The following is a 549,538-nucleotide window of genomic DNA, read 5'->3' as shown; positions in this document are numbered from 1 at the left end:
GTGGGGGATGTCCTGGGACCCCATCCTAGCCCTGTCCCCCCCTGGCCTACACTGGAGGAGGCAGGACCTTGCCTGGGGAGCTCTGGGCCAACCTGCAGTTGGTCCTTACTTGGTGGGATGTGGGGCTGCTCGACTCTAAATCTGGCTCCCGTGGCCTCAGAGAAACAGCAGGACTCAGGAGAGAGAGACACACAGGCCTGGGGATCTCACCCCACCCCACCCTATGCTTTGGGCTTGGGCTGTTGGGTAGAGATGTGTCCCCCCTCCCCATCAGGCGGGTCACACCTAGGTGTTTTGTAACATTTGGCCTCTTTCCCCATCTTTCTCCCATCCCAGTCGGTGGGGAAGGGGAGGCCTGGCTGGGGCCTGAGCCTGGGGAGGACTTCAGAGGTGGCCTCGGGTCACTCCACAGATGCTTCTCCACGGGTGGGGCTGGGATTCCCAGCTGCCTCTGGCCCCTTCCCAGCCCACCTCCGGGTCCCTGCCACCACCTCCCCACTCCCTGCGCCTGCCCATGGCTCTCTCCCAGGAAGCCGGCTCCGGCCCCCACCTCCTGGTCCTGGCCTCCCCCTCCTAACTAACCCCAGCTGACTCAACCCTCTCCTTGTTTGGCGTTTCCAATTTTCAAATAGTTGGGAACTGGGATCATGCCTCTTCTTGGATCCCTTACTGGGCTGGATGGATTGAAATTCTGGCCTGATAAATCCCAGCCCTAGTGGCCTCTACTCTATCATTTTCTTTCTCTCTTTTTTTTTTTTTTTTTTTTTTTTTTTGAGACTGAGTCTCACTCTGTCTCCCAGCCTGAAGTGTAGTGGTGCGATCTCGGCTCACTGCAACCTCTGCCTCTCGGATTCAATAGCGATTCTTTTGCCTCAGCCTCCCTGGTAGCAGGGATTATGGATTACAGGCATGCACTACCACGCCTGGCTAATTTTTGTATTTTTAGTAGAGACAGGCTTTCACCAGGTTGGCCAGGCTGGTCTCAAACTTCTGACCTCAGGTGATCCACATGCCTCAGCCTCCCAAAGTGCTGGGATTGCAGGTGTGAGCCACCACGCCCAGCAGCCTCTATCACTTTCACGGCTCTTCACCCTTTCCTGCCTTTTGCCTTGCTATGACCCTTAGGCCAGAGGAACAGAAACCCAGGAGTTTCCTGGGGACAGACCAGTCTCTTCCCTGTCCTGGGACCTGCAGGTTCTCCTCCCCAGTGGCCTCAGTCACATAGGTCACCAGTCAATGTTCCCTGAGTGCTGACACCTTCTCATTAAAACTGCCACCCTCTTTAGAGCCAGGCCTCCCACTGGGCTCTTGCCAGGCATTATCGCATATAATACTCACAGCAATCTTTTGAAGTTGGCATTATATCTCCATTTTGCAGGGCAGGAAACTGAGGCATCAGGAGGGGGAGTTGGGGGCCAGATTCTCACTTGTAATCCCAGCACTTTGGGAGGCCTAGGAGGGCAGATTGCTTGAGGCTAGGAGTTCGAGAGCAGCCTGGCCAACATGGTAAAACCCCATCTCTACTGAAAATACAAAAATTAGCCGGGCGTGGTGGCTCATGCCTGTAGTGCCAGCTGCTTGGGAGGCTAAGGCAGGAGAATTGCTTCAACCCGGGAGGCGGAGGCTGCAGTGAGCCAAGACTGTCTCAAAAAAAAAAATAAAAATAAAAAAATAGAGGGAATGGCTGGCCCTTCATCCATCCAGTACGTGCCACACCTGGGAATGGAGCCCAGGTTGTCAGACTCCCAAGTCATCATTGTTTTCCTCAGTGGGTCCTGTTGTGTCCAGACAGAGGAAGTCTGGGAGGGCTGTGTGGAGAAGGTGGGTCCAGGCTGGCCTTGGCAGAGGGTTATAGGAGGCTGCATGTCTGCCACATGGGCTTTGCCAGTTCCTGCTTCACAGACTCGGGTGTCTTTTTACCCTTTGGCTTCCATTTCAACCCAGTGATAATGTTCCCCAGAGAGATGGATGTGACCTTCCCTGTGACTGAGACCCCTGGGAACCCTGATTCTTCTCAGTCAGGTCCCAAGCTCCCTGTGGGGCCTGCAGGTTTTGCCCTGTTGGGAGTTCAGTGAGTTTTGCTGAGCGGGGCCTGCTCTGAGCCAGCCCTGTGTCCCCCTCATACTGGGGGCTTGGGTGAAATGCAAGGCAGAGAAGCACATGGCTCAGCTGCGAGATGAAATCTACATCCAGGTCCCGCGTTGTGTTGTTTCAACAGCCCTGTGCAGTGGAAGCTTCAAGAATCCTTCCATCCATCCCTCTGTCCACTCATTTGTTCACATATTCAGCTAGTGCTGCCTGAGGACCTGCTGTGCGCCTGACATCGCGCTCATTGTTTGATCTGTGTTATCAATCCCCCTGTACATCTGGGGTTATGCCTCCATTTCCCAGATGAGAAGTAGCTCAGAGAGCAGGGAATAGTCAGGCGCAGAGGAAGGTAGAGGCTGCCTTCAGCGTCACCAGACCTCCTGGAAGAAATTGGAGGCATGGTCCCTACTCTCCGGATGCCTTGGATCTTGTTGGAGAGGCAGGACTCGTAAGCTATAAGTGCCCAACACAACTCAAAGTCCAGACAATAGCAGAGTGTCAGGGGAAGGAAAAGACTGATTGGGCATGAGTTATCTGGAAAGACTTTCTAGAGGAAATGGGGCTTAAAGAGCAAGTCTGATTTGGCTGGTAGAGGAGGAAAGCATTGTGGCAGGGGTCCAGGAGTTGTCCCCATTGTCCCTGGACTCACATTGTCCACATTGTTGTTGCATGTGCAAGAGCAGGAAGACACTCGCTTGCTGCCAGAGTCGTTAAGGTTGGGAAAGAATAAGAGGAAGTCCCCAAGATAGCTGAGGTGACATTCATTGCTGGTCAGACCAGGGAGGCAAGAGGTTAAGGCCTGGGCCTCCACTTGGTCACCAGTCAGCTACCATCTCTCCTCCCCGGGCCTCAGTTTTCCTACTCACAAGATGGGCTCCTTTCTTGTTTGTTGGCCGTCTTCCAAGCAGAAGAAAGGGACCCTGAGTTCTTGGAGAAAACTGCTCACTACCCCCCAAAAGTTGGTGGTGTTCCATTCTCTGGGGCCTGAGGGTGGTAGGCACCTCAAGGAGCCCACCATATCACCAATCCCATGTCTTCCTTCATTGACGCTATTGATTCCTTCCCCTGACACTGTTATTTTCTGGACTTTGAGTTGTGTTGGGCACTTATAGCTTACGAGTCCTGCCTCTCCAACAAGATCCAAGGCATCCGGAGAGTAGGGACCATGCCTCCAATTTCTTCCAGGATGTCTGGTGACGCTGGAGGCAGCTTCCACCTTCCTCTGCGCCTGGCTATTCCCTGCTCCATGAGCTACTTCTCATCTGGGAAATGGAGGCATAACCCCAGCTCCCAAGTGCCAGGCTCTGGGCTAGGGAAGCAGATGAAGGAGATGGCCCCTGTGCCCTAGACCTTGAAGCCTGTCCTGTCTTCTTGTGTAGCCCCAGAATCTCTCCTGCCGTGCTCTGTCCATGTCAGTTCACCTCTGCTCTTGGGTACCTGCTGCTAAGCTGACATCAGGGGCATTCATTGTAAATGTCTGTTTAGAAAGTGTGACTAGGAGTCACAAGATTCCTAAACTCTTACGTGATCCCAAGCCATTGAACTTCTTTGAGCTTAATTTTCCCCAGAAGCAAAATGGGACCGTTCATTCATTCGGCAAACATTCTCGGAGTGACAGCGGTATGCGAGGCCTTGTGTTGGATCTAAACACCACCGTGGGCTTATGGAGCTTGTGGTCTGATAGGGGAGAGAGGCTGAGTGGTGGGCCAGCTGGTAAAGGAGTAGGGAGAAGGAGGCTACATTCAAGGAAGACACTCGAGGACTATAGCAGGATTTCAGGGCCACCAGACCTCTGGGAGATCTCTTGAGTCTTTGTGACTTGGTCTCAGCACTCATTTGTGAGTCTGTTTCCCTTGCAGTGAGCCTGTGGGAGGAGAGGACCTGGGAGCCAGCTCCCCTGGGTGAGGGCAGGGGGAGGGCCCACAGCAGCAGAGAGAAGGGCAGGCCGATTTTATCGTGAGTCTCAGATGAGCTCATGGATGTGCAAAATAGCGAGGGCTATTTATGTTGAGTCTGGTTATTTTATTTTATTTTTTTTTTTGAGACGGAGTCTTGCTCTGTCGCCCAGGCTGGGGTGCAATGGCATGATCTCGGCTCACTGCAGCCTCCGCTTCCTGGTTCAAGCGATTCTCCTGCCTCAGCCTCCCGAGTAGCTGGGATTACAGGCGCCCGCCATTATGCCCAGCTAATTTTTGTATTTTTAGTAGAGATGGGGTTTCACCATGTTAGTCAGGCTGGTCTCGAACTTCTGACCTCAGGTGATCCGCCTCCCTTGGCCTCCCAAAGTGCTGGGATTACAGGTGTGAGCCACCGTGCCCGGCTGAGTCTGGTTATTTTCATTTAGGAGAAATGGAAGCTGCCAACAGAGCCCAGGTTTGGGGTTCCCTGGCATTGAGTGGGTTAAATGAAGGGCGCAGTCTTGGGGTGCCTGCTTTTCACTTTCCTCCCTCTTTTTTCCCTCCCCGCCTTCTGGGGTCGGGGTGGGGGCGGGATGGGGGAAACATCAGCTCAAGCCTGGATTCGACTTGAGGAAATGGGAGGAAAGGGTTAATTAAGTCAGTCTGGCTTCCCACCTCCCTGGTAGGGGTCGAGGAGGGGGTACTGGGATGGCTAGGGCAGGAATGTGTGATAAGATCAAAGCTTTCAGCCGGCCTGGGCCCCACCTCTGGTTTCACCTGAGCAATTGAAGGGAATTCTCTAGCTGGGAGGACTGTGGCCTCCTAGGCAGGGGGGTTTTAGGCAGGGCCACCTTCCTCCAAGAGGCTCCACCTTACGTTGGCTTCAGGTGCTTCCTCCTTCCCCCCACACCTCCACCTCATCTCCCAGAAGACCCACCTTGTGCCCTGACAGGTACTAGAAGCCCCAGGGGCCACCTTTACTTCATACTTCAAGTGGTGGGGGGATGCACCCTCTCTAGCAACAGGACTCTCTCCTGCTCCCTCCACTGCCCTCTCATAGTTTGGGTTTCTAAGCCCAGGACACTTGGTTTTAGAAAGACCAGGAGGACCCTGGCTAAGGAGCTGAAAGGCTTCAGACCGCCCAGAAAAGAGCCCAGAGCCGCCTTGCTGTGGCTGTTAGCTCCCGTCCATCAATTCCGCACCGTTTCATTCTGCAGGTTGCACTTTGGGACAGTGTCATAGGCAGGAGGCATAGCCCTGAGGCCTATCCTAGCTTCATCACTGATTGCTGTGTGACCCTGGGCGGGTGAGTTCGCCTCTCTGAGCCTCCTCTGTCAGGTGGGAATGGCAATTCCTACACTGCAGGGTTTTGGTGAAGATTAGAGATCATATAAATAGCCTACAGCTGGAATGGGCAGTTGATAAATAACGGGAACTATTATTTTGTGATTTTATCTTTCCTCCTTCGAGAGAGCCCCTGGTACTTGGTCCTAGATAAACCTCTGGGTCTCAGTTCTATTGTGTCGTCCCCCTGCAACCCCACCTGCCACCTCACCCCCGCTATGGGAAGGCCCTAAGTCCCAGAGTCCATCCTCTCCTCCAACACTCTTTTCTTATGGGATCTTCATAATGTTGGGAGGGGAGCAAGGTGGGAAGGAGTGTGAGTGCAGGGGGCCGAAGGCTCTGTAAATGCTCTCAGGGACCTTCCCTAGGGATAGCAGGTTGAGCCTTCCTGGACAGCTGGTGGTCCAAGCTTTCCCTCTCCACTGCCAGAGGCCTCACCAGGCCAGCTGGGCTTAACAGAAGTGGCCCCAGGACACACTCAGTAGGGAGGAGCGGATGCTGGGGGTGCCGCAGCCCGGGCTTCTGCCTGCTTTCCACACTGGCTCTGCGCTGGTTAATGATTACTCTGAGTGAGCAGGAGAGCAGCAGAGGGGACCCTCCCAGCCCCTTAACCACTGGTTGCACCCGAGGTATGTCAGTAGTCCGGTGTTCCCTGCTTTAATGTGGCAGCCTGCTCTGGGGTATGCGGGGCAGGGAAGCAGGGGCTTGGAGTCACATATTGACAGGTAGCTTGTGCACCTGGGGTCCCGGAGACAGTCTTAGGGCCCACAGGGTCTAGGTGCAATGTGAACTCTGGTATAGTAACAGGCCCTGTGGTTTGGTGGCAGCTGTATGAACAGATCCTGCAATAATACACAAGGCAAGGAAGCCGCTTCTAGCACAGAAAATCCTGCACTCCTCCTCTCCCAGGCTCAGACCCTGCACAGGAGTCCTGATGATTAGGGCTTTGGGGCAGCTGAGCTTGGCTTCCAACCCCCAACTCTGCCAGTTCTGGGCTGTATGACCTTGGGCAAGTCACTTTACCTTTCTGAGTGGCTGCTTTCTTATCTGAAAGAAGAGAATGCTAATCCCTACTTTGCAATGGCAGCGAGCCACTGGGAGGGAGGTATTTAGTTCACAATTAATACCTGGGGAATGGCAGCAATTGTTATATTACTGTTATAGTTTTTGTTATTAGGAGAAAGGGAAATTGAATCTTCGTCTTGGGTAACCAGGGTGACAATGGCCGTTGGGGATGAGCTGGAAGATCTGCCCGGGGGAGGAGGCATAGGCAGATCCCAGACACATGTTTGAAGAGGGCATGTAGGAAAGGGCTGGAAGGATGAAGAGAACAGGGGCTTAGCAGAGATCTCAGCCACGCTAGGCCCACCTCAGACCTCTCAGCCTGGATTCCTCCCTGGGCTGGGTCCTGCTGCTGGCGAAGTCCAGGAGTGGGGGAGGAGGGAGAACTGTTTTATTTTGATAACATTAGGGCATTTTCCCCTACTGGCAGCTGCTATTTTGAGAGCCCCGGAGAGCAGGGGCTATGGTTAAATTAGGTAATGTTGCTCCAACAGGAATGTGTGAAGCAGGCAGGCTGAGGTTGCAGAGAGAGTACGGTCAGTTCACTCCATATAACATTAAACTGCAGCCTGGAAAAGAGCAGCTTGGACCACTTTATAAGGCGATGTGGGGGGAACCACTGGAAGCTGCTGCTAGTGGAGTGAAAGTGATGGCCCAGCGCCTCTTTTTAGGGAGCCTGGGCCTCTGCCCGGAGGCCTGGCTGACCCAGCAAGGAGCCGGTGACTGGCCTGAGGGGCAGAGCTGGGGTGTCTTCAGCTCCACGCCTGTGGCTGCTACTCGAGGCGGGTGGGGTTTAGGGTGGGGTGATGCATGAGAAGGGTGACTTGGCAGACTTGGCCTTGAATCCTGCCTCTGCCTCTTTCTAGCCTTCTGTGCTTGGGCAAACCCCTCAACCTCAGTGGACCTCAGTATTAGCAGCAGTGGAAAAACAGTTCCAGCCACGCACGGTGGCTCACGCCTGTAATCCCAGCACTTTGGGAGGCCAAGGCTGGCGGATCACTCGAGGCCAGGAGTTCGAGACCAGCCTGGCCAACATGGTGAAACCTCATCTCTGCTAAAAATATGAAAATTAGCTGGGTGTGGTGGTGCATGCCTGTAATCCCAGCTACCTGGGAGGCTGAAGCAGTAGAATCGCTTGAACCCGGGAGGCGGCAGTTGCAATGAGCCAAGATTGTGCCACTGCACTCCAGCCTGGGCAACAGAGCGAGACTCTGTCTCAAAAAAGAAAAAACAGTTCCAGTCCCTTAGGAGAATTTCTTATAGATCAAATCACAAGAAACAAAGGCATAGCTCACTTTTACGGAGGGCCTACTGTGTGCAGTAATCCCTTTATGTTCTTATAACTCCGAGGATGGTCCAGGCACTAGCAGCCCGGGCCTCAACTGGGAGCTTGTCAGAAATGCAGAGTTTCAGGCCCCCTTGGACCTACTGACTCAGAATCTGCACGCCGACAAGATCTCCAAGTGACTCATGTGCTCGTTAAAGCTGGAGAAGGGCTGCTTTCCGTCTGCTGTCTCATTTCATCCTGAAAACCACCCCTGGAGAGATGACTGCCATAGAAACTCCATCAATGCTCATACTCTTCCCAGATTCTTCCCTTCTTCCCTTTCTTTGGTCCAGGTGGGGGTTCAGTGAAGAATAGGGTGTCAAAGCCCCTGACAGGACTGAAGAAAGTTGAGAGTATTACTTGCTTTTGAGACTTTTTTTTTTTTTTTTTGAGACAGGGTCTTGCTCTGTCACCCAGGCTGGAGTGCAGTGGCACAATCTTGGCTCACTGCAACCTCCGCCTCCTGAGTTCAAGCGATTCTCCTGCCTCAGCCTCCCAAGTAGCTGGGATTACAGGTGCACACCACCACACCCAGCTAATTTTTGTATTTTTAGTAGAGACGGGGTTTCACCATGTTGGCCAGGCTGGTCTCAAACTCCCGACCTCAAGTGATCCGCCAGCCTTGGTTGCTCAAAGTGCTGGGATTACAGGCCTGAGCCACTGCGCCCAGCCCCTTTGAGACTTAATCAGACTCTCTTGTTTCCATTCACCTGCAGGCTCGGCACAGCTGGACAAAGGTCATTTCCCCAAAGTCATTCCATGCTGCCTGCCTTTGGGGAAAGATGGGGGCAGGAAAGCGGTTCTCTACTGACATGGCCTGTAGGGCGGGCAGCAGCAGCCACTGCCCTATAGATCAGAGGAGAGGGGGAGGAGCCCAGTGGGGAGGGGAATCAGAGAGGGGTGGCCCTGGACTTAGTTAGGGTTCTCCCATCTATCACTGGTACATCTGGGACTGAGACGGTCTAGGAGCAAATATTTGGAGAACGCTGACTATGTGCCCAGCCCTGGGGAAGTATCCTCAATTTCCCCTAATTCTGTAGACCCTTTATTATTCAGAAATAAAGCTCCACAACTGTTAATACAATTTATTTAGTATGTAGCATGTGCCACACACTATACTGAGCACTTGAGTTGCATTAGCTCTTTGATCTATTTAATTTCACCATCACTTCCCTCCTCTATAGAATGAGGGTGGTAATAATAATACCGATCTTGTGGGGCTGTTGGGAAGATAACTCAATGTTTGTCAAGTATATGGCACATAGTGTTAAATAAATATAGTAAGTACAAATAATCTCCCAATAAGGCAGGTACTATTATTGTCCCACCCCTCCTTTTTTTTTTTTTTATTCCCACAGAGTCTCACTTTGTTGCCCATGCTGGAGTGCAGTGGCGCCATCTTGGCTCACTGCAACCTCTGCCTTCCAGGTTCAAGTGATTCTCCTGCCTCAGCCTCCCAAGAAGCTGGGACTACAGGTGTGCGCCACCACACCCTGCTAATTTTTGTATTTTTAGTAGAGACAGGGTTTTACTATGTTGGCCAGGCTGGTCTCGAACTCCTGACCTCAGGTGATCCGCCTGCCTCGGCCTCCCAAAGTGCTGAGATTACAGACGTGAGCAACTGCACACGGCCTGTTGTCCCATTTTACAGAGGTACACATTGAAGTTCAGTGCAGGGAAGGGTCTGGACTCCTCTGCTGGGATCACAGGAGGCTCGGGAAGAGCCATAAGAAATTGAGTCCTCAAACTTATAAGCCAATATTATAATTCAGTTCAACATAGTAAGTATTTGTTTATTATCCCCTAGCTGCTGGACATTAGGAAGTATCTAAAGGTTGAATATATACATATGTTTAAAAGATGAAAAAAAAAAACTTGGTGTCTGTCCCCAAGGAGCTTTGGTTCCAGCAGGAGAGAAGAGACAGTAACTCAAGTGATTATAATTAAGACTGAATCTCTAGTGTTCTGAGGTAGAAATTAAGTCCACATATTTGTAGGGAGAAGGATGTCTTTATAGGGGTTCCAAAAAGTCTTTAGAGTGGAGGTGGTGATTGAGTGGGCCTTGAAGGATGGATGAATAGATTAGCTCGAAGGGCATGGGAACAGCATTCCAAGAAGAGGGAACCACATGACTAAAGGCCTAGAGGCAGGCAAATGTGCCCTGTGTTACCCTGAGTGGGTGTCGTCCAGTTCTTAGGAGCCTCAGGGGGCTGATGGGTGGAGAAGTCCAAGCCCAGCTTTTTTGCCATTGAAGATTCTCAGTGTTCTTAAAGACATGGCTTCTCGACCAACTGGGACTGTTCCATCCCCATTCTGCCCTGTCTTTTATTTTTATTTATTTATTTATTTATTTATTTATTTATTTATTTATTTATTTACTTTTGAGACAGGGTCTTGCTCTGTCACCCAGGCTGGAATGCAGTGGCACGATCATGGCCCACTGCAGCCTCGACCTCCTGGGCTCAAGTGATCCTCCCATCTCAGCCTCCCGAGTAGCTGGGACCATAAGCACACACCACCACACTTGGCTGATTTTTGTATTTTTCATAGAGACGGGGTCTCGCCATGTTGCTGAGTCTGGTCCCAAACTTCTTGGGCTCAAGCAATCCACCTGTCTCAGCCTCCCGAAGAGCTAGGATTACAGGCATGTGCCACCGCGCCCAGCCATTCTGCCCTTTCTTAGTGTGAAAAAATCAAAGACCTTTGTAAACAGGCGGTCAGAACTTCTGGTCAGCGTGTGATAACTGGTGTAGCTGACAGAATTCAGGCCAAAAGCAGACAGACTTGATATCTTGATTAACGAGGCAGCCTTATCACCACACATGTTCGATTTCCGTTAGCCGTTTCCAGCCTTGACAATAACCATGGGTGGGGAGCCCTGTGGCAGAGCCAGGCCTGGTTCCGATTTTGCCTCTGCAGCCTACAGCTGTGCAGCCTTGGCAAACCTCAGTTTCCTCCTTTGTAAAATGGAGATAGCTCCATCTCCAGCCTTGGCCTAAGGATCAATGATGGTATAATCTGCACTGTCTGATATGGTAACTGCTAGTCACACGTGACTATTTAATGCAAAATTTAAAATTAAATAAAGTTTTAAATAAAAATTCAGTTTCTTTTTTTTTTTTTTGAGATGGAGTCTCGCACTGTCGCCTGGGCTGGAGTGCAATGGCGCAATCTCGGCTCACTGCAACCTCTGCCTCCTGGGTTCACGCAATTCTCCTGCCTCAGCCTCTGGAGTAACGGGGATTACAGGCACACACCACCACACTGGCAATTTTTTTTGTGTTATTTATTTATTTATTTTTATTTTTTTTAAGACAGAGTCTCGCTCTGTTGCCCAGGCCGGAGTGCAGTGACACAATCTCGGTTCACCGCGAGCTTTGCCTCCAGGATTCATGCCATTCTCCTGCCTCCTCCTCCCGAGTATCTGGCACTACAGGTGCACGCCACCACGCCTGACTAATTGTGTTTTTGTATTACTAATAGAGACAGGGTTTCACCGTGTTAGCCAGGATGGTCTCGATCTCCTGACCTCATGATCCACCCGCCTCGGTCTCCCAAAGTGCTGGGATTACAGGCGTGAGCCACCGCACCCAACCAAATTTTTTGTATTTTTAGTAGAGATGGAGTTTCACTATGTTGGCCAGACTGGTCTCCAACTCCTGACCTCATGATCTGCCCGCCTCAGCCTCCCAAAGTGCTGGGATTACAGGCGTGAGTCACCGTGCCAGGCCTTTTTTTTTTTTTCTTCTTCTTCTTTTCTTTTTTGAGATGGAGTCTTGCTCTGTCACCCAGGCTGGCATGCAGTGGTGTGATCTCGGCTTACTGCAACCTCTGCCTCCCAGGTTCAAGCAATTCTCCTTCCTCAGCCTCCCGAGTAGCTGGGATTACAGGCACACACCACCACGCCCAGCTAATTTTTTTTATTTTTAGTAGAGATGTGGTTTTACCATGTTGGCCAGGCTGGTCTCGAACTCCTGACCTCAGGTGATCCGCCCACCTCGGCCTCCCAAAGTGCTGGGATTATAGGCGTGAGCCACCATGCCCGGCAAAAAATTCAGTTTCTTGATGGTACTAGCCTCATTTGAAGCGCTTAGTAGCTATCTTATTGGATGAGTGCAGGCACGCAACATTTCCATTGCACCAGAAAGTTCTGTCGGAAGCGCTGTGTATGTTAAGTGCTGGGTATTGCTGGAAGGAGTTGCTGTGGTCATTATCCCTGGTTCCCTGTCCCATATTGGAACCGTTCCAGCTCTCATTGGTTCTTCTTGCTGCTCCTCTCTCTGCTGGGCTCTTCCTGCTTTCTTCTCGGCAGCCTCTCACTCTCCCTTTGCCTGACCACACCCATAATGTGAAAAACTCCATGACTTGCCTTCATCCAGCTCCTCTGCCCCTGTTATTTTCCCACGTGCTCCCTGCAGCCTGTCTGCATATCTGCCCTTTCAGCTGCTGGCATCTGGAATCTCCATGTCCGGGCTCCGAAATTCCCACTACCCATTCCCAGTGGGAGAAGGGGAGGAGGCCTCCCCTGGCAGTCCCTAGTCCCCAGCTCCCAGCAGAGGTGCCGGCTGCCTGGGCCCCTTAGCGGTGTAGAGATGATGGTTTGTTGTGACGGGGGCACCCTGCCCGCTCTAACGCGCCCGTATCAGGGCGCCAAGTGTGCTGTTTGCACTTGGCTGGGCCTCACGATCTGGCCGGGTGCCCGTGAGGGCTGGCCCGCTGGCACCCTTGGTAACAAAGGTAACAAAGGCCAATCATGGACCCTCCGCCTGGTCAGGAACATAAGGAGCCGGTCCTGGGCTGGGCCCTGGGGGTGAGGGACGTCTGACACCCAGAACCAGAGTGCAGGACAGAGGCCGTGGCTGTGGCTGGGCTCTGGGTGCTGAGTGGGACAAGGCCCAGGCAGGCATAGGCAGGATGTGAGCTTTTGGGGGTCAGGCAGGTGGTTGCTCTGGGCAGTTCAGGTGGGCAGGGTCTGCACCTGGCATTCACACCTGCCCGGGGAGGAGCTTTGGCCTGAGATGCCAGAGAAGCTCAAGGTCACCTCCCAGCACCATCCTTTCTCCTCCCCTTCCTTTTGGGGAGGAGAAAGTCATCTGCGAAGTGGATGGAACAGGCATCTCTAGCCCATGAGTGACAAGGACATTGAGGCCCTGCAAGGAGCTGCAGCTGGTCTGAGATCACATGGCCAATCCCTGGAAGAATCAGAGCTTGGACTCAGACACCTGCGCTTTTCTACCTTTCTGCTCCTCCCCATGGGAGTTGTGAAGCCAGTCGTCCCTGGACACCTGGCTATGGAGGGTCAGATCCTGGCCCTGCCAGATTCTCCTCCGGGGGATAGAGACAATTACACCTAGCTCTCAGGGCAGTCATGGGGGTTAGATAACCGGCCTCCTGGCTGTTTTCCAAAACATTCTGAGGCTCCTCCTGCCTCTGGGGTCTTTATAGATGCTGCTCCTGGTGCCTGGGTGCTCTTCCTCTAAGTATGCACCTGACTTGCTCTGTCAGCATCACCCTCCATACCCAGGGAAATAGCAACCCTCAACAGGCCACTCCCCGTCCCCTCACCCTGCTGTATTTCCTTTTCAGCACTCTCACCATTTGACATGTATATTTGGGGTATTAATTTATGGTCCATCGGTCTCCAAGTAGACGGTCAGCACCAGCAAGGGCAGAGAACATTGTGTGGCTCATAGTACCTGCTCCTATAATGATTACTGTTTTTTCCCCCTTCTCTTTCTAATACTTCCCAATACCTAATAGCCACTGTTTACTGGGCCCTCTCTACACACCAGATCCTGGGCTAAATGACTCACAGCTTAGCGCCACAAATTTCACAGGTTCCTGTCACAGGCTGCTGTCACTTTTGTATTAGAATTGAGGGCGGAAGGCACTGCAGTGCCTTACCCAGAGCCACCCAGCTGGCAAGCGGCAGAGCCATGCCTCCGGCTGGGTTAGTCCCACCCAGAACTCACACTGTACTGCCTCTTGTGTTGGGTTTATGAGATCAGAGCCTTCATCCAAACTGGGGACTCAGAATCCACGTATGATGGGATTGGATGGATCAGATTTGGGGGTAGCTCTCAATCTTTTGGGGGTTCCCCTTCTAGCCTTCTCCTCCTTCCCTGTGCCCAGCACACATTTCCTAGGATGGCTCCTTCCCTGGGATTGGTCAGTTAGTTACAGCCGGGCTCACTGCCCCAGAATGACAGGTACCCTTTGGCTGGGGGGACCCAGCAGCTAACCTAAGGCCTGGGGGTTGGGCAGGGAGCAGAGAGTGGGTCCAGGTTCCTGGCTGTCCGTGGGCTGTCTGAGGGCAGGTGGACAGGATGTTCCCTGGGGCAGCAGACATTCCTGGTCGAAGGTGACAGGCAGCGGGGAGATTTACCATTTCCGGTAACCCGAGTCCCTGGGATGTCGCATTCTCTTTGCCAAGGACACGGCATCCCTCCCTTGCCAGCCCTTCCTGCCATTTCCTAGGCTGGGCCTGTCTGACTGGGGCTTGAAGACAGGCTGGAGGGACCAGCTCTGGGTGCCAGAGGTTGAGACTGAGGGCTCTGGCCCTGATTAGCACCCCCACAAAGACCTAGCCCATTGCCACCCTCCCAGAGGCCTCATCTGTGTAGCCCCTTATCCTGGCCTTTGAGAATCCTTGCCCCAAGGAGAGGAGGAGGTGGCTTCGTGAAAGGTAAATGACCCTTTGTTAGGAACCAAGAGGCTGGGTCCTGGATCTGCCTCTGCCAATCGAGTTGCTGGGAGGCTCCTCTCTCTTCTCACGGCTGCCCAAAAGCACCATTCTTAACACTCTGTATACATAATCCAGCTTTTTTTTTTTTTTTGAGCTAGAGCCTCACTCTTTCGCCCAGGCTGGAGTGCAGTGGTGCAATCTCAGCTCACTGCAACCTCCGCCTCCCGGGTTCAAGTGATTCTCCTGCCTCAGCTCCCCAGGTAGCTGAGATTATAGGCACATGCCACCATGCTGTGCTAATTTTTATATTTTTAGTGGAGATGAGGTTTCACCGTGTTGGCCAGGCTGGTATCAAACTCCTGATCTTAAGTAATCCGCCTGCCTCGGCCTCCCAAATTGCTGGGGTTACAGACACAAGCCACTGCGCCCAGCAATAATTATTAATCCAACATTATGGGGGTATGGGAGGCACAAAAATGAGGCTCAAAGTGATAAAGTTCCCCAGCAGCCGGAAGTGTCAGAGATGGGATTGAACCCAGGCCCTCCAAGTCTGGTTGGTTCCCCATAACATGCTCACTTCCCTTCTTTGGGATTTGGTTTCCCCATCTGATAAGTGAGGGTGTTGGCTAGGTGATCCCTCCCAGCTTGGACAGTACAGGATCCAGGAATGCATTGGAACCTTTTGCAGGCAGGTTTCTCTTGTGTCTCATTCTCCCCGGGGGTCTTTGGAGAGCTCACTCACTTGGTGTGTGAGCTCTGGGGTGGATAGGACTGGGAGAGAAGGAAGAAGTGGTACTTACACCTCGTAAGTGCCTGATACTAGCACTTAGGTTGTCCTGTTGAATTCTGACGGCAGCCTTGTGAGGGGGTCATTTTTATTCCCATTTTACAGATGAAGACACAGAGGCTCAGAGAGGTCAAGTGATTTGCCCAGGGCCACACAGCTAGGAAACTGCCAGGCTAAAGTGTCCAGTCAACAGTTAACAGTGGTATGGGGTGGCATGTGCCCAACACACATTTCCTAGGATGGCTTTGACTTATTAATAAAATATGATAGATATAGTAGTCATCGCAAAAAACTATCAACGTGTCTCAGAGATTTGAATACCTCTGCATCCAAACTTCACCTCCCAGGCTGCCTCTGACACTCAGAAGTAGCCCAGAAATCCTTTATTTAGTGGTTTCTTGATTTCTGCTTTGGAAAATATGGTCAGTTGTAATTATGGGTATGTGAGAGTTCAGAGGAGAGAGAGCTGCGTGGGCTGGAGCGGGCTGGAAAGGCTTGGCACCGAACTGGGAGTGGAGCTGGGCTGGCCGGCAGCTGAGGGGGCTGAGATGGGCTGGGGTGGGCCAAGCTCACAGCCTCCAGGGACGTTTCCTGAAGGGCCTGCAGTGGGGCTGTGCACCAGGGAAATTGCAAGCCTCTTCAGGACTCCCTCCCTCCCGGCCCTGCACCTCCCCACGGGGGCCCTGGAGCAGGCCAGGCTCCAGTTAAGGCATGTTCAGCCCCAGACCTTTGCTCCGGCCTCTCCACCCAGGCTTCCCAGGGAACTGGGTAAAGGGCTGTGCTATGGGACAGCGAGGCCAGGCACCCTGAGGCTTGAGCAGTTGACAGCATGAGGACTAAGATGACCCCAGCCAGCCCGCCCACCCCCTCCACACCCCCACTCCCTGCCTGCTCTGGGGCCCTTGGCCCTGAGGCCTCAGCAGCTGTCAGCAGGGAAGGGTGACAGAGGAGGGCCAGAGGTGACTTCCCAGCCTGCCCATTCTCCCCCTGCTTGGGCCAGGCCCAGAGCTCTCCCCAGCTGTTGTCAGCAGCTGTGGAGCTTTGTTCTGGGGCCAGCTCTGGGTAGCCCCCTCCTCCCAGTACATCTTCCCACCATCCTTCACAGCTGCTGCCCTTGGGGAGGGGCTGGGGCTAGTGTGGGAGACAGAGTCACATCTTTGGTTCCTTTGATCCTACCAACGACCTGAAGAAGAGGAATTCATGCCCTTGTTTTTATGGAAGAGAAAACTGATTCAGAGAGGCCAAGCAACTTGCTTGAAGTCACACAGCTTAGTGGCTGACTTCAGGCTCCTGGCTCCCCACCCAGTGCTCTCCGACTGCCTTTCTTCAATGTGCATTTGGCGCAGGATGCCAGGGGCTTCAGGGCTCCTGGGCTTGACTCCCAGCTTGGCCATTTGCGACCTCAGGCGAGCTGCTTAACCACCTGGACTGGAACTCCCGTTTTCTTGCTTGTGAAATAAGATAATGGTACCGACCTCTTGGGACTGTTGAGCAAATTAAATCAGATAATTAACATCAGGTACTTAGCATAAGGCTTGATGTGTTCTTTGTGCTCAAGCTGAGAGCTGGCAACGTTACCATCGAGGGTATTAACCACCTGTGTGCCTGGCATTCTGGGTGGTTCTATGGAGGCTACAGACACATTCTTTAAATATTTGTATCAGTCAGTAAATATTTATTTGGCACCTACTGTGTGCCAGGTGCTAGAAAAAGGGCAGCGACAAAACAGACCAATTCCCGTTCCTGCTTATATTCTGCTTCACAAAGTGGCTGGAGAGACACTACTCATCCTAACCATGGAAGCCTCTGGAGTGCTTTCACACACTGGGATTCACATCCATATTTTGCAGATGAGAAAACTGGGACCCAGAGAAGATCGATGGCAGAGTTGAGCCAGGACCCAGCTTTTCTGAGGGTCTCAGGCAGTGCTGCTGAGCACAGGAGGCAGCCCTGTGGGCTTCCTGGAGGAGGCATTTTGTGCTGAATCTTACAGGGCCTCAGGGCCTGGCAGGGGAGGTGGGGAACAGTACAGGATGCAGCCACCACAGTCTGGGCAGGAACAATTTCAGGAAGGTCTTACGGAGGGCAAGGCCTTTTGTTCCCCAGGGAGGAGGCCCAGTCAGAGCTTTAAATACCCCGTGCAGCCCAGAATAGCCCCCATTGTGTTGGTCTGCAGCTGGGGGACCCAGGGAGGAACCAACATCGCCATGGAGGATCCTGAGGGGGCTGATTCTGGCAGATTCTGGAGGTGGGGCGGGGAGGTCTTCAGGCACTTCCCTATATGGTGCGGTGGCATTTCTGTGGAAGGCTTTTCTAGTCTGGCTCAGGCAGGAAGGCCTGCTTTGTGGGAAGGGTGGAGCAGCAGCTCAAGTTCTGCGTGAGCAACGTGCAGCTGAGGGGGGAGCCTGGTGGGTGGGGGACTCCCAGGGACGGCTCTGTGCCTGACTGAAGGTGCCTCTTTGTGCACCAGAGGTATGTGTGCATTGGCCCACTGGGCCCTCCTGTAGGTGGGCCTAGCCCAGGCCCTTGCCAGGGCCTCTTGGCACCCTCTCCTGCTCTAGCTATTTTGGGCACTGGCTGTGTTCGGGTTTGGGGAGTGATGGGTAATCCTGCCTAGACCAAGGCTGCTGGGGTGAGGTTGGTGGGGTACTGACTGGACTGCCATTCCAGCTCCCTGAATCTTTGATCACTGTAGCCTCTGCCCCTGGCTTCAGCTTCAAAGGGTCATGGTCAGCAGACTCTGAGGGGATGCCAGCCCCACTGATGAGGCAGAGAAGGGTGCCAGACAAGCCTGTCCCTTGGGACATTCCCTGCTCTCAGTATCAGGGATAGTTGTGCTTTTTCTAAGCAACTGGTTTGTTTTTACATTGTGAGACATGGAATCTAGGGACTGGTCAGGTTTCCTTCTTCCCATTGGCTGCTGGCAAGCTCAGGGCCACATGAGTTGTCCCTTTCCTAGATCTCTGGGATTCAGCATGTGCTCTCTGTCTGCTTGCCTCACTCCAGGCTCCATCTGCCTGCCCTGCCTGAGTTTTTCTTATATTTCTTTAGTTAATATTCTCTTGGCTGTTAAGTGTGCATCTTTGTAAGCTGTCTGCAGCCTTTTTGGAACAGGGCAAGAGGGGAGGTATAAATGAATGATGAGGATGATGGTGATGATGACCCTTTGCTCAGCGGGTCTCTGCAGCCTGACTCCTTCTGGCTCTGTCCTGACATTGTTTCTGTTTTTGTTTTTTGAGATGGAGTCTCACTCTGTCGCCCAGGCTGGAGTGCAATGGCGCCATCTTGGCCCACTGCAACCTCCACCTCCCGGGTTCAAGCGATTCTCCTGCCTCAGCCTCCCAAGTAGCTGGGATTACAGGCATGTGCCACCATGCCCGGCTAATTTTTGTATTTTTTAGTAGAGACGGGGTTTCACCATGTTGGTCAGGCTGGTCTCGAACTCCTGACCACCAGTCCCAAAGTGCTGGAATTATAGGCGTGAGCCACCGCACCCAGCCTGTCCTGACTTTGTAATCCCCTCCTTTAGCCCTGTTCCTTTTGCAGGTGGGACACAGCCTAGAATTTTAGAATCCTAATGTTTTAGAGTGTCAGTGCTCTAAAATATCAAAACCAGAGGAAGCTTTGGGGTCGTTTAAGTTGATGGCTTTCAAACTCATTAAGCAGTGAGACCCTTATTTTAATCAAAATAACAAAGATAATCACAGCAAACACTTTTTTTTTTTTAACAGCCCAGAGGTCTTTTTTTTTTTTTAAATACCTATTATGCCGTGAATTCATAGAGAATAGGTTCCAGCAGCTCAGGCTCCTTCCCATTGGTTCTCACAAAGTGTGCTTTGCTGGGTGGAGCAGGCTGGCGCTTTAGTTGAACCCAGGTACCTTTCTCTTTGGCTTCTCTCTTTTTCTGATCATTCTCCTTCACGCGTTTCAGGAAGCTATCTCGGCTCTCAGAGTGCTTAATGTGCTCAATACGCACATTAATTCTCTTGGCAAGAATCTTGCCCTTAACTTGTTTGTTTACAACAATGCTAGCAGCATACTGGATAACATTGTAGACTCTTCCAGTTTTGCCATGGTAACACTTGTGGGGCGTTCCTTTTTGAACAGTACCCATTCCCTTGATGTCTACAATATCACCTTTCTTATAGATTCGCATATACGTGGCCAAAGGAACAACTCCATGTTTTCTAAAAGGCCTGGAGAACATCTATTGGGTGCCTCTCCTCTTTCCCTTTGTGTTCGTCATTTTGGCGAATTACTGGAAGATGGCGGTTCCGGCCGAAAGGCAGCAAACACTTATAGAACATTCACCATGTGCTGTGTTATCTGTAGCATTTTACATCTGTATTTAACCCTCACAACAGCCGTATGAGATAGATATTATTACTATGAATGATCGTGCCCATTTTACACATGAGGAAACGGAGGCACAGAGAGGAGAAATGACTTGCTCATGGCCTCACAGCTAACCAAGGGCTGAACCAGATATTTATGTAGGTGAGAATATAGAAAGGAAAGAGGTGGATTTGTAGCCGGGCACAGTGGCTCATGCCTGTAATCCCAGCACTTTAGGAGGCCGAGGCAGGAGGATCGCTTGAAACCAGGAGTTCGAGACCAGCCTGGGCAACATAGCGAGACCTCATCTCTACAAAAAATAAATTAGCCAGATGTAGTGATGTACACCTATACTCCCAGCTACTTGGAAGGCTGAGGCAGGAGGATATCTTGAGCCTAGGAGGCTCTGAGGAGGCCCACTGCCCTCCAGCCTGGGCGACAGAGCAGAACCCTGTTAAAAAAAAATTGGATGTGTTTTGATGAAAGTGAGTGTTTGGGAAGGGGCCCAAACTCTAACGGTGCCCCGCTTCCACCTCACTCCTGTCCAGAGTGGCCCTGAGGCTGCTGAGGATGGACTGGAGAGCCATGACCTAGGGCTGCTTCATCATCGGACAGAGGGGAGTCTGAGGCCCAGAGAAGGGAAGGGACCAGCGAGCAGAGCTGGTTGGGAGCCCTGTTCTCAGTCGCTGCCCTGAAGAGCACCAGCACCCCCTTACCTGCATGGTCGCCGGCCCTGGGAGTGAGCCCCTGCCCCGGTCTCTGCACTCAGCAGCTGAACGAAGCTCTCTTTCTCTCTGGGGCACAGGTACCTCCAGACTTTCTGGAGGGTCCAAGCGGACCAGGAATGACTGGGTGCTGGGCCACCTTCTCTTTCACCTCCGACAGGAGTCACCCCCTGAGAGAGCAGACTGATGGCCAGGGAGGGAAGGCTCAGGCTGTGTCTGGATTTCTCAGGTGACAGGTGTCAATCACCCTGAGGAGAGAGAACACACCCCTCCTACTACCAGCTAGCCGGCCGCCAGCCCGCTTTTCCTTCCATGGGGCCTTGCGGCTTTTCTTATCTTCAAGAGCCTCCTTTACAGAGCCCCTGGGTACTGGGGAGCATATCTTACGTCTAAAATCTTACTTAAGGCTAACTTGAGGGAAAGGCGGGATGGTTGGGGTGGTGTTCCCAAAGTGTGTTCTGTGGAACCCTAGTCTAGTGAGCCTTGCATACATAAAAGGTTCCAAGTTAAGCAACTTGGGAAACACCAAATAGTTGCACGTGACCCCCCCCCACCCCCCAGTCCCATCATGTTGCTTCAGTCATTTAGGACTTAGGGAGGCAGCTCAGCTTTGTGTAACCAGCCTTTCCCAGATGTGTTTGTCTCCCCCGCGCCTATTCCCATCCGAGAGTTTCTGTGTCCAGGAAAGGACATGAAGAAAGCAGACATGGGGCGCTTCAGGACGAGGACCCCTTGCTCTGATTTCCAGCTCTGCTCTCCACAGGCCTATCTCAGCCATGGGCCTGGCCCTGCCTGCCCCTTCCTCTTCTTCCTTACAGCAGATGAGGAAAGCCCAGCCTGGGGGCAGGGGGAGCCGACCTCCTTGGCCACAGCTGCCGGGCTGTTCCAGCCTGTTTTTTCCTGTTGCCGATGCCCACGGGAACAAGCGCTGAGTACAGTCACTGAGGCCTGGCTGTCTGGCTGTGTTGCGCAAGGCCCTGGAGCCAGAGTTCTGGCCCCTGCTCGCCTCCGAGGCCCCCACCCACCCCTCCGGGATGCTCTTCAGTGACTATGGGCAGCCTCTTGTCACCCCAGAGATGGGCTTCCCAGCAGGAAAGTCCCAGGCATCATCGGCGGGACCAGGTGGTATGGAGTTCCTTCCAGGTGTGGAGCCAGGGGTCTTAGGTTCAAGTCTTGGTTCTTCCAACCCTGTGACTATGGGCAAGTTAGCTCTCTGAGCCTCAGGCTCCTCACTTATAAACCCCATTAATTAATTAACTAATTAATTGTTTTTAGAGACAGGGTCTCACTCTTTTATCCGGACTGGAGTACAGTGGTGCAATCATAGCTCACTGCAGCCTCGAGCTCCTGGCTCAAGCAGTCCTCCTGCCTCAGCCTCCTAAGTAGCTGGGACTACAGGTGTGCACCACCACAACGGGCTGATTTTTAATTTTTTTGTAGAGACAGAGTCTCACTATGTTGTCCAGGCTGGTCTTGAACGCCTGGCCTCAAGTAATCCTCCTGTCTCAGCCTTCATTAATTAATTCAACAATTTATTTTTTTAGATGGATTTTCACTCTTATTGCCCAGGCTGGAGTGCAATGGCACAGTCTTGGCTCACTGCAACCTCTGCCTCCTGGGTTCAAGTGATTCTCCTGCCTCAGCCTCCCAAGTAGCTGGGATTACAGGCGCCTGCCACCACACCAGGCTAAGTTTTGTATTTTTAGTAGAGATGGGGTTTCACCATGTTGGCCAGGCTGCTCTCGAACTCCTGACCTCAGGTGATCCACCCGCCTCGGCCTCCCAATGTGCTGGGATTATAGGCGTGAGGCACCGACCATGCGCGGCTGAAAGGTGACATTGGAGCAAAAACTGGAAGAAGTGGAGCGAGTGATGGAATATGTGGGGACAGTGTCCCAGGCAGGGGGCTTGGTGTGTTTGACGACTATTGAGAGGATGCATGTGGCTATTTTAGAAGGCAGGGAGTTGGGGGAGCACAGTAGCAAAAGAGGTTGGAGCGTGGCGTGTGTGTGTGTGTGTGTGGGTGTGTGTGGGTGGGTGTGTGTGTAGACAGATTACATAGAACCTGGTTGACCATGATTGTGTGTGTGTGTGTGTGTGTGTGTGTGTGTGGGTGGGTGGTGGGTGTGTGTGTAGACAGATTACATAGAACCTGGTTGGCCATGATAAGGGCTTTTCCTCTCACCCGTTGGTGAGTCAGGAGTCGTGGGAAGGCCTAACCCGACAGGTTCAGGAAGCGGCCGTGGTTGTTAGTGGTGTCTCATGGCAACATAACTTTGTGGAACATTCCGCCCATCCTTCCATAGTCCTGGCACTGTGCAAGGGGCATCATTCATGAAATCTGTGGGCAGTGACCCAGGAGGGTATGGGCAGGCCCAACCAGGTTGGTGTGCCCTTGAAGCCCCACAGACCTGCCAGGGCAGCAGGGCAGCTGGGAGCCGGAGAACCTGAGAACCAAGCCAGGCTGCATGCAGGAGGCTGGCACGTGAACGCTGCAGGTGTTGCCGGCAGCCGTGGTGCCTGGCAGATAGTGTTCGACCCCCAGGGACCTTCTTGCTGGGCAGCCCAGTCCAGAAGCTGTTCCCGCTTAGGCCACCCCCACCGCCTTGGCCACACCTGGCACATGGGTGAGGCAAGGGCATTTCCCGGTGGCTTCCTGGTTCCCTGTAAGCTGGCAGGCAGCTCATTCAGCCACCAGGGGAGACCTAATCTTGGGGTGTCTGTGGGGGACGGAGGAGAGTGCAGGGACTCTGGGGGTACAGGGGAGACTTGGCCTCTGTGACTAGCACCGGGTCAGCAGCACAACTGAGGGGCGGCCCTTTTAAATGGAAAAGCCCACTCGTGCCGCCCTTTGACTCCTCTGCCACTCACACGCGTGTCCCGCTGCACCAGGCTTCCTCCCACCCCGCGAACGTGCCGTGCCCTCTCCAGCCCTGGCCTCAGCGTGTGCCCTTCCCTCCACCTGGTCCGCACTCTTCCCCTTCTCTGCTTTGCTTAGGTGAAGTCATCTCTCAGGCCCAGCTGAGTTAGCATTTCTTCTGGAAATCTTCCCCAGCCTCCCAGCCACCTCCCTAAGTGAGGGGACCCTCCCCTGGGCTCTGCCGGCCCCCTTCCTTCCCCTTCAGCACTCTCTTCGCACGGTGTTGCCAGCACGTGGTTCCGTGGCCTGTGTCCCCCAGGAACATGGAGTTCTGTGTCCATTTCACATTTTGTCCCCCGGGCCCAGCACATAGTAGGTACCCCGTAAGTCGAGGTTGAAGTGACTTGAATTGAACCAAATGGGACAGATCTGATCGATTCTACTTTTTTTAAGGATGAGGAAGCTGAAGCCCCCTAGCTAGAATATGGCCAGGGTGGCCCGGACTTGGAGGTGTCTGACAGCACAGCCTGCTCTGCCCCACCGGCTGGTGGTCAAGTGTTCTCGCCAGTCCCCTGCCTGGTCAGTGCCAGACCGGGTTGGGTGCCCACCCCTAGCTATGTCATAGGAGCCTCCAAGGCAGAGACCACATGGGGCCTGCCTGGAGAAGGGCCAGGCAGATTCAGAGATTGGGACTGTGCCTCTCAAAGAGATCACCGCCTCATTCCACATGCCTCTCCCAGTAGCCCCAGGAAGGAGGCAAAGCGGGGACCTTTTTTTGCTTCCATTTTATTTATTTTTATTTTATTTTATTTATTTATTTTTTGAGATGGAGTTTTGCTCTTGTTGACCAGGCTGGAGTGCAGTGGCGCAATCTTGGCTCACTGCAACCTCTGCCTCCTGGGTTAAACGATTCTCCTGCCTCAGCCTCCAGGGTAGCTGGGATTACAGGCGCACGCCACCACGCCCAGATAATTTTTGTATTTTTAGTAGAGATGGGGTTTCACCATGTTGGCCAGGCTAGTCTCGAACTCCTGACCTCAGGTGATCCGCCTGCCTCTGCCTCCCAAAGTGCGGGGACTACAGGCGTGAGCCACCATGCCCGGCCTTTTGCTCCCATTTCATAGCGGAGAGAACTAATTCTTGGAGGGATTGTTCTGCAGGGACAGGGGTGTCTTGGAACGGATTTCAGGGCCCGTGTGACCTAGTCCCCTCTTTCCCTTAGGATGAAGTGTTATGGCCTCTGTCGTATTAATGGGAACTGAGGACTAGAGGTAATTCTGGCACTTTCAAGCTGTGTAATCTTGGGCAAGTCTCCTTCTGAAGTTAGCTTTCTTCTGTCAGGTGGGTTAATTTCCACCTCAGGGCTGTTGGGCAGGTTCATTCATTTGGTTTGTCCGTGAGTCCGCAGATTTATTAGTACCTACTGTGTGTTTTCTGTTGTGGAGTTGCAGCAATGCTCAAAACAGATCAAAGTCACTGCCTTCCACGTGTTGTTCACATGGACTGAGATGGTGGGTGTGGATGCCCAGTGCATACAGTAGAGACTCACTAAAGTTAGCTAAAAGGTAAAGGAGGCAGGGGCTTGTCCAAGGCAACGTGGTGAGTGCGGGGCTAAGCTGGGACTAGAAACTCCAGACCCCAGCTTCCTGCCCTCTGGGCCTCCGCTGAAGGCCCTGACCTGCCCCAGCGCTCCCGAGAAGCCCTGGATGGAATGCAGCTTTTCCAGGTTGCAGGCCTTGATATGAGCTTACAGAGGGCAAGGGGTCAGAGGTCAGAAGCAGGGCCCTGCTGGCAGCTGTGCCTCTGAGCTAGCCAAATACAGAAGCATGAACCCAGCAGAGGGGAGTCCTGGTTTCAGACTCCGTTCCCATTGCCTTTGCTGTGTGACCTGGAGCAGGTAACTGTACCTCTCTGAGCCTGGTTTCCTTATCTATCAAATGAGTGTGCCTCCAGTGTCTCCCTCGTGAGGTTGTGGTGGATCTGAGTGACGTAAGTCTTGTGAAGACCTTAGCTCAGCCCCTGGCACAAAGAAGCCCTGGATGCGTGTTGGACCCTCTCCTTGTTTGGGGGCGTCCGTATTTCTCCTGGCTGACTGGCTGGTGAAGTTCCTGCCACCTTGGGGGCCCCTGTGTGAGAAGCTGGCAGGCCTCCCGAGTGGCACGGGCAGCACAAGCATGCCAGAGGAGGCTGTGGCCACCTCCCTTCCGGCCCGGCGCCCCTCTCAGACTGCCAGGGGATTAAAGGCCTTTTGGCCTTTGTGTCGGGCTCTGAGCCCCTGGCAGTTTGTACAACAAAGTGCTGCCCCGACAGATTCCTTCCTGTGTGCTGTCTGTCGCCTGTGGACAGGGCACTGGGTGGCCTGGGGGTGGGGCAGGGCACCTTGATCCTGTGTCTGGGGCCTGGGTTGCAGCCGAGTAGGGGAAGCACTTGTTTTGGGGTTACCTAGGAGCCTGCATCCTGGCAGAGGGGGATGGGGACCTTGTCTGGGTTCATGTCCCTCCCCAGAGATTTGGGGACCATGGGTCACATTGTCTGCTGGTTCCTTGGCAGTGGGCAGGGGAAGGGGCACTGAGGCAGAGCCTGTGGTGACCGTGGCAGGGAGGCAGGTGGGCAGGCAGGAGCTCTTTTGTCCCCCCGCCCCTGCACTGTCTCTGGATTTTGATGGGGTGAGCTCACTCCATCCCCACATGCCTGGAGCCTGGCCCTGGGCAGCTGCAGCCGCCCTGGGGACTGTGCAGTGCTCAGACCTTCCTGCCTAGCTGCGGGGGCAGTCGGGGGCTCAGTCCCAGGCTTGGGCTACAAGGAGGGTGGGGTGGACTGGCTGCTGAAGGCATGTGAACAATGTGTCTGGAGAAGCCCAAAGCCCTGGGTTGGTCCCAGAGTCAGCCTCTGAGCAGGCAGACAACTTTGAGCCATAGGACCCAATTCTATTGCCCACCCCTTGCTAGGGTCCTGCCCACTCAGCCAGGCTCCTCCCTTCATCCCAGATCTGGAGGCGACCCCAGGCCTGAGCCCACACCTCACACTCCGCATGCATCACCCCTCAACCACACCTACCCCTCACCCCTACCATGCACCCTCTGCATGATACTAATCCTAATGCTTATTAAGCACTTACTGTATAAGTAATTCTAGTGCTTATTAAGCACTTACTGTATAAGTAAACGCCTCACTAAGTGCCTTACCTGCTTGATCCCATTTACCCAGCCGATTCTCTCTGAGCCTCAGTTTCTTCATCCAGAAAACGGAAATAATAATAACACAAGCTCACAGTTTCTTGACCGAAAGCCTCAGAGTCAGATGTGTTCTGGAATTCAGAATTTTTCAAGTTTGAGAAGGTGACATAGAGCATGTGCCCAGCCGGCATGTGACATCCCCATTGGAGTCTGGGGGTCACACCCCATGATCAAACAACGGTAATATTGCTACAGTGAAACACAGGACTCTTCCCTCTGAGTGGAGTGAACACACTCTGAATAGCTTCATGTCGGTTCAGTTCAGGGCTTGGCACCCAATGAGCTTGCTATAAACTTTTTTTTTTAACAGAGTCTTGCTCTGTCGCCCAGGCTGGAGTACAGTGGTGCAATCTCGGTTCACTGCAACCTCCGCCTCCTGGGTTCAAGCAATTCTCCTACCTCAGCCTCCCGAGTAGTTGGGACTATAGGCATGCACCACCGCGCTGGGCTAATTTTTGTATTTTTAGTAGAGATGGGGTTTCACCCTGTAGGCCAGGCTGGTCTCGAACTTCTGGCCTCAAGTGATCTGTACCTGCTCTCCGTATCTGTACCTCTCCCTCCTTCTCTCCATTCTGTGCCCCACTCCTGTAGTTTTCTCCTCCGTTCTTAGTCCTTTCCTAGGCAGCCTTGTCTGCCTCTTTATCCTCACCCAGGCCAGGAGAGGAGGATCCAGCCTGCATTCATTGTCCCTAATGACACAACTTGGACCTGGAGTTCCATGTGACCCTCGTTCTCACCAGGAGGGCCTGGACATAGCCCACCTCTGGGATTGGGTGCCTCCCAGAAGCCCTCGCCCACAGTCCTGCCAGTGTTCAAGGAATGCCTGCCCACTGGGGGTCACCCTGCCTGCATCCCAGCCCCAAGCAATTGTTCTCAGCCTGTTAGAACAATTCTCTGGCCTGGGCCCGGTTGAGTCAGCTGCCTGCACACCGCCAAACCAGGAACTGCAGGGTCTGGAAAATCCCCCTCTCTGCTTAGCTCCTTCCTCTCTGGCCGAGGTCTGACCCCTAGACCCCTCCTCTCCAGCTGCCCGTCTGGCTCCAACACATGCCTGAAGTGCTGGGTTCCTCTGGGAGGAAGCCGGGCTCCCTCACCGCCGGAGACGGGCTGGAGGGCAGGAAACCTGGGTTCTATTTCTGACCTTGGAGCTGCTAATGGCCCTCCTTGGGACCTGAGGCACATGCTGCACAGTCCCAGGCCACTGCCAGCTCAGGCATCCCATGGGGCCATTCTGAGAGCTGGTCAGGTTGGGGACAGGGACTGGCCAACCCTGGGCTCCCTGGTATTGCTCTCTGCTTAGGCCTCATGGCCAGCCCAGAGGTCCAGCCCTGCCTCATTTCCTGGTGAGCAGAAGGCTTGGGGTGGGATGCCAGCTCCTCACCTGTGGTCTGGGCAGACACGTCTCCCGGGGCTCACTGGGGAAGGGGAGCATTCATACCTCCTCAGCCTCCTCCAAGGGTCACTGTCAACTCAGGTGATACTAGGCTGAGGAAATGCATTGCAAAGTGGCATGCAGTGTGGCTGAGAGGCTTTGCAAGAGTGACTCCCAGTGATCTCATATCTGCTTCATTGCATACCCCTGGTCACAGAGGTGATATAGCACAGTGGTAGCTGCTTAGGTATTGGAGCCCGACCACCAGGGTTCAAATCTCAGCCCTGCCACATGCCAGTTTCCACGGGTAACCTGACTTTCTCTGCTCTCTTTGCCCCCTTTCTCAGTGGAGCCCCATAAGACCTATAACCTGGTTTAGGAGTGCCTGGTGCATAGTAAGTGCTCAATAAATGTTAGCTGTTATTATTCTTCAAGCAGATCCTGGTCTTTCCCTTTCTGGGTCCAAGGTCCTTCTATGGTCAAGTCCCAAGTTCCTTTTGGCTCTTTCTGGGAGCCTCTTTCCTGTCTGGTTCCATCTGCTCTCCCAGATGTGAAATACAGAGCTCCTGGAACCTTTTGATCTTCAGCTTTTTACAAATGAAGTCTCTGCTCTTGCTGACTTATTCCTTGCTATGGGCCCTTATCTGACCCTGGATCCTCAGACCCTAGGGTGGGGGCTGCAAGCAACAGCAGACTGGCAGATGGAGGGACCCGTGCTCTGGAGTCCTCTGGTGGAGTGTGGGGCACTTCTGTCCAAGTCCCGACGTGCTCTGGCCTCTCTTTCCCCTCTCCCTGCAGATGTGTGTTCCTGGCTTTCTTTCCATGTTGAATCTCACTTTGCTATTTCCTGTCTGGTCCCAAGGCCACCCCCGCCGCCACCCGCTGACCAGCTCCCTGCTCCCTGGGAAAAGCTCTGGACCTTGCTCATCATTCACCGCTAGGTTTTCCTTTCCAGACGGCAGTGTCTAGGAGATGCTGGGAGTCGCAGTGCTCCAGGCATGCCCTCCATAACCTTGGTTGCAATGAGAGGGGGATTGGCATTGACAGAGCCCCCCACCAGGTTGAGGGGACCCCTCAAATCTCCTCTAACCAGAGTCAGTGCCCCTGCACCAGCCCCAGCCTCATACCCACGTTGGGTCAGTCAGGCCTGCTCCAGCCAGTGGGAACACTGCCCTTTACCCCACCCAGGGAAGGAGGCAGAGCGCCTGGTAGGGGCTGGTCTTACGGTTCTAACCAGGGACTGTGGGAATCCCCTGGACATGCACAACTAAGACCACCCTCCTGGGATGGAAAAACCTGACTCACTGTCTCTGAGAAGGAGCCCAGGAATCTGCATTTCTCACCAGCTCCTGGACGTTCTAAAGCACACTCCTGAATGCGCATCCCACGGGCACAGCCTAGAAGTCCACAGGCCAGCACTCAGGAGGACAGGGAGAGGGCAGGGAGAGGAGAAGGAACAGGAGGCAACATTTGCCGCTGGATTGTTGGGGGTAAGGGCTTTAGGCCAAAGCAGGAATAAGATGTGGACAACTCAGACCTTCCCCAAGGTCTGAGAGCACCGCAAACACAAAGATGAACAAATGGCACCCAGCCACTCCCCCATCCAGGGAGCTCACAGCCTAGGACAGGAGATGCTTATAGATTGCACAGAGGTAGGTAGTGCCTCCCCAAAGCAAGTCATCTTCACAGAGTGACTGGAATTCATAGGTGATGAATTCCGTTTTTGTCCGTTCATTTATTCATTCATTCAAGTATTTATTGAGCACAGGGTGCAGAAAAGGTGGAGATGAATTCATCACAGCCCTTGCCTTCAAGGTGCTTCCATTCCAACGGAGGTACAGACAATAACCTTGTGAGCCCAGAACCAGACTGGGGTTGAGGTCACTGTGAACAGCAAGGAGTCGGGACAAAGAGAGTTTCTTTCTAGTCATCCTTATTTAGGCATAAATACACACAACAAAATATACCCATTTTCAGGGTACAGTCAGTAATGAGATATGTATGCCCAGGGAACCATCACCCCAGAAGTGTCTCTTGTGCCCCCTTCCCAGTCACCCCCAGCCTGCCCTTGGTCCCAAGTGACTACTGATCTTTCTGTCACTATGGATTAGACTTTCACCCCTAAGGGTTCATATAAATGGAATCGTATAGTTTGTAGTCTTGTGTGTCTGGCTTCTTTCAGATCCACACCTATCAATCAGTGGTTTGATCCTCCTTATTCCTGAGTAGGTGGAGGAGGTGGTATTTAAGTTGATTTTGGAGGATGCATTGGAGTTCGCCTGAGAAACAAAGAGAGGAAGGGCATTCCAGCAGAGGGCCCGGCGTGAGAGATATGGACTGTGGGAGCAGTAGGGGTGGGGAGGGAAGGGGGCCTGGCTGGCTCTTTGTTTTTTTCTCCTCCTTGGCCTTTGCTCTGGCTTGGACCTCACTACCTTGTCTAGCCCTTGTGGGTTTGGTTTTCAAAAGCGAGACCATTTCCTTCTGGCTTAAGGCCAGGGCAGGGCCTGAGGCCCTCATGCCAGGCCATTGCCAGTCTGTGCATACTTGTGCTTGTGGAATCTGGGGTCCAGCCATCGTGAATCTGCACACTTGAGGGCCACGGGGTTCCCTTGGGCTCCCCTGGGTTTGTTTTCCTCTAAGTTATTTGGTAAAACTGCTTTGGAATCATCCGGATCTTGTCTAGGGGGAAGAGGCACTCATTGCCCGGACCCACACCTGAGAAGGCAGGTGTTATGGCTGCTGGGGCCCTTCTGCTCCGGCCCACATAGTTTGCAGGCCCCAAGGTGGAGCTTATCCTGGGCTCGGCAGCAGCCTGAGGTCACGTGGAGTTGACACCACGCCTGTCCCCATTCAGCCCAGATACTGAGCTCTGCCTCCGCGCTGCTGGGCCCAGGGATGAGCCTGTCAGTGTGGCTGCATGTGCCAAAGCTAATTCTCCAACACAGTGGAATGTGTTCCCTGCAGCCTGGAGACGGGCAGGCCAGAGTGAGGCAGGAAGAGGAGCCAAATGGCCTGGGGAGGAGCTGCCTGGGGAGGCAACGGCTTTGAGCAGCTCGCCCTTGACTTCTGCCTGTGTCCCCACCCATGCTGACCCTGGCCAGCCTTCCACCTGCCTGTGCCCCCCATCTGCGCTGCCCGAGGCCACCCCTTTACCCGCCCGCATCCCCCCATCCACTCACTCATGTCCTGGGTGTCCCTTGCCTTCTCCAAAGGAAAAGGAGTCTTTACTTACCAAAGTGATTTACATTTTATTGTCTGCTTTATTTGAGGATTCATTCGGAAATAGCAGGGTTGGGCTCTGAAGCCTCCAGGGGCTAATGGGACTTGGGGAAACTGAATCAAAAGGGTTCAGCCCCAGCCTGGCTCACTGAGCCATACTAAGTCAAATTTAACCACTAAGGGGCCTGAAGGTGGGATTCTGGGTCCCCCTGGAAGTGAGGGGAAGGACCGTGGGGCTCAGTGGGAGCTGGAGAGAGTGACTCAATCAGCTCTCGTTTGCTTACAGGTGACCCATGGGCTGAGGGCATACGATGGCTTGTCTCTGCCTGAGGACATAGAGACCGTCACAGCAAGCCAAATGCGCTGGACACATTCGTACCTTTCTGATGATGAGGACATGCTGGCTGACAGCATCTCAGGAGGTGAGCCAAGGATCCAAGGCTGGGAGCAGAGGGGTGGGGGGTGAGACTGTGCTTCTTCCCACTGGCATGGGGGAGGAGGGTGACCGACCATTCCGAGCTTTCTCAACCCTGTCCCACTGTATACTAGGTGCCCAGAACAGTGCCTGACACCCAGTAGGTACTCAACAAATACTTGTTGTTGCTGATTACATCTCTTTTTTGCTTATAGACGACCTGGGCAGTGGGGACCTGGGCAGCGGGGACTTCCAGATGGGTAAGTTGCTGCAGGCCTCCTGCAGGTCTCCCTCCTGTCCCCCAGGGAAGCCCCAGAGCCAGTCTCCTGGGCTGAGGGCTCCTTGGGCCTGCCCTGGGGTACAAAGCAAGAAGAAGTGGGTGTGATCTCTTAACCTGCTGAGTGACAGTTGTGCAGACTGATTGGCAGGTCCCTGCAAGGCTGGTGTGGCCAGGTCCTGTGCTTGCCCATGCCACAGGCACAGGTATCAGGGCACTGGGCAGGTAAAGCCCAGTTCTGCTGGGGACTGACAGCCAGTCAGCTGTTTCACATTCAAAGCAAAGTTCTCACCTCCCAGGGCAGCTCAGCTGTTGAGTCCTTCCCCAGAGCCCTCCTGGGGGCACAGAGCTGGGGATCCCAGGCAAAGACAAGTGGAACAGAGGGGCTCTGTGGAATCGGGCATTCAGGCAGGCAGCAGGGCATGCAGAGCACAGATCGAGCCTGACGCTAGGCTTGGGAGAGAACCTTGCCTTAAGGTGGGTCATCGGCTGGGAAGCAAGGGTTCCTAGCTTAGGGAGGCAAGGCTAGGCTCTTGGAGGGAGGAGAGTCAGCCCCCACCCTGGTCAGACTGGCCCAGCACTGGGATGGGGACTTATAGTCCCTGCTTCCTTCCACTCTGGGATACTGGGTGGAGAAGGACCTACCCCAGGACAAGGCCCTGTGGCTCTTTATGGTTCCTACTGCCCTCTCTGGGAGGCAGCTCCTGGGACAATCTGTGACCAGGGCCAAGGATGGAGCAGGTGCTCAGGTCAGACCAACTACTGGGCCATCCCGTGGCATCCAGGGCTGCCTTCACCCTAGGCAGGCCTTGGCCAAATCTGGCCTGGGCCTACTTCAGGGGTGGAGTCACCTCCCTTTAGCTGACATATCCGGGGCCTTCAAATGCCAGTGGGTAGCATCCTAACTGGGTCAGTGTAGACAGGAGGGTAGGTCACTGGGTAACCTGGTCCTGACTGTGACCTCCCAGAGCCTGGACTTGGGGCTCTGCCTGAAGGTTTTCCATTTCCATGTGTAGGTCTCCACGAGGCTGCAGGATGCCTGGGAGCTGGGTGGGGCTTGGGAGAGGGAGTGTCAGGTGGGCCCCAGGCACACATGGCACGTCCCGTCCTGGAATGGCCTATGCTAATGTGTCCCTGGAGCTGCCTCTGGCCAAGCCAGGCTTGCCTCTGAGATCACCCTGTCCATTCATGAACCATCTCCAGCCCCTCCCCGGGGGCTGCCCACTGCAGCAGCTCTGCCCCAGCTGGGCAGTCCTGGCCAGCCCACCTGCCCTTCCTGAGAAGCAGCTGTGAGGGCAGACGAGGCCAGAGGGGGAAGAGGTGGGGAACAGGGCACAGCAGCTGTAGGGGGCCCAAGACCAGGGTAGGTGCCTTTCCTCGCAAGTGGGAACAGGTGGGGCCTCAGACCCTCCAGGCCAAACCCTGGCTCCTGCCAGCTGCCCTTGGGGCAGGTCCAGGCAGCTGGGCTGAATGCCAGTCAGGGAGGCAGCAGGTGTGCCTCCCTGATCCTGGGGTCCCAGGGTGCCCACTCAGACTTGACCAAGGGCAGTGCCCCCACTGCGCCCATGAGCCAGAGCCATCCTGCCTGTCATGGGGCCATGCCTAGCCTCTGGCCCAGTCCCAGACCCTGGACTCCAGCCCCTGAGATGGCTCTTCCCCTCCTCCCCCTGGGCATGGCTGTGGCTCCCTGGCTCAGCTCCAGCCCCCTGTGTGTCAAGACCCGTCCCTGATAGCCTCCCCTCCCTAGGACCCCTTCCCACGTCTCCTCCCCCAGTTTCTTTCCATGTTCTGACCTGTCTCTTTCTGTCTTCCCCCATGCCCGTGTGTCCTGCTCTGACCCTTGTCGGCATGTCTGTGTGTGTCCCCTGTCCTCCCTGCCCTGGGCCCTCTTCCCCACTCCTTGAGTGTCTGTCTCTGCGCCTCCTCCCTCTGCCTCATCCTGTTCTTCTCCCTCTCTCTGGCTCACCATCTCTGCTTCTGTCGCCCTCTGTCTTTCCCTCTCTCCCCTCTGCCTGTTCTTTTTTTTTTTTCTTTTTCCCTCTGCCTTTTTCTTCACCTTTGTCTTACCTTTTCTCTCTCATTCTCCCCCGCCCCACTTTCTTTATCTCTGTCTCTGTCTTTCTGTCTCTTTGTGTCTCCCTCTCTCTTGCAATGTCTCTGCCTCTCTCTCTGCTTCTCTCCATCTCGTCTCCCTCGCTGTCAATGTCCCTTCTTGCCTCCTTCTCTGTCTCTACTCTGCAGGCTCAGGGCAGCCCCTGGGCCGCCCGCCCGTGGCTGGCATGATGGTCTCGGAGCCTGATGAGGAGTCCCCTCTCAGTAAGTGACCCAGGCCCTGGCCAGGTGGGAGCGCTGCTCTCCCTCTGCCTCCCTCCCCATCCTCTCTCCCCACTCTTCCTTTTCTCTCCTTTCTCCCTGTTCTCTTCCTCCCCAACCTGCACTTTGCTGCGAGTCACACAAGAGGCTCAGAGGCACCTCCCTGCAGAGTCCAGGGGCTAGGCCAGCCACTGCCCCTGCCCAGGACACAGCCAGGCCCACCCTGGGCCCACAGATCTAAACACAGTGGGCTGGAACCCTGGCGGGCGTTCTTCCCCATGGGGTGTTGACGGGCAGAGATGGGTGCAGCAGCCCTGCAGGGACCAGGCCCTGCATTCCAGAGGCCACTTGTGTCCACCCCAGCACAGGCCAATCCTGGGCCCACCCGAGGGACCCACAGGGACCCAGGGCTGGAGTTCGGGGGCCTGGGTGTGTTGCAGAGAGTTCTGTTGAGCAGGGATGGGAATCAGGAGTTGGTGAGTAGCCTGCTCCGGGGCCAGGGCTAGTCAGGTGTGCAGCCCCCACTTCTACCCTGAGTGCAGGGCAGCTGTCTCCCTCTCCCGGCCTCTGGCTCCAAGGGAACTCACCAGATAGGGTGAGAGGAGGGAGAGGACTGGCCAGAGAGCACCCCTATTCCAAGGCAGCCTCGCCCCTGCTGGCTGCACCAGTGTCCTTGGCTCTGGAGGCTGGTTCTTTTTTCCTTTTCTTTTCTTTTTTTTTTTTTTTTTTGAGATGGAGTCTCACTCTGTCACCCAGGCTGGAAGGCAGTACAGTGGCACAATCTCGGCTCACTGCAACCTCTGCCTCCCTGATTCAAGCAATCCTCCTGCCTCAGCCTCCCGAGTAGCTGGGATTACAGGCATGCACTACCACGCCTGGTTAATTTTTGTATTTTCACCATGTTGGCCAGCCTGGTCTTGAACTCCTGACCTCAAGTGATCTGCCGGCCTCGGCCTCCCAAAGTGCTGGGATTACAGGCGTGAGCCACTGCACCCAGCCCGGGGGCTGGTTCTTGAAATAGAGGTGGCCTCACCTTCTGCCCCAGTGCTCAGGCACCAGCTGCAGGGTGGGAGATGGGAGGTGTTCACCCAGACCTGCCCTTGGTCTCGAAGAACGAAGCGGGGTGGGGTCAGGCTGAAGGGCCTGTGCCCTTCCCAGGCCCTAGTAGAAAGGGGCTTTGTGGAGCTCCAGTCCCCTTCCCCAGGAGCGGGCACATTCCTGGGCAGAGGCCCGGCCTCCTCGCCCGCGCTGGGCCGTGGGGCTGAGGCCAGGGGCTTGGGTGGGGGGACTCTCAATGGGCCTCTGTGCTGGCTCACAAGGGGCCTCTGTGGCTGAGCCATGGCCCCCACACTCCAGCCCACAGAGCCCCGCCCACCCGGCACCCAGGAGCCTAGCCCAGCGGTTCAGGGCAGGCAGCGCCAGGGCTTTCTTCACCTGAGCCACAGAGCAAGAATGTCCTGTGCACCTGCGGGCCTGATGGACAGAGTAAAGCGGGAGGAGGATGGGCCTGGCAGTAGCACAGACAGTGCCACTCCCTGCTCTGCCACCTACACACCGGATTTCAGATTTTTGGATTAGGGATGCTTGGCTTGTATATGACTCATTTGTCACTCTTATTCATTCATATCTATCACATACATGAATTCACAAATATTGTGAAACGTAATGAGCATAAAATGTCTCATATATAGTCGGTGCTTAAGAAACGATAGATGTACTTTGGGAGGCCAAAGTGAGAGGATTGCTTGAGCCCAGGAGTTTGAGACCAGCCTGGGCAACATAGCAAGACCCCATCTCTATCAAAAGTCAAAACATTAGCTGGGCATGGTGGCATGCACCTGTAATCCCAGCTACTCAGGAGGCTGCAGTGGGAGGATAGCTTGAGCCTTAGAGTTTGAGGCTGCAGTGAGCTGTGATTTTGCTACCGCACTCCAGCGTGGGTGACAGAGCAAGACCCTGCCTAAAAAAAAAAGAAACAACAGATGCATGTGTATGTTCACACCAGTCTGAGATGAATTTATTCAGCCATCACTTTCAAGGAACCCGCTGTGTACCAGGCACGCGGCAGGCACTGGGGATGCGGGCGTGAATGAAATCCCAGGTTCCCCTCCATCAAGCCTAGAGTCTGGTGGTGGAGAGAGGACCACAGCAGCTTCGATTCTTGGGCGGTTTGCTGTGTGCCAGGTGATGCATCTGAGTACAAGGGCCTGGTGCATGTGAGCACAATGTCATGCACTCCTCGCAGCAACCCAGGTGGTACATGCAGTCAATATCCCCATTAGGAAACAGAAACTCAGAGCCGAGGTCAGTGCCTGAGGCATGGCTGACCTTAGAACTCACAATTGTTACTGTGATGTGAAACCTGGCAGAATCTATGCAGTACACGGTGGAAGGTGCTCTGCTAGGGAAAGCAGGGCACTGTGGGAGCCCAGGGGAGCGGTCTCTACCCCAGCCAGGGCAGATCAGGAAGATCAGGAGACAATGGCTGAGCCAAGTCCTGAGGAATGAGTAGGAACTGACCGAGGAAGGCTGGCAGAGCCTTTCCCAGTCACACGCAGGTAATCCCTGTGCCAGGCCAACTCCCTCTGGGAGCCACCCCTTCTTGTCCAGCCTTCCTCTGAACTGTGGGGGTCTCCTCTTTTGCACTAGCACTTGGTTTCTGGATCAGGCCATTTCCCCTGTTAGTTAAAGCCCCTCAGTCAAGTTGGGGCCTTGGCATTGACCCCTGAGCATGTATACCTACAGGCAGTCCTGGGTGTAGCAGTGGGCACACAGGTGTCAGCCTCGAGGGAGGCCTCTGGGGGCCATCCCCCCAACTCTGCCTGAATGGTCCAACTGCCTAAGGCCACTAGATGCCAGGCTGGGGCTCTCAAAATGATCCTCCTTCGATTTTCCAGTTTATTTCCGAGCCCTGGTGAATTTCACTCGCTCCATCGAGTACAGCCCTCAGCTGGAGGATGCAGGCTCCAGAGAGTTCCGAGAGGTGTCCGAGGCTGTGGTAGACACGGTGAGGTGAAGGGGGTTTGGGAAGCTCGCGGGTGTGGCGGGGCAGGACCGAGGATGGGGTGAAGGCCTCTGGGGCTGATGGCACTGTGTCCCTCCCCAGCTGGAGTCGGAGTACTTGAAAATTCCCGGAGACCAGGTTGTCAGTGTGGTGTTCATCAAGTGAGAAGGGGCTCCCTGGGGGCTGCTGGGGGACTTGAGCGGGTAACCTGGAGGGGGCTGATGAGGATGGGAAGGAAGCCTGGCACCGCGGAAAGGCCTATGGGATGAGTCGCTGTGGGTGGAAATTCAGGAATTGGTCGGGGGATCATTGGGACCTTTAGTTGCCCTTCTTTGGGTACAGGCTGTCCCGGAACAGGGCCTGAGCGTCGGGGCGGGAGCCTCATGGAGGAGCTGAGAACACAGGTGTCTCGCTGACCCTCCTCTCCTGCCTGTCTCCATCCCCAGGGAGCTGGATGGCTGGGTTTTTGTGGAGCTGGATGTGGGCTCGGAAGGGAATGCGGATGGGGCTCAGATTCAGGAGATGCTGCTCAGGGTCATCTCCAGCGGCTCTGTGGCCTCCTACGTCACCTCTCCCCAGGGATTCCAGTTCCGACGCCTGGGCACAGGTGAGCCTATCCTGGTGTCTGGGATCGCCTCCTCCAGACTCGTGGGGTCCCCTTTCAGTGTCTCTGCCATAGGCTCCCAACTTGGGCTTGCACACCACTAGAAACAGGGAGCTCACTACTCCTGAGTCTGCCCCATCGATCTTTACACAATCTTGGCTTGGTAGAGCACAGACTGTTTCCTCTAGCACATACCCGTTAGACCCGAGTTCTGCTCCTTCCTTCTAGACCTCTGCACATTGACAATAGGTAATCAGGCCTTTATTTATCCTGTACTTCCAAGTCCAAAACACATTAGTACTTAATAATAATGAGCAACTGTTTACTGAGCACTGACTGCCTTTATTTCCAGCCTCCGGGTCAGTCTTCACAGCAATTCCTATGAAGGAGATGTTATTCCTCCTGTTTCAGAGACGAGGGAACTGAGGCCCAGAAAGGAAAATCTAAATTTGTCCAGAATCAGATGGGCAGATAGTGAAAAGGCGAGGATTTCAAACAAACTCGGTGTCTGTGACAGTCTTGCCAGAACCTGTGATGACAGAAGCAGGAGAAACTGAGGCACAGAGAGACTAGGAAACTGGTCCAAAGCCACACAGCGGTTAGGTGCAGAATCCTGGCCTTTGTACTCTGGGTCAGCCCAGATTTCCTTCTACTGTGCCTTTGGTCTCCTGTTTTAACCTCCTGAGTCTCTTTTTTTTCTCTAGACCGAACAGCCCTAGTTCATCCTTCACAGGTGTGGTTCTCGGCCCTGTCTCCATCTCAGTTCCCTGTCTCTGGGAAGACCCTGACTCAGTGGAACTCAGAATGGAACAAACTCCATCCCCTACTATGGTGTAGCCCAATTAGGAAAAGACAGTGAAACCATCACCTCCCTTGTTCCGCACCTCAATTAAAGCCAAGCGTGGTGGTGCGCGCCTGTAGTCCTAGCTACTCAGGAGGCTGAGGCAGGAGGATCACCGGAGCCCAGGAGTTTGAGGCTGCAGTGAGCTAGGATCATGCCACTGCACTCCAGCCTGGGCGACAGAGCAAAACCCTGCCTCTAAAACAAGACAAACAAACAAAAACCCTTAATTATTGCACCCAGAGATCAAGCTTGCTCTTCTGCATCATCAGGCCCAGGTCTAAAGACTGCTGGGGGTCCAGCCCTCCTCTCTCACTTTTCAATAAGTCCTCCTGGCTAGGGATGGTGGAATGTGGCCCAGCCCTGCAGCCCTCAGCTCCCGGCTCCCAGGTGGAACAGCCACTGATCACATCTTCCTTTCCAGCACAGACCCCCCCACCCCCGCCGGCCGCTGTGGCGGTCGCAGTGACACCAGGTGAGAGTGTAAGCCAGGCCGAGGCCCAGCCAGGTTCCTAGAGAAGTTAAGGTTGGAGAGGAGGCCGGGTGCAGGGGCTCACGCCTGTAACCCCAGCACTTTGGGAGGCCAAGACGGGAGGATTGCTTGAGGCAAAGAGTTCGAGACCAGCTTGGGCAACGTAGCAAGACCCTGTCTCTAAAAAAATAAAAAAGAAGAGAGAAAAAAATTTTTTAAAGGATGGAGAGGAAAGAAGGGTGTGGGCAAGATGGCTGGCTGGGCACAGCCCAAGACAGCTGGGCACTCCCTTCTCCCCTCCTTCTTTGTCCTCACTGGGCCAGGCTGTGGCCTGCATGTGTGTGGTGTGGTGGTTGCATGCGTGTGGCATGTCAACTGTGTGTGGGGTCTGTTTTAGAGATGGGGGAGGCCACTGCCGCATGTCCCATGCCCCACGTGTGCTGTGGATGTGTCTAGTGTGTGCTGCTTGCCCTCGTTGTGCCTGCCAGAAACCGAGCTGCCTGACACAGGGCCCTGGAGCCCACTCCAGCCACACAGCACCTACAGCTTCCCGCACCTGCCTCCTGCCGCCTCTGACTCCAGTCTGCTTCCTTTCCACCTGCAGTGCCCCAGTTCCCAAGAGCCTGCACGGAGGCCGAGTTTGCCTGCCACAGCTACAATGAGTGTGTGGCCCTGGAGTATCGCTGTGACCGGCGGCCCGACTGCAGGGACATGTCTGATGAGCTCAATTGTGGTGAGGGGATGTCCGGGGCCACGAGTGGTTTGGGTGCCAGGGGAGGGCCAGGGTCCTACACCTGGGTCTTGGAGCCCATCAAGGACTATGAGGGTTTGGTGCAGGCAGAGGATGGGGGCATAGGAAGGGTGATGACAGAGCCAGGCAGGGGGTGGCAGGGAGTGGTGTTGGGGAGTACAGGGTGGGCCTGGGGAGGGTTGGGGACAAGGAGCAGGTGAGGAGCCATCTGCTTCTGCCAAATGCCAAGCGGAATCTATCCACAGAGGAGCCAGTCCTGGGTATCAGCCCCACATTCTCTCTCCTTGTGGAGACGACATCTTTACCGCCCCGGCCAGAGACAACCATCATGCGACAGCCACCAGTCACCCACGCTCCTCAGCCCCTGCTTCCCGGTTCCGTCAGGCCCCTGCCCTGTGGGCCCCAGGAGGCCGCATGCCGCAATGGGCACTGCATCCCCAGAGACTACCTCTGCGACGGACAGGAGGACTGCGAGGACGGCAGCGATGAGCTAGACTGTGGTGCGCACCGGCAGGGGTGCAGGTGGGTGCGGGGAGCAGGAAGCTGGCCCGGGAGGATGCTGCTGACCCCTGCCCGGTCTCCTAGGCCCCCCGCCACCCTGTGAGCCCAACGAGTTCCCCTGCGGGAATGGACATTGTGCCCTCAAGCTGTGGCGCTGCGATGGTGACTTTGACTGTGAGGACCGAACTGATGAAGCCAACTGCCGTGAGTATCCGAGGGTCCAGCTGAGGCCCCCTTGCCCTGCCCAGGCCGCTTGCTCCTGCCCCGCCTTCCACTCCTGCCCCGCCCCTACCCTGCCCCTCCGCTTTCCCCCCTCCCCAGTCCCCCAAGCCTGTTTGTTTGCTCTCCCTGGCTGAGTGCGGAAGGCCCTGGAGACACACCCCAAGGTTTATCTCTAACCAGAGCCGTAAGGCCCCTTGGCCCTGAGCTGGCCTTTGGTGAAGCTGTGTGGTTAGCCTGCCTGTGGTTCGTGTCTCGTCATTTCTTTCCTTTATTTTTGTTACCATGAAGCTTCTCTTTGTTTTGTATGTGGGTCGGATGAATGGCTAGGAGGGTTCTATGTGCCAAGGTCCCTTGGTGATGGGTCCTTGGTGTATGTATGCAAGTCAGAGCCTTACCCACCCATCTGTCCAACTCCCCAGCCACCCATGCACCCACCTATACACCCATTATCCATCCACCCAGCCCTTCATCCATCTATCCACCCATCCATCTGTCGTCCTTCTTCCCTCCCATCCATCCTTCCAGCCTCCCACTTCCCCACCCTTGTGGTATCCATCTTTTCCAGTCATGGACATTACGGGCATCCTGACAGTTAAATAGGAGGGGGAGGCTGGAGAGGCAGCGACCACATCAGGTGGTATCCTGTATGTCCTGTCCCGCAAGAAGCCTGATGCTTGTTAGTGCAAGATTAAGGATAATCTTCAGGCTCTTCTCTGTGGTCCTGGGTGGTGTGTCTGGGCGCGTGTCCATGTTCCTGCTGTGAGCTTGTCCAGCTTCTCCTTGCCTTCCTTCCCCTGCCCACTCCACAGCAAGCCCCGGGGGAGAGGCTGCACCATGCCACAGACTGGCAGAGTTTGCGAACGCCTTTCTGTGGCTCTAAGCTTGCCTGATAGCACCAGCCCCTTGGGAGAGATAAAGTAATTGGGGGCTTTAGTTGGAAGGCCCTTCTCAGGGGCCTCTCCTGGGGAAGTCAAAGGAAGGACAGGTCCTTGTGGACAGCACAGAAACAGAGAACATGAAAGCTGAATGGCCTCGTGGGCTCCTGAGAGTGTGGGGAACAGAAGCGCCTGAGCTGCGCCCACGGCTACCTCCTGGTCTCCTCTCGCACCTGCTCTGTGGATGCGCGGCTTCCGCTCCTGCATGGCTGTGACTTCTCTGTCCCTGTCTGTGTCTCTCTCAAGCTCCATCTCCCTGAGGAAGAACATTGGTCACCAGCCACTAGAGAGGCCTAGCAGGGCCCAGCCCTTGTCCCGGGCCACTTCCAGCCTCTGGCCACTCCATAGAGGGCCTGTCAGTGGGAGCACAGACCGTCGAGCCCCTCAGGGGACCACACTGTGCCAGGCATTCTGGTAGAGAAGGGTGGGCGGGGCATTGCTGGCGCCCAGAGATGCCAGCCCCACTGGTGGTGCCTTTGACATGGGTCTTGTCCATGTGAGCAAGATAGCGCTTCTGTGCCTCTGAGCGTGGCTGGGTGATGCTGTGGTTGTGACAGTGATGTGCCAGCCATAACTGGCATGGGGAATGCAGGTGGAGTGAGGGGTGGGGGCCGGGTAATGTGATGAGTGGTTCGATGACAGCTGGTGGCCGCATCATGCTGGCTGTGAGTTGGACAGTGTTGTGCAGCAGGGGCTAGGCATGGCGAGGGCCGCTGTGGGTTATGTGGGCAAGATGAGAGAGTGGCCCTGGGGATGCCCAGGGAGGATGGACGGGGTGGGCTATTGGGAACCACCTGGCTTTGTCCCCAGCCACCAAGCGTCCTGAGGAAGTGTGCGGGCCCACACAGTTCCGATGCGTCTCTACCAACATGTGCATCCCAGCCAGCTTCCACTGTGACGAGGAGAGCGACTGTCCTGACCGGAGCGACGAGTTTGGCTGCAGTGAGCAGGGAGCTGGGGTCGAGATGCGGGCCCTGGGCTGGGTTCTAGGGGTTCTGTCCACAGCCTCAGCCTCCACCCTTCTCCCTCCTAGCCCCTCGGAGCCCTCCTTCCGCTCCTCCTTCCTTTGCCCCCGACCCCTCACTCCTGCCCTGGTCTCCTCAGTGCCCCCCCAGGTGGTGACACCTCCCCGGGAGTCCATCCAGGCTTCCCGGGGCCAGACAGTGACCTTCACCTGCGTGGCCATTGGCGTCCCCACCCCCATCATCAATTGGAGGCTCAACTGGGGCCACATCCCCTCTCATCCCAGGTGCGGCTCTGGGCCCAGGTGGTGGGGTGGGAATGAGGGGCAGCTGGTCCAGAGCCCTAGGCCAGATCCTACCACTTGTCTTGGGGCTCACCAGGGTGACAGTGACCAGCGAGGGTGGCCGTGGCACACTGATCATCCGTGATGTGAAGGAGTCAGACCAGGGTGCCTACACCTGTGAGGCCATGAACGCCCGGGGCATGGTGTTTGGCATTCCTGACGGTGTCCTTGAGCTCGTCCCACAACGAGGTACTGCCGGAGGGCAGGTGTCACCGGGTGTGGGGGCAGAGCCGGGCTGCCCACCACAGCCGGCTGCAGCCCCCGCCCATGCCGCCCAGCAGGCCCCTGCCCTGACGGCCACTTCTACCTGGAGCACAGCGCCGCCTGCCTGCCCTGCTTCTGCTTTGGCATCACCAGCGTGTGCCAGAGCACCCGCCGCTTCCGGGACCAGATCAGGCTGCGCTTTGACCAACCCGATGACTTCAAGGGTGCGTTGGCGGGCGGGTGAGCGCTGCGGGAGGTGGGAGGTGGGTACCTCTGTACCCAGGGGGCACAGAGGATAGATGCGGACAGAGGGGGCCAGGTTTCGGGAAGGAATGTGAGTCGCTGAAGAAACACTGAGCCCTGTCAAAAAAGCATTTCGGGGGGAAAACCAAGATGTTTAGGAAGAGCCAAATCCCCCCTTGCTACCTACCTGCTTCAGGTTACGGCGAGGACGGGCCCTGGAGCCAGCTTCCAGCTTCAGATCCTGACGTGGACGCTGTCCACCTGTGTCCTGGGTCAAGTTACCCACTATCTCGTGTCTGTTTCGTCATCTGTAAAGTCGGGGGGTGTGGAATAATAACTACCTCCTAGGGGTTGGTAAGGACTTAGTGGAGTCACGTATGTAAGCCTCTCAGAATTGTGCTCAGCGCATTTTCAGCACCCAGGAGGTATTTGCTAACGTCACAGTCATTGTCCTCATTCTGAGAGACAGAGGTGCCAGTGTACCCAGATTATAGGAGCCCAGGCTTTGGCATCTCCTTGGCCTGAGGGTGGCCTCCAGCTATACCACTTACTGCCGCTGTGTCTTTGGGCAAGTCTCTTGGCCTCCCTGGTCCTATTTTCCCAAAGATAGAGGCAGGCAGATGGACTCAGTTCTTTCTGGCACTGAGAGGCAGAATGGCAGGATGGCTGAGGGCATGAGCCCAGGCACTGCCTGGACTGGGGCTCAGGTCCCAGCTCTGTCGTTTTCCACGTGGCATCAAGCAGCCCTCACCCTGCTGAGTCTCACTTCTTCGTTGCAGAGGATTAAATGCATGTAGAGAGTTAGCTCCAAAGCACTCAACACATTTTATGCCCTTTTGTTGGTTGAGGAACCTAAAAATGACTTGTATAAAACTTAGTTACCTGGCCAGGCATGGTGGCTTATGCCTGTAATCCAAGTACTTTGGGAGGCTGGGGAGGGAGGATTGCTTGTGGCCAGGAGTTCAAGACCAGCCTGGGTAACACAGAGAGACCCCATCTCTACAAATAATTAAAAACAAAAAATCTAGCCAGGCATGGTGGCTTGCACCTGTAGTCCCAGCTACTTGAGAGGCTGAGGCAGGAGGATCTGTTGAGCCTAGGAGGTTGAGGCTGCAGTGAGCCATGATCACACCATTGCACTCCAGCCTGGACAACAGAGTGAGACCCCATCCCTAAAAACAAAACAAAACTTAGTTACTTCCCAAAGTTGTCCCCCAGTATATTTACAATGCTAATGGCCGTGGCCACCATTTGGTGAGCAGGCAGTTGGCCCTGTGGCTTGACGTGACAGTCAACGAACTGCCAAAAACCCTTGCAAGGTCAGGGCTGATTTCACAGTTTTAAGATGAGAGCCCCAGGGCTCTGAGATGTTGTGGGGCTTCCCTGGGTTCACACAGCAGTTTAGAGGGGGAGCTGAACCCAGGGCTGTCTGATTGGAATCTGGGTGGTCCAGGGGAGGGAGTGGTGGGAATTCCAGGGTGAGCAGGTGGCCTGTGTGTGGATGGTGACCAGGAGGGAGGAGGCCTGAAGACATCCCCGGAAGGCAGGGAGGAAAGAGGATTGAGTAACCTAGACCCGGGGCTGTGCTCGGTCATTCTGCGGGTGAGGAGCTGGATTCCCCTGTGGTTGCAGGGGGTTAATTCAGGATGAGGGGGAGAAGCTATTGGCAGACAGATGTGGACTCTGTATAAGGAAGAACTTGCTAAGAGTCAAAGTTGTCCAGAGCCGGGAGGGACGGCCTTTGGAGGTTGTACGCTCTCCATCCATGACGGCTGCACCATCCAATGTGGCAGTCACTGGCCCTGTGTGGCTCTTTAAATTGAAATACAATGATTCATTCCTGAGCAGCACAAGACATGTCTCCAGTGCTCAGTGGCCACATGTTGCTGGTACCATTACTTTTAATGGCAAAACCAAACCAGCAATTACTTTTTCACCAACCTAACAGCTACCGTAATGAAGAGTGTAGGTACAGGATATTTTCACTCCACCGAAAGTTCTCTAGGATGGAGCTGTCCTAGAGATCTGGGAGGATGCTGTCAAGGGAATTCCCATGTAGGGTGACTGTGTGTGTGTGTGTGTGTGTGTGTGTGTGTGTGTGTGTGTGTACATAGAAGAGGGTTGGACTAGACGACCCATCATAACAACAGCAACAATAAGAGCTAGCCATTTTATATCAATGTGCTCATTTTAGCTTATACCTCTAGGAGGCAGGCTACTTTAAGCACCATCTTACAGATAAGGAAACTGAGGCCCTTGCCCAGGCTTACAACACACCTGGACTTGGTCTCCTGTTCCTCAGCCCTGTGTAGCTCTCCTGCCTGCAGGGTTGTTCCAGCCCTGAAAGTCTGTGGGTCTCTTAGCAAGAAAGACCCTGAGAAGTCTGGCTGCAAAGAATCCCCTTGTCCTTTCTTTACCCTGTGGTTCCCAAATGGTTCCCAGCTATCATTCCATGGCATTGACTTTCCCAGAGCATGCTTTGGGAAATGCTGCTCCAGTATTTGGGAAGGAGGAAAAAACTGCATTTTCTTTTTCTTTTCTTTCTTTTTTTTTTTTTTTTTTTTTTGAGACAGAGTCTTGCTCTGTCACCCAAGCTGGAGTACACTGGTGTGATCTCAGCTCGCTGCAGCCTCCGCCTCCCGGGTTCAAGTGATTCTGCTGTCTCAGCCTCCTGAGTAGCTGGGACTACAGGCGTGCACCACCATGCCTGTCTAGTTTTTTTATTTTTAGTAGAGACGAGGTTTCACCATGTTGGGAAGGCTGGTCATGAACTCCTGGCCTCAAGTGATCTGCCCGCCTCAGCCTCTCAAAGTGCTGGCATTATAGGCGTGAGCCACCACACCCGGCAAAAAACTGCATTTTCTTCACTTTGGAAGAGAGATCAAAGTTTTCTCGAAATCAAATTTCCACTAGAACTTTCCCACCTTTCTGGATTGCTGCCCCTCAAGATGGGTGTATCAGGCAGGCCCAGGCTGCAGCCCTCAGCCTCCCCCTTGCCACCCACAGGTGTGAATGTGACAATGCCTGCGCAGCCCGGCACGCCACCCCTCTCCTCCACGCAGCTGCAGATCGACCCATCCCTGCACGAGTTCCAGCTAGTCGACCTGTCCCGCCGCTTCCTCGTCCACGACTCCTTCTGGGCTCTGCCTGAACAGTTCCTGGGCAACAAGGTGAGGGGCCTGGGCTGCCACCCTGGGTGGGGAAAGAATTCCTGTGGGCTCTGCTCCTTCTGCAGTTGGTGGACAACAAGGCAGACTTGGAGGGAAAGGTGTTACCATGCCCCGATGCAGCCCCCTGTGGCAGCGGCTCATCCATTCAGGGCAGGACCTCTCCCCTGCACTGTTGGCTTGGGAAGAAGAGCTGGCCTCCCCTCCTCCCGGGAGCCCTCCCTGACCACTCCCCCATGCCTGGGCTGGGTTCTGTGCCTCCGCACTGGCTTCCCTGGGTACCCTGTGCACTGCATGATTCCACACCCTGCCATGGACCAAACACCCTAGAGTCAGGGCCTGAGTCTCGCCCATCTCGGTTTCCCTGTGCCTAGCTCAGTGCCTGGCACACAGTAAGTCTCAGGTAGGCAGAGTGAGGGAGGAGCTGGAAGACTATAGGCACCTCATAGGCACGAGGTGTCAAGTGTGCCCACAGCTGCCCGTGCTGATCCACCCTGTTGTGCCAGGTGGACTCCTATGGCGGCTCCCTGCGTTACAACGTGCGCTACGAGTTGGCCCGTGGCATGCTGGAGCCAGTGCAGCGGCCGGACGTGGTCCTCATGGGTGCCGGGTACCGCCTCCTCTCCCGAGGCCACACACCCACCCAACCTGGTGCTCTGAACCAGCGCCAGGTCCAGTTCTCTGAGGTGGGTGGCGCCTGAGCCCTTAGGGCTGGGAGCAAAGGGGGATTTAGGCTGGGTAGGCACTGATGTGTGACCCCTGCCACCTTCACCCATACCCAGGAGCACTGGGTCCATGAGTCTGGCCGGCCGGTGCAGCGCGCGGAGCTGCTGCAGGTGCTGCAGAGCCTGGAGGCCGTGCTCATCCAGACCGTGTACAACACCAAGATGGCCAGCGTGGGACTTAGCGACATCGCCATGGATACCACCGTCACCCATGCCACCAGCCATGGCCGTGCCCACAGTGTGGAGGAGTGCAGGTGCCTGAGCCGGCAGGGCTGGGAACCACAGAGACCCTAGCAAGGATAGAGGAGAAACGGCAGGGCCTCACCGTCCTTGCAGCGACTCTTTTGGTCCTGTCCCCACAGATGCCCCATTGGCTATTCTGGCTTGTCCTGCGAGAGCTGTGATGCCCACTTCACTCGGGTGCCTGGTGGGCCCTACCTGGGCACCTGCTCTGGTTGCAATTGCAATGGCCATGCCAGCTCCTGTGACCCTGTGTATGGCCACTGCCTGGTGAGTAGTGCCAGCAGACACTTGAACACTAAAATAGGAGAAGGGACAATGTGTGAGATTCCCTGTGTTCATGAGCTCAGCACAAGCCTCCAGAATGACTGTCATGACTGCCAGATGAACTATCATGACCTCTGGATGCAATAACAGAAATATAGGTCAGGCGCAGTGGCTCATGCCTGTAATCCCAGCACTTTGGGAAGCCTAGATGGGTGGATCACTTGAGGTCAGGAGTTTGAGACCAGCCTGGCCAACATGGTGAAACCCCATTTCTACTAAAAATACAAAAATTAGCCAGGCGTGGTGGCGTACGCCTGTAATCCCAGCTACTCAGGAGGCTGAGGCAGGAAAATCGCTTGAACCCGGGAGGTGGAGGTTACAGTAGGCCAAGACCGTGCCCCTGCACTCCAGCCTGGGCAACAGAGCAAGACTCAGTCTCAGAAAAAAAAAACAACCCAGAGATACAGCATCCAGACAAGGGAGGTGTTGGCCCTCCTCTCCACCCTCATCAGACTAATCCTGGAGAGTGCCAAATGAAGAAGCATGGCCTGCAGAGGGCAACTCTAGGGGGAAGAGCCCTTGGGGTGGGACCTTATTTCTTAGGAATAGTGGCGAGAGCTGGGATTGTGGAGCTGACAGAAGAAAAGGCTCAAGCAGGGCAGCATTGTCATCTCCAAATCCCTGCAAAGGTGTCGGGTAGAAGAAACAGACTCTGGAGAGCAGAACTGGCCAGTGGGTGCAGATTGGAAGAGGGTGGCAGGTTTAGGTCAATAAAAAGCAGGCATTTGGAACCATCTATGGGACAGGCTGCCGTGTAAGATGATGAGCTCCCCATCATCTATAAGTGGTTGCAGTTGATGCTCCCCTGTCTGCAAAGCTGTGCCTCCAGCGTGATGGGGAGGCTGAGCTAGACAGCCTCCAAGGTCCCCCGCAGCATCTGGCCCAGTTCTGCTCTAGAAGTTGAGCCATACCCTCCTCCTTCTTCTAGAATTGCCAGCACAACACGGAGGGGCCACAGTGCAACAAGTGCAAGGCTGGCTTCTTTGGGGACGCCATGAAGGCCACGGCCACTTCCTGCCGGCCCTGCCCTTGCCCATACATCGATGCCTCCCGCAGGTCAGCCCCAGCTCCGGGTCAGGGGGGGTTTGGCTGGGGACAGTGCAACAGGCCAGAGAATATTCTGGGCAGGGAGGCAGGAGACTTGGATTCAGATCTCTACCTGATCACTAAGTTATCCCATGCTCCTGGACCTCTCTAGGCCTCTGTTTCCTTTTCTGTATAATGGGCCCCCTGACTTCCTACAGTTGCTGTGAGGCTGCCGGGCAGGGAGATGGCGTCATGCCTCGTGGCACACTGTGTCTGTGTAGACAGCAGTCATTTCCCAGGGTGGGAGGAGAAAGCCTGACCCCAGCCCTGCCCCATGCCCTGTCCACTTGATACCTGCAGATTCTCAGACACTTGCTTCCTGGACACGGATGGCCAAGCCACATGTGACGCCTGTGCCCCAGGCTACACTGGCCGCCGCTGTGAGAGGTGAGGGAGAGCCTTGGGGGCTGCAGGAAGGGGGCTCCTGGGTGGGGTCATGGAAGTGCTGATGGCGGCCCCCTCTCTCCCCTAGCTGTGCCCCCGGATACGAGGGCAACCCCATCCAGCCCGGCGGGAAGTGCAGGCCCGTCAGTGAGTATGGCTGCCACCATCCCCTGACACCCACCTCCCAACCCAACCTGGGCTGCACACCAGGCACCCTCCCTCCCTGCCCCAGCTCATGAACCTTGGGGAGCCACTGTTCCTCTATCTGCCCGGACCACGTATATCCCATTCCCACCTGCCCTGCCAACACTCGTTTTGTGTCCCAGACCAGGAGATTGTGCGCTGTGACGAGCGTGGCAGCATGGGGACCTCCGGGGAGGCCTGCCGCTGTAAGGTACGCGTGCCATCTGCCACCCACCCAGGGGCCTTGGGCCCAGCACCACAGCTGGGAGGAGGAAGAAGGAAGCTCCGTCCTCTCCATAGATCCTTGGCCAGTGGGTGGTAACCCAGTCAGAGGCTGGTGGACCTGGCCCACCGGCCTTCCGTACCAGGACAGGTGGCCTGGCGTTGGGAAGGAGCACTGGTTAGGGAGTCAGGTGACCACAGTTCAAGTCCCAGTCATTCTTTATGCAGCCTTTGTATCTGCATTGTACCTTTGCTTTTGCCATACTTTGTCCATTGTCACATTGATACAATGATATAGATATTAGTGTCCCCAATTTGTGAATGAGGAAATGGAGGCTCAGAGAAGGGAGGTCACTTGCGTTAGGAATGGGAGCATCGGCCGGGCGCAGTGGCTCACGCCTGTAATCCCAGCACTTTGGGAGGCTGAGGTGGGTGGATCACTTGAGGTCAGGAGTTCAAGACCAGCCTGGCCAACATGGTGAAACCCCATCTCTACTAAAAATGCAAAAATTAGCCAGGCGTGGTGGCGGGCGCCTATAATCCCAGCTACTCAGGAGGCTGAGGCAGGAGAATCACTTGAACCTGGGAAGCAGGGTTGCAGTGAGCTGAGACCGCACCACTGTACTCCATTGTAGGCAACAAGACTGAAACTCCGTCTCAAAAAAAAAAAAAAAAAAAGAATGTGAGTATCAAGTGTCGGTGTAAAAAAGAATGGATGGATTCTGGAGTCAGGCACTCCTGGTCTTAAATCCCAGAGTGGATGGGCAAGCTGAGTAACTTTGTGCAAGTCATTTCACATCCCTGAGCCTCTGTTTCCTCATGTGAAGGATGAAGGTATCACCTACCTCTCAAGGTCCTTAGGGGAGTTAAATGAGGTGATGTCGAATGGAAAGCAGAACAGTGCGTGAAACACTCCATAAATAGAAGCAGCAATTATTTCAATCAAGTCGCTGTATTTCAAGTCTAAATTTATTGGTGAACCCCCTGGCAGCCAAAGAGAAAAGGGAAAAATGCTTGCCTAAGTGCTTGTTAAGTGGGAATTACTATTCAGATGGCAATGACGCCTCATACATGTGCTCTTTCTTTTCTTTTCTTTTCTTTTTTTTTTTTTTTTTGAGATGGAGTCTCGCTCCCATCGCGTAGGCTGGATTGCAGTGGCGCGATCTCGGCTCACTGCAACCTCCACCTCCCGGTTTCAAACAATTCTCCTTCCTCAGCCTCCTGAGTAGCTGGGATTACAGCTGTGTGCCACCACGCCAGGCTAATTTTTGTATTTTTAATAGAGACAGGGTTTTGCCATGTTGGCCAGGCTGGTCTTGAACTCCTGACCTGAGGTGATCCACCCGCCTTGGCCTCCCAAAGTGCTGGGATTACAGGCGTGAGCCACCGCGCCCAGCCACATGTGCTCTTTCAGTGGCTCCCCTGGGTCTTGGGTTCTTATCTGGACTGAGGGTGGATTCGGCCAGAGCTCCAGGCAGCCTCTCCCATGGGCTGTCCTTCAGCTCCAACTCTGTGCCTGCAGAACAATGTGGTGGGGCGCTTGTGCAATGAATGTGCTGACGGCTCTTTCCACCTGAGTACCCGAAACCCCGATGGCTGCCTCAAGTGCTTCTGCATGGGTGTCAGTCGCCACTGCACCAGCTCTTCATGGAGCCGTGCCCAGGTACCTCTGCAAGGTGGGCGGGCAGGACCGCCAAGCCCTGGGCCGGATGGACCAAGCGCCAGTCCCAGGCCACGGCCCCCATCCCAGCCCTTTCTCCTCCTCCCAGTTGCATGGGGCCTCTGAGGAGCCTGGTCACTTCAGCCTGACCAACGCCGCAAGCACCCACACCACCAACGAGGGCATCTTCTCCCCCACGCCCGGGGAACTGGGATTCTCCTCCTTCCACAGACTCTTATCTGGACCCTACTTCTGGAGCCTCCCTTCACGCTTCCTGGGGGACAAGGTGGGTAGTGGGTGGAAAGGCAAAGGAAACTCCAGGCAGCAGGAACAGCGCAGGCAAAGGCTTGGAGGCGGGAGGGTCGTGGTGCCTTGGGAGAATAGTGAGATACACTGCATGGAAAAGGTGGCTGGAGCAGTGACAGGGCCCGAATTCAGGCCTCCGCAAGCTCCTGTCTAACCCTGGTCCCAGGTGACCTCCTATGGAGGAGAGCTGCGCTTCACAGTGACCCAGAGGTCCCAGCCGGGCTCCACACCCCTGCACGGGCAGCCGTTGGTGGTGCTGCAAGGTAACAACATCATCCTAGAGCACCATGTGGCCCAGGAGCCCAGCCCCGGCCAGCCCAGCACCTTCATTGTGCCTTTCCGGGAGGTGAGCAATACTGTCCCCTGGGGGTAGGGGTGCGGGCAGGCCCTTGCTCCTGCCTCTCCGGCATTCAATACTCCAGGACGTCAGGGGCTGAGCACATGTGTCCTCTCCTTGGCAGCAAGCATGGCAGCGGCCCGATGGGCAGCCAGCCACACGGGAGCACCTGCTGATGGCACTGGCAGGCATCGACACCCTCCTGATCCGAGCATCCTACGCCCAGCAGCCCGCTGAGAGCAGGTGTCTGGAGCCGGGGCAGGAGGACCAGCATGGGCTTGGGGAGGGGCTCCATCTAAGCGGTGCAGTACAGCACAGCCACTTACAGACTGTGTGACCCTTTTGTGCCTCACTTTCCCTGTCTGTAAAACGGAGAGTCTTAACAATGTCTCCCATACAGGCTGGTCTGGGGCCAGGCTCCCTAGAAAGAAGCCTGAGACGGGGATTGGGGTGCATGTGATTCACAAGGAGAGGGACGCAGGAGGGGGGAGGGGCCATGCAGGGATATGGTTTCAGGTCAAGTCTAGCCCCAGCCTCAGCCCACAGGGAGCTCTGGAGAGTCATTCGCCGGAGAGTGATCGTTCTTTCAGGCCCGTGGGCTCTTGTAGCCTGTATCAGCCTGTCATTGGGGACCCCAGGGGAACGAGGTGGTATAACCTCTCCAGGTGAGGAAGGGTGATGGTTTGGAGTAAGTTGCAGGTAACAGCTGTTTGCCACGGTCCTCGCAGCCTCTGGAGATCTGGACAGGGCCCCAGCAGCACTGTGACAGGGCTGTCGGGAGGACTAATAAGACCCTGCCAGTGGAGGACTCCAGGCGTGCCTGGCACAGAGCCAGCACTCCTATTCACGCTGGGTCTTGTCACGCCCAGGGTCTCTGGCATCAGCATGGACGTGGCTGTGCCCGAGGAAACCGGCCAGGACCCCGCGCTGGAAGTGGAACAGTGCTCCTGCCCACCCGGGTACCGTGGGCCGTCCTGCCAGGTGAGTCCTGGGCCCCACGCCAGCCCAGCCAGCCCCCTCCATGGTGCTTCCCGCTCCTTCTCCATGAGCCCTCCACACCTCCCCAGCCCTGGCCATCCAGTGCCCCTACCTGAATGGGCCGTGTTCGGAAGTCCCTCCCACTGCCATCTTTCTGCCCCCAGGACTGTGACACAGGCTACACACGCACGCCCAGTGGCCTCTACCTGGGTACCTGTGAACGCTGCAGCTGCCATGGCCACTCAGAGGCCTGCGAGCCAGAAACAGGTGCCTGCCAGGTAAGTCCCGCCCTCCTTCCGCCCACCCCAGCAATCTGTGGCCTCTGGAGGCCCAGCCTCAACTCACATCCTGCTCCTCCAGGGCTGCCAGCATCACACGGAGGGCCCTCGGTGTGAGCAGTGCCAGCCAGGATACTACGGGGACGCCCAGCGGGGGACACCACAGGACTGCCAGCTGTGCCCCTGCTACGGAGACCCTGCTGCCGGCCAGTGCGTCCAGTCCCTGCCTGCACCTGCCCTTCCCTGAAATGTCTACCACCCGCTCCCACACCCGCTTCATCCAGGGCCCTTCTGAGAGGCAGTGGTTAAATCCTGGCCTTACTGCCTGCTCAGTGTCACTTGGTGTGAGATACACTTCACTTTCAGGGCCTCAGCTGCCTCATCTGTGAAATGGGGTAGTCCACCCTCCTCAGCCCCTTGTGTGAGAGTTGAATGAGGCTATGCATGTGGAACTCTTAGCACAGTGCCAGGCATGCAGTGGCACTGAGGACACATGAGTTCACATGCCTGTTCTTCCCCTCCCCTCTCCCCTGGTCCTGAAGGAGGATCGGGGGAGAGGAAGGAGCCACTGCGTTCCTGACTAGAAATCTGCCCCCACACTCAGGGCTGCCCACACTTGTTTTCTGGACACAGACGGCCACCCCACCTGTGATGCGTGCTCCCCAGGCCACAGTGGGCGTCACTGTGAGAGGTGAGGCAGGGGGTGGAGAGGGTGGGGGGATGCGCACAGGGGGTGTCCCTGGAATCCTCAGGCAGGGCCCAGCGCTCCCAACCCAGAGGAATCAGGGATGCCTCTCGCTCTTAACCTCGCACAGGCCCCAGAAGACAGTCAGCTCCCCTCCTCGGGAGACTCAACCTCTAGCCCAGAATTCAAGACCCTCAGACACACATCCTAGCCTGCGGTTCACCTTCAGCCCCCTGGCCCCCTGCCCCAGCCAGGCCAGAGTCTTCCCACAAAACCCCTGCTTCTTTCTGAAACTCCTGGGTTCCTACCTGCCCCAATTCACTGGCTGTGCGGTCCAGGGCACGTCCCTGCTCTTCTCTGCCCAGTTTCCCCGTAACATGGGCGAGTCAGGCTCTTCTTTTCTTCCAGTGCATGAGGCCATTGAATTCAATATGGGGCCCTCAGCCCAGCCCTGGGGTTCTGCTTCCCTTCATCCAAAATTCATCAGAGGCTTTTTCTCTCTGCAGGTGCGCCCCTGGCTACTATGGCAACCCCAGCCAGGGCCAGCCATGCCAGAGTGAGTAGGATTGGGGAGGTCATTGGGGTCGGGTTACCCAGAGTCCCTAGGGCGGAGCTAGGACAGAAGCCTTTACTCCCCTTTGGCTTTGCCTGTCCGAGCCTGTTTCTTCATCTGTAAAATGGGGATAGGAGAAGGCCCCACCACCTCCGAGGGCTGTCGTGAGAGTGTTGAGTACTCACATCAGAAATCAGAGCTCCCGCTCAGTGGTGAGCAGAGTGGAGGGAAGAGGGGTGCTGGGTGGCGGGTTTGGGGCTCCAGCCATGGCTTTCTTCCACCTCAGGAGACAGCCAGGTGCCAGGGCCCATAGGCTGCAACTGTGACCCCCAAGGCAGCGTCAGCAGCCAGTGTGATGCTGCTGGTCAGTGCCAGTGCAAGGTCAGTCCGAATCCCTGTCCCTGCGGGGCCTGCTCTGCCCCGCTGCCCAGACCCTGCGGGGAAATCAGGCAGCATCTGGTGGAAGCCGAGACCTGGGCATGGGGGGCAGGGCATGGGGGACAGGGCAGGGGCTGCCCGGGGCTGCTGGAAGTGGCCAGGGAGGCTGGCCTCAGGCTGCTGGGGGTGCAGGAGACCCACTGAGTCCCCTGCCTGCCTCCTTCCATCCGTCTACCCAGGCCCAGGTGGAAGGCCTCACTTGCAGCCACTGCCGGCCCCACCACTTCCACCTGAGTGCCAGCAACCCAGACGGCTGCCTGCCCTGCTTCTGTATGGGCATCACCCAGCAGTGCGCCAGCTCTGCCTACACACGCCACCTGGTGAGAGCCTGTGCTGCCCAGCCCCAGGCGGTGTTGCCACCTGCTGCCTGTTACTGTCCATCTGAGCACTGAGCCCAGCGACCCTCATCCCCGCCTCAGTACCCTCACATGCCCCCATTATTTCTCTCGCAGTCCTGATCTCAACAGGACCCCATTCCGCACCTTAACACCCTCCCGTGCCCCATCCCCCACCAAGGCACCCCGGTGCTCAGGCTGACGCCCCCTCCTTTTTCCCCTGCCAGATCTCCACCCACTTTGCCCCTGGGGACTTCCAAGGCTTTGCCCTGGTGAACCCACAGCGAAACAGCCGCCTGACAGGAGAATTCACTGTGGAACCCGTGCCCGAGGGTGCCCAGCTCTCTTTTGGCAACTTTGCCCAACTCGGCCATGAGTCCTTCTACTGGCAGCTGCCGGAGACATACCAGGGAGACAAGGTGGGCCCCAGCCAAGCACCAGGGTCAGCCGTGACTCAGACATGAGTTCACCTCTGCGCCGTCTCTCAGCAGGCAGGCACCTGCCACCTGCATGGCCATATCGTGGTTAGGCACGTGGCTTTTGCAGTCCCATAGACATTGGTCTGAACCCCAGCTCTGCCGCTTGCCAGCCAGACACCATTTGATAAACCTCAACTTCATGGTGGCTGAGGGGATTGGAGATCGTGCCTGGCACATAATAAGTGCTCAGCTGTTCATGACTTTTAGCTTTCATGCAGTTATTCTACAAACAGATCTGGGAGAGGCCGGGAAATATAAAGACAAGTGAGACACAGTTTCAGTGTCATTCACGTGCCCGCTCCGACTTCACTCATCCACACTGCTGGCTCTGTGCTTGTGTTGGACACAGTAATTCTCATGATAGGTCATGTGTGTTGAGCTCTCACTATGTGCTAGGCAGCATCCTTTACAAATCACAAATCACAACTGTGTGAGACAGGTCCTGCTACTGCCCCATTTCATAAATAAGGCAAGAGGGGCTTGGTAACTTACCCAAAGCCCCGCAGCTGGGAGGTGGGAATGCCGGGATCCAAACCCAGGTCAGAGGCTGCCCTTCAAATGCTCTGCCAAAGGCCAGAGCCCACACCTGTAATTCCAGCACTTTGGAAGGCTGAGGCGGGAGGACCACTTGAGCTCAGGAGTTTGAGACCAGCCTGGGCAATGTGACGAAACCCCGTCTCTACAAAAAGTACAAAAAATTAGCTGGGCGTGTTGGTGCATGCCTGTAGTCCCAGCTATTTAGGGAGGCTGAGGTGGGAGGATCGCTGGTACCCAGGATGGGGAGGTTGCAGTGAGCCATAATTGCACCATTGCACTCCAGCCTGGGTGACAGAGTAAGACCCTGTCTCAAAAAAAAAAAAAAAAAAACAAATACTCTGCCAGTCAGAGGTGAACCTGTCTTTGCTACTCCAGAACAGGGTCTGGTGGAAAGGTGGTGATGATGGTGGTGGCGATGGTGTGATGGTGTTGTGGGGGGCAGGGGCTCAGGGGTGGGCTCTGGGACAACCTGCCCAAATGTGTTCTTGAGCAGCACGGGCATCCGGTGGCACCCACGCTCTGGGGTTGGGGTTGCCCTATCCCTGTTCGTTGGACACAGCCAGGTACTCCAGGCTTCTCCCGGGGCTGGCTGCCTTCTGGTCCCTTCTCCCCTCTCCCTTCTGGGGTTCGCTATCTCCTGGCCTCCCTGCTGCCCTGTCCTGCAATTCTCAGACCTATCTCTGTCTCCTGTCCTGGCATTTCCCTGCGCCCCACAGGGGGAGGCGTACTTTGCGCGGATGCGCCGGGCTCACCAGGTAGGCCCAGGACGTGCGTGGTGTGAAGTTGGTGTGGTGGGGCGTGGTGCCTTCTCGGGTGCTCCCAGCCCTGCGTGGGGAGATGCGCAGTGCCCAAGGCATTGGGGGTCTGCATGAATCCAGGCGGTGTCCCATGACCCCAGGGTTGGAGCCAGGAGGGTATGTGCCTCACCTTGCCTCACCTGCTGTGTGGTCTGGTCCTGGTGCCAACTGTCTGAAGTCAGAATGGCAACTGAGGTAGCAAGGAGACTAACCCGATGCTAATCCACATGACTGTATCTAGCCCCCCGGGTTCCCCTGGCCTTGCCTCTCAAGCAACCACCATGAACCCTCTGTGTGCATGTGGGCGGCCTGGAGTTAACCCTTGGGTGCCAGCCTGGAGAGGGGGGGCATGCATCTTTCTTCCTAATTAGTGTGGGCCTTTCTGACTACCATGTCCGTGGGTAGAGGACCCTGCCCATGGCTCTAGCTCCAGGACTTTGGGAGGTCTTAGCTCGCCTGCTCCCTCCATTTCATCAGAACCGCACATCCCTCTCAGAGGAGCAGTTGCGGGCAGCCGTGACAGCTGGGAGGATCCCAGAGCCCCCAGAGGGCAGGGACTGGGCACAGCGGGCATCACAGGTAACTGAGGACCTGGCTAGGACAGGTTGTACCTAGGGCCACAGCGAGGAGACCAGAGAGCTGAGTCCAGGCAGGCACCTGAGCGAAGACTCCAGCTTTCCTGGGCCATTTCCCCTATGCCAGGCCAGGCCCCAGCCTGATGCCTGGTCTGCTCTGGTGTCTCCCCTGGGAAACATTCCAGAACCATGAATGGCTTGGGCTGTTGCCAGGGCACACAAAGAGAGTCAGGCCGAGGAGCAACAACCCCGTCCAGATGCCCCTGGGGCTGCCTCCAGCACTTCTGCCCCTCCCTTGCTGGGCACCCTTTGTAGGGCTTCTCCCATCAGTCACGGCCCATAGGCAGCCAAACCCATCCCGGGATATCCCCGCCTAGCTCAGGAGGAACAAGAGGGCAGTGGGTACAAGGGCCAGAGTGCCAGGTATCAGCACTTGTGAGCAGACAGTGCAGAGCGGGTGGCTGGCTGGGCCCGTGGGGAGGTGAAGCCTCACGGACGTCCTTTCTGTCCCTCTCTGCTCCCTTCTGCCGCTCTTCGGCTCCTGGTCCCCCAGGTGGACGAGGCTCAGAGACGGATGGATGCTGAGATCTGGCAGCTCCTGTCCAGCTTTGCTGCCCAACCCCAACCCCCTCCCCAGGGGCTCTCTCCTCATCCCCAGCCTGCAGCTGCTCTGCGAGCAGCACCTCCTCCTTCTTCTTCCTCCTCCTCCTCCTCTTCCTCAGCTTCTCTGTCTTTCTCACCAGGCTCTCAGGTATGTGCCAAGGTGCCCATCAAGGGATCCCCACCCACCATGCTTTCTAGACTTCAGTCATTTCTGAACCAACTTCACCAATTTCTGTGAACTACTTGGACTATTATTTCTTTCCAATTTTCTCTTAAATCAATCATGTACCAACTCAGGCTGGTTACTCTCTTTCAAATACATATGAAAGGAGCCATCCCATTGAAATTGTTTACTGATGTGCTGTGTAAACGTTGGTCCACAAAAGAGACCCACCAGATGGGAGGAGAAGCCGACCCAGGCCACGCCCAGAGAGAGCAGCTGGGGACCTGGGCCGGGATTGGGAAGAAAGTCGTCCAAAGAGCAAGGCCAGGACCCGCACTGTCGGGTGGGAGTGGGGGGCTCTGTCTCTCTGCCCTGCCACCAGGCCTCCCTCCCATGACGGTCCACCCCTGCCGGAACCACCTCCGCCCTCCCACCCCCACCCCTGCTCCCCTCGGCTCTTACCACCTGCCCTTCCCTCCTAGTTCTCTCTCTCCTACGAAGGCTTCTCTCTGCTTCCTGGAAGCCTCTATTACTGGCAGCTGCCCCGGGCCTTCCTGGGGGACAAGGTAACAAGGATTTGGGGGGATTATAGGGGTGTCATAGAATCCCAAAATATCAGAGGGCCCTTTGTCAAGGCCCTTTATGACACAAATGGGGAGACCGAGGCTCACGGTGGGTAGAGACTTGCCTGGGGTCTCATGTTCAGGTCAGAGCACAGCTGAGACTGAACTCAGCTCTGCCCCTGTCCTTCAGCGGGCCCTGACCCCTGACCCCTGGCCCCTGACCCCTGTCAGAGGAGCTGTCTCGCCTGGGAGGGTTTCTCTAGTGCCTTTTCTCTGGGCTTCCTTGACCTTGTGTCTAGATGCTGGCCTAGTTTTTGGTACTTCACTCAGTCATTCAAGAAGCATTAATTATTTACTGTGTGCTGCGTCGTGTACAGGCCGAGTGGGCCCTGGCCTCCCAGAGCTCCCTGTCCATCCCATTATCATTCCTGTCACCATCAGTATCATTATTATTATCATCATGAGTGCTGGCATTGGCCTTAGATGAGTATTCATATTGCCTCTATTTTGTTCCAACAATTTCAAGTACCTCTTAAGAATACACATAGCAGGCTGGGCGTGGTGGCTCACACCTGTAATCCCAACACTTTGGGAGACTGGGGCAGGCGAACACCTGAGGTCAGGAGTTCGAGACCAGCCTGGCCAACATGGTGAAACCCTGTCTCTACTAAAATAACAAAAATTAGCTGGGCGTGGTGGCGGGTGCCTGTAATCTCAGCTACTTAGGAGACTGAGGCTGTAGAATTGCTTGAACCTGGGAGGCGGAGGTTGCAGTGAGCCTAGATCATGCCACTTCACTCCAGCCTGGGCAACAGAGCAAGACTCCATCTCAAAGAAAAAAAAAAAATTCAGCTTCCTGGCTGGGTGCGGTGGCTCATGCCTATAATCGCAGCACTTTGGGAGACTGGGGCAGGCAGAACACCTGAGGACAGGAGTTTGAGACCAGCCTGGCCAACATGGGGAAACCCTGTCTCTACTAAAAATACAAAAACTAGCCGGGTGTGTTGGCAGGCACCTGTAATCCTACTGCTTGGGAGGCTGAAGGGGGAGAATCACTTGAACCCGGGAGGCAGAGATTACAGTGAGCTGAGATTGCAGCACTGTACTCCAGCTGGGCAACAAGAGTGAAACTCCATCTCAAAAAACAAACAAAAAAAAGAATAGGCAGTCACAAGGTACATTCAGAGAAGTGAGACAGGGAGGTTGAGGGGTGAGGATAAGAAGCAATCTGCTGGAGCCGAGGGTGGAGCTGGAGTACTGCAGGGTTATCAAGCGTGATATGCATTCTCAAACTGTGTGGAGTACATCACCATTTGTGTCCTATATTACTTAATCCTCATGATACCCTTCAAAGTGGGTATTACTTTTACTTCCATTTCCATGTGAGGAAAGTAGGGCTCAGAGAGGTGAAGCGACTTGTCCAAGGCTGTATAGCCAGTAGAGCTAGAGTTTGAACCCAGGTCATTCAGACTGTGGAGTCTGCCGTTTTAATCACTATGCTGGATCTGGGTACAATGGCTCACACCTATAATCCCAGCACTTTGGGAGACTGAGGCTGAAAAATCGCTTCAGGCCAGGAGTTGAGACCAGCTTAAGCAACATAGCGAAATGCTGTCTCTAAAAAAATAAATCGGCCGGGCATGGTGGCTCATTCCTGTAATCCCAGCATTTTGGGAGGCTGAGGCAGGACAATCGCTTGAGTCCAGGAGTTTGAGACCAGCCTGAGCAACATAGGGAGACCCCATCTCTATTTAAAAAAAAAAAAAAGTGCCTGAGCAACATAGGGCGACCCCATCTCTATTTAAAAAAAAAAGGTGAAAAAAAAAATAAAAAATTTTTAAAAATCACTGTGCTGTACACACCTGCAACTTGCCAGAAAGTCAGTCCCAGAAATGGCTGTGAACTTTCTGGCATTCAAAGCAAGCAGGAAACCAGTTATTTTATGGTTATTTGGTTCCACTCCAAAATTCCTTACCATGCCTTGAGCTCATGGAGAATATCCCTGTAGCCATGTAGCCCAGGGCCGTGTGTGTAATCAGCAGGTGTTTGATAAATGCTGGTTAGCTGAGTGAACACACAAATGAACAAAGAGGTAGGCTTGATGCAGTTTGGTATTGAGATGAATGTCTGCCCTGGTGGCAGAGGAGAGAAAGCAAAGTCCTGTGGGACAGAGCTGGGGAGCCTCAGCTGTCCACGTGAAGGTCCTCTGCAGCAGAAGTAAGGACTCCCCAGTCATGAGCAACACAGTGCCCAAGTCCAGTGGGCTTGTCTGCAACAAAGAATCTATCGGCTCATGCAACTGCAGAGTCTAAGCATGTATGGTGTCAGGCATGGCCTTATCCAGGGGCTCATTAGGGCTTTATCTTGGTTCTCCAGCTTCTCATCTGACTGCAGAAGGGACTTTCTCTGGCCTGGTAGAAAGAGCATAAGTGCACGGGTTACTTGTCTATCCCTGATGGGGTGGCAAAGGGCAGTGGTAGGTTATGCAGATTGGCCAGGCCTGGCTCATGTCTCCACTATAGAGGAGGAGGGGATCAGGGCCCTCAGACCACATGGTCTGCATGTGCGGAGACAGTTGTTCTTTATAGAAAACCACGGTTTAGTTTCTAGAAAGCAGGAACTGGATACTGGGCAAACAAAAACCACCTGCCTAGGAGGCAAGGCCTCCGAGGGGCTGCCGTCAGCCCCACCCCCATGGCTGAGAACTTTTGAAGCTTCCGCAGCCTCCCCATGGTGGTCATTGTCATTACACTTGTCTGCCTTATGGGAAATTCCTGTAAATGAAAGCAGACCTGGAGTTTGTTCGCCGGCACCGTCAGGCAATGGGGAATAGAGAACCTTGCAGAGCAAAGAGGCTGCTCAGCATCATCACCACCATGTCTGGGGCTACAGAGGAACTGAGAAATGTCCTGTTTCCCAGGCAACCATGCACCCTGGCCTCTTGGTTTGGGCAGGGAGGGGGGTGGGGGAGTGTGGCACAGGTGCAAAAAGGCCGCCAGATGCTCCATCCCTCACCTATATGGTCCAACACTCACACCCCAAGGTCAGCCTGTGACCTCTGGGCTTGCCTCTTTGCAGGTGGCGGCCTACGGTGGGAAGTTGCGATACACCCTCTCCTACACAGCAGGCCCACAGGGCAGCCCACTCTCTGACCCCGATGTGCAGATCACGGTGAGCATTTGGACACCATGCTGGGTGGGCAGAAGGGCAGGATGGAAGCCAGGGGCACCCTCGGCATTTGTCCTTTGTCCTTTCCATCCAGCACTCAGTTTTCTGGCACAGGCTGGGGGAGTTAGGCCCATGCCCCCACATCCCTGCCTGGTTGGACACTACCCAAGCAGAGGATCCTGCTGCTGGGAGAAGGGGGCAGTGGGCATGTGCCTGACTCCTTTGGGCGCATGAGCTTGGGAGAGCAGAGAGGTGGGAGGCTGGGGGTTACAGAGAATCTAGGACTGGTGGAGGACACCCTGGCACCCCAGGGACCCCTCGGCTCCCCTTCCAATCCTGCTGGTGTCTTTCCAGGGCAACAACATCATGCTAGTGGCCTCCCAGCCAGCGCTGCAGGGCCCTGAGAGGAGGAGCTACGAGATCATGTTCCGAGAGGTAAGGGGCACCTGGCCATGCTGTGTCTAACCCCACCCCACCCTCCACCCTGACTCAGAGCCTGGCTTTGATACCCACCCTGTCTCTCGCTCCCCAACCTTCACCTGGCAGCCCTCAGTCAGTGCCTGTAAGGCAGGATTTGGGGGGTGGTAACTGTAGGAGCAGCCCACAAAGCCCACTGCCCCCGCCCACGTTGCCACCCCCAACCCAGGAATTCTGGCGCCGGCCCGATGGGCAGCCGGCCACACGCGAGCACCTCCTGATGGCACTGGCCGACCTGGATGAGCTCCTGATCCGGGCCACGTTCTCCTCCGTGCCGCTGGCGGCCAGCATCAGCGCAGTCAGCCTGGAGGTCGCCCAGCCGGGGCCCTCAAACAGACCCCGCGCCCTCGAGGTGGAGGAGTGCCGCTGCCCGCCAGGCTACATCGGTCTGTCCTGCCAGGTGAGTGTGTGGCCAGCTCCACCACCTCTGCACAGGCACAGAGGCATCAGCAAGCAAATCAGCCGGCGTCGCCGCAGCCTTGATTACCATCATAACTATAATGACCCCTGCATCTGGGCCCTGCATGTATTCCTCCCGACAGCCCTGAGTTACATATCATTATCCCCTTTAACAGGTAAAAAAATAGAGGTGCTGAGGGGTGAGTGTGTCCCAAGGGCACACGGCTAATGTGTGGCAGAAACTAATTTGAACCTGGGTCTGATTGACTCCAAAGCCTAGCATGTCCTAACCACTGGGCAGTGCAGCCTCACGTTTGGGCCACACTCTCCGGGGGTTAAAACCCAGTTCATGCCCTTGAGGGGGCCCACCAGAGACAGGGAGCCAATTCAGAAACACAGATTACTCCGGCCCAAAGCACAGCATAGAGATGCCTCCCAGAGGTGAACAGTGTGGACTGGGAGAGGGCCGTGGGTGGGAGGACAGACTGAGCAGAAGTGGGGAAGGAGGGGCGCCGGCCTGTGATGTTCCAGGGTCACCCCTGGGAGGACACTGGAGGGAGGGGTTCTGGGTCTGCTGGCTGTGGGTGGGGCACGTTGGGAACAGAGGCCAACCTTCCTCTCTGCCCCTAGGACTGTGCCCCCGGCTACACGCGCACCGGGAGTGGGCTCTACCTCGGCCACTGCGAGCTATGTGAATGCAATGGCCACTCAGACCTGTGCCACCCAGAGACTGGGGCCTGCTCGGTGAGCTGCAAGCGAGGCCAGGACAGGGGGTCAGCTCAGCTGGGCCTGGGTGGGGGACCAGGGCTGGACAAGGCAGGCATCAATCCAGGGGATCAGGATCATGGGGCATGGCCTGTGGTTCAAAGCACCTGGGTCAGCAGGCCAGGTCACCGGGGATGGTGGGGTGGCCAGAGCTATGGAATAACATCCTTCTGTGTAAAGAAAACTTTGGTTCTTTACTATTTTTTTCTTTTTCTTAAAAAAATTTTTTTTATCTAATACAGATGGGGTCTCACTTTGTTGCTCAGAAGGTCTTAAACTCCTGAGCTCAAGCAACCCACCCGCCTCGGCCTCCCAGAGTGCTGGGATTACAGGCGTGAGCCACCACACCTGGCCTTTTTACTTTTTTTTTTTTTTTGAGACAGGGTCTCAGTCTCGTTCTGCCTCCTGGGTTCAAGTGAATCTCATGCCTCAGCCTCCCGAGTAGCTGGGACTACAGACATGAGCCACTGTGCCTGGCCTCATTACATATATTTTTTATACCTTGACTTTTCAGAGTAGCATGTATATAGCCCCCCAGGGTACGCAGTGAAGGGGCAGGTGGTTGACAGCCATAACCTAAACTTGGAGCAAGGAACACCCTATTGTTGATACCACAAACGTGAATCTCTTTGGAGGAGAATCTGTAACCCACATGTTTTTATGAGGATGCACGTATTTTCTTTTTCTTTTCTTTTTCTTTTTTTTTTCAAGACAGTCTCGCTCCGTCACCCAGGCTGGAGTGCAGTGGCGCCATCTGGGCTCACTGCAAGCTCCACCTCCTGGGTTCACGCCATTCTCCTGCCTCAGCCTCCCGAGTAGCTGGGACTACAGGCGCCCGCTACCACACCCGGCTAATTTTTTGTGTTTTTAGTAGAGGCGGGGTTTCACCTGTGTCAGCCAGGATGGTCTCGATCTCCTGACCTTGTGATCCACCCGCCTTGGCCTCCCAAAGTGCTGGGATTACAGGTGTGAGCCACCACACCCAGCCTCTTTTTTTTTTTTTTTTTTTTTTTTTTTTGAGATGGAGTCTCGCTTTTGTCACCCAGGCTGGAGTGCAATGGCACAATCTCGGCTCACTGCAAGCTCCGCCTCCTGGGTTCACGCCATTCTCCTGCCTCAGCCTCTGGAGTAGCTGGGATTACAGGCACCTGCCACCATGCCTGGCGAATTTTTGTATTTTTAGTAGAGATGGGATTTCACCATGTTGGCAGGCTGGTCTCTAACTCCTGATCTCAGGTGATCCACCCACGTCCTGAGATTACAGGCGTGAGCCACTGTGCCCGGCTGACAATACACATTTTTAATGCTCTGCCCCCAAATACCTGAGTGTATACCTTTCCTTTGCTATCACAGGTACTTAGGGAGAAAATAGAATTAGCATCACCCTTTTTGACAGCTATTTGGATGGATGTACTTTTTAATTTATCCAATTCCCTATTCATGGATGTTTAGGTTTGTTTCTAGCTTTTTTTGCTTTTTTCTTTTTTTTTTTTTTGAGATGGAGTCTCGCTCTGTTGCCCAGGCTGGAGTGCAGTGGTGCAATCTCGGCTCACTCCAACCTCCACCTCCTGGATTCAAGCAACTCTCCTGCCTCAGCCTCCTGAGTAGCTGGGACTACAGACGCACACCACCATACCCAGCTAATTTTTGTATTTGTTAGTAGAGATGGGGTTTCACCGTGTCAGCCAGTTGGCCTTGAACTCCTGACCTCAGGTGATCCACCCGCCTCGGCCTCCCAGAGTGCTGGGATTACAGGCATGAGTCACTGTGCCCAGCCCATTTTGCTTTTTATAAACACCACGGAGATGAGTGTCCTTGTAATGAAATCTTTGTGCCCTTCCATGATTCTTTCTTTAAGATGAGTTCACAAACTTGGAATTTCTAGATCAAGGGATTGCAACCCTGAAAGGCTTCTGGTAAATTTGGCCTAATGGCTGGTGCCTGCCCTCCTTGTGCCCTGCAGCAATGCCAGCACAACGCCGCAGGGGAGTTCTGCGAGCTTTGTGCCCCTGGCTACTACGGAGATGCCACAGCCGGGACGCCTGAGGACTGCCAGCCCTGTGCCTGCCCACTGACCAACCCAGAGAACATGTGGGTACCCTAGCTCAAGGCCCAAGGACACACTTCCACTGGGGAATGAGTGGAAGGCGTTGCACTGGCTTTTGGGGCAGAAGTGAAGGGAGCAAGATGGAGATTGGGCTTCCCATGACCTGACCTTTGCCTCCCCGATCCCAGGTTTTCCCGCACCTGTGAGAGCCTGGGAGCCGGCGGGTACCGCTGCACGGCCTGCGAACCCGGCTACACTGGCCAGTACTGTGAGCAGTAAGTTTGTAAACAGAAGTAGGGGGAGGGTGGAGGACAAATGGTGGACTCCCAAGTGAGAGCCTTAAAGGGTGTTGCTCAGAAAAGTCTCTTCTAGGATTATGCTCCTTCCCTGCCTCAAACACTTCTAAGACACCTCATTGCTCTTGGGACAAGCCCACCCTCCTTAGGCAGCTTTACTGTAGCAGTCTCATCCCACTTCTGACACCCAACTCTGTACTTTAGCTGGGCTTAACTTTTTAAATGCTTTTTCTTTCTTTTTTTTTTTTTAAACTGAGACAGGGTCTCACTGTGTTGCCCAGGCTGGTCTTAAACTCCTGGGCTCAAGCAGTCCTCCTGCCTCAGTGCTGGCATTACAGGCGTGAGCCACCATGCCCAGCCACTTTTTGAATTCTTGATGTTCAGGCCTTGCTTATGCTGTTCCCTCTGCATGGAACAGTCTTCACCCCTAAACCACCCGTTCCTGGCTAACTTCCCCTTAGCCTTCAGACCCAGCTTCATTCACTCATTCAGCAAATTTTTATCAAGCAGCTCCTGTGTACCATGCTGTGTGCTGAGGTGTTGGAGATAATGGAGTGAACAGAACAGATTCCACCCCAGCCCTTACGGAGTCTGCCACCTAATAAGAGATCAGCCCTAATGGGAGATAAGACAGGGAAAAAGTAATTGTGCAAATGTGTATTTACAAACCATGTTAAGTTATCTGAAAGAAAAGTACAGCCTGCTCTGAGGTAATACGAGAAGTCCCATCCTCTTGGAAGCCTCCCTGGCTCTCCAGGCTGGGCCAGTGCCCTCCTCTGCACCCGCACAGCCCTGATATGCTTCCTGCACTCTCATTTTCATGTAGAATTTCCATGTTGGGTTCCCAACTAGTAAGTCCCACAGACCAGGGACTTTATCACATTCATTGTTGTATTTCCAACACCTATAGCACATGCCTGGCATTCAGTCATTGCTTAATGGACATTTGCTGGCCAGGCGTGGTGGCTCATGCCTATAATCCCAGCACTTTGGGAGGCTGAGGTGGGCGGATCATGAGGTCAGGAGATCGAGACCATCCTGGCTAGCACATCCTGCCTCTACTAAAAATACAAAAAATTAGCTGGGTGTGGTGGCGCACCCCTGCAGTCCCAGCTAATTGGGAGGCTGAGGCAGGAGAATGGTGTGAACCCCGGAGACGGAGTTTGCAGTGAGCCGAGATCGCACCACTGCACTCGAGCCTGGGTGACAGAGCGAGAATCTGTCTCAAAAAAAAAAATGGACGTTTGCTGAATGAATTTCTCTGGAGAATAGAGACCTTACCTCTCTCATCACCCAACCTGCTAACACTCCCTTACACTCCCCTTTCTCAGTTCACCAGCACCCTGCGTTGGGGCCTGTCTGGTCCCCAAAGTGCTTCCAGAGCTCCGAGCCTCCTCACCTGACATTGGGTGGCCTGCTGAGCTTCTGGCTCCCCAAGTCCACCATGAGGCACTGGGGCCCTTGAGGCCTGACATTGCCGGCCCTTGTTCCCCCTTACAGGTGTGGCCCAGGTTACGTGGGTAACCCCAGTGTGCAAGGGGGCCAGTGCCTGCCAGAGAGTAAGTGGGACCATGGCCCAGGATGGGGACGATGGGCAAGGCAGGGAGCCCTGGGAATTTGGGGGATACTGGGTCTGGGGACAGGGCTGAGGGTGGGGTACCCCAGCTTTTGGGAGAGCAGAGATATTGAAGACAATGCTGAAAGGCCCTTCCTGTCCCGGCCCCCACCCCCAGCAAACCAAGCCCCACTGGTGGTCGAGGTCCATCCTGCTCGAAGCATAGTGCCCCAAGGTGGCTCCCACTCCCTGCGGTGTCAGGTCAGTGGGAGCCCACCCCACTACTTCTATTGGTCCCGTGAGGATGGGCGGCCTGTGCCCAGCGGCACCCAGCAGCGACATCAAGGTACCCATGGCCCTAGGCTCCTCAGCCCCAAGAGCCATCCCAGTGGGAGGGGAGGCAGGGGCCTGTCCCTGCCCTAGTGGGATGCTGTCCTTGTGCATGGGGCTGGATGTGAGAAAGAGTGTATCTGCACCAACAAGCTCTTGTCTCCTCCCCACCAGGCTCCGAGCTCCACTTCCCCAGCGTCCAGCCCTCGGATGCTGGGGTCTACATTTGCACCTGCCGTAATCTCCACCAATCCAATACCAGCCGGGCAGAGCTGCTGGTCACTGGTGAGTCCCTACGCCCCCTGTAACCAAGACTGCCTGTCCTGGGCTGGGCTGCAGGCTGCAGATTCAGGCAGATGGTGCATTCACCTGCTGGGAGGGGGCAGTGGTTGCCCGAACAAGGTCAGCAGCCATGGAGATGAGGAGAGGTGGCAGATTCAAGACTCATTTTAGAGGTAGGATCAGCAGGACTTGACTGGTCGGTGAGGGCAAAAGAAAAGGGTGGGCCGGGCACGGTGGGTCACGTCTATAATCCCAACACTTTGGGAGGCCAAGGTGGGCAGATCATGAGGTCAGGAGTTCGAGACCAGCCTGGCCAACGTCGTAAAACCCTGTCTCTAGTACAAATGAAAAAATTAGCTGGGCATGGTGGTACACACCTATAATCCCAGCTACTCGGGAGAACTGAGGCAGGAGAATTGCTTGAACCCGGGAGGTGGAGGTTGCAGTGAGCCAAGATTGCGCCACTGCACTCCAGCCTGGGCAACAGAGCAAGACTCTGTCTTAAAAAAATAATAATAATAATGCACCTCAGAGTCACCCTGCCCTGTCGTCCAGGGAAAAGTGAGACAGGGATGGGAGGGCGTCCATAAAGGCTGTGTCACCAAGCAGATTGCCACCGTGAGCAGTTGTTGCTTAGTACAACCGAGGAAGCTTTTAAAGGGAGCCGGTGTAAAACACGCACCTCAAAGTCACCCTGCCCTGGGGTCCAAGGAGCTGCAGTATGTCTAGGCCAGCTTCTGTCAGTCATTGACTGAGACCTATTCTGGGAGCATCAAGTCCCCTGCACATCTGTCCCACCCATGGGTGTGCACTGTGGGCTCCAGTGGCCTGAGAAAGCCCTCAATGCAAAGAAGTGCAGTGGCTGGCAGAAGTCAGGCAGGTGGGCACGGGGGGTGGGAAGCGTGGCTAGGCCACCAGCAGCACAGGCTACAAACAGGTCAGAGAGAATCGCAAGTTTGTTTTGGACGTGTTAGAGTCTGAGATGTTTGGGAAGATATCTCATTGAGTCCACCAGGCAGGCATTTGGGTATGTGAGTCTGAACTCCAGTAAGAGGCCCCAGCCAGAGAAATGAGTATGGTTGCTGTTGGCACAGGGATGGTGTTCAAAGCTATGGGACAGGATGAAGTCACCTAGGGAGAGTGTGGCCCGAGGACAGGGCCCCAGCCCAGAGTCCTGAGGAGCTCCAGTGTGAACATGTCAAATGGAAGAGGAAGGGCAGGAAGAGCCTGAGAGAGTGCAGCCATGAGGCAGGAAGAGACAGGGGGCATCATGGGAATCAGAGGGAAAAGGGCTTTCAGGGCAGCCTCCCTGCTGGGAAGTCACATAAGGGCAGAGAAATAGCCCTTGGAGGTCATGCTTTGACAAGAGCGGTTTTCAGTGGAGAGAAGGGATAGAAACCAGATTGGAAGGAGGCGACACATGGGTGGGAAGGCAGCGAGTGTGGACAACTCCTGCAAGAGTCTTGGCTCTGAAGGGAGGCCAGGAAGTGGGTCATTGACTGCGAGAGCATGAGGTCAAGGGGGAGTTTTCGGAAATGGGAAATCCTAGAATGCACTCTGGACCGAAGTGATCGCATGAGAAGGAGGAGACGCTGATGTTGCGAGAGCAGAAGAAGCCCCGGGGAGGGGTGGCACTCAGGCGCAGCAGTGGGATGGGGTGAGGGCAGGAGAAGGGGCCTGTCCTTCAGGGACCAGTATCTAGAGAGCTGGTAGATTTGAGAGGCTGGGAAAACTCCTGACTTGTCGTTTCTATTTTCTCCATAAGTGTGTGTCAGCGCCACTAGCTAAGAAAGTGGAAGGGTGGTTGGAGAGGCTGGAGGAGATGGGAGGAGGTGTGAAATAGTTGTTTTTGGGGGATAGAAACTCAAACCAGACGGAGAAACCCAGTTGGAGTGGGGTGTGATGTGTCAGGAGCTCATTGTGGTCTGTGATCAGGAACTGGAGCCAAGTGGACCCATGGTGTGATGTTCCCCAACCACATCCTGTGGCCACTCTGTGCTGGCAAGGAGGGTGGGGATGGTGGGGTTCAGCCAGAATGGGGGAGGGAGGTGCCAGGGGGTAGAATGAGAGCTAGGCTGGACCAGGAAGGAAGTGATGCCTAGAGGTTATGGAGAAAGACAAAGTGGCCACAGGACCGGGGCCTAGCCAGCACCGGCTCACAGGGGGGCTTCCCGTCCCTGCAGAGGCTCCAAGCAAGCCCATCACAGTGACTGTGGAGGAGCAGCGGAGCCAGAGCGTGCGCCCCGGAGCTGACGTCACCTTCATCTGCACAGCCAAAAGCAAGGTGTGCAGGTCAGGGAGTGGGGATGGAGGAAGTCTGTCTTCTGGGGTCTCTGAGCCCCACCCATGACCCCCTTTCGCCTTGCCCTGCAGTCCCCAGCCTATACCCTGGTGTGGACCCGCCTGCACAACGGGAAACTGCCCACCCGAGCCATGGATTTCAATGGCATCCTGACCATTCGCAACGTCCAGCTGAGTGATGCAGGCACCTACGTGTGCACCGGCTCCAACATGTTTGCCATGGACCAGGGCACAGCCACTCTACATGTGCAGGGTACACCTCCCATCTATACCTGATTCTCCCCTCCTGTCTCTCCCCCATTCCCACCAGAATTAGCACAGCATTTCTTCATTCTGCTGATCATTTCTGAGCACCTGCTGCATGCCTGGTCCTGGTCTAGGCTCTGCAGAAGCAGGGGAGAGAAGCATGTACAGTATCTCGGTCCTCCTGAAGTACACGTCCTAGGCAGGGAGACCATAAGCATGGGAATAAATGAACAAGCAAGATAACTACACATGGCGATGAGTGCCAGGCTAGGAATGATGAGAAAGCAAGAAACAAGGTGGGAGAAGGCCAGGAGCGGTGGCTCACACCTGTAAGCCCAGCACTTTGGGAGGCTGAGGCAGGTGGATCACTTGAGGTCAGGAGTTCCAGACCAGCCTGGCCAACAGGTGAAACCCTGTCTCTACTAAAAATACAAAAACTAGCTGGGTGTGGTGGCAGGTGCCTATAATCCCAGCTACTCAGGAGGCTGAGGCAGGAGAATCGCTTGAACCCGGGAGGCTTAGGTTGCAGTGAGCCGAGATCGCGCCACTGCACTCCAGCCTGGGTGACAGAGCAAGAATCCATCTCAGAAAAATAAATAAAATAAAACAAGGTGGGAGAGGCAAGGGCTACTCTAGATAGGGCAGTCAGGGAGGGCCTCTCTGAGGAGGTGACACCTAAGCTGAGACCTGAAGGAAAGGTAGGCATTGAGCAAGTTAGAGAGTTGGCAGAGTGTTCTTGGCAGAGGGAGCAGCACATGGCAAGGCCCTGAGGCAGGAGCACGTTGCTATGTTTGAGGAACAGCAGAGACCACGTGGCTGGGGCTGTGGGAGGGAGGACGGGTGTGGGCAGACGGGAGAGCATGGAGTATGTGGTGGATCAGGGTAGGAATTTTGGATTTTATTCTAAAAGCAACAGGGAGTCATGGACAGGTCTCAAGGTGGGAGGTCACAAGGTCCTGTTGACATTTCCCAAGCTCCCTCTGGCTCCTGTGTGCACAGATGGCCGTGGAGGGCTAGCCTGGAAGCAGAGAAAGTAGGCAGCAGGACTGTTGTGTGAGTCAGACGACACTCCCCACCCTGAGTGCATGTTCCTTTTCCTCCCTTGTCAGCCTCGGGCACCTTGTCCGCCCCCGTGGTCTCCATCCATCCGCCACAGCTCACAGTGCAGCCCGGGCAACTGGCGGAGTTCCGCTGCAGCGCCACAGGGAGCCCCACGCCCACCCTCGAGTGGACAGGTGAGGCCGTGATGGGAATGACATTCAAGGCCTGACTCTCCTGGGTGTGGGAGGGGAGGGGCAGGACTCTGAGCAGGCTTGGTGGGTGCTGACCCCACGTCTACTCGTCAGGGGGCCCCGGCGGCCAGCTCCCTGCGAAGGCACAAATCCACGGCGGCATCCTGCGCCTGCCAGCTGTCGAGCCCACGGATCAGGCCCAGTACTTGTGCCGAGCCCACAGCAGCGCTGGGCAGCAGGTGGCCAGGGCTGTGCTCCACGTGCATGGTGAGAGGCCGGGCTCAGGGTGGGGGCCGGGAGTGTGCTCAGCCCAGGGCGTGTTCTCACAGGACTCTGTCTGCAGGGGGCGGTGGGCCCAGAGTCCAAGTGAGCCCAGAGAGGACCCAGGTCCACGCAGGCCGCACCGTCAGGCTGTACTGCAGGGCTGCAGGCGTGCCTAGCGCCACCATCACCTGGAGGAAGGAAGGGGGCAGCCTCCCACCACAGGTGAGGAGATGGGCCCACCCAGGAGGAGGAGGCCCACAGGCTCTGCAGAGAGTCCCAGCCACCTTCCCTCCCCCTTCACGCCCCACCCCACCTCCTCCTCTGTGGCTCCCTTCACCTCCAAGATGGTGGTCTCCTGCCCCTGCATCCCAGCAGGGAGCCCCTGCCGTCCTCTTGGCTGCCTGGCGTTTGTCCTCCTTCATGCCCCACTGGGCCCTAATATTGGCCCTGCACCTGCCTCTCCCTTTTATGCCCTATCTGTCCCCCTGGCCAGCCGTTGTCCAGCTGCCTCTGGGGCAGCTGACCCATCTCACCCACGGCAGGCCCGGTCAGAGCGCACAGACATCGCGACACTGCTCATCCCAGCCATCACGACTGCTGACGCCGGCTTCTACCTCTGCGTGGCCACCAGCCCTGCAGGCACTGCCCAGGCCCGGATCCAAGTGGTTGTCCTTTCAGGTACGGACTCTCTGGGAATGGAGGGGTGGGGAGGGCAAGCCAGGGCTCCCCTGGGGCCTGCTGACCCCTACTCTGGCCCCAGCCTCAGATGCCAGCCCACCGCCGGTCAAGATTGAGTCCTCATCGCCTTCTGTGACAGAAGGGCAAACACTCGACCTCAACTGTGTGGTGGCAGGGTCAGCCCATGCCCAGGTCACCTGGTACAGGCGAGGGGGTAGCCTGCCTCCCCACACCCAGGTATGTGGGCCCTGAGCCTATGGCAGGGGACCCAGGGTGCAGGGGCTGTGGCGGAGGCGGGGCCTGTACGCTGGGCGGGGGAGGCGGCACACTGCCCCACACGTTCCACCAGCAGAAGCCAGGCCTCATCTCCCTCCCTCCCAGTTTCTAGCATGGGATGGCTCGGAGCAGAGCCAGTGAGAGTTTGAATGAATCACTGAGGCTGAGGGAGTGGTGACAATAGCCCCCGTCCCTGTCCTCACGTACCTCTGGCTCCTCCTGGCCCAGGTGCACGGCTCCCGTCTGCGGCTCCCCCAGGTCTCACCAGCTGATTCTGGAGAATATGTGTGCCGTGTGGAGAATGGATCGGGCCCCAAGGAGGCCTCCATTACTGTGTCTGTGCTCCACGGCACCCATTCTGGCCCCAGCTACACCCCAGGTGAGGAGCCAGGTGTGGCTGGGCCGGGGCTGAGCCCTAGGAGCTCCCAAGGAAGATGCCTGTGGCTTCTTCAGTGGGACCAGGACAGGGGGGCATTCCAGGCAGGCTTTGACCCTTCAGCGCCTGCTCAGAGAGAGAAGGAGGTTGAGTGGACGGGAGGGAGGTTAAGGCTGGTCCAGCTTACCTGGGCTCCCTATGAGTGACTGTTTCAGAATTTGTCAGGAAGCAGCAGAATGTCCAGGTTGAATACTAAGCTGGGAGTCGGCTGACCTGGTTCAAATCCCAGATCTGCCCCTTAGCAACCTTGAACTAGCTTTTAACTTTTGGGGCCTCAGATTCATCTATGAAATGGAGCAGTACTGCCCACCTGCTTGGTCATGGTGTGGTTTTTTTATTATTTTATTTTATTTTATTTTATTTTATTTTATTTTATTTTATTTTTTTGAGAGAGAGTCTCGCTCTGTCACCCAGGCTGGAGTGCAGTGGCGCGTGATCTCGGCTCACTGCAAGCTCCGCCTTCCGGGTTCACACCATTCTCCTGCCTCAGCCTTCTGAGTAGCTAGGACTACAGGCACACCCGCCACCAGGCCGGCTAATTTTTTGTATTTTTTTTAGTAGAGACGGGGTTTCACCGTGTTAGCCAGGATGGTCTCGATCTCCTGACCTCGTGATCCGACCGTCTCAGCCTCCCAAAGTGCTGGGATTATAGGCATGAGCCACCGCGCCTGGCCAGTCATGGTGTGGTTTAAATGAGACAGTGTCTATGGAAAGTACTTGTGAGCACACGGAAGACGTCCTGTAGAAGGGAGGTGTCTCACTGTCATCCGCATCCTTGGGCGCAGCCTGGGTAGTAAAGCTTGCTGGTTCCCTATGGGCCAGAGGAGCTCATCATCAAGAAGTCATGGGTGGGTCAATGGGCCTCCAGCTTGTGGTTAGAGGCTGGGGAGGGAAGAAGCCATATTCGGCTGGCCATGTGGAGGCAGAAGGGTGTGGCCCTAGTCCCAGAAAGGCCACCTGTCGGCCGTCCCCACTAGGGCCTGGTCACAGCCCAGAGCCTTCTGCCCCAGGGCTACAGGTTACAGCCCAAGAGTTCAGGCCTCTGAGCAGCCGCTCTGTGTCCAGTGCCCGGCAGCACCCGGCCCATCCGCATCGAGCCCTCCTCCTCACACGTGGCGGAAGGGCAGACCCTGGATCTGAACTGCGTGGTGCCCGGGCAGGCCCACGCCCAGGTCACGTGGCACAAGCGTGGGGGCAGCCTCCCTGCCCGGCACCAGGTATGGCAGCCCCCCGGGACCACCTTGCTGGAGGGGCTGGATGGGACTGTTCCAGCCCCCTCCCAACCCACCCCATTTGCACACAGACCCACGGCTCGCTGCTGCGGCTGCACCAGGTGACCCCGGCCGACTCAGGCGAGTATGTGTGCCATGTGGTGGGCACCTCCGGCCCCCTAGAGGCCTCAGTCCTGGTCACCATCGAAGCCTCTGTCATCCCTGGTGAGTGACTCCCAGTGACATGGAAAGCTGGAGGAGGCAGAGAGGCCTCCGGGGTGGTGAGATCCAAGGGACCCCTCTTGCTGACAGGGCAGAAGGCCCACACCGGAGCTGGCTGCAGGGCCCTGCCCAGGCCGACTCCACCTGTCAGAGTAACCACCGCCTTCCCGTCACACTTTGCTTTGGCCACATGACTCCTCAGGCGTCCCCTCCCACCTCCTCTTCCTCTCTCCAACTCATCTCTGCCCTCATCTCTCTCACTTCCTCACTCCCCTCTGCAAGGCGTGGCCCATGCCCTGGTCCTCCCATCAGGGTTGCTGAGCTGAGGGCATCAAGTCCAGGCCCCCAGATGCCTGAAAAGCTGGATCTGGCCTTGAAACCCTGGGCTGAGCTAGCTGCAGGGTGGGCAACCCCTGCCCTCTCATCTCAGGAGCATCTACAACTCTCACTCCCATCCCCACTGCTGCAGGACCCATCCCACCTGTCAGGATCGAGTCTTCATCCTCCACAGTGGCCGAGGGCCAGACCCTGGATCTGAGCTGCGTGGTGGCAGGGCAGGCCCACGCCCAGGTCACATGGTACAAGCGTGGGGGCAGCCTCCCTGCCCGGCACCAGGTACAGGGCACCAAGAATGTGGGACGGGGCCATGGACAGTGGGTTGCAGGATCCTGGCCCCTAGGCTGAGGGGCTGGCACTTCCTAGATCGGGGGGACAGCGGTGGGGCATTTGCTGGCCTCCGGGAAGCCCCCCTCACACCTCTGCCCACGGCTGCCCAGGTTCGTGGCTCCCGCCTGTACATCTTCCAGGCCTCACCTGCCGATGCGGGACAGTACGTCTGCCGGGCCAGCAACGGCATGGAGGCCTCCATCACGGTCACAGTAACTGGGACCCAGGGGGCCAACTTAGCCTACCGTGAGTGGGGCCACCAGGCTGGGCTGGGATGCAGAGAACAGGCTGGAGTGGCTTCAGAGAACAGGAGTGACCGGTGACCATCTTATCCCTCAGCTGCCGGCAGCACCCAGCCCATCCGCATCGAGCCCTCCTCCTCGCAAGTGGCGGAAGGGCAGACCCTGGATCTGAACTGCGTGGTGCCCGGGCAGTCCCATGCCCAGGTCACGTGGCACAAGCGTGGGGGCAGCCTCCCTGTCCGGCACCAGGTATGGGACTGGAGGACAGACAGGCCAAGAAGAGGAAGCGGGTCCCTGGGTGGCGGAGGTTATTGGGGGAGGGCTAGAGGCTCCCCTGAGATCAGGAAGCCCTGGACCCCATTGCACAGATGTATAGTGCAGTGGTTAGAAACCAGAATCTAGGACTGACTAACCTGGGTGTGAATTCTGGCTCCACCACTTAGCTTGTGACCTCGGACAAGTTACTTAACCTCTCTGTGCTATAGTTTCAGGGCCTATAAAATGGTAACAATGGTACGTACCAGCCGGGCACGGTGGCTTACGCCTGTAATCCCAGCACTTTGGGAGGCCGAGGTGGGCGAATCGCCTGAGGTCGGGAGTTCGAGACCAGCCTGGCCAGTATGGTGAAACCCCATCTCTATTAAAAATATAAAAATTAGCCGGGCATAGTGGCAGGCGCCTGTAATCCCAGCTACTCGGGAAGCTGAGGCAGGAGAATCGCTTGAACCCAGGAGGCGGAGGCTGCAGTGAGCCAAGATCACGCCATTGCACTCCAGCCTGGGCAACAGAGCGAGACTCAGTCTCAAAAAAAAAAAAAAAAGTACCTCACAGAATTATCTTAAAGATTAAAATATATGCAAAATCCTCAGAGCTTAGGCTCACAGAAAGTACTCTAAGCTGTTAATATTTTACTATAATGCCATTAGCTATTGTTGTTACCATATTTTGTAGAATTTAGGATACCACTGATTGCGAGATCCGCTATGATTTTATGTACCTCTAAGAAAAAGCTTCTATTTGTAAGGTTATTCATTGTAGATGCATCTTGATTTTGGAGACATCGAAATGTGTGTCTAGAATTGATGGGATGTGGTGTGAGTGTGTACCCAGCTCACTGGGGCTCCTCTGGTCTACCACCCCGCTGCTGGACAAGAGTCCCCCTTCCCCATGTGAAGGACAGGGAAACTGATCCAGAGCTGATGGCCAGGCCTTGGGGGTCAGAGTGAGGCAGGGTTGCAGGTTATAGGAACAGGGGTCTCCTGAGGGCTCCCTCTGACTCACCCCCATTCTGGCCAGACCCACGGCTCCCTGCTGAGACTCTACCAAGCGTCCCCCGCCGACTCGGGCGAGTACGTGTGCCGAGTGTTGGGCAGCTCCGTGCCTCTAGAGGCCTCTGTCCTGGTCACCATTGAGCCTGCGGGCTCAGTGCCTGGTGAGTAGCTCTCAGGGAGGGCAGGGCTGGGGACCCAGGGTGGGAGGCCCCCCACTCTTGCAACGGCAGGATCAGGAGGCCAAGCCGCAGACTGCACCTGCCTTGAGACCAGGAGCCCCATCTCATCTCACCTCCTAGCCGGCTATTGACCCTTTGCCCTCTGTCCCCAGCACTTGGGGTCACCCCCACGGTCCGGATCGAGTCATCGTCTTCGCAAGTGGCCGAGGGGCAGACCCTGGACCTGAACTGCCTCGTTGCTGGTCAGGCCCATGCCCAGGTCACGTGGCACAAGCGCGGGGGCAGCCTCCCGGCCCGGCACCAGGTAGGAGGCAGGAGCTCAGGAAGCCTGAAGGACCCTGTAGCTGCAGTACAAGAGCATAGGCTTGACCGGGCGCAGTGGCTCACGCCTGTAATCCCGGCACTTTGGGAGGCCAAGGCAGGAAGATCACGAGGTCAGGAGTTTGAGACCAGCCTGACCAACATAATGAAACCCCATCTCTACTGAAAATCCACAAATTAGCCGGGCGTGGTGGTGCGCGCCTGTAATCCCAGCTACTCGGGAGGCTGAGGCAGGAGAATCGCCTGAACCCAGGAGGCGGAGGTTGCAGTGAGCCGAGATCGTGCCGTTGCACTCCAGCCTGGGCGACAGAGCAAGACTCCGTCTCAAAAAAAAAAAACCACAGGCTTTGAACTCAGGCATGTTCGAGTTCAGACACTGTTCCGCTACTTGCATGCTGTGTGACTTTAGGCCAGTCACTTGTCACTTGATTCTCTGACCCTCAGTGTCCTATGATTTTATGTACCTCTAAGAAAAAGCTTCCATTTGTAAGGTTATTCATTGTAGATGCATCTTGATTTTGGAGACACTGAAATGTGTGTCTAGAATTGATGGGATGTGGTGTGAGTGTGTACCCAGCTCACTGGGGCTCCTCTGGTCTACCACCCCGCTGCTGGACAAGAGTCCCCCTTCCCCATGTGAAGGACAGGGACAGTGATCCAGAGCTGATGGCCAGGCCTTGGGGGTCAGAGTGAGGGGCCAAATGGGCTCATGCTGCCTACCTCATCTCCCCTGTAGCATGTCAACAAACACTGGTCCCCACTTTTCTCTGGTGCCAAGTCTCAGTCGTCCCTGGCATGGGTGAGGTGGGACGCTAGACCCAGTCCTGACACTGGGGCGGTAGATAGGAAGGGAGAAGGTGGTTTTCCCTGGAAGAGTTTCCATCGAGTTCCAGCTGGCTGGGCTGGGAGTGGCACCAGGGAAGGGAACAGGAGCTTGGCGTGAGCCGCAGTGCCCAGCTCTGAGCCTGCCTCCTCCCTCCTGACCCTCCCAGGTGCATGGCTCGAGGCTACGCCTGCTCCAGGTGACCCCAGCTGATTCAGGGGAGTACGTGTGCCGTGTGGTCGGCAGCTCAGGTACCCAGGAAGCCTCAGTCCTTGTCACCATCCAGCAGCGCCTTAGTGGCTCCCACTGTGAGTGTCTCGGGGGTCATGCAAATGGTGGAGGGCTGGGGGACCCCGACTGCACCCTCAGCAGCTCCCACACCCTGCCTTACATCTCACCCTCCCAGCCCAGGGTGTGGCGTACCCCGTCCGCATCGAGTCCTCCTCAGCCTCCCTGGCCAATGGACACACCCTGGACCTCAACTGCCTGGTTGCCAGCCAGGCTCCCCACACCATCACCTGGTATAAGCGTGGAGGCAGCTTACCCAGCCGGCACCAGGTACAGGGCCAGCAGGTGGGGAGGGCAAAAGCAGGGCACACCAGCCCCCAATGGGAAGAGGGGGGACTCTCAGCACCTCACTCTGTGCTCATTCAGTCATTCAACAAACATTGAGTATCCTTGCTGGATGGGTCCTAGACCAGTGCTGAGAATACAGAAATAAGGCTCCCTGACCTCAGGGAGATCCACTTCTGCACCAAATCTCACTGAAAAGCTGCTCCGGGCCATGTCCTGTGCCTGACACTGAAGATTCCAGATGGAATGAGACAGTTGCCTGCTCTCAGGCAGCTCGCAGGCTGTGGGAGCCCCAGCAGGATACTGTGTCAACACTCCGGAGGGCCTTAACAGGCTTTCTGGAGGGGTGACAAAAGGCTAGACGTCCACCCCAGCCCAGAGACAGGCCACATGCCATGCTGGGAGCTTCACGAAGGCCACTGAGGAGGCAAGGCAGGGAGGCCCCCAGAGTCCAGGGGCAGCGGCAGCAGTGCCCAAGATGTGGAGGAGCTGCCCACACCTACTGCCATACCTCCTGCCATCTGCTTCCTGCAGATCGTGGGCTCCCGGCTGCGGATCCCTCAGGTGACTCCGGCAGACTCGGGCGAGTACGTGTGTCACGTCAGTAACGGTGCAGGCTCCCGGGAGACCTCGCTCATCGTCACCATCCAGGGCAGCGGTTCCTCCCACGGTGAGAGCAGAGAGGGCAGGGGGTACAGACAAGTGGCGCAGAGGGTGGCAGAGAGGTCCCCGGTGCCATCACTGTTATCTCACTCTGGCTGCGTGGTCCACACCCGTCTGTCCCCAGTGCCCAGCGTCTCCCCACCGATCAGGATCGAGTCGTCTTCCCCCACGGTGGTGGAAGGGCAGACCTTGGATCTGAACTGCGTGGTCGCCAGGCAGCCCCAGGCTATCATCACATGGTACAAGCGTGGGGGCAGCCTTCCCTCCCGACACCAGGTACAGAGTGGAGCCACAGCAGCGGGGGTGGAACCATGGTCTCCTGGGGTGAGCAGAGCAGGCTCCCTGTCTCACGGATTGGGCCCTGGGTAGACCGATAGCAGCCTCAACAGGCTGAGCAGGAAGGCCTGAGCCAGCTGGTGACCCCAGCGTCCCTCCACTCCCTCTCCCTCTCCTTCCCCATCCGCACGTCCAGACCCATGGCTCCCACCTGCGGTTGCACCAAATGTCTGTGGCTGACTCGGGCGAGTATGTGTGCCGGGCCAACAACAACATCGATGCCCTGGAGGCCTCCATCGTCATCTCCGTCTCCCCTAGCGCCGGCAGCCCCTCCGGTGAGTCTGCCTAGGAAAGGGACGAGGGATGCAGGCAACAGTGTTCCCTGGGGAGAAGGAACTTTCAGGTCAGAGTCCTCAGACCTGGTGGTACTCAGGCAAGGGCCAGCGGAAAGATGCGTGGGTTCAGTGGCTACGGCTACCCCATTTCTAACATTTCAAATTCTCAATAGCCACGTGTGGCTTGCAGCCACTGACTTGGCCTGTGCAGATAAAAAGCATTTCCATCATCACAGGAAGTTTACGAATTTTGTGAGGGTTAAGTGAGTTAGTGCATGTAATGTGCTTAGAGCGTGCCTGGCATGCCAGAAGTGCTTTATAAGTGTTAACTATTATTATCATTTTTTTTTTTTTGAGAGGGAGTCTCGCTCTGTCACCCAGGCTGGAGTGCAGTGGCGCGATCTCAACTCACTGCAACTTCCGCCTTCCAGGTTCAAGCGATTCTCCTGTCTCAGCTTCCCGAGTAGCTGAGACTACAGGCACATGCCACCGTGCCCGGCTAATTTTTGTATTTTTAGTAGAGACAGGATTTCACCATATTGGTCAGGCTAGTCTCAAACTCCTGACCTCAGGTCATCCACCCACCTCAGCCTCCCAAAGTGCTGGGATTACAGGCATGAGCCACCATGCCCGGCCAAGTGTTAACTATTAGTGTTACTCTGGGGGGTGAGATTTTCTATGGCAGAGGGTCCCACCAACCCTGTTCCCAAATCTGACAACGGCTGTGCCGACTCACTGATCTCTGTTCCCCCAGCCCCTGGCAGCTCCATGCCCATCAGAATTGAGTCATCCTCCTCACACGTGGCCGAAGGGGAGACCCTGGATCTGAACTGCGTGGTCCCCGGGCAGGCCCATGCCCAGGTCACTTGGCACAAGCGTGGGGGCAGCCTCCCCAGTCACCATCAGGTATGCAGCTGGCAGGAAATGGTGGGAGAGCCGCTGGATGTGGGGGCCCTGGCTAGCTTTGCCAAGAGGGAGACCTAGGAGCCCCCGTGGGGTGCAGTACCCCCCTGTGTCAGAGGTTAGACCCTGGCCCCAGGCCTTCAACAGTTCCAGACTGGCACCTGACTCTGTTCCTCTGTCCTGTCCCCTATTCAGACCCGCGGCTCACGGCTGCGGCTGCACCATGTGTCCCCGGCCGACTCGGGTGAATACGTGTGCCGGGTGATGGGCAGCTCTGGCCCCCTGGAGGCCTCAGTCCTGGTCACCATCGAAGCCTCTGGCTCAAGTGCTGTCCACGTCCCCGGTGAGGGTCCCTGCAGTGGGACGGGAAGGCCGGGGGAGGGAGGAAGGGACAGAGACCAGGGGGCAGAACTGGCAGAAGGAAACACTTTCTGGCACTCGGCGAGAACTGCCGCTCTGATTCCAGACTTCACCTCCCGCCACCCACACGGTCCCAGGACCAAGGAGCCGGCTCAGGTGGAGTGGTTCCTGTCCCTCTCCACGGCTTGCGAGCATAGGCTTTGGACTATGCTCATCTGTGCATGAGTCCCAGTTCCTCTGGCCACACTTGGAGATGTTGCACAAGGGACCTCAGCTTTCCACCTGTCACTGTCCCTTATCTGTAAAGAAGGGGTAGTAGTACTCTTGTACTCTACTATCTAATTATAGAGTTCCCAAAAGCCTGGGACTGCACCTCTGCGAGTATTGGAGGGTGATTTACACATCTTTATTAGAGCCGGTGTGGTAGCTCCCACCTGAATCCCAGCACTTTGGGAGGCCGAGGTGGGCAGATTGCCTGAGCTCATGAGTTCGAGACCAGTCTGGGTAACATGGTGAAACCCCATCTCTACTAAAAATACAAAAAATTACCTGGGTGTGGTGGCGCCTACCGTTAGTCCTAACTACTCGAGAGGCTGAAGCACAAGAATCACTTGAACCCAGGAGGCAGAGGTTGCAGTGAGCCAAGATTGCACCACTGCACTCCAGCCTGGGCAACAAAGTGAGACTCTGTCTCCAAAAATAAATAAATAAATAAATAAACATCTTTATTAGTACTGGTGGCATATAAGGGACAAAAAAACACATCAAGCCTGTCCTTATTTCTTGGAAATCTTTGCTTACAATGGGGCTAAGTAGTTAAGGTTTTTTTTGTTTTGTTTTGTTTTGAGACGGAGTCTTGCTCTGTCGCCCAGGCTGGAGTGCAGTGGCATGACCTCGGCTCACTGCAATCTCCACCTCTGGGGTTCAAGCGATTCTCCTGCCTCAGCCTCCTGAGTAGCTGGGATTACAGGTGTGCTCCACCACGCCCAGCTAATTTTTGTATTTTTAGTAGAGACGGGGTTTCACCATGTTGGTCAGGCTGGTCTCGAACTCCTGACCTCATGATCCGCCCAGCCCGGCCTCCCAAAGTGCTGGGATTACAGGCGTGAGCCACCGCGCCCAGTGTGTAGTTAAGGCTTTTTTAAAGTGAATCAGTTGAAAGGAAAATGTCCAGTAATTAATAGCACAGGGGGCACATGCTATGCAGAAATCATGATAAGGGGACACAGATTGCTAAGCAGTAAACATGATCCAGCACTTCTTAGGTGTTGGACCCTATCATATTTACACATATTAGTTCATTTTATCCTCACAACAGCCCTTTGAGGTAGATGGCATTGTTCTCTCCATTTTACAGATGGGGAAACTGAGACTCAGAGAGGTGAAGTTGTTTTCCAAAGGTCATACAACTAATCAATGGCAGAGCTGGGATTTGAACCCAGGCAGTCTGGCCCCAGAGTCTGGGTTCTTAGCCACATTCTATCTGAGTCTGCCAAACATTAGTGGTCTAGTGGTCTGTGTGGAAGTGTCTAGACCTCAGCCCTGGCCCCACTGGTGCTGGGAGCATGGGAGGAGGAGGAGATGGTGGGGCCATTGCCTGGGGGCGGGGCTGGGGGAATGAGAAGTGCCTCCACCTCCCAGGCTAGCCCAGCTGCTCCAGGCCTCAATGGAACGGGAAGGGAAAGAAGCCATGTCCCAAATGGCCTCTGGTCCTAGTATCTGGGCCCCAGGGGAAGGGCTGAGGGCATCAGGGTGGCATCTCAGCTCACTGACCTCTCCCCTGTGCCCCAGCCCCAGGTGGAGCCCCACCCATCCGCATCGAGCCCTCCTCCTCCCGAGTGGCAGAAGGGCAGACCCTGGATCTGAAGTGCGTGGTGCCCGGGCAGGCCCACGCCCAGGTCACGTGGCACAAGCGTGGAGGAAACCTCCCTGCCCGGCACCAGGTAAAGGAGCTGGAGAAGGATGCATGCATCCTCCACACCTGCAGTGGTCCTGCCTGAATCCAGCGTTGAAGGGAAAGTGGCCTCAGCAACTGGGGCTTGTGGGAAATGGCAGCAGGAGGTCAATGGAATCAGGAAGTTGAGAGCGGGCTGGGCACAGCAGGGCCACCACCAGCCCCACAGCACCTTGGTGCAAAATAGAAAAGGACATCTCTGGCTGGGCGCAGTGGCTCATGTCTATAATCCCAGCACTTTGGGAGGCCGAGGCAGGTGGATCACTTGAGGTCAGGAGTTCAAAGCCAGCCCGGCCAACATGGCGAAACGAAAAACACAAAAATTGGCCAGGCATGGTGGCAGATGCCTGTAATCCCAGCTACTCAGGAGGCTGAGGCAGGAGAATCACTTGAACCCAGGAGGCAGAGGTTGCGGTGAGCCGAGATTGCACCACTGCACTCCAGCCTGGATGACAGAGCGAGACACTGTCTCAAAAAAAAAAGAAAAGGACACCTGTTACTCAAGGCTCTTGACTTCCTCCTGCCGGAGAAACCATCATAATAAACATGCCCTCCACAATGCGGACTGTCAAAGGGGTCGCCTCCAACAGGATGCGCCTACATATCTGTGCATGGCAGTCCCAGGGTGTGGGTACCAGAGGCCTGGGCATCTGAAGGCTCCCAGCTCACCCTCCCCGCTCTCACCCCACCTTGGCCAGGTCCACGGCCCACTGCTGAGGCTGAACCAGGTGTCCCCGGCTGACTCTGGCGAGTACTCGTGCCAAGTGACCGGAAGCTCAGGCACCCTGGAGGCATCTGTCCTGGTCACAATTGAGCCCTCCAGCCCAGGACCCATTCCTGGTGAGTGATAGGGAGCAGTGGGCGATGCCAGAGCACAGGCGCGGGGCTCCTTCCCAGCTCTGCTCCTCTCCTCTCTCCCAGCCGGGCACTTATTGTTGCCTGCAGGCGGGGTTTCCTACCACGGAGGATCAAGCCAACCCAGGTGTTCCCAAGTCTGACAATGGTCCCGTCCCCTCAACCAGGGGGACCCCAGCCCTGAGTTTCAGGAGGACCCTTGAGTCCCCAGGGAAAGGAGACCCTTCTTAGGTTATATCAGCCACTCTCAAGCCACCGCGCCCCCAGGATCAACTGGAGCTGGTCTTCACTGCCACCACCTTCAGCCCCTGCCTTGATCCCCGGAGCCTGGCCTCTCTCACCCACCCCCTGTGCCCACAGCTCCAGGACTGGCCCAGCCCATCTACATCGAGGCCTCCTCTTCACACGTGACTGAAGGGCAGACTCTGGATCTGAACTGTGTGGTGCCCGGGCAGGCCCATGCCCAGGTCACGTGGTACAAGCGCGGGGGCAGCCTCCCCGCCCGGCACCAGGTACAGGGGCCAGGATGGGGAGGATTCCAGGTCAGGCAAGGTTAGACCTGCAGTTGCTTTCTGTACCCAAACCTCATGCAAACACCAGCCTGCTTGGGGACCCCAGGGGATAAAATACGTTTGCGGGACGAGTTCACCAGCCTGCAAATCAGGAGACCTGGGTTTTTCTCTTGGCTCTGCAGCTGAATCCTTTCCTGGGCCTCAGTTTCCTCCACTGTAAAGTGAGTGGGTTGGACCTCTAGGATTCTGTGAATGAAGCTTCCACCAGCCCTACCAGCTGAGACCCTGAGCTTCCGAGAGAACTCTTGGGTACCGGCACAGTTGGGCTTGGGGACATTCCTTGTCCTGGGGACTTTGCCCTGATAACTGTCCCCTCGCTGCTCTGACAGACCCATGGCTCCCAGCTGCGGCTCCACCTCGTCTCCCCTGCCGACTCAGGCGAGTATGTGTGTCGTGCAGCCAGCGGCCCAGGCCCTGAGCAAGAAGCCTCCTTCACAGTCACCGTCCCGCCCAGTGAGGGGTCTTCCTACCGTGAGTATGGCAGATGCCATGGGCAAGGGGGGAAGGGAGGGCCCTGAAGCTAAGCCCACCCCTGCTGAGCCCAGCCCTCTGCCCCTTTGGCCCCAGGCCTTAGGAGCCCGGTCATCTCCATCGACCCGCCCAGCAGCACCGTGCAGCAGGGCCAGGATGCCAGCTTCAAGTGCCTCATCCATGACGGGGCAGCCCCCATCAGCCTCGAGTGGAAGACCCGGAACCAGGAGCTGGAGGGTGAGCCAGGCTGGTGGGCAGGTGGGCAAGCTGGGGGCAGGCATGGGGGTGCCGTCATCCCCACTGTGCAAGGGTGGGGCAGAAGTCTGGACGCCCCACATTCATGGTGTGGCCCTGAGTAAGGCCCTTCCCGTCTCTGTATGGCAAGAGCGCTGGACCCAGGAGTTTCCAAGGCCTTTGTTACTTTCTGCTATCTGCGACTCCATGAGCTAGACACACCCAGGCCGGAGGGATTGGGGAAGTGGGCCCAGGGGCACAGGCTGGCAGCACCAAGACACGAGAAGGACCAGGTCAATCCTCTCTCACCCTCCCCCATGCAACCTCACAGACAACGTCCACATCAGTCCCAATGGCTCCATCATCACCATCGTGGGCACCCGGCCCAGCAACCACGGTACCTACCGCTGCGTGGCCTCCAATGCCTACGGTGTGGCCCAGAGTGTGGTGAACCTCAGTGTGCACGGTGAGGGGACGTTGACCCTGTGGGGCTCTGCCCTGTTTCCAGCCCTGATTCTCAGCTCAGAGCCTCCAAGTTTAAATCCTCCTTCCACCATTGACTCTGTCTTGGGCATTCTCCCTCTCTGAGCCTCAGTTTCCACCTCAGTGCAGTGGGGAGACAGGTGCCCACCCAGCAGTTACTAAGCTGGAGGCCATGGCAGTGTGGGTGAGCAGCAGAGCCCTGCCTGTGTGTCAGTGGTTGTCATTCCTCCGCACAGGGCCCCCTACAGTGTCCGTGCTCCCCGAGGGCCCCGTGTGGGTGAAAGTGGGAAAGGCTGTCACCCTGGAGTGTGTCAGTGCCGGGGAGCCCCGCTCCTCTGCTCGTTGGACCCGGATCAGCAGCACCCCTGCCAAGTTGGAGCAGCGGACATATGGGCTCATGGACAGCCACGCGGTGCTGCAGGTGAAGCCGGGGCTGCCTCTCTGGGTCTGAGGCCCAGTCCATGGCCCAGCCTTGAGCGGGTGCTTGGAGGAGATAGTAGTGGATGGGCAGGTGGTGATGAGTGGATGGAGAGAGGAAGGGAGGAATGGGATGGGATGGGTGGATGACGAATAGACTGGAAGATGAGAGGGAAGAGAGAAGGAAGGTAGGAGAAGGAAGAAAGAATGAGTGGGAGGGTGGGTCGAAGGCCAAGTGGATGGATGGACTAATGGGGTGTCATGAGGGTGAGCCCTCAAGCAACCAGATGGGACAGCTAAAAACCAAGGAAAGGGCCAGGCATGGTGGCACGTGCCTGTAATCCCAGCACTTGGAGAGGCTGAGGCAGGAAGATCACTTGAGCCCAAGAGTTTGAGACCAGCCTGGGAGGCCAAAGTGGGTGGATCACCTGAGGTCAGGAGTTCGAGACCACCCTGGCCAATATGGTGAAACCCCGTCTCTACTAAAAATACAAAATTAGGCTGGGTGCAGTGGCTCACACCTGTAATCCTAGCAATTTGGGAGGCTGAGGCGGGCGGATCACAAGGTCAGGAGATTGAGACCATCCTGGCTAACATGGTGAAACCCCGTCTCTACTAAAAATACAAAAAAATTAGCCAGGCGTGATGGCGGGTGCCTATAGTCCCAGCTACTCAGGAGGCTGAGGCAGGAGAATGATGTGAACCTGGGAGGTAGAGCTTTCAGTGAGCAGAGATCGTGCCACAGCACTGCAGCCTGGGTGACAGAGCAAGACCCTCAAAAAACAAACAAACAAACAAAATTAGCTGAGTGTGGTGGCACATACCTGTAGTCCCAGCTATTCAGGAGGCTGAGGCGAGAGGATTGCTTGAGCCCAGGAGGCAGAGGTTGCAATGAGCCAGATGGTGCCACTGCACTCCAACCTGTGCGACAGAGTAAGACCCTGTCTCAAAAAATAAATATATAAATAAGTAAATAAATAGATACCAAGGCAGGGTAGAGGAAATAGGGAAGACCAAGCCAGAGCTGGGGCTGACATCAGCGTCCCCACTGAGTCCCCACATAACCAGCCTCCTTGCTTTCTCCCAGATTTCATCAGCTAAACCATCAGATGCGGGCACTTATGTGTGCCTTGCTCAGAATGCACTAGGCACAGCACAGAAGCAGGTGGAGGTGATCGTGGACACGGGCGCCATGGCCCCAGGGGCCCCTCAGGTCCAAGCTGAAGAAGCTGAGCTGACTGTGGAGGCTGGACACACGGCCACCTTGCGCTGCTCAGCCACAGGTGTGACCAAGGGCTGGCACATAGGGCTGGCAGGGCAGGGATGCCCTGGGGTCTGAAATGTAGACACATGTGATCTAGAGATGATGTCATGCCCAGGGGTGGGGAGTACGGGGAGACCGTGTTGCTAGCATCCCCCAGTGATGGCCGAGGAACCCAACTGGGGTCCCCATAGAGGGACAGGATCACCCAGGGCCCTTCCTCACCATGGCCACCCTCTGCGGGTCCCTGAGGTAGCCCAGTGACTTCTGTCATCTTCCACTCGACTCCACAGGCAGCCCCGCGCCCACCATCCACTGGTCCAAGCTGCGTTCCCCACTGCCCTGGCAGCACCGGCTGGAAGGTGACACACTCATCATACCCCGGGTAGCCCAGCAGGACTCGGGCCAGTACATCTGCAATGCCACTAGCCCTGCTGGGCACGCTGAGGCCACCATCATCCTGCACGTGGAGAGTAAGGCCTCATCCCTTCTTTGTCTGCACCAAATGGAGATCTGAGCCCCCCGACTAGGCTCCACCCCACACAGAACCCCAGGAACCCCATCCAGAGGTCTCCAGGCGCTGCAGGGTCCTGGAGCCTGCCCTGCCCGACACCCACACCCTGGCCTGGGACCTTTGCTTTCCTTATCCCCAGTCCTCTGGGCTCACCATTCAGCTTCCCTGGACACTGGATCCAACGACCTGCTGCCATTCTGACCTTTGCCCTCCCCAATCCTGACCTCTGTGTCCCCCCACTCAGGCCCACCATATGCCACCACGGTCCCAGAGCACGCTTCGGTGCAGGCAGGGGAGACGGTGCAGCTCCAGTGCCTGGCTCACGGGACACCCCCACTCACCTTCCAGTGGAGCCGCGTGGGCAGCAGCCTTCCTGGGAGGGCGACCGCCAGGAACGAGCTGCTGCACTTTGAGCGTGCAGCCCCTGAGGACTCAGGCCGCTACCGCTGCCGGGTCACCAACAAGGTGGGCTCAGCCGAGGCCTTTGCCCAGCTGCTCGTCCAAGGTAAGCAGCCCCGGCTCTGCGTGGAAGGGGATCACCTTTCCTCCTGGCCCTTTGATGACCCAGCTAGGCAGACTCGGGTGGGAAGGCCTCCCTCCATAACCCCACCTGGAATGCCCTCATCTCCCCTACTCTCCAGGGCCCGAGGCAGGCTTGCCACCTCCAGGAAGCCCTCCATCATGTGTGCTCAGCTCCTCTAGCTCTCACGGCTGCTCCCCACCTTTGGCACAGCCCTGGCACTGCCAAAGGAAACCATTCTGTGTACATAAGCACCCCAGCCTGCCTCCCCTGCCAGGCAGTGAGAATGCTCAGGGCAGGGCCTGGACCCAGGCATCTCAGCAGCCCTGGGCTTAATTGAGGGCAACAAGGCCCAGGATGGGCTGGGTAAATGCTTGACAGGGACAACAGTGAATGAGTGACAGGAGCACCCACCCCAGCACGCCCAGGGCTTCAGTGGATCTTCAGAGAGCCCAGCATTTCCATGGCCTCCTGCATCAATGATACAAATGAGGGCTTTTGGGCCCCAAACTTAAAGCAGCACAGCATGTAGCCCACTGGTCAAGAGCCTGGACTGTGGACTCAGACCTGGGTTCAAAGCACAGCTTGGCCATTTGCTGGCTGTGCAACCTTGGCCAAGTCACTGAACCTTTTTGAGCCTCAGTTTCTTTCTTTTTTTTTTTTTTTTTTTTTTTGAGACAGAATCTCACTCTTTCACCCAGGCTGGAGTGCAGTGGCATGATCTCGGTTCACTGCAACCTCCATCTCCCGAGTTCAAGCCTTTCTCGTGCCTCAGCCTCCCGAGTAGCTGGCACTACAGGCACGCGCCACCACGCTTGGCTAATTTTTGTGTTTTTAGTAGAGAAGGGGATTCGCCATGTTGGCCAGGCTGGTCTCGAACTCCTGACCTCATGTGATCCACCCACCTCAGCCTCCCAAAGTGCTGGGATTACCGGCGTGAGCCACTGCACTCGTCCTGAGCCTCAGTTTCTTTATCTGTAAAGTGGAGAGAACAATGCCAACCATGTAGGCTGAGTTGGAAAGGTACACAGAGGTAAACACAGATGTAAAACTGTGGCTCGCAGTAGGCACTTAGTAAATGGGGACAGTATGCATCAGCCCCCGCCTCCCATCTGTCCCCTGCATGTGTAGGTGTCTTTGCCATGGCCAAGTCCCTGGATTCTCTTATTTAAACTGCAGGCAGAATAGGCTTTGCTGTCCTTCCTTAAAATGTCTGAGTATGGCCGGGCGCGGTGGCTCACGCCTGTAATCCTAGCACCTTGGGAGGCCGAGGCAGGCAGATTGCCTGAGCTCAGGAGTTTGAGACCAGCCTGGGCAACATGGTGAAACCCCGTCTCTACTAAAATACAAAAAAAAAAAAAAAATTAGCCAGGCACGGTGGCGCACCTGTAGTCTCAGCTACTCGGGAGGCTGAGGCAGGAGAATCGCTTGAACCCGGGAGGTGGACGTTGCAGTGAGCTGAGATCGTGCCACTGCACTCCAGCCTGGGAACAGAGCGAGACTCCGTCTCAAAAAAAGTATTGAGTCCCTCCCACTCTTTTCGTGGCCTGCCCTCCCCACCCAGAAGCGAGGAGCTGTGGAAACAGAGCCCAGCGCTCCACAGGCCCTTATCCATGTTGGTGGAATGGCAGCTGTGTGTGCAGATGAATGAATCTGCCACTGAACGGTCTTTTTTCCCTGGTCAGAGAGGCTATCAGGAGAACATTCCTTGAATGTTGGGCTGGGGGTTTCCTGGGTCCCTGGAGGGGCATCAGGGACATCACACACACATATACCTGCAGAACCTCATACATGTCCCCGCAGGCCCTCCCGGCTCTCTCCCTGCCACCTCCATCCCAGCAGGGTCCACGCCCACCGTGCAGGTCACGCCTCAGCTAGAGACCAAGAGCATTGGGGCCAGCGTTGAGTTCCACTGTGCTGTGCCCAGCGACCGGGGTACCCAGCTCCGTTGGTTCAAGGAAGGGGGTCAGCTGCCTCCGGGTCACAGCGTGCAGGATGGGGTGCTCCGGTGAGTGGGGCCGGGGGCAGGACTGGACTTGGGCAGCATAGCCCAGGGCTCACAGTGAGCAGAGTTAAAGCACCTGCCCCAGGGGGCGCAACATGAAGCACTGTCCTTGGACACATCACTTTACCTCTCTGAGCCTCAGTGTTCTCAGCTGTACAGTGGGTTATATAAGACTGAATGAGGTCCAGGCACGGTGGCTCATGCCTGTAATCCCAGCACTTTGGGAGGCTGAGGCGGGCAGATCACCTGAGGTCAGGAGTTTGAGACCAGCCTGGCCAACATGGTGAAACCCTGCCTCTACTAAAAATACAAAAAATTAACTGGGTGTGGTGGTGGGCACCTGTAATCCCAACTACGCTGGAGGCTGAGGCAGGAGAATCACTTGAACCCAGGAGGCGGAAGTTGCAGTGAGCCAAGATCGCACCATTGCACTCCAACCTGGGTGACAAGAGCAAAACTCCATCTCAAAAAGAAAAAAGACTGAAAGGAGATTGTCTGAAGCACTTGCACAGTGCTTGGTGCTTGGAAGGCCTTCAGTAAACAGTGGCCCATTCATATTTATTATTAGCGGAGGAAAGAGAACAGGCCCTGGGGCCAGAAATACACAAATGACCCCAGATCTCAGCTCTGCTACTTGATAACTGTGTAATCTTGAGCCCTAGACCATAAGGTCTTTGTCTAAAATGAGTGTGGTGCCCCCCAACCTGCCTGCCTACCTCTAGTGGTTATTGGGAAACTAGAATGCAACACTGCGTGCTGTTCTACATCAGTTTTTAATGCCCACACAATTGCAAAGCATTCTTTTTTTTTTTTTTTTTTTTGAGATGGAATCTTACTCTGTCACCCACGCTGGAGTGCAGTGGCGCAATCTCGGCTTACTGCAACCTCCGCCTCCCGGGTTCAAGCGTTTCTCGTGCCTCAGTCTCCCAAGTATCTGGGATTACAGGCGTGTGCCACCACGCCTGGCTAATTTTTGTATGTTTAGTAGAAACAGGGTTTCACCATGTTGGCCAGGCTGGTCTCAAGCTCCTGATCTCAAGTGATGCGCCTGCCTCAGCCTCCCAAAGTGCTGGGATTACAGGCGTGAGCCACCACGCCCAGCCCAATTGCAAAGCATTCTATCAGTTGTTTTCAACTCCCTGATGTCTTATTATTTTTTCTTTATAGAATCCAGAACTTGGACCAGAGCTGCCAAGGGACGTATATATGCCAGGCCCATGGACCTTGGGGGAAGGCCCAGGCCAGTGCCCAGCTGGTTATCCAAGGTAGGAGGGTGGCTTCAGGCCTCTGCTAAGAGCAGGGAACAGAGATGAGAAAGGCAGAGAGGCACAAGGCCCAGACCCTGTTCCCTAGGAATCCCCCTAAATGTGTCAGAATAAAGAGAATTATTCCATTTTGCCTTGCTTGTGTCTAGCATAGAGTAAAAGGGGCTTGATACATATTTCAAGGGAGGGAAGAAGGATATGGATGGAGTGTGTGAGTGCTCAGATGAACCGATGAAGATTGAATCAGTGTGAACCGGGCATGGTGGAACGCACCTGTAGTCCCACCTACTCAGGAGGCTAAGCTGGGAGCATTGCTTGAGCGCATGAATTCTAGGCTGTGGTGAGCCGTGATCACACCTGTGAATACAACCAAGACCCTTTGTCTAAAAAAAAAAAAGAAGTGGACACGTGAGTGAGTAAATGCATAAGACCTGACAAGTGAGTGTGTTTGTGAGTGAATGCATGAAAAAGTGAATGAGGAGTGAATGAATGCTGGAGCTTCAGTGCTCACCTTTCCTTGGGCAGTCTATGGCCTCCCTCGGGCCAGGCCTGCAGTGACTGATCTCACTGGACCTCTGCCTCCCTCCTCCCCAGCCCTGCCCTCGGTGCTCATCAACATCCGGACCTCTGTGCAGACCGTGGTGGTTGGCCACGCCGTGGAGTTCGAATGCCTGGCACTGGGTGACCCCAAGCCTCAGGTGACATGGAGCAAAGTTGGAGGGCACCTGCGGCCAGGCATTGTGCAGAGCGGAGGTGTCGTCAGGATCGCCCACGTAGAGCTGGCTGATGCGGGACAGTATCGCTGCACTGCCACCAACGCAGCTGGCACCACACAATCCCACGTCCTGCTGCTTGTGCAAGGTGAAGGCCAGTGGGGACTTTTGTTGGGGGACAGTGAGTGGGGCAGGGGCTTCTCCTGCTGCCATCTTCTGCCTGCCCGCTCTGCTCTTCCTTTCTGTTCACTTGGGACATTTTCCATTGTGTGTGTTTAAGGGGCAGGTTTCATAACAGGTGGCAGCAGCAGGGGATAAAAGTGAGATTCCCCCAGGGCAGCCTGGAATGTACAGGGAGAGAGCTAGGCCATAGAGCATCAAGAAGAAAAAAGAAACCTTGTCCTCATCTGCAGGGAGTGCCTGCTCTGCTGGGAGAGACCTGCAGCATAGTCTGAGGGCAGAGACATAACCCAGTCAACAAACAGACCTAATAGAGAGTAAAACAAGGACAACAGATGCAGGGCAGACACAAACACTGTGTGTTCTTTAAAGGCAATTCCTTTTTACCCCAAGCCCTGTGACTTGCCTCCAAACTTCCTTACCTATACTGCCCCTAGTGTGCACTTCTCAGGTCCCCAAAGGGCTGCACAATTTTTTGCCCAGGCATGTTGAAGAGGTCTCAGGCTGTGGAGTGAAATGGATCTGGCCCTGAACCCTGACTCTGCCCGACCAGGAGCAAACAGCCGCTTTTCCCCTCTGAGCCATAATTTCCTCATCTGTGAAATGGAATGTAGTGGCTTCCTTCAAGGGGTGGTGTGAAGATGAAATGAATCAGGGTGCAGGCTGGGCACATATCTGTGACTGTCATGTTGATGGCCTATGTCTCTTCCATGCCTCTCAGCCTTGCCCCAGATCTCAATGCCCCAAGAAGTCCGTGTGCCTGCTGGTTCTGCAGCTGTCTTCCCCTGCATAGCCTCAGGCTACCCCACTCCTGACATCAGCTGGAGCAAGGTAAGTGCTGGAGAGGGAACCAGCGGGCATGACTTGGGGGCTGGGAACAGATCTGAAGCGTCTCAGTGTCCCCAGGATGTGGCACAGGCTTGGCCAAGAGCAAACGCTCAATGTTGGAAGGTGGGCCTGAGGCACAGATGGGAGGTGGGCCCCTGGAGCCGTGGGCCAAGGCCAGGGCCCTCAGTGCTAGTGCATTTGCAGCTGGATGGCAGCCTGCCACCTGACAGCCGCCTGGAGAACAACATGCTGATGCTGCCCTCAGTCCGACCCCAGGACGCAGGTACCTACGTCTGCACCGCCACTAACCGCCAGGGCAAGGTCAAAGCCTTTGCCCACCTGCAGGTGCCAGGTAAGACACCACCCCTAAGAATTGGCAGTGCCCTGCCCACTCCCTGACTGGCAGGGTCTTCAGCTGTGCTCTCTGCTGGCAGAGCGGGTGGTGCCCTACTTCACGCAGACCCCCTACTCCTTCCTACCGCTGCCCACCATCAAGGATGCCTACAGGAAGTTCGAGATCAAGATCACCTTCCGGCCCGACTCAGCCGATGGTGAGCAGGAGGGTTAATTTGCGGGGTGGGCTGGCCTGGGTTGAGGGACCTCGTGGAGTAACTGCCATCATGGCAGGAGCCCTGGCTGCCCCTCAGTCCTGCCCCAATCCCTCAGCCCTCCCTCTCCAGAAGCCCCCAGACCTCTGGGCCTCCACCCTGGTGTGCCTTCTCTTGTGCCTCCCGGCTTCTCCATCCCTGCCTCTGTGATATCTCCAGCCTCCTCGTGGCTCCTCTGCCACCGGGGCATCACCCCCAGTCCTCCTGTCCCAGCTTCCTTTCCCCATCTCTGCTCCTTCCTCCCTCCTCTGCCTCCATCTCACCCTTTCCTCCTCTCTTTCTCTCGTCTCTTACGGGTCTCTGACTTTCACTGTCCAGGCCTCCTTCTCTACTCGGGTGAGTCTCTGCCTCCCTCTCCCCCTTGAGGGAGACTCCAGTGTGTGTGAAGCAAATTCAGTTTCTTTCTAGGGGCGCTCAGTAAGGCCCTTGCGTTTGGGGCACCAGCCCTGAGATAGTGAGAAGGCCCTGGCTGTGTGAGGAGTGCCAGAGGGAGGGACAGGTTCCGAGAGTGGACAGGCTCAAGAGCTTGGGTGGTTTCTAGGGTGGGGGAGGACAGGGAGCCTGTGGCTGGAAGGGGGCCCCTTACACAGTGGTGCCCACCCAGGGATGCTGCTGTACAATGGGCAGAAGCGAGTCCCAGGGAGCCCCACCAACCTGGCCAACCGGCAGCCCGACTTCATCTCCTTCGGCCTCGTGGGGGGAAGGCCCGAGTTCCGGTGAGACCCCCAGCCTCCCCACCTACAGGGGGACTGGACACAGGGCTTTGGTCTGGCAAGTGCTACCCTGGGCTCCATTATACAAAGGAGATCTGGAGGAAGGAGAAAATGTGGCCGTTACCCTTGGTGACCACCCAATCTGCTAGAGTAGGAATAGTATGCCAGTCAGGTGGAGGAGGGTGCAACCTCAGACTTGGGACTGCTGCAGGCCAGGATTCATTCATTCATTCATTCATTCATGCATGCATGCATCAGTTATTTGCTGACCACCCCATGTGTGCCAGGCACTGATACAGGTAAAACAAAACAGACCAAATTCTGGCTCTTGTGGGAAGAGGTGTATTCTCACTGGGGAAGAATAAACAAGCCATAAACAGAGAAACAAGGTGATCACAGGGAGAGAGGAGTCCTCAGAGGAACAAGGAGGCCAGGTGCTAGGCTGCAGGGCGCTGAGCCTGGGGTCCCTGTGGGCTGCTCTGGGAAAGCTCCCAGCAAAAGGATGTGGGGAGAGAAGATCCAGGGGATGGGTCACGGGGAGGGACGACAAGACAGGGACAGGAACGGGAACAGCCCCAGGGCTGGGACTGCAGGAAGTGGTGACATCCCTCCTCTGGGACCCCTCTACCCAACTGGGCCCCTAGCCCTTCTTACAAACCCCCTATCCACTCTCTCCTGCCCCGGCCTGCCCCACGGAGCAGGTTCGATGCAGGCTCAGGCATGGCCACCATCCGCCATCCCACACCACTGGCCCTGGGCCATTTCCACACCGTGACCCTGCTGCGCAGCCTCACCCAGGGCTCCCTGATTGTGGGTGACCTGGCCCCGGTCAATGGGACCTCCCAGGTGAGACCCAACCCCATACTGCTACTTCCAGCCCTCATCCCGCCCTTGCCCAGCCTCTGTTGCCATTCCTGACTTCCCCACCTCCCCAGGGCAAGTTCCAGGGCCTGGATCTGAACGAGGAACTCTACCTGGGTGGCTATCCTGACTATGGTGCCATCCCCAAGGCGGGGCTGAGCAGCGGCTTCATAGGTGAGCCCCCTCCCCACCTCCAGCTGAGGCTGGGCCTTACCTGGCTGGCTGGAAGAGCCCTGGAGAGCCTGGGAGGGCACCTCAGGGTATGGGCTGGGACACCCTGCCCTGTGCTCATCCTGCCCACTCACCTCCCAGGCTGTGTCCGGGAGCTGCGCATCCAGGGCGAGGAGATCGTCTTCCATGACCTCAACCTCACGGCGCACGGCATCTCCCACTGCCCCACCTGTCGGGACCGGCCCTGCCAGGTGACCCCACACCCCACACACCACCTGGCTGCCGTGGCCTCCACCCCTAGCCATGGCTGGCCCCTGTGGGGATTATGGGGGGTACTGAATGTTCTCGGCCTTACTTCTGGGGGCTGCTTTGCAGAATGGCGGTCAGTGCCATGACTCTGAGAGCAGCAGCTACGTGTGCGTCTGCCCAGCTGGCTTCACCGGGAGCCGCTGTGAGCACTCGCAGGCCCTGCACTGCCATCCAGGTACGCACCCCGACCGCCAGTCGCTGTCGCCCCAGGGCCTGCCTCTTCCCTTTGCTGCCTCCCCATATCCACCACCATCTCAACCACTGGGGCACTTCCACACCCCCCACTCTCACCTGAGCACTCTCCACTCCTCCCATGTACCCATCCCCCATCTCTGCTACCCGAAGGCCCTCACCCCATCACTGCTGCTTCCCCTCCTCCAGCCCTGCTGACCAAATTCTTACCACTACCCCGCCACCCAGGCACTCCCCCACCCCCAGCCCATCTTTTTTTTTTTTTTTTTTTTTTGAGACGAAGTTTCGCTCTTGTTGCCCAGGCTGGAGTGCAGTGGCACGATCTCAGCTCACTGCAACTTCCACCTCCCGGGTTCAAGCGATTCTCCTGCCTCAGCCTCCTGAGTAGCTGGGAATACAAGTGTCTGCCACCACCCCTGGCTAAATTTTTTGCATTTTTAGTAGAGGCGGGGTTTCACTACGTTGGCCATGGCTGGTCTTGAACTCCTGACCTCAGGTGATCCACCCACCTCGGCCTCCCAAAGTGCTGGGATTACAGGCATGAGCCCCCACGCCCGGCCCCCAGTCCCATCTTATTACCCAGGTGCCCACCCCATTACCCGCCACCAGGTGCTCCCCCTCCAACACTGTCCAGTCTCTGAAGAACCTGCAGACACACAGAGTCCCTCGACTGCTTCCCCTGCAGTCCTCCCTGTGGCCTCTTCTGGCTCCCGCCTTGCTCTGCTCAGTTCCCTCCTCCAAGGCCTCCCAGGAGGCTGGCCTGGCCCTCACTAGCCCAGCCCCCCGGGGTGTGATGGGCAGACCTCTGGCATCAGGACCCCCCTCCCTCCAGAGTCACCTCCGTGTCTTTTCACTGGCCTATGTGCCCCCCAGAGGCCTGTGGGCCCGACGCCACCTGTGTGAACCGGCCTGACGGTCGAGGCTACACCTGCCGCTGCCACCTGGGCCGCTCGGGGTTGCGGTGTGAGGAAGGTGAGGGGAGCCAGGCCTGAGACCCCCAGGGTCCTAGTGTCAGCTGGGGAGGCTGGGTGGGGCACTCTGAGGCCATGATGGGCCCTACGGATGATAAAACGATTCCCAAGCCAGAGGATCTCGAAGTCACCTGGCCACATGTCTGCCCAGCCTGAGCCCCTTATTGAGTGAGGGCCCCCAAAGAGGACCCCTGTCATATTGGAGCTCCTCCCAGCCCCGTGTGCAAGGGCAGGGGGGCTCCTGTGCCACTGCAGCTGGTGCCAACTGGTCCTGAGCCTCTGGGCCTGGAGAGTGAGGCAGGCAAGGGTCCCAGAGGAAGGCAGAGTAGCTGGACCCCACCCGAGGGTCCAGGATCCCCACTGCCTCAGCTGAGCTGTGGCTGCTGCAGGTGTGACAGTGACCACCCCCTCGCTGTCGGGTGCTGGCTCCTACCTGGCACTGCCCGCCCTCACCAACACACACCACGAGCTACGCCTGGACGTGGAGTTCAAGCCACTCGCCCCTGACGGGGTCCTGCTGTTCAGCGGGGGGAAGAGCGGGCCTGTGGAGGACTTCGTGTCCCTGGCGATGGTGGGCGGCCACCTGGAGTTCCGCTATGAGTTGGGGTCAGGTAAGCACCCAGCACCAAATGCGGGGCTCTGCACACCAAGCCTTGTGCCCCCCTCGGCTCTTCAAGCCCCAGGGAGGCATGGGAGGATAAATGCAGGGATCAGGGCAAGTCCCCTCTTCCTGTGCATTTCGTCTCTGTGTCACTTGAGGCCAATCCCTAGCCCTCTCTGAGCCATGGGCTCCTCATCTGGAATACAGAAGGCTGTAGGGCATTCCCCATCTGCTCAGGGCCCTGTTTGTGGTGGAGAGGGCAGGGAGCCCCGTGTGCCCCCATGTGCCCAACCCTGCCTGGCATCCTCCCCAGGGCTGGCCGTTCTGCGGAGCGCCGAGCCGCTGGCCCTGGGCCGCTGGCACCGTGTGTCTGCAGAGCGTCTCAACAAGGACGGCAGCCTGCGGGTGAATGGTGGACGCCCTGTGCTGCGCTCCTCGCCCGGCAAGAGCCAGGGCCTCAACCTGCACACCCTGCTCTACCTGGGGGGTGTGGAGCCTTCCGTGCCACTGTCCCCGGCCACCAACATGAGCGCTCACTTCCGCGGCTGTGTGGGCGAGGTAAGAGCAGCCTCCTCGGGACAAGCGGGAGGGGAGGGGTGCCAAGCCTTGTGTCCCCCTCGGCTCTCCAAGCACCTTGGCATTGGGCCCCTCCACCTGCAGCCACCCACGGGCCCTGGGCCAGGACACTGTACCTCTGAGCCTCAGTTTCCTCCTCTGTAAAATGGGCATGATCACACCTACTTTGAAAGGTTGGGCAGAGGATTGTCTGCACTGACGGATGAATGTTTCTAGCACACAGTAGGCACTCAACTCCTGCGCCTCCCTCCCCACACCGAGAATCCATGCTACCACTCAGGGCCCAATGTGGGCTCCCAGCTCCCCTCTGCTGCATTCTTCTCCCTGCTGGTACACCTGGGTCTCTGCCTCCCAGGCCCCTTTAGTCCCTCGGTGTCCCTGTCCCCACAGGTGTCAGTGAATGGCAAACGGCTGGACCTCACCTACAGTTTCCTAGGCAGCCAGGGCATCGGGCAATGCTATGATAGCTCCCCATGTGAGCGCCAGCCTTGCCAACATGGTGCCACGTGCATGCCCGCTGGCGAGTATGAGTTCCAGTGCCTGTGTCGAGATGGATTCAAAGGTGGGAAAGCCTGCCCAGGGCACCGGAGGGGAGGGGCACAGGTGGTCAGCGACACCTCCAGCCCATGCCCACCCACCCACTCGCCTCTGCCCTGGCCCACAGGAGACCTGTGTGAGCACGAGGAGAACCCCTGCCAGCTCCGTGAACCCTGTCTGCATGGGGGCACCTGCCAGGGCACCCGCTGCCTCTGCCTCCCTGGCTTCTCTGGCCCACGCTGCCAACAAGGTACCCAGGCCTGGCTTCTCTCCACTTCATCTCTGTCTTGGGGCCCCGGAGCTCGACATAGTACCCACGGGTGTCTATGCCCACCAACTGGACCCTGCCCTTCTCCATAGGCTCTGGACATGGCATAGCAGAGTCCGACTGGCATCTTGAAGGCAGCGGGGGCAATGGTGAGTACTTGCCATGGCCTCCTCCCCAGCTTCAGCTCAGCTCACTCTTCCAGTTACCCCACACCCTCAATTCTGGCCTGCAAGCAAAACAGCTTTATATGAGGAGCTTGCTGGGCAGAGAGACAGAATGAAGACCACAGCCATGTGGAGCTAGGGCCTGCCCCACACTTACTGGCTGGGTGACCTTGGGCAGGCCTTTGAAACCACTCTGACCTCAGTTTCCTCCTCTGTATTCATGTATTCAGTCAACAAACTATTGTTGCCCATCCTTGCCCTGAGAGCAGTAAATATAAGATGCATAAAGCAAGACCCTCATTCCCAAGAATTCCACCGTCTACTGAAAAGCTAAGGAAACAGTGAAGAGTGAATGCTGATTGAATGTTTACGGACACTGTGCTAACCCCTTTACAGACACATCTCTTCTTATGTATCACTAATATAATAGGCGAGGCAGTGGTATAGTGGGTAAGAGTATAGACTTGGAGCCAGCCTGCTTGGGTTCAAATCCTAGCTCTCCCACTTACTAGCTGTGGAACTTTGGGTGAGTCGCTTAACCTCTCTGTGCCTCATATAAAATGGAGATGAGTAACATCTTTCCCTAAAGATTTGGATAAAATTTTATGTGAGAGTAAAATTACTTAGTGCATTTTTTTTTAAGGTGGAGTCTTGCTCTTTCACCCAGGCTGGAGTGCAGTGGCACAATCTCGGCTCACTGCAACCCCCGCCTCCCAGACTCAAGCGATTCTGCTGCCTCAGCTTCCTGAGTAGCTGGGATTACAGGTGCCTGCCACCACACCCCGCTAATTTTTGTATTTTTTGTAGGGATGGGGTTTCACCATGTTGGCCAGGCCTGTCTCTAACTCCTGACCTCAGGTGATCCGCCCCCCTTGGCTTCCTAAAGTGCTGGATTACAGGCGTAAGCCACCGTCCTAAAGTGCTGGATTACAGGCATAAGCCACCGCGCCCGGCCACTTAGTGCATTTTAAATGCCTAGAACAATGTGTGGTACAGAGTCAGTACAGAATGTTAGCTGTTGTTAATATTATGTTCAGCTGGCCGGGCACACTGGCTCACGCCTGTAATCCCAGCACTTTAGGAAGCTGAAGCGGGCAGATCACCTGAGGTTGGGAATTTGAGACCAGCCTGACCAACATGGAGAAACCCCATCTCTACTAAAAATACAAAATTAGCTGGGCGTGGTGGCACATGCCTATAATCCCAGCTACTCCGGAGGCTGAGGCAGGAGAATCGCTTGAACCTGGGAGGTGGAGGTTGCCATGAGCCAAGATTGCATGCACCATTGCACTCCAGCCTGGGCAACAAGAGCGAAACTCCCTCTCAAAAAAAAATACTATATTCAGCTGGGTATGGTGACTCACGCCTATAATCCCAGCACTTTGGGAGGCTGTGGCGGGCAGATTGCTTGAGCCCAGGAGTTCCAGACCAGCCTGGGCAACAAGGCGAAATCCTGTCTCTACAAAAAAATACAAAAAGTAGCTGGGCATGGTGGTGCTCATCTATGGTCCCAGCTACTCAGGAGACAGGCAGGAGGATTGCTTGAGCCCAGGAGTTCAAGATCAACCTGGGCAACACAGGGAGACCTCATCTCTACAAGAAATTTAAGAATTAGCTGGGTGTGGTGGCACATGGCTATGGTCCCAGCTGAGGCAGAAGGATCACTTGAGCCCAGGAGGTCGAGGCTGTAGTGAGCTACAATTGTGTCACTGCACTCTAGCCTGGGCAACAGACTGAGACCCTGTCTCAAAAAAATAAAAAATAAGGCTGGGTGCGGTGGCTCACACCTGTCATCCCAGCACTTTGGGAGGACAAGGTGGGTGGATCACCTGAGATCAGTTCGAGACCAGCCTGGCCAACATGGCGAAACCCCATCTCTACTAAAAATACAAAAATTAGCCAGGTGTGGTGGTGCACACCTGTAGTCCCAGCTACTCGGGAGGCCAAGGCAGGAGAATTGCTTGAACCTGGGAGGTGGGGGTTGTAGTGAACCAAGATTGTGCCACTGCACTCCAGCCTGGGCCACGGAGCGAGACTCCATCTCAAAAATAAATAAATAAAATAAAAATTATCTATATATAATATTCATTCATAGGGTTGTTGTAAGGATTGAGTTAAATGCAGTGGTGTCTGTAGCTGGATGGGACGCTCCCCGCACAGCCACATCATAGGTGTTAGGTAAATGTCAGCCGTTCTCCTCATCATTTGGTGGAGGGTAGCAGAGGGTCCCCTACTCTTGTCCCCTGCCAGAGCTACTGTGGCCAGTGCCGGCCTGTGGGATGGGTCATGAGCAGATAGGGCTGGGGGGGTGTGGAGCCACACACAGTATGGACATCCTGGGCCAGTCACTCGCCCAAGCCTGCCTGCTCTTCTGTAAGATGGAGAGAACACCAAGGCTCTGAACCATTTATTGCCACAGTCCAAGGTGACCAACGGTCCCAGTAGCTCCGGACTGAGGGGTTTCTTGGGATGTGGGACTTTCAGGGCTAAAGCCAGACAGAATTTGGCAAGTAGAATGGCGGGTCACCCGACACGGATCCTGTTGACTACACAAAATAAAATAAAATAAAATACATTGATTTAAGGAAAGCAATTATGCTGAAGTAAAGTAATCAAAACATGTTTTAAGTTTCCTGACTTGCTATATATGTGCTTCTTTATTAACACATCAAATAACAAGATCTGGTGATCTCAGTAGCTACCACAATTTCAAAGCAGCAATATGTGTAAATGATATTTTGAAATATTTGCAGCTACTGTCATGTGATAAGCAAATACTAGTAACAAAGTTGCAGGTCCTACCACTGCTACTTTGGTTTCTTGCCTACATCTCATTGAAAGAACTGCTCAATTTCAGTGAGAAGTGAGTGAAATTGAGGTGTAATGCTTTCCCATCCAAGGTCATAGGCTCCCTGAATTCTGTTGGCAGCCCCCGTGGGTCCCCAGGGACTGCAGGCTCGGAGCCCCCTAGTCCTGCATGTTGGCGTGGAGGTGGGGGTCAGGGGAACTGACGGGGGATTTTGATGCCTGATGCAGCAGGTATGGCACCACCCTCCTCTCTCCCACAGATGCCCCTGGGCAGTACGGAGCCTATTTCCACGATGATGGCTTCCTCGCCTTCCCTGGCCATGTCTTCTCCAGGAGGTGAGACTGGCATTGGAAGGGCCCATGGGCCTAATGGGGAGGATGGGAATCTGGGACTTCTGTCCCCTCACCCGCTCTTCCTCCGCAGCCTGCCCGAGGTGCCCGAGACCATCGAGCTGGAGGTTCGGACCAGCACAGCCAGTGGCCTCCTGCTCTGGCAGGGTGTGGTGAGTGTGGGTATCCGGCTGGGCTCTTGGGGCTCCTGGGGCAGGAAGCTGGCTTCCTGGTGGCCGGAGTGGTGGGGGGAGGGGAAAGCAGAGCCCCCTGGCCTCGGCAGCCTCTGCTCTCCAGGCTGGGGACCCCAGAGACCCTGTGCTTCCCTGGCAGGAGGTGGGAGAGGCCGGCCAAGGCAAGGACTTCATCAGCCTCGGGCTTCAAGACGGGCACCTTGTCTTCAGGTAGGTCCTGGCACCTGGCCCTTCCTCTCCCTTCCCTGGTCCCAGCACCCCACCCCCCGGTCCTGCCCCAGCTCATACTTCTTGGGCCTGGATGACTGCAGGTACCAGCTGGGTAGTGGGGAGGCCCGCCTGGTCTCTGAGGACCCCATCAATGACGGCGAGTGGCACCGGGTGACAGCACTGCGGTAAGGGACCCTGCCGGGCACTCGGGATGGGGCCCAGCGTTCTGGAGTGGGGCAGGACGCCCCCTACCATGGGCAGAGAGGCAGGTATTGAGCTCTGTGGAGACAGAACTTGAAGCCAGGGGAGGGGAGAACCCACCAGCCAGGGCTCGGGCTTCCATCTCGGACTGAACTCCGCTGGGGGCAGGCGAGTGCCCCAGGAGTGGGAGGAAACCTGGGTGCAGAAATGAGGAAGCTGTGTTTGTGGGGCCCGATCTCTCGTTCAGCGGGGGAAAGAAAGAGCTTGGGAAACAGGGACAGACTTCTGAGTCTGGAGTCTCGATATCAGAGGGAGGGGACTCTGTCGTGGGGCCGGGGAGGACCAGGAAGTTTGTGGAAAGGGGCCTGACCCAGTTCCACTGCAGGGAGGGCCGCAGAGGTTCCATCCAAGTCGACGGTGAGGAGCTGGTCAGCGGCCGGTCCCCAGGTCCCAACGTGGCAGTCAACGCCAAGGGCAGCGTCTACATCGGTAAGTCTGGGGCTCCTTCTCAGGGCAGGGGCAGGAACGGCACTCCCTTAGGGCTAGAGCTCGCCCAGCCTTCCTCGCCTCCTGGGCTGCTGGAGCCCACAGGCCCTGTCCTCTCACCTCCCGGCAGGCGGAGCCCCTGACGTGGCCACGCTGACCGGGGGCAGATTCTCCTCAGGCATCACAGGCTGTGTCAAGAACCTGGTGCTGCACTCGGCCCGACCCGGCGCCCCGCCCCCACAGCCCCTGGACCTGCAGCACCGCGCCCAGGCCGGGGCCAACACACGCCCCTGCCCCTCGTAGGCACCTGCCTGCCCCACACGGACTCCCGGGCCACGCCCCAGCCCGACAATGTCGAGTATATTATTATTAATATTATTATGAATTTTTGTAAGAAACCGAGGCGATGCCACGCTTTGCTGCTACCGCCCTGGGCTGGACTGGAGGTGGGCATGCCACCCTCACACACACAGCTGGGCAAAGCCACAAGGCTGGCCAGCAAGGCAGGTTGGATGGGAGTGGGCACCTCAGAAAGTCACCAGGACTTGGGGTCAGGAACAGTGGCTGGGTGGGCCCAGAACTGCCCCCACTGTCCCCCTACCCACCGATGGAGCCCCCAGATAGAGCTGGGTGGCCTGTTTCTGCAGCCCTTGGGCAGTTCTCACTCCTAGGAGAGCCAACCTCGGCTTGTGGGCTGGTGCCCCACAGCTACCTGAGACGGGCATCGCAGGAGTCTCTGCCACCCACTCAGGATTGGGAATTGTCTTTAGTGCCGGCTGTGGAGCAAAAGGCAGCTCACCCCTGGGCAGGCGGTCCCCATCCCCACCAGCTCGTTTTTCAGCACCCCCACCCACCTCCACCCAGCCCCTGGCACCTCCTCTGGCAGACTCCCCCTCCTACCACGTCCTCCTGGCCTGCATTCCCACCCCCTCCTGCCAGCACACAGCCTGGGGTCCCTCCCTCAGGGGCTGTAAGGGAAGGCCCACCCCAACTCTTACCAGGAGCTGCTACAGGCAGAGCCCAGCACTGATAGGGCCCCGCCCACCGGGCCCCGCCCACCCCAGGCCACATCCCCACCCATCTGGAAGTGAAGGCCCAGGGACTCCTCCAACAGACAACGGACGGACGGATGCCGCTGGTGCTCAGGAAGAGCTAGTGCCTTAGGTGGGGGAAGGCAGGACTCACGACTGAGAGAGAGAGGAGGGGGATATGACCACCCTGCCCCATCTGCAGGAGCCTGAAGATCCAGCTCAAGTGCCATCCTGCCAGTGGCCCCCAGACTGTGGGGTTGGGACGCCTGGCCTCTGTGTCCTAGAAGGGACCCTCCTGTGGTCTTTGTCTTGATTTTTCTTAATAAACGGTGCTATCCCCGCCAGGGGCCTCCTGAGTCTTTGATGAGGGCTTCACTCAGTGGAGCCTGTGGATGGGGCAGAGCAGGGCAGGTGAGATCTGGGGGTGAAGCAAGCTGGCTTGGGATCAGCGAGGCCCCCAGGCCCCCAACCCTGTGAGGCAGGAATTGTCCTATTTTCTAGAGGGGCAGCTGAGTCTCAGAGGGTTAGGGGGCCTGTCCAACATCAGACAGAGAGCCAGGGGGTTAGAACCCAAAGAGTCTGACCCCAGAGCCTAGTATCATTCCCATGTGCCCGAAGCCCCTCTAGGGATGGCCTCCCTGATCCTATAAGGCTGGGCCACTCAACTGCAGCCCCCTGGGGAGACCTGGCTGGGACATGGGTAGCACGTGGTACAGGCTGTGCTGCAGTGGAGGCAGAGGCCACGGGCACCAGGTTGCCAGGCCAGCCAGCTGGGAGAGCAACAGCACCAGAGGAGGCCCAGGAGGAGGCCAGCAGAGGCCAGGAGCATCGAGGAGGCCAGCGCCACCCCTCAGAGCTGGGGGCCTGTGGGAAGAGAAAGTCCACTCAGGCCTCGGCCTGGGTCCTCTGCCCCGTCCCCATCACCTAGAGAGGGACAGGTATGATTTTGGTGGGAAGAGTAGGAGCAAGGTGTAACCTTCCAAAGCTGCGTCTTGTCTCGTGGGGTCCCTGCCTGCTGGGGAACTCCTCTCAGCTGCAATCCAGAGGGATCCTGCAGACCCGAGAGCTGGGGAGGGAGTCAGGGATCTGGAGGTATGGGCATCTGTACTTCCTGTCTGGCTGGGCACCGGAGAGGGACCTGCATGGGAAAGAACAGAACTAGCACACTGAGAACTGCCCTTTCTGGGACACTTGTGTGTTTCATTCAATCCTCACAAGACTTCCCTGAGTTTGTCACTCTGTGTTTCCATTTTACAGAGAGGTTGTCACTTGCCGAGTTCAATTAGCTGGAAGTGATAGGAGGACTTGAACTCACATGGTCTGGCTCCAGGGCCTAAGGTCTATGAGTGGAGCTACTTCCCAAGGAAGAGGGTGTACATGTACTGAGCATTGAGGCAGGGTCTCACTCTGTCGCCCAGGCTGGAGTCCAGTGGCGCAATCACCACTCACTGCAACTTCTGCCTCCCAGGCTCAAGTGATCCTCCTACCTCAGCCTCCCGAGTAGCTGGGACTACCAGCACGTGCCACCATGCCTGGCTAATTTTTCTATTTTTTGTAGAGACGGGATCTCACTATGTTGCCCAAGCTGGTCTCGACTCCTGAGCTCAAGCAATCCACCTGCCTCAGCCTCCCAAAATGCTGGGATTCCAGGCGTGAGCCACCATGCCCGGCCATGAGCATTTTCTGTGCATCAAGCACCACACTCTGTGCTGGGCCCGTTACCTATGTATGCCACTCACAGTTTACAACAACTCTGAAGGGTGAGGTTTATCCCCATTTCACAGATAAGGAAACTGAGGCATAGAGGTTCCTTCTTCCATTCATTTGACTAGTATTTCTTGAGCATCTCCTATGCCCCCAGGCATGGCTCTAGCAACTGGGGGATACAACCATGAGCACATGACAAATATGTCTTCATGGCACTGGGAGTTTAGTGTGGGGAGAAACAAAACACATGAATAGAATTTATGTCTAAAGGAGATAGATGCTAGTGAGAAAAATTACGCATGTTGGTGGGGGCAGGGCTGCCGCTTTTCTTTTCTTTTCTTTTTTTTTTTTTTTTTTTGAGACGGAGTCTCGCTCTGTCGCCCAGGCTGGAGTGCAGTGGCAGGATCTCGGCTCACTGCAAGCTCCGCCTTCCGGGTTCACGCCATTCTCCTGCCTCAGCCTCCCGAGTAGCCGGGACTACAGGTGCCCGCCACTGCGCCCAGCTAATTTTTTGTATTTTTAGTAGAGACGGGGTTTCACTGTGGTCTCGATCTCCTGACCTCGTGATCCTCCCGCCTCTGCCTCCCAAAGTGCTGGGATTACAGGCGTGAGCCACCGCGCCCAGCGGGCTGCCGCTTTTCTTACTGTGGCAAAGCACATAACGTTTACCATTTAACCATGGTTAGGGGTACAGTTCAGTGGCATTAAATATATTCTGATAGAGTTTGGATCTGTGTTCCCACCCAAATCTCAGGTCAAATTGTAATTCCCAGTGTTGGAGGTGGGGCCTGGTAGGAAGTGATTAGATCATGGGGGTGGATTTCTCATGAATAGTTTAGCACCATCCGTTTGGTGCTGTTCTCAAGATAGTGAGTTCTCTCAAGATCTGGTTGTTTAAAAGTGTGCAGTGCCTCCCCACTCACTCTCTCTTGCTCCTACTCTGGCTGTGCCTGCTCCCCTCGCCTTCTGCCAAGATTGTAAGTTTCTTGAGGCATCCCCTGAAGCTGAGCAGATGCCAGCATCATGCTTCCTGTATAGCCTGCAGAACTGTGAGATAATTAAACCTCTTTTCTTTATAAAGTACCCAGTCTCAGGTGTTTTTTTATAGCAATGCGAGAATGGACTAATACGCACTCACATTGTGCAGCCATCACCGCCATCCATCTCCAGAACTTTGTATCTGCCCAAACGGAAACTCCATCAACTCCGTCAATTCCATTAACTCCATATCCTCCTTGTCCCCACCCCCCCAGCCCCTAGTGACCATGGCTCTACTTCCTGTCTCTGTGATTTTGACTATTCTAATATACATATGTATATGCTTATAAAGAAAATTTATAATTTTCTTATAAATTTATAAAGAAAGGTAATTTATAAATTTATAAATTTATAAAGGTAATTTATAAAGAAAAGAGGTTTAATTGTCTCAGTTCTGCAGGCTGTACAGGAAGCATATCTAATATACATATTAGAATATAATAATAAGTTACTAATAATAACTTTTTTTTTGAGACAGTTTCGCTCTTGTTGCTCAAGCTGGAGTGCAACCGTGCGATCTCGGCTCACCGCAACCTATGCCTCCCGGGTTCAAGTGATTCTCCTGCCTTAGCCTCCCAAGTAGCTGGGACTACAGGCATATGCCACCACGCCCAGCTAATTTTGTATTTTTAGTACAGATGGGGTTTCTCCATGTTGGTCAGGTTGGTCTCGAACTCCCGACTACAGGTGATCCGCCCACCTCGGCCTCCCAAAGTGCTGGGATTACAGGCGTGAGCCACCGCACCTGGCCAGGGTTGCTATTTTTATATAAAGGAGTCAGGGAAGAACTTAAAGAGACCCACCAGGAAGCAAAGGAACGAGCTTGCAATGCAGATCTCAGAAGAAAAGTCTTCTGGTAGAGGACACAGCTACTGCAAAGGCCAGAACAAAGCTGGAGTGTGGAGGGGAGGCGGGGCCAGGGAGGGGGTGGGGCAGGGAGGAGGCGGGGCCAGGGAGGGGTGGGGCGGGGGGCGGGGCCAGGAAGGAAGAGGCGAGGCCAGGAAAGAAGGGGCAGGGCCAGATCGTGCAGGGCCTTTGAGCCCGGGCGAGGCTTTGCCTTTGCTGAATGTGATGAGGGTTTTGAGCAGGATAGTGACATAACCTGATTTACTGTTTTAAAAGGTACCTCTGGCGGGGAAGCATAACTCCCCACTCAAGTGGGCTATACATAGTGACTTCCCAAGAATACAGTGGGGAAAGATGGGACCAAAAGTAACGGTGGAGAAATGAGGCAGACATCAGCCAGGCGGTCAAGGTCAGCGTCAACCACCGTCCAACACCAAACACCCAACACCAAAGTCATGTTTGGTGTGATGTGATGTGATGAAGATGGCATTTCACCTCTGTGAACTGTAACTCTAGTCTTTTCATGAGAAAAGTATCAAATAAATCCCAATAGTGGGGCATCCTACAAAATCCCTGAGCAGTACTCACAACTGTCAAGATCATTAAAAACAAGGAAATCCTGAGAAACTGCCACAGCCAAGGGGAGCCTAAAGAGGCATGATGACTATTAATGAATGTAACATGAGGCCGGGTGCGGAGGCTCACGCCTGTAATCCCAGCACTTTGGGAGGCCAAGGCGGGTGGATCACTTGAGGTCAGGAGTTTGAGACCAGCCTGTCCAACATGGAGAAATCCCGTCTCTACTAAAAATACAAAAATTAGCTGAGCGTGGTGGTGTGCACCTGTAATCCCAGCACTTTGGGAGGCCAAGGCGGGTGGATCACTTGAGGTCAGGAGTTTGAGACCAGCCTGTCCAACATGGAGAAATCCCGTCTCTACTAAAAATACAAAAATTAGCTGAGCGTGGTGGTGTGCACCTGTAATCCCAGCTACACCGGAGGCTGAGGCAGGAGAATCGCTTGAACCAGGGAGGCAGAGGTTGCAGTGAGCCGAGATCACGCCACTGCAGTCTGTCTAGCCTAGGCGACAGAGCAAGACTCTATCTGAAAAAAAGTAATAAAATAAATAAATAAATAAATGTAACATGAGATGCTGAGTGGGATCCCGGGACAGAAAAAGGACATGAGGTAAAAACTAGGGAAAACTGAACAAACTGTGGACTTTAGTTAATAATATTACTTCATTAATTAAAACAAATGTCTCATACTAATGTAAAATGTCAGTAATAGCACCCAAACTGAGTGCTGGGTATATGAGAATTTTCTGTACTATCTTCTCAATTTTTTTGTAAATCTAAAACTGCCCTAAAAAATGAAGTTCATGCAATCCCAGCACTTTGGGAGGCCAAGGTGGGAAGATCTTGAGTCCAGGAGTTCGAGACTAGCCCTTGCAATACAGTGAGACCTCATCTCTACAGAAAACACAAAAATTAGCTGGGCATGGTGGTGCATGTGTGGTCCCAGCTACTCTGGGGGCTGAGGTGGGAGGATCACCTGAGCCCAGGAAGCAGAGGTTGCAGTGAGCCGAGATGGCGCCACTGCACTCCAGCCTGGATAACAGAATGAGAACCTATCTCAAAACAATAAATAAGTAAGTTCATTTGAAAAAAAGAAAAAGAAAAAGAAGGCTCCCCCAGGCTTCCTTCTTCCTGTGTTGTCAGAGGCAAAGGACAGAAGGAGGGAGACCAGTTCAGAAGTTATTAGAACAACCCAGACGAGAGCTGGTGGTGGCTCAGACCAGGTGATGGCAGAGCAGGTGTGAGAAGGGTCAGAGTCTGGAGAGCTTTCAAAGGACTTGTCACTGGCTTGGTTATGGGTTATAGGCTATGGGTTAAGCGGGGAGTAAAAGATGACTCAGTGAGGCCTGGGCAGCTGGAATGTGAAGTCGCTGCTCAGCGAGAGGGAAGCAGGATGCAGGGAGGGCTGTGGACAAGGAGTCCAGTATGGGGCAAGTTAAGTTTGAGATTTCGCCTATACATCCACGCAGAGATGCTGAGCAGGGAGGAGGTTATGTGGCTGAAGTTCAAAGACAAGTCCCACAGGTGATACGATATAAATGAGACCCACAAGGGAATGAGCCTGGATGGAGGACAAGGGGACATAGGACCTGGGTCTCATGGCACAAAGCATACAGCATCAGGGAAATGACCAGGAACCTGCAAAAAAGGCTGAGCGGGGGATGGGGAAGGTAAGTGTGTGGGGTTCTGGGAAACTGCATTTCACCCCTGTTCAACTGTACATGGCAGCCCTACCTCCATCCCACTCCTAATTGGGTGTGGTGGGCAGGTGGGACATCTTTAGATCCCCAGGAAGGTTATTCCTGGGTGATTTGTTCTGGTCCCTTCCACCAACCCTAGCCCTCCTATCCCACTCCCCTGTCTACAGAGATCATTCCTGCTCATTTTACTCACTGGCTTTATGACCTTGGGCAAGTCACTTCTCTCTAGGCCTCAGTTTCCTGATCTGTAAAGTGTGGGAATCAGACTGGATTGATGGTTTTCAAAGTATGTCTTGAGGGTGACACTCAGGGCCCTCAGAGAGACATCAGGCAGCCAGGGCCCCAGGCCCACCATCCAGTTAAGCAGAGGATATCTCCTTTGAATGTCTTGGGCCTCCATGCCAGGTCCCATTTAGCAAAAGTTTCCACCACTAAAGCATCATTTGGAATCCGCCGGATGAGATCATCTGCAGCATAGTTCTGGCCCTGACTGCTCTGCCCCTCCAGCCCTTGGCCTAAGCCGATTCCACACTTCCGCTTTCCTCTCTCCTGCCTCCCCATCGGGGCCCTGCCCTAGGGAAGGGGAGTTAGGGCCAGGCTTCCCTCCAGCTGTTCAGTAGGGCCCAGTCCACACCCCGCACTGACCTCTGCAGTCAGCTGGTGACCAGGAGCCCTGGTCACTGCCATCGCCACAGTTGTCCATGCCCCAGGGGTCACACACGAGGCTTGAGGGGATGCACCTGCCATTCTGGCAGCGGAAGTAGGCACCACAAGGTCCTGAGGCCAGAAGCAGAAGCCTGAGGTGAGGATTCCGGTCCAGCCCACGACACAGCAGGATGTGTGGCCCCCATGGTGACAGTGTGGGGGTGTGGGCAGGAGAGAGCTGCCCTCATGCATGCAGATGAGAACATGGATGAGTGTTTCATGGGGAGGAGGGTGGAGGATGGCAGCTAACATGTACTGACTTCCTCTTCTGTGCCATGCACAGCCGTAAATACTACACATCCTGGCCCATTGAGGCCTCACAATACCCCTATGGGGCAAGTACTGTTATTAATTTTATTATTTTTTAATTATTATATTTTTTAAATTATTTTTTGTTGTTGTTTTAGGCAGGTCTCTCTCTGTCACCCAGGCTGGTCTTGAATTCCTGAGCTCAAGTGATCCTCATGACTTGGCCTCCCAAAGTGCTGGGATTACAGGCGAAAGCCACGGCGCCCAGTTGGGCGAGTATTATTAATTTCAGTTCCAAGAGGGCCCTTTCCTGGCTTGAGTTGGTTTCTGCTGCCTACAGGCCTGGCGAGTCCTAAGCACACCCTTCTGCAAACATCTGAAGGGCTGACCCAGCGCAGAGCAGCCAGCATGTGGCATGAGAGCATGTGAGCTGTGTGTAAGTGTGCAAGGCGGTACTGTGTGCATATGAGGTGTGTGATGGTGAGTGTGCAGTGTGAGGCGTGTGCTGCAGTGAGAGGCATGAGTGTGGAGTGTGTGGGGGCGATGAGGTGCGTGGGTTGTGCGTATGTGACATGGGTGTGGATGTCAGAGTGTGAGGTGTGAACGTGTGGGAGTTGTGTGTGAATGTGTGTGGGGAGGAAGTTGTGTGTGGATGTGTGTGGATGTGTGTGCGCACTGGGGCTGGTAGGACAGTCTGACGCACACATCCATGGTAGCCAGATTTATATGGTTGGCTCTTAGGATCCGGGAGGTCCCTTATTGTGACTCTGCCACTAGCCACCACCTTCTTCCCTCCCGTTGGACCCAGTCCCTGCCATCTTGTGCTTCGGGCACCCCTGCCATTCCCCTGTCGGCAGCGGCCCTCACCGGGGCCCCCACTGTGGCCCCAGTCCCGCATGGCCTCTGCAGAGGGTCCCGTCCCGGCCTTCAGCCCCAGCTCACCCAGACGGAAAGAGGTGACTTCGCCCACGAAGTCCACGCGGGGCTGGCGGCCTCTCGTGACCAGGCGCAGGCCTAGAAAGGGTCCGGAGGATGCCACAGGCACCGGGATGTTCAGGCCGCACAGTGGGGACCCCAGGGGCCGGGGCGCCCCCGGCGGGCCCTCGTAGAACTGCAGGTAGGAGCCGGGGGCGCACGGGTCGGCCGGGGCCGGGGAGGAGGTGTTGAGCGCCGGGGGCGCGGGGGTCAGGCTGTAGACCAGGAAGAAGCGGAACTGGAAGCGGATCCGGTCGCCGGGGGCTGCCGCCTGCACCCAGAGCCCGCAGTCGGTGTCCGGAGCCACGAAGTAGAACCTGCGCGATGCGGCGTGCGAGCGCAGCAGCAGCCCGTCCCCCTGCCACGTCTGCCCGCACAGTTCCGCCAGGTCGGCTGCAGCGGAAGGCACGGAAACTGGAGCCGCGCGGCGCGACCCCGAACTCTACTCTGTCCCCTGCCCGCTGTGTGATCCCAAGCGAGTTACTCGCCCTCTCTGAGCCTCATTTTCCTCATCGGTAAAATGGGGATGATTAATCAATCTCAGAATGATTGTAAGGATTAAATGATTTAATTTAATTTAATTCAAATCTACAATCCCTTATTCGAAACCCTAAGATGCGGGGCCGAGCGCAGTGGCTCACGCCTGTAATCCCAGCACTTTGGAGGCCAAGGCAGGTGGATCACCTGAGGTCAGGAGTTCGAGACCAGCCTGGCCAACATGGTGAAACCCCATCTCTACTAAAATACAAAAAATTAGCCGGGCATGGTGGTGCGCACCTGTAATCCCAACTAATCGAGAGGCTGAGGATGAGAATCGCGTGAACTCTGGAGGCGGAGGTTGCAGTGAGCTGAGATCAAGCCACTGCACTCCAGCCTGGGTAACACAGCGAGACTCCGTCACCAAAAAAAAAAAAGGGGAGGGGGAGAGCTGTGTGATAAGGAGCCCCTTTTCTTCCTGCTTTTGAAAGCTGCTGACTGAGGATGAGGATGGGATGTCCAGAGCTGCAGCAGCCATTTTGCAAAGATGAGGTCAGAGCATTTCAGAGGAACAGTGACATTGTTGAGCCGTTGAGTTAACCATCTCTGGAATCACCTATGACCACTCTTAACTGAAATAGCAAATATCCTACCATTTAAGCCCCATTTAGTTTGTTATCTGTTACTTACAGCCCAAAACATCCTCACTGGTACAGGGTTGTTGTGAGGATTAAATGAGAAGATGTGCAAGTACTCAAAGTAGCCCTGATTTCTGTAAGCACAGAGAGGAAAGAGGAGGTGGGTTTTCTGGTGCAAGATAGGGACCAGTGGGTACTTGAGGACCAGCCAGGATGTGGGTCTTTGAGGAAAAAATCCTTCATCAGAGCTCAGGATGTGGGAGCACTTTCCAATATTTGGTATTTCTCTGCTAAAGCCAGAGCCTACCCTGAAGGTACACAGGGCAGGCATGGAGTTTAGAGAGTAAGGGAATTGGGCACCCTTTTTTTTTTTTATTTCTTTGAGACGGAGTCTCTCTCTGTTGCCAGGCTGGAGTGCAGTGGCGCAATCTCGGCTCACTGCAGCCTCCGACTCCCTGGTTCAAGCGATTCTCCTGCCTCAGCCTCCCAAGTAGCTGGGATTACAGGCACATGCCACCATGCCCAGCTAATTTTTGTATTTTTAGTAGAGATGTGGTTTCACCATGTTGGCCAGGATGGTCTTGATCTCGTGACCTCATGATCCGCCCGCCTCGGCATCACAGAGTGCTGGGATTACAGGCGTGAGCCACTGCGCCCAGCCGGGAATTTGGCACCTTTTATGTGCCAGGTATTATGAAGTGCCTTGCATGACTTATCTCATCTTATATGCCAATAATCATAGTCCCTTAAGGGGCAAGGGCCTATTATTTTCATTTTACTGCCAAAGAAATTCAGAGAGTTGAAACAATGATCTCAAAGGTACAAACATAAGAAGTGGCAGAGTGTGTAAATGCAGCTTCTCTGAATCCGAAGCCTACAGAGTTTTGCAAAGCAGGCCCTGAGGGCTGTCCTGCCCACTCCCAGACTCCTGCTTCTAGGTGACTGGCAGATCCAAGCCTTCCAGAAGGCTTTGGGTTGGATTTGGGGATGCCAAGCAAGACCAGACACAGTTTCCCAGCCTCCCCCAGCTCAAAAGGTCTCAGCCCAGCAGGATGAGTGCTGACTGGGGAAACATAGTCTCTAAGGATGGTGGGGGCCCAAGTCTTCTGGGTGCCCCAACCAAGCCCCCTGATACTTACCTGTCTCCAAAGCAGTTGCAGTCAGGGCGGCTGCCCCCAGCAAGAGCAACCTTTGGGGCAACTGCAGAAGACAACAAGCCTCCATCCAGGCTCTGCTGTGCCCAGCAATGGGGCAGACCCACAGAATCTTCAGCTTGGGGTCTCTGGGGAGACTGGAGTATGGGGCCTGGTCAGGCCAGCAGGGAGGCTGGTGGGACACAAGGAGAAGGGGGAGGCAAGTCTTCACTATGATCTTAGTGCTTTGCCTTCCAGATCCTCTTCATTTGGTTCAGAACTGTGTCCAGGGGTTGCCATGGAGATTTGGAGCAAGGGCTAGAGCCTGGGGAGAGGAGGCAGGGAGGAGATCTGCTCCCCTTCTGCCAGACAGGAACCAGGAAACTCAGATCCGGTTCAGCCATAGGGCTTCTGGGAGGAGGACCCACAGGAAGCCAGATCTGCTACCTTCCTAGATCAGCTGGCCCCTTAGGGACTGAGCTTGAGGGAGGTCCAGGACACCAAAGGAGCCTCTCTGAGGGCCTAGAGAGCAGCAGGCAGAGAAGGAGCACTGGACCAGGAGTCTGCTGTATTACTAACAAGCCATTCCTGCCTCAGGGCCTTTGCACTCATAGATCCCTCTGTCTGGAGTGTTGTCCCCCCATAGCAGTGCACGGCTGACTTCTTCAGGTCATCAGGTTGTGGCTCACATGTTACCTCCACAGACCACACTCTCCTGACCACCTCTCCAACTAAATTAACACTCTCTCTCTTTGTCACTCAATCACATCTCAAATGTATCATCCCAGCACTGTCTGGAATTATTTTGCCTATTCATTTCTTCTTGTATATATTGTCCACTGGCCTCCACTAAAATTATATTCCATGAGTATCTTGTTTACCTCTGAACCCTTATGTCATAGCACAGTCACTGGCACAAGGCAGGCGCCCAGGAAATAATGAAAGAATAAGTGTGTGGCATTGAACAAATGACCCCTTTTTCTGGATTTTACTTTCCCATGTGTAAAATAAATACCCTGGACTAATTCAGACTTTTTCAAAACGTGTTATTAGTAGAACAATTTTTTTTCAAAAGGTATGTTACAAGGAACCTTTATCTATAAAACTGAAGCTTTTCAAGCCCTGGCATCCTTCTCTGGAAAATGGGATAATGATTAATTCCAACCACATAGTTGCATTGTAAGAATTAAGTAACTTGGCCTGGCTTGGTGGCTCATGCCTGTAATCCCAGCACTTTGGGAGGCAGAGGTGGGTGGATCACAAGGTCAGGAGTTCAAGGCCAGCCTGGCCAACATAGTGAAACCCCATCTCTACTAAAAATACAAAAAAAATTAGCCGGGCATGGTGGTGCATTCCTGTAGTCCCAGCTACTCAGGAGGCTGAGGCAGGAGAATCGCTTGAATCCGGGAGGTGGAGGTTGCAGTGAGCTGAGATTGTGCCACTGCACTCCAGCTTGAGCAACAGAGTGAGACTTCATCTCAAAAAAAAAAAAAAAAAAAGAATTAAGTAACTTAATACAAGTGGGGTACTTGGAATAGTGTCTATCATGTAGTAAAGTAACCAATGTATTTCAGCTTGAATGATGATCATTAATGTCATCGTTATTATTTAAGCAGATGTTTCAAGTGTGGGGGAGGGGAGGAGCTAAGCAGCCCAAATTGGCAGTGCCTGAGACACCACCTCAAAATCCCAGGAATCCATGAGAAGGTTAAGACCTCTGGACCTGGCCGGGCACAGTGGCTCACACCTGTAATCCCATCACGTTGGGAGGCCAAGGCAGGCGATCACCTGAGGTTGGGAATTCGAGAGCAGCCTGGCCAGCATGGTGAAACCCCATCTCTACTATAAATACAAATATTAGCCGGGCGTTGTGGCACAGAGGCTGAGGCACAATAATCGCTTGAACCCGGGAGGCGGAGATTGCAGTGAGCCGAGATTGCACCACTGCACTCCAACCTGGGCGATAAAATAAAAAAAAAAAAAAACCCAAAACAAACACCTCTGGACCTATTATTCCCTAACAGCTCTCCCTCCTGGAGCGGTCATTTGATGCAACCTTGATTTCCTACAGTGTATGATGTCCAAATCTGTACCTTGGGGAACTCCAAAAAGACTCAAATCTTCCCTCAGCAAGAATGAATTTATCATGAAGCCCACTGAAGCTTAAACTTCAGAACTCATCACCTGCATGGGATTATATGGTTTTTGTTTTGTTTTGTTTTTGTTTTTGTTTTTGTTTTGAGACTGAGTCTTGCTCTGTCGCCCAGGCTGCAGTGCAGTGGCGCAATCTTGGTTTGTTGCAAGCTCCGCCTCCCGGGTTCACGCCATTCTCCTGCCTCAGCCTCCCAAGTAGCTGGGATTACAGGCACCCGCCATCACGCCCGGCTAATTTTTTGTATTTTTAGTACAGATGGGGTTTCACCGTGTTAGCCAGACTGGTCTTGATCTCCTGACCTTGTGATCCACCCACCTCAGCCTCCCAAAGTGCTAGGATTACAGGCGTGAGCCACCGCGCCCGACCTTTTGTTTGTTTTTTTTTTTTTTTGAGATGGAGTCTCACTCTGTTGCCCAGGCTGGAGTGCAGTGGCATGATCTCAGCTAACTGCAACCTCCCAGGCTGGAGTGCAGTGGCATGATATCAGCTCACTGCAACCTCTGCTTCCCGGGTTCAAGAGATTCTCCTGCCTCAGCTTCCCGAGTAGCTGGAACTACAGGTGTGTGCCACCACACCCAGCTAATTTTTTATTTTTAGTAGAGATGGGGGTTTCACCATGTTGGTCAGGCTGGTCTCGAACTCCTGACCTCAGGTGATCCGCCCACCTCGGCGTCCCAGAGTGCTGGGATTACCGGAGTGAGCCACCGCGCCCGGCCGGGATTATATGTCTTCATAAAATTTGCAAAAGTAAGAATGGTTATAAACTTTCAGTTTTGCAAGATGAAAATGTTTTAGAGATCTGTTGCACAGTACTGTGAAAATACTTAACACTACTGAACTGTACACTTAGAATGGCTAAGACTGGCCAGGTGCAAGGCTCACACCTTTAATCTCAACACTTTGGGAGCCTGAGGTGAGAGGATCGCTTGAAACCAGGAGTTCAAGACCAACCTGGGCCTGTAATCCCAGCACTTTGCCTGAGGTCAGGAGTTCGACAGCAGCCTGGCCAACATGGTGAAGCCCAATCTCTACAAAAAAATACAAAAAATTAGCCAGGCGTGGTGGCACACACCTGTAATCCCAGCTACTCGGCAGGCTGAGGCAGGAGAATCTCTTGAACCCAGGAGGCAGAAGTTGCAGTGAGCCGAGATCGAGCCACTGCACTCCAGCCTGGGCGACAGAGTGAGACTCCGCCTCAAAAACAAAAACAAAAAAGACCAACCTGGCAACATAGCGAAACCCTGTCTCTACAAAAAATTAAAGTTAAAATTAAAAAATTAGGTGGTGCCTACACTCTTAGCTATACTACAGCTACTCAGGAGGCTAAGGCAGAAGGATCACTTGAGCCCAGAAGCTTGAGGTTACAGTGAGCTATGATCATGACACTGCACTCCAGCCTAGGCAACAGAGCCGATCCATCTCAGAAAAAAATGGTTAAGATAGTAAGCTCTGTTATGTATTTTCTTGCCATAATTTTTTAAAATTTTGCAAACATGAGGGGTACATGTTCTCAGGACCTCTTGATACTGTGCCTCAAGCCAAATAAAATTTTTAAAAAATACAAATAGGGTTGGGAGTGGTGGCTTACGCCTGTAATCCCAGGACTTTGGGAGGCCAAGGTGAGTGGATCACCTGAGATCAGGAATTCAAAACCAGCCTGGCCAAACTGGTGAAAACCTATCTCTACTAAAAATACAAAAATTAGCTGGGCGTGGCCAGGCGCGGTGGCTCACGCCTGTAATCCCAGAACTTTGGGAAGCCGAGGCAGGTGGATTGCCTGAGGTCAGGAGTTCAAGACCAGCCTGACCAATATGGTGAAACCTCATCTCTACTAAAAATACAAAAATTAGCCGGGCGTGGTGGTGGGCGCCTGTAATCCCAGATACTCGGGAGGCTGAGGCAGCAGAATTGCTTGAACCCGGGAGGCGGAGGTTGCAGTAAACTGAGACTGAGCCATTGCACTCCCACCTGGGTGATATAGCGAGACTCTGTCTCAAAAACAATTAATTAATTAAATAAAAAATTAAAAAAATAAAAATAGGCCATGTGCAGTGGCTCACCCCTGTAACCCCTGTAACACCCTGTAAACCCAGCACTTTGGGAGGCCAAGACAGGCAGACCACCTGAGGTCAGGAGTTTGAGGCCAGCCTGGCCAACATGGTAAAACCCCATCTCTACTAAAAATACAAAAATTAGCAGGTGTGGTGGTATGTGCCTGGATTCCCAGCTACCTGGGAAGCTGAGGCAGGAGAATTGCTTGAATCCAGGAGGCGGAGGTTGCAGTGAGCTGAGGTTGTGCCATTGCACTCCAGCCTGGGCGACAGAGTGAGACTGTCTCAAAAAAGTAAAAATAAATAAATTAAAATAAAAATTTTGCAAACATAAGATATTTTAACCACAGTTAGTTCAGACTTTTTTCTCTTTCCACTCCCAACCTCTCCTTCATCACACCTCGCTTCATATCAGGTGGCCACAGGTGTTTTGAAATCTGGCTAGGGAGAGGCTGATTTGGGTTTAGGGCTGGGGGTGAGTATATTTATGGGATTCTGGCCCCTTGCGGGTATAGTTATATTACTCCTAGGTGCCCCAGATGGCATTCAGGAATATTCCTAATGCCATTGTTCTGTCTCCCTGAGTGTTGTGATCTGAAGGTGCTGACTCAGAGAATATATGATGCCCAGCCCCAGGAGTACAAGGGCATTGTAAAAGAAATAAAATTTGAAATGCACGAAGTCAGAAATAGTGTGTGGAAAATCCTTCCAAATACACAGCTCACATGAGTAAGATATTTTATAGCAGTTGCTCCAAATTTAACAACAATCATTGAGTTAAATAATCTTACCAACAATGAATTACAAAACTGAAGGAAAAAAATTCCTAAACTATCACTAATAAAAAACTAATTTTGGGCTGGGCACAGTGGCTCACGCCTGTAATCCCAGTACTATGAGAGGCCGAGGCGGGCGGATCACGAGGTCAGGAGATCGAGATCATCCTGGCTAACACGGTGAAACCCTGTCTCCACTAAAAATAAAAAAAATTCTCCAGGTGTGGTGGCGGGCGCCTGTAGTCCCAGCTACTCAGAAGGCTGAGGCAGGAGAATGGCGTGAGCCTGGGAGGCAGAACTTGCAGTGAGCCAAGATCGCGCCACTGCACTCCAGCCTGGGCGACAGAGCGAGACTCCGTCTCAAAAAACAAAAAAAAACAAAAACAAAAACACACAAAAAAACTAATTTTGATCAATCATGGCAGAGGAAAGACTGAATTATCTTTCCAGTCCTGCTATAAAAATATCCTGGCCAGGCGCGGTGGCTAACACCTATAATCCCAGCACTTTGGGAGGCCAAGGCGAGCGGATCACGAGGTCAGGAGTTTGAAACCAGCCTGGCCAACACGATGAAACCCTGTCTCTACTAAAAATACAAAAAAAATATCTGGGTGTGGTGGCAGGTGCCTGTAATCCCAGCAACTCGGGAAGCTGAGGCAGGAGAATCGTTTGAACCCAGGAGACGGAAGCTGCAGTGAGCCGAGATCACGCCATTGCACTCCAGCCTGAGCAACAGGGCAAGACTCGCTCTCAAAAACAAAAACAAAAACAATCCTACTGCCCAGGCACAGTGGTTCATGCTTGTAATCCCAGCACTTTGGGAGGTGGAAGTGGGAGGATCGCTTGAGGCTGGGAGTTCGGGACCAACCTGGGCAACAGAGTGACCAAACCCCATCTCTACAAAAAACATAAAAATTAACCAAGCGTGGTGGTATGCATCTGTAGTCCCAGCTCCTTGGGAGGCTGCAGCAGGAAGGTTGCTTGAGCCCAGGAGCTCAAGGCTGCAGTGAGCTATGATCGTTCCACTGCACTCCACCCTGGGCAACAGAGCAAGACTCCATCTAGCAAAAAAAAAAATAGAGAAAATACCATACAGTTGCTGTCACATAAAGAATCAAAAAGTGTGCAGCCAAAAAAAAAAAGTAAGCAAAAAAGGCCAGGTGCTGAGGCTCACACCTGCAATCTCAGTGCTTTGGGAAGTTGAGGTGGGAGGATTGCTTGCGCCCAGGAGTTTGAGCTCAGTCTGGGTAGCATTGTGAGACCCTGTCTCTATTTAAAAAAAAAAAAAAGTATTATAGAAGAATGTTAAGCAGTTAATAAAAGTTTGTTATTATTTTGGATTTTATTTTTTGTCTTATTTGTCCGTTTTTTACATTTCAAAACTTGTTGGGATTTTTTCTCATTCTAAATAAATATTCACTTTCAAACCAGGTTTTTGTTTTTTTTTTTTTTGAGATGGAATCTCGCTCTGTTGCCCAGGCTGGAGTGTAGTGGCACAATCTCGGCTCACTGCAGCCTCTGCCTCCCAGGTTCAACGAATTTTCCTGTCTCAGCCTCCCAAGTAGCTGGGACTACAGGTGCACATCACCACACCCAGTTAATTTTTGTATTTTTTGTAGAGACGGGGTTTCACCATATTGGCCAGGCTGGTCTCGAACTCCTGACCTCAGGTGATCCACCCGTCTCAGCCTCCCAAAGTGTTGGGATTACAGGCATGAGCCAGCACATCTGGCCTCAAACCTGATTTTGTGTTAATAATTTCATATTTTAAAGAGGGCCCCCAAATTGTTTCTGCTTCAGGACCCACAAAATGTGGCCCTCCAGGACCTCAGAGACTGGTAGGGGCTTCAGATTAAACAAACAAACAAAAAACAAATCAATAAATAAATTGCAACCCTAACTATAACAGGAATGTGACATACCTCAGGAAGTCAGGAGAAGCTTCCCAGAGGAGATTTTTGAGTTGGGCCATGAAGGATGCATATGAGTTTCCGTGCAGAAACTACGCTAAATGCATTCCAAGCAGAGGACCCAGTATGTGTCATGGTCACAGAGGAGCTCATTCTGGGAACAGGTTGGTATGGCTAAACCCTGCTGCACAGAAAAGTGATAGAAACGACAACAATATTAACGACAATAGGCCAAGTGAGCCAAGATCATGCCACTGTACTCCAGCCTGGGCAATAGAGGGAGACTTTGTCTCAAAAACAAAACAAGGCCGGGCGCGGTGGCTCACACCTATAATCCCAGCACTTTGGGAGGCCGAGGCGGGTGGATCACGAGGTCAGGAGTTCAAGACCAGCCTGGCCAAGATGGTGAAACCCCGTCTCTACTAAAAATACAAAAATTAGCCAGGTGTGGTGGTGGTTGCCTTTAATCCCAGCTACTCGGGAGGCTGAGGCAGAGAATTGCTTGAACCCGGGAGGTGGAGGTTGCAGTGAGCTGAGATCACACCACTCTACCCCAACCTGGGCAACAGAGTGAGACTCTGTCTCAAAAACAAAAACAAAAACAATACTAGTAACTTCCTGGCCCCTTGATCAGCCTCTGTGCTGAAATATTCCTACCTTTAATGACTAGGGACAAACACCTCGTACATCCTTTCGTATTTCTAGAGACTACTTCTGTTTTTTTTTTTGGTTTTGTTTTGTTTTGTTTTGTTTTTGAGATGGAGTCTCACTCTGTTAACCAGGCTGTAGTGCAGTGGTGCGATCTTAGCTCACTACAACCTCTGCCTCCCAAGATTGGCTGATCTTCCCACCTCAGCCTCCCAAGTAGCTGGAATTACAGGCATGTGCCACCTCACTCAGCCAGAGACTACTTCTTGAGTGATTACAGCATGCCAAGCACTGGCTTTAAGTTTGTCATATGCTCTATCACACATAATCTTCACAATATGTCTCAATGACCCTGCAAAGAGGGCATTCTTTTGGAAACCTCATTTAAATGATAAGAAATCTGAGGTAAGGGGGTAGAGTCTTCCCCTGAGCCACACTTCCCAGCCGTATGACCCTTAGGCAAGTGACCTGATCGCTCTGTGCCTCAGGTTTTTAATCTACAAAATGGAGACAATACTGAAGTATCTTACTGGGAAGATTAAAATGGAAAAAAATACGTATGCATTCATTTTTCAAATTTTACTAACCTCTGTTTTAAGCACTGAAGAAATTTCAGGGAACAAAATAAACAAAATTTCTGGGCCAGACATTGCGGCTCATGTCTATAATCCCAGCACTTTGGAAGGGCAAGGTAGGAGGACTGCTTAAACTCAGAAGTTCAAGGCTGCAGTGAGCTATGATTGTGCCACTGAACTCCAGCCTGAGTGACAGAGCGAGACCTTGAAAAAAATAAAATAAAATTTTTCTAATGTTTTAGAACTTACATTCCAGTGGAGGATAAATGAGTAAGATGTTTGATATATGGAATAGTAATAAATACAAAGGAGAAAATACACAAAGCATGGTTGGCAGGCATGTCAGAGGGGTGTTGACATTTTGATAGGATAGCCAGGGAATGTCACACTGAGAGGGGCCTTTTGAGTAGAGACCAGAAAGAAGCCAGGGGACCAGTCATGCAGTTATTTGGAGAAAGAACATTCTAGGCAGAGGCAATAGCAAGTGCAAAGGCCCTGAGGCAGGAATGTGCCTGGCACAAGCAATACATGCGGAACGAAGGCAGAGATGCAAAGAGTGATAAAAGATGAGTCAGATAATGTCAAGCCCTAGAGGTCATTGTAAAGACTTTGGCTTTTTCCGCTGGGCGCGAGGGCTCATGCTTGTAATCCCAGCACTTTGGGAGGCCAAGGCGGGTGGATCACGAGGTCAGGAGATCGAGACCATCCTGGCTAACATGGTGAAACCCCGTCTCTACTAAAAAAATACTAAAAATTAGCCAGGCATGGTGGCGGGCACCTGTAGTTCCAGCTACTTGGGAGGCTGAGGCAGGAGAATGGCGTGAACCTGGGAGGCGGAGCTTGCACTGAGCCGAGATCGCGCCACTGCACTCAAGCCTGGGCAACAGAGCAAGACTCCGTCTCAAAAAAAGAAAAAAAAGATTGCTTTCATGTATTGGCATATATACGTGTGTGTGTGTGTGTGTGTGTGTGTGTGTGTGTGTGTGTGTGTGTGTATTTTTTTTTTTTTAGACAGAGTCTTACTCTGCTGCCCGGGCTGGAGTGCAGTGGCACGATCTCGGCTCACTGCAACCTCCACCTCCCAGGTTCAAGCAATTCTCCCTCAGGCTCCCAAGTAGCTGGGATTACAATCATGCACCACAATGCCCAGCTAATTTTTTTTTTGTATTTTTAGTAGAGACGGAGTTTCACCATGTTGGTCAGCTCTTTATATGGTTTTTGAGACAGGGTCTTGCTCTGTTGCCCAGGCTACATTGCTGTGACGCGATTACAGCTCACTGCAGCCTCTACTTCCTGGGTTCAGGTGATCCTCCCACCTCAGCCTCTCAAGTAACTGGGACAACAGGCATGCACCACCATACCCGGCTAATTTTTTTGTATTTTTTGTAGAGATGGGGTTTCGCCACGTTGCCCAGGCTGGCCTTGAACTCCTAGGCTCAAGCGATCCTCCCAGTTTGGCCTCCCAAAGTGCTGGGATTATAGGCTTTAGGCACCTTGCCCGGACGGCTAATTTAAGCTGATTTATTCTTCACAGTAGTGCCATAAAGTGGGTACTCTTATCATCTCCATTTTGCAGAGGAAGAAGCTGAGGCACAAAGATGTTAAATGCAGAAATATTATGTAAGTAGGAAATGGGGAAGCAACAGTGTTCCAGGCAGAAGGAGAATCACACACAAAGCCTAGAAGGCCGGGGACAGCCTGCCTTTGCTGGCTTTTATGCAGCAACCGGAGAAAGTACCTTCTTCTGGCTACACTGGGCTCATATCCCACACACGCCAATCAAGTGTTAAGCTTCAGCCACAGTGGAAGGGACACAGCCAGGATTTGAACTCAGAGGCCATCTCACTTCCAAATCCATGACAACCATGTCAAGTAAGTTTTCTCAATATTGAGTCACGTGGGGAGAGAGTTCTTCCCTTTCTGTTACCCATATTTTTCTGGTTTTTTGGGTTTTTTGAGACAGAGTCTCACTCTGTCACCCAGGCTGGAGTGCAGTGGCATGATCTTGGCTCACTGCAGCCTCCGCCTCCCAGGTTCAAGCAATTCTGCCTCCTCCGCCTCCCGAGTAGCTGCGATTGCAGGCGTGCGCCACCATGCCCTGCTATTTTTGTGTTTTTAGTAGAGATGGGGTTTCACCATGTTGGCCAGGCTGGTCTCAAACTCCTGGCTTCAAATGATCCGCCAGTCTTGGCCTCCCAAAGTGCTGGGATTACAGGTGTATGGCCACTACATGACGGCCATATACTGACAGAGGTTGTTAATCCCCTCACAATACATAATTCAAGGATGAAATAATGAGATCACAGACATTTTTACTAGATTAGAAAAAGAAGGCATCATTAGGCAAACCTACGTCCCTACAAGTCACTAGTGTGGCCAGAAGGAAAATGAAAATTGACAACAGACAACAAAAAATACAAATATAACGTGCAAAATAAAATAAATGTACAAAAAATGTAGTGAGCTCTTATCTAACACATTAGAAATCACAGAAAGGGGTCAGGTGCTGTAGCTTATGCACATAATCCCAGCACTTTGGGAGGCCAAGGCAGGAGGATCACTTGAGTTCCAGTTTGAGACCAGTCTAGGCAACATGGTGAGACCCTGTCTCTACCAAAAAGGCTGGGTGCGGTGGCTCACGCCTGTAATCCCAGCACTTTGGGAGGCCGAGGCGGGCGGATCACCTGAGGTCAGGAGTTCGAGACAGGCCTGACCAACACGGTGAAACTCCGTCTCTACTAAAAATACACAAATTAGCCAGGCATGGTGGCACACGCCTGTAATCCTAGCTACTTGGGAGGCTGAGGCAGGAGAATCTCTTGAACCCAAGAGGCAGAGGTTGCAATGAGTCAAGATCGCAGCACTGCACTCCAGCCTGGGTGACAGATCGAGACTCTGTCTCAAGAAAAGAAAAAGAAAAAGCTTCTACAATTAATGAGATTATTTGGCTATTAGAGAAAACTTATACTAAGCTGAATATTGTTTTACAATGTATCAAGTCACCAGGAAAAAAATCCACAAATTTCCTTGAGGATCAGATATCCTTCAATGAACTGAATTGGGTAGCAAGACATTTTACCCTGAGCACCTATACTAATAATGTAAACAAAGATTTCAATGACTCATGAACATGCTGATTGGTCACTCTGAGTCAGATTTTGAAGGTTAGGCATGGGATCATTTCTTTGTCAGTCTACTGGACACAGAAATTTCTGATACAGAAAACTAGCCCCTGGCCATGTGTGGTGGCTCACACCTGTAATCCCAGCATTTTGGGAGGGCGAGGCAGGCGGATCACTTGAGGTCAAGAGTTCGACAACGGCCTGGCCAACATGGTGAAACGCCGTCTCTATTAAAGATACAAAAATTAGCTGGGCATGGTGGCAGTTGCCTGTAATCCAAGCTACTTAGGAGGCTGAGGCAGGAGAATCACTTGAACCGGGGAGGTGGAGGTTGCAGTGAGCCAAGACCACACCATTGCACTCCAGCCTGGGCAATAAGAGCAGAAATAAATAAATAAATAAATAAATAAAACTAGCCCCACAGAGAAAAAGGGCACTGGTGACATCCTTGCATTACAGGATGCAGAGGAACTATTGGTAGCCCCAAAATAAGAACAAAGCTACTCATCCTAACATGAGCTAGACTCAGTTCTGATCAGACAAAGGGAGTAGCCCAAGTATTACCCACCTAGAATGGAAATGGAACATAATGGAAAGGACAATGCAGGGTCCCAATGATACATCAAAGGTGCATGAGAGGCCAGGTGCGATGGCTCAGTTCTGTAATCCCAGCACTTTGAGATACTGAGGTGGGTGGATTGCTTGAACTCAGGAGTTTGAGACTAGCCTGGGCAACGTGGTGAAAACTCATCTCTACAAAAAAAGAAAAAAATTAGTCCAGGCGCAGTGGCTCACGCTTGTAATTCTAGCACTTTGGGAGGCCGAAGTGGGCAGATCACGAGGTCAGGAGATCGAGACCATCCTGGCTAACACGGTGAAACCCTATCTCTACTAAAAATACAAAAAATTAGCCGGGCGTGGTGGCAGACGCCTGTAGTCCCAGCTATTCAGGAGGCTGAGGCAGGAGAATGGCGTGAACCTGGGAGGCGGAGCTGGTAGGGAGCCGAGATCACACCACTGCACTCCAGTCTGGGCAACAGAGCGAGACTCCGTCTGAAAAAAGAAAAAAGAAAAAAATTAGCCAGGTGTGGTGGCATGCACCTGTAGTCCTAGCTACTCAAGAGGCTGAGGTGGGAGGATTGCTTGAGCCTGGGAGGCAGAGGTTGCAGTGAGCCGAGATTGCGCCATTGCACTTACACCTGGGGGACAGAGCCAGCAGACCCTGTCTCAAAAAAAAAAAAAAAAAAAAAGTGCATGAGGAGGTAGTGTCTTAGCTGTTGCTAGACTTGCTCTGTGAGCAGAGAGAATAGGAAACACCTTGACCACCACCCCTAGAGACAGCAGCTTCCTCCTGTCTGAGCTGGCACTGGGGCACAGGTGATGTGCGTGGTTCGTGGATGTGAATGCCTCACTCATACCACAGGAATCAAGCAGAAAGCAGCAGCAGCCCTAAATTCATCACAGGTGACACCCTGGCAGGTGGAGGGCCAGAAAAGTCATCCCAGTATAATGAATTACAATCAATGAGGCTGGTCACGGTGGCTCACACGTGTAATCCCAGCACTTTGGGAGGCAGAGGTGGGCAGATCACCTGAGGTCAGGAGTTCAAGACCCGCCTGGCCAACAAGGTGAAACCACTTCTCTACTAAAAATACAAAAATTAGATGGGTGTAGTGGCGGGCACCTGTAATCCCAGCTACTCAGGAGGCCAAGGCAGGAAAATCGCCTGAGCCTGGGAGGCAGAGGTTGCAATGAGCCGAGATCATGCCACTGCACTCCAGCCTGAGCAACAGAGGGAGACTCCGTCTCAAAAAAATATATTAAAAAAAAAAACAATGCAATTGCCGATAAGTCATAACTTACAGAAGGAACATCCCAGTCTGATCCATGGGTGGTAGCTAAGGGCCTGATAATTTGGTGCTCAAAGTGGAAAATAATTGTCTAACAAACATTCAGTATGGAGAAAACCGGTAGGGGAGTATATACATCCAATTACACAGTCTCACATTCAAGAGACCATGTTTCAGACCCAGAAAAGTAAAACTTTCTGAAGCAAAATAAAATTAGAAGGTAGATAAATTGGCAGGGCTCGGTGGCTCATGCCTGTAATCCCAGCAGTTTGGAAGACCAAGGTGGGTGGATCACCTGAGGTCAGGAGTTCGAGACCAGCCTGACCAACATAGTGAAACCCCATCTCTACTAAAAATGCAAAAATTAGCCAGGCGTGGTGGCAGGCGCCTGTAATCCCAGCTACTTGGGGGTCTGAGTCAGGAGAATTGCTTAAAGCCAGGAGGCAGAGGTTGCAGTGAGCCAAGATCACACCATTGCACTCCAGCCTGGGCAACGAGAGTGAAACTCCTTTTCAAAAAAAAAAAAAAAAAGAAGAAGAAAAGAAAAGAAAAAGGAAGTAGATAAATTAACCAGAAGTATAACATCAAAAATGTTCAATTGGCCAGGCGCAGTGGCTCACGCCTGTAATCCCAACACTTTGGGAGGAGGAGGCAGGTGGACCACTTGAGGTCAGGAGTTTGAAACCAGCCTGGCCAACATGGCAAAACCTCGTCTCTACTAAAAATACAAAAATTAGCCAGGCATGGTGGCACGTGCCTGTATTCTCAGCTACTTGGGAGGCTGAGGCATGAGAATCCTTTGAACCTGGGAGGCAGAGGTTGCAGTGAGCTGAGATGGTGCCACTGCACTCCAGCCTGGGCAACAGAGTGAGACTCCATCTCAAAACAAAAAAAAAGAGAGCAATGGTCCAGTTTCACATGAAAGGAAAGAAAGTGGGTCGGGCGCAGTGGCTCACACCTGTAATCCTAACACTTTGGGCGGCCAAGGCAGGTGGATCACTTGATTTCAGGAGTTCAAGACCAGCCTGAGCAACATGGAGAAACTCTGTCTCTATAAATAATACGAAAATAGGGCCGGGTGTGGTGGCTCACACCTGTAATCCCAGCACTTTGGGAGGCTGAGGCAGGTGGATCACGAGGTCAGGAGTTCAAGACCATCCTGGCTAACACAGTGAAACCCCGTCTCTACTAAAAATAAAAAAAAAATTAGACGGGTGTGGTGGTGGGCACCTGTAGTCCCAGGTACTCGGGAGGCTGAGGCAGGAGAATGGCATGAACCCAGAAGTGGAGGGTGCAGTGAGGTGAGATCACACCACTGCACTCCAGCCTGTGGGACAGAGTGAGACTCTGTCTCAAAAAAAAAAAAAACCAAAACCAAAACCAAAAATTACCCAGGTGTGATCGTGCACATCTGTAGTCCCAGCTACTCAGGAGGCTGAGGCCAGAGGATCCCTTGAGCCCAGGAGGTTGAGACTACTGTGAGCCATGATTGCACCACTGCACTACAGCCTGGGCAACAGTGTGAGACCCTGTCTCAAAAGAAAAGGAAAGAAAGCCAGATGACGCTTCAGATGGCCTGGCTGAGGTCAATGTAACTCAATCCAGGGATCCTAAATGGGGATATTGACCTTATCAGAGAGATGTCAGTAACAACAGAGAATCAGACATGTACCCTGTGGACCTCAGCCTATACGTAGAACTTCATCTCAGAGGCATCTACTAAGAGTAGATCCAACAGGAATTATAATGCCTTCCTAGAGGAAAACAAGTGAACTAAAAGACGGAGAAGACTTATAACATCATCATCATCAAAGAATGTGAAGACCATTAGGAAGAAGGGAAAATAGGCCAGGTGCAGTGGCTCAGGCCTGTAATCCCAGCACTTTGGGAGGCCGAGGCAGGCGGATCACTTGAGGCCAGGAGTTTGAGACCAGCCTGACCAACATGATGAAACCCTGTCTCTACTAAAAATACAAAAATTAGCTGGGCTTGGTGGCACGTGCCTGTAGTCCCAACCACTCAGGAGGCTGAGGCAGGAGAATCTCTTGAACCCAGGAGGTGGAAGTTGCAGTGAGCAGAGATCATGCCACTGCATTCCAGTCTGGGCGACAGAGTGAGACTCCATCTCAATAAAAGAAAAAAAGAAAGGAAGAAGAGAAAAGAGACAGACTTGAGAGAGGATATCACAAATGGTCATAGACACTGAGCACAGTGACCTGAACAGGTACATGGACAATTATAAAAAAGATGCACTGGAGGGAGTTATATCTCTTCCTGGGGTGGCAAGATTATGTGCCATGGGTATTTATAGGACTACGTTTTGGGTTTTTTTGAGACAGGGTCTCACTCTGTTACCCAGGCTGGAGTGTAGTGGTCCCATCACAGCTCACTGCAGCCTCGACCTCCTGGGCTCAATCGATCAGTAACAATCCATTAGAGTACCAGACACAGACCTTGTGTCCCTCCTGAGTGGCTGAGACTACAGGCACACACCATCGCACCCTGCTAATTTTTTTTATTTTTTATGTTGTAGAGATGAGGTTTCGGCATGTTGCCCAGGTTGGTCGCAAACTCTAGGGCTCAAGCGATGTGCCCACCTCAGTCTCCTAAAGTGCTAAGGCTGCAGGTATGAACCACCGCGCCCGGCCTATGAGATTCTTGATATGATCTCAGTGATTAGACACATCGAGACACTATCGCATACTTTATTTAATTATATATTTATTTATTTATTTTTTGAGACGGAGTTTCGCTCTTGTTGCTCAGGCTGGAGGGCAATGGTACAATCTCGGCTCCCTGCAACCTCCACGTCCTGGGTTCAAGCGATTCTCCTGCCTCAGCCTCCTGAGTAGCTGGGATTACAGGCATGCACCACCATGTCCGGCTAATTTTGTATTTTTAGTAGAGACGGGGTTTTACCATGTTGGCCAGGCTGGTCTCGAACTCCTGACTTCAGGTGATCCGCCCGCCTCGGCCTCCCAAAGTGCTGGGATTACAGGTGTGAGCCACCACACCTGGCCTCTTTTAAAAAATGGACTGATATAAGCCAGGTGCGGTGGCTCACGCCTATAATCCCAGCACTTTGGGAGGCCGAGGCAGGTGGATCACCTGAGGTCAGGAGTTCCAGACCAGCCTGGCCAACATGGTAAAACCCCGTCTCTACTAAAAATACAAAATTAGCTGGGCATGGTGGTGGGCACCTGCAATCCCAGCTACTCGAGAGGCTGAGGCAGGAGGATCACTTGAACCTGGGAGGTGGAGGTTGCAGTGAGCCGAGATTGCACCATTGCAATCCATCCTGGATGACAGAGTAAGACTCCATCTCAAACATAAATAAATACATATATAAAATAAAAATTGACTGATATAAAAGAGGGCCCAGGACAAAGGCTAGAAAAACTCCAGCATTTGGAAAACCAGTATAGGAGGAAGCACCAAAGAAGGTTGAGAGTGATAGAGGCAGGAGGCAGATGAAAGCCTAGGCAGATAGGGGTGGGTTCCCATTGAAACCCCAACTCCAAGTCAAAGACAGTTTAAAGGCTGAAAGTCAAGCTATAAGTCACATCCACAGACTGGATTGAGAACCTGTCTTACTGTTTGGCATGGTTTCCTCTGATTGATCCGTACCCTTCACCTATTTCACATATACCTACCCTTCCCTAATTTGTTTTTTACCCTGTAATGCCCACTTTTGACTGGGGTCTTTTTTTTTTTTTTTTTTTTCCAGACAGAGTCTCGATCTGTCACCCAGGCTGGAGTGCAGTGGCGTGATCTTGGCTCACTGCACCCTCCACCTCCTGGGTTCAAGCTATTCTCCTGCCTCAGACTCCCGAGTAGCTGGGATTACAGGGGCGTGCCACCATGCCTGGCTAATTTTTGTATCTTTAGTAGAGACAGGGTTTCACCATGTTGGTCAGGCTGGTCTCAAACTCCTGAATTTGTGATCTGCCCACCTCGGCCTCCCAAAGTGCTGAGATTACAGGTGTAAGCCATCACACCTGACTGACCGATGCCTTTGTTTTAACCTTTTTTTACATACTCACAAACCAATCAGCATGCACTCCCCTATTCTGAGCCCATAAAAGCCCTGGACTCAGCCATGCTCGGGGAGAAACCACCCCACTCCTGGTGGTTGACCACCCTCTTGTCCCCTCTCCACTGAGAGCTGTTTCATCACTCAGTAAAATTATTCTCCTCCCTCCTCATCCTTCGCTTATCAGTGTATCCTCATTCTTCTTGGATGTGGGACAAGAGCTTGAAAACCACCAAACACAGGTACGAGCTATAACACAGTTGGGCTGGGGTTAGTCCTGTGCACAAACCCAAGCACAAGCCAGGTATGGTCCAGTGGGCCGAATGGATGGGACGCCTCCTGCAGCAGGCCCGGGGCCAAGCAAAGCCCAGGTAGGGACATCGCCAGCCAGAGGTCTCTGACCAGCAAAAGTGGCTGAGAAAAATCCTGTGTCAGAAGGAGCAGCCACTGAAGGAGGTGGAGAATCAAGAGGGACAGTTTGAGGTGGCAGGAGTGGTTATCTGTGCTGGTGACTGCAGAGAGCTGAGGCCTGAAAGAAGACCACTGAATTTGGTAACATGGAAGTCATGGTAACCTTGATAAAGGAGCTGTAGAAGAGTGACAAGGTCATAGGCCAGACTAGAGTTGGTTGATGAGTACATAGCAGATGAGGAAGCCAAAAGGGTGTAGATCTGTGCCATCTACTAGGGTAGCCACTTGCCATACGTGGCTATTGAGCACTTGAAATGTGGCTCCTGTGAACTGAGATGAGCTGTAAGTGCAAAATACACACGAGAGTTCCAAAACTTAGTGTGGAAAAAATAATGTAGAATATCTCATTAGTCTTTTCATAATACTGAAAAATATTGATTACATGTGGAAATGTAAATGTTCTAAATATACTAAAGATTTTTTTTTTTTTTTGAGACAAGGTCTCACTCTGTCACCCAGGCCGGAGTGCAGTGGTATGATCTTAGCTCGCTGCAACCTTTGCCTCCCAGGCTCAAGTGATCCTCCTACCTCAGCCTCACGAGTAGCTGGGACTACAGGTGCATGCCACCACAACCAGGTAACTTTTGTATTTCTTGTAGAGAGACAGGGTTTAGCCATGTTGCCTTGAACATTTCACTATGCTGGTCCGAAATCCTGGGCTCAAGCAATCTACCTGCCTTGGCCTCCCAAAGTGCTAGGATTACAGGCACGAGCCACCACGCCCAGCCAAGTTAAAGATATTATTTTTTCTTATTTTTATTTTTCGAGACGGAGTCTCACTCTGTCACCCAGGGTGGAGTGCAGTGGCACAATTTCAGCTCACTACAACCTCTGCCACCCAGGTTCAAGCGATTCTTTTGCCTCAGCCTCCCGAGTAGCTGGGACTGCAGGCACGTGCCACCACGTCCAGCTAATGTAAAGATATTATTAAATTAATTTTACTTGTTTCTTTGGACTTTTTAAAAAGTAGTTAACTAGAAAAATAAAAATTGGCTGGTTTGCTTGAGCCCAGGACTTCAGGACCAATCTGGGAAACATGAAGAAACTTCCTTTCGTCAGCCATGGTGGCTCACACCTGTAATCCCAGCACTTTGGGAGGCCGAGGCGGGTGGATCACGAGATCAGGAGATTGAGACCATCCTGGCTAACACGGAGAAACCCCATCTCTACTAAAAATACAGAAAATTAGCCAGGCATGGTGGCAGGCTTCTGTAGTCCTAGCTACTCGGGAGACTGAGGCAGGAGAATGGCGTGAACCCAGGAGGCAGAGCTTGCAGTGAGCCGAGATCACGCCGCTGCACTCCAGCCTGGGCGACAGAGTGAGACTCCGTCTCAAAAAAAAAAAAACAAAACAAAAACAAAAACAAAAAAACTTCCTCTCTACAAAAAAAAAAAAAAAATACAAAAATTAGTTGGGCATGGTGGTTTATGCTTGTAGTCCCAGCTAGTCAGGAGGCTGGGGTGGGAGGATTACCCGAGCCTGAAGAGGTTGAGGCTGCAGTGAGTCTCAAACTTCAAGGCTCAAGCAATCCTCCTGCCTCAGCCTGGGTGACATTCAAAGACCCTGTCTAAAAAAACAAATTGGCTAGGTGTGGTGGCTCATGCCTGTAATCCCAGTACTTTGGGAAGCCAAAGCATGAAGGTCACTTGATCCCAAGAGTGGTAGACCAGCCTGGGCAATATAGTGAGACCCTATCTGTACAAAAAAATTTAAAAATTAGCCACATGTGATGGCAAATGCCTGTAGTCTCAGCTACTGGAGAGGCTGAGGTGGCCTTGAACCTGGGAGGTCGAGGTTGCAGTAAGTTGAGAACATACCACTGCACTCCAGCCTGGGTGAGAGATTGAGACCCTGTCTCAAAAAAGAAAAAAAAAAAAAGGCCGGGTGTGGTGGCTCACACCTGTAATACCAGCACTTTGGGAGGCCGAGGTGGGCGGGTCACGAGGTAAGGGGTTCCAGACCAGCCTGGCGAACATGGTGAAACCCCATCTCTACTAAAATTACAAAAATTAGCCAGGTGTGGTGACACGTGCCTGCAATTCCAGCTACTAAGGAGGCTGAGGCAGGAGAATTGCTTGAACCCAGGAGGCAGAGGTTGCAGTGAGCCAAGATCGCACCACTGTACTCCGGCCTGGCTGACAGAGCAAGACTCTGTCTCAAAAAAGTAATAGTAAGAATAATAAATAAATAAATAAATAAAATTCACCATGAAAGGAGCCAAGAAATGAGGAGGAAGGTGGAGATTTCACATTGCTGATCAGGCTGGGCGTGGTGGCTCATGCCTGTAATCCTAGCACTTTGGGAGGCCAAGGTGGGTGGATCACCTGAGGTCAGTAGTTCAAGACCAGCCTGGCCAATATGGTGAAACCCTGTCTCTACTAAAAATACAAAAATTAGCTGGGCATGGTGGTGTGCACCTGTAGTCCCAGCTACTCAGGAGGCTGAGACAGGAGAACTGCTTGAACCTGGGAGGTGGAGGTTGCAGTGAGCCGAGATCATGCCACTGAACTCCAGCCTGGGCGACAGAGCGAGACTCTGTCTCAAAAAACAAACAAACAAACAAAAACCATTGCTGATCATTTCCAGCTTCTTTTAGCTTTCCTCTCTAAGGTTCTGAGATAGTTCTTGTGATTCTCCTCATATCTAACAGTTGTTCCTTCTGAACCCTCTTCTTAGGTCTTCTTCCTGTTCCTGTTGTCAGAGGTTGTTCTGACCAGAATGACTCCATCTTGAATAGGGGCTAGACAGAATGAGGATGGGACCTGCTGGGCTGGAGTGCAGCGGCACAATCTCGGCTCACTGCAAGCTCTGCCTCCTGGGTTCACGCCATTCTCCTGCCTAAGCCTCCCGAGTAGCTAGGATTACAGGCACCCACCACCACGCCTGGTCAATTTTTTTGTATTTTTAGTAGAGATAGGGTTTCACCATGTTAGCCAGGATGGTCTCCATCTCCTGACCTCGTGATCCGCCTGCTTCAGCCTCCCAAAGTGCTAGGATTACAGGCATGAGCCACCATGCCCGGCCGACGTTAGGCATTCTCAGTCACAGGATGAGATAGGAGGCCAGCACGACTGGTATCACAAGACACAGTTCATAAAGACCTGCTGATAAAACACAGGATGTGGTAAGGAAGCTGGCCAAAACCCACTGAAACCAAGATGGTGATGAAGGTGACCTCTGCTTGTCCTCACTGCTTATTACATGCTAATTATAATATATTAACATGCTAAAAGACACACCCACCACGCCACGATAGTTTACAAATGCCGTGGCAACATCTGAAAGTTACCCTCTAAGGTCTAAAAAGGGGAGGAACTCTCAGTTCTGGGAAATGCCCATCCCTTTCTCGGAAAACTCATGAATAATCCACCCCTTGTTTAGCATATAATCAAAAAGTAACTATCTCAAGTATACCCTGCTCTGTCCAAGTACACAGTTGCTCTGTCCAAGGAATATTCATTCCTTCGTATCTTTACTTCTCTAATAAACTTGCTTTCACTTTATTCTACGGACTCACCCCAAATTCTTTCTTGGAGCTTGCATGCACTCCAAGAACCCTTTCTTTCTTTCTTTTTTTTTTCTTTTTTTTGAGACAGAGTTTCGCTCTGTTGCCCAGGCTGGAGTGGAATGGTGCAATCTTGGCTCACTGCAAACTCCACCTACCAGGTTCAAGAGATTCTCCTGCCTCAGCCTCCCGAGTAGCTGGGATTACAGGTGCCCACCACCACGCCCAGCTAATTTTTGTATTTTTAGTAGAGACGGGGTTTCCCCACGTTGGCAAGGCTGGTCTCAAACTCCTGACCTCAGTTGAGCCACCCGCCTCGGCCTCCCAAAGTGCTGGGATTACAGGCGTGAGCCACCGCACCCAGCCTTCTTTTTTTTTTTTTTTTTTGAGATGGAGTCTCTCTCTTGTTGCCCAGGCTGGAGTGCAGTGGTGCTATCTCAGCTCATTGCAACCTCCACCTCCTGGGCTCAAGCAATTCTTCTGCCTCAGCCTCCCAAGTAGCTGGGATTACAGGTGCCCGCCATCACACCCAGCTAATTTTTGTATTTTTAGTAGAGACGGGGTTTTACCATGTTGACCAGGCTGGTCTTGAACTCCTGATCTCAGGCAATCCACCCACCTCAGCTTCCCAAAGTGCTGGGATTACAGGCGTGAGCCACCGCACCTGGCCTCACCTGGGTAATTTTTATAAACTTTTTTTTGTAGTGATGGAGTGTGTGCCTGTGGTACCACCTCAGCCTTCAGAGTAGTTGGGGACCACAGGCACACACCACCACACCTGGCAATTTTTTTTTTTTTTTTTTTTGGTAGAGACAGGGTCTCACTATGTTGCTCAGATAGGTCTCAAACTCTTGTCCTCAAGCAAGCAATCCTCTAGCCTCAGCCTTCCAAAAGGCTGAGATTACAGGCATGAGCCACTGTGCTCAGCCCTTTGTCATTTATTCTAAATGATAGGAAATCTTTGGAGGTTTTTCAGGAATGACATGATTTACATGCCCAGAGCAGACTATGTAAGGGGGCAAGGGTGAAAACAGGAAGACCAGTATTGACGAAAAGAGTCAAACTCTGTAAAATATTTGAAGAGGTTTATTCTGAGCCAAATATGAGTGACCACAGCCTGTGACACCGACCCTCAGGAGCTCCTGAGAACATGTAGCCAAGGTGGTCGGGGTGCAGCTTGGTTTCATACATTTTTAGGGAGACATGAGACATCGATCAAATACATTTAAGATATACATCGGTTCAGTCCAGAAAGGCAGGACATCTAGAAGTGAGGGAGGGTGCAGGGGGTGCTTCCAGGTTATAGGTAAATTTTAAATGTTTCTGATTGGCAACTGGTTGAAAGAGTTATTATCAATAGAAAGGATAGTCTGGGTTATGATAAGAGCTTGTGGAGATCAAAGTTTTCTCATGCAGATGAGGCCTCCAGGTAGCAGGCTTCAAAGAAAATAGATTGTAAATGTTTCTTCAAGACTTAAGGTCTGTGTTGATGTTAAATGCTGGTCACTTTTCCCAAACCCCAAACGGAAGGAGGGCATAATGAGGCATGGCTGAACCCCACTTCCTGTCAAGGCCTGAACCAGTCTTTGAGGTTAACTTTTGAGTACCTTGGCCAAGGAGGGAGTCCATTTAGGTGGTTGGGACACTTGTGAATTTTTTTTTTTTTTTAGACGGAGTTTCGCTCTTGTTGCCCAAACTGAAGTGCAGTGGTATGATCTCGGCTCACTGTAACCTCTGCCTCCTGGGTTCAAGCCATTCTCCTGCGTCAGCCTCCCGAGTAGCTGGGATTACAGGCATGTGCCACCACGCCCGGCTAATTTTTTTGTATTTTTAGTAGAAACGGGGTTTCATGATGTTAGCCATGGCTGGTCTCGAACTCCTGACCTCAGGTGATCCACCCGCTTCAGCCTCCCAAAGTGCTGGGATTACAGGTGTGAGCCACTGCGCCTGGCCGACACCTTTAAATTTTATTTTTGGTTTACACCATTTGGGAAGCTTTTGCAGTAATCCGGGTGAGACCAGAGTGATAATGATAACAGAACAGTGATGGCACTCTACATATATTTTGTTTTCCTGTTTGTTTGAGACAGAGTCTTGCTCTGTCTCCCAGGCTGGAGTGCAGTGGCGCAATCTCGGCTCACTGCAACCCTCGCCTCCTGGGTTCAAGCTATTCTCCTGCCTCAGCCTCCCAAGTAGCTGGGACTACAGGCATGTGCCACCACATACAGCTAATTTTTTTTTTTTCTTTGTATTTTTAGTGGAGGCGGGTTTTCGCCGTGTTGGCCAGGCTGGTCTTGAACTCCTGACCTCAAGTGATCTGTAGATCACTCCACAAAAATACAAAAATTAGCCGGGCGTGGTGGTGTGCCTCAGCCACCAAAAGTGCTGGGCTTGTGAGCACTTAATCTGCCTGGCCTCTACATCTATTTTGAAGGCAAGCTGACAGGTTTTGCGGGACTGGATGGGGATGTAAGGGAAAGAGAGAAGTCGGCCTGCAAGATTTCTGGTAGGATGAAGTTGACACCTACCAAGATGGAAAGATTTCTGTCTTTTGGATGGAAGGATATGTGAGGAGAGGGGAGGTTGGGGTGGAATAGGAATACACTTTGGCCCTGTAACATGTGAGATATCTATTGCACACTGGAGACGCCAAGCAAGCAGCAGGATATATAAATCTAGTATTTTAGAAGTTAGGTCAGGTCTGGAGATGTGAATTTAGGAGTCATCCACACACAGCAGGAGGAGATGAGATTGTAAAAAGTAAAGTAGAGATTCCTCTTCAAAGAGACTTTCCTCCCCATCTAATTAGGAATAAATAGTTACTTCTCAGCCCAGGCGTGGTGGCTCACGCCTGTAATCCTAGCACTTTGGGAGGCTGAGGTGGGCGGATCACCTGAGGTCAGGAGTGCAAGACCAGCCTGACCAATGTGGAGAAATCCCGTCTCTACTAAAAAAATACAAAATTGGCCGGGCATGGTGGCACATGCCTGTAATCCCAGCTACTCGGGTGGCTAAGGCAGGAGAATCGCCTGAACCCGGGAGGCAGAGGTTGTGGTGAGCGGAGATTGCGCCATCCAGCCTGGGCAACAAGAGTGAAACTCCGTCTCAAAATGTATTCAAAGACCTGTGCTAACATTCTTAAATATCTGCTAGCCGTAATAAAGAAATCAATGTACTTTATGTTCTTAGCTCCCACAATTTAGCCTAAATATTTGCCCTGGCATGCTTACACTGGTCCAAGCAAGCATGAGTCATAGCCTGTTCCTCTTCCTTATTTAAAGGTGTTTTTACCTTTCTCAGCATTCCACAGGTTACTTCCCTTGTTCGCCTCTGCCTCTGCTTTTTTTTTTCCTTTTTTTTGAGACAGAATTTCACTCTTGTTGCCCAAGCTGGAGTGCAATGCATGATCTTGGCTCACCGCAACCTCCACCTCCCAGGTTCAAGCGATTCTCCTGCCTCAGCCTCCCGATAGCTGGGATTACAGACATGCGCCACCACGCCCGGCTAATTTTTTTTTGCATTTTTAGTAGAGGCAGGGTTTCTCCATGTTGGTCAGGCTGGTCTCGAACTCCTGACCTCAGGTGATCCGCCCCCCTCAGCCTCCCAAAGTGCTGGGATTACAGGTGTGAGCCACTGCACCCAGCCAGCCTTTGCCTCTTTTAAAAAGTTCTAAGTTGCTAGCCAATCAGGACAAATATAGAATGTGAGGTCCTGTTCCAGCCAATGGAAGTCAGACACAGCAGTAGGGTGGACGCTTCAGGTTATAAATGACCCTGTCCTGTTTGTTCAGTGTACTCTACTGGCAAAACTGCTGGCGAGTGTACCCTTTCTGCAGAAAGTAAAAATGGCCTTGCTGAGGATGTTAAATTTATGTTCAAGTGCTATTTGTTTTTTGTTGTTTTTTTTTTAGATGAAGTCTCGCTCTGTCGCCAGGCTGGAGTGCAGTGGCACAATCTTGGCTCCCTGCAACCGCTGCCTCCCAGGTTCAAGCGATTCTCCTGCCTCAGCCTCCTGAGTAGCTAGGACTACAGGCGTGTGCCACCATGCCCAGCTAATTTTTTGTATTTTTTGTAGAGACGGGGTTTCACCATGTTGGCCAGGATGGTCTTGATCTCTTGACCTCATGATCTGCCTGCCTCGGCCTCCCAAAGTGCTGGGATTACAGGTGTGAGCCACCGCGCCCGGCCGTAAGTGCTACTTCTTTACGGCACTGGGGAACAAGCATTTCTAACAAGATCCCCCAGGGAGTAAACAAAGTTAAAGGAGAGGTCCAAAGGACTGAACCCTAGGCCACTCAAGTTTCCAGGTTAGAGGAGAAAGAAGCTGCAAAGGACACCGGAAGGGATGGCCAGCAGTAAAGAGAAAACCAGGAGAGTGTGGCACCCTGTGATTTAAGAGAAGAAAGTGTTTCTAAGAGGAAAGAGTGAATAACTGGGTCAATTGCTGCTAACAGGTCTAGTAAAATAAATAGAGTATGAGTTTACCACTGCATTTAACAAGGTGAAGGCCATTGGCATTCTTCATACGAGCAGTTTTGGAGGTGATAGAGGCAAGAACCTGATTTGGGAGGTTTAAGGAGGAATAGGAGGAGAACTGGAGAAGAGTACAGAAAATGCTTTCCAGGAGTTTTGCTATAAAGGGAAAAAGAGAAATGGGACAGTAGCTGGAGGGGGATGTGGGAGTCAAGAGAGGGTTTGTTAAACTTCAGAGAAATTACAGCAAATTAGCACATTTGGGTTTTGTTTGTTTGTTTTTGAGACAGGGTCTCCCTCTGTCGCCCAGACTGGAGTGCAGTGGTGAGATCTCTGCTCACTGCAACCTCGACCTCCTGGGCTCAAGCAATCCCTCCACTTCAGCCTTCTGAGTAGCTGGGACTACAGGTGCCTACCACCACACCTGGCAAATTTTTGTATTTTTGTAGAGACAGGGTTTCACCATGTTGCCCAAGCTGGTCTCGAACTCCTGACCTCAGATGATCTGTCCACCTCGGCCTCCCAAAGTGCTGGATTACAGGCGTGAGCTACCGTGCCTGGCCGAAATCATCTTCTTTCTAAATCTGTTCCTTCTTCTGGTGTTGCTATCTCATTTGGTAGAAATTCTATTTAATTATCCAATTTAGAAAACTGCCATATAGTAGTGTCTTCATGGTGAATGATAGTCACAATTTCATCATGTGCTAAGTGAAGCAAGGGATGACACAGGGAGCTGTGGATACTGAGGAAAGGGGTGTGACCAGACTTGAAGGTCAAATATCAGAAAGGTGAAGATATACCGGTCAGGTCAACATCATCAAGCTGTAGCAAGTCCTCATTCTGTCCAAGGCGTTTGAACCAGAGTGACTCTATCTTGAATGGGGGCTGGGTAAAATAAGGCTGAGACCTACTGGGCTGCATTCCCAGGAGGTGAAGACATTTTTTTTGCCTGAGTTTCCCACCGTCGCCTGGGATGGAGTGCAATGCCACGATCTTGGCTCACTGTAACCTCCGCCTCCTGTTCAAGCAATTGTCCTGCCTCAGCCTCCTGAGTAGCTGGGATTACAGGTGCCCGCCACCATGCCTGGCTAATTTTTGTATTTTTAGTAGACCCAGGGTTTCACTATGTTGGCCAGGCTCATCTCGAACTCCTGACCTCGTGATCCGCCCACCTTGGCCTCCTAAAGTGCTGGGATTACAGGCATGAGCCACCATGCCTGGCCTAAGGCATTCTTAGACACAGGATGAGATAGGAGGTCTACACAAGATACAGGTCATAAAGACATTGCTGAGAAAACAGAATGCAGTAAAGAAGCTGGTTAAAACCCACCAAAACCAAGATGGCCATGAGACTGACCTCTGGTCGTCCTCACTGCTTATTATATGCTAATTATTATACGCTAATTATTATACATTAGCATGCTAAAAGACATGCCCACCAGTGCATGACAGGTTACAAATGCCATGGCAAAGTCAGGAAGTTACCCTATATGGTCTAAAAAGGGGAGGAGGCCAGGCGCGGTAGCTCACACCTGTAATCCCAGCACTTTGAGAGGCCGAGGTGGGCGGATCACCTGAAGTCCGGAGTTCGAGACCAGCCTGACCAACATAGTGAAACCCCGTCTCTACTAAAAAATACAAAAAAATTAGGCGGGCGTGGTGGCAAAAGCCTGTAATCCTAGCTACTTGGGAGGTTGAGGCAGGAGAATCGCTTGAACCCAGGAGGCGGAGGTTGCAGTGAGCCCAGACCACACCATTGCACTCCAGCCTGGGCAACAAGAGCAAAACTCCGTCTCAGGAAAAAAAAAAGTCTTCTCTGCCTCACTATACAAAATGCAAATCTCCATTATAGCACTCAACAGCTGTATATCTTCAGTGGGTACTTTGAATAAAGGTCTTCCTTTTTTTGTTTTTTTTTTTGTTGTTATTGTTGTTTTATTGTTGTTGTTATTGTTGTTTTGTTTTGTTTTTGTTTTTTTTTTGGAGACAGAGTCTCGCTCAGTCGCCCAGGCCGGAGGGCAGTGGCGCGATCTCCGCTCACTGTAAGCTCCGCCTCCTGGGTTCCCGCCCTTCTCCTGCCTCAGCCTCCAGAGTAGCTGGGACTACAGGCGCCCGCCACTACGCCCGGCTATTTTTTTTGTATTTTTAGTAGAGAGGGGGTTTCACCGTGTTAGCCAGGATGGTCTCGATCTCCTGATCTCGTGATCCGCCCGCCTTGGCCTCCCAAAGTGCTGGGATTACAGGCGTGAGCCACCGCGCCCGGCGGCAAGGTCTTCCTTTCAAGCCATAACTCTCACCTGTCCCTGTCTCAGAAATTGTGGCCCTCTCACGCCAAGCTTTTCTCTTCTGTGCCTTTGCTCCTTGTGGTTTCTTTTTTTCTGGAATGGTGTCTTTCTTCTATCCTGGATAAGTCCAACTCACCCGTTAAAAGCGGGCTTCGGAATTACTTCTGGGAAGCCTTTTCTCAAGTACCCCGAAGCCTCCCAAGACTGGGATGGGGATCTTTGTATTTCTACCGCTCACTCCCTAACCCACTTCCAAGGGCAGGGACCACATCTTACTTTCTTCTGCCTTCAGCGAATTTTTTTGTTTTTTTTGAGACGGAGTTTTACTCTTGTTGCCCAGGCTGGAGTGCAATGGCGTTATCTCGGCTAACCACAACCTCCGCCTCCCGGGTTCAAGCGATTCTCCTGCCTCTGCCTCCCGACTAGCTGGGATTACAGGCATGCGCGACCGCGCCTTGCTAATTTTGTATTTTTAGTAGAGACGGGGTTTCTCCATTTTGGTCAGGCTGGCCTCGAACTCCTGACCTCAGGTGATCCGCCCACCTCGGCCTCCCAAAGTGCTGGGATTGGATCCTTGAGCCACGGTGCTCGGCCCAGTGAATGTTTATCTAAAGAATTCAGCCTAAGGTTTTCCAGCAGGCAAGCAGCTGAGTCAGAAGTTAGCGCTTAGATTCTGGCAGAGCTCTAATTCAAATTCAAAATTCTTAAATATCCTCACTTTAGTAGAGTTCTTTACAGTTTGCAAAACAATTCTCATAAAGCTACTCTTTATGTCCTGGGGCAGGAGTCGCAGAAAGGAAATGTTTTAAACCAGGAGCTAGAGAGGAACTAGAAAATCCTGGCATAGAGGTAACAGTCTTGAGAAGGGAGCCAACAGCAAACATGACCTTGCGCACCAGAGAAACTCCACCCTGGCACCTCGGACCCCCGCCCGCACAGTCTGCGGCGCACTGAGCACTCCCACCTCGAAGACTACAAATCCCAGCATGCCTCACAGTCAGTGGCAGGACGCAGGGCATGCCGGGACACGTAGTCCCACCCTAGCACGGGAAAAGGCCGGAAGGTCCCATGACGTCAGGAGGGCTCGGGAAAGGGGTTCGGAACCGGTCTAGGCTCAAGTTAAATCTCCCTCTAAAGAGCCAACACTGGTTTCTTTGGCGACTCGGTTTCTACTCTAAACAGGTCCCGCTCCACAGTCTGGGCGGGCCTGTGTGTGCGTTGAGTAGCCTCTAGCGTGAAAACTTCATGGTTAAAAGGGAAGTACCGGAGGCAAGAAATAGCTTTCGAGGCACTGGTTTGTTAGAGTAGTGGTACGTAGTGCGCCGCCCTGAACGGGGGCTGAGACGCTGCTTTTCCAGAAGTGCCAGTGAGGACGTGGCAAGACCGCCTCGGACGTACGCTTCCTCTACCTCAGCCCGTCGGGTTAGGGGCGCGGGAGGCGCAGAGGCTGCTGGGAACGCGCATGCGCTCAGCGCGGCGGGGAGTCCACCTTTAACGTCCGCGGGCGCGGGGTGTGTCGGGTGTCGACGGCGGCGCTTTGCGGCCGGTCGTGCGGGTCGGGCGCGGGCGGGCGCGGCGGCAGTGGCGCGCACAGGTGATTGACTGGCCAGCTGCCTGAAGGAGCGCCAGGTCCTCCTTGCTGGCAGGTGGCGAAGCCCATTGGGGCGGCGGTGCAGACCGCGGCGGCGGCTGCGGCGGTCTGGCTCGGGAGGCGTTCCTGGGGCCAAGGCCATGGCCCCGCGGCTGCAGCTGGAGAAGGCGGCCTGGCGCTGGGCGGAGACGGTGCGGCCCGAGGAGGTGTCGCAGGAGCACATCGAGACCGCTTACCGCATCTGGCTGGAGCCCTGCATTCGCGGCGTGTGCAGGTGAGGCCCGCGCACCGCGCCTCGCGGGCTCCTCGCGCCGGACCTTGGAAAGCCCGGGCGGGGTAGGGGAAAGGAAGACGGCAGCCCTTTGCGTGCATTTGGGAGGCGCGGAGCCGAGCGAGGTGGAGTTTCCCCCTTTGCGCCGTCTGCGCGACCTGGGAAACGCAGGCTTCCCGGGCTGTGCGCGGAGGTGATGCTGGCCAAAGCACTTTAGGAAGGTTTGGGTTCCCATCCAGAAGATGGCGGTGGAGATGAAGGCAGGAGCTGAGAGCTTAGCAAGCGTTGATGGTTGGGGTATCTTGGCCACAGCACGGCTCTTTCGTTTGTAAAAAGGAACTTTTTGGAAGTGAGCTTCATCACAGTGTATCTTGTTGGTGTTGACACCGAAGGCCTGATCATCTTAGTATTATTTTTGTAGAGGGCAGCTTTAGAAAAAACTGTGGTCAGCCTACGTCATCGATACCCTGCACCCCCGTTGGCCTTCCCTCACTCGTTAATCTAGTATTTTTTTTAAGCCTTTCTTTGGTCGTTCTGGTTCGACACCAGTTTACCGAGTACCAAGTTTAAGCTGTGATAGTGCTGTCCTTCACGTCTGCGCCGCCCTTGAACTTTACCTTTCCTTAACCCCCTCATATAGATTGAATCCTTAGGCTTTGCTCCCGTTTATTCCCTTTTTTCCACCTTGTAACGCGGGAACTATAGTTTTTGTTTCAGAATGTTGTTGAAATTGACTTGGCCAAGCCGGGCATGCTCAGTAGCCGTCTTTCGGCAGGCATTTAGGAAATGCTTTCTGGAGTTTTTACATTCCGCTGGGGGATCCGGAAGGAATGGAAGTCATGGTCTCTGGCTTTGGAGCTTAAAGTCTAGTATGAGAAGTGAAATAAGTTAGGGAGTTTCTATAAAGCAAACGAATAAGTCCAAGCTCTGGGCGTCTGTCTCACAAGGAGGGTAAATCTGACTTTAACAGTAAGTTCTGGAATGTTTGAAGTCTGTGTATAATAGAAATAATCAAGCTTCAGTCAGTTTCTCAACGTAATTAGTTTCCAGACTAACCAAATAATGTAAACTACTAATAGTTCTGGTGGTTTTTGAGACAGGGTCTCACTCTGTCACACAGGCTGGAGTGCAGTGTCACGAGCTCGGCTCACTGCAACCTCCGTTTCCCAGGCTCAAGCGATCCTCCCACCTCGGCCTCCGGAGTAGCTGGGATTAGAGGCACGGGCCACCACGCCCGACTCAGTTTTGTATTTTTAGTGGAGACGGGTTTTCGCCATGTTGGCCAGGCTGGTCTCGAGCTCTGGGCTCAAGCGATCTGCCCACCTCTTCTGGGATTACAGGCGTGAGCCACCATGCTGGGCCAATTTCTGATATTTATTTATTTATTGAGACGGTGTTTCGCTCTTATTGCCCAGGCTAGAGTGCAATGGCGTGATCTCGGCTCACTGCAACCTCTGCCTCCTTGGTTCAAGCGATTCTCCTGCCTCAGCCTCCTGAATAGCTGGGATTACAGGCATGCACCATCATGCCCGGCTAATTTTTTTTTATTATTTTTATTTTTTGTATTTTTAGTAGAGACAGGGTTTCTCCATGTTGGTCAGGCTGGTCTCGAACTCCTGACCTCAGATAATTTGACCGCCTTGGCCTCCCAAAGTGCTGGCATTACAGGCGTGAGCCACCGCCCGCCAGGCCGATACTTTTTTTTTTTTCGAGACAGCGTCGTGAGACGCTGGATAAATTTAAAAAAATAAATTTTTAAAATAAAAATTTTAAAAGAAAAAAGAATAGGCCGGGTGCGGTGGCTCATGCCTGTAATCCCAGCACTTTGGGAGGCCGAGATGGGCGGATCACGAGGTCAGGAGTTCGAGACCAGCCTGGCCAGCATGGTGAAACCCCGTCTCTACTAAAAATACAAAAATTAGCCGGGGGTGGTGGCGGGCGCCTGTAATCCCAGCTACTGGGGTGGCTGAGGCAGGAGAACCCTGGAACCCGGGAGGTGGAGGTTGCGGTGAGCCGAGATCACGCCACTGCACTCCAGCTTGGGCAACAGGGCGAGACTCAGTCTCAAAAAAAAAAAAAAAAAAAAAATTATCTTATCTTGGCTCTGTATGCCCTGTATGTTCCGCCTCTAAATTTCCCTATTCTGGACATTTCATATAAATGGAATCCTAAAATACGTGGACTTTTGTGACTGATTTCCTTTACTTATGTATTTAAGGGTCATCCATGTTGTAGCATGTTTCAGCACTTCATTTCATTAAAAAAATACCTGGGAAATACATATGACAGTGTTTACCATTTTAAAGTGCACAATTCGGTGGGTTTCAGTACCTTTATAGTGTTGTACAACCATCACCACTGTCTGGTTCCAGAACTTTTCATTATCCTAAAAGGAAACTGAGCATCTGTTAGTCACTTCCCATTTTCCCCCCTCGCCCAGCCCCTGGCAACTGCTAATCTACTTTCTGTCTCTGGATTTCTCTATTAATATTTCATAGCAATGGAATTATACAGTACGTGGCCATTTGTGTCTGGTTTCACTTAACGTAATGTTTCCAAGGGTTATCCCTGCTGCGCATGTGTCACTACTTTATTCCTTACGGCTGAGTAGTATTCCATTTTATGGATAATACCACATTTTATATATCTATTCATCAGTTGAGGGACATTTTGATTATTTCCACCTTTTGCTTATTTTGAGTAGTACTTCTCTGAACATTTGCATACAAGTTTTGGTCTGAACATCTGATTTCAGTTCTTTACCTGGGAGTGGAATTACTGGGTCATACACAGTCAATTCTGTGTTTAACTTAACCGAACCGCGAAACTTCCACAGTGGTTGTACCGATTTACATTCCCACCAGTGATGTATGAGGGTTCAAATGCTTCATCATCCTCATAAACAGGTACTATTTTCTGTTTTTCTGGTTAGGCCCTCCTACTTGGGTGTGAAGTGATGCATCTTTGTAGTTTTGATTTGCATTTTCCTAGTGACTAATGAGTTCAGCGTCTTTTCATGTGCTCGTTGCCTCTTTTCCTTTTATTGATCAATAATATGCCATCATATCTCTGTATCTACCACATTTTTAATTTGCATTCATCTGCTGATAGACATTTGGGTCATTTCTACTTTTTGGCTATTATAATGTTGCTATGAACATTAGTGTAGTAGTTTTTGTGTGGGCATTTATTTTTATTTCTCTTGGTTATAGAGCAAGAAGTGGGATTGTTGGGTTGTGTGGTAACTTTTAACTTTTTATTATTATTATTATTTTTTTTTTGAGACGGAGTCTCTCTGTGTTGCCCAGGCTGGAGTGCAGTGGCGCCATCTCGGCTCACTGCAACCTCTGCCTCCTAGGTTCAAGCGATTCTTGTGCCTCAGCCTCTGAGTCACTGGGATTACAGACGCCCACCACCACACCCGGCTAATTTTTTGTATTTTTTAGTAGAGACTGGGTTTCGCCAAGTTGGCCAGGCTGGTCTTGAACTCCTGACCTCAGGTGATCCACCTACCTCGGCCTCCCAAAGTGCTGGGATTACAGGCTTGAGCCACCGCACCCAGCTCTTTTAACTTTTATTTATTTATTTATTTTTAATGAGGTCTCACTCTGTAACACAGACTGTATTGCAGTGCAATCATGGCTCACTGCAGCCTTGAACTCCTGGGCTCAAGCAATCCTCCCGCCTCAGCCTCCTGCCACTACAGGCACATGCCACAACACGAGGCTAATTAAACAAAATTTTTTTGCTGGGCGTGGTGGCTCACGCCTGTAACCTCAGCACTGTGGGAGGCCAAGGCTGGCGGATCACGAGGTCAGGAGATCGAGACCATCCTGGCTAACGTGGTGAAACTCCGTCTCTACTAAAAATACAAAAAATTAGCCGGGCATGGTGGCGGATGCCTGTAGTCCCAGCTACTCGGGAGGCTGGGGCAGGAGAATGGCATAAACCCGGGAGGCAAAGGCAGGAGAATGGCACGAACCCGGGAGGCAGAGCTTGCAGTGAGCTGAGATACGCCACTGCACTCCAGCCTGGGTGACAGAACGAGACTCCGTCTCCAAAAAAAAAAAAAAATTTGTGGAAATGGAGTCCCACTTTGGTGCCCAAGCTGGTCTTGAACTCCTTGCTTCAAGTGATCCTCCTGCCTTGGCCCCCTGAAATGCTTGGATTGCATGAATGAAACTGTTCATGGCCTTTTTTTGGCTTTTTTTTTTTTTTTTTTTTTAAGATGAGGGTCTTGCTATGTTGTGTAGGCTGTCCTTGAACTCCTGGGCTCAATCAATACTCCTGCCCCAGCTTCCCTGGTAGCTGGGACTGTAGGCACGAACCACCATGTCTGTGTTTAATATTTTGAGGAATTGTCAGGTTACTTTCCAGAGTGGCTGCGCTATTTTACATATTCACAAGCAGTATATGAGGATTCCAATTGCTCTATGTCCCTATACTTGTTACTGCCTTTTTTCTTTTAGCCATCCTAGTGGGTGCGAAGTGGTGTCTTATGTTTTGATTTGTGTTTCATTGATGACTAATCACGTTAAACATCTTTTTGTGTACTTATTGGCCATTCATATATCTTTTTTGAGAAATGTCTGTTTAAATCCTTTGCGTGCTTTTAAATTGAGTTGCCTTTTGTTATTGAGTTGTGATCTTTTTTTGGTCTTGTTTTTGTTTTGTTTTTTTTTTTCAGACGGAGTCTCACTCTGTCACCCAGGCTGGAGTGCAGTGATGCCATCTCGGCTCACTGTAACCTCCGCCTCCCAGGTTCAAGCGATTCTCCTGCCTCAGCCTCCCGAGTAGCTGGGACTACAGGCGCACACCGCCACGCCTAGCTAATTTTTTTTTTTTTTTTTTTTTGGTATATTTAGTAGAGACGGGGTTTCACTATGCTGGCCAGGCTGGTCTCAAACTCCTGACCTTGTGATACGCCCACCTCAGCCTCCCAAAGTGCTAGGATTACAGGCGTGAGCCACTGCATCCAGCCAAGTTGTGTTCTTTATATATACTGCATATAAGTCCCTTATTAAATATATGATTTGCAAATATTTTTTCTAATTTCTATGGCTTTTAATTTTATTGGTGGTATCATTTTCAGTACAAAAGCTTTTCATGTTGATGTAGTCCAATTTCTTCTTCTTCTCCGCCTTCTTATTCTTATCAGTGAAGCAGGGTTCTTGCTTTGTTGCCCAACCTGGAGTGCAGTGGTGTGATTGTAGCTCACTGTAGCCTTAAACTCCTGGTCTCAAGTGATCTTTTTGCCTCAACATCCCCAGTAGGTACAACTGCAAGTTGTACCACCACACCCAGCTAATTTTTTTGGTATTTTTTGTAGAGTTGGGGTCTTACTATGTTACCCAGGCTGACCTTGAACCTTTAGCCTCAAGCAGTCCTGCTTCAGCTTCCCAGAGTACTGGGATTACAGGTGTGAACCACCTGGCCCCAACATTGTACTATTTTTTTTTTGACGCTTTTGGTCTTGTAAGAAGCCACACCTCACCCAAGGTTTGAGCAGTTTTAATTAATGAATTAGTTAATTTTATGAGACAAGGTCTGGCTCTGTTGCCCAGGCTGGAGTACAGTGGTGCAATCTTGGCTCAATGCAACCTCTGCCTCCCAGGGGCTCAAGCCATCCTCCTACTTCAGCATCCCGAGTAGCTGTGACTACAAGCATGCTCCACCACACTCGGCTAATTTTTGGTGTTTTGTTTTTTTTTTTCAGATGGAGTCTGGCTCTGTTGTCCAGGCTGAGTGTAGTGGCGCAATCTTGGCTCACTGCAACCTCCGCCTCCCATGTTCAAGCGATTCTCCTGCCTCAGCCTCCTGAGTAGCTGGGATTACAGGCATGCACCACCACACCTGGCTAATTTTTTTTTTTTTTCTTTGAGACAGAGTTTCACTCTTGTTGCCCAGGCTGGAGTGCAGCGGCACAAACTCGGCTCACTGCAGCCTCCGCCTCCCAGGTTCAAGCAGTTCTCCTACCTCAGCCTCCCGAGTAGCTGGCATTGCAGGCACCACGCCCGGCTAATTTTTGTATTTTTAGTAGAGATGGGGTTTTGCCATATTGGCCAGGCTGGTCTCGAACTCCTGACCTCAAGTGATCCCCCCGCCTTGGCCTCCCAAAGTGCTGGGATTACAGGCGTGAGCCACTGTGCCTGGCCCTGTCAGCTTTTATTTAGATATCCAAAAAGCTCTCTTTCTACTCACTTTCTTCTTTTTTTTTTTTTTTTTTTTTTTTTTGAGACAAGACACTATTCACTTTCTCCTTTTTTATAGAGACAGAGTCTTGTCACATTGCCCAGGCTGGTCTCAAACTCCTGGGCTCTAGCAGTCCTCCCTCCTCAGCCTCCTAAATTGCTGGGATTCCAGACATGAGCCTTTCTCCTTTTGTTTATTTCTTCTCTTTGCAAGAAGAGACTAAATAAATAAATAGTATCACCAATATGTATTTTTCATACTTTATGCAACAATTTGTTATGAGATACCAAAGCTGAAGAATGAGGTGTTTGACCATATTCAAAGACCACATGTGTCAGGACTGTTTACATTTCTGAAAGTACTTAGGGCAATCACAGGATGAAAGCAGTGTGTACTAAATCCTCTGTCCACAGAATTCTGCAAATATTATGTGTCTTGAGGGCAGACTTGTTTGTTAACAGTGAGGTTGGTGGTCAAGTAAGTTCCTGGAAGTAAAATTGTTGGGTAAGGGATGTGTGTTTTTCATATTGATCCATGTTGCTAAATTGCCCCTCAGAATGAGGGTTTCTCTTTACATTTCCCTGTCAATGTGTAAGAGTATCTTACATATACATCATACCCTCACCAACATAATGTGTTAGTCACACTTTCTGATCTAAGTGCAAAGGGTTTCATATGTTTAATATGTATTTATTTTGTTACAATTTCTTTTTGTTACAGTTAATCTTTTGATGTGAAATTTGTTTTGTTTTGTTTTTGAGACGGGGTCTTACTATGTTGCTTAGGCTGGTCTCAAACTCCTGGGCTCAAGGGATCTTCCTTCCTCAGCTTCCTGAATAGCTGGGATTACAAGTGCATGTCACCATGCCCAGCCTTGATATGAATTTTCAAAGGCTGGATTTACTTATGCTTCCAGCCGTGTATAGGGAGTACAATGTCTGTTTTGTTCTCATTAGGGAAACATCATATGACTATTACTAAATTAAAACATTACAGAAATGTGTGAAGCACTCTAGAAAGCCAGTGTCATGCCACCTTACTTCAGTGGCTTTGTAGCTCTAGTCCCAAAACCCTAATGAGGGCCACGCACGGTGGCTTACGCCTGTAGTCCCAACACTTTGTTAGGCCGAGGTGGGAGGATTACTTGAGGTCAGGAGTTTGAGACCAGTCTGGTCAACATGGCAAAAACCCATTTCTACTAAATTAGCCGGGCATGGTGGCGGCATACACCTGTAATTCCAGCTACTCAGGAGGCTGAGGCGCGAGAATTGCTTGAACCCAGGAGGTGTAGGTTGCAGTGAGCCAAGATTGAGCCACTGCACGCCAACCTGGGTGACAGAGTGAGACTCTGTCTCAATAAAAACCAACCAACCAAACAAAATAACCCTAACGAGGACCCATAGTTCCAGCTACACTGGAGACTGAGGTGGGAGGATGGCTTAAGCTTGGGAGGTGGAGGTTGCAGTGAGCCAAGACCATGCCACCGCACTCCAGCTTGGGCGATAGAGCAAGACCCTGTCTCAAAGGAAAAAGAACAAAGGGGAGTCACAATACATACTTTGTTGCAACTTGTTTCTATTCATGCATGTAGAGCTGCCTTATTTATTTATTTATTTATTTATTTATTTATTTATTTATTTATTTTTGAGAGAGTCTAGCTTTGTTGCCCAGGCTGGAGTGCAGTGCGTGAATTTGGCTCACTGCAACCTCCGCCTCCCAAGGTTCAAGTGATTCTTGGGCCTCAGCCTCCGGAGTAGCTGGGACAACAGGCATGGGCCACCATGCTTGGCTAATTTTTGTAGTTTAGTGGAGACGGGGTTTCACCATGTTGGCCAGGCTGGTCTCAAACTCCTAACTTCAGGTGATCTGCCCACCTCAGCCTCCCGAAGTGTTGAGATTACAGGTGTGAGCCACCGCACCTGGCTATTCTTTTTTCGTTTGTTTGTTTTGAGACAGAATCTTGCTCTGTTGCCAGGCTGGAGTACAGTGGTGCAATCTCGTCTCACTGCAACCTCTGCCTCCCGGGTTCAAGCAATTCTCCTGCCTCAGCCTCCTGAGTAGCTGGGACTACAGGGGCGCCCCACCACACCCGGCTAATTTTTGTATTTTTAGTAGAGATATGGTTTCACTGTGTTGGCTAGGATGGTCTCGATCTCCTGACCTCGCGATCTGCCCACCTTGGCCTCCCAAAGTGCTGGGATTACAGGCATGAGCCACTGCGACCGGTCCTATTCTTTCTTAAAAAATATTCTTATGTATGTTTATGATATATAACATAGCATACATACAGATAGTAAAATGGTAACTGTAATGAAGCAGATTGACATCTGTTATCTCACAGTTACAAATTTTGTGTGTGGCAAGAGAAGCTAAAATCTCATTTAGCAGGAGCCCCAAATACATACCTGCCTTATTATTATTATTATTATTATTATTATTATTATTATTATTATTTTGAGACGGAGTCTCGCTCTGTCACCCAGGCTGGAGTGCAGTGGCGTTATCTGCTCTCACTGCAACCTCCACCTTTTGGGTTCAAGTGATTCTCCTGCCTCAGCCTCCCGAGTAGCTGGGATTACAGGCGCATGCCACCATACCCACCTAATTATTGTATTTTTAGTAGAGCCACCACACCCAGCCAGTTACATAGTTTTTTAAAAATAGAGATGGGGTCTTGCTTTGCTGCCCTGACTGGTCTTGAATTCCTGGCTTCAAGCAGTCCTTCCACCTTGCCCTCCCAAAGTGCTGGGATTACAGGTGTGAGCCACTGTGCCTAACCTTCATTATAATTTATTTAACCAGTTTCCTGTTGATGGACTTTGGGGTTTCCGGTTTTTGATAATACAACCCGTGCTGCCCTAGCCAGCCCTCTGCATCGATCTTGAGTGTTGAGTGAGTGTTTTCACTTAGGTTGCTAGATGAGAAATTGCTGAGGTAAAGGGACTGCTTAGAATTTTGATAGATGTCAAAAGTTCATACCATTTATCCTGGTCCTCTAGAGTGAGTGTGCCTATTACCTTATACAAAGCATTTCTATTCCCAGCTTCCATCTGATTAGCGAAAAATAGCATCTTATTTTCATTTGCCATTTTTTGCTGGTGACATTGAGCATCTTTTTAATTTTATTTTTTAGTTTTATAGAGATAGGATCTCATGTTTTGCCCAGGCCGGTCTTGAACTCCTGGGCCCAAGAAATCCTCAGCCTTGGCCTCCCAAAGTGCTGGGATTACAGGCGTGAGCCACTGTGTCCCTTCTCCTTTTTATATTTACTTGCCATTTGTATTTCTCCTGTGAATTGTGTGTTCTGGATTGTTGGTCATTTTCTTACTGATTTTCAAGAGCTTATTGAATATTTCTTTCTTTTTTTTTTTTTTTTTTTTGAGACCGAGTCTCAGTCTGTTGCCCAGGCTGGAGTGCAGTGGTGTGATCTCAGCTTGCTGCAACCTCTGCTTCCTGGGTTCAAGCGATTTTCCTGCCTCAGCCTCCCAAGTAGCTGAGACTACAGGTGCCTGCCACTATGCCTGGGTAATTTTTGTATTTTTGTAGAGAGGGGTTTCACTATGTTGGCCAGGCTGGTCTTGAACTCCTGACCATGTGATCCGCCTGCCTCAGCCTCTCAAAGTGTTGGATTACAGGCGTGAGCCATCACGCCCGGCCGAATATTTCTTTTTTCTTTCTTTTTTTCTTTCTTTCTTTCTTGGTTTTTTTTTTTTGAGACAGAGTCTTGCTCTGTTTCCCAGGCTGGAGTGCTGTGGTGTGATCTCAGCTCACTGCAACCTTTGCCTCCCAGATTCGAGCTATTCTTTTGCTTCAGCCTCCCAAGTAGCTGGGATTACAGGTCCGTGCCACCACTCCTGGCTAACATTTGTATTTTCAGTAGAGACGGGGTTTCACCATGTTGGCCAGGCTGGTCTTGAATACCTGACCTCAGGTGATCCACCTGCCTTGGCCTCTCAAAGTGCTGGGATTATAGGCGCGAGCCACCACGCCTGGCCTAGTTTTTTTTTTTTTTGAGATGGAGCCTCGCTGTGTCACCCAGGCTGGAGTGCAGTGGCGCGATCTCGGCTCACTGCGAGCTCCGCCTCCCGGGTTCACACCGTTCTCCTGCCTCAGCCTCCCAAGTAGCTGGGACTACAGGCGCCCGCCACCACGCCCAGCTAATTTTTTGCATTTTTTGTAGAGACGGGGTTTCACTGTGTTAGCCGGGATGGTCTCAATCTCCTGACCTCATGATCTGCCCGCCTCGGCCTCCCAAAGTGCTGGGATTACAGGCATGACCCACCATGCCCGGCCCGGCCTAGTTTATTGAATATTTCTGTCGAAGATATTTTCTGTGGTATATTTGGGCTTTGTGGGCTTTTTTTCCTTTTGGTACGTTAGTTTTTGATTTTTTATGTGGTAAAATTTATGAATGCTTTTTTTATGGTTTCTGGATTTCCCAATTCTGAGGTTATAAAAATATTCACTCATGTTGTGTTTTAGTACTGATGGTTTACTTTTATGCAACCTTTATGTTTTTATAATTTAATTTGATTTATGGATTGAGGTAGGGATCCATCAATATTTTATTTTGCCTTTTACCAAATGGCTACTCACTTGTCTTAAACCATTTATTGAACAATTCAGTCTTTTTCCTCACCAGTTAAAAATCCACCTTTATTACATGGCAAATTCCCATATTTACTTGGGTTTATTTTTCAGTCCTTTTTTTTTTTTGAGATGGAGTTTCGCTCTTGTTGCCCAGGCTGGAGTGCAATGGCGCAATCTCGGCTCACCACAACTTCCACCTCCTGGGTTCAAGCGATTCTCCTGTCTCATCCCCCTGACAGCTGGGATTACAGGCATGTGCCACCACGCCCGGCTAATTTTGTGTTTTTAGTAGAGACGGGGTTTCTCCGTGTTGGTCAGGCTGTTCTTGAACTGTCGACCTCAGGTGATCTGCCTGCCTTCGCCTCCCAAAGTGTTGGGATTATAGGTGTAAGCCACTGCACCCAGCCTCTCAACCCTGTTTTTTTTGCCATTGATTAATTTCGTTGAATAACTCTGTAGTGATACCACAATTCTAATTATTTTATAGTATTTGAAAAATATCTGATAAGGCAAGACCTTAATTCCTTTTAGAATTTTTCTCATGGTTCTCATGAAAAATAAATAAATAAATAATTTATAATTAACCATTATATTATAATTTATAATTATAAAATTATAAAATAATTATAAATTATAATTTATTAATAATTAATAATAATTTATTTTTTTTTGAGATGGAGTCTTGCTCTGTCGCCCAGGCTAGATTGCAGTGGCACGATCTTTGCTCACTTCAGCCTCCATCTCCCGGGTTCAGGCGATTCTCCTGCCTCAGCCTCCCAAGTAGCTGGGACTACAGGTGTGCACCACCACTCCCGGCTACTTTTTGTATTTTTAGTAGAGACGGGGTTTCACCACGTTGGCCAGGTTGGTCTTGATTTCGAAAATTTACTTAAAAAATTATTTGTATTTTAGTTGTTTTTTGAGACAGTCTTGCTCTGTCACCTAGGCTGGAGTGCAGTGCCACGATCTTAGCTCACTGCATCCTCCACCTCTTGGGTTCAAGTGATTCTTGTGCCTCAGCCATCTTAGTAGCTTGGATGACAGGCATGCACCACCATGCCTGGCTAATTTTTTTGTATTTTTTAGTAGAGATGGGGTTTCACCATCTTGGCCAGGCTGGTCTTCAACTCCGGGCCTCAGGTGATCTGCCTGCCTCGGTGTCCCATAGTGCTGGGATTACAGGCGTGAGCCACTGTAGCCAGCTTGAAAATTTATTTTTTTACATACAGAAAAGCACACAAATCATAAGAATAACACTTGATTGGCCAGGTGCAGTGGCTCATGCCTGTAATCTCAGCACTTTGGGAGGCCGATGCAGGCGGATCACCTGAGGTCAGGAGTTCGAGACCAGTCTGGCCAATATGGTGAAACCCTGTCTGTACTAAAAATACAAAAAATTAGCCGAGCATGGTGGTGCGCGCCTGTAGTCCCACTACTCAGAAGGCTGAGGCAGGAGAATCGCTTGAACCTGGGAGGCGGAGGTTGCAGTGAGCTGAGATCATGCCTCTGCACTCCAGCCTGGGCAACAGAGTGAGCTCTGTCTCAAAAAAAAAAAAAAAAAAAGACACTTGATTGACTAATTATCACAAAAGAAATTTATCTGTCCCATATCTACCACCAAGATCAAAACATTACTAACACTTCAAGACACCCTTATCTTCCATTTTTCTACTACCAGTTACTTCTGCCTCTTTTCCTTGAAGGGAACCACTTACCCTTAACTTTGAATTGAGCAGATTATTTTGCCTATGTTGGACTTTATGTATATTCATACATTGTCATTCCTTCTGCTTCTGTTTTCTTTCACTCAACTTTATAAGATTAATTTATGTGTAAGCAGTAGTGTGTTCAATTCTAGTGCTGTACAATTTTTTTTTTTTTTTGGTGGAGGACGAGGTCTCAATATGTTGCCCAGGCCAGTCTGGAACTCCTGGGCTCAAGCAATCTGCCCACCTCAGCCTCCCAAAGTGCTGGGATTATAAGCATGAGCCAATGGGACCAACAGTGCTGTACATTATTTCAGTGTGTGAGTATATACTATATATTATATTCCTTTCTACTAGTGATGGTCATTTTGATTTTTCCATGTATTTGGTCATTATGAATAAAGCTGCAGTGAACATTCTGCATATATATTTTAGTGTCCTTTTTTTTCTTTTCTTTTTGATACAGGATTTCACTTCATCACCCAGGCTGGAGTACATGATGTGATCACAGTTCACTGCAGCCTTGGCCTCTGGGGTCTGTCTAAGTGGTCCTTCCACTTCAGCTTCCCCAGTAGCTGAGACTGCAGATACTCACCACCATGTTTGGCTAATTCAAAATTTTTTTGTAGGCCCGGCGCAGTGGCTTACGCCTTTAATCCCAGCATTTTGGGAGGCTGAGGTAGGTGGACACTTGAGGCCAGGAGTTCAAGACCAGCCTGGGGAACATGGTGAAAACCCATCTGTATAAATATACAAAAATTAGCCAGACGTGGTGGTGCATGCCTGTAATCCCAGCTACTTGGGAAGCTGAGGTGGGAGAATTGCTTGAACCCAGGAGGCGGAGGTTGCAGTGAGCTGAGATCTTGGCACTGTACTCTAGCCTGGGTGACAGCGAGACCCTGCCTCAAAAAAAAAAAATTGTTTCTGCTCCCCTCCCTCCTCCCACCCTCCACCCCCAAGTAAGACCCCAACGTCTATTGTTCTTTGTGTTCGTAAGTTCTCTTTGTGTTCAGAAGTTCTCATCATGTAGCTCCCATAAGATAAAGATTTATCTTCCCCAGAGTCCTAAATATTCTCCTGTGTTATTTCTATAAGTTGTATTGCTTTATCTTTCATGCTTAGGTCTACAGTCAACCTGGAATTGATTATTCTCATCAGTTGGGAAGTAAGATCATGGAATAATTTGACGTTACTTGATCTCTATGACTTTAGCAAAGTAGCAGAGGATTGAATGACTGCTAATCATGAACATGTCTGATGTTAGCAAAAGCAACAACTCAAAGCAAAAGGGAGACATACATGGGGAAAACGAACACAAATACTTAAAATTAAATACATGACGAGACTGTGTGTGTGTTTTAAAAAATGATATTGGGCCAAGTGCAGTGGCTTAAGCTAGTAACCCCAGCAGTTTGGGAGGCAAAGACGGGAGGATCACTTGAGGCCAGGAAGACCAGGCTGCAGTGAGCTATGATTTTACTGCTGCACCACAGCCTGGGCAACAGAACAAGACCCTGCCTCAAAACACAAACCAAAACCAAAACGATACTGTTTTATTACTACTAGCAGGAGTGGCCTACACGGGTGGTGGGTATGCTGGGCTTAGGGTGTATGGGAGCCATGAGGAGAAGATGGTGACTGAGATCCTAGAAGGAAAGGGGGGGTGGGGCTTGAAAGGGGTGGGGCTTGAAGGCAAGACCCTCCTTAGATTTGCTTCTGGGAATAGGTAGCCATGATAAAACAGTCATGGCTTATGATGAACTAGGGCCATGCTGCCAATAAGATTAAGAAATTTTTCAGTCTGAGATGAGGGAAACAAAAAAGATTAAGCAATTCTTGGAAATCTAACTGCCTGTCACAGTTGAGGTCTAGTTTCTTCATCATGTGGTCAAGGACACCAGCGTCCTTGTGGTTCTGTGTGAGGGCAGCCAGTTCTGTATTCATGAAACTGAGGGGCTCCCCTCTTGGAGAGTTTGCGGTTGTGACATCCTTTCCAGCATCCTCCTGGAAAATAGCAATCAGGGACTTGATGCACTGCTCAGTCTCTGTAGGGCTGGAGAATTTTTCCATATTGGAGTTGAGTGAGGTACCTGCTGAGACTTTTCTATTTTGCAAACTCTTTTTTTTTTTTTGAGACGGAGTCTTGTTCTGTTGCCCAGGCTAGAGTGCAGTGGTGCAATCTCAGCTCACTGCAACCTCTGCCTCCCAGCTTCACGCCTTTCTCCTGCCTCAGCCTCCTGAGTAGCTGGGACTACAGGTACCCGCCACCATGCCCGGCTACTTTTTTATATTTTTAGTAGAGACGGGGTTTCACCATGTTAGCCAGGATGGTCTCGATCTCCTGACCTTGTGATCCACCCGCCTCGGCCTCCCAGAGTGCTGGGATTGCAGGCGTGAGCCACCATGCCTGACCTGTTTTTAGATTTGCTTATTTCTTGCATGTCTAATTTATGAGACCTTGATACAGTAATGCCATGAGGCATTACATGAAAATCACTGTAAAGTTTTTAGTAACTAGAACCTAGAATTTATATTATCATGGTTCTCCTTTATTTTCACTTTCAGGAAAATCTGTACTTTAGTGTTTTAAGTAAACTAGTTTCCTTCTTCAATGATTTTTCAAAAAATTTTTCTTTAAAAACAATTTATTTGTAAGCAGGCAACGTAGTGAGACCCTGTCTCTAGAAAAAAAAAAAAAGCTCTCTAAAAAGTCCTGGCCGGGTCGCGGTGGCTCATGCCTGTAATCCCAGCACTTTGGGAGGCCGAGGTGGGCAGGTCACGAGGTTAGGAGATCGAGACCAGCCTGGCCAACATAGTGAAACTCCATCTCTACTAAAAATACAAAAATTAGCCGGGCATGGTGACGCACACCTGGAGTCCCAGCTACTCGGGAGGCTGAGGCAGGAGAATCACTTGAAACCAGGAGGTGGAGGTTGCAGTGAGCTGAGATTGAGCCACTGCACCACTGCACTCTAGCCTGGGCAACAGAGCGAGACACCGTCTCAAAAAATAAAAATAAAAAAGGTCCCAGGCACAGTGGCTCATGCCTATAATCCTGAGTCAAGGAATTCTAGCCCAGCTTGCGCAATGAGGCTAAACCCCATCTCTACAAATGATACAAAAAAGCCGGGTGTGGTGGCGTATGCCTGTGGTCCCAGCTATTTGGAAGGCTGAGGTGGGAAGATCACCTGAGCCTGGGAGTAGAGTATTATACACCCTGAGTGCCCAGGAGGCCATGGATTTTGTTTGTTGTTGTTCTTGTTTTTTGTTTTTTTGAGGCAGAGTCTTGCTCTGTCACCCAGGCTGGAGTACAATGGCATGATCTTGGCTCACTGCAACCTCCGCCTCCTGGGTGCAGGCGATTCTCCTGCCTCAGCCTCCCAAGTAGCTGGGTTTATAGATGCCCGCCACCACGCCGGCTAATTTTTGTATTTGTAGTAGAGACGGGGTTTTGCCATGTTGGCCAGGCTGATCTGGAACTCCTGACCTCAAGTTATCCACTCGACTCAGCTTCCCAAAGTGCTGGGTTACAGGCATGAGTCTCAGGAGGCTCGGGCAGGAGAATGTCTTGAGCCCGTTAGGTAGAGGTTGCAGTGCACTCCAGCCTGGGCAACAGAACGACACTCCATCTCATAAATAAATAAATAAAAACTAAGAAACTAAGAGGTGATGAGGAAGAAGCAGAACCTCTGTAAATGACCATTTGGAGTGAAATCCCTACCCCCTTTCCCATTCAAAGGATGAATCTTTGAACTGCATAGCAACTGTGAAATCTTTGATTATAAATTTTCCACTCATCGTGTGTACTCTTAAATGACAGATCATTGGAGATCTACCAAAACAGAACTGAAAGTGTATCTCCTACCTATAGTCAATATATTATAGAAGGAACTTAGTCATTCATACCCTTTGATACCTAGCCTACTACTTTTCTACTCCCTGAACACAATTTTTGACTTGTGGAACATTGTTTTTTTTTGTGCTGTGTCACCTAGGCTAGGGTGCAGTGCCATGATCTCAGCTCACTGCAACCTCCGCCTCCCGGGTTCAAGTGATTCTCATGACAGCCTCTGGAGTAGCTGGGATTACAAGCATTCGCCACCAAACCCAGCTAATTTTTATATTCTTAGTAGAAGTTTAGTAGGGTTTTGCCACGTTGGCCAGGCTGGTCTTGAACTCCTAGCCTCAAGTGATCCTCCCGCCTCGGCCTTTCAGAGTGCTGGGACTACGGGTGTGAGCCACCACATCCAGCCTGGAAAATCTTTTTGTTACAATTTTGGGCATCATTCCAGATTTCTCCTTTCCTTTCTTGCCTGTTGCATCTTATTAGTCCCCAGTTCTATTGATTTCTTCCCATCAATATGCTTGAACTTCCTCCATTCCTATTCCCACTGAATTGCCTTTTTTTTTTTTTTTTTTTTTTTTTTTTTTTTTTTTGGAGATGGAGTCTCACTTTGTTGCCCAGGCCGGAGCACCATGGGATCTCGGCTAACTGCAACCTCGGCTTCGTAGTTTCAAACTATTCTCCTGTCTCAGGTGATCCACTCACCTCAGCCTTCCAAAGGGCTAGGATTACGGGTGTGAGCCACCACACCCGGCCTAAATTGGCTTTTTAAGACCTCATCTTCCACTAGAAAAATTGTTAGTTATGTCTCACACCTTGTTTAGCTTCGGAACGTCTCATGCCTTGTTCAGCTTCGGGCTGTCCCCCCCTTTTTTTTTTTGACAGAGTCTCGCTCTGTCACCCAGACTTGAGTGCAGTGGCGTGATCTCGGCTCACTGCAACCTCCGCCTCCCGGGTTCAAGCGAGCCTTCTGCCTCAGTCTCTGGAGTAGGTGGGACTACAGGCGCGTGCCACCATGCCTGGCACATTTTTGAATTTTTAGTAGAGAACGGGGTTTCACCATATTAGCCAGGCTGGTCTCAAACTCCTGACCTCAAGTGATCCGCCTGCCTCGACCTCCCAAAATGCTGGGATTACAGGCATGAGCTACCACACCCCGCCCGGTCTGTCCTGTTTACTGCTGCCAAAGTGTGTCCCTGGCCTAAAATCACAGCAGATGTCTGCTTAGTACGTCATAACCAAACCTTTTGGAACCTATCCTCTGCCTAACACGTTGGTGTTCTCATACAGTGCAGTCTTGGAACAAAGTACCCATTAAATTATCTGAATTCCTTATCGTACTATGGCATTGCCATTGTGCTGTTATTACTCAAGTTTGGTGGACCTGTGCCCAGAAGTAGAATTATTGAAACAAAAACATTGTTGTCATTTAACATTTTTGAGATGTTTTCTTTAGTTATTTTTCCTGCAGGGTTATATGATATTTTGATTTATAAGAAATATATGCTTAGTCTTTGTACTACTTCTGGCACAGCTCCTAAAACCTTTGGGATCTCTGAAGTGACTAAGTGTCTTTTTGTATGCTAATGAAATGACTGATGGCTGGGAGCTCTTGGTAGCCTCCACATGGGCTGGTTGCCAGGAGAACCAACCACGATGAGAGGTTTAGAACTTTTTAGTCTGACCTCTGGGAGGGGAGAGGACTAAAGGTTGCTAATCTCCAGTGGCCAGTGATTCAATCAGTCATGCCTATGTAATCAAGTCTTTTTTTTTTTTTTTTTTTGAGACGGAGTGCCACTCTGTCACCCAGGCTGGTGTGGGGTGGCACAATCACGATCTCGGCTCACTGCAACCTCCGCCTCCCGGGTTCAAGCAGTTCTCTGCCTCAGCCTCCAGAGTAGCTGGGATTACAAGCACCTGCCACCATACCTGGCTAAGTTTTGTATTTTTAGTAGAGTCAGGGTTTCACCATCTTGGCCAGGTTGGTCTTGAACTCCTGACCTCATAATCCACCAGCCTCGGCCTCCCACTGCGCCCAGGCTTTTTTTTTTTTTTGGAGACAGGGTCTCTCTCTGATGCCCAGGCTGGAGTGCAGTGGCGTGATCTCAGCTCACTGCAGCCTCTGCCTCCCGGGTTCAAGCAATTCTCTTGTCTCAGCTTCCTGAGCAGCTGGGACTATAGGCATATGCCACCACACCTGGCTAATTTTTTGTATTTTTAGTAAAGATGGGTTTTCGCCATATTGGCCTGGCTGGTGTCAAATTCCTGGCCTCAAGTGATCTGCCTGCCTCAGCCTTGCAAATTGCTGGGACTACAGGTGTGAACCACTGCTCCCAGACACTGTCTCATATTTTGTGAAACACTCAACCTCCTTGATCTGTTTTGATAGTTGATAGACACAGGTACACATAACTGTTTTTCTACTGTAAGGAAATTGGCACACACATGATGATAAATGATCCTTGATACCTGGGGCCTACTCCTAAGGAGGGATAAAATGGAGTTAGGGGCATTGGAGAATGACGAATGGGAGAGGCTACAGCCCTCTGTGGTTGGCATTCTGCTGTGCTGCTAAGGCTGGCTTTAGAAGTAACAGCTTATAATTAGAACTGTGATTTGTGTCTGCCTGTCCATCCGTCCTCCCTCCCTCCCTCCCTTCCTTCCTCCCTTCCTTTTCTTGAAACAGAGTTTCTCTCTAGTTACCAGGGTTGGAGTGCAATGGCATGATCTCGGCTCACCGCACCCTCTGCCTCCTGGGTTCAAGTGATTCTCCTGCCTCAGCCTCCTGAGTAGCTGGAATTACAGGCATGTGCCACCACGCCTGGCTAATTTTTTGTATTTTTAGTAGAGACGAGGTTTCTCTATGTCAGCCAGGCTGGTCTCGAACTCCCGACCTCAGGTGATCTGCCCGCCTTGGCCTCTCAAAGTGTTGGGATTATAGGCGTGAGCCACTGCGCCCAGCTGTTATTTGTGTTTGTTAAGTAGATTCTTTACCTCTCCAAGTAAGAGAACAAACACAACCCCGCCCCCCCATATTGGGCTATGTATGAAAGGCTTAGCAACAATTTAGAAGTTTAGAAAGCCCAAGCCCTTTTAATGCAAAGCACCGCCATTGGCTTTTTGGTTCCCACCTGAAGTGTGGCCATAGAGGCTCGGGAGCCATAGGTTTGGCCTGGGGTGGTAGTCTATCACAGGTCACCTGCACTTGGCATTCTGCTGTGGTGGTGTTCTAGCCGACTGAAGACGTATTCAGTGATACCTAGCAAGCAATTAATTTAAGAAAATTTAAAAAGAACAATGCCAGTGTTGTGGGGCCTAATAATACAGATTGCTCCCAGCTTCTCATAGTAGCTTTTGAAAGTCTTATTGTGGTAATATTTAGGCCATAGGTTGTGTTTGCCTTTTGATGCCAGCTTTAGAACCAGTTGAGTATGCATGATTTTTGGGTGGGGACAGGGAGAGCCTACCTTTTCTTCATTGTCTGAATTATTTTGCTATCAGGAACTGGAGACTAAAATCTAAACAGATCCAGTGGAACTATTTTCTGAGAATGATGTCTGTGTTTGACACATGGGAGTATCTGTTTCCCCAGCCAGGTCGTGTGAATTTTTTTTTTTTTTTTTTTTTTTGAGATGAAGTCTCGCTCTGTCGCCCAGGCTGGAGTGCAGTGGCGTGATCTCGGCTCACTGCAACCTCCGCCTCCCAGGTTCAAGCAATTCTCCTGCCTCAGCCTCCTGAGTAGCCAGGATTACAGGCGCCTGCCACCACGTCCAGCTAATTTTTGTATTTTTAGTAGAGATGGGGTTTCACCATGTTGGTCAGGCTGGTCTCAAACCCCTGACCTCGTGATCCACCCGCCTCCGCCTCCCAAAGTGCTGGGATTACAGGCGTGAGCCACCGCGCCCGGCCCGTGTGAAAAATTTTTACCACCCACTTGTCCAAGAGGAGGGAGTGAACAAACAAGACTTGATATTACACCTTTGAAAAGCAGAGTTGAAAGGATTGACAAAATAAGTGCCTACTTTGTTTTAGAGGTATATTTTCACCATGGTTACTGACACTATTTTTTCCTATCTGCCAAAGACCTTTGGGAGAGTCCATTGCCACTAGCTGTAATTTTCTTTCGAAAGAACCTTCCTAGTATATCCTTGTCACTGTTCCCAGGAGAGATTTTCTGTTACTTTTCTCAGTCTCAGAATCAGTTTTGTTTCTTCTTTTTTTTTTTGAGACGAGTCTCGCTCTGTTGCCCAGCCTGGCTGGAATGCACTGGTGCGATCACAGCTCACTGCAAACCCTGCCTTCCTGGTTCAAGCGGTTCTCTCACTTCAGCCTCCCAAGTAGCTGGGATTATAGGCACACGCCACCACGCTTGGCACATTTTTGTATTTTTAGTAGAGACGGGGTTTTGCCATGTTGGCCAGGCTGGTCTTGAACTTCTGGCCTCAAGTGATCTGCCCACCTCAGTCTCCCAAAGTGCTGGGGATTACAGGCAGGAGCCACTGCACCCGGCCAGTTTTGTTTCTTTAACTCTCTTATAGTAGACCTTTCCCATTAGAGATGAGTTATAAGCACTAAAACAAAACCCTAGCTTCTTCTCCCCACAGTGGATGGGTTCTACTTTATTTCATTAATAAGCTTTTTTCCCTCCTAGCTTTGATATAAGCTGACAAAACTGTTCTTAAATTGGTCGAACTTGTTTTCATTTTTATTTTTTCAAAAGTTTTAAAATAGAGACAGGGTCTCACTTTGTTGGCCAGGCTGTAGTGCAGTGGCTGTTCACAGGTGCAATCATAGTTCATTGCAGCCTCCAACTCCTAGGCTTAGGCCATCTTCTGCCTGAGCCTTCTGAATAGCTGGCACTATAAGCATGTGCCACCACACCCAGCTTCATTTTTATATTTTAGAAGACAGTATGTTTAAACTGAACATTAAAACAATTATTTACTTATTTTTGGAATATGTAACACATTTTATTGTTCAAAGTCTGAAAGGTATAAAAAGTGATGGGGTCAGCCTGGGGCAACATGGCAAGACCCTGTTTTTACAAAAAATAAAATAAAAAATTATCCAAGTATGGTGGCATGCACCTCCCAGCTACTCCAGAGGCTGAGGCTGGAGGATTACTTGAGTCCAGGATGTAGAGGCTGCAGTGAGCCATGAACATGCCACTTCAGTATGGGAGTCTCAAAAAAAAAAAAAAGGAAGTTCAGAGTGTTATTTACTTCTGACTTATAGCTGGCAAGTACAGAGATAATCTTTGCCGATAAGGTTGTTTCCAGTTTATAATGTACTCTTCTATCTAAACAAACGGGTGTGTTTACCCCATTTGTAAATAAAAAACATGGCAACATGATATGCAGTGTTTTGTACCTTCCTTTTTTTTTTTCTTTTTTTTCTTTTGAGACAAAGTTTCCACTTGTTGTCCAGGCTGGAGTGCGATGGCGTGATCTTGGCTCACCACAACCTTCACCCTGCTGGGCTCAAGCAGTTCTCCTGCCTCAGCCTCCCAACTAGCTGGGATTAACAGGCATGCGCCACCATGCCCGGCTAATTTTGTATTTTTAGTAGAGACAGGGTTTCTCCATGTTGGTCAGGCTGGTCTCGAAATCCCGACCTCAGGTGATCGCCTGCCTCAGCCTCCCAAAGTGCTGGGATTACAGGCGTGAGCCACTGTGCCTGGCCCACCTTCCTTTTTTCAACTAATGATATCGTTATATATCACAACATTAAAAGCTTTCCCTACCTTTTTTTAAATTTATTTTTATTTTTATTTTTTTTGAGATAGAGTTTTGTTCTTGTTGCCCAGGCTGGAGTGCAGTGGCACGATCTCGGCTCACTGCACCCTCCCGCCTTCCAGTTTCAAGTGATTTCTCCTGCCTCAGCCTCCTGGGTAGCTGGGATTACAGGCTCCCGCCACCACTCCTGGCGAATTTTTGTATTTTTAGTAGAGATGGGGTTTTACCATGTTGGCCAGGCTGGTCTCGAACTCCTGACTTTGTGATCCGCCCACCTGGGCCTCCCAAAATGCTGGGATTACAGGCGTGAGCCACTGTGCCCGGCCTACCTTTTTATTTTTTGACAGCAGTAGTTTTTGTTGTTTGGTTATATTGTAATTTATTTTGTTACTTCCATATAAATTTCCAGTCTTTTACTGTTATCAGTAATCCTTTAGTGGGTATCCTACAGAAATCTGCAGAACTTTGTCCTGTAATGTTCCTTTATAGCAAAAGAAAACCTAAGCTTATGTTACATTCAGTTGTGTCTCTTTGGTTTCCTTTAATCTGGAACTGTTAGTGAATCTTTCTTTGTATTTCATGACACTGACTTATTTTGTATAAAGTCCCTTGAGTTGGTTTGGTCTGATGTTTCCTCATGATTCAATTAAGGCCATGCATCTTTGGCCAGAACATCACAGAAGTGATTCTGTGTTGTGCATTATACCAGAAGGTGTGTGGTGTCAATTAGATTCATTACTGGGTGTGTTAAATTTAAGCATTTGGTTAAGGTGGTGTCTGTCAAGTTTCTCCACTGAAAGTTATTATCTTTCCCTTTGTAATTAACTTTTTCTGAGATACTTTGAGACATTGTAAATATTGTTATTTCTCCAACTTGCCTACGTTAGCATCCGTGATGATCCTTGCCTCATTCCTTTCTGAATCTGATGTATGCCAAATGGAGATTTTTAATTCTGTCATTCCTTCCACTTTGATAGTTGGTTTTCTTCTAAAGGGAAGAGATTTTTCTTCCATCCATCTCACCATGAAATGATGGATTCTTACTTTATTCAGTAGGTTATAATCCTATTACTCATTTTGTTGCTAAATTTTGTTGCCAAATTTGACCAGTGGGACCTCCCCTTCCAGCCAACTCTTGTGCTCTTTTGACATGTCTCCACCATCTTTCAGTACATCATTTTAGGGCACAGTAAGATGTAGGTTCGTTTTCTAATTTCACTGCCCTGGCCTTGGAATCAGCCAGTTATTTCTCCAAGGAGCACGGGATTCTTTTAGTGGGTAATATTTAGAAGTCAGGATCTGTGTTTCAGAATTATTAACCCATGTCTCTATGGAAAAGAAGCCTACTAATTAGAGTTGGCTGTTTGTTCCTTTTGTCTTTAGCCAGAGGGTACTAGTAAATGAGCTTGATAACTGTTTAAGTTACTTTGGTCAGTCACACCCCCTCCCTCTCCCTCCCCCACTCCTGCCTTCCCTTCAGTCTGGATCTTTTATTTAGTTGAAATATGTTTTCTCTGTTTTGAATTTAGGGTTCCTGTCATCCTTGTTGATTCCTTTTTTTTTTTTTTTTTTTTTTTTGAGACCGTGTCTCTCTCTGTTGCCCAGGCTGGAGTGCAGTGGCACGATCTTGGCTCACTGCAACCTCCGCCTCCTGGGTTCAAGCAATTCTCCTGCATCAGCCTCCAGTCTTCAGCCTGTAGCTGGAGTTACAAACGTGTACCACCACACCTGGCTAATTTTTGTATTTCTAGTAGAGACAGGGTTTCACCATGTTGGCCAGGCTGGTCTCAAAACTCCTAACCTCAAGTGATCCTCCTGCCTTGGCCTCCCAAAGGGCTAGGATTACAGGCGTGAACCACCACGCCTAGCCAGTTGATTTATTTTTGTTTGTGTGCATGCGTGAAGTAGTGTGAGAAACAGTCACATGGTCCCAAATTGTTCATTATATGAAAAGGTACATTTCCTTTTCATTCATTCATTCATTCATTCATTCATTCATTCATTTTTTCCAAGACAGAGTCTTGCTCTGTCGCCCAGGCCAGAGTGCAGTGGTGTAATCTCGGCTCCCTGCAACCTCCGTGTCCTGGGTTCAAGGGATTCTTCTGCCACAACCTCCCAAGTAGCTGGGATTACAGGCCCGCACCGCCACGCCCGGCTAATTTTTGTATTTTTAGTAGAGACAGGGTTTCAGGCTGGTCTCGAACTCCTGACCTTGTTATCCGCCTGCCTCAGCCTCCCAAAGTGCTGGGATTGCAGGTGTGAGCCACTGTGTCCGGCCGAAAAGGTGTATTTTCTTTTAACCTTATTCCCACTCATGCTCTGTAGGTAACCAATTTCATTAGTCTCTTGTTTTTCCTTTCTGTATTTCTTTTTGTACAAAATGAGCAGAAATATGTACATGTATATTTTCCTTATATATTTCTTACACATAACAGTATACTAGAGATACTCCTTTGCATTTTGCTTTTTTTACTTAATAATGTGTCCTGGATTTATAAATTACCTTATATCTGTTCATAGATATCTTTTTCATGCTGTGTGTGTGTGTGTGTGTGTGTGTGTGTGTGTGTGTGTTTTACAGTTGCATAGTACTCTGCCATATAGATGTACCATATTGTCTATTTTTGGGCATTTGGGTGGCTTCCAATATTTTGCAATTAACAGACAGTGCTGTAATGAATAACCTTATGAGTGAGATTTTGCATTGTTGGAGGTATAGCCTAAGGAACAGTAAATCCTCAGAAATGAGATTGCTAGGTCTAAAGGTAGTTGTCTATGTAGTTTTGTTAGTGACTGCATTTCTACCAGCAGTATATGCATGCTTTCTTCTCCACACCCTCACAAACTGAGTGTCTTATACTTTCTCAGTTTTGCTAATTTATAGATGAGAAGTGGTATCTCATTTTAGTTTTAATTTGTTTGTCTCTCATGAAACTATGGTCTTTTAAAAATTAAAGGTTTTTTTTTTCCCCTTAGACGAAACTGCAAAGGAAATCCGAATTGCTTGGTTGGTATTGGTGAGCATATTTGGTTAGGAGAAATAGATGAAAATAGTTTTCATAACATCGATGATCCCAACTGTGAGAGGAGAAAAAAGGTAAACCATCATTTTTTAAGCGATTGCTATATGCTGTTTTTTGTTTTTGTTTTTGCTTTTGTTTTGGGCCTGTGATCAGAAAACTCTACTGATTTCAGGTAACCTGTGCAGCTTTAAGATAAGCAGTAGAACTTAAGACTCTAAGCCACTTGAATTGGAACACTTCTTAATGATATGCTTTAAAACAGGCAGCTGCGTAATTCAGTAAGCCTTTAAATAATAGTTTTAGTTTGAATGCTGATTCTATGTTTGCTTTAACATTGCATGTTTTATTTTGAAATCTTAACGCCTCTTTAAAGGAGATGGTAATTCAAGGGAACAAACTCATGATGATAGCACTTTGCTTTCTAGGGCTTGTATTTTATATATAATTTTGCTTTTTAAAAATATACATTAAATTTTCTAGACATAAATCTTAGCATTCACGAAATATCCAAGTTTGTTATATATAGATATTTTAATAAAATAATAATTCTTTGTAAGGTCAGGAATTCCCAACCTTATCTTTGGAAAAAGTTGCAGCCAGTTCCCTCTACCACCGCCAATCTTTAAAATCTCTAGAATATAAAGGAAGTTTTCTGCATAAGTTTTACTTTGTCATTCTGCTGAATGCTGGCAGTTTAGAAATACAGAAAACATAAAACCTATATACGCTTGTTCAAAACCGATCTTTTCTAGAATCCACTGTTCTAATTTTAGATTTAAGTGGCTGGAGAAGACGATATGCTAGAGATGAGCAGTGATGCCGTCCGAAGTCTTTTTCACTCCTGTGGTCAACCCAAAATGGGGCTTTCATGAAAATTATGCCCCACCTCCAGCCAAGAGAAACTTAAGGTGGCTATACCATGTTGGTTGTGACGGTCTTACACATTTTTAATCTGAAAATTTAAGAATAATGCTTAGAAATTGGTTGTTTAAAGGAAAATGGGTTTTATAATTATGAATTTTGTATTTTTGTAGAACTCATTTGTGGGCCTGACTAACCTTGGAGCCACTTGTTATGTCAACACATTTCTTCAAGTGTGGTTTCTCAACTTGGAGCTTCGGCAGGCACTCTACTTATGTCCAAGCACTTGTAGTGACTACATGCTGGGAGACGGCATCCAAGAAGAAAAAGGTGGGTGGAAAGGGGTGGGGGAGAGCTCTCTTCCTGAACATTTTTTTAAACTTTTTTTTTTTTTTTTTTTTGAGTCTTCCTCTGTTTCCCAAGCCAGAGTGAAGTGGCGCCATCTCGGTTCACTGCAACGTCTGCCTCCTGGGCTGAAGCGATTCTCCTGCCTCAGCCTCTTGAGAAGCTGGGATTACAGGCGCCCGCCACCACGCCTGGCTAGTTTTTGTATTTTTAGTAGAGACAGCGTTTCACTATGTTGGCCAGGCTAGTCTCGAACTCCTGACCTCAAGTGATGTGGCTGCCTCGGCCTTCCAAAGTGCTGCGACTACAGGTGTGAGCCACTGTGTCTAGCCTAAACTTATTTTATTATTATTATTATTATTTTTTTAAGACAGTTTCACACTTGTTGCCCACGCTCTAGTGCAATGGCACAATCTCGGTTCACCACAACCTCCGCCTCTCAGGTTCAAGCAATTCTCCTGCCTCAGCCTCCCGAGTAGCTGGGATTACAGGCGTGCACCACCACGCCCGGCTAATTTTGTATTTTTAGTAGAGACGGGGTTTCTCCATGTTGGTCAGGCTGGTCTTGAACTCCCGACCTCAGGTGATCCACCCGCCTCGGCTTCCCAGAGTGCTGGGATTACAGGTGTGAGCCACTGTGCCTGGCCTAAACTTATTTTTTTTATAGAGACAGTGTCTTGCTCTGTTGCCCAGGCTGGTCTTGAACTTCTGGCCTTAAGCAGTCCTCCTGTCTCGGTCTCCAAAAGTGCTGGATTACAGGCATGAACCATGGTGCCAGGCCTTGAATAGCTTTTACCAGCCTGCAAAACCTTTGCACCCCAAGGAGTAATATTTTATCTTTATTTTACAGATGGTATATTGACTTGCTGAAAGCCACAATTGGTAGTAAGGATACAAATATTCAGAGTCTGATTAGAAGACAGAAGCTACACAATAATTTGAACAGAAAAGGTTTTTTTTTATTGTTTGTTTGTTTTTTGAGACAAGATCTCACTTTTTCGCCCAGGCTGGTGCGAGCACAGCTCACTGTAGCCTCAACCTCCCAGGCTCAAGCAATCCTCCTGCCAGAGCCCCCCCGAGTAGTTGGAACTACAGGCATGCACCACCACCTCTTGCTAATTTTTGTGTTTTTTTTGGAGACAGCATTTTACCATGTTGCCCAGGCTGGTCTCAAACTCCTGGGTTCAATCGATCCACCTTCCTTGGTCTCCCAGAGTGCTGGGATTACAGGCATGAGCCACAGCACCTGGCCTTGAATAGCTTTTACTGGCCTGCAATGCTTTTGCAGGCCAAGGAGTAATATTTTATCTTTATTTTGAAGATGATATATTGACTTGCTGAAAGCCACAGTTGGTAGTAAGGAGATAAATATAGTCCAGTTAGAAGACAGAAGCTACAGAATAATTTGAAAAGGGAAAGTTGAGAATTAATAACAGAATTAATTAGAGAAATGAGGAATTGATTAATAAGAGTTAAAGATTAAAGAGGATTTTAAAGAATACAAGGACAGCAGATACAGGGAACAACCTGTATCCCTGGGGCTGAAAGAGAACATCCAACGGATAGTCTGTCACCCCCATGGCCCAGGCTTGAGATCCAGACCTCTTTGGACACTGCTGGGATGCACTGGGTGGCTGAAAAGGTGCTGAGATGCCTCCCTGGGAATCCCTACTAGAAACTGTCCATGAGAAGGTGCTGGGCCCTGGAACCCCCTACAGAGTCACCTGAGAGAGTGTCCGGGAGGCCATTCACAGGGTGGTCATTCGAGAGGAAATGCCTCACTGGAGGCACTGTACTGTGAAGCTATCAGAAGAGGTGCTGGGTAAGCTGCTGACTACTGTTAGGGGCAGGAACCTGGAGCCCTGGAGGAAGCTGATCTGCAGCAGGCTGGTGACAGAGGCACAACCAAACCCTGCAGTGCCCTTCACTGAGAAGCCTTACCTTCTTGATAACTGGCAAAGGAGAAGTATTTGCAGAGCCCATCTCTCATCACTGAGCAGGCAAAGAAGGGTAGATTTGGAGCTGAGAAGCAATAAGTTAATAACTTAAAGAAGATAAGACTTCTGTCTTCTGGGCTCTCAATATCCATGCTTTCTGCTTCCATTCCCTGCACTAGCTCATTAAAACTTTCAACTCTAAAATTCTACGGTTTTGTATTCTTCACTTAAGTGTGAATTGCTGTGCTTGAGATCCCAAGTCCACATTAACTGGACTTTAAAAAATCATGACTAGACACTGTAGTCATGATTGCTGTTGTTGCTTTAATACAGGTAGGCTCTTGCCTTTGGGGAGTGTATATGGACAGTCCTGGCTGCCTCATGACTTCCACAAAACATGGTTGCTAATTCTATTTCTTTTTTTTTTTCCTCCCAGATGGAGTCTCACTCTGTTGCCCAGGCTGGAGTGCAGTGGCACAATCTTGGCTAACTACAACCTCCGCCTGTCGGGTTCAAGTGATTCTCCTGCCTCAGCCTCCCGAGTAGCTGGGATTACAGGCGTGTACTACCATGCCCCACTAATTTTTGTATTTTTAATAGAGACGGGGTTTCGCCATGTTGGCCAGGCTGGTCTGGAACTCCCGACCTTGTGATCCGCCAGCCATGGCCTCCCAAAGTGCTGGGATTACAGGCGTGAACCACTGCTTCCAGCCTTGAGCCACTGCGCCAGCCCTGTCTTTTAAAGTTTTTTTTTTTTTTTTTTTTTTTTTAAAGAGTCTCGCTCTGTCATCCAGGCTGGAGTGCAGTGGCATGATCTCTGCTCACCACAACCTCCACCTCCTGGGTTCAAGCTATCCTTGAACCCCAGCCTCCCAAGTAGCAGGGATTACAGGTGCTCGCCACCACACCCAGCTACTTTTTGTATTTTTAGTAGAGACAGGGTTTTACCATGTTGGCCAGGCTGGTCTTGAACTCCTGACCTCAGATTATTCGCCCGCCTCTGCCTCCCAAAGTGCGGGGATTACGAGTGTGAGCCACCGTGCCCAGCCTTGTTTTTTGTTTTTGAGAGTCTCACTTTGTTGGCGATCTCACCTCACTGCAGCCTCTTCCTCCCGCGCTCAATAGATGCTCGTGTCTCAGCCTCCCAAGTAGCTGGGATTACATGTGTGCACCACCACACCCGGCTAATATTTGTATTTTTTTTAGTGGAGACGGGGTTTCTCCATATTGGCCAGGCTTGTCTCAAGCTTCTGATCTCAAGTGATCTGCCTGCTTTGGCCTCCCAAAGTGCTGGGGTTACAGGCATGAGCCACCGTGCTCAGCCTATTTCTTTTAAAGTTTTAAAATGATAATAAAGTATTAATCTAGTTTGGATGTAGAGATGTTTATGTTCTCATGTGAAGAGGAAGTACCATTTTTTGGAAAGAAAAGTAGCACCTTAAAAAACCCCAAATCTATATTTTTGTTTTAATAGATTATGAGCCTCAAACAATTTGTGAGCATCTCCAGTACTTGTTTGCCTTGTTGCAAAACAGTAATAGGCGATACATTGATCCATCAGGATTTGTTAAAGCCTTGGGCCTGGACACTGGACAACAGCAGGTAAGAACTGAATTTTTTTTTTTTTTTAAATATTCAGAGGTACCCAAACATCCTAAGCATGTTTATAAAGGGAGATGAAGTAGAATGCTTTTTAAAAATTAAATTTTTTCTATTTTGAATGAAAACCTTTATTTACTGTCCAATAGTTTACACATTATACTTGATTCCATTTATGGAAATTCATATGGGGGCACAAACTGATTGAACATAGCTGTAGCCCCTGTTTGAAAATGCTAAGTTGAAAGTATAGGTAGTTTCTGGAATGTTGAATGTATTACTATTTGTAGTAGAAGTTGAAAAGCAAGATATGATTTTTCTTTTCATTAACCTAAACTTGTAGGATGCTCAAGAATTTTCAAAGCTCTTTATGTCTCTATTGGAAGATACTTTGTCTAAACAAAAGAATCCAGATGTGCGCAATATTGTTCAACAGCAGTTCTGTGGAGAATATGCCTATGTAACTGTGTAAGTCTGTTTCAACTTTTTCATGGTACATTTTATTCTAAGACAGTTGCTCATATGTTAACTATTTTTCAGTGCAGTTCCAGGTTGTAGCTTTAGTGGTTTATCATGGGACCTGAAATATTTATAGTAATACATTTCCATGGGAACATATAAACAAGTGAGTTGGTAATTGCAGTTGCACCCATCCAGGTGTTAGGAACGGTGTCTGGGTGAGCTCTTGCAGTCTGCTCTTGCTTTATGGCTGTGTGGTGTGAGCTAAAGAGTAAGATTGGAACTGGCTAGAATACTAAAAGTAAATGTAAAATGCCTGTTAAAAAAATGTGCATGAGTACAATATACAACATTTGGGTGATGGTTACATTAAAACCTAGACTTCACCACAGTGCGATATATTCATGTAACAAAACTGCACTTGTACCTCTTAACATTTATTTTAAGAAAGTTTCCCAACGAATGTTTAGCTTCACCAGGCACTTTGTTTTTATTTCTTTTCTTTTTTTTTTTTTTTTTGAGATGGACTCTTGCTCTGTTGCCCAGGATGAGTGCAGTGGCGTGATCTTGGCTCACTGCAACCTCTGCCTCCCAGGTTCAAGCGATTCTCCTGCCTCAGCCTCCCGAGTAGCTGAGATTACAGGAACGCGCCACCACATCCGGCTGATTTTTGTATTTTTAGTAGAGATGGGGTTTCACCGTGTTGGTCAGGCTGGTCTCGAATTCCTGACCTTGTGATCCACTCGCCTTGGTCTCCCAAAATGCTGGGATTATATTTCATTTTTAGTATACATAATTTCTGTGAAGGAGAACTAATGAAAGTTATAAATGCTTTTTTCCATCTTTCTAGGATGTAATACAATATAACTTTGTTGCTTTTCACACTCTGATCTGAATTTTGTCGTTCTGTTTTATTATAGTTGCAACCAGTGTGGCAGAGAGTCTAAGCTTTTGTCAAAATTTTATGAGCTGGAGTTAAATATCCAAGGCCACAAACAGTTAACAGATTGTATCTCGGAATTTTTGAAGGTATTCAAATTTTGGTGTATGTATTGTTCCTGCCCATTAACAGTTAAATGCTGTTCTGAATGCTATTCTGTTTTGATTTAGTGGCTAGAGCTTTTATTGTGTCAGCTTTTTCTACATAAGAAGCATCTGTAATGATCCAGAAGACACTTTATGAAGTACCAAAGCAGCCTGTGTCTTAAAAATAATTTTGCTTATTTCAAGTTATTTTATATGTAAAGTTATGTATGTGTGAGAAGATATTATTCTGTGATTGTGGGTAGTGGGGTATTGAAAGAACTCTATGCTGAGTTATCATAAAGGTATTTTACCTTGTTGTCTAATGAAAACGAGAATGTGCTAAATATGAAACTTTTTTACATTGATATGGTCATTCTGCTTTCTGTATATTTAGATTCATGTGGAGATAATTCAGTGATTCCTTTCTGTTCTGAGTGGAAAACTGCTAAGAGGAACCCTTTGTTGTCAAGCATGAATGTATACATAGTGTAATAGACAAGCTTATTATCTAGCTAGCTAGCTAGCTGTCTTCAGATATTTTTTGTGCTTTCTTACTTCCTCAGCTCATCCATGGGCATGCCTGAAGTAGTCATTGAATTCATTTCGCTGAATTTTTTTTTTTTTTTTGAGATGGAGTTTCTCTCTTGTTGCCCAGGCTGGAATGCAATGGCACAATCTTGGCTCATTGCAACCTCCGCCTCCCGGATTCAAGCGATTCTCCTGCCTCAGCCTCCTGAGTAGCTGGGATTATAGGCGCGGGCCACCATACCTGGCTAATTTTTTTTGTGTGTGTATTTTTAGTAGAAACAGGGTTTTACCATGTCGGTCAGGCTGGTCTCAAACTCCCAACCTCAGGTGATCCGCCTGCCTTGGCCTCCCAAAGTGCTGGGATTACACACGTGAACCACCGCGCCTGGCCAATGAATATTTATTGAATGCTTACTGTGTCAGGCAGTGTTTCAGCTGTTGGGGATTAGCCTTTATGGAGCCTACAAAGTAGTGGTGTAGGCACAAGGGAGGGACAGTAAAATAAAGTGCGAATATATAGTGGGTCAACTACAATAAGGGCTGTGGAGAAGAAGAAAGCAGGGAATGTGGCGCTGGGCAATGTGCTGGGGAGTAGGCTGGAGTCGGTGGAGTTTGAAATAAAATGATTGAAGGTGAAGGGGTGAGCCCCGTTAGAAACAAGGAGAAGAGTGTTCTGGGTAGATGAAACAGCAAGTGCAGAGCCCAAAATGAGAATGTGTCTTGCCTGGTGGATTGAGGAACAGCCTGGGTGGGGGGCGGTTAGTGTGGCCGAAGTGAGTAAATGATAGAAGATAAAGTCGTGGAGGTGACACAAGGGCCATATCAGAGAGGGCCTAGTAAACCTTTGTCAGAAGTTTGACTTTTACTCTGTGTGAGGTTGAGATGGCATCAGGGTCATATGCGTAGGAGTGGTACAGTCTGTTTTAAGGGATAACTATGGGTGCTGAGAATAGGCTGAAGATGGATTGAGGGCAGATGGGAGTGCATGGTGTCTTGGACCACGGGGTAACTGAAGAGGTGATAAGCACCATTTGGCTTTTAGATATATTTTCTAAGAGCAGATAAAATTTGCAGGCCGGAGCCAGATGTGGTGGCTCATGTCTATAATCCCAGCACTTTATGAGACTGAGACAGTAGGATCATTTGAGAACAGTAGTTTGAAACCAGCCTAGGCAACATAGTGATAGACCGTCTTTGCAAAAAATAAAAAAATTAACCAGGCTTGGTGTTGAACAGCCATAATCCCAGCTACTCAGGAGGCTGAGGCTGGAGAATTGCCTGAGCTCAGGAGTTTGAGGCTGTAGTTAGCTATGATTGGACCACTGCACCCCAGCCTTGGTGACAGAGCAAGACCCTGTCTGTAAAAATAAAATAATGAAAAAAAAATTTTTTTTTAATTTGCAGACTGGATGTGGAGAGTAAGAGTAAGAGGGGAGTCAAGGATTACTAAGGTTTTTGGCCTGATCAACTGAAAGAATGGAGTTGCTCTAACTGAGATAGGGAGGACCTGGGAGGAGCAGGGTTGAGAGGAATTAGGAGTTTGGCTTTGAGCATGTTACGTTTGAGAGGTATAGTTCCAGGAAGAAGTCGTGGCTGGATAAAATCCCCAAGGGAGTGGGAGAGAGACAAGGACTGAGGCCTGGGACATTCAAATGTTAGGGATCAGGGAGGTAGGAGCAGCTGGCACAGGAGTCCCTGGAGGAATGCCAGTGAATTAGGAGGCAAGTCAGTGAGTGTGGTATCCTGGAAGCCAAGTGAAGAGATGATGGTACCAGTATTGCATTACTTACAATATGGTAAGTACAATATGGTACAAAAGCTTGAGCTCAGGAGTTTGAGTCTTCGGTTAGCTATGATTGGCTGCAATTAGCTTTATAGAAATATAAAGGCAAATTTTAAAAAGAAACCACTATCAGCTAAAATGTTTGATTTTTCTACACGTCTCTTTTTAGCTTTGTCTCATGAATATGTTTCAGTAATTTTAAACAAATATGTATATAATTTTGTATTCTGGTGCCCATATATCGTTTTTACACTACCCTCCTCCCTCCTGTTTTTTTCTTCATTTTTTTGAGACAGAGTCTCGCTTTGTTTCCAGGCTGGAGTGCAGAGGTGTGATCTCAGCTTACTGCAAGCTCCACCTCCCGGGTTCAAGTGATTCTTGTGTCTCAGCCTCCCGAGTAGTTGGGACCACAGGTGTGTACCACCATGCCTGGCTAATTTTTGTATTTTTAGTAGAGACGGGGTTTCACCTGGGCAGCCAGGCCGGTCTCGAATTCCTGGCCTCAAGTGATCCACCCACCTCGGCCTCCCAAAGTGTTGGGATTACAGGCGTGAGCCATGTTGCCCAGCCTTTTTGCTGTCTTTAAATGAATGTTGCATCAAAATACATGTGACATTTCTTTTTAAAACTTACTTTAGAATTCCCAGAAGTGGGATTACCAGGACAAAGAACCTAAAACAAGTATTTTTAATATCATACATTTGGGAAATAGGCACATCAGTTTTAAATATCAGTGTATTCAAATTGATAATGTCACTGCTGAACAGTTCCCATTACTTTTGTGTGTCCATTATTTATAGTAGCTGTTTTTAAGTAGCTTAAGTGAGAGCTATTAACTGAAATGAAATTATACTTTACATCAAGGGTTTTATCACTTGTTTTAAACCCATCTTCTTTTTAAAATTAATATGTCTTATTCTTGATCAGGAAGAAAAATTAGAAGGAGACAATCGCTATTTTTGCGAGAACTGTCAAAGCAAACAGAATGCAACAAGAAAGATTCGACTTCTTAGCCTTCCTTGCACTCTGAACTTGCAGCTAATGCGTTTTGTCTTTGACAGGTAAATGTGTGCAAATATTAGTGTTTGTTGTTCATTGTGGTCTACTATGTACAGACTTTACCATAGATGAGATGATAAAATGGTTGTAATTTGAAACTCTAGATTTGAGGATGAAAGTTATAGATGGAGGCTGTCATTTTGAAATGTCGATATTTCATGATTTTATCATAAAAAATTTTAAAGAAGCCAACCATATATAAATGATAACTAGAAAAGTAAAAAATCCTTACTTTTTTTATTCTAAGAAAGTATTAAAAACTGCAAGGGCCGGGTGCGGTGGCTCACGCCTGTAATCCCAGCACTTTGGGAGGCTGAGGCAGGTGGATCACCTGAGGTCAGGAGTTCGAGATCAGCCGGGCCAACATGGTGAAACCCCGTCTCTACTAAAAATACAAAAATTAGCCGGGCGTGGTGGCAGGCGCCTGTAATCCCAGCTACTGGGGAGGCTGAGGCAGGAGAATCACTTGAACCCAGGAGGCGGAGGTTGCAGTGAGCCGAGATTGCACCATTGTACTCCGGCCTGGGCAACAAGAGTGAAACTCTGTCTTGGAAAAAAAAAAAGAAAGAAAAACTGCAAGTAATTGAATTACCCTGACCTTCTGTATTGTCCTTTATTTTAAATAGAATAAATTTTGTACTCATTACACCCCCGCCATGGGAATGTATTTTTCATTTTATAATTAAAATCAAGGCAATGTTTGCACATGTGCATGTCTTCTGTAAAGCAGGATAATCTGTTTTGTGATTAAGTTGAAACTTCTGGAAAATAAGCTGTGTTTGGAATCAGCACTTCGCATTCACATTTTTTAACCTCATATTTGTCCAGCTATAAAACAATATTCTGTTTACTTCTAATTGTACATGTTTTGGAGGAAGATTGTGAAGTGAAAGCTAGCTACTGTTGAGTTTATTAAAATAGCTAATAGAGCTTATATATTGTATTATGATTGTTTTAAATGTAAATATAATCAGCTTTCCTCTTGGTTAGGCAAACTGGACATAAGAAAAAGCTGAATACCTACATTGGCTTCTCAGAAATTTTGGATATGGAGCCTTATGTGGAACATAAAGGTAATATTTTTACTGAGGAGTAAACATTATAATGCTCAGAGACTCTAACTTGTGATCGGCTTGTGATTAATATAGAATAGCAGTCAATTGCCAATTTTTGTTTGCTAATCTCTCTCTGGGAACCTCTGTCTGGGAACAAAGACTTTTTTAGGAGAGCCAAGATGTTAATTCCATTTTGTGTGAGTAAGCATATAGCAAAGATGAGGTGGTTCATCGATATGTACAGAATTAAGGGTATAAAAATAATTTGTAAAAAATGAAAAAGGTATTTTACTGTTTCTGAACCCGCACTTGCCACCTTAGTTTCAATACTATTATTTATCATTTCTCAAAACTAACAGTCTCCAAGCGCCTCTATTCACTTTTTTAAAAACGTTGTCCCAGAAACATTAGGTGGCATAATTCCAGTATTTATGCTTTCATTTTTCATATCTGCAACTACTGATACGCCCTAGGATGCTATCATTGTTTTAACAAGAAATAAGTACTGCTTTTTTCTTTTGGTAGTCTTCATCCTACCAAACAGGTTGAGTCTTACTAGAGAAAGGACTGTTTTACTTCCCTTTAAGGTTGATTGTAGTACTTATAAAATATTATGTATGTATGTATGTATTTTTGAGACGGAGTCTTGCTCTGTTGCCTAGGCTGGAGTGCAGTGACACGATCTCAGCTCACTGCAACCTCAGCCTCCCTTGTAGCTGGGAGGCTACAAGGGAGCCCAGCTAATTTTTGCACTTTAGGGTTTTGCCGTGTTGGCCAAGCTGGTCTCAAACTCCTGGCCTCAAGTGGGACACCTGCCTTGACCTCCCTAAGTGCTGGGATTACAGGCGTGAGCCACTGCCCCCAACCTGAAATTTTTAATGTAGAAATTATTTTATAAACTCTATCTCTTTCCAAAAAAATAAAAAATTTCTAGAGGCAGCTTACAATGGAAGCAAGCTGTAAAAACCTTTAAGAGACATTTCTGGAGGCAGCTTACAATGGAAGCAAGCTGTAAAAACCTTTAAGAGACATGATTGGGAAAGTTGGGGAGGAATGTGCTAAATAAATATGTAAGCTTTCAAATGTATGATACTCTTCAGTACTGTACTTTAAAATTTGTACCTCTGTGGAACAAGGAAACTGTTTTCAACTTCAGTTTTGGACTTCAATGTTAGATTGTTAAATTTTGTTGAATAAATAAACTTAGCTATAGTTCACTTTATGTAGTAGTTTGCTTCCTGCCTCCTTTGTTCAGGCAATTGAAATTGAGGAAAATCTAATGGGTTAGTGGCTTCCCAGTCCAGAAACTTAGGAGATGTGAAATGAGCACTTTGCTTGACTTGACTGGATGAGTTTGAATTGTTACTATTACTACTTACTAAGTTTATTATATATTTGCCCAGTTTATGCTATAAAGAAAATATTTATCAAAAGGACGTGTTAGATCAAAACCTGTAGAAATACTTAATTTTGGTATGTTGGTTTACTAAATATAGTATTTTTTATTTTTTATTAATTTGTTTTTGAGACAGGGTCTGGCTCTGTCGCCCAGGCTATAAATTGCATTGATGTGATCACGGCTCATCACGGACTCAGCCTCCTGGGCTCAAGCTGGAACTACAGGCATATTCCACCAGGCCCAGCTAATTTTTAGTTATTTTTTTTTAGAGACGGGGTCTTGAACTCCTGGGCTCTAGTGATCCTCCTACTTCAGCCTCCCGAAAGTGCTGGGATTACAGGCATGAGCCACCATGTTTGTCTCCTTAATTTTTAAATAAATGAATGAATAAATAAATAAATAAATATTATCTACTCATTTTAGAATTGTTAGGACTGGTAAAAGCAATCTAGTGGTTTATAGTTATAGGCTTGTCTTTTACACGCTGTCGTAATGCTTGCTGTACCTTATATAGGTAGAAGACTAAAAACAATTAACTTTTGTTAATTGCATAGGATTTGTTCTAGATAATTTGGGAAATTCAGAAAGCATAAAGAAAAGAAATACAAACCATATGTAATTTTGTCATCCAGATAATTAGTATTTATATTTTCCCGTACCCACACATAACCACACAAATCTGTACACACATATCCATGCAAAGCTCAAAAGATGGATCCAAAAGAAGATCTGTTGTTAAAAGGAGAATCCACCTGTTTCTTTAAATGGTGAGACTGCAGATATGCAGACATCTTTAGAATGAGGGATCCTCATTTTTGAACATTAGCCCCTGACTCTCAAACTCAAGTCTTGCCATATTCCTTGGGGACTTAAAAGCTTAGCATTTTTTTTTTTTTTTTTTTTTTTTTAGAGATAGAGTTTCATTCTGTTGCCCAGGCTGGAGTGCAGTGGCATGATCTCGGCTCACTGCACCCTCCATCTCCTGGGTTCAAGCAATTCTCCTGCCTCAGCTTTCCGAGTAGCTGGGATTACAGGCGCCTGCCACCATGCCTGGCTAATTTTTTGTATTTTTAGTAGAGACGGGGTTTCACTGTGTTGACCAGGCTGGTCTTGAACTCCTGACCTCAAGTGATCTGCCCGCCTTGTCCTCCCAAAGTGCTGGAATTACAGGCGTGACCCACCGCACCTGGCCTAAAAACTATGTTAATTCTGAAGTTTTTTTCTTTTTCTGTTTTTTTTTTTGAGACAGAATTTTGCGTCGCCCAGGCTGGAGTGCAGTGGTGCAATTTCGACTCACTGCAGCCTCCACCTCCTGGGTTCAAGCAATTCTCTCTGCCTCAGTCTCTCGAGTAGCTGGGACTACAGACGCATGCCATCGTACCTGGCTAATTTTTGTATCTTTAGTAGAGATGGGATTTCGCCATATTGGCCAGGCTGGTCTCGAGAACTCCCAACCTCAGGTGATCTGCCCACCTCGGCCTCCCAAAGTGGTGGGATTACAGGTGTGAGCCACCACGCCTGGCCTTAATTTTAAAATTGATTAGTTCAATGAATTGATGAATATAAATCCAGGTTATCTGCAAGAATGGTAATGTCAACATTTTTAATGCTGTCTATTGGTAATAAAGACAGCTACTGCTGATACCTGTGGATTATTGTCTTCATTAATGATATAGGGAATACTATTAAGATTCTTTTGTAGACGCTCCTTCCAGCTGACCCAGTAGCAACTTCTTTTTTTTAGTGATCTTGCCTTCCACCCTCGCTCAGCCCTTACTCAGTGCCTTACCTTGCCTTGTCCTTCTATAGTTGAAGTTTCATGTATCTCAGCATATTTTAGTTTTTTCTTTTTAAATTTTGAAATATATCATATTCCTAAAAGTTCAAAACACAAAAATGCATGGCTTAGTGAATTATGAATTATGTGTACTCCCCAGATCAAGAAAGAAAAATATTTCTGGTACCCCGGAAGCCTCCTTTTGTGCCCCTCCCAGTTGCACAGTTAAAACCACCTTCCTCCCCTTAAGTGTAACCACTTATCTGACTTTCATGTGGAATGCTTCTTTTATTTTTTTTCTTCTTTAGCATTTTACTATATAAGCATGCATCCCTAAACATAGCTTAGTTTACTCTTTTTTCTCCTGGGATATTGCCAGCCACAGCGTAACCCATAATTAAATCTTACTCTGCTGCCCCTGCTTCTTCACCTGGGTTATTGAAGGTAGTGGGAGAGGAACCCCACTGGTGATGCCCCCAGATCCTGCTGAGTCCGTGATAGTTAACAACCTTATCATACTTTGTTCCTCCCAGACCCTGCAATGTCTTTGGACATTTATATGTTTTCAGCTGAGGTTTCATCCATTGGACACTCTTGTGTTTCTGAGAAGTAGGTCCCGCTGAGGTTGCTGGGACCCAATGTGCTCCCATACTCTGGAGGATGACGCATTTCTAGAGAATCCTGGGCTTTGGTTCCTCTTCAGCCTCCTTTCCTTTTCTCTTCCCCTCTTCCTTACCCACAGCCTGCAAAATGAGGTGCTTTTGACCAATTAGGGTCAATAGAGCCACAAAAAGAAATATATCACCTTTCTCAGTTATTGATATATTTAAAATGAGTTGTCATCAGTATTTGTTCATAAATGTATTAAAGGTATCCAGAATATTAAAAAAAAATTTTTAAACCACTTTAAACGTTAAAAACACCCAGTTTTTATAATCCATTACTGACCATGTTGGAATATTGTTCAGGCTGATCTCTCTACCCGAGCTGGTTATAGCAGTGTTGTTTTGTTGCTTCTGTTCATGGTTGTCTTTGACTGCATGCTGGTTATTGCACATAGAGAATTATTTATGGGGATTCCCCTAGGGCTAGGATACATGCCATCTCCTCCACAAAGCCCTTTAGGTTTATTTCTGTCAGGCATTTGGGGCCTCTGCTGGTTAGGTATGATTACAGAGTTCAAGGCTTGAGGTTCCCTGGCTTACACAGACTGGAAGAACCTGGTATGGGCAATCTAAGACCATCACATCTCCCTCCTTTTTATTTCTACCGCTCTGTTCAGGACTCAGGAGTTTTCTTTTTCTTTTTTTCTTTTCTTTTCTTTTCTTTTTCTTTTTCTTTTTCTTTTCTTTTCTTTTTTTTTTTGAGATAGAGTCTCGCTCTGTCACCCAGGCTGGAGTGCAGTGCCGCGATCTTGGCTCACCGCAACCTCCGCCTCCCAGGTTCAAGCGATTCTCATGCCTCAGCCTCTCGGGTAGCTGGGATTACAAGTGTGCACCACCACGGTTGGCTAATTTTGGTATTTTTAGTAGAGACAAGGTTTCACCATGTTGGCCAGGCTGGTCTCGAACTCCTGACCTCAGGTGATCCACCTGTCTCAGCCTCCAAAAGTGCTGGGATTACAGGCATGAATGAGCCACTGTGCCCAGCCAGGAGTTCTCTTTATGGTTCCCTGAGGTTAGGAAGATAGGCTTTTTCTGGCTCACCTTTAACATGAAGTAACGGGGAGAGTGCAGTGCAGTAGAAAGAACAGTGGAGGGTGATTCCAAGTAAACCCTAAAATTGGAGTATGAAAATGCCCCCTAGGGTAGCCTGGGCCAGCTAATACTAATAATTAACTAGAAATTATAACATGTATTCTTAACTCTCTAGATAACATCTTTACCCTCAATGATCTCAAAACATTAAGCAATCGACACTCTCCTAAATTATTTTAAGATGGTCTTGCTCTGTCACCGAGGCTGGAGTGCAGTGTAGCACGATCATGGCTCACTGCAGCCTTGACCTCCCAGACTCAAGCAATCCTCCCACCTCAGCCTCCTGAGTAGCTGGGACCACAGGTGTATAGTACCATGTCTGGTTAATTTTTTAAGTTTTTATAGACTGGGTCTCTCTGTGTTGCCCAGGCTGGTTTCGGACTTACGGCCTTAAGCAGTCCTCTTGCCTCGGCTCACAAAGTCCTGGGATTACAGGCGTGAACCACCACACCTGGCCTATTTTTCATATGTATTTTAGTTCTACCTTTTTTAAAAAAGAAACTTACAGACTATCTTATATAGGAATCTTGGTGTTTAGTTTACCCACCTCCTTTGTTTATCATTCTTTGCATTCTAGACCTTCCATCTGGAAGAGTTTTAAACTATTGAATTAGAGCTTACAAAATTCTTTTAGTAAGGGTCTGTGGGTGAAAGATTCTTTTCACATATTATTGTCTGAAAGTGTCTATTTTGTCCTTGCGAAATTCATTTTCTCTAAGCATGGGTGGTTACTTTCACTCATTGAAGATATCATTGAAGAAGATAGCATTCTGTTGCCTTGGGGCATCCGTTGTTGCTGTTGAAAAGTTGGTTGCAGTCTAATTCTTGTCTCTACAAGAGGCCTGTTTTGTTTTGTCTAATTTTAAGACCTCTTCTTTGGTTTTGGTATCTTGCAGTGTCACTGTGACCAATTTTGGTTTGGTTTCTTTTTTAATTTTGATTCTTTAAAAATCTTTTCTGGTTTTCTAGTAGGAAAACCTGCTAGACAAATTCTAAAAGAGCTGTAACACTTGGTTTGATTTTTAATTGATTTATTATTCTCACCTAGGGCATCTGAAAATTTTCCAACTATTACCTCTGAATGCTTTTTCTCTTCTCCCTTTCCTTCTGGAATGCCAGTTAGATATGTGTTAGATTTTCTTACTCTATGTTGCATGTCGCCCAACTCTTCATTCATTTGTCCTGCATTCTGCATAATTTCTTCAGCTCTACCTTGTACTTTATTCGTTCTCTGTTCAGGTCAACCTGATCTGAGGTTAAACCATTTATAGAGTTTTGACTGTCGGTGACTGTGATTTCCATTTCTCGGAGTTTGATTTGGTTCTTCGTCATTTGATTTTCATTTTCTGTAATCTCTATTCCTCTTAATTTCATCATTTATTTCTTTAAACATACTTAAAATTTTATTTATGTATTTGCTATTTCCACTGACTGAGGTGAAAATCTTCACCAGTTTGATTTTGTTGCTGTTTGCTGCCTTGCAGTTAGAGTGACTTGTGATGTGACATGTGTGTGTTTTGATGGTACTCATTCCTTAGGATTGTCACTCGTCCCAGGACCACATCAAACAAAACTCTTGGCTTGGGGTTTTTCTGACTTCATAGGTAGTGTGAAATCATAGTAAAGAAATCTTTTTGAGGGCTAGCTTCTTATGAAGTTGTAATGGAGATTTCCTTTTGGTTTTTGATTTTTACCCCTAGGTCCCAAAATATAAGTATAAGGCAGATAATTTTCTCTTACCATTTCCTGTGGAGAGCAGATTCATTTTGATAATCTTCTAAACCAAAGAATTCTAGTTTCAAAGAAAATGTGGTATATATACACAATGGAATACTATTCAGGCTTAAATGGAAAGGATACTCTATCATGTGTGATCACATGGATGAATCTGGAGGACATTGTGCTATGTGAAACAAGCCGGGCTCAGAAAGACAAATACTGGCCTGGGCGCAGTGGCTCATGCCTGTAATCCCAGCACTTTGGGAGGCCAAGGCGGGTGGATCACCCGAGTTTGGGAGTTCAAGACCAGCCTGACCAACATGGAGAAACGCCGTCTCTACTAAAAATACAAAATTAGCCAGGCATGGTGGCGCATGCCAGTAATCCCAGCTACTCGGGAAGCTGAGGCAAGGGAATCACTTGAACCTGGGAGGTGGAGGTTGCAGTGAGCCCAGACAGCGCCATTGCGCTCCAGCCTGGGCAACAAGACCAAACTCCATCTCAAAAAAAAGACAAATACTGCATGATCTCATCGATACTATATATAGAATCTAAAAAAGTCAAACACGTACAAACAGAGAAGAAAATGGTGGTTACCAGAACCCAGGGAGTGGAGGTGGTGGATGGCAGAGGCGATGAGGAATGGGGAGGTGATGTTCAAAGAGTACAAAGCTTCGGTTCAACAGGACGAGTAAGTTTTGGAGCTTTATTGCATAGCATGGTGACTGCAGTTAATAATGCGTTGTGCATTTTGAAATAGCTAAAATAACAGATTTTAAGTGTTCTCACCACAGAAAATGGATATATTAGCTTGATTTAATCATTCCATGATGTAAACATATCAAACATCATATTGTACCCATAAATATATGCAAATATTATTTGTCTTTTTTTTTTTTTTTTTTTTTTTTTTTGAGACGGAGTCTTGCCTTGTTTTCCAGGCCGGAGTGCAATGGCATGATCTCGGCTCACTGCAACCTCCGCCTCCCGGGTTCAAGCAGTTTTCCTGCCTCAGCTTCCTGAGTAGCTGGGATTACAGGCACTCAATACCATGCTTGACTAATTTTTGTATTTTTAGTAGAGAGGGGGTTTCACCATGCTGGCCAGGCTAGTCTCAAACTCCTGACCTCAGGTGATCTGCCTGCCTCAGCCTCACAAAGTGCTGGGATTTAGGTGTGAGCCACTGCGCCCAGCCTGTTTGTCAATTAAAAAAAAACCTTAGTTTCCTGGTGGGAGTCCCCTGTTAGACTCCTCACCTTTTATGAACCTTAGCTGTTGTCTCTGATCCCGTAAGCCCTTTGAGATACGGAAAAACAGAGTTCAAGTCGATCATAGTGTTCCCCTAACACTCGCAGAGGGAAACTCTGTTGTCCTTACTACATGGCTTATTGCCTTCACATGGTATTGGGCTTCTGATAATTCTTATTTTCTTGACAATGCATTTAGAAAGATTTAAAAATATTTTTATCTTACCCAGTATCTTCAGTGTTTTCAGCTGGGGTGAGTTCAGTGGGTTTTGGCCCAGGTATTAATCTGCATTACTGTTTCCCCATCTATGCTTCAAGAATGCAGGGACTCTGTTCCTTTAGTTAATTAACTGCTGTATCCTTCATGCCTGAAACCGTGTCCAGTATGTTTACTGTTTGTCTAATGAGTGATTGGCTATACTCTGCTGTGATGTACTCTTTTGCATTTTTAAGGAAATTATAGCAATGAAATAGTCAAATTCTAGCCTGGGCAAGACAATGAGACCCTGTCTATAAAAAAAAAAAATGGGCCGGGCGTGGTGGCTCACACCTGTAATCCCAGCACTTTGGGAGGCCGAGGCAGATGGACCACTTGAGGCCTGCAGTTTGAGACCAGCTTGGCCAACGTGGTGAAACCCCATCTCTACTAAAAATACAAAAACTTAGCCAGGCATGATGTTGGGTGCCTGTAATCTCAGCTACTTGGGAGGTTGAGGCAAGAGAATCGCATGACCCCAGGGGGGCGGAGGTTGCAGTGGGCCGAGATCACACCATTGCACTCTGGCCTGGGCAACAAGAGTGAAACTCCATCTCAAAAAAAAAAAAAAAGGCCAGGCGTGGTGGCTTATGCCTGTAATCCCAGCACTTTGGGAGGCCGAGGCAGATGGATCACCTGAGGTCAGGAGTTCGAGACTAGCCTGGCCAACATGGTGAAACCCCGTCTCTACTAAAAATACAAAAATTAGCCGGGTGTGGTGGTGTGTGCCTGTAACCCCAGCTGCTTGGGAGGCTGGGGCAGGAGAATCACTTGAACCCAGGAAGCAGAGGTTGCAGTGAGCCGAGATCACGCCATTGCACTCCAGCCTGGGCAACATGAGCAAAACTCCATCTCAAAATAAATAAATAAATAAATAAAAATGTACACCTGTCATCCCAGCTACTCCTGGAGGTTGAGGTGGGAGGATTGTTTAAGCCCAGGAGGTTGAAGCTGCAGTGAGCTATGATTGTGCCACTGCACCCTAGTCTGGTGACAGAACAAGACCCCGTCTCAGGGAAAAAAAAAAAAATTGTCAAAGATCTGTGCAAAGATTTGTACTGTAAAGATAATTATTATTGCTTATAAAGGCCCTCAAACATTACCAGTTTAAATAAGTGTTCATTAATGTGGATGTGGTTAGGCATATTATGGTAATTATATATAGTCATTATAAGTAATTTTTAGAAGAATAATGATGTGAAAAGATATTATTTGTTGGAAAAAAACTGTAGGTTTCAGTATTAATTGTGGTTATGTGGGTTTATTAATGAATTGTTTTGTTTTCCAGTAAATAACAGAACATGTATAGTGGAAGTGATCTTTTCTAACACATTTTCCCCATAATTGCTTTAAGTTGAGGATCTTTACAAGATGTTTCTCAAATTTTAAGACATTTTAGTTCACTTTGAAATGTAAATGTTCATTTATTGTCAATATTTTGATGTATGTATAAAGCCTTTTCTTTTTGAATACCGTGTAAAATATAGGCTATGATTTGTAGATTTTATTTAATTAAAATAGCATAGGAACTTAAAATACGAAGAAATCTGAGTGCAGTATCATTCTAGATTTTTTAAGTTTTCATCCCTATATTTTCCAACTGTTTGGCCTACACCTGTTTTTATTTTTATTTTTTTCCAGCTTTAATGAGGTAGACTTGGCAAATGAAACTTTGATCTGAAGGTGCTAATGTGATGATACATGTGTCTGTGAAATGGTGACCACAATTGTGAGTCTGCATGTGTCATCTCAACGCGCTGGGTGTTAGATCTCCAGATCAAAGTTTGTGCCCTTGGACAAATGCCTACACCTGTTTTGAGAGCAAATTTTCATGACTTGCCGTCAGTTTTTGCCAAAGCATTTATCTTCTCTTCTATAAACAATAGCCTTTTCATTTGACATTCGTGTCTCCCTGGTTTGTATAAGTTTTAAGTTTCGTAACACACAGAGAGTATGAACAGCCGATTCTTGGGAAGCGTGTGGCCTCGCTAGTGTGTGCTGAAGAGCACGGTGTGTAGTAGAGTAGCTTATATTCCCTGAGTGCCCAGGAGGCCGTAGTTTTTCATCCGTGTATTTTGCAGAGGCTTGGAGAATTAATACAGTGTGCTGTTCAGAGTGTGTCTAAGAGAGTGTTAAGGGAGTGTAATTATACATTATTTTGTAAAACTAATTTGTAAAAATTTTAGGTGACATGTTTTTAGTTATACCACATGTGTAAAGATTCGTAATCATTACAATTCAGGCTCAGGATATAAGAAATAACTGTTATCCAACGTTTCTTTTACTTTCTCCCTTTCTCTCCAGGTGGGTCCTACGTGTATGAACTCAGCGCAGTCCTCATACACAGAGGAGTGAGTGCTTATTCTGGCCACTACATCGCCCACGTGAAAGATCCACAGTCTGGTGAATGGTATAAGTTTAATGATGAAGACATAGAAAAGATGGAGGGGAAGAAATTACAACTAGGGATTGAGGAAGATCTAGGTAAAACCTTTAAGTTGTGAGTGCCCTTTTAAAATATAAATTTATTTTACTAGAAATATTTGTGATAAATTATTATGGCTCAAGATTGTTATGTTACAGACTATCAAGGATATTTGCATTTCTTAAACACATGTAAAATCACTGAACATCTTGTATTAGCAATGCTTGTTTTTCGAGTCCGGTTCTTACTCTCTTGCCCAGGCTGGAATGCAGTGGTACAGTCATGGCTGACTGCAGCCTAAACCTGCTAGGCTCAAGTGATCTTCCTGCCTCAGCCTTCCCTTCCTAGTAGCTGGGCCTACAGATAAGTGCCACCACACCTGACAAAATTTTTTTTGTCAGGTAAAAATTTTGTCAAAATTTTTTTCAGTAAGAGAGAGTCTTACTCTGTCACTAAGGCTGGAGTGCAGTAACACCATCTTGGCTCACTGCAACCTCTGCCTCCTGGGTTCAAGCAGTTCTCGTGCCTCAGCCTCCTGAGTAGCTGGGATTACAGGCATGTGCCACAATGCTCAGCTAATTCTTCCTTTTCCTTCTCTTTCCTTTTTTTTTTTTTTTTTCCGCTCTTGTTGCCTTCTTGTCCAGGCTGGAGTGCAATGGCGAGATTTCGGCTCACTGTAAACTCTACCTTTCAAGTTCAAGTGATTCTCCTGCCTCAGCCTCCCAAGTAGCTGGGATTACAGGCATGTGTCACCACGGCTGGCTGATTTTGTATTTTTAGTAGAGACAAGGTTTCACAATGTTGGTCAGACTGGTCTCGAACTCCTGACCTCAGGTGATCCACCTGCCTTGGCCCCCCAAGGTGCTGGGATTACAGGCGTAAGCCACTGCACCTGGCCTTAATTTTTTCTATTTTTAATAGAGACAGGGTTTCACTGTGTTGGCCAGGCTGGTCTTGAGTTCCTGGCCTCCAGTGATCTGCCTGCCTTGAACTCCCAAAGTGCTGGGATTACAGGTGTGAACCATCATGCCCGGCCAACCTGGCAAAAATGTTTAAAACAATTTTTTTGTGGAGACGGGGTCTTACCTGGTTGCCCAGGCTAGTTTCGAACTCCTGAGTTTAACAGTCCTCCCGCCTTGGCCTCCCAAAGTGTTGGGATTACAAGGCATGAGCTACCACGCCCAGGTAGCAATGCTTGCTTTTTAAAATTTTAGTTAAAAAAATTTACAATTATTTTGTTCCAGAGATGGTTTTCATAATGTCATGTTTTCAGTAAAGCTTGAAGGCAAATGATCAGTTTTTAATTACCAGGTTTATTTAAGTGGGTAGGGGAGGATCATGGGCATTAAGTTAGTGATGATGAATAGTAGATTTAATGTAGTAGGATTTGTAATTATTTTCCTTGGGTCAGGAAATTTATTTTGGGGAACTAATTCTAGCAGGTAAACTTTGTTTCTCCTTCCTTTAAGTATCTTACCCAAATCCTTGAGCAGTGCTTCTGTGGAAAATGAGCTGGTTGCTACTGTGTAGTAGTGAGGTCTGCCATAAAGACTACTTCTTAAAATAGTATCCTAGTATGTACTTTCATCACCTCAGTTGTCTTGGGCCTAAGTACCCATTTATTTTCCAAAGGAATGGACAGTTTTTCTAGTTGGAGCCATCTCCTGAGCTCCATCTCCTGAGCTGTTTATCACTTTCTTCCCATTGTCTGTCAGACAGGTATAGGCAATTGTCCAAGGGCACATACTTTGTTCTGGAAATCTAACACACAGCACAGTGAGATGACACATGCAGACTCACAAGTGTGGTCATATCATTTCACAAGAAAGTGCTAAACAGCTTTGGATGAGGTTCAGACTATGGTATCTGAATTGGAGAAAAGAAATGGGAGTAAGTGTGTGTCTCCTGCCACTCTTCTTTCTTAATAGGTCAGAGACATTTATTCAAGGTGTCCAGTAGGCAGGAACATAGCAGTTGAGATTTGCTTTCGAGGCATATGCATCATCTCTACAGATAATCGTTTGTTAACTCCATTCATGTAGCTTGGAGAAGTCATTCTTTCACTTTTAAATTTTATTTTCTTTCCTTTTATTTATATATTTTTTTGAGACAGAGTCTTGCTCTGTTGCCCAGGCTGGAGTACAGTGGCATGAACATGGCTCACTGCAGCCTCGAACTCCTGGACTCAAATAATCCTCCTGCCTCAGCTTCCCAAGTAACTGAGACCACAGGTGTGATCCACCACACCTGGCTAATTTTGTAATTTGTTACAGAGACAGAGTCTCCCTGGGTTCCCCAGGTTGCTTTTGAATTCCTGCCCTTAGACGATCCTTGCACTTGGCCTCCCAAAAGTGTTGGCATTACAGACATGAGCTTCCGTGCCCAACCTGTTTTCTACTTTTAAATAACATTTCTGTGTTTATAGAACTTCAGCAATCTCGCTCCCATTTTACCTAAGTAAAACTCAAATTCTCAACATTTGCTTATACAGTGTATGTTTTCATTATGACATTCTTACTAGGAACAAAATTGAGATAGCACATTAACTGGGTTGAGCGAGGTGGCTTACATCTATAATCCCAACACTTTAGGAGGCTGAGGTAGGAGGATGCTTGAGCCCAGGAGATCAAGGCTTCAGTGAGCCATGATTGCACCACTGCACTCCAGCCTGGGCTACGGAGTGAGACCTTGTCTGAAAAAAAAGAAAAAAAAAAAGAACTTTAAATTGTGAAAAATTATGTCTTGGTTTTATTTGACTGTTTTTTACTGGGTTTTTTTAAAATCTATCTACATTCTAGGATTAAAAGCATTGTTAAGGCTGTCTTATATATGGGTAGTCCTAGATTTTAAAACAGTTCAAGAAAATACTTAACACCCATTGGTATCTCATTCCAGTGTTTTCATAACTCACTATTTTATGCAGCATATATTTTAGCTTTCATCTTTTAAATCAAAAATAGAAAATATTTTTAAATTTCATTAGACATTCATTATTATGTTGTATCCTGAAGTTTTATGAATCATTTTATATTCCATCTTATACAAAATCATTAACATCTTAAATCTTGGGTACTCTTTTTTTTGTTTTGAGACAGAGTCTTCCTCTGTCGGCCAGGCTGGAGTGCAATGGCGCGATCTCGGCTCACTACAACTTCCACCTCCCAGGTTCAAACGATTCTCCTGCTTCAGCCTCCTGAGTAACTAGGATTACAGGCACGTGCCACCACGCCTGACCAATTTTTTGTATTTTTAGTAGAGACGGGGTTTCACCATGTTGGCCAGGCTGGTTTCAAACTCCTGACCTCAAGTGATCCGCCTGCCTCGGCCTCCCAAAGTGCTAGGATTACAGGCGTGAGCCACCATGCCCAGCCTTGGGTACTCTTAATTAGGAATGGATGACTAACCTCCTCTTACCTGTGCATGTTCCTGGTATTTTAATTCCCTGTGACAGTACAGTGATCTTCCAACCTTTTTTGTTCAGGCGTTGTCTGTAAGAATGTTTAACATCCAAGCATAGGTGCAAGGGAAAACAAAAAAAGTTGAACAACTTTTTTTTTCTTTGCACATTTTAAAATCTAACAAATTTCATCATAAATTTTAAGTAGCTCCAAATGCTATAATTTATGACATAATGAATACTGAAACTTAAATTGTGACATCACTCTTTTAAGAATGTCCAGATTATATTAAATACCATAGAGGTTTTATATCCACCAGCATCCTTTTCAAGGATAACTGAACAGGTCTTGTTTTATAGTAGGCATTTTTAACAATTCTATTTTCTTCTGTACTACTATTTCCATTATGTTTACCCTACAGAATTTTATTCTAATGGAATATAGTAAGTTTTTTGTGACTGTAAAGCTCTAAATAGTTAAAAAGTACTTCTGGATAGAGTGCTGTTTTTAAAATTATGAATATTACTACATAATTGATAAAACTCATGAAAGTATGTTATAAATTTTATTAAACAGTAAAATTTTACTGTAAATGTACTTTTTTTGTAAATATATCTCAATGTGATAGATGAGACCTTTTTCTGTCACTGGCTGAGAGGTTATATCTTTCTTTTGTGACGTGGGAGTCAACTGATTGTGAAAAGAGAGGTAGAAACCATCGTGGGACCTCAGTGTTGAGGCAGATCCATTTTAGAAAAGCACGTGGTGAATTGAGGATCTGGTAACTGGATTTCCTTAGAACTGCCCATAACCTCTTTTTTTGTTTTTGAGACAGAGTCTCACTGTGTCGCCCAGGCTGGAGTGCAGTGGTGCTATCTTGGCCCACCACAATCTCCGCCTTCTGGGTTCAAGCAGTTCTCCTTCCTCAGCCTCCCAAGTAGCTAGGATTAGAGGGGCGCGTCACCATGCCTGGCTAATTATTTGTATTTTTAGTAGAGATGGGGTTTCACCACGTTGGCCAGACTGGTTTCGAATTCCTGATCTCAAATGATCCGCCGCTATAATCCCTTACCTCTCGGAAAGTTACCTGGAACGCTGAAACCCAATTTGAAAATCGTTTTCATGTGCTATAGTTGCCATCTGAAACACTTCATGTTTTCCAGTTGCTGTTTACGTCATAGAGATTAGTGGCTAATGTTTCTGGTTGTTAGCATTTCATTCCTTTTGTTTTTTCTTTTTGGAGACTGAGTCTCACTGTCACCCAGGCTGCAGTACAGTGGCGTGATCTTGGCTCACTGCAACCTCTGCCTCCTGGGTTCAACTGATTCTGCTGCATCAGCCTCCTGAGTAGCTGGGATTACAGACCCCTGGCTAATTTTTATAGTTTTAGTAGATACGGGCTTTTACTGTGTTGGCCAGGCTGGCCTCGAACTCCTGACCTCAGGTGATCTACCTGCCTCGGCCTCCCAAAGTGCTGGGATTACAGGCATGAGCCACCGCACCTGGCCCATTTCATTTCATTTTTAAAAATTATGCTATTTTAGGCTGGGTGGGGTGGCTCACTCCTGTAATCCCAGCACTTTGGGAGGCCGAGGAGGGAGGATCACCTGAGGTCAGGAGTTTGAGACCAGCCTGGCCAACGTGGTAAATCCTCATCTCCACTAAAAATGCAAAAATTACCCTGGCGTGGTGACACACGCCTGTAATCCTAGCTAATGGGGAGGCTAAGGCAGGAGAATCACTTGAACCTGGGAGGCAGAGATTGCAGTACACTGAGATCGTGCCATTCCACTCCAGCCTGGGAGACGAGCGAAATTCTGTCTCAAAAAAAGAAAAGAAAATATGCTATTTTATTTATTTGGGCAATTAAGTCTAGATTTATTTGTATTATTTTGACTAAATTGAAGAAAATCTGTTTACTAAAATGATTACTGAGCTAATTTTTATTTTTCAAACTGTACATATACATTTTATATATACTTTTATTAAAAAACAACATTAAAACAAATACTTGTGTACCAAGCAATCATTGAGAATAAAAATATTTCAGCCAGGTGCAGTGGCTCACGCCTGTAATCCCAACACTTTGGGAGGCTGAGGCGGGCAGATTGTGAGGTCAGTAGATCGAGACCATCCTGGCCAACATGGTGAAATCTTCTCTCTACTAAAAATACAAAAATTAGCTGGGTGTGGTGACACGTGCCTGTAATCCCAGCTACTTGAGAGGCTGAGGCATGAGAATCGCTTGAACCCAGGAGGTAGAGGTTGCAGTGAGCCAAGATCGCGCCACTGCACTCTAGCCTGCCGACAGAGCAAGACTGTCTCAAAAAAAAAAAAAAGAATAAAAATATTTCCAGTAGAGTTGAAGTCCCATATTCCCTTTAGTGATTGCATCAGTCTTGATTTTTATTTATTTATTTTTTTGAGGCAGAGTTTCACTCTGTCCCCCAGACAGGAGTGCAGTGACACACTGCAACCTCTGCCTCCTGGGTTCAAGCGATTCTCCTGCCTCAGGCTCCCGAATAGCTGGGATTACAGGCATGTGCCAACATGCCCGACTAATTTTTGTGTTTTTAGACAGATGGGTTTTCACCATGTTGGCCAGGTGTGAGCCACCGCACCTGGCCTGTTTTTATTTTTTAATTTAATTTAATTTAACTTTTTCTTTTTCATGAGACAGAGTCTTGCTCTGTCACCCAGGCTGGAGTGTGATCTCGGCTCACTGCAACCTCTGCCTCCTGGGTTCAATCGATTCACTTGTGTCAGCCTCCCAAGTAGGTGGACTGCAGGTGCGCACCACCACACCTGCTTAATTTTTGTATTATTAGTAGAGACAGGGCTTCTCCATGTTTTGGCCAGGCTGGTCTTGAACTTCTGGCTTCAAGTGATCTGCCCATCTTGGCCTCCTAGAGTGCTATGATTACAAGCATGAGCCACTGTGCCCGGCTTCAGTTAATTTTTGTAATTTAAGACTAACATAAAAATCAGCTTATGGCAATAGTGATTTTTTTGTTGTTGTTCTAGGTTTGTTCCCCAGAAAAATGTATTTTCTTTTTACCTTTAAAAAATAGAATGTGGCAGGCAATAGTGGTAGTAAACTTTTTTAAATATTAAAGCTAAAGAGCCTGCCAAATTTCTATGGCCTTTGAATGTTTTAGATTGGTGTTAATGTGTCTTGGGTGTATATTTTGGAAATTGTTTTCTATAGCCCCGCTAAAGAATAAACAAACTCTAGGCACTTAAGTTAAGGTACCTTTTGATTTCTCTATCTCAGCAGAACCTTCTAAGTCTCAGACACGTAAACCCAAGTGTGGCAAAGGAACTCATTGCTCTCGAAATGCATATATGTTGGTTTATAGACTGCAAACTCAAGAAAAGCCCAACACTACTGTTCAAGTTCCAGGTAAAGCAGTTTTCCAGGATTATAGCAGGCAAATGTTTTAGAATGCCATACTCAAAGATTAATGATAAGTAATGGATTGCTTTTAGTTACTATGATAAATTGATTCCATAAGGTGAATGTTGGTGAAAGTAAATATTAATTGCAAATTTACTTTTAAGAAAGGAGCTTCTGAAATAAAGCAATGCAATTATTAAAAAATCAGAAAGTAATCAAAACATGTATTTAAAGTATAATTTGGTTTTATTTTGTTCGGTTTATAGAGTATTTGTGAATTTTATTTAATTATCTATAGATATTCTAGACTTCATAATATAAAAGGTAGAGTTGTTGCTGCCCTGAAGACAGTCTGAGTCTGAATCATTTTACTCAGCACTTTTCTAAGCTTGGTGGCATCATCTATTCTTTCTTTTTTTTTTTTTTTTGAGGCGGAGTCTCATTCTTTCGCCCAGGCTGGAGTGCAGTGGTGCAGTCTCAGCTCACTGCAACCTCTGCCTCCTGGGTTTAAGCAGTTCTGTGCCTCAGCCTCCCGAGTAGCTGGGATTACAGGTGCGTGCCACCACGCCCAGCTAATTTTTGTATTTTTAGTAGAGATGGGGTTTCACCATCTTGGCCAGGCTGGTCTTGAATTCTTGACCTCACGATCCACCCGCCTCAGCCTTCCAAAGTGCTGGGATTACAGGTATGAGCCACTGCGCCCGCCTGGCGTCATCTATTCTAAAGTGGTGATTTTGAGCCATTCGATTGTTCTGGGAGGCTGATGATGTCATGGAGAGCTAGGTGGGGGGAATCAATTTAGGATTATTCCAGTGGCTGTCTTCACTTTTACTTCTGCCTTCAGTTTGGAGGTTTCTAGCAGACAGGGAGACCATAGTTGGAATTTCTGCCAATGTTTTAATCAGTATTTGATATGATTTAGAGATTAGCATGGTTCACTATATGTGAAAACAAGAATAAAGTTGTTTTTTGTCTTTCTGTTTTGAATAGCCTTTCTTCAAGAGCTGGTAGATCGGGATAATTCCAAATTTGAGGAGTGGTGTATTGAAATGGCTGAGATGCGTAAGCAAAGTGTGGATAAAGGAAAAGCAAAACACGAAGAGGTTAAGGAGCTGTACCAAAGGTTACCTGCTGGAGCTGGTCTGTAAGATATTCTGGGACAGCACTGTTGCCATTAAGTGCCTTGTTTTTTTATGTTCACAAATGTATATGAAGAAACTTTCTCAAACTTACTCTTTCTAATAACCCACTAAAGCCAGCTTAAACACTCTAAAAGTACTTTGTAAACCAACAATAACTTGATGTGTAGCATTCCATATTATTTCATTACGTTGTACTCCTAAAAATGGGAAGCTGTTAATAAATTATAACATTTAGGTCAGCACTCTGCATCCATGAGTATTGTAGATATTTATATTTTGTGAGATATTAACTTGTTTAAGAAAAATCCGATTGGATTACTATGGAAAAAGCAACTTGCCTGTTCTGTTTCTTTGCATACTTTGTGACCTAACAGTTTTAACAGACATTCTATTATATGAATACAGTTTTTTTGATACTATTAGATTAACTTGAAGTTTAATACCAAATATTATGCTAAGAGTAGAAAAGCTTTCTGCTGACCCCTGATTTCTTAGAAATATCCCACATAATCCAGCTTATCCCTTTTCTGTATATGTTTATTCAGGTTTACCTGATGTCTCAAAATGAAACCAAATTAAGCCTTTTTAAAGGCTGATGTGCCATTTGTATTAAGTTATCTTTGTCATTTTAAAGACATGAATTCCCCAAGCCTAATTCCTACTTAAGGAAGAGAGACAATTTAGTCCTTACTTTAGAAAATAAATACTTAAGCATAATTGTACTTGTGGTTTGTCTTTTTAATATCTTAATTTTCCATTACTAGTATAACTTTAAGCAAAATGTAAACAAAAATTGCCAAGTCTATAAGAATATATTTTAACTAAATTTTAATTCAATTCTGACCCTTCTTTGTAATCTGTTACTTTAACTCTGTCCAAGGGTTGGGATTACCCTAAATAATTAAACTGACCTTAATGTAACTGGAAATGATTTGGAAATGAACCCATGATTCAGATCTCTAAATTTATAGGTCTTTGTTCAAAGGTGTTGGGACCTAGAAATCTATTTTCCAAACTTTATTCACGGTTTCCTGTGTCCACTGGGCAAGAGAAAGGGACTTAACTGGGTCTAAAGTGAAATACTCATTTGAACCACTCTTTAGAACTATAGAGTTCAAAGATGTTATGTGTCAAGTTAGCACTGTGCTTCCTTTGGCTGTTTTCATTCAGCATATAGGAACCTTATGTTCTTAGAATATGCTTATGTTCTTAGAGTATTTCTCTGTGTTATTTATACTTTTACCAATTATGAGCTATATAATTCTTTTCCATTTGCAGTAAACTTATATTGTAGACAGTCCACGCTGTAAAATTATGTAGAATCTCAAAGTTAATGAGCATGGTTTTGTGCTGGCAAGAGAAGTCTTTTGTTATGCATTTTCTAAATCTTATTTTTGTGTGTGAACATATTTAAAAAAACAAAGATCACTTACCCTAAAATCTAAGCCTCAGTAGGAACGTGCTTTTGGCCCTTTTTATTTCCATTGAAATATACTTAAATTATCTCTAGGTAAAGTGTTTCAGATGTTTTTGATGCTGTGATTGTTCTAGACTTTATAACTTTCCAAAGAAAATGTGTCATGTTCAAAATCCAGGTTTTTTTTTTTCTTTTTAAAGAACTTTGAACCAAAATGTATATTTCCCTGTGGTAAATATTTTAATATTTTGCTTTCCTCATCAAATGCTGAGGTTTCATATAGTCCGGTATCTCCAGCTTGATAATAGGAGAGTTCTCCCTCATTTGGAGTTGATTATGTCCATGGCCTTTGGAAAGCAATGCTTGTAGTTTACTGAATCACAAATACTAGGGAATATATTTGAGGGGCCTACTTAGAGTCTTTTTCTAGTGCAGAAACATCTGTAGTGTAAAAACTTTGCCACAAACAGAATCTGCCTTAACTATGAGACTTGTGCTCCACTTGTATTCTCAGGCAAGCTCTTGGCAGAGTCAGTGCAACTCTTTATGATGATAGAGACTGAAAATGGAAAGAAAGACAGACTTCTGTGACCATAGTCACTCTTCCTTCATGGAGCCCACAGCGCACTAAAGTGAAATCTGGAGAACTTGCTGTTAGTAGTAAGCATGGTATTAGATTAGAATTATAGGCCTGTTCTCTGCTTTCTGTCTTCCTCCTCTTACTATAAAACCGTACATAGTTTTTCTAATCATTGTATCTTACATTAAATTTATATTGAACAATTCAAAAACCAAAACAACAAGCTTTCCTTGGAAGTTTTCTGTGAGATTGGAAAATGTTGTCTTGCCTTTGAGCCACATTGTTGCTGGACAGTCAGGGCCACAGTCACCCTAGGCTTTGAATTCCTGCAGACATCCCCTGGCAAGGAGGGCTTTGTGCATTTTGAGCTTTCCTAGATTCCTTTCATTGTGAGGGCCAGGATTCTTAGGGTGTTTTCTTTCAGTTAGCAATAACAGATACTGCTGTCTGTCCACTCCTCCCCAGCTGCTGGGGAAACTAGGATGCCTAGTGACTTATTCTTGAATGTTGCTCTTTATCACAATCCTGTTTTTTCTCCTTTGATAGCCTTCATATTGCTTACCATTTTAATCTAATTGACTGTCCTTGGGAAAAGATGAGAGTATGCTAAGACTTTGATCTTGCTTTCAGAAAGGGATCATTTATCTTTGCATTCCCCAGATACCCAGTGTACTCTATCCCTGGCAGATTAAGCTTGATAAATGGCAAATAAAGTCGGGAGGCATTTTGAATGTAATTAGCCATACCATGATATACTGTAAAGTGCTGCAGCTGTGTTACATATACTGCATCTTAAAGTCTCCTCTTTTTTTTTTTTGAGATGGAATTTCACTCTTGTTGCCCAGGCTAGAGCGCACTGGTGCAATGTCAGCTCACCACAACCTCCGCGTCCCGGGTTCAAGTGATTCTCCTGCCTCAGCCTCCCGAATAGCTGGTATTACAGTCGTGTGCCGCCATGCCCAGCTAATTTTTTGTATTTTTAGTACAGACGGGGTTTCTCCCTGTTGGTCAGGCTGGTCTCAAACTCTGGACCTCAGGTGATCTGCCCGCCTCGGCCTCCCAAAGTGCTAGGATTACAGGCGTGAGCCACCATGCCCAGCCAAGGTCTCCTCTTTTATATATTAAGTTTACGTAAATGTATAATTAACTTTTCCATATCTCTTTTCTTCCAAAAAGCTCAAAATGCTTCACATAGCTTATCTTTTATACTCAACAACATTCCCATGAGGTAGGTAGAAGGCAGGTATTATTACCTTCATTTTACAAATAAAAGACTGGAAACATAGAAAGTTTAAGTGACTTGTTCAGGTTCATTTTCTTGGTAGCAGAACTTGGATTAGACCGTGACCTCGACTCACAGTCCTGTGCTCTTCCTCTGGAGCCACATTCGACTTGACCAGTTAGAAGGCTCTTAGTTGATGATGTACAGTGCCAAATTTTGTTTTCATAAAAATTGAGATGGTTTACTGTAAAATTAAAATGGGAGTTAGTTTTCTAGACATGTAACTCTCTGGGGAGTATAAAACTGGTCACAATGGGCTTTGCGTTGAAGTATCTGTCCCTCAGATCTCATCAGAAGGAGTATATAATACAAAAATATAAATTCAACCTCTGTATGTTTTCTTCTATGTTTTATGCTGGGACTCACTGGAGATCTTTGTAAGTAATCAAAGCTGGCCCTTTATCTTTGATTTTGGCTTTTAGGGAATTCTAGGGACTTCCTTTCCCCAAATTAAAACTCATTTTGAGGTGTTTGGTTTTGTCTTTTAATTTTTGCAACTTCAAAATTGATGACTCAGTTCTAGTGTACTTTATCCTCGAACTTGTTTAAAATAGGTTACTTTCTTGAAATAAATAATAATATAATGAAGAGATCATGACTTGGATTTGGGTGGGGGAATTAAATACCTTTTCAAAATTGCCATCAGTATCATCTTGGATGAAGAAAGTTCAGTGGTTAAAAGCGTCTTCTGAAGTGTGGTCATAGTCGGTGAGGTTTATTTCAGTTTGGCTTCTCATTTTAATTTTCAGATGTATATCACATATATGTGAAAAGTACTGACAAAAATAATTTATGAAATAAACACAGTAGGGCATGAGGTTGTGTTATTTGTGAGGCAGCAATGGAGCATGACTTGTAGTCAACAAACATGGGTGTCCTGATCAAAGCTCTGCTGTGCTATTCGGCAAGACTCTATGTGGATGCCTCTTGTAGAATGTGGTTAATAATACCAGCCGATCTCATAGGGCACTGTGCAGACTCAGCATTATGGTGCACAGCTCCTTGAACTCATAGGAGTGGCACTTAACTGGAGCTTTGTGTCGTACTCATCAAACATCTTCCCCCAGACAATGATTCTTCTGATTCTGCTAACTCTGGACAGAGTTTGCATTGTCTTTTGAGAAAAATGAATGTATCACTTAGTCAAAAAACTGTAAAAATACATAGGCTCTTTCCGATGCTTGCTTTCTCAGAGCCCTATGAGTTTGTCTCTCTGGAATGGCTGCAAAAGTGGTTGGATGAATCAACACCTACCAAACCTATTGATAATCACGCTTGCCTGTGTTCCCATGACAAGCTTCACCCGGATAAAATATCAATTATGAAGAGGATATCTGAATATGCAGCTGACATTTTCTATAGTAGATATGGAGGAGGTCCAAGACTAACTGGTAATTCAAGATGTCCTCTCTGTTTAAAAAAGAGCAGCTCATTAAATCTTCATCTTATGGTCTTTATGAGTGTGGCTTATGATGATTTGACCCAAACTATGCTAGACCAAATATTCCTTACACTTTGCACAAAGGATTTGCTAAATAAAGTAGAAGTTAAGCAACTGATGCTATTCATAGAGGGTTGGTTGGGGTTTTTTGGTTTGTTTTTTTGGTTTGTTTCTTTTAACCCCTCTCAAAGCAGACAAAATAGGACCCTTTTAAGAAAACTGTCTGGTAGTAGTTTGTTACTCTGTGTAATACTGTTTAAGGTACTTGAGCCCTTGTCTGGTTAATTGCAAGTTTGTGCCTCCATGTTATGGTGACTTCTTTTTTTTTTTTTTTGAGATGGAGTCTCACTCTGTTACCCAGGCTGGCGTGCAGTGGCTCAATCTCGACTCACTGCAACCTTCGCCTCCTGGGTTCAAGTGATTCTCGAGCCTCCCGAGTAGCTGAGATTACAGGTGCGCACCACCATGCCCAGCTAATTTTTGTATTTTTAGTAGAGACGGGGTTTCACTGTGTTGCCCAGGCTGGTCTCAAACTCCTGGGCTCAAGTGATCCACTCAACCTCGCCCTCCCAAAGTGCTGGGATTACAGGCAAGAGCCACCACACCCGCCCAGCTATGGTGACTTCTAACAGTGTGTGAGCTGTAGATGGTTACTTAGTTTATGAATGGAAGCTACTTGATTCTCCCTTAAATATAGAGCTATATATGACCACATAGTACCCAACCATAGTATTTTGTTTTGGCTGCCTTTCTGTTGTGCCTCCTTGAAACATTTTTCTTTTTACATGAGTAGCTGCCAACACAATCCTCCCTCCAATTTTCAGATGAGGCTGTAGGAAATTACATGACACCTCCCTCCCCAATACACTTTTTCTGTAATTAAGTGCTGTTTTCTAATGGTATACAACTTATTGCATAAAACTTGATATTTAACTACATGCTGCAGGCCTTCTGTTAAACACGACTGGAGTTTTGCTTCCTAAATTTCTGGGAATTTTTGTTTTTGTTTTTTTGAGACAGTGTCTCACTCTGTTGCCCAGGCTGGAGTGCAGTGGTGCAATCACAGCTCACTGCAGCTTCAACCTCCTCAGGCTCCCGTCTCAGTCTTCCAAGTAGCTGGGACCACAGACATGCACCACCATGCCTGGTTAAGTTTTGTATTTTCTGTAGAGATGGTGTTTCATCATGTTGCCCAGGCTGGTCTTGAACTCCTAGGCTCAAGTGATTGACCTGCCTCGGCCTCCCAAAGTGCTGGGATTACAAGAATGGGCCACCATATCTGGCCCCTGTTTTTTTTTTTTTTTTCTCTGAGACAGAGTCTTATTCTGTTGCCCCAGCTGGAGTACAGTGGTGGAATCGTAGTGCACTACAGCCTAGAACTTCTAGGCTTAAGCAGTCCTCCCACCTCAGCTTCCCAAGTAGCTAGGACTACAGGCACACATCACCATGGCTTGCTAATTTTTACACTTTTTGTAGAGACAGGGTCTCACTATGTTGCCCAGGCTGGTCTCAAACTCCTGTCCTCAAGCTACCCTCCCTGCTTGGCTTCCCAAAGCTCTTGGTGGTATGAGCCACTATACCTGCCACTGTTCTTAATTCACAATGAATAAACCATGCAATAGGAAGAGCGTTCACATTTTAGATGATTCCTAAAACTTCTTTGTGTTTTAAACCAGGCCCTTCATTTTGCTTTTCCTTTTAGTGTGCTTTGAAGATCACTTTCACATGAAGATCATTATTTATAATTATCAGCTATATTTAACCCCCCCACCTTAGAACCTCAGTGATTTGATTATCATCTTGTAAAGATTGCATGTAAACCTTGTCAGATACTGTATTTAGATACTTTTAATGTAATACAACATTTTGTCTCTCATTGTTCTTTATTCAGATAACAGTATTGCCGTCTTGGTTTCTAATTGTCTTAGTAAAATAATTTAGGGTATATACCAATTTGCCATATTGCCAACATTTGTGACTTTGGTTTAGAATGTGTCTGTGTTTGTGAAGTGCTGAAAACATTTTCCTAACAGGAAGTCTGTTTGAATGAAATATATTTCCTTTCATTCTTTCTTGCCTGTAGTGAAAGCCCTGTGTAAGGAATGTGTAGTAGAACGTTGTCGCATATTGCGTCTGAAGAACCAACTAAATGAAGATTATAAAACTGTTAATAATCTGCTGAAAGCAGCAGTAAAGGGGTATGTTGCACAGTGTACATTGTTAATGATAAACTAAGAAGTTTTCAAGAGGTCATAACCAAGCATCTCGTTATTTATTAAAAATAGGAAGTTGGGATTTTTAGAAGAAGGGTGATAAAGTGGATGGTAGAGCCAGATCAAAAGTAAATTTTGCAATGACTGCCCCTGTGGCAACGATAAAGAAAACTGCTGAGTCAGATAGCCTTTGCCACTGTATTCCATCCTACCATTTGATTGGTGTGATTGGCTTGAAGGTAGGAAAAGCAGGATAATATTTAGAATGGAAACAAAATATTAGATCCCTGCAGTTCAATAGTGAACAGAGAAAATGACCGAAATTAGGAAGTGGGTTAAAATCAATTACATGTACAGTAGCTGATGTTGAGTGTTTGTAATTCACTTTAGTTGTTTTTACAGGCAAAGAAGGGAGGACAGTGTTTGGAAATATTACTTATATGATTTAACATTCTCTCTGTTCCACAGCAGCGATGGATTTTGGGTGGGGAAGTCCTCCTTGCGGAGTTGGCGCCAGCTAGCTCTTGAACAGCTGGATGAGCAAGATGGTGATGCAGAACAAAGCAACGGAAAGATGAACGGTAGCACCTTAAATAAAGGTAACACTTTAAACCTATGTGTAGATCATTGTGAAACTATACCATGAAAATATAAGTGGGCCAGGCACGGTGGCTCATTCGTGTAGTCCCAGCTACTTGGGAGGCTCAGACGGGCAGATCACTTGAGCCCAGCGGTTGTGCCAGCCCCACTGCACTCCAGTCTGGGTAACAGAGTGAGACCCTGTTTCCCTAAAAAACAATTTTAGTCTGGGTGCGGTGGTTCATGCCTATAATCCCAGCACTTTAGGAGGCCGAGGCAGGTTGATCACTTGAGGTCAGGTGTTCAAGACCAGCCTGAGCAACATGGTGAAACCCCGTCTCTACTAAAAATACAAAAATAATTAGCCAGGAGTGGTGTTGCACACCTGTGGTCCCAGCTACTCGGGAGGCTGAGGCAGTAGAATCGATTGAACCCAGGAGTTGTAGGTTACCATGACCCAAGATTGCGCCACTACACTGCAGCTTGGGCGGCAGAGCGAGACTCTGTCTCTTAAAAAAAAAAAAGAAAAAGAAAAACCCAAAAAATGAGCAAAATTGGTTTCATACCCATCCATGTAATTTTAAAGACAACTTTTATTAAACTACAAGCTCTCACAAGTAGCTCAGAGCAAATAAAAGATTTTTAAGCTATTGAAATTCAGCAAGGACTCAGCAACTCACATGTGAAATTTTCCTTTATAACCTATCATGCTTCGGGCTCAAGCTCTCTCTAGTTAATCACATGCAAAATTAATATTAATTCTGTTCTAGGCTAAGAGTTTCAAGAAAGGTTAAGTCTACTGCAAATTGGCATAATATATTGTATGCTCAGTACATTTTGGTTTTGGATTATCTGCCACACTGCCTTTGTCAAGTAAATGAGCTTGTACTTCTTTATCTTTCATCAAATAGAGAGGGCAGCTTTTAAATAGCTTTTTCCTTGTAAATTCCTCTGAGTTTCCTATGCTTTCAAATCAGAAATTATGTTGTTTTAAAGCAAACACTAAATTTAATTCTATAATCAGTGGTTCATAAGATGTCAAGGAAATTTATTACTTTAATGTTCTTGACCTTTATTGAAATATTCTGTATTTTCTGCATTCAAGCATTTCATATCATTTGTATCATTATTTTTTATTTTTTAAGTTTTTATTTTATTTATTTATTTATTTGAGATGGAGTTTTGCTCTTTTTGCTCAGGCTGGAGTGCAGTGACGCAGTCTCGGCTCCCTGCAATCTCCGCCTCACTGCAACCTCTGCCTCCTGGGTTCAAGCGGCTCTCCTGCCTCAGCCTCCCGAGTAGCTGGGATTACAGGTGCACACCACCACGCCCAGCTAATTTTGTATGTTTAGAAGAGACAGGGTTTCACCATGTTGGCCAGGCTAGTCTTGAACTCCTGACCTCCCAAAAGTGTTGGGATTACAGGCGTGAGCCACCGTGCCTGACCAGTTTTTATTTCTTTTAAATTCTAGAGATAAGGCCTCACTATGTTGCCCAGGCTAGTCTCCCAACTCCTGTGCTCAAGCGATCCTCCCACCTTGGCTTCCCAAAGTGCTGGGATTATAGGTGTGAGCCACTGAGCCTCGCCCATTTCTGTCACTTTATATTATATTTATTTTATTTGGTATTGATCTTCCTATCTCACTACCTTACTTTTTGGGAAAACCAACCCAGTATTAGTTTTAAACTCTTTGAGCTGTGATTAACATTTTCAAACTTGAAGAGTTTTTACTTTTATTTTCTTTTTTGAGACTTTTTTTTTTTTTACTTTTTTGAGATGGAATATCACTCTGTCCCCCAGGCTGGAGTGCAGTGGCATGATCTTGGCTCACTGCAACCTCTGCCCCCCCGCCCCCCGTCCCTCCGCCCAGTTCAAGTGATTTTCCTGCCTCAGCCTCCCAAGTAGCTGGGATTACACATGTGCCACCATGCCCGGCTAATTTTTGTATTTTAGTGGAGATGGGGTTTCACCATGTTGGCCAGCTGGTCTTGAACTCCTGAGCTCAAGTGATCTGCCCACCTTGGCCTCCCAAAGTGCTAGGATTACAGGTGTGAGCTACTGCACCCAGCTGAGTTTTTACTTTTGATTAAAATGTTTTATTGTGCTATATAATTCATGAACTTAACATCAATTTGAGTTCTAGTATCCTGTCATTTGAAAAACCGTACTATAATTTTAATGATAACATGTGACTTAGTGTTAAATATTTATTTACTGCTTTTTAAAACCTCTTTAATTTGGGAGGCCGAGGTGGGCAGATCACAAGGTCACAAGTTCGAGATCAGCCTGACCAACATGGTGAAACCCCTTCTCTACTAAAAATACAAAAATTATCCAGGCGTGGTGGCATGCACCTGTAATCCCAGCTACTCAGGAGGCTGAGGCAGGAGATCATTTGAATCCGGGAGGAGGAGGTTGCAGTGAGCTGAGATGGCACCACTGCATTCCAGCCTGGGCGACAGAGCACGACACCGTCTCAAAAAAAAAAAAGAAAAAGGCCTCTTTATATATCAGTGTCCCTTCATTTTTAGTAAAATTGGATGCCATAATAGAAAGTGCCTTCATGTTGGCATAGCTTAAAAGTATTTTTCATGTTGCTTTCAGAGTAATATGTCTCTATTCTCCTTCCCCCATTAAAACATTTCAAAAGCTTCAAGCAGCACAAATGTGACAAAGTAGAACTTCAAAGCCTTCCCACCAGATACAATCACTGTAAATAGTGGCTTTTTATAATACAGCTCATATGGGCACAGTTGTACATCTCTCCCTGTCAAAACATACAGCCCTTTTTATTGATTAATTGCATTTTGTTTTGTGGATCCATTATGTTTATCTGATTCTATTTTAATTTTTTACATGACTATGTACACACAGATGCAGTGAGGGTCCTTTTGTGTCCTGTACTTACATCATTACAGAATTTTCCGATTATTTCTGAGAAATAAGTTCCTAGAAATTGCTGGATCAGAGAATTATAAATACTTACAATTGCCACATACTGACACATATTGGTAAATTTTCTTCAATATATGCATATTAGGGGCTTCATTTTTGCATGCTTTTGTCAACATAAAGAATACATCCGTCACATCAGTTTTGTTTTGTTTTGTTTTGTTTTTGAGACGGAGTCTCCCTCTGTTGCCCAGTCTGGAGTGCAGTGGTGTGATCTCGGCTCACTCCAACCTCCACCTCCTGGGCTCAGCCTCCGGAGTAGCTGGGATTACAGGCATGCACCAGCACAGTGGGCTAATTTTTGTATTTTTAGCAGAGAGAGGTTTTTGCCATGTTGACCAGGCTGATCTTGAACTCCAGACCTTAATCTGCCCACCTCAGCCCTCCAAAGTGCTGGGATTACAGGCATGAGCCACCGTGCCCGGCAGTCACATCAGTTTTTATCAGCCTGATATAGGAAGTTAGACTTAGCAGTGTTGAGGCTTAATGTTTTTCAAAATGTCATTGAGGTTGACCATCTTCTTAGGCTTGAGAAGTTATTTGTGTGTGTGACAGAGAGAAAAAGAGGAGACAGAATTATCTGGTTGTATCCTTCCTTTGCCCATTTTTTTACTTGATTTTTGTGGGGTTTTTTTGTTTGTTTGGTTGGTTGGGTTTTTTTTTATTTGTTTTGTTTTTGTTTGTTTTGTTTTGTTTTTTTAGACAGGATCTCTCTCTTTCACCCTGGCTGGAGAGCAGTGACGCAATTGCAACTCAATGCAGCCTCCACCTCATGGGCTCAAACAGTCCTCTCACCTCAGCCTCCTGAGTAGCTGGGACCCCAGGTGCGTGCCACCACGCCCAGATAATTTTTGTACTTTTTGTAGAGATGGGGTTTCGCCATGTTGCTCAGGCTGGTCTTGAACTCCTGGGCTCATGTGATCTGCCTGCCTTTGTCTTCTCAAAGTGCTGGGATTACAAGCGTGAGCCACTGTGCCTGGCCTCTACTTCAGTTTTTGAATGATTAGTAGATATTTTTTGTATTAATTGTAGTAAAAATGTGTGAAGTTCTTAACCTGGAAAACCCATGGATAATTATTTTTTTTTTGAGACGGAGTCTCGCTCTGTCGTGCAGTGGCGCCATCTGGGCTCACCATAAGCTCTGCCTCCCGGGTTCCCGCCATTCTCCTGCCTCAGCCTCCTGAGTAGCTGGGACTACAGGGGCCCGCCACCATGCCTGGCTAATTTTTTGTATTTTTAGTAGAGACGAGGTTTCACTGTGTTAGCCAGGATGGTCTCGATCTCCTGATCTCGTGATCCACCCGCCTCAGCCTCCCAAAGTGCTGGTATTACAGGCGTGAGCCACCACGCCTGGCCCCCATGGATAATGATTTTAATCATACTTAAGGATTCTTCATTTGATCCTGTTCCCAGTATATACAACTATAAATTGATAGTGACACAGTGTAAAAAAGTAAGAAAAGCAGATACTGGAAGAGAAATGTTAACAGCAAAAGCAAAGTTTTTATTATATAGTGGTCCACCCTTATGCAAGGTTTTGCTTTTCATGATTTCAGTTAACCTGCAGTGAACTGCAGTCTGAAAATATTACATGGAAACTTCCAGAAGTAAACAATTCATAAGTTTTAAATTTCACACTGTTCTGAGTAGCATGATGATATTGTATCTCATACCCTCCTGCTTCATCCTGCCTGCGACATGAGTTTTCCCTGTGTCCAGCTTATCTGTGCTATACATGCTACTGACTGGTCACCTAGCAACCCTCTTGGTGCTCAGATTGACTGTAGGAGTGCCTGTGTTCAAGTTACCCTTATTTTACTTAATAATGATCTCAAAGTGGAAGAGTGGTAATGTTGGCAATTCAGGTATGTCAAAAAGAAGCCACAAAGTGCTTCCTTTAAGTGGAACGGTGGAAGTAAGTTCTTGATTTAAATAAGGAAAGAAAAAAAATCATATGCTGAGGTTACTAAGATCTATAGGAACAAATCTGTCTGTGAGATTAAGAAGGAAAAAAATTCATGCTAGTTTTGCTGTCACACTACAAACTGTAAGTTATGGCCACAGTGTGAGTTAAGATGGAAAAGGCATTAAACTTGTGGGTGGAAGACATGAACAGAAATGTGCCAATGGATGTTTATTGAGTTCGGTGGTAGGTTTTAGGCATCCATTGAGGGTCTTAGAACATATGCCCTGACTGATCAGCGGGGAGTACTCTGTTTGATGATAAAGGTTAAGTCCTTATTTAATTTGCCTTTAATGCTTTGTGTTCACCCCCAAAAAGTGTAGGTAGGTGAAAATGACATGCCATGACATGACATGTAGATGATTAACTTGGTTTATGACACAGTATTCTCGATACTTTGACTAGAATTAATAGAAGAATTCCATTTTTTGAATTTAAAAAAGCACATTTTCTTGCATAACCTAAATCTTTAAAAGTTAACTGTCATTGAGATGTTCCTCTTTCCTTTTAAGGGAAAGAAATATAACACTTTTTAGCAGAACTGTGTAGGAATCACATGGGTCTAATTTTCAGAGTTTTAAAGTTTTCTTTGTTCCAAATTGTGCAGAGTAGTATATCTGCTACTTTCAACTTTAAGTACACAATAACCACAGCAGATATCATTTGTATTTCTTTTGATTAGATGAATCAAAGGAAGAAAGAAAAGAAGAGGAGGAATTAAATTTTAATGAAGATATTCTGTGTCCACATGGTAAGCTAGAAGCATAAATGAATTCTGTTTTATTGTCCTTTTTTTTACTTTTAGCTTCTACTGCCTGGCTTTCATGCCAGTATCTCTCACATCTTACCTGGGAAAAATTTTTTTTAATAGAATTTCCCCATATTTAGAGGAAATCATTGGAAAAGAAACTTCTTGTCACTTGTTCCATTGAAGTGCTTTTGAATTTGAAGTATTGAATTTCAGTTGTTTCCCATGACTGTCATTGTCCAAGTTAAACACTTTGAGAATAGTGCTCGTATGTTTCTTCTTCTTCATCTTGTTAGGGCTATCTATGGTTTTTTATTTATTTTTTTATCTGTGCAACAAGATCTCTGACTGTCACTGTCCTAGCTTAGTGCAGCATCAACATCCTGGGCTCAAGTGTTCCTCCTGCCTTGGCCTCCTGAGTAGCTGGGACCATAGGCATGCGCCATCACACCCAGCTAATTTTTAAATTTGCCTCCCACCTTGGCCTTCCATAGTGGTGGGATTATAGGCACGAGCCACTGGGCTCGGCTTGGTTTAGTTTCTTGTTTGTGTATTGACCAGCTGCTGTGTACTATGTGCTAGATAATTTTTTAAAAAGCTAAATTCTAAATCCTTATTTAATCCTATGTATTGGTTCATGTATTTCTTTACTTGGTCTTGGTGAATGCTTACTTCTAACAAGTAGCTTTTACAAGATGATCGTGCAAGGGATTCATCATATATTAGGCATAATTTTCTATTCTAATAGCACCGTGAAAGTCAAGCAGGTGTCTGTTTCTCAAAGCTTTCTACTTCATAAGTTCCCCTTCCCACCTCCAAAGAGTCTGAGCACTGAGTGCTGTAGCTTGCACCTATAATCCCAGCTACTAGGAAGGCTCAGGTAGGAGGATCGCTTGAGCCCATGATTTTGAGACCAGTCTGGGCAACACAGCAAGACCCTGTCTCTAAAAAAATATTAAGTGGGTTTGGTGGTATGTGCCTGCAGTTTCAGTTTCTCAGGAGGGTGAGAGGATCACTTGACCCAGGAGTTTGAGGCTAGAGTGAGCTATGATCACGACGCTGCACTCCAGCCTGGACGACCGTGCGATACCCCATCTCTTTAAAATAAAATCAATAGGACAATAAATTTGACACAGAAAAGTTGGCTTGTCAGTGGTTCATTTTGTTAACCCATGTTCATGTGTTTCTTGTTATGTGGTAATTTATTGCTAATATTTAGGACTCCTGTTGATCCTAATGAATTCCTAACTGTAGTTCTTGTTTCATCAGTTCACTGTGAACCAGTGGATGATGTCTCATTCTTATCCCTGATGCACATTGGCACTTTTATATGAAGTGCCCTTGATGATACTAGTGATGGTGGTTGCCACTAGAGTAGTACTAGCATTCTGGATTATCTCACTGCACTTTAGCTTGCGAAGTGAGTGGCATTCCCATTTACAGGCCACACAACTAGGAAGGGGCCATCCTGGGGTGTGTGTTTGGGTCTTGGTCTCTGTGAGTCCCAAGTTCCTCTGTTCTTTCCATCGTATCACCCTATCTGTCTACTGGTTGGTCTTTTACACTACAGGTGCACAGCAGGAGAAGATGAGTTGACCTCGTGAGTGCTGAATAGCACGAGGAAATAAACAGGGGAAGGAAGTTTGGGTGAATAGCCAAAAGGAGTGTATTTTTCCAGTGATACTCTCATATCACCTTTTCTAACCTTCACAGCATAGATGTGGACATAGGATTGGTGCCTCCATATTGAGAGTTGAAGCATCTGTGGCAAAATACTGTGTCATGCTTGGTGCTACCACTTGAAACAGTGCTGGAACTTAGATTGCCCTCGTGCTCCTTAGCTCACTGACCTTTGCTCTGCCTTCCCACCTCTTATCATGTCATTTCAGTACTGACAGTTTTGAATACAAAGCATGGCAAAGCCGAATGTTGCTTCAGGACACATACTCCACTCCCCAGCCTATCAGAAATTGTACATAAGAGGCCGGGCACAGTGGCTTCACACCTGTAATCCCAGCACTTTGGGAAGCCAAGGTGGGAGGATCACTTGAGTCCAAGAGTTTGAGACTAGCCTTGGCATCATGGCAAGACCCCATCTCTACAGAAAGATCAAGAAATTAGCCAGGGGTGGTGATCGTATGCATCAGTTTTCCCAGCTACATGAAAGGCTACATTGAGAGGGTTACCTGAGCCCAGGAGGTCGAGGCTGCAGTGAGCCATATTCACGTGCCACTGTACTCCAGCCTGGGCGACCAAGCAAGACCTTGTCTCAAAACAAAACAAAAAAGAAAGAGAGAGTGAGAAAGAGAAAGAAAGAAAGGGAGGGAGGGAGGGAATGAGAAAGGGAGTGAGGGAGAGAGGAAGAAATTGTATACAAGGGTTATTTTTTTAGGCTGTTGTCTTGATCTGTAACTCTAGTGTTTTGATGCCATACTTTGTTCTCTAATATTTTAAAGGATAGTATGACTGGGTGTGGTGGCTCACGCCTGTAATCCCAGCACTTTGGGAGGCTGAGGCAGGCGGATCAGTTGAGGTCAGGAGTTTGAGACCAGCCTGGCCAACATGGTGAAACCCCATCTCTACAAAAATACAAAAATTAGCTGGATGTCATGGTGGACGCCTGTAATCCCACCTACTCGGGAGGCTGACCCAGGAGAATTGCTTGAACCCAGGAGGCGGAGGTTGCAGTGAGCCAAGATGGCACCCCTGCATTCTAGCCTAGGCAACAGAGCAAGACCCTGTCTCAAAAAAAAAAAAAAAAAAGGATAGTTTTCTACCTTTGTTTTTGTGTTACGTTATCTGCCAGCATACCATGCGTCCAGGGTAAAATGTTTCTGGTATAGGATACCCAGCCTTACTTAGAAATCCACTTTACTCATTAAGTTTCTGTTAAAACCACTTTCTGGAGGTGTGCTGATGATGTTGGTAAGAGGAGGATTATAGTGGGCAATTATTGAATGTTTACCATTTGCCTGTAGTTTTCCACATTTATAAATATTAACTCATTTTATCTATTTTGTTTTGGTTTTTTTTGAGATGGCGTCTCACTGTGTCGCCCAGGCTGGAGCGCAATGGTGCAGTCTCGGCTCACTACAACCTCCACCTTCTGGGTTTAAGTGATTCTCCTGCCTCAGCTTCCCAAGTATCTGGAACTATAGGCATGTGCCACCACTCCCAGTTAATTTTTGTATTTTTAGTAGATATGGGGTTTTGCCATGTTGGCCAGACTGGTCTCGAACTCCTGACCTCAGTTGATCTGCCTGTCTTGGCCTCCCAAAGTGCTGGGATTACAGGCGTCAGCCATCATGCCCATCCAACTCATTTAATCTTATAACAACTCTGTGCTATCAGTATATTATCACATCCATTCTACTGATGAGTAAGTAAACTGAGGCACAGAGAGGCAAGAGTCACCTGTCTAGGATCACCATACTGAATGGATAATTTTGCCTAGGTATTTAGTTGTCTGTTGGAAATATTTTTTCCGTGAAAATTTAAGAGACTTTTGTGGTAGTGCTCTGGACGTACCATTCAGAAGTCCAAAGCCATTGTTTCTTGGTAATTTTTCTCCACTTCAGTTTCTGGTAGGCTTGTAAGATCTTTGTCCCCAATGTTGTACGGGTTCATTTATTATGCTAGGCACTCTGTGGAAGCCAGGTGTGTTTTGGAGGGGCTTGGTGACTGAGCTTCACTAGTTCGGAGCCCCAGCTGGCTTGTTTCACTGGGAAATTCCCAATGGCACTGTCTGCTATTGGGCCACTAAGGTTTTTCCGTAAGTATCTTTTATTTGCCTGCCTGGAAAATTCAGACCTGCTGTCGCTCTTCGGAAGCTGTAGAAAGAAGAGGACTTAGGAGTCCCTGCATTGAAGAGTGGAAAGGTTTAATTATCCCTGTCTCAGCTTGTCACTTCATTTGTCTCTGTGTTTTGTGTCCCCTGTTCAGGGGCCTTAGGTTTTGTTGTCCTAGAATAAGCATCTAGTCTTTTGTGGCTAGAGGGGGCAGTGATCTCAAGGGCAGAGAAGGGGACTGAGCATCTAACTACATACTTCTTAAATAGACTTTCCATCCCTTCTCTCATTTTTTGTAAATCCCTACCTTTACTTCATGAGGACCCAGTTTTTGGGTCTGTGGGACAGTACTGCAGTGTAGCAAATCTGGCTACTTCTTGACTTTCGCCAACTTAGAGTTAATTTTTATTGTGTCTCATTAACCTTCTTTTAAACCCTTATAATTTTTATCCCTGTTGTTGCCTCTGTTGTCTTCATCATTATAACTGTATGTCTTTTATATATATATATAAATAATTCCTTTGGTGTGGTGGTTCACATCTATAACCTCAGCACTTCAAGAGGCTGAGGCATTTGAGAGCAGCCTGGGCAACATAGTGAGACCCCACCTCTATTTAAAAAATAAAATAAAAATTAGGCAAAGTGGCACACGGCTGTAGTCCTAGATGCCCAGGAAACTGAGGCAGGAGCATTGCTTGAGCCCAGGAGATTGTGGTTACAGTGAGCTATGATCACGCCACTGCACTCCAGCCTGGGTGACAGAGTGAGATCCTGTCTCTAAAAATAAAAGTTTTTTTTTTTTTAATTCTTTATTGTGATTTGATGATGTTTCATGAGGCACTTAAAGTAAATGCAGTTTTAAACATCATTTTAACCTGGAAAGTCCTTGATTTAAATTTTCATATTTTTATAACAAAACCCCTATATATTTCTAACGTGTTGTATGTATTTAATGTATCACAGGTTTTGTGTGAATTAGTCATTGGATTATATTCCATTGGAAGATTTACTATCCTAGAGTTCAGTATTTGTTGCAGATATTATATAACAAGCTTTATAATACAGATATTATATATATCAAGCTTTCTTACCCATTTTACTTTTTATTCCTTTAAGTGAATAACCTTCCTATAGCTTACCTTGTTTATTACACCTAGTTTGCTTAGACGATGGGCTGTGTTTTGTTTTGTTATTTTGAAAGTACTTCTTGAGATGTCCTGAGGCCCAAAGTATTATATACAGTTTGAACTAGATTGAGGGTGAGGGGTTGAGGGTCATTTATCCAGTATCTAAATTCATTGTTAACTAGATTTCTCTTTTTACCAAAGAATCTTTGAGTTTTAGATATTCTAGTTATGTTTACTGAATTGAATCTCTCTTGACTGCTTTGATCTTGTTTTGGGAGGTATTGCTCATAGAATGGATTTAGTTGATTGGCTTTCTCTTAAAATTTAAGAAATAACATGTTTCATTGCAGGATACAAGTTTAATTTCTAACAATTTATGTGTCCCAGTGAAAAGAGCAACCCAAATTTATTTAACTATTTTGAGGTCATAGACAATATTCAAGTATATTTACTTCATTATCATTCATTACATTAATTTAATTAATTGTATTAATATTCATAGTTAATATTAATGATATATTAACAACTACTATGGTAGTAATTATTAGAATAATAGGAAATTATATTTAGAAACTCAGCTAACAAGTAGAGTGAAGGACTATATATTTTTATTACCAACTAGACTACAGTAAAATGACTATTTAATATTATTCTGATCTCAGAAATGAATTTGGGTTGTTCTTTCCTTGTCATATGAAAAACACTCATCCCACTTAAAAGCCAGTCACTACCTAAAAGTACCCCCACATCAGAATGAAGCCGTGCACCCACAGTGTCTGTGGTCTCCTCTGCTCATTTAATAGTAAAGTTTGTGTGTGCATTCCCATTATTGTTTCCTCATAACCACATGGGGTTATACCACACACAAAGAAGCTCTCTTTTTTTTTTTTTAAAGCATAAAAAGGAAACCATTTAAATATTGTAGTTGCCGTGGAGTTCTTTCCAAATCAGGTCATGGAAATCTACCTTAATCTTTTTTATGGTTACGTTGTATTTCACATAAGGACTTACTAAGTTAAGGTTTGATAATCCAATTAACCTTTTTCTTTCATTTTTAAAAATAAATTCCCTAATTGTGTCTGAGGATGGGCACGTTAGAATAAGTTTTCATAGACTCACGGGAAATTTAAATTAACAGCCCACCCAGAAGGAAATACATGTTTACATTCTGACCCCATTTCTCTGGTAACAAGTCTGTTAAAGCAAAATAATCTTTTGGGGATTATTCAAAGATCCAGAAGAGGTGAGGGGTAGAAGTTAAGTTGCATTCTGAGGTATTATAAATTATAGGGACCAGGCATAGTGGCTCATGCTTATAATCCCAGCATTTCTGGAGGCTGAGGTAGGACGGTTGCTTAAAACCAGAAGTTCGAGAGACTCCCTCTCTACAAAATAAAATATTAGGCGGGCATGGTGGCTCATGCCTGTTAGCCAGACTACTCAGGAGGCTAAGGCAGGAGGATCGCTTGAGCCCAGGAGGTCGAGGCTGCAGTGAGCTATGATCGTGCCACTGTACTCCAGCCCAGGGGACAGAATGAGACTCTGTTTTCTTTTCTTTTCTTTTCTTTTCTTTCTTTTTTTTTTTTTTTTTTGAGACGGAGTCTTGCTCTGTCACCCAGGCTGGATTACAATGGTGCGATCTTGGCTCACTGCAACCTCTGCCTCCCGGGTTCAAGCGATTCTCCTGCCTCAGCCTCCCATGTAGCTGCAATTACAGGTGCACACCACCACTCCCGGCCAATTTGTTTTGTATTTTTAGTAGAGACAGGGTTTCACCATTTTGGTCAAGCTGGTCTTGAACTCCTGACCTTGTGATCCACTCACCTCAGCCTCCTAAAGTGCTGGGATTACAGGCGTGAGCCACTGCCCCCGGCCTGTTTTCTATTAAATAAATAAATAAATTTTAAAATATATTATGGGGTTCGAATGAGCTATAGACCTGGGTTTGTTTGTTTGTTTGTTTGTTTGTTTTTGTTTTTTGAGACAGAGTCTTGCTCCTCGCCCAGGCTGGAGTGGAATGGCACAATCTTGGCTCACTGCAACCTCTGCCTCTTGCATTCAAACGATTCTTCTGCCTCAGCCTCCTGAGTAGCTGAGATTACAGGTGCCTGCCACACACCTGGCTAATTTTTGTATTTTGAGTAGAGACGGGGTTTCGCCATGTTGGCCAGGCTGGTTTCAAACTCCTGACCTCGTGATCTGCTCCCCTCAGCCTCCCAAAGTGCTGGGCTTACAAGTGTGAACCACCAAGCCCAGCCTCAGACCTAGTTTTGTTTTGTTTGTTTTGTTTTGTGTTGTTTTGTTTTGTTTTTTTGAGATGGCGTCTCTCTCTGTTGCCCAGGCCAGAGTGCAATGGTGGTTATCTTGGCTCACTGCCACCTCTGCCTCCTAGGCTCAAGGAGTCCTCTTGCCTCAGCCTCTGGAGTAGCTGGGACTACAGGCAAGCACCACCATACCTGGCTGATGTTGGTATTTTTAGTAGACGCAGGGTTTCATCATGTTGGCCAGGCTGGTCTCAAACTCCTGACAAGTGATCCACCTGCTTCAGCCTCCGAAAGTGCTGGGGATTACAGGAGCAAGCCTCTGTGCCTGGCCTATAGACCTGGTTTCGTATCCCAGCTTTATTACTCACTAGCTGTACTCTGCCTGGTTATATTCATCTTTCTAAATTCATTTATTATGGAAAGTGTAGTATGTATTTAGAAAGCTCATGGCTTTATTACTCTTAATAAATCTGTAGGTACCTTGCCAATGGGTGCAGAAACAAACATATGACTTTAGAAATTTAAAGATAGTTTTCTGGGTAATGACCGATATGGGTAGATAAGTGAAGTTCACTAACTTACTGCTTGGGAACAGCTGAAACAACAGTAAGTATAACCACAAGTAGAGCCAGAGGAGAAAGGTCCTGGCAGGGTGGCGGTGACTAGTATTATTTTTTTATATCTTCTGGGATTTTTGAAGATTGAAGGGGATCTTCAAAATAAATTGCAAATAGCAAAGAAGTTGGTGCTTGACTGGAGATGGTTTTCAGATTGAGCAGTAGATTGCTTTATCTTCTGTTTGAATTGATAACTTTGAATTGATAACTTAAGGCAGTGGTCTTGTGATGGCTGGACACAGCTTACAAAATATTATTTTAATGCAGTGTGATTTCAAGATTAGTCAAATGGGAGGCAATAAAGTCTGCAGGAAATGATAACCTTTGAGTGTGGGAGTAGATGTAATTTTGTTAAGCAGCGCTTGCCATGGCACAGAGGTCCCAGGACTCCTGGAATCCCATTTTTGACTACTTCCTTCCTTGCAAGGAGAAAGAAAATGCACGGTTTTAGCTTTGTACGTTTGTTTTTATCTCATGATTTTTTTTTCAATCACAGACCTAGATTAAGGACGTAAAATTGAGGTTAATGGCTACCTCCTTTAGAATTAAAATGAAATCGGAAATTCAGAAGTTTTTGAAAACAAGAAAAGAGAGCTAGAAATACCAAACTTTAGCAAAGCAAGAAAAGCGTACCTGTGGATTTTTCTTAAGTTTAAGAAATAGGAAATAGATAATGACTTTTTTTCAGCTGTTTTTTTTTTTTCCAAATATATTTTTTTAAACTCAGGTGAGTTATGCATATCTGAAAATGAAAGAAGGCTTGTTTCTAAAGAGGCTTGGAGCAAACTGCAGCAGTACTTTCCAAAGGCTCCTGAGTTTCCAAGTTACAAAGAGTGCTGTTCACAGTGCAAGGTACTGAACGCTACTGACATCTGGGGAAATGGCATGCCACCTCCCTGGGTTGACTTCCCAGGGGAATTAACACTGTACTTCTGACGGGGGTGTAGGGAGGAGGCAGGTCATGTGCTGTCAGCAGGAGACAGTTGATTGCTTCATTCTCTTTCAGATTTTAGAAAGAGAAGGGGAAGAAAATGAAGCCTTACATAAGATGATTGCAAACGAGCAAAAGACTTCTCTCCCAAATTTGTTCCAGGATAAAAACAGACCGTGTCTCAGTAACTGGCCAGAGGTATAATGATTCCCACAAAAGAAAGAATGCATCTTTTCTTTTTAAAGCCCTTGCCAAATTCCCAGTGAGCTATTTCAGAACAACCCAGAACTTCTCATATTCTCATTTGTTTAGTTATCTAACCAGGGGATTTACTCCAGCCTGCTATTTTTTGGTAGAGGACTGTGTTTTCATTTTATTTATAAAACTTGAATAAGGACAACCAAAGTATATTATAAGGAATTTGTGTTAAGCAGGCGGTGAATTGACGGATACTGTTTTGTGATTTTTGTGTTCTAGGATACGGATGTCCTCTACATCGTGTCTCAGTTCTTTGTAGAAGAGTGGCGGAAATTTGTTAGGTAGAAACAAAATATGTTTTATTTCCTTTATTGTTACTGATTTGGTTGACTCTGGTATTTTTTAAGATATCGTGGATTCTGTTTGTTGTACCCTTCCTTCATGGTTACTTTCACCAGCATACACTGAAAGCTTTCTTTTCTATTAATTAAATGAATAAGCCTAAGAAACACATTGAATTACTAATATTTTCTTAAATATATCTCTGATTTTGAAATAATTATTTTAAAATCTTCTCTTTCGTCATGCAGTAATTAGGTATATTTCTCCTCCTTGTCTCATTTGAGTAGAAAGCCTACAAGATGCAGCCCTGTGTCATCAGTTGGGAACAGTGCTCTTTTGTGTCCCCACGGGGGCCTCATGTTTACATTTGCTTCCATGACCAAAGAAGATTCTAAACTGTGAGTTCCTTCTCTTCATGTGATTTTTTTTTCTTCTTTTCTCTTTTTGATGATTAATAAAATATGTTTAGGAAATTTCTCATCTGACATAGTCTGTTTTAAGAATTTAGTCCTTTGCTGAATTGTGGGGTTTTTTTTTCCCCTTTTAAAAGAGAAGAAGACTGCTTCTCCAGGAAAGACAAGAGGCTGCCCGAGGCTATTTGTCTTTTTGCTCTTTCCTTGTCCCTCTTGAAGACAACACAGCCACCCTTTCTCTTCCCCCGCTGCTGGTGACCAGTGCTGAGACCTCTTTTCCAGAATCACAGAATCAACATGGTCTTGGTTATAGGTTTTGTTCTGCCATGGCCAGGCTTCAGACAATTAAAGGAGGAGGCTAGCAGGGTGGCAGAGCAAAGCCACTGCACTGGTCATCTGGAATTCTAGGGTCTTAGAACCCAAATTTTATTCCATGCTTCAAGTACTTCCAGAGGTGTTCATCTGTGAATTTCTCCCGATTTTACCAAAAATCGTGATATACGAGAAGGTAGAATGCTTCCAACATTGTCAGAAAATCAGGAAAAGGAAATTGGAACACATAAATAAAAATGCCCTTGGGGTTAAGCTAGAGTTTTATTATTCATATTTCAGTACTTTAACATCATTTAAGGGAGTTCAAAGTTTATATATTCTCTACATTTTCTCCCTCCTCTTTCTCTCCCTCCCTCTCTGCATCCCGCCTTCCCTGTTGCTCTCTCACTCTCGCTGTGCATCTCTCTTCTCTTTCCTCCCTCCCTTTCTTCCTGTCGTTGTTATTGCAAATGTCAGACTTCCAGGAAAATACACCAGTAAGCAAATGTGTGTTACCATTCAGTTTAAAAGTTAAATGGTTCAAATATGATTAAAGGCCCCACAGTGCTTATCCTTCTGTTGCTACTTCTCTTTCTCCCACCCTTCCTCTCACACTAACCACTGTACTGAATTTAGAGTTTATCTGTCTCAGAAAGTATTCTGTAAAAAAAAAAAATGCACGCACATAATGTCTTGCATATTTAAAACTTTTTATATAAATGGCACCATACTGTATTTATACTTCTGCAACTAACTTATTTTACTCAATTATGTTTTTGAGATCTAACCATGTTGATTCATGTAATTTCAGTCCATTTAGTTTCGCTGCTGTGGTAACATTCCTTTGTATGAAAAACTATTCTTTGTTGATGATACGTATCTTTTCTCTCTAATTCCTTTGGATTAAATGTTAGTGTTAATGGTTTTGGTTTAGCAGACTAATGGATTATGTTAATTCTCTTAATTTCCATGTGTCTTAAGGCATGTTGTGTTTTTTTTTTGCACAGTATAGCTCTCATATGGCCCAGTGAGTGGCAAATGATACAAAAGCTCTTTGTTGTGGATCATGTAATTAAAATCACGAGAATTGAAGTGGGAGATGTAAACCCTTCAGAAACACAGTATATTTCTGAGCCCAGTAAGTTTTCATATTGCTTTCGGTTTCTATAGTTAAGAGCTGACATTTTAAGAAGAAAGGGTGTGTCAGTGTTGTCTGCTTAAAGTTAAAGATCATGCGGCGGTCCCAACTCCCTAGGTGGAAACTCTCATTATAATCATCCCATTATTTGTACGTTTATTTATGGACAGTAAATGGATTTCCTTATCATTTGCATGTAATAGAATATAGTGGTTAATAGAAAATATTATTAAGAGTTTGGGCCAGCACACTAGCTCATACCTATAATCCTAATACTTTGAGAGACTAGGGTGGAAGGATTGCTTAAGGCCAGGAGTTTCAGACCAGCCTGAGCAACATAACAAGACCTTCTCTCTACAAAATAATAAAAATGTAGCACATATCTGTAGTCTTGAGCTACTCGCTGAGAGGCTGAGTCAGGAGCATGGCTTGAGCCCAGAAGCTTGAGGCTACAGTGAGCTATGTTCATACCACTGTACCCCAGCCTGGGTGACACAGCAAAACCTTGTCTCAAAAAAAGAAAATGTTACTAAGAGTTTAATGAATATTCACTAGTAACTTTGACATATGTTTTTAGATCTTTGATTCTTTAACAATGATTCCTCAGCCACTTCTGTTTTCCCTTTTTTTTTTTCCCCCAAAGAACTCTGTCCAGAATGCAGAGAAGGCTTATTGTGTCAGCAGCAGAGGGACCTGCGTGAATACACTCAAGCCACCATCTATGTCCATAAAGTTGTGGATAATAAAAAGGTACTGGTCCCTCTTGTGGCAATGACTAGTAATGATCAAGCGTGCTCTTTGGCTTGATTTGCTGTTGTATTTGCACTGAGGGTCTGCCTAGGACTGCATTTTTGTTCCTTCAGAGCTGTTTGGCATCAGAATTGAAATTGGACAATAATTGAAAATGAACAGTTATGTGATTATATGAGAATTTAGTTTGTTATTAATTGATGCATAGATATTTACTGAATGTCAGCTGTGTTCCAGGAATGGTCCAGGTGCTGGGGATACAGTGATAAAGAAGGCAGGTATAATACCTTCTCTCAAAATTATAGGCACCTAGTGAGGAAGATCAGGAATAAAGTATAAATTCATATGATTTCACACAGAAATGATTGTTTTGAAGGAACTTTAGCAGGGTCAAGTGGAGGTTAGTGTGAGACAGGGAGTAGACAGGAGAGGCGTCTTGGAGAAGTTGTTTTTACCCAAGCCCTCACTGTCAGGGATGCAGCCTGGGAAGTGTTTTCCAGACAAAGGAAACAAAGGTCAAAAGGATAAGCCTAATGTGCTTATGCAACAGAGTGAAAACCATTGCACCTAGAACAGTGCTGTCCAATAGAGCTTCCTGTGGTGATAGACAGGTTCTAGGTTCTGTATCTGTGCTGCGCACTGCAGTAGTCACTGGCCATGTGTGGCTGTGGAGCATTCGATGTGGCTAGCGTGACTGAGGAATTTAGTTTTAGTTGATTTAAAATTAAATAGCTACATGTGGCTAATGGCTACCCTAGTGGCTATTGCTGGTCTAGAATGAAATTTATTCCAAGAAGGGATCATGATATGGAATGAACGACCATACACTATCAGGTTTTATACATCATACCAAGGATTTGGGTTTATTCCCAGTGTAGATATAAGCCCCTGGAGAGTTTCAAGCAAGGTCATGATATGATCTGATTTATAGTTTAAAAAAAATCACCCTGGCTATAGTGTTTGGAATTGCTGTGAGGGCATAACAGAAATAAGAGAGGTCAGTTAGAGCCTCTTCCATTGACCTGCAAGGATAGGTGAAATTGATTGGATATGTTTGGGAAGTGGAGGTGTTAATACTTGCTTGGATTGGATTTCCAAGCATTTTTATTATATTAGGGATGGCTCTTGGGTAGATCCTGACCCATATCTCTAGATATCTTATTAATTTATTTAATTCCATGCTTTCTGGGATTAAAGACAAAATGGAATACATTTTATTTGATGCTTGTTTCCAAACACATTTTTTAGAAGGGTAACTTATAATTATGCCCTGGAGGCCAAGGGTTCTGCTTTACAAGCTAAATAAACTAAGGCCTTCATTTCCTAATTTGCCGAGAAAATGAAGTTAATGAGTATAAATGTCTCTGTTTCTCCCTGTAAAATTTTCTTAAATCTTTTGTTCTCTGGTATAAAATATTATCCAATTTAGATGTAGTTTCATTATTCAGTTTAATAAGAGTATTTCATAGTGTTTGCAAGAGAGCGCTTCTTCCATCTTTCGTTTTCTCAATTCTTAAAGAGCATGTAACTCCTGCCACTTGAATAGTTTGAGAACTTGAAAAGGCTTGGCAATCAGTGTGCTCGGGAAGGTGTCAAGCACCTTCGAACTTCTGCAAAATAACATCATTGTACAAGACTGATAATAATAACTGCTCTGCAGAGACCTCTTAAATGTATGGTGAGCACATTAAATACTACAAGAATAAGTCATAGGGTAAAAAACTAACATGTTAAAAGAGCATAGAAAACCGTGAAGGCTTGATTCTTGATCCACTCTCCAGTCTATAATCCCACCATGATAAAGGTGTTCCTCGTCTTGATAAAGGTTGCCGGTCCCAGCCCCCACATCCTCCATAGCCTGCCTTCCTAGGGTCTGACCTACTTCTCTTTGTTGTCCTGGCACATTCAGGTGATGAAGGATTCGGCTCCGGAACTGAATGTGAGTAGTTCTGAAACAGAGGAGGACAAGGAAGAAGCTAAACCAGATGGAGAAAAAGATCCAGATTTTAATCAAGTATGTGTTGAAGCTGCTTTTCATTGTTATACTTTCTGCTGTTCTTATAGAGCAGCCACTCGAAGCCCCTGGCCATGTCTCTGTACCCTGTATGGGATATTGGTTCTTTTTTTTTCTTTTTTTTTTTTTTTTGAGATGGAGTCTCGCACTGTTGCCTGTGCTGGAGTGCAATGGCACTATCTCAGCTCACCACAATGTCCGCCTCCTGGGTTTAAATGATTCTCCTGCCCCAGCCTCCTAAGTAGCTGGGATTATAGGCGCCCACCACCACACCCGGCTAATTTTTTATATTTTTAGTAGAGACGGGGTTTCACTGTGTTGGCCAGGCTGGTCTCGAACTCCTGACCTCGTGATCCGCCCACCGCAGCCTCCCAAAGTGCTGAGATTACAGGCAGGAGCCACCGCACCCGGCCTTTTTTTTTTTTTTTTTTTTGAGATGGATCCTAGCCTTGTCAACCAGGCTGGAGTACAGTGGCACAATCTCGGCTCGCTGCAACCTCCACCTCCCAGGTTCAAGTGATTCTCCTGCCTCAGCCTCCCAAGTAGCTGGGATTACAGGCATGCGCCACCACTCCTGGCTAATTTTTTGTATCTTTAATGGAGACGGGGTTTCACCTAGGCTGGTCTTGAACTCCTGATGTCATGATCCTCCCGCCTTGGCCTTCCAAAGTGCTGGGATTATAGGCGTGAGCCACCGCATCCGGCCCATAAATTGTCTTTTGAGAACAGGAAATCGTGGGAATATGGTTGATGTAGGTGGAGATAAGTTTCAGCTTCTCAAAAAGTCAGACCCCCACATTGGAGGATATTTTGTACTTTAAACTCATGGATTTTCTACTCAAAGTTTTATTTTTAACAGATGAGATGTTTGTTTTCTTTCTTTACTACTAAAATAGTGTAGTGAAATTGTGGATGGTGTTCTCCCTGAAAGAATGAAAGTGTTACAATAGCCATCTGCAATATCTGTGACAGGGCAGAGGTATCTGGGCTTGTTGGCCTGTCTGCATGTTGATACTGTTACTTCATTTTTAACATTGATTGAGAGAGTCTGAAAAGCCGTCTTGATTTGAATCTTGGTGTGCCCAAAATAAATGTTACTTGTGGTTTCCCAACCGGTGTAAAGGGATGTCAGCATTTGTTTTCCGTGGCTTATTGGCGCTCATAAAATAACCTCAAAACACCTGTGAAGAAGCAAAATCATGCAGTTTGTGACAGTGATCAGCCACTCTTTAAGTTGTCCTTCCCAGTCTGTATTTCAGTCAGTCAACACTGGAGGGCCCTTTGCTTCAGTGCTAACCAAATCTGTACACTTGATGAGAATGCAGGTTTTCAGTTTAAAGGGGATATTTTTCTATAGTAAGTGATGCCCTTATTAAACTCTGTGTGCATATATACATCTTGTGCTCCTTGGCATAAGGAACAGGGTAAAGAAGGGCAGCAAAGTCATGTCTGCAAACGCTTGTGGAGACATATTAGTTGACTCTACTAATATGTCTCCACAAGCGTTTGCAGACATGACTTTGCTGCCGCCCTTTACCCTGTTGTCAACTCTGTTTTCATGTCCCCATCTCTGTGGCGGGGACATCTCTGTGGTCTATACAAGCCATCTTTCGAGCCACATTTGTGCAAACTCGATTGTGTGCTTTTCAGTTGATATATTAAAAGTGTGTGTGTGTGTGTGTGGCCAGGCGCAGTGGCTCACGCCTGTAATTCCAGCATTTTGGAAGGCCGAGGCGGGTGGATCACTTGAGGTTAAGAGTTCGACACCAGCCTGGCCAACATAGTGAAACCCGTCTCTACTAAAAATACAAAAAAAATTAGCCGGGCGTGGTGGCGGGCACTTGTAGTCCCAGCTACTCAGGAGGCTGAGGCAGAAGAATGGCATGAACCCAGGAGGCAGAACTTGCAGTGAGCTGAGATCACGCCACTGCACTCCAGCCTGGGTGACAGAGCGAGACTCCGTCTCAAAAATAAATAAATAAATAAAAATACAAAAATTAGGCCAGGCACGGTGGCTCATGCCTGTAATTCCAGCACTTTGGGAGGCTGAGGCGGGCAGATCACGAGGTCAGGAGATTGAGACCATCCTGGCTAACACAGTGAAACCCTGTCTCTACTAAAAATACAAAAAATTAGCCGGGCGTGGTGGCGGGCACCTGTAGTCCCAGCTACTCGAGAGGCTGAGGCAGGAGAATGGCGTGAACCCAGGAGGCGGAGCTTGCGGTGAGCCGTGATCTCGCCACTGCACTCCAGCCTGGGCGGCAGAGCAAGACTCAGCCTCAAAAAAAAAAAAAAAAAAAAAAAATTAGGTGTGGTGGTGTGGGCCTGTAATCCCAGGTACTGGGGAGGCTGAGGTATGAGAATTGCTTCAACCTGGGAGGTGGAGGTTGCAGTGAGCCGAGATTGTGCCACTGCACTCCAGCTTGGGCGACAGAGCAAGACTCTGTGCATGTACATGCATTTGGGTGTATGGGTGTACATATCCATCCCGATTCAGGACTCCATTCTCTTTTGTCTGTTTGGCTGGCAGTACCGTATGTTTTAGTTATTATCACTTGGTAGTATGGCTTAATAATCAGTTGGGAATCAAATTTTTTTATTTTGAGACCAAGTATTGCTCTGTCGTCCAGGCTGGAGTGCAGTGGTGCCATCTCGGCTCACTGCAAGCTCCGCCTCCGAGGTTCAAGCCATTCTCCTGCCTCAGGCTCCCCAGTAACGGGGACTACAGGCGCCCGCCACCACGCCCAGCTAATTTTTTGTATTTTTTAGTAGAGACGGGGTTTCACCGTGATATCCAGGATGGGGGAATCAAATCTTTTATTGCCTGCTGTCACTAATTATCTGTTCTCTGGTTAACTTTGTAAATTAGTTTGTTAAACTTGACACAATGTTCTTACTGTCTTTAGTTTGTTATTTTAAGCTTTGCTTTTCACCCTAAGAGTTATTTAGAAACTATCTACATTTTCAAGTGATTTAGATTTTAGAAAGCTAACTTTTTTTTGGTGGTCTAGTTTTATTCATTGTGGTCATGACCACAGCAATTTTTTCAAAGTGTATGTGGAATCACTCTCCTTAGTTGTGGATGACAACAGATTTCACGTTTATAAATATGATAGAGAATGTTGGGGAACATTGCTTTTTATACTGTAATTATTTTTTATACTTTATAATTTTCTTCTGTCTTCCTTTTCCTTCTTTGGATATTGTAATACTCTAAAATGTTTTACATTTTGCTTTCTCACAAAAAATTTTTGGCTCACAAAAAATCTCAAGTGTAACCTTCCTCTTTGGAAAAGAATAGATAGTCCCTGAAAAATGTTCAGCATTTTCAAAATGTCACCCTCCTCATCACATATCTCAGTACAAAGATAGCTTCTGTAATTGCTGCTTTAAATCCCTGTAATAAAAAATGATGCATTTCTGCTTGTCCTTAGTGGAGATAAACAAATCCCTTTTCCTCTTTTCTCTAAGCTAGATCAACCCAACTCCTTTGACTTCATCTAAAAATTTAGGTTAATAATATACTCGGTATTGGGTATCACTTAGGTAATTGAAAGCCTTCTAAAACCAGTGGGCTGGGTTTTTTTGTCAGTTAAGTTGGATTTAAATTCTCCAGATTAAGAAAGAAATAATTCCAGGAAAAGCCTTTAGATCCATTTAAAATCAGAGTTATTAAAAAATCTGTCTTGCTTGATGCTCAGGGTTTTGGTTTTTGGTTGTGTTTTGTACTTCTAAAATAAAATTATATGTTGATGTAGTTATTTTTCTTTATATTCCTGATTGTAGAATTTGGGTTCAATTTGACCTTTTCTTTTCTTTCTTTTTTTTTTTTTTTGAGATGGAGTCTTGCCCTGTTGCCCAGGCTGGAGTGCAGTGGTGCAATCTCAGCTCACTGCAAGCTCTGCCTCCCGGGTTCACGCCATTCTCCTGCCTCAGCCTCCCAAGTAGCTGGGACTACAGGCGCCCACCACCAAGCCCGGCTAATTTTTTGTATTTTTAGTAGAGACGGGGTTTCACCATGTTAGCCAGGATGGTCTCAATCTCCTGACCTTGTGATCCGCCCACCTTGGCCTCCCAAAGTGCTGGGATTACAGGCATGAGCCACCACGCCTGGCCTGACCTTTTCTTTCAACAGTCGAGACTGAGAAAAATGTTTCATCGGGTTTCATTTTTTTTTTTTCTTTTTAACTCACATGTGCACTTAACTTTTTCTCGTGAATCTTAGAATCACTCAGTTGCCTATGTAGATTCAGGGCTAGAGCTAAACTATCCTCAGGCAGTGTCTCGCCAGTGGTCGGCACCCTGAACAAATGCTCTTCTGTGTTTGGGTCTTGATCACCTTCTGCTTTGTAAACTGTGGAGCCCATGAGTAATGAGTATGTGGCATCTGTGTCTATAATGACCGTTAAACCACTTTGCTTATACACGGCTGACATTCAGTGACGACTGTGGAAACCAGAGCCAGGGCCTTGAGGTTACCTCATCCAGATTTAATTAAACCAGGGGAAAAGATTTTCTTAAAAATCCTGCTTCTTTTATTCCCTGGCCTGGTTAGCAGAAGAATCTCCCCTGCGCCTCTCACTCACCCCCCATCCCCCACCGCCCCCACCGGCCACCACCACCACCTTTGGTACAAAAAGCAAAAGAATCTTGATCATTAACCTCTGATCATTAACCTCTTGATGAGGGATTTATAGGAGTACTGTAGAGGACATTTGGTCCTCATCTATTTTTTTCTTGACTGGTACCGCATGTATCATGCACACCCAGGGGCATCCTTTTTACAGCACCTTTAGGTAGTCATGGCCATCATGACATTTCCCCTCTAAAAATAAAGACAGTGTCCTACCTAATACTAATAATGTGCTCATAAATAAGAAAACTAACGAAAACTCCCTAATGTCCTCTAATACCCATACTCAGATATGTCTTGAACAGTTTTTTCCTCTCAAATCAGTATGTAATTAGGATATGTGTTGTTTGTATCACTTTAGACTTAGAATTTGGAACAGTTACTCTGTCTCCGCACCCGCTTTCTTTCCCTTCTTCTTCTCTTTTTGAGACAGAGTTTCGCTCTTGTTGCCCAGGCTGGAGTGCAGTGGCGCAATCTCGGCTCACCGCAGCCTCCGCCTCCCAGGTTCAAGCAGTTCTCCTGCCTTGGCCCCCTAGTAGCTGGGATTACAGGCATGAGCCACCATGCCCGGCTAATTTTGCATTTTTAGTAGAGAGGGGGGTTTCTCCATTTTAGTCAGGCTGGTCTCGAACTCCTGACCTCAGGTGATCTGCCCACTTCGGCCTCCCAGAGTGTTGGGATTACAGGCGTGAGCCACCATGCCAGGCTCTTTGCCTTCTTGACATTGAACTTGGACCAGTTTGATTTCTTTTAGATTGTTCCATGTTCTGTATTTGGCTGATTGCTTCTTTATGTTACTTATTTTAATTTATTTATATATCCCCTATATTCCAATTTCTGTAAATTGAAAGGTGGGCGTAAATGTTTGATTACATTCCAGTATAACATTTTTGCAAGAATATTTTATGAGTGAGTCTGTATATTTTGCCATTAGGACAAGTGGTAAAGTCTTGTTTTTAGTCAAACTAAGTTTGATTTTTTTTTATTAATGTTCCATATTTTATTTTTAAATTCACAACAGTTTATACTTAGTTTCCATGTCATTCTCAAGAAGAGAAGAAAATGTTTAAAATTCAGGTTGTTCATGAACTAAGTTTTGTAATCCTCAAGATTTTCAGTTTATTATGTTTTTCTGATGTAAGGTCTTTTTTATAAAAGAGACAGAGTCTCACTCTGTCAGCAGACTGGAGTCCAGTGGTGCGATTGTAGCTCACTGCAGCCTGGAACCACTGGGCTCAAATGATCCTCCTGCCTCAGCCTCCAAGTAGCTGGGACTACAGGCTCATGCCACCACGCCTGGCTAATTTTTGGTTGAGATGGGTCTTAATATGTTGCCTAGGCTGGTCTTGAACTCCTGGGATTATAGGTGGGAGCCTCCTCACCAAACCTTAAATGTCTCTTGTAACAAACATTTAAACTGCTTACATGCACTTAGAGGTGTGTATTACTCATTATTTTCTTTTATCAATTTTATGTGAGCCTGCTAAGAAAGTCTCGTTAGTTTCTACTCATTGTTTACATTGAATTTCAAATAGTTAAGGGACCAATAAGGAAACAGCTTTTGTTTACCTGAAAAACTTCATGAGCAAGGGTCACATTGTGGTTAATTTCAGTGCTTTCTTCATTTCCAATCTTCATTATAGAGCAATGGTGGAACAAAGCGGCAAAAGATATCCCATCAAAATTATATAGCCTATCAAAAGCAAGTTATTCGCCGAAGTATGCGACATAGAAAAGTTCGTGGTGAGAAAGCACTTCTCGTTTCTGCTAATCAGACGTTAAAAGAATTGAAAATTCAGGTGAGGGAAACATTTGTTCAAGTTTGCTCTGGACTTAAAAGGGCCTTTATGAATTCCTGCTTTCCACCTGTATTTACATATATGTATGTATCTGTGTTTTTTTCCAGAAGACTTAAAGTTTTCAAAATAGCCAAAAATCTTTTTGTGAAGATGAAAGTGAATTTTGGGTTCTGGAAACTTGGGCTGGTTCTGCAATAGCTTTCCAATAATGAGAAACGCTGGGAACCACTTAATTTGTCACATGTTGAGGTTGTGCCAGGATAACTGTTCTCTCACTTTATTGTGCTGTATGCTTTTCTTTGACCACTTAATAGGTATTGGAGGCTGTTACCAGGAACTGCTGTGAAATTTAATGGGAGATAAAAGGCAGCTTATTATTAGCGATTAGTGATTGCTTATTCACTAGGCTGTCACAGTATTTTTGGTGGCAGATAAATCTATTTGATAGATAGAGGGGGTTTTTTTTTTTTTTTTTTTTTTTTTTTTTTTTTTTGGTGAGACAGAGCCTCACTCTGTCACCCAGGCTGGAGTGCAGTGGTGCCATCTTGGCTCACTGCAACCTCCGCCTACCGGGTTCAAGCAGTTCTCTGCCTCAGCCTCCTGAGTAGCTGGGATTACAGGTGCGTGCCACCACACCCAGCTAATTTTTGTATTTTTAGTAGAGACAGGGTTTCACCATCTTGGCCAGGCTGGTCTTGAACTCCTTACCTCGTTTTCCACCCGCCTCAGCCTCCCAAAGTGCTGAGATTACAGGCGTGAGCCACCGCGCCCGGCCTTGATAGAGTTTTAAAATTATCTTTACCTTGATGTTTTCCAAATTGTTATATAGATTTATTTTAGATATGTCCTCTCCATCCCCCTCAAAGCATGCATTGCTTTACAAATCAGTTCCACGGCTGTAGTGCAGGCATTATGAAATGGTTTCATGATACTGTTATTTCTTGGTATCAATACTGAAGTACTATAAATAAGCATTCCAGTGGTAAATCTCAAACCCTAGGCAGAAGGAACTGATAAATTCAAGATGTCCATAAAAAATTCTGGCCCCTAATCTGTTTCAGTCACTGATAGATATCCAAAAAGTTGACCAAATTTCCTCCTTTGCTACTTTTATGTGGCATAGTTTACTGGTTACACATTTTTCTTGTTGCTGATATTTATCATTGTAATTGAGGCAAAAGTACAGGCCTTCCTTTGAGGGTGTTATGTATTCCAGATTGTCCTGACAACAGTATTTCCCTTGGTTGAACCCATGGCTCTGAAAATAAGTGTGTTGGCATAATATCTTTACTCTGTTATTGTACCTTTTACATCTAAGAAACCTTGTTTCTATCACTGGCTTTCTGCCTGTCATTGGGAAACCTCGAACATTCAAAACCTTTAAATTACAGAAAGAGCCCCTGTGCCTAAAGACATTTTTAAAAGCCTGTGCTGCTTTTATTATGGACTACAATTTTTGAAGAATAAACCAGAAGTCAGCAGAAATAACCCTTCCATCTGAGAGCATGTACCTGCCCGAATGAGCTGCTAGAAGATGGCAGCTGTTCACACAGCCCCCAGAGGTGCTCTTCCTGAATGTCTGTCTCATCTCCCACTCTTGCTTCAGGGACCACTGCGGGCCAAACAGAGTCAAAGAAAAGGCAGTAGAAGGTCTTTCCCCTCACTACATAGTGGTGGGAGCTTGTGAAGCTTCAACTAGATGTGAGCCTATTTGCCTGGCAGTGTGGATAGCATCAGAGTTTGTAAGGTTTGCTTGAAACATTACAAAGCTTGCTGTGTCTAATCAGTAATTCATCCACCTTTGATCCCATGAGGTTAATGAAGTACAATTTGTTCATTTCCTTTCTCAAAAGATGTGCAGTGTTTAGTTGTATTATTTCATTTTCCCAAAGATAGATCTTTAGTGGGTGGGTGGTATTGCCTGCCTGAGAAAGTAGAATATTTTGGCACAGAAGTGAAATGGCTGGCAGCTGAGGCGATCGCTTCTATATTTTCTTTTTTCAGCCCCACACAGCATCGCAAGCAGAGGAGAGCCACTCCCTGATAGCAACAGGGTTTTCATGGTTCCTGTTAAGTTCCATAGACCAGGAATGCCACATCTACTTGTTAAGCAGACCTCTATCGTGTTCTTTATACTGAAGCATTCTCCTAGCACTTAGAGTTTAAGGATTATTTTACCGTAGGCCTCCCTGCCTTGGTTGGCCTGTTCCATCTTCTCTCTAGAAGCGTGTGTTCATCTTTCATATTGACCCTTCTGTGAAACCTGTCTTGGCCCCTTTCATGGAACTGACTGTCCCCCTGTGCTCGCTAGATCCTGCACATACCTTCTGCTACCATCCTCACAACTTTGTTTTGACCTCACTCCTGGAAACCCCTCTAGGGCGGGATTATTCACTTTTATATTATCAACACCTAAAACAGTACTTGACACACGGTAGCTTCTTATTAAATGCTTCATTAGTTGTTGACAGCATCTCAGTGCCCTTGTCCGTTCTCAGAATATAATGTGTGAACGTCAGCCCCTTAGTTGTGGCACTTGTGTCTAGAGGTATTTGCTGTTTGTCCAGTTTCATAGGGTAGTACAAAAACACTTAGCATTTAGGGGCATGAACAAGCATTTTTACAGTCCAGCAGCTGTGACATTATCCATGTTAAGTTAGCATCACACACATCCACCGTAGCTCTGCTCAATCTTCATGGTTCCGGAACATTTGCTGGTGTAGGGCTGGATATGCCTCTGCTTGATGTTTGCATGCTGAGCTGGCTTGGATAGAACTGTCCTGTCAGTACTCCTGCTTATTGCTTCATGAAGACCATTGATGATGCCAGTGCACTTTTCATTGCTAGCCACAGATCTCTGGCTAGTCCATCCCTGCCTGCTTTTCAGGCGCTGATGTTCTTTTGAAAAATCCAGGTAAGATTCTGTCCCAGCAGTTAGGGAGGAGGCCAGTGCTGTTATCCTTGTTCTTATTTGTCTTTGGTGCGATTATTAAAATCACTTTTCTGGTCCCCATCACACTGGCCTGTCAAGCTCTTGGGCCCTGTTACACACACAGTTCAAGGTTGATTTGTGAGGCTCGTTTTGTCTTTCCACATCCAAAGAATAGAGTGCAGGAAAGGGCAGAATGGTTTTCCCATGACATCATGGGTGTTGGTGTAATATAAGATACATGTAATAGCATGCATTTTATGGGTAAGTTAAAAAGCATACTAATATGAATATTCTTGAACTTGTCTACCGAGTTAAGAATTAAAACAGTGTCATTGAAGGTTACCTGTGTTTGCCTGTCTGAGCCCAACTTCTTCTTGCCCTCCAGAGGTAAACATGACCCAGAAATGATAAAATTTAAAAAACAAACCTTTCTGAATTTGTAAAAACATTTAAATATTATGTATACCAGTATTTTGGAATGTATGTATGATTTATTTTTGAGATAGTGTCTTGCTCTTTCGCCCAGACTGGAGTGCAGTGGCGCAATCTCGGCTTACTGCAACTTCTGCTTCCTGGGTTCAAGTGATTCTCCTCCCTCAGCCTCCCAAGTAGCTAAGATCACAGGTGCATGGCACTATTCCCAGCTAAATTTTTGTATTTTTAGTAGAGATAGGGTTTTGCCATGATGGCCAGGCTGGTCTTGAACTCCTGACCTCAGGTGATCCACCTGCCTCAGCCTCTCAAAGTGCTGGTATTACAAGCATGAGCCACCACACTCATCTGGAAAGTATTTAATTTTTTTTTTTTTTTTTTTTTTGGAGATGGGAGTTTCGCTCTTGTTGTATAGGCTGGAGTGCAATGGCGTGGTCTCAGCTCACCACAACCTCCATCTCCTGGGTTCAAGCAATTCTCTGGCCTCAGCCTCCCGAGTAGCTGAGATTACAGGCATGTGCCACCATACTCAGCTAATTTTGTATTTTTAGTGGAGACAGGGTTTCACCATGTTGGTCAGGCTGGTCTCGAACTCCTGACGTGAGGTGATCCGTCCACCTCGGCCTCCCAAAGTGTTGGGATTACAGGCGAGAGCCACTGCACCCGGCTGTATTTAATTTTTAACACTTGGCCAGAACTGGGGTGGGGCATATGGTCCCTACCCTTCAGAAATTCATATTTTGCTTCCTAGAGACAAAACTCAGTCTAAGAATATGTGACAGTTCCAAAGGCTGAATTACATACCCCAGGCCATTTGCTAAAGGAATAAGAACAAAAGAGAGAATTTAAAGATGGTTTTAAGAAAGAATTTTGGGCCAGATGCAGTGGCTCATGCCTGTAATCTCTGCACTTCGGGAGGCTAAGCTGGGAGGATTGCTTGAGTCTAAGAATTCGAGACCAGCCTGGGCAACATAGCAAGACCTCATGTCTACAAAAATAAAAAATAAAAAATCCGCCAGACATGGTAGCACACATCTGTAGTCTCAGCCACTCAGAAGCCTTAGGTGGGAGGATCCCTTGAGCCTGGGAGTTCAAGGCTGCAATGAGCCATGATCGCGCCACTGCACTCCAGCCTGGGTGACAGAGTGAGACCCTGTCTCAACAACAACAAAAAAAAAAGAAAAAGAAAAAAGAAAGAATTTGGACTTGACTTGTTGATGAAAGGATATGGGGCCTGGGAAAGATGAGGTGACAGTGATGACCTTGCCCAAGCCTCAGAATAGCCATCAGCCCAGCCCCACTTTTTATTCATTTTATTTCCCCACACCTCCATCCTTGGGAAGCTGGTAAGGTAAGGAACAAACGCATCTATATGTGTAATTGTTTCCTAATACTCTACCAGACCTCTTAAGGATGTTCCCGGATATATAGGGACGATAGCCTCAGTAGGAGTATAACAAGTAGGCTGACTGTAAACAATAGTGGTTTTGTACTCTGAAGCCTTTTTTTTTTTTTTAAGAATCCATGCATAATTTATTTAAATAGGGTATAAGTCTTAGTATTTTGCATTATACGGACTTTCTCTCTTTTATATTGGCACAGATCATGCATGCATTTTCAGTTGCTCCTTTTGACCAGAATTTGTCAATTGATGGAAAGATTTTAAGTGATGACTGTGCCACCCTAGGCACCCTTGGCGTCATTCCTGAATCTGTCATTTTATTGAAGGTAAGTAAACAGCTCCTTAGCTGAAGAACTCAAGGTTTTACATGTTACATAACTATGTGTAAACTGTGTGAAATGGTGGTTAAAGGATGCCTTGGGTCTTTAGCAGAGGGTAGTGATAAATGACTGCTGTGGGTTTTTGCAGCTCAGCCCAACTCTGGCTGAGCCCCAGGAGACTTAGAGGAGGTCAGGACATCATCTATCTTGTTCTTGTGTGTTATAGTAGGTGATGTTACGCCACAGCATCAGCAACTGCTGGTACCCTGAGAAGGTGAAAGTGAAGGCTTTCCTTGGCCTTTCCTGGATCACCTAGATCAGTTTCTATGCCTTTGTGGGATCAGGGTACATCATTACTTTCCTGTTCCCTGGTAGGGCAGGGCAGTGGTATAAATCCCACTCACCCAACTGCTAAGCTCCACGCCTGATTTTTCCCATTTGATTTTCTGTCACAAGGGCCCCCATTCTTCTCCAGATACAGATCTAGTTTTCATTCCCCTCAGACTGGGAGGAAGGGAGTGATATTGGGTTGTGGCCCTCTGAGCACTGAGGATTGACTGTCATTCCAAAGGGGCAAGCTGAGTGATCTGGTCTCAGGTCACAAAGTTTCTGTGGTGTCCCCTCCCCAATGCCCTCCAACCCCCCGCCCCCCGCTTTTTTTTTTTTCCTTTTTTTGGACTAGATGGATCTGTTCTTAAAACCACACTAATGATACTGATGTCTGCAACTTAATTTGAAATGCTGCCCCCACAAAAAAAAAAAGCAAAAAATGGGTAGAAGATAGACTTGTGACCAATGCAAATAGTAACTTATTTTATACTTTAAAATCTATCTCTGCTGAGATTTTCATAGTTTTTCTTAGTTAAAAGTAGATTCAGCCTCCTCTGTAACTTTTTCCCTAACTTCCGGTTCAGCAGAATTACTTAACCATACGTCATAGTATTAAAGTATCTCCTCTTTTCCTTTTGGTTCAAAAGGACTAGCCAGCCAAGCTAGGAAACAAGGGTAAAACACAAGGTTCTGTCACAACAGTCAAAATACACGACTTAATGGGATTCTGTCCAAGGCATGGAAATTGGTTTTGGATTTAGTAGATGTAGAAAGTAGGGGCTTCTTCTTTTTTTTTTTTTTTTTTTTGAGATGGAGTCTCGCTGTGTTGCCCAGGCTGGAGTGCAGTGGCACAATCTCGGCTCACTGCAACCTCCACCTCCCAGATTCAAGCAGTTCTCCTGCCGCGGCCTCCCGAGTATCTGGGATTACAGGCGTGTGCCACCACACCCGGCCAATTTTTTGTATTTTTAGTAGAGACAGGGTTTCACCGTGTTGGCCAAGCTGGTCTCAAACTCCTGACCTCAGGTGATCTGCCCGCCTCACCTCCCAAAGTGCTGGGATTACAGGTGTGAGCCACTGCGCCAGGCCTCAGTGACTTTTCTTTGACAGTGTCTTAGAAGCCCCTACTTTCACTGGGCGCAGTGGCTCACCCCTGTAATCCTAACACTTTGGGAGGTTGAGGTGGGTGGATCATGAGGTCAGGAGTTCAAGACCAGCGTGGCCAGCATGGTGAAACCCCATCTCTACTAAATATACAAGAAAATTGGCCAAGCGTGGTGGTGGGCACCTGTGATCCCAGCTACTCGGGAGGCTGAGACAGGAGAATGGCGTGAACTCGGGAGGTGGAAGTTGCAGTGAGCCGAGATTGCGCCACTGCACTCCAGCCTGGGCAACAGAGGGAGACTCCGTCTCAAAAAGAAAGAAAGAAAAGTCATTGAACCAGCCTCATTTGCCCAATTCTACCCTCCCTAAGGGCCTAACTTAGTCGCTTCCCATTGCCTCTTTTGTTTCTTCTTGGCCAAAAGAATCCCTACTGTGCCGAATACCACCACATCATGTGGTAGAATCATTGTTCAGGTTTTTTATTTTGAACTGTGAAATGTATGCTTTTCAAACCTTGGAGCCCCCGTTCTGGTGTGATAAAGTTAGGCCCTGGAATGATGAGGCAGACCCATATCTACCCCATCCATGCACACACACCCCTCATCCCACCACCTAACCCCTCCCTCTGTTTAACATTCTGCATTTCCTGGAAGTATAGGTTCTGTGAAATGGTTTTGAAAACACATTGAGTTGCTAGATCCTAATGATCCTGTCTAAAGTCCTAAAACAGCCTGTATTGTTGAACGGTTTGTACTTCACATGGGCAGCTAGAGTCTGTACTGGTCATTGGCTTCATTATCCTTGCAGCTAACCTTATCATAAGCTCAGACATCATAAGCTTCCTCCTAAAAAGGAAATGGGTATCTTGTTCTTGCTGGTGAAGTGGGACAAAAGTATAATTTTAACCTAATTGGTATTCTGAGAGGACCAGTATAACTTTTTATTTGTACCCCTCACTGCCACTACGAGTATCTTAGCTCACATTGGTTTAATCAGTCTTTAGTAACCCCAGGGTGTCTAAACATTTCCATGTCTAAAGGTGTCTTTAAGAATGGGAAAATAGTCCCCCCTGCCTTTCCTCTTCACACACACAGTATACCACTTCTGCAGTGTTGACTCTAGACCCATAGCCAGCAGGGCATCTGCTGTTAAACCTGGACGCTGCTGGCTGTGGCTGAAACTGAGTTATCTACTGGACAGTGTGTTTGTGTCTTATAGCAATATCAGTAGTTGAATCATGGGCCATACTTCAAATTTCAGACTCCCTCTCCCTTGTGGTTTTGAATTGTCTTCATTTGTTTTCTAGGCTGATGAACCAATTGCAGATTATGCTGCAATGGATGATGTCATGCAAGGTAAAGATGAATTTGTTTTAGGAATCTGCTGATTAGGTTTTAGACGGAGGTGGGATTTTAGATATTGAAGCTTTAGTGTACAGTGCTTTTACTTTGAACCTTGAAAAAAGCTTCCACATATTGTTACAGTAGAATACATTATCTTAAAAGATCATAGAAAGGAGGGAAAGATATCTACAAAAACTTGGAAAGCTAACCTGAGGAAACTGAAATAAATGTGAGCTCTGCCTGTGGAGGAGGTCAACAAGAAGCAAAACTAAGTCAGATTGCAGTGCCCCAGACAGGCACACACAAATTAGAGGCCTAGGTACCTCTGAAGGTGGGAATGAATTGTGAGCCTAAAAAGAAGATAACATGATACTTGTTTGGAAAACTGTATAAGAAGCAGTTAGACAACTCTCTACCTTTCACATCCTTGTCACTTCCCCATCTCCACCTGGACCTCAGATGGGCACCCAGAATTATGTGTTTCCACACTTGGAAAAATTAAACTAGAAAGGTGGGAACGAAGCCTATACCAAATAGGAGACCATCTCTTAGCCCTTTGCTCAAATTCGGGCAGCCCATTACTTACCCTCCCCCAGGTGGGAAGGGATTTCTCTCCAGGGAAACTAGTCAAGAAAATAACCAGTGGATGTAAAAAGTCTGGTTCTGTATGATCAAGTGAGATTTCTCCCAGGGATGCAAGGATGTTCAACATATGCAAACCAATACATCACATCAGCAGAATGAAGGACAAAAATCATATGATCATCTTAATAGACAAAGAAAAAGCATTTGATAAAATTCAACATCCCTTCGTGGTAAAAACTCTCAAAAAACCAAGTACAGAAGGAACATACCTCAATATAATAAAGGCCATATGTGAGACCCACAGCTGACATCATACCTAATGGCGAAAAGCTTAAAGCCTTTCCTCTAAGAACTGGAATAGACAAGGACGGCCATTTTCACCACTCTTATTCAACATAGTATTGGAAGTCCTAGCAAGAGCAATTAGGCAAGATAAATAAGTAAAAAGCATGCAAAATTGGAAAAGAGGAAGTCAAATGGTCCCTCTTTGCAGATGACATGCTTTTTTTTTAGAGTCTTTGTTGCCCAGACTGGAGTGCAGTGGCACCATCTCAGCTCACTGCAGCCACCACTCCTGGGTTCAAGCAATTCTTGTGCCTCAGACTCCTGAGTAGCTGGGACTACAGGCATGTGCCATGACACCCAGCTAATTTTTGTATTTTTACTAGAGATGAGGATTTCCCATATTGGCCAGGCTGGTCCCGAACTCCTGGCCCCCTGTGATCTGGCCACCTGGGCCTCCCAAAATGCTAGAATTACAGGCATGAGCCACCATGCCAGGCTGACATGATCTTATATATGTAGAAAAACCTAAAGACGCCACCAAAACACTCTTAAACAACTGATGAACATTCAGTAAAATTGCAGGATACAAAAATCAGTGTACAAAGTGAGTTTCTGTAGTGTAGTGATTATCATGTTTACCTAACAAAAATCAACATACAAAAATTAGCAGCATTACTATACATCAATAAGAACTAGCTGAAAAAGAAATCAAGAAAGCGGCTGGGCGCAGTGGCTCATGCCTGTAATCCCAGCACTTTGGGAGGGTGAGGCAAGTGGAGCAGTTGAAGTCAGGAGTTTGTGACCAGCCTGGCCAACATGGCGAAACCCCATCTCTACTAAAATTACAAAAATTAACCAGGCGTAGTAGCGCATGCCTGTAATCCCAGTTACTAGGGAGGCTGAGGCAGGAGAATTGCTTGAACCCAGTGGATGCAGTGAGCCAAGATCGCAGCACTGCACTCTCTAGCCTGGATGACAGACTCCATCTCAAAAAAAAAAAAAAGAAAAGAAAGCAATTCCAATAATAATAGCTACAAAAAAAAATAAGATTAAATACTTAGGAATAAATTTAACCAAGAAGGTGAAAGACCTCTACAAGGAAAACTACAAAACACTAATGTAAGAAATTGAAAGATGCAAACAAATGGAAAGATATCCTGTGCTCATGGATCAGAAGAATTAATATTGTTAAAATGACCATATTACCCAAAATAACCTGCAGATTAAATGCAATTCCTATCAAAATACCAATGACATTCCTCACAGAAATAGAAAAACACAATCCTAAAATTCATATGGAACCACAAAAGACCCTGAATAGCCAAATCAATCCTCAGCAAAAAGAACAAAGCTGGAGGCATCATGCTACCTGGTTTCAAAATATACTACAAAGCTATGGTAACCTAAACAGCATGGTATTGGTATAAAACATAGGACAATGGAACAGAATAAAGAACCCAAAAATAAATTCACGTATTTACAGCCAACTAATTTATGACAAAGGCACCAAGAACATACACTGGGGAAAGGGCACCCTCTTCACTAGATTTTGCTGGGAAAACTGGATATCGATATGCAGAAAAATGAGACTAGACCTCTGTCTCTCACTATATATTAAAATCAACTCAAAATGGATTAAAGACTTAAATGTAAGACTTGAAACTATGAAATTGCTAGAATTCAATATGGGGGAAATGCTGTCAAACATTGGTCTAGACAGAGATTTTAGCTGAGACCTCAAAGCACAGGGAACAAAACCAAAAATAACCAAATGGACTATATTAAACTAAAAAGCTTCTGCACAGCAAAGGAAATAATCTGCAGAGTTGAAGAGACAACCTGTAGAATGGGAGAAAATATAATCTCATTAAACAGTAGGCAACGGACCTGAACAGACATTTCTCAAAAGAAGACATAAACATGGCCAATAGGTGTATGAAAGATGCTCAGCATCACTAATCATCAGGGAAATGCAAATCAAAATCACAGTGAGATACCATCTTATCAGTTAGCATGGCTATTATCAAAAAGACAATAACATGTAACTAGGATGCAGAGAAAAGGGAACTCTTATACGGACTTTTGGTGGGAATGTAAATTAGTACAGCCATTATGGAAAACAGTATGGAAGTTTCTCAGAAAACTAAAAATATAACTACCATATGATCCAGCAATCCCACTAGTGGTATTTATCCAAAGGAAAAGAAATCAGTGTATCGAAAGGATATTTGCACTCTCATGTTTATTGCAGCACTGTTCACAACAGCCAAGGTATGGAATCAACCTACATGTCCATCAGTAGATGCCTTGATATGTTATATTTATATGTAGACATACAATGGGATACTATTATTCAGCCATTAAAAAAATGAAATCCTGTCATTTGCAGCAACATGGGTGGAACTGGAGGACATTATGTTAAGTGAAATAAGCCAGGCTCAGAAAGACAATACTGTATTTTCTCACTCATACGTAGGAGCTAAAAAAGCTGATCTTTTGGCTGTAGAATGGTAGTTATGAGTGGATGGGAAAGGGGCCATATGAAGGGAGGTTGGTTAATGGGTACAAACATACAATTTGATAGAAAGAATAAGTTCTGGTATTCAGTAGTACAGTAGGGTGATATGTTGTATATTTCAAAAGAGCTAGAAGAAAAGATAATGCAATGTTCCCAACACAAAGAAATGATAGGCCGGGCGCAGTGGATCACTTGAACCCAAGAGTTCAGGACCAACCTGGGCAACATAGTGAGACCCTGTCTCTACTACAAATTTTAAAAAAAGAGCCAGGCATGGTGGCTCGCACCTGTGGTCTCAGATACTTGGGAGGCTGAGGTGGGTGGATTGCTTGAGCCGGGGAGTTGGAGGCTGCAGTGAGCTGTCATCATGCCACTACACTCAAGCCTGGGTGACAGATTGAGACCCTGTCTCAAAAAAGAAGAAATAATAAATATTCAAGGTGATGGAGATAACTAAATACCCTGATGTGATCATTATACACTGTATGCATGTATCAAAATATAAGCTGTTCCCCATAAATATGTACAAATATTATGTTTGGCTTTTATTTTTTATTTTTTATTTTTTTGAGATGGAGTCTCAAAAGGCTGAAGTGCAGTATGGCTCACTGCAACCTCCGCCTCTGGGCTTCAAGTGATTCTCCTGGCTCAGCCTCCTGAGTAGTAGCTGGGACTATAGGCATGCAACACCATGCCTGGCTAACTTTTGTATTTTTGGTAGAGACGGGGTTTCACTATATTCGCCAGGCTGGTCTCAAATTCCTGTCGTCAGGTGATCTGCCCATCTCGGCCTCCCGAAGTGTTTGGATTACAGATGTGAGCTATTGCACCTGGCCTTGTTTGTATTTTTTTTAAAGCTGGTTCATGTCCCAGGCACCCTTTAGTCAATCCCACCAGTGCCCACTGAACAGAGCTTTCAGACATCTTTTTTTTTTTTTTTCTGAGATGGAGTCTCACAGTTGCCCAAGCTGGAGTGCAGTGGCATGATCTTGGCTCACTACAATCTCCCCGTCCTGGGTTCAAGCGATTCTTCTGCCTCAGCCTCCCAAGTAGCTGGGACTACAGGCGCCTGCCACCATGCCCAGCTAATTTTTGTATTTTTAGTAGGGACAGAGTTTCACTATGTTGTCCAGGCTGCTCTGGAACTCGTGACCTCATGATCCGCCTGCCTCGGCCTCCCAGTGTGCTGAGATTACAGGCGTGAGCCACTACGCCTGGCCCACAAATCTTTTTAGTACCTCATACTTAAGTAAATATGAGCAGTCAGATAGTTGAGGAATGAGAGCCTGGGACCAAGATATGTCGAGGAAATAGCATAGGAAGCATAAGAAAGCTGGAAAATAACCTATAAATAATGGCAAAAAAAAAAAGCAAACAATAGGAAGAGGAACTATATAAAAGGAACATTTGGAGCATAGAAGAGAGTTCATGGAAATGTAAAAAATGATGGTACCCTGGGTTTGATATAGTAAGTAAAAAACTAAGGGTAAGAGGGTCATGAAAGCATCTAGAAGTAGGAGGGAAAGCCAGTCAAATTCACAGGATGAAGTCAGGAAGATAATAGAGCAGTGCCCGCAAGATCCTGAGGGAAAGCAAGTTCCAATCTATAAGTCTGTAACCCTCACACCTGATGGCCCCTTGAACATATTCAGGGCTTCAAAAGATTGATCTGTCATGCACCGTCTGCCATGATACTGTGTGAGGATGTGTTCTTCTTCTTAAACATTAAATCAAGAAAGAATCAACAGTGGACCCAGTAAATAGCAGATCAGCCTAGGATAAGATGCCCTAGAAGATGGTGAAGGGAAGTCTCAGAACTACTGTTCTTCAGCAGGCAGCGAAGACACCTGATCCATATTGGAGTGGTGGGATGCGAGCTTCAGGAAGGGATGCCACAAGGAAAAGTGGAAGGGATGATGACTGTCTTCAAGAGGTTACAGGTCTTTAAGAATTTACACGTGAATTGGAGATAAATACAGAGAAAATGAAACACATCAGTAATTCAGTAGTTACCAAGCCCAGAAAGACCAAGTCATACCATGTAGTAAATATAACCAAGGTGCACCAAGGCATTCAACTGTGACTAGTATTAATGGCGTAAAAAGTAATGCCAGCGCTGGAGACTGGCTTAACAACAACAAACACCACTTCATCAGGAGGATGGGTCGGGGCAGGTGCTATGTAAGTGGTAAAACAGCTGTTTGTATCCTTCACTGAAGAATTTATTAGATTTTTATCTAAAATTATGAAGTAGGCCAGGCACGATGGCCCACTCCTGTAATCCCATCACTTTGGGAGGCTGTGGCGGGCGGATCACTTGAGGTCAAGAGTTCGAGACGAGCCTGGCCAACGTGGTGAAACCCTGTCTCTACTACAAATACAAAAATTAGCCAAGTGTGGTGGTGGGTGCCTGTAATCCCAGCTACTTGGGAAGCTGAGGCAGGAGAATTGCTTGAACCCAGGAAGCAGAGGTTGCAGTGAGCCGAGATCATGCCACTGCACTCCATTCTGGGTGACAGAGCTGGACACCCTCTCAAAAAAAAAAAGTAAATAAAATTATGAAAAGCATGTTATTTAGAAATAGGCTAAATACCAGAAGAAGCTGCTGTGTGAGTCAAAAGTGACTCCTTCCAGAACTTGGGAATGGGAGGAGGAAGGGGAGAGAGACAGCTCCAGAGGAGTCAGTTACATGGCTTCCTCCCAGGCCACTCCTAGAGTCGTGCACTAGGTGTGCCCTAGTTACAAACCTTGTCCTGTCAGTATTTGACTTTTTAAATGATGCATACGTATTGCTTTGATAAAAACAGAAACAAAGATTGTTCTGAAATTAGTAACATCCGTAACTTCAAAGATGATTATTACAGGTGACAAAGGTAATCAAAAGTTATTTTAAACTTTTGTCTTTAAGCATTGAAATGATATTACTGTCTGTCACGACAATCTTTTCAATTTGGAATTCTTCTTTTTTTCTTTTTTTCAGTTTGTATGCCAGAAGAAGGGTTTAAAGGTAAGTTACATTTGTCATGTTTTGTTCATGAATGTCAGAGTCATCCTGTAATTTTCTGTTAAAGCGAAGGCTATAATTTGATTTTAAATTTTAATCCAATCTGAGTCTCATGACTGAAATTAATTTTAGTTAAATGCATTTCTTACTCAAGCTTCTTCATTATCTTTTTCAACACTCAGGCCTCAAATGGGGCCTCAGCTGGGGCTTTTGTGTTAGAACTGTTTCTTGCCAGATGTCCATTTGGCCTTCCCTTTCTCATTTTATGGGAGGTTGGGAAATTAGCTAGTGGCATTTCAAGATTTATTTTTAACCTTTTCCCAGTTCTTCCTATCAAGTCCCCTCCTAGAGCAAAACAGTGTGTAACTATTAAGAATTAGTGGCACAAGAATTTGTCAGGTTTTATCAAGTCCAGTGAAAAGATTTAATTAATCACTTAGCATTAAGGCATTTGTTGGATTATTACTTCAAGAGGAGACACGGTGGTGCTCGTACTACATCTGGGCCATGTAGTTGTGCACACCGATAATATTCAAGAAGTCATCAAATACAGACCTCTGACGTTTTCGGATTTTCCTGTTGCTGTCTTGATTCTTTGCTGGCCACTCCAGAAGCCCCTGGCAGGTTGTGATTTTCTAAGGAATGACTTTGAATCACATACCAGCTATTCCTTGCTAAAGCAAATGAGAGACAAATCTACTGGCCAAAATAAAGTCTTCCTCTTGCTGCAGCTGTGTTGTCTGCATGCTACCATTACAAAGGGACTCCTGATGGGGTCAAAACAAAGCAAAAAACGTCTTTATGAAAAATGGTCATTGGCCGGGCATGGTGGCTCACGCCTGTAATCCCAGCACTTTTGGAGGTTGAGACGGGTGGGTCACTTGAGGTCAGGAGTTCGAGACCAGTCTGGCCAACATGGTGAAACCCCATCTCTACTAAAAATACAAAAATTAGCCGGGCATGGTGGCGTGCGCCTGTAATCTCAGCTACTTGGGAGGCTGAGGCAGGAGAATGCTTGAACCTGGGAGATAAGGTTGCAGTGAGCCAGGATTGCACCACTGCACTCCAGCCTGGGCGACAAGAGTGAAACTCTCAGAAAAGAAGAATGGTCATTAAATGAAAGAATCAATAAAATCTGGTTAGTTTGTGTGAAGATACACTTAGGAAGCACATGGCTTTCAACAAAAATGTGATTTAGCGGAGAGCCTGGAGTCTGCTGGTATTTTGTCTTATCCTCCCACACCAAGGTGCGACTGTGTTCATTTATTAAATTTGATGCTCCCTGTTGATGATGTGTTCTTGGTAAATGGAATCCATGAACTTTTAATCTGTAGTTCACAACTATCCCTCCACGTGTGTTTCTTTTCCCAGGTACTGGTCTTCTTGGACATTAATCTTTGAATACTTGCTGACTGCTAAGAAATGACCAGAGGGGAAGAGGAGTTTGACATGTTAGGGCATTAAAGCAAAGGTGGATTTAAGAATTAAACCATTACATGCCCCTTCCAAAAGGCAGAAATCCATTCAAACGTGACTGTCCCAAATGCCTTATGTCAAATAAAGCAGATTGCACTGATGGACATCAGACTTGAAGGAAATGTTTCCAATTTTATATTTAAGGGGGGTGGTGGGTGGGAGGGGGCAAGTAAAGACGGAACAAGTTTAGTAGCAGTAATAGTAAATCATGTTTACATATGAGATTTATAGTCGTGGGAGGGGAATAAAGTTCTGTTATATTTCCTTGCTCGAGTTTCATACCAGATGCGTTGGTCCATAAAGGATTGTATCAAGTAGATGGGACAACATTCTGCTCTGAACGAAAAGTAATTTTAGAGACATAACCTGCTTACCAATGCCTGTCTTTGATTCATATTCTACTTTCAATAAAGCATGAAAGTGAAGAACTTGTCCTAAGTGTGGAAAAGTGTCTTCAGATTTAGACTCTTCTCCATGTCAGCTGCAGCGCCACCCGCCTTACACCTGCCCGGCCGTCTGTCTCTTGGTATTGGGTAAAGGAGGGGGCACCTGCATGTCTCCTGCAATGAGCAAGGAATTATGTCTCATGTTTTGACTTCAGAGGCTTTTTGCTTTGGTGCATTTCAGAAAGGATGGAGAACATTTATTATGTGTGAAAGCATCCTCTTCCGGTTTTGCTGTTATTCAAAAGTGGGAAATGTACCTGGCACGTTTGAAAATAAAAAATCTGACTACCTATCAGAAGAGTAAATCAGACTGAAGTACATTTGGATAACACAAGGTTTCTATAAAATTTGTTCTTCCTGTCCTCCATGTCACTGTTTCTTGGACCTCAGTTCTCTTTTTGAAAGCATTATTCCAAAATGCCCTGAGAGGGTCTCTTAGATCATTGTTTAAAAAAGGAAAAAAGTATATGGATGTGCTGTCCATCCAACTCAGGATTATCATTCTTAGCAACACGTAACCGAAGCAATATTCTTAAGAATATTGAAGGGGTTTTTTTAATTGAACTTAAGACTGGAGTTTTTCCTTTGAAAAAAAAAAAAAAGTTTTCTCTGTTGAGTCCGTCTGTGTAAGTTTGTGGCTGAGATGCTAGCTTAGGCATCTCTCTTGTTAACACTTTTCTTGGCCTTGGGTTTGTGCAAGGCTTTTTCCCCCTTTCATGAAAATGTGAACTCAGATCATGGATGGGGAAGGCAGATTTTGATTTGAGACCCGATAACCTTGGCAGCATCCCTTTTGAATAGCTCCTTTTGTCAGAGTAATTACGGCCATTTGGTAAAATTCTAACTTCGTGTTTGTGTTTCCCCTCTGTGTTTCTAATGTCTTCAGTCTGTGTCCCCTGAGGAGGCAGGGGGTCTCTAATGAGCCTATCTATGGGGGAAGGTGAGAGCTGCACACAGCCCCCTGAGAAACCATCCTAGGAGTGGAACCAAGGGACCAACTGTTCTGGCCTTGAGGTTGGCACAGGGGAAGGACTTGAAGTTGAGCTGATGGATCCTGATTTTTAGATCTCATTGTTTTATTAGCTCCAAAGAAATGAATGCAGGAGCCTAAAACTAATAACACAAACTTCTTCTTTCCCAAGGTAAAGACTTTTATAAAAGTTCGCACAATGCTTGATTGAAGCCACTTCCTTTTCCTTACAAAGAAGCTTGTTGGCCAGAGAAGGTTCTTTTTGGGGATTGACATAAACATGTTAGCAGCCCCCAGAAATCTGATATATTTTCCCCAATTTGCTGTTGATAACAGTTTTGAAATTTGTTACTTGGGTATTTTTTCCTCCTGCAATGCTACGAAATAACAGCCTTTTGTAAATCTTTCAGGCTGGTGGTACCTGCTCTGAGTACTGGCTTCTTTATTATCTCTGTCCAGGGGTGGGGTGGGCACCGAGTGAGCAGGTGATGCTGCAAGAGTCTGCCCTTGGCTCAGGGTCATCTTCCTCCTGCTCTGACAACTTGCCTTGTTCTGCCAGCACTGCTGAAAGTAACTGCAGCCCAGCGGCTCCAGTGACACTGTGAAGCTTTATTACCAAGGCAGGAGCTCAGGCCCTAGACCCGCTGAATCGGAATCTGCATCCACAGGCCACTCCTGTACTCTTTGAAACCCTGGGCTTGGGGCCTCTCCCACCCATAGTAGGCAGAGTTGCAAAGAAACGTATGCTTGTATTGAATGGTTTTGCATTGCCACCCTTCTCACTTGGTACAGGGAAAAACAGGTAAAGGGTATGACCTAAAGCCCGATTCTCGTTTCGTCTGTAATTATGAATAGATGGAGTCCATTTGCCTTCTGGACTGTGAAAAGTTCAGAGACTCTTTGTGTTGGGGTTCTAATGCCATGCATGTGTACTTTTTTATATTAGATCAGTCTCCGGTATAAGGTATTATGAAGCTTGGGTCTTTTCCCCTTGATATTTCTGACCATTCTTTAATCTGAAACGAATGTGTTCAGCATACTACACTGGTACAGATTGTCACCACGAACTGAAATATAGGCTGCATTTGGGTGTCTTCATTTCCTGGGGAGTAAGTATCTTTCTGTGTATTTATGAACTCTATTGTTTAGAATTACTGTTACCTTCCTGCCAAATTTAAAAGATATGAGTGTCCCTTTATTTCTGTGGGAGCATAATCCATAGTGAATTTTTTGGTTATTTTAAATGTGCTTTTGGTTGGTCTATGTGGTCATAGATCTGTTCATCAGACTCTGGTTAATATTGGAATCTAATGCTCAGGTTGAATAACCTGTTTTAAAAACCCAAGGGATGATTTATCTCTGTCTAAACAAACCGCTGAAGCGAAATGAGCAAGAAAGCCTGTCTTTCCTGTTACCGAATCATGGGGCAGAATCATATCCTTTCTCTTGGGTACTTTAGTCCTCAGCTCATTCAGTGTTAATAGGGGACTGCGAACAGAGTGCATGCAGATTAAAAGCCAGCGTTTTCATTTTAAGAAGATTTTCCCAGCCTGAGAAACATAGTGAGACTTCATCTCTATAAAAAAGCAAAAATTAGCCAGGTATGCCGGTGGTCCCAGCTACTCTGGAGGCTGAGGCAGGATAATTGCTTGACCCCAGGAGGTCGAGGCTGCGGTGAGCTGTGATCACACCACTGCACTCAGCTTGGGCGACAGAGTGAGACCTTGTCACAAAAAAAAAATGTGCATGTCTGTGATAACGCCCCATACTCCCACCCCCACCCCAGAGTACAGGGTTTTGTCAACAACATTTCTACTTCTGAAAGCTGGCATCACCACCCCCACCCAAAACACACACACACGCGCGCGCGCACACACACACACACACACACACACCCATCTCCTAGACATTCTGTAGGCAGAAATACTGGCTGGGGATTTATCAACATTATTCGAACCCTCTATTTTTCATTAAAGTACAAATTATAAACATTTGTAAAATGGTAGGTAGCACTTTGTTGATTTCCCTGAGCAACATTTCTGTGTCAGGTAGTGTGTGCCAGGTAGACAGTCTCATTGGCAGACAAAACCACTTCTCCATCCCATATATCTCAAACCTTGGATTTTTTTTTTTTTTTTTTTTCCATTCTGGCTGTTAATTGGGCTAAGGAGTCTGCTAGCTATCCAGATAGCACATAAACATACAGGCAAGTGTTGAAAGTGTGGAGTTGTAGAAGTTGGGCCACCTGTGTTACAGATAATTTCACCATTTACCTTGTAACCAAGAAAAGTGACTTAATCTTGCTTTACCTTAATTTCTTCATCTCTCAAAATAGCAGTATTTGCTATTTTTGTTTACTACACTCAGAGGATTAAACAGTAATAAATATTGTTGAGGTAAAAGGCTTTGTATTTTTCTTTGCATTTAGAAGAACTGTTGCCTTTCTGAGGAAATGCTGTTGGAATCTCTTTTGCAAGTCTTCAAAAAGAGGCCTTGTAACCACCTAGCAAAGCTACCTGGAGCATCTTCTCTGAGAACTTTAGAAACTACCTTTTACTTCAAGCCCTTCCAACTAAAATGATAACTAGACAGGTGTTCGACCATCCTGTCACATAAATCTTTTCTCCTGGCCCATAAGAATAATGAAGCCAATGGCCAAACTGCAAGCCTTCTCAATTCGGTGTTTTTTTTGCAGGGTCATGTCGAAAGGTATTTGAAACACGCTTAGAATGCATGTTGAAGATTTATGTCTCCGTGATGGGCAGTTTCTGCCCCAAAGGGGCAGCTTCAGTTGTTTTGATTGTCATTGCTAAGAACATCAGGAACAGATGTCTCGAGCTGCCGAGGCATGGCTCTGCGGGCACTGGGAAGCAAAGCCATGCGGAGGCCTGTGGCTGGTGCTCAGAGGTCACTTCCTGGTCTGAGAATTGCGTTTTTCATTATTTACCTGGTGATACTTAGTGAATAATATCGTTCAAGGGTAGAGTACACGAAACAGGTATTTCTTACGTCTCCCCTCCCCCAACAAATGACAGAACCAGTTATCAAATAAATACAAGATACTAACCATGTGAGATTTCTGCATGTGGTAAGGTTTAATATCTCTTTGAGCCTCACTAGATTTTAGGAAGGAGGAGGTTGCAGAATTGTGGCTTGCCAGGAGTTGTATGACCTCTTCAAAGTGACATTAGTTTAACTTTGTTTTATTTTATTTTAATTTTTGAGACTGAGTCTTGTTCTCTCACCCAGGCTGGAGTACAGTGGCACAATCTCGGCTCACTGCAATCTCCGCCTCCTAGGTCCAAGCGATTCTTGTGCCTCAGCCTCCCGAGTAGCTGGGATTACAGGTGCCTGCCACCACGCCCTGCTAGTTTTTTTGTTTTGTTTTGTTTTTGTTTTTTGTTTTTTTTTTTGAGGTGAAGTCTTGCTTTGTCACCAGGCTGGATTGGCTCACTGCAACCTCCACCTCCAGGGTTCAAGCGATTCTCCTTCCTCAACCTCCCAAGTAGCTGGGACTACAGGCACGTGCTACCACGCCCAGCTAATTTTTGTATTTTTAGTAGAGACGGGATTTCACCATGTAGGCCAGGATGGTGTCGATCTCTTGACCTTGTGATCCGCCCGCCTCAGCCTCCCAAAGTGCTGGGATTACAGGCATGAGCCACCGCGCCCAGCATTTTTGTATTTTTAGTAGAGATGGGGTTTCACCATGTTGACCAGGCTGGTCTCGAACTCCTGATCTCAAGTGATCTGCCCACCTTGGCCTCCCAATGTGCTGGGATTACAGGCATGAACCACCGCGCCTGGCCTGGTTTGACTTTAGAATTGGGACCTGCACCAGCTTGTAGTGGATTGGGCCTCTGCTGTGTCTCACCCAGCAGAGACCAGACCAAGGTTGCTGCAGAAGGGGATCCTACTGCGGAATGGGCTGCATCCCACAAGCAAAACACGGGTGGCAGGCTGGTCCTTCTCATTCCATGAGCTTTCACGCTTGTCATTCATGAGGCTGTGAATTCCCCCTCAAGTTAGCCCTAAGAGCTTGTCCAACATAATTACTGTATTGATCTCAAATAGAGGGCATCATCTGTTTCTCCCCAACATGCTTTAAAAAAAAGGGAAAAAAACCCTGCTTTCAAGGACTTGGAGGGCCTTTGAAGTGAAATTGCTCTCGGACAGGGAGGGAGGCAGCCTTATAACAGCAGCTGGAATGGCTGCTTGAATTCCAAATCTGCGTTAGTGCTGCCAGGCGAGGCAGGCCCTCAGCCACAGGAAGTGGGGCACGCACTCCAGGGAGGCCAGGAGGCCGACGCAGCCACTGCCTGGGTTGGATTGTTGCCTGCTGGCACACTGGCCTCTGCACAATTCTATCTGGGTTTTCCTTTCCCTGGTGCTCTGGTGTTTTGTAACCAAGGGAATGCTAAGCTGCAACCAGTTCCTTTTATGATCCTGGACAAGTCTGTTCCCCTTTGAGCCTCGGCGTTCTCTCTGAAAGGAAGTGGGATGTGTAGAAGTTGTCAAACATGAACTCCGTGGAAGTAGATAGTGGGGCCTCCTCCCACACCCACCTACTCCCTTGAGGAAGCTCCAGGCAGTACATTTGGAAAGCTACCAAACAGGACTACCTCTCAGGACTTCTCTTGTTTTATTAGTCTCTGAGCTGCCTCTTTGGTTGGTTTATCTGGAGTTTTTGTAGCATCTTCTCACTCATCCACAGCATGTCACTTGTTCTCTGGATGAAGGAGGCTCCAAGTCATGCTAGACTGTGGAGTTCTGGAACTAGAGTATACTGTTTATTTCCTGTACTGGAAGCCAGAGTTAGGGCCAGGCTGGATTTTATGTCTGCACCTAAAACCATTCAGTCCCCCACAAATGAATCAACCTAATTAGTGCTAGACTGTTGTAGCTCCCTGAGAGCAGGGCTCTGGCCATCTTACCACTGTATTCCCACAGCGGCCCGCATGATACATCCTCAGTAAGGAAAAATGAATGACTACTTTGGAATCTGTTAGAAGTTTTCCCGTGGCCCCTTGGGGGAGAGCTCTTTTTACTACTTTGGTTTGACCAGTACTGTCCCTACCTTCAGGCTTTTCTTCTTTGTCCTCAAAACAGGGACTTCCTAACTATTCATGATCCAAAGTCCTCTAACCCCAGGGGTAGTCTCTGTCATGTCTGCTGCACCAGGTTGGCAGCCTCCCACCCAGACGGGGGCCGCTGGCCCTTCCCTGATGCGTGTGCCCTGGCGCCGACTGCCACTCTTCATCCTGCCTTGCTGTGGTTAGAGTGGAACTGTCCTCTGCTCCAAGCCGCCCCTGAAGCCCACCCTCCTTGCCGGCCTTTCCTAGACCTTACCTGTGGCTCTGTGGACAGCACACCTTGAGGACTTGCTGCTTTGGGGTTTTCTTCCCCTACTTGCTCTGGTGGGCAGTTCCTATCTCAGTTTTTCTCCCATTTGATCTGACTGGGAAGGAGTGGGCGGGCAGAGATGGGGAGTTATTTCCAAGAGGCATCATTCCCATTTTAGGACTGTTCCCCCCTCCCTCACCTGCAGTCTCATGCATTATTTGGAGTTTACCGTGGTGCCACCCATGTTTTCGTTCTCCAGCCTTTTTGGATGCCAGATTTTTAAAGCCAGCTTTCATTTCTCAGTGATAGGGAGCACAGAGATGGTGGCTGGGTCGCAATGTATTAAGTGTCTGAGACAAGGCTTGTGCCCAGAGGCAGCCATGCGTGAGTGGTCAGTCCTGAGTGGTTTGGATTGAAATAGGACAGGGAAAGCAAAGCTCCGGGGCCTTTGTCCAATCTTCCCCCTCAGTAGCTAGGCTGCATGCCAAGCTCTGTGCCCAGCCCCCTACGGCACGTGCTGCCTCCTCGCCAGGGGCCCTGACAGTCTCAGAATGGTGCCCCCCAGGACACATGGGAGATTATAAGCCTCTTGCATTGAGGGAGGTTTTCTGTAAAGGGGAAAATGCTGTAATTGAAAAGCTCCTTGATTATAAAGAAGAAATAGAGACGCCTGGCATAGAAGAGACTTCGTTCTTTGGTCTGCTCAGCCAGGGTCGGGGACATTCAGTACCCCCAGGCTAATAGGCTCTTGAGCTCTTAAGGACCTTGGAGTCTGCAGGTCCAGACTCCAGAAGGTTATGGGACCATGAAGAGGTCACACAGCTGTACCCCTTGGCTTGCTGCATTTCTGCATCTCCAGTGCCTCCATCTGCCCCCTCCCTCCAGCTCAGGTGGGACACCTTTGTCTCCACTCAGCACTCTGGGATGTACCATCAGCAATGCCTGGCCAGAATTGAGGGTCTCTGTCTTAAAGCGTGGAGGAGAAAGGGGCCCTTTTGGAACAGGAGTTAGGGAAGCAAGAAGCATGAAGATTGTGCTCAGAATTGAATTCAGGGAGCAATGCATAAAAAAGCGAGAGGATGGGTAGAGAGATGGTGCTTAAAAGGATCCTGGAATCCATGTACTTCTGAGATCTGTGAGCCCCGCCCCTGCTGAAGATGAGCCAGCCCCACCCAGTACATGCTGCCCTTGAAGGTCTATAGGCATTCTGCTGGCATTTCCTAAGTAGGATGTATTTGACCAAGCATCTCCCAGGACCAGAGCCCTGCAGGACATACCTGTCTAGGGCAGTTGCTATGCCCCACAGTCCCTTCACCATCATCCCCAGAAGCGCCTCGGCCAGCCTCATTCAACTTCTTGCCTTTTTATTACAGTGTTTGAGCCAACTATATAGTCCTGGTGTATTCCTAGGCAGGAGATCAAAGGGCCCCCCGGGTTGGGTGGTCCATGAGTGAGCATGTGATACCGCAGGAGTCTTCCTCCTGCCCTGACAACTTGCCTTGTACTACCAGTGCTGCTCAGGATGTCTGCAGCCACGAAGCTTCATTATAAATGCAGGAGCTCAGGCTCCAGGCCCACTGAATCTGAATCTGAGTCTACAGACCGCTCCTGCACTCTTAGAAGTTTGAGAAACCCCCCTGGGCTGGGGTCTCTTTCCCATATACAGCTAGGGAAGCTTGCTGGAGGGAGGACTGAAAAGAACAAGTGCCTGATCTACCTTCCCCTCTGCCCTTTCACAGGTGGGTGGATGCGTGGGAAGAGGGTGGGGCATTTCCTGCTATTCCCCCTTATTCACCTTTTCTCCACGGGGATTAGAGTCTTGACCGGAAAACATGGCTCTGGTCCCCAGCCCCTATGGGACTGAAAACCCGGAGGCTTGCATGTCTCAGATCCTCCAGAGGCTGATGTAAGAGTTGCTGAAGACCTCGGATCTTTCCTTTTGTGAAATGCAGCCCATGTGGCCGGGAAAATAGTGGGAGCTGGAAGTAACAGTTGTGGTTTTAAGCACACAGTAGATGCTCAAGAAATATATTGAGTACATGTCTTGGACTTTCCCCTCCCTAAATATTATCTGTCAAGTGGGCCTATTGGACTTGTTGACCTTGGAGGGCCCTGTCGGCTTGACCCACCAATTCGAAATGGTTGAGAAAGAGGTCTGTCTTTGTACCTTTTGCAGCCTGTTTTCCCAGTTCTTAGAACATTGGGGTGAGATCCAGAGATTTCAGAGATCCCCCTGGAACACGAGTGTTCTGTGACGAGTTCATGACCTTGGAGCCACCAACCATACCCCTCACCCGTTGTCCCCAGTTCTGGCCTTGCCGACCCACTGCGTGTTTCTTTGCTTCATGTGGGCTGTTCCCCGGGGAGGGAGCTCAGTGGAGAACAGAAAGAGGTGTGGGTGAGGGCTCCCCCTTGGTGGGGAGTGGGGCACAGGAGCCTCAGGCTCTGTTGACCATCAAAGAAGGGACTCGAGTGGGCAGGCCGCTCACTTGCTGTGGACCTTGGGCAAGTCTCTAACTCTCCCTGGGCCTTGGAAGTCAGGCCGAGGTGATCTCTGCCGCCCCCTCCCTGCCTGGGTTTTCACTCTTGTTCTGATCCCACTCTCTTCCGGGTGCCTCCCTTCCACTTCTCCGTAGCCTGTGGCTCCCCTCCCCACACCCGCCCTGGGCCCGGGTTAGGCTGGGGCGGGGGCGAGCTGCCCAGTCCAGAGACAAAGTCCAAGAGCCGCGAATGGGCTGGCGAGGGTCAACCGCGTGGCCTCTGCCAGGAAGCGCGCCGAGCGCCCGGGTGAGGAGGGCGTCAGCCAGGGCACAGCAGCTTTCTCGCCCAGCGAAGCCTGTGCGCCTTCCTCCCGCGCCTGCAGACAAGCGGAGCCCATGGGGGCCGTGGGCCCCACCTATCCCGACGTCTCCACTTGATCCAGAAGTTGTCCCAGTCCCCTTGGAGCATGAGCTGTTGCCTGGACAGCTGGGCTGTCGCCCAGGTTCTGCCACTGTCTAGCTGTGTAACCTTGAGCCAGTCCCTGCCCCTCTCTGGTCCTCAGTTTCCCCACCTGTAAAATGGGGGCACCGAGAACCCTCCTCCAGGACCTGCGGCGGGGCGGGGCGGCAGGGCGGGGGCCTCCCCGCCGCTCCCGCGCCCGCGGCTTGGGCTCCGCAGTGAGTGGGGAGCGGCGCCGGGGAAGGAGCGCTCCGCGGTCATGTGACGTCCCCCTCCCCGAACTGCGGCGGCGGCGAGCGCCGGCCGCATCTGAGCAGAGCTGCAGCGGCGGCCGCGGGCACCAGAGTGCCGAGCCCAGGACGCCCCCGGCCCAGGCCCTTGGGTGAGTGCGCCCCGCCAGGGCTGCGGCCCTGGAAAGGGGAAGGGGACAGAGGTGTCCAGACTCCCGTCGGCTCGCAGCGAAGACCCCGCGCGGGCGGGCGGGGACGGAGGGTGGGGGCGAACGCGTGGGGGACCCGGGTCTCCAGGGGCGAGGGGTGGGCGCAGCTGGGCTCGCGCAGCCCGGTCTTGACAGCAGCTGGAGAAGTGGGGGGAGGCCTGGACTGAGCCGGCTGAACCCCCAGCCTGTTGGACTTGGTCCAGGCCGCGGCCAGGGGGCTTTGGTCCCACCCCCCTGGGTGGGTGGGGAGTCCAGTTTTCCGCCCACCTCGAGGTGGGGGCGCCTGGGGTTTAGAGGAGGGACTGTGGGAAGTGGGCGCGTTTCCTCCATCCCTGGGGAGGGGCCCAAGCCCTAGCGCCCCCCAGAGGGTGGCGCTCCTGTCCTCAGAGGAGGGAAGTGGGGGCCTCAGATCAAGGACCCTGAGCGGGGAGGGCGGTGATGTCCTTGCATCCCCAGAGACAGGACGCATTCCCCTGTCCCTGACCCCCGCGGCAGAGCGGGGCACACGCGTCACGAAGTTGGGCGCCCCCTCGTCGCCTCCCCTGGCTCGGCAGGATCTGAGGACTCGGTGGGAATTCACGGGGCGGTTTCCGTGCCCTGCAGGGTTTGGTGCCAGCTGCGGGGCGCCTGGGCTTGGGGAAGAAACCTTGTGTACGCACACCTGCACACACACACAGTCTCCGGAGGTGAGCGGCCCCCTCCCTACCATAACAGACCCCAGCCTGTGCATGCCCTCGGAGTCCTTGTTGGGGTCATAGCACAGGCCCGGTGGTGGGGTCAGGAAGAACATCCACTGTTCTCAGGGCTCATTGGCCTCTGTCCCCGGGCTCCATTCCCCTCCCTGCCAAGTCAGAGGTCAGGCCCCTGGGGCGGCAGGCAGGAAGGACACTGAGGGAAGGGGCACTGAGGCAGGAGGGGCACTGAGGGAAGCTGGCCAGGTGGAAGTAGGAGAGAAAGGCAATGGGGGTGAGATGGTACCACTTCCTCCCCATATGAGGCTCTCAGGAGGCTCCTGGCCCCCCCTGCACAGGTAGTGGTCCCTCCTTCCTGAGGGTGTTTGGGGGAAAACGCTATGGTTGGGGCACTGGGGAAGGTTGCCTCGCAGATGAAACAGAACATTGGCCAAAGGTGTCCCTGAATGGGCTTCTGGACTGGCACAGGGCCCTGAGGGCTGTGGCTGAGTGGGGAGGCAGTGATCAGGTCCAGCTGGCCATGGGGGCCCCCCATTCCCTTCTCCATGACCTCAGCCTCACTCTGAGAGCCCCCAGCAGCTGGAAGGTCTGGTAAGGGGTGCGTGTTCCTTGATGGCCTTGGGAAGGGTTCCAGGGTAATGATTAATCCTCAGGTGGCACGAGCAATTTCCCCCTTCACAGCAATATTTCAGGGCAGGCGCTGAAGCCTCCATTGCACAGGTGAGGAAACTGAGGCTCGGAGAGGCTAAATGAACTGCCTGAGGTCACCTAGTCACCTTCAGCAAGGTCTAGAATCGTGGTACTCTGACTCTTGATGGGAGAAGATCTCCACAGCGGTGGAGAGGAGGAAGGGTGAACGCCGTGGTGGAGTGGTCCATGTGGACCTGCTCCCCTTTGCTGCCAGGAGGTGAGGGTGCCTGTGGCTGGAAGCTGGGTCAGGTTGAGGAGAGGGTCCAGAGTCCTAGGCTTGCCTTGCCACCCCTTCCCATGGAGGGAGGGTTGTCCCGTGGAGCACCATAATGGTGCTTTCACCCTGGGACCTTCCCAGCTTGCTTGGGCAAAGCCCTCTCCTCTTCTCTTCTTCCCAAGGTGCCTGCCTGGCAGGGGTCTCAGGAGGCCCCTCTCCTGGCTCTAACTACCTTCCACCCTTAGGAGACAAGAAGGATTCTTCCTTTGGCCTCTTGGAGGGCAGCAGGGAGAGAGGTCTCTGCCACTTAGGCCTCAGGCTCCCACAGCAGGGCCTCCACCTCCCTCTCACCTGGCCCTGCCCCTGCCCTGCTGTCAAATTCTGGGGCCAAGAGGCCCTTTGAGGACTCCTCGGGCAGATCTGTCCTCCATGCTGCCATCTGTCTACGGAGGCCTTTGTCCTGGCTGTCAGAGGCTGCTGAGCAGCCGCATGTGCTGTGCAAACAACCGAGACCTGAGCACGGCCAGACACAAACGCAAATACAGTTAGACTGACAGATACCCTGAGACCCAGACACAGGAACACACGGGCACACCCAGGCCAAGACCCCTGCCCCCGACTCTGCCTGACACACAAGCACTGAGAGTCACACCATCCAGATGCTGGCACGTGTGTACACACAGAGAGACGGAGGTTGTCAGCAAGGAGAAGAGCCTTTTCAGAAGCCCTCGTCTTCTGTCGTCTGCCTCCATTATCTCCTCCAGGGTGCACACATGGTACACGCGCATGCAGGAAGAACACGAGGATGCCCTACGCCCTTAAAAATGAACCTGGCAGACACGCACATGCACCCACCCACACCCAGGCCATCATGGGTGCACACACGCATGAATTACATCAGCTTCCTGCGTGTGGGATGTTAATGCTTCATCACCCGGGGAGGGGAGTGGAGGCCCCCGACCGTCCCCAGCAAAGCCTCCCCTTCCTCCCTCTTTTCTGATTCATGTGGACCCAGCTTGACTGGCCCCAAGAATCCTGGGAAACTGCCTGGTGCTTCCCACTCAGTGGACCCTCCTCTCCTGCCTCCCCTCTGTGTACATACCCAGCGGGTTGCCACGGGAGCCTCTCCCCAGGCTGCTCCTTTGCTGTCTCTGAAGGTGTTGTTCTGCAGGTCCTTCCCAAGACAGGACAGGACCCAGTGCAGGCTCCAAGCGGCTCTGGGGTTCCCTTTCCTTTCCACTTTTGCTAGAGGCATTACCAGGCCCCAGTTTCTGCTTTGTCCTCCCAGCAAGGCTGGGGGCCAGCTGGTGTGAAGGGAAGGGAGCCCTCAGCACTCTCTGCTCACCTCCTTGCATGCCAGGACCTCTGCCAGGCTGGCCCTGGCACCCTGTGCCTCTGAGAGACTGGCGCTGTGGAGAGGTGCTTCTGTGGGCTTAGGTGAGGCCTCCAGGGCAGACATGCTAGATGGGGAGGGGCTCCCAGCTCCACCATGCTCCCTCGGCACTCACACCAAGCCTGCCAGAGTGCTGATTCCCTGTCCAAGCCTGGCCCTGCCTCTTGCTGGCTGTGTGGCCCGGACAAGTCATTTTCCCTCTCTGGGCCCAGCTCCAGCTCTGGGAGGCAGCTCAGCCTGGCTGGGGGATGAGGAAAGTCAGAGGTGTGAGGTGGCAGCCCTGTGCCAATAAGGAAAGGAAGTTGGGCTCTGGTGGCAGTGTGGGCCCATGGGGCCCCAGGCTGATGACTTCCTGCAGAGTGCAGCCTCTGGATCCACACTAGGGCCAAGCAGGGGTCGCCAGTCTCAGGGCTTCTTGGGGCGGCCACCCTGGGGTCAGCCCAGGAGGAGGGTACCCAAGGGCAGTGGGCTGCAGCTATGTTGCTCACATTTGTGGACATTTTATGCCTCAAAATGTGCTCTATATTTAGGGCTAAAGACCAGCACTGTCAGGCAGGTGGTGACTCAGAGAGGAAGAAGGGAAAAGAGGCAGAGGAGTGCTGGTGGGGAGACACCCCAAAACAGAAAGGTCCCACTGGGATTCCAGCCTTTCCTACTGCAAGAAAGGAAGCAAAACATGATACTCCTGCTTTGCACCAGCACAATGGGAGCAGCCTCGTGTGCCTACTCACTAAGCATTTAATGAGCATGTAGTGGATCCCAGGGACTGTGACAGGCACTGGGGCACAGAGATGAGCTGGGTCCTGTGGTCCCTGCCACAGCCCGGTGCTTTGTGTCAGATGAGGAGGTGAGGCTCAAAGAGAGAAAGTGACTTGCCCACTCTACAGGTTAATACCTCTGCCAACCGAGGCCACCCTCCCTCGGACCCCCATTCGGAGGAAGCAGACCCAAGTTCGAATTCTGACATTGCCACTGAGCAGCCGTACAACTTTTGGTGAGTTCCTCTCTCCCTCTGAGTCTGTTTCTTGATCTAGGAAGTGGGAATCATAGCACTTGCCTGATGAGTATGTTTCAAGGGATAAGAAGGTGAATGCAAGCAAACACTGAGGGCAGTGCCCAGCTTATCCTAGGCATTCTGCTGGGTCTAAAAGGACATAGATTGGGAGTCCTCAGAATGCCAAATCCAGTCTCTGCTGTGTGACTTTGGAAAAATCACCTGCCTTCTCTGTGCCTCATTTCTTTCTCCCTAGAACGGGGATGACGAGCTTTTATTTGCCTGCCTCCCTGGGGATGTTGTTTGCGAGGCCAGACATACTGGCTGGGAACTGCTTTGAAAAATATAAAGCTGCACTCAGAGAAACACAGAGAGACACACTGAAGGAAAAGCAAACACAAATCTGGAGAAAAATCTTTTCTAAAAACATCCAATACTTCTCTACAGCCAGAAAAAAAAAATAATAAGCCTTTTCTTCAGTGTTTTGAGAGTAGTGAGAATTTTTTCCGTAACTTCGCATTTCCAAAGTAGTTGGCATGGCTATCACCAGGTGAGCTGGGTAAGTTTCCTCCTTGAGGAGTCCTTGCCTGGCACATATTAGGTGTTCAGTAAGTGATAATGTTAGTAGTAGAATTACCAGTTGCACAGCAAGAGGAGAAGTGGAGGCGCTCCTGGAGGCGAGACCAGCTACGGCGTGGGCAAGGGCTGGGGGTGGCAATGTGGACACTGGGTTGGATTCATGGAAGGTGGGGGTAGGGACAAATCGGGGTCAGTCTATTAAGGGCCTTGAATGGCAGGCCGAGGAGTCTGCATTTCCCCAAAATCAATGCAGGATACACGGGAGGGGCAGGCTGAGCCCACTAGCCTGGAATGAGGAACCACCTGGCGTAGTTCTCTGCCCTGCCACTGCTGTGTAAGGATGGCCCCCTCGCCTGTTTCCCTGGGCCTCATTTTCTCCCAGTGTGCAAAGGAGAGGATTCCAGCCTCTTCCATCCCAGGGGCAGGCAAGAGGATCAAGGCACCAAGCCACCCGGGAACTAGGTTGCTATGAGAGCTGGAGAGCCGGGGGCTGTCATTGGTTCAGGAAGTCAGGAACCTTGTGTTCCGCTTCTGGCCCCACCCCACTAGCTGGGTGAGCTCAGGCAAGCCGCCCGGCCTCTTTGAGCCTCCCTTTCCATCTGTGGAATGGGAGGATGTAGTTTCTGTCTTTGCAGTACAGCTCCCATGAGTTGAAGCTGGTGACTGTGTTGTGTGAGCCTCAAGTGTGTTGTTGTATCTCTGGGGGAATTGCAGTATTTCTTGAAACTACAGTACCTGTTCCTCAGACTCCCCTGAGACGGTGGATCTGCTGGCAAGGCTGGGGTTTGGGGGCAGTGGGTGAGGATCAGATGCCTGAGCCACCTCAGAGGCTGTGACCTTCTCAAGGCCACGGGAGCCATGTGTCTGCCGCAGCCAGGCTGTGGGGGCAGCAGAGGGAAGGTGGAGGTGGGGCAGATGGGTCCAGCCCTCTGCTTGGCTCCTGAACTCTGGGCCCCAGTTCTGCGAGGGAAAGCCACCCCAGTACCCTGCTCAGAGGACAGCCCTCTCCAAGGCCTCACTCCTTGATTCAGGGCTCGAGGGGTAGGGTGGAGGTGGCTGATGGAGGGTGACCTTGGGAACTTCTTCCTGCCTGCAAGCTCGGTGCCAGAACTGCCAGGGCAGCCCTGATTCTTCTTGCTCAAAAGTTGGCAGCGTCAGGGACCCTCGAGAGGCTGCCAGGACAAGGCCTGAGCTGATGTCACCATCACCAGCCTCTTGCGTCTTCCCCTGTGTTGGAGGTCCAGAGAGAGGCCATCCACCCGCTGGCAGACTGCTGTAGGCACTGTGCCCACCCGGGCAGCAGGCTCAGGATGCCATGGGACTGAAGACTCTAGCCTTGCCTCATTCACCACTTGCCTTTCACTTGAGGTGTGGGAGCTCTGCCAGGGATAGAGGGTTGCCCTTACAGCCCCTCTCCCAGGGCTCCCTGCCTCTAGAAACAGGACTGGGCAGAGCCGCTGGGACAAAGACCTCACCTGTCCGAGTCCCCAAAGCCCACAGCCCTCCCTGGCTGGAGAGGTGTGGGCTCTGTAGTCCTCCGAAGGGCAGAGAAGCCTGGGTCCTGCACAAACTCTACAATGCTGGGCCCACCCAATGGCAGTCAGGGTGGGAAGTGGGCAGCTAGCTCAGGAATTCTAGGAAGATTCTGGATGGGGGGAGGCATGATGGGGCCTGAGCAATTGGATGCAGGTGGGGGCATTCATTGAGCACTTGCAGTGTGCTGGGCCCTATGTAAGCACTTTTCATGGATCTATCTCATTTAATCCTCTTAGCAACCCTCAAGGGCTCAGAGAGGTTAAATAGCCTGCCCCAGGTCACCCAGCTGGTGAGTGGCTGGGGCTGAGATTTGAATTGAGGGTTGTGTGACTCTACTTTTAGCCATTTCTGTGTACTGCATGCAGAATGAGAAGGGGTTGGGGAGGGCGCCATACAGAATCTGTGCTCTGGGTAATGGGAGCAATTCTGGGCAGGGGCAGGAGCAGGGGTGGGGCTGAGACTTGGAGGCTCACACCTGCAGGACGTGGCCCTGAAGCTTCCAGGCCCTAAAGCTTCCAGCTCCCCCTCCCCATGGCCTATCCCTGGGGCCCAGTGCCCCAGGCTGGCTTGGGGGAAAAGGATGAATGGGGACAACTTTTCAGGGGTTCCTGTGGACACACAGTCCCACAGACCCTGACTTCTCCTGGCCCCCTACGTCTGTGTAAATTCCCAGCTTGGAAACCCAAGAAATCCCCAGCTTCAGAGCTGGGAAGGAGCCCACAGAGATCAGCTGGTCCAACCCCCTCGTTTTACAGATAGTAATTATCATGATTATGCCTGATGGGAGCAATTCACAAAGGACTTTCACATCTGGGTTGCTGCTGAGTGTGCCGGAGCCCTTGGGGCCAGCAAGATTCATCCACATTTTGTGGGTGAGGAAACTGAGGTTCATAGAGGCAAGGAGATGGACCTAGGGGCACACAGTTGACCTTGGTACAGGTCTCTTCCTTCTGAGACCCAGCACCTGTGTGACGTGGCTCTGGGGCTGCACCCTGCATTGGAGTGGGGCTGGTCCTGAGAGGTCTGTATGGGGCCAGGGCAAGTATCAGATGAGGTTCTGAGATTCCCAGTGATGCCTGCCTCCTCCCTGTCACGGGAACACCACGCCCTTCAGTGGCGTGGTCTGGAAGAGACAGACTGGTGGGCAGAGCTGTTTCCAAGAGACTTCTCTGCCCACCATGCACATGGGGGCTATGCTGCCCCAGAAAATCAGATTGAGAAGGGCCCTTGGAGGGGCCTCATTATTCAGAGAAGAAAACTGGGGAGCTGCCCACAGTCACATTGTGAGCCATTGGTGGCACTAGGCTTAGAACACAGATTTCCTGGCTCAGCTCACAGCTGTCCTTGCACGTGTCCAGTAATAGTACTAAAGACAGTCTCCATTTATTGTGTGCCTACTATGTGCCAGGGGTGAGCAGTTTACACTGAATCCTAAGAACAATCCTATGCGGTAAGTACTTTTATTATCATTGCCATCCTCTTTTACAGATGAAGAAGCTGAGGCTTTGAGAGGTTATGAAAATGGACCAAAGTCACAAGCCAGGAAGTGGCAGAGCAGGAATTTAAGCACAGGTCCATGTGATTCCAAACCCATACTGATGCCAGGCCTTATGTATATTATGATAGGACTAAAGTTGACTTTCTGTTTCTTTATGTTCATAGTCAACGTAGGCCATCATTCATTCATTGAACATTTATGGAGTGCTCACTAAAACAAGGAGACTATAGAGCTGATCAGGGTTGAGGGTCAGAGATTAGGTCATGAGGCAGGGAGTCTCAGACACTGCTAAGCTCTCTGCCTCCACCAAGAATGGCTGCGTCTCCCTCCTTTTTTTTTTTTTTTGGAGACAGAGTCTTGCTCTGTTGCCCAGACTGGAGTGCAGTGGTGCGATCTCAGCTCAGTGCAACCTCGGCCTCCTGGATTCAAGCGATTCTTGTGCCTCAGCCTGCTGAGTAGCCAGGACTACAGGCATGCACCACTACGCCCAGCTAATTTTTGTATTTTTACTAGAGATGGGGTTTTGCCATATTGGCCAGGCTGTTCTCGAACTCCTGACCTCAGGCGATCCACCTGCCTCAGTCTCTCAAAGTGCTGGGATTATTACAAGCATGAGCCACCGCGCCCCAGCCATCTCCCTCCTCCTCCTGTCCCCAGCTCAGCCCAACTACATTTGCAGCCTCTTCCTCTGCTTCTCCTGCCCACCTGATTTACCCCTGGGGTAAATGAAGGCATGACTCAGCTAGGGCTCCTGGGCTTTGTGTATCCCAAAGAAGACCCTACTGGCAACAGTGTTAACAGCCACCACCGTGCAAGCCGTTCGTGAGCACAAGGCACCATGCTAAGGTGTCTGTGTGCATCACCTTGTTTAACACGCCATCACTCTGTGAGCTAAGAGCTAGTATCATCTCCATTTTCCAGATTGGAAACTAAGGCTGACGGTCACAGCTCAAGACTGAGTCGGGGCTGGGTGCAGTGGCTCTTGCCTGTAATCCTGGCACTTTGGGAGGCTGAGGCGGGAGGACCACTTGAGGTTGGGAGTTGAAGACCAGCCTGGCCAAAATGGTGAAACCCCATCTCTACTAAAAATACAAAAATCAGCCGGGCATGGTGGCGGGTGCCTGTAGTCCCGGCTACTCAGGAGGCTGAAGCGAGAGAATCGCTTGAACCCTGGAGGCAGAGGTTGCAGTGAGCCAAGATCGTGCCATTGCACTCCAGCCTGGGTGACAGAGCGAGACTGTCTCAATAAATATATATAGCTGAGTTGGAACCCACTCTGTCCAGCCCTCTTGAGCCTGTGCCCTTCCTCACTGGCTCACACTGCCCTGCTCTGTATCCAGGCTGTGTAGTTATGCATTTAGAGCCCTGGTTCCTGGAAGGCAGGGCTTCAGCCAAGCAACGGGTTATTAAGCACCTACTGTGTGTCTTGGGGAGGTGCTTTGTGAGGCTAAAGCTTGTGAGGATGGGGAGATTGGGTTCCTCTGTGAGAGATCTTGAGGCTCCATGCCCGCATCCTATCCCAGAAGGCATTCAAGCCCGAGGATACCAGGACAGAGCAGCCAGGGCAGGGCAGTGTGTACTGTTGGAAGGACTTTTTCCCTGGCAGGAGCGTCCCTCACAGTGACTCAGAGCAGTGTGAAGACCTCAGAGAGGTTTTGTAGCCATATCTGCATCCACTGATCCTTAGGCAAGCCACTCAGCCTCTGGGACCTTGGCTTCCTGATCTGTGAAATGGGGAAGATGATTGTACCTAATTTACAGGGTGGGTTTAAGGACTGGATGAAAGCACTTGGCACAGGGCCTCGGGAACTAGAAGGGGCTGTGCCACTGAGCTGCAGCGCACGGGTGATAGGGACTGAGGTCCCGAAGAGCTCGGAAGAGCTGGATCTGCTCTGTTTGCACACCTCAATTTCCCCCGTCAGCCATGGCAGACATGTAACTCTTGCAGGATCAGCCTCACGGGGCTGTTGTCAGGATCACAGAGATCCCGGAACGCGTAGGTGCGGCCCCGTGATCTGCGCACCGAGAGAACGGGTCCCGCGGGAGGGGGCGGCGAGAGCACAGTGGGCGGGCGCAGGTGCGCCCTTGTGAGCTGGGAGACGTGCGGCGGCGCCTGGCGCCGGGGAGAGGGCGAGGACGGGCGCTGGGGCCGCCTCCATGTAAGGGAGGGGTGAGGAAGTGCGGGGGGTGGCGAGCGCGCGGCCGGTGACTGGGGGCGCTGTCCCGGCGGCTCCGGGTCCCCACCCTTCTCTGAGATGCTCCCGGGGCGCTGTCCCTGGTCCTGGAGCCCGGGCGGCCGTCGCCTGCAGTTCTTATGACGGCCAATTGGTGGCGCCCGAGACCGCGGCGGACTCCCGGACCCATTAGAGAACACGTTTTAAAAAGCGTTCTTCGGCCGGGCACTGTGGTTCACGCCTGTTATCCCAACACTTTGGGAGGCTAAGGCGGGCGCATCACCTGAGGTCGGGAGTTCGAGGCCAGCCTGACCAACATGGAAAAACCCCGACTCTACTAAAAATACAAAAATTAGCTGGGCCTGATGGTGCATGCCTGTAATCCCAGCTACTGAGGTGGAGGTTGCGGTGAGCCGAGATCGCGCCATTGCACTCCAGCCTGGGCGACAAGGGCAAAACTCCGTCTCAAAAAAAAAAAAAAAGCGTTCTTCATTTTCCTGTCATGATATTCCTAGGAAATAAGCCTGCCTACACACCTGACTTCAAAAACCAACTATATACTGGCATAAGAGATGAAAAAGGCCCTCCACCTCCCTACATGAATGCTGTGGCATGACCACACCACAAGAGCCAAAGAAGTAACCAGCCTTGGGCACCTATTTATTAAAAATATACCCTTAGATTTAAAAAAATTAAAATTATCGTAATAGAGATGGAGTCTTGCTTTGTTACCAGGCCGGTCTCGAACTTCTGGGCTTAAGCAGTCCTCTCACCTCAGCCTCTCAAGGTGCTGGGATTACAGGTGTGAACCACCTTGCCCAGCCTACCCTTAGATTTTTTGTTTTTGTTTTTGTTTTTTGAGACAGAGTCTCAAAAACTCCAGGCTAGAGTGTAGTGCTGTGATCTTAGCTCACTGCAACCTCCGCCTCCTGGGTTCATGCAATTCTCCTGTCTCAGCCTCCTGAGTAGCTGAGACTACAGGCGCATGCCACCACACCTGGCTAATTTTTGTATTTTTAGTAGAGACAAGGTTTCACCATATTGGTCAGGCTGGTCTCGAACTCCTGGCCTCAGGTGATCTACCCGCCTCAGCCTCCCAAAGTGCTGGGATTACAGATGTGAGCCACTGAGCCCGGCCTACCCTTAGATTTAAGAGCAGAAAGTCATGTCGCTGTACCTGACCTCTAGTTCAGAATGACTTCAGTAGCTGCACCTTTGAAAAATGTATTATGGATTAAAGCCACACCAAAAAATATTCATTTGTAAACCAGAGTTAGGTTCTAGGATGGGTTACCCGGGCTTTTTACCCACTTGAATATCTAGGAGGATATCTGATGAACAACAAATCTCCTGAAGTGGGACTCTCACCAGCGTAGCTTTCCTGTCCCCCACCCACTGAATGACAGTGGCGACCCCGTCATTTCTGAGGACTGAAACCACCCTGGCGCCCTCTGGGGGGCAGAGCCACCCTTGTTGAGAGCCACTGCCTCAATGAGGGCCTTGTCGGGGTGGAGAGGGGCTCTCAGAGTCCCAGACTGGTTGGCCTCCTGGGAGGGTGGTATCATAAGGAACTGTTGGGAAACTCTCTCCCCCCATTATAGATGAACCAGCAGAGGCCAGAAGTGGGAAGGCACTTGTGATGAGAAATGGTGGGTTGCCAGCAGAGCTGGGGCCACAGGCAGGTCTCCCCAGGTCAGGACTCCGCCAGCCCAGCTTCCTGAGGGGAGCTCTGGGCCTCAAGCAGTCTCCCAGCTTTGTCCAACTGCCCCGAAAATGGGCTGGGAGGGCCACGCCCATAGCAGTGGAGGTAGGAGATGGGGGCTGGCCGGCTAGACACCAGCCTGTAATACATGAGAGGTGTCTTGGCCTCCACTCTGCAATCCTGGAGATGCAGCAATTGCACTCTTCTCTGACCCCCAAAGAGCCATTCTGTCTCCTACCTTTATTTCTTCCCAGTAGTTAGCTGGATGCTCCATGCGTGTTTGTGAGGTGTGTACACATCTGTCTGTGTATATTGTATGAACATAAATAATGTGATTTGAGTAAGGATGTGTGGGCCTGAGATTCCTGTGCCTGTATGTGCTGTCATCAGTGTGTATTTACATGCATGTACTAACGCAGCCGGAGTCAGTAGGTGCATGTGCACTGATGGGGGACCTAAGGGTGGGAGCTGGAGTTGACCTTTGCATGTGCACGTACTTGTGGGTTTGCAGCATGGGGGCTGATGTTCATGTGAGCCTGTCTGCATGCATTTGATCTTGATGTGATCTCTACAGGCATGAGTTAGATGACTCTTTGCATGTGCGTGGCACGGTACTAGGCCAAGTGCATGTGTGACCTGGGAAAGTTTGTGTGCAGTTGTGCACACAGGTCTACCAGAGACCTTGTCTGTCTTGTTCAGACTCTATCGCCAGTGTCTGAATAGTGTCAGCCACACAGTGGGTGCTCAATACAGTGTCAGCCACACAGTGGGTGCTCAATACTGAATGAATGGGGGAAGGAATGAAAGACCGTACACCTGGGTGCTGCCTCCAGAAGGGCTTTGCTTCCAGGGCCTTTCAAGCCACATGATCTGCATGGAGATGAGAAACACATCCTCAGGGGTAGGGCCTGAGTGGGGGCAGGTATTCTGGCCAGGCCAGATTTTCCTGGTCCCTGATGGGGTCCCTTTAAGTAGGCAGGGGTTTCAGAAACCCATTGAATAGAGCAGGAGTCTCAGAGCCAGGGCAGAGGCTGGCTCAGTAACCTCACTGGCCAGCTGCCTAGGGAAGGGCTGTGAGCCAAGTCACACCCACTCTTCCCTCCCTTCCCAGGGGCTGGGGAACCCCCAGGAGACTCTTTTTCCAGAAGCTTCCTGGGATTGGGTTGGTGTGGCTTGGCTAGAAAGGCCACAGGCAAAGTAAGGATAATGATACTTTCAGAGCTAGCAGAATTCTCTCAAGGCAAATGTATCTTTCCGTTGTTAGGTCTTTTTTTTTTTTTTTTTTTTTTTTTTTTTTTTTTTTTAGATGGAGTCTTGCTATGTCACCCAGGCTGCAGTGCAGTGGTGTGATCTTTGGTCACTGCAACTTCTGCCTCCTGGGTTCAAGCGATTCTCCTGCCTCAGCCTCCTGAGTAGCTGGGTGCCACCACGCCCAGCTAATTTTTGTATTTTTAATAGAGACGGGGTTTCACCATGTTGATCAGGCTGATCTCGAACTCCTGACCTCATGATTCACCTGCCTCAGCCTCCCAAAATGCTGGGATCACAGGCGTGAGCCACCGCGCCCAGCCCACTGTTAGGTCTTTAACCCAGCAAAGTGAGAATAGGGGTTTAACATATGAGCAAACTGAGGCCCAGCGAGGAAAACTGATTAATGCAAAGCCACACAAGAGGCTGCCTGGGCCAGGGCAGGAAGCCCAGACGCCTCCTCTCCTGCCCAAGAGGCCTGGGGCAGATATCCTGAATGAGTATGACTCGGGGAGGGGAGGAGGCTATTGGAGGCCCTGGCAAGTGTTGGCTCCACCAGCCCCACCTAGAGCCCAGACCTGAGATCTTCCCAGGGTTTGCTCCTCCCTCTCCCCTTCCATCTCCCTGGAAAGGGGGAGCTGGAGGTAGGTAGGTGGAACACCCAGAGTTCAACAAGAGGTGAACTTGGAAAGGCAGCTCTGCAACCCTCCACCCGGTGCTCTTCTCTCTTCCTCTACAGTCTGGCAGCTGTTTGAACAACTTGGGTACAAATCTAGGAGGCCCAAAGGGGAGGCTTCCTCTCAGAGGGAGGGCCTGGACCCTGGAAAGCAGCCTGGCACTGTTTTCTAGGTAAGAGGCTGGAGGCCAAGGAAGAAGGGGGCTCAAACTCCTTCAACGATGGCAGTGACTTCCCAGTGCCAGTCAGCAAGCACCCCGTGCTGACTGCGGAGCAGTGATGTCCCTGTCACAGTGGGCCAGTGAGGCCAGTGTCATGGGATGTTACTAATGTGTTTGACATCACACAGCTAGGAAGCATCAGAGCCTGGTCCAGCCCTGGTCCCTGTCACACTGCCTCTGTGTGTGTGTGTCAGTCCTGGAGGCTGTTCCACATGCCCACACACAGATCTTCCCCAGTCTGTCCCATAGCTGCATGGCACCGCATAGCATACATGGACCATAATTTATCAAATTTCCTCTGGGTGGCCATTTAGTTTTAGAATTCTTACTAATAAATCTTTGCTAGCCCTACAAAAATGGCAACTTCATATAGTTTAGCCTAATAAAAATGATGCTGCTACAACAATTTTTTTTCTTTTCTTCTTTTTTTTTTTTTTCAGACAGAGTCTTGCTTTGTCACCCAGGGTGGAATGCAGTGGCCTGATGTTGGCTCACTGCAACCTCCACCTCCTGGGTTCAAGCAATTCTCCTGTCTCAGCCTCCCAAGTAGCTGGGACTACAGGTGCCAACCACCATGCCCGGCTGATTTTTGTGTTTTAGTAGAGATGGGGCTTCACCATGTTGGCCAGGCTGGTCTTGAACTCCTGACTTCAAGTGATCTACCCGACTTGGCCTCCCAGAGTGCTGGGATTACAGGTGTGAGCCACCGTGCCTAGCCTTTCTTTTTCTTTTTTCTTTTCTTTTTAAGACAGGGTCTTGCTCTGTCACCCAGGCTGGAGTGCAGTGGTGCAGTCAGGGCTCACTGCAGCCTCAACCTCCCAGGCTTGAGCAATCCTCCCACCTCAGCCTCTCAAATCACTGGGACTACATATGTGCACCATCACACCTGGCTAATTTTTAGAGTTTTTGTAGAGACAGGTCTCACTATGTTGCCTAAGCTGTTCTCCAACTCCTACTCTCAAGTGATCCTCCCTATTCGGCCTCCCAAAGTGCTGGGATTACAGATGTGAGCCACCGTGCTCAGTCAGCAAATGTTTTACTTAACAAACACATGTTAAGTGACAAATACTCTACTCTTCTCAGTGCTTTATCATTAGTAACTTATGTAATCCTTGGCAAAACCCTTTGAAGTAGATACGGTTATTTTCATCATAAATCCCATCTTGCAGATGAAAAAACTGAGGCTCAGAAAGCTTAAGTAACTTGACCAAGGTCGCACAGGTGACAAGCGGGAGAGCTGAGATTTTAGCCTTCAACGGTGAGGATATAAGCACATGCCTCAATGTCCATTGTCCTTGCCATTCATCTACAGGCTCACATGCTATGATGCAGAAGATAAATTCTTGGAAGTGGTCTTGCAGGTTAACAGGATGCATTTAAATTCAGCCGTCACCAAAGGACCAGGAGCTGGTCAGGGACTGTCCTGCTGCAACCCTGGCCAAGGGAACGTGACCCCCCACTAACCACCCCCACTCCCACCCCCACCCCCATCCCTTGCCAATGAGGCAGCTGCAGCTGGTCAGAGCAGAGAGGCTGGAGCCCACACTGGGCTCTTTGTCTTCGGTGGGAACCCTTCAGCCCCCATGGCCCCTCTCAAGGGCCCACTGTCCCAGTACCAGTGGGGCCTCCCGGGGGCCAGGCCTGGCTGGGAAACTTGCCACGTTGGCGGCCCCTTGGCTACTCTGCCAACTGGGCATGCAGAAACCACTCAGGAATCATTCCCACTGAAAAGACTGGCGAGGTATAGGTCCATGTCGAAGGGGATGCAGCAGCCCAGATGTGGCTGGAGTCCAGGCCCCAGCCCAAGCACTGTGCACATCCTCATAGCCCAGGCCTAGCTCTTCAGTCCTCTGCCCCAACCGCCTCCCACCTCTCTGAGAGGCCCTGCTGCTGCTGCTGCTACTACTTAGGAAGGAGGGAGGGAGGAAGGGAGGGAGGAAGGTTGTTGCTGCTACTACTTAGGAAGGAGGGAGGGAGGGAGGGAGGAAGGAAGGAAGGAAGGAAGGAAGGAAGGAAGGAAGGAAGGAAGGAAGTTCCTCCCTTCTCAGGCAAACTTCAGTGCTCTCAGGACCCACCCCTCAGGAGCCTGCCCTGGTGTGATTCCTCCCCCCAGGACTCTACAGCACTGCCCAGAGCAGAAGGGGCCCAGTCCAGGCTCCAGAGCACCTTGCAAGGGGAAGCCACACCCTCCTCTGAGGACTGAAAACCAAGGGACATAGTTCTAGGAATGAGGAAATAATGTTTGCCCTGTCCAGGCTCTGAACCCTGCAAGGGGCTCTTGAGGGCTCCTGCACCCACCAGAATGTGCAGAGAAGAGGTCCCAGGTGGGAGCCGAGAGGGGGCTGAGGGCAGATCCCCAAGAGAGAAGTAATTGGTGTGAGAGAGGATCTCAATTTCTTCGTGTCTAAAATGGGGAAACTGCAGCGCCACTTACCCTGCCTAGGTGAGACAAACCGTAGACCCTGGTACCCAGACTCGTCATTTCCCAGGGGATGCTGGAGCTCACCAAGCCCAGGCCCGGGTCCCAGGTGGAACAGCTCCGGAAAGGCGTCTGCAGAATCCCTGCTGCCCTGTCCTTGTGCCCTTGGTCATCCTTCCTCCCTCATCCCCGGCTGCATCTGTGCCCTGCAGTTTGTTTAAACAGAAAATCCCATAGCAAACCTTGAGACTGTGGGGGCCTCCTTGGGTGCAGGGCCTGGGGGAAGGATCTCTCCCTCTATGGGGGGAAGACTGGGTGTTGGGCTGGAGGGCAGTGTGCTCTGGGGTCAGGGCTAGTAACCCGGTGTCTGCTGACACAGCTCCACTTGGGTGGGGGAAACAGCTTACTCTGAGGAAGAGCGCTGGACTGTGAGCTCTGGGCGAGCTGGGTGCAGAAGAGCGACTTGGAGTGTTTAGTGAGCGAATGAGTACCTGCTGCAGAACTCAGAGCCCAGTTCCCTCTAAAGGTTGGGACCTGGACTGCATGACTTTTCAAGAGGGGAGTGGAGGGGGGCGTCTCCACTCCTCCCCTTTGCTCTTCCTCCTCACCAGGGCAAAGGGGAAGGGGACTCCTGGGAGAAGGGGAGACAGGTGGGCAAGGAGGGGCTATTGGAGGCTCTGTTCATTCACTCATTCGTTCGCGGGAAGGGTAGAACGCTGTCCCCCTGCGGAACTCTTGTACCCGGCATTTATTAAGCATCTGCTGTACGCCAGGGCCTGGGCCGAGCGCTTTACGTGCGTGAACTCATTTCGTCATCCCCAGGTCCTAGGAGGCCGGCGGGAGGAATCCCACTTTACAGATGAGAAAGTCGAGGGACAGGGAGGGGCGGGACATGCCCGCCGTGCAGACCCAGGCTTCTGGGAGGGAGCTCCCAGCTCGTGATGATGGGGACGGATCCGCCGAGGAGCGCGGCGGCTCGAGGGGGCGGGAGGAGGGCGTCCCTCCAACAGAGGGTCTGCGGCCTGGACGGGGGGCGGCGGCCGGGAAGGGGGTGGGGGAGGGGCTGCCCCGGGCCCCGGGCCCCGCAATCCCCGCCCGGCTGGGCCCGGCTCGGAAAGTCCCGCGAAGCCCCCGCCCGGCCGGCCCAGGGCGGCGCGAACAAGCGGCCCTTTCTGCGCCGGCGGCCCCCGGCAGCTGGACCGCGGCCCGCTGGGGCGCGGACGTATCCGAGCTGGGGCGGGGGCGGGGGCGGGGCGGCCGCGTTGCCAAGGTGACCCGGGCGCGGGAAGGCGGCTCCGGCTCGCGCGGGCCGGGCCGGGCGGCGGCGGCGGCACCATGAGCGGCCGGAAGCGCAGCTTCACCTTCGGGGCCTACGGCGGGTAGGGCGTGGCGCGGCGCGGGGCGGGGCGCGTGCGCGCGTGTGCGTGTGCACGCGTGGGGGGGAGCCCGTGCGGGGTGTGCTCGCGTTTGGGCGGGTGGGCCTGGGCTATGACTGCTGTGGGGGCTGAGCGTTTGACCTCAGTGCGCGCATGGCTGTCGTGCTGTGGCGCCTGTGTGTGTGTGTTTCTGTTTCTGTGTCTGTGTGTGTTCCCATTGCGTGTCCATGTGCATGTGTGGGGAGGTGAGTGCAGGGTGGACATTGCTGTGTTTGTGTCTAAGCACATGATAGTGGCGCTTATGCATGTGACTGGGGCTGCGGGGCTACTCCGCCTGTGTGTGCGCGCGTGTGTGTGCATGCGTGTGTGCGCAACTGCTCACATGTATAGGTATGTGGGAGTAGGGGCAGGCAGGTCAGGGGGAGGTTCTGCTGGACCTCCCACTTTGCCTCTGCAGCTGTTGGGCCCCTCAGTGACGCTCTGGATAAAGGGACTCTAGAAGCCCTTAGCAGGTCCTGCCCACCCTGGGCACCAGGCTGCCCTCCTTCCTGCATCCTGGCTCTCAGGAACCTCCTCCTCCCTGGGCCACTGGCTGCCTGGGCTTGGAGGCCTGGAGGAGGTCAGAGTGGCAGCAGGTTCATCTTGGGGTCAAGGGGTGCAGAGGTGGGATGGGGATTTATGCCTGTTGCGGAGATTTGGCAAATTGGAGGGACGATGGGTTAGACAGAGTGGGCTCAGAGCCCCTGCCCAGCCAGACAAGCGGCTCCATGACCTTCACCAGGCCCTACCTCCCAGTGGTCATAGGGACCCATGGGACCCACCTTGGGGTGTGGAGCGCTGGGGCTTGTGTGTGGGCATGGTCAGTGTTCTCTGAGCTATGGGGATTGTGTCCAAGCTGCCTTCCCCTTGTGGACGCTCAACTTCTGAGGTGACCCCAGCAGAGGGTGGGGTGGGGTGGGAGGCCAGAGGCTACCCTTCCATATGGGGTCTTGCTAGCTGTCAGGTGATGAGAGGAGCCTGGGCTAGGCCCTGAGCTTCCTGGCCAGCCAACACGGGCAGCTCACAGGCTGGGTCCTGTTCTATGACCTTGGGCAAGTCCTGGCTTCTCTGACCTCACTGTCTGCAGAGTCGGCCTTCCCCATCAGCTGTCCCTGGGAGCCCCCAGCCCTGCCCTGCGGAGGACGTCCTCTTGCTGGCAGAGTTGGGCTGGGCTCCCTCCTCATCCCCTTCTTACCTCTGGGCAGGAGGCGAGTTGTTTGTTGTCCCAACAGCTGCTCAGCCCCTGCCCCCAGCGGCACCAAGGTGCCCTCAGAGGGCAGTAGGAGAATCTGGGCGGGGCGGGAGTGCTACCCACACATGCGTCCTGGGGCTGGATCTGGGTGGATTTGGGGGAGACAAAGTCTGGGGTACCCCTGAAGTCTTAGGGAGCAGGGTACGTGTGTTGGGGTGAGGGTGGGGGGAAGCTCCTCCTAGATCTCCTCCCAGATTCGCAGACATTTGCTTCCTGGGTGGATATGAGTGAACAGCTTCAGGATTGAGGCAGGCTACGGGCCTTGGGGGTGATGTTCTTTCTGCCCACCATAAACCATAGATATCCAGCAAACTTCCATCCTGCCTAGAAAGGCTCTAAGCTAGCCCCAGCCGCACCCCTACATCCTTGCCATGATCCAAGCTGCTGTAGTCACTGTCCTACTCCACCTGTCCCCCCACCCCTGCTAACACCCCACAGCCCTGCCCCCTGCCCCACTGCCCCCAGTCCTGCCTCTTTTCCTGGCTCTTTAACCCCTATGCCTTCCCATGTCCCTAATCTGACAGTCAGGCGACTGCAGCCTAAGGGTGATAGTGACTGCATCAGGCATCCTTAGAAACAGGACCTTCTCCAGCCCCTCTGGGAGGGTGGTGCAGTGCAGGTGGGTGTGATATGCTGGGCCAAGCTGGTGAGAAGGGATGTCCCCTCACCTATGGCCCCTCTTGTTGTGTTTCAGGGTGGACAAGTCCTTCACTTCTCGCCGGAGTGTGTGGTGAGTACTGGGGACTCTCAGGAGGGCCTGGGTTTCCTTGGCTGGTCCCTGCAGATACCCCCAATCCATTCCTACCCCTGCGATGCCAGGCCAGACCTTACCAAGCTTCCAACCATCCTCTCAGGGCAAGGGGGTGGGCAGACCCTCTTACTGTCCCCAGAGTACTTTTTTAGAGAGCCTTGGAGGCAGGCAAAGCAGGTTTACATCTTCACTCTGCCACTGCCTGTGTGAACTTCAGCAATTCCTTAATGTCTCTGAACCTCAATTTTCTCATCTGTGAAATGGGGATTAAAATGCCTATTCATAGGGTGTAAGGTAAAAAGAACAAAACCAAAAACTGGCCCTGGCATATTTTAGGCCCTTTTTGCTTAAATGCTTCCTTCCTTTTTTTTCTTCTCTATTTCTTCCCACCTCAGGGTGGCCCCTCGCTGGGCTGGGGCTCCCTTAGCCTTTACTGACCCCCAAATCCTCTAGTTACTCCCCCCGACAGCCCTCAGAACCCCTTCCTCCCATATTTCCTGTGTCTGGGGCTGCCCTCTCTTTGGAGGAGGAGGGAACGAGGCAACTGTATGTGCAGCTTCTCAACACCAAGAGGCAATGGGTGGAGGTGCAGCCTCACCTCGGGATACATCGTGGCACCCTGATGCCCCAGCAGGCAGGTGCCTCCGGGCTTCCCTGGCATCAGCATCACGTGGGCCTGGCTGGCTGCTCCTGCTGCTGCTTCACCTCCAGCAGGAGAGCCCCCCGACGGCTCTGGCTGCTGCTTCCTGCCCCTGCTCAGGGCTGTCTGGGGTCCGTGGGTCCTGCAGTACCCCCCAGCTGCTGGGCGACTCCCATCTGGCACCATCGTCCCCGCAGAGCCCTCCTGGGAAGCCAGGCCTGGGGTGGGAGGCACACAGGGTGCCTCAGCTAAGCTCCCAGCCTGCCTTTCTATTTCCCTTTGATGCTCTCCATGCAACCTCAGGCTGCTTCCTCTCCCTTTCTGGGCATCATCTCCTGCTGCTGTGCCTAGTCCATTTGAGCCCCTCCTTCTGCAAGATGGTGTGCTATGCTCAGAGCAGGGGTAGACTGAGGGGGGATAAAAGCAGAGGTGAGGAAGATGCCATCCTTTCCTTCAGGGAGTTCAGTAATAACACCACTGACAACTGCCACTTGTTGGGCACCTGCTATGCACTGGGTACTGTAGTAGACGCCTGACGTGTTATCTCATGTAACTCTGGCCACACCTCAGAGTTAGGGACTATTATCTCTAATTACAGATGAGAACAATGAAGCCCGGAGTGGGGAAATGAGTTGCCCAAGGTCACACAAGCAGTTGGGATTTGAACCTTGATCTTCCAGACTCTGTGCAGAGCCCAAAACCTCGCCTACTCTGTCCCAGGGCCACCAGGCCACAGGGAGGGTCTGAACGAAGGATGCGCTTGAGGGAAGACTCAGAGACAGGGGCCACCCAGAAGGCCCACCCCAGGGAGCCCTAAGCCAAGAGTTAGAGACGAGGGCCCAGGACTGATTGTAACTGGCCAGCTGTGTGACTTTGGGCGAGTCCCATCCCCTCTCTGGGCTTCAGTTGACCCGTCTATCAAGTAAAGATCGGCCATTCCCCAGGACACGCCCCATTACCCAAAATGCCTTGCCCGTGCTCGCCTAGCTGGAGCCGCTGTCCAAGGTGCTAACCCTAGGCCCTCCCTTCCCAGCTGCCAAAGGCCATCGCTTAACTCCAGCCCATGCGTCAGTGGTGGCCATTTTGACCATTAATCATGATCTCCTGGCATTCAAGGGCTGTCTCCACCTCCTTTTCTAGTTTGGGGCTTGCTTCTCCCGTGCTCTGTGTTTCTGATCAACGGGAACATGGCCCAGTCAGCATCACCTCCCCTTGATGTCCCTCCACTTCCATTTCCACAGGCCCTCGCCACACCTCCAGCCCAACTTTGTCACCATTTGTTGGGTGTTTTCTTTCTTGATCCCCACACCCCCATTCCCTCTTTAGAATGCCTCCTCTGCTGCTACAGAGCATGCATTCGTGAATGTTCCTGGGGTAGGGGAAAGAGCATGGCAGGTGTGGACTTGAGTCTGACAGGTGTGGACTTGAATCTGCCTCTGCCACATTCTAGTTGTGTGACTTTGGCAAGTCATTTTCCCTCTCTGGGCTGCACTTGCTGCTCAACATGTGCTTGTTGAATAGGGCATTTCCGGGAGCTGACTTCAGGTGAGCTGCATGTGTTCACATAACCCTGCAGTGCAAAGCAGGCTCTGAACTCCTTGAAAGGAGAGGTGCTTGGTCGCTTTTTGTTTTTTTGGAGACAGGGTCTCACTCTGTCGCCCAGGCTGTAGTGTAGTTGTGCAGTCTCGGCTCACTGCAACCTTCACCTCCTGGGTTCAAGTGAATCTCTTGCCTCAGCCTCCTGAGTAGTTGGGACCACAGGTGCATGCCATCACTCCTGGGTAATTATTTTTGTATTTTTAGTAGAGACAAGGTCTCACCATGTTGGCCAGTCAGGTCTCGAACTCCTGAGCTCAAGTGATCCTCCCATCTCGGCCTCCCATTGAGTCACATTTGAGCTCAACTTAGCCCCCACTTTCTCCCATAAAGGCCAGGCTGTACTTTTCTCATGTCTCTGTCCTCCACATGGTCTTGTGCAACTACCATGCCCATAAATGCTTAATGCTTGTGGAATTGAATTGAGTGTGTTCAGGGAGGGGAATAAGTAAAACCTTGTCAGTAGGCTGGGAAGGCTTCCTAGAGGAGGTGATTTTCCCCCACCCCTTTACAAAACAGGATTAAGAGGTTAGGACTTGGATTAAAGGAGCAGTGAGTCCTGGTAGAGGCCAGATGTGATCATGGCTGAGTTCCCCTACACATCCCTAACCCCTCTCAGCAGGTTGTCTGCAGTGGAGGACCTCAGAGTAGGTGTGCAGATGCAAGAGGAAGGAGGCCCAGTGTGAGGGTTGGGAGCCAGTGGGACAGTGGGTGACTGATTATGCAGCCCTAAGGGACCCAGATATCCTAGAATGGGGGCTGGACATTTAAAGTGTATTCAAATGGATGGTGGGAGGTAGAGAGGTGTCAGGGTAGAGGAATGGTCAAGTGGACTTGTGCAAGGTAGGAGCGTTCTGAAAATACCTCTGGGAAGAGGAGAGTCAACTTTGGCCTTAAAACTAGGAGCCTGGGAGGTGGAGGCAGAACCCAGAAAGGATTAAGAGCTGACAGCATGCCAGGCATTTTACTCTGAAGGTCTCATTAAATCATGGCATCAGTCCTGCAATTTGGCCTGTTGTTGCCAGTTTAGAGGCCAAAACCAGGACTGAGAGTGGTGGAGGCTCTGGCTCAAAGTCACAGCTGGTGAAGGCTGGATTTGAATCCAGCTCTTCTGCTGAGGAAGGGACCTAGGTCAGAGACAGTGAAGCTGCAGAAATGGGGAAGGTCTTGGTTATGAGTTAAGGGAGGAGCGGGGAGTGATGTAGCCCTGAATGCCACCCAAACGGGAGTCACTGCTCAGTCCATGTGTCCTGCTGGGAAGGCCCATCTGGGTGCTGAGATGTTTCCTCTTGACAGAATTGGTACCAGTCTCTCCCATATATGGAGCACTTCCTGTATCCCAGGCCCTGGGCCCAGCACTTCCCCTGAATCATTTCATTCCATCCTGACACCAGCCTTACAGATGACTGTTTGTCCCTTACTACTGTCCATCCCCATTTTACAGATGAGGGAACTGACGCTCAGAGAGGGGAAGTGGTGGCCCAGGGGCATGCAGTCAGTGAGGGGTGAACCAAGACTGACAGTAATGCCACTCTGAGCCCATGCCTTTAGCCCTCGATCTCCTGGATGCTGCTTGTGCTGAGTGGTGGGCTGGGGTGGGTGGCCCTGTCCTCAGGTGGCTCCTTATGGCAGTCACTGAGCCAGAGGCCCTGGGGCCTGTGTGCTGCTGCAGGAAGCACAAGGCTGGCCTCATTAGTGGCTCTGAAATGCCAAGCAGGCACAGCCCGCTGGGCCTCCTCATCTATTATGCATCTGGTGGGCAGGCCCCCGACGGGCAGCTGGCAGTGTATGGGATGGGGGAGCTAGCAGCTGCTTCCTGAGCCCATGGCCGCCACTATACCTCTGGGCAGGGATCTCCCAAGGCAAATGCCAAGGCCTCCTGCCTCATCCCCTTGGCCAAGCCAGGGTGAGGGGGTTCTACTGGGGACAGGGGCATGGATGCTAGTCCCCAGCTCATTAGCCTGGCTATCCTAGCAGCCACTTCTCTTTATTTTATTTTATTTTTATTTTTATTTTTATTTTTTGAGACAGGGTCTCACTCTGTCACCCATGCTGGAGTGCAGTGGGGCAATCTCAGCTCACTACAGCCTCGACCTCCTGGGCTCAAGCGATCCTCCTCCCTCAGCCTCCCAAAGTGCTAGGATTACAAGCGTGAGCCACCATGCCCAGCCCCTGGCAGCCACTTCTAAGAGAGGCTGAGACTTCGATTGAGCTGGGGGTCATTTGGGACCAGAATGGGCAGAGGTGGGCTGAAATAGAATCTTAGATGCCCAAGCTCCTGGCTGTACAGAGCCTCAGAGCGATAGAGCTGTGGTCATTTGTTCATCATTTATTCATCCAGCCACAGTAACCACTGAACACGTACTGTAGGCCAGGCATGGTTTTAGTTACTGCAGATTCAGCAGAAAATGAGACAGGCCTAGCCGCTATACTCAGAGAGCTTGGTTTGGGCAGTACTTCACCTCACTGAGCCTGGATTTCCTCAACTGTAAAATTGGGAATGGCGGAGGCAGACTATAAGTAAATAGACAAGGAAACAACCTCTGATGGGTACACTGAATTTCTTTCTTTCTTTCTTTTCTCTTTTTTTTTTTTTTTTTTTTGAGACAGGGTCTCACTCTGTTACCCAGGCTGGGGTGCAGTGGCGCGATCTCGGTTCACTGCAACCTCCACCTCCGTGGTTCAAGCAATTCTCTGCCTCAGCCTCCTGAGTAGCTGGGATTACAGGCGCCTGCCACCACACCCGGCTAATTTTTTTGTGTATTTTTAGTAGAGATGGGGTTTCACCATCTTGGCCAGGCTGGTTTCGAGCTCCTGACCTTGTGATCCTCCTGCCTTGGCCTCCCAAAGTGCTGGGATTATAGACGTGAGCCACCGCGCCCGGCCAGGTCCACTGAATTTCAAAGCAAGGTTACATGCTAACAAGAGCTGGTCCTTGCCGAGAGCTGAGCGCGTGCCAGGCTGTGTTTCAGAGCACTTTGCCCACGTTCATGGGTTTGATCTTCACAACAGCCCTGTGAGGCAAGACCGTTATGAACCCTGGTTTAGGGCTGGGGAGGCTGAGGCAAAGAGAGGTTAAGTAACCTGTTCAAGGTCCCTTGGCAAAGCTGAGATTGGAGCTTAAGTAGCCAGGCTCCAGTTTGCTTGTCACCCTGCGCTGTATGGCTGGAAAATGAAGGAGTCCTGGAAAGCCTTTCTGAAGAGGGGGTGTTTGAACCAAAACCTGAAGGATGAGAGGAGCTGGCCATGGGGGAGCTGGCAGGGTGTCCAGACAGAGGGAGCAGCAGGTGCAAAGGCTCTGAGGCAGGGATGAGCCTAGTGCCAGAGAGACGCCCTGCTTCCAGGAAGGATCCTCTATAGCTTCAGGAGACAAGAGAAAAATCCCCTCCACATGCGTTGTGGCTCTGGGACTGCCACTGTTTGGCTGTGTGATCTTGAGAAATGGGTCCCCATCTCACTTGTGCACAACTCTGCTATCCCACGTCTATCCTCAGCATCATGAAGAGAGGACTCTTGCCGCCCTGAGGTCCCTGGTCTGGTTGGCCCTGTGTGCCCCTATCTCCTGGTGATGCTCAAACTCTGGTCTATTTGTCTGAGATGCATGGGAATATTTGAGTTCTGTTAGGTAGACCTGAGTTCAAATACCCAGTTCAACTTCCACTTACTTGCTGTGTGGCCTTACCCCAACTACTCTGCCTCTCTGAACCCCAGATTGTCCATAACAATGGAAACAGTATTGCTTCGAATGAAATGAGTGCAGAGTGTATGCGCAGGGGGATGTTCTCCCTTCTAACTAAGCATTTGCATTTTGAGAGGAAAGACTCATTCATCCAAAGAGAGATTCTCTAGTGATAGAATTTTAGGCACTGTCGTGGCCACAGGGGGTGAGTAGATGGCTAAGGAGGGGATTTTCTTTTTTTCTTTTTTCTTTTTTTTTTTTTTTTTTTGAGACGGAGTCTTGCTGTCTCGCCCAGGCTGGAGTGCAGTGGCACGATCTTGGCTCACTGCAACCTCCACCTGCCAGGTTCAAGCATTCTCCTGCCTCAGCCTCCTGAGTAGCTGGGATTACAGGCGTGTGCCACCATGCCCAGCTAATTTTTGTATTTTTAGTAGAGATGGGGTTTCACCATGTTGGTCAGGCTGGTCTCGAACTCCTGACCTCATGATCCGCCCGTCTCGGCCTCCCAAGGTGCTAGGATTACAGGCGTGAGCCACCACACCCAGCCTCGGAGGGGATTTTCTGATAGCCCAGATCCTGGAAAGGCCTTCTGAGTTCAGGATCTTCCCCAAAATTCATTCATTCAGCAAACTAATTCAATAAGCATTTAGTGTGGGGACACCCTCCTAGGGCCAAACCCTGTGCTGGGCGTTGGGGACTTGGTGGAGAAAATAGATGAGGCCACTTCTTCTGGGTTCAGAGTCTAGAGAGGGTCATAAGGAAAGAGGTGGTTTGATGGGAATGACATGTGCTGACTAGGGAGATGTGAGGGTTGCTGAGATCTCAGAGAAGGGACTCCTGCCCACATCTGGGAATCAAGGAGGGCTTCCTGGAGGAGGTGACTCAAAAGTTGAAGTGGGCCAAGTGGCAGTGTGTGTGTGTGTGTGTGTGTGTGTGTGTGTGTGTGTGTAGTGGGGAAGGGAGGTGCACTGTGCGAGAATGTTCCAGGGACAGGAGGTGGCAGGTCAGCAATGTGGAGGAGAAAAGTGTGTGGTGGCACATGCTGGATTCAAGACTGAGTTGGGCCTGACAGGTGAAGGGAAGAGAGACAGCCACCAGATCATGTCCCTGTAGGCCCTGCTGGGACTTCTGTGGGCTACGCTGGAAGGCTCTGAACCCCCCAGCCACCATGGGAAGAGGCCTGCTAGGGTGCCAGTCGCCCATCCTCCTCCCTGCTCCAAGGAGCTGCTGTGTGAGACTGAGTCAGCCGCAGCTCAGGGAGGCCCTGACTGTGCTCTTAGTGCAGGGCTGTGGAAGCCCTGGAGCCAGAGTCTGGGCTGGGACCGCAGATGCTGTCTCGGCCACCAGCTGGCTGGGTGACTTCTCTGGATCTCAGTTTCCTCACCTGTAACATGAGGGCAATAAAAGTACTACCTGGAAGATTGGTGGGGGGATTAAATGAGATAATGGGTGCCAAGGCCTGAAACCAGGGCCTGGCACAGAGCACGTACTCCGTCGATGCCAGCTATTGCGGTTACTGCCATCATCGCGGTCATGGTTACCTGCTGCGCCTGCAGTGGGTGCGGAATTGCGCTTGGTGTGTAGACTCTGTCCTCTGGAAGCTTGCTGCCTGCCAGGGGGTGACCTGACTGCCTACACGTGACTGTACACCCCAGCCGTGGGCACTGGCCTTAGGCACTGGCCCTGAGAACACTGGCTTTGGAGTCTGATGGGCCTGGTGCCAGGTCCTGGCCAGTGACCTTGAGGAGTCCGTCACCTTGCTGAGCCTTGGCTCATTCCTTTGTGCAGTGGGGGTGTTCATGGCCCCTGCCTCACGGTGAGTGAGAGGCAGTGAGGAGGTGCTTTTAAAGGGCCGGCCGGTGTAACAATGCAGCTGTTTCTGACCCCATGCTGCAGGAGGGAAGAAACACATGCCTCGGACCCAAGTGACCTAGAGAAACATCACCCTCCCTCTCAGAGGCTCATTTTCATACCTATGAAATGGGAAGGTTGGCTGTGATACACTCTGATGTGCTGGGGTTCTAGTGGAGTTAGCTTGTCCCTAAGTTTGACCTGGTCCAGCTGTTTGCTGTGTGACATTGGGCTAGAGACTTAACCTCTCTGAACCTCAGTTTCCATGCCTGCAAACGGGCAATGTTCACCTCCTGGGATCTTTCAGGGCTTCCATTAGCCACTCGTTAATTCAACAAATACTTACGGAGTTCCTACCACATGCCAGGTACTAGTCTAAGAACTGGGGATGCAGCAGTGAACCTGACAGACACGGTCCTTGCTTCACGCATGTTATCCTCCAGTGCAGGAGACAGACAGCTAAGGTAGCTTCAGATGGGTAATGTGTAGTACGGATGGGGTGGGTGCAAGGCCTGGCTTTGCCAAGGGTATCAGGGAGGGGCCTCTCTGAGGCCTGAATGGGAAGGAGCTGGCTGTGGGAAGAGTAGTCCAGGCAGAGGGTAGAGAAAATGTAAAGGATTGGGGGCAGGAATAGGACTCCTTCCCCCGCCCCAAAGCTGGAACATTCCAGATCATCTCCTGGCAACAGGTGGAGGTGGCTGAGAAGGCAGAGAGGCTGGAAGCCCACTTCTTTCAGATCAGGAACTGCTCCCCAGTCAGGTGTGGTGGCTCATGCCTGTAATCCTAGCACTCTGGGGAGGCCGAGGTGGGTGGATCACCAGAGGTCAGGAGTTTGAGACCAGCCTGGCCAACATGGTGAAACCCTATCTTTACTAAAAATACAAAAAAAAAAAAAAAAATTAGCTGGGCGTAGTGGTGCATGCCTGTGATCCCAGCTACTCAGGAGACTGAGGCAGGAGAATCGCTTGAACCCAGGAGGTGGAGATTACCATGAGCCGAGATCACACCACCGCACTCCAGCCTGGCCAACAGAGCAAGGCTCCATCCCACACACACACAAAAAATAACTGCTGCCCACAAGACAGGCCCGGTGGGGTGGTGGGGAGTGTGGGCAGCCATGGAAGACCAGGCTTGGCTTGAGTCTCAAGTGAGCTGGGCTGTGCAGGCAGGAGGCTGGGCTCCAACCTGTAGGAGCAGGCAGGGGTGGAGCTCACTGCAGGGCAGAGTCAGGCCTCCAGCCTGGAGCCCACCTGACTGGATCTACCTGGCGCAAAGACCCTGGACCTATTTTAGTCGGGGGTAAGGGAACTGCTGCTTGTTCTCCCCTCACCCCAGCCAGCCTAGGCACTGGCCCCAGGTTGCCTTGGCCTTTCCCAGCCCAGCTGCCTGCAGGCTGAGGAAAGGTTCTTTGAGATGACCCATTACATGTACACACACACATATTTCCCTACTCACACTCATAGACTTGACCCTTGTAGAGACAGCTTCATCATGAACATAGAGGCACAGACATACACATTCATTCATGCAGCAGATCAGACCCAAACAGACCCAGGCATGACCTGAAGAAACCCCATTTCTAGCAGGAGAGACTGACAGTGGCTTAATGGTCACACCATGAAATGTGCAAACGCAACAGGTAAATCCATGAAGGCCCAAGACAGGCTTCTGGGAAAGCTGGTCAGGTTCGGAGCAGCTTCTCCTGGTCTGGGGAGGGGGCTCTGGAAGACTGAATACAGACATAGCACCTGAAATGTGATCCAAGCGGACGGGAAGGGGGTAACAGGCAGGGGGCACAGCGTGTGCAGTGGCCTGGAGGTGGGAAGGAGCACCTCGGGTTTGAGGAGCGGAAAGGAGTCTGGAGAAGGAGGAAAGAAGCCCTGGATGAGGCCAGAGACAGTGGGCGGGTGGGAGGGGGGCCGGGGATGGGGAGCAGACACGCAGGGCCTCGTGGGCCACGTGAGGCGGGCGTCTGGATCCTGCTTGCGGCGGGAAGCCATTGGGGCCTTCTAGGCAGGTGGGTGGTGTGATCAGATCCAAACATGCGACACAAGCGCTTTCCCTCCCACACCCATTCACGCTCCTGCCGGGGCCTCCCATCTCCATTCTCACCCACAGAGTCACACACACCCTCTCGCACCACCAGGCAGAGCTGCGGAACACCCGGTGCCGACTCCCAGGAAAAGTGTCAGACGCTGCCCCGCCCACCGGCTGAGTCTGTGCGGCAGGGCCCTGGGGTCCAGCCAGGGTGGATCCTTGCTCACTCCACATCCGCACAGATGTGCCTGTGCCCCCCGCCTGCCCCCACAGGAGTGAGGTCATAACTCTTCTCTACACGTGCAAGGTGGCTTCTAGCTTAGGACGTACTTTCACGTGCATTCTCTCATTTAATGCTCTCAGCAGCCCTGCAGGGAGAAATTCTCAACACCATTTTATAGCCGAGGAAACAGAGGCTGAGAGAGGTGAAGGGACTCTCCCTAGGCCACACAGCTAGAGCTTGGCACAGGCAGGATTTGAACTCAGTTCCGTTTGACTTTCAGGTCTTGTTCTCTGGCCCATCCAGACTCAGACACACTCAGGTGTGACTGTCACCTTTCCAGGCTGTCACTGAGAAGGTGACAAGTGACCTTCAATGCCAAATCCATCCACAAACAGGTTGATCAACACAGAAAGTTATTTAGAGCTCCAGGGAAGGGCCTGGGCTGGGACGTGCCCACCTGCCTGGTGACCCTGAGGCTTCTGGGGGTAGTGCCAGGGGTGGGGCTGGGCACCTGCCAGCCTGGGGCAGCTCAGGGCATGGAGCCCGCGCTAGGAGCAGAGCCTACATTTGCATTTACAAATGAAGTAGACAGCCCTGTCCCCACACATGCTAACCCGGCTGGCCTGGCTTGCAGGACGTGACAGCTGAAGTCACAGGGCACATCCCTGGGCCCAGCTGCCTGGGCCACTTCTGTGCTGCCTCTGCTCTTCCCTGACCCTCGGAGCAGGTTGTCTAATGCCTAATGTAGGGGAAAGAGTGTGGGCTTGGGAGCCAGCCAGAATGGGGGTGCAACCCAGCTCTGTGACGCCTGGCTCAGGGACATTGGTCATGGTGTTTAGTCTCTTTTCGTGTCAGCTTCTCCCCCTTGGAATAAGGGGTGAGTCATACCTCCCTCTCAAGGTGATGGAAAAGGGTAAAGCAGTCAGGTGCTCAGGGAGCTGAGTCATAGTGAGTGCTCAGCTCTCTAAAATCTTTAATTTTTTTCTGATTACACAAATACTAAGTGTTCATTATAAACATCCAAACCGTGCAGAAAAGTATTTGCCACAGAAAGCAGAAGTTCCTAGTGGTCCTGCTTCTCAGAGATAAGCCATGTAAACTTTCTTTTTGTTTTTGTTTTTGTTTAAAGAGAAAGAGGACGGACAGACAGACACAGCCCAACTGGGCTTCATCCCACTCAAAATTCTGAGGGCTTTTGGGCCTCAGGGTCCCATACGCAGCAAGCCCCTTTTCTCTCTCTCTTTTTTTTTTTTTTTTGAGACAGAGTCTTGCTCTGTCGCCCAGGCTGGAGTGCAGTGGTGCAATCTTGGTTCACTGCAACCTCTGCCTCCTGGGTTCAAGCGATTCTCCTGCCTCAGCCTCTTGAGTAGCTGGGATTACAAGCATGCGCTACCATGTCCGGCTGATTTTGTATTTTTAATAGAGATGGGGTTTCACCATGTTGGTCAGGCTGGTCTGAAACTCCTGACCTCAAGTGATCCACCTGACTTGGCCTCCCAAAGTGCTGAGATTATAGGTGTGAGCCACCATGCCCGGCCTTTTTTTCTTTTCTTTTTTTTTTTTTTAATAGGATCTTGCTCTGTTACTCAGGCTGAAGTACAGTGGTGCAATGTTGGCCCACTGAAGCCTCAACCTCTCAGGCTCAATCAGTCTTCCCACCTCAGCCTCCTGAGTAGCTGGGACTACAGGCATGCACCACCATACCCGGCTAATTTTTGTGGTTTTTTTTTTTTTTTTTTTTGGTAGAGATGGGGTTTTGCTATGTTGCCCAGGATGGTCTTGAACTCCTGGCTCCAAGAGATCCGCCTGCCTTGGCCTCCCAAAGTGCTAGGATTACAGGCGTGAACCACCACTCCCGGCCAGCCATGTAAACTTTGACATGTAATTTTAAATTTTTACAAATGAGATTTTTGTTGTGTGCAGCCCGCTTTATTCACTTAACAATATGCCTCAAACCCCCTTTTCCATCAAGACTAAAGACCTTCTTTGTCATTGCTGTATAGTATTCCATGGTTTGATATATTTAACTAATCTCCTTGTAATGGACATTGAAGTGGCGTCCAGATGTTTGCGGTTGCAAACCCTGCTTCATGACTTTTTTGTTCATATATCTTTATGCATTGGTGTTATATTTCTGGAGAATAAATGCCTAGAAATGGGGTTGCTGGACCAAAGAATATGCACATTTTAACATCCATTGCCTCTGCCCTCAGTTACAGGGATCCTAGAGTCATCAAGAGGCAAAGAATTCCAGATGTGGGGCTGGATGCAGTGGCTCACTCCTGTAATCCCAGCACTTTGGGAGGCTGAGGCAGGTGGATCACTTGGATCCAGGAGTTCAGACCAGCTTGGGCAACATGGTGAAACCCTGTCTCTACAAAAAAAAAAAATTAGCCGGATGTGGTGGCATGCACCTGTGGTCCCAGCTACTTGGGAGGCTGAGGTGGGAGGCTTGCTGGAGCCCAGGAGGCAGAAGTTGGAATGAGCTGAGATCTCACCACTGCACTCCACCCTGGGCGACAAAGTGAGACCCTGCCCCCAACCACCACCAAAAAAAAAAAAAAAAAAGAAAAAAAAGAATTTCAAATGTGGGAGGCACCTTGAGGTCCTCCAGTCAAACCCCCCACCGCTCCTCCCGTTCCCACACCTTCAGATCTCCCTGGCTGCACCTCTGAGAAGCTCACTCTGCCTTTGCTTGATGCAGAGCTCGGTACCTTACATGGCAGGTTGCTCAGGTTGCTTTCCCTTCCTCCCTCCCTCCCTCCCTTCCTCCCTCCCTCCCTCCCTCCCTCCCTCCCTTCCTTCCTTCCCTCCTTCCTTCCTTCTTTCCTTCCTTCCTTTTCCCTCCTCCTCCTCCTCCTCCTTCTTCTTCTTCTTCCTTTCTCTCTCTTTCTTTCTTTCTATTTGAGATGGAATTTTGCTCTTGTTGCCCAGGCTGGAGTGCAATGGCATGATCTCGGCTCACTGCAACCTCCATCTCCCGGGTTCAAGTGATTCTCCTGCCTCAGCCTCCCGGGTAGCTGGGATTACAGGCGTGCGCTACCACACCCGGCTAATTTTTGTATTTTTAGTAGAGATGGGGTTTCTCCACGTTGGTCAGGCTGGTCTCAAACTCCCGACCTCAGGTGATCCGCCTGCCTCAGCCTCCCAGAGTGCTGGGATTATAGGCATGAGCCACCATGCCCTGCCTAGGTTGCTTTACTCTTGGGCAGCTGTGTTTGTCCCATCGTTTCTACCTTCTCACAACTTCCACCTAGGAGTCTTGTCTCAGTCCTCAGGCACCTACAGAGGAAGGAAGAAAGGAAGGAAGAGAAGGGAAGGCCAAGAAATGCTCATGGTGAATGTTAAGCACTTTACACCAATGAACTCATTTAACCCTCAGAGGTCAGCACTGCTATCCCCATTTTATAGATGAGGAAGCTGAGGTTCATAGTGGTTAAGTAACTTGTCCAAGGTCACACAGCTGTTATGTGGCAGAGTTAGGATTCGCACTCAAGGATCTGGCTCCAGAGCCCACACTGACGCTACACTGCCTCTCTAGGCAGGAGCCTGTAATTTATTGAGCACCTACTGTGTCCTCAGCTCTAGGCTAGTCAGGTTGTCCATATAATACCTAATTTATTCCACACAACAACCCTGCAAAGTTGGTGTTACTCTCCCATTTTGTAGCTGAGGAAACTGAGGCTCAGAGAAGAGAAGCGACTTAGAAGAGTCTAAGGTCCTCTCCACTGGGAAAGCCCTCCTTCAGGGTTCTGCTTCCAACCAATCCTTGGTGAACTCAGTTTCCAGTTTCTCATCCTCCCATTCGTCCTCTGTAGGATGAGAGAGCCGGCCTGAGACCCAATTTTTAGTAGAGAAACTGAGGCTTGGAGAGGTTATGGTGACTTAATCCTGCACACACTGTGATCTGGGGGCAGAGCTAGGGCTTCCCCATGTCACCTTTGGTTAGGAGATGGTGACCTTGTCTATCCCCGTGGGGGTTTCGCCTTGGCCTGGGTGGTCACCCCGCCTGGGGAGTTGTGAGGGGCAGGGACTTCTGCTCACCAGACTGGCCTGGAGCCTATGAGGCAGCAACCCCAGCCCCAGCTAGGGCTGGTGCAGAGCGGGAGGAAAGGATTAAGCAAGGCCTCAGTGCTGGGGGACTCACTGTCTAGGCAGTGAAGCCAGAGGCTCCTCAGGAACAGTCCAGGCAGGTATCTTTGGGGCTCTGCTTTGGGACTGGGGAGGCCTGGTTCACCCCACTCTGATCCCAGCACCCAGCACCATTGTCCACTCCAGAGCAGACCTCAGGACATGTGTTCTGAATGAATGACTGAGCAGAGGAATGAAGGGCAGATGGGGGAGTGGGTAGATGACCGAGTGGGTGAGTGAGCGAAGGAATGCCTGGAGCTCAGAGAAGGGAGACCCCCTGGGCTGCGGAGGCTGGGGAGGGACAATGAGGTCAATGTAGGGAGTGAGGAGAGACAGAAAGCATAGGCGGCTGTAATACCATGTATGGGCTGACGGGTGCTGGGAAGGTCACCCTGGCCCAGACTTGCCCATCAGTGGGAGCTGTGTCCTGCGTGGACGTGGGCAGGGGGCAGAGCAGCTGGGGCTGAGCTTCGGGGTGGAAGCTTGGAAGTCACCATCTCCATCCAGGCTCCAGTTTTCTTCCAGGCAGAATGGAGATTAGCATTACTGCTCTGTGTTCCTCAGGAGGCTGTTGAGAGGGTTGATGGCAAAGGCAGTTTGTAAACTGGAAAGTGCCAGGCTAGGGAAGCAGATGATGTTGTTGCCCGGCAGGAAGAGGCCCTGCGGCCGGGTCATCTCAGAGTCACTCCTCCTCCTTACCCCAGTGCAGGGGAGGAGTCAGTCCACACTGAAGTCCTCGGTGGGGTGGGAAGGGTCAGGTTTTGGCCACAGTGGGGCTCAGGCCACCTGAGCAAGGGAGACAGATGCTGGATAGACAGCAGGTAAATGGGTGGCCTGGTTCCCAGATGCTGTGCCCTGGGCAGGGACCGGTCCCGTGACCACCTCTCTAGGCTGCCAACCTGTTATTTGTTCAGGAGGCCTCTGCCTGGCCCAGCTCCGGGATCCGGGTGTCTCGGCATGCAGCCAGCATGGGGCGAGGGTGGCGGCCCCATGTGCCACCTTCCTGCCCATCCCTCTGCCCAGCTTGGGGCCTGAGTCTCCCACCCACACCCCCAGGGGGACCCTGCCAGCTCTGTCACTTGGTAGCTGTTGAGGCCCTTGGCCCATCATAAACCTCACTAAGCCTCTGCCTCCTTATCTCTGAAATGGGTGAAGATAGCATCCTGAGGTCAGGGTTGTTGTCATAAGGATTGAATGACATCACAGTGCCCGCATGGCAAATAGTCCCCCTGCCGCTCCTCTACCCCATCGCCACGCTCCCTCTAGAGTCCTAGGAGAGGTCAACGGTGCCCAGGGAAAGGGGACACAGGAGCCTCCCGTGCCTGTGCCTGTCTGCTTAGGCTCCCAGTGGGCTGGGGAAGAGGGGGCCAGCCTCTCCAGACCTAGCTTTGGAAACCTGCTCAACTGGCTGCCCCGGCCACCTTCCCTGGCACTTTGGCAGGGACAGGGGCAAGCCAAGGGGAGGGCAGTGCCGGCTGGTTGAGCTCAGAAAACAATGGGCTTCTGTGGCCCCCCCCCCCCCCCGGGAGGGGGCAGTTCTGGGGCAGCCACTTGGTTCTGGTTTCAGGAGATTCGAGTCCCCTCAGACCCGATGCCCAGGGCTAGGAGACCCGGCTCTGGCAGCCCCCCAGCCCTCATCCAAAGGAGCCTCTCTCAGGGTTGCCCTCCACAGCCCTCTTCTCACTGGGAGGTCTGTGCCCTTGTCCTCATCCTCCACCCCACATGGGTGGTAGAACTTGGTAGAACCAGGTTGATCTCCTGGAAACCAGGAAGACCCCAGGGAACTGGACCCAGGCCTTCCCCTCCTGACTTCTGATGACCAGTGCTGGACTGGCCGGAACCCCTCAGGCCCCTGTTCCAGGCTGCTGCCCCCAAAAAATTCTTCTCTGCCCTGTATTCATTGGCTCCCTGAACCCCTCCCCCGCCCTTCCAGACCACTCCCTCTTTCCGTGTCCGGTCTCCCAGCCTGTGTGCAGTGGGTGGCTGTCCTCAGGGTGGGCTCCTCCTGCTCTTGCTCCAGGCACTGTCACCTGTCCAGATCCCCATTCCCCTGCTCCCGGTCCCAGCCTTCTTGCCTTGATGGTCCTGTACCACCTGCCCTGGCCACCAGAGTTTCACCTGGTTGAGTTGAATTTCAAAGCATCAATGGTTCACTAGGCAGAAAAGCAGGAGAAGGCACCCCCAGCAGAGGGGGGGTGCCTGTGAACAGTGTGGCTGGTTAGGAAAGCTGCCTGCAGCCTGGGGAGGTTAGGACAGAGCCAGGACAGGCGGCTGGGGCAGGACAGGAAAGGGGAGGTATGAGGTTGAGGCTGGAGGGAGTCAGCAGGGGCTGGACCCACTGGGAGACCACCATCCAGGGCAGCTATCTCCGGGGGGCCAAAGGGCCAAGCCCACCACCCAGGACAGCCCCACCACACTTCTGGTGCCCTGAAAAGGTTGGGCTCTCCAGGAGAGTGGCCAGTAATAATAATTACAAGCACTTTATAGCAACTCTATGAGGTGGGTACATTATCTCTCATTTTGCAGATGAGAGAAAAAGACAGGACCCTCTCACCACCCCTCCAGCTGGTTAACAGTTGAGAATCACCCTAGGAAGGCATCTGGCCACCTGTGCTTGGTCTCCCCCTCTGCCCAACCATTCCTGAGTCTGACCCTGATGTTTTGTTGGTCTGTTTCCATTGTATAGATGGGGTCTTGCTCTGTCGCCAGGGCTGGAATGCAGTGGTACCATCATGGCTCACTGTAGCCTGGAACTTCTGGCTCAAGTGATCCTCCCACCTCAGCCTCCTGAGTGCCTGAGACTATAGGTGTGAGCCACTGCAGTGGGCTGGGTTTTTAATTTTTTTGTAAAGATGAGGGCTCACTTTGCTGCCCAGGCTGGTCTCGAACCCCTGGCTTCAAGTGTTCCTCCCACCTCAGCCTACCAAAGTGCTGGGATTACAGACATGAACCACTGAGCCTGGGCTGACCCTGCTGTTTTGCAGAGTATGGAACTCTCTTGAGATCTTCCCACCCTGGACTGGTGGAAGGCCTGTGTTCTTATCCCTGATCTGCTGCTCACGGCCTTATTGGCTGACTTTGAGGTCGTGTTTTCACCTCTCCAAGCCTCAGTTTGCCCTGCTGGCAATTGGGGATCCTAGTGACTGCCTTATCTCCATTCCAGTTCCGGTGAGAGTCCCAGGAGTGAGCAGATAAAGAAGGCTTTTGAAAAGTACAAAGAACTGCACTCACGATGGTGCGATTATTATTGTTACCTCGATGCAGAGATAAGGGAGGGGGAGGAGGTGCAGTGACAGTTGCCAAGAAACCGGGGAGCTGTCAGCAGCGGCTTCCGGCCGGGCCCATCCCACTTAGGAGCTGGGCCCTTCCCCCACACCCTTGCTTCACCCTTTCCCTGGAAAAGATGGGTGCTCTCCCCGAGAGGGAGAGATAGCTGCCACACAGACACAGGGGCTGAAGGTGACCCCGGAATGTGCCTGGCCCAGACTCCAGGTTGGCTCCAGCTTTCCATGTGACCTTGGGCGGGTCACCTCCTCTCTGGCTGCTCCCATTTCATGTGTCAGAGGAGGCAGCGTGCAGGTGTCCAGGCCAGACAGAGCAGAGCCGGAGCTGGGCCTAGGGAAGGCGCTTGGCGGTGGCTGCAGGAGCCAGGGCCGTGATGGGAGGTCATGGGGCAGGAGGCCAGGTGACGGGACTGAGGGCCTGGGCTGAGGACAGTGGGATGCACGCTGTGGAAGGGACACTGGACTGGAGTCACATCTCAGCCCTGCCCTTTCCCATTGTGCGACCTGGGGCTTGTCACTGAACCTCTCTGAGCCTCAGTTTTCTCATCTGGAAAAAAGGTTTATATCTCATCTGGATTTCTTTTTTGTTTTTTGTTTTTGTTTTTGTTTTTTGAGACAGAGTTTTGCTCTTGTTGCCCAGGCTGGAGTGCAATGGCGCAATCTCGGCTCACTGCAACCTCCGCCTCCTGGGTTCAAGCGATTCTCCTGCCTCAGCCTCCCAAGTAGCTAGGATTACAGGCGCGTGGCACTACTCTCAGCTAATTTTTGTATTTTTAGCAGAGATGGGGTTTCGCCATGTAGGCCAGGTTGGTCACGAACTCCTGGCCTCAGGCGATCCACCCGCCTCAGCCTCCCAAAGTGCTGGGATTACAGGTGTGAGCCACCGTGCCCAGCCTCATCTGGATTTTTAATAAGTTGCTGTGGCTCTGGAATGAGACAATGCCAGTGTAAGCTCCAGGGTGCTGCACAGATGTGACCACGGTCATGGCAGGGGGAAGGAGGAGAGGGGAGAGCGCCCCATGTCCCGGCATGCTCTGGGCTCCCCGCAGCTGCTGCCGCCCAGGAGGAATGCAAAGCATTTTAAGCTGAGCCAGGCCAGGGGGTTGGATGGTTTTTGGAGACGTGGGGAAGGGATAGAGACCAGGGGGACATCCATGATGTGAACTGAATGGAGAAGACCAGGAGGAGACCAGGGTGGGATAGGAGAGAGAAGGGGAGGGACAGAGAGGTTCGGGTTCGTGAAGTGGGAGGAAACGACCACATTGTGGGTGGTCTGCAGAGGCCAGAGGAAGAAGGGGATTGGAGGGGTGCTGGGAAAGGTGGGGCAGAGATGGGCGAGCTGGTGAGGAAGGCTGAGCAGGAAAGGACGTGAAGCAGAGAAGGGCAGAGGGCTGGTGAGGAGGGAAGAGGCTTTCATTCATTGCTTCAAAAGTATTTATTGGGGCCAGGTGCAGTGGCTTATGCCTGTAATCCTAGTGCTTTGGGAGGCCAAGGTGGGAGGCTTATTTGAGGCCAGGAGTTCCAGACCAGCCTGGGCAACACAGCAAGACACCCATCTCAACAACAACAACAAAAAATTTATTTTTAATTAGCCGAGCACACACCTGTAGTCCCAGCTACTAGGAGGCCGAGGGGGAAGGATCACTTGAGCCCAGCAGTTCAAGGCTGCAGTGAGCCATGATCATGCCACTGCACTCCAGCTTGGGTGACAGAGCAAGACCCCATTTCTTAACAACAACAAAAGGTCAGGGGCAGTGGTTCATTCCTGTGATCGCAGCACTTTGGGAGGCTGAGGTGGGAGGATCTCTTGAGCCCGGAAGTTCCAGACCAGCCTGGGTAACATAGGGAGACCTCATCTCTACTAAAATTAGCTGGGCATGGTGGTGCCTGTAGTCCCAGCAACTTGGGAGGCTGAGGAGGGAGGATGGCTTGAGCCTAGGAGTTTAAGGCTGCAGTGAGCTTTGATCACGCCACTGCACACCAGCCTGGGCAGCAAGAGCAAGATCCTGTCTCAAAAAACAAAAAAAAAAAAGGGAAAAAGAAAAAAGTATTTATTGAGCAACTACTATTTACTAAGTGTCAGTGGTATAGTGTTAAGGGCACTGCAACCAGATGTTGGGGGAGGTCAAATCTTCAGACTTTCATTTACTGTGTGTGACCTTGGACAAGTTACTTAACCTCTCTGTGTCTTAGTTCCCTCCTTTGAAAAATGCAAATTAAATGAGTTAATACAATAAAGTAGAGCAGAGCCTGCACATAGTAAGCTCTGTATCAGCTGTGTCGGCCGTTGCTGTTGTTACTATTACCTTTCCGACTTGACTTGAGGTGCTGGATCGTGTTCCTGAGCTGGAAGTCGTAAGGCTCTGTGGGGAGGTCCACAGGATTGGACGTACATGTTATAAAGTTCAGATCTTGGGCTCTGAAGTCAACAAACCTGTGTCCAAATGCCTGGCCTGCCTCATTGCCTGTGTGAGCTTGGGCAAGTTAACGCACCTTTCTGAGCTTCGTGTGGAAAGCAGGAGGTTTCTGAACATCTGCCTCTTTGGGGAACTGTGAGGATTAAATTAGATTATGCAAGACGCCCGGCAGGACGTGGCTTTGTCATTCCTGTCCCTCTTCTACCCCTTCAGGTCTGGGGATGGATGGACAGGCAGTGCCCAGAGCCTCCAGTTTCCTTCTCTGTCCCCATCCTGGAGCCCCTCCCTTCCCCTGCCCCTTACGGCCTCAGCAGTGGCTTTTTAGGTGGAGTTGCCTTCGGGGGACAGGACTGTGGCCAGCCAGGAACTGGAGAGCCAAGGGCCCTGGGATGGGGTCCCAGGTGCAAGCCAGAGCACCCTGGCCTTCAGAGGCCGCTCTGGTTCTGCACCCACATGAGCAATCCTGAGTGAAATGGACACCTACACATGGGGAGACTGAGGCAGAGAGGGTTCTGGAAGGGGGTTTGTCAGGGACTGCTGCATGGCTATCATATGAGCCTAGGGGAAGACAGAAGGGCACCGCTGGACTAGCCTGATCACAAGCAACAGCCGCCACTGGGCAGCCACGGCCGCACCCAGCACTCCAGCTTTACCGGGCTTCTACCCCAGGACTTCCTGACCCCCAGGCAGCCTCTGCCCTCCACCCCACTGCAGGATCCCTACTTCCTCTAGGGCATGTACTTTAAATTCCAGCTCCATCCCCCATTCGCTAGGGGAAGTGGCTTCACCTCTCTGAGCTTCAGCTTCTCCATCTGTGAAAATGGAGAGAAATAACACCAACCTTCCTGCACAGTAGTTGGGGGAGAGTATATGCTTGACGCAGTCCCAGTCACATAGTAGGTCTCACTAAAGAGTCCCCATGGGAGCCTCAGTGGAATTGCCTGGAAGCCACCCTCCCTCCCTTCCTCCCTTCCCCCCTCCTTTTTTTTTTTCTGAGGTGGAGTCTCCCTCTGGAGCCCAGGCTGGAGTGCAGTGGTGTGATCTCAGCTCACTGCAAACTCTGCCTCCCAGGTTCAAGCAATTCTCCTGCCTCAGCCTCCCAAGTAGCTGGGGTTATAGGTGCCCACCACTGTGCCCAGCTAATTTTTGTATTTTTTTTATTTGAGATGGAGTCTCACTCTGTCGCCAGGCTGGAGTGCAGTGGCGCAATTTCAGCTCACTGCAACCTCCGCCTCCCGGGTTCAAGCGATTCTCCTGCCTCAGCCTCCCAAGTAGCTGGGACTATAGGCGTGCACCACCATGCCCAGTTAATTTTTGCATTTTTAGTAGAGACGGGGTTTCACCATGTTGGCCAGGATGTTCTCGGGATCTCTTGACCTCATGATCTGCCCACCTCGGCCTCCCAAAGTGCTGGGATTACAGGTGTGAGCCACCACGCCCAGCCTGTATTTTTTTTTTTTTTTTTTTTTTTTTTTTTTTTTAGTAGAGATGGGGTTTCACCATATTGGCCATGGTTGGCCAGGCTGGTCTTGAACTGCTGACCTCAGGTGATCTGCCCGCCTTGGCCTCCCAAAGTGCTGGGATTACAGGTGTGAGCCATCACGCCCAGCCTGCCGGTAACTATTTCTATGGACCTCTCTTTAGTCCCCACCCTCCCACTCCAGACTCTCCCCATGTCAGTGTACCCTGCAATATGCAGGAACCTGTGCGTAGGGATGTTCCTTTGCTCACAACCCTTCAGTGACTCCCAACCTTCATTCATTCATTCAGTCATTCAACAAATAGTGAAACTTGGGGAGCCAGAGTTTACCATGAACAAATGATGTGAAAGTTTTCATTGAGTGAATTCCCATGAGCTGCCCAGGCTCTGCGATGAATGTTTTTGGAAACTGAGGCTGAGAGAGGCTGTGTCACTAACCCAAGCTCACCTAGCCAGTCAGTGTCTGAGACTATCTCCCCCACACTGATGCCACAGGCTTGAAATGCCACTGCCACCATATCTGTCCTTTTGGGTCAAGCATTGCCCAGCGCAGACCCCTCTTGTAAGATGCCATCACTCCTGGGAGGTGGAGAGGCCTCCAGTGCATAAGTGGGGCTGTGGATGGTTCCTCCGGGCCATTTCTCCTGCTGGAGTAGCTGGGCTGAGTGGAATTAGAAGGGAGGCTCAGACTGGGCGCAGTGGCTCACACCTATAATCTCAGCACTTTGGGAGGCTGAGGCGGGCAGATCACCTGAGGTCGGGAGTTCGAGACCAGCCTGACCAACATGGAGAAACCCCGTCTCTACTAAAAATACAAAATTAGCCAGGCATGGTGGCGCATGCCTGCAATCCTAGCTATTCAGGAGGCTGAGGCAGGAGAATCGCTCGAACTCGGGAGACAGAGGTTGCAGTGAGCCGAGATCAAGCCATTTGCACGCCAGCCTGGGGAATAAGAGCGAAACTCTGTCATAAAAAAAAAAAAAAAAAAAAAAGAAGAAGGGAGGCTCACAGCTTTCTCAGTCTTCTTCCTGGGCCAGACTTTTTCGGGTCCTTCCCCTCTTGGGGTGTGGCAGCCCCGGCTCTGCCTGACTCAAGCCTGCTGTAGGCCACCAGCGATCATCTGAGTCACCCTCGAGGGACCAGCCTCTCTTGATGGGACCTGAGCAGAGGTGCAGCCACGTCAGGGTGGCCCTAGGCAGCAGCGGAAGCCAGGCCTGCTTGCCCAGCCCCAGGATCCCGGGAACCACTGGGCATTTCCTCTCCCTGCCCCAGAGGTGGCCTCGGCAGGCTTTTTAGGGTGATAGGAGCTGACTTCACCCTCGCCAGACCTGCTTTCTTTCCTCAGGGAAGGGTGTGGTGTGGGCAGAGAGTCCGGGCTTAGACTCAGGCAGGTCTCATGCAGATGCTAGCTTTGCTGCCGGCCAGCCGTGTGACCTCTGTGCACAGCTGGGTCCTGTCTGTAAAGTGGGAATACCAGTGTGGTGAGGAGGCCATGCCCTCGGGCCTAGAACGAGGGCTCAGCACAGGGCCTGGCATGTGGTAGGCCCAATGAGCGTCAGTTATGGTCACGGTCACTGTCATTCGTAATAGCGGTAGCCCTGGTAGCCCCTCAATGCCAAGGCGGCTACTCCCAGAGGCTCAGGGAGGGGTCCATTGTAGAGGCGGGGGCACCCTGCTTAGTCCAGAAAGCTCACCCTCCACAGCAACCCTCAGTGCCCCTGCCTCAGTCTACTCATCTTCAGAGTAGGTCACTGCTTGGCTGGAGGCCTAATGGAGAGCTTGGGGAGAGACCCTGTCCACGTCTCTGATCTCCGGGGAAGGAGAAGCCTGTGTGGTAGCCCTGCTAATGAAGCCCCTCCTCTCCCTCCTCTTGGGGAACCCATGACCCTCTCCTCCGTGAAGTCTATCCTCCCTCACATCCCCCAGCTCTGAGAGTGACTCTCCCAGAGTTCCCAAATTTCCTGGCTTGGGGCTCTCCCTGACCTCAGACTCTTTCTCTTCCAGGAGGAGCGATGGGCAGAACCAGCACTTCCCTCAGGCACTAGACCTGTCACGAGTGAACTTAGTTCCCTCCTATACTCCTTCACTCTACCCTAAGGTAAGTGTCCCCCTCCATACCTACGGCCCCTGGTCTGCCCCCTACCTCCGACACATGCCCAGGGCTGGGAAAGGCCCAAGAATGACTTTTGGGCAAAGGTAAAATGTTCAGGCAGATGCTGATGGGGTTTAGCTCCTAAGGGGTTGCCACTCCTGAGCCCGGGGTGAGGCTGGTGCAGTCACAAACGTTGAACCTAGGTCTGTAGACTGTGGCAGGGAGGGGCTTAGGGCGAATCTAAGCAAAACAGCTGGGAATAAACCAGCCCCCCAGCTATCTTCATCATCTCCACAATCAACGTCACCATCAGTCTCCTTATCTGTAAACCAGGTGCAATGAGAGGACCCACTTCACAGGGTCATTGTGAAGATTGCTGCAAAGTACAGACAGGGCGGCCCAGGCACAGCATCCGGCACAGAGCAAGAGCCCTGTCAACGAGCCTCTATCATTATCGTTAAAATCAAACGTTTGCCCAGTACCTGCTTCATGCCAAGCCTTGTGCTGGGTGCCAAGCGACCAGAAACCAATCTGATACAGATCCTGCTCTCAAGGAGCCACAGTCCAGTAAAGCAATAGATAACTGAACAATGTATGCAGGACATCAAATAGCAGAAATAACCTCTAATATTTATTGAGACTTACTGTGTACTAAGAGAGTACTTAATGCTTTATTTGCAGTATTTCATCTCATCCTTGGACTATGTGATAGCTACTATAATCAGTCCCATTTTGCAGATGAGAAAATTGAGGCTCAGAGAGGTTCAGTCACTTGCCCGAAGTCACTCAGGTTGGATGTGGTGGGGCCACGACCGGATGCAAGCTGTCTGACCAGAGGGCCTGGTGTTAGGGCCTCTCTGATGCAGGGGTGACAAGCTCTCACTTTTGCAGTACTTTTTGCAGTTTCTAAAGCACACCCACAGACATCATGCCACCTGGTCCTTTTAGTAAACCTTGGGTAGTAGGCATTATCTAGTTGAGGATGCAGGAGATCAGAGAAGTAAAGTGGTCTTCCCAAGGTCACACAGCCAGAAAATAGCAGAGGCAAAATCCACCAGGCTCCTCCCTGAGAGCTCTGGCCTGGAATAAAGGCCACGTACCTTGCCTAGGCTGGGAGGGCAGATGGCCAAGGAATGGTGTCCATATGTGGGGCCACCACCTTCATGGGGGTGCCACGTGGGGCTGCTGGGAGCAGCAGCAGGAGATTCCTGAGACTGACTCCTGTTTTCTCTGTCTGGGCAACAGCCCAAGACTGGGGCATGTGGATCCGGGGCTTGGCAGGAAGGGAGAGACTCAATGGCAGCCCTCACTTGACAGCTGGGTTCATGAATGAAGCTCCCAGTCCCTCTTCCCCTGAGCATCTCAGGAGGAGCCCTGGGTTCTCACCAAGGGCTGTATGCCCTCGGACCACAGCTTCCCCTCCCTGGGCCTCAGTCTTCCCATCAGGAGACGAGAGAGAGAGAGAGCAGCCCATAGCCCTGGGCCCTGCGTGCTAGACAGCCTGGGGTTGGCCTTCTCGGATTATTGAAAAGCTGCCTCCCCTCGGGCTTCCTGGCTTCCACCCAGTCTGGCTAGAAGCCTCCGTTTGTGCCAACACAGCTCAGACAGCGGGCTCTGAACCTTCCCTTCCCGACAGCCCACCCCCACCTCAGAATCAAGAGTCTGTGGACCATCCTCCTTTGACAGGAGAGGAAACCAGGGGCTAGAGAGACTGAATGATTCATCTGGGGTCTCCAGCAAGCCAGTGCTGGGCTGAGGGAACACAGGCCTGTGACATATTCTCCATTCCCCTCCCCTGGTGCCCCTAGCTCTGTGCACATTTATAACATGGATGGCATCCATCTGAAGGGCAGGTGACCTTCCTCTGCCAGTGGGCAAATCCCTGCCCGTCTCTGGGCCTCAGGTTCCTCATCTGTAAAACAGAGGTGACAGTTTCTTCTCTACCTGCCTTGCCAGCTTGCAATTGGGTGAAAGTACTTTGGAAAGTAGAAATTAGGAAGCTGAGCTCTTATCAGCGTCATTACATTCCCAGGGCTGGACAGGGCACCCAGAAGGGACATTCTCCTCCCTTCAGGCCCCACATTTGTACAGGCATCGAGCTACCCAGGACCCTCCTTCCCTCCTCCCTACAGGGGTTTCTCCACTCGGGGATTCAGAAACCTGCACACACGTACATACACAGCCTACCCACACCTACATATGGGGACAGAGTCACAGACACAAAACACACAGCCACAGCCACTGGTCTGTAAATATATTCAGAGACTTGCACATGCATGAGATACACATGTACAAACACAAATTCCCATACCAAGGCATTCCCATACACACAGAAAGACAGTATGCCCACATACATACAGCCACATCCGGTCGTGGAGTCTCACACACACGCACACATGGCTGCACGCATATGTGCACACACCTTCCATGCCACCTGGCACACAGCCATCTCCAGTGCTGTGAGCAGGTCTCGCCTCCCCCGGGGGCAGTGTGGGAATGGATGTTTCTCTGGCTGGATTTCGATGGGTGCCCGGAAGCATTCAGGCCTGGAAGTGGCTGCATAAATCAATATTTGCTGTTGTTAATTATTAAAACCAAAGCTACACCGTGTCTGGAACACCCATCTCCAGAGTTCCTGCTGGCTCTCCAGGCCCAAACCTGATTCAAGGCCAGGTCTAGGGGGAAAGGGAGGGCACAGTGCTTTCCTTCCAGGAGCCCTTAGTTCTGGGGCTGGAGGGTGGTGGGCAGCCACTGGCAGCTCTTTCAGGAAGCTGAACAGAGGTATGGCTCTGAGCTGGTGGGCAGCCCTGCCCCCGCAACATCCAAAGCAGCTGTGTCTGCTTGGCCACAGTTCAGGAAGCATTTGCTGTGTTCCCAACATCTGTCTGGAGGAAGTGGTAGCAAGGCCCTGTCCCTGTCCCTGCTGTACAGTGGCTATACCAGGCCAGGGACACACTGCAGAGCCAGCTGGAAGGGCCTACAGAGTCCTTATATTTTAAAGATGGGGAAACTGAGGTCCAGAGAGGAGGCAGGGACTCACTCAAGGCCACTCAGCAAGTTGTAGCTAGAATCCACATGTCCCAAAATCTACTTGGGTCCTTTCCTCCATACCACGGGCCTGGCAGCCCCTCCCTAGGTGCTGTGGCCATCTCCCCCAGGATCTGGGGCAGCTAGGGCGGGGGAAGGGACGGAGCAGGCCAGCCACTGTGAGGCATGGGAAGCAGGATGGAGGAGAGGAGGAGGAAAAGGGACAGACCCCAAAGAGTAGCACCAGGCCTTTCTCTGGATTCCACTTTGACTTCTTCCTGACTGTGTGGTCTCGGGCAAGCTATTTCACCTCTTGGAACCGGCTTCTCATCTGTATAATGGAGATGACATTTGTACCTCCTGGGCTGTGACGAGATTACGACACATGCGAAGGGCCCAGCATTAAGTAGGTGCTCAAGAAAAGCCCTCTGTCTGCAAGGTAACCCAACCCTGTCCTTGATGCCGAGGCGGGGTACCCAGAGCCTGGGAAGATGGAGAAAGTGAGGTGGGGGCGCGCTGGGGAGAACCGAGTGGGGGGCCCCCTCGGGGAGCCCGACGCACCCAAAGCTTCTAGCGCTCGGGCCGGAACGCGCAGGCGCGGTGTCCCGGGGCCGCGGGCCGGGCCGCCCGGGGGGCGTGGCTTCAGCGCCCCCGCCCCGCCCCGCCCCGCGCCGTGCCGCCCGTACCTGGCGCCCCGCCCCCTCCGGGCCCCGCCGTGGGGCGAGCCCATCGCAGGCAGCGCCGCCGCCGGGAGCCGGGAGCGCGGAGCTCAGCGCTGCGGGGCCCGGACCCGGGCGCGCGCGGGCCAGGAGCCGGCTGGGCCAGCTGAAGTGCCGCCCCGGCGGGGGCCGGGCCGGGCCGCGCTCAGGATGGCACAGCTGCGGCCCGCGGTGCCACCCGGCCGTCCGCGGAGGGGCTCGCTGCCCGCGGGGGCCAGCTGGCAGGTGAGGACCCGGGCGGGGCGGCATGGCGGAGGGACCCCGGGGCTGGGTCACCCCGACTGCTGGGGAGCCCGGCCGGCTCTGCCCCAGCCAGGGCGGGCGGACAAGGCTCCGTCATGGTGGGCGTGTGAGCTTCTGGGCTGACACTGGCCACGGGGCGCACCCCTACCCTGGGGTCCCGGACCCTGGGGCTCTTGCTGTGGCCTCCCGGGTGGCACTGTGGCTCTGGGCTGCAGCGGCAGGGTGTGTGTGGGTGCGTGCTACCGTCGGGACCACTTTACCCTGCCCCTGCCCCGTTTGGGGGGCTCTGAATGCTCCAGGGCCACTTTGTGGTGGTGCTTTCATGTGGGGCACCCCCCATCTGGACCCCATCTCTCAGAGCCCTCGCGTGTGTCAGGGCGTCTGCTGCTCCCTCTGAGGCTGTAGCTGTGGGTGTTGCTTGTTGCTGTGTGTACACTCTGGGTGACAGGACCATGTGTCAGTGTTTATGTGACTGATTCCCAATGCAACAAGGTGTATTAGAGTGTTCCTGGCTACGTTTGGTCACCCTGAGTGGGGTGTCTTAATGGGGGACATTAATGCACCCATCATCAGTGTGACTCTTTGGGGTCATGCCCAGCTGAGGTTGTGTGGCTGACCTGGGCACAGAAGCCAAAGTTGCTGTCATACAGTGTGTTGTGTTGACAGGCATGTTTGTCTGCCTGGACTTCAGGTGTGTGTCTGTGGTTTCTGCAGTAACTGCCTGCGGAATTGTCTCTTTCAAATGCAGAGGTGTTGGGTGTGACCATAGGTGACCATGGGTCAAGGTGTCCTATGGACTCCTGTGGTGGGTTTTACAAGGTGGGCCTTGCCTCTATGGGCAGGCCTCACAGTGTGCACATTTATATGGGCTTGTGACCCTTCCCAGAGCTCTGTGTGTGTGTGCGGGTGAGGGCTGTGTGAGGTTTAGACCGTGGCCCTCATCCTTGGGGATTAGCTACCCCTGCAGTTGCTGGATACCTTTTGAGTCTCATTTACTGTTGTTATGTGACCCTGCCGGGGCAGGCAGGGCTTGTAGCCATGAGTGGGGCTGCATCTGGGTCTCCCTGGACACACCTGCCCGCCTCTGTGGCTGCGTGTTGTCATGCCTCTTGTTCTCACACGAGAGTGGTTTGTGGTGTTACCATAGCTTTGTGTGCAGTTACTGGTGTGCAGACCTGCACAGGTGTGGGTTTGCATTTGTGTGTGTATCTCTCCTGGTACTTGGACCTGCATGTGTTTGAGTGGGTGTGCTCCTGTGTAACTCAGAACGCCAATGTGTATATTTGTGTGTTAGTATATAGCTCTAAGAATCACTGTGCACAGTCCCCATCATATGTGTTTGTGTGTGTTGTTTTCTTGGTACACGAAACATATACGTGGTGCAGTGGGACTTTAAATATTGGTGTGCAGGCTTCTGTGTGTGTGAGCAGGAGGGGAGGGAGAAAGATGGAGAGAGAGAGAGAGAGAGTGTGCGTGCTTCCTGGTGTACAACTCCATAGCACATGTGTCAGCAGGAGCCGCCTGAGCTGAGCCTTGGAGGGGCAGGGGGAGGGTCACCATCCTGGAGGCTCTGGGGGCTTCCCAGGCCCAGCCCCGAGCCGGGCCAGCCGGCAGGGATGCCGCCTTCCAGGAAGGCTCGCAGGGAGTTGGCGCTGGAGAGGCCGGGGCTGCCAAGCGCAGCTGGCAGACACCGGATTAACTCTGCGTGTGCCCTGGCTCACCCGGGAGAGGGTAGCTCGAGTGTGCGAGGGTTCAGGTGGCTCATGCAAGGTGCTGGGCCGCTGGGCATCCCAGTGTCCTCTTCCCTGAAGCACCCCCAGCTCACTCCCCTTGGAGAGGGGTGGGCTGTCTGAGCAGTGGGCTGTGGCCTGAGCCTGGTTGACTGAGCCTTGCCCCCTTCCGGGAGAGGTGGGGAGAAGCATAGACCCCTCCTGGGGATCCAGGATGGGCTCATCTCTGCAGCTGGGACTTGGGGACGATCTGTCCCTCCCCAAGGGTAGCAGCCCGTCAGGGAGCAGGACTGAGTGGGTGGGTGGCTCTGGCCCTGGGCCCTAGGCTCTGGGTTCACCTCACTTGGCAATCGGCCAGACCCTGTGGTTCTCCCACACAGAACCCCCTCCCACGATGCTCCCGTCACTCCCGCTTGCTACTCAGACAGGTGCCTCGGTCACTGATCAGAGCTGGTGGGACCCGGAGGGCCGGGGCGGGTGGAGACTCCTCTGGGGCTTGGCGGGATCAGCTGACCTCGCTCTCCCCTGTCTCTGTTGCAGAACACAGATCTATTTGAGATGATTGAGAAGATGCAGGTGAGGATGGCTCTGTGGCCTGTTCTGGGGAGCCACAGAGCTGGCTGGGCTGGGGCTGGGGGGCCCTTGCTGCATCTCCAGCCCTTCACCTCCCTGAGGACAGGCCACGCCAGTAGAAGATGGTGGCTATTGGTTGTCCAGGGTCCTCTGTCTGGAGGTCAGGGTAGAGGATGCCCAACCCCATCTCTGATGCCGGAGTCCATCTAGGCTCCCAGCTCCCATCCCTGTGTGGAACTGCAACAGGGCTGGGGTCAGTTCATCAACCCACCCCACAGACATACACTGCCTCTCACCCAGTGAGAGACACCGCAGGCTTTGTGGTGGGGGGCCCAGGTGGAATGGAACTGGAGGAGGGGACAGATGCTGGGGGCCTGTCAGCCAGAGACTGTGCTGCAGGAGTGGGAGGTATTACCCCTCCACCCTCCACCCCACAGCCCCGTCTGCGTTTCACATAGGTATGCATGGGAGGTGGGCCGGGGGTGCTGGGATGGGAGTGCCTTGAATACCCTCTGATCTTTGATGCCTCCTGTTTCTCTTTCTGTCTCTCTCTCCAATGCCTCCTATTTCTCTGTCTTTCTGTCTCGTCTCTGCCTCTCCCTCCCCCTCTCTCCCTCAACACATATCTGTGTAGATAACAGTCCCCCCACCCGCCAGCTCGCACACCGGCATGTGCACCTCCCCTGCCCCCACTCCCAGCGGCACGTGCGTTCCCGCAGAGTCCCCAGCCCTCCCTGAGGCTGCCAGCCTCCAGCCCCGGTCACTACCGGGACAGCCAGCCCTTCAGACAGGCCCAGGGCCCCCAGCCAGCTAGCACCCTGCCCTGGGAGTACCCCTACCTTCGCGGGCCGCCTCCTAGGGCTTTCCCCTTGCACGCCTTGGGGAGGGGAGGCAGCGCCTGGCGGCAGGCCTGGGAGGGTGTAACAGTGCTGCCTTCTCTTACAGGGAAGCAGGATGGATGAACAACGCTGCTCCTTCCCGCCGCCCCTCAAAGTAGGTGGGCCTGGCAGTCTGCCTCCCTCTCTAGGGGGTGGAGGGGGTCCGGGAAGTGCTGCCACCACTGCCCATCAAGCAGGAAATCCATCCCCTTTCAGCAAGTAGTCTTACAGTGTGCCAGGTGCGGGGGTAGGGGGGGAGGCACAGCTTCTAGCAGGGTAGACCCAGCCCCTGCCCTCTAGGAGTTCTGTGATGGGGAGAACCCCTCTCTTGCTAGAGGGCTGGGGCCTCTATTCTAGCTCCTCCTCTCGGTCTTCACTGCTGCAGACTCCCCCTGCCTCTCCAGGCGTCCCCACCCCAAACTCAAAGCCCTCCTCTCTCAAAGACAGCTGCTGCCAAATGTTTTCCCTGAAACCAGTGATGACCAGCAGTTGCAGGAAGACTCCAACTCAGGCCCTAGGAGACTTATGAGCTCCTGCTCCATAAGCTGCTGTCTGGATGGGGAGGGAGTGATAGGGAGGCAGGCCTGGGTGCCCCCCAGCCACTGGTGAGGAGACTGACCGGAGGCAGGGGACTCAGCGAGATGAGGGGGAGGCTCTTGTTTTTGACCCACTTTTCTTAGCATATGGTTCTTGGTGAGAGATCCCAGAGACCCTAGAAGACCAGGCCTGGTGGAGTGGGCCCAGGGCTACAGGGTGAGGGTTAGAGGAGGGTGCATGGGCAGTAAGCCTGATGCTCTCTTTGGGGCAGAGGCCCTCACACCAGCAGCGTCGGTGCCACCTGGGAGCCTGTGAGGAATGTACATTCTCAGACCCCGCCCAGACCGCTGCATCCAAAGCTCTAGGGTGGGGTGCAGCAAGCCCTCCAGGCAGTCCAGCGGTTTCTTCTGGGGAGGCAGTGAGCCCTCCTTTCTCCAGGCAAGGAGAGCCCCAGAAGATGCCAGCACTCAGCACGCTAAGCCTGCCTCAGCCCCTGCCCATCTGTAAGAGGTGATGAGGCCAGGGCCCCATCCGCACTCTCAGCCCTGAGGCTGGCCAAGCAGAGGCCAGCTCTGGGGGCACTGGAGGATGGACAGATGGAGAGACCCTTGCCCTGTTTGTGTTTTGCAGACAGAGGAGGACTACATTCCATACCCGAGCGTGCACGAGGTACTCAGCTAGAACCCCGCGCCCACCCTTACTCAAGCCCAGGAGGCACTTACACAGGGCTTCTGGATACCAGGTCCTCCTCCTTAGGAGCCTGACCTGCAGGCCTTGCTGCGGGCTGGAGACTTAATTTGCAGGCCCAAGGCCTCAGAGCCCATTTGAACCCTTAGGCCTTCTGAGCCAAATGTTCCAGCCTCCTGGGCCAAGGTCATGCTCCAGCTCTACCTGCCCCCACACCCCCTGTTAGAGACTTGGGTCTCGGCGCTGTCTGGGTCTGGCTGAGGGAAAGGGCTGGAGCAGAACCCTGGGGCCCACACAGGCTCTGGCCTGTCCCCTCATACCCCTTAGCCACGACAGAAGCGGCTCCAGGTCTGAGTTGGGAGGGTGTCCTGGGGCGCCCAGTGGGGTACAGTGTGGGGTGGCTCTCAGCTGAGTCCCTCTTCAGGTCTTGGGGCGAGAAGGACCCTTCCCCCTCATCCTGCTGCCCCAGTTTGGGGGCTACTGGATTGAGGGCACCAACCACGAAATCACCAGCATCCCCGAGACAGAGCCACTGCAGTCGCCCACAACCAAGGTGAAGCTCGAGTGCAACCCCACAGCCCGCATCTACCGGAAGCACTTTCTCGGCAAGGTGGGTGGCCGGCTGGTGCAGCGGGGCTGGCTGGGGTGGGTCACAGTTCAGCCCCATTCGAGGTGGGCCTGGGAGGGAGCAGAACCCATGGGCCAGGGCTGGGTGACAGTCCTAGAGCCCTGAGTGAATGTGCTCCCACCACACACACTCCCAGTCCCCAGGGAACATGCATGGCAGAATCACTTGTTCATTCAACATTGATTGCAAAGGCAGCATTATGGCATGGTGGTTCATGGCAGAGACTCTACCAGGGCTTGAATCCTGGCTCTGCCACCCACTACACAGGACATCGGGTAAATCGCTTAACTTCTCTGTGCCTCATTTCCTAATCTGTGAAAATGGTGGTTGGTGGTAATGATACCCACCTCCTGAGGTTGCTGTGAGGCTTTAGTGAGCTGATATCTGTAAGGTCTTTACAGTGGTGTCTGGGACAAAGTAAGTGCTCAGTCAGGGGTGGCAAATAATGAGCACTAGCTGTGTGCCTGGCCCTGTTCTAGGCACCAGGTATACAGCAGCCAACACAATAGACCCAGGCCCTCCCTTTGGGCAGCTTGGAGTTAGGAGAACAGTAATGTCATGGGTTGATGCAGCCCCTGCCCCACCACCAGCACAGAGCAGGGACCCTGCCCAGCAACAACTTGTCAGAGTGTTGTGGGAGCCAAGGGGAGGTCCCATGCCGGGAATGTGTGTGTCAGGTTGCAGGCCGGGTGCTGTCTCTTCGTCAGCATAGAGCCAAAATGGGGAAGTGTGTCGTGGGCTCTGGAGCCTCGTGGCATGTGTGGGAATCTTGGCTCTTCCATTAACTGTTTGTGTGACCTTGGGCAAGTTATTTAACTTTCCTCGTCGGTGAAAACAGGGATAATAAAAGTACACGCAAAGCTTCTAGAACCACACCTGGCACATGGTAAATACTCAGTTAATGTTAGCTGTTTTCATGTCTTCATAATTACTTGGTGATATCAGGATTATTCTGTTTTTGCAGAAGAGGAAACCGAAGCTCAGATAGGTAAATGATTTAGTCAAGGTCACACAATGACTAAGCCTGGGAATTGAACCAGCTTTGGCTGACCTTCCATTAAGGTGCATGGGAGAGATCATGCTCCTAGTCATTGTATGTGTGTGTGTGTGTGTGTGTGTGTGTGTGTGTGTGTGTGTGTGTGTGTGTGTGTTGGGAAGAGGGGGTGACTCCTTGGGGGTTCGGAAGATGTGTGACCTCAGTCTGGGCCTGGCCATTGGCCTAACTCTGGGAGACACCGGTGCTAACCAATGGAGTTAGGGGAGGATCCACTGTGACTGGGACTAAACCAGCAAGCCCAGGTTCAGGAGCCTTTGCCTGGGAACAAACCCAGAACCCAGCATGGAATTCCACTTCCCAGCTGAGCCCTAGAGGTGGAGCGAGACCTGCATCCTAGGCACCTGCTGTCCAGAGGTTCCCAGCTGGGTCTGGCAGGTGGTAGGATCTGAGGGTACTGTATATGCCAAACACATGGTTGGTACTCAGAAAAGTTTGTTGAAAGAGTGACAAGTGACAGATGAAGGTAGGAACAGATGAAGGTAGTGGACCTCGAGTGCAGCAGGCTCTGAAGAAGTGCAGACTGGAGGGTCAGAAGAGGCAGCTGGGCGCCCTGGCTTATACCTGTAATCCCAGCACTTTGGGAGGCCGAGGTGGGCAGATCACTTGAGGTCAGAAGTTCAAGACCAGCCTGAGCAACATGGCAGAACCCCATCTCTAACAAAAATACAAAAATTAGCCAGGTGTGGTGCTGGGCGCCTGTAATCCCAGCTACTCAGGAGGCTGAGGCAGGAGAATCGCTTGAACCTGGGAGGTGGAGATTGCAGTGAGCTGAGATGGTGCCACTGTACTCCAGCCTGGGCGACAGAGCAAGACTCCATCTCAAAAAAAAAAGAAGAGGCTTCATGTCCAGGATCAGATTAGCAGTAATGAGGGAGAAGCCCCAGGGCTGGCAGAATGGCAGGGCCCCTTCCTGACTCCAGGTGGGGTAATGGGGGAAGCAGCCAGGTGCTCAGGCACTGGGCCCTATCCTGGCAGAGAGGGGAGGTTAGGATGACTTTGGGCGTTGACTTCCTGGGACCCTGAGCCCGCTCTCCCACTGTGTCCCGGGGGCTCCTCTGGGCTTGGGGGTGTCCAAGGAACCTCCCCACTCTCTGGACTTCCCTGCCAGGGGCCTCCTTATCAAGTGCCTGCCACTCCCTCTCTGCTGGATGATGTCAAGCATTTGGGGGTTTCTGCCACTCTGTGCCCAGGCAGAGCTGGGGGACTCTGCCCCAGGTCCATTGAGAATGCCCCTGAGCTGCGGATTCGTGGGGCACATTCACTGGTCCCTGCCTCTATCTGCTCCTGGCCTCTGAGCACAGGTGTTCATGTTTGAACAGGATTTACTTCTAGGATGATTCCTGGGGCGGGTGTGGCCGGGCAGCCAGCTCCACTCCCAGAACTTGGGCTAGGGCTGGGGCTGAGGTTGGCAGGAGGAGCCCGGGGCCAGGCTGGGTGGTGTCTCCCTGAACTTCCAGCCCTCGGCTTTGGGACTTCCCCACCCGGAGGTGCCAGCCCTGGGCTCCTCTCTGGGGGTGCCATCCCTGCCGCAGCCACCCCTGATACTCCCCAGGGTGTCTTCCCAACCCTGTGCCCTCTCCTCCAGGTGAGACAGGAGGGTGGAAACCTGCCTGGCCAGCCACCCTGTGTGTTGTGAGATGTTTCGCTTCCTGTTTCTCATGGGCCCTGGCTTCAGGGGCCACAGAGTCACAGGTTGGGCAATCAGCTTTTGCTCATTGAGCACCTGCTGGGTGCCCAGCCCTGAGAAGGACCAGGGCTGAAGACAGGCATGCAGGTCCGAATATGGTCCAGACTCGATGAGCACCCAGAGATCCAGCGTTACTACCCACCTTCACTGAACTGAGCCAAGCACTTCATCCCTTTCAGTCCTGGCTGCCACCAAAGTACAGGGTTCCCTCCTATTTGGCAGACTAGGAAAGTGAGGCACAGAGCGGCCAAGTGACCTCCTCAGGCTGCCCAGCTGGTCAGTGGCAGAGTGGGGCTTTGAGTGCAGGTCTGTCTGATGTGGGGTCTGCTATCAGCCGTGACACCTGCTATCGGCGAAGGACCTGCATCTGGGAGTGGGTTGGCTTTCTGGCCTTGTTTCCAAAAGCCCCATGCTCAGCCTCACCCACTCCCCTGGCCCCCACCTCCCACTGCAGGAGCATTTCAATTACTACTCACTGGACGCTGCCCTCGGCCACCTTGTCTTCTCACTCAAGTACGATGTCATCGGGGACCAAGAGCACCTGCGGCTGCTGCTCAGGTGAGGGTGGTGGGGGAGTCCTGAGATGGCAGGAAGGGCTGAGGTCTTACAATCTCAGAGCCCATCTCATTTGACCCACTCTCTTCATCAAGGCCCATAGAGGGGCAGGGATTTGCTTGAGGTTGCACAGCAAGTTAGTACCCGAGTCAGCCTGACACCCATCATCACCTCTGGTCCTCGCTGTGGTCCACCCCCTTCTGGCCTTACTTTGTGGGGGGTGGGGTTCCCATTTTCCTGTCCTGCTGCCCAGGCCTTCATCGTGTGACTTTCTCTTCTCAGGACCAAGTGCCGGACATACCATGATGTCATCCCCATCTCCTGCCTCACCGAGTTCCCTAATGTTGTCCAGATGGCAAAGGTGAGGTCTCCGCTCCGCTGAGCTTCCCGGGCTGGCTCCGCAGATGGGCACCTGTGGGGCTTCAGCTTGCCTTGGCGCGTCCCCTTCAGCTGTAGGCCCTAGCCCTGGCCTGCCGCCCTATCCTGAGGCTGTCTCTCACTTGTTCCCATCGTGTCTTGGGCTGCCACGTGTTCTCCTAGGCCCCCGTCCCCTGCCTGTGTGCTTTTGGTTTTCTCTATAGCACCTTCAGATCTCAGGGGACCTCCGTTCCCTGAGCAACAGTGAACCCCGAGTCCTGCTTTAGCCTTGGCCATTCCCAGCATGGCTCCTCCCCAGACCTTGACCAGGGAGGCCCAGGCAGCCCCATCCTCTCCTCCCTGGCCCCACACCTCACACCCCTCCCTTATCTCCTCCTGCAGTTGGTGTGTGAAGACGTCAATGTGGATCGGTTCTATCCTGTGCTCTACCCCAAGGTATGGCTGGATCTGGGCACAGCTCACTGAGGGTGGGTGAGTAACTGGAAGACTGAGCATTTATTAAGCACCTTCTGTGTGCCAGATACTTTCCCAAGGTTCTCTCATTTAATCCTCACAATAACCCTGTGAAGTCCACAATTTGCAGAAGAGGAGCCACCGAAAGGGCCTGTGCCTTCCCCCAGGGTGCACAGCAGATAGGAGGGCCTGCGTTTAAGCCTCGGTTTGTCTGCCTTAGAGGCTGGCCTCACATCTGGAACCTCTGTGATGTTTGGGGACCCTCCTGAGAGCAAGCTGTGCCATAGTCCTCCCCTGGAATGGGTGTCTTTTCTACCGGCCTTGCCTTTTTATCCCAGAGGAGACCTATAGAGAGAGAATAGCCCTGGCACTTCCTGCTCGGATGCTGGTAGCTGGGCTCTAGGCACTGTGACAGTGTGGGGATAGGGGCACGGGCTTCTGCCTTGGATGAGCCAGGGGCACCTCCTGGAAGAGGACAGACAGGTAAACCCTTGGGTCCCTGACTGAATTCTGGAGCAGTGTGAGGTGGTGTGGTCCAGGAAAGGTATCCTGAAGGGGCTTCAGAAATCAGGGCCCCCCTCCTGCTTATGGGAGAGGAAACTGAGGCCTAAGGTGAGGAGGAGAACTTGCTCAATGCCCACAGCAAATTGGTGGGACGTGTCCTGTTCTGGGAGGATGATGTGGGTTTACAGAGGAGCCGAGGAGTGAGTTGGGAGTTAGAGTGGAGTAGGGGTGGGCTTGGCATGGCAGGACTGGGGCTCACAGCAAAACTCAGGAGCGATGAACTTAAGCTTTGGAATCCAACAGACCTGGGGTCAAATCCCAAGCCTGCATGTGCTTGCAAGCCATTGACCCTAGGTGAGTCACTTAAGGTCTCTGAACCTGAGTTTCAGAGGGGACAGCTGGACTGTCTCCCTCCCAGGCTTGTTCTGAGAATCACATGACGTGACGTGTGTAGAGCGCCTGGCTCAGTGCTTGGCACGGGGGAAGAGCACGTCGAATGGCAGCTTGCACACGCAGCCTCTTCACCCGGCGTCCTCTCCTGCAGGCTTCCCGGCTCATCGTCACCTTTGACGAGCATGTCATCAGCAATAACTTCAAGTTTGGCGTCATTTATCAGAAGCTTGGGCAGGTGTGCTCACCTCCTCCCTGCCGCCCCTCCCCACCTGGCCCCATATCTGGAGCCTCACACCTTTTCCAGGGCAGCACACCGGCCAAGGGACTCAGGAGCCCAGGGGCTGCCAGAGGTCCTCCCTCCGGCCCTCTCTGGGTCCAAGTAGGGACAGAGGGCAGGGGCTTCTCAGGAACTCCAGCTCAATGACCTTGGCCCCTCATCCCCAGACCTCCGAGGAAGAACTCTTCAGCACCAATGAGGAAAGTCCCGCTTTCGTGGAGTTCCTTGAATTTCTTGGCCAGAAGGTCAAACTGCAGGACTTTAAGGGGTGAGTATTAGGGTGGGCTGAGCAGAGTGTAATCTGACTTGTGCTCCTGGGCAGGGAGGGAGCCCCTGTCCTGGCCCCATGGAGGCCTGGCCAGGGCTGGAGACTGAGGCGTGGCCTGGGGGGCCCCGGGGCAGGTTCCGAGGAGGCCTGGACGTGACCCACGGGCAGACGGGGACCGAATCTGTGTACTGCAACTTCCGCAACAAGGAGATCATGTTTCACGTGTCCACCAAGCTGCCATACACGGAAGGGGACGCCCAGCAGGTAGCCTGGGCACCCCCACCTGCCTCCTGTCTTCCACCTGTCCTCCCCCTCCACCTGTCTGTTCAGCCTCCATCACGCCAGGCTCAGCGCTGGGCCCTGGGATGGAGATGGAAATGATCAGCGCCCCCACTTGTGGGGTCTCGTTGGGTCAGGGGAGACAGAAAGCCTTGGTTTCTACAGTCAGAATGGCACCCACTTCCTAGGTGAGCATAAATGCGTGGGTGCATAGAGGGACTAGAACAGTGCCTAGTACATTGCAAGAGTTCAGCAGATCTGAGCTGGTGTTTTATGGGGAGTGGAGAGCATCATGGGGTCATGTGGGGACATGTAGTCTTGGCAGAGGTGGGAGTCAGGAAAAGCTTTCAAGAGAAAGTGACTTTTAGTCCGTGAAGGAGCTGGGAGAAGGAAGGGAAATGTTCCAGGTGGCGAGAACAGCTTCTACAAAGGCCTGGACTCGAGGACATGCAAGGCATGTGCCAGGAACTGAACTCAGAAGCGTGTCCCCTTGTCCTGAGCCTCCTACAGGGCTATCTGCCTTCCCAGTCAGGTCCCCAGCCCAGGGGGATAAAAGGAAATGTGAGAAAAATGGAAATAGCTATTCCTTATTTTTAGTGTCTTTTGACTTTCGTTTACTAAGGGTCTGTGTTCATTTTAGCAACATGAATGTATACCAAGTTGAGCTTGTTTATTCAATTGGGGGCCATGTTTGGGGCATTGAGATAGGAGAAGGGCTGAGAGGTAGGGTCTGGGGACCAAGAGACCTGGGCTCGAGTCCCCAAGCTCATTATAGCTCATTATAGCACCTTCCAAGTCACTTCTCTCGGCCTTGATATCATCATCTGCCACAGCATCCCAAGAAAACTAAAATAATTTTTCTTGTAATTTCAATAGATATCCAGGTACAAGTGGGTTTTGGTTACATGGATGAATTGAATAGTGGTGAGGTCTGGGATATTAGTGTACCCTCATCACCTAAAGAGTGTACGTTGTTCCAAACAGGCCATTTTTCAACTAAAATAGTTTTAAGACAAGTTTTTTTGCTACATTATTTTGGGGAAAGCAAATCCTTAGATGTGCCCTCTGACTACCCCAAACCCTCCTAAACCCCCGTGGGCACCCCTCTCCCCCATGGGCCCCCTCTGGCCAGACCACGAAGGCCCGTGGCTTTGTGCTCAGTTGCAGCGGAAGCGGCACATCGGGAACGACATCGTGGCTGTGGTCTTCCAGGATGAGAACACTCCTTTCGTGCCCGACATGATCGCGTCCAACTTCCTGCATGCCTACGTCGTGGTGCAGGCTGAGGGCGGGGGCCCTGATGGCCCCCTCTACAAGGTGGGCGCTCTTGGAGCCTCCCAGGGGCATCAGCAAGGGCCCTGGCTGCAGCTCTGCCCTCCCTGGGATGCCCCTCTGAGCCTCACTTTTTCCAGCTATAATGGGGGGACCATGGAAGGCTTCAATGGTGCACTGTTCACACCACGCCCCCTGTCGTCCCCAAAGCTCACCCCCTCAGAGAGGACAGTTTCCCTCCTCTGCCTCCTGGCCTGGTATCACTGTCCTCCACCTCCCGTAGCCTCCTCTGCCTTCACCATCCCGATGATTCCTAAGGCCCCTACCCATCTCCACCACTAAAATTCAGGGCAAAAGATAGAGGGCAGAAATCTCTGGAAGAAAGATTCATCCAGCCCACAGTCACTGGGTCTCCCCGACCAAGGGGCAGTCCAGGGAGGCACAGTAGGGGTTTCTGGCTGGGTGGGGCAGAGCAGACCCCAGGCTCCACAGGAACAGACAGCTGCCCTCCCTTCCAGGTCTCTGTCACTGCAAGAGATGATGTGCCCTTCTTTGGACCCCCCCTCCCGGACCCCGCTGTGTTCAGGAAGGTGAGGGGCACCCCCCCAGTCATGGGCAGAGCAGGACAAATGGGTGGGGGCCTGGGGGGTGCATACACATTCTGCCTTATGAGGTCCCAAAGTCTCATTGTATGCCAGGGCAGCTGGGCTCCCCTAACTGCAACCGGGGCCTGGCTTTTCCATTCATCTTGAAAACACCTTTTTTTTTTTTTTCACAAGGTCACAGGATAAACTACACGATTGTTTTACACTTTCCATAGTAGACTGGCCTCTCCTCATTTCTGTTCTCTTTCTGACAGTTCCAGTCTCTTTCTTTCTTCTAAAATGTTTGGGGAGGGGCACACTTCAAGCCTGGGCTTCAGCTCTGTACGTAGCGTGTTCTGCTACCCTAGACTGAAGCAGTAGGTTGAGACCCCAACCCAGACCCTAACATCTGTGGAGTTTGCTCTCCCGAAGGCGTGGGCAGCCATGAAGGGCACTGGGGCCCCTTGAAGGTACCTGGGGAGCTGAGCCCAGGGAGATACCCTTTTGGGAGTGAAGAGGGTGACCCCAGGCCCCAGCAGAGCATGGTTCAGGAGCTGCAGCCTCTGCCTCGTTGGGGTTCCGACCCTTGTTTATGTGTCATCTCAACTTCCCTTCCTTATCTCCTCCACACTGGGAGTTTCCAGGGGCCTGAGTTCCAGGAATTTTTGCTGACAAAGCTGATCAATGCTGAATATGCCTGCTACAAGGCAGAGAAGTTTGCCAAACTGGAGGTGAGGATGGGCTGTGAGGGCTGGGTGACCCTCTTCTCACCTTCCAACCTATAACTTCAGCCCTGTCCCTGGGAAGGGAAAAGCCATGTTCAGACCTTGGCCTTAGCGGGGACACCTGGGGCTGGATGGATTGATGGACGAGTAGGAGGTCGGGGAGAGGAAGCCGGAGGGATACTGAGGAGTTCCCAGGAGATGCTGGGAGGCGGTTAGGCTGACAGGGACACCTTGGGACCTGTCAGGTGGGGGGGTGGACCTGGGGGGTGGGGACATGAAGCCAGATCTTGAAGGGGCTTTGAGGGGCCCTTCATATGAGGGTCCCTGGGGGATGCTTGAGCTGTGGAGTGGCCTGGGGGAAGGCGGTGCAGGAGCCCTCCGCCCTCCCCACTCCCCACTCATTCAGAGAAGGTGGCCCGTGCCTCAGAAGGTGGCCAGGATTTGAACTGTGGGCCGAAGGGCTGATCCTTGGGGTCCCTCCTGACGGCCCGGGCCTGGCCCACAGGAGCGGACGCGGGCCGCCCTCCTGGAGACGCTCTATGAGGAACTACACATCCACAGCCAGTCCATGATGGGCTTGGGCGGCGACGAGGACAAGATGGAGAATGGCAGTGGGGGCGGCGGCTTCTTTGAGTCTTTCAAGGTGAAGGGCCCCAGGTCTAACTGGCCGGGGAGCAGGGACGTGGCTAGGGCGGAATCCCGGGCTGAGGCTGATAGACTGATGGACACGGCGTGGGGGTGGAGTCTGGCAGAAGGGGCGTGGCTGAGGGGGTGGAGTCCCGGACTGGGGGATTGACACAGCATGGGGAGTGCAGCTAGAGGCCGTTCGCATTGGAGTCTGAGAGGGGGCGTGGCTGGGGCGAAGTCCCGGACTGGGGCTGATTGACATGGTGTGGAGGTGTGGCTAGAGGCCGCTCGCCTGCGGGTAGAGTCTGGGATGGGACGTGGCTGGGGGTGGAGTCAGGGGCCGGGGCTAATGGACATGGCGTGGGGGTGTGGCTAGAGGAGGCTCTAGTCTGGGATGAGGGCGGGGCTCGAAGTGGACTTGGGCTTTAGAATGGGCTTACACTTGGGGACATAGTCTGCCTTGGGTAGAGTTTGAAGGAGCAGCATGTAAGGTGGGGCCCTGGCTTGGGGAGGAGTAACTGTTGGAGGTGGGGCCTAGGTGGGGAATTCACCTGGGAATTCTGCTGAAGGGTGGAGGATTCTGGGAGACAGCAAGGGCTGCTGGTACAAAGGCTGCTAGGTCAGCAGGAAGAGAAGAGAGGAAGAGGCTCTGTCTTGACTGAGGGAAAGAAATAGAGTTCTCAGAAGAGGTGTGTGAACCATGATCATTGGAGAGGGACTTGGCCTGTGTGACCTACCCTGCCTGTCCCTGGTTTAGCTTAGCATTAAGAGCACGGACACTTCAAATTTCAGCTCTGTTACTTACCAGCTTGGGCATTCTGTGAGCATCAGTTTCTTTATCTGTTGAGTAGGGTAATGGCAACTTGCCTCATACAGTTATTGTTATCTGTAAAAGAGTTAGGTTAGTGCAATACAAGTTTAAAAGCAAAATGCAAAACCTTGCCTGTCTGCCTCAGCAAATGTTGTCTGAAATGAGAAGTGTGGGGAGTGGAGTAGTTCCTGGACAGGGTCTGGACTCACTCAGGCCACAGGGCCCCAGGTGGTAGCCTTTTTGCCACCGTCTCCTCCACCCACAGGAGGATAACTGCCCATCCTCCAGCTTCCCGGCCGGCTGGTCACACCTCACCCTCAACCCAGGACAGGTCACACAGCTGGAGCTATGGGTTGGAATAAGGGAATTAGCCCGGCTGCCCAGGCCTGCCCAGGAACTGAGGTGAACAGATCGTCTTTGAGAAAGAGGCTTGGGGACTGGAGACAGGACAGGTGGGGTCAATATGGATCTGGGGTGTCTCCTTTGAGGAGGGCTCCGATGGTCCCACATCTGGTAGGTGCTGGACGGTGGACCTAGATTAGGTCAAAGAATTTCTCAGAAGCAGCGGAGTCCAGAGTTGAGGGCATGGGTCCTGGCATGCCGGGCTCACCCCTGCCTCAGTTGGCATGAAATGGGCATGATTGCTAGTCCCCATCTTGCAGGGGGATCCAGTGATAGAGTGATTGTAAAGCGCTGGTCCCATAGCAAGCATTTGGTGTAGATTGGTCTGAAAAAAACAAGGAAAGAGGGTGGGAGGGAAGAAAAGAAAGAAGGCAGGAGAGCTCTAAGAGGCCCTAACAGGAATGAAACTGAGGTGTCAAGAGGGCTCTCTGTGCACACTTTTGGCCATGACCCAGTGTCTTCTGCAGTCCTTACGCAGCCACATGAGGACACTCAGCACAGAGCAGCCTGTGTGTCCCAGAGAGTGAGAGAACTGAAGTGGTGTCCCCAAGGCCACCCGGCAAGTTGGTGGCAGAGCCAATACCTGAGCTACCCTTAGGCCCCGTATGTACCTGCTTCTCATGTGACGCACAGGGAAATTGAGGCCTGGCCCCACCTCCCTCTGTTGCCCTGCTGGCCACATGCCCAGGGGAAGGGATTTCCAGGGCTTACCCAGAGTGGCATTGCTGGGGAGAGACCAGATGCCTGGGCTCCTGGGTTTCCCCAAGGGGACGGCCCTTAGGAATCCTGTGCCTCCTCCACTGCCACCCCCTTCACAGCGGGTCATCCGGAGCCGCAGCCAGTCCATGGATGCCATGGGGCTGAGCAACAAGAAGCCCAACACCGTGTCCACCAGCCACAGCGGGAGCTTCGCGCCCAACAACCCCGACCTGGCCAAGGCGGCTGGAATAGTGAGTGCCCTCCCCCTCCCCAGGCCCCGGCCCCTCCCTGGGGGGCCCTCAGCTCTCCTCTGCCTCCTGAGGCCTGACTCCAACTCTCTCTGTTGCCCTGCTGCCCACATGCCCATCCTAGGCTCTGGATTTGGTCTAGCCACTACTTTCCATGGGAGGGGGGTGAAGTGCCCAGGCCAGGACACTGCGGTGCTGACAGCTTGCAGCCTGCAGCCCCTTCCCAAGCTCCTTGGCCCTCCCCTCCTCCTGGCCCTTTATGCATTGAGGTGTGACTTCCTGCAGGTCAGCCCTGGGACAGCCTCTGTGTCTCATTCCTTATTGAGTATCTATCTGTTTGCTGGGGACTGGGCTGCTGTGTGGGCACCTACTGTCAAGCCTTGGGTTTCTGGGAGCACCTACTGTGTGTCGGGCTGTGGGCACCCACTGTGTGTCAGGCCCTGGGCTGCTGTGTGGACATGCACTCTGTGAGCATCTACTGTGGGCCTGGCCCTGAGTACCTGTGAGCACCCACTGTGTGTCAGGTCCTGGGCTGCTGTGTGGGCATCAACTCTGTGAGCGCCTACTGTGTGCGCAGCCCTGGGCTGCTGTGTGAGAACCTACTGTGTGTCAGAAAATGGACTGCTATGTGAGCACATCGTGTGTGATAAGCCCTAGATGTCAGTGAACACCTACTGTGTGTCAGGAAGTGAGCTGTTGTGTGGGTACTTTCTCTGTGAGCACCTCCTACTGTGTGTCCGCAGCAGCCAGGGCCTCTGTGGTGTGGCTGCCTATTGTGTGTCGGGAATCTGGCTTCTGTGTGAGCATCTCCAGAGGGAGCACCTCCTGTGTGATCACTGACTGTTGTCCAGGTTCTGGGATTCTGCTGCTCACACTCAGGAGTGCTGGGCACATGGATGAATACGGCCTATGGCTGTGGGCCTCACTGCTGTCCACTGCCTAGTGGCCACCCCAGGACACTGCACCCACTGCTGTGCTCCCCACCCATCCATCCAGCCACCCATCCATCCACCCACCCATCCATCCATCCACCCACCCATCCACCCATCTAGCTATCCACCCACCCACCCATCCACCCACCTACCCATCTACCCATCCACCCACCCACCCACTCATCCATCCACCCACCCATCCACCCACCCATCCACCCATCAATCCATCCATCCACCCACCCATCCACCCATCCATCCATCCATCCATCCATCCATCCATCCATCCATCCATCTCTATCCATCCCTCTATCTCCATCCATCCATCCACCCACCCACCGATCCATCCATCCATCCATCCATCCTTTATTGACTGTCTACTGCATGCCAAGCCCTGCGCTCAGTGCTGTGAGGCTATGTCACGTGGCAGGAGGGAATTCCCCGACCTCTGCTGTCCAGCAGTCACCAAGCACACTGTCATGCGAGGAGCAGGCCCAACCTCCCCCAACCCAGTTTTATCAACCACTCCCTTCCTCTCCACCAGAGTGACCCAGCCTCCTGTGGGTGGCCGAGAGGGGCCCCAGGGACAGGACCAGGCCAGCAGCACCCACCATGGCAGTAACCGGACCCATTTCTGTTTTGTTTTTGCACAACTCTCCCTCTCTCTGTGTTTCCTCCTTTCATTCTACTCTCTCTCCTTGTTTTTTTGTTCCCTCCTCCCTTCCCTTTCCCCGTCCTGTGGCCTCTCTGCCCTTTGGCTCTCTGTTTCTCCTTCCTTCTTGCACCTGTCTTTTTTGCTCCCTCTCCTCCTTCCCTTCTCCGCTCTTCTCACCCTCGCTTTTTCCTTTCGGCCTTCCCCTGGCTTCCTTCTCTGTCTCTGACCCTCCCTGGGCCTGTGTCTGTGTCCTTGCGTCCCTGTCTCTCTGGATTTCCCTCTGTGCCCATCTGGTGTGCCCTCGCTGGCTCACGCGTGTCCCTGTCTCCGGGTAACTGTCTGTCCATCTCTCCCCCGTCTCCCTTGTCCTCTGTCTCTCCTTGTGCTTCTCGCCTTCCTTTCCCCGGCCCTATCTCTCCCATTGCCTCCTGCACCGTTCTCTTCCTTTTTCTGTCTGTCTTCCTCCTTTCCCTGCCTCTCCTCCTCTCTGTGTCTCCCTCCCACCATCTCTCTTGCTCTCTGACTCTCTCTCTGTCTCTCTCTCTCTGCCCCCGCCCTCTGCTGCTTGCCAGTCATTGCTTATTCCTGGGAAAAGTGCGAGTAGATTCGGACGCCGGGGCAGTGCCATAGGCATAGGAACCGTGGAAGAGGTTGTCGTCCGCGGGGCCGCCGGCTCTGGAGGCTGCCTGCACGCGCTGTTCTCTGCTCGCTCTCAGGACGGAGGCCATATTGGGGACGTTGCCCCTCTGCCCCCGGGACAGGCCCCAGGGCGTGCGGGATGGAGTGGCGGCAGCTCCGATGGCACTCAGCACCTGCTTTGGGGCCTGGTACCTGTGCCAGAGCCAGTGCCCCTCACCAGGGGCTTCTGGCCCTGCCTTGGCCCCTGGGACCCTGGCCCAGTCCCTGCCAGGATCCGGTACCCAAAGGCCCTACACCCAGCCGCACGTCCCCCAATATCGCCGGTCTGCATGGAGCGCCATCCCTCTCCTCTGCCCTGACTCCTCCTCCCCGCCACGAAGTGACCTGGGGTCCTACCCCTTCCTGCCTCCAGAGAAGCTGGGGGCGGGCTTCTGGGGCCTGGGGCATCCCAGCACAGTGTGTGGGAAGCTGGGGGAGTCTTCCAGCTGCTGGGCCAGAACCTCCCCCAGCCAATTTGGAGGTTCCGGGGAGGGGCCCTAGCTGGCACGGGGTGGGACTTGGGTTGCTACACTGCCCTCTGACCACTGCCCTTAGGCTGCAGATCCCACAGAGCCCTGGGGGGCGGGGAGCGGTAGCCATTCTGAGGACTCGGCCTCCTCCCACCCTAGCCCCCTCAGGATGCTGTCCTAATCCTGGGCCAGTATTGACGTGCAGTCCTGCCGTGTGAGCTCGGGAGAGCCCCTTGCCCTCCTGGGGACTGTTTCCCTTTCGTAAACTGGGAGGCTGTCTCTGGGAATGGATATCTTCTCTCGTTCTTTCTTGCTCATCAACTCTGCTTCAGGGCCTGGGGCAGCAGGATCCCCAGAGGGGATGTGGGGGGGGCACTGGGGCTCCCAGGTAAGGTGGCACTGAGTTGGGGCCTCTCCCCACAGTCACTGATTGTCCCTGGGAAGAGCCCCACGAGGAAGAAGTCGGGCCCGTTCGGCTCCCGCCGCAGCAGCGCCATTGGCATCGAGAACATACAGGAGGTGCAGGAGAAGAGGTGGGTGAGTGGGGGACAGTGCCCCATTCCCCTGCATCCCCATCCCTGAGCCCCATTCGGTGGCAAAGCAAGGCAGGCAGAAGGGAGTGCCCGCCCCTCTGCCTCTCCATCCCCACTAGTGACAGCTGTGTGGTCAAGTCCCTGCTGCGTGTCGGGCACCAGGGCCAGCACGTCACCTAACGTGCCACATGCAGATCAAGAAGCGGTAGGTCAGAGGAGTCAAGGGGCTTGCCCAGATCACACAGCCAGTGATGGGCAGAGCTAGGATCTGAGCCCTGATCTGTCTAGGGCCAGCATCCGTGCTCTTCCCACGGCCCCAGCGCATGTGGGAGGGCCTAGTGCTGGTTTTCAGGGTGGCCACAGATGGGCCTGGGGGGTCCATGAGTGTGGGCAGCATGAGGGCAGTGAGCCCAGGCCAGCAGCAGGGCTGCCCCCGGACATCAGAGGCTAGCTCCCGGCTGCCTCCCCGATATTAACCATGTGTGACCTTGGGCGAGTCACTGACCTCCTCTGAGCCTTACTGTCCCAACCTGGAAAAGGGACAAGAACACAACCCATGGCATGGGGCTGCTGTGGGGACTCAGGGCACTGCGTGTGAGGCCAGGGCCAGGTCCCCTGAGAGGGCTCCAGGACGGGAGTGGGCATTGTCCTTGCTGCTGCCAGAGCTCCGCATGCTGTGAGTCCTGGGTTCAGGTCTTGGCACTGCCACGTCCTAGCTGTGCGTCCCTGGGCAGGTTCCTTATCCATAATGGGACAGCTATACCTGCTCCTGTGGAGAGGACCTGGGAGGAGTCCCATCCTGTCCCATATAGCCCCATCAGTGCCAACCCCATCACTGGCCAGGCTAGCCAGGGAGCCCACAAGACTGCTCCAGGGCTGGCCCTGAGTATAGGGGCGTGGGTATGAGGCAGGAGGCACCGTGACTCCCCTCACCGCCTGGGCCTCACGCTACGCCTGATGCCAGGCCTGGTGCTGAATCCCCCCGCTGCCCCCGTGTGCCCCGCAGGGAGAGCCCTCCGGCTGGTCAGAAGACCCCAGACAGCGGGCACGTCTCACAGGAGCCCAAGTCGGAGAACTCATCCACTCAGAGCTCCCCAGAGATGCCCACGACCAAGAACAGGTTGGGGCTCAGGGCACGTGGGGCTTGGGGGCTTGGGAGTGGTGAACCGTCCTTCCCCTCCCCTGCCTGGGCCCGGGACAGCACAGGAGCCTTGACTGTGCCACAGCAGGGTGTCAGGGGGACCTGGGCATTCTCTGGGGCCCTCCTTTGACATATACCCAGCGAGCACTTTGTGCACGCCCAGCCCCGCGCCCGGCTCTGGAGCACAGAGGTGCCCTGCGCATAGGTCCCCGCCTCACGGCCGCAGGTCCATCAGAACGCGGCCTCATAGGCTGTTGCCGGATCATGGTGATAGGAGGAACCCGAAGCAGGGTTGGGGGGATGAAGAGGGACTGGGGGCAGAGGTGTTTTAGATGGGTCCTCGGGGAGACACCTCCATGGGGTGACATTTGAATTGGGAACTGAACCAGCCCTGCTAGGACTGGCATGGCAGAGGAGCTCGGCCAGTGCAGAGGCCTGGGGCACACTCCAGGGACAGAAAGAAGGGTGGCTGGGAGTGGTGACGTATGCCTGGAGTCCACCTACCTGGGAGGCTGAAGCAGGAGGATGATTTTAGCCCAGGAGTTGGAGGCTGCAGTGAGCTATGATCATGCCTGTGAATAGCCACTGCACTCTAGCCTGGACATCATAGCAAGACTCCATTGCTTAAAAAAAAAAAAAAGAGTATCTGAGGGGCTGGGCCTGGACAGACATTGTGACATTGTGCTGGGTGGTGGCGGGAAGGAGGTTGGAGAGGTGGGCAGACACTGGCTTATAGCTTAGCAGGCTGTACAAGAGCTTTGACTTTTTTTTTTTTTTTGAGACAGAGTCTTGCTCTGTCTCCCAGGCTGGAGTGCAGTGGCACAATCTCGGCTCACTGCAAGCTCCACCTCCCGGGTTCACGCCATTCTCCTGCCTCAGCCCCCCAAGTAGCTGGGACTACAGGTGCCCGCCACCATGCCCATCTAATTTTTGTATTTTTAGTAGATACGGGGTTTCACCGTGTTAGCCAGGATGGTCTTGATCTCCCGATCTCGTGATCCGCCCGCCTCAGCCTCCCAAAGTGCTGGGATTACAGGCGTGAGCCACTGCGCCCAGCCTAAGAGCTTTGACTTTTATCCTAAGTGTGACAGGGAACCTTGGGAGGATTTTAATTACGAGGGCGATGCTTTAAGAAGCTGACTTCGGTTGCTGTACAAAGAGGCTGGAGTGGGGTGGGATGGAAGCAGAGAGGCCAGTGAGGAAACTGTCCCTGCATTTGGTGTCCGTTGGCTGAGCTGCCTCTGTGTTGGGCTCTGTGGGAATCAAGAGGACTCAGCCCAGGCTAAAGAGCCGGGTAGGTGAACAGAGAGGCAGGAAAGGGTGGCAGGGACCAGGGAGACGCAGTATGCAGGAGCCAGAGTGGGGAGGGTCATTCTCACCTTGGGAGGAGGAATCAGGGAAGGACTCCTGGAGCGAGAGCCCTAGGCTGATTTTTTAAAGGCACATTTGCTTTTCGGGATTTGAGAGGACTGAGACTCCAGGCAGGAGGCATAGAGGCCCTGAGCATGAAAACCTTGTGGGATTAAGAGAGTAGACTGTGGAGTTGCCTGGACCTCAACCCCTGCCCTCCCACCTGTGCTGAGTGACCCTGGGCTGTGTGCCTGTCCCCTCTGTGCCTGGTGTCATCTCATCTGGAAGATGGGTATAATAATCATAGCGATAAGATAATTCAGGTAAAGGCACGTAGAGCAGTGCCCGGTGCAGAGTGAACGTGCACCCGATGATGTTAGTGTCGCTAACCGCTGCTGTTTTTGAACACCACGCCAAGGATATTGTGCTTTACCTGGGGAAATGGGAGGCCAGGAGAGGGTTTTGAGCAGGGGAGGGACGTGGTCAGATTTATGGATTAGGAAGGACAATGCGGGTAGGAGGAGGCTGCAGGGGGAGTCTGGGGGGCTCAGAGGCCCAAGGATCTGTAAGGGGTCCTCAAAGGTGCTTGGCTGCTACCAGCTGGGCCTCCCGGGTTGGGGAGGGCAAGGGAGTGAGGGCCTGGCCCAGGAGGGGCTCGGGGTGGACACCGGCTAATGGGGCACTGTCTGTGGCAGAGCGGAGACCGCAGCGCAGAGAGCAGAGGCGCTCAAGGACTTCTCCCGCTCCTCGTCCAGTGCCAGCAGCTTCGCCAGCGTGGTGGAGGAGACGGAGGGTGTGGACGGAGAGGACACAGGCCTGGTGAGAGGCTCAGGGGGGTCAGGGGCCCCACAGGAGCTTGGAAGGGGGCTCTTTGGTCCCTGGAGATGCCCTGAGTAGAACCACGAGCCTGGGCGTGGCTGAGATGTGATCAGGGGACCCGGCCCAAAGGAGCAGTGCAGACGAACCCTCCCCTGCTCAGAAGCCTTCCACGGCTCCCCAGCACTGTCCACAGGAAGCTCAGTCTCTGGAGCTCTTGGAGATCTGGTCACTCCCTTCCTCTCTAGTCTCCTCTCTTACCACTTCAGACATTCTGTACTCCGTTGCAGTCCCCCAAGCCTCCCAGGCTCACTGCACCCCTGGCCCTTTGCGCATGTGCCATCTCTTCTGTCTGGAACACTCTTCCTGCCGCCTCCTCCTTTCTTTGCCAGGCTGGCTCTGACTCATCCTTTTTGACTGAGTCTCACACACCTCCTCCTGAAAGCCTTCCCTGATTTCCTAATCTCGGGGTAGGTTAGGAAGCCCCTTTACGTTCTCACAGTCCTCGGGCTTTGCCCGGAACACCCTTTATCATTCTTCATTCTGCAAACCATCAGTGGGCCCCTGTTCCTTGCCAAGCGCTGCCCCAGATACAACAGATACAGCTGGGAACAGTGCAGACCCAGGCCCTGCCTGCTGGGGCACAGAGTCTAGAATTGCAATGGTCTCTTCACAGCCTGCCTTGCCTCCCAGATATCAGGCTCCTGAGGGCAGGGCCCATGCCTGATTTATGTCAGTGGCAAGCCCTGGAGAACATCAGTGAATGTTTGTTGAGTGAGTGAGTGGCAGTGGGTGGCGTGTGCCTGGGTCTGTGCCTGCCCTGACTCTGCCCTCCTGTGGTCTCCCTGGGGCAGACATGGCTAGGCCCGTCCTCCTCGCAGAGGGTACGGGTGGGGGGTTGTGGAATGCAGTGAGGGAGAGGGGCTGGGAGGGAGCCCTAGCCAGTGCCAAGGGCATAGGCTAACCTCCCTCCCTCTTTCCACCCCCTCCCCAGGAGAGCGTGTCATCCTCAGGAACACCCCACAAGCGGGACTCCTTCATCTATAGCACGTGGCTGGAGGACAGTGTCAGCACCACTAGTGGGGGCAGCTCCCCAGGTACCAGGACAAGGCAGCTTCCCCACAAAGCAGGGCTACCTTGGGGTAGGAGGGGGACAGGGCTGGGCACCAGTTCCCATGCCCCATGCAGTGGATGTGATGTGACTGCCCCTGACTTGGAGGACAGCGGGCAGGTCATTGTCCAGCCTAGGGTGGCTGGGTGGATTGGAGGGCTGGTTTCTTCCGGAAGGGTCTCGGAGGATAATGGGGGATGGCAAGGAAGAAAGTTAAGGGTGGGGTTGGAGCGCACTGGTGCCGACCGCCCACCTATGCCCCCGTCTCCCTGGTGCCTCCCCGCGGCCAGTGAGGTGGCTCCCTCCTGCCCCCCTCCCCAGGCCCCTCTCGATCACCCCACCCAGACGCCGGCAAGTTGGGGGACCCTGCGTGTCCCGAGATCAAGATCCAGCTGGAAGCATCTGAGCAGCACATGCCCCAGCTGGTACGTGCAGCCTCCTGGGGCTGGTGCTGAGGGAGCCCCACCCGGGAGGGGATGAGCTGGCGGGGAGGCTGGGAGCTGAGGCTCGACCAAGAGGTCCCCCTAGGCCCCGCTAGGCCAGGAGGGGTGGGGCTTGCCCGGCCTGGACACAGCCAGTGACTTTGTGCACCTGTGTCTCCCGCCCCGTTGCTTCTCCCGTCTTGCCACCTGCCTCACCACCACTGTCTGTCTGCAGGGCTGTTAGCCGGGCCACCCCCTCTGAAGGTGAAACTGAGCAGGTTAGACCCAGCCCCTCAGCTTGTGTTTGGTGGGAGAGGGTGGGGGTGTGTAGAGGGCTGAGCTGATTCCTCCCTGTTCTTCTGTCACCTCTCTGGGGTGGGAGCTATGTATCTGGGTTTGAGCCCCCTGGTCCTCAGTTGCTGGGTGACTTGGGCAGGCCACGGCCCTTCCCCGTGACCTCTGCCCTTGCATTGTTGGAGGATTTGATGGGAGTGTGAAAGGGACTTGGCAGTTGCCAGGTGGGGAGAAGTTTCAGGGGTTCCCAATGGGATGGAAAGACCTGGAGCCTGGAATTCCAAGGGTGGGCCCCTCCCAGGGTGGGGTTCTCTGAGGCAGGGACTTGGCAGAGTTGGGGCACACTGGTGCCAGCCACCCACCATGCCATGTTTCATGGTGTCTCCATCCCCCTTTGCCCTGCAGATGAGGCCACAGAAGCACAAGGGGAAGGTGCCGTGTCAAGCCCAGGCAGACGAGACCTCTGCCCTGAAGACCAACACCAGCCCGTGGGCTGCCCCCTGCCTCCCCACCCTCCCCATGGCCCACCCATCTGGGCTGTCTCTGCAGGGCAGAGCCGTCCAGACCTGGGATCAGGGAAGCTGCTGGCATCGTCCCCACCCCCAGCCTGGGGGTCTGGGCTGGGGCAGGGATTGCTCAGTGGAAGCAGGACTGGGGGTCTGGCTTGCCCCCTCCCTGGGCCTCCATCACCCCTGAGCATCCCTCTGGACTCAGAGGGAACAAGGTGGGAGAGAGAGTTTGAGACAGCTCCGTGTGGAGAGCTTAGCCCCTGGAGGCAGCACAAGGAGGATGTGATATGTGGGGGAGTGAGCACTGGGTTGGGAGCCGGGTCCTGGTTTCCAATTTGGGTTCTGCTGTGTGACTCTGGGCAAGTCACTCTCCCTCTCTGGGCATGTCTGCTACAAATGGACAAGATTATTTCAGAGGTCACTGAAGACTGTGATTACATGCACCTGCCTTAGAAGGTAGGATTTTCTTCCCAGGGACCTCCTATCACCCTACCCTGCTTCTTGAGGTCCCTGGAGCCCCAGGTGGGCTGAGGGGCAGGGAGCCGGCTGTGCCCAGTATGCCTCCTGGACCCTCCAGTTCTGCCACAGGTCTGCCGATGCCCTGTCCACTGCCTACACATGACAGACAAGTAACCCCCTCATGGGGGATGGGGACCTACCTGGCTCCTCAGCCAGCACCCAGCTTAACCCCTGCCATCCCATGCTGGGCCCTCCAGGCCAAGAGTCTCAGCTGGCCGAGAGTCCAGGCCTTGCCTCCCCCGACCGCCATGGAGGGGGCAGCCCGGCACAGCTGCTGGGAGCCCTTGTGTGTCTGGTCACACTTTTTAGGCGTCACGCCAAAGGCCAGCCTCCTGGCCCCAATACCCATTTTGGAAGCCCCTGTGGCCGTGTGGATGTCGGTAACAGTTGTATAAAATAAATTCTATTTATCGCTATTGTACCCAGAGTTGGGCCTGGCTTTGTGTGAACCGTGGCCAGATTGACCCCAGACAGATGTCCAGGGATGTCAAGGTGGCAGGGAGCAAGCCTGTCCCCATCAGAGCTGCTGGGCCTGGGGACACCTCCAAAGCCAAGCCACCAGCTCTGTGAGCACCGCCCGTGGTTTCCTCCCCGGGGTGCTGTCCTTCCCTGCATCCTGGGCCCCTTCCCCACTGCAGGAAGAACATGGCTGTGCTGTCAGGCAGACCTAGGTTTGAGTCCTGGGACCGTCTCTTGTTAGCTGGGTGGGTGGCGTTGAGAAACTTACTAGCTTCCGTGAGCCTCAGTGTTTCCTTTTGTAAAATAGGAGTGGTAGTGTTTCTCCCAAGGGTTTGTTGTGAGGATTCAATGAGCTGGTGCGTATCAAACATACAGCACAGTGTCTGGCACACATTAGGTGCTCAATTAATTACTTCCTTCTCCCTGTTCTCATATTCAGTGAATCCCCTGATATGGCCACAAGGCGGCGCCAAGGGACCACTTACGGGACCCGATGGGGACCCAGGAGACGGGGATGAGTCCAAGTCCCTCTACCAGGATCTCACAGCTGGGACAGTAGGACGAAGGGTGATGAGGGGCAGCCGGGGACAGGAGAGGTGTGCACAAGCAGGGCCTGGGGAGAGAGGCGTCAGGGAAAGTTCCTGGAGTTGCTCCCCGTTCCTGAGAAGGCCTAGGGAGGAGGGACGCTGCAGGAGGGGGCCTCGAGTAAAGGGCGGGGAGGCAGAGCACCCCTGGAACCAGGAAGGTGGCAGCCAGCTCTGAATGGTGGGAAGGTGACAATGGAGGGGACAGGGAGATGGGCAGGGATGAGGCCAGAGGCAATGTGGCCTTGAACTCCCGACGGAGAGGCCAGGGCTCTGCGCCAAGGGCAGGGGGAGCCCCAGGCAGGAGCGGTAGTTGCTGGTGGAGGCTGCACCAGTGGAGGGAGGAGGGGACCAACGAGGTTGTTGCTGGGGTAAGAGGGTGGCCAGGAGGACGCTGAGAAGGACACCAGGTGGGCCTGAGCAGGGGGACCAAGCGCCTGATGGGCTGTGGGGCTAAGGGGGGAATCGGGTGGCTCCCGGGGGTACAGGCTGGGTGTTGGGTGAATGAGGGGACTCTCCCTCTGGGGCAGGACCACGGAGGAGAGCAGGTCTGCGGGGTGGCTTTGGGGACATTTGGGAGTAGGCACCAAATTGGGCCCCGAAGGGATGAGCCGTGCCTTGGCCTCCCTGACAGCTTGGCAGTGCCCCCTATCCCCTGCTGGCCCTGCCCCCTTCCCAGGATGATGCTGAAGGAACCCCAGGGGTTTGTCCAGGGAGTGCCACACTTTTCCCGACAGGGCCCTTCTGTGACCCTCTGATGCCTCAGGCCACCCATGGGTGGTGACTCACACCCAAACCCCAGCCCCACCCAACTCGGTTTGGCTCTAGGCTGCTCTGGGCCCAGTGAGTCCCCTGTGAACTGCCCACCCATCAGCCGCACCCCTGCTCCCTATCCCTCCGCCGCAGTCCTCTGCCCTCTCTCCTCCTGCCCCACCTCCACAGGGCCGGCATCACAGTTCAGCACCACGGTTAAGAGCTTCTTCAGAATCAGCTCTGAGCTGCTTCGCCTCCTCGCGCTATGACCATGCAGACACGATTTTGGCTCCCTGGGCCTCAGTTTCCTCATCTGTGCAGTGGGGGTGCTAACAGCCCTGCCCTCGCTGGCACCCTGGCATGAGGATTAAATGAGGTGACACCTCATAAAGTTCTGGGTGCAGCCCCAGCACGTGGTGGGCTCAAAGAAGAGAGTGTGCATACCGCAGGAAGGGATCAATGACGTCCGTAATTCAGAACACGTGGGGTCCGCTCAGTGCGTGGAGGACGCCCACCTGCCACTGGGCCCAGCACAGGTGCCTAGATGTGAGGCTTTGGGAATGGACGGCGTCAGGTGCTTCCCTGGGCCTCAGCTTGCCAGGTTTACCTGGGGTGACGATGCTGCCATAACAGAGCTGGGGGAGGTCTCCGGCTTGTCTCCCTGTACTTAGCAATGCACCCCCACTCCACTCTATCCCACAGCTGAGACAGAGCAGCAGGGGCTGCTGTGGCAGAGCAGGTGGGCAGCTTGGTGGGCAGAACCTGCCTTTGCCCCATCCCTGTCCAGCTGGTGCCAGGCCGTCTGCGGGAAGGAAGGCCTTGGGGCTGGGTTTCACCCTACCGCATCCCTCCAAGCTCCGAGGTGGGGTCAGGGGAGGCTGGCAACGGATCGGGCCTCTGGGATCAAAGTGTCCGGTGCTATTTCTCTTGTGCCCGCGCCAGCTCTGTGCTCACCCTGGGCTGTGAGGTGGGAGGGCGAGCCGGGACACTCTGACTCGAGGCTGGAATTAGAACTTGGGCGGGGGGTACCAGGCTCCGGGAAGCGCTGGACTCTGCTTAGAAATTACTCTGGTAGTGGAAACAGCAGCCGGGGGGTTCCTCCAGACACAGGAGGGAAGAGGCCTCCCGTGGAGGGACCTGGGTGCCTGGAAGACGTGCCCTCCCCCATCTCCCCTACCTCACAGCAGGGGCCTCCTGTCTCCAGGAGTCTGTTTCCTTACCTGGAGAATGAGGACAAGGCCCCTACCTATTGCTCTGAAGAGGCTGTCTTGGCCTCTAAGGTACCTGGGATGGCTGCTGGCACAGAACCCGTGCCCAATACAAGGGGGTCCTCCCCTACCCACCCCCAGCTGGGGTGTTCTTGGACCTCCATGGCCAACCCTGGGGCAACTTTGCCAAGGAGATGACCGCAGGCCCGGGCCGGCCGTGCCAGGGGACTGGGAGCTGGACGTTCTCTGCTGCTCAGGCCACAGGGGGTGCTCAGCCAGGGACCCTGGAATGTGGAGGTCCCTCCCTTCTTCCCTGCTCCCGCCTTGCCAAGGGGATGGAGCCTCCTGAAATAACCAGATCTGGTTAGCGAGGCTAATTTTAAAAGCCACTCTGGCTGCCCCATAGGCCGTTCTGGGAAGCCATGAATGTCCCTGTGTTTGCCCCTGGGAGGCAGGGCGAGGGGAGAGCCCTGGGGCTGAGGCCGGCCTCTGAATGGACTCCCACCCCTGCCTCCCAGGGCCGGCCAGTCTGGGGCCCAACGTTGGGGCTCAGGGACCCCACCTCTCCTCCACCCCAATCCACTCAGGCAAATCCTAGTGGGCTTTCAGGACCCTCCACCCGCTTCACTGGTCTCCTGAAGCAGCTCTGGGCAGGGATCCGGAAGCTCTCTGTCTCCCTCTCAGCTGTCTCCCCCTCTGTCTCCAGTGCTCAGTCTCTGTGGTGTCCCTTTATCTCTGTGTCTCTGCCTCTCTCTGTCTCTGAGTCTCGTGGTCCCTCTCTGCAGCTGTGGCTCTCTCCCCCTCTCTCCCTGGACCCATCACACAGGAGGCGGGATGCAGTGTTCCTAAGGGTCCATACGCTGGGCTCTGTGCACTGGGTGGTGGGCGGCTGTGCCCACCTAGGAGCTGGGGTTTCAGGTGCGGCCCAGCGAGGGAGGGAACTAGTCCTGGGGACCAACAGGAGCTATAACTGGGCAGGCAGGAGCCAAGTCCAGACACGACCTGGGCCATCTGGCCAGGCCCACTTCCAGCAGGAGGAAAGAGCTCCAGGTCTAGGGTTGCCAGATTTAGCAAATAGAAACCCACGGTGCCCAGTTAAATTTGAATTTCAGATAAACAAGGAAGAATTTTTAGTTTAAGTATACCTTGTGCGATATTTGGGACATACTTATACTAAAAAATTATTCTTTGTTTGTCTGAGATTCAAATTTAACTGAGCGTCCTGTATTTTATCTGGCAACCGTCTCCAGGGAGGCTCTTGGAGTGAAGGGAGAGGTTTCTCAGGAAAGGCAGGTTGCACAGGCCAGTCTGATGGCAGTGTCACAACCATGCCCTGGAGAAATCCCAGTCTGATGAGGGAGGCACAGCTACAGACCACCAGGAGTTGGTGTGGGGACAGTCCTTGGGAACGTGGTGGGGAGGCACGTGACACACAGTCTTCTTAATGGAACCAGAGACATCAGAAGGAAGGGTCTGTGTGTGCATGAATGGCTGAGCCCAGCACCTTGCACACAGTAGGGGCTCCATAAATATTTGCTGAATGAATGAAGAATCCGGGGAATGGAGGGGGATGCGCATCCGGGGAATGGAGGGGCAGTAGTACCCTACTGCCCAAGCTCCTAGGAACCAAGTGTGTGCCACCCCCAACCCAGGGACTCCCCAATATGAGCTGCAAAGGGGACGGGAGGGGGCAGAGTGGGTAAAGAGAGATCAGCTTTTCCCTTATTTTGGCCCCTCCCCAGACCCCAATCCTATGTGGGAATTCAGCCCTGGGCAAGGGTGCAGGTGGTGGTGGGGACTAGGGCAGGTGATCTACCCTTGTGGCATTTGGGGATGGCTGGGATGAAGGTGGGGGGGCGCAGGCCAGAGGGCACTGCTCAGTGACGCTGCTGTTTCTCAGGGGCCTCCCGTGTGCAGTGCCCTGTGCCCTAGCGGGGTGTTGGACGAGACAGGGGACCCCTGGAACCCGGGAAGTGAGGGGTCCTTGTTTCTGGGCAGGTGAGACTTGGGCCTTTGTCTGTGGCCCATTAATCTCAGGGGTCTCCCTGGAGGTGGCGGGGGGAGGCAACTAGGGAGAGACCTGTGGCCCTTTCATGCCTCCCCAGGGGCAGAATTCCTTAAACAGCCTTTTTATTCGTTCACTCATTCATTCACTTGCTAACAGGCTCGCTTACTCACTCATTGTTGCCATTCACTGAGATGACCCCCCGACCGCCCCCTGAACTCTGCCCCCTGCTCAGGATCTCAGGCGCTTGTCCAATCCCAGCAGGAACATACCACTGGCTCCTGGCATGACACTGGGCAAGTCATTGACCCTTCGGAGCCTTGGTTTCCCCAGCCCTGCAATGGGGCTACACTAGCAGCTCCCTGGCAGGATTATTGCGAGAATGCGTGAGATGTTGCCTGCCCCCCGGGAGCACTTCCAAAGGGAGCCACGGCTGCTGCTGGCACCATTATCATCATCATTATTATTATTAATCATTGCAAGGCCCCCATGGGTTGGGCAAGGAGCAGCCGCCTGGCTCCATGTCCAGGTCATGCCGAGGCTGTTCTGGGAAGCGCCCGCTTCCCCTTGGGGCGTCAATCATCTCAGTTCCCAGCCCTCCTTTTCAAGGGGTGTCAGCGTTTTGGCTTCTAGATGCAGCATGAAATCCTGTAGAGAAAAGTGAGAGGTGGGGATGGAGCCGAAGCCTCGCCCCCTCTTCACCTGCAGTGTGAATTCCGGGCCTTGGTTTCCCCAGTCGTGCAGCCGGGGGCTGGGCTGGGCATCCTGCCAGAGCCCAGAAGGGGCCTCTCCATGTGTCATCCTGTTAGAAACGGTTTAGCTCCGAGCCTATAATCACATCTACCCGGGGAGGAACTAACACAGCGTTTCTTTAAATTGGGCTCTAATTGCAGCTTTTAGTGGAGTCACATGCACCCCATCCCCCAGCCGGTCTGAATTAGGGCGGCTGTCCCAGCCTGCCCTGCCAAGTACAGGAATCCCCCAGGATTGCTGTGGCTCCCACTGAGCCAGCGGTGGATGAGTCCAGGGCTGCTGTTTCTCAGGGGCCTCCCGTGTGCAGTGCCCTGTGCTGGGCGCTTCCGTCTGGGGAACTCCTTGTCATTTCACCACCTGAGGATCAGGCACTTCTGGGACCTGCTTGCCACCAGGCCTCCTTTCTATTCACCCAGAAGTGGGGAGCCAGGCCTGGAGAGTGGGGTGTTGGCGGGCAAGGCCAGAGGCCGTGCCCCTCCTTGGGGGCGTGGTGGGGGAGCCTGTGGTTTCCCTGTTTGTTCTGGAGATCCCAGCCGCTTCCCCGAGGAGACAGCTGACGGTTCCCAGGCCACAGCCCCTCAGGCGGGGCCAGACCACGGCTGGCCAGCCTGGGAGCACTGCCCGCCAGCCACCCGGGCTCCGCCAGGCCCTGGCGCTGGGTGGTCTGGGCAAGGGCCAGGGGGGGGCCTTGGTCCTGGCCACAGGGCAGGAACCGTGACCAGAGCCAGGCATGGGGCTGCCCTGCCAGGGACCTAGAGGGGTCCTGAAGGCCACGGCGGGGCCAGGCCAGGGGCAGAGGCCAGCATGGGCAAACACTGCCTTGGGGAGACCCAGGAGGGGAAGACTCCAGGCCCCAGGTCCATCTACAGGAGGACCTCCAGAGAGACACTCACCCCCTTCAGGAATGTCCCAGTTGGAAGGTTTCAACCCAGCCATTGAGTTGGCTCAGACAGGAGTCCACCTTAGAGGCTGGCAGAAGAGTCGGGGTTGGCAGACAGAAGACCTAGACCCCAGCCCTGCCTTCCTTCAGACCTCAGTTTCCCCATCTGTACAATGGGCAGGGGACACAACCTCGTGCTTGACATGGGCTCTTCCAGCTGACCAGGCTGTGGATGGGAGGTGGGCAGCCCAGGCTGGAAGGATCTCAGTCATTCCCACATTCATTCTCAGGGACTTGTCTTTCTATTTATTATTTGTTTTTGAGATAGTGTCCCACTCTGGCGCCAAGACCGGAGCACAGTGGCACGATCATAGCTCACTGTAGCCTTCAATTCCTGGGCTCAAGCTATCTTCCCATCTCACCACCACACCCGGGACTAGAATTGGGGCCTCATTTTGTTGCTGAGGCTGGTCTCGAACTTCTGGGCTCAAGTGATCCTCCTGCCTTAGCCTCCCAAGGTGCTGGGATTACAGGCATGAACCACCACATCTGGCCTGACCAATAGGATTTTGATTAGGATTACATTCACTTTACTTCTTTCTTTGGTTTTGTTTTTTCCTCAGGGGCTTCTCCTTGCCCCACCCCTGAGTCCTGCGGCACCCCCTGTACCTTGGATGAAGCCCTCTCTGTTCCCAGCTGTCCGGGAAAGAGCCCCTGTGGGTTTCAGAGCCTAGCAGACCCCAGTTCAAATCCTGACCACTGGCTGTCTGTAACCCTGGGCAAGTCACTTGCTCTCTCCAGCCCATAACTATAAATACCATCCTGACCCTCATCTTTCTATTTCCTCCCTCGAACTCCAGACTCTTTTCCTCCTACCTACCCAGCCAGCGTCTCCACTCCAAGGTCCAGTGGGCACCTCCAGCCCAATGTGATCCAAACCCAACTGTCTGTTTTCTCCCCACTTCTGGTTCCCCATACCCGTAAACAGCACCTCCATCAACCCAGGTGCCCAGCCCCGATTCCCCTGTTCCCTCCCCTCCCGACGTGCAGTCCACCAGGGAGCTCTGCTGGCCCTCCCTCCCAGCATGTCTGGGATCCAACTCCTTCCCGCCACCACCACACTTAGCCTGGTCCAAGCCACCACCACCTCCAACCCAGACAGGGAAAGCTCCAGACTGAGCTCTGGGCTCAGCTCCTGGAGCTCCCCAGCCTCCTCTGCTCCCCAGCCACTCGAGTAATCAAAGCACAAGCCAGTCACTTGTCTCCCCTGCTTCTTTTTTTTTTTTTTTTTTTTGAGACGGAGTCTCGCTCTCGCTCTGTCGCCCAGGCTGGAGTGCAATGGCGTGATCTCAGCTCACTGCAACCTCCATCTCCCGGCTCCAGGCAATTCTCCTGCCTCAGCCTCCTGAGTAGCTGGGATTACAGGCACGCACCACCACACCCGGCTAATTTTTGTATTTTTAGTAGAGACGGGGTTTCATCATATTGGTCAGGCTGGTCTCGAACTCCTGACCTCATGATTCACCTGCCTCGGCCTCCCAAAGTGCTGGGATTACAGGCGTGAGCCACCACGCCCAGCTGTCTCCCCTGCTTCTAACCCTCCAGTGGCTTCCTCTCTGCGACCAGAAGAAGATGCCAGCTCTTTTCATGCCACATCCCATAATGCAGCCTCTGTCCCACTCACTGATCCCCGTTTCTCTGGGTTCCAGCCACATCACCTTATTTCTGGTCCTCATTTCTGCCCCAGGTGGTTGCACTTGATCTATTGCCTGCCTGGAGCCGTTGTTCCTCCAGGTCTTTGCAAGGCATTGTCCTTGCAAATGTCACTCCCTCAGACAGGCCTTCCCTGACCACCAGCTACAGCAGTGCCCCAGTCACTCTCTGGCTTTTGGTTTTCCTATCTGTAAAATGGGGCCGGCACCGGTGTTGTTAAGAGGGTGGGAAGAGACCGTTGGGACTGGGGGCTGAAGTGCCAGAGTCAGACAGGCACTGGGTACCTGTGAGTCCCTCCTTCTCACAGGCCGGACCCAGGGTCAGAAGGCTGTGAGAACCCTTTGCTGGAGATGGAAGCTGGGCTCCTCTGCCCATTTTACTGTGCGGCTGCAACTTGGTGCTGACCCTTCCTGGGCCGCCTTCCTCCCTGGACCATAGCGAGGCCATTCCAGGCTGAGCTTTGTCTGGGAACCTGTGGAAAGAGGCCTTTGCCCCAGGAGAATCTTCGACAGTGGAGGGCTCAGAGCACAAAGGGCCCATCTGGCACCAAAACTCTCCTGATGCTGGTTGTCATGACGGCACCTGTCACAACCTGAGAGGAGGCAGCAGCTAGCCAGGCCTTGGCCCAGGGCTCTGGGAGGCCAAGAGGGGCAATGATCACACCTCAAGGCCTCCAGACCCTGCCCCAGGCCCCTTCTCTCACCCTGACCCAGCACTCTGCCCCTTCACTGCCATTTTTCCCCAACCAGGTGACCTGAGTGGGCTGGAGGCCGATGACACACCTGCAGGCAGCGTGGTCAAGCCCGGGCTGACTTGGGGATCCAGAAACCCTGGAGCTGCCCCCTGGCATGGGTGGGTGGAAGCTGCTGGGCACTCCCCACAGGTCAAAGGCACAGCCATGGGTGCCCTGTTTACAGTCCAGGAGGACAGAATTCCCAGCCACTGAACCCCCACCTCCACCGCCACCCCCACACCTCAACCCTTGCAGTTAGATTCCTGAGTCGTCCTCGTTACTCCTCCCCACCCACGGCCTCCGAGCCCTCCCCGCACCCTGCCTGCCCACACCACAGCACATGGGAGGCGGCGGCTTCAAGATCAAGGAGTCCGCAGATGAGGGCGCTGGACTGCAGCCAGTGGGTGGCAGTGACCAGCCAGGCCCCGACCCTAGGAGCAGAGAATCGGCACGTGGTGACTCACCCCTAGACGTTGGGCCCTCCTCTCCGCCTGCAGTCACAGCACAGGAAACTTAGACTCCAGGAGGAGACACGACGTGGGTGCAGCTGGGAACGGGGAAAACCCAGCCTGAAGTCCAGCCCTGCCCGACGCCAGAGGATGCAACGGGTGATTAAAATCCTGTACTCTGCAGCCACACTGCATGGCTAGAGTCCTGGCTCCAGCCCTTGTTAGTGGTGTATCTTCCCATAAGTTTAAACATTTCTGCTTCTGTTTCTTCATCTGTAAAATGGGGAAAATCACAGTCCCTGCCCTCCAGGGCTGGTTGCGGGGAAGATGAGTTAATGTGTGCTGTGAGGCACGTGAGAACAGCGCCTGGTCAGCAGGGAACGCCGTAGAAATGTCCACTCTTGTGCCCACAGCTATGTTCCCACCGCCTCAGTGATTCTAAGCCTCGGTTCCAGTGGCAGGAGGGAGAGGTGACACTGGAGGACCGAGTCCGGCCCGTCCCCTGCTTGGCTGGGGGTGCCACGTGTGCCCACCCCATCTGAAGGTTCACACAGACTGCTGAGAAGCCAGAAAAGGCCCTGGCGCTGTGATCAAGGCAGAGTCCCTGCGAGGCTCAGAGGAAGCCACACAGGCACTCGGGAGCCCAAATCCTCTTCTGAGAACTTAATCCCCACCCGCCTTCCCCAGAGACGGGCTCTGGCTGGATCCTGGTGGGAGGTCTTCGGTTCAGCCACGGGGCTAATTACAAACGCTGCTGTCTCATCACCCCCCATGGTCACTTTTGGGCTTCTGGGGGGCCCAGGGAGCCCATGGTTCTGTGGCTCATGGGGCTGGGGTTGTTTTCCTTGGAGAGATTAGAGCCCCAGAGACAAGGAGAAGAACATGAGCTGGGAGCCAGGGAGACCTGGGTTCAACTTTCGGCTGTCACCTACAAGCCATGGGCCCAGGAGCAGGTCACTATATCCTGCCGAGCCTCGATTTTCCCATCTGTGAAATGGAGGGTGCCCACTTCAGACGATGGGGAGATATAGAACATGTACCCCCAAGGTGACAACTTCACTGCTAGGTCACAGCACTCAGTAGGGTATGTGGCACACAGTAGGCACCTTACTGCCTCCTGCTCTCCACCCCAGAGCGTTAGATTTGCTCATAATCCTTTTATTCACCTACTGGGCCGGCTTCCTTCTGATAAACAGGAGCTGGGATTCACAGGGTCAAATTTGGGGCTTGTCCCTCCCCTCTCCATTTCCACAGCTCCAGTTTCTCCTGCCTGGTCTATTATAGCAGTGTCTGGGCGGGTCTCCTGGCCTCCAGTTTCTCTGCTTGAAGCGCCCTTGAAACTGATGGCCAGGATGATAGTTATTTATTTGAGACAGAGTCTCTCTCTGTCACCCAGGCTGGAGTGCAGTGGCGTGATCTCGGCTCACTGCTAGCTCCACCTCCCAGGTTCAAGAAATTCTCCTGCCTCAGCCTCCCATACCTGGCTAATTTTTGTATTTTAATAGAGACGGTGTTTCACCATGTTGGCCAGGCTGGTCTTGAACTCCTGACCTCAGGTGATCCACCTGCCTCAGCCTCCCAAAGTGCTGGGATTACAGGCGTGAGCTACCACGCCCAGCCAGGATGATCTTTCAAAAACAATGCTGACTCCCTAGCTCCAGAGCCTTCCATGCCTCCCCAGGGTCTTCACGGTCAACCCCAGCTTCTCCAAATGGCATTTGAGGCCCTTCTGCCCACCTCTCCCCACAGCGTTTCCCTCTGAATTCCCCTCAGTAGCCTCACGCCCTGGTTCCTCCTCCCTTTGTTAAGCCTCAGCTTACTCACTGCCCTCTGTTCCCTGTGCACCCGCCCCCACCATGTTCCCTTCCTGTCCCCACAGCTCCTGGCTTCGACACACACTGGGATGGTCTCTGTAAGTCTCTGTCATGAGATATGAACTTGAGGACAGCCTTGGACTTGTCCATGGCCGGGCAAGATTGCGGCACGGGGCGTGGTACTCAATAAGGCAGGGGCCACAGGCTGTCTCTACCATGACCAGACAGGTGACATACATCTGAAGGCCCAGTGTCTGTCAGAATACAGGACACGCTGGGGGCTGTGGCATCGAGAATAGTGTAGTTCCCTGACAGCTTGTCGCTCAGCTCCAACTGACCGTTGCCCTGCAGAAATGTGGGGTCCACTGCTAGCTGGATCTCCCTTTTTTTTTTTTTTTTGTATTTTTAGTAAAGACAGGGTTTCACCGTGTTAGCCAGGATGGTCTCGATCTCCTGACCTCGTGATCCACCCGCCTCGGCCTCCCAAAGTGCTGGGATTACAGGCGTGAGCCACTGCGCTCAGCCTCCCTTTTTTTTTTTAAGCCAGAATCCCAGATCTTATAGAGAATTTCCCAATTTTTTTTTTTTTTTTTTTTTGAGACAGGGTTACACTGTCACCCAGGCTGGAGTACAGTGGCATGATCTCGGCTCACTGCACCCTCCTCCTTCTGGGTTCAAGTGATCCTCCCACCTCAGTCTCCTGAGTGCAGGGACTACAGGCTTGCGCCACCATGCCCAGCTAATTGTTCATTTTTGGGTAGAGAGGAGGTCTCACTATGTTGCCAGGCTGGTCTCCAACTCCTAGGCTCAAGCGATCCACCCACCTGAGCCTTCCAAAGTGCTGGGATTACAGGTCTGAGCTACTGTGCCTGGCCCTCAGTGTTTTAAAACACGGCACCCGTGCTCAGCAATGGCTGGGGAGTGTGTGAGTTGGAGGATGTCTCCAGCCTGAGCCAAGTTGACCATCCCAGTCTCCCACGCCTCTTCCTTCCTACAGAGCAGAGGTTTTCAACTGATGTGGGGGTGATTCTGCCCCCAGGATGAGAACCTGCTGTGTTGGTGTTGGTGGCAGCGGTAGCCCAAGCGAAGACGGCATTTCCTAGCTTTCCTCGCATCCAGGAAGGATCACAGGACCGGTTCTTGCCAATGCACTAAGGGCGGAAGTGATGTATGTCACTTCCAGGATTAAGTGGTTAAAAAGCAGGCGTGGTTCCCACCATCAAGGTGCTGGCCAGATAGGAAGGACATCCAGAACTTACAGGGGGTGGCAGAGCCACCCCTGGAAAGATCCTGGGTCCCAGTCACCTGAGCAGGGGCGCTGATGTTGGAGGTAAGAATACATCCTCAGGTGTCAAGTTATTGAGCTTTCTGAATTTACCTTTAACAGAAGGCAGGGTTATCTCAGTGAATACAAGAGGGCATGTCAGCTCATCTTTGTTCTTCCTCCGGGAGAAGGCATCTGAGGGCAAAAGAAATCCCTGTGCTGTGGGTCTGGACTGTCATCCTTAGGGTCTAGGTCCATGGCTACCGGCCCTAGTTGTGAATGGAGCTGGGACCTATGCCTGAACCCCGGCTCCAATTAGGACTCAGGGCCCACAGCAGTTAAAATATAAGGTGATGAGTGACCCAGGGCCCAGCCTGAGCGTGGGGAGACCCTGAAGCCATGGGTGCCTGAGCACCTCAATCTCTGCTTCTTGAAGGACACGTCATCCCACAGCCTGGAGTGTGGGCAGGAGGAACTCCTGGCTCCTAATGGGGTACTCAGTCCTCACTACGTGCTGGGCATCGCTAGGCACAGGGCGTCAGAGAAGCTGAATCCCTTGCCCAAGTTCGTAGAACTGAGAAAGTGATGGAGCAGAGATGTGGACCTCCATCTCTCGGACTCACAGCCTGCGCTTTCTACCCCAGCAGTGTATCCCAAAGTTCAACAGAAGCTGCTGGTTTGTGTCCTTTGAGCAGTTGATGTTCCAGCACCAGGCCTGGAGGCTTTCTCTCAGAACTTCATGGGGAAGGTCAGGAGTGCCAGTGTTAATTTCCCCAGGAGCAGCCCTCGGCCAATGAGAGGTGAGAGTTGAAGAATAAATACCCCTGCTCCCTCGCCCCTTGGGTGAGATATCTCTGAAGTGTCGCTCCCACACCATCTCCCAGAGGTCCTTCGTGGGGTTGAGCCCTGGCCAGCCTCAGTGGCAACCTGTTTAAAAACACATCTTTCTCAACATCCTTCCCTTTCCTGTCTTGCTTCCTCATTCCCCAATTTGTGCAGCTTTCTGGGTTCTTCTAATAAACAAACTGCTTGTGCTGAGTTCTGTCTCAGGTTCTGTCTCCGTGGAAACCCAATGCAAGATAACAAAGTGTGGTTTGTCAGACAACCCACAGGGAGAAAATCTTCACAATCTATACATCCAACAAAGGATAAATACACAGAATCTACAAGGAACTCAAACAAATTAGCAATAAAAAAACAAACGGCCAGGCGCGGTGGCTCACGCCTATAATCCCAGCACTTTGGGAGGCCAAGGTGGGCAGATCACAAGGTCAGGAGATCGAGACCATCCTGGCTAACACGGTGAAATCCCGTCTCTACTAAAAATACAAAAAATTAGCTGGGCGTGGTGGCGGGCGCCTGTAGTCCCAGCTACTCTGGAGGCTGAGGCAGGAGAATGGTGTGAACCCAGGAGGCGGAGCTTGCAGTGAGCCGAGATCGCGCCACTGCACTCCAGCCTGGGTGACAGAGCAAGACTCCGTCTCAAAAAAAATAAAATAAAATCCCGTCAAAAAGTGGGCTAAGGACATGAACAGACAATTCTCAAAAGAAGATACACAAATGGCCAACAGACATATGAAAAAATGCTCAACATCACTAATGATCAGGGAAATGCAAATCAAGGTGGTATCACAATGCGATACCACCTTACTCCCGCAAGAATGGCCATAATCAAAAAATCAAAAAAATAATAGATGTCGCATGGATGCAGTGAACAGGGAACACTTCTGCACTGCTGTTGGGAATGTAAACTAGTACAACCACTATGGAAAACAGTGTGGAGATTCCTTAAAGAACTAAAAGTAGAACTACCATTTGATCCAGCAATCCTGCTACTGGGTATCTACCCAGAGGAAAAGAAGTCATTCAACGGAAAAGATTCTTGCACACGCATGTTTATGGCGGCACAATTCGCAATTACAAAAATATGGAACCAGTCCAAATCTCCATCAATCAATGAGTGGATAAAGAAACTGTGGTGTATGTGTATATACTGTGTGTATGTGTGTATACATGTATATGTGTATGTGTATATATATATATATGAATATGATGGAATACTACTCATTCAGAAGGAATGAATTAATGGCATTTGCAGCAATGGGATTAGAGACTACTATTCTAAGTGAAGTAACTCAGGAATGGAAAATCAAACATCGTATGTTCTCACTCATAATTGGGAGCTAAGCTATGAGGATGCAAAGGCATAGAAATGATACAATGGACTTTGGGGACTCTGGGGGAAAGGGTGGCAAGGGAATGAGAGATAAAAGATTACAAATTAGATTCAGTGTATACTGCTCAGGTGATGGATACACCAAAATCTCACAACTCACCACTAAAGAACTTACTAATGTAACCAAACACCACCTGTTCCCCCAAAACCTATGGAAATAAAAACAAAACAAAACAAAGTGTGGTTTGCACACCCTGGAGACATGTAAATTGACTTCAGGTGGTACTGGGAACATTTAAAAACTGACTGCTTAAATGTCAATTTAAAGGAGTGTTTAGGAAATAATAGTATATGGCCGGGCACGGTGGCTCACGCCTGTAATCCCAGCACTTTGGGAGGCCGAGGTGGGTGGATCATGAGGTCAGGAGATCGAGACCATCCTGGCTAACACGGTGAAACCCCGTCTCTACTAAAAATGCAAAAAATTAGCCGGGCACGGTGGTGGTGCCTGCGGTCCCAGCTACTTGGGAGGCTGAGGCAGGAGAATGGCATGAACCCGGGAGGCAGAGCTTGCAGTGAGCCGAGATCGCGCCACTGCAGTCCAGCCTGGGCGAAAGAGCGAGACTCTGTCTCAAAAGAAAAAAAAAAGGAAATAATAGTATGGATACGGCAACAATTGTGAAGGTGGTGTGAAAATAACACCTGGAAAACACTGCATTGTACAGTTCAAGATGAGGCGCTTCCTCTTGGTCCTGGCCAGAATGTATGCATATAGTTTCTTTTCTTTTTCTATGTATTATTTTTTGAGACAGGGTCTCACTTTGTTGCCCAGGCTGGAGTGCAGTGGCACCATCTCGACTCATTGCGACCCCTGTCTCCCAGGCTCAAGTGATCCTCCCCCTCAGCCCTCCAAGTAGCTGGGACTATAGGTGCCTGCCACCATGCCCCCGTAATTATTGTATTTTTCATAAAGATGGGTTTTGCCATGTTGCTCAGGCTGGTCTCAAACTCTTGGGCTCAAGGGATCCTCCGGCCTCAGCCTCCCAAAGTAGTTTGATTACAGGTGTGAGCTACCACTCCTGGCAGTTTCTTTTCTTTTCTTTCTTTTTTTTTTTTTTTTGAGACGGAGTCTCGCTCTGTCACCCAGGCTGGAGTGAGTGCAGTGGCACGACCTTGGCTCACTGCAAGCTCCACCTCCCAGGTTCACGCCATTCTCCTGCCTCAGCCTCCCGAGTAGCTGGGACTACAGGCGCCTGCTACCAAGCCCGGCTAATTTTTTTTTGTATTTTTAGTAGAGACGGGGTTTCACAGTGTTACCCAGGATGGTCTCGATCTCCTGACCTCGTGATCCACCCGCCTCAGCCTCCCAAAGTGCTGGGATTACAGGCATGAGCCACCACGCCCAGCCCTGTTTATTTTCTTTTTAACTAGAGACAAGGTCTTGCTCCTTCACCCAGCCTGGAGTGCAGTGGCATGATCATAGCTCACTGCAGCCTCTAACTCCTGGGCTCTAGTGATCCTCCCGCCTCAGCCTCCCAAGTAGCTAGATTACAGGCACATATCACCATACCTGGCTAATTTTTTTATTTTTTGTAGAGACAGGGTCTCGCTATGTTGCCCAGGTTGGTATTGAACTCCTGCCCTCAAGCAATCCTCCCACCTCAGCTTTTCGAAGTGCTGGGATTACAGGTATGCACCGTTGTGCCTGGCCTATAGTTTCATCTTTTATCCCAGTGTCAGCTTGGCTGTGCTTCCCTTTTTTTTGTCAGGACTGCTAGGAAGCTCAGAGACAAATCTGCTTAGTTTGCATTTTCAATCCTGAAGAAGTCCACTTCTGACATACGGTTTCTCATCTTCCTGAGTTTATATTTAACTGGTGTATGTCATGAGTCATTAGTATTGTCTGCTTCAGGACCTGGTTGACAAGAGGTTTGAAGTGTGTTATAACCAAATAAAGGATGGTATTAAGTACAGGAGCTTTGGAATAGGACACACCTGGCTTCAAATACCAGCTCCACAGCTTGGGGGCATTTGGGCAATCACCTCACTTCCCAAACCCTCAGGGTCCTCACCTATACATGTGGATGATGGGGGCCTATTTCCTAATGAGGATTAAATGCAATGAATCCACATAAAGCGTCAAGCACAGACCTGGCATGTTGTAAATGATCAGTGTTAATTGTCATGATTGTTATCCTTATTAAAGGAATTTTCATTTCAATGAAGCAAGAGGAGCAAACTTGGACAAGTCTGTATCCCAACAAGGTCGGCTGCAGGCCTGAGTGTAGTACCAAGGTGTGAATATGAGAAATGGAAAGATCACAGTTGCTAAGCTGGGCTGACGCTCTGTGAGGGCAAGGAGCCCTCTGTCTGTTCAGCCTTCTGTCTGTCATGTTCACCACTAAATTCTTTTTTTTTTTTTTTTTTTCTGAGATGGAATTTCACTCTTGTTGCCCAGGCTGGAGTGCAATGGCACAATCTCGGCTCACCGCAACCTCTGCCTCCCAGGTTCAATCGATTCTCCTGCCTCAGCCTCCCGAGTAGCTGGGATTACAGGCACACCTAATTTTGTATTTTTAGTAGAGACGGGGTTTCTCCATGTTGCCCAGGCTGGTCTCGAACTCCCAACCTCAGATGATCCACCCGCCTCAGCTTCCCGAAGTTCTGGGATTACAGGCATGAGCCACAGCACCCGGCCAACAATTCTTAAGACTTAATACCATGCCTAGCACGTAGTCTGTATTTGTTGAATGAATGAAATGGGCCAAGGTATGTAGTGCTGTTTGTGGGTATCATGCAGCCGGGCTGCCACTGGGCCCCTGAAGTCCTCCTTGCTGTGGGTTTCTGGGCATACAGGCACTCCTCTTTTATCTTGTTTTTTTTTGTTTGTTTGGTTTTGTTTTGTTTTGTTTTTCTGAGACAGAGTCTCACTCCATCACCCAGGCTGGAGTGCAGTGGCGCTGTCTCGGCTCACTACAACCTCTGCTTCTTGGGTTCAAGCGATTCTCCTGCCTCAGTGTCCAGAGGAGCTGGGACTACAGGTGTGCGCGCCACCATGCCTGGCTAATTTCTGTATTTTTTGTAGAGACAGGGTTTCACCATGTTGGCCAGGATGGTCTTGAACTGCTGACCTCAAATGATCCACCTGCCCCAGCCTCCCAAAGTGCTGGGATTACAGGTGTGAGCCATTGCACCCAGCCTCCTCTTTAATCCTCACAATAACCCAGAAGGGGGTTGTCTCCCATTTCACAGACAAGAAAACTGAGACACAAACCTATGTGTCCAAAGTGGCACAGGTAGGGAGTGTGAAGCCCCCAGGACAGCAGAAGGCCTTTCCACCCTGTCCAACCCACCTGTACCCCGGGCCCTGAGGCCAGTTCTTCCCAGAGAAATAAGCTTCTTTCAGTCTTTTTCTCACTGACCACAAAGACTCAGCTCTGTCCTCGGAAATATTTGGAAAGTTTTATTTAAATGTTTTGTGTTCCCTTTTAACCACCACCAAAAAGAGAAAAAAAAATTTTTTTTTGCCGTTCCAAACAGGAGAGTCGCTTCAGAGAGGAGCTGGCGTGTGTGTTCAGAGCCCAGGAGTGTGAGCCCTGCCAGGTGGCTCTTCCCGGCCTGGGCCACGCTGGGTAGGATGGCCACCCAGGCACCGGCTTCCTGGGACCCTGGTGGTCTTGGAGTGAGTGAGTGAGCAAGGCCTTGTCCTGAGGAGAAAGACCTCAACTCCCCTGAAGGAGGGCTGGGCCTGGGGACAGGGACATGAGCATTGTAGGGCCTGGGGGGTTCCAGAGGTAAGGAGATGGGAGTGGGAGGGTCAGGAGATGAGACTGGGAGGGTCAGATCCAGAATGTTCCACGGAGGCTTCAGGGCCTCTGGGTCTGGAGAAATACGTTCGCTAGAAAAATAAGAGGCTTTGAGAATGTCTGCAGTCTGTACTCTCTGCCTGCCCAAGAGAAATCTACCCTGTTGGCCAAAGGGCAGCGGGGAGGGAGCAAAGGCTGGAGGCCAGAAGTGGGTTTGGCCCTTGGGGAAGATTCCAGAGGGGAGCGAGGTGGGCGGCAGACTTTGGTTTCTTGGGTCCCCTTTCTTGCAGTTGCAGAGGCTGAGGAGGCCCCCACCTCCCTGCCCCTTGAGGGGGGGGCTGCCGTGTGGGAAGTTGGCATCTGTCACGGGCTTGTGGGTGCCCGGGCCCTGGGCCCTCAGAACAGGACGCTCAGGGGGTAGAGGGCCAGCGCGAGCAGCAGGGGGCCTGCAGCAAGGCTGCCTGCCGAGCTGGCAGGAGCACAGTGGCCGAGGTTGGCCCCGATGCAGGCTGCATACGCCATCACGTGGGGGACGTAGTTCTGCTCGTGGACGCCGTGCAGCAGGTGCGCCATGGGGCCCTTGGAGAAGACGGCCACGTCCTCCCCGCCGTGGGTCTCGTGGCGCAGGGGCACAGCAGACTGCGCCTGGTAGTTGTTGTGAGCTGTGGGCCAGGGGAAACACCTGCTGAGAGCCTGCCAGGGGCCTGGCGCTGCGCACGCAGCTTTTCCATCTCCCTTCCAGGCTGGCTTGAATGCTCCCATTTCACAGAAGAGGAAAAGGAGGCTCAATGTGGGAAAGTCATTTTGCCTAAGGCCACGGGATTTGAACCTGAGCCTGTTCTGACACAGGAGTCTGCATTCTCAACCCCCAACAGAGAAAATTAACCTCATTTGGGCTGCTTGGATTAGCAGGGAGAGTTGACGGGGAGACTCTTACCATTGCTGCATCTTTAGACCCCCTAGAACCACTGGGAGTATCAAGAACGAATGAATGATATGGGATGGGATGAACTAACTGCAAAGTCTCGTATACTGGAATATTATAGGGCCAAGAAAAATGAGTATAAAATATTGAGCACCTACTTGTGCCAGGCACTATGCTAAGCTCATCAGACCCATTTGGTCATTCAGACAACCGTCAAAGGTAGAACCCTTTTAGAGAGGAAACTGAAGCAGAGAAAGATGAAGTCACATGCCCAAAGTCTCAGAGCTGCTAGATTGTAGAAGGCGATTCAAACTGAGGTTGTTTGAATCAAACAACCTGGGACTCAACAATCAAACTGGGACTCAAGCCCCAGTCATTCTGAGACCCCTGACCTTGACCACAAGCTGACACCCTATTCCCAAGCCCATCCCCGAGGGGTGCCCTGTCCCCTCCCAGCCCTGGGTCCTGGAGGTCTCACCATAGTCCACCATGGAGACATTCTCTCGTTCACCGCCCACCACCTTGTAGCCAGGCCCATTGCCATACAGGATGGCAGTGAAGGGCTTCTTGTCTGTGTCACTCAGCATGGGGGCCAGACCTGCACAGGGAGGGGGTGTTCAGGGGTCATGCTGGGGCCCCAGGAGTACAGTCCCCAGCCCCCAGATTAGGCTCCTTGGTGGCTTGGTAACCCCTGGGATCTTCTTTGAAGGGCCCTGCAATGCCTCCAAGAAGCCACCTTCTAAACCTTATTATTTCCAACTAACCATTCCCCAGTTTTCATTGTACCCATGTCCCTCCCATTCATCCATCCACCCATCCATCCATCCATCCACCCATCCATCCATCCACCCATCCATCCATCCATCATCCATCCATCCATCCATCCATCCATCCATCCATCATCCATCCATCATCCAGCCAGCCATCCTCTCTCATTCATCTATCCACGTTCTCGCCCAGCCATGGTCAACGTGGCCATCCATCCACCCACCTGCCTGTCTACCCGACCACCACTCAACTCACTCCCCTGCCTCACCCTGCATTTTCTCCCCATCCCCAGTAACTCTTCCTCCCCACCCAGTTGTCATTGAGTCCCCACCATGCTCTGGGCTTGCTGGCTCTCCCACCCACTCCTGCTCCCAGGTGGGTAGACAGGAGACCCCAGGAGTGTCCACCCCAAAGAAGGCCCACCTACCAAAGATAGAGTTGCCACGGGGGGTGTATCCACCAAATGTGAAGACGTGGGAATGGTCCGCAGTGACCACGGTCAGAGTGTCTTCCGAGGAGGTCAAGCTGCCTGCCTGCCCGATGGCCCGGTCCATCTCCACCGCCTCATGCAGGGCCTGCTTGGCTTTTCCTTCATGGTGCCCGTGGTCAATTCTGCCTCCTTGGGACACCAAGGCAAAGGCCTCGGTGAGGGAGGAGGGGAGGAAGATCTGCTCCCCAGCCCCACAACACTGCTGCTGGATTAACCTTTGTTAGCTAGGGAAGGACAGGAACCTTCGCCGGGCACCACTCTGAGCTAGCACCACAGCCTAGGCATTTTACGCAGCCATTCAACCTGACGGAGGCCAGAGAGGGACAGCCCCGGTGCCAAAGGCACATGCATGGGGGCTGCAAAGTCCAGATGTGTAATCAAATTCACCAGGCCGGGAAGCTGTACTCCTCCCACCGCCCCTCCCAGCACTGTCTCTAGCTGCTTGAAGGAGGCACTGAAGCCTTTGGGAGGTAGGGAAGGGGGCACGCTGGAATCCCTACAATGTGCCAGGCACGACACACCCATGTCTCTTTTCCCCTGAACAGCAATGCTGGGCAGAGAGGAATATGATCAGTCCTGTTTACAGATGGAGCAACTGAGGCCTAGTGTGGGGAAGCCCACGGTGGGATTTGCCAGGATGTGAATTCAGGTGTGACTCGTCCTAACCCCGTTTTTCATCTCTACCTCAAATCATCCCCTCTAAAAAGAAAGCACGGAGCTCCCAGAGGTAGTGAAAGTCCCCAGTGCCTGGGCAGTGCCTGTGGCAGGTTCCACAAAGCCCTGCCGAAGCCTGAACCCTCGCAGCCTCCGCCCCCGCTTCCCACCTCCGGGTGAGTGCAGGGGCCTGGCTGGAGGCTTGGCCCAGCAGCCGAGGGCTCTGTGACCTTAAAGGAACACTTCCCTTGCTAACAGGAGGGCGCTGCCTGGTGGACACTCCCAGCTTGGAGGGTCCTGGGCGCCAGGCAGCCCTCTGTTCCCACCAGTCTGAGCCTCGCGGTGGCCCGGCAGGCTGGCAGGGCGTGTCCTCCCTTTGTTGTGGCTCTGGGAGCAGCTAGCCTGGGCGGCCCATCCTGGCCTTGCTCACAAAGGAAACCGCTCCCGGGGGAGCCCGTGCTCACCACCGCTGGTTTCTGGCTGGCTCCTTGGCGTCAGAGGCCTGTTCGGGGCCAGGCCAAGACCGCTGTGCTCGAGTGGGAACCCCGGGGTTTGGCAAGAAAGCAGCCAAGCTGGGCTGGCGGACGCTCACCTCTGGAAGGCGGAGGCGCTGAGCATGTGTGTATGCGTGGGGAGCATATGTGCAAACATGTTCACGTGTGTGCATGTGTGTGTATACATACCGATGTTAGCAGGGCAACATGAGGAACTGCGGTGGGCAAGGGCTGTTAGCACTGGAAGGTTTCTGGAATCTTTATCACTTCCTCACACTTCCTATTGTTCCCGCCTTAACTATTGTGTAGCCATAACAAGGCTAATAATAGAAACACGGTTTATTCTTTACTGGGCCCCGTTCCAAGTACTTTATGTCTCTGAACACAATGGAGGCGAATCACTCTCCAGGAGACAGATGCTATTTTTGGCTTCACATAACAGAAGTGCACAGGTAGAGGTCACACCGCCAGCAGATGGCAGCGCCAGGCCAAGAATTCAGGTCTGTCTGCAAGGCCCCTGGCCGGCGCTGAAAGAGCCTGGGAACATCAGCACACAGCGTGGGAAAGCCGGGGCCTGCGGATTTGCTTTTCTGGGCAGTGAGGCTGAGGGGCTGCTTGCCCCTTCAGGGCCAGGTCCCCAAGAAAGACTACCAAAGGGGAGAAATCTGCCTCCTCTCCCAGGAAGCCTTCCTGGATTGCTGAACCTAACTTGCATCTCCATGCCCAAAGGAGAGCAGCTTGCTGGGCTGGGAGTGTCTACAGTGCCACCCGTCTCCTTCCACAACCTATTCTCCTAAAGGGACCTCTCCCTTCACCCCCAAACCAGTCAGTTCCCTTTAAGAGCTGGACTTCTCCATCCTGACACCAGGGCCGTGTTTCCAGCAGCCCCCTCTCAGCAGACCCGGGGTCCCTACCTTCCACCAGCAAGAAGAAGCCTTTGGGGTTCTTCCGCAGGATCTGGATGGCCACCACCACCATCTCGGAGAGTGACGGGTCCGTCACGTTGTTCCTGTTCAGCTCGTACTGCATGTCCCCTGGCTCGAAGAGACCTGAGGAGGACGCCAGGAGGATGTGGATGCTGAGAGGCTGTGACCCGGCTAGGAGGACTCCAAGGAAGCTGGGGTGTCTCAGGGAATGCAGGCTCCCCACAGCCAGCTTGGGGTAGAGTATGGTGGCTGGGAGGATCCTTATCTGGGTGATTTTTGTGGGCCCAGAATTAGGCCCCCAATTCCTTTTTTTTTCTTTTTTCTTTTTCTTTTCTTTTCTTTTTTTTTTTTGAGACAGAGTCTCACTCTGTTGTCCAGGCTGGAGTGCAGTGGTGCGATCTCGGCTCCCTGCAACCTCTGCCTCCCGGGTTCAAGTGATTCTCCTGCCTTAGCCTCCTGAATAGCTGGGATTACAGACATGCATCACCACACCCAGCTAATTTTTGTTGTATTTTAAGTAGAGACAGGGTTTCACCATGTTAGCCAGGCTGGTCTCGAACTCCTGACCTCAGGTCATCCGCCCACCTCGGCCTCCCAAAGTGTTGGGATTACAGGCGTGAGCCTCCGCACCCAGCCCCAATTCCTTTCATTTTCATTCCCACCACTATGGCGCGGTGGGATCACCATGCCCGTTTCACAGATGAGGAGCACTGAGGCCCAGAGGTGTTCCATAACTTGCTATTGTCAGCTGAGAAGTGGCAGATCTGGGGTTCAAATCCATCAGTCAGTCTGCCTCCAGCCTGCAGGGCTCAGCACACAGCACTGTGGCCCCAAGGCAGAGGGTCACAGCCTGGACTCGATGGGGCCGCTAGAGTGTGTGTGCATTTACATGTTGGATTTGAAGGGCACGGTGGCCTGTGCAGCGAAACAGCAGAAGGTTTGGAATCATTGTCCCTCCTGCTCACTGGGCTCCGTTTTCTCACTTGTGACATAAGGAGAATGATCCATTCCTTGCCCATGGCACAAAGTTCCATGTGTCCCATGCTGGTGCTTCTGATTCTGGTGTCCTTCCAATTCTGGTGTCCTTCCAGAACACCCTGCCCCTCTGTGAGTGGGTACACAGCCGAACAATAGCTCCCATGCACACAGGGTTCACTTGGTGCCACATGCTGTTAGCGCTTTGGAAGCAGGCAAAAGCCAGCCTCCAAGATGGTGCCCAATAACCCCTGCCCCCTGGAATTCACGCGCTTGTGTGGTCTCCTCCCACACTAGCCTTTGTATGCCATAGAATGCCACCGAAATGATGGTGTGTGATTTCGAAGGCTGGGGCATAAAATGTTGTAGCTTCTGTTTATATACTCTTGGATCTCTGTGGGAAGCCAGCCACCATGTAATGAGGACACTCAAGCTGCTCTATAGAGAGCAATGTGCCAAGGAACTGAGGCCTCCTGCCAACAGCCAAGACCAACTCGCCAGCCATGTGAGTGAACCATCCTGGAAGCACCAGCCCCAGTCAAGCCTTCAGATGACTGTGACCTCATGGGAGACCCAGCTAAGCTGTCCCCAGATTCCTGACCCAAAGAAATTGAGTGAGGCAATAAATGTTTACTCTTGTTTTAAACTGTTAAGTTTTGTTTTGTGACAGGGTCTCACTCTGTTGCCCAAACTGGTGCAGTGGCATGATCATAGCTCACTGCAGCCTCAAACTCTTGGGCTCAAGCAAGCCTCCCACGTCAGCTTCCTGAGTGGCTGGCACCACCACACCTGGCTAATGTTTTCTTTCTTTCTTTTTTTTAAGATAGGGTCTTGCTCTGTCACCCAGGCTGGAGTGCAGTGGCATAATCACAACTCACTGCAGCCTCAACCTCCTGGGCTCAGGTGGATCCTCCTACCTCAGCCTCCTGAGTAGCTGGGACTAAAGGTGTGCGCCACCACACCTGGCCAGTTTTTAAAAAATTTTTGTAGAATTGAGGTCTCGCTATGTTTCCCAGGCTGGTCTCAAACTCCTGGGCTCAAGTGATCAACCTGCCTTGGCCTCCCAAAGTGCTAGGATTACAGGCGCGAGCCATTGCACCTGGCCTAAGTTTTTTCGTGTTTGTTCTTTGTTTTTTGTTTTTAGACGGAGTCTTGCTCTGTCACCCAGGCTGGAGTGCAGTGGTGCGATCTTGGCTCACTGTAACCTCCGCCTCCCGGGTTCATACCATTCTCCTGCCTCAGCCTCCTGAGTAGCTGGGACTACAGGCGCCCGCCACCACGCCAGGCTAATTTTTTGTATTTTTAGTAGAGATGGGGTTTCACCTCGTTAGCCAGGATGGTCTCAATCTCCTGACCTTGTGCTCCGCCCACCTCGGCCTCCCAAAGTGCTGGGATTACAGGCATGAGCCACTGCACCCGGCCTGCACCTGGCCTAAGTTTTGAGATAATTTGTTATACAGCAACAGATAACTTATACAACACAAGTTCATGTCATGCTCATGACAACCCAGGGGTTGTCTCCAGCCCCATCACTATCTCCATTTTATGGGAGCATCATTATCCCTACTTTATAGAAGAGGAAACTGAGGCAGAAAGAGGAGAAATCACTTGCCCAAGGTCACACAGCTTAGAGGTGGTAGAGCTGGATTTGAACCCAGCACTCTGGCTCTAAGATCCATGAGCAAAACCAGCATGATACACGGGTGCATGCACAGCCCATGTGGTACTGGGTGTGTGCCATGTGACCCAGGCAAGCAAGAGGCTGTGTGCATGTGTCTGGAGGACCCACCAGGTGCACAGCTCTGAGCCCATAACCTCTAATGACACCCAGGACGCGGAGCTGTGTTCCTTGGGAAATGTCTGCAGGAGATTTTGCCACCACTTGCTTGGCACTACAGACAGCTGGAAAAGAAAACCCGGATAGCTGCATGGTGGTGCTCAGGGCTGCATCCCACCAGACCTGAAGCTGCCCCTGGGCCCTCACCACATGCTCCCCACTGCCTGGGGAGGAGGGCAATCGTCAGGATGGGCAGAGATAACTTGGCTGGCTTCTGCCCTGGCCATGCACACAGTAGAGCTGACTCCAGGTCCCAGGCTCCATAGCCCAGGAGCTGTTAAGTCCCAGTTCCCAGCCAGGGCTCAAACTTGCCTGGGCCGTACCGCTGTCACTTGTGCCACATGCCGCGGGCCACTCCCCTCTCTGAGCTTCAGTTTCTTCTTGTGCCCAATGAGGCTAATCCCCCTGCACAGCCAGCAGATTTCAGGCCTAATTCCAGGAACCAGAACCCCCTTCCTTGCCTCTCCCAGGTCCTGAAGCCCAAGAGCAGAGGCCCCTAAGTGGGCGTCAGGCTAGGGCCTTGTCCCCAGGTGCTGGCCACACGCAGCTCCGGCCACCAGGCTCCGAGCCATGCATCCTCCCCTCCACCCCCTCCACTTACCCAATAGGTAGTCCACATTGTGGGGGTCAAGGGTCAGGAGTTCCGTGCGGTTCCAGATGAAGTGGGAGTGCTAGGAGGAAGGGCTGTGTCAGCACATGCCGGGGGCTAGGGAGAGTCGGAAGGACTGACCCCAGCAGCTATCAGAGTCTGAGGCCTTTACTTGTTTCCTTCCCTCACTTAAAAATCTCTCCCTGAGGACCCACCATCCCTGACCTCAAGAAATGATGAATCAATAGCCCATTATAATGTATAATGCAAGGGGATGAGAATTCTGATAGAGCCCAGGGAGGCCGTGAGCCCAGACACAGGACCAGGGAGGGCTTCCTGGTGGAGGTGATGTTCTAATGGGTCCCTGGAGGACAAGTGGGAATTGAACAGCCTAGGGTCAGGAAGGCTATTCCAGGGAGGAGGGATCATGGGGCAAAGAAGAGCCAGGCACAGGTCTCCAGGGGCCTTGAGTGCTGACAGGTGTGGGCTGTTTTCTGGAGGCCGTGGAGGGCCAGGGAGGAAGCAAAGCCCCAGCTCTGCTTTGGGGACCCCATCTGGGAGGGGAGATAAAGGCGTGGCTGTTTCCCCAGGGAATAAAGTCCACAGAAAGAAGCCAGCTAGGCCAGGCCTGGAGAGGGCACCATGTGGGCCTGGACCAGGGGTCCCAGCACTACCAAGGATCTGCTGTGTGCCCTTAGAAGACCCCCTGCCTTCTCTTAGCAATGACAGTGGGATCAGTGGCTTTGCAAGCCTCAGGGGCTGTTGTGGGGAGGAGGGCAGAGAGGCTCAGAAAGTGGGGCTCCGCACCCCCCCTCCCAGCCCCTGCTTCCTGGAGGTGGCTCTCCTGTGCTCTCTCCCTCCAGGGTTGTTCCTGTTATTCCCTCTTTACAGATGAGGGCACCGAGGCACACAGACCACGTAGCCACTGAATGGTAAAGGTGAAACTGACTCTAAAACCCACTCTTAAGGCATGATTTTCTAGGGATGTGGGGCCTACACGGGACCTGATACCCAATGTGGCCAGGCTCGGGGCCATGGTGTAGACGCTCTCTCCCCGTCTTAGAGGTCTAGACCGAGTTCCTGGGTAAGCACCCTGCCTGGGCAAGGAGGATGAAGCTCTGGCCCCATGTGCCACGTAGAGAAACTGAGGCTGGTGTCTCTCTGGCTTGAGCTTGGAGGGGGCTCTGGCCCAGCCTGAGCTGACTCAGAAGGGATGGAAAGGGTTCAAAGCCACTCAGTTCCACACCCCCACCATCCCCACGGGGGCCCTTCCCTAGTCCCTACCCCCACCTCGTTCTTGGCCCAGCCTCATCCCACGAGGCCTCCCCAGGGGCCAGTCCTGGAACTTGCAGAAACCCAACCCCAGAGTGACATCAAAGTGGCTGCCAGGCTACTCCCCACTGTCTTCAGCCCTGACCACAGTCATTTCCAGACCCCAGCTGCCCCAGGCCCGCAGGCCAGCAGCTCAGATTTAAAGGGCCAGAGGCCACTCCAAGGAGCTGGAGCTTGGGGTCCTTCCAGAGGTCCCTCCAGCCTCCCTTCCCCAATCTATTCCGTCCTCCAGCCTCCCTTCCCCAATCTATTCCATCCCCCAGCCAAGGGGGACTCACTGTGGAGGGCTTCTCCGCTCCCTCCATGGCTTGCACACTGGGGCCAACCATGTCCTCCCCTGATCCATCCAGCGCTGCCTCCTCCCTCCATCCTCCTACTTGCCCAGAGCTTCTTGGCTCCTCCCTGTCATCTGTCCCCCCAGGGCGCCTGCAGAGCCAGGCGTCCCCCATGCAGGCACACAGCATTCCATGTTTCCTTGGCCATCTGACTCAGCCTCTGTGCCTCACGCATGCCCCGCCAGGTGCCTACATACAATAGGTGCTCAGGGTGACTCAATGTCCACGCAGGTTATTCCCTGGCCCAGCCTCCTCCTCACCATCCGCCTCTCTCTGGTATCCCCTCCAAGGGAAGGAAATGATTAGTCACTGACTATCTACTGCTTGTATATCTCTTAGGCCATTTGAGCCCATGGAGGAAAGATTTCCGATGCCCTTTCTACAGAGGACAACAGAACTTCAGAGCAGGGGTCACACAGCCTCTCCCCATCACAGGCCACCTCTGCAGCCACATGGCCCCAGCACAGGCTACCTTGTATCTCGGTTTGAAGCTCTTCCAGGTGTCAACGAGGTCCAGGCCGTCCAGCCTCGTGCCCCTGGCTTTCTCGTCACTCTCATACTCCACATCAGTTTTATTCTTGGGGTACATGTATTTCCGGCCACCCCCCATGATCACCTAAAAGAGACAGGAGCCATCACTTCTGCAGGGTTCCAAGATGCCCAGAAGCCCCAGTGACCTCGGCTTGGAACCTGGACTCCTGGAGTCCCTGGAGATGGTGTGGACACTTTCCCAGCCTGGTGAGCCAGGCCTCAGTCATCTCTGGGCCTTACTTGTCCAGCGTGGGGAGATGAAATCACGAGTCTATTGGGACGGTGGTTTGGCGCTTCTAGGGATATTGGAGGAGCTGATAACTTACCTTACTTGGCTTCCCGGAATCCACAGAACTCCCACTCGAATAAGAATCAGACCATTTACAGAGCGTTCCCTGTGTGTCAGGCACTAAGCATTTAAGATACATTCTGACTCAACTTCATACCAAGGCTGCAATAAACCCTGGCCACCTGTTTTCCAACTAAAAAAATGGGCACAGAAATTGGTTTTTTCCCCCGAAGGCCACAGAGCCAGGAAGTGGCAGCATCAGGATTCAAACCCAGGGCTTTTCCGGCTGTGGCACTAGGGCCCTGCTGTATTCGTGCAGCTAAGGGCAGGGACTCCCAGAGCCTCCTCTCCCACGGTGGAAGGCTGAATGCGTGCAGGGAGAGGCTCCAGCCAGGGAGGTCTTTGGGGCAGCCCACAGCTGGGAGCCAGCCCACCGCAGCCTGGGCAAACAGCGGGGCCGGGCCTCACGGCTCTGTAGTCACCACCAGGCTAATTTTACCCACCAGCTGGTGTGTGCGGGCAGACGGACGCGGGACTGTTTGTTTTCCTTGGGAGTCCATGTTTGAAGTTCTGACTATTTTTAAAGTAGGGCCAAGAGCATAACAGCAGCCGCCTGCGGTGACCACCACACTAGTGTTCTCTTGTCACCGCGGGTGCCAGCCCGGGCCACTGCCCCTGGCTGACACCTTGGGAGTGCAGAGCCTGGCTGACACTGGCCCCAGATCCACCATTCCAGGCCTGCATCTCATAGGTCCCTTGCTCTATCCTCCACTCTGTCTCCCACCTTAGATCCTAGGTTTTGTGGAATGCACAGGGGGCCAGGAACACAGGATGGCTGGAGAGGTGGGAAAGGTGCCCCAGGACCAGCCTGGGTCCAGGCCATGGTCATGGCCGTGAGCTTTGAAGTCAGACTTGGGTTTGAACCCTGACTCTATCGACTACTGACCAAGGGCCTGCCACCTAAACTCTGTGAGCCCAGTTTTCCTATCCATAAAATGCGACTGGCCAGGCGCGGTGGCTCATGCCTGTAATCCCAGCACTTTGGGAGGCTGAGGCGGGAGGATCACTTGATGCCAGGAGTTTGAGACCAGCCTGGACAACATGGCAAGACCCTGTCTATACAAATAAAATTTGTTTCGAAACTTAGCCGGGCATGGTGGTACAGGCTTGTGCTCCTAGCTATTCAAGGGACTGAGCCAGGAGGAGCACTTGAGCCCAGGAGGCTGAGACTGAAGTGAGCCATGATCACGCCACTGCACTCCAGCCTGGGCAACAGAGTGAGACCCTGTCTCAAAAATAAAATAAAATAGGCCGGGCGCGATGGCTCACGCCTATAATGCCAGCACTTTGGGAGGCCAAAACGGGCGGATCACCTGAGGTCCAGAGTTTGAGACCAGCCTGGCCAACATGGCGAAACCCCGTCTCTACTAAAAATTTAAAAAAAAAAAATTAGCCGGGCGTGGTGATGTGCGCCTATAATCCCAGCTACTCAGGAGGCTGAGGCAGGACAATCGCTTGAACCCGGGAGGTGAAGGCTGCAGTGAGCCAAGATCGCACCACTACACTCCAGCCTTAGAGACAGAATGAGACTCCGTCTCAAAATAATAATAATAAATAAAATGCAACTAACATCCATCCACAGACCCATCACAGGAGGAAAGGCAGTCACCCAGGGAAGTCCCCAGCACCCAGGGGGTGGCTGCCACTGGAAGGCATTTCTATTGCCAGAAGGAGTGGGGAAACAAGTGGTTCAGAGAGGCAGAGTCCTTGCTCTCAGCTGCAGCCAGGAGCTCAGGGGGCAGGGTGGGCTGGGAGAAGAAGGAGAAGGGGACCCCAGGTCACGGGTCCCTTGCCCCGCCCCCCACAACTGTTCCCACAGAACCTGACCTCTTGGCATCTTCAGAGTGGAAAACGAAGCCCCCAATCTTCCTGCAGGGAGCCTCATCGTTTCCAGCCCGGCAGCGACTTCACACGGGCTCATTAAACTCCCAAATAACAGACTTGCTGTTTGGCTTTGGGGTTTAGGTTTGTGTCTTTCTTTCTTTCTTTCTCTTCTTTCTTTTTTTTTTTTAAGCAACAGTATTTATTTTCAGGGTGGACACCAGGATTTTTGTTTCATGTACAGTCTGGGGACTGGGAGGCTTTTGGGGGGGTGGTGACGGAGAGGCAGGTGGGGCTGGGAGAGAAAGGAAGAGGAGGAAAGAAAGGGATCCTCACACAGGTCCTCCGTCCTCACTCACTCCCTGGCTTGTGCCCCTTGACGTGGCCCCTGCGGCCCCCCCTCCTCATCTCCCACCCCCTCACCTGAAACATCTTCCCTCCCCTCGAATTTCCTTCAAGTTCCTGTCCCCTGCTCAGGCTGTCCCTGACAAACCCCTCTGAGGAGCAGTCCCCATGTAATTATACCCTGTGCCTGTACAACAAATGTTCTCACATCCATGACCTCATCACGGCCTCCCACGGCCCTGGGAGCAAGCAAGTGTGGCTCTCTGTTTCTGCTGCACAGGTGGGGAAACTGAGGCATAGGGAGGGGAAGGAACTCGCCCCAGGCCACATGTCGGGTGAAGGCAAGCCAGGATGAGTGGCTTGGCCTCAGATGTCTGTTCAGTGAAAGGGGCCAACAGCACTGTGTGTCCTGAAAGCGGGTACTTAATCCACCATGCTGGGAAAAGGGCAGACGTGGGTCTCTACTGTGGAGGGGCCAAGTAGCCCCCAGAAATTTGTGGGGGGCAGTGCATGGAGGGCTGAAGGCAGGTGAGTTTGTCTGGTGGTGGAGAGAAAGAGGTGAGGTGTAGCTGGGCAGGGGGGCTTTCTCTGCCCCTCACCGAATCCCCATTCCAGGCTCAAGGGGCAGAAGTCCCCAGATCGCCTCAGCAGTCCCCCACAGTAGGCAATAAAAGCCTGAAAAGGAACGAGCCGGGCATTCTCACTTAAGAACAGAGAGTAAGCGTCACATGGATGACTTCTGTCTCCATGAGTCAGCTCAGTTTGTTGAAGTGTGTTTCAGGGCAAGGACATGTGGCTCCTGCGTAAGTGCCACCACCTTCTGGGCACTCGCTAGGCCTCGGGTCCTGTGCTGAGCTCCACAGGGATTATCTTAATCAGTTCTTGGCATAAGCTTATGAGGCAGGTACAGTTCACAAAGGAGTTGTGAAAGGGAAGCCTCAGAGAGGTTAAGTAACTGACCCAAGGTCACACAGCTAGCAACACGCAGGGCAAGGTCTGGAACTCGGAAGTTTAAACACGAGAGCTGGCACTAGCCAACCACTGTACACACCAGCTCTTTGCCGGGCATGCTGGTGGTTGAGTGTACAGATATGTACCCATCTGTGACCATGTGAATACGCAGGGCAGGCAGACGACACTTGGCCATCACCACCTCCCGTGTAGTGGGGGGCAGAGGAGGGCACAGCACCAGGTTTCAATTTATGGAATCATCCCTGGATGCCTGGTTCTTGGGGTGTGGTGGCGGTCACATGAGGGTTCACCCCGCAGCCCCACCGCAGAGAAATCCCACAGTGCCTGCCTGCCCAACCGCAAATCCCCTAATGGGCTGGGAGCCTCCCAGGTGTGTGGGGAGCCAGGCCAGGCTGCTTTCTCCGGGCCAGCCTGGGCCTGAGGCCTCCTGCCCACCAGAGGCCCCGCCTCACCCCGTCCCTGCCCGGCTGCCCCCGAGCACTCACGTCAATGTCCCTGATGTTATGCATGAGCTGGTAGGCGATGTCCTTACAGCCCTGGCTCAAGGCCTCAGGGGGCATCTCGTTGTCTGAGTACCAGTCCCGGTCAGCCGAGTGGGCGTAGGCGGCGCTGGGGGTGGCATGGTTCACTCTCGTGGTGGTCACAATGCCCACAGATTTCCCTGGGGTGCAGGAGGGGCGGGTTTGGCTTTATCCACAGATCGGGGTGTCCCAGAGGCCTCCTCCCTCCCTTCCCCCTCCCCGCTAAAGACAGGCCCCCGCTTCAGTTCTGAGGATTGCCCGGGTCTCAGTCTCCCCATCCACAGCAGCAGGTGTCTGGCAGTGGCTTCCAAGTAGCCGAGCAGCCAGAACACTGCCTCTGGAACCCTCTCCCCTCACCCCGAAGGCCCTTGAGATGTGAGCACCTGGGCTGGAGTCCTCCCCTTCATCAAGGCGCCCACAGGACCCCTGAGGGATCTCAAGTGGACTGTGGCTCTGTCACCTGTATGTTGGCCTTGTCACCTGTGTTTTGGCCTTGGCCCCTGACTAAAGCTTCTGGGGGCACAGGCTGGGCCTCCCAATTCTGAGGAGGGAAGGGGCGTGGCCATGGACTGCACCCCACAGGCTAGCCCTGGGCTGACTTCTCCCTCCTCACACCAACCCTATGAGGGGGCTACGTTCCCACCCGTTTTATAGTCAAATGAAGAATCGACTCAGAGAAATGAACTGGGACCAGAACCCACCACTGAGTGAACCCCAAACCCTCAGCTTCCCCTGTCACGGAAGGAATCCCATGGATATTACAGACTCCCAGCATATCAGAGCTGGGAGCCCCACAGAGAAGCCTTTTCTAGCCCCTTCCCATGACACAGTCAGAAAGACTGAGGCCTGGACAGGCCACGAAGCTGGCCCTGCTCCCCACTGCTCCCCCGACTCACCAGCGTCCTTGGCCCAGCGCAGGATGGAGGTGACCTCGTTCCCCTGGGTGGTGTTGCACCGGGAACGCTCAGTGGCTGCGCTTACCCCCACGGTGCCCTCATTGGCCTTCACCCCACACAGGTAGGCGGTGGCGGTGCCGGCACTGTCAGGGACCTGGGCATTGGTGTTGTACGTCTGCAGGTGGGAGAGGAGGGTCAGGAGATGGCCAGGCCTTCGCCCCAGTGGCACCCACCCCGCCTACACTCACACCATGGGGACTGGGGCGTGAGGGACCAGAGAGGACCCCATAGCCTTGACCAGGCCCACTGCCCACTGAAGCCCCCCAGAGCCACAGGACTACCTAGCTGCCTGCTTCCTGCCATCATTCCCTGCACCCTGGCAGCACTGGGGCAGGACCTTAGCTCTCCAAAGTACAGAGAAGTGTCCGGCGGAAGATTGGGGCTCAGGTGGGGTCAGCGGAGGCCTCTCTCCGGGCCTGGGGCTGCAGGAGCCAGCAAGGGGTTGGGGAGCAGGGGAGTCCTGGAGAAGGGAGAGGGAGGGGCCTTCTTGAAGGAGTGGGGGGTCTGGGGATAGGGTAGTGAAAGTGAGGGGGAAGGGGACTGGGGAAGGGAAGGGTGGGGCCAAGACCAGCGCTGACTTCTCTGCCACCTGCCCTGCGGCCACCATCACAGGGTTGCCCTACATCCGGATGTTTAGCAGAGACCCCAAAACTATTTGCCTGTCTCCCTTCCCCACCAGCCTGAGAGCACCTTGAAGGCACAGAAGGCACCATAGTCCCCACTACTCCCCCAGAAGTGAGCCTGGGGCCTGACCCAGGGTCTGGAGGTTATTACATAACACCACTATCACCACCACCAATAGCAATAGCTACCCGGCAGTGCACACTGCCTTGAACAACCTAGGTCAGTACAGGCACACCTCATTTTAGTGTACTCCACAGACACTGTGTTTGTTACAAATTGAAGATCTGTGGCAACCCTGTGTCAAGCAAGTCTATCAGCATCATTTTTTCCAAAAACATGAGCTCACTTCATTAGCGTTTTTTAGCAATAGCATATTTTTAAATTAAGGTATATACATTTTTTTAGACATAATGCTATCCCACACTTAAAAGACTACTGTAGGGTGCAAACATAACTTTTATATGCACTGGGAAACCAAAAAATGTGTGACTTGCTTCATTGCAATATTTGCTTTATTACAGTGGCCTGGAACCAAACCCGAAGTATAGCTGAGGTATGCCTATAGTCTAATTAACTTCACGAACTGCCTCGGGAAAGAATGAATGAACTGGAACTTCATGCAAAAGTGTATACAGGCCAGGCACGGTGGCTCATGCCTGTAATCCTAGCACTTTGGGAGGCCAAGGTGGGCAGATCACCTGGGGTCAGGAGTTCGAGACCAGCCTGGCCAACAGGGTGAAACCTTGTCTCTACTAAAAATAAAAAAATTAGCTGGGCATGGTGGCGCATGCCTGTAATCCCAGCTACTTGGGAGGCTGAGGCAGAAGAATCACTTGAACTCGGGAGGCAGAGGTTGCAGTGAGCTGATGTCATGCTACTGTACTCCAGCCTGGAAGACAGAGTAAGACTGTCTCAAAAAAAAAAAAAAAAAAAAGGCATATATAGGCCGTGCATGGTGGCTCACGCCTGTAATCCCAAGACTGGGAGGCCAAGGCTGTAGGATCGCTTAAGCCCAAGAATTAGAGACCTTGGGGGGGTCTCTAATTATCCATATGTGGTGGTACACACCTGTAGTCCCAGCTACTCGGGAGGCTAACGTGGGAGGATGGCTTGAGCCCAGGAGTTGGAGGCTGCAGTGAGCTATGACTGCACCACTGCACTGCAGCCTGGGCAACAGAGCAAGACCCTCTCTCTAAACACACACCCGCAAGCAGGTACAGTGATGCTATGGTGTCAGAAGTCAGGGCAGTGGCTGCTCCAGGTGGGGAGTGGGCTTGGGCATGGAGGGGGCTCAGGGGGTCAGGGGACCTCTGGCTGCTGTCATGTTCAGATGCTCGACCTGGATACTGGATATACAGACCTGAACTGGGCTTGGGGATGGGGCTCACCTTGGAGAGGGCCACGAAGGGGAACTTGTCCATCTCCAGCCTGGTCTCCTCCCCAGGGTTGTGGTGGAGCTGACCCTTGAGGATGCGGGCAGCCGTCACTGTGGAGACACCCATCCCTGCAGTGGGGAGTGGGGGCCTCAGTCTCTCGTGCTCCTGCCTCTCCAATCAGCCTGCTTGGGTACCCAGAAGCTCTCTAGTTCGGTACCAAGGCAGGCTCGGGCAGTTGGCACTGGGCATGGCTCTGTAAATGTCAGTGAGCAGCCCCTCTCTCCCTTCACCCCCAGATCCTCAGGGGGCTGTCTGGCAGAGCAGGCCTCTTGAATCCACAGCCTGGCCCCTCATCCTTTTAAACACCCTTCCTCCAGAGCCCTAGCCCCTTCAACACAGCCCCCTTCAACTCAGCCTGGCTCCCGGGGCTCCTAGCTAGGTGTCCTGTTCCACCCCTCCCACAGGCCCCTGGGCCTCACCATCTCCCAGGAACATGATGACATTCTTAGCCACGTTGGTGTTGAGCTTCTGAAGCTCCAGGGCATATTTCAGTGTCTCTTGCGCTTGGTCTCGCCAGTACTTGGGGTCTTTCTCTTTCTCTAAACACAGAGAGAGGCAGTTACTTGGCGGGGTAAGGATAGCCTCCTATCTCCAGACGTACAGATCCCCCCACTTCTGATTGCTCAGGCTGGAATGCCTGAACTTGGAGGTGGGTGCAATAGTTGCCCACCCAGACAACACATCTGTGGTTTATAAATATGTGCCATCCAGATCCTCCAGAAAAGCCTGTGGACCCTGGGGTCTTCTCCTCACATCTCAGAATGAAGAAACCAAGGCTCAGAGACAACGAGCAACTTGCCTAAGGCCACACAGCACAGGCAGACACTGGCAGGGCTGGGTTTCGCTCCAAAGCCCATGCTCATTCCTTCTACCCAGTAGGGAGATGAGCTGCTAAGGCAGCAAATGAATTGTGCTAGCACAATTAAGAGAGTAATGTTTAACCTATTCAACAAACTCCTTCCAGCAGAAGGGGTCCCCTGATATAGCCAGCCATCAATTATCAACTCTGCTTAGCTTATTCATTAAAGTAGGCTCAGCAGGAACCTGACTTGGTTTAATAGCAGTGCTGGAAAGCGAAGCTTGCCTTTTGCTTAATATGTCAAATTTAAAGGAGCCAGGTGATCTCACTCTTGTTAGGATTAGTTATCAAGGACGACATTCTGCATCTCTCATCGCCCCCTCCATCCCTCTTGGCTGATAGTGACTTCTGGCTGGGGCTTTATGGTTTTGAGATAAAATGAGAACTAAGAACACTTCTTTCTCTCTCCCTCTTTCTCATGTGTGTGTGTGTCCAGCAACCAATCCACAGCTTTAGTGCCAGACAGACCTCAATTAAAACCCCAGCTGCTGGGCATGGTGGCTCATGCCTGTAATCCCAGCACTTTGGAAGGCCGAGGCAGGCAGATCACCTGAGCTCAGGAGTTCGCGACCAACTTGGGCAACACGGTGATATCCCGTCTCTACTGAAATATGAAAAATTAGCTGGGCGTGGCAGTGTGCACCTGTAGTCCCAGCTACTCAGGAGGCTGAGGCAGGAGAACTGCTTGAACCCGGGAGGCGGAGGTTGCAGTGAGCTGAGATCATACCACTGCACTCCAGCCTGGGTGACAGAGCTAGACTCCGTCTCAAAAACAAACAAACAAAAAACCCCCAGCTGCTCCAAGTACTAGCTCTGTCACCTCCCTCAGCCTCAGTCTCTTCCCCTGTTAAATGACATTGCTGGCATCATCCCCTCAGGGTCGCTCTAAGGACTGGGCCGGATAAGGCAAGTGACACACCTGACCCACAGGAGAGGCTCAAAAGTTGCCTCCCATCCCCATTATCCCGTCTCCAGGGCTGGACCAGGACCCTGGCTATGGGAGCTGGAGTCCCTCCCAGAGTCTGCGGGGCTCCCCTCTGTCCCAGGGCCCTATCAGATCTGCTCAGAAGCCTAGAGAGGAGGCTCCCTAGCGGTTTCCTCTTTCAAGGCCTCCCACTGCACAGAACGGGAGGAGAGATCAGGAATGGGAGGGTCTTGTCCAAGGCCGTGTAGCATGTTCGTGGGCTGGGGACACAATTCTCATCTTTTGGCCCAGCTCCGACGCGTGCCTGGCTCTCGGAGTGGCCGTGGGTAAAGAACAGCCCTCCTTCCTCACACACGCACTGGCTCTGGGCGAGATGCCAGGGACCCCCCACACAGCTTCTCTTATTCCTCTCAACTGCCTTGGCAGGTGGGCACCAGTGTCTCCTCCACATTAGGAAATGGAGAGCCTGAGATTAGGGCCCCAAGTGGGAGAACCGGAAACTCACGCGTCGCCGTGGCTCTGCCCCAGCCTAGCATAGGCGCAGAGCACAGGCGAGGAGCCGCCAGGGTGCTGCAGTGCACCTCTAGCTTTGGACCCAAGCACACCCCACGCCCCTCCCCAAGAGGCCTCCCCTTACGTCACCACCACCCCAATCCCTCAGCCCACTACCCTCATCCCGACAGCCCCAGGTCCACCCTCTCTCTTCTGGAAGTGTCTGCTGAGGGCATCAATTTCAGATGTCCCCACGCAGTCCCCACTGGGAATTGGGAGCACCTTGGCCCTTCTGCCCGACAGGGTGCCTTTGGACAAGAGTTTCTGCCCCAGGAAATGGGACACCCGTAGCTATCCACAGGCAGTTCTAGGATGACATGAGATAAAGTCTGGGCAAGGCCGGGGCCAGAGGTTTTCCTCAGAGGTCCCCCAGGCCCAGGCTGGTTCCAGCCTCCCTCCTGCCTTCCTCAAAACACACCACGGTGCTGTTGGTCATAGAGCCTCTTTGGCCAGTTGGGTGCCACTGGGTGGTGAAGACCTTCTACCCACCCTGACCCGCTACAACCTGTACCTGACTTAACAGCTTGGAGGTCCCAGGGCTGGGCTGACATCAGCCCGCCCCACACCTGTTGCCCTTGTTCAGCCCAGCCTCTGCCACCGGGTCCCCTGCTCCGTTGAGTGCTTGTTCTCTCTAGACTGGAGTCCCACAAGGGCAGAGTCCTTGTCTTTTTCACCAGAGCCACCCAGGGCCTGTCCCTGAGAAGGGTTTGGAGTCTGGTTTAAGCAACAATGGCTCTGGACAACTGGATTCCAAGAGGCTATTGTTTTTGGAGACTACTAAATGATATGTGCTAATGCTCACGATAGAATGCCAGGGAAAGGGCACTGATCGGTACATACTATATGATTCCATTTATATGAGGCTCAAAACAGGCAAAGCAAGTCTCTGGTGGCCAATGTAAGCCTGGGCATCTCCTCTGGCTTTGGGAGGGGGTTGGCACAGGGAAGCCCACAGATGCCTCACAACCAGAAATGTTCTGTCTTGATCTGGGTGGCGGTTACATGGGTATAAATATATGTCAAAATTTTTTCAGGCTATGTATTTAAGATCGGTGCCCTTTTCTGTAAGTTATATCTAATTGAAGAAAAAAAAGAAGGCTGAAGAAGTGGCTCATCCTGTAATCCCAGCACTTTTGGAGGCCATGGTGGGAGGACTGCTTGAGGCCAGGAGTTTGAGGCTACAGTAAGCCATGATTGTGCCACTGCACTCCAGCCTGGCAACAGCAGATACAAAAAGTTGAACTGCTGAACGTTTGAAGATTTTTCATGTTGTCACTTTTTCACCTTTTCCCTTTTCATCCATTAGTTCATCTTTCACCCAGGTGGGCTGTAAGTGCTGAGAAGGCAGGGACCCCGTCCCAGAGTGACCTTGGTCCCCCAGGGATGCAAATGGCACCACGAGGTCTCAGACGCAGCAATGGCCTGAGAGCTCAGCAGCTCAGGCTCAGTGCCCCACTGCACCCCATCTCCTCATCTGCTGAAATACAGCCGTCCTAAGAGAAGAGACCAACATTCACTGAGCATCCACTCCTTGCCAGACACTGTGACTATCCCATGTGATTCCCATGATGACCCTAAGCGGGAGGAACTCATCCCCACTGGACAGATGGAGACACTGGAGTGTGGGGAAGGCAAGTGGGGACTTCTAGCCACATAATGGACTGAGCCGAGGAAGGCTCTCTTCTCCAGCTCCAGATACAGAAATGCTGGGGAAAAAAAAATAGCACATAGCTTGAAAAAGGAAGAAAAGGGGGAAGGAAAATCCTCAGGAGGCAGCATTGATGAGGGAATCTAAAACCAGAGGGGCCCACAGGAGCTGATGCAGAGAGGAACGCCTGCGACGGCAAGCCAGGTACAGGTTCAGGCTGAAGCTGGTTTCTTTTCTTTTTTGAGATGGAGTCTTGCTCTGTTGCCCAGGCTGAAGTACAGTGGCGCAATCTCAGCTCACTGCAACCTCCGCCTCCTGGGTTCAAGTGATTCTCCTGCCTCAGCCTCCCAAGTAGCTGGCATTACAGGAGTGCGCCACCATGCCCAGCTAATTTTTGTATTTTTAGTAGAGAGGAGTTTTTGCCATGTTGGATAGGCTGGTCTCAAACTCCTGACCTCAAGTGATCCACCTACCTCGGCCTCCCAAAGTGCTGGGATTACAGGCGTGAGCCACCATTCCCGGCCAGAAGCTGGTTTCTTTTTATGAGACAGAGTCTTACTCTGTCACCCAGACTGGAGTGGTTTGATTATAGCTCACCGTAATCTTGAAATCCTGGGCTCAAGTGATTCTCCCACCTTAGCCTCCCAAGTAGCTAGGACTACAAGCATGCAGCACTATGCCCAGCTAATTGTTTGTTTGTTTCTAGAGATGGAGGTCTCACTATGTTGCCCAGGCTGTCCTCAAACTCCTGGACTCAAGCGATCCTCCCACCTCAGCCTCCCAACGCACTGGGATTACAGGCGTGAGCCACCATACCAGGCCTGCTAAAGCCACCACACCAGGTCTGCTGAAGCTGTTTTAAGGTACACATTTTGCCTTGGAGCTATGGAAGGGATAGAGAAAGACAGTCATTCATAAGAAATGTGAATTCAAGTCAAATCTGAGCCAGGTCTAAGTGGGGATCTGAATTTATAGTATAAGAATTGTAAACCAAGAAATCAACATAAAAACTGGCCTAGAATTAGTTGAACCCCTAGTGTCCTGAAAACACCATGCCATGCTGTGGAAACACTTCCGCGTGAATCTCCAACAGAAAAACAAAAAACTCGGCCGGGTGCGGTGGCTCATGCCTGTAATCCCAGCACTTTAGGAGGCCAAGGCAGGCGGATCACCTGAGGTCAGGAGATCGAGACCATCCTGGCTAACATGGTGAAACCCCGTCTCTACTAAAAGTACAAAAAAATTAGCTGCGCGTGGTGGCGGGCACCTGTAGTCCCAGCTACTTGGGAGGCTGAGGCAGGAGAATGGCGTGAACCCGGGAGATGGAGCTTGCAGTGAGCCAAGATTGCGCCACTGCACTCCAGCCTGGGCGACAGAGAGAGACACTGTCTCAAAAAAAAGAAAAACAAAAAACTCCTGTTGAAGATGAGTTCACTAGTGAGAACTACAAATGACAAGAAAAAGGCTGGGCACAGTGGCTCACACCTGTAATCCCAGCACTTTGGGAGGCCAAGGCGGGTGGATCACTTGAGGTCAGGAGTTCGAGATCAGCCTGGCCAACATGATGAAACCCCGTCTCTAATAAGAATACAAAAAATTAGCCGGGTGTTGCGGCGCACGCCTGTAATCCCAGCTACTCAGGAGGCTGAGGCAGGAGGATCACTTGAACCTGGGTGGCGAAGGTTGCAGTGAGCTGAGATCACGTCACTGCACTCCATCCTGGGCAAACAGAGTGAGAGTCTGTCTCTGTCTCAAAAAGAAAGTGTCAGGCGTCTGAGCCCAAGCTAAGCCATCATATCCCCTGTGACCTGCACATATACATCCAGACGGCCTGAAGTAACTGAAGAATCACAAAAGAAGTGAAATTTAAATGGTCTGTTCCTACCTTAACTGATGACATTCCACCACAAAAGAAGTGAAAATGGCCGGTCCTTGCCTTAACTGACGACATTACCTTGTGAAATTCCTTCTCCTGGCTCATCCTGGCTCAAAAAGCTCCCCCACTGAGCACCTTGTGACCCCCACTCCTGCCCGCCAGAGAACCCCCCTTTGACTGTAATTTTTCCTTTACCTACCCCTATCTTATAAAACGGCCCCACCCATATCTCCCTTGGCTGACTCTCTTTTTGGACTTAGCCCGCCTGCACCCAGGTGAAATAAACAGCCTTGTTGCTCACTCAAAGCCTGTTTGGTGGTCTCTTCACTCGGATGCGAGAGAAAAGAAAGGAAAGAAAGGAAAGAAAAAGAAAAGAAAGAAAGAAAGAAAGAAAAGAGAAAGAAAGAAAGAAAGAAAAAGAAAGAAAGAGAGAAAGAAAGAAAGAAAGAAAGAAAGAAAGAAAGAAAGAAAGAAAGAAAGAAAGAAAGACAGACAGACAGACAGACAGACAGACAGGCCAGGCGCGGTGGCTCACGCCTGTAATCCCAGCACTTTGGGAGGCCGAGGCAGGCGGATCATGAGGTCAGGAGATCGAGACCATCCTGGCTAACACGGTGAAACCCCATCTCTACTAAAAATACAAAAAATTAGCCTGGCGCGGTGGCGGGCACCTGTAGTCCCAGCTACTTGGGAGGCTGAGGCAGGAGAATGGCGTGAACCCAGGAGGCAGAGCTTGCAGTGAGCCAAGATGGCGCCACTGCACTCTAGCTTGGGCAACAGAGCGAAACCCTGTCTCAAAAAAAAAAAAATTAAGAAAGAATATATATAATATATATGAAATATATATATGGAAAAATATATATATGAAATATATATATGGAAAAATATATATGTGGAAAATATATATTTCCTTGTATATATATATTTTCCTTGTATATATATATTTCATATATGTGTATGTGTGTATATATATATATATGGGAAAAGAGTGACCTATCCAACTAACACATGCAAGTAGCAGGGCTGAGGTTTCCTGCTCTGAACACTGTTTTCAGCTCTTAAATACTTTGGATGGTTCTGGGACCTTAAAACATAGACACTGCCCTCATCATACCCCATCTGCACCACCTTTTTATGCCTCCACCTGTGTCCCCAAGCATACCTGGCACTAAGGAGTTAGTAAGGCAGGTGCCAATGGCCAGTACTAAGAATGGTGAAATCATGGTGCACCCCAAGACCTGCTTTATCCCTGGAGCCCAGAGATGCAATCGACGTGGGTGGGAGGGGGTGGGCTGGCAGTGGTCAGATGTTAACTGATGTTCCAATCCTAGAAATTAAAAAAAGAGAAAAAGAGGCATGTGGGGCACAGCTCTAGAGATCCTTTTTCACTCACTTATTCATTCCTTGATTCATTCAACAAGTATTCGGTGAGCACCTATTACAGACCAGGCATGGGGCTCAACATTGGGATGCCAAACCCAGCTGGTCCCTGTCTCAGGAAGCTTAACCACACAAACAGCTGTGTCAGTGTCAATGAGTTCCATGCTGCAAAGCAGTTCCGTCCCATTTCCTAAGTGAATTTCCACTTTCAATTCATCTGAAGCCCCCTACCTCCCAGAGTCCAATCTTTTGGTGCAGTGTTTCTCAAACTGTAAGGAGAGCAAGCATCTGAATCCCCCAAGGGCTTGTTACAACAGATTCCCGGCCCACTGGTGAGGCTCCGATTGTATTTCTAATAAGCTCCCAGGAGAAGCTGCTGCTTTGCTGCTTTGCGGACCACACCTTGAGAAGCCCTGTTCTACAGCACTCGGTCTTCAGCCTTTTAATTACCTGTGTCCCAGGAACATCAGGGACAAAACAGAGTGCACCCCTTCTTTCAGGACCCCTACATTTGCTACATTCTCTTCTAGAGCTTGTCGTTTATGGTAAGAGATATAAAAATGGTAGGAGTCACATATGTGAAAAAACTGGCTGGTAAGTGTGGCCATTTCTGGGTGGTGACATCACAGACAACTGATTTTTCTTTTCCATTGTCTTTTCTGCATTTCCAAAATTTTCTTTTGTGCTGAGATACAGTATTATCTTTACAATTTTTAAAAAATATATATATATTTAAAGTCGGATGTAATTGAAGAGTTTAGGTGGAAAAAAAAACTGGAAGGAAATACACCAAAACATTAACTGTGGTTTTCTCTGGGTGGTAGGACTATGAATGATTATTTCCTCTTTATTTTTTTGAATTTTCCAAGTAGCCTAAAACAAGCATGTATTAATGGCATAAGAATGTTTTTACACTGTGGTCTTCCTGTTAAATCACAAAGAACAACCCCACTGGCAGCTGAGAAATGTACTAACCCTGTTGCACATGAGTTACAAGACAAAGAATTTTAAGTGGCAAGAGTTTCACTGGGAAATGTTATTGCTTCAGCCAAAACCAAGATATGACACCATTTGTTGTGGGAAACAGCAGTAATACACACTCTACCGTTAGAAAAGTGTTGTGACAGATAAGACACCACTCTAGTCCAATTATTATATGTTAAGTAAAAACAAAATAAAACATTTTTTAAAAGTTGTTTAAAGAAAAAAAGCCAGGCATGGTGGTAACATGCCTGTAATCCCAGCTACTTGGGAAGCTGAGGCTGGAGGAAGTTCGCTTCAGGCCTGGAGTTGGAGACCAGCCTGGGCAACACAGCGAGACCCTGTCTCTAAGAAAAATTTTTGTATTTTAATTTTTTAAAAGTTTCTTTTCTTTTTAAAAATTCTTCTCTTTGCAGCTCCAGCTCAAAGGAAAAAGATTTTTTCTTTTTCTTTTTTTTTTTTTTGAGACGGAGTTTTGTTCTTGTTGCCCAGGCTGGAGTGCAATGGCACAACCTCGGCTCACTGCAACCTCCGCCCCCCGGGTTCAAGCAATTTTCCTGCCTCAGCCTCCCGAGTGGCTGGGATTACAGGCTTGCGCCACCATGCCCGGCCAATTTTGTATTTTTAGTAGAGATGGGGTCCATGTTGGTCAGGCTGGTCTCGAACTCCCGACCTCAGGTGATCTGCCCACCTTGGCCTCCCAAAGTGCTGGGATTACAGGTGTGAGCTGCCGCGCCCATCCAAGATTTTTTTTTTTAATTTAAAAATAGAGAAAAAGAAAAGGAGAAAAGGAAGGAGGGAGGGGAGGGGAGGGGAGGGAGGAAAGGGAAGGGGAGGAAAGGGAAGGGAAGGGAAGGGAGAAAAAGAAACCACTACCACCAGAAGAAGGATCTTGATTCAACCTTAAAAACACGCAAATGGCCGGGCGCGGTGGCTCACGCCTGTAATCCCAGCACTTTGGGAGGCCGAGGCGGGCGGATCACGAAGTCAGGAGATCGAGACCATCCTGGCTAACACAGTGAAACCCCGTCTCTACTAAAAATACAAAAAATTAGCCGGGAGAGGTAGCGGGCGCCTGTAGTCCCAGCTACTCAGGAGGCTGAGGCAGGAGAATGGCGTGAACCCGGGAGGCGGAGCTTGCAGTGAGCCGAGATCGCGCCACTGCACTCCAGCCTGGGCGACAGCGAGACTCTGTCTCAAAAAAAAAAAAAAAAAAAAAAAAAACCACGCAAGCTGCGCTCCAGTGCCAGAAGTGACGGCTCTGGGGTAGGGGCTGGGGGTAGCGGCGCAGAGTGGAAATTAAAAGGCAATATCCCACATCTAACATCTAACAACACTTAACTGTGAGTGGTAGAATTTGGAATTTCAGATGATTCCTACATTTTTTTTTTTGTTCTACTTTACGGTTTCCAAATATTTCTATAGCAAATCCTAAAATCAGAAAAATGTTATTAACTGAATACGAAATACTAATTCATTAAACTATTATTTAAAATCACTTAAAAATGAAGTCACCTCTTTCAGGAAGGCTCCAGGATGGTCACTCACTCATTCCAATATAACACCACTGAGCTTCATGCCACCTCAAACATCGCATGTACCTCTCTTTTTGAAGGTAATATAGTTCTTTCCTGGGCCATCTCAGCTGCCACACCGGGAGTTTCTAAGTGTGAGGACTTTGTCTTGTTTGTCTCTGCCCTCCTAGTGCTTGGCATAGTAAATATTTACATCAGTTGAAAGCCAGTGCCCTAAGGAAGGTTGTGGGGGGAAGGGAAGAGCCATCCAAAATTATCTTCTCTGTGTGTGCAGGAAAGTCCAAGAGTTCGTGAAGATGTTTAACTACCGGAAGGTCCGCTCGCCGTTGGTGGAGTGCAGACAGGCACAGCGCATGGGAAAACCGGCAGGATCTACCGAAGCTGATCATCCTACCTGTACCCTGGGACCCGTTTCTCTCCAGCAGAATGTGCACATCAGCCCTGTTTATAATGGCTTCAAAACTGCCTCCATCTACGGCAGGCTGGATAATACATTGTGTGTGTTCACAACACAGAAACCACCACAGACAGCAAGGAGAATGGATGATCCACAGCTCCTCACAACAACATGAATGAATCGCACAAGGTAAGCTTGAGCAAAGGAAGCTAAACCCAAGAGCACTTACAGTGTGATTCCGATGACAGAAAGTATAAAAACTAACCCAGGGCGTTGGGAGACAGAACGGAGGCTCCACGTGGAGGGTACGGAAACGGGAACGGGCTGCTGGGGTGCTGGTGCGGTTCGGTTTATGATTGATCTGGGTGGGTGGGTGCTGGTTACACGGTGGGTTCAGCTGTCAATGTATGATACACACATTTTTCTCTACGTGCATTTTATTTCAATAAAATAAATACTACTCTTTGGGAGCTTACATGAACAATCTATAAAGGATACTGACAAAATGAAAGCAAGTCTATGTGCTGCACTCCATAGTTCATAAAGAATTTCACCATGATGTTTCACTAATCAGCTATGCAGTGGACAGAAAAGGACCTATCATCTCCTTTTACAGATGAGAAAACCAAGGCTCTGGACGGAGACTTGCCCAAGGTTACCAACAGGAAGTTGCAGAGCAGAAACCTGACCACAGGGCTCCTGATTCCAGAATTAGCAATCAGGTTACCATCAGTCACCCCCTCCAGAGGGAGGGATTTCTGTTGCCCCCAAGTGTAAAATGAGTGTTCTGACGTTTGACACATGGATAGATTTATGTAACCACCACCGCCACCGTCAGGACCCAGAACAGCTCTGCCACCCCAAAAATCTCTCTTGCGTTCTTTATAGTTACACAATCCCCCCATCCCTAAACCTGGCGATCCCTGATCTGTCCTCCACCACTGTGTTTTTGATAGGTATGGTATTAAATCCACAGATCAATGTGGGAGGGTTTACGTCTATACCACATGGAGTTGCCCAGTCATGAAGACACCACGTCTCTCCACTCATTCAGTCAGAGTTCTTCGGTTTTATCAGCACTCTGTAGTCTTCAGCCTGTAGATCTTGGATATGTTTTCTTAGATTTATACCTACGGGTTCCATCGTGTAATGGTTAGCATTCTGGACTCTGAATCCAGATTTATACCTAAGAATTTTGCTTTTTGGGGAACTATTGTAAATGGCAATGTTTCTGAGCCATATACTACCGAGCCAAGTGCGATGGCTCACACCTGTAATCCCAGCACTTTGAGAGGCTGAGGCGGGTGGATCCCTTAAGGTCAGGTGTTTGAGACCAGCCTGGCCAACATGGTGAAACTCTCTCTACAAAAATTAGCTGGGCATGGTGGTGTGCACCTGTAGTCCCAGCTACCTGAGAGGCTGAGGCAGGAGAATCACTTGAACCCAGGAAGCAGAGTTTGCAGTGAGCTGAGATCGCATCACTGCAGTCCAGCCTGGGCAACAGAGTGAGACTCCATCTCAGAAAAAAAAAAAAAAGAAAAAGAAAAAAGCATTCAGCCTTTCGGCGTTTGGGGTGGTCTTTTGAGGCGTGAGGTGGAGACAATCAGGAACTTGTTTTTGGATATGTTGAGTTGGAGATGTCTTTTAGAAGTGGAGACACTAAGGAGGCAGCTGAATATTTGGCTCTGGCATTTGAAAAAGAAGTCTGGGTTAGAGTATAAATTTGGGAATCATAGGCACAGGGGTGGCAGTTAACACCCTGATCAAACTTGACGTGCTCACCTAGGGAGAGGGAATGGGGTCACAGAAAACGATGTGACAGAAGCCCTCAGCAAACCAGGTATTGAAAAGAATTTCCTTAATCTGATAAAGGCTTTATGCCAAGAACCTGCAGAAACCATCATACTCGCTGGAGAAAGCTTTGGCAAACTCCTTTTAACACTGGCTTATGATGGTGAGGAGCCGGGGCAGTCTCGTCCACAACTAGGGAAATGAATTAGTAAGGAGTGGTGGAGGCAATGTCTGCGTGGCAGTGGTATTAAAACTAGATGTCCAAACAGCAGCGTGGTGGGGTCTAAAGGCAGAGGACTGAGTGATGAATGTAAAGAATCAAACGCAGTGTATGTAAGTGCAAACCACCCCCACGGACAGAATGCTGTGTAACGTACAAGGACACTTACAACTCCAAGGCCATATTAAGTACATTAGCATAGGGACTTCGGTGAGCTGTGGGAATGGCAGTGGGGAGGCAGGGAGCAGGGACAAAGGAAAAAATGAATAAACAAAACAAGAACTGAGAGCTTATTTGGGTATGTCATGTGCTAAGTGAGATAACGTATCCCACTCTCTCTGCACTGAGGGTCCAAAACAGGTGAGCGAATAAAGAAAAATAAAAGTGTAGTGACCCGGGAGCACTGAAAGGCTCATCCAGCCCCACATGATTATTCTTCCGGTTATTGGTCTGTCTCTCCTCCCTGCTAGCCTGAAGCTCTGTGAACGTAAAGACCAACATCTTACCCATCTCTGCATCCCGAGCCCTTGCACATGGTAGCAGTTCCATAAGTGCCACCAGTTCAGGCTGGGATGCTCTGAATTTTGGCCCCAGGGATAGGCATTGAGATAGGCTTGGCCTGGAGGCAGGTGCCTTCTCCCATAGCCTCCGCTCAGGACAAGGAGAGGGTGGGGACCTGGGAAAGCCTTCAGAACCCAGAGCCTCCCTGCTGGCCCCACCCCTAGGACCCCTCCCCCTCGCAGAGGCTCCTGGCTGCTCTGTGGCAGCCCTGGAAGCGGAGGGGCCCAGTTTGGGGCTGTGGGGGCCCCGGCTGCCCACCACCCTCTGCCAATGTCTGCCAGCTTAAAATGGGGCCTCCGGGTGTGTGTCAGCCCCATCGCCACCCCCTCCCTCCCTTCTCTGCCAGGCTCCCGGCTCCTCCGTAGCCTGATTACGCATGGCCAGTGCAGAAGCCCCGGCTAGGCTGTGGCGCCAGAGGAGCAGCTACTTGGCAGTTCAGTGCAGGGGGCTGAGGAGCCAGGCAGGCCTTAGCTCTGAGGACTGATTCAGCAACCCAGGCAGAGGGCCCGGGAGCATCCTGGAGTGGGGCAAAAAGCCAGCCTTGGGCTGGGTCTCAGAAGATCTGGGGCAAATGATAGAAGAATGGGACAAACGTGTCACTACCATTTCTTAGGCCCTCATGTTCCACTCAGCCCCATGCTGTTTACATCCCTGATCTCACAATATGGATGAAGAGCCCCCGTTTTGTAGCTTAGGAAACCCAACAGAGGGTTTGGCTAGTCTTCGACTATGCGCCATTTAAGCCCAGGCTGACGCCAGGGCTCAACCTCTCCGGGCCTTGGTTTCCCCACCATGAAGAGTAAGAGAAATGAGTGCCCCGCTTGCTCCATCTCACGAGAACAAATGGAAGCTGAACGAGCTTAGGGCAGGGAATTTGGCGGGATGCAGGGGGAGTCAGGCCAGCTGAGTTCCCCTACCTGAGCGGCCTGGCCAGGCGGCAAGTGAAGAAACAAAGGAGGCCCAGGATCAGCCCCAGGAGGAGGAGGCTGAGGGCCACCGTGAGGACCACATCCAGGATGGGGGACAGGAGGGCCATCTTGGGGCAAAGAGGGCCCCTGGGAGCAGCCACCACGCCCTGCACACACTCGGTCACACTAGCTCCAAAGCCCTGGGTCAGTGGCCGTGACCCGCTTTATCCCTGGGTTAATCTTTGTGGATTAGTCAGAAGGGATGAAACGGGGTGCTGGGGTGGGAGGGGGAGCAGGCTACGAAGCTCCTCTCTCCCATTTGAGCCCCGGGGGAGGGCCCGATGCTTGTTCATTCAACTTTGTTCATTCATTCCTCACTCCCAAACACCTACAGAGCACCTGCTGAGTATCTCTGTGCTAGGTTCTATGGAAACAGTCGGGAACGGGACAGAGTTTCTGTCAGCTTGGAGGTAACTGACCAGCCAGTGTGGACAAAGCACCTACTGTATGCTAGACATTGTGCCAGGTGCCCTGTGGGGCAAAAACATGGAAGGGAACCCCTTGGCTAGTAACACAGTAGGTTTTCCCCTAACAGCAGCAGCTGTTCCAGCCCATCTATGGGCCTAGAAATCTGAGTTGGTGCTTACCCCAGCCAGAGGGATGCACCCATGCTCAGAAGAAGACGAACTGCTCTTATTGAGCACCAACTGTGTACCAGGCCCCATCTGGGCTAGGGACTAGTATCCCCATTTGCAGAGAAACAGAGGCTCAGAGGTGCAATGGTGGAGTTGGGATTTAAGCCCAAATCTGGGGGTCTCCACGGCCCGTACCTCAGAACTGAGATAGCAGCAGCCTACGGAGGCTTTAGTGAAGCCCTGCCAGGCGCTGGCCTAAAGCCAGCAGTCACCCAGGAGGCAGCACACACAGGCTGGAGGTGGACGAGCTGTTGCCAGCACGGAGGGGCCTTTTCTGCTTCCAAAATTGTCTCCCCAACCCAGATCCAATCTCTCCTAAAACATCCTGTGAAGTCAGGAGAGTGGTTATGATTCCCATCTCACAGATTCAGAAACGGCCCAGAGAGGTCAAGCCACTTGGATATGCACAGCTGTGCACCATTAGACCAGGCCTTTTCTGATCACACTTCCTGTCTCCTGGTACACCTCAGATCCCATGGTCCAAAATACCCAAGGTCAGGAGGAGACACTTTTACCCTCTTGGTGCCAAGGAAAGTCCCCTCTTCTTGACCCCAGAAAGGCCACTGACCTCACCATAACAGGAAAACTAATCTCGTTACTCCATTACGCCCTTTTCTTTCTCAACATTCCCGTAACTCAAATTGCGTCAGATCCTCACAACATCCTAGTGATACTGGCAGGGTGGGGATTATTAGCCCTATTGATAAAAGAAAAACTTCAGCTGAATTAAATTTAAAAGAATTGCCTGCAATCCCAGCACTTTGGGAGGCTGAGGTGGGTGGATCACGAGGTCAGGAAATCGAGACCATCCTGGCCAACATGATGAAACCCCGTGTCTACTAAAAATACAAAAATTAGCTGGGCATGGTGGTGTGTGCCTATAATCCCAGCTACTCGGGAGGCTGAGGCAGGATAATCGCTTGAACTAGAGAGTTAGAGGTTGCAGTGAGCTGAGATCGTGCCACTGTACTCCAGCCTGGCAACAGAGCGAGACTCTGTCTCAAAATAAAATAAAATAAAATATAAAAAAATAAATTTAAAAGAGTTTAATTGAGCAATGAACGATCTGCAAATTAGGCAGCCTCCTGAGCCGGAGTAGGAACCAGCGCAGCCACTTAGTAGAAGAAGATTTATGAACAGAAAAGGAAAGTGAGGTGCAGTCAGATTGGTTACAGCTTAGCACTTGTCATTTGAACACGGTTTGAACAGTTGGCGACATTTGATTGGCTAAAACTTGGTAATTGGTGGCTGGGCATGGTGGCTCACTCCTGTAATCCCAGCACTTTGGGAGGCTGAGGAGGGTGGATCACCTGAGGTCAGGAGTTCGAGACCGGCCTGGCCAACATGATGAAACCCTGTCTCTACTAAAAATACAAAAATTAGCTGGGCATGGTGGCAGGCGCCTGTAATCCTAGCTACTTGGGTGGCTGAGGCAGGAGAATCGCTTGAACCCGGGTGGCGGAGGTTGTAGTGAGCTGAGATTACAATGCTGTACTCCAGCCTGGGCGACAGAGTGAGACTCTGTCTTAAAAAAAAACAAAAACAAAAACAAAAACAAAAAAACCCCCAAAACTTGGTGATTGGCACAAGTGTAGGCTATAGTCTGTTTACACCTCTATTTCTTATAGTTTACAATGTAGAGAAACTGCTAGGCTGAACTTAAAATATGTAAGAAGGCAGCATTAGGCTAGATTTGATTTAATAATTCCCTTCTTTTAGTTATTTTTTAAATTTTGAGACATTGACCAAAACGAGTCACTGATGTCACTATCACCATTGTAAATGTACTTATTTGGTCTCGAAACCCACTGGGAAACAGTAGGACAGTGGGTTTTGTAAGGTGGGAATAAAGACTTTAGGTTATTTTTTTTAAGGGTTAGAGGGTATTTTTTTTAATGTTGGAATGTCCTGTTTACAAGAAAAAAAAACAAAACAAAACCTGGTTTTAGCATTTATGTGTTCTTTTTAAAGTTTTAGTTTGATGATATCACATTTAGCACAAGTGACTCTATTTAGGTTTCGTCTGGTCTCTTGGGGCCTAGTGTATGCATTTAGTCCAAAACAACAGCCTCTCATAATTTTGTTTTTGTTTTGAGACAGTTTCACTTTGTCGCCCAGGCTGGCATGCAGTGGCACGGTCTTAGCTCACTGCAACCTCCGCCTTCCAGGTTCAAGCAATTCTCGTGCCTCAGCCTCCTGAGTAGCTGGGACTACAGGCGCATGCCACCATGCCCAGCTGATTTTTTTGTATTTTTTAGTAGAGACGGGGTTTCACCATGTTGCCCAGGCTATTCTTGAACTCCTGAGCTCAGGCAATCCACATGCCTCGGCCTCCCAAAGTGCTAGGATTACAGGTGTGAGCTACCACGCCCAGCTCATAATTTTGTTTTAAAATTCCCCCTTTTTGGTCAGGTTCTCACTTAGGTGAGAGTGTGACCCAAACTTAGGGCCTTAGCACCACTCTCAGTCACCACATTTTGAAACCAAGGCCTAGCAATGAAGTCACTGGGTGAGCTGTCACACAGCCAGCAAATCTGATCCAAGCCCAAGCTCCACCACTTCCCAGGTGTGTGTTGCTGGGTCAGTCCCTGCACCTCCGAAACTGTTTCCTTTGGCGTCTAACATTGGTTTCCCATTCAAGAACTACGGTGCACCAGGTGCTGACTGTGACACACCTGACCTGCTGTGTCCTCATTAACAACCCTGAGAGTGAGACAGAGCTGTCCCCCTTTACAGGTGAGAAAATGGAGGTCCACTTGGCCATGGTGAAGAGGTCACATCGATGGCAGGTACTGGGCCAGGCCCTGCACAGGCCTCCATGTGGGACCTACCCAGGGACACCCCTGTGCCAAGCTCTCTCCACCTCAGCTCAGCCGGGGGCCTTCCCCATCCAAGCCCACCCAGCTCCCAGGCCTGCTCCAAGGACACCCTCCAAGGCTCTACCAAGCAGCCTAATAAACTGATGTGCCTCCAGGGAGCATCAGCTGGTATGCCCCAGCTTGTACCTGGCAGGACTCACAGGGTCAGGTATTTGCCCTTAGGGAGCCCCCGGTCTAGAGCACGCAGCCCCAGACTGTCCAGGCTGGGAAGGTCTTTTGCGATTTCCCAAATGCCCCGAGCCACAAAAATCACTTGAGGTGCTTATGGAAAAAGTCTTATTCCCAAGTGGTTACCTTGGGAGGAGGATTGACTAGGCGGTGCATGAAGGAACTTCCTGGGGCAATGGAAATGTTTTGTTTTGTTTTTTTTCAGATGGAGTTTCACTCTTGTCGCCAAGGCTGTAGTGCAATGGCGTGATCTCGGCTCATGGCAACCTCCACCTCCCAGGTTCAAGTGATTCTCATGCCTCAGGCTCCCGAGTAGCTGGGATTACAGTGTTTCTGCCCGGCCGGTCTTTATCATGACCTGAGAAGTAGTTAAACGTGTGTATATTTGTGAAAAGTTGTCGAGGGGCTAATCGTCCCTACCCTGTCTATATCGTGAGGTTTTTGGGGAGGAGCTGATGAGATTTCAATAAAGGGAGTGTTGGGGAAAAAAAGGGTTTAGTGGAGGGATGTGACTATATGCAAGTTTAAAAGGACAGATTAGAAAGACATAACAGCCCCCTAAATAAATTCCTACTTCTCCTATTCCAGACCTACTCGGTCAGAATCTCCCAGGTCAGGGCCTGGGAAGCTGTTTTTTTATTTTTTGTTTTGAGACAGGGTCTTACTCTGTCGCCCAGGCTGGAGTGCAGTGGCACGATCATAGTTCACTGCAGCCTTAAGCGATCCTCCTGCCTCAGCCTCCCAAGTAGCTGGGACTACAGGCACACATTACCACATTTGGTTAATGTTTACATTTTTAAAATAGAGGTGGGGTCTCACTATGCTGCCCAGGCTAGTCTCGAACTCCTGGGTTCAAGTGATCCTCCTGCCTCAGCCTCCCAAAATGCTTGGATTACAGGTATAAGCCGCTGTGCCCAGCTGGAAGCTGTATTTTTTTGGTGGGGGGATTGGGGGGATGGAGTCTTGCTCTGTCACCCAAGCTGGAGTGCAGTAGCGCAATCTCGGCTCACTGCAACCTCCGCCTTCAGAGTTCAAGCGATTCTCATGCCTTAGCCTCCCTAGTAGCTGGGATTGCAGGCCCACCACCATGCCCGGCTAATTTTTGTTTTTAGTAGAGACAGGGTTTCACCATGTTGGCCAGGCTGATCTTGAACTCCTGGCCTCACGTGATCCGCCCGCCTCGGCCTCCCAAAGCACCGGGATTACAGGCGTGAGCCACTGCGCCTGGCTGGAAGCTATATTTTTAACAAGTCATTTTCTGAGCAGATTCATTTGGGAAACTTTGTCTTAGAGATCATCCCATTGTCCAAATGGGAAGACTGAGGCCTAAAGAGGAGGAAAGCCTTGCCCGGTGAGAGGAACCACTATAAGCAGACCCTGCATCTCTCAGCTGCTCCCCACCAGAGGCACACATAGGGAACTGAGTCAGCTTGGAGCCAGCATCCCCTAGCCTGTCAGCTGGGCCTTCTGGGCTCTTCCAAGGAGCTGTGGCTAGAGAGGAGTGCTGAGTTGCCCTTGTGTCCCTGGTGGGCATGAGGAATGAGGCAGGGGCTGGGGGGCACCTGCATAGCTGCCTAGGGAGGGAGCCCTGCTGAAGACCAGCCCAGTAACATTTCAGCTGCAGAGTCATAGGGAAGGGACATGGAATTCCTCTCTCCGCCAAGCCCAGCATCTCTGGCAAGCCTTGCTGGCCAGGACTGTATTCATTACTGGAGGAAGTTATTTATGGCTGTCATGAAGAGCTGGATGAAGTGCTTGCGCAGGAATGTGTGGTGGTTTCAGAGTGGGCTGCAGGTCAGATCCAAGGAAGGACTTCCCTAGAGGGCAGTGGGCCAGTGCTGGGGATTATAGTAAGGCTCAGACTTCTAGCCATTGACAGCACCCCATCCTGGCAGGAAACAGACGTGGAAGTACCCCAGAGGCCTGGTGCCAAGCCACTGCATCTTTAGGGCTTTGATGAGAACCCAGCTGTCCCCTGAGCGCTCCCAGCCTCAACACCTCTGCACTCTGTGCTTCCCAGACTAGAATGTCCCATGCTGTCCAACCAATGAATCCCTCCCCCTGCCCTCTCCCTACCCTACCCCAGCCCAGACAGCAGTTTCGGCTCCTCCCCAAGCTCCCAGCACCCAGTGCCATGAAGCCCTTGGTGAAATTAATCAGAGCCTTAGAGAATCATAGGTTGTCACCCTCTCACCGTGGTGAGCTCCTAGGGAGCTGGAATCCTGCTCTGCTGATGGCAGCAGCCCCGTGGCTGGCAGAGGCCGGCACAGGCCGGGTGGCCAGGGAATGTCGCTAGGTGGAAGGATGATGGGGTCAGAGGGTGGGTGGCTGAAGAGACAGCTCAGCAGCAGTGAAGATGGATGCTGGAGCCAGGCTGCCTGGATTCTGATCCTGCCTCTGCCCCTCACCAGCTGGGCAGCTCAGAGCAGGTGACCTCACCCCTCCACACCTAATAGAAGCCACTGCGTTGTTGTAAGGATGCCTTCATACACACAAGGGTGTAAAACGGAGGCTGGGATGTGGTAGGTGCTGAGTGAATGTCAGTCAGGAGCTAGGGTTATGGGGAGGGGGAGCAAATGAGGTGGATGGACTGCGGGGCAGAGATGGGCAAGTGGGGCAGATGAGGGGCTGGAGCAGAGAACGGATGGACCCTTCCCCGCCCACTCGATCAAGCCACCATATGCTTTGGGATTTCCCAGAGACCTGTTCACCTGGATGGCTGCAGACAGTCCTTCCAGCTCTGAGACTCTAGAACCCAGAAGCTCACCTGCCTGCTGAGTACTTTCCCTTCAAAGGGCCTGTTCTTAAGCGGCAGAGGTCCTATTCTTACAGTCAAAGGGCTCCCATCTCCAAAGAGAACCAGATCTCTCTCTCCCTCACACACTCACTTGGGAAGAAAGGAGTAACCTGCCAGGTAGCCTGACACTTCCTTTCCATCTTGAAGGGGAGAGAGAGAAAGTCTAGGACAGGGTATGGGCCAGAAGTGTCCGTGGGGGTGGGTCGAGCACCAGGCTGGAAGGATGATGGGGTTGAGATGAGCAGAGAGAGAGAGAGGACACTCCCAACAGGACCTGAGTGTTTAAAGGCAAGGAGGCAGGAATGTGTGGAGTTTGGGGTTCAGGGAGAAAGGCACGAGCAGGCGGCTTGCATTCAGGACAGAGGGGCAGCCTGGACCCACCACAAAGGGCTCTGCTCCCCAAGCACGGCCTGGTGGAGAGCAGGCCCTCTGCATGCCTCATCTCACTACATGCCCCATTGCCAGCTCCATTTTACAGGTGAGGAGGGTGAGGCTCTGACTGTCACTTACTCAAGGCCACACAGCAGAGCTGGAATCAGAAACCCTGAGGGTCTGGGTTCAGAGAAGCCAAAGCTTCTCTGGGGGTCCCTGAGGCTCCAGGACGGTCATGATGCCCCAAACCAACTCTGTGGGCAGAGGACTGAAGCCAGAGGACTAGTGGCAGGAGAGAAGCAGCAGGGAGGCGCAGTAGGGAGATCGCAGGGGAGGGAGATAGCAGGGCCCAGAGACACCATGCCTGGGGCCTGCAGTGCCCAGGCAGGGGTCGGGGGCGGAGCATGGCTGCTTTGCAGGCACACAGCCTTCTGCCATGCCATGGAAAGGACATGTTCTGCCCCAGGCCACCTCACTCTGTGCCAAGCCTAGATGCCAAGTACAGAAAGCGGTGGGGGAGGGTGGCGCACGCACTACATCTGCGGTGTTCGCCAACCACCTCCTCCAGCACTTCCCTCAGCCCTCTGCAGGGGGAGCCTCCCTGGTACTAGGAGACATGGCCGGCCCATCCTTGCTCTCACAAACAACAAGAAAAGGAAGGCACAGGCCGGGCGCGGTGGCTCAAGCCTGTAATCCCAGCACTTTGGGAGGCAGAGGTGGGCAGATCACGAGGTCAGGAGATCGAGACCATCCTGACTAACACGGTGAAACCCTGTCTCTACTAAAAATATACAAAAAATTAGCTGGGCTGGGTGGCGGGCACCTGTAGTCCCAGCTACTCGGGAGGCTGAGGCAGGAGAATGGTGTGAACTCGGGAGGTGGAGCTTGCAATGAGCTGTGATCGTGCCACTGCACTCCAGCCTGGGTGACAGAGTGAGACTCCATCTCAAAAAAAAAAAAAAAAGGAAAAAGAAAAGGAAGACACAGAGAGGGTACACAACCTCCCCAGTGTCACACAGCACATCAGGGGCAGGGATAGGTCTCCCCACTAACCAGCTGAGGATTTGGGGGGCAATTACTGGAAAGGCAAGGCAGTGTTCAAGGCGCAGCTTGGATGCCAATGTCTTGGACTTCCGTACATTAGTGATTTGCGGCAACTGATGAAAATATTTCAAACTGAGACTATTTTAGAAAAATCCTATTTTACATATTTTGTCATCGTATTCATAAGATTAATAATAACAAACCTTTTCATAGACCTTATTATGTGCCAGGCATTGTTCTAAACACTTTACCTATATTAACTCACTTGATCCCCACAACAACCTTCAAGGTAAGCACTATTATTATCCCCATTTTACAGATGACAAAACAGAAGCACAGAGAGATTAAGGAGCATGCCCAAGGTCACACAGCCAGTAAGTGAGCGAGCCAGAATTCAGCCTTACTTGGGGATGTTTCTGTCTCCCAGGACTAAGCATAAACTCCTCAAACAGGAGGCAAGACTGGAAACAAACCACCATTTGCCCTCTCTGCAATATGTACATTACACAGACACATTATACTTTTGCAGATGAAGGGATTGCGTGCAGCTGCTATTTGATTCACACTCACTACACTCTGTTCCCAAATGTTATTTCATTGTATCTGCACCACGGTTCCCAGTGGGAGGGCTTCCTATAATCATAACTTTACAGGAGAGGTGAGGTGACTTGCCAGAGGTCACACAGCAAGAGAATGTCACATCTAGGGTCCAAGTCTCTTCTGATCTTTGCACGGTATCTTGTAGCCAGCCCTGCAGTGCAACTCACTTGGGGCTTGCAGTGGCAGGGAGGGGAGGATCCCAGATTCAAGACCTGGCATTCAAGACCTGGCTCTGCCCCCGGCCAGGTGGGCGCACCCTGGCCACCCCCACCCATAATCCCCTCCTTCAACTCATCCTCAAGACAGGGCATTGGCCAATCCCGGCTCTCCCCACTCCCCTCCCCCTAGCAGAGGATGTGTCCATTGTGCAGATGGCCCCACGCAGGCCCTGTGAGAGGAGGCTGAGGAGGCGCCGGGCTGTGGGAAAAGGGACAATGAACTTGTAGCTTGCTGGGCAGCGGCCAGCACAAGCCGAATCCCTGGGTGGCGGGCGCAGAGGGCTCAGATCAGAGGAGGAAGGACGCGGGTGTTCCCAGAGACAGTGCTCAGGGCAGCTGGGCTCCAGATAACAGCGTTCCTCGCATTCCCAGAGGACGCTCCAGCCGGCCACAGAAGGCTCCGGTGGCTTTTGCGTTTGATCTCCGCGGCGACCTTGGGACATAGTAGGGCAGGGCTGACGCCGAGAGCCCCAGACAGGAAACTGGGGCCTATGGAGGTGAGGTCCCACCCAAGGGCATGCAGCTCAGCAGGCCCCCATTGACCTTGGGCACACCACCTCACCCGTCAAATGGGGACCATCCTGGTGAGAGCCTACGTCACTGGAGGAACAAGAATTCAGTGAGACAATAAACAAGGAGAGAAAGACCCAGGGCCTGGTACGCATTAAACAATAGGTGTTAGCCAGAAGTAACAGTGATCACGAGTGTGCCGGGCACTGCTCTAAGCACTTTACACGCAAAGCCATCTGGTCCTCACACCAACGCCCTCATTGCTCCCAGTGTACAGAAAAGTCAAGGAACTGGGCCAAGGTCACATAGCTACTAACAGGACCCAAAGAGGAAGAGGGAGAAACTCTATGGAGCAACTACTACGCGCCGGGGGCTTTTCACCCAGTCTTCGAATTCCAGTGAAGTGCAAATGATCAGCTCCGGCTCAGGAGGAAAAACCAAGGCTCAGAACAGGAGGGAGGTTCAGGGTCACAAAGCAACCACGTGGGAGCGCTGGGATTCAGGCCAGGTCCGTCCAGCTCCATGTCCAGTGTACGTGCCACCCCCATCTCAGTCACATGCCAGGACAACCTCGGTCACCAATGGCAGAGCTCGTGCCTCAGCCATCCCAGGCACAGGGAGCCCTGCCTCAGTGGGGCTGCATGAGCTCACTCTGCTGGGGTGTAGGGGGATGGCGGTGGGGGGGGTGGTTCTGGCAATGAGAGCTGCAGGAAGCCATGCCTGGCTGCTGCCCTGTGGCTGGTCCTCATGTCATGCTGCTCTCTCAGCTCCCTGTGTACTTTCCCGTGATCGCAGCTTCCTGGGGGCCTCTTGTATCTAGACAGAGTGCCCGCTCCACAAAGTGAGGGGCTTCAGTCACGTTGGCCTCTCCCTCCTGGGTCAGCTCCTCTGGGCTTATAATTTTGCACAGAGAGGCTGAGATCAGTGGGGGCAGCCCAGGGTTACAAGTCAGAGTCCTCGCTGAATATTCAAGGGCTGTTTCCTTGGCTGTAGAGCAGGGATAATAAACTCCATTCTGCCTCCAGTATCAGCGTCTTAGAAGGGAAGGAACCTGGCCGGGCACGGTGGCTCACGCCTTTAATCCCAGCATTTTGGGAGGCCGAGGCGGGCAGATCACAAGGTCAGGAGATCAAGACCATCCTGGCTAACACAGTGAAACCCTGTCTCTACTAAAAATACAAAAAATTAGCCAGGCGTGGTGGCGGGCGCCAATAATCCCAGCTACTCAGGAGGCTAAGGCAGGAGAATCGCTTGAACCTGGGAGGTGGAGGTTGTAGTGAGCCAAGATCGCGCCACTGCACTCCAGCCTGGGTGACAGAGCAAGACTCCGTCTCAAAAAAAAAAAAAAAAAAAAAAAGGGAAGGAACCTTGCAAATCAAAAGGTACAATGCAGAAGTTTCTACGGCTCTCCACTGCACTCCCTCTGGTGAGTGGAGTGGACATCTACTGTCATTTTTGGCCACCCAGAGTCTGTTTCCCCTTCCTAACAATACCACCAAGTTTCCTTGGGAAGTGACCCTCCCCCTTTCAGCCTGGTTTGGGTGGGACTGATCCCGCCTCCAGCTCCAGGTGGACCCTGACTGGCTCCAGCTGGAAGACTCTGTCTGCTTGCTGGGTTATGAGGGTGTGAAGTGGTGGGGAAGGGCACTTTGTATAGCCTGAAGAGGAAGCAACCTCTCAGAGATGGACTAGAGAAAGGTAGAGACCTTGAGTCTTTGATAGCATCACTTGGGCTCCTAGATGCAGCCATGCCTGAAGCCTTCCTCTGAACATCCTGGCTACATGAGCCAATTAATTTCCCCATTGTGCGTCTTGGCTTTTCTGTTACTTGGAACACAGAGTCTGACCTCAGAACTGCAGCTCAGCCAGTTTTTCTCAGCGCTTTAGATTGTGAGCAACCAAATCAGGTCATTCATATTCTGCCAGCTGTTTCTGCCAGAGGAAAAATCTTGCAAACAAGCTAAAGCTGACAAGTTTCAAGTATGTGGTAATGTAAGAGTCCAACTTCCTACAAGTCACTTTCTACTTGGAATCTATAAACTTCTAGAATTACAGAAAGTTTTGGGGCTGGACTTGTCTAATAGCCCTGCAGGACTCAGATCCTCACTTTCTGACAGGTTGTTGTCCATTGAAGTTTACAACCCTTTGACCACCAGGTTCCATGCATCTATTGTGTGCCAGCCCTGTGACAGGACTTGCAGGTACAAGCTCTGCCTTCCAGGCCCTTCAGTTTGGTAATGACTGGTTATAATTCACCTTTCTAGTAGGTTTTACACAAAAGGCCTCGGAGGGAGAATACCACTACACCCATTTCAGAGGAGAAAGTAGAGACTCAGCAAGGTGAAGTGACTTGCCCTAGGTCCCTCTGCTAAACAGGGGCAGGGCCAAGCCATGTCTCCAGATCTGCCTGGGCCCAGTGCTACTGCTTTTTCTCCTAGTCATTGGAGTGGAGTGGGCTGAGGCTATCATTTCTTTGAGAGTTTGTTCCACTCAGGAGCAGTCAGAGTGGTTTAAAAAGCTAAAGAAAACGAGAAAGCTAAGTGTCATGAGCTTCCTGTCTGCCTGAAGGTCTTGACTTCTTCAGAAGCCCCAGTATTTGGCCCATCCAGCTTCACTCTCCTTTCTTTTTTTTTTGAGACAGGGTCTTGCTCTGTCATTCAGGCTGAAGTGCAGTGACACGATCATAGCTCACTGCAGCCTCAACCTCCCGAGCTCAAACGATCCTCTTGCCTCAGCAAGAGACCAAGTAGCTGGGACCACCGGCGCACAGCACCACGTTCGGCTGGTGATTTTATTTTTAGTAGAGACAAGGTCTCGCTATGTTGCCCAGACTCTCAACCTCCTAAGCTCCAGCAATCCTCCTGCCTCAGCCTCCCAAAGTGCTGGGACTCCCGGGTGAGGCCCCACACCCAGCCAAACTTTCCTCTCCTATATGGCTCGCTGCTTGCAGGCTGTGGCCAGAGAGGAAACCAGCACTGCCCTGAAATCCAGACCCCAAATGCTTTCATGGGAGACCTCGTCACCCCAAGTGAGCTGTCCCAGCCTTTCTCAGGCGTCTGCCCTATGTCTCTAAGATCCAGCTGATCTTGACTAAACACCTTCTATGCCTAGGGCTTTCCCTATATGTTATTCAACCAACATTCGCTGGAACACTGTTTATTGAGCAGCCACAATATGCCAGGGGCTGTTCTAGGTGCTGAACATAACAGCCCAAATCCCTGTCAGTGTGGCAGGCAGACAACAAGGAAGTAAGTAAAAGCAATAGAACGCCAGGTGGCGGTAAGTACAGCGGGGAAAAAGAAGGCAGGGAGGAGGACAGGGAGGTTTGCAGTTTTAAATAGAAAGATCAGAGAAGGTCTCACCAAGAAATCATTTCACTGTGGCCTTGCAATGATCCCACACAGGCCAGAACGTGATTCCCAAATCACAGATAAGGAGGGATAGGGTTTCAGGATAACTCTCAAGTCCATGCATGTCAATACAACCAGCGCAACTGGATTCTTGCCCAGGGCCTCCTGTCTCCCTCGTGCCCTCTCCCCTAACTCTACCAAGGGGTACTAGCAGCCCTTTTGCAGAGGAAGAAACTGAAACCACAAACCCAGACCCTCAAGAGTACACCAGGGTGAGGGACAGCGGTGGGGGGCTAGAGTTCAGCCCCAGAGCTGCCCTCTGGGCCTATCTCTTGGCAAAGCCCACATCCACTACCCTAGGCTTCAGTCTGAAGCTTCAGCTCTGGGTTTGTTGAAACTCAATCCTCCTCTTCGCTGACTCCGTGTCCTCCCAGAATCCTCCTCCCTTTCCCAGAGCCCCTGTGGCTCTCTATCTCAGGTCTTATGAGCCCCAAATTGTCCAACCCACCTTTGTTCTGCCTCCTCAATTAACTTCTGGCTTATCACTAAGCCCACATTTGCATGAAACTACAAAAGGCATCTTGCATATGGCCAAGGGCGGACAGTCAGAATATACATGTAGGATCCAGGTGTGGTGGCTGACACGTGTAATCCCAGCACTTTGGGAGGCCAAGGCAGGAGGACTGCTTGAGCCCAGGATTTCAAGACCAGCCTGGGGAACATGGCGAAATCCTGTCTCTACAAAAATTAGCCAGGCATGGTGGCACACACCTGTAGGCCCAGCCACTCAGGAGGCTGAGACTGGAGGATCGCTTCAGCCCAGGAGGTCTAGGCTGCAGTGATCCGAGATTGCGCCACTGCACTCCAGCCTGGGAGACTTCTCACTGTGCTTTCCCATCTGCCTGTATTTGGTAATCTCCCAAGTCCCAGTCTAATCTTCTTCTTCTTCTTCTTCTTCTTCTTTTTTTTTTTTTGAGACAAGAGTTTTACTCTTGTCACCCAGGCCAGAGTGAAATGGCACGATCTCGGCTCACTGCAAACTCCACCTCCGAGGTTCAGGCGATTCTCCTGCCTCAGCCTCCCGAGTAGCCAGGATTACAGGCGCCCACGACCACACCTGGCTAATTTTTGTATTATTAGTAGAGATGGGCGGTTTCACCATGTTGGCCAGGCTGATCTCGAACTCCTGACCTCAGGTAATCCACCCACCTCAGCCTCCCAAAGTGCTGGGATTACAGGCGTGAGCCACCGTGCCCAGACCCAGTCTAATCTTCTGAATAGTGTGGCATGGTGGAAAGACCTTGGTCTTGTGGGAAGTGGACCTGGGGTTAAGTCCTGGCTGTGTAGCTTTGAAAGCAACTTTGGGGTTTCAGGTTCCTTATCCATAAAACAAGGTTGGTCATCCTCACCTTGCAGGGTTGTTTTACAGATAAAATGCAGTGGAGAGCATCCGTTAAAAGTTAAAATTCAACAGAGAGTGTATTTGGAAAGCAGAGCCCGGCAGATAATCATCAAGAATCTACCAAACTGAAAGGAGATGTCTGTATAGTGGTGAAACAACTGTCACCAGCAGAATGACAGCTGCATTCACTGTGCTCCTACACTTTGAGGTAGGTACTCTTAGTATCATTCACATTTTATGAAGAGGAAAAAAGCACAGAAAGGTTAAGTAACTTGCCTGAGGTCACACAGCAGACCTGCAGCAGAGCTGGGATTCTGAGCCCAAATTGTCCAACTCCAAACTACAAGCTCTTAACCCATATATTAGGGTAAGTAAACGGTGGCTTTCCATGTTGAAAGAACTGCTCCATGATACATAGCGTTAAGTGCTGACCCAGGAAGGGCTGGTGGGCAGCCCCACTCCAAAGCTTGTGCTCCCCACCATGGTATCACAACAAACTGAAAGGGACTCTAGGAATACTCTAACCCAACACCTTCATCTTTTTCTCCAAGAGAAGCCTGAGGTCCAGAGAGGTAGCATGACCTGCCCAAAGTCACACAGCCAATTAGTTGAAGAATCAGGACAGGCACCCTGGTGTCCTGACTCCAGAACCCTATGCCATCACTGAGTGTCACCTTGACCATGAGGCATGGTCAGGGAAGGAGTCTTGAGGATGTGCTGAAGTGTTTCAGCAGAAGTGGAGGGAAGGAAGTCTAAGCTGCTGGAACAGCCCATGCCAAGGTCCAGAAGCCGTGAACGTCTTTCCTGGAGAACAGGGAGCTGTAAGGTGCACGCAGAGGTTTGGGTGGGGCAGAGAATGAGGCTGCTTTCTCATATTGAATATTTGCTTTCAGCTCTTTTATTTTTTACACTCTCTCATTCTACTTTATGCTGCAAATGTTTTTCCTTATTTCTCTTGTTTCCTTATTTCTCATGTTTCTGATGTTTATTTAAAATATTGGTCTTGGGCTGGGCGCAGTAGCTCACGCCTGTAATCCCAGCACTTCAGGAGGCTGAGGCGGGCGGATCACATGAGGTCAGGAGTTCGAGATCAGCCTGGCCAACATGGTGAAACCCCATCTCTACAAAAATACAAAAATTAGCAGGGCATGATGGCAGGTGCCTGTAATCCCAGCTACTCGGGAGGCTCAGGTGGGAGAATCGCTTGAACCTGGGAGGCAGAGGTTGCAGCAAGCTGAGATCACACCATTGCACTCCAGCCTGGGTGACAAAGCAAGACTCCATTTCAAAAAATAAAAAATTAAAAAAAAAATCTTGGTCTTTTTATTCTAATACCACTGACTCTGGGTTGTCTCTAATCAGTTTATGGTTTTACTTTTGAATTCATTGTGCTCTGGCTGGTGGTGGGACAGGGGATTGGGGAATCCACACGCTCCTTGCCCCAACAGAGAGAGAAGACATATGGCTCCTGGGTCCTCCTTCTCAACATCAATCCCAAGTAACAACAGAACAAAATACCACTAAGCCTAGGCAACAATGGGGAAACAGAATCTCCTGGGAGATGGAAGAGAGTTTAAACTAGTGTGTGTAGGGTGGCGGGGAGGGGTTGCTGCAGCCAGGAGAAAAGGCAGGGCATGGTCTTTAGGGTGGAGAGAATATTACAGAAAAGAAAACAGGGTTTGAGTTCTCCTCTTGCCTCTCTGTTCCAAGCCCAGGCCCCCATACACACACCCACTGTCCTGGAACAACTAAGGTCAGAGCTGGGTGTGGGGTTGGAGTTCAGCCCCACAGCCACCCTCTGGACCTGCCTCCTGGCAAAGCCCACATCTGCTACCCTAGACCTCAGTCTCCAACTTCAGCTCTGGGCTTGTTGAAACTCCATCCTCCTCTCTGCTGACTCCGTGTCCTCCCAGAATCCTCCTCCCTTTCCCAGAGCCCCTTTGGCTCTCTATCCCAGGACATGTGAGCCCCAAATTGTCCAACCCACCTTTGTTCTGCCCCTCAATTAACTTATGGCTTATCACTAAGCCCACATTTTCATGAAACCCACAAAAAGTATCTTGCATAAAGCAGCCCAGGAGGATGGCACAAGTGTCTACTGAGATAAAGTCAAAGCATGGGCTGGGCCATAATTCCAGCACTTTGGGAGCCAAGGCAGGAGGCTCGCTTGAGCCCAGGACCTTGAGACAGCCTGGGCAACAAAGTGAGACCCTGTCTCTTACAAAAAAATCAAAAAATTGGCCGGGCGCCGTGGCTCACACCTGTAATCCCGCACTTTGGGAGGCCAAGGCGGGTGGATCACTTGAGACCAGGAGTTCGAGACCAGCCTGGCCAACATGGTGAAACCCCATCTCATCTCTACTAAAAATACAAAAATTAGCCGGGTGTGGTGGTGGGTGCCTGTAATCCCAGCTACTCGGGAGGCTGAGGCACGAGAATTGCTTGAACCTGAGAGACAGAGGTTGAGCCAAGATTGCACCACTGCACTCCAGCCTGGGTGACAGAGCAAGACTCTGTCTCCAAAAAAAAAAAAAAAAAAAAATCAAAAATGATCTGGATGTGGTGGTGCACGCCTGTGGTCCCAGCTACTTAGGAGACTGAGGCAGGAGGTGTGCTTGAACCCAGGATGTCGAGGCTCCAGTGAGCCATGTTCATGCCACTGCTCTCCAGTCTGGGTGACAGAGTGAGACCATGTCTCAAAAAAAAAAAAAAAAAAAAATTCAAAGCTTGCCAGCAAACAATGTGGAACTGCAGGAATTGGGAGGGGACCGACAGTCACTACAGGGGGCCTCTACAGTCACTCCACCACCCCTTCCTTTCCAGACCCCAGTCTGAAGAATTCTGACCTAGGCATATAGCCCCTTCTCCTCACTGTTTCTCCCTGGGGTCTGAAAGAGAGGCCCAATCCTGTGGAGTGAGTCACTGGGGGAGGGAGAATGGTGATGTCACACCTAGTGAGAAACCAAGTGGTTCTGATGTCCAGGGATTCCCGTCCTGGCAATGTCGTCTCCTTGGACTCATTGGAACTGGGCGACTAGGGTCAGCCTTAGACTCTTACCAAAGACACAGCATCAAACAGAATAGCTGAAATCCCCCACGGAGTAAGCTCACAAGTTAAAGAACAGAGTATCCAAGGAGCACAATGACTTCAAAAGAAACCCAAACTGATTAGAGATACCGCTGGAATCATCCGTATTAGATCAGATTTACTGAGAATTTAAAATAAGCAAAAATCGTAATTGCCTAGGTTTAGTGATGTTTTGCTTTTCAGTATTTGGGACTGATTTGAGAGGGAGGATCCAGGAGCCATACGTTTTCCCTGGCTGCTAGTTTTAAGGGCAAGAAGTGCATGGCTCCCCGAATCCCACCCCACGCCACTACCAGCCATAGCACAATGAATTCTAAAGAAAAACCATTAACAGGACCAGATGCGGTGGCTCACACCTGTAATCCCAGCACTCTAGGAAGCCAAGGCGGGTGGATTACTTGAGCCCAAGAGTTTGAGACCAGCCTGGGCAACACAATGAAACTCCATCTCTACAAAAAATACAAAAAAAATTAGCTGGCCGTGGTGGTGCACAACTATAGTCCCAGTTACTCAGGAGGCTGAAGTGGGAGGATCACTTGAGCTCGGGAGGTCGAGGCTGCAGTGAGCAGAGATCACGCCACTGCACTCCAGCCTGGGCAACAGTGGAGACCCTGTCTCAAAAAAACGAAACAAAATGAAGCAAACAAAAAGTCTCCATAAACTGTGAGAAACATGCAAAAGAAATGAGCAAAGATGTTAGCAAAACAGAAAGAGGAATGGTTAAAAGACCCCAGTGGAAACACTCTATGTGAAAAACCAGTTGAAATAACAAACACATAAGTAGAATAAATTACAGAGTGTATCCAGCTGCTGAACGATGGAGGAGAGAGCTAAGTTATTAGCTTGAGGACGCTTCCAGGAGGAAGCAGGGAAGGATTAAGAAACAGAAAATTGGCCAGGCTTGGTGGCTCATGACTGGAATTCCAACACTTTGGAAGGTCCAGGAAACATGGCAAGAACCTCATCTCTACAAAAAAAATTATTTTTTAATTAGCCAAGTGTGGTGTGCACCTGTGGTCCCTGCTATTTGGGAGGCTGGGGTGGGAGCGTTGCTTAAGGCCAGGGGTTGAGACTGAAGTGAGCCATGTTCATGCCACTGCACTCCAGCCTGGGTGACAAAGTAAGACCCTGTCTCAGAAAAAAAAAAAGAAACAGAACATTGAAAGAAAAGTTAAAAGAACATTAACCCCAATCTTACTGCATTAATTTGAGATTAACCATAAACCTAATTGTAAGTCAGAATCACAAAGCTTCTAGAAGAAAATATAAAAGGATATCTTCATGACTTTGGGGTAGGCAAAGAATACTGACTCCATAATATTTTCTTTTTTTTTTTTTTGAGATGGAGTCTCGCTCTTGTCACCCAGGCTGGAGTGCAGTGGCATAATCTTGGCTCACTGCAACCTCCACCTCCTGGGTTCAAGCAATTCTCTGCCTCAGCCTCCTGAGTAGCTGGGATTACAGGCGCCCACCACCACACCCAGCTAATTTTTGTACTTTTAGTAGAGACGGGGTTTCGCCATGTTGACCAGGCTGGTCTCGAACTCCTGACCTCAGGTGATCCGCCCACCTCGGCCTCCCAAAGTGCTGGGATTACATGTATGAGCCACGACGCCCGGCCCTGACTCCATAATATTTTCATGACTTTGGGTTAGGCAAAGAATACTAATTCCATAAAAGAAAAAAAAGGTAAATTGGACTTCATCAAAATTGAAAACCTCTTGTTATCAAAACATACCATTAAGAAACTGAATAGGTCGGCCGGGAGCGGAGGCTCACGTCTGTAATCCCAGCATTTTGGGAGGTCAAGGTGGGTGGATCACAAGGTCAGGAGTCCGAGACCAGTCTGGCCAATATGGTGAAATCTCATCTCTACTAAAAATACAAAAAAAAATTAGCCAGGCATGGTGGCACATGCCCGTAATCCCAGCTACTTGGGAGGCTGAGGCAGGAGAATTGCTTGAATCCAGGAGGCAGAGGTTGCGGTGAGCTGAGATCACACCACTGCACTCCAGCCTGGGTGACAGAGCGAGATTCCGCCTCAAAAAAAAAAAAAAAAAAAAAAACTGAATAGGTCAGGCATGTAATCTCATGCCTGAATAGGTCACTCCTGTAAATCTCAGCACCTTGGGAGGCCACGGCAGGAGGATCGCTTAAGCCCAGGAGTTCGAGACCAGCCTGGGCAACATAAGGAAACCCCATCTCTACAAAAAATACAAAAATTACCTGGGTGTGGTGTTGTGCACCTGCAGTCCCAGCTACTTAGGGGGCTGAGGTGGGAGGATCACTTTATTTGGGGAGGTTGAGGCTGTATGAGCAGTGATCGTGCCACTACACTCCAGCCTGGGTGACAGAGCAAGACTGTCTCAAAAAAAACAAAAAAACAAAAAAACAAAAAAAAAAAAAACACGTACACACAATGAAAACATCCTAAAGGTTTAGCAAAAAACAGAACACTTACAAATGGAATAAATGTCGAATTGACCAAACTACAGAAGGAAAAAAAGATTGAGCTGGGAATTTTCTATCCAGCTAAACAGCCATTCAAATGTTAAAGGCTGGCCGGGCGTGGTGGTCATGCCTATAATCCTAGCACTTTGGGAGGCCGAGGTGGACGGATCACTTCAGGTTGGGAGTTTGAGACCAGCCTAGCCAACAAGGTAAAACCTTGTCCCTACTGAAAATACAAAAATTAGCCAGGTGTGGTGGCAGGTGCCACTAATCCCAGCTATTCAGGAAGCTGAGGCAGGAGAATCGCCTAAACCCAGGAGGCAGAGCTTGTGGTGAGCCAAGATCACACCACCACACTTGAGCCTGAGCAACAGAGCCAAAACTCCACCTCAAAAAAAAAAAAAAAAAGTTAAAGGCTAATAAAAGTTACAGCATCAAGGGCTCAGGTTTGTACAAAAAGACAGCCCCTCGCCCCCTCCAAAAAAAGAATCAAATAATTTTAAAGGAATGATTTAATTAGGAGCAAATTCCACAGATTGTATTCAAGATATCTGAAGACTGAGCAAATAATTTAGTAAAGTTTAGTTTTTCAAAACAAATTCAAGTTCAAAGAAAAGAACAAGAAGGGCCGGGCGTGGTGGCTCACACCTGTAATCCCAGCACTTTGGGTGGCTGAGGCAGGCAGATCACCTGAGGTCGGGAGTTCGAGACCAGCCTGACCAACACGGAGAAACCCCGTCTCTACTAAAAATACAAAATTAGCTGGGTGTGGTGGTGCATGCCTGTAATCCCAGCTACTCGGGAGGCTGAGACAGGAGAATCGCTTGAACCCGGGAGGCAGAGGTTGTGGAGAGCTGAGATCGCACCATTGCACTCCAGCCTGGGCAACAAGAGTGAAACTCCATCTCAAGAAAGAAAAGAAAAGAAAAGAAAAGAAAAGAACAAGAATAACATAGATCTGTAACTCAGAATTAGACAATTTTTTAAAAATCTAGACAATTTTCATGTGACATCATGGGGGCTGAGGGGAGCATGTCAGTGAAGGGTGTGGAAACTGAAGAGAGGCAGGGGAGCAAGGGACATGAGAAAATGCTAATCTTGTCTTTGTAGGGAAAAGCCACAGATAATTTTTTAAAGTGATAAAACAGAAAAAGCAGAACAAATTGAAATAAAAATGTAGGATGGTAGAAACAAAATACATAAACACACTTTCTTTTCAGGAACATGCAAACATTTAAATAATTCATCACCTACCAGGCCAAAAAGTAAGTCTCACAGTTCAAATAATAAGTTTTCACATAGACCACATCCTGTGACCATCAATTAAGTGAGAAGCTAAGCGTTTACAAGTATAAATCATTACCCCTACACTTAGAAATGAAAAAAAGTCCCTAAAAATTTCAAGGATCAAAGAAAAGTCATAGTAGAAACTTAAAATTACTTAGAACTGAATGATTAAAAACACCACATATCAAAAATTATATAATGCAGCAAAAAAGGTTAAAAATTAATAAAGTAGGCCGGGCGTGGTAGCTCACACCTGTAATCCCAGCACTTTGGGAGGCCGAGGCAGGCAGATCACCTGAGGTCAGGAGTTTGAGACCAGCCTGGCCAACATGGTGAAACCCCATTTCTACTAAAAATACAAAAATTAGCCAGGTATGGTGGTACATGCCTGTAGTCCCAGCTACTCCAGAGGCTGATGCAGGAGAATAGCTTGAACCTGGGAGGCGGAGGTTGCAGTGAGCCGAGATGGCGCTATGGCACTCCAGCCTGGGAGACAGAGACTCCATCTCAAAAAAAATAAATAAATGAAATCTGCTGTCTCCAGAAATCCTTTGCGGCCATTCTGCCCAAGGCTTAGCTAGGTGGCCTCTCATGCTTTCCCTCATCCTCTACCACCTAGGGCTCTGTGGGGGAGTCTGCTTACAAGACCATTTCTGTACACACTCTTTTTGTTCGTTTGTTTGAGACAGAGTTTTGCTCTTGTTGCCCAGGCTGGAGTGCAATGGTGCCATCTTGGCTCACTGCCACCTCTGCCTCCCAGGTTCAAGCAATTCTCCTGCCTCAGCCTCCGGAGTAGCTGGGATTACAGGCACGCGCCACCATGCCCGGCTAATTTTTGTATTTTTAGTAGAGACGAGGTTTCACCATGTTGGTCAGGCTGGTCTCGAACTCCTGACCTCAGGTGATCCACTGGCCTTGGCCTCCCAAAGTGCTGGGACTACAGGCGTGAGCCGCGGAGCCCAGCCTACACACACTCTTTGAAGGCAAAATCCAGGGCAGATCCATCTGTGATTCCAGCACCTAACCCTGGGCCTCACAGGCAGTTGGGCTAATGAGATGTTTGTTGAATCAGTGAATGTCCTCCCGCACCCGTCTTTCCCCTTCTTGACTGGCTTCCTCCTCTCTCCACCCTGACAAGTGCCAAGACGCCAGCACCCAGGTGAGCACGCCAGGAGAGGCCGCTCCATCAGGAATTTCCTGAGCAGGGGCAGCCTTTTTCTTCCTCCACTCAGCTTTCTCCAGGTAGATGGGACAAAGCCCAAGACAAGCGCTGCCTCCATCACAGGAATAGTCTGGGGCCTGGCCCAGCCAAGTCTATGGGCCATGCATTTTTCCTGTATTTTACCCTCGGTGGCTGGAGCGTGTGGCGGGATGAGGAGGTTGGCAGGCTTGCCTCAGTGCCCCAACTGGGGGCCTTGCCCAGCTGAGCTCCGTTTGGCCAGAGGCCAGCTGGGAAACACTTGATTATTCAAATCATGTGGCCGCCCAAGAGGAAAGCATCCGTTTCCTCCAAGAGGGGGAAGTGGGGCAGGCAGGCCAGCCCAGGGATTTGGTTGTTGAAAAGGGAAATTTCAGAACAAAGTTCTCACACAAACCAGCACTCTGAGATTCACTGCCCCAGGAAGACTCTGGAAGCCTCAGATAGAAACTCAGGAGGGTCAGGCTCGAGGCCAGAGCCCTGGAGTGAGGCCTGGACCAATCCCCCACTTACGTTTCTGAGTTAGCAGAGGCCTCAGCCAGGCTAATTGCTCTGGCCTCCCCCTGACCCTGGTCCTGGAGACACCAGGACTGCCCCGCCATGCCCCTTCGCCTGTCCTTCCCTTCCCCCAGGAATCGCGCAGGGGATAGATAAACTCCGCACTTCTAAGCTCAGGGAGCTGGAGCCTCGGAGCCTCCCAGCAAGTGTCACACAGTCTGTTCCTGCTATTTGCTCAACTCCTGCCTTGCTCCCCCTCCCCAGATCTGGCTCCAAAAGAACTAGCAGGTTCAAGAAGAGTGTACCCATCTGACATGCAGAGAATTATCTAGTACTCATTAAGTGAGACCGGACTCTGGAGCAAGGCTGCCCGGGTTCCAATTCTGGATTAACCCATGTATGAGCTATAGGACCTTGGGTGATCCCTTCCCTTCCTTTGTGCTTCTATTCATTTTTTTTTCTTATATTTTTTATTTTTAGAGATGGGATCTTGCTATGTTGCCCAGGCTGGAGTGCGGTAGCTATTCACAGGTGCAATGATATCTCACTGCAGCCTTGAAGTCCTTGGCTCAAGCAATCCTCCTGCCTCAGTCTCCCAAGTAGCTAGGACACAGGCATGTGCCACCACTCCCAGCCTGTGCTTCCATTCTTTACCTGTAAAAGCAGAGATTTGGGCCGGGCGCAGTAGCTCATGCCTGTAATTCCAGCACTTTGGGAGGCTGAGGCGGGCAGATCATGAGGTCAGGAGTTTGAGACCAGCCTGAGCAACATGGTGAAACCCCGTCTCTACTAAAAATACAAAAATTAGCCAGGTGTGGTGGCACGCGCCTGTAATCCCAGCTACTCAGTAGGCTGAGGCAGGAGAATTGCTTGAACCTGGGAGGTGGAGGTGGCAGTGAGCCGAGATCACGCCACTGCACTCCAGCCTGGGCGACAGAGCGAGACTCCATGTCAAAAAAAAAAAAAAAAAAAAAAGCAGAGATTTGAGTATCTACCCTTTGGGGAGGTTAGATTCAGGAAATGACAACTCTTGCTATTATCAGTGAACAAATTAAGGTTTCATAAAAGAGCTAGGCCTGGATCTCTGGACCAGACAACCCCATGGCAGACACATCCCCCCTCACCAGAGCCAAGCCCTGGGTCCAAATCCCAGCTCAACCACCCACTAGCTCCACGAGCTGCTGGGTGGTAAGTTGCTACCTCCCTGAGCCTCCTTCTGCCCCAGAGCTGTTGCAGGCCTCCCCATGTTGGAGGGTGGTTGTCCCTGTTACTGCTTGTCCTGGGCAGTACCCGGGGATTAGGGGGCTGACACATGCTGGGCTGCCCCAGGCAGGGGTGAGGTGACAGATCAGTTTCCTTTCCTGAATACCGGTCTGGGCCCAGCCTCAGGGTGTGACATAGGGGAGGCCCCTGAGGAGATGGGGATACTCCCCTCCGCCCCACGGATCATATAGCGCCAGCATGCACCCTGGCACAGGCCTGCTGCCAGTGGCCAACCTGGAGCAGAGGTACCAGGAACTACCCAGCAGGAAGCTTCACGAGTCTTTACAGAAGGAGGCAGGACAGCAAGATGCCACAGCCTGAGTGCTGGTGTTCACACTCCAGAGCTATCATTTACTAGCCATTTACTGGACAAATGAGCTTATTCCCCATTTTTGTTTTTGTTTTTTGTTTTTGAGATGGAGTCTCGCTCTGTCGCCCAGTCTGGAGTACAGTGGGACAATCTCAGCTGGCTGCAACCTCCGCCTCCCGGGTTCAAGTGATTCTCCTGTCTCATCCTCCTGAGTACCTGTAATCTTGAGGGATTACAGGCACCTGCCACCACATCTGGCTATAATGTTTTGTATTTTTAGTAAAGATAGGGTTTCATCATGTTGGCCATGCTGGTCTCAAACTCCTGACCTCAGGTGATCCACCCACCTCGGCCTCCCAAAGTGCTGGGATTACAGGCAGGGGCCACTGCGCCCAGCCCAAATGAGCTTATTTCTGAGCCTGGCTCCCCATCCGTGAGTGGGGACAATGACAATAATATCTACCTCCTAGGGCTGATATGAGGATTAAATGATTAATGTATCTGACTTGCTTGAACAGTGCCTGCCACTCAGTTAATATGAGCTGTTACTGTTACAATGATTTATGACCGCTGTCATTTCTTCTCTAAAGTCCCCCCAGCACCGAGTTTCCTCCAGCAGATTCGGGGCTCCCTCCTGCCAGCTTCTGCTCAGATCATGATTGGCGCCTATCCCACAGATGGTGATCAGAAGACCTATTGTGTGCCCGACACTGGATGAGGCATTTTATAGTCAGGGACAACATGACCGCTTGACTCGCCTACTACTGTTCCCGTTTGTTCTAAGCCTAGGATCTGGGGCGTGAGGTGTGTGTTATGGGAGGAGGCTGGTAGGGGAGGTGGTTCCCATATTATGTTATTTGGAACACACATGTCCTGGGAGATATTAAAATATTTGCACGTGACACCAACCAGGTGACCTAGGAGACATGAACATAATCTCTCTGAGCCTCAGGTGCAAGGATAAATGAAAAAATACATGTGAGCTGCTTAGAACACAGCCTGGTTCATGATATATTTTAAACAAACCTGGCCGGGTGCAGTGGCTCACGCCTGTAATCCCAGCACTTTGGGAGGCCAAGGCGGGCGGATCATGAAGTCAGGAGATGGAGACCATCCTGGCTAACATGGTGAAACCCTGTCTCTACTAAAAAATACAACAAAAATTAGCTGGGCGTGGTGGTGTGTGCCTGTAGTCCCAGCTACTGGGGAGGTTGAGGCAGGAGAATGGCGTGAACCCAGGAGGTGGAGCTTGTAGTGAGCCGAGATTGCGCCACTGCACTCCAGCCTGGGCGACAGAGCGAGACTCCATCTCAAAAAAAAAAAAAAAAATGGACATATGTATTGGTTACTCCTCTGAGTACCTCTCACGGAGTCGACACATGAAACTGAGGCACAGAGGTCATGCAAGTGACCTTTCACTTAGGGACTCTCAGTCTCTAAGAAATGTTAACTCGCTGCGAGTATTCATTCATTCAACAAATATGTATTAAGTGCCTACTATGCACCAGGAAGCATGGTACATGCAGATTCAGCAAATTTACAGCTATGACTATTATTATTATTAAAGAAATTAAGGCTGTTTGGGATTGGGGGTACATCTGTGAACAAAATGGACAAAGACATTGGCCAGAGGTATGACACTGGGCACCTCATACCTGAGTGAGACTAAAGGCCTGAACTGCCAACAGGAAAACTGGACCCAGAGACACTGGCTTGTCCTGCTGCCAATCACTAACCATTTATGAGCTGGTGGCATTCGTGCAAGGACACCAGTGAAGGTCTGGGGAGGGTGGCCAGGCTTCGCATTGAGTGGCTCAAGAGTCACACCCAGTGGGGCATCCCTCCCAGGCTTCCCCATGGTAACAAAGCCAGGCCAGCTGTGGAAACCCTTGCCGAGTGGGGCAGCCTTTCATGAACTCAAAAGTCATTAAATGGGCTGTTGTAATCCCAGCACTTTGGGAGGCCAAGGCAAGTGGATCACCTGAGGTCAGGAGTTTGAGACCAGCCTGGCCAACATGATGAAACCCTGTCTCTCCTAAAAATACAAAAATTAGCCAGGCGTGCTGTCAGGCACCTGTAATCCCAGCTACTCAGGAGGCCAAGGCAGGAGAATCGCTTGAACCCGGGAGGCGCAGGTTGCAGTGAGCCGAGATCGCGCCGTTGTACTACAGCCTGGGCGACAGAGCAGACTCCGTCTCAAAAAAAAAAAAGTCATTAAACGCTTGCTGAAAGCAGGCATCTTATTAGGCATGGGAATTCACGAGTGACTCAGATGGGGCTCCTACCCTCCAGGAACTGAAACTCAGAGCCAGATGCTATGTGGATGATCAGATTACAAAGGGTTCAAGATATCCAAAGCAAGCTCTAGAAAAACAGCCATGATGCCAACTGGCAACACAAACAGGGAGAGGTTGCTGCAGGGGAGGGGATGGCAGGTACAAAGGCAACGATGAGAGAGACTGGAGACACAGCTGGGGAAAGACCTTCAGCCTGGGATCCTGACCTGAGTTTGAGGCCTGGTTTTACCATCAATTTTACCTCAGGCAAGTTGCTTGCCTCCCCAAGCCTCAGTCTCCCACTTTGCAAAATGATGTGAATACTTTATTGGGTTGCTTTGATGGTTCGGTGAGTTCATGAATAAGAAATGGCTTTCGGCCGGGCACCGTGGCTCCCAGCACTTTGGAAGGCTAAGGTGGGCGGATCACAAGGTCAGGAGATCGAGAACATCCTGGCTAACACGGTGAAACCCCGTGTCTACTATAAGTACAAAAAATTAGCCGGGCGTGGTGGCACACCCCTGTAGTCCCAGCTACTCCAGAGGCTGAGGCAGGAGAATCACTTGAACCTGGGAGGCTGCAGTGAGCCAAGATCAAGCCACTGCACTCCATCCTGGGCGACAGGGCGAGACTCCGTCTCAAAAAAAAAAAAAAAAAAAGAGAAAAAAGAAATGGCTTTAAAAACTGAAAAATATGCCAGGCCTGGTGGCTCACCGCCTGTTAATCCCAACATTTTGGGAAGCTGAGGTGGGAGGATTGCCTGAGCCCAGGAGTTCAAGACCAGCCTCATCAACATAAGCAAGACCTCATCTCACAAAATAAAAAATAAAAAAAATTAGCTGGGCATGGTGGCACAAGCCTGCAGTTCCAGCTACTCGGGAGGCTGAGGCAGGAGATCACTTGAGCCCAGGAAGTCAAGGCCGCAGTCAACTATGATCGTGCCTGAACTCCAGCCTGGGTGACAGGGCAAGACCTTGTCTCAAAAAACAAACAAACAACAACAACAAAAAAAACCTGAAAAATAGAATAAGTGCCTGGAAACTGAGGTTGGCAGTGTTAAAGTGACTTGTCCAAGGTCAATGGCTGATTAAAACAGGATAGGGTGTATCTGGGTGGGATGCGGGGGGCAGCACAACCCCTGCCTCTGCTGAGCCACCACTCCTGCGTTCCCAGCACTGACCTCAGGTTCCCCTAGGCAATTTGTTCCAGAAGGCCTAGGGAACAGGTGGGGTACCTAATTCCTTGGTGCAGGGTTTACCGTTTATTCGCTGTGTGGTCCGGGGCCCACCACCCTCCCTCCCTGAGCCTCAATCTTCTTTTTGTTTTCTTGAAATGCAGTCTCACTCTGTCACTCAGGTTGGAGTGCAGTGGCACGATCTCTGCTCACTGCAACCTCCGCCTCCCGGATTCAAGTGATTCTCATGCCTCAGCCTCCCACATAGCTGGAATTACAGGCATACACCACCACGCCCAGCTAGTTTTTGTATTCTTAGTACAGATAGGGTTTCACCATGTTGGCCAGGCTGTTCTTGAACTCCTGACCTTAAGTGATCTGCCCGCCTTGGCCTCCCAAAGTGCTGGGATTACATGCGTGAGCCCTTGTGCCCAGCCTCTGAGCTTCAGTTTTCTCCCTTTTAAAAAGAGATGCCCTTTGCTGTGCTGCGCATGTGTAAACGTGGAAGGCTCTGCCGATGGTAAAGCACTTTCCACGGGCAAAGACGTATCGCACTCATCAATGAGAAATGATCATGGTAAGCTGAGAGAAAGACGCAGAGGCCGCGGGCCCCGCACTGAGCCTGCGGTGGAGGAAAGCAGGAGGAACTAAGCTAGACTGTACCAGGGCCCACCCCAGGTGTGGGGTAGGAACCTTTTATGAGGCACAGAGCTGTGCCCATGTTCAGTCCCAAGGGAGAGGCAGGTTTCTGGGCCTCATCACTGCCTAGGCTTAAAGTAAGAGTGACGAGAAAGAGGCCAGTTTCAGCCTTTGTGAGCGAAGTGCTTTGGCGAGGCAGGGGTCTCCCTCAGCAAGGCTGGGCTACACTACAGCCCCTTTCCCTGTGTCCCACTGGATCTGAGCTGAGTAGCGCTTGTTGCATTACAAAGAAAAAGACTTGTGCAGGAAATAGGGTAGAGGACAGGCTCTCTAGTCAGATGCAACTTGATCTGTGGCAAAACCAAGTGGGGTCTTTCAGCTTCAGTGTGTTAGCATCTCAACACCTGGGATGGAGTTTGTGGGCGGGTCGGTTTTGCCACACTGTAGGGCCCAGGTGGTCCCACTGTCACAGTGAAGCCAAGTTCTAGCCCAAGTCTGGCAGAGCAGTCAGGCAGCTAGTTTTCAGGGGAGAAAAAAGGGGTGGGACGGGGGACTTCAGTGGCCTATTACGGAGCCCTCTCCCCAAACCAAATTCATAGCTGAGAGCTTGGGGATGGTACAGTTACAATTTAAAGTAATTGTCTAAATTCTGTATTTGGGTATTAATGTTTAAATGGTAATCTGACAACAGTTTATAAAGTGATGTTCTGAATACCATAAAAAAAAGAAAGAGCTCAGTTTCAGGTCCTCCTGGAAAGAGTTAGGCTGGCCCCTCCCCATCCTTTGTAATAATATCCATCGTAGTAATAAGAGTTATTTATTCGGGGTTTGACAGATATGAATTCAAATCGTAGCTCCGACACTTACCAGCTGGGCAAACCCAGGCTAATTACTCTGAGTCATTCTCCTCACCTGAAAAATGGGCTGGTATAAGGATTAAATGTGTAAATGTATACAAAGCATTTCGCAGAGTGGCTTGGTGCGTAACAAGTGGTCCGTCAGTGTCGAGAACTCTTATTACTACTATGGATGTTATTACAAAGGGTGGAGAGGGGCAGGCCTAACTCTTTCCAGGAGGACCTGAAACCAGCCTCTTTCTCGTCACTCTTACTTTAAGCCTAGACAGTGATGAGGCCCAGAAACCTGCCTCTCCCTTGGGACTGAACACGGGCACAGCTCTGTGCCTCATAAAAGGTTCCTACCCCACACCTGGGGTGGGCCCTGGTACAGTCTAGCTTAGTTCCTCCAAAGACAAGGAAAAGAAGACCAAGGAGCACCGTGACACTGAACTGGGTGCCACCTGGGCCTATCCCTTCCCTACCCCCACCCACACAATGACCAAATCTAATCTGGTTCTGGGATGTCCTTTTATCTTGTGTGCCAACTCTATATTAGTTGCTAATGGCTGTCTGGAGCACTGTACTTAGAAGGAATCTGGGAAGGAAAGCAAGCAGTGGTTGACTAGTGATGTCTGATGTGGGTGCAGGGCAGGAGAGAGGAAGGAGACATGCTGGCTATTCGCCATCCACAAATCGAAAAATCCTAAGGCCTTGCCTCATTCAAATAAACCATGCGTGGTAGGGAGGGTAGCCAGAAGCTAAGAGAGGGAAAGGGACTTGGCGAAGGTCACACAGCTTGAAATGGCAGGGCTGGGATTCAAACCCAGGCCCCTCTGGGTTTCTCAGGATGCTTCCTTCTAGGCTTGTCATTTCCTATGAGGGGGTGAACAGGCTAAGAAACACTGTCTGGGAGAACAGACGCTGGTGCCCCACCAGGTGTGTCTATGTTCTGTCTCCTCCCCCTGGGGCCTCCCACCCCCATGTCATTTGCAAACACTCACTGAAAAACAAATGTGTACCACAAGGTGCCCTGAGAGCTCTTCTCCAAACATGCAAATTTGAATCCAGATGCCAATCTGATTGGGCAACCCTGGATTTGAGTCTCACCTGCACTTTCCAAACTTTGAGAACATTACTCAATCTCTCTGAGCTTCCGTTTCCTTGTTTGCAAAATGGAAAGAATTATGAGCTCAATACAATAAGGTCATTCAAAGTGATTAGCTCAGTTTCTGACACAGAGTAAGCCCTTAAATGTTCATTACAGACTGTCCCCAACTTACACTTAAGATTTTTTTCTTTACGATGATGCAAAAGCTACAGTGTTCAGTGGAAACCACACCTCGAGTACCCAACCAGCCATTCTGTTTTTCACATTCAATACAGTATAGCCAAGAAATTGACATGAGATAGTCAACACTTTATTATGAAATAGGCCTCGTGTTAGATGATTTGCCCAACTATAGGCTAATGTAACTGTTCTGAACACATTTAGGGTAAGTCAGGCTAAGCTACCATGTTTGACAGGTTAGGTGTTATAACCATTTTCTACTTATGATATTTTTCAACTTACAATTCCAGGACAAAAACCTTTGGTAAATCAAGGAGCATCTGTATAAGGATTAGGTCATGGGGAAAAGCAAAAAAACAGCATTTTCACACACAAAAAAATCACTTAGGTGATTAAGGGCTTGGACAAGCTGTTGAGAGGAAACCTGCTTATCTCTGATATCTTGATAGGCTAACAGACCTAGAATATGAATTTCTATATTGGATGGTTTTAAGATAAATAGGGAACTGACTCTTCTAGGAAGATGGGTTATGTCATTTGCATTACGGAGAAAGCAGTAGCCTTGAATGGATGGATGGGTCACCGCAGGGAACAAACATGTCTACTTCTCACTTCCCAGCTGGGGGAGTTTGTGTTTCCGTTTCCTCATCTGTAATGTGGGGATAATAGCACCTGCCACCCAGCGCTGCTGTAGGACCAAATAGTAATTACAGGCAAGGCACTGAGCACCATGCCTAGTACGTGCATGTTGGGCTTATAGTCTATGGACTTTTAGTTAGTAGTGGCATGGCAGGGACCAGCGGAATGAGGCAGAGAAAGAAGAGGAGCTATAGAAGGGCTCAGAAGGAGTGGAGGAGGGGAAATGGGCCTCAGATGAGACATTTTCTCACCAGAATGGCGGCAGACGGGTCAGTTAGTAACTCCTGTATGCTGAGAGACAGGTAAGTCAAGGTGGAGACAGGTGGAGACAGGTGGAGGGGGATGAGATCCTCCAAAAGGCCAGGCTGGCCAGATGCAGTGGCTCACACCTGTAATCCCAGCACTTTGGGAGGATGAGGTGGGAGGATCACTTGAGCCCAGGAGTTCGAAACCAGCCTGGGCAACATTGCAAGACCTCATCTCTACAAGTAATAAAAAAAATTAGCGGGGCGTGGTGGCGAATGCCTGTGGTCCCAGCTACTTGAGAGGTTGGGGTAGGAGGATTGCTTGAGTCCAGGAAGTCAAGGCTGCACTGTAGTGAGCCATGATCGTGCCACTGCACTCCAGCCTGGGCAACAGAGCCACTAGACCCTGTCTCAAAAAACAACAACAACAAAACAAACAAACAAAACAGACAAACAAACAAAAAAACAACAAGCCTGAGACACTTCAGTGACAGCCAGCAAGAGGCCTGAGAACGTCAGCCTGAGAGCTAAGTGGTACCCACCCTGTGGCTTTACTGACCTAGTAAAGGTGCACTAAAGAAGGCAAGAGGTTGACCCAACAAAAAGTCACTGGGGCCAGGTGTGGTGGCCCATGCCTGTAATCCCAGCACTTTGCGAGGCCGAGGAGGGTGGATCACCTGAGGTCAGGAGTTCAAGATCAACCTGGCCGACATGGCAAAACCATGTCTCTACTAAAAATACAAAAATTAGCTGGGTGTGGTGGCATGTGCCTGTAATCCCAGCTACATGGGAGGCTGAGGCAGGAGAATCTCTGGAACCCGGGAGGCGGAGGTTGTAGTGAGCCGAGATCACGCCACTGCACTCCAGCCTGGGGAACAGAGCGATACTCAGTCTAAAAAAGGGTCACCTGGTAGATCTTTTTAAAGGGTGCACTTGTGGGCCAGGCACAATGGTTCATGCCTATAATCTCAGCACTTTCAGGGGCCAAGGTGGGTAGACTTCTTGAACCCAGGCTGAGCAACATAGCAGGGCCCCATCTCTGCAAAAATAAAATAAAGGTCACACTTCTGGTTTTTCCAGTAAAAGCAATTTGCTTCAGCCACCTAAAAACTTTTTTAAAGAACATAAAATATTTGCTGAGCTCTGCCCAGCAGTTTGCAGACCTGGCCAGGTAAAGTTCATGCACCTGAATGACAAACTGAGCTCTGGAAGGATGAAGAAGCATCTCTGAAACAAGCTGGAGTGGAGGAGGAGGGGGTGGCTTAGAAAGTCTGGAGGGTCAGGGCCTCACTACAGGGTCTCCACGGCCTTATTTCCAGAAATGACCTTCCAGCCTGTCCTCTCCTCCCTTCCCTGGGTCAAAGCAGAGAGGCATAGAGACCTAGGGGAGGAGTAATCCTAAGGTGTCTGCCCTCTGAGCCTCAGTCTCCTTAACTGCAAAATGCTGGAGAGTAGGGGGTAGGTGAGTATCAAAGGTAATGTGCGAAAGTGCCTGGTACCCAATGGTGCTCACAAAATGCCACTTCCCACACAGGGCACATTTCTGAAGTCGTCTGCAGGTGTAAGGACCAGGGGATGTGAGGTTAGTATCAGCAATCGACAATCAATCAGTCTCCCTTGTCCATCTCATAACCCCTGGAGCAGTTGATTCGTGGAGACCTAGAATCTCACATCACAGCAGCTGCCTCCAGAGCCCCCCGCATGTAACCATCAGGCTTCACAGCCTCCTGTGCTACCCTCTGGCTCAGACATGGCGATTCTAAGATGCTTGCTGCAGCCACCATGGTACCTGCCTGTCATCACCAGGCCCTGGCTCCCAGCAAAGGGGGTGGAACAGAGAGCTGTGGGTTCAGAGTGCAAGATCGTGTTTCCTGTCTGAGAAGTGGTTATGCACTGATGCACAGGGCTGTTAGGGAGCACAGGGTGAAGTGGCGCACCAATGCACAGGGCTCTTGGGGAGCAAGGGGTAAGGTGGAAGCTGTCAAGGGAGTCTCTTCCCTGCAGGGGCTGTGCAATCTTTAGAATGAAGTACCCAGCGATGCCTGTCCCCAGCTAGACCCTGGGCTCAACTCGCTGAGCCTTGACAGGTAGATGCTCTATCACCCCCAAACCTCCAGAGCCCTCAGACTCTTCCTGAGGACCACCGAAGCAGGAAAAAAGCTCCTTCGCCTAGCTGACATGTTTTGTAGATGTTGCCAGGCTATGGAAGAGGGGCTAGTGTCCACGTGTCCCATATTCTCACCCTGAGCCCCCTGAGGGCTGGCCCAAGCCCCACACAATCATTCAAGTGGAATTTGAGCCCCTCTTACATGGCCTCACTGCATCTAGCCCAGAAACCGCAAGCTCAGAAGGTAGGTAGGTAATGTCAGGGAGGCAGGTGGGCAAGTGTGAGGCAGTGGGGCGTGGTGGAGACTGTGGTAAAGTGGATGGAGCAGCTGCTAATCAGCTCCAGCCACTGTGGCCAGGCAGGGACATAGCCCCATATGGCCACATCTTCTGATCTTTCAAGAGAAGCCAGAAATCCTTATCTTTATATAAAATGAAATTGCCTGGTTTAAAAACACCAGCAACTAAATAAAAGTTGTTTAATCACCGCAAAAGTCAACAATCCCCCACCCCCTGCAGCCTTAGGAAGGCAGTTTGTGATGGATCTCCCATAACCCAGCACACAGCAGGCTATAAATATCTGAGGACCAGTTGAATACATTAGACCCATTCCAAGTCTTAGGGAAGTCTCATCTCTCCACTCCTACTCCTCAGATATATTGGTTTACAGATGAAGAATCTGAGACTCAGACAGGGGAAGTGACTTGCCCAAGGTCACAGAGGTATTCAAGGACTTCAGCTCAGCTCTCCTGAGCTTAATATCTTTTTCCACCAACCCACATCATCTGCATCCTCCCTTAAACAATGATTTTCAAAAAACAGATATGCTAAGAATATACTGTAGAAATGAAACACACCAAATTCAGGAGAGTGGTTGCCTTTGGAAAGATCATGTAGCTTAAGGCCAGGAGACTGAATTCCCAGTCCACTCTGCCCTAAGCAATTGTGTGACCCTGGGCAAGCCTCTTCTCCTCTCTGGGCCTCAGTCTCCCTGGTGCACCAAGAGCCCAGTTGACCGAGCCAGCTTCTAAAGGCCTTCCAACTGAAATTCTGGGGATCTATGTCTCCTCTCTGGCCAGTACTCTGTGGCCTCAGATGAATACAAAATAGTAATAATAATAATAATAATAATAATAGAGAGGGCGAGTCCACACCAGCCAGGAAAGAACACTACGACTTTTTGTGAAACCTGACTCCTGGTTACTGGAATTCAGAAAGAACGATGGTAATACTTGAGCAGCTTAACCACCATCCTACAATTAAACAAAAGCACATCTGGTTTAACTTCGTCCTCATCTCCTCCCTAACCCCCTACTCTCATCTCAAATTTTACCCCTTAATTTGAGAAGTCAAATTCAATGCAAACAATTGATTTCATGCCACAGTGAGGCTGAGAATTTAAGCATGGAAAACTTTAAGCATAGAGTTTTTCTGGGAGCAATTAACGAAGTGTTGGCGGGGGGGTTGGGAGCTGGTACAAGGAGGCAGAAAAATACGGAGACTATGTTCTTCAGACACTGAGCATCATATCTTGATGTTGGGGGCCTCCTATGAGCTTGACACTCAGAGAGGTAAAGTGACTTGCCTCAGGTCACACAGCTGGCGATTGGAATCCAAGACACCAGCCCCCAAACCAGTGTTTTCCCTGCTGTGTAGGCTTTTGTGACCTAAACGTGGACTTCCCTCAGGCCCTCAGGATCACCTGGTAGGGATAAAGTTAACTGCTTTTGAAATTGCTCCACAGGAAATATGAATGTCTTAATAACATCAATGCTGGTTCAGCCCAAAGTTGGAAAACCATTTATGATCTTGCGACCCTGCAAAGTATATAATTTTAACCCATATTGCAGATGAGAAAACTGAGGCTTCGAAAGGGAAGGTGACTTGTCCAGGGTCGCATGGCAGTGCTGGGAATGAACCTTCAGTCTACTGCCCCTAACTGCCCTCTGAAAGTGAGGACATCTCCAGAAGAAAAAAAACAAATCTAACATACCACAAAGCCCAGCTCCAGCCTGCCAAGGACGACGACATGGTGCTGGGAAGCCAAGTCAGCATTCCTGTGGCCACATGGAGATTTCTGAGTGCTGGTTCTCAGCCCAGCTTGCTCACTCTCCCAGCAATGTTCTCTCAGAGCTCTGGGTTTTGTATTAAAAAGCCAAGTCAGACTGATTTCAAGGTGAGAACTCGGGCTCTGCTACTGGATCCTACTCCCTGGATTAAAAGGCCTCATATGCCCAGAGATGGGTACAGCATGGAGATTGCTAGATTTGGAATTCTAGATACGCAGGCTCCAGCCCCAGCTCCTCAGGTAGCATCTGTGTGCCTCTGGGCAACTCACTTCCCCTTTCCAAGATCATATCCAGCTTGCAGGGAATGTTGGGTATGTAAGTCATGGGACAGAACAGGGCTGAGTTTGGTCCTGAGCTAGGACACGGTGAGGCACAAGAACAGGCAGAGGGCAGGAAGCGCTGCAGAGATGATGGCTCCAGGGCTGATCTCATCATGGAGCTCTGCGCTCCCAGCCCAGGCTGTGTTTAGGATGGCGACAGAAGGTGGCATCTGAGTGTGAGCAAAGAGGGCACCATGCCACCCCACATGTGTAGCCCAACAGGATGGGAAGGGCCTGGGCAGAAGTGGGTAACAGGTTCAGAGGCAGGGTAGGCACATAACCCAACTTCCAGTCTCCGCATTGCATTTTCTGCTGAGAAGAGAGCTGAGGATAGCCAGGATTTTCTTAAGCACAGGTACCAGCTTAAACCCTTCGCAAGCATTCATCATATCTAGACCTCACCACTGGTAGGCACTATTGATCTCCACAGCTTATGGGAGGAGGCCGAGGCACAGAGAGGGAACAGAACTGATCCCAGGTCCCACAGCAAGGCTGCCTTTGCTAAAGTGAGGGCCAAAGGTTGGCCAATCCATTTTACAGGTGATTGCGTCTTAATCTCCTTCCTTATGAATAGCTTGATTTCAAGTCTACACTGTGAATTCTGACAGTTTCAAAGCCTGAAAGAATTTTGTTATGCAAACATCCAATCCAGAAGAGGGCTTTTGGCTGATTTACTGTGGCATTCCCGGCACCTAGAACAGAGCTTGGCACACGGCGGATGCTTAAGTATTTGCTGAATGAAGATAGCATCTTGTTCTGGCCTCAGTTCAGTTTTATTCCTCACAATAGTCCCGAAAGGGGAATACACCCCTTTTTACAAATGGGCACATGGACCGGGATCATCACTCAGCCTAGTCTTCACCAGTTGGGATGTTGAGAAGCTGTGTCCAGGGGCCTCTTCTGAGGGAATTCACAGGTATTCAGTTAAAGAAAGAAAAAGGTGACACAGGAACAAGATGCATGGGGCCAGGGAGTGGGATGGCTGGGGCAGGACAGCGTGGGGACACCCACAGGTGGGGAGGACTAAACAGTTGGAAAGAGCAAGACTGGAGAGTGGAGGAAGAGCGGGCTGAGCCCAGGAGGAGCCGGAAGACAAAACCAAGGCTCAGCCCCCTATCTCTTAGGCAACACAGTGGGAGCAGGACGCTAGGGCTGCAGAGTTTGGAGTCTGGATTCAAACCCTGGTCCCACCACTTACTTAAATTGTCTAAGCCTCAGTTTCCCCATTTGTAAAATGAAATGATGTACATGAGATGTCAGAGCAGGTCCCTCTACGCACGGTAGGCCTTCAAAAAACAGTTGCAGTATCTACACTGAGGCTGGGACCCAACCCCTGCCTCCCTGGGCAGCTGGGCCCACCTGAGCGGTCTGACTTTTTCCCAGGGCCCAAAGCCCTTCCTGGCCCAAGAATCGCCCCCTCTTTTGATCTCAAGGAATTTCACCCTCCACCCAGAGGCCTTTGTAAAGGCCCCGCCTTCGACCCCATTATGTGTTGAAAAAGAGTCATAAGGCACAATGGGGAGTGGGGGAGGCTTTCCTCGGCCTCCTGCCTTTCTGCTGAGACCTGCGTTTAACCCTTTCTTACCAAGACTGGGCAGGGAAGCAGCCCTGGGAGGCCCACCTCGCAAAGCCTAAAGGGGGCGGCAGGCTCCTTCGGCTTCGCGGGCTCCAGAGCTTTGCCCCACAGCTGCGGTGCCCACAGTGGGTGCCCACACTTTGACACCCACGCGGGTGTCCTCTGTCTCCTCCCGCCACGCCCCCCATTCCAAGCGCCTCCTGCCCTCTCCTCCTCCCAAACCAAACTGCTTTAGACCCCACCGGGTCAGGTGGGACGCCTGGGAGGGCGCCAGGCCACGAGGCCTTGGGGTTGGCAGCCCAGGTCTCTAGAGCTACGGCTAAGGAGGCACCAGGAGGGGCTCAGTCACGGGGCACCAAGGGCAGGTGCCCAGACAGAGCGCAGGGTCCCAGGCAGCGGCTCGGGAGGTAGGAGACCCTGGGACTGCAGGGCGGTCCCGAGCGCGGTCCCCTGAGTTCGCCGGCTCCGCGGGCGCCACGTCCAATCTCCTGTCCCGCCCAGAGCGCGCGCCGGGAGCTTGGGATGCGCGGGAGGACAGGGGCAGGACCAATTGCAGGGCGTCCCGAATGGGCTGCTGTGGGCGGCGTGGCGCTGGAGACCCCGGCCCTGCCATTAAAGTTCAACCACGGGGCCAGCGGAGGATGCAGAAGGGGATGGACCACGTCCGCTGGGGCCCTGGGGAACCAGGGCGCGGGGCAGCGTCGAATCCTTACCTGCGCAGAGCACTGGCGAGGGTCCGTCCAGGCACAAGCGCGTGGGAGCACGGAGCCAGGATAGCGGGCGCGGAGTGGCGGGAGCGCAACGCGGCCCGGGCCACCACCCCCGCCGCCTTATAAAGGCGGCCGCGGGGCCCGAGTGAGGCCCGGGCAGCCCGCCCCCTCCCCCGCCCCCGGCCCCAACCCCTCCCCAGCCCGGCCCCGGCCCCGCCCCCGGCCCGAGCCCCGCGCCCCGCGGGCCGGTCGTGCCACGAGGCCAGGGCGCCCCCTGCCGGGAGCGGAGCTAGGAACGGGCTGGGGTGACGCGGCCCTGGCGTCCCTCGCCCGCCCCGCACTCTCGGTCTCTCTGCCTCCGGGCTGCCCCAGCCCAGCCCTTCCTCTCTCAGCGAGCCTGGGCTCTGACCTGCTCCTTGCGCGCGTCTCCTGTTTTGTCTTTACCGTCGGCATCTTCCTTCTGCGTCTCTTGGTGGGAGTCTTTGTCTCCACCCGTCTCTTTGTCTGCCTTCCTCTCTGGCGTCTGTCTCTGTGTCTGTCAACATATCTGGCTTTCTCTGGGTCTCTGTCTTTATCCGTCTCTGCCCACGTGTCCCTGTCTCTCTGTCTCTGTCCACGTGCACCTCTGACTCTGCACCCCCACCCCCGCTTCCCTGCCCGTGGGCTGCCTCCCTGGCTACCGCAAGAAGAAGCAGAAGGGGACCTCGGAGGGGTGGCATCTGGAGGGAAACCACCCCCTAGACAGGGGCCCTTCCCTCTTTCTCTCTTTAGAGACGTAAAGGGCCCGCAGGTGTCCGGCTATGTCCCAGCCAGAGCCCCAGGACATGCTCCCTGGATGCCAGAGGAGGGGCAGGCACTTCCCAGGCAGTTGAGTCAGACAGCTCAAGTTCAAAACTCTGCTCTGGTGACCTTGGCCAAGTCACTTGACCTATGTGGACCAGCCTGCCCCTCTTTAACAGGCAGACACCATCTCCCCTGGCCTCTCGCTGGTGCGAGAGTCATATGAGACAGTGCTTGAAAACTACAGAGGAAACGCTAAAATCCCGGATAGACGGGAGCCAGGGACAGAGGCTGGGTGCTACAGGCCCTGCTCCCGCTCCTGGGGAACCAGCTCTGATGGAATAACCACTCCCTTTCCTCTGAGCACTGAATTCTCTGGGCAACTTCGCAGTGAGAAGTCCGCAGGCTCTGTTTGAATGCCTCCAGCGACAGAGCTCACTGACTCCTAACAGGAGGGTCTTCTCAGTGGCCCTTGGGAAAATGTCTGCCCAGAGAACCAATTTTAGCCAGGTCAGGCAACCTCTCTTCCACTCACTCCATGCCAGTCTCAGGGCCAGGCACTGTGCATGCATTAACTTCCAAAAGCTCCATTTTCCAGAGGAGAAAACTGAGGCCCAGAGAGATCATGTGACTTCTCAGTAAGGTTGGAGCCAGAACTGGGGCCTGGTGCCAGAAACCAAGAATGTCTTTGTATTTATTTTTGTTTCTTTTGTATTTTTGGTTGATACTGTTTATTTAGAGGCGTGACATAGGTTCCCTTTTCAGATAAGTTTATGTTTTTTAAAAGTGAGTCAAAATATTGAGTAAATACTATTTATTTATGTATTTCATGGGTTGGGTGATATGGCAAAAATCATGGAGGTAGCAAATGAATGGAGTTTAGGAAATACCATCCTCTGTAAGAAATTGCAGGTGAAAGCACCCAGCACTGGGCCTAAAACATGGGAGGGGCTCAATACTTGCTCACAAATGCCAAGGAAGGGTTTAAGGATTCCAGGAGACTTAAGATGGTATCATCATCAGTGAGCCAGGGGCAAGTCCCCAGGCATGGAAAATCTGCCTGTTGCTTGGACAGAGGCTGGGAGGCAGAGCCAGAGGGAATTGGAGGCACCCATTGCACCTATCATGGGGCCAGCACCCCTGACTTTTTTTTTTTTTTTTTTTTGAGACAGGGTCCCACTCTATTGCCTAGGCTGGAATGCAGTAGCATGATGTCAGCTCACTGCAGCCTCGACCTCCCGGGCTCAAGTGATCTTCCCACCTCAGCCTCCCCAGCAGCCAGGACTACAGGTGTGCACCACCACGCCCGGCTAATTTTTGTATTTTTTTGTAAAGAACAGGGTTTTGCTATGTTGCTCAGGCTGGTCTCGAACTCCTAAGCTCAAGTGATCCCCCTGCCTCCTTATCCCAAAGTGATGGGATTACAGGCATGAGCCACCACACCCGACCCTATCCCTGACTTCTGATCTCCCCAAAGCTATGAGGGACGGGCACTTCTGGTTGAGCCACATGGCCAGCATTAGGTCCCCCATGTCTGTGATTTGCCCTCAAGTCCCTCCACCTCGGGATTTCAGGGATTGGTTATCAGCAGCAGGGACTATACTGCTTGGCCAGCCCTGCCACCTTCCACCCTCAAACCCTCTTACTCTGCTCCTGGGCTGGGTCCCTCAAGGAGAATTCAACTGAGATGGGGCATCCAGCAGCCCTTGCCTCCCCTGCTCCCCGGGTGCCCCTCCTCCTGGCTCTGTCAACACAGCGGAAAGAAGTCCTGGACCTGGAACCAGGAGACTCCAGTCCATCCTCCAGCTCTGCCCTGGCTTGCTGGGGAGCTGAGCAAGTCACTTTTCCCATCGAGGTTCAGATTCCTTCTGGCCTTTTGAACTGGACAATCTCTAAGTGCAACCCAGATGCCATGATTTCAGGACCACTCAGCTGGTGGCAACAGCTCATTACATTCGATTTCTCTCCATCATTGTCCCTGGGGCACCACTTCCTTGTTGAAAACTAAACAAATTGGATTTAACCTCCAAGCTCCCTGTGCCTAAGAGCTAATGATGTCTTTTGAGTCTCACAGCAGTATCATAAGGTGGGCAGGGCAGGTGTTTACAATCCCCACTATACATGGGGTACACCAAGGCCAGAGATAGTAGTTACTTACAGGTCAGGGTCAGAGCTGGGTTTGGTTACCAGGTTTACTATTCCCAGTCCAGGGCTTTTTCCATTCATCCATTTATTCCGTATCTGTTAAGTGCATGCCATGAGCCTGTGCCGCAAGCTAGACCTTCAAGTTCACTAGGCAGGCCAGGCATGGTGGCTCACGCCTGTAATCCCAGCACTTTGGGAGGCCAAGATGGGAGGGTCTCTTGTGTCCAGGAGTTAGAGTCTGCAGTGAGCTATGATCACACCCCTGCACTCCAGCCTGGCCAACAGAGTGAGACTTTGTCTTGGGAAAAAAAAATTTAAGAGGTTCACCAGGCATTAGAATTAGAAGCTAAGTTAGGCCGGGCGTGGTGGCTCATGCCTGTAATCCCAGCACTTTGGGAGGCTAGGCAGGTGGATCACCTGAGGTCCGGAGTTTGAGACCAGCCTGGCCAACACGGTGAAACCCCGTCTCTACTGAAAACATAAAAATTAGCCGAGCAAGGTGACGCACACCTGTAGTCCCAGCTACTTGGGAGGCTGAGGCACGAGAAACGCTTGAACCCTGGAGGCAGAGGTTGCAGTGAGCTGAGATCACGCCACTACACTCCAGCCTGGGTGACAGAGTGAGACTCTGTTTCAAAAAAAGAAAGGAAAAGAAGAGAAAAAATTAGAAGCTAAGTTAGAGATGAGGCCAGAAGCCCAAGAGCATAGGGTAGGGTGGGGCAGGGGGACAGCCAGGACCTCAGTAGACAGAGATAAAGGAGAAAGAAAGGAGAGAGACAGAGAAAACAAAACTCTGAGGTCTGTTCGTGGAGAGGCGGTGAGGAGTCAGCTGTGGTCTAGGGCTGGAGAAAATAATCCCTGAAATCTATTTAAAGGCAAGGGGGCCTGAAACCTTGGTCTGTTTTGATGCTTGGACTAAAGGGGTCATTTTATCTCAAGCCCAGGCCTGAGCACAAGTTCAGCCATTTGATTCCCAGTGCCACCTACAGCCCCACCTTTAACTCAGTTAAAAAATGAACCAAAAGGCATGAGGTGGAAGAGACTACGACAGCCGAAGCAGCATCATTAAACCGACAATGCTGCCGTGGCCAGGGCAATTGGACGCTAATAAAAGTAGGGACTTTTATTCTCTCTTCACGGATGAGGAAACTGAAGCATATATGAGCTATTGTTGCTGGGGACTCCCTCTGTGTCTGCAGCCTGATGGAAAGATCTTTATAGGTGAGATTTAACTTGCTCCTCCCTGCAACACCAAAGCACCATCACTGTTGTCATCGTCACCTTTCCAGTGAGCAGGCTGTTATCCCAGGCAGACTTGGCAACCTTATTCATTCAACAAATGTTTATTGGATGCCTGCTCTGCAGCAGGCACCCTTCTAGGAACTGGACATACCAGTGAACAAAACAGAATGTTTATCCTCACGGAACTGACACTTTAGTTGGGAAGGTAGATAATAAACAACAAACATTAATAAGTAAGTTAGTAAGATAACAGGGGCCGGGCACAGTGGCACACGCCTGTAATCCCAGTACTTTGGGAGGCCAAGGTGCGCAGATCACTTGAGGTCAGGAGTTCGAGACCAGCCTGGCCAACGTAGAGAAACCCCGTATCTACTAAAAATACCAAAAAAAAAAAAAAAAATTAGCTGGGGTTGGTGGTGCACACCTATATTCCCAGCTACTCAGGAGGCTGAGGCGGGAGAATCACTTGAACCTGGGAGGCAGAGGTTGCAGTGAGCCGAGATGGTGCCACTACACTCCAGCCTGGGCAACAGAGGGAGACTCTGTCTCTAAATAAATAAATAAATAAATAAATAGGCCGGGCGAGGGTGTTCACGCCTGTAATCCCAGCACTTTTGGAGACCGAGGTGGGCGGATCACGAGGTCAAGAGATCCAGATCATCCTGGCTAACATGGTGAAACCCTGTCTCTACTAAAAATACAAAAAAATTAGCTGGGCATGGTGGCGCGCCCCTGTAGTCCCAGCTACTCGGGAGTCTGAGGCAGGAGAATTGCTTGAACTCAGGAGGTGGAGGTTGCAGTGAGCTGAGATTCTGCCACTGCACTCCAGCCTGGGTGACAGAGCGAGACTCTGTTGTCTTAAAAATAAACAAATAAATAAATAAAAAAATTTAAAAAGACAATAAGAGTATGGATAAGGAGTTGGAGCAGATAAGGGGGACAGGAGCACCAAAGCGGAGCAGACTGTGGCATTAAATAGGGTGTTCAGTGGAGCGAAGGTGAGGGGATTGAAGATGAGGGAAGTAGGGGCTGAGATGAAGACCACCCAGATAGCCAGGGAAGAAGGAGGGATGGAACCCGGGCTGCCTGTGTCTGATGCCTGGGCTCCTGAGCAGTGTGTGACATGCCCCCCCAGGACCAGTTCTGACCCTCAAGCCTTCTCCCAGTCCCGGGCTTGTTCCTCTAATACTGCCCCAGCTCCTGACCTCATCCTATCTTGACTCCAGTCTTTGCTCCAGCCTCATCTTCTCTATCTCAGTCAGTCTCCTGTTCCAATCCACCGTGTCCCTTCACACCCACAGCTCCATCCCCAGGCCCCAGGTCCCTCCTAGCAGTCAGCTCTGAGCTCAGTACCCTAACAGCCGGCCAGCCCCTGGCCCGGGTTGTCTTCCAGCTCCAGCTGCCCTTAAAGGAAGTCCTCCTAACAAAGGCCTGCGGAGCCTGCCCTGTGAGAAAACCCCATTGTCTGGCAAACAGTGTCCTCTCTAAAGGGACTTGTGAAGAAGTACCAAGCTCAGAGAGAGCATGTTGCTTCCTATTCTCAGCCCTGGAGAAGGCAGCAAGCCAAGAGGAAGGGTCAAGGCAATGTGCTGGGGGCTGGATTCCAGAGGCCAAAACAGATTCAGGCAGGCCCAGCCTTAGCAGTCCATGGTATTTTCCAGAACGGAGGCAGGAAAGAAGCTATCCCTGCCAGGTGCAGTGGCACATGCATGTAATTCCAGCTACTCAGGAGGCTGATGATGTGAGAGTATTGCTTTTGATCCCAGGAGTTTGAGACCAGCCTGGGCAACATAGTGAGACCCCATTTCAAAAAAAACAAACAAAAAAAGCCCTCGCCCTCCCCCTCCCCCTCCCCCCCCCACGGTCTCCCTCTCCCTCTCCCCACGGTCTCCCTCTCCCTCTCTTTCCACGGTCTCCCTCTGATGCCGAGCCGAAGCTGGACTGTACTGCCGCCATCTCGGCTCACTGCAACCTCCCTGCCTGATTCTCCCGCCTCAGCCTGCCGAGTGCCTGCGATTGCAGGCGCGCGCCGCCACGCCTGACTGGTTCTCGTATTTTTTTGGTGGAGACGGGGTTTCGCTGTGTTGGCCGGGCTGGTCTCCAGCTCCTAACCGCGAGTGATCCGCCAGCCTCGGCCTCCCGAGGTGCCGGGATGGCAGACGGAGTCTTGTTCACTCAGTGCTCAATGGTGCCCAGGCTGGAGTGCAGTGGCGTGATCTCGCTAGCTACAACCTCCACCTCCCAGCCGCCCGCCTTGGCCTCCCAAAGTGCCGAGATTGTAGCCTCAGCCCGACTGCCACCCCGTCTGGGAAGTGAGGAGCGTCTCTGCCTGGCTGCCCATCGTCTGGGATGTGAGGAGCCCCTCTGCCCGGCTGCCCAGTCTGGGAAGTGAGGAGCGTCTCTGCCCGGCCGCCATCCCATCTAGGAAGTGAGGAGCGTCTCTGCCCGGCCGCCCATCGTCTGAGATGTGGGGAGTGCCTCTGCCCCGCCGCGACCCCGTCTGGGAGGTGAGGAGCGTCTCTGCCCAGCCGCCCCGTCTGAGAAGTGAGGAGCCCCTCCGCCCGGCAGCCACCCCGTCTGGGAAGTGAGGAGCGTCTCCGCCCGGCAGCCACCCCGTCTGGGAGGGAGGTGGGAGTCAGCCCCCGCCCGGCCAGCCGCCCCGTCCGGGAGGGAGGTGGGGGGTCAGCCCCCGCCCGGCCAGCCGCCCCGTCCGGGAGGGAGATGGGGGGCGCCTCTGCCTGGCCACCCCTTCTGGGAAGTGAGGAGCCCCTCTGCCCGGCCACCACCCTGTCTGGGAGGTGTACCCAACAGCTCATTGAGAATGGGCCATGATGACGATGGTGGTTTTGTGGAATAGAAAAGGGGGAAAGGTGGGGAAAAGATAGAGAAATCAGATTGTTGCTGTGTCTGTGTAGAAAGAAGTAGACATGGGAGACTTCATTTTGTTCTGTACTGGGAGGGGTTCTTCTGCCTTGGGATGCTGTTGATCTGTGACCTTGCCCCCAGCCCTGTGCTCTCTGGGGCATGTGCGGTGTCCACTCAGGGTTAAATGGATTAAGGGCGGTGCAAGATGTGCTTTGTTAAACAGATGCTTGAAGGCAGCATGCTCCTTAAGAGTCATCACCACTCCCTAATCTCAAGTACCCAGGGACACAAACACTGCGGAAGGCCGCAGGGTCCTCTACCTAGGAAAACCAGAGACCTTTGTTCACTTGTTTATCTGCTGATCTTCCCTCCACTATTGTCCTATGACCCTGCCAAATCCCCCTCTGCGAGAAACACCCAAGAATGATCAATAAAAAAAAAAAAAAAAAAAAGTATGGATAACACAATCCTAAAACGAAGGGCAGTCCTCCCAATTAACCAATTAACGTAGATAAAAGACTCATTACACTGACCTTCATTGAAAAAATGGCTATCATGAAATGACACTATTTGAGGACAAGCATTTGGGAAGAACTGGTACCAGTGTAAACAGATTTCCAAGGACAAACACCCAGGGAATGCTCATCTTTAAGTGCTCATCAGAGAAGAGTCTACCAAAGAGACTTAAAAGCAGTAAATGGAGAATTAGAAAGTAAATCTAGGGAAGTATGACATCCTAAAGCCAGAAAAATGTTTCAAGAAGCATGCAGTCAACAATTCAGATGTCACTGAAAGCCAACAGACATATTAACAGAGAGTCTGCTGATATCCTAAGTAAGAACAGTTTTATACTAAAATAATATGATGTGAAGACTTCACTTCTGGGCTGACTCAGGCAATATAACAAATTTTGTTGAGACTTCTAAATTCAGATCAATAAGTATTTGCTGAGCACTTAGTGTGCCCTGAACTATTTAACAAAGCCCCTGAGCGGTTCAAAGATTAGTGACATATTTCCTGTCCTCAAGAAACTTGTAGTCTCAGGAGAGAGATAAGAAAGTAACTCCATGAGCTTGTCCTTAAGGTACTTCATATAAATGAAATCACACAATGTTTGCCCTTTTGAAATTGATTCATAATAGATATGCATATTTTGGGGTAAAAACAAAACAAAACAAAACAAAAAAAAACAGAAAAGAAGCCATCCTTAGTAAGTAGGACAAAAGCTTGGCTACACCCAGGACGTCAGAGAGATCTCCTTCACCCCTGACACAGGGCTTTCATCAACTCTGATAAAATCTTCTTAAAGATTCATCCATCTTCCTGCCTGTACCTCAGCCTGCCTGTCCATCTCCTTGTCTTCTTCTTCTTTTTTTTTGTTTTTTATTTTTTAAGACCCAGTCTCGCTCTGTCTCCCAGGCTGGAATGCAGTGGTGTGATCTCGGCTCACTGCAACCTCTGCCTCCTGGTGATTCTCCTGTCTCAGCCTCCGGAGTAGCTGGGATTACAGGTGCGCACCACCAGGCCCAGCTAATTTTTGTATTTTTAGTAGAGATGGGGTTTTGCCATGTTGACCAGGCTGGTCTCGAACTCCTGACTTCAAGAGATCCACCCACCTTGGCCTCCCAAAGTGCTGGATTACAGGCATGAGCCACTGAGCCCAGCCATCATCTCCCTGTCTTCTGTGGATACAGCTGATATAAGCCTTGGAGATGCTTCCCCTGGGATGCTGTACCATTTTAGCATCCCGCTTCCTGTTAGATGCAAATTCAGGGACCTAAGGAGGCTTTAGGGCCTGGGCAGTGGCAGGCTGGTGTTGGCCACATTGGGGATTCTTTTAGCAATATTCTTTTTTTGTTTGTTTGTTTGTTTTTGAGATGGAGTCTCGCTCTGTAGCCTGGGCTGGAGTGCAGTGGCATGATCTCAGCTCACTGCAACCTCTGCCTCCAGGTTCAAGCAATTCTCCTGCCTCCTTCTCCCGAGTAGCTAGGATTACAGGTGCATGCCACCACGTCCAGGTAATTTTTTTTTTTTTTGTATTTTTAGTAGAGACAGTGTTTCACCATGTTGGCCAGGCTGGTCTCAAACTCCTGACCTCAAGTGATCTGCCTGCCTCGGCCTCCCAAAATGCTGGGACTACAGGTATGACCCACCACACCAAGCCAACAATATTTTTAAAGGCTTACTCTGTGTCCTGTCTATTTGCTTCCACTGAAATGCACGGACCAGTAGCCCAACCCAGAGACCTTCGACGTCTCTGTGTCCAGAACACAACCTGGAAGTACGTATCTCCTGACAACTGACCTTGAGCTCTATGCATTCCTCCAGGCCTTGTTTTAATGGATGACCTCTATCTTGGCAGGTTAAAGCCATGGACAGGGGCAGAGAGGTACCAGTAATTGGCCTCTTGTTTACTGTCTACATCCCAGCAAGAACATGAGAAGAGGAGCTGGGTCTGCTTGTCAAACAAAGAATACTTAACAGGCTGTGTTTAGGAGGGGCCTGAAGATTCTTCAGTTTTATCTCCTGCTCTCTCCTACCTCCTGGCCTCCCCTTACACTAAACATGGCTTGAAGTAGAGAATTAAGCTTTTTGGCTGGACTCCTGGACTCTCCATCAACTTGAATGGCAGGACTCAAGTCCAAAGGGCCTCTCTTAGCAAAGCTGTAGTTCTTCCCTCTCTTCTTTCAAGCAGCCCTGTTTCAAAAGAAGTATATTTCTTTCTTGTAGGAATTTACTAAAAACCACAAGAAGTGGCCAGCCAAACATTTCAAAATGCTAAAATTTTCCCACAAGTCTCCTAAAGAAGTAGCCTTATGTAGGCACATGGTTTAAATTCCAAGATTCAGCAGGCTGTGGAGTAACCAATTCTTTAATTACCAACTATTTGAGAGTTGCCACCTTCCCAGCCAAGAGCCTCAGGTCCAGGTCTCCTGCACCTACCTTGTCAGCTCTACAAGTCCCACTGTGCAAGGCCTGTTACTTGCAACATCCCACTTCTGGTACCAGTTTCATCACCAGTTAGAAAGCTCCAAGTAACAGAAAATACAACTTCTCAAACTGGTTTTGAAAATAATGGAATGTATGGGCTCACTAAAATGAAAAGTCTATAACCAGAGGCAGGGCACGATGGCTCATGCCTGTAATCCTAGCACTTTGGGAGGCCAAGGCAGGAGGATGGCTTGAGCCCAGGACTTGGAGACCAGCCTGGGCAATGTGGCAAAATCCCATCTCTACAAAAAAACAAACACTACAACAACAATAACAAAACCCCACAAAAAGTAGTTGAGCATTATGGCACGTACCTGTAGTCCCAGCTACTTTGGAGGCTGAGGTGGGAGGATGGCTTGAGCTGGTGGTGGAGGGGGTATGGGGGTGTCGAGGCTGCAGCGGGTAGTGATCACACCACTGCATTCCAGCCTGGATGACAGAGTGAGATCCTGTCTCAAAAAAAAAAAAAAAAAAAAAAGTCTACATCCAGAGCGTCTTCCCAGTGGTTCAGTGATATAATCAGGACCTTGCTTTTCTGTCTTTCCATTCTCAGCTCCTCTTCCTCCCTCTTGGGCCCATTCTCACCCAAGCAGAGGTTCCCAGGTGATATATGGAAGTCACTGTTAATATATTAAAAAAAAAAAAGAAGAAGAAAAAAAGAAAGAAAAGAAAGAAAGAAAATCTATTTCCCCAAACAAACACAAGTCTTGGAATTGCATCTCCTGGACCCAGCCTCCACGATGAGCTCCCTAAGCCTGTCACAACAGTGATTGATTTAAGCCAATCCAGGCCCACCCTTGGAGATGGAGTGGAGTTCAACCCACCCAATCTGCCCTGAAAAGAGAAGAGGGGAGTGGGTGCTGGAGAGGCAACTCACAAGTGTCCCACACACAATAGCTTTAGGATTTAGGCAAGCACTTGAAGTAAATAATAATAAAAATATTGTATATGTGTAAAGTCCAATATGTTTTAAAATATATAAATCATCTAGGTTCATGCTAGGAAGTGTAAATGCAAAAAGTCAAGTAAACTAAAATGCCTGGTAATCTTATCACACAGAGATATCCCATTTAACACCTTGGTTTTTATCTTTCCAAATCTAATTTTTAAAAAAACTTTAAAAGGATAGGCGCGTAGGATGATACATATTGAGAGTCCCTGCTTTTCTCCCATCATACGCCAACATTTTCCTAATCCTGTCCAAGTTTTTAAGCCCTTTGGATGCATTATCTCATTTACTCCTCTGGGTAGGGGTTATTATGATCCCCATTCAACAGAGAATGAAAACGGAGGCTTGGAGGCTAAACCAAGATCAGGCACCCAGCATGTGGCTCCCAGCCTAGGCCCCCTAACCACGGGGCCTCACAGTCTCTGTCAGGGGAGAGAGAGGGCATGCCCACAAGCCCTTCTGGAAGGTGAGAGTGACTGTGTGGCACACCTCCAGGACAGTCCAGTCTCCTTGACAGCCTCCTTCTACGTGGTCCCAGGTGTTTCTGGGCACTCAGAGTAAGGAAGACTAGTGGGTTTAATGTTTATCACCTCAAAGTGCAGTGTCAGGAATCCCAGGGATTCTGGACTCTTCACATACCTCCAGGGGGCGGGAGTGGTTAGGGCAGCGGGGGACAGAGGGCAAACATCCCTCCTCAGATTTCAACTCCTCCAGTTTTCTGTGTGCTTGCAGGGCTAGAGTGAGCGCGTGATGGGGTGGGCTCCGAAGGCCTGAGCCCTCATCTCCTAGCAGTTGCAAATGAAAAGGTCTATAGTGATGGACTGTGGCCCAGGCTCTGAAGTCAGACTACCTGGGCTCAAATCTGGCTCCAGTAGCTGCTTGACCTTGAGCAAGTGAGGCTCTCCGTGCCTCAGTTCTTCATCTGTGAAATGGGAATGTTAACAACTTCCACAGAGGGTTGTTGGGAAGTTTATGTAAAATAATACCTGTAAGTCCCTTGGAAGAGATATACCTGCTCTTATGAGCATTATTTTATTGGATATCTATATTAATGAAAAATTTAGTTGCAGGTAATGGAAAACCTCTCCACTGGCATAACCAAAGAGAATAGTTTATTAAAAGGGGGGTTCGTCCATGACAGCCAAGGGCAGGAAGGCAGCCAATACTCCAGAAGAGACTGGAAGCAGAGATTTGATCAGTTACCAGTCCAACCCATTTCCTATCTCTGAGTTTCTTCTCTCTGTGCCTGCTTTGTTCGTCTGTGCTTGTAGACCCATTTTCTCCTCCTCCTTGTTGTTGCAGCAGGACCTTGCCTCCCCAGGGCTCCCCAAGCAAGTGCATTGCAATCCCAGTGCCCAGGAGAGACAATTGGATTGGCCCAGCTGGGTCCTCTCCTGGTCCAATCAACCACAGATGGGGGCTGAATCATGCGATGCCAACATGGCAGCTCCCAAAGACATTGGATTGGCCCAGCTTGGTCCACTCCTGGTCCAATCAACCATGGATAGGGGCGGGATCATGCAGTGCCAACATGGCAGCTCCCAAAGAAGAGGGGACTGGCCTGTGAATGGGATGAGACACCCCCAATCCCCCGCCCCCAGATGATGAAATTCAGTTATCCTACTTCCCTCTGCCACAAACTACTTTTGCTCCTTGGTTCTACAACTAAGAGGACACACGCTGCTCCGGTTTGAATGTCCCCTCCAAGATTAAGGTTGACAATCCTGCATGTGGCAGTATTGAGGGGTGGTGCCTTTAAGAAGTGCTCATAAGGGGCTCGCTCTGCTCTCGTGAACAGATTAATCCATTTATGGATTAATGAGTTATCATACAAGTGGAACTGATGTCTTTATAAGAAGAAGAAGATGAATTCAGATGTAGTTGTCAGCTCCTGTAGTCTCAGCTACTTGGGAGGCTGAGGCAGAAGGATCTCTAGAGCCCAGGAGTTTGAGGCTACAGTGAGCTATGATCACACCACTGCACTCCAACTTGGGTGACAGAGCGAGACTCTGTCTCTTAAAGAAGAGAAGAGGAAAGAGAGACTTGAACTAGCATGCTCAGCCCCCTCGCCGTGTGATACCCTGCACTGCCTCAGGATTCCACCAGCAAGAAGGCCCTTACCAGATGCAACCCCGTGACCTTGCACTTCTCAGCCTCCATAACTGTAAGGTATAAATTATTTTTCCTTATAAATTACTCAGCTTCAGATATTCTATTATAAGCAACAAAAAACAAACTTAGACACACCTAGAGGCCCTGCTTGCAGGTTCCCTGATGCTGGGGAAGCTACCACAACACCTGTTGCACTAAGCAGCCATCCCAGGACACCACACATACACACATACACACACACACACACACACACTCCTCTAGCCACAGCTGACTAGATGGGGTTCAGCCAATCCCTGGTCTTGTCTCCTGATTCAAAAGGAGGAGCTGAGCCAATCAGATTCACAATCAGAATCTGAACTAAGAAAGTCAGGGAAGGGCAGTTGTTGGCCATGAGGGATGAAAGATCAGATTCTCCTGGGTCTTGAGGGTCAAGGTTAGCTGGTGGAATCTGAGGAGCTGAGAGAGAAGAGAGCAGTTACTGAGAGAGAAACTGAGGTAAGAGACACCTGCAGCCCAAGACACCAGGCAAATAGCTTCAGTCTCTGACTTTCCAGTTCCCGCTTCCAGTACGGGAGAAGCCTGACCGAATGGAGCTTTCCTAAGCCAATGGAGATCCCCGGAATTTCCAGTCATAGTCTCACAATTTCCCCCATCCAAATATTAGTTTTGTGTTACTAAAAAATGTTCTACCCCAAAAATTCACTTCCTTATTTCTCTGTAACATGAGCCACAATCATCCAACTTTTTTATTTCTCCATGGAGAGAAGACACAACCCACCCACCCCCGTACCTCTCCTGCTTCAAGCCCTGTGGGCATGTGAGTGGGCATGTGCCCATGTGTGCGCCTGGAGCGTGCACAGAATCATCTCCATTTAAGGATGGTTCACACTCAAATATTCTCCGTGTCCCAGTATCACCTGACCTCCCCCTAGGAGAGAGGGGACAGAAAGCAACTTGCTCAACATGGTCTGTAGAGACAACCATTATGGCCACCAGCTCCAGAGTGTGGGCACTGCATCCCTGAGGGCAGAAAGGGACATTCCCCAGAATTGGGCAGGCAGAAGGGAGCTCTCTCCAGGCCTCAGAGCTGGGCTGGTCACGGCACGTCAAAATATTTCCTCCAAAGGAGTACCAATCTCAGTGCTTCTGTACTTGCTTAGATAGAGGCTGCTTATAGACCAAGCAGCCATTTGCATGAACAGAGGTGGGTCAGAATCCACCACAGGTACCCGCTCCCCAGCTCTTTCCACCCCACGGTCTCTGCACCATGCCTAAGTAGCTCAACCAGACCTGGTTCCAACCTCTTCTCTGCTCCAGCAAACTTACAACAAAGTTCTATTCTGATTCAATGAAGATTTTTTCATCCGTAATTCAATGACACATGCACACACACCCCGGCCCTCCTTTGTGTGAGCCACTAGTAACACTGAACTCTTACTTCCTTATTTGTAAAATGACAAGGTTGGAGGAGGCATGGTCTGGGGCCCAGCCCTGCTCTGCCAGTCTGGGAATGTGTCTTTCATTGCTACTGTGTGTCATGACAATGGATGAGAGACTTTTTTTTTTTTTTTTTTTTTTTTTTTGAGATGGAGTCTTGCTTTGTCGCCCAGGCTGGAGTGCAGAGGTGCAATCTTGGCTCACTGCAACCTCCACCTCCTGGGTTCAAGCAATTCTCCTGCCTCAGCCTCCTGAGTAGCTGGGACTACAGGCACGTGCCACCATGCCAGGCTAATTTTTGTATTTTTAGTAGAGACGGGGTTTCACCATATTGGCCAGGCCGGTCTCGAACTCCTGACCTCAGGTGATCCGTCTGTCTTGGCCTCCCAAAGTGCTGGGATTACAGATGTGAGCCAGCATGCCCAGCCGATGAGAGACTACTTTGTTCCCTATTATTGGGCCGTTTTCTGCACCTGTGAGGTCAGTCACTGTTTCCTGATTTTCCAGTATCCCCAGTGCAGGGGCTCTGTGGGGAGAAAACTCTGATGATTATTGCCTGCGTGGGAATCTACCTGGTGCCAAAGAGGCGGGACAGGCTACTGACTGACTGGCTAACAGACCAGCAGGGGACTGACAGCAGAGTGAGCCTGCAGTTGATACGTTCACACTCTGAGCCTGGGTACAGCGGCAGCCCCTGAGCTGGGCCAGGTCATAGCCCCACCCTTCCTTAGGAACCAGTGTTTACTATTAAAAAGTGAGGGCAGGAAAGTGGGAGAACCCCCAAATCTATACAAAACCCAAGAACAAAAGTCCATTCAACCATCTTATGCAAAATTTTGCATTCAGTAAGTTAGCAATCCCGAAGTATAAACTACTTTCAATGTTGGCATACATGTTAGGTGTTTGTGGGTGAGTGTCGTTGACATTTCTAATTACATAGAAGAGGTGGGTGACGGGGTCTCACCATGCTCTGGGAGTCTAAGGTCTAAAGCGGACCTTGGTGCTGGGAGTTGAGTCTTCAACAATGGAACTGGTGGCCCCAAGTCCTCACCTCTCTCTTTCTCTTTCTCTCTCTCTCTCTCTCTCTGGGTAGAAGACCTTTTCTGTTTTACCACTGCCCCTTGAATTATCTTAAAACTTAGTTTCGGCCAGGCGCAGTGGCTCACGCCTGTAATCTTAGCACTTTGGGAGACCGAGGCAGGTGGATCACGAGGTCAGAAATTCGAGACCAGCCTGACCAATATGGTGAAACCCCGTATCTACTAAAAATACAAAAATTAGCTGGGCGTGGTGGCACGCGCCTGTAATCCCAGCTACTCGGGAGGCTGAGGCAGGAGAATCACCTGAACCCAGGAGGTGGAGGTTGCAGTGAGTTGAGATCAAACCATTGCACTCCAGCCTGGGCGACAGAGCGAGACTCTGTCTCAAAAAAAACAAAACAAAACTTTAGTTTCGAAACAATGTTCAGCTCACCCAGTGTTAACTGAATCCAAGTGCTTTTGTTTATGTTAATTTTTTTCCCAGGGAGTGGAGTTGGTGGAGGGAGGGAAGCATCCTCACGGAAAACAATACCAAACTTGTTCATGGCTCTCCTATCCCAAGGAGGTCCTTTACCAGTTGATCCTGGGCCAAAACAAAAGTCCTCGAATCTTTAGCATATTTTGGAAATACGTGGGACAGGGATTCCACAGGATACTTGTGAGTCGCTGGTGCTGGGTGGGGGCAGTGAGTTCCCCTTCTAGAGAGTTCTCTCACATTCTAGATAGCTGCTTACCTCTTTCTTAGTTGTTGGCACGTCCAAAGGTCACCACTTGTACTATTACTTAGTGGGTATACTTCTTCAATTGGATGCACCTTTTCTCCCCTTCCCCTTCCCTTCCCCTTCCATTCCCTTCTCTTCTCTTTTTGAGACGGAGTCTTGTTCTGTTGCCCAGGCTGGAGTGCAGTGGCACAATCACAGCTCACTGCAGCCTTGACCTCCCAGGCTCAAGCCAATCTCCTGCCTCAGCCTCCTAAGTAGCTGAGACTACAGGTGTGCACCACCACACCTAGCTAATTTTTTTTTTTTCTTGCAGAGATAGGGTGTCACTATATTGCCCAGGCTAGTCTCGAACTCCTGGGCTCAAGCAATCCTCCTGCCTCAGCCTCCCAAAATGCTGGGATTACAGAAGTGAGCTGCAGCATCCAGCCACCTTTTCTTTTTTTAACTGCAATAGATTTATTTTATAATTAAATCGCCATTATAAATGGAAAACCAATCTCATTTGCCTGCCACAGACTTTTAGCCAGTGGTAGGGAAGTGTTGAAGATGTAGTGGCTCTGATAGATGGAAACAAAACTGAAAAAGGAAAACCTTCCTAATCTGTGGTTGGGGTTATTTAAGACCACGTCGGATTACCACCCTGGAGAGTTTTCTACTCTGGGCAAGGAGTAGAGCTTCTATGAGGCTGTGAGCTCCCTGGGGACAAGAGATGGATCTAACCTCTGTTCCCTGCAAAGCACTAGCAGAATGTCTTCCACACATTAAGTGCTCAGTAAACCTTTCCTGCAGCCAGGTGTCCTATACACAATGGCAGCCTGCTGTGGACACAGCAACCCAGGGACCAACAGGCTCTCTTGGGCCACGACCGGTGAGGTTTAGGGAGCCTGTGGATAAAAGTGTTGCAGGCAGAACCTCACTGATGTGAACTGCTACTGGGTCCTAGGGTCCTAACAGCAGGGATAGGAGATGGCGAAGGGCCTCACTGGCATCACTCTCATCTAACCTAGAGGGCTCTGGAGAGGAAGGCAAGGCAGACCTCTTCTCTGGAAGAAAACCACTGCTGTTGAAACTCGCAGTTCTAAACAATAATCTGTTGCCACTTCTCCCAGGGGCCCTACTCAGCCTTTGCTCTCCCCTATTTTCAGCATTCAATGCTAATTACCCTCTGGGGCAGGTTGCCAAGTATTTGAGTGAAATGTAATCACTTCCCCCTGCTTGGGAATTTTGTCTCCTCCCCACTCTCAAGGGGTGCAGCAGGGAGGTGCTTAGGAAATTGAAATTGAACTCTGCCAGTTACACCAGCATCAATTTTACTTTTCCAAATTTCTGAACCCTGGGGAGCTTCAGAACCAACCTTGACCTCTTTGACCCAATACTTAGTTCTTTTCCTGCCTGCAGCAGAAAGGGTTCAAGCTGAGGAGTTGGACAGACAGGAGTTGGAACCTCACCCCTGTCACTTGCTGCCTGTGTCCACTCGACCAAAAGTATTCCCCTCTGAACCTCAGTTTCCTTATCTATAAAAATGGGAATGTGACTCATGCCTGTAATCCCGGCACGCTGGGAGGCCAAGATAGGAGGATTGCTTGAGGTCAGGAGTTCAAGACCAGCCCAGGCAACATAGTGAGACTCCCATCTCTACAAAAAGTCAAAAAACTTAGCTGGGCATGGTGGTGCGCACTTGCAGTCCCAGTTACTCAGGAGGCTGATGTGGGAGGGGGATCACTGGAGCCCGGGAGGTCGAGACTGCAGTGAGCTATTGGCGCAGGATTTTTTTTGCTCCCTTTGTCAGGCTCACAGCAGGAGATGCCCCGTCAACTTGGCCCGCTGGGCTGTGCTTGAAGGCAAGCTTCCAGTGTGGATCCTGTGGCCCCTGTGACTGTGCACTCAGTCCCAGGAGGGAGGGGGTGTGTGAGTAAGTGATTGTGGGGTCTGGCTGGCTGTTCTGAGCGCTGAGCCCCAACACAGGAGCAGGCTCCGTGCAAGGCTGGTGGCTGGACCAGGCGTGTTGCCCAGAAGGGAACACAGTGGTGCCCAGGCAGGGGTGTTTTCAATGCCAAAGCCCCAGAGGGGGTGTTACAGTATGCTAATTAGCTCTCAGTTCCACCATCTGCAGCCTGATGGACAGCAGTGTGTTAGCAGCTCACTCAGCTCCTTGCCCTGCTCTGGCCCAGGGCTCCAGGACTGGCTCAGCCTCACCACTGCTTCTGTCAGATGGAGCGGCTGCCCTCCACCAGCAGAGGGCAGAGGGCCACAGTGCTACAGCCTTCTGGGTACTCACATTCGGTAGGTCCCTAGCTCTTGTCCCTCGTCCAAGAAAAATGAAGTCATGCCGACGATTGAAGGGTGATGAGGGCTGAGAATGTTATTGAGCTACAAAACAGCTCTTGGAGGAAAGGGGATGGGTAGGTGGTGTCTCACCCAAAGTCAGGTCATCTCCCTCAGTGTGGCTGAGTCTGGGATTTTTACAGGCATAGCATTAGGGAGGGGCAGGCTGTAAGTAGTATTGAAAAAGGCAACATTTGATTGGTTAAAGAGCATTATTCAGAAAGAGCCAGTCAGTAAAGGGTAGGCAAACAGGAACAGAAGTTCTCACTCCTCTGGAACCAGCAGTCCAGCTGTTTTTGGCTTGAAGCTGTGGTTTCACCGGGGACCCGCCCCTATCTACCTAGGCATTTGTCTGCCTCCTGCTGCTATCAATATGATCGCACCACTGCACTCCAGCCTGGGTGACAGAACAAGACCCTGTCTCTAAAAAAATAAAAATAAAAAGTAAATGGAAATTAATTTACTCTTAAATCAATCTAGTAATTAAATCTTCAGAATAGGTGTAAAGACCAGCATTGTCCCTGTCATGCAGTAGGTTTTCTTTTTCTTTTTTTTTTTGAGACAGAGTCTTACTCTGTCACCCAGGCTAGAGTGCAGTGTCCTGATCTTAGCTCAGTGCAACCTCCACCTCTGAGATTCAAGTGATTCTTGTGCCTCAGCCTCCCAAGTAGCTGGGATTACAGGCGTGTGTCACCAAGCCCAGCTAATTTTTTTTGTATTTTTAGTTGATACGGGGTTTCACCATTTTGACCAGGCTGGTCTCGAGCTCCTGAACTCAAGTGATCTGCCCACCTTAGCCTCCCAAAGTATTGGGATTACAGGCATGAGCCACTGTGCCCAGCCATAGGTTTTCAAAAACATTCACCCTCTCTTTTTTTGTCCTAGCACCTGGGCTTTCCAGGTAGGGGAAGGGGTTACTATTCTTTTTTTTTTTTTTTTTTTTTTGAGACGGAGTCTTGCTCTATTGCCCAGACTGGAGTGCAGTGGCACGATCTCGGGTCACTGCAAGCTCCACCTCCTGGGTTCACGCCATTCTCCTGCCTCAGCCTCCCGAGTAGCTGGGATTGCAGGCACCCACCACCATGCCCGGCTAATTTTTTGTATTTTTAGCAGAGACGGGGTTTCACCATGTTAGCCAGGATGGTCTCGATCTCCTGAACTCGTGATCTGCCTGCCTCGGCCTCCCAGAGTGCTGGGATTACAGGTGTGAGCCACCGCACCCGGCCAGGGGTTACTATTCTTGATTGACCCCGAAATCTGAGGTAGCCAAGAGGTGGGTGAGAAGGAGTGGGCAGAGCAGTCGCCCCAACGGCCCCTAGGCTTCAGGTGCTGGGCCAGCCTCAGCAGAGTGTCGTGGGCCATTGAGCGCCTACTGTGTGCCACGTACCACGTGCTGTTAGTGGGGCAGCTGCTGCCCAGGATATTTTTGTGCTCCCAGGAAACGGTTTCTTGGCTCCATTCTTGCTAGCTCCGTCTTCCATATGAGGTGCGAAGTTTTCTTCCAGAATGCCCAGACGTGGATGATCCCAGACCTTCAGCAACAGAGCATTTCTTACCACCACCCCCGTTCCCCGGCTGGAAGTCCCGGAGCAGCAGGTGTTCACAACAGCATCATTGCCACCACCCCCGCCCCCCTCGAACTCTCTGGCCATGTTCAGTCTTTTTACCTCACAGAACCTTGGCTTTTTCAACTCAAGAGGAGGATAATGGTACCCAACTCCTCTCCAGCCCTCAGTCCTTCTCCAGCTGTAACTCCTCACACCTGAGACTTGGTCCTCCTCCTTGTCCCTTCCTCCCTGTGTCCAGACCATCTCCAAGTCCTGTGAGTTTTACCAATGATCCCTAAATATTTCCAAAATCTGACCATCTCCTCGTCTCCATCACTACCATCCTGGTCCAGGCAACTAGTTCCTCCCCAGGATGGCTGCAAGGCGTCCCCGTGGTCTCAGGAAGTGACACTGCTTTCTCTTCCCAGGGCAGGTCTGATCACGTCACACCCCTAACCACACCCCTGCTGAAAAGCCACCCACAGCGCCTCCTTGCTGTTGTGTGACCTGATTTCCAACTAGTGTTGGCTGGGCCCTGCAAAGCTTGGTCCTTACCAGCTTCAGCCACATCTTGCTTCTTGCTGTAGCTACCTGAGCCTTTTAGTTCTTTGAATGCACCATACTCTCTCCTGCCACAGGACATTTGCACACCCTGTCTCATCTTCCTGGAGAGCCCTGCTCTATCCTTTAAAAGCCTTGCCTCATTCTATCCTGTTTCCTTTGTTCTCTGATAAAGGTTCACCTCCTCCTGGATGCCATGCCCTTCCTGATCAGCAGCCCTGAGAGAGTCAGAACCCCCATTATACCCTCTAAGGGCACTGGGTACTTCCGTTTTGTTTGTTTGTGTGTTTGTTCATTTTGTATACTTTATTTTTTTGAGACAGTGTCTTGCTCTGTTGCCCAGGCTGGAGTGCAGTGATGTGCTCACAGCAGCTTCAACCTCTTGGGCTCAGGAAATCCTCCCACCTCAGCTTCCTGAGTAGCTGGGACCACAGGCACGTGCCACCATGCCTGGATAATTTTTTTTTTTTTGAGGCGCAGTCTCGCTCTGTTGCCCAGGCTGGAGTGCAATGGCGCTATCTCGGCTCACTGCAAGCTCTGCCTCCCGGGTTCACACCATTCTCCTGCTTCAGCCTGCCGAGTAGCTGGGGCTACAGGCGTCCGCCACTACACCCAGCTAATTTTTTTTTGTATTTTTAGTAGAGATGGGGTTTCACCGTGTTAGCCAGGATGGTCTCGATCTCCTGACCTCGTGATCCACCCGTCTCAGCCTCCCAAAGTGCTGGGATTATAGGCATGAGCCACTGCACCCGGCCTGGATAATTTTTTAATTTTTGTAGAGACAGGGTCTCCCTATGTTGCCCAGGCTGATCTCAAACTCCTGGGTTTAAGTGGTCCTCCTACCTCGGCCTCCCAAAGTGCTGGGATTACAGGCACGAGCCACAGGGCCTGCCTAACAAATTCTTATGGAGTATCTACTGTATGTCAGATGCTTAGCTCACAAGAAACAATATGAGTAAAAATAGCCACAGGCCAGGTGTGGGTGGCTCATGCCTATAATCCCAGCACTTTGGGAGGCTCAGGTGGGAGGATCACTTTAACTCAGGAGTTTGAGACCAGCCTGGGCAACACAGGGGGACCCTGTCTCTACAAAAAAAAATTAGTCGGGCACGTGGCACATGCCTGTGGTCCCAGCAACTCAGAAGGCTGAGGGAAGATCACTTGAGCCTGGGAGGTCGAGGCTGCAGTGAGCCATGATTGTGCCACTGCACTCCAGCCTGAGCGACTGAGACCCTGCCTCAAAAAAAAAAAAAAGAATTTGTTGCATAAATGATTGAATGAAGATTATTTTGAGTATCAAATAAAGAGAAAGAGGGAAATGGGGAGGGAATCAATGTTTGGTGAGTTCTCACGTGCTTGACATATGTTGTGCTAATTTTTACAAATGACCCATTTTACATGTGGAAAAAAACTGAAATTCAGAGATGTTAGGTAACCTGTCCATAGTACACAGCTAATAAGGTAAAATTAGGATAAGAGCAGAGTCTGGGCTGGGTGCAGTGGCTCACACCTATAATCCCAACATTTTCGGAGGCCGAGGCGGGCGGATCACTTGAAGTCAGGAGTTTGAGACCAGCCTGGCCAACATGGTGAAACCCCAGCTCTACTAAAAATACAAAAAAAAGTACCCGGATGCGGTAGCACATGCCTGTAATCCCAGCTACTCGGGAGGCTGAGGCTGGAGAATCGCTTGGACCTGGGAGACGGAGGTTGCAGTGAACTGAGATCGCGCCATTGCACTCCAGCATGGCGACAGAGCGAGACTCCATCTCGGGGGGAAAAAAAGGCAGGGTCTGTTTAGCTCCAGTACTCACCATATCCCCCTTTCTCCAGTCTACCTCCATTTAAAAAGGTGAAGGGGATATGTTTTGCAAATTCTAAAGTTGTAGATGAATCAATCATCCCCAGAACTACTTACCACAATAATAAAAGATGTTGAGGGGAAAGGGGAGGGACTGGAAGGAGAAACTTTTGGGGCAATGGAAATGTCCTGTATCAACATATAGAGATGATGGTAGAAGAGTATATATTTAGTGCAAGTCATTGAAATGTACACCTAAGATCTATGAATTTCACTGTATGCAAAGTTTCTCCTTTGAAAATTTTCCCTTTCAAAAACAGCTATACAAGGCATTATTGGTACAAATGGGGAAAGCTGAATATATCTACATTGGATAATATTATTGTATTAGTGCTAAATTCTTGGATGTCAAATTCTTGGATGTTCCAGAGAGTGTTTCGCATGTGATTAAGATCGGGATGGGCAGACTAAGTGAAGCAGATTGCCCCCTTAACGGGGGTGGGACTCATACAATCAATCAAAGGCCAGGAGAGAATTAAGAGGCCTAATAGGAAACAAATGCTTTCCTGGGTATCCATCCAGCTTTCCTTCCATCTTGGGAATTTCAGCCTCCATAATCTCAGAAGCAAATTCACATATGTATACACACACATATACATTTCATAGGTATGTGGCTAAGAGTGTATTTTTAAAAGTTCAGCCATGAGATGATTGGTGAAGCCAGCCAATGAATAAGGGTGTGTTCTGTTATATGACTCGGTCTTCTTTTGTACACGATTGAAGTTCTGCATTTGAAGTAGGAGGACAGGAGAGAGCAAGACCACCTAGGATGATAACAGCTGAATTTCTCAACAGACACTTCAAAGCCCTAGGGGTTAACTTAGAGAGTCAAAAATCCCACCCATAACCCTGTCCCTAAACGCCAGGGCTAGGGAACACTGTGGCCCTCAGGTGATTTTCTTTCACTTGGTCTGGGAGCCACACAAGGGCAGAGGGAGCAGGAAACACTAAGCAAATCGAGGCCAGGACAGCAGGGAGGGCCTGTTCATGACAGAACACAGGTAAAACTATCCTCAGAAAGAGCATGTGGAGAAACACAGATCATGCCTGAGACCTGGTGGATTAGAGCACTGGCTACTGGGGAATTGAAAGGAAGGGGCTTCACCATGCAGAGGACCAGAGGTGCCAGTCCTGGAAACGCAGAATTGCTGGGAGATGGGGAGGCATGGACAAAGGAAGCATCCGCTGGAGACTCATGGTGAAGAGAACAAATGAAGTAACTGGCAGAAATTATAGGTCCTGGTAGAACAAAATAGAATCCCACAACGAGAACATACACCATGTATGTCCCGCAAGGAAGACAATAGCTCCTAAAAACACAAGAAAAATCATTTTGGGCAAACACCTTATATCCAGTAATGCGATCCATGTATCAAGACCGTGAGGAAGATTATTAAACATGCTAAACTCAGCGAGACCTGATTCCCTCATGAGGACTCTGTTAGGATGAGTACCACTCAGCAAGTGATGACTGTGACATTCACTTTTGAACAGCTCATGAGCATTAATATATTTAATTGTGGATCTAAACCAAAAACCAAGGTGTGGGCAAGATGACAACCACAGAATGTCACTGGTGTATGTTTAGGTTCAAATACGATTATGAGAAGTGGCAGGTAAAGGAGGTAGGAAAAAGAAAACACATCATGTAATTGACTGTCATATGGAAATATGTGATGTTGAAAGTCATAATTTAAAACGTATAAACCAAATATTAGAAGTGTGTCTAGTTCAAAGGGGGGAAAACTATGAAACATTTTTAGTCAATATCAAACATGAGCTACACAACCCTTCCTAAATGCCAGAGGCACACGCAGACACACACACACACACTCTCACAAAGAATATAAATATCTAGAACCAAGAAATGGAGTACATGCATTCTGCTACATATGGTAAACATAGCCTACAAGGTGGAAGAGATTAGAAAATAAACAGGGAAATGAAAATGTTTTTATTAATTCGCATCAGTACCCACCAAAACCAATCAGCATAACAAAAGATTATAACGCTGAATGTAAAAAACAATCCAACAGTCCAGAGTGATAGGCAAAAGTTTTTAATTGTATAGATTAAAATAACTTTGGACAAAAATTAAAACTCAGGCAGAGAATGTTTTTTTTTCAACAACACACACTAGCAAAAACAAAGGCACAGTAAACATTGAGGCAGCAAATTTCCAGCGTAGAGATATGAATATAATAATAGACACAGGCAGGGATGATTAATAAATGATAAAACGTTTAGAGGATGATCACTGGAATACAGGACATTTCTACTTTGAAAAACCACTCTCCCAAATACTTCATCATAAGTAAGGTGTCTCTAAAAGGGACAGATCTCCTAGACCCCTCCTTAACCAAGTAACCAGTCCTGATATCATGATAATGCTGATGGACAAACTAGACCTTCTCTGCCCACAGATGGGCTGAGGTTGGAAACTCACAGTATCGACTCTGTAGTGTTCTTGATGAAACGTTTAGGCTGAATTTAATCATGAAGACATTTTCAGACAACTTCAGAATGTAGACCATTGAGCCAGACAGCTGACCTGTCCTCTACAAACAAGTCCATGTCACCAAAATCAATGACAACAACAAAAAGATGAGGAAATATTTGGGGTTCAAAATAACTAAAGAAATGTAGCTACATTATCATTTACTTCTTCTGAACCCAAAATATCTCTCCTCCTTTTTGTTGTGTGATTCGTGGTGACGTGGACTGTGTGAAGGAGACAGGTCAGTTGTCCTGCTCAGTGTTCTACATTCTGCAGTTGTCTGGTGATTACCTCCTATGAAACTCAGGCTAAGCATTTTCTGCAAGAACATGGCATTGTTCATATTCTGCACTGGCAGAGTCCCAGGTGACATGCTGTCTCTTGCCAGCGGCTCCTGACTCCTGTTCTTTACAGGATGGAATTGAAAGGAGCAGGACTAAGGCCTCCCAATGCTGTTTGTCCGTCTAGCTGTGGTCTTCCTAAGTATTGATATCAATTGGAGGCTGAAGGACTATGGCTTCTCTACTCAAAGGAGCCTAGTGGGTTAACAACTGTCAAGAGCAGTCAGTGGTTCTGAAATACAATCCTCAGCCAAGGATCCCTCCTGTGTTACAGATGGATCAGCTAAAACAAACCAACACTGAAGATACAAAGAATGGGGTTAGGTTCAATGAAACCAGGGTAACACCTTTGGATGAGCTAAACACAAAGATGACACTGACCTTGAGCAGGTATAGAAGCTCAGAGACATGCCTGCAAAATGAAACCCCTGAGGAACTTTGTAGCTACCCAGAGATATCTGGTTCAAATTAGAATGTCTGGCAGATCACTCCCGGCATGTGCTACATAGTCGTGTGAACGTGTCACACCTAACTTGGGTCCAACGTCTTCAGACTGAGCACAGGTGGCCACTGGCATGGTCTGAGAATAGGAATAGAGCCATGCCCACTTTCCCATCCTATGACTGGGCTTCCAAAGGGAACTACAGTTTCATTCAAACCTACATGTGCCTATACGTCCTGCCTGCAGCAATGACATCTCTCAGCTTAGTAAGGGCTGCTTAGTGTGGGAATATGACTCCCATCTGGAAGGCCAGGTGGTGCCTTATCACTGTCAAAGTAAAAAACCTATTGTCCACGTCAAGGGCCAAGCTGACGTCCTGTTCCTCAAATGAGTAAAAGGCACTTCTATACTGCTGGAATGAGGCATGTAGTTGAAAGTAAGTTGAAGTAGTCGAATAACATCTATCCAGTGAGTCCTGCAAGACTTCAGGCTCTTCTGCTTCCATCAGCACCTCGTTGAGCCTGGAAAAGGAGACAAAACTAAAGAAGCAGCCAGGGAAAATCAGACACCACAGAGCCCCAACTAGATTTCAGGGGTAACATAAGGAAGTGGTCAAAAAAGGAAAAGGATAGTTCCATTAATGAGGTAAAAAAATTATTGCCTTTATGTTGGGATAGAACAGGGCCAAGTAGAAAACAATGAAAGAGAAAGACAGAGAGTGAGAGAGAGAGACAGAGAGAGAGAGAAAGTGAGCTCAGTGAATTGGCCAGGTGACACATTGATGAGGGAGTAAAAGGACACTGTGAGTTAGTGCCCTCAGGACACACAGCAAACAGTGATCATGAGAAGAGTGAGCTCAATAGTTTTCCATCAAGTGTGCTTAAAATTCCATGCAGTCGCCATAAGGGTACAACTTCTGAGGTATGGTCAACCTATGGTACATTAGTAAATGATAAGGGGAGGAAGAAATGAAAACCTAAACGTCTACTGCAATGAAAACCAATAGCAATGTCAGCAGGAGTAATTCAGCCTTCATTGAAAACATGAAATCAAACACACTGTTTTCCCTGGATCTGTTGTCTCCAGGTGTTAACACAGAATTAAGCGACCACAATTGCTGAAAGTTACCTGGGGCATGGTGGCTTTTGATCTTCTTCCCCTTCTTGGTACTTTTCAATTTCTGCAATAAATTCAGACATGGACAGACACATTAAGCTGATTCCCCTACACACATAACATTCCACTGTCTAATCCTCACACAGGGACCTCAGGCTCCTCAGCATAAGAATAGGACACTGTGAGAGATATATTTCAGGAGGCCTGAAGGATGGTCATGATAGAGATTCCTTGGTTTTTGTCCCAGAAACTAAGGGTAAAATGTCCCTATTCTGGTAGATCATTATCCCAATATCATTTGTCCCAAGTTTGTGCAAACGGTTATGCCATATCTTTCCAATCAATTTAAAGCAAATGCCCTCAAACGATTTCTAGGAGAAAAACTGCAATATTCAGCCCTGTCTCATCAAATACTCAGATTGTTCATAGTTGTGAGGATTTTAGACACTGAAATTAGAGTGAGAAAGGAAATCTACAAACCCTTGAGTCAAAATCATAGTTCTCTGAATTTGTCCCATCTGCCCAGGTCCAATGCCTTGAGAGTAGAATCAGAGTGCCACAGGCATGGCCTGAGACTAGGAAGAGAGCCACGCTCACTGACCCATCCCATGTTTGGGCTTCCAGGTAGAACTAGAGTTTCGTTCAACCTATATGTGCCTATAGGTCCTCAGTGCAGCAATGACATCTCTCAGCTCAGTAACGGCCTCTTAGAGCAGGAATAGGATCTCTATACGGAAAACTCAGTGGATCCTTATCACCCTCATAGAAAGGTACTCACCATCCACGTCAAGAGAAAAGCCAACGTGTTCTTCCTCCAATGAGTAAAAGCAACTTCCGTAGGGCTGGCATGAATCAGGCAGTTCTGGATAACTGAAAGGAGTCGAATACCATCTATCCAGTGAGTCCTGCAAGTCCTCAGGCTCTACTACCTCCGGCAGCTCTCTGCTGAGCCTGGAAAAGTAGAAAAAGTAAAGAATAAGCCAGGGGAAATCAGACACCACAGAGCCCCAACTAGATTTCATGGGTAGCATTAGGAAGTGGTTAAAAAAGAAAAAGGATACATCCATTAATGAGGTAACAAATTATTGCCCTCAGTTGGGATGGCACAGGGCCAAACAGAAAAGAATGAAAGAGAAAGACAGAGAGACAGAGAGACAGAGGCAGAGAGAGAGAGAGTGAGCGCTCACTGAATTGTCCAGGTGACACACTGAGGAGGGAGTACAGGACACTCTGAGTTAGTGCCCTCAGGGCACACAGCATACAGTGATCATGAAAAGACTGTGCTCAATAATTTTCCATAAAATGTGCTCAAGTTTCCATGCAGTCACCATGAGGATACAGCTTTTGAAGTATGGTCGACCTACAGTAGGTTAGTAAGTGATAAGGGGAGGAAGAAACGGAAACCTAAATATCTACTGCAATGAAAACCAATAGCAATGTGAGTAGGAATAATTCAGGCTTGGTTGAAAACATGTAATCGATAATGTCGGCCTGCTCTGCTTTCCCTGAACCAGGAGTCTCCAGGTGTCAACACAGAATTAGCTGTTGACAATTGCTCAAACTTACCTGGGGCATGGTGGGCCTTGGTCTTCTTCCTCTTCTTGGTCCTTTTTCATTCCTGCAATAAATTCAGACAGGGACAGACAAGATAAGCCAATTCACCTACACCCATTAACAGTCCACTGTCTAATCCCCACACAGGGACCTCAGGCTCCTCAGCATGAGAACAGGACAATGTGAGAGATATACTTCAGGAGGCCTCAAAGCTGGTCATGATAGAGATTCTTTGGTTTGCATCTCAGAACCAAGGGTGAAATGTCCCTATTCTGGTAGACAGTTATCCCAAAATCATTTATCCCAAGTTTGTGCAAACAGTTATGCCTTATTGCTCCCATCAATTCAAAGAAAATGCCCCAGATGATTTCTAGGAGGAAAACTGCAGTATTCAGCCCTGTCTCATCAAATGCCCAGCTCATTCGTGGTTGCAAGACACTGAAATTTGAATGAAGGAGGAAATCTACAAACCCTTGAGTCCAAATCATGGTTCTGTGAATTTTTTACACCTGCCTGGGTCCAATGTGCTGAGAGTGGGCTCAGGTTGCCACAGGCATGGCTGGAGACTAGGAATAGAGCCATGCTCACTGACCCATTTCATGTCTGGGCTTCCAACTGAAACTACAATTTCATTACAACCTCTATGCGCCCACGGGTCCTGCCTGTGGCAATGACATCTCTCGGGTCAATAAGGGCCACTTGGAACAGGAATATCACCCATATCTGGAGGACCAGGTGGAGTCTTATCACCTTCATAGTAAGGTACTCACTGTCCAAGTCAAGAGCCAAGCCAAGGTGTTGTTCCTGCAATGAGTAAAAGTCACTTCTGTAGGGCTGGCATAAGTCAGGCAGTTCCAGGTACTCAAAAGGAGTTGAATAAAATCTATCCAGTGAGTCCTGCAAGACTTCAGGCTCTTTCTCATCCAGCAGCTCCCTGCTGAGCCTGGAAAAGTAGGAAAAGTAAAGAATAAGCCAGGGGGAATCAGAAACCACACAGCCCCAGCTAGATTTCATGGGTAACATAAGGAACTGTTTGAAAAGAAAAAGGACAGATCTATTAATGAGGTAACAAATTATTGCCTTCATGTTGGGACAGACCAGGGCCAGGTAGAAAAGGATGAAAGAGAAAGACATACACATACACACACACACACACACACACACACACACACAGAGAGAGAGAGAGAGAGAGAGAGAGAGATAGTGAGCTCAGTGAATTGGCCAGGTGACACACTGATGAGAGAGTCAAAGAACACTCTATATTTGTGCCTTCAGGACACACAATGAACAGTGATCATGAAAAGAGTGGGCTCAACAATTTTGCATAAAATGTGCTCAAGCTTCCCTGCAGTCACCATGAGAATACAGCTTTTGAAGTATGGTCAACCTTCACTAGGTTAGTAAATGAGAAGGATAGGAAGAAATGGAAACCTAAACATTTACTGTAATGAGAACCAAAAGCAATGTTAGTAGACATAATTCAGACTTGTCTGACAAGATGAAATCATCATTTTCAGCATGTACTGCTTTCCCCGGACTTGGCATCTCCAGGTGTCAACATCAAATTAACTGTCCATAATTTCTCAGACTCACCTGGGACTTGTGGCCTCTTGGTCCTCCTTTTTCACTTGATCACACCAATGTCCTGCAAATAAATTCAGACAGGGCCTCTTACATGAAGCAGTTCTTCCTTGCACACGGAAACATTCCTCTGTCCAATCCTAACACAGGGACATCAGTCTTCTCAGTGTGAGAATAGGAGACTTTGAGAGAAATATACCAGGAGGCCTGAGGGCAAGTCTTGAGAGAACTGACTTGGTTCCTTTCATGAGCCTTGGGCAAAATGCCCCTGTTTTGGAATGTGATCTTCCCAGTGTGCTCTGTCCTAGGTTTGTGTACACAAATGAGCAATGTTTTTCCCAATAGATTTGAGGCAAATCATTCTAATGCCTCATAGGAGAGATACTGCAATATTCAGGCTTCTCTCTTCAAATACCCAGATTTGATAGTTTATGAGATTGTGGACACTGAGATTTGATGGAGGGGTGCAATGTACCAGCTCTTGAGTCAAAGTGACACTTGGTTCTACACAGAAGCATCAGCTATCATGGCTTTTGTGGGTGAAAAGTCAGCCATTTATCTAGAAAACATACCAGCAAGATGATGGACAGATGAGCTATGACAAGCCAACTTAGAAGACACAGAAAAGGGGGAAAAATTCAGTGAAACCTGGGTCACATCTTCCACGGAGAGGTAGACAAGGGTGACACTGGCCTTGGGCAGGTAAAGCACTGCACAGACATGCTTTGGGAACAAAACTCATAAAGAACTTTGTAGCTGGCAAGAGACGTTTAACTCAGGTGAGCTGATCTGACAGACAACTCCTGGACATATGCTGCACAGCTTGGTGTGAGTTTGCCACGCCCGTCTTGTGTTCAGTGTCCTGACAGTCAGTCCAGGGTGGCACAGGCATGGCCTGAGACTAGGAAGAGAGCAAAGCTCACTGACCCACCCCACGCCTGTGCTTCAGACTCGATTCCAGAGTGATTGAAATCTACATTGATATATAGGTTCCACCCACAGTGATGGCAACTCTCAGCCCAACCAGGGTCACAAGGCCCAAAGATTATGGGGTCTACCTGGGACATGAACTGGAGCTTTATCACCTTCAAAATGGAGTACTCACTGCCTATGTCAAGAGCCAAGCCGACTTGCTGTTCCTCTACTGAGTGAAAGGTGCTCCTGTCAGACTGGTATGAGGCAGACATGTCAGGAGGAATTGAGAGAGTCCAATCACCTTCATCCCAGGACTCCTGGGGGGCTTCCTCCTCTTCAGACTCCTGCAGATTCCTGATGAGCCAGGCAGGACAGGGATGACAGAAGATATAACCAACAGAGATTAGACAACAAAACCTTCCAGATGATCTGATGGGAGACAGAATGGAGTGCTCACAGAAACCAAAGGCATTTTTCCTTCAAGAGAAATAAAACTATCCTTCTAAATGCAGGCTGGAGGGTGACTGCTCTGAGGACCGAACAAAAATGGGCAGCACGTGCTCAGTACATTTGCCACAGATCAGCCAATGCAGGGCACCCAGACTCTCTCTGTAAACTACCATCATGACTTGCAGCACAGAGAACTAACACAGGGCTTCAACTACTTCGTCTAAATTGGGATGAATTTTACATGCAGCATTCAAGTGAACAGAGCTCTTGAGGCAGTGCAGACACAGATCTTGTGTATTAAGGGTCCCCTTTTTACAATATTTTGATATAATATGTTTATTTTTTCAATTTCTTTGCTTACACAAATACTAGCAAACACACTAATAAAAAATAAGCAGAAAGCATTTATACATTCTCTCCCTGGATTTAAACACATGGGAGAGAACAGGTGACACCAAGAAATCCCTGTTTGAAGGTCTGGAGTGGACCTCCAGCAAACTCCACCAGACCTGCTGCTGAGGGACCTCACTGTTAAAAGGAAAACTAACAAACAGAAAGGAATCAACGTCAACAAAAGGACATCCACACCAAAACCCCATCTGTAGGTCACCAGCATCAAAGACCAAAGGTAGATAAAACCACGAAGATGTGGACAAACTGGAGCAGAAAAGCTGAAAATTCTAAAAACCAGAGCGCCCCTTCTCCTCCAAAGGATCAGAGCTCCTCACCAGCAATGGAACAAAGCAGGACGGAGAATAACTTTGATGAGCTGACAGAAGTAGGCTTCAGAAGTCGGTAATAAACTTTTCCGAGCTAAAGGAGGATGTGCAAACCCATCACAAGGAAGCTAAAAACCTTGAACAAAGATTGGACGAATGGCTAACTAGAATAAACAATGTAGAGGAGACCTGAAATGACCTGATGGAGCTGAAAACCATGGCACGAGAACTACGTGACACATGCACAAGCTTCAGTAGCCGATTCGATCAAGTGGAAGAAAGGGTATTAGTGATTGAAGATCAAATTAATGAAATGAAGTGAGAAGAGCAGTTTAGAGAAAAAAGAGTAAAAAGAAATGAACAAAGCCTCCAATAAATATGGGACTATGTGAAAAGACCAAATCTACATTTGATTGGTGTACCTGAAAGTGACGGGGAGAATGGAACCAAGTTGGAAAACACTCTTCAGGATATTATCCAGGAGAACTTCCCCAACCTAGCAAAGCAGGCCAACATTCAAATTCAGGAAATACAGAGAACACCACAAAGATACTCCTCGAGAAGAGCAACTCCAAGACACATAATTGTCAGATTCACCAAGGTTGAAAGAAGGAAAAAATGTTAAGGGCAGCCAGAGAGAATGGTCGAGTTACCCACTAAGGGAAGCCCACCAGACTAACAGTGGATCTCTCTGCAGAAACCCTACAAGCCAGAAGAGAGTGGAGGCCAATATTCGACATTCATAAACAAAAGAATTTTCAACCCAGAATTTCATACTCAGCGAAACTAAGCTTCAAAAGTGAAGGAGAAATAAAATCCTTTACAGACAAGCAAATGCTGAGAGGTTTTGTCACCACCAGGCCTGCCTTGCAAGAGCTCCTGAAGGAAGCACTAAACATGGAAAGGAACAACCAGTACCAGCCAGCCACTGCAAAAACGTGCCAAATTGTAAAGACCATCAATGCTAGGAAGAAAGTGCATCAACTAACAGGCAAAATAACCAGCTCACATCATCATGACAGGATCAAATTCACACATAACAATAGTAACCTGAAATGTAAATAGGCTAAATGCCCCAATTAAAAGACACAGACTGGCAAATTGGATAAGGAGTCAAGACCCATCAGTGTGCTGTACGCAGGAGACCCATCTCACGTGCAGAGACACACATAGGCTCAAAATAAAGGGATGGAGGAAGATCTACCAAGCAAATGGAGAGCAAAAAAAAGCAGGGGTTGCAATCCTAGTCTTTGATAAAACAGACTTTAAACCAAGAAAGATCAAAAGAGACAAAGAAGGCCATTACATAATTGCAAAGGGATCAATTCAACATGAAAAGCTAACTATCCTAAATGTACATATATCCAATACGGGAGCACCCAGATTCATAAAGCAAGTCCTGAGAGACCTAAAAAGAGACTTAGACTCCCACACAATAATCATGGGGGACTTTAACACCCCACTGTCAATATTTGACAGATCAATGAGACAGAAGGTTCACAAGGATATCCAGGACTTGAACTCAGCTCTGCACCAAGCAGACCTAATAGACATCTACGAACTCTCCACCCCAAACCAACAGAATATTCATTCTTCTCAGCATCACATCACACTTATTCCAAAATTGACCACATAGTTGGAGGTAAAGCACTCCTCAGCAAGCACTCCTCAGCAAATGTAAAAGAACAGAAATCACAACAAACTGTCTCTCAGACCACAGTGCTATCAAATTAGAGCTCAGGATTAAGAAACTCACTCAAAACTGCACAACTACATGGAAACTGAACAACCTGCTCCTGAATGACTACTGGGTAAATAACGAAATGAAGGCAGAAATTAAGATGTTCTTTGAAACCAATGAGAACAAAGACACAACATACCAGAATCTCTGGGACACATTTAAAGCAGTGTGGAGAGGGAAATTTCTAGCACTAAATGCCCACAAGGAAGGGAAAGATCTAAAATCAACACCTTAACATCACAATTAAAAGAACTAGAGAAGCAAGAGCAAACAAATTCAAAAGCTAGCAGAAGGCAAGAAATAACTAAGATCAGAGCAGAACTGAAGGAGATAGAGACACAAAAAACCCTTCAAAAAAATCAGTGAATCCAGGAGCTGGTTTTTTGAAAAGATCAACAAGAAATCCCTGTTTGGCTAGTTCACCTGGCTCATCTGATTGCAAGTTCCTATCTTGAGAGGACTACGAAATTAAAACCAACACAAGGGCCACAAATAATGTACAACATTGTTAATAAGGACAACTTGTAGCTGGGTGAATGGAATAAAAAGTTCTATTCATTGCTTCCTCATTTTCTCTAAATCTACAAACTCCAGCTGCCACTATTGAATTAACAGCCCACAATTCCATGGCATTACCTGGGAGACACTGGCCCTTTTTCTTCCTCTTGCTCATGATCACTTTCATTTTCTGGAAATAAATTCAGAGAAGCAGGTCACATTAAGCAATTCACACTCCACATATGACCAAATCAGTGTCCAGTCATAGGACAAGGACATAACTATTCTCAGTGCAAGAATATGGATTCTGACAGGAGCACTCCAGGGTGCCCTAGATTAACTCTGGTGAGAAGTAGATGACCCTGCTTTCCAGACCCACAGGCCAAAATTTCCCTCTATGGGTAGACCATAATGCCATATTCCCTGCCTGAGTCTATGCAAAGTTAAACAAAATTTTCCCCCCAAAGTCGCCAATAATTGGTCAAACAATTTTCTAGGAGTGTTGTTGCAATACTGACTTATATCACCAGGTAACATGGACATTAAATGTTTAGAGGGATCTACACATGAAACTCGACTGATAGATAAATTCTAACAACTCTTGCATTAAAAAGAATCTGTGATTTGGGAGGTCAAGGAAGGTGAATCATTTGAGGTCATGAGTTCAAGACCAGCCTGGCCAACATGGGGGAACCCCGTCTCTAATAAAAATACAAAAATTAGCCAGATGTGGTGCTGAGCACCTGTGGTACCAGCGACTCAGGAGGCTGAGGCAGGAGAATCACTTGAACCTGGGAGGTGGAAGTTGCAGCAAGCCAAAATGGAGCCATTGCACTCCAGCCTGGGTGACAGAGCCAGACTCCATCACAAAAAAAAAAAGAAAAAGAAAAAGAAAAGAAAAGAAAAAGAGAGAGAGAATCTATGATGCTACAAAACATTGCATCAGCCATTGCATTGATGGGGTGGAGAACCAGGGTCCAGCCTTGCTTTATGGAACTATATCAGCAAAGTAAAAAAGAAAAGTTTCTGTCCTGATTTCAAGGTGACTGTGCAGCTAACCAAGCAGACTCAAAGGAGATCAAGATTAAAGCTGAGAGCAGTGAAGCCTGGGGAACAATATTTCCAAACACAAAGGCAAGGCTGCCAGTCGCCTTAAAAAGGCAGAGAAATTTCATGGACATTGTTCAGGGACAGACGACTTAATCACAGGTGACAAGAGATACTGAATCAAAGGTACGAGGCCTCACAGATACTTCCTGTGTACCTCCTGCACTCAGGTGACTATGAGATTGTCACACTTGTCTGGGGTCCAGTAACTTGACACTGGGGACTGTGAGACAAAGGCATGACATGAGCTGAGAAGGACAGAAAACCTCCTTGATATCTCTGTTAAGAATACCATAATAGATTTTATTAAAACCAATCTGTGTGTATAGAGCCTGTCTTCAGAGTTTATATTCCTCAGCATAGGAAAAGGTGTGAGACACAGGAAAATAGAGGCTACCTGGGATAATGCATACAGCATCCAACCATTCATCATGAGAGGATGAGTCAATGAGAGTTGAGTCGACTTGGTCTTCCTCAAATGTGATTCTGGTGTTCCCGTAAGGCTGGTTGGACTCACAAGGGTGGTGGCTATTTGAACAAGTGATGGCACACTCCTCCAGTGAGTCCTCAGGGACTTCCTTTTCTTCAGCCTTCTGCACCTCCCTGATGAGCCAGGTGGGATAGAGATGACAGAAGACTAAACACAGAGGGATTGGACACCAGGGAGTGCTAGCTGGTTTCGACAGGAGGCATTAAGAGAGTGGTCCAAGAAAGCAAACAGGAGGATCCCTTTAAGAGGGAACAGGCAATCCTCTTCTCTCTGCAACAGAGCATGGCAGCCATGGGAGCCAGAGAGGAAGACAGCAACTGGTGTTCATTGCACTGGACAGATAGGAGCCGAGGAGGATGAAAACTCAGCTATCCCTGTACGGTACAGACATGACACCCACCACACACAGAGAAACACAACAGCTGCCACACCCTGTGTCCAAGCTGGCTTGAGTTTCTCATACTGTGGCCAAGGGAATGCAGGCTTTCGGCCCATCATAGATGCCAGAGAGGGTGTGCCTCCTAGACCTTTTTCATATGTTACCACCCATTACTTGCTCCCGATTATTCAGCGTTACCTGGGGGCATATAATTCCTGTACTTTCTCAGCCTCCTCAACTTTAACATCTTCATCCTCATCGTCATCATTTTCTGTAAATACAGAAGTGTTCATTCAGATATTTCCCAATTCACACTCTGCAAGCACAGTCAGCCGAATGTGCACACAGACATGAACATCTAGGCATGGTCACTGTTCAGCTGAAAGCTCTCATGTTTTATCGTTAACAAAATGCCCTGGCATGGTTTCCCGATCCATCAGGCAATGCATTTCTGATCTGGAGGGCCACCATCAAGATGTGGCCAAATACTGAAAAGACCTTTTGCTCCCCATATCATGGAGGCTCCTACAGCCTCTCTCTGAACTTTGGCAGCTGTCTCCCCCATCTGGCTACAGGTCTGATTCCCAGGCACGGGCTTGGTGTCCTGTCACAGTTCACATTTCAAACCTAATTCTTTCTCTTAGGAGAGGACAAACTTGCCCTACAGTCCTCTATGCATCAGGAGACTGCACAGGCCCTCCATGTGGCTTCTGCCCTGTTATTCAGGGACATTCTCTCCATGAAGAGTGCTCCAGTATCAAGCACTTCCTACCACCAAATGCCCCCACATCAAGTGCCTTCTCTAACACCACATGGCGAGGGGCTTTATCTCATTTTGAAAAGCAGTCCTAAGTGTTCCCACATTTGGATGCTTCAGACTCTTGCAAGAGACAATTTGCCTGCCTTTGCAGATGGAGACAGAGAAACTCAGGAAGGATAAATCACTCACTCACCGACAGTTACTAAGAACATTGCCAAAGAGACAGCCTGGGAACCTGCCTTCTGAGTCCAGAGCTCTTTTCACTCTAAAAAGCGCCCTCCCGTCACAGCCTCCTTCCTGTCCTTTAAAACTAGAAACGTGCAGCTTCTTGCTCCAAAGACCACCTTCCATCAAGGGAGGAGGGACATTTGAAATACTGTGACCTCCAACCCAATCGGTTTCCCACCTCTGTTCTTACCCAGGAAGTCCTGGTTATGTCACTTATGTCACGGCCACATACGTTTAGTGGGAAAAAACACCACCGATACAAATGTCATTGTGAAAGTATGGAGGTCTGAAGTCTCTCATAAGCCTGGGGTTTTGGGTCATCAGGGCCTATGGCCACCTCACCTGGGCTGAGCTTTTGGACGAGGTGCTGTGCCAGCCTACATCCCTCAGCCAGCTGTTCTCGGAGGTCCCGTCCCTGGGAGTTGTCCGGCTCATCCGGAGTGAGGAGGGCCTGGAGATGCTGATTCAATGAGCGGGAGGCATCTCTCCCTTCCTGTAACTTCTCCCTTAACTGGGTCAGCTCTCGTTCCTGAGAGTGAACCAGGACTTTATATTGCCTAAGGTGAGATAGTAGAGAAAATTTAACAGTGGAAAGGGATGAGTGATCAGTTCTAATATTTTGCAACACAGATTTCTGAGACAATGTCCTCAAGGAGACCTCCAAGCAGAAGGTCAGCACATGTTTAAAGAAATGTCTGTGCCCAAGAGAAAGAATAAAAAATGGTTCACAGGCTTCCTCTGTATGAGAGAGGGCTCCTGGAAGACCCTCCATGATGTTCCATTCATCTTTCTCTTCTGTCAACAAAAGTAGGTGTCTTCCTCATTCAGTTTCAAAAAGACATCCATCCTTTCAGTTCCTCACTCTGGCCATGGACATTTCCACGTGCATATACACATAGTGCATCTTGCAGCGACTAGATACAAAGCCATGGACAGAAATGAGGCCAGGTGCAGATGGGGCCAATTGAAAAGATGAAAGAAAGGAATGACAGGCTCGAGAAGGTAACATTGAGTGAAAGCATGAGAAGCCGCAGTCAGTCAGGAGCTGATTCTGACTAAGGGTGAGTGGGGTGGTGATGGCACATCACTTTGAGTATGCCGAATGCTGCTCGGTGGTTCCCACTCCTTCGGTTAATTTTGTGTTATGCGCATTTCACCTCAACAATTACTTGTTTGAAAAACAGAAAATAAGGCTCTGAAAAACAACTGCAACCCATAACTTATTATTATCCTTGTTCTCTGCTTGATAAATCTTTGTGTGTCGTGAGCCTGCCATGGCAATTCCTGCCCTTCCCCTGGCCCAGTTCAGCTCTTAGTTCTCCCTGCCGAGCTGCTGTACTTCAGATATTTACACACCTGCCCACCTGCCTGACCCCAGGGGGCCCACTCACCTGAGCTCCTCAGCTTGCCCGAGCTCCTCTGCAAGCTTCTCTTCTGTGAGCAGCCGCTCATCCCTCAGCATAGATTTTATGAGGTCTTTGCAGTCTTCATAGTCTGAGAAAAGACACACACGCCTGCCTCAGTGAAAGGCTGGACATGCTGCTCTGGTCACTGCCTACAGGGCAGGAGCCAGGTCCATCCCAAGGACAAAACTGTCCCCACTGCCAGGCTCTACGTAGGGATTTCCACATCTTTACTCTTCAGTCTCCCGACTTACTGGCAGCTGATCCTCCAAAATTTAGAGACGAAGAGAAACTCAAGGCACATCAAGGAAGTTGACAAGATGATTCAACCACAATGAAGTGGAGTCAGAATTCACAGCCCCTGAGGTCTGACTCTGAATGCGGGGCCACTTTCCCAAGCCTTGCAGCCTCTCCTCTAAAGCACTGCACTGGGGCATGAAGTAGTGATTTCTTGTACAGTTGGGAAGGCCCCTAGGACTATGGGACTGATGGTTTCCCTTTCACTGGGAAGTTCAAGGACAAATATGTCAAAGATCTTAAACATCTTTGATTTTTACATCATAGCTTTAGATGTGATTTTAAGAATCACATCTGAAGCATAAAGGATGAGACGTAAGACCATAAGGCCATGAAGGAAATCTGCCCGAATACTAAGGTTTGTGTTAATTTAGAAACAGTAGAATGAAGAACTAACAGAGTGTTAACTCTGTGCCAATAAAAGTTCTAGGAGATTGACAAGAAACAGCTCATGTAACTCATTGCAGCAATTTACAGAGGTAGGTATTTCTGTAGTACCCTATGTACAGATGAGGAAACTGAGGGACAGACAAGACAAGCAACTTGGATGGAGCCCAGGAGACAGGCCCAGAGTCCCTGGTCTGCACACTGCACTGCTACTTCCACACAATCTCGGGTGCGATCCTTCTTCCTCTTTAGGAACAAGAGCCTGTGCCCCAGGAAGCAGGACTTCCCTCTCACCGGGTACTCTCTGCTTTTCTTTTGACGAGTCTTGCCCTATCGCCCAGGCTGGAGTGCAATGGCGTGTTCTTGGCTCACTGCAACCTCTGCCTCCTGGATGCAAGGGATTCTCCTGCCTCAGCCTCCTGAGTAGCTGGGATTACAGGCGCCCGCCACCACGCCCAGCTAATGTTTGTATTTTTAGAAGAGATGGGGTTTCTCCACGTTGCCCAGGCTGGTCTCAAACTCCTGACCTCGTGCTCTACCCGCCTCAGCCTCCCAAAGTGCTTGGATTACAGGAGTGAGCCACCGTGCACGGCCCCTACTCCCTGCTCTTGATGCTGTCACTTACAGATACCACAGGTTCTATTAGGAGCAGACTCCCCTTGAAGCCCCTCAGAGCGGGTACTGTGTACTATCACCAAGTTTTCCTCAGGGTCCCCAGAACAGAGCTTTGCCTATTGGGCCTCAACAGAAGCTTGAACACAATAAGGGTTCACTAGTCCCACACATTTAGAACAACAGACTAGATGTTATTTGTCTGCCGGATCTTATATGGTACAGAGAGGATTCTTGAAAACACGATTTAGCCTCTTGGAGAAAACAGGTCGTTCTGTGCCTGTGTCCCAAATGAATAACTGCGATTTTAACTCTAGGCCCACCCCCACCTGACTGCAAACATGGAAAGTTGCTAAATACTTTGGTACCTCTGACTTCCCAATTTAACAAAATGTGAAAATGCCCATTTCTATTTTCCTAGAAGTATGGGAGGGTTGAACTTATTTTTGATGGAGAGAGCATTTAGTTTCTCAGCGAGAAGACAGGACATCATTCATCGCTTTTGTGATGGTGAGCCTATAGAACTTACCGTAATTATTTTGCCGGTTGGCCAGGAAGTAGGCCACTTGAGTTACAAGACATTTCTGTTTGAGGTTTCTGAACTGCTGTTTGTTCTCTGCCAGCTGGGGGCGCGATTTCTTGTTGATTTCTAGAATGTTCATCTCTGCCTTCTCACCGGACCAAGGGCCGGCAGATACCACCATGCTGACGTTTGTGGCAGAAGAGGTGGGGCCAGGGACTGGGGAGAAGACACCCAAACACACGATGGGTTAAAAACTGGTGAAATCAAATAGGTTTAATCAGGACTGAGGGATGTCAGTAACTGAAATTCTTAACTTACTGTTGAGAAAAATGTGATCAGTCCCCGCAGCACTTTAGGATCCTTAACGACAAAAACAATGTTCGAGGTGCCTGAGCTCAGAGCTGAAGGCACTGCCAATAGCTCAGTCTCCGACAAGAGTGAGGCCAGTGTGCCAGGTAACGGTCTGCAGTTGCAATAACAGAATTAGAAGGTGGGGGTGTCATGGAATCTTAGGAGCCCTGCATTCCAATTGCCCAGGCTTTGCTGAAACACAGGCACCCTCGTCTCACCTGAGGGTCACCACCAATGGGGATCATTCCTCTAAAATTCACTCTCAGTGTTCGTGTACCCTTGTGACAATGCCACAGACCCATCTCTTTCCCAATACATCTAAGCACATTCCTCATTGTTTATCGCTTGTTTGTACAACACCATCCAGGCAGAACCAGTTTCCCAACAGGTTATATTTTCTTAACGGTAGTCATGAAGTCACCCCACCTGCTCTCAGTTAAAACAGATCTTAAGGCTTTTCCACAAGTGTAAGATATCAAACTTTTAGCCTGCCCTGATTTCCTCTGGGTCTTCTGCAGTTTTGTCTGTATCCACTAGAAAGTGAATGAATAACTCATTTGTAAAAAATGTTGTCTTTCCTGTCTCAGTATTCTTCTTGCTGATTCCCATTGTTACGTTGATTTCTTTTTTCTCACTGGGGCACCATCTTTGCTTTTCATTACACTCTAGACCAGTTTGACATCCCTATGTCCAGAGCTCTTCCTCTATGTGGGTTGATTTGGTTTTTGATGTCACTGAGCGCTACATTTTATACTCGTCACTTATGGATGTCATTCTAGTATCACAAGAGCTCTTTTCAAGGTATCAAGTGACCAAAATCATTTATATAGAGATCTCCTGAACACATGTGTGACCATCTATCTTGGGAAGTTTCATAAACCTGATGCTATTTTGTTGTTTCCATTTTGTTTTCCCATATACTGAAAAGAACAGGGCCATGAGCGGCGGTTCTTATGGAATGTGGTTTGATATCTATTTCGTTGGGTTGGACTAACACCATTGATTTTTGGTTTCATTCCACTAACAGAACATGGCAAGATCAAGGTTATGGTCACGGTTGGTTGGTGATCCTCAGTGTTGCAGTAGAGGGTGAGTTTGAGATGAGAGGAATGAGTAGGAAAGAGTGATCCCCTGAACCACCTCCTCACTTTCTCAGCTTTCATCCCCACCTAGGTTTTGTGAGCCTGGAACTTGGGAGACTGTTCTGTAGCCCAGGTCTCCTAAGATTGGCTGCTGGACTTGCCTGAGTTGAGGGTGCAGTGAGTGTGATCCTGGGCTGCCCAGCATTCATGTGGTAGTGAAGGAAGGAGGACTGGATCAATCCCATTTCAAAGCATGTCTCTCTGCACTCCACGCTGTCCTCCAATGACACTGTAAGGAAACCGCTTTAAGACGTATCAACGGCTTTAAGTAAATGTATTTTCTGGCATCTGGGAGACCTGACATTCTGTGTCATAATGAAAATCTGTCATGTTTCTTTATTTTAAAAATGATAAAACTGCAGGTTCACAGAGTTACGTGGCTTACTTGAGGTCACACAGGGGTGAGTTTTCAGCACTGCCAATAAAAGCAATCACAGTAATTATTCAGTAATTATTCATAGGATCCATATAATTCAGTAAATATTCACATAATTATTTACCAGTTGTTCACTGACCAATTCGTACAAGGCATTTTGCTCAAAACTGTGCTTACATTTGGACATTGTATCTTCATCATAATCCTGTGGTAATGCTATTATCCGTAAGTAACAGGTAAGAAACTTGAAGAGGAGGGATAGCAAATCATGTATTTGGACATATTTCCTTTTTTTTTTTGGTTTTTGTGATGCTGGAAGAATGACCAGAATGAGTCATAGGAAGAGTATACATTCCTGTAGTATTGTCCAGGACAGAGGTGTGACCTCCTAGAGTACTGGGACCAAAATTCCCAAGTGTCTGCAACCTTGCTTTAACAGTATGGGAGATCACCTCTATCACCTGGAATTCCCCTGGAACTCTGGAATATACAAGAGAAGTATGAGACTTGGGTCTTCCCTTGGCTGTGTTTAATTCACTCTTCTATGGAATACCAATGATTCTCACTAAGACTTTGGCCTTTTCATAAGCACAATGTGCATTTTATGGAGAAGATTTTACACTTTGCTCTATTTAGAAAGAATAAATATGAGCAGTGGTTTAGGTTTTATGCCCTGGACTTAATATATTTCTGATTCCTGTTTTGAGATTAAATTCTCATGTAAATAGAAAAATACTTATTATTTCTCATAAGGCCAAGTGTGTTATTAGTTTGGATTTTTGAAGATGAAGCACAAACTTTTGATTTTATCTTTGTCTGTCTCTTGTCAGCGCCACTCGTTGTCTCTCAGTATGACCTGGACTTGCCCCTGCACTTACCCTCGTCCTGCTGAACCATCTCCATGCACTGTCCGATTCCATCAGTGATTCGGGCTCCTCCCAAGGCTCCCTGAAAAGGGCATGGAGGTCAGGACGTTAGGCACATTCCGGACACAAAGGCAACCCATACTGTAGAGTGGGCAGCTGTGTTTCCACTTCCCTAATATTCCAGTGGTGTCCTAAAACTGAAAGGAACACTTTCCCTTTTTAGGGGTCTGTTCTTCATGTCTCAGTGCCTCTGATCTAGTGAACACAACTGTCCTGAATGTGAAAGAACTTGCTAAATTTCTAGTTTCTTGTTAGGTGGCTAAAATACATTTATAAGACTTCCTTACTCACCCATGACTGCTGAAGTTTGAATTCTTAGCAGTACGATTCTTTTTCTTGTAAGGTCAGCAGCTTAGGAAAGATTGGCCATCTTCCTGTGCAAAAAGAGGCAAACTTCATTTCTACTCAAAGCATGCTTGAATTTGGAATTAGGGCTTCCACTCTTCCGAAGTTGGAGTGTCACTGCGACAGGCATGTGTCCCGAAGGGCTCGTGTCTCTGCTATACTCAAAGTTTAAATGGAGCCCAGCAAGCCAGATGTCCTTTACTTCTAGGTTCCCTCAAAAGTTTCTCCTCTGCTTCAGAGACTGCATTGAAAATATTCTTGTTCTGCTGTTGTGTTTTGGCTTTGGAATGATGTGATGCAGCTCAATGGGTCCCACCCCCAAGTTGATCAAAGTAAGAAACAGCTGGGAAAGTCAGTGCAAATACAAGTTCATTGTCCTCCTTGCAGGGATTCTGATTCAGAGGGCTCAGGTGGGGCCTGGAATGTGTTTGTTAATATGACTCAGATGTGCAGTCAATTTGGGGACTCACTGACAGCATTGACCTTACAGTTTATGGGATGATTCTTTCTGTTTTGCTGATGAAGAAATGGAGGCACACAGAGTCTGTAACTTGCCCAAGTTCCCCTTGTTGTAAGTCCTGGAGCCAGATCTCAGGTGGACCAGTGCTTCTCTCCCCTATACCTCATTTCTGAAAAAAGGAAATCTTCTGGAATTTAACTTCTTTCATCTAACACATTTCCTCACAACATGCAGCCAGCATCATATTTTGGCCACTTACTATTAAAGTGAGATGCTTTTTTTTTTTTTTTTTTTTTTTTGAGACAGGGTCTTATTCTGTCACCCAGGCTGGAGTGCACTGGTGATTATAGATCACGGCAACCTTGAACTTCTGGGCTCAAGCGATCCTCCTGCCTCAGCTTTCCAAGTAGTTGGAACTCTAGGCACACATCACCATTTCTGGCTAATTTTTTATTTTTCATAGAGACAAGGTCTTGCTATGTTGCTCAGGCTGGTTTTGAACTTCTGGCCTCAAGCGATCCTTCCACCTAGTTCTCCAAAAGTGCTGGGATTACAGAAGTTAGCCACTGAACCTGGCCCTGAAATGCTTTTACTTTCTTTTTTTTTTTTAATGAAAATACTGGACATGGAGATGTGGAAAGACACCTTGCTTTATTACTTTTGTTGTTATTATTATTTCTACAGTAGAATTTATACATCACAAAATTCACCATTTTTAAGCATACATTTCAGTGTCTTTTACCATATTCCAAAACTTTCACAACCATCGCCACTACCTAATTCCAGAATATTTTCATAATGCCAAAAAGCATGCCTGTACCTATGGGCAGACACTCTCCAATTCCCCCCCTCTTGTGCTCTCTGACAACCACTAATCTACCTTCTCTATATATTGATGTACTTGTTCTGGGCACTTCCTCTATATGGAATAACAAAGTGTGGTATTTTCTATCTGCTTCTTAGAATATTGTTCTCAAGTTTCATCCTTTCTAGCCTGCATCAGTACTTCAACTTTTTATGGCCAGATAATATTCCACTATATGGTTATACCACATTTTGTTTATTCATCAACTGATGGTGGTTAAAGATGTTTCCACTTTTTAACTATTATGAATAATGCTGCTGTGAACAGCTTTGTACAGGTTTTTGAGTGAACACCTGTTTTTCATTTTCTTGGTTATAAACCTAGGAGTGCAATTGCTGCATCATATGTCACTTTATGTTTAACTTTTTTTATGTTTAACTTTTTGAGGAACTCACACACTGTTTACTAACTTCAGTAGCTACATCATTTTAGATTCCCAATAGTAATATATGAGAATTCGATATTCTCCATCACTTTTGAAACATGTGTTGTCTTTATTTTTTTCTTAAGTCATACTGCTGGGTGTGAAGTGGTATCTCATTTTGGTTTAAATTTACATTTTCCTAATGACGAAAAACATTGAACATCTTTGCATGTGCTTCTTGGCCATTTGAGTGTTTCCTTTAGAGAAACCTCTACTCACAGCTTTTTTCCCCATTGTTAAATGTGGTTGTCGTTTATTGCTCAGTTATATGAATTCCTTATATACTCTAGGTACTAGACCTGTGTCAAACATATAATTTGGAAATAGTTCTCCCATTATGTGGATTATCTTTTCACTTCCTTGACAGTGTCCTTTGAAGCATATAAGTTTTTTATTTTAATGAAGTCCATTTATCTATTTTTCGGTTGTTTGTGCCTACTTAAAAAATGTCTAATCCAAAGTCACAAAGATTTGTACCTATGTTTCCTTCAAGACATCGTCTTTTGAATGAGAACTTTCCTGGGTTTTAGAGGACGGTGGACATTGTTTATTTATGCCTCCTGTCCATTACCGATGTTTCTCCTGATTCTTATTCATATGCTCACCACCCCTCCATGGAGCATCCATGGCCTGTGACAGAGCTCTGGGGACTGATATCCTTCCACTGACTTTGGCGCTGGTGAGAGCCCTGGTCATGTGATTCAGCTTGGCCTTAACCCGACCCAGTTGCACATATTCCTCAGGCCCTTTAGAGTTGAAGTCGAGACCTCTCTGAGAACGCTTGCCAGCCCATGCTGTTCTAAGGCTGGAGCAAACTTCCTCCATCTATTCCAGACAGAGGGGACTGCAGGGGTTGGACTCACTCAAGATACCTCTGGTGTTAGAAAGAAGACCTGTTTCAGGGTTTGGGGAAGATTGCTCAATATGAACTAGGTCCTCTCTAATTATTTTTACTGTATGTGTGACTTCTTTCTAGAAACAAGGGAAGAATATTTATGTTAGAATATTTTGTCTATTCTTTGTCAATTGTTGTTTATCTACAATTTTAACATGGATAAAGGAGAGTTCAGTGTCAATATATTCTTAGCAACTAATTATGGCTCATGTCCACTGCCATGCGATCATATTTAAATCTATCAACTATCCTGTTACTTAGGTAGTATCCTGTTCCTGATGAGAAAACAAACTCAGAAAGATTGCAAAATTTCCCTAGGTCACAAAACTAGTGAGGAGAGGAATAAGAATTAGAAACCAGTTCCTTTTGGCCTTCAAAGCTAACCTTGTACCATTAGATCAAACTGATTCACATATTTTTGCTGGAATTAGTCTCAGAGTTGTGGTTCTCACTTGATTTTCCCAAGGAAACAGTGTGTCACTTGAATATCATTTCAAACTTTGAAATTTAAAACTCTTTTTATTATACTTTTTTGTCTTTGTTCTATTCCATTGCTTTTGGTTTCTTCTCAATGGATCCCTCTTATTTCTAGGCTAAATATTTGTTATCTACTTTCCATCAATTTTCAATTTTTGAGTGTTTGTTATCTCTCTGTTGTATGCTAACAGTTCTTCACTGAGGTAAAATTTGCATAGAGTATACTGCAAAAAACCTAAAGGCACAGCTTAATAAATTTTAATATAATTATAATTGTAAAGTAACACCCAGTTAAAGACAGAGAACATTTTCCCCCATGCCACAGAGTTCTGATGTGGTCCTTGCCAGTCAATACTCATTCCCCAAATGAAGAATATATTCTGAATGTTGTCACCGCCTTAGCCCCTTTGTGTTGCTGGAAAGGAATACCGGCGGCTGCGTAATTTATCAAGACAAGAGGTGCCTTTTGCTCATAGTTCTGCAGGCTGTACAAGAAGCATGGCCCCCGCATCTGCTCCTAATGAGGGCCTGAGGCTGCTTCCACTTGCAGCAGAAGGTGAAAAGGAACCAGGGTGTGCAGAGATCATATGGCGAGAGAGGAAGCAAAAGAGAGCAAGGAAAGGTGAGAGGCACTTTTTAATAACCAGCTCCTACAGGAACTAAGAGAGTGAGAATTCACTCACTACCTTCTCCCAGGGTGGGGATTCATCTATTCATGAGGGATCCACTCCCATGACCCAAACACCTCCCATTTACCCCCACCTCCGACACTGGGGACCACATTTAAACATGTGATTTGGAGGGGACCAATATTTAAACTTAGCAGCCACCATAGATTCATTTTGCTTGATCATGTGCTTCATAAACATGGAATCATTTTGGCTGGGCCTGGTGGCTCATGCCTGTAATCCCAAGACTTTGCAAGGCTGAGGCGGGCAGATCACCTGAGGTCAGGCGTTCAAGACCAGCCTGGCCAACATGGTAAAACCCTGCCTCTACTGAAAATACAAAAAATTAGCCAGGCATGGTGGCAGGTGCCTGTAATCCCAGCTACTTGGAAGGCTGAGGCAGGGAAAATTTTTTGAACCTGGGAGGCAGAGCCGAGATCGTGCCACTGCACTCCAGACTGGGGGACAGAGTGAGACTCCATCTCAAAAAAATTAAAAAAAGGAATCATTTAGTACTTCCTCTTGTTTTGACTTCTCCTACTCAGGTGCTTATATATGCCACTAATTTGTTTGACTGTGTTTTTCCCTTGTTTCGTTTTGTTTGGCCAAGTAATATCCTATTGTTTGTATGATTATCACACAATTTGATATCCATTTTTCTGACGGGAGACAGGTTTACTTGTTGGCTACTGTGCGTAAGTAACTATGAATATTCTCATATAATTATTTCTGTGAATGGACATACTGATTTTCCTGGGTCTCTATAGCTACGGATGGAGTTGCTTGGTGAATGGGAAGAAAATGGACACAGAGCTTTGCAAAGTCATTGTATTATTTTACATTTCTATGAAAGATGTAGGCCATTTCCAGTTGCTCTACATTCCCACACACTTAATATTTTCAGTCTTTTAAATTATAGCCATTCTACTAGGTGGGTAGTGATATCCTGTTTTGGTTTTCTCATGCCTAATGTTCAGTAAGATATCTTCTTATGGAAAATATCTTCTCAAAATTTTATGTTCATTGAAACACTGGTGTGTTTGTCATTTTCTTGTAACCTATAGGAGTTCTTTATATATTTTGAATGCATCCATTTATATATACACATTTTTTGCTATATTATATAGCAAATAATTATTTGCTATTCCTGGTCTACAGATAGCTTTTAAGTTGTTAAACAACAACATAATAAGCAGAAGGTTTTTAAAAATGAAGGGCAATTTGCTTGATTTCTTATTGTGGTGAGTGTTACAGTATCTAGTCTAAGAAACATTTTCCTGTGTCAAGTCCACGAAATTAGTTCCTATTTTTCCTTTACAAGGTTTCTAATTTTAACTTTCACATCTTAAGTTAATTTCAGTGTATGATGAAGAGTGGTTAATATTAACTTTTTAAAACCACAAATATTATTTCACTCAAAATCCTTTTACTTAAAAGTCTTCCATTTCCTCAATGAAGAGCATTGGTGTCTTTGTTTTTAAAACATTTAGAAGTAGCAGCGTGAGCACGTTCTCACTCATGGATGGGAACTGAACAATGAGAACACTTGGACACAGGGCGGGGAACATCACACACCACGGCCTGTCCCTGGGGTTGGGGGCTGGAGGAGGGATAGCATTAGGAGAAATACCGAATGTAAATGACGAGTTAATGGGTGCAGCAAACCAACATGGCACATGTACACCTATGTAACAAACCTGCACGTTGTGCACAAGTATCCTAGAACTTAAAGTATAATAAATATATATATATGGCGGTGCGAGGGCCACTGCACAGCCAGCAGAGCCGTGGTGAGGACGGCAGTGCCTGCACGCAGCTCTCCGCCTCCCCTGCCCGCCAGCCCAGGCGGCCCCAGCAGCAGCGACCAGAGGAGCCCCCGCAGCCGCGCAACGGCCAGGTGGACGCCTCTATCTACAGCCTCGTGGCGGATGGGACCTGTTAGGTTCGCGGCCATCGTGGGCAACAAGGACTCACCCTCCATCTGGGCCGCCGTCCCAGGGAAAAACCTTCGTGAACATCACGCCAGCTAAGGTTGGTGTCCTGGTTGGCAAAGACTGGTCAAGCTTTTTCGTGAATAGGCTGACACTGCGGGGCCAGAAATGTACTGTGGTCCTGGACTCACTGCTGCAGGATGGGGAACTGACCGTGCATCTTCAAACGAAGAGCATCGGTGGAGCCCCCACCTTCAATGTCACTGTCACCATGATTGCCAAGACACTGGGCCTGCTGATGAGCAAAGAAGCTGTCCATGGCAGTTTCATCAACAAGAAATGTTATGAAATGGCCTCCCATCTTCAGCGTTCCCAGTACTGACCTCCTTTGTTCCTTCCCCTCAACCGTTCCCCACAGCTTTGCCCCCCTTTCCTTCTCATACACACATATACCATTTTAATTTTGGGGGACATTACCCCACACCCCTATTGCTGCCAAAACCACATGGGCTGGGGGCCAGGGATAGATGGACAGACACCTTCCTCTACCCATAGCCCTCCTGTGTGTTCTTGGAAAACGTTTTGGAGGGATTTTTTATGAATAAAAAAGATTCTACTAAAATAAATAACTACATATGTGGTCATATTGTTTGAATCTGTATTCTTTTACTTTGATATATTTATGAATACTTACACCAGTACTACCATTTTAAATTACTGTAGCTTTTAAATCAGGTTTGAAGTCTAGCAGAGTAAGTCCTCCAACTTACTGCTTCTTCAAGACCGACTTGCCTATTCTAGGTTCTTGGATTTTCAAATATATTTTGAAATTAGCTTTTACATTTCTCTAAAATCTCCTACTAGAAATATTAATCAGAATTCTGTTGAGGTAATATGCTAACAAAATTGAATCTTCCAATCAATGAACATGATATATATTTCTCTATTTAGTCTTCTTTAATTTTTCTCACCAATTGCTTTTACGGGCCTTGTACCCGCTTCATTGCATGTATTCTTAAGCATGTAATGATTCTGACTATTAATCTCGATTATGTTTTACTGAATTTCATTTTCTAGCTGCTAATTGCTAGTATGGAGAAATTAAGATGATGAAATCAATGTTATAAAGGCATCATTTAGGTACAACAGACTGCACCACTTTAAAATGTGTAATTCAATGCATGTTTACAAATGTATACACTAATGGAACTACTGCCACAACCAAGATAGAGGAATTTCCCTACGCCCCAAAGTTTCTTGTACCCCTTTGCAGTTCATCAGTCTTTCAGCCCTCGGCCTCAAGGAGCCGCTGTCACTTCAGGTCTGTTTCCATTTTTAACCATTTTCTATAAATGAAATTGTACCCGTATTCTTTTGTGTCTGCCTTCTTTCATGCATCAACATAATTTTAAAATCCATCCATATGAGTATTTGCATCAACGGTTAATGCCTTGTAATTGCTGAGTAGTATTCCTTTGTGTGGCTATACTGTGTTTGTTCATACTTTCACTTGTTATTGGACATTTCTATCATTCCACGTTTGGGCTATTATGAAGAAACTATCATGAGCATCCATACGTGGCAGGCCAGGTCTCACTAACACAGGCCTCCCTAACAACTGTTTCAGTACCGACTGAGTGGTTCAGTTAAATATTAAGAGGAAAAAAAAAAAAAAAAAGCCCATGCCCTTATTACAAAGGCTGGAATGTAACCAAAGCCCACCAAGAGCTTTGCCTGGGCTTTTCCTGGGCCTTAAAGCATGACAAAATAACGAAGACATTCTTAACAGGAGTCATTTAGTATTAAACAAGTTTTATTGGGGGTCTGAAGAAACTCCCCAGGCCTCCACAAACAAGTTTATTGGAGGTCTGAAGGAACTCCCCAAACCTCTGTGATTTAGCAGGAGACAAGATAAGGGTGCCCAGCACCTAGACCCATTTAGATTAAGTGAATTTACTGAGGCTCCAGAGGAAGGTCTTCAGGACTCAGACCTTAGTTATAGATTAGAAGAACTTAATCACTTCTGTATTTAGATGAATGCACACTTCCACATACACATATAGCTTAGAAGGTATATAAGCTCAGGAAAACTTTGTAATTTTGACTTGGTCTGGTGATAATTTCCAGGCCTTTTCCCTGTAATCAGTTGCAGAAGTAAAAACTCTCTTCCTCCCCAGTTCATCTGCATCTCGTTACTGGGCCACAAGAAATAGCAGTCCACCCCTCAGTCTGGTCTGGAAATACACATACAGATCATGTGCACACATAGTGTGTACATTCCTAGGAATGGAAGACTGTCCATCTGATTTGCATATGTTTAACCTTTAAGACATTGTTAGATTTTCAAAGGAGTCCTACCATTTTTCATTCCAAGTATAAGACTTCCAAGTGCTTTATATCCTCACCAACATGTGCTATTTTCAGCCTTTTTAATTTTAGCCATCCTCTTGGATATGTACTGCTATCAAGTTGTATTCATTGATCTCCCTGATGACTAAACAGTAGAGCATCTTTTCCTATGCTAATTGACCATTTATGTATCTTCTTTACTGAAGTATCTATTCAAGTCTTTTGAGAAATTGTTTCATTGTGTTGTTTCTTATTAGACATATATAAACACACATATATATACACATGCATATATATACATACATATATATACATACATATATATACATACATATATATATATATACACACACACACTCTAAAAACCCTTTGTTGGAAATAAATATGATATCTCCTATATTGTGGTTTCTTTTTATGTTCTCTTAATGTTCCCTGTTTGGAGATAACGATAGATAATCTTCAAAAAGGTGAATATACACACCCACACCCACCCACACACATACATACACACACACACACACACACACGTGAGCCACCAGACCCAGCCTGTTGAATTTATTTATAAGCACATGTATTTAGAAGTTACTTGAAATGAAATTGTATTTTTATTTCATTTTCCAAATGCTCATTGCTAATACACAGAAATACAAAAGACTACTTCTATTGAGCTTATACTCTGCAACATTACCAAACTCACTAATTAGCTTTGGCAGATTTTTGCAGATTTCTAGGATTATTAACATACACAGTCATTATCTGTGAATAAAGACAGCCTCAATTCTTTCTTTTCAATCTTTTCAATACTTTTATTTTTCTTACTTTATTGCACTGATTTAGATCTCTAGTATAATGCTGAATTGAAAGAATAACAACAGATATTCTACTTTTTTATCTGATTTAATAGAAAAGCATTCAATCCCATGCCATTTAATATAATGTTACCTGTGAGTTTTTTTCAAATCTACCCTTAATAGGGTTGGAAGTGTTGCCTTCTCTTCTTATCATGCTGAGTTTTCTGGGGTTTGTTTTTATAAATCATGAAAAATTTTTCAATTTTGCCAAATGCTTTTACTGTGTATGACAAGGTAATCATACGGTTTTTCTCTTTTGCCCTGATAATATATAACATTACATTTTCTAAAATATAAAAAAGATTTCTGGAATCAAGCTAGGACAGTTTTTTTAATTATAAACTTTTAACAAATATATTGAAATATAACTTACATGCAATTGAGATGCATGAAAGTGTATAATCATTAAAGTATATAATTAAAGTGTATAATTTTAAGAGTTTGAGCACAGTATACACGAGTCAAAGAGAAAGGACAGAAAATACTAAGGATGGCTCAGCATATGTGGTCTATCTTGGTGAATGCTCTATGTGAGTTTGAGGAGAGTTATTTGTTAGCTGTTCTTAGATGTATTTTGCTTAAATGTCGACTTGGCTAACTTGTGTCATTGATTGTGTGAATTAATTTTGCTCTAGTGGGCGTAAAATTACTGTCTGATCGATCACTTTGGACTTATGTGGACTGGTTTATGTTTTATTACAACGGATTCATGGAAAGCCCACAGAATTTCCCAAGACCCTCTAATTTGGCAGGACTCAATCACCAATCCACCCCTTTGTGGATTTTGTCAGGGTTTGGCTTTAGGCTTTACCAGGTTGGTGAACAATAGGCCTTATTGAAAAGTGTGACACTTATTCCTAAAGCACATCCATTCTAGTGTCTCAGTTGGATACCTGGGTGCTAATGAGGTGTGCATGAGTTCTTCCCACCGTGGATGGCAGAAACTCCATCATACATTCCCCAACCCTCCTCCGCCTCAAGTACCTCTGGTCCAAACTCAATTTTATAGCAGCCACCCCTCTGTTAAATCTGTTAGTCTTTTCCTTGTGCAGGTACAGTCCAGTCCTTGATAAGGATGCATATGGAACCCCACATAGACTTTGAGAGCTGCACCTTTGATCAGCTGTCTCCTCATTGGTGCCCTGCCCTGCAGATTGCAGTTGCTTCAATGGTCTTGAACTCTGATCTCTGCCTTCTCAGCTCAGTGGGCTGCCCTGCCCTGAGTGGACTCTAGCCCACTATGCAGCTGCTGAGAAATTCTCCCCAAAGAACTAGGAAATCATGGGGCTTCCCCCTTAAGTTTTCTGTTGTACTGCCTGTCGTACACTGCTGAAAACAATTTTACGGTTGTTTATGGAGGCAGGGTTAGTCTGATATGATTTATTCTAACAGACAGAAGCAGAAATCTGTTATACTCTTTTAATTACTGTGTCTTTATAATATTATGGTAGACAGAATCCTAAGATGACCCTCAGTGATCTTTGCTCTTATATAATCACTTCTTCCTGAGTGTAGACAAAGCCACTGAGGAGATGTCACTCCTGCGATTGTGTTACAATTTATGGCAAAAACAAGTTAACAGATGTAATCGAGATCCCAAATCGGTCAAATTTAAGATAGACAGATTATCTGATGAGCTTGACCTAGTGAAGGTGAGTTCCTTGGAGGGACTGAGGACTTCCTGGAGAGATGTGAAGTGCAGGAGGGTTTCCATGCAGGGCGATCCTCCTCTGCTGGCTGGAGGAAGCATGCAGTGGGAACATGGGAGGCCTCTAGGAGCAGCGAGAGGCCCCTGGCTGACAGCCAGCAAGAAAACAGAGATCTCAGTCCTACAGTCACAAGGAACTGAACTCAGCTGACAACCTGAGGAAACTTGAGAGGATGTTCTTCCCCAGAACCTCCAGAAAGAAACCCAGCCTAATTTCAGCCTGTGAGGCCCTGAGAAGAAGACCCAGCGAATCCAGGCCTGAACTTCTGATCTGTGGACACTGCAAGAAAATAAATCATTCTTATTTTACGCCGCTAATGCTTGCAGTAATTTAGTATGCAGCAATAGAAAGTTAATACAAATAAAATGGAGAAGGCTTTGGAGTGGGGACAAGAAGGAAACGGTGGGAGAGGGATGCCTGTATGCTGATATGGTTGACGCCTGTATGGTTGAATTGGGTCTACCATTCCTCATCTAATTAGCTATGGTCTATTAAGGTGCATAGCTACACACAAATATTGGTACTACGTTCAATTCAGAGGAAGAAGATATTGCATTCTTGAGAGTAGACAAGAACACCCTGAATTTGGGGTCACTGTATCATAAGTCATATTATCAGGTCTCTCTAGGAAGGCTTAGAGGAAGATTTCCAGGATACACTTGTGACAACATTGAAGGCTTCCTTCTTCCCCAAAGGGACCCGATCTCCCCTCAGTCAAGAAGCTCCAAGTCTCTGAACTGGATGCCAGGTTATAAATTCCCCCTATACTGACTCCATCAGGCTTCCGTCCTCAGAACTATTGAGTTTATCAGTAAAAGATAGACTCATGGGAGTCTAGGCATTTATTCTCTTATTTGATATAAATCAGTTAATGTGCAGGAACAAAACAGACTTTGAAGAAAGAAAGTCACAGTTGACACAGGAAAACACTTTCAACATCCTCATGAGTCATCATGGGTGTTCTGCTGGGAGGACTTGATAGGAGGCTTTCCTCCTCATGGGCTAGTGCAGATCCAGGGGAAATGTCATCAAGTCCTCCATTCGGAGTGTAGCAGCTGGGGCTGCTGATTCGTTAGGCCTCCTGCAGCTGGAGATGCAAGTAGTGCATTTTCATGGCCACCACAGGTGCCCTTAGTTTAGCATTCTTCAGAGCCAGAATCCAACAAGCCACAGAAGCTCTGAGTATTTCCCTTTCCTCAGTCACCCACATAAATGGCTTCAGGGCCTTCTGGGGAAGGCCTGGAGGAAGATTTACAGCATACACTGGTGGCAGCATTGAAGGCTTCACTCTTCCTCAAGGGATCCAATCTTCCCTCACTCAAGAAGCTCCAGGTATCTGAACCGGATGCCAGGTCATAAATTCCCACTATGGTGACTCCATCAGGTCTCTGTCCTCAGAACTAGAGCTTTTCTAATTATTACTAAGTTGATTTCTTAGTAGATTTCCCATCCATTACATTCCCAGACACCTCACAATGATTCGAATGATTAGTAACCACCACATATCCCTGCCTCTCAAGGAAATCCCTCCCGCCTTATCTCTAGATGGCCAAGTCCCATGGCCTGTCCTCTACTCTTCCAGAACCCTGTTGTTCTCACTGACAGCGGGGAGGGCAAATCCATGCAGCATCTCCCGCCATGACCTCCAGCCTGCAGAGGATGGGTGCCACAGGACCTTTACACGCATGCCGCTGTTCTCCTCACCTGTGCATTTCTTAACGTCTTGGTAAGGAGAATGTCTCTGGATCTTCCTTGATGGGAGCTAAAGGAACAAAGGTAAATAATGCTATGGGACCCACTGAGAACTGGGGCTGTGGAAGAGTGGCCACTGAAGTAATAGACAGATGCAGCTATTGCCAGATACTCAGTGCCAGAGCAGGGAGGGAGAGGGAAGAAATACAGACCTCACCTTCCTCTCACTTCCAGGCTCCATCAGGTGCCCTCCATTGCTAAACCTAACTGGAAGTGTGCATGCAGGGGAGCCAGGAATGCATTCTAGAAGGGACGAGCCCCGAGTGGCATGAGACAGGATGGAAATGAGCGGACAGTGGATCTGTGGGAAGAAGGAGGGGATGTCATGGGGAAACAAAAGGAGAATACTAGCTAATAACGCTAGGTGACACTAATATTCCAAAGTCTGTGCTCATATTCAGAAAAAAAAGCTCAGCATAAAGCACTAACCCAGGAGTCAAGATATTGTACTTTCAACTGTGGTTCCAACAGCTGTATTATAAAGGGCCAGTTTATTTCATGCCTTCCTAATTTGACCTAAAGTGCCAGGTGGCATTGGGGCTGGCACAGCCTTGCTCGATTATGTGTTGAAGATTATACAGAGACTGCCAGGCTGAGGGAAGATGCAAGAGAATAGAAGAGATGCTCTCAGGGAACAAGAGACCACATGGTCCCAGAGTCAGGGGCAGCATCAGCCACTGTCAGCTGCTCATTTTCCCAAAGCCCACAAGCCTCAGCCACGCTTTGCTTCTGCAAGACGCTTCTTCACCTTTTCAATAAACCTGCCTGAATTTAAACTGACGGGGATTTAATTCTCCTTCATCATAAATGAAATTCTTCACCGCAATAATCTCCAATGAATTTTGGGCACAGCAGGCAGGCCCATTTCTGCTTCTGTTCCACTATCTCCCCTGTAGGTTGAAAAGGAGGAGGTACTGAATTACCTCCAAATGTTCCTCTGGCTCTGATATTCTGTTATTCTGGTTCCTTTTCAGCTACTTTGTTTTTGGTAGCATGTATCCTAAGGCATCCAGTTGAACAACCTTTGTCTACTGTGTCCAGGCATTCCTCGTGGTATTTCAGATAAGACACTCTTGGGTTGCTGAACTCACAACCACTGAACCAATTCTATGACCATCTGTTTCATGGCCACATGTTTGCTCATTTTATATGTATATAAAGGGAGGGGACAGACAGCAAACTTGCGTGTTATAAATTGTATCATCTTAAAAAGGAAGCAAGGCAACACTTTGCAATAAAACCTTAAGATGCATGAAATTTAAGCCTAATGCAATAAAGAATGCCCATTAAATTCTTATCTAAAGAATGTTTAGAAAATTGTTGTACAAGGACATCATCATTTAAAGTGATATGAAGAAACCTTCTCAGCTAGCATATGGGCTAGATTAGAGAGAGAAATAAACGACCCATCTCTGCCCTGGAAAAACTACTGGTGGCATCTTTCAAAAAAGCTCTCTGTGTTTGAGTATGCACCTTGATCCATAGGCTCACATTTGATCCCAACTGGCGGCTGCTTCATGGCATTAACACTGGATTCCCAACTAGTAAATCTTACCAAGATCTGAGTTTTTACAGATATAATATTATTTTATTTGACCATCCTTATCTACAAGGGCTACCAAGAAGGAACCAAGAATTTATTTACCTCCCCAAGGGAAAAGGTTTTACCAAAGAGACACTTTCTCACCATGACCCCAGGACCCACTATGCCCTGTTCACTTGAGTGCCCTTTGTGGCCTGACAGAAGCTCATGCTGGTCACAGGATTCCTTATATGATTAACCTCCTTCCTGAATCCCAACTTCATGGTGGTGGTGATGACAGGTGTCCTGTATCCCATGTTCATGTCCCTGAAGTCATCAGCCTGTCTCCAGTTAGAAAAAATTACATGTATATAGACAGGCCTCTTTGGAAGGGGCAAAAGCTTTCTCATCTTCGTACATTAATGCATGGAATGTACAATAGTATAAACACTTTGGGGAAAATATCTGGCATATTCTTACAGAACCAAACAACTGCCTATTCTATGACTCAGTCATTCCTAAGCATTTATCCAAGAGAAACTAAAACATATGTCCAGAAAATGATTTATACAAGAATGTTCATAGCAGTTTTATTCATAATATGAAAAACTGGAAACATTCAAGTATCTGTCAATACAAGAATGGACCAATAAACTGTGATACATTCATTCCATGGAATGGCTAAAGGAACAAACTGTTGACACATAAAACAACATGGATGAATCTCAAAAACATTTTGAGTGCAACAGAAGCCATATGCAAAAGAGTGTGAGAAAAAAGATAAATAATAATGGTTTCAAGAAATGCAGAGCAGGGAGCCCAGAGGCAAAGACCCATAGGACGGCGGGCCGGTCCCAGGCTGTCGATCCTAATTAAGAAACTTCTGCTGGATTTTGCCCAGTTCCATTTCCAAACTATTTTGGGTCATTGACTTCTTTATCCCTTCCATGTTCCCTCATTTTGAACTAGAATCACTGTAGCTGTTATTCTATGTCTGTCCCGTCATTTCACGTTAGGGGCAGATAAGCTGTTTGTTCAGTTTCACAGGTCGACGGAGGTAAGGGAATTATGTCAAAGACCTGTACTTTGTGGACACCCTCAGAAGCCTCACCACACCTGGTGTGGATGTTTTAGATGGAATTTTAAACTTTTGATCTGATGTGATCTACATGACATTTTTCATGTTGAACTAATGCTTTAAATGACATGAAATTTGGGAACCTTAGGGGAGACGGTGAATGCATTTTGCAGTTGGGGGAATGTGAGTGTCCTACTGTGGTAGATGGAATTTCTGAAATGGTCCCCACATATGTCACACCCTTGTCTCTAAAGCCTGTTAAGGTGATGAGACAGCATTCCTGTGATTATGATGTTATATGCCAGTTATATGACTTTGAGCTGGTGAGGTTACCTGCATGAACTGGATCTAATCACACCACTCCATACATGACAGAGCTTTCTGTGGCTGGTTGGAGAAGATGAAGCCACAGAAGGCAGGAGCTTGAGAAGGACTCCATGAGTTGTTATTGGTTGATGATGGAAAAGACAGGTAAGGAGGAAAGCAGGTTGCCTCTGGAGTCAGAGTGTCTCCTGGCTGACAGTCAGCAAAGACAAAGGGCCCTCAGTCCCCCACAAACAAGAATAGGAACTCTTTCAATATCTGTAGTGAACTTGGAAAAATAGCTTGAGCTCTAGAAAAAAAACACAGCCAGCCCATTTCTGAATTTTAGCCTCACATGACTCTGATCAGAGAACCCAGCCGCTTCATTCCAGACTTCTGTGGTTTCAAACCACTGGTTTGTGGTAATGTGATAATTGGCAGCAAGAGAAAACTAGTACAGGTGCCTGTCTCTCCTCTTGAATTTCAATTTCAGATACATGGATGCTAATTCCTCTCAGAGAAAAAATCAATCAATCCATCAATCAATCAATCAATCAATGAAAGAACTACAGTAAAAATATTGCCCTCAACTTTATGTGGCTGTTTCAGAGCCCTTGCCACCTGAAGAAGACAATGAGGGGTATTTCAGGCATGCGAGGAGTGTGGCTTTACTGTTATCAATCACATTTCTGAAAGAATAAAAATGGTTCAGGTCAGGCCGTGGTTCATGTCTGTAATCCTAGCACTTTGGGAGGCTAAGGCAGGTGGATCACTTGAGGTCAAGAGTTAGAGACCAACCTGGCCAACATGGAGAAACCATGTCTCTACTAAAAATACAAAAATTAGCCAGGCGTGGTGGCAGGTGCCTGTAATCGCAGCTACTCAGGAGGCTGAGGCAGGAGAATCACTTGAACTCAGGAGGTGGAGGTTGCAGTGAGCTAGATCACGCCATTACATTCCAGCCTGAGGAACAGAGCAAAATCTCCATCTCAAAAAATAAATAAATAAATAAATAAATAAAGATGGTTCGTTACTTAACTCCACATATTATTATGTGAAAATGTATCATCTCGATTTTCATAGCAGATTTTTAAAAATTCATTTTCTTGTGCTCACCAGACAAGGTTTGGTAGCAAATACCAGTCACCAGCACAGATGAACCAATTTCAAGGAGAGCCATAAACAAGACTACTGTTATGTTCCCCAAAAAACATCCCTAGAATGCAATCTCTTCTCTGCTTGTCACAAAACAAACACAATAGTCCACTATATAAAGTCCCAAACACATGAAAATGTAAATATAATGAAGTCTGCTTTCCAAATATTTATTCTATTCAGACCCAGTCATGGGGACCAGGGATTAGGAAATGACTACAAAGAGGTTCAAGGGAATTTGGGGAAGCGATAAAATGTGCTAAAGTAGAACTCTGCTGATGGCTGCACAATTCTATATATCACCTTAAGTCATTGAGTTGTACGTGGACAATGGCTGACTTTTATAACAAGTAATTCTTTAAACGAACTTTTGGGTTTCTATTCCAACATGGAAAGAGCTAGGCAGTCATCACTTGTCCTCACAGCTAGAAAAAAGCTGAACAAACTGAAAGTCAACCCTTCTAGGGTGGACCAGAGAATTGAGGTCACAGGGAAAACGGCCACCCTAAAAATGAGAAAGACAGGCTAACACACAAGGAGTCAGAGCTCACAGGGAAGAGAAGCTACTGGGGACAGCAAGTGGGAGGAGCACTTAAATGGTATTGACAGATTACTAGAAGCTGAGGGTGGCCTGGCTAGAGCATTAAAAACTCCTTGAAAACCAGACTAAGGGGGAATCTCACACGTTTCCAAGTTTTACTACAATGGTCTCAACCAGGTTCTCATGATGAAGTTCCGAAAACCCCCCTGACGTCTGGCACTATCAACTTCAGGACTTACATTAAGCTACAGTAACCCAAATAGTGTGAAGTTGGTGAAAAGAGAAAACACACACAAATAGATTCGTGGAAAAGGAATACAGAGCCCAGAAACAGGCCTACAGACAGTCCACTGATCGTCCATGAAGGTTTAGAGACAATTTAAAACAGCAAAGACAGCCTTTCCAACTAGTGGTGCTAGAACAGCTGGACAAACACATGCAAAAAAAAAAAATAATAATAAATCCAGGTATGCATGTTATACCCTTTATAAAATAAATCTTACATGTAAATGTAAGATGCAAAACCATAAGAATCCTAGGAGATAACATAAGAGAAAATCTTGGGGATCTTGGGTTGGATGATGGCTTCTTAGATACAAAACCAAAAGCACAATCTACTAATGAAAAAAATTAAGTTGAGCCTCATTAAAATTAAAAACTTCTGCTCTGTGAAAGACACTGTCAAGAGAATGGAAAAAGCAAGTCACAGACTGGCAGAAAATATTTACAAAATAATCTGATGGAAAAACTGCTGTCCAAAATATATGAAGAATTCTGAGAACTAAACAACACAAAGAAAAAAAAATAGGTGAAAGATCTGAACACCTCATTAATAAGATATACAGATGGCAAATATGCATATGAAAAAGACACTCAAAATCATTTGTCGTTAGGGAATTGCATATTAAAACAACAATGAGATATCACTGTATTAGAATGGCTAAAATTCAAAAAGGTGAACACACCAAATGCTGTCAAAGATGAGGAGCAACCAGAACTTTCCATCGCTAGTGGAAATCAAAAGGGTACTGTCACTTTGGAAAACAAGTTCACTCAAAATCCTGCACAGAAGTACTTACAGCAATTTTATTCATAATTGCCAAAACTTGGAAGTACCCAAGATGTCTTTCACCAAGTGAATGAATAAAGAAACTGTTGTAGCCATACAACGAAATATGATTCACTGATTTTAAAAAACAAGCTATCAAGCCATGAAAAGACATGGAGGAACTTAAAGTACATAATGCTAGAAAGAAGCCAGTCTGGAAACCCACATCCTGTACCATTCCAACTCTAGGACATTCTTGGAAAGTCAAAAAGAAGCAGTAAAATGATGAGTGGTTGTCAGGGGTGGAGGAGAGGAGGACGCATGAAATGGTGACGCACAGGGAATTTTCAGCAGTGAAACTATTTCGCATGACGCTGTATTGGGGATTTAGGACATTATGTAATTGCCAAAACCCATAATCTGTGAAACTCAAAGAATGAACTCTAATGTAAACTATGGACTTTAGGGGATAATGATGTATCAACAGTGGTTCATCAATTGTAACCAATGGACCACACTCATAAAACATACTAATAGGAGAAATTGTGTGGAGGACAGGGGAGCCTAGGAGAACCCTCTGTACTATCCACTCAAGTTTTCCACAAACCTAGAACTGTTCTAAAAAAAATTCTATTAATTTGTTTTAATTAGGATGCAGCAGCCCCATATCAAGGTTTTGGTGGCATCCTGTAACTGGGTGGTTAGTACTTGGCATTGAAGTGCACCAACCTGGAGTCAGAGCAGTTGGAGATTTCAAGGCCTGTGCCATTTACCTCTAACCCTGCGGTGCCCCTGGAATACAGATAGCAGATCGGTTAAGGAGAAGCAGCCTCAGCAATCTAGACAGTGCAGGTTTCTGGTAAGGAGAGGTAAAAACCATCTGGGTGGGCAGAACTTGGTGAAGACTAGAAACCACTGAGACTCAGCAGCTGCCCCAGTGGCACCCACAAATCAAAGGAGGGGGCTGGGAAGAGCTAAGGGCTACTGGATGAGCTCTCTGCCTGCAAGACAGAAGCAGATCTGGAGATTTTGGTAAATAATGTAGGTTTCAGTACAGTGTGATCTCTTCAAAAAAGTAGAGAGAACAAAAAGGAAAGAAAAAGAGCATGAGAGAGAAAGGAAAAGAAGAAAGGAAGAAAGGAAAGAAGGGAGGGAGGGAGGGAAGGAGGAAGAAAGGGAGGGAGGGTGGGTGGGAGGGAGGCAGGGAAAGAATAAAGAGAAAGAGAGTTGGAGGGAAGTAGGGAAGGAAGGAAGGAAGGAAGGAAGGAAGGAAGGAAGGAAGGAAGGAAATGAACAAATTTACATGAAGATGAGAACAGTGGGGAAACTTACACCACCAATATTTTCCATTAACAGGAACACACTAACCAGTTATTAGAGAAAGATGCGCTACTGTAAAACCATATACTGTTTCCATGGGGTACAACCCCTTCCTCCTCCTCTGAAATTCACACATTCTGTCTCTGGCCCACTGTTGCCAGAGACACTGAGTCTTGTCTTTGGATAAGTTCTGGTGCTCACAAGAACGAGATGAGACAATGCATCCCAGAACACCAGGCCACGAACTTCCCTGTTGCTCCCTGTCCACTCCAGAAGCTACCCAGCTGCAGCTGGGGACCTCAGCCCCTGGGTCTGATGTCATCCATTTGCCTTTCTCACTGGACTTCTCTCCTTGCACTGGCTCCTACTCCCCCAGGACCTGTGGGCGACCACATGAGGAGAACACAAACGGGCCATGCCCCTTTCTTTCTCCCCCTCTCAATGCCTGCAGTGGTGGGTTCCGTGGGGTACTGACCTGAGATTTACTCATTGTGGGGCCTCTAGCCCAGAGCAGGGCCTGGTACCTAATAGTCACCCCATGAATGCTCAGTGAAAGAAGGTGTCCACCACAAGGTCCTGGGAAACCAAGAATTCCACTGTGGCCCATAAATTCTAAGTCCTACAGGATTCTGGAATGGGAGGTGGGAAAGGCCTTCAAAAGTGGCCACTTTTAACCCATTATACTGGCAACTGAGCCATGTTTCCCCATCCTAGACACATCCAGAGGGCACTGCCTAAAACGAGACACATCTCCCCACCCAGGACAGTGTAGGAGCCTTAGCCTGGGGGATGCAGGTGGACAGGGAGGGGGTGAGCCATCAAAGCTGAAGAGCAGAAAGCAGGTGAAAGGGGACAGTAGGGTGGAAACAGAGAGAAATGGGGGCAGAGAATGGGGGGTGAGAGGGGAAGAGCGGGGAGAGGGATGCAGATCTAGCTAGTAAGGAAAAGTCCTGGAGAGAACACTGTCCTCTCCTGAAGTAAAATCACTTCCACCTGACCACGGCACTGCAGGCCATGGGCGGCACAGGCTGTGGATATTTGTTCATTCATTTAACAAATACGTATTTAATATCTGTTTCATGCCAGGCAAGGCCCTGCAATGTTTAGGGACCTTGACATCTTCCCTTCACATCTGAGTTATAATAGAAAGAGGACTCTCTGACCCCACCGAGCTGGCAATGCCTCGGGATTTTTACCTGTTGGATCTCGCAGCTCTTGATGTCGGCCCACACCATGTGAGGCTGCTCTTGGTGCACCGAATGGGGAAGTTTCTACATCAGGGCCTCGGAGAGTCCACTGGAAGCCCTGGACAGTGGGAGTCAGTGGCATCCCCAGTGTGGAGGCCAAGAGCACACAGCACTGAAGCTCCAGATACCCTCAGGAGGACGGCAAGGGACAATTGGCTGGTGAGAGCCTGGGTCACCAGGAACCTTCGCCTGGGTCTAAACAGGATTTGCCTTCAGATTGCCTGTGAGATAAAAGAGAGAAATCAAGGTTAACATTGAGATTTGGGGCTTCGGCAACTTGAAGGATGGAGCTGCCATTTACGGAGACTGGGAAGACCCAGGGAAGAGCAGGTTGAAAGGTGGTGGGAACTAGAGGTGGTTGGGTTTCTGTCATATGTAATCAACAGTCCTGACCAGCCTGGGCAACATAGTAAGACCCCGTCTTGGAAAATAAAAAATGAAAAATAAGCTGAGCATGGTGGCACACACTTGTAGTCCCAGCTACTCGGGAGGCTGAGGCAGGAGGATTCCTTAGGCTGAGGCAGGAGGATTCCTTGAGCCTTGAGTTAGAGGTTAGTGAGCTATGATGGCACCACTGTACTCCAGCCCGGCGGGAAAAAAAATAGAGTCCTGACTAAATACTAGAGTAGCCAGGGAAGTTTTCACAAAGTAATATTTGAGGCAGATCTTAGTGAACAAGAATTCCATTATTTTTGTTAGGGAATTAAGAGAGTGTGGGTGTTGTTAGTTAATGCTTATTGAACTATCTTTGGAATCTCATCTACTGGTCTAGCTGGTCTATCTGTACACATATATTGTATATGCTGCCTCACTGAGCTTTCGCTAGGTTATACTACAGTAACAAAAGCCCCAAAATCTTAGCAGCTACACATACGAAGGTTTATTTTTCATTGACATTTCCTTTCATGGCAGGTTGACTGTGACTCTACTCTATACAGCTATTTTATTTGTTAGATGGTGAAAACTGTGATACTTGGAGATTGTTGAATATGGTATTAGTATGTTCATTCATTCATTCTTTTAAGAAATATTTATTCAATATCTGTTTCATGCCAGGCAAGGTCAAGTACTGAGAATACAGTGGTGAATAAAAGAGACAAAATCTCTAATTGCCGGTAGCTTATATTGAAAATCAGATTGAACACATACAAAATCATCATAATAACAACAATGAATACTATATTCATAAATAACAGCCGTAAGAGATTTTAGTAAATCTTTTAAATTAGAAAAACATAAAAATTATTAAAACTAAAATGGCCAGGTGTGATGGCTCATGCTTGTAATCCCAACACTTTGGGATGCCAAGGTGGGAGGATCATTTCAGCCCAGGAGTTTGAAACCAGTCTGGGCACTACAGGAAAACCCTGTCTACAAAAAGGAGAAAATTAGCCAGGCATAGTGGTGCATGCCTGTAGACCCAGCTACTAAGGAGGCTGAGGTGGGAGGACTGCTTGAGCCTGAGAGATCAAGGCTGCAGAGAGCCATGATCATACCACTGCACTCCAGCCTGGGCAACAGAGCGAGACACTGTCTCAAGAAAAAAAAAAAAATTATTCTATGTAGTCCTAAAACTATTATGTAGAATACTATTGTTTATATCACATCACGTGAGCCCTTTAAATGGCTTAACACTTATTTAGGGATGATCCATAAAGTTTTCTCGCTAATTAAGTATACCTAAGAACAATTAAGTATAAAAGTGTTACTGCCTTGACAGGAAGATTGTAAAAACTTCAAAAAGACAAATAAATAAAAGAGTCAAAACTGCAGCTCTGTGAGGCTCAAATAACATCTAATTGAAGTCACAGTGAACCTCTAGCAATCATTCTGAACACCATATAATTCACTTAATACATTTTGCCTGAACGCCCAACACATCTGAATTACCAACACCTGTATGTAGCCAAGAAACTGACAATCATTTATAAATTATCACCTATGACTCCATCTGCTCTATGCACTTATTTTTTAAATTTTATTCATTTATTTATTATTTTTATCTTTTGTAGAGACAGGATCTCACTATGTTACCCAGGTTGGTCCAGAAACAGAAACAGACCCACACTAATTTCATAAATCAGATGACCATACAGTCAATCGATTTATGAAGAAAAGTGCCACATGGTGCAGAAGGAAAAGGATGGTCTTTTCAATAAATGGTCCTGGATAAAGCAGACACATCCATGTAGTAAAAAGTGAATCATAGCCAGGTGGGGTGGCTCACACCTGTAATTCCAGCACTCTGGGAGGCTGAAGCGGGCAGATTACTTGAGCCCAAGAGTTCGAGACCAACCTGGGAAACATGTTGCAACCCCATCTCTACAAAAAATACGAAAATTAGCCAGGCATGGTGGCACATGCCTATAGTCGCAGCTACTCAGGAGGCTGAGGTGGGAGGATCACTTGAGCCAGGAGATGGAGGTTGAGTGAGCTGAGATCCTGCCACCACACTCTAGCCTGGGCAATAGAGTGAGGCCCTGTCTGAAAAAAAAAAAATGCAAAAACTGAAATAAAATTGTTATAAGGTTAACACAGAAAAATGTGTTCATACTCTTAGGTTAGGCATTGATTTCTTAAAGATGACATGAAAAGCAGTAACCATAAAGGAAAAGATTGATAAAGTATAATTTCATTAAAATTAAGAATCTCAGGCCGGGTGCAGTGGCTCATGCCTGTAATCCCAATCCTTTGGGAGGCCGAAGCAGGTGTATCACTTGAGCCTAGGAATTCCAGACCAGCCTATGCAATGTGGCAAAACCCCATCTCTACTAAAAATACAGAAAACAGCTGAGTGTGGTGGTACTCCCCTGTAGGTCCCAGCTACTTGGGGGCTGAGGCAGGGGGATCATCTGAGCCTTGTGAGGTCAAGGTTGCAGTGAGCTGTGATTGTGCCACTGCACTCCAGCCTGGGCAATGGAGTGAGATCCTGTTTCAAAAAGAAAAAAAACAGAGAATCTCCATTCATGAAAAAACAACATAAAAGAGTGAAAACGCAAGCTACAGATTGAAAAAAGGGAAATGCAATACATATAAATCCTAGAAAGGAGGCATATCCAGAATAAAGTATTACAAATCAACAGGAAAACAAGCATATCAATGAAAACTGGATAAAAAGGTTTAACAGGCATGTCACAAAAGAAGACACATAAATGGCAATAAAAGATACTCAATCTCAATGAAACCACACTGATATATTACTGCACCCCTACTAGAATGGCAAAATGATTTTTAACTGACAGGCATCAGCGAGGATGTGGGGTAACCAGAATATCCTTGCTAAATGGTACAACCACTTTGGGAAAATGTTCAACAATATGTAATACTAAAGTTTTATCATTCATATACCTCTAAAACCAACAATGCCACTCCAAAAATATACTCCAGTCTAGTAATGTTCTATTTCTTGATCTGTGGTGGTTCACTTGGTCAAAATTCATTACTTTTTTTTTTTTTTTTTTTGAGATAGGCTCTCACTCTGCCATCCAGGTCGGAGTGCACTGCCATGATCACGGCTCACTGCAATCTCAACCTTCCGGGCTCTGGTGATCCTCCCACCTCAGCCTACCGGGTAGCTGGGACTACAGGCACACACCACCACACACAGCTAACTTTTGTATTTTTAGTAGAGATAGGGTTTTGCCACATTGCCGAGGCTAGTGTGGAAATCCTGGGCTCAAGTGATCTACCCACCTTGGCGTCCCAAAGTGCTGGGATTACAGGTGTGATCTACTGCGCCCGGGCCCCCTGCACATTTAAAATTGTGAACTTCTTCTGTATACTTCAGTAACTTTTCCAAGATTTCTTTGACGCAAAGTTATCAGAAATCTTAAAGCCAGCATTTCAGAATAGAAAAAAATAGCTTCTGGTTCACTAGTGAAATTTTACTAATAAAATTTAAAAACAAAAAGAAAGCTACTAACGCATATCAGCTCCAAACAGATTAAACACTACCAGCAGATCTTTAACTTCGTGAAGCACTGGGATTCATTCCTTTGGCAAAGAAAGGATGAACAACACCGTAACCCAAAGAAAAGGTACCACTGCCAGAAAAGACTTCTTTTCGAAAGCAGCTCTAGCAGCAAAAGACAGAAGGAAAGCAAGGAAACTAGGCCAAACGTCTTGGTTAACTCTTCGGTGAAAGGACGCCACATGAGATGATGATCTAAGAAGCCAGAAAGACAGACAGACAGGCACAGGGAAACCACAGCAACTCCTCGGAGTGCAAACAGCAACCCCACAATCCAACCTAGCCGAAATCCTGCGGTTCATTTGAGGCTTGCCCCGCTAGTCAGGAGGTGATTCAGTGATGGCTACAAACGCTCCTCATGTGCATCCTGGACCTGGCACACCTGGCTTGCCCATCACCAGCCTGGAGACACCGCCAGGAGCAGAAGCCCGGAGGCCAGTAAAGACCCCAACTTTGCAAGTCAGGGGCGCGAGCGCTCTCGCCTCTCAGGCCCGCAGAGGGAACCGATTTCCGGCCTCGAGGGTGGGGTGCGGAGTCAGTGTCCTCTACAGGATATAGGAGGACGTGCCCCCGAAGCTGCTCCGTCCCTCCACCCCCTGGGATGCCACAGAACACCCGCCAGCGAGTTTCTTCCCCAGCGCCCACGAGAGCTGGGCTGAGGGCGGCAGCGGCAGGCGAAGAATCCAGCGCGGGGAACTCAGCCCCCGGCGGTGCACGACCCCCCACACCCCCCACCTCCCACCCGCCCCCGCGCTCGCGCAACAAAACTTGCGACGGCCGCGCCTCGACCCAGGTGTGCGCCCGCCGGTCCCGGATTCACCGCCCGTCCAGCCTGGCGCGGCGCCCTCACCTGAGAAACGCTGGGTGGACTTCGCCGTAACTTCCCATCCAGACGGCGGCCCGCAGCCGCGCCGCCGCGCCTCGGCCCAGCTCCTGGCGCCGCAGGTTGCCAGTCCCGCGTTCCCAAAAGCACCGCGCGCAGAAGCTCACTCAGTCTCGGGATCCTCACCTACCCATCCCAGTACCGCCGCTGTCTCAACCGCCACCCAACCCCTCGCCTGTGCCTGCGCCTGCGCCTGCGCCTGCAGCCCACTGGCTCCTCAGGGTCCGGATGGGCCGCGTCAGGAGAACCCAAGGCGCAGGCGCGGCGGGGCCTTAAAGGGACTCGGCGGCCTCTACTGCACAACAGGTTCGAGCAGGTTAGGGGCCCTGCGGGCCGAGAAAAGGAGTAACCTAGGTGATGCACCGAGTGCAGCTGGGACGGGGAATCCCTCTCTGCCCTCCGCGTCTCTCTCAAAGCACCAGCCCTCGACCCTCCAAATCGCTGATTTCCCCGGCCACTTGAACCGCCCCTGCCAGGTTAAAGAAGCAGAAGACACACCCCCTCGGAGGCCCGGAGCGTCCCCGCGTGCCCACACGGATTTTATTTTTTTCTGAAAAGATGGTACATTTACATGGTTCGAAATTCAAATAGGGCCAGGCGTGAGCCCTGGAGTTCGAGACCAGCCTGGACGAAAAAGAAAGAGCCCCGTATCTATTAAAAAAAAAAAATCAAATAGTACAGAAAATTGTAAAGTTAAAATAGGCATCTTTTCCATTCCTGTCTCCCAGTCTCACCCTGTAGGCAATCTGTGGGATGCTGTTCCTGTGAATCCTTCCAGGGATATTTTATGTACGTTTTCGCTTTTTTTATTTTTATTTTTTTTTTTGAGATAGAGTCTTGCTCTCGTTGCCCAGGATGGAGTGCAATGGCATGATCTTGGCTTCCTGCAACCTCCACCTCCCAAGTTCAAGCTATTGTCCTGCCTTAGCCTCCCAAATAGCTGGGATTACAGGTGCCCACCATCCTGCCTGGCTAATTGTTGTATTTTTAGTAGAGACGGGGTTTCACCATGTTGGCAAGGCTGGTCTAGAACTCCTGACCTCGAGTCTTGCTCTGTCACCCTTGCTGGAGTGCAGTGGCACAATCTCAGCTCACTGCAACCTCTGCCTCCCAGGATCAAGCGATTCTCCTGCCCCAGCCTCCCGAGTAGCTAGGACTACAGGCGTGTGCCACCACACCCAGCCTCCCTTCCCATTTGGCACGTGCCAGCCACGTGCCAAGTCCCAGGCCCCAAACTGGTTAGGGGTCAGGAAGAGCGTTCCAAAGAGCTCACACAGAAGTTCAATCCTATCTCTCCACCAAGGTGGGCGACACCATGGGGCTGCAATGCCTGCTTTTGTGCTTTTCAGGCACCTCCCCCAGTGCTGCCAACTGCCCTTCTGAAGGGCCTGTGTTTGCCACCCTCTGCCTTCGCACTAATTTGCTATTTCTAATCTGCTCTGGGCCAGGAGAACAGATAAAACTAGGGCCCTCAATGGTTTAGAGTTTTATAGTTCACCAAGTGCTCAAGGCACATTATCTTCTGTGAACCTCACCCCAGGCCCTAGGGAAAGACAGATCAGGACGAGCCACGTGACTGTGCAGGTCATTTAAGTTTTCATTCTCCTACCTCTAAAATGCTGAAAATAACAGGAACGACTCCATAGGACTGGTGTGAGGATTAAATATCCATGGACTGCTTAGAACAGGTCCAGCATATAGTGGCAATAACAATATTAATGAGAGCTAACATTCAGTGAGCACTTAGCATGTTCCAAAATCTGTTCTGTTCTAAGTGCTATATATAGAACAGCTTATTTGATCCTCAAAAGAAAGCTACATTTTTAAGTATCATTACTTCCCCTATCCTACAGATGAGAAAAATGAGGCATGGAGAAGTGATTTTCTAAAGATCACAAAACTGGGCTGGGCACAGTGGCTCAACCTGTAATCCCAGCACTTTGGGTGGCCGAAGCGGGTGGATCACCTGAAGGCAAGAGTTCCAGACCAGCCTGGCCAACATGGTGAAACCCCCGTCTCTACTAAAAATACAAAAATTAGCCAGACATGGTGGTGCACGCCTGTAATTCCAGCTACTCGGGAGGCTGAGGCAGGAGAATTGCTTGAACCCAGGAGGCGGAGGTTGCAGTGAGCTGAGATCATGTCACTGCAATCCAGCCTAGGGGACAGAGTGAGACTCCATCTTAAAAATAAATAGCCCAGGCATGGTGGCTCACGCCTGTAATCCCAGCACTTTAGAAGGCCCAGGCGGGAGGATCACCTGAGGTCGGGAGTTCAAGACCAGCCTGACCAACATGGAGAAACCCCATCTCTACTAAAACTAAGAATTAGCCGGGGGTGTTGGTGCATGCCTGTAATCCCAGCTACTCGGAGGCTAAGGTGAGAATTGCTTAAACCTGGGAGGCAGAGGATGCAGTGAGCCGAGATCGCTCCACTGCACTCCAGCCTGGGCCACAGAGTGAAACTCCGTCTCAAAAGAAAAAAAAAAAAAAAATTAGCCAGGCAAGGTGGCGGACGCCTGTAGTCCCAGCTACTCGGGAGGCTGAGGCAGGAGAATGGCACGAACCCGGGAGGCGGAGCTTGCAGTGAGCCGAGATCTCGCCACTGCACTCCAGCCTGGGGGACAGAGCGAGACTGCATCCCAAAAATAAATAAATGTTAATAGGCACATGTAGCTAGTGGCGACCATATTAGTGCAGAGTCACACGCATAAGGCTCGACTGGTGTTATGCCCAAACGCTGACTTATTCTTCAGTAGCCCCCAGCTCAGACCTCCCCAGCACCTGCTCAGGAGCTTCTTGGCTCTCCGCAGCCGCTGCACCTCGCGCTGGGCGTCCTCGTGGACCTGCATGGTGCCCTCGGTCTTGTCCCGCAGGCGCTACATCTGTTCCTCTAGGCCTACGTTTGAGAGCCAGGATTCCACTCCCCAATGTGCTCTCACCACCCTCTGAGCCCTCACCTCCCTGGGGTCCCGGACAACTCCAATCAAAGCCCCCACCCACCCACCGATGCCAGACAAACCCCCAGGCACACTCCTCTCCTGGGTTCTGACACCACCCCGAGGGCTCCCAGGCTCCTCCCCCTTGCATCCTGGTTCCACTCTCAGACTCCTCCCTACCCTGGCTCTGCCCCTAGTTCCCAAGCTCTGATTTCCCTTGCTAGACCTTTTCCCAGGGTCCTGGCTCTGCATGACCAGGGACCTGTCTCCCTCTCTACCAGGACCCTAACACTGCCGCAGCCTCCTCCTTCCACCAGCTGCCCAAGCACCCACCCCCAGCTGCCCAAGCACCCCCACTTCTGGGCTCGGCTTCACCACAGAGCTCTCGGCCACCTCCTTGGGGATCCTGACACTCTCAGACACTATTTCTCAGGGCTCTGGCTGCACCCCAGGGCGCTCAGACTCCTCCGCCGGACCTCCCCGGACCCGTCCCCGCCCCCACCCGGAGGGCGCGAGCCCCTCCCCCCGGGCCTCTGGCTGCACCCAGAACGCTCAAGCCCCTTCCTACCTGGACCTGCAGCTGGTGCTTGTGCAAGGCGGAGTGGATCAGGGCGAGGGCGGAGGAGTCTGAGCAGGCCGGGGAGGGGCCTCGGCGGGGCGAACGGCCTCTGCCTGGCGAGTAGCACCGCGGTGGGGACGGGGTCCGCTGGCCCCAGAGTCCCCGCAGGCTGCGCTCCGACGCATCCACGGTGCACTTGGAGCCGCTCAGCTGGACGCCGCTCTCAGCCTCGGACAGGACGGCCTGAGGGTAGAGGAGGGAGGCAGAAGGAGGCCGCAGAGCTAGGAACCGTGGGGTTGGCTGGGCAAAGACGCCTAGGCGAGGCTGGGGGCCGCCTCATCCCAAATGCTGCCTCCTACAAGAAGCCTTCCTGATTTCACCTCCTCCACTAACTCAGCCCTCAGCTCGCCGCTGAGGCCTCCCGTTTATTGCAAAGACATCATTTGGCATTGCTCACAGGTGGGCTCCGAAAGGGCCGTGCCTCCCCTCTGAGACTGGGGGCTCCCCAGGGCAGGGGCCAGGTGAGTTAGCAGGGGTGCTGAGCAGCTACAGCCTGGGTCCCAGGCCCCCACCCATTTGCAGTTCAGTCCCAGGCCACCGAAAGGCGTGGCGAGGGAGCCCGGGGTTTCCTGGCAGGGCCCTGTCTTCCCACCTCTCTGGGCTCACACCTGTGCCAGGTCCCTTAGGCTCTGCTGTAGCTCCTCTCCGTCCTCTGTCTCCAGGGCCGCCTGCTCCTGTAGCCACAGGGATTCCTGGAGTGCGGTGAGGGAGACAAAGGGTAGTCGGGGTTCTGTCTTATCTGAAACCTCCCCTTCCCCTCCCTCCCTGGCCCACCACTGACCAGGTGGCCTCTGAAGCCATGTCCATAGGCCAGCCACCTGGTAGACCCCACAGCAGGCCCGAGACCCTCACTGAACAGACTAGGCCCAGAGAAGAGCTGTGTTCTGCCCCAGGTCACACAGTTGATGGGAGGAGACCCGGACCTAGAACCCAGGTCAGGCCCCAGACAGGGGGGTGACCAAACCAGGCTGTACCCCCGAAGAGTGAGTGTCCCACTGGTCGGGGGAGGGGGTGAGGGGAAGCTGGGTTGCCAGAGGCAGCATCTGGACCTGGAGACAGTGGATGGGAGTTCAAGTCCCGACTCTCCCGCTTACTGGCTCTGAGACTGGACAAGCATTTCCCCTCTTGGGCCTCAGTTTCCCCATCTGTGTCATGAGGATTGCGCTACAGGGCTGCTGTGAGGAAGAAATGGGATGGAGGAGGTGAGTGTGCTTACCACAAAGCCTGCACACCTGTGAGGGCTGAACCTGCGTGTGAGTGGGACGCTGGGGGTGGCCCAGGCAGCCCAGCCCTAAGCCTGTGTCCATGGATCTGTCCGGTACCCCATCCCACACTGCCACATCTCAGGGGCAGCTGCAGCTCACCAGGGCCTCAAGCTTCTTGGTGAGGTCCTTGTTGACCTGATCCTTCTCCAGATTCTGCTTCTGAAGACGCTCCACTGCCAGGCCCAGCTCTGTCACTCTGGAGTTGGGGGAACAGCAGAGGTGAGTGGGGGACCACCCCTGCCTCTCAAATCCACTAGTTCTGTGTCCACCATGCTTCTCCAAACCCGAGGCAGGGACCCTAACATCCACCTCCCTGGCTGTGTGACCTTAGGCAAGTCCCAGCTCCTCTCCAGACCTCACACCTCTCATCTGTGAAGTGGGAATGAGGTTGCCACCAGCTTTATCTCATGGGAAAGCACTTGAGGACTTGTCCAGGTGGCAGGAATAAGGGGCAAAAGTTTTTGTTTTTTTTTTTGAGACAGAATCTCGCTCTGTCATTCAGGCCGGAGTACAGCGATGTGATCCTGGCTCACTGCAACCTCTGCATTCTGGGTTCAAGCGATTCTCCTGACTCAGCCTCCCTGGTAGCTGGGATTACAGGCACCTGCCACCACGCCCGGCTAATTTTTGTATTTTTAGTAGAGACGGGGTTTCACCTGTCAGGCAGGCTGGTCTTGCGCTCCTGACCTCAGGTGATCCCCCCACCTGACAAAGTGCTGGGATTACAGGTGTGAGCCACCGCACCCGGCCACAAGTTCTGTCATTGGAGGCTAAGCTGTTTATGATATACACTGGGCAAGCGCCTTCGGAACCTCAGTGGGGTGCCTGGGAAAACTGGCTGAGGTCACAGAGGAAGGCCTGACCCTAGTGAACAGATGCTCCCTTCTCCCCAACTCTCCAGTTTTACCTTCTGCAGGGACACCTGCCTCGTGTGGCACCCACCAGGTACCCACCTGGCACTGAGGTGAGCCTTGTCCAGGTCGCTTTGCATCTGCTGCTGGGCCAGGTCCCTTCTCGTGAAGCACCTTGTCCTGCAGCTGCTCCTCCAGCTGGGTCTGCAGCAGGGCCTGCTTCTTCAGGGCTGCCTCGACCCTTCTCTCTGCCAGCTGCAGGCCCATGCTCAGTCCCAGGCCGACCTTCTGGACAGCTCCCCTCCCAGCTGCAGCAGGTCCCTGGGGGAGAGAGCACAGGATGGGGATGGGATGGGGCTCACTCCCAACTACAAATTAAAACTACGCTGGGGCCAGGTGTGGCGGCTCACACCTATAATCCCAGCACTTTGGGAGGCCGAGGCAGGCAGATCACCTGGGGTCAGGAGTTCGAGGCTAGCCTGGCCAACATGGTGAAACCCCATCTCTACTAAAAATACAAAAAATTAGCCAGGCGTGGTGATGCACTCCTGTAGTCTCAGCTACTTGGGAGGCTGAGGCAGAATTGCTTGAACCTAGGAGGAGGAGGTTGCAGTAAGCTGAGATCATGCCACTGCACTCCAGTCTGGGCCACACAGCCAGACTGCGTCTCAAAAAAATAAATAAATAAAAATAAAACTACACTGGGCTGGGTGCAGTGGCATGCACCTGCAGTCCCAGCTATGCAGGAAGCTGAGGCAGGATTGCTTGAGCCCAGGAATTTGAGGCCAGAATGGGAAACATAGTGAGACTCCATCTCAAAAACTAAAGAGGAAGAAAGAAAGAAAAAAAAACCCTACACTGGGATGTCGTTTGTCCACTATCACATTGGGGAAAAAAAAAAAAGGGACACATAATACACAAGGAGGGGCTCTGGGGCAACAGGCCCTCCCCTACACAGCTGGTGGGAAGGTGAGTACAACCACAACGGAGGGCATTGAGGGAGAGCTCCGAAAACTATGCATGCATAGGACCTTCCCCACCGGCTCCTCCTCTAAGAATGTATCCTACAGATATACCCCAGCACAGAGGAGATGGCTTGTGGACAAGGAGGTTCACTGCAGCATTGCTCATGTAAGAAATCCTGGTGACAACCTAAATGTCTATCAAAAGGGGACTGCTGCTAAGTACACAATGGTACATCCTTTAAGTGGAAAACTGTGGCCAAGAAAAACCAGTGGAGAAGTTCTTCCTGGCCTGATCCAGAGCCACGTCCCAGTTATAACTAGTAGGGGAAGAAAGCATCTTCAAGAACTGTGAAGATGAAATTTTACCAGGCGCATATACAAAAAAGTGTGTGTGTGTGTGTGTGTGTGTGTGTGTCATCTGCACTATTTGCTTATATAAAATAACCCTGGAAGGTCACTTAAGAAACTGATAGGGCAGGCACGGTGACTCATGCCTGTAATCCCAGCACTTTGGGAGGCTGAGGCGGGAGGATCACCTGAGGTCAGGAGTTTAAGACCAACCTGGCCAACATGGTGAAACCCTGTCTGTACTAAAAATACAAAAATTATCTGGGTGTGGTGATGTACGTCTGTAATTCCAGCTCCTCTGGAGGCTGAGGCAGGAGAATCACTTGAACCAGAGAGGCAGAGGTTGCAGTGAGCCGAGATCGCACCACTGCACTCCAGCCTGGGCGACAGAGCGAGACTCCGTCTCAAAAAAACAAAACCAAAATTTTAAGTAGCCTTTATAATTTTTATATTTAACTTCTGATTATGTCACATGTTCACAAGTTTCACATTTCAAAAGGGTACACAGTAAAACGGCTCCCTCTCACCTCTGAGCCCAGATATTCCCCTTCCTTCTTTGGAGGCAAGCAGCATTATCAGCTTCTTTTTCTTTTTATGTATACAATTTTTTTCTTTTTTTTTTTTTGTCTTTTTCTTTTTTGGCCACCAAGTTACCATGAGAAGCATTATCAGTTTCTTTTTTCTTTTTCTTTTTCTTTTTTTTGAAATGGAGTCTCGCTCTGTCTCTCAGGCTGGAGTGCAGTGGCACAATCTTGGCTCACTGCAACCTCTGCCTCCCGGGTTCAAGCGATTCTCCCACCTCCGCCTCCCAAGTAGCTGGGATTACAGGCGTGAGCCACCACACCCAGCTAATTTTTGTATTTTTAGTAGAGGAGGGGTTTTGCCATGGTGGCCAGGGTGGTCTTGAACTCCTGTCCTCAGGTGATCCTCCCGCCTCGGCCTCCCAAAGTGCTGGGATTACAGGCATGAGCCACCGTGCCTGCCCTATCAGTTTCTTAAGTGACCTTCCAGGGTTATTTTATATAAGCAAATAGTGCAGATCACACACACACACACACACACACTTTTTTGTATATGCGTCTGGTAAAATTTCTTTTTTTTTTTTTTTTTCCTTGTCAGGGTTTATTTTATCAGCTAACATTCATTCTTGACCTAGACAAAAACAATTAGATGATTATGACTTGCTTTTCCATCATCAACTCATTTTTTTGTATGAATAACCAAAAAATTTCTTCAACACTTTTTTTTTTAAGAAGAATCTATAAATAAATAAAGCTTTAAACAATCCTGGGTTCAAGTTAAACAGTTCCAGTTCCCGAAAAGTTCACAGCCTTGTTTTGTGGGCAGTTCTGCTGTTCCTGGCTTCCCCTTCCAGGAGGGGACGTTTGCAGGTCTGGGGGTCCTGGTGACTAAGCTGTTAGCTCCACTGCCTGCCTGTTTCCGTCCTCACAGCCCTGGGAGGACCCCGGGTGGACAGAGTCCTTACAATTTAGGAGATGCTGCTGGCAAAGGAACTGTTGACCCAAAGCAGGTGGCCTGAATGGGAAGTGCCAGGCTGGACACTTGGGGGCTGAGGGCACTGCCAGCTGCCGCCGCCTCTGGACACCTCAGCCCGGCGCTGGCCCGAGAGGAGACTGCTTTCCAAATGCAGCGAAGAGACTGAGACAAGACCCGTGCTTCCGTGTGAGTTGGGATGCGGGGCATAAGTTAACACATATTCCAATATGTACAAAACAACCTGCGCTCAGGCCCGCGCACCCAGGAAGCCCATGGTGAAGGTGAGGTCACCTTGAGCCAGGCCTCTGGCTGGGTGTCCACCTCCTGCCGGGAAGCCAAGGTGCCCCACGTGGCTTGTGCAAGACCTCACGATCCCCTGAACATGTTCCTCCTCCTCCAAGGAGTGCACCCACCCCCATGTTGAGTGTCCGAGCAGATTCCCATTTACCCTGACCTCCCTTTGAAAGAACCACACCACTAAATCCCCTTGGCACTCGCTTCCTTAGTGTGATGCATCCACCCAGGGAGGTGGCCCTGCGCGGCGCTGGCACGCTGTCCACCCTGCCCTGTTGACCATCCTGTCCTTGGACCCCAAAGTAAAATGGGGCCAGTGTAGGAGACCTGAGGGTGGGGCCCTTATGCCAGACCTCCAGGGGTAGCAACCTCATCTGACCCCAGCTTCGGCTTCCTGTGCTGCAGAAGGCGCTTGCTCCCAAGCCGGTGGTGACCCACGTCTCCACCCCATGGTGGGGCAACTGTGGTGGCTGAGTGGAAGCTGGGGCAGGAGAGAGGACCCCCACCAACCCCAGCCAGGTGGCCTGCAGAGCCCACTGCCCTAGCTCTGAGTCAGCCTGCGGCCTGAGCACACCAATCTGCTCTCTGGGGGATCCAGGGTGCCCGTGTGGGCCCTCCTAGAGACACCAGCTTGGCCTCCTAGGGCATAAGGAATGGGGACAGGGCACAGGGCACGTGCTTACAACGGATATGCAACGTGGCTTTTAGTAGGGCCATTGCAGCCAGTGGGGAAACCTGCGCGGCTGCTGGGAACAGAGCATGGCCAGCCTTTTGCCAGGGGGTGGGGAGCATGGGGAAATGCAAGGAGAGCCAGGGTGGGGAGGGCTGAGTGTCTGTTGTCAGGGAGGCCGCCTACAGCTGTTTTGCCAAGGCTAGTTGAGAATCTGAAAGCTCGAGTCCCAGTTCCTGGCCATACAGAGCCACTGTGGTCCGAGGGTATGGCTCCTGGGCAGGGGCTATGGTCCCATGCTCCAGCCGATGGAAGCCTGATGAACTTAATCCGTACGCTGGTGGGAGCAGTGGTATTTGAGCTCTTGAGTATGTGTTTCGGTGATGGGGCTGGGGCAGCCTGCTAGCAAATCCCAGTGGGTCAGAAAGGAGAACAGAGGCAGGGGAGCCCTCGGTCCCCAGCCCTTCCAGTCTGAGCCAGGCCTGCCTGGATGGTCACCTCCAAGGGCCAGCCGCGGACTCACGCACAAGTGGCAGCATGCCTGGCCAAAGCCTCCCCACTCCTGGGCTGCCAGTTGGCCCACGGAAGGCCGGAAATGCAGCTCGGGCCTACTACCCAAACCCTCCTTGGTCTGAGGACTGTAGGGAGTGGGTGGGGCCTGAACATCAGCTTTGGCCTCCTGACCCAAAGCATGAAGCAGGACCATGGGCCAGAGAGGGGAGCAGGCTTCCTGGGGGCTGGACTCGAGTCTTCTCTGCCTCAGATGGGGTGGGCCCTGACTTTGAGGGAGCTACAGATGGGTGAGCTGGGGGCTCCCCAGGCCTCGGGGCATTGGGGGCAGCCAGAAGAGGAGGAGCTATGGGATGGCCTGGAGCTGGGGCAGTTGCCAGAAGCTGGTCTCACTCCTAGTAGCCCGGACAGAGGAGCTAAGAGCGAGTGCTGTGTGCATAGTTGGTGAGGGACACACTCCCGGCCTGGCAGGTCCACTTTCCGCTGTCCTCGTCTCTCACGCAAACCTTCAGTTTTTGCGATAAATCCAAGGAGGCCAGGAGAGCAGCTCCAGGCACAACACCTGCTCTGGAGGCTCTGCCCTGACCATGGCATCCTTCGAGCACGCTTTCCTCTGACCCACTGGGCTGCACCTGTTGATTTCTCAAGCCCCATCCCTGCCCAGCCCCACTATGTCCCTGCTGTGTTTTTTTTCAGGACGCAGCTACCTCTGTGGAGCAGGTTTGGGATGCTCATCCCTTGACAGTCTTGGGTGGACCTGTCGTCTGTCCTGTTTTATCCCCCACACACCCCAAGAGGCCTCCCCGTGGCCACCACCGCCACTACCACTTCTCAATGATGTGGCTCATGTAGTCCTCGGTGGGCACGCGGCCCGGCTCGTCGGCGTCCTCCCGCGGCAGCGCCTCCTTGGCCCGGTGCAGCAGACGCTCCTCGCGGCTCCTCAGGCGCTGCTCCCTGCGCTCCAGCTGCCGCTTGTACTGGTAGTGCTGCTGGAAGAGGTCCTTGGCGTAGTCATACAGCTGCATGTCCAGGTCGTTGAGCTCCTCGATGCGCCGGATGGTGTCCTCATCCACCTCCACGCCGCCCGCCCGCGTGCTGTTGTACTGCATGAAGGGCCGGATGAACTTGAGGTTGAACGTCCGCTCGAACAGGTACTGCGTCTTGCGCTGGAACTCGGTCAGGCCGAAGAAGGCCATGCCCCGCAGGTTCTTCTTGGCGCTCTCGAGCAGCAGCTGGGCCCGCTTGCCCTCGGGGATGAAGGACAGGTTGTAGCAGCCCACCAGGCTCAGGTCGGCCAGCATGCGCACCTGGCGGTTGTTGGCCAGGTTGTACGGGCAGTCCATGAACTCCTGTAGCGTGCAGCCCGACCAGTCCGTGCCCTCGTAGCAGGGCGGCAGCCCCTCAGGCGTGGGCGTGCGCCCATCACACATGTGCAACGACGTCTTCCACGTGGCACCCCTCTGCACATGCCGCCACTCGCTCAGGTAGCGGGACACGGGGTCTCGTAGCAGGGTGATGTAGTAGAACTTCCTGGGCGTGCGCAGCGCGGCGGAGTCGCGGCGGTCCAGCACGCCGGGCACGCAGTTGGTGAGCTCGGTCCAGTCGGCGTGCAGCCCGCAGCTCCAGCCGGTGGAGAAGCGGGAGAAGAGCCAAGTCTCGCGGCGGTTGGGCCGGTAGCAGGTGCACTTCTTCTGGCCGGGCCGGCAGTCGCACGGCACCTCGAGGCGTACGTTCTGCACGAGGTGGCGGCCGAAGGTGGTGCCGCCCGTCTTCTGGATGTGCAGGAAGACGATCACGTCGTCGCCCTTCATGTCGAAGCGCAGCGAGCGCTCCAGCTCGCGGACCGGGAAGTAGTGCTTCTTCTCGTAGTGGGGGTCGGGCGTGGGGAACAGGTCCAGGTCGTCGGGCGGCGCGCCGCCGCCGGGCGCGCCCAGGCTCAGTCCTGGGCCCGCGTACTGGTACAAGATGAGCATGAAGCACACCGGGCCCGCCACCACCAGCACGAACTTGCTGGCGCGCTCAACCATGGTCCTGCCGCTGGCGCGCCGCCGCCGCATGTGTCACCATCGCCGGGGCCCGGGCGCGGGGCGCGGGGCCTGGGAGGGCAGGAGGCGCGGGCGCAGCTGCCTCCGCCGCCGCCCGCGCTCCGGCCCGGCCCGGCTACTCGGCGCCCAGGCCGCCCGCAGCGGCGCGGGCCCCGACCCTCCGCGGTGCCATGGCTGCTCCCCGCCCGGCCCCGGCTCCCCGGGCCCGACGCCCGACTCCGCTCCCGCTCGGCCCCGCTCCCGGCCCCGGCCAGCACTGCGCTCTCCGCGCCCCCAGCACCAGCCCGCTCCGCTCCACTCCACTCCGCGCCGAGAACGCCCCCCCTGGCTTATTCTTTACTTTTCCTACTTTTCCAGGCTCAGCAGGGAGCTGCTGGATGAGAAAGAGCCTGAAGTCTTGCAGGACTCACTGGATAGATTTTATTCAACTCCCTGTGGGTACCTGGAACTGCCTGACTTATGCCAGCCCTACAGAAGTGAGTTTTACTCATTGCAGGAACAACACCTTGGCTTGGCTCTTGACTTGGACAGTGAGTACCTTACTATGAAGGTGATAAGACTCCACCTGGTCCTCCAGATATGGGTGATATTCCTGTTCCAAGTGGTCCTTATTGACCCGAGAGATGTCATTGCCGCAGGCAGGACCCGTGGGCGCATAGAGGTTGTAATGAAATTGTAGTTTCAGTTAGAAGCCCAGACATGAAATGGGTCAGTGAGCATGGCTCTCTATTCCTAGTCTCCGGCCATGCCTGTGGCAACCTGAGCCCACTCTCAGCACATTGGACCCAGGCAGGTGTAAAAAATTCACAGAACCATGATTTGGACTCAAGGGTTTGTAGATTTCCTCCTTCATTCAAATTTCAGTGTCTTGCAACCACGAATGAGCTGGGCATTTGATGAGACAGGGCTGAATACTGCAGTTTTCCTCCTAGAAATCATCTGGGGCATTTTCTTTGGGGTACCGATGGGAGCAATAAGGCATAACTGTTTGCACAAACTTGGGATAAATGATTTTGGGATAACTGTCTACCAGAATAGGGACATTTCACCCTTGGTTCTGAGATGCAAACCAAAGAATCTCTATCATGACCAGCTTTGAGGCCTCCTGAAGTATATCTCTCACATTGTCCTGTTCTCATGCTGAGGAGCCTGAGGTCCCTGTGTGGGGATTAGACAGTGGACTGTTATGGGTGTAGGTGAATTGGCTTATCTTGTCTGTCCCTGTCTGAATTTATTGCAGGAATTAAAAAGGACCAAGAAGAGGAAGAAGACCAAGGCCCACCATGCCCCAGGTAAGTTTGAGCAATTGTCAACAGCTAATTCTGTGTTGACACCTGGAGACTCCTGGTTCAGGGAAAGCAGAGCAGGCCGACATTATCGATTACATGTTTTCAACCAAGCCTGAATTATTCCTACTCACATTGCTATTGGTTTTCATTGCAGTAGATATTTAGGTTTCCGTTTCTTCCTCCCCTTATCACTTACTAACCTACTGTAGGTCGACCATACTTCAAAAGCTGTATCCTCATGGTGACTGCATGGAAACTTGAGCACATTTTATGGAAAATTATTGAGCACAGTCTTTTCATGATCACTGTATGCTGTGTGTCCTGAGGGCACTAACTCAGAGTGTCCTGTACTCCCTCCTCAGTGTGTCACCTGGACAATTCAGTGAGCGCTCGCTCTCTCTCTCTCTGCCTCTGTCTCTCTGTCTCTCTGTCTTTCTCTTTCATTCTTTTCTGTTTGGCCCTGTTCCATCCCAACTGAAGGCAATAATTTGTTACCTCATTAATGGATGTATCCTTTTTCTTTTTTAACCACTTCCTAATGCTACCCATGAAATCTAGTTGGGGCTCTGTGGTGTCTGATTTCCCCTGGCTTATTCTTTACTTTTTCTACTTTTCCAGGCTCAGCAGAGAGCTGCTGGAGGTAGTAGAGCCTGAGGACTTGCAGGACTCACTGGATAGATGGTATTCGACTCCTTTCAGTTATCCAGAACTGCCTGATTCATGCCAGCCCTACGGAAGTTGCTTTTACTCATTGGAGGAAGAACACGTTGGCTTTTCTCTTGACGTGGATGGTGAGTACCTTTCTATGAAGGTGATAAGGATCCACTGAGTTTTCCGTATAGAGATCCTATTCCTGCTCTAAGAGGCCGTTACTGAGCTGAGAGATGTCATTGCTGCACTGAGGACCTATAGGCACATATAGGTTGAACGAAACTCTAGTTCTACCTGGAAGCCCAAACATGGGATGGGTCAGTGAGCGTGGCTCTCTTCCTAGTCTCAGGCCATGCCTGTGGCACTCTGATTCTACTCTCAAGGCATTGGACCTGGGCAGATGGGACAAATTCAGAGAACTATGATTTTGACTCAAGGGTTTGTAGATTTCCTTTCTCACTCTAATTTCAGTGTCTAAAATCCTCACAACCATGAACAATCTGAGTATTTGATGAGACAGGGCTGAATACTGCAGTTTTTCTCCTATAAATCGTTTGAGGGCATTTGCTTTAAATTGATTGGAAAGATATGGCATAACCGTTTGCACAAACTTGGGACAAATGATATTGGGATAATGATCTACCAGAATAGGGACATTTTACCCTTAGTTTCTGGGACAAAAACCAAGGAATCTCTATCATGACCATCCTTCAGGCCTCCTGAAATATATCTCTCACAGTGTCCTATTCTTATGCTGAGGAGCCTGAGGTCCCTGTGTGAGGATTAGACAGTGGAATGTTATGTGTGTAGGGGAATCAGCTTAATGTGTCTGTCCATGTCTGAATTTATTGCAGAAATTGAAAAGTACCAAGAAGGGGAAGAAGATCAAAAGCCACCATGCCCCAGGTAACTTTCAGCAATTGTGGTCGCTTAATTCTGTGTTAACACCTGGAGACAACAGATCCAGGGAAAACAGTGTGTTTGATTTCATGTTTTCAATGAAGGCTGAATTACTCCTGCTGACATTGCTATTGGTTTTCATTGCAGTAGACGTTTAGGTTTTCATTTCTTCCTCCCCTTATCATTTACTAATGTACCATAGGTTGACCATACCTCAGAAGTTGTACCCTTATGGCGACTGCATGGAATTTTAAGCACACTTGATGGAAAACTATTGAGCTCACTCTTCTCATGATCACTGTTTGCTGTGTGTCCTGAGGGCACTAACTCACAGTGTCCTTTTACTCCCTCATCAATGTGTCACCTGGCCAATTCACTGAGCTCACTTTCTCTCTCTCTCTGTCTCTCTCTCTCACTCTCTGTCTTTCTCTTTCATTGTTTTCTACTTGGCCCTGTTCTATCCCAACATAAAGGCAATAATTTTTTTACCTCATTAATGGACCTATCCTTTTCCTTTTTTGACCACTTCCTTATGTTACCCCTGAAATCTAGTTGGGGCTCTGTGGTGTCTGATTTTCCCTGGCTGCTTTAGTTTTGTCTCCTTTTCCAGGCTCAACGAGGTGCTGATGGAAGCAGAAGAGCCTGAAGTCTTGCAGGACTCACTGGATAGATGTTATTCGACTACTTCAACTTACTTTCAACTACATGCCTCATTCCAGCAGTACAGAAGTGCCTTTTACTCATTTGAGGAACAGGACGTCAGCTTGGCCCTTGACGTGGACAATAGGTTTTTTACTTTGACAGTGATAAGGCACCACCTGGCCTTCCAGATGGGAGTCATATTCCCACACTAAGCAGCCCTTACTAAGCTGAGAGATGTCATTGCTGCAGGCAGGACGTATAGGCACATGTAGGTTTGAATGAAACTGTAGTTCCCTTTGGAAGCCCAGTCATAGGATGGGAAAGTGGGCATGGCTCTATTCCTATTCTCAGACCATGCCAGTGGCCACCTGTGCTCAGTCTGAAGACATTGGACCCAAGTTAGGTGTGACACGTTCACACGACTATGTAGCACATGCCGGGAGTGATCTGCCAGACATTCTAATTTGAACCAGATATCTCTGGGTAGCTACAAAGTTCCTCAGGGGTTTCATTTTGCAGGCATGTCTCTGAGCTGCTATACCTGCTCAAGGTCAGTGTCATCTTTGTGTTTAGCTCATCCAAAGGTGTTACCCTGGTTTCATTGAACCTAACCCCATTCTTTGTATCTTCAGTGTTGGTTTGTTTTAGCTGATCCATCTGTAACACAGGAGGGATCCTTGGCTGAGGATTGTATTTCAGAACCACTGACTGCTCTTGACAGTTGTTAACCCACTAGGCTCCTTTGAGTAGAGAAGCCATAGTCCTTCAGCCTCCAATTGATATCAATACTTAGGAAGACCACAGCTAGATGGACAAACAGCATTGAGAGGCCTTAGCCCTGCTCCTTTCAATTCCATCCTGTAAAGAACAGGAGTCAGGAGCCGCTGGCAAGAGACAGCATGTCACCCGGGACTCTGCCGGTGCAGAATATGAACAATGCCATGTTCTTGCAGAAAACGCTTAGCCTGAGTTTCATAGGAGGTAATCACCAGACAACTGCAGAATGTAGAACACTGAGCAGGACAACTGACCTGTCTCCTTCACACAGTCCACGTCACCACGAATCACACAACAAAAAGGAGGAGAGATATTTTGGGTTCAGAAGAAGTAAATGATAATGTAGCTCATTTCTTTAGTTATTTTGAACCCCAAATATTTCCTCATCTTTTTGTTGTTGTCATTGATTGTGGTGACATGGACTTATTTGTAGAGGACAGGTCAGCTGTCTGGCTCAATGGTCTACATTCTGAAGTTGTCTGAAAATGTCTTCATGATTAAATTCAGCCTAAACGTTTCATCAAGAACACTACAGAGTCGATACTGTGAGTTTCCAACCTCAGCCCATCTGTGGGCAGAGAAGGTCTAGTTTGTCCATCAGCATTATCATGATATCAGGACTGGTTACTTGGTTAAGGAGGGGTCTAGGAGATCTGTCCCTTTTAGAGACACCTTACTTATGATGAAGTATTTGGGAGAGTGGTTTTTAAAAGTAGAAATGTCCTGTATTCCAGTGATCATCCTGTAAACATTTTATCATTTATTAATCATCCCTGCCTGTGTCTATTATTATATTCATATCTCTACGCTGGAAACTTTCTGCCTCAATGTTTACTGTGCCTTTGTTTTTGCTAGTGTGTGTTGTTGAAAAAAAAACATTCTCTGCCTGAGTTTTAATTTTTGTCCAAAGTTATTTTAATCTATACAATTAAAAACTTTTGCCTATCACTCTGGACTGTTGGATTGTTTTTTACATTCAGCGTTATAATCTTTTGTTATGCTGATTGGTTTTGGTGGGTACTGATGCGAATTAATAAAAACATTTTCATTTCCCTGTTTATTTTCTAATCTCTTCCACCTTGTAGGCTATGTTTACCATATGTAGCAGAATGCATGTACTCCATTTCTTGGTTCTAGATATTTATATTCTTTGTGAGAGTGTGTGTGTGTGTGTCTGCGTGTGCCTCTGGCATTTAGGAAGGGTTGTGTAGCTCATGTTTGATATTGACTAAAAATGTTTCATAGTTTTCCCCCCTTTGAACTAGACACACTTCTAATATTTGGTTTATACGTTTTAAATTATGACTTTCAACGTCAAATATTTCCATATGACAGTCAATTACATGATGTGTTTTCTTTTTCCTACCTCCTTTACCTGCCACTTCTCATAATCGTATTTGAACCTAAACATACACCAGTGACATTCTGTGGTTGTCATCTTGCCCACACCTTGGTTTTTGGTTTAGATCCACAATTAAATATATTAATGCTCATGAGCTGTTCAAAAGTGAATGTCACAGTCATCACTTGCTGAGTGGTACTCATCCTAACAGAGTCCTCATGAGGGAATCAGGTCTCGCTGAGTTTAGCATGTTTAATAATCTTCCTCACGGTCTTGATACATGGATCGCATTACTGGATATAAGGTGTTTGCCCAAAATGATTTTTCTTGTGTTTTTAGGAGCTATTGTCTTCCTTGCGGGACATACATGGTGTATGTTCTCGTTGTGGGATTCTATTTTGTTCTACCAGGACCTATAATTTCTGCCAGTTACTTCATTTGTTCTCTTCACCATGAGTCTCCTGAGGATGCTTCCTTTGTCCATGCCTCCCCATCTCCCAGCAATTCTGCGTTTCCAGGACTGGCACCTCTGGTCCTCTGCATGGTGAAGCCCCTTCCTTTCAATTCCCCAGTAGCCAGTGCTCTAATCCACCAGGTCTCAGGCATGATCTGTGTTTTTCCACATGCTCTCTCTGAGGATAGTTTTACCTGTGTTCTGTCATGAACAGGCCCTCCCTGCTGTCCTGGCCTCGATTTGCTTAGTGTTTCCTGCTCCCTCTGCCCTTGTGTGGCTCCCAGACCAAGTGAAAGAAAATCACCTGAGGACCACAGTGTTCCCTAGCCCTGGTGTTAAGGGACAGGGTTATAGGTGGGATTTTTGACTCTCTAAGTTAACCCCTAGGGCTTTGAAGTGTCTGTTGAGAAATTCAGCTGTTATCGTCCTAGGTGGACTTGCTCTCTCCTATCCTCCTACTTCAAATGCAGAACTTCAATCGTATACAAAAGAAGACCGAGTCATATAACAGAACACACCCTTATTCATTGGCTGGCTTCACCAATCATCTCATGGCTGAACTTTTAAAAATACACTCTTAGCCACATACCTATGAAATGTATATGTGTGTGTATACATATGTGAATTTGCTTCTGAGATTATGGAGGCTGAAATTCCCAAGATGGAAGGAAAGCTGGATACCCAGGAAAGCATTTGTTTCTCATTAGGCCTCTTAATTCTCTCCTGACCTCTGATTGATTGCATGAGTCCCCCCCTCGTTAAGTGGGGCAATCTGCTTCACTTAGTCTGCCCATCCCGATGTTAATCATATGCGAAACACTCTCTGGAACACAACCAGAATCACATTTGGCCGAATGTCCCGGCACCCCGGTGCTCGGTCACAGTGACACGTGCAAGTAACTATCACACTTGCCCTTTGTCACATTTGTCATTTCCCCTGTTTTTCTCCCAATCTGCAGCTTATATTGTTCTCTTAATACTGTCTCGTGTTGAGCAAAAACTTCTAATTTTTATCAAGTTGAATTTATCAATGTTTTCTTTAATGGTTTGTGTTTCTTGATAACAAAGAACACTTTGCCTAACTGTGTCGTGAAGATTTTGTCTTATATTTTCTGCTATACTTTTTCTAGTTTTATAGTTTATATTTAGTTGCATAATCCATTTTGAGTTAGTTTTTGAGTCAGTATTGAGGTTCAGGTGAATCTTTTTCCTTTGGGGATATGCATGTCCAGTTGTTTCTACACAATTTGTTGACAAGAGAATGCCTTCTCCACTGAATCATATTTGGACCTTTGTCAATCCGTTGGGTGGTTGAGACTGGTCTGAGGGCTGTCCTGGTGTTTGGACAGAGAGACAGGGCATGAAGTAGGGTGGTTCTTATGGGAAAAATTAAGGAAGGCACATTTTTCTATGAGGCACAGGAAGCCCCAAGCACAATTGGGGTACCCTCTACCAGCATGTTGTAGCACACTCATCTCTGCTGTCTCTACCTCTCCTGTTGCAAAAGCTTGGGTGTGCATAGACACTGAGGTCGAGTGGTGTCTTTGGGCACTTTTGAGCATTAACACCAAAGCTCCAGCATCAAATCTTAGAATATCAAGCAGCCGGGTGGATCACCTGAGGTCAGGAGTTCACGACCAGCCTGACTAGCATGGTGAAGCCCCGTCTCTACTAAACACAAAAAATTTAGCTGGGCATGGTGGTGCATGCCTGTAATCTGAGCTACTTGGGAGGCTGAGACAGGAGAATCGCTTGTGTACCTGGGAGGCAGAGGTCGCAGTGAGCTGAGATCACACAATTGCACTCCAGCCTGGGCAATGAGAGTGAAACTCCATCCCCCCAAAAACAAATAAATAAAAATAAAAGAATATCAAGCAGCCAAAGAAGCAGGAAAACATGACACATAATGAAGAATCTAATAATCTGGTTGAAATTGACACACAAGTTGGAAATAGAAGAAAAGGACATTACAGCAATTAGTATAATTGTATTTTAATTAAATGGAGAGGTTGAAGATTTTTTAAATATCAAATTCTGTAGATAAAAACTATGATTTACAGTGTGAAATGGAAGAAGGCACTGGATTAAACATTGCAGAAGAGAAGATTATTGAACTAGAAGGAATAGAAGTTGAAACTAACATAAATGGAACACACATTAACAAATGACTTGAAAACATAAAAAGACCATCAGCATAAAAACTTTAAACACCCTAGTAAAGGGCTAAATGGAATCCCTGAAGGGCAGGTAGTGGAGAAGAGAGACAAAGATATTTAAAACATACTGGATGAAAGATTTAGAAGCTCCATGGAAACAATAAACTTCAAATATTACAGAAATATGATTATCCTAAGAACAAGAAACATGCAGAAAACTTCACCAAGGAACACCTTAATCGAATCCATCAAAACCGGTGATAAAAAGGAAATCCTAAAAGTAATAAAAGGGAAAAGAACATGTTACATACAGAGCACTAAATATAAAGATGGCATAAGATTTCTCATAGGAAACTTTACAAACAAGAAGTTTGCAATAAAGTATTTAAAAAAAGAAAAACTGTCACCTACAAGTCTACACCTGGCCAAATTATCTTTCAAAAATAAACATGAGAAAAAATATTTTTGAACAGAAAACAAAATGATCTCAATTTGCAGATGGTGTGATCCTATGTATAGAAAATCCCAAACAATACATACAAAGGCAAACACACATACATGCACACAGACACCAGACACACACACACACACACACACACTATCAGAGTTAATAAGTGAATTCAGCAAACTTTCAGCAAACAATCCATTGTGATGGCAATGAACTATCTGAGAAGAAAACTGACAAAATGATTTCATTTATAATAGCACCTGTAAGGATAATATGCCTGGGAATAAATTTGTTCAAGAAGGTGCAGTACTTGTACACAGACAACTACAGAACATTGCTCGAGGAGACTAAGGAAGACCTAAATCAATGGAAAGACACCTTGTGTCCATGGGTTGGAAGTTGTAACATGGTTAAGATAAAAATACAACTCAAAGCAATCCACAGACTCAATACAATCCTATCAAAAAGTGGCCTTTTTTACAGGAATGCCTGAGAAGAACTTCATGTTCCTAAAAAATAGCAAGTGTCCCCCCAAAACAAAAGCAATCTTGAAATGCAAGAAGGAACGTTCTCTATTCCAAACGTCTTTAACTGCTCTTAGCAATACTTGGTAGTCTTCAATATATAGGCTTTCACCCCCTTTTTTTTTTCTTCTTTTGTTTCTAGACATGATCTCACTCTTTCACTCAGGCTGGAGTACAGTGGCAAGATCACAGCTCACTGCAGCATGGAATTCTCAGGCCGATGACATCCTAGGGTCTCATCCACTGAGCACCTGGGACTACAGGCTCACACCACCACACCCGGATAATTTTTCTGATTTTCAGTAGAGATGAGGTCTCACTATGTTGCCTAAGCTAGTTTCAAGCTTCTGAGCTCAAGTGACCCTCCTGCCACGGCCTTCCTAAGTGCTAGGATTTGAAGCTGAGCCTCGCTGGCTTTCACATCTTTGCTATGTAGTTTATATTTCTTGGTGTTATTGTAAATGTTTATGAAAGGAATCTTTTAAAAATTTTGTATTAAAATTATATATTTAAGGAATTACATATATTATATATATTTAAGGAATACAACCTGAGGACTACATATACATATACATATACATATGCACATACACATACACATTATACATATACATATACATATACATATACTATACATAATGAACTAATGCCTACTAGGTGAGGGGCTGCCTTGTGAGCAAACCCAAGGTCCTTGGCTCACAAAGCCTTGTCTAGAAGGATGGAGGGATCAGCAAGGTGGGCACACAGCAGGTTCTGTCTTTAGTGCAGGCACCTGCCCACTCGGGTCTCTGGCAATCCTGACCAGGCTTCACGATGGGTGAGGTGAGCTAGGAATGGGAAAGTAGATGACCTCAGATCCAGGGACTGCAGTTGTCACCTGGGGACCTGGCATGTGCGTGGAGGAGTCTCCCACTGATTTGGCCCTGGGCCAATGCCCAAACGTGCACAAGGACAGGACGCTTGGCCTCAATGTTTTAGGAGCCCCCAGTCTTCTAAAGAGGGTTTGTGGTGGGGAAGAATGTTCAACAAAACAGAAGAGTTATGGGTACTCTAGCTTGGCAACAGAGAATACTTCCTTGTGCTACTAAATGACAATATTTGACAATTATGGATGACACAATTGAGCAACAGCTTTCACTGTTTAACAAGCAGTGTCTCTGGAACACTAGGTTAGTGCTGTTGGAAGTTGACTGAAAAGTCGGTGGTTTGAGCCCATCCAGTCGCATTAGTGTTTCTAGCTGATGTGACCTTCCCTCTGAAGAGTCTCTTCCTTGGACCAAATATATCTTAAAGCTTCTCCTCTTCTTGTCCCTTGTCTATTTTCCAAGGTGCCTCTTTGTTGCTTAGGGCAAAAAAAGTTCATTATTAATCCACACCCAGCAAACATCTACCCTTACTTATCCCGGTTTTTAGGGTTTTGAGTTTGTTTGTTTGTTTGTTTTCTCAGCTTCTCATATTTGGAATACAGGGAATTCCTAAAGTGGAGAACAACAGAACCTGAATCACGCCTATGGTGAAACCACAGGCTCTGGGTGAAAAACCTAATCTGCTAGCGTTTAAAGTTAAACACATTAATTTTCTGTTCTTCCATTTCTATCTGTCTAATGGGCTAAATCAGAACACTTAATTTGTCCAACGTTTAAATGAGCAGCGCAGGAAAAGCGTGGAGCCAATGCCTGTCACATAGCAGTTGGTCAACACGCATGAGCTCCTATCAGCGTCACGGCCTCCAGCATTTCCATCAGGCTTTGATCTTTGAAACGTCCTTCCTGATATTAATGGGTCATTCTTCAAACATTCTCTAACCGATGGCCATGAAATTGCTCCAATGTGTATTATTACAAATACAACTGCAGGGACCAGACTGACACATGTATCTGTCGTGCATCACTTGTCTATTTCTCCGTAGATAACTGGAGATGGAATTGTCAGACCAAAGTATTTATACATTTCTGAATTTGCTAATTTCTATCCAAATTACTATGAAAAGAAGCTGTAACAAGTCACACTTTTAATATTCTATGAGAATTCTTTTTTTCTCCATCTTCTGGCCAAAACTGGGAAGTACTTGCCTACCATTTCCTCTGAACTTACTTTTGCCAACATTTCTGTAGTCACACAGTGGGATCACATTGCATGCATGACATCAAACTCAAATCCTTAAATGAAAAGAGGGGTTCACAGGGCTGTATAAAAATTTACATTCAAAATACAAAAATGCAAATATATATGTGTATACAAATACATATATACACACATACATATATGGGAAAGGAATTTTTTTATTTGGATACTTTATCAAAGTTACATAGACTTGAAAATTTGTTTAGTAAAACAGCAGTCCCCTTGTGTACTCCCAGAGTTTCATCACATAGAAGCAAGTATTTAGTTATTTATCTCCTTATGTCTAAATAGATATTATCACTTTTTGATTTTCAAGTGTAGGCACTATCTCTCCTTCACATACTTGCTCATCACCACCACCCCCAAACATGCCTCTCACTACCTTACCCTCTAACATGTTTGTGTCCTAGTTTGAGGGCCAACTACTACATTATTATAACCTGTATATGTTATTCAGAGTTCAGTCACATTGGATATACATAGCGGGAATGAAAGGCCAGTATCTTCAGGGACTCTCTCTCAAGTGGATAAGCTTCGGAGATTTTTGTAATCTTTGGTCACCCTCTCCATCTTTTTCCTATTCCGGGTAAGTACTAGATCTGATGGGCCCAGCTCAGGTCAGGCACTCTATCCTTGAGCAGGGGAGAGCAGGACATCTTCATGTGTAGTACCAAGAAGACACTGTCCAAAGAGGGACAGGTAGTTCTAAGACAGAAAAGTCAATATGGGGTATGGGTAGGCAAAACGAGGACACGAAAAAAAACCACGTCTGTTCTGTGAGGGGAGCATGCAGTGGAGGGTGGATTCAGAGTGGGAGGGGAGAGTTTTGAGAGATATGGGCCATGGATAGTCCTCTGTGGGCTGGAGACACACAAGACTGTTGGGATCTCTCAGGGGCAGGGAGTTGAGGAGAATCTGCCCTCCCCAACCTGGGAGACTGGTGAGGGGACTGTCCTGGTCACCAGACAGAAATGGGGTCTGGGCCAGGGCAGTTCTGGTGGGAAAGAAAGAACAGGACATCTTCTCCTTAAGGTAAGGTCCTGAGTTCAGGTCTTGGTAGGGAGGGATTACCTTGGGCATTGGCCACTGAAGATGGTTGGCCAGATGAGTGCACTGAAATCTATGTTCTATAAACTTGCAGTTCTAGTAAAAGAATGACTGCAGTAAAGGGTCTTCACGAAGAGGACGTGGAAGACCTGATTCAGGTTGGGGGCTCCAAGAAGAATGTCTGTCCTGCTGTGCAGAAGCCTTCTGCATAGCCTCCCTGGTCCCCTTGCTCAGTCTCCCGGCCAGACCCCCAGAGTCCCTGCCCTGTGCACCCTGGAAGTACACAGTGAGTTCAGCCAAGGCATCTGCAGCCGGGACTCATCCCCAGACATTTCTGTGGCCTTGGGTGCCCTGGACTTCTCCAGGCCCTGTCTTGCAGGCAATCGTCCTGCAAGGGAATGGGGGAAGGAGGCTACTTGACAGTTGACTCTGAGTGGCTCCACAAGGTCCTGACTTAGCTCCTAGTCACTTGCAAACCTATATACCCCCATCTCATCCCCCAAACGATGCAAAGAAACTTTGTCAGGACTCACGCCAGACAAATAGGATGGGGCCGTTCCATAGAGCCAAGTTCATAGGATATCAATAAGAGATGAAAACCACCTGCTGCAAGGTGTCACAGTGGGAACCTTGGGGGCAGGGAGCAGTCACTGAACTGTCAGGGTGAATCCTGGCTCCTGGCCCTCATGCGCCCTTTCTCCCCCTCCCTCCTTCTCTCCTCCCTCCTGTCTGCTCTTTCCCCTCTCTCCCCTGCATCCCTCAGGTACCTTCCATGGGCCCTCACCCCTCCTTTTCAGAGGCTCCAAAGTGAGCCCTCAAAATACTTGGTAACCTTGGGCATTTCCAAAACTGGAGAGATTTGGCCACACCATTTTTATGAGCTAGGAAGTTCCTCCAGAGCTCTTGCCTAAATTTTTCTGCTGATGAGAAGAGAACAAAAGAGTTTCCATCTGATCTGGTCCTAAGGCAACTGCTCCTTGGAGCAGAGTCTGGGCAGGAAGAAGGGGGTTGCCCAGGGCCCCAGACTTGCCCCTCCCAGCTGCTGTGCTCCTCTCCCCTTCACTGCGGGAGAGCTGGCCAGGGATCGGGAACCTCTGTTCTCCACAGTTGCTGCGATCCCAGGCCCAAATCTAAATATTGGCTGATTTAGGAGGCTGAGGGAGGCAATTTCCTGGAGAGAGGTGTCAGGATTTGGGACAAGAGCAGCATCTAGTTGCCGTCCACAGAGATCCCAAGGACAGGAATCCACTGGTAGCCAGTTGGAGGGGATCCCATGAAAAGAAAATGAAACGTGTGCATTAGAACTGGAGCCAAGACCAGGAGCTGAAAAACTGCGCCGTCCTAAGGGATGAAGGAATTAGGGAATCCCGGAAGTGAAGTTTTTCATATAGGTCATTTCTTCCACAGAGATACAGGGCAACGGCCCAATGATGGGAATAAAAGAAAACTCGGGGTCTAGGATTGAGGGGAGGCAGCCTTTTCAGTGGAGGAGACCTGTCACCTGGAGGCCCAGGGTCGCCCTGAGAGGGGAGGGGTCTTGCTGGGTCACTGGGTCCAGGACTCCAATTGCACACAGCCAGTGGCCTGGAGGGTGGGTGACCATGACTGGGGCAATTTCCCCCATTCCGCTTAGGGAGCAATAGGAACATCACTGGCATTATACAGAAAGGTCCCACTGAGACTTGAATGCTGATCACGTTACTCAGAGTCCAAAGCTCTCACCATTACATCATGGAACCTCACAATAGCTCATAACTGGAGGGCACTGAGTTCATAGAGCAGCCGTAGCTCCCACGCACCTATGTTCATGCATTTCCTCTGATCCCTCAAGCAACACCAGGGAAGGTGGACCTGAGAGGGAGGAGTCGTCCTCTTTCTTTCTCTGCCCTCTCCTTTGATCAACTTTTACCATTTCCTTTGCATCTTAGAAAATGAGGCAAAATCCAGTTTGGGCTTAGGGCCAGAGAAGAGCCCTTGAGGCCTCCCTCATGGAAAACATACTCTCTCAGTTTACCAGAGTTTCCTGTACCAAGGGGAAATTTCTGCAAACAGTAATGTTATACTCTTTTTGCCTTCCCTCTTTTCCCTTTGCCCAGGGAGGCCAGATGATTGTCAGAACAGGACTTGGGACTTCCTGGGTGCCTCGCCCCCTTCCTCCATGTAATAAATAATAGCTGACACCAAGCAAGTGGGATTGGGAGGCAGGGAAGCTTTCATTTTCTTTTTCATATACTTTTATGCATTTGTTTGGTTGGTTTTGGCAAGATTTTCTCACCAGAAATGGAGATTTGTTGGATTGAAAATAAAAAGTAATCAGCCATGTTTTACATTCAACATTTATTGAACCCCTGCTGATAAAGCACTTGCCAGCTTCAATGGGGCTGCTAGAGATGAGAGTACACAATCCCTGACTTACACATGTCTCGTCCCAACTAAGGCCTAGGTTATCTGAAGGGGAGATTATCAATGGCAAATGCAGGCTCCTCCTGTGGAAAGAAATTCTGCTTCCTGGAGCTGGTGGTCTCTTCTCCCACCAGTTCAAAGAAGCTTCTCTCGCACTGTGGAGCTGCCCTCCCTGCCCCACAAGGTTAGGGTATGTGCCATTGAAGCTGAGGGCATATGTGGGAAATTCAGACATTCTGTAACACCTGCTGTCTCTTCCCACGCAGGTGAACCCTTGCTGAAGCAGGACAGCAAGCAGGTCCAGGTGGACCTCCAGGACCTGGGCTATGAGACTTGTGCCAAAGCAAGAATGAGGCTGAACAGGAGGAAACCACCAGTACCGGTAAGAGCACAGGGTATGGGGCTCACCTTCCCTCCCTGGAGTCAGCTGTCACATTTGGGTGCTGTTGGCCAATTCCACACCTGACAAGTAGTGGGGAAGAGGAGGACAGGAGGTTAATAGGAGAACTGTTACCCAAAATGAGGCTGAGTATAAGTTTGAATTTCTACAATGAGTTTGTGGCATACTGCTAATAATAATAATAATCATATAAAGTTCTATCCAACTGATTATTATAGAAATACTAAGGCCTACTTAGAGACCACATGAGGTTTTGGAAACATGCAAACCGTAAGTTAAAAATAATTTTGTTTTGCATTATAAAAGGACTACAACTATAGGGCCACCCACCACATTGAAAACCAGAAGAGAAGAAAAACACAGTCTCTCTCATTCTTGAGGAAGTGTAGTGTGGCAGTTAAGAGAAAAGATCCTGGGGCCAGACTTGTTGCTTCAAATCCCGATTTGTAAACTTTCCTATGCCCCAGTTTCTTCAAATGTTAAAATAGTAATAAAGGAACTACCCACCCCATCAGGTACTAATGTCAATTAAACGAGTAAATTCTTATAAAATGCTTTAGAACAGTGCCTGGCATTGGGTAAAATGCTGTGGATTAGTTCTCATTCTGACTACCACCGCCCCAATACACTGATGTTAACATGCTGATATATTTATTCGAAGTCTTATTTTCCTTTGCCTATTTTTCACACAGTTGTAACCCAATAAACTTTTAAATTATACTAAAATTTAGAGAGCATTAAACTTGCAGCATGCAGAAATAGCTTGTCCTACATTCTTGTGGCTATCCTAACTAGATAAGGCCACGTTAATGTCTTAAGAAACATCAGTGTGTGTGGAATGAACACAGGACATTGGAGGATTTGAATTCTGGCTCTGCCATGTGCTAGTTTGAGTGATCTAGAACAAGCTAGTTGACCACCTCTCTTTAAGTTTTGGTTTCCCCAGTCGGTAAAATAGAAAGTGGTGAAACCTAATTTGTGGATATAAGGAGGATAAGAAATATTGTATTTGAATGCTTAGTACAGTGTCAGGGTTGAATAAAGTACTACTTCAACTTTTTCCATAGTAATTATTGTCCTCGTGACCAAACCTGCCTCCTCTCAAAGGCAGTGGCCACAACAGCACATCCAACTTTTATTTAGGAAGACATCTTTGTCTTTTTTCAGAGTGTGAGGAGCACAACAGCCTCAAGGAAATGGTCCTGATGGAGGGGCTGTGCTCTAAGCAGGGGTGCCGGGGCTCAACGCTGGCTAGTTCCTCCGAGAGGAAGCCCTTGGAGAACCAGCTAGGGAAGCAGGAAGAGTTCTGGGTATATGGAAAGTCAGAAAACATCTCAGTCCTACGAAAGGACATCAAAGATCTGAAGGCCCAGCTGCAGAATGCCAACAAGGTCATTCAAAACCTCAAGATCCGGGTCTGGTCCCTCTTGGTTACAAGTGATTATTTGTCTAGTCTGGAAAGACCCTGGAAGCTGGGAGCTGTTGGCACCCTGGAGGGGTCTTCACCTCATAGTGTCACTGATGAGGATGAGGTGTGGCTGTCTGATGGCACTGGGGCTTTCTACTCTCCAGGACTTCAGGCCAAAAAGGACCTGGAGAGTCTCATCCAGAGAGTATCCCAGCTGGAGGTCCAGCTCCCAAAAAAATCAACTAGAAGGGAAGCTGGCTGAGGAGCTGAGATCAGCCTCGTGGCCTAGGTAAGGATGGCACTGTTTAGGCATTTTCTGGATTGAAAATGTGTAAGTTTGTGCTTGGTGTAGGGTAGCTCAAGCAGTTGGAAGAAAGAACATGTCTGGGTATTCACAAGGACACTGATTTAAATGGTAGATATAGGTCTGTGGAAAAGACAGGTAGGCAAGCAGGAGGGCATAGGATGATGTCCCATCATCTGCAAGATACCAGGTCTCAGGGAATTCCTCTTAGGGATATATTAGTAAAGTAACAGTATATATGGTATAGTATAGTATAGTAGTAATACTGGAATCAGACTGCCTAGCTCTGATGCTTATACCCATTCAACCTTCTTAACCTTTCTGAGCCTTTGTCCTTACCTTAACAATAGATAAAATCAACGAAACCAAAGTTGTTTCTTTGAAAAGATTGACAGAATTGACAAACTTTTAGCTAGACTGGCCAGTGAAAAAAGGGAGAAGACTCAAATTATAAAAATCAGAAATGAAAACGGGAACATTACCACCAACCTTACAGAAATAAAAAGGATTATAGGAGAATACTATGAACAATTGTATACTAACAAATTCGATAACATAGATGAAATGGATAAATTTCTCAAAAGACAAACTGCCAAAACTGAATCAAAAAGAGAAAAAAAAAATCTAAATAGACCTATGACAAGTAAAGAGATTCAATCAGTAGTCAAAAAACTTCCAATAAAGAAAAGCCCCAGGACTACATGGTGTTACTGGTGAATTATATGAACCATTTAAGGAAGAATTAGCACCAATCCTTCTAAAACACTTCCCCAAAAATAAAGGAGGGAAAACATCCCAGCTCATTTTATGATGCTTGTATTACCCTGATACCAATGCCAGACAGAAACATCACAAGAAAAGAAAGCTGTAGACCAATATCTCTTGTGAATAAACATGCAAAAATTCTCAAGAAAATATCAGCAAACAGAATCCAGCAGCATATTAAAAGGATTATATGCCATGACCAACTTGGATTTATCCCCGGAATGCAAGATTGGTTTACCATACAAAAATCAATCAATATAATATAACATATTAATACACAATAAAGGAATAAAACTATATGATCATTTCAGTTGATGCAGAAAAAAATATTTGGAAAGATCTAACATCTTATCGTGTTAAAAAGACTCAACAAACTAGAAAGAGAAGGGAACTTTCTTCAACCTGATAATGGACGATATTAGTCGTGCTGCTGATAAAGACATAAAGACTGGGCAATTTACAAAAGAAAGAGGTTTAATGGACTTTCAGTTCCATGTGGCTGGGGAGGCCTCACAATCATGGTGGAAGGTGAAAGGCACATCTCACATGATGGCAGATAAGAGAAGAAGAGCTTGTGCAATTGGAAACTCCCATTTTTTAAAACCATCAGATCTTGTGAGACTTATTCACTATCACAAGAACAGCATGGGAAAGATATTCCCCCATGATTTAATTACCTCCCACTGGGTCCTTGCCACAACACTTGGGAGTTCAAGATGAGATTTGGATGGGGACACAGACAAACCATACCATGGACGTTTATAAAAAACCCACAGCTAATATAATACTTACTGGTGTTTTCCCTAAGATCAAGGACACAGGAATATTTGCTCTCACCACTTCTATTGAATATTGTGCTGGAGAGTCAAGCCAAAGCAAACAGGCAAGAAAAAAATAATAATAAAAGACATACAGATTGGAAAGGAAGAATTAAATGATATCAATTCTCAGGTGACATCATTTTGTATATAGAAAATCCTAAGGAATTCACTTTAAAAACTATTGGAACTAATAAATAAACTCACCAAGGTTGCAGGATACAAAATTAATATATAAAAATAAATGGTTTTGCCAGGCGTAGTGGCTCATGCCTGTAATCCCAGCACTTTGGGAGGCCGAGGTGGGCAGATCACAAGGTCAGGAGATTGAGACCATCCTGGCTAACATGGTGAAACCCCGTCTCTACTAAAAATACAAAAATTAGCTGGGTGTGGTGGCAGGTGCCTGTAATCCCAGCTACTTGGGAGGCTGAGGCAGGAGAATGGCGTGAACCCGGGAGGCGGAGCTTGCAGTGAGCCGAGATTACGCCATTGCCCTCCAGCCTGGGCAACAGAGCAAGACTCCATCTCAAAAATAAATAAATAAATAAATAAATTTTGTTTGTTTGTTTGTTTTTTGTTTTGAGATGGAGTTTTGCTCTCATTGCCCAGGCTACAGTACAATGGCATGATCTCGGCTCACCGCAACCTCCGCTTCCTGGGTTCAAATGATTCTCCTGCCTTAGCCTCCCGAGTAACTTGGATTACAGGCATGCACTACCATGCCTGCCTAACTTTCTATTTTTAGTAGAGACAGGGTTTCTCCATGTTGGTCAGGCTGGTCTCAAACTCCCGACCTCAGGTGATCCACCCACATTGGCCTCCCAATGTGCTGGGATTACAGGCATGAGCCACAGTGCCTGGCCAATAAATGGTATTTTTATACACTAGCAGTAGACAATCTCGAAGTAAAATTGATTAAATAATTTTATTTACATTAGGATCAAAAAGAATAAAATAGAAATAATTTCTGCCAAAGAAATGCAAGACTTATACACTGAAACTGCATACCATTGCAAATCTTTATGTGTGTGTGTGAAAGAGAGAGGGAGAGAGACAGACCCTCACTCTGTTGCCCAGGTTAGAGTGCAGGTGCAGTGGCTCCCAGGCAACCTCGACCTCCCAGGCTCAAGGGATCCTCCCACCTCAGCCTCCCCAGTAGCTGGGACCACAGGTGGGTGTGCCACCACACTAGACTAATTTTGTTTATTTTTTGTAGAAACGGAGGTCTCACTATGCCATCCAAACTGGTCTTAAACTCCTAGGCTCAAGCGACCCACCTGCCTCAGCCTCCCAAAGTGTTGGGATTACAGGTGTGAGCCACTGTGCCCTGCCCAAATCTTAAAGAAGATCTAAAAAAATAGAAAGATAACCCATGTTCATAGATTGGATAACTTAATATTTATAAGATGGTAATATTCCCCAAATTGATCTATAGATTCAATTCATTGCCTATCAAATTGTTTTTCAGATATGAACAAGCGTATGGAAACTCAAGAGACTTATAATAGCCAAAACAATCTTGAAAAAGAACAAAATTGGAGGACTCACAATTCTTTTTTTTTTTTTTTTTATTGAGACGGAGTCTTGCTCTGTCTCTGGGCTGGAGTGCAGTGGCGCCATCTCCACTCACTGCAACCTCCACCTCCCTGGTTCATGCGATTCTCCTGCCTTAGCCTCCCCTGTAGCTGGGACTACAGGCGCCTGCCACCATGCCCAGCTAATTTTTGTATTTTGAGTAGAGACAGGGTTTCACCATGTTGGCCAGGATGGTCTCGATCTTCTGACCTCGTGATCCGCCCACCTCAGCCTCCCAAAGTGTTGAGAGTACAGGCGTGAGCCACCACGCCCAGCTGAGGACTCACAATTCTTGATTTCAAAGCATACCACAAAGCTACATTATTCAAGGCAGTATAGTGCTGGGCAGGAAGACAGACATAGAAATCAGTGGAATACAAATGAAAGTCCAGAAGTAAACCCATAAATATATGATACAATAATTTTCTACAAGAGTGCCAAAATCATTCAATGGGGGAAGGATAGTCTTTTCAACAAACAGTGCTGGGACAACTGGATATCCACATGCAAAAGACTGACGTTGGACACCCTTACCTCATGCCATATACAAAAATTAACTCAGTCAGGCACAGTGGTTCATGCCTGTAAACCCAGCACTTTAGGAGGCTGAGGCAGGAAGCTCACTTGAGCCCAGGAGGTTGAGGCTGCAGTGAGCCATGGTGGTACCATTGCACTCCAGCCTGAATGACAGAATGAAGCCCTCTCTCTCAAAGAAAAATTAACTGAAAATGGATTAAATGCCTAAATGTAAGAGTTAAAACTAAAAAATTCCTAGAAGAAAACATAGGGGTAAATCTTCATAACCTTGGATTTGGCAATGGGTTCTTAGGTATGACACCAAAAGCCCAAACTACAAAAGAAAAAAATAAATTGAACTTCATCAACATTTAAAATGTTTGTGCATCAAAGGACACAATAAAGAAAGTAAAAAGACATCCCACAGAAATAGAGAAAATATTTGCAAATCATATATCTGATAAGGATCTGGTATCCAGAATATATAAAGAACTTCTATGACACAACAACAAAAAGACAAACAGTCCAATTTAAAAAATGGACAAAAGGCTGGGTGCAGTGGTTCACACCTGTAATCCCAACACCTTGGGAGGCCAAGGTAGGAGGATTGCTTGAGCCCAGGAGTTTGAGACCAGCCTGGGCAACATGGTGAAACCCTGTCTACAAAAAAATACAAAAATTAGCTGGGCATGATGGCATGCACCTGTAGTCCCAGCTACTCAGGAGGCTGAGGTGGGAGGATTGCTTGAACCTGGGAGGTCGAGGCTGCAGTGAGCCATGATTGCACCACTGCACTCCAGACTCTCTCTCTCTCAAAAAAAAAAAAAAAAAGGGGGCAAAGGACTTGAACAGACAATTCTCCAAAGAAGATATACAGTGGCCAATAAGCACATGAAATAATGCCCAACATCATTAGTCACTAGGGTCAATGGAAATTATCTATTTCTTTTTTTATCAGCTGAGTTTAAGATTCAAGTTAACCAAATTAGTCAATGCCAACAAAACCACAGTGAGATACCACTTCACATCCACTGTAATAAAAAAAAGACAGACTCGAAGAAGTGTAAAAATATGTAGAAATTGGAACCCTCACACATTGCTTCTGGACATGTAAAATGGTGTCGTCTCTGTGAAAAACAGTTTAGCAATTCTTCAAAAAGTTAAACATATGACCCAGCACTTCCACTCCTAGATATATATCCAAGAGAACTGAACACAAGTGTTCAAACAAAAACTTGCACACCAATGTTCAGAGCAGCATCATTTATAATAGTCAAAAGGCAGACACAACCCAGATGTCCATCAACTCATAAATGGATAAACAAAATGTGGTATATCCATAAAATGGAATATTATTCAGAATGATGTACTAATATGCAGTACAACCTGGAAAAAATATTGAAAATATTATACTAAATGAAATAAGCCAAATATAAAAAGCCACATATTGTACGATTCCATTTGTATGAAATGTCTAGAATAGGCAAATCTGTAGAGACAGAAAGGAGATGAGTGGTTGCCTAGGGCTGAGGGGGTGGGGAATGGGAGTGACTGTTTAAGAGCTACAAGGAGTCTTTTTAGGGTGATGAAAATGTCCTCGTGATGATGGTTGCTGCTATGGTCTGAATGTTGATTTCTCCCCAAAATTCGTATGTTAGAACCTAATACCTAATGTGATACTATTAAGAGGTGGGGCCTTTAGGAGGTAATTAGTTCCCTTATGAAAGGGGCCTGGGGCTGGGCGTGGTGGCTCATGCCTGTAATGCAAACACTTTGGGAGGCCAAGGTGGGTGGATCACTGGAGGTCAAGAGTTCGAGACCAGCCTGGCCAACATGGCGAAACCCTGTCTCTACTAAACATACAAAAATTAGCTGGGCTTGGTGGCAGGCGCCTGTGATCCCAGCTACTCGGGAGGCTGAGGTAGGAGAATTGCTTGAACCTGGGAAGCGGAGGTTGCAGTGAGCCAAGATCACGCCGCTGCATTCCAGCCTGGGTGACAGAGTGAGACTCTGTTTCAAAAAAAAAAAAAAAAGCAGCCTGGCATTGTGGCAAGCACCTGTAGTCCCAGCTACTTGGGAGGCTGAGCTGGGAGGATTGCTTGAGACTGGGAGGCTGCAGCTGCAGTGAGCTGAGATTGTACCACTGCACTCTAGCCTGAGTGACAGAGAAAGACCCTGTCTCAAAAAAAAGGAAAAGAAAAAGCATGGTTGGGAGGGAACACCAAGGGTGTGGCCAAGCAACCATTTGGTAAGGAGATTCATGCAAATAGAAGAGAGCCAGATGCTGTTCATCAGGACAATGGAAGGATGACCCCAAAGGCATTTTTGGAGATTGCTGGGGCTGCTTATCCCAGCACAGGCCCAGAATGCTAAGGCCTTGGGAACAAAATGATTTCAGTGCTCCTTGGCCACCCAGCTGTGTAGCTCAGGCTGCTCCTCCAGAAGGCACAGGCAGTAGACCTTTGCGACGTCTTCATGGTGCCATCTCCACTAGTCCAAAGAGTGCATGAGATGTGGGACATGCCTGTCTTCACCTACATTTTAAAGGATGGAGCCACCCGGAGCCTTGGCCTCATGACCCAGGCAGAAGCTACCACAAGGGTGAGACCACCACAGAGAGCCTCCAATAGGGAAAGCCTTAGCAGAGATGTGGGAGTGGGACTGTTCCCAAGACCCCAGGAAGATAGAGCCATGGGCATGCAATTCCAGCTTGGGACAGCTGTAGGCACCGGACTCTAACCTATGACAGGTGTGGTATGGGCTGGGCCTAGCAAACCCATGGAAACAGGGTTGCCTGGAACCTTGGGAGTCCAATCCCCAACCCAGTGTGTCCAGATTGCAGAATATCAAGTCAAAGAAGAATATTCTGGAGCCTTAAGATTTAATGTTTGCCTTGCTGGGTTTTTTATTTGGTTGAGATCTCTTATCTCTTTCTTCTTTCCTACTCCTGTTTGGAATAAAAATGTCTGTCCTTTGCCTGTCCCACCATTGTATTTAGAAAGCACATACCTTGTTTGATTTCACAGGCTCACCACTGAAGAAGAATTTGCCTCAGGATAGTACACACTTTTTTTTTTTTTTTCTGAGACGGAGTCTCGTTCTGTTGCCCAGGCTGGAGTGCAGTGGCGCGATCTCAACTCACTGCAACCTCCAACTCCCAGGTTCAAGTAATTTTCTGCCTCATCCTCCCAAGTAGCTGGGATTACAGGCACCCGCCACCATGCCTGGCTGATTTTTGTATTTTTAGTAGAGACGGGGTTTCACCATCTTGGCCAGGCTGATCTTGAACTCCTGACCTTGTGATCCATCCGCCTCAGGCTCTCAAAGTGCTGGGATTACAGGCGAAAGCCACCGCGCCCGGCGTTTCTTTTTCTTTTTCTTTTTTCTTTTTTTTTTTTTGAGATAGAGTCTTGCTCTGTTGCCCAGGCTGGAGAGCAGTGGCGCGATCTCAGCTCACTGCAACTTCCGTCTCCTGGGTTCAAGCGATTCTTTTTTTTTTTTTTTTTTTTTTGAGACGGAGTCTCCCTGTCACCCAGGCTGGAGTGCAGTGGCATGATCTCAGCTCACTGCAAGCTCCGCCTCCCGGGTTCACGCCATTCTCCTGCCTCAGCCTCCTGAGTAGCTGGGACTACAGGTGCCCGCCACCACGCCCCACTAATTTTTTTGTATTTTTAGTAGAGACGGGGTTTCACTGTGTTAGCCAAGATGGTCTGGATCTCCTGACCTTGTGATCCGCCCACCTTGGCCTCCCAAAGTGCTGGGATTACAGGCGTGAGCCACAGCGCCCAGCCAAACGATTCTTTTGCCTCAGAGTAGCTGGGACTACAGGCATGCACCACCACGCCTGGCTAATTTTTGTATTTTTAGTAGAGATGGGGTTTTGTCATGTTGGCCAGGCTGGTCTCAAATGCCTGGCCTCAATTCATCCCCCAACCTCAGCCTTCCAAAGTGCTGGGATTACAGGCGTAAGCCACTGCACCTGGCCTTAATCACACTTTTGAGTCACTTATGTCTGATTTAGATGAGATTCTGGACTTCAGACTTTTGAGTCGGTGCTAGAACAAGATCTTGGGAGCTATTGAGATGGAATTTTGCATGGAGAAGACCATGAATTTGGGCAGCCAGGGGAAAATCCTATGGTCTGAATGTTAGTGTGCCCTTCAAATTTATATGTTGGAACCTAATACCCAACGCGATAGTATTAAGAGGTGGGGCCTTTAGCAGGTGACTAGGTCATAAGATGGGGGTAGTGCCCCTATAAAAGAGGTCAGAAGGCTGGGTGCAGTAGCTCATGCCTATAATCCTAGCACTTTGGGAGACCAAGGCAGGTAGGTTACTTGAGCCTAGGAGTTCAAAACCAGGCTGGGCAATATGGTGAAACCCTGTCTCTATAAAGAATACAAAAATTACCCAGGCATGGTTGTGCATGCCTGTAGTCCCAGCTACTCGGGAGGCTGAGATGGGAAGATCACCTGAGCCCTGGGAAGCTGAGGCTGTAGTGAGCTTTGATCTTGCCACCGCACTTTAGACTGGGTGACAGAATGAGACCCTGTCTCAAAAAAATAATTAATTAATTAATTAATTAAAAAATAAAAGAGGTCAGAAGGAGCGGTTAGCACCCTTCTGCCATGTGAAGACACAGAGAAGGCACCATCTATGATTAGCAGGCCCTCACCAGACACCAAATCTGACACCTTGAACTTGGATTTCCCATCCTCCAGAACTGTGAGAAATAAATTTCTGTTGTTTATAAATTACCCAGTCTAAGATATTTTGTTACAACAGCAGGAACAGGTAAGACAATTGCCCAACATTGTGAATGTACTGGAAGCCACTGAATTGTACACTTTAAAATTATTGAAATGGTGAATGTTATGTGACTTTTACCTCAATTCAATAAAGAAAAGAAAAGAAGTATTGATATGTGCTACAAAATGGACAGATCTTGAAAACATTATGCAAAATGACAGAAGCCAGCTACAAAGGACCACATATTGCACATATTGTATAATTCCATTTTTTTGAAATGTCCAGAATAGGCAAATCCACAGAGAGAGAACGTAGATTGGTAGTTGCCTTGTGCTGGGGTTGGGGGTAAGCAGCAGGAGAAGAGGTTTGAAGGAAAAATGGGGAGTGACAGTTAATGGGTACAGGCTTCTTTTTAGGGTGATAAAAATATTCTGAAATTGATTGTGATGATCATTTCATAACTCTGGGTATGCTAAAAACATAGAATTATATTCTTTAAATGAGTGAATTGTATGAGATGTGAATTATATTTAAATATATTTTTTATAAAAAATTCTTGAGTGTGATAACAATGTTACCGAAAGAAGTCCCAATCTAAACCCCAAGAGAGGGTTCTTGGACCTCACACAAGAAAGAATTCAGGGTGAGTTCATAAAGTGAAAGCAAGTTTGTTAAAAAAGTAAAGGAATAAAAGAACGGCTATTCCATAGGCAGAGCAGTGGAATGGGCTGCTCAACTGATTATACTTATAGTTATTTCTTGATTATATGCTAAACAAGGTGTAAATTATTCATGAGTTTTCCATGAAAGGGGAAGGCAATTCCCAGAAATGAGGATTCCTCCCCTTTTAGGACCATATAGGGTAACTTCCAGATGTTGCCATGGCATTTGTAAACTGTCATGGCACTGGTGCCATGTCTTTTAGCATGCTAATGTATTATATTTCACATATAATGAGCAGTGAGGATGACCAGAGGTCGCTTTCATCGCCATCTTGGTTTTGGTGGGTTTTGACCGGCTTCTTTACTGCATCCCGTTTTATCAGCAGGGTCTTTGTGACCTGTGTCTTGTGCTGACCTGCTATGTCATCCTGTGACTAAGAATGCCTAACCTCTTTGGAATGCAGCCCAGTAGGTCTCAGATTTATTTATTTATTTATTTATTTATTTATTTATTTATTTATTTATTTTGAGACGGAGTCTTGCTCTGTCACCCAGGCAGGAGGGCAATGGCACAATCTCGGCTCACTGCAACCTCCACCTCCCGGGTTCAAGCGATTCTCCTGCCTCAGCCTCCTGAGTAGTTGGGATTACAGGTGTGCACCACCATGCCTGGCTAATTTTTGTATTTTTAGTAGAGACAGGGTTTCACCATGTTGGTCAGTCTGGTCTCGAACTCCTGACTTCATGATCCACCTGCCTCGGCCTCCCAAAGTGCTGGGATTACAGGCGTGAGCCACCACGCCCGGCCTGGTCTCAACCTCGTTTTACCCACCCTCTGTTCAAGATGGAATTGCTCTGGTTCAAATGCCTCTGACATATTTTCCCCCCTCCCTTTTACAAGGGTCCCCTTAATCCTAAGGGTTATAGGGGACAAAGATCAATCTTCTGTAAATTCTTCAGGCTGAATAGGGGAGATGATATTCCTGCCTAACAGGGTCTGTCGTATTCAGGGTAGAGAGGAACTCAGTTAGAAATTATCTGTATGGTGAGGGCTACTCATAACTCTGAGTTCTGACAAAAGGTGGTATCCGGAAGATTAATAAGTGTTCAATTTAAGAAAACATTGAGTAAGCTTATCCTGCATTCCTACACAAAGAGTACAATGGCAATATATTCCACAACAGTAAAGCAAAATAAGTTAAACTATCCCAGGTAAATTAAATTAAGAAGGCTTCCCATGAAGCAGGCAACTGTTGGAACCAAGCTGACATAACATTGCTAGCCGATTCCAATACGTGCCCAGAAATAGAATATTGGTCTAGATTTTTAAATTAACCATCCCTCTTGTTTCTTCTTAGCTGTAGCCAGAGATCATTGGTCGGTTCACAGGAATAAGCAGAGTCAGTCTAAATTGTAGAAAAAAAACTCAAAAACAACTGATGGGACTAGAACTTAATAACAAGTGTACCATAGTTCTTGAAACAATTTTTCTCTCTCCAGCCCTCATTTTTACTAAAGACAAATCATTGTAAGACTGATTCATTTGCAAAATAAGCATTAGTCTTATTATACTTGGCCTGATTATTTGTATAAAGTGCAGCAAGAATAATTATTTGCCATATAGCCTCCTTTTTAAATTGGCTTTGATGGAACTTTGCTCCATAAGAAATCTTAGATAAGACTTTTTTTTAAAGTCAAGCCAAGCCATGGGTTATTACTGTCAACTACCTGTATGAGTTGGGTAAATTTCTCTCCTCTTGAGGTCCCAATATAACTTGGGGCTCCTGGGCCTGTCAGAAAGTGACATTCTTTACTTAACACAGGTCAGGAACACTGTACAGAGACTGTGTAGACAAGGTATAAAGCCAGTTTTCCCAAGGGGCTTTTATTGGCTCTATATGTTAATTTTGATTCCTTAAAGAAAAGCATGCCACTCCAGTCAAAGCCTTGGTAAAATTACCAGTTTCTCCAATTGTGTCCTATTACAAATGAAGACAGATTCTTACTGCACTTATGCAAATAACTGTATTGCCATAAGTTAAGAATACTCACAAGTGGTTTCCAAATTCTGGATAAATAAGGTAGAGAGAAACAAATATGCCCCAACTTTTGTTTATAGGAGTATACTTTACTCAATTATCAAAAACTGTAAATAGGCTGGGCGCAGTGGCTCACGCCTATAATCCCAACACTTTGGGAGGCCGAGGTGGGCAGATCACCTGAGGTCAGGAGTTTGAGACCAGCCTGGCCAACATGGCAAAACCCCGTCTCTACTAAAAATATAAAAAATTAGCTGGGTGTGATGGTGCCCACCTGTAGTCCCAGCTACTCGGGAGTCTGATGCACAAGAATTGCTTGAACCCAGGAGGCAGAGGTGGTGGTGAGCTGAAATTGCACCACTGCACTCCAGCCTGGGCAACAGAACAAGACTGTCTCAAAAAAAAAAAAAAAAAAGTAAATAGCTTAAAAGTTTTCTTGACTCTGAAAAACAAAACAAAGGATCAGCAACATTTTAAGCAAAAAGTCATAAAAGGATTATTTCGGTCTTCTGTTATTAGTTCAGTCCATGCAATTAATGCCTGCTCTGCTTGACATTAATAAACATTTCAGCTATGACAGTCCTGAAAGTTTTTCCTCTATTCTAACGTCACAGTCTCCAAAGTTATCTGAAACCTGCGTTTAAGATCACCTGTCAAAGACCTATAGCTGATTATAAACCACCTTTCAAAGAGGATTAAAACAAGTCAACAATTGTCTATGGATGACACAAAGTCTTAGGACAGCCATTATTAAAGTCATATTTGACTAGGAATTGTGGTTACTTCTATGACTTTCAATAATTTTACATAACAATTATAACACAGGAGTTTCCCATAACTTTGGAACACATACCAATAACATATTTATACAAATATAGCCCAAAGAAAGCCAAACACCGTTTCGTATTTGACAATGCTTCCTGTATGATTTTTTGTGCGTGTGATTTTGGGTTATTTATTTTGTGCATCTGTGGCAATGAATGAGATCTCACTGGTGGTGTGGATTTGACTGATCTCTGCAACTGTGTAGGGCAAAAGAACTGGCAAAAGAAAATGACAACAAGATCCCAGCAAAGGGGTAGGGAGGGCCAAGAGAACTGAACATCTGGGCTGGCAGAGAAATCAAAGCCTAGAAATTAAGAGGTAAGAGTGTAGTGTAGGGGATATACCCCATCTCTTTGCTCCTTCCCTTTTGCTTTCTTTCCCAGGGACCCAGGTCCTTGGGACTATATTGGATCTGTCTCTGAAGCTGAAAAACAAAAGGCAGAGGAGACAGTTGGCTCTAAGTGACCAGTCTCAAGCCAGCTTTGTCAGAAATCCTAGATCACAGGAGAAGGGTGGAGAGAAAGGATATGATTATTTCTGGTTCCATTTTCCATTAGAGGTGAGAATGACAAGGAACTCTCTTCTAACTCCTCTTGAGGGCATGAAGAGGGTTAGCAGGAGAAGGGCTGGGAGCCCTGAGGTCTCCTGTAGGACCTCATATCCCACAGGCAAGGACTAAGAATTAGGATTAAATATTTTCGTGGGATAGCTCTAAACCAGTATTAGCAAGCACAGCCAGGGTGAGAATTCCTGGAATCTGACTGGGACCCTCGCAGTGAAAGCTGGGACTGTTGAAAACCCAATTTCAGTGTTTGCTACTCAAGTTGAGAGTGCAGGGCCAAGATAACTAGATCCCAGGACAGGCAGTTTGACAGTGAGAACAAAAGGAAGAGGCTGGGGCCAAGGTGCCTAGATCCCTCGAGAGAGAAGGGGTGGGTATTGGGAGGAAAAATGAGAACTGGGGGAACTCAGGAGTCTAGGTTCTGAAATAGCAGCAAGTCAGAATTCCAGGATCTCTGTCCACCCTCCTCTTCCTCTTCCCTCTATCAGGCAGAAGAGAGAGAAGGAGGGTACTGGAGAAGTAGCCACATGGATACATTCAGGCATGGTGGGGGAAAGAGGAATTTAGTGCTGCATTGGCCCTGCGTGGGTCTAGGAAGGGTCAGGAGGCCGGGGAGGGGTGGTGGGGGTCGGTCCCAGGGTTGCAGGACGCCATCCTTTGCGGTGGCCACGTACACAGTGTGTATGACCACAGCCCTCTTCTTCCTCCTCATCACTTTCCGTGGAGCTCTCGCCAAAGGCCCGGGATTTTTCATAAATAGAGCAGCATTTTGATGAGCGGCGGCGCATGCGTTCATTGTCCACAGTGTCACTTGTCCATTCCACCTTTTTCTCTGGCTTCCGTTTCGGAAGTTTGATGGTAAGGCTCCGGTTCTCGGGCTCGGTTGTCACGGTAACTGTTGTCTCAGTGACGGTCTCGCTCAGCCCAGCCCCTGCCTCAGGAGAGGGAGGAAAGGAGGAAGGGGGATGACACACCCTTCTCTTTTTCTGTCTCTGAGGTCTAGGAGAAGCAGTATGGGATTCAGTGGTAGCCAGGATCCTCCACCTTCTTTTCACCCCTCCTCCTGGGCCTCCGCTTCTCCACCCGTGGAGATAACCTGACCAACCCCACTTCCGGCTCTGCTTCCGGGTGATTTTTTTATACAAATAAGTCAAATATGTCATTTTTGGACTTTAGGGGACCTAATATCTAAAACATTAATGAAGTCAGAAAAAGATATAATTTGTAATTTGATTTTGGAAAGTTTGTCCAATATCAAAGGTTTAAAATATTTGATATTATAAAATAGAATTCTAGGTCACCCTAAGTTATTCATTTAGCCAAAAATGGTAACTCAAAAATTTTTAAAAAGCATAAAACTTTACTTATTGATACAGGGAAGACTTAGGTTTCCAAACAATCTATCTCTTGTCTTTCCTTTCTTTTTCCTGTGGTTTATTCAAAAGGCAAACAAAAATCTTCATTATCCTTTAATACTACATACAAATATTGTTCATGGCCAAGCGTGGTGGCTCATACCTGTAATCCCAGCACTTTGAGAGGCCAAGGTGGGTGGATCATTTGAGGTCAGGAGTTCGAGACCAGCCTGACCAATATGGTGAAACCCCATCTCTACTAAAAATTTAAAAAAAAAAAAAATAGCCGGGCGGGGTGGTGTACCTGTAGTCCCAGCTACTTGGGAGGCTGAGGCAGGAAAATCGCTTGAACCTGGGAGGTGGAGGTTGCAGTGAGTTGAGATCACACCACTGCACTCCAGCCTGGGTGACAGAGATAAAAAAGAGAAAACTCTGTTGTGCTTTTATTCCAATGTTCAATTTATGGAAAACCTTTAATTTTAGCCAATATGTTTACACACAGAATGTTATATGTAAAAGGCTTGTTTTTGGTACTGTAAGGAAAAATTAGCATTTAGGGAAAAAGTTTTTTTAGCAAGGTAATTTTACTTTTTGCAGAAAGGGTGCTTTTTGCAGATGGAACAATGACAAAAGCACACCTAAACAAAGGAGGGAAGCAATGTTTATTTTTTATGCAGCTTATTTTTGCTACTGTGTTTTGTCTTCATTGGCTGGAGCTAGACCTTACAATTTAAACTAAAACCCGACTGGCTAATAATTTAAAACTTTTTAAAATAGGTAAAGGCAATAGAGAACAAAGGAAAAGAGGAAGTTGCTTGCGAAAGGACTTAGAAAAGTAATAATATTTTTAAATAAGGAAGGGGCATAAGCTGCAAGTTGGGACATGCCTGTGAGCACGTTTAGCATAAATATTTTGGTTAAAGTACAAGGACATCAAAGATACTTTTTTTTATATTGAACAGCTACATAGAATAGGGCTTAACAAAGAGTTATTAGCACAAAGCAAGGAGGCTTGAAAGAAGTTAGTTTTTAAAAGAAACTATTATTTCTAACACTTACGATTTATTTTTTAACAAGAAGGGAAACTTTGAAGAGGCAACTTTTTACTTTCTACACAGAATTTCTTTTACAAGATTAATTTTTCGCAAATCTTATGCAACTTGCTCAAACCTTCTAACTTAAAACAATCTATCTTAACTTAAAACAATCTAACTTATCGAACTGAAAACAATCCTTTAACCCTATAAACTAGGCCAAAAAGAAAGCACCCACATTCCTATGTCTTCTTATAATCTTTTACCAAAAACACGTTTCACTTTTCTTTTTTTTCTTTTATCTTTTTTTTTTTTTTGAGACAGAGTCTCACTCTGTCGCCAAGGCTGGAGTATAATGGCGCGATCTCAGCCACTGCAACTTCTGCCTCCCGGGTTCAAGTGATTCTCCTGCCTCAGCCTCCCCAGTAGCTGGGACTACAGGAGCGCACCACCACACCCGGCTAATTTTTGTATTTTTAGTAGAGACGTGGTTTCGCCATGTTGGCCAGGCTGGTCTCAAACTCCTGACCTCAGGTGATCCACTTGCCTCGGCCTCCCAAAGTGCCAGGATTACAGGCGTGAGCCACCAGGCCTGGCCTCACATTTCACTTTTCTTACACACCTTGCACGTAGAAGTGTTTCTTCAGTAGTCTTAATTACATGTTACAATGTTAATTCTTAGCAACTTTCGTTTTTGCTGAAAAATCTGGTAAGTAAGTGATTCTAATTATGTACCAGGAGTAGAACCTAAGACACCAGATAGAAATGCAGATGAGGTTGAACTCTTTCCAGCTGCCGGTCATGACTAACTCCACCTGTCCCCAGACTTTATCTAATGGCTTAAAAACAGGTCAGTGGAAAGATTTTCAAAAGAAAGAAGCAGTTTATGACGTTAAAGCATTTAGCAAACCTAATAGCTGCCCTGCCTAAGTTAGACCAAATATCTAAATTTCAAAGACATTTTTATTTCACCAATAATCTTTAAGACTGTCTTTATTTCCCAAAGCTTACTAAGTCACATGAACTAAAAAGCATTGCAGTTTTTATTTTTCTGACAAAATATTTAAGCACTTATTATTTTTAAACGAATTAATCAGAGCTCTTCCATATATAAACATCACACACACAACACATAAAAATACACAGAAGATCCAGTAGTTGTAAGATTTTTCATTTGCCAGTTTTTCGTTTTTTTTGTTTGTTTGTTTGTTTTTTGAGACAGAGTCTCGCTCTGTCCCCAGGCTGGAGTACAGTGGTGCGATCTTGGCTCACTGCAAGCTCCACCTCCCAGGTTCACGCCATTCTCCTGCCTCAGCCTCCCGAGTAGCAGGGACTACAAGCACCCGCCACCACGCCTGGCTAATTTTTTGTATTTTTAGTAGAGATGGGGTTTCACCGTGTTAGCCAGGATGGTCTCGATCTCCTAACCTCATGATCAGCCCGCCTCGGCCTCCCAAAGTGCTGGGATTACAGGCGTGAGCCACCGTGCCCAGCCTCATTTGCCAGTTTTTAAGTTTCTTTTTAGAGCATGTAGTTTCTTTCTTTTTAAAAAGTTATTTATTTTTGAGACAGGGTCTCACTCTGTCACTCAGGCTGGAGTGCAGTGGTGCAATATCAGCTCACTGCAACCTCTGCCTCCCAGGTTCAAGTGATTCTCATGTCTCAGCTTCCCGAGTAGCTGGGATTACAGGCATGCACCACCACACCTAGCTAATTTTTGTATTTTTAGTAGAGATGGGGTTTCACCATGTTGGCCAGGCTGGTCTCGAACTCCTGGTCTCACGTGATCAACCTACCTCAGCCTCCCAAAGTGCTGGGATTACAGGCATGAGCCACCACACCTAGCTAATTTCTAGGGCCTAATAAGCCCATACAGCTGGAAGGCAAAACAGATCCCCCAAAATTAAGGGTCTCATTTTTATACCAGATCCTGGATCCCCAAAAAGGAGGGGATCAGCCCATCTCCCAACAGATTATCTCTCAGTGGCGGTGGGAATATATCCATACCTTCTAGGTGGCCAAGAACATGCTTCTCTGATCCAAACATGCAAAGAGCTGAGAATCCTCCCTTAATTGCCATTAGCCATGCCCAAAAGTATATCCTCCAACTAGTTATTACACACCAAAGCTCTCTCATAATGTGAAGTAATTTCTGATACCCCCCCAAAGTAAAAAACGTCAGATAATGCAATGCCAGACAGAAGAGAGCCTTAGATTTCAAGAGGGATGGATCTATTCAGTTCTAATTCCTGGAGTTTCAGGAGGAAAACAGAGGTTTTTCCCAAAACAAGATCTGTGGCATCTCCTCCATTTTTCCCAAGGAGTCACAGGCTGTTAGAAATTATCTTAGGTCCTCTTGGCTGGGCGCGGTGGCTCATGCCTGTAATCCCAGCACTTTGGGAGGCCGAGGCAGGTGGATCACAAGGTCAGTAGTTTGAGACCAGCCTGGCCAACATGGTGAAACCCCGTCTCTACTAAAGAAATACAAAAATTAGCCCGGTGTCGTGGCAGGCACTTGTAATCCCAGCTACTCGGGAGGCTGAGGTGGGAGAATCGCTTGAATCCCAGGAGGCAGAGGTTGCAGTGAGCCAAGATTGCACCATTGCACTCCAGCCTGGGCGACAGAGCAAGACTCTGTCTTAAAAAAAAAAAAGAAAGAAAGAAATTATCTTAGGTGCTCTCATGTGGACAGGCAAGAAGACAAAATGGAGAAAAACAATTCAGTCAACTAAGGAGAAAACCATTTTTTTCTTTAGAAAAATAAGATCCAAGAAGAGAAAAAAATATAAAGACCTTTTAAATACACTTATAACTTGAATATCTGCTTTTAACTAAGCTGACTTTTAACCATAGCACTCTTTAAAAAAAAAATCTTTTTAAATCTCTTATTACCCGACTGTAGCCTGGCCAAATGGCCAATATTTCTGGCTTTTGAACTTTACCAAAGGTAACCTCATAGCACCTCAGGTGCTCAGAGAAAGGAAAATTCAAGAAAGGAAGTCGGAAGTTGTTCATGGAGGGAAAGAGACTCAATGAATGGCAAACGCCACATGACAGAAATAACTCATTTCCTAGGCCAAAAATTGAACCTGGGCCACCACTGTGAAAAGACAAAGGCTTAGCTACTAAGCTACAGCACTGGGCAGGCTCCATTGCTCTTTCCAGAAGGAGCCTAGAGCAGTCAATTTTGAGCTTGCAATGGCTTTTAACTGCTCAAGATAATTTTTTTTTTTTTTTTTTTGAGAAGAAGTCTCACTCTGTCCCTCAGGCTGGAGTGCAGTGGCTCAGTCTAGGCTCACTGCAACCTCTGCCTCTGGAGTTCAAGAGATTCTCCTGCCCCAGCCTCCCAAGTGGCTGGGATTACAGGCACGTGCCACCATGTGCAGCTAATTTTTCTATTTTTAGTAGATGGGGTTTCGCCATGTTGGTCGGGCTGGTCGTGAACTCCTGACCTCAGGTGATCCGCCCACCTCGGCCTCCCAAAGTGCTGGGATTAGAGTCGTGAGCCACCGCACCCAGCCTCAAGATAATTTTTAAGACTAACTATGACATGAATCCCAAAACTCCTGTTCCCTGGATGGTGGAAACCAAGAGAAATTACCACGGTGTGGTTACAAGGTCAAGCTCCCAAAGACATAAAACAAGACCTGAGGGAAATCTTGATACGGTTTTGCTCTGTGTCCCCACGAAAATCTCATCTCAAATTGTAATCCCCACATGTCAAGGGAGGGACCTGTAATCCCCACGTGTTGAGGGAGGGAGCTGATTGGATCATGGGGGCTGTTTCCCCCTTGCTTTTCTCATGATAGTGAGTGAGTTCTCACGAGATCTGATGGTTTTATTCGTGTTTGGAAGTTTCTCCTTCGCTCTTCTCTCTCTCCTGCTGCCTAGGGAGGAAGGTGCCTTGCTTTTCCTTCACCTTCCACCCTGATTATAAGTTTCCTGAGGCCTCCCCAGCCATGTGGAACTGTAAGTCAATTAAACCTCTTTCCTTTATAATTTATCCAGTCTCAGGTATTTCTTTATGGCAGTGTGAAAACGGACTACTACAAACCTCATCCAGTTTTTTTTGTTTGCTTCAGGGACCTGCAGCAAAGTTTGTAACTGACCAGTTTTCCAGGCTAGCTTGAACAGCAGGCTTATGGGGTTCTAAGCCCATGTTCTATCATAAGGTACGCCTCTTTATGACAGAACGATATAGAAAGACAAATTCATAGCACAAAGTACCCCTCTTTATGACAGAACGATATAGAAAGACAAATTCATAGCACAAAGTATACAAATCCATAGCACAAAGTATTCATAGCACAAAGTATCATAAGGTACCCCTCTTTATGACAGAACGATATAGAAAGACAAATTCATAGCACAAAGTATACCAGATTCACTACAGTTTAACCTCACAAATCCTTTTTCTCATTAATCAGAACTTTGCGGCCAGGCAGGGTGGCTCACGCCTGTAATCCCAGCACTTTGGGAGGCCGAGCGGGAGGATCACGAGGTCAGGAGATCAAGACCATCCTGGCTAATACGGTGATACCCACTCTCTACTAAAAATACAAAAAATTAGCCGGGTGAGATGACGGGCGCCTGTAGTCCCAGCTACTCGGGAGGCTGAGGCAGGAGAATGGCATGAACCTGGGAAGCAGAGTGCACTCCAGCCTGGGCAATAGAGGGAGACGCTGTCTCAAAAAAAAAAAAAAAAAAAAAAAAAAAAGAACTTTGCAGAGGAGACAGTGATTTTTACAATTCCTACAACCAGTTTGCACAGAGAGCCCACAAGCCTGACCAGTAAGAAATTCTTACCCTTTTGCCTGCATGCCAGGTTTCTGGGTTCCCTTTCCCTGAGTGACCTTAGTGACCCTGCTTGCCACATCATAGCCCTGGGGACCAAGCTGCAACACCAAAGAAAATCATCTTTTTCCTTTTCATGGAACCACAGGCAAAAGTCTCTCAATTTTGTAAGATGCCGTTCAAGGGATTGCATGGGATAACCAAATTAACATTTTCCATCCGGCCAGAGCAAAATACGTGTGACAAAACATAGATATTAACCACTCTGCTTAGCACCCAATATCGAACTGGTAAGGCTCAAACTTGCCCCTGTTTGAGCCCTGTCATCTTTATTCAAAGTGGGGTGGAATGATCTCCGACCAGCAGTTTCAACATTTGGTCTCTGGGCAAGATGGTCGCCCTGAGTAACAGAAAAGATAGGAAAGGGAAAGGAGAGAACGAGAGAGAGAAAAGCATTGCCTGCGATGAGGTGGGGAAGGCAAGGAGCTCAGGGGGTGGGAGAAAGACCCACCCATTGCAGCGACACTGACTCAAAAGTTCAGGCAGCTGCTTGTCAGTCACAAAGGGATCTTTTCCAGCAGACCCATCAGCTCTCAAGTTTCCCTCTTTTGGGGGAGGAAAAAGCTCCCATGTCCTATGGTCCTGTACTTGTCTAATCCTGTCACCCATAGCCATCAGCAAGCAGTGCAAGGCAGATTAATTCAAAGATGGGTTAACATCCCATAATGCCAAATCCTCTTTTTTTTTTTTTTTTTTCTTTTTGTGGAGAACAGGGTCTCAATATATTGTCCAGGCAGGTCTTGAACTCCTGGGCTCAAGCTATCTTCCTGCCTCTCCCTCCCTAAGAGCTAGGATTACAGGCGTGAGCCACCACGCCCAGCCCAAACCCATTTTTTAACCAAAAGGGACTTTACTGAGGGAAGGTCCTCTAACCCTCTAAATATTAGGAAGGACTCTTACCTTCCTAAGTTGGGCCTTGAACCCAAGTTCGGTCAAGCATCCTTGCCTTTTATTAAGAGGGGCCTTTAACCTTGTCTGTCTCAGGAGAAACTAACTCTCCTAAGTTGGGCCTCTCACTCAATTCCATCCTTTACCTGGGTAAAATGTACCCCACCACTTACCCAAAGTCGGATAATCGGTGCTGCAGTCTCTTTCCTTTGAGTTGGGGGTCTCCTCGGTATAGTCCCTTTGTGGTAGCCAAGAAGATGTTACCGGAAGGGTGTCCGGATCTAGACCCCAAAGGAGGATTCTTGGACCTCGCCCAAGAAAGAATTCAGGGCCAGGCGCAGTGGCTCACGCCTGTAATCCCAGCACTTTGGGAGGCTGAGGCAGGCAGATCACTTGAGGTCAGGAGTTCGAGACCAGCCTGGTCAACATATAGTGAGACCCCGTCTCTACTAAAAAATACAAAAATTAGCTAGACGTGGTGGCACGCACCTGTAGTCCTAGCTACTTGGGAAGCTGAGGCAGGAGAATCGCTTGAACACGGGAGGCAGAGGTTGCAGTGAGCCAAGATCGCACCACTGTACTCCAGCCTCGGCGACAGAGCAAGACTCTGTCTCTCAAAAATAAATAAATAATTTGGGACAAGTTCATAGAGTAAAGAGAAAGCAAGTTTATTAAGAAAGTAAAGGAATAAAGAATGGCTACTCCATAGATAGCAGCAGCATGGGCTAGTCAACTGATTATACTTATAGTAATTTCTTGATAATATGCTAAATGAAGGGTGGATGATTCATGAGTTTCCCACGAAAAGGTTGGGCAGTTCCGGGAACTGAGGGTTTCTCCCCTTTTTAGACCATAGAGAGTAATTTCTAGACGTTGCCATGGCATTTGTAAACTGTCATGACGCTGGTGGGAGTGTCCTTTAGCATGCTAATGCATTATAATTAGCGTATAACGAACAGTGAGGATGACCAGAGGTCACTTTCTTTTTTTTTTTTTTTTTTTTTGTAAGCTTTTTCACTTTTTTTTTTTTTCTTTAATTTATTTTTTTATTGATAATTCTTGGGTGTTTCTCACAGAGGGGGATTTGGCAGGGTCATGGGACAATAGTGGAGGGAAGGTCAGCAGATAAACAAGTGAACAAAGGTCTCCGGTTTTCCTAGGCAGAGGACCCTGCGGCCCTCCGAAGTGTTTGTGTCCCTGATTACTTGAGATTAGGGATTGGTGATGACTCTTAACGAGCATGCTGCCTTCAAGCATCTGTTTAACAAAGCACATCTTGCACCGCCCTTAATCCATTTAACCCTGAGTGGACACAGCACATGTTTCAGAGAGCACAGGGTTGGGGGTAAGGTCACAGATCAACAGGATCCCAAGGCAGAAGAATTTTTCTTAGTGCAGAACAAAATGAAAAGTCTCCCATGTCTACTTCTTTCTACACAGACACGGCAACCATCCGATTTCTCAATCTTTTCCCCACCTTTCCCGCCTTTCTATTCCACAAAGCCGCCATTGTCATCCTGGCCCGCTCTCAATGAGCTGTTGGGCACACCTCCCAGACGGGGTGGTGGCCGGGCAGAGGGGCTCCTCACTTCCCAGTAGGGGCGGCCGGGCAGAGGCGCCCCTCACCTCCCGGACGGGGCGGCTGGCCGGGCAGGGGGCTGACCCCCCCACCTCCCTCCCGGACGGGGCGGCTAGCCGGGCAGAGGGGCTCCTCACTTCCCAGTAGGGGCGGCCGGGCAGAGGCGCCCCTCACCTCCCGGACGGGGCGGCTGGCCGGACGGGGCGGCTGGCCGGGCAGAGGGGCTCCTCACTTCCCAGTAGGGGTGGCCGGGCAGAGGCGCCCCTCACCTCCCGGACGGGGCGGCTGGCCGGGCAGGGGGCTGACCCCCCCACCTCCCTCCCGGACGGGGCGGCTGGCCGGGCAGAGGGGCTCCCCACTTCCCAGTAGGGGTGGCCAGGCAGAGGCGCCCCTCACCTCCCGGACGGGGCGGCTGGCCGGGCAGGGGGCTGACCCCCCCACCTCCCTCCCGGACGGGGCGGCTGGCCGGGCAGAGGGGCTCCCCACTTCCCAGTAGGGGTGGCCAGGCAGAGGCGCCCCTCACCTCCCGGACGGGGCGGCTGGCCGGACGGGGTGGTGGCCGGGCAGAGGGGCTCCTCACTTCCCAGTAGGGGCGGCCGGGCAGAGGCGCCCCTCACCTCCCGGACGGGGCGGCTGGCCGGGCAGGGGGCTGACCCCCCCACCTCCCTCCCGGACGGGGCGGCTGGCCGGGCAGAGGGGCTCCCCACTTCCCAGTAGGGGTGGCCAGGCAGAGGCGCCCCTCACCTCCCGGACGGGGCGGCTGGCCGGGCAGGGGGCTGACCCCCCCACCTCCCTCCCGGACCGGGCGGCTGGCCGCGCAGAGGGGCTCCTCACTTCCCAGTAGGGGCAGCCGGGCAGAGGCGCCCCTCACCTCCCAGACGGGGCGGCTGGCCGGGCAGAGGGCTGACCCCCCCACCTCCCTCCCGGACAGGGCGGCTGGCCGGGCGGGGGGCTGACCCCCCCACCTCCCTCCCGGATGGGGCGGCTGGCCAGGCGGGGGGCTGACCCCCCCACCTCCCTCCCGGACGGGGTGGCTGGCCGGGTGGGGGGGCTGACCCCCCCATCTCCCTCCCGGACGGGGTGGCTGGCCAGGCTGAGGGGCTCCTCACTTCCCAGTAGGGGCGGCCGGGCAGAGGCGCCCCTCACCTCCTGGACGGGGCGGCCGGCCGGACGGGGGGCTGACCCCCCCACCTCCCTCCCGGACGGCACGGCTGGCCGGGCGGGGGGGCTGACCCCCCACCTCCCTCCCGGATGGGGCGGCTGGCCGGGCGGGGGGCTGACCCCCCCCACCTCCCTCCCGGACGGGGTGGCTGCCGGGCGGAGACACTCCTCACTTCCCAGATGGGGTGGCTGCCGGGCGGAGAGGCTCCTCACTTCTCAGACGGGGCAGCTGCCGGGCGGAGGGGCTCCTCACTTCTCAGACGGGGTGGTTGCCAGGCAGAGGGTCTCCTCACTTCTCAGACGGGGCAGCCGGGCAGAGACGCTCCTCACCTCCCAGACAGGGTCTCGGCTGGGCAGAGGCACTCCTCACATCCCAGATGGGGCGGCGGGGCAGAGGCGCTCCCCACATCTCAGACGATGGGCGGCCGGGCAGAGACGCTCCTCACTTCCTAGATGTGATGGCGGCTGGGAAGAGGCGCTCCTCACTTCCTAGATGGGATGGCGGCCGGGCGCAGACGCTCCTCACTTTCCAGACTGGGCAGCCAGGCAGAGGGGCTCCTCACATCCCAGACGATGGGCGGCCAGGCAGAGACACTCCTCACTTCCCAGACGGGGTGGCGGCCGGGCAGAGGCTGCAATCTCAGCACCCTGGGAGGCCAAGGCAGGCGGCTGGGAGGTGTAGGTTGTAGCGAGCCGAGATCACGCCACTGCACTCCAGCCTGGGCACCATTGAGCACTGAGTGAACGAGACTCCGTCTGCAATCCCGGCACCTCGGGAGGCCAAGGCTGGCGGATCACTCGCGGTTAGGGGCTGGAGACCGGCCCGGCCAACACAGCGAAACCCCGTCTCCACCAAGACCAGTCAGGCGTGGCGGCGTAGGCACTCGGCAGGCTGAGGCAGGAGAATCAGGCAGGGAGGTTGCAGTGAGCGGAGATGGCAGCAGCACAGTCCAGCTTCGGCTCCGCATGAGAGGGAGACCGTGGGGAGAGGGAGACGGGAGAGGGAGAGGGGGAGGGGGAGGGGGAGGGGGAGGGGGAGGGAGAGGGAGAGGGAGAGGGAGAGGGAGAGGGAGAGGGAGAGGGAGAGGGAGAGGTCACTTTCATGGCCATCTTGGTTTTGGTCGGCTTCTGTACTGCATCCTGTTTTGTTTTTGAGATGAAGTCTCCATCTTTCGCCCAGGCTGAAGTGCAGTGGTGCGATTTCAGTTCACTGCAACCTCTGCCTCCCAGGTTCAAGCGATTCTCCCACCTCAGCCTCCCAAGTAGCTGAGATTACAGGCACCCATCATCGTGCCCAGCTAATTTTTGTATTTTTAGTAGAGATGGGGCTTCACCATGTTGGCCATGATGGTCTAGAATTCCTGACTGCAAGTGATCATCTGCCTCGGCCTCCCAAAGTGCTGGGATTACAGCATGAGCCACCGTGCCCAGCCTACTGCATCCTGTTTTACCAGCAAGGTCTTTATGACCTGTATCTTGTGCTGACTTCCCATCTCATCCTGTGACTAAGAATGCCTAACCTCAGTCGGTCTCAGCCTTTTTTTCCCCAGCTCCTGTTCAAGACAGAGTTGCTCTGGTTCAAACGCCTCTGACAACAGTACCCTAGTTACATAGGAGAAATGTCCTTATTCTGAAGAAGTAAAAATTTAAGGGTGAAGTATCATGATGTCTGCAACTTATTTTCAAGTGGTTCAGCAAAATGCAAGAACATATTTCCATGGGCTGTGTTGTCCAATACAGCACCACTAGCTGCATGTTGTTTATGCTTAATTTTAAATTAATTAAAAATAAATACAATTTCTGTAATCCCAGCACTTTGGGAGGCCGAGGCGGGGGGAACACAAGTTCAGGAGATCAAGACCATCCTGGCTAACATGGTGAAACCCCGTCTCTACTGAAAATACAAAAACAAAATTAGCCGTGCATGGTGGTGGGCGCCTGTAGTCCCAGCTACTCGGGAAGCTGAGGCAGGAGAATGGTGTGAACCTGGGAGGCAGAGCTTGCAGTGAGCAGAGATCGTGCCACTGCATTCCAGCCCGGGTGACAGAGCGAGACTGTCTCAAAAATAAAAAAATAAAAATAATAAATACAATTTAAAATTCTGTTCCTCAGTTACAGTGGCCACAATTTTAAGTGTACAACAGCTACATGTGGCCAGTGGCTACAGTATTGGACAGTGAAGGTACAAAACATTTTCATCATCACAGAAATTTACATTGGCCAGTGCCAATATATATATAGAGAAAGCAAATGTTGTGAAATGTTAGCAAATGGTAGTGTTATGGTATATAGTAGTAGGCATAGTTATAAGGGAGGAGACCACCCCTCATATTGTCTTATGCCCAATTTCTGCCTCCAAAGAAGAAGTAAAAACTAAAAGGAAGAAATGAAATTCACAGGGAGACAGCCCGACACTACACCCTGGGCCTGGTAGTTAAAGATTGACCCCTGACCTAATTGGTTATGTTATCTATAGATTACAGACATTGTATAGAAAAGCACTGTGAAAATCCCTGTCCTGTTCTGTTCCATTCTAATTACTGGTGCATGCAGCCCCCAGTCACGTACCCCTTGCTTGCTCAATCAATCACGACCCTCTGAAGCAGACCCCCTTAGAGTTGTGAGCCCTTAAAAGGGACAGGAATCGCTCACTCGGGGAGCTCAGCTCTTGAGACAGGAGTCTCGCCGATGCTCACGGCCGAGTAAACCGCTTCCGTCTTTAACTCGGTGTCTGAGGGGTTTTGTCTGCGGCTTGTCCTGCTACAGTCAGACAGGAACAGATGTTAGCAAATGGTAGTGTTATGGTAGGTAGTAGTAGGTATAGTCAGACAAGAACAGAGCAGGGGAGGGCTCCCCTCACCCCCACCCCCACACACACCAGGAATGTCAGGTGACCATCAGGTGATGGGCAGGCAAGTTGTTAACTGTCTCTTTAAAATAATAATTGGCTGCAGCCAGCACCAGGGAAAGGCAGTCTTCCAATAAACAGGAACACCTGAAGCTGGTGATCAGCCACTCCCCAATAAGATCTCAGGAGCTGGGCAAGTGGGCTCACACATGCCCACTAAGAGGCAAAATGGCAGAGTTTAACTGGTATATGACCTGCTAGGCACATTCACCTGGTAAGGGAAGAGCGCCTCAAGGGAGCATGCGTACAACTCCAGTAAACACACTGCGCATGCTCCCTCCCAAGTGCTGGCAGGTCACTGAGCATGCGGACAGCCCACCCCAAGGGAAGAATCAGTGCACTTGACTGTCTCAAGTTGCCCGCTTGGCCCTCTTCCAAGTGTACTTTACTTCCTTTCGATCCTACTCTGAAGCTTTTTAATAAGTTTTCACTTCTCCTCTGAAACTTGCCTCAGTCTTTACTTCTGCCTTAAGAAAGAATTGCCTCAGTCAATTCTTTCTTCCCAGGAGGTAAGAATTGAAGTTGCTGCAGATCCATATTAATTCCCAGCCAGTAACAGTAGATCTTAGTGAGGCATGTATAGGTGTTTATTGCACTTTTCTTTCAATGGAGGGATGGTAAGAGCATGGCACAGAATTCCTAATGTGTGTTTCAAGGGCCCAAGCACCATGTGAATCAAGAACCAACTTCTTTGGAAACTTCAAGATGCTGGTCCTAACAGTTTGTTCTGCTTGTTCAACTATCGTTCCTAGGGTCCTCTCACTAAAGCAAGGTATGTGCTTATCCGATTATGTTCTTTGCATCTCTGTTTCTTGGACAGGTATTACAGAATGGTGATTTTGCAGCTAAACAGACTCAAGCTTAAATTTTTGCTCTATCACTTCATTAGCTGTATGCCCTTGGTCATGTTACTTAACCTCTCTGAGCCACAGATTTCTCACTCGTAAATTGAGGCTGAAAATAGGTGACTGCCTCTTAGGTTATGGAAGGCACTTAGCTCTGGAAAGTGTTTATGACAGGCAGCTAAAATTGTTCTAGGGTAGGAGAGATGGATTAGGTGAGACTGCTTCTTACCATGAGGAATTTCCCTTCTAAATGGAGGTCAGCCATCTGCTGGGGGACCAGGATAGCTACGCTGCTAATTGAGGGTTTAATTTGTCAGCCACAAAAAAGGTCTCTGGGAGTTGTGGTTACTTAATGCCCTTATGTGGTATTTCTATATCACTCGCTGTGTCTTTTCTTTTTAAAACTGCAGATTTGTGAAACTCCAATTGTGGGGGAACCACTGACTCTGGAGACACTTGAGGACTAAGTAGGCAGAGAGAGCCAAGCCCAGGATTCAATGAATTGAAATCACCCGGGGAATTAGCATGTTTATAACCAGTCAGTGCAGGTGTAGATATTTGCCTGTGGAAGCAAGTTCCTGAGAAGGAATTTGCATTCTCCTTTGCTCACTTGTTGGAGCAAATGTTTCTCTGGGCTGGCATTTTCTTCCTTGCTTGCCTGCGCGTTGCAACCCAGACTTGTGATAGATAAGGGTTGGGTGGTGAGATGAAGCTCTAGATAGCAAGAGAGAGGCAGAGTGGGAGTGGGGAGGAGCGGGCTGGACTGGACACCCAGGGGCGCCTGGTTGCCCTCCTTCAAAGGGAGATTGCGTGATGGCTCAGAATCCTACCCTGCTGCTTTCTTGTTTCGTGAAGAGGGAAAGTCACTTCACCTCTCCAAGCCTCCATTTTCCCATCTGTTAAAATAATAAACTCTTCCCAGTATCAGATAGTTTCTGCCCTATGTTCAAGTTTAAGGCTCAATTTCCTCAATTATAAAATGGGCATAAAAGTCCTATCTACCAGCCGGGCACGGTGGCTCACGCCTGTAATCCCAGCACTTTGGGAGGCCGAGGCAGGCGGATCACGAAGTCAGGAGTTCGAGACCAGCCTGGCCAACATGGTGAAACCCGGTATCTACCAAAAATACAAAAATTAGCTGGGCTTGGTGGCGGGTGCCTGTAATCCCAGTTACTTGGGAGGCTGAGGCAGGAGAATCGCTTGAACCCGGGAGGTGGAGATTGCAGTGAGCTGAGATAATGCCACTGCACTCCAGCCTGGGTAACAAAGCAGGACTCTGTTTAAAAATAAATAAATAAATAAATAAATCATATCTACCGCAGCATGGAGGTGAGGATTAATACTTGGCACAGTCCCTAGCACACAGTAAGTGCTCAGTAAATGCTAGCTAGTATTGGCCATTAGTCTTTTTTTTTTTTTTTTGAGATGGAGCCTCCCTCTGTCACCCAGGCTGGAGTGCAATGGCACGATCTCGGCTCACCGCAACCTCTGCCTCCTGGGTTCAAGTGATTCTCCCACCTCGGCCTCCTGAGTAGCTGAGACCAAAGGTGCCTGCCACCATGCCCGGCTAATTTTTGTATGTTTGGTAGAGCTGGGGTTTCACCATATTGGCCAGGCTATTCTCGAACTCCTGACCTCAAGTGATCTGCCCGTCTTGGCCTCCCAAAGTGCTGGGATTATAAGCATGAGCCACCACACCTGGCCAGCCATTAATCTTTATTATGGGGCTGTAATCCCTTATCTGTGATCTGAAATTCACTCTTTTTTCATCATTTCACTAGATGCCATCATGAAATTCATAACTCTCTGAAAACTGAAAGTATTTCCATAAATTTGCCACCAAAACTCATTTGATGCAAAACCTTACCTGAACTAATCCCATGTATAAAGAAAACCCACTCGGCCAGGCGCAGTGGATCACGCCTGTAATCCCAGCACTTTGGGAGGCCGAGGAGGGTGGATCACGAGGTCAGGAGATCAAGACCATCCTGGCTAACACGGTGAAACCCCGTCTCCACTAAAAATACAAAAAATTCTCCGGGCGTGGTGGCAGGCGCCTGTAGTCCCAGCTACTGGGGAGGCTGAGGCAGGAGAATGGCGTGAGCCCAGGAGGCAGAGCTTGCAGCGAGCCGAGATCGCACCACTGCACTGCACTCTAGCCTGGGCGGCAGAGCGAGACTCCGTCTCAAAAAAAAAAAAAAAAAAAAAAAAAAAAAGAAAAGAAAACCCACTGTTTGTGAGCCTATTGATATAGTTCATTACTGGGTGTGGCCCCAGAATATGTACGAAATGACCTTTCTAAAATCTGAAAATTTCTGAATTCTGAATCATTTCTGGCCCTTAGAGTTTTGGGTAGGGGGCTATGAGCCTGTAGTAGGGGAGATGTGACAGAGCCATAAAATGACATGACCGCGGTCAGAGCCAGGCTTGCTGGGTTCAAGGAGTGGGGAGATCCTTGGTGCTGCAGGAGCCTTAGGTGAGAGCGAAGGGGACAAAGGACTTACTGCAGGGGTCTTGCTTATAACAGAAACCAGCACTGGCTGATTTAAGCAGTAAGGGAACTTATTGGAAGGGTATTGGGTTAGTACCAGGGCACTGGTAAGCGGGAGAACCAAGCTCAGAGCCCTCGGGGCCAAGGAACTGTCAAAATCACCCACAGAACTGGTCAAGTGAGAAACAGCAGAGCCTGAAAGCCACAGCCTGTACTGCCAATCCTGACCCACAGCTAGCAGCAGACATGGGAGCCACTTCTAGCCTAGCTGCTGCTGCCTCCAGATACTGTCTCTCAGCCCCTGCAAAGTCTGCATTGGGAATGTCTGATTGGCAGAACAAACGTCACCTGACCACACTCAGGCTGCAAGGGAAGCTGGGAAAACAAACATCTGGAGATTTTTGCTTCCATAATGGGGAGGTACTTCTGCCTCCTACCACATGACTCCTGAGAAATGGGTTCCTCTACACTAGAAAAAAGGACACAGATGCCAGGCAACAAAACTGAACAAGAACAGGCAAAAAGTTTAGTAGCCACAGCTTCTCAGAGGAGGGATGGATTCTACCCAGACCTTGAAGGATGACCAGACTTAGGTGGAAGGGGGAATAGAGGGTGGAGAAATGCAAGGACCTAGGATTCTGGCTAGAGCTTGCTTACAAAATGACAGTCCCTGAGCTAAGCTCTTCATTCTCATTTAGTCCTCATTCCTGTAGGCAGCAGAGGAGCTATGGTTAGCAGCATTTTTCAGACAAGGAACTTGAGGATTAAAGTGGTTAGATAAATTTGTCCATGGACATATCGCTAGAAGGTGGCAGAGCTGGGCCTCTGACATCTGGGCATTCTGACATCTGGCCCATAACCTCTACACTAGACAGAAAATAGGTTCTATATTGAGTGCCTACTTCTATCAATTGATAGTGGCTGCCAGGAGCCCTGTGTTGAGAAGGATTCTAAGGTTGTTTCTGGGATATAATGTTAGAAAGTCTGTGATCAATTAGAGACATCCTCATAGTAAATTTGACCTGAGAACTCAAAATTCACATCTTGTCAAGTGAACATGCAACACTTACCAAAATCAATTATATATTGGGTCATTTAAGAAGATCCAAGACATTTCAAAAGATTGAAATTATTCAGATTATGTTCTTTGACCACAAAGGAACTAAACTAGAAATCAATAACCAAAAGATAAAAAGGAAATCCCCAACTGCCTGAAAATTAAACATTACACTATTCAAAGAAGAAATTGAAGTGGAAATCAGAAAGCATTTTGAGCTGAATTATGGTGGCACACACCTGTAGTCCCAGCTGTTTGGGAGGCTGAGGTAGGAAGATCGCTTGAGGCCAGGAGTTCAAGGCTGTTGTGAGCTATGATTGTGCCTCTGAATAGCAACTGCACTCCACTGTGGGCAAGATAGTGAGACCCCATCTCTAAAACAAATAAACAAACTTGTAGGGTGCAGCTACAGCAGTGCAGAGAGGAAAATTCATGGCCTTAAAATGCAAATATTAGGCCAGGCACTTTGGGAGGCCGAGGTGGGCAAATCACGAGGTCAGGAGATCGAGACCATCCTGGATAACACGGTGAAACCCCGTCTCTACTGAAAATAACAAAAAAAAATTAGCCAGGTGTGGTGGCAGGCACCTGTAGTCCTAGCTACACGGGAGGCTGAGGCAGGAGAATGGCATGAACCCATGAGTGGAGCTTGCAGTGAGCCTAGATTGCGCCACTGCACTCCAGCCTGGGTGACAGAGCAAGACTCCATCTCAAAAAAAAAAAAATGCAAATATTAGAAAAGGAGAAAGATTTGAAAATTAATAATTAAAACTTCTACCTCAAGTAGCTGAAAAAGAATAGGAAATCAAACCCAAGGGGGAAAAAGAAAGTAGAAAATAACAAAAATAAGAACAGATAAGAAAATCAACCATGTTTTTAAAGTTTGTTCTTTGAAAGGACAAAGTCAGCCATATCTGTCATCAGCAAGGTAGGTGGAGAAGAATAGCATGTGTGACACATAGTCCCTATAATTGGAACACTTCATCTTTTACATGGTGTACACTCATACAAGTACTAGTTAAACTAGATTTGATCAAGGACACAGAGACACCAAATGTTTAAGGATTGATGGATAATTCCATTAGGTTGGAGTTGAAAGTTACTGTAAGGAGGATGAATTAGTAAGACTCTGTTGTAAGTGACAGAAGCCCAACTCAAACTGGCTTAAGCACATAAAGGACTGTATTTGTTCACATAGATGAAAAGTCCCAAAGGAATTCTGGCATTATTCTGTCGGTCCTAGGCATTCAAATTGTGCTGCAGGAATGGCTCTTCATGGTTTTTCTCCTCTTCTTTCTGTCTTTACTCACTTCTCAGGTGGGCCCTCCTGCCTAGGCTGGAGAGGCTGTGGGCTACTCAGGGTGTGTTGTCATGGTGCTGGCAGAAGGCCAACTGCCTAAGCACATTAATGTCTCACTTGCTAACATATTACTGGCCAAAGCAAGGCACATGATTAAGCTCAAAGTCTAGGTGTGGGAAAATTCTATCATGAGGCTGTGACAAGGAAATAGAGTGAAAATTTGAGACCATTGTTTAATATACAGACATTAACTAAATGTTCGGCTTTCTGAGTCATAGGGTACATGCACGCTTAAGTTCACTTAAATACAGCCAGATTGTTCTCCAGAATGGCTGCACTGTCTACATTCCCAAGAGCAATTCACAATGGTGGGTGTTTCCCTAAATCCTCACCAATGCTCAGCATTATCCCTCTCTCTCATTTTTGCCAGACCAATGGATGTGAAATGGCTGGCAAAAATGTGAGACATGGAAAACGCTGAGCATAGGATAATGCCGGCCGTTGTTTTACTTTGCATGTCTCTGATCGTGTAGGCAACTGAGCCTCTTCACATCCTGTTAATCATTTGGATTTCCTGTCTGTGAATTGCCTGTTCATATTCTCTGCTCATTTTTCCCTTTTTTTTTTGTTCCTTTTCTCATTGATTTGCGAGAGGTCCATGCGTATTCTAGATATTGATCCCCTTGCCAGCTTTAGATACCGCAAACATCTTTTACAAATCAGTTTTCCATCAGTTAATTTTGTCTACAGGGCATTTCACTGAACAGAAAAATGTGATATAATTGAATCCAGCATTTCTTGCCTCACAGCTTGTGCTTGTTGGGTCTAGTTTAAGAGGTATCTTCTCCATCTCTAGATCACAAGGCTATGCTACGCTTTCACCTTTCAGATTTAGTTCTTTCATAACTAAATCCTCCTCTGGAATCCACCTTTGTAATGGTCAAGGGTAGGGAGCCAGTTTGTTTGTTTGTTATTGTATACAGTGCAAAGCCAGTTTTCCCAATGCCATCTACTAAAAAGCTTGCTCCTTCCTTCCTTGATTTATGGTGCCACTTTTGTTATATATCAAATCTACCTATCTATATTTATATCTATTTTTCTATTTCTATATATTTGTATATTTGACAAGATAATCTCTTCCATGGGGCACATGTCATCAGGACCTCCTAAGGCTGTGTCATGGAAAAAGAAAAAAAAAAAGGCAATCTTTCCCACTTGACTCTACTCCTTTTTTTTTTTCCCCTGTAGAGACAGTGTCTCATTACATTGTGCAGGCTGGTCTCAAATGATCCTCCTGCCTTGGCCTCCCAAAGTGCTGGGATTACAGGTGTGAGCCACTGTACCTGGAAGACTCTGCCCTTTGTGGGCCTTTATTCTAATTTAGAACATGCTTGTTGAGTTTCTCCAAAACAAAATCCATCTAAATTTTTGCTTGAGATTGCAGTGAATTTGTAAATTAAAT

The 549,538-nt window shown here is 49.9% G+C and overlaps 6 protein-coding genes, 2 long non-coding RNA genes and 8 pseudogenes across 174 annotated transcripts in view, besides 75 other annotated features; 7 read left to right on the top strand and 9 right to left on the bottom strand.

Moving 5' to 3' along the window:
* The window catches only part of HSPG2 (heparan sulfate proteoglycan 2), a 115,067-nt gene extending 9,776 nt beyond the window's left edge, over positions 1-105,291 (top strand). Inside the window, exons 2-102 of one of the 9 annotated variants that reach the window (XM_011541318.3) lie at positions 31,225-31,360; positions 31,569-31,613; positions 36,841-36,950; positions 37,050-37,108; positions 37,394-37,554; positions 38,817-38,867; positions 39,469-39,597; positions 39,861-40,115; positions 40,201-40,320; positions 42,084-42,215; positions 42,378-42,522; positions 42,617-42,768; positions 42,858-43,007; positions 46,033-46,196; positions 46,700-46,879; positions 46,976-47,172; positions 47,281-47,428; positions 48,414-48,541; positions 48,872-48,958; positions 49,044-49,102; positions 49,282-49,349; positions 50,883-51,023; positions 51,130-51,306; positions 51,493-51,672; positions 51,788-51,906; positions 52,533-52,644; positions 52,806-52,919; positions 53,002-53,129; positions 53,524-53,610; positions 54,111-54,160; positions 54,444-54,538; positions 54,775-54,915; positions 55,158-55,349; positions 56,663-56,701; positions 57,149-57,322; positions 57,872-58,069; positions 58,567-58,650; positions 61,726-61,818; positions 62,170-62,250; positions 62,462-62,692; positions 63,322-63,435; positions 65,420-65,547; positions 65,692-65,778; positions 67,300-67,358; positions 67,533-67,700; positions 67,859-67,969; positions 70,150-70,250; positions 70,340-70,520; positions 71,623-71,748; positions 71,860-72,012; positions 72,089-72,231; positions 72,552-72,687; positions 72,770-72,924; positions 73,192-73,342; positions 74,465-74,616; positions 74,703-74,835; positions 75,302-75,447; positions 75,609-75,744; positions 75,838-75,989; positions 77,037-77,172; positions 77,343-77,494; positions 78,504-78,642; positions 78,741-78,892; positions 79,442-79,577; positions 79,695-79,846; positions 80,043-80,181; positions 80,936-81,087; positions 81,280-81,427; positions 83,236-83,387; positions 84,097-84,238; positions 84,614-84,765; positions 85,155-85,296; positions 85,393-85,533; positions 85,862-85,996; positions 86,250-86,434; positions 87,518-87,713; positions 87,985-88,164; positions 88,450-88,710; positions 90,529-90,733; positions 91,898-91,995; positions 92,590-92,856; positions 93,610-93,719; positions 93,921-94,068; positions 94,151-94,267; positions 94,929-95,040; positions 95,739-95,883; positions 95,973-96,072; positions 96,211-96,320; positions 96,445-96,553; positions 97,444-97,542; positions 97,931-98,152; positions 98,456-98,700; positions 99,109-99,280; positions 99,383-99,505; positions 99,616-99,672; positions 102,756-102,831; positions 102,920-102,998; positions 103,159-103,229; positions 103,331-103,414; positions 103,816-103,919; positions 104,047-105,291. In XM_011541318.3, the coding sequence (XP_011539620.1) occupies positions 31,225-31,360; positions 31,569-31,613; positions 36,841-36,950; positions 37,050-37,108; positions 37,394-37,554; positions 38,817-38,867; positions 39,469-39,597; positions 39,861-40,115; positions 40,201-40,320; positions 42,084-42,215; positions 42,378-42,522; positions 42,617-42,768; positions 42,858-43,007; positions 46,033-46,196; positions 46,700-46,879; positions 46,976-47,172; positions 47,281-47,428; positions 48,414-48,541; positions 48,872-48,958; positions 49,044-49,102; positions 49,282-49,349; positions 50,883-51,023; positions 51,130-51,306; positions 51,493-51,672; positions 51,788-51,906; positions 52,533-52,644; positions 52,806-52,919; positions 53,002-53,129; positions 53,524-53,610; positions 54,111-54,160; positions 54,444-54,538; positions 54,775-54,915; positions 55,158-55,349; positions 56,663-56,701; positions 57,149-57,322; positions 57,872-58,069; positions 58,567-58,650; positions 61,726-61,818; positions 62,170-62,250; positions 62,462-62,692; positions 63,322-63,435; positions 65,420-65,547; positions 65,692-65,778; positions 67,300-67,358; positions 67,533-67,700; positions 67,859-67,969; positions 70,150-70,250; positions 70,340-70,520; positions 71,623-71,748; positions 71,860-72,012; positions 72,089-72,231; positions 72,552-72,687; positions 72,770-72,924; positions 73,192-73,342; positions 74,465-74,616; positions 74,703-74,835; positions 75,302-75,447; positions 75,609-75,744; positions 75,838-75,989; positions 77,037-77,172; positions 77,343-77,494; positions 78,504-78,642; positions 78,741-78,892; positions 79,442-79,577; positions 79,695-79,846; positions 80,043-80,181; positions 80,936-81,087; positions 81,280-81,427; positions 83,236-83,387; positions 84,097-84,238; positions 84,614-84,765; positions 85,155-85,296; positions 85,393-85,533; positions 85,862-85,996; positions 86,250-86,434; positions 87,518-87,713; positions 87,985-88,164; positions 88,450-88,710; positions 90,529-90,733; positions 91,898-91,995; positions 92,590-92,856; positions 93,610-93,719; positions 93,921-94,068; positions 94,151-94,267; positions 94,929-95,040; positions 95,739-95,883; positions 95,973-96,072; positions 96,211-96,320; positions 96,445-96,553; positions 97,444-97,542; positions 97,931-98,152; positions 98,456-98,700; positions 99,109-99,280; positions 99,383-99,505; positions 99,616-99,672; positions 102,756-102,831; positions 102,920-102,998; positions 103,159-103,229; positions 103,331-103,414; positions 103,816-103,919; positions 104,047-104,219 (13,662 nt within the window). In that variant the 3' untranslated portion in view covers positions 104,220-105,291. Of the gene's footprint in view, positions 1-28,990; positions 29,210-31,224; positions 31,361-31,568; positions 31,614-36,840; positions 36,951-37,049; positions 37,109-37,393; positions 37,555-38,816; positions 38,868-39,468; positions 39,598-39,860; positions 40,116-40,200; positions 40,321-42,083; positions 42,216-42,377; positions 42,523-42,616; positions 42,769-42,857; positions 43,008-46,032; positions 46,197-46,699; positions 46,880-46,975; positions 47,173-47,280; positions 47,429-48,413; positions 48,542-48,871; positions 48,959-49,043; positions 49,103-49,281; positions 49,350-50,882; positions 51,024-51,129; positions 51,307-51,492; positions 51,673-51,787; positions 51,907-52,532; positions 52,645-52,805; positions 52,920-53,001; positions 53,130-53,523; positions 53,611-54,110; positions 54,161-54,443; positions 54,539-54,774; positions 54,916-55,157; positions 55,350-56,662; positions 56,702-57,148; positions 57,323-57,871; positions 58,070-58,566; positions 58,651-61,725; positions 61,819-62,169; positions 62,251-62,461; positions 62,693-63,321; positions 63,436-65,419; positions 65,548-65,691; positions 65,779-67,299; positions 67,359-67,532; positions 67,701-67,858; positions 67,970-70,149; positions 70,251-70,339; positions 70,521-71,622; positions 71,749-71,859; positions 72,013-72,088; positions 72,232-72,551; positions 72,688-72,769; positions 72,925-73,191; positions 73,343-74,464; positions 74,617-74,702; positions 74,836-75,301; positions 75,448-75,608; positions 75,745-75,837; positions 75,990-77,036; positions 77,173-77,342; positions 77,495-78,503; positions 78,643-78,740; positions 78,893-79,441; positions 79,578-79,694; positions 79,847-80,042; positions 80,182-80,935; positions 81,088-81,279; positions 81,428-83,235; positions 83,388-84,096; positions 84,239-84,613; positions 84,766-85,154; positions 85,297-85,392; positions 85,534-85,861; positions 85,997-86,249; positions 86,435-87,517; positions 87,714-87,984; positions 88,165-88,449; positions 88,711-90,528; positions 90,734-91,897; positions 91,996-92,589; positions 92,857-93,609; positions 93,720-93,920; positions 94,069-94,150; positions 94,268-94,928; positions 95,041-95,738; positions 95,884-95,972; positions 96,073-96,210; positions 96,321-96,444; positions 96,554-97,443; positions 97,543-97,930; positions 98,153-98,455; positions 98,701-99,108; positions 99,281-99,382; positions 99,506-99,615; positions 99,673-102,755; positions 102,832-102,919; positions 102,999-103,158; positions 103,230-103,330; positions 103,415-103,815; positions 103,920-104,046 lie in introns of those variants that run through there. The other 8 variants (XM_047419090.1, XM_047419080.1, XM_047419091.1 and 5 more) reach the window with 8 other exon arrangements.
* Positions 4,495-5,034: an enhancer, noted in NCBI's record as "H3K27ac-H3K4me1 hESC enhancer chr1:22248994-22249533 (GRCh37/hg19 assembly coordinates)". NCBI's record gives its function as "activates a minimal SCP1, AML or CMV promoter by ChIP-STARR-seq in naive H9 embryonic stem cells {active_cell/tissue: H9 hESC(naive)}" and the evidence as "EXISTENCE:reporter gene assay evidence [ECO:0000049][PMID:30033119]".
* Positions 5,753-5,920: a silencer, noted in NCBI's record as "fragment chr1:22248108-22248275 (GRCh37/hg19 assembly coordinates)". NCBI's record gives its function as "represses an EF-1alpha promoter that drives an FKBP-Casp9 reporter gene in an ReSE screen in phorbol 12-myristate 13-acetate-treated (for megakaryocytic differentiation) K562 erythroleukemia cells {active_cell/tissue: K562(+PMA)}" and the evidence as "EXISTENCE:reporter gene assay evidence [ECO:0000049][PMID:32094911]".
* Positions 6,116-6,656: an enhancer, noted in NCBI's record as "H3K27ac-H3K4me1 hESC enhancer chr1:22247372-22247912 (GRCh37/hg19 assembly coordinates)". NCBI's record gives its function as "activates a minimal SCP1, AML or CMV promoter by ChIP-STARR-seq in primed H9 embryonic stem cells {active_cell/tissue: H9 hESC(primed)}" and the evidence as "EXISTENCE:reporter gene assay evidence [ECO:0000049][PMID:30033119]".
* Positions 7,198-7,738: an enhancer, noted in NCBI's record as "H3K4me1 hESC enhancer chr1:22246290-22246830 (GRCh37/hg19 assembly coordinates)". NCBI's record gives its function as "activates a minimal SCP1, AML or CMV promoter by ChIP-STARR-seq in primed H9 embryonic stem cells {active_cell/tissue: H9 hESC(primed)}" and the evidence as "EXISTENCE:reporter gene assay evidence [ECO:0000049][PMID:30033119]".
* Positions 7,725-8,019: a silencer, noted in NCBI's record as "tiled region #4422; K562 Repressive DNase matched - State 5:Enh". NCBI's record gives its function as "represses a minimal TATA promoter and a strong SV40 promoter by Sharpr-MPRA in K562 cells {active_cell/tissue: K562}" and the evidence as "EXISTENCE:reporter gene assay evidence [ECO:0000049][PMID:27701403]".
* Positions 11,988-12,143: a silencer, noted in NCBI's record as "fragment chr1:22241885-22242040 (GRCh37/hg19 assembly coordinates)". NCBI's record gives its function as "represses an EF-1alpha promoter that drives an FKBP-Casp9 reporter gene in an ReSE screen in phorbol 12-myristate 13-acetate-treated (for megakaryocytic differentiation) K562 erythroleukemia cells {active_cell/tissue: K562(+PMA)}" and the evidence as "EXISTENCE:reporter gene assay evidence [ECO:0000049][PMID:32094911]".
* Positions 15,970-16,685: an enhancer, noted in NCBI's record as "H3K27ac-H3K4me1 hESC enhancer chr1:22237343-22238058 (GRCh37/hg19 assembly coordinates)". NCBI's record gives its function as "activates a minimal SCP1, AML or CMV promoter by ChIP-STARR-seq in primed H9 embryonic stem cells {active_cell/tissue: H9 hESC(primed)}" and the evidence as "EXISTENCE:reporter gene assay evidence [ECO:0000049][PMID:30033119]".
* Positions 16,686-17,401: an enhancer, noted in NCBI's record as "H3K27ac-H3K4me1 hESC enhancer chr1:22236627-22237342 (GRCh37/hg19 assembly coordinates)". NCBI's record gives its function as "activates a minimal SCP1, AML or CMV promoter by ChIP-STARR-seq in primed H9 embryonic stem cells {active_cell/tissue: H9 hESC(primed)}" and the evidence as "EXISTENCE:reporter gene assay evidence [ECO:0000049][PMID:30033119]".
* Positions 17,398-17,467: an enhancer, noted in NCBI's record as "active region_344". NCBI's record gives its function as "activates an Ori minimal core promoter by ATAC-STARR-seq in GM12878 lymphoblastoid cells {active_cell/tissue: GM12878}" and the evidence as "EXISTENCE:reporter gene assay evidence [ECO:0000049][PMID:35858748]".
* Positions 17,398-18,118: a biological region, named in NCBI's record as "H3K27ac-H3K4me1 hESC enhancer GRCh37_chr1:22235910-22236626".
* Positions 17,402-18,118: an enhancer, noted in NCBI's record as "H3K27ac-H3K4me1 hESC enhancer chr1:22235910-22236626 (GRCh37/hg19 assembly coordinates)". NCBI's record gives its function as "activates a minimal SCP1, AML or CMV promoter by ChIP-STARR-seq in primed H9 embryonic stem cells {active_cell/tissue: H9 hESC(primed)}" and the evidence as "EXISTENCE:reporter gene assay evidence [ECO:0000049][PMID:30033119]".
* Positions 17,518-17,577: an enhancer, noted in NCBI's record as "active region_343". NCBI's record gives its function as "activates an Ori minimal core promoter by ATAC-STARR-seq in GM12878 lymphoblastoid cells {active_cell/tissue: GM12878}" and the evidence as "EXISTENCE:reporter gene assay evidence [ECO:0000049][PMID:35858748]".
* Positions 17,638-17,687: an enhancer, noted in NCBI's record as "active region_342". NCBI's record gives its function as "activates an Ori minimal core promoter by ATAC-STARR-seq in GM12878 lymphoblastoid cells {active_cell/tissue: GM12878}" and the evidence as "EXISTENCE:reporter gene assay evidence [ECO:0000049][PMID:35858748]".
* RPL21P29 (ribosomal protein L21 pseudogene 29) lies at positions 18,921-19,477 on the bottom strand (annotated as a pseudogene).
* Positions 61,308-61,377: an enhancer, noted in NCBI's record as "active region_341". NCBI's record gives its function as "activates an Ori minimal core promoter by ATAC-STARR-seq in GM12878 lymphoblastoid cells {active_cell/tissue: GM12878}" and the evidence as "EXISTENCE:reporter gene assay evidence [ECO:0000049][PMID:35858748]".
* Positions 61,364-62,169: an enhancer, noted in NCBI's record as "NANOG-H3K27ac-H3K4me1 hESC enhancer chr1:22191859-22192664 (GRCh37/hg19 assembly coordinates)". NCBI's record gives its function as "activates a minimal SCP1, AML or CMV promoter by ChIP-STARR-seq in naive and primed H9 embryonic stem cells {active_cell/tissue: H9 hESC(naive and primed)}" and the evidence as "EXISTENCE:reporter gene assay evidence [ECO:0000049][PMID:30033119]".
* Positions 61,408-61,467: an enhancer, noted in NCBI's record as "active region_340". NCBI's record gives its function as "activates an Ori minimal core promoter by ATAC-STARR-seq in GM12878 lymphoblastoid cells {active_cell/tissue: GM12878}" and the evidence as "EXISTENCE:reporter gene assay evidence [ECO:0000049][PMID:35858748]".
* Positions 62,170-62,975: an enhancer, noted in NCBI's record as "H3K27ac-H3K4me1 hESC enhancer chr1:22191053-22191858 (GRCh37/hg19 assembly coordinates)". NCBI's record gives its function as "activates a minimal SCP1, AML or CMV promoter by ChIP-STARR-seq in naive H9 embryonic stem cells {active_cell/tissue: H9 hESC(naive)}" and the evidence as "EXISTENCE:reporter gene assay evidence [ECO:0000049][PMID:30033119]".
* Positions 74,420-75,619: an enhancer, noted in NCBI's record as "CDK7 strongly-dependent group 2 enhancer chr1:22178409-22179608 (GRCh37/hg19 assembly coordinates)". NCBI's record gives its function as "activates an origin of replication core promoter dependent on BRD2, BRD4, P300/CBP, MED14 and CDK7 cofactors, with strong dependence on CDK7, by STARR-seq in HCT116 cells {active_cell/tissue: HCT116}" and the evidence as "EXISTENCE:reporter gene assay evidence [ECO:0000049][PMID:35650434]".
* Positions 78,145-78,645: an enhancer, noted in NCBI's record as "H3K4me1 hESC enhancer chr1:22175383-22175883 (GRCh37/hg19 assembly coordinates)". NCBI's record gives its function as "activates a minimal SCP1, AML or CMV promoter by ChIP-STARR-seq in primed H9 embryonic stem cells {active_cell/tissue: H9 hESC(primed)}" and the evidence as "EXISTENCE:reporter gene assay evidence [ECO:0000049][PMID:30033119]".
* Positions 78,646-79,146: an enhancer, noted in NCBI's record as "H3K4me1 hESC enhancer chr1:22174882-22175382 (GRCh37/hg19 assembly coordinates)". NCBI's record gives its function as "activates a minimal SCP1, AML or CMV promoter by ChIP-STARR-seq in primed H9 embryonic stem cells {active_cell/tissue: H9 hESC(primed)}" and the evidence as "EXISTENCE:reporter gene assay evidence [ECO:0000049][PMID:30033119]".
* Positions 83,334-83,834: an enhancer, noted in NCBI's record as "H3K4me1 hESC enhancer chr1:22170194-22170694 (GRCh37/hg19 assembly coordinates)". NCBI's record gives its function as "activates a minimal SCP1, AML or CMV promoter by ChIP-STARR-seq in primed H9 embryonic stem cells {active_cell/tissue: H9 hESC(primed)}" and the evidence as "EXISTENCE:reporter gene assay evidence [ECO:0000049][PMID:30033119]".
* Positions 85,306-85,806: an enhancer, noted in NCBI's record as "H3K4me1 hESC enhancer chr1:22168222-22168722 (GRCh37/hg19 assembly coordinates)". NCBI's record gives its function as "activates a minimal SCP1, AML or CMV promoter by ChIP-STARR-seq in primed H9 embryonic stem cells {active_cell/tissue: H9 hESC(primed)}" and the evidence as "EXISTENCE:reporter gene assay evidence [ECO:0000049][PMID:30033119]".
* Positions 102,310-115,270, bottom strand: LDLRAD2 (low density lipoprotein receptor class A domain containing 2). The gene is made up of 5 exons (NM_001013693.3): positions 114,999-115,270; positions 112,712-113,137; positions 111,461-111,592; positions 105,924-106,085; positions 102,310-105,333 (listed from the first exon to the last, which is right to left on the bottom strand). The coding sequence occupies exons 1-5, from the start codon at positions 115,081-115,083 to the stop codon at positions 105,320-105,322; spliced, it is 819 nt and encodes a 272-aa protein (NP_001013715.2). The 5' UTR covers positions 115,084-115,270; the 3' UTR covers positions 102,310-105,319.
* Positions 105,046-105,912: an enhancer, noted in NCBI's record as "H3K4me1 hESC enhancer chr1:22148116-22148982 (GRCh37/hg19 assembly coordinates)". NCBI's record gives its function as "activates a minimal SCP1, AML or CMV promoter by ChIP-STARR-seq in primed H9 embryonic stem cells {active_cell/tissue: H9 hESC(primed)}" and the evidence as "EXISTENCE:reporter gene assay evidence [ECO:0000049][PMID:30033119]".
* Positions 112,786-112,905: a silencer, noted in NCBI's record as "silent region_390". NCBI's record gives its function as "represses an Ori minimal core promoter by ATAC-STARR-seq in GM12878 lymphoblastoid cells {active_cell/tissue: GM12878}" and the evidence as "EXISTENCE:reporter gene assay evidence [ECO:0000049][PMID:35858748]".
* Positions 115,185-115,479: an enhancer, noted in NCBI's record as "tiled region #6146; HepG2 Activating non-DNase unmatched - State 20:ReprD". NCBI's record gives its function as "activates a minimal TATA promoter and a strong SV40 promoter by Sharpr-MPRA in HepG2 cells {active_cell/tissue: HepG2}" and the evidence as "EXISTENCE:reporter gene assay evidence [ECO:0000049][PMID:27701403]".
* Positions 116,634-116,784: a silencer, noted in NCBI's record as "fragment chr1:22137244-22137394 (GRCh37/hg19 assembly coordinates)". NCBI's record gives its function as "represses an EF-1alpha promoter that drives an FKBP-Casp9 reporter gene in an ReSE screen in HepG2 liver carcinoma cells {active_cell/tissue: HepG2}" and the evidence as "EXISTENCE:reporter gene assay evidence [ECO:0000049][PMID:32094911]".
* Positions 141,701-141,875: a silencer, noted in NCBI's record as "fragment chr1:22112153-22112327 (GRCh37/hg19 assembly coordinates)". NCBI's record gives its function as "represses an EF-1alpha promoter that drives an FKBP-Casp9 reporter gene in an ReSE screen in K562 erythroleukemia cells {active_cell/tissue: K562}" and the evidence as "EXISTENCE:reporter gene assay evidence [ECO:0000049][PMID:32094911]".
* Positions 143,798-144,568: an enhancer, noted in NCBI's record as "NANOG-H3K27ac-H3K4me1 hESC enhancer chr1:22109460-22110230 (GRCh37/hg19 assembly coordinates)". NCBI's record gives its function as "activates a minimal SCP1, AML or CMV promoter by ChIP-STARR-seq in primed H9 embryonic stem cells {active_cell/tissue: H9 hESC(primed)}" and the evidence as "EXISTENCE:reporter gene assay evidence [ECO:0000049][PMID:30033119]".
* Positions 143,798-144,622: a biological region, named in NCBI's record as "NANOG-H3K27ac-H3K4me1 hESC enhancer GRCh37_chr1:22109460-22110230".
* Positions 144,003-144,052: an enhancer, noted in NCBI's record as "active region_339". NCBI's record gives its function as "activates an Ori minimal core promoter by ATAC-STARR-seq in GM12878 lymphoblastoid cells {active_cell/tissue: GM12878}" and the evidence as "EXISTENCE:reporter gene assay evidence [ECO:0000049][PMID:35858748]".
* Positions 144,263-144,622: a silencer, noted in NCBI's record as "silent region_389". NCBI's record gives its function as "represses an Ori minimal core promoter by ATAC-STARR-seq in GM12878 lymphoblastoid cells {active_cell/tissue: GM12878}" and the evidence as "EXISTENCE:reporter gene assay evidence [ECO:0000049][PMID:35858748]".
* On the top strand, positions 144,386-249,237 carry USP48 (ubiquitin specific peptidase 48). Of its 18 annotated transcripts, none has more exons than NM_001350166.2 (27): positions 144,386-144,711; positions 169,752-169,872; positions 170,833-170,989; positions 174,416-174,543; positions 174,884-175,008; positions 175,920-176,028; positions 179,264-179,397; positions 180,386-180,468; positions 190,910-191,089; positions 197,706-197,831; positions 198,816-198,965; positions 203,440-203,637; positions 205,771-205,885; positions 206,372-206,499; positions 212,078-212,146; positions 220,667-220,791; positions 220,946-221,068; positions 221,348-221,409; positions 221,698-221,808; positions 223,143-223,273; positions 223,917-224,023; positions 225,933-226,037; positions 232,314-232,469; positions 237,436-237,561; positions 240,296-240,344; positions 246,701-246,727; positions 248,096-249,237. In NM_001350166.2, exons 1-27 carry the CDS (start codon positions 144,578-144,580, stop codon positions 248,116-248,118), a joined length of 3,102 nt encoding a protein of 1,033 aa, NP_001337095.1. In that variant the 5' UTR covers positions 144,386-144,577; the 3' UTR covers positions 248,119-249,237. The 18 variants fall into 18 exon arrangements, with proteins under 18 accessions (NP_001337095.1, NP_001337096.1, NP_001337097.1 ...); NM_001350167.2 differs by having other exon boundaries at positions 206,369-206,499; NM_001350168.2 differs by having other exon boundaries at positions 197,703-197,831.
* Positions 144,569-145,340: an enhancer, noted in NCBI's record as "NANOG-H3K27ac-H3K4me1 hESC enhancer chr1:22108688-22109459 (GRCh37/hg19 assembly coordinates)". NCBI's record gives its function as "activates a minimal SCP1, AML or CMV promoter by ChIP-STARR-seq in naive H9 embryonic stem cells {active_cell/tissue: H9 hESC(naive)}" and the evidence as "EXISTENCE:reporter gene assay evidence [ECO:0000049][PMID:30033119]".
* Positions 144,993-145,092: an enhancer, noted in NCBI's record as "active region_338". NCBI's record gives its function as "activates an Ori minimal core promoter by ATAC-STARR-seq in GM12878 lymphoblastoid cells {active_cell/tissue: GM12878}" and the evidence as "EXISTENCE:reporter gene assay evidence [ECO:0000049][PMID:35858748]".
* Positions 145,653-145,702: an enhancer, noted in NCBI's record as "active region_337". NCBI's record gives its function as "activates an Ori minimal core promoter by ATAC-STARR-seq in GM12878 lymphoblastoid cells {active_cell/tissue: GM12878}" and the evidence as "EXISTENCE:reporter gene assay evidence [ECO:0000049][PMID:35858748]".
* Positions 154,462-154,961: an enhancer, noted in NCBI's record as "H3K27ac hESC enhancer chr1:22099067-22099566 (GRCh37/hg19 assembly coordinates)". NCBI's record gives its function as "activates a minimal SCP1, AML or CMV promoter by ChIP-STARR-seq in naive H9 embryonic stem cells {active_cell/tissue: H9 hESC(naive)}" and the evidence as "EXISTENCE:reporter gene assay evidence [ECO:0000049][PMID:30033119]".
* Positions 165,554-165,633: an enhancer, noted in NCBI's record as "active region_336". NCBI's record gives its function as "activates an Ori minimal core promoter by ATAC-STARR-seq in GM12878 lymphoblastoid cells {active_cell/tissue: GM12878}" and the evidence as "EXISTENCE:reporter gene assay evidence [ECO:0000049][PMID:35858748]".
* Positions 172,709-172,808: a silencer, noted in NCBI's record as "silent region_388". NCBI's record gives its function as "represses an Ori minimal core promoter by ATAC-STARR-seq in GM12878 lymphoblastoid cells {active_cell/tissue: GM12878}" and the evidence as "EXISTENCE:reporter gene assay evidence [ECO:0000049][PMID:35858748]".
* LOC124904736 (uncharacterized) lies at positions 186,340-186,395 on the bottom strand (annotated as a pseudogene).
* Positions 256,259-257,458: an enhancer, noted in NCBI's record as "MED14-independent group 3 enhancer chr1:21996570-21997769 (GRCh37/hg19 assembly coordinates)". NCBI's record gives its function as "activates an origin of replication core promoter dependent on BRD2, BRD4, P300/CBP and CDK7 cofactors, and independent of MED14, by STARR-seq in HCT116 cells {active_cell/tissue: HCT116}" and the evidence as "EXISTENCE:reporter gene assay evidence [ECO:0000049][PMID:35650434]".
* Positions 258,107-258,256: a silencer, noted in NCBI's record as "silent region_387". NCBI's record gives its function as "represses an Ori minimal core promoter by ATAC-STARR-seq in GM12878 lymphoblastoid cells {active_cell/tissue: GM12878}" and the evidence as "EXISTENCE:reporter gene assay evidence [ECO:0000049][PMID:35858748]".
* On the top strand, positions 258,178-331,314 carry RAP1GAP (RAP1 GTPase activating protein). 121 transcript variants are annotated; one of them, NM_001388220.1, is made up of 29 exons: positions 258,178-258,281; positions 258,942-259,024; positions 259,723-259,937; positions 262,218-262,324; positions 277,739-277,774; positions 301,138-301,231; positions 307,485-307,520; positions 308,463-308,510; positions 309,563-309,601; positions 310,044-310,229; positions 313,446-313,549; positions 313,829-313,907; positions 314,306-314,359; positions 315,426-315,509; positions 315,719-315,819; positions 315,954-316,083; positions 317,260-317,415; positions 317,889-317,960; positions 318,599-318,685; positions 319,185-319,322; positions 321,338-321,469; positions 323,623-323,700; positions 324,622-324,731; positions 325,738-325,851; positions 327,918-328,041; positions 329,033-329,135; positions 329,471-329,574; positions 329,807-329,849; positions 330,271-331,314. In NM_001388220.1, the coding sequence occupies exons 7-28, from the start codon at positions 307,503-307,505 to the stop codon at positions 329,813-329,815; spliced, it is 2,070 nt and encodes a 689-aa protein (NP_001375149.1). In that variant the 5' UTR covers positions 258,178-258,281; positions 258,942-259,024; positions 259,723-259,937; positions 262,218-262,324; positions 277,739-277,774; positions 301,138-301,231; positions 307,485-307,502; the 3' UTR covers positions 329,816-329,849; positions 330,271-331,314. The 121 variants fall into 121 exon arrangements, 94 of the variants coding, with proteins under 94 accessions (NP_001375149.1, NP_001375150.1, NP_001375141.1 ...); NM_001388221.1 differs by having other exon boundaries at positions 259,712-259,750; NM_001388212.1 differs by having other exon boundaries at positions 259,712-259,750; positions 323,623-323,877; positions 329,495-329,574.
* Positions 260,977-261,477: an enhancer, noted in NCBI's record as "H3K4me1 hESC enhancer chr1:21992551-21993051 (GRCh37/hg19 assembly coordinates)". NCBI's record gives its function as "activates a minimal SCP1, AML or CMV promoter by ChIP-STARR-seq in primed H9 embryonic stem cells {active_cell/tissue: H9 hESC(primed)}" and the evidence as "EXISTENCE:reporter gene assay evidence [ECO:0000049][PMID:30033119]".
* Positions 267,900-267,949: a silencer, noted in NCBI's record as "silent region_386". NCBI's record gives its function as "represses an Ori minimal core promoter by ATAC-STARR-seq in GM12878 lymphoblastoid cells {active_cell/tissue: GM12878}" and the evidence as "EXISTENCE:reporter gene assay evidence [ECO:0000049][PMID:35858748]".
* Positions 268,020-268,179: a silencer, noted in NCBI's record as "silent region_385". NCBI's record gives its function as "represses an Ori minimal core promoter by ATAC-STARR-seq in GM12878 lymphoblastoid cells {active_cell/tissue: GM12878}" and the evidence as "EXISTENCE:reporter gene assay evidence [ECO:0000049][PMID:35858748]".
* Positions 275,604-275,673: a silencer, noted in NCBI's record as "silent region_384". NCBI's record gives its function as "represses an Ori minimal core promoter by ATAC-STARR-seq in GM12878 lymphoblastoid cells {active_cell/tissue: GM12878}" and the evidence as "EXISTENCE:reporter gene assay evidence [ECO:0000049][PMID:35858748]".
* Positions 275,663-276,413: an enhancer, noted in NCBI's record as "H3K4me1 hESC enhancer chr1:21977615-21978365 (GRCh37/hg19 assembly coordinates)". NCBI's record gives its function as "activates a minimal SCP1, AML or CMV promoter by ChIP-STARR-seq in naive H9 embryonic stem cells {active_cell/tissue: H9 hESC(naive)}" and the evidence as "EXISTENCE:reporter gene assay evidence [ECO:0000049][PMID:30033119]".
* Positions 287,064-287,893: an enhancer, noted in NCBI's record as "H3K27ac-H3K4me1 hESC enhancer chr1:21966135-21966964 (GRCh37/hg19 assembly coordinates)". NCBI's record gives its function as "activates a minimal SCP1, AML or CMV promoter by ChIP-STARR-seq in primed H9 embryonic stem cells {active_cell/tissue: H9 hESC(primed)}" and the evidence as "EXISTENCE:reporter gene assay evidence [ECO:0000049][PMID:30033119]".
* Positions 292,193-292,941: an enhancer, noted in NCBI's record as "H3K27ac-H3K4me1 hESC enhancer chr1:21961087-21961835 (GRCh37/hg19 assembly coordinates)". NCBI's record gives its function as "activates a minimal SCP1, AML or CMV promoter by ChIP-STARR-seq in primed H9 embryonic stem cells {active_cell/tissue: H9 hESC(primed)}" and the evidence as "EXISTENCE:reporter gene assay evidence [ECO:0000049][PMID:30033119]".
* Positions 292,942-293,690: an enhancer, noted in NCBI's record as "H3K4me1 hESC enhancer chr1:21960338-21961086 (GRCh37/hg19 assembly coordinates)". NCBI's record gives its function as "activates a minimal SCP1, AML or CMV promoter by ChIP-STARR-seq in naive H9 embryonic stem cells {active_cell/tissue: H9 hESC(naive)}" and the evidence as "EXISTENCE:reporter gene assay evidence [ECO:0000049][PMID:30033119]".
* Positions 294,795-295,763: an enhancer, noted in NCBI's record as "H3K27ac-H3K4me1 hESC enhancer chr1:21958265-21959233 (GRCh37/hg19 assembly coordinates)". NCBI's record gives its function as "activates a minimal SCP1, AML or CMV promoter by ChIP-STARR-seq in naive H9 embryonic stem cells {active_cell/tissue: H9 hESC(naive)}" and the evidence as "EXISTENCE:reporter gene assay evidence [ECO:0000049][PMID:30033119]".
* Positions 308,052-308,893: an enhancer, noted in NCBI's record as "H3K27ac-H3K4me1 hESC enhancer chr1:21945135-21945976 (GRCh37/hg19 assembly coordinates)". NCBI's record gives its function as "activates a minimal SCP1, AML or CMV promoter by ChIP-STARR-seq in naive H9 embryonic stem cells {active_cell/tissue: H9 hESC(naive)}" and the evidence as "EXISTENCE:reporter gene assay evidence [ECO:0000049][PMID:30033119]".
* Positions 314,160-314,452: a silencer, noted in NCBI's record as "fragment chr1:21939576-21939868 (GRCh37/hg19 assembly coordinates)". NCBI's record gives its function as "represses an EF-1alpha promoter that drives an FKBP-Casp9 reporter gene in an ReSE screen in HepG2 liver carcinoma cells {active_cell/tissue: HepG2}" and the evidence as "EXISTENCE:reporter gene assay evidence [ECO:0000049][PMID:32094911]".
* Positions 315,764-316,511: an enhancer, noted in NCBI's record as "H3K4me1 hESC enhancer chr1:21937517-21938264 (GRCh37/hg19 assembly coordinates)". NCBI's record gives its function as "activates a minimal SCP1, AML or CMV promoter by ChIP-STARR-seq in primed H9 embryonic stem cells {active_cell/tissue: H9 hESC(primed)}" and the evidence as "EXISTENCE:reporter gene assay evidence [ECO:0000049][PMID:30033119]".
* Positions 319,345-319,639: an enhancer, noted in NCBI's record as "tiled region #12165; K562 Activating DNase matched - State 5:Enh". NCBI's record gives its function as "activates a minimal TATA promoter and a strong SV40 promoter by Sharpr-MPRA in K562 cells {active_cell/tissue: K562}" and the evidence as "EXISTENCE:reporter gene assay evidence [ECO:0000049][PMID:27701403]".
* Positions 319,427-319,476: an enhancer, noted in NCBI's record as "active region_335". NCBI's record gives its function as "activates an Ori minimal core promoter by ATAC-STARR-seq in GM12878 lymphoblastoid cells {active_cell/tissue: GM12878}" and the evidence as "EXISTENCE:reporter gene assay evidence [ECO:0000049][PMID:35858748]".
* Positions 325,058-325,287: a silencer, noted in NCBI's record as "fragment chr1:21928741-21928970 (GRCh37/hg19 assembly coordinates)". NCBI's record gives its function as "represses an EF-1alpha promoter that drives an FKBP-Casp9 reporter gene in an ReSE screen in HepG2 liver carcinoma cells {active_cell/tissue: HepG2}" and the evidence as "EXISTENCE:reporter gene assay evidence [ECO:0000049][PMID:32094911]".
* Positions 335,629-336,167: an enhancer, noted in NCBI's record as "H3K4me1 hESC enhancer chr1:21917861-21918399 (GRCh37/hg19 assembly coordinates)". NCBI's record gives its function as "activates a minimal SCP1, AML or CMV promoter by ChIP-STARR-seq in naive H9 embryonic stem cells {active_cell/tissue: H9 hESC(naive)}" and the evidence as "EXISTENCE:reporter gene assay evidence [ECO:0000049][PMID:30033119]".
* Positions 336,168-336,707: an enhancer, noted in NCBI's record as "H3K4me1 hESC enhancer chr1:21917321-21917860 (GRCh37/hg19 assembly coordinates)". NCBI's record gives its function as "activates a minimal SCP1, AML or CMV promoter by ChIP-STARR-seq in naive H9 embryonic stem cells {active_cell/tissue: H9 hESC(naive)}" and the evidence as "EXISTENCE:reporter gene assay evidence [ECO:0000049][PMID:30033119]".
* LINC02596 (long intergenic non-protein coding RNA 2596) lies at positions 336,348-341,087 on the bottom strand. The gene is made up of 2 exons (NR_187321.1): positions 340,446-341,087; positions 336,348-336,550 (listed from the first exon to the last, which is right to left on the bottom strand). It is a non-coding gene; the product is annotated as a long intergenic non-protein coding RNA 2596 (long non-coding RNA).
* On the bottom strand, positions 349,125-418,551 carry ALPL (alkaline phosphatase, biomineralization associated). 7 transcript variants are annotated; one of them, NM_001369805.2, is made up of 12 exons: positions 418,424-418,551; positions 373,393-373,557; positions 366,790-366,909; positions 366,323-366,438; positions 364,251-364,425; positions 363,319-363,494; positions 359,288-359,431; positions 357,161-357,230; positions 353,736-353,870; positions 351,611-351,802; positions 350,894-351,013; positions 349,125-350,152 (listed from the first exon to the last, which is right to left on the bottom strand). In NM_001369805.2, exons 2-12 carry the CDS (start codon positions 373,451-373,453, stop codon positions 349,887-349,889), a joined length of 1,575 nt encoding a protein of 524 aa, NP_001356734.1. In that variant the 5' UTR covers positions 373,454-373,557; positions 418,424-418,551; the 3' UTR covers positions 349,125-349,886. The 7 variants fall into 7 exon arrangements, with proteins under 7 accessions (NP_001356734.1, NP_001356733.1, NP_000469.3 ...); NM_001369804.2 differs by having other exon boundaries at positions 418,459-418,551; NM_000478.6 differs by lacking the exon at positions 418,424-418,551 and adding an exon at positions 418,018-418,112.
* Positions 349,440-349,963: an enhancer, noted in NCBI's record as "H3K4me1 hESC enhancer chr1:21904065-21904588 (GRCh37/hg19 assembly coordinates)". NCBI's record gives its function as "activates a minimal SCP1, AML or CMV promoter by ChIP-STARR-seq in primed H9 embryonic stem cells {active_cell/tissue: H9 hESC(primed)}" and the evidence as "EXISTENCE:reporter gene assay evidence [ECO:0000049][PMID:30033119]".
* Positions 352,038-352,712: an enhancer, noted in NCBI's record as "H3K27ac-H3K4me1 hESC enhancer chr1:21901316-21901990 (GRCh37/hg19 assembly coordinates)". NCBI's record gives its function as "activates a minimal SCP1, AML or CMV promoter by ChIP-STARR-seq in naive H9 embryonic stem cells {active_cell/tissue: H9 hESC(naive)}" and the evidence as "EXISTENCE:reporter gene assay evidence [ECO:0000049][PMID:30033119]".
* Positions 352,713-353,387: an enhancer, noted in NCBI's record as "H3K27ac-H3K4me1 hESC enhancer chr1:21900641-21901315 (GRCh37/hg19 assembly coordinates)". NCBI's record gives its function as "activates a minimal SCP1, AML or CMV promoter by ChIP-STARR-seq in naive H9 embryonic stem cells {active_cell/tissue: H9 hESC(naive)}" and the evidence as "EXISTENCE:reporter gene assay evidence [ECO:0000049][PMID:30033119]".
* Positions 358,434-359,018: an enhancer, noted in NCBI's record as "H3K4me1 hESC enhancer chr1:21895010-21895594 (GRCh37/hg19 assembly coordinates)". NCBI's record gives its function as "activates a minimal SCP1, AML or CMV promoter by ChIP-STARR-seq in primed H9 embryonic stem cells {active_cell/tissue: H9 hESC(primed)}" and the evidence as "EXISTENCE:reporter gene assay evidence [ECO:0000049][PMID:30033119]".
* Positions 389,043-389,561: an enhancer, noted in NCBI's record as "H3K27ac-H3K4me1 hESC enhancer chr1:21864467-21864985 (GRCh37/hg19 assembly coordinates)". NCBI's record gives its function as "activates a minimal SCP1, AML or CMV promoter by ChIP-STARR-seq in naive H9 embryonic stem cells {active_cell/tissue: H9 hESC(naive)}" and the evidence as "EXISTENCE:reporter gene assay evidence [ECO:0000049][PMID:30033119]".
* Positions 389,562-390,079: an enhancer, noted in NCBI's record as "H3K27ac-H3K4me1 hESC enhancer chr1:21863949-21864466 (GRCh37/hg19 assembly coordinates)". NCBI's record gives its function as "activates a minimal SCP1, AML or CMV promoter by ChIP-STARR-seq in naive H9 embryonic stem cells {active_cell/tissue: H9 hESC(naive)}" and the evidence as "EXISTENCE:reporter gene assay evidence [ECO:0000049][PMID:30033119]".
* Positions 392,515-393,244: an enhancer, noted in NCBI's record as "H3K27ac hESC enhancer chr1:21860784-21861513 (GRCh37/hg19 assembly coordinates)". NCBI's record gives its function as "activates a minimal SCP1, AML or CMV promoter by ChIP-STARR-seq in naive H9 embryonic stem cells {active_cell/tissue: H9 hESC(naive)}" and the evidence as "EXISTENCE:reporter gene assay evidence [ECO:0000049][PMID:30033119]".
* Positions 403,759-403,818: an enhancer, noted in NCBI's record as "active region_334". NCBI's record gives its function as "activates an Ori minimal core promoter by ATAC-STARR-seq in GM12878 lymphoblastoid cells {active_cell/tissue: GM12878}" and the evidence as "EXISTENCE:reporter gene assay evidence [ECO:0000049][PMID:35858748]".
* Positions 417,029-417,598: an enhancer, noted in NCBI's record as "H3K4me1 hESC enhancer chr1:21836430-21836999 (GRCh37/hg19 assembly coordinates)". NCBI's record gives its function as "activates a minimal SCP1, AML or CMV promoter by ChIP-STARR-seq in naive H9 embryonic stem cells {active_cell/tissue: H9 hESC(naive)}" and the evidence as "EXISTENCE:reporter gene assay evidence [ECO:0000049][PMID:30033119]".
* Positions 417,599-418,169: an enhancer, noted in NCBI's record as "H3K4me1 hESC enhancer chr1:21835859-21836429 (GRCh37/hg19 assembly coordinates)". NCBI's record gives its function as "activates a minimal SCP1, AML or CMV promoter by ChIP-STARR-seq in primed H9 embryonic stem cells {active_cell/tissue: H9 hESC(primed)}" and the evidence as "EXISTENCE:reporter gene assay evidence [ECO:0000049][PMID:30033119]".
* Positions 418,205-418,304: a silencer, noted in NCBI's record as "silent region_383". NCBI's record gives its function as "represses an Ori minimal core promoter by ATAC-STARR-seq in GM12878 lymphoblastoid cells {active_cell/tissue: GM12878}" and the evidence as "EXISTENCE:reporter gene assay evidence [ECO:0000049][PMID:35858748]".
* Positions 435,741-436,241: an enhancer, noted in NCBI's record as "H3K4me1 hESC enhancer chr1:21817787-21818287 (GRCh37/hg19 assembly coordinates)". NCBI's record gives its function as "activates a minimal SCP1, AML or CMV promoter by ChIP-STARR-seq in primed H9 embryonic stem cells {active_cell/tissue: H9 hESC(primed)}" and the evidence as "EXISTENCE:reporter gene assay evidence [ECO:0000049][PMID:30033119]".
* Positions 436,429-436,478: a silencer, noted in NCBI's record as "silent region_382". NCBI's record gives its function as "represses an Ori minimal core promoter by ATAC-STARR-seq in GM12878 lymphoblastoid cells {active_cell/tissue: GM12878}" and the evidence as "EXISTENCE:reporter gene assay evidence [ECO:0000049][PMID:35858748]".
* Positions 442,635-490,746, bottom strand: NBPF3 (NBPF member 3). Of its 15 annotated transcripts, none has more exons than NM_001377493.1 (19): positions 487,187-487,398; positions 482,316-482,587; positions 474,105-474,162; positions 461,379-461,448; positions 460,226-460,539; positions 458,950-459,094; positions 458,638-458,847; positions 456,801-456,903; positions 455,752-455,966; positions 454,620-454,692; positions 453,950-454,155; positions 452,584-452,635; positions 449,228-449,391; positions 448,135-448,186; positions 447,312-447,484; positions 446,554-446,605; positions 445,766-445,938; positions 445,000-445,051; positions 442,635-444,392 (listed from the first exon to the last, which is right to left on the bottom strand). In NM_001377493.1, the coding sequence occupies exons 7-19, from the start codon at positions 458,810-458,812 to the stop codon at positions 444,149-444,151; spliced, it is 1,734 nt and encodes a 577-aa protein (NP_001364422.1). In that variant the 5' UTR covers positions 458,813-458,847; positions 458,950-459,094; positions 460,226-460,539; positions 461,379-461,448; positions 474,105-474,162; positions 482,316-482,587; positions 487,187-487,398; the 3' UTR covers positions 442,635-444,148. The 15 variants fall into 15 exon arrangements, 14 of the variants coding, with proteins under 14 accessions (NP_001364422.1, NP_001317310.1, NP_001364424.1 ...); NM_001330381.3 differs by having other exon boundaries at positions 460,226-460,353; NM_001377495.1 differs by lacking the exon at positions 474,105-474,162 and adding an exon at positions 461,718-462,400.
* Positions 461,007-462,206: an enhancer, noted in NCBI's record as "CDK7 strongly-dependent group 2 enhancer chr1:21791822-21793021 (GRCh37/hg19 assembly coordinates)". NCBI's record gives its function as "activates an origin of replication core promoter dependent on BRD2, BRD4, P300/CBP, MED14 and CDK7 cofactors, with strong dependence on CDK7, by STARR-seq in HCT116 cells {active_cell/tissue: HCT116}" and the evidence as "EXISTENCE:reporter gene assay evidence [ECO:0000049][PMID:35650434]".
* On the top strand, positions 467,333-468,111 carry PFN1P10 (profilin 1 pseudogene 10; annotated as a pseudogene).
* Positions 486,485-486,779: a silencer, noted in NCBI's record as "tiled region #4165; K562 Repressive DNase matched - State 4:PromP". NCBI's record gives its function as "represses a minimal TATA promoter and a strong SV40 promoter by Sharpr-MPRA in K562 cells {active_cell/tissue: K562}" and the evidence as "EXISTENCE:reporter gene assay evidence [ECO:0000049][PMID:27701403]".
* Positions 486,754-487,264: an enhancer, noted in NCBI's record as "H3K4me1 hESC enhancer chr1:21766764-21767274 (GRCh37/hg19 assembly coordinates)". NCBI's record gives its function as "activates a minimal SCP1, AML or CMV promoter by ChIP-STARR-seq in primed H9 embryonic stem cells {active_cell/tissue: H9 hESC(primed)}" and the evidence as "EXISTENCE:reporter gene assay evidence [ECO:0000049][PMID:30033119]".
* Positions 487,745-487,794: a silencer, noted in NCBI's record as "silent region_381". NCBI's record gives its function as "represses an Ori minimal core promoter by ATAC-STARR-seq in GM12878 lymphoblastoid cells {active_cell/tissue: GM12878}" and the evidence as "EXISTENCE:reporter gene assay evidence [ECO:0000049][PMID:35858748]".
* CROCCP5 (CROCC pseudogene 5) lies at positions 490,709-493,215 on the bottom strand (annotated as a pseudogene).
* Positions 491,345-491,639: a silencer, noted in NCBI's record as "tiled region #1847; HepG2 Repressive non-DNase unmatched - State 20:ReprD". NCBI's record gives its function as "represses a minimal TATA promoter and a strong SV40 promoter by Sharpr-MPRA in HepG2 cells {active_cell/tissue: HepG2}" and the evidence as "EXISTENCE:reporter gene assay evidence [ECO:0000049][PMID:27701403]".
* Positions 495,315-499,467, bottom strand: HS6ST1P1 (heparan sulfate 6-O-sulfotransferase 1 pseudogene 1; annotated as a pseudogene).
* Positions 498,634-499,153: an enhancer, noted in NCBI's record as "H3K27ac-H3K4me1 hESC enhancer chr1:21754875-21755394 (GRCh37/hg19 assembly coordinates)". NCBI's record gives its function as "activates a minimal SCP1, AML or CMV promoter by ChIP-STARR-seq in primed H9 embryonic stem cells {active_cell/tissue: H9 hESC(primed)}" and the evidence as "EXISTENCE:reporter gene assay evidence [ECO:0000049][PMID:30033119]".
* On the top strand, positions 499,575-504,427 carry NBPF2P (NBPF member 2, pseudogene; annotated as a pseudogene).
* Positions 510,992-514,868, top strand: LOC105376832 (uncharacterized). Of its 2 annotated transcripts, none has more exons than XR_947044.2 (3): positions 510,992-511,114; positions 514,245-514,360; positions 514,685-514,868. It is a non-coding gene; the product is annotated as an uncharacterized LOC105376832 (long non-coding RNA). The 2 variants fall into 2 exon arrangements; XR_947043.2 differs by lacking the exon at positions 510,992-511,114 and adding an exon at positions 513,456-513,626.
* Positions 515,545-516,079, top strand: PDE4DIPP10 (PDE4DIP pseudogene 10; annotated as a pseudogene).
* PPP1R11P1 (protein phosphatase 1 regulatory inhibitor subunit 11 pseudogene 1) lies at positions 528,973-529,735 on the bottom strand (annotated as a pseudogene).

Source organism: Homo sapiens, chromosome 1 (assembly GCF_000001405.40).
Source record: "Homo sapiens chromosome 1, GRCh38.p14 Primary Assembly".
In the NCBI taxonomy this organism is placed as follows: domain Eukaryota; kingdom Metazoa; phylum Chordata; class Mammalia; order Primates; family Hominidae; genus Homo; species Homo sapiens.
Note: the sequence above shows the minus strand (reverse complement) of the source record. Positions and strands in the feature narration are given on the sequence as shown.

Excerpts from the sequence above, each read along its gene's own strand:
- LDLRAD2 (NM_001013693.3), bottom strand. The coding sequence starts at position 115,083 with ATGGAGGCTTGTTGTCTTCTGCAGTTGCCCCAAAGGTTGCTCTTGCTG. Across the intron at positions 113,138-114,998 it reads TGCAACTGCTTTGGAGACAG|CCGACCTGGCGGAACTGTGC; the intron begins GTAAGTATCAGG and ends CTTCCGCTGCAG. Across the intron at positions 111,593-112,711 it reads AGTCACCTCTTTCCGTCTGG|GACCTTGTGGTGCCTACTTC; the intron begins GTGAGCTGGGGC and ends TTCTGGCCTCAG.
- USP48 (NM_032236.8), top strand. The coding sequence starts at position 144,578 with ATGGCCCCGCGGCTGCAGCTGGAGAAGGCGGCCTGGCGCTGGGCGGAG. Across the intron at positions 176,029-179,263 it reads GTATCTCGGAATTTTTGAAG|GAAGAAAAATTAGAAGGAGA; the intron begins GTATTCAAATTT and ends ATTCTTGATCAG. Across the intron at positions 198,966-203,439 it reads AAGGTTACCTGCTGGAGCTG|AGCCCTATGAGTTTGTCTCT; the intron begins GTCTGTAAGATA and ends TTGCTTTCTCAG.
- RAP1GAP (NM_001388200.1), top strand. Across the intron at positions 314,360-315,425 it reads ATCCTGTGCTCTACCCCAAG|GCTTCCCGGCTCATCGTCAC; the intron begins GTATGGCTGGAT and ends CCTCTCCTGCAG. Across the intron at positions 317,961-318,598 it reads ACCCCGCTGTGTTCAGGAAG|GGGCCTGAGTTCCAGGAATT; the intron begins GTGAGGGGCACC and ends GGGAGTTTCCAG.
- ALPL (NM_001369805.2), bottom strand. The coding sequence starts at position 373,453 with ATGATTTCACCATTCTTAGTACTGGCCATTGGCACCTGCCTTACTAAC. Across the intron at positions 366,439-366,789 it reads CATCATGTTCCTGGGAGATG|GGATGGGTGTCTCCACAGTG; the intron begins GTGAGGCCCAGG and ends TCCCCACTGCAG. Across the intron at positions 363,495-364,250 it reads GCGCTGGGCCAAGGACGCTG|GGAAATCTGTGGGCATTGTG; the intron begins GTGAGTCGGGGG and ends CCTGCACCCCAG.
- NBPF3 (XM_047432037.1), bottom strand. The coding sequence starts at position 482,448 with ATGCCACTGACTCCCACTGTCCAGGGCTTCCAGTGGACTCTCCGAGGC. Across the intron at positions 458,848-482,315 it reads AGAGCTGCGAGATCCAACAG|TCCCTGGCCCCACCTCTTCT; the intron begins GTAAAAATCCCG and ends TCTTCTCCCCAG. Across the intron at positions 452,636-453,949 it reads TGCTGTATGCATTATCCCAG|AAAATGAAAGTGATCATGAG; the intron begins GTAGCCTCTATT and ends ATTTATTTCCAG.